This window comes from Rattus norvegicus, chromosome 6 (assembly GCF_021556685.1).
Source record: "Rattus norvegicus strain SHRSP/BbbUtx chromosome 6, alternate assembly SHRSP_T2T, whole genome shotgun sequence".
Classification (NCBI taxonomy): domain Eukaryota; kingdom Metazoa; phylum Chordata; class Mammalia; order Rodentia; family Muridae; genus Rattus; species Rattus norvegicus.
The window spans coordinates 27,253,447-27,680,000 of record NC_141539.1 but is presented as its reverse complement, the minus strand read 5'-3'; the positions used below and the strand labels follow the sequence as shown (position 1 = coordinate 27,680,000).

The window sequence follows — 426,554 nt, the reverse complement described above, 5'->3', positions numbered from 1 at the left end:
CTTTTTGATTGGCTCATTCAAGCCACCATCCAATCAGGCACTCCATGTTATATCTGATGAATATGCCCAAAGTCCCCCCCCCCTTTTTTTTGTCTCTTGCTGAAGAAGACAAACCAATAGTTTCCAATAACAGATTCATCTGTTTCCTCTCAGTTTGCTTTTTATTTCCCCTGGTATCCTCTTCATTTTCTGTAAACTGAAGCTCAGCCTGAAGATGTAATGAGATTCTGGATAAAGACTCAGGCAACAGATGGTGCAGGATGTGTCTACACTTAATGCTGTCTGGTGGGAGCATTGCAGGAGGGCCAGTGTGCAGTGGTGACTGAGGAATTCCACCACTATAAATTACTATTCTGCTCCAGGTCGAGCCCCGGGTCTGTGTGATGTATTGAAAGAATCAAGTTCCCTTCCTCTCAGTTTTAGCAGCGCAAGTTTTCTCCTAATAGAGACAGGAAGGGCAGCTGTTGGCTTTGATGATTTCCTTTTAGTGACTGAGACCCTAAGGGAGATGCCACTTTAGCAGTCACCCTGATGATAATGAGCTAGGATTGCTTTGGGACAGTCTCAGGGGATGATCAACGAATGTTAATCACCATTACTTACCCTTGATCCTCAGCTACCCCACCATTTCTCAGTGGAAGCCCTTCCAGGCTGGCTCCTGTGTCTGTCACCATGATCCATTTATCTTTGCATGCTATATCTTCCAGACTTATTGTAGGCCCTCTCCCAGGGTGCCCTTCTCCTCCTTTACAGAATGGGATTTATAAACCCATATCTGTCTCCTGGTATTCTCGGCACATAGGTTTGCATTCCTTTAAGACTCTCTCAATGGATACAATGAGGAAACACTTGCAGAAAGGGTGCGGTTGGAGAGGTGGTTCCAATTCAACATTACAAAACTGTTACTATTCTCCTTAATTTTATGTTTCAGCTCTTCTTTCTAAGAGGAAGAGCTTTTGTTTTATTTTTATTTATTTGAATGCTTAAAATGTTTGCAGAGTTCCAAATTTCAGGTTACAGGTAAAAAGTATATTATGAGAACTCTTAGGTTCACCTTGCCCTTTGACTACACCCACACTCCTACACTTGACTCCCACGGGTAACCATTTCTACTTACTTATGACCTATTCATCCAACATACTTATAAAACATATGTACATTTGTGTGTGTGGTTCCTCTCCATTGTGCACGTGAGTGTTTGTGTGATGTTTGTCTTATTCCTTAGAGCAGTGGTTCTCAACCTGAAGATCGTGAACTCTTTGAGAGGAGGGTCAAATGACCCTTTCACAGTGGTCACCTAAGACCATTGGAAAACACAGATATTTATGTTACGATTCATAACAGTAGCAAAGTTACAGTTATCAAGTAACAACAAAAATAATCTCATGCTTGGGAAGCCCTACAACATGAGGAATGGCATTAAAAGATTGCAGCATTAGGAAGGTCGAGAATCACTATCTTAAAGACACAATCTCCTGCTGGACCAGAAGCCCATCAGTTCAGATAGTCTGACTGGCTATTGAGTCGGGGATTCTCCTCTCTCTAGCCACTAATGCTTGAGTTACAGGCAAGAATAACCACACCTTATGTTTTACATGGGTGCTCAGGATTTGAACTCAGGTCCTCACGCTTGCACAGCAAATACCCCCACCAATTGAGCTATTCTCCCAGTCTCCTTATATAGAAGAAAGCATACTATATATATATATATATATATATATATATATATATATATATACCTTTTAAAACAATGCACCAAACTATCAGCTTTTATCAGTAACTAAGAATAGTTTTTGTCTTATTCATGGCTACGTCATACTCCATAATGAGGGTATTCTATAGTTTATTTAGTTAGCCTCTCTTCATAACCATTTAAACCATTTTCAGTGCTGTTCATTTAAAAATATAACGATATAATGTATAGCATTATGAGTTATAAAACTCGTTGGCCCCAAGTTTTTCTGTAGGTTTCAGTTTTATTTTTTAATTTCTTGGAAGATAGGCCCTTAAATTTTTTCTTATTTTGGCACTGTGGACAAATAATGACCTTTGCATCATTTTATTTTTAGATTGACCAAGGTTTTGAATAGGTGTTATGTATTGTATTATTTTATTGGAAAACGTTTTTCCCCAGCTCCTTTCAATTCCTGCCCACCTCCCTACCCACCCAACTCCACATCCTTTCTTTCTTAATCTTTAAAAGAAACAAACAAACAAGACACACACAAAACACCACAAAAACACAAAATCGGAAAACATAATATACAAGCAAAAATTCAACAAGACAAAAAGAAATCCGTCTTAGTAAGTGTTCTGTTGCTCGGAAAAGACACCATGACCATGACGACTCTTACCAAAGAAAGCACTGAACTAGGGACTTGTTTACCCCTTCAGAGGCTTGGGCCATTCCCATCATGGCAGGGAGCACGGCAGCCTTTAAGTGGGCACGATGATGGAGAAGGAACTGAGAGTTCCACATCCTGATCCTCGGGCAGCAGGAAGAGAGGAAGACACTGGGCAGTGAAACCTCAAGGCCCACCTCCTCCTACAAGGACACGCCTATTCCGATGAGGCCACACCTCCTAATCCTTCCAAACAGCTCATTGTCCTGGGACTAAACATAAAGAGCCTGTGGGGGCCGTTCTCATTCAAACCTACAGTGCCCAAAGTGAGCAATAAAAGATAAAGAGTCTACAATATGACCACGGGAAGGAAAAAAAAAAACCATGGATTCATAAGGGGACATGGATCTGTAGAGGATGGGGCAAGAGGTCCTTAGCAGTCACAAATCTTCCTGCTGAGTCCCAGTCGTTAGCTATTACATGTCCCGTGTGCTTCCGATCACATCTGCCTCCCTTGATTGAAATCTCTTGCTCTCTATGTGGTTTCAGCTTCTCCCTGAATCTCTTGTATTTTATCCCTTGAGAAACCCACATCTCGTGTTTAGTCTTAGAAAGTCACAACGGTGGAATCTTTGCATGAGACAGACCCACGGGTAGCAGAAGGGTCTGAGTACAGGCGCCCAAGGTTCTGCCAGTACAGCTCAGGTGGAACTGGGCGGAGACACGTTTTGGTGTCTACTTCCTTACCAAGTTTTAAACTTGTGAGGCTTGAAGCACAGTGAAATAAGGCGCAAGTGGACAACAAGACACCCGCAAGAATGGATTAGCAGAATTTAGAACTCCAGCATTCTAGCTTGGCCTAGAAAAATAGCAAAAGTGATCATTTACAAGTCAAAGCGGCATACCAGAGCAGTGGATTTTATGGACCAACTCGGCCAGTCCACAGTACCCAGATATTTGGTCAAACATTAATCTGAATGTTTCTGTGTAGGTGTGTGGGTAAGAAATTGGTGAACTTTGAGTAGAGAAGATTACCCGACATAATGTGAGCTTCCTCCAATCAGTCAGATGTCTCACAGAACAAAGACTGACCTCCGGGAGGGAAGAAAGAACTCTGCCAGACTGACTTCAGACTGGGGCTGCTCTCTTTCTTGTTTTCTAGCCCCGCCAGAACAGCCTCTCTAACATCACAGTGACTCCTGAAAATACCACCGCTCTCCATCCCCCCCTCCTCCCCCTTCTCCTCCTCTTCCCCCTACCTGTTCCTTTTTCTCTCATCTCTTCTTTAGAGAACCTTATTGTATGGTCATAAACTCTCTAGCAATTATTTTCCAAAAAATAATGCAAGAGTACATAATTAACAAACAAACAAGTGCATGAAAATAATTTTTTCAATGTACTAGCCCAAAATAAAGCCAAAACCCAAATCAGTACTGGAAGAAAACAAAACAAGCATCACAGATCACAAACAAATGATAAAGTCGTAGCTATACGCCATGCATGTCTTCAACTGAGGACAACAGAGGAAGGCAAACTGGATTAAATGTGTGTGTGTGTGTGTGTGTGTGTGTGTGTGTGTGTGTATCTCCTACTTAACTACAGGCTCGCAGAAAGACAGACATGAAGAACAAAGGGGGAAAGACGCACCGTTTAAGCATCCATTCCCAACATTAATGTGCTGTACAATAGACAGCACTGGTGGAACATAAGAGAAACAGTTCGTGGTGGTAAGCAGGATGACTTTCCAGGAAGATACCATGATCTTAAATATGTAGGTGCCAAGAACATAGCTGAAAATCAATGAAATAAAAATGGACAGAATTACAAAGGAAAAGAAACATATCCAAAGTTATGAAGAGAAACTTCAATATACCTGTTCCTGAATATACCCGAAGCAGGCTATACAACAATCTCTCAAGAATACAGATGCAAACACATCCCAGACACGGTAACGGTGAATTTAATCCAGTGGTGTGAGACGTGAGGGAGCGCGTGGGGCTGAGAGGATGATAACATTGGATGCTTGCTCTGCACAGGAGTTTGGGACTTTAAAAATACGTGTGTGGAGTTCGAAGCAAGGTGGAAGGCTGGAGGCTGCCTCTGCGTGAGTCGGAGATGGGACACAGAAGAGCAGCTTATATTTATATTACAGAAAGAGCTGAGGAGAAGTCCAGCTAAGATGTGCGACATGCACTGGACGTAGTGGTGCACATAGGCTACCAAGAGTCGGGGACAGCCAAGGCCACATAGAGGAACAGGGGAGGGGGAGGGCAGAGACGGAAGGGGTGCAAAAAACGCTCTGTACAGAAGCAGCCGGGAGAGCCACTGACTTGCACATGGTGTTCCGTGCTGCTTGCTCCAAGACGGGGTCATCAGTAGCTACAGGAAGACGCTGTCTCCTCCTGGATTCAAGCAGCCTAAGATGATTAAGCAGGGGAGAGTGAGGCTGACCGGAACACAGGAGGCCAGGGAATAGATACACCGTGGGGGGGAAAAAACAGCCAGATCAGGGTTACGGAACCTGTAGCAGACTGTGGCTGGGAATGTGAAGCTGAAACTCCCCAAACGGCATCTGGATTGGCCACTGAGGAGCAGACCGAACTTGGCCCAGTGTTACCAGTGAGTGAGTGAGTATTCTCTCTCAAGAACTAGGTGATATCAGCAGTAACAGAAACAAAATCCAACCATGAAGAGGTTACCTAGCCACAAAGGTGACCTTAAGCATGGACAGGGCTTCCACACCTTGTCAGGAACCTCTCACAAAGAGCCCCACATGGGGAAAAAATGGCTTTGCCAGACACTACAGGTTAGAGATCTCAGACTGGAGAATTCCTGCACAGTAGGGTCCCACACTAAAACCTATCCCAGCAGGAAAGGCATAGCAACTTAACCTGCTACAAAAAAAAAAAAAGTCTGGGAGGGGCCTGGAGAGATGGTTTAGTGGTTAAAAGATGATCTTCAAGAGAACCAGGGTTCGATTCCCAGCTTCTGTGTGGTGGTTCACAAATGTCTGTAACTCCAGTTCCAGGGAATCTGGTGTCCTCTTCTGGCCTTCTCGAGCAACAGGCAAGCCCATGGTACACCTACAGGCAAGCACTTATACATATGAAATATAAATAAATAAATATATATATACATATATATATAGTTTAAAAAAATCAAGGGAAGGCAAGAAACCACATTCATCTCAACTAGAGTCATTTTTACTTCAATTTACCTCTTGCCTTGTTTTTTGAATTTTTTAAATTCAGTCACTTGGTTCCTTGGATTTAACCTGTATCTTGTTTTAACAGACTCCTTATGACTCTCCTCTGTGTACTACACCTATCCCATAATAATTTCTCTGTCGTTTCTCATCTAGGTCTTTTCGGGTCAATGCCTTCATTTAGTTTCAGACACTCTTCAAAGCTGAAGCTGAGTCATTTATCATATGATATTACCTGACCACATTCCTATTGCCTCTGCCTAGTGTATCAATGGGCACAAGGTCAGTTCTTCACAGAAAGGTATTAAAACAATCTAAAGGGAAACCAGAAAAGGAAAAACAAAACCCAACTCATCTACAAGTTCCTCTGACTCATGAACATTTGCTTCTATGCTGTTTTCTTAGTCATTCTCATACACAAGAAAAGCTAAGCAAGAGACAAGAGGCGAATGCCAAAGTCTGAGATCTTGGCAGGACACACAGGCTATAGCTGTGCAGGTGATGTGGACCAAGGAGCACATTGCTAGGTCAGCCTACAGCCTTTAGAAGCCTCCCAGCAGGAGGAGCTCTGTGCTGGAGTCTTGCATGCAGCTTGATGAACTGTGGTTTCTAACCCCAGTCAGGTTACCGTAGCATGTAGTCTTTACTACTCCGCTTTAAGCTCCAGGCAGACCACACTACCAGCCCTGCCCAGGTTCCTTCAGATCCATGGATAAAACACACACACACACACACACACACACACACACACACACACACACACACACAGACATTAATTTATTTTCAACCTGCCCTATTGTCTTAATTGTGGGGCCCTTCTTATCTCCTGAAGCCAGCATGCCCTTCCCAATACTCTTAGCTCAGCACCTCTTAATCTGCCCTCAGCTTCAGTTGCTCAGTTATCTTTAGTGTTAGCTCAACACCATAAATCTGCCCTCAGCTTAGTTGTATTTTTAATCTCCCACCTGGAAAAGCAGCCTATGGCTGCTCTGCCTGTGATCTCACCTGGCTGGTCCCCTCCAAAGCATAACAAAAGCCCTTTCTCCTCTTCCACATCTTCTAGCCTGCCTGTGGGAAAACTGGAAGTCCTGCCTAGTCCACCTAGCCCATTGGCTGCTAGCATCTTTATTGATCAATCAAGAACCAATTGGGGAACAGGACCTTAGAATCAGAACCTCCCCCTCCAGGAGACTGCCAGCATAACTTGAAGCACCAGGAAATGACATGGAATCCCATCCTTGGTTCCAATCTGTGATCCACCACAACTCTCTCTACAACTTCCTGAAAGTCACTTCCTGCCTCTGGGCCTCCATCTCCCCATTCCCTGCAAATAAAATGCTTCACTGGTCTCAAAGCTGATATAAAGTTCGATACTTCAGTGTCAACCAAAATATGGTCCATTAAATCTGAACTATGCTCCCTTTTAGCACACGATTTGGGACAAATTACTTAACCTGTGTTTGAGCCCTGTCTTAGTTAGGGTTTCCATTGCTGCACCGTGACCAAGGCAATGCTTACAAGGGACAAATTTAACTGGGGCTGGCCTACAGGTCCAGATGTTCAGTCCATTATCATCACAGCAGGAAGCATGGCAGTGTGCAGGCAGACACAGTGCTGGGAGAAGAGCTGAGGTTTTACATCTTGTTCCAAAGGCAAACAGAAGAAGAAAGACTAAAGTCCGCCCCTTCAGTGACACATTTCCTCCAATAAGACCACACCTCCTAGTAGTGATATTCCCTGGGTCGAGCATATTCAAAGCACCAAAAGCCCCATTCTTCTCCTGAGCTATCAATGGGACAACGCGTCTACAGACACTCAGTGGAGTATTTAGAAATTAATGGGCACGTGATAGCTCCTGTCTGGCCTTTGAAAGGATCCCTTGAGTTCCAACATCTTGTTTCCTTCAAAATAATTTCTCTGTGTGATATCACAAGAAATGAGGTTATAGGAAGGAGGGAAATCACCAGCAAATCAGAGAAAAAAAAAACTTAGTAGAAAGCCCATATTGACTAGGTTAAGGGGCTAAGACTTTCACTGTACCAAAGGATCCTAAACATCCTAGTTAAAAATACCTGAGGGAGCTGGAGAGATGGCTCAGTGGTTAAGAACTCATCCAGGGGACCTGAGTTTAATCACCAGAACATCCTTGGTGGTTCACAGCCTTTGTAATTCCAGTTCCATAGGATCTAAAGTCATCTCCTGGCCTCCACAAGCAGATCAGTCTCATATGGTGCACAGAAATACATGCAGGAGAAACACTGATACATATAAAGAAGAAAGAAGTTTTTAAACACATGCACACACCCGAGAGCCATTTCTTAGTTGAGTTTCTATTGCTGTGATAAGACACCATGACCAAGGCAACTTATAAAATAACAAGTTTAATTGGGCTTATGATTCCAGAAGATTCAAATCTATGGTGGCAGAGCTAAGACATACTGACAGGTGGCTGGAGCAGCCACTAAGAATTCACATCCTGATCCCCAAGCAGGAGGCAGAGAGCTTACTTTAAACCTCAAAGCCCAGTGTCACATCTCTTCCAACAAGGCCACACCTCCTAATCTTCCCAAACAGTTTCAGCATCTGGGGACCAAAATATTCAAACACAGGAGCCTCAGGGTGCCATTTCTCATTCAAACCACCACAGCCATTATCTGAAAAATCACAAAGGGCAAATCTAGGAAGAGACTTGTCAATCTGAATGCGTAGGGCATCCTTCTGGCCCCCTAGCAATTGCCCAACAGAAGCACATAAGCAAAGGAACCTTTGTTCTCCAGAACTTCCAGCCTCCCTCCCCCAACCACCCACTTCCTGCAGCTGCAGGAAGCACCTGCCCAGACATCCATGTGCTACCTGGAATTTGTCCCTCCATCGATTGTATTACTCCTCGGGCAGCCCTGTATGTTGGAGGACTGTCCTTATTGCACCTGTATTATGAAAAGCCTGACTATTCCTTCCCCTACTTAAGAGACTTTTGGCCACTTAAAGTTCAGCTTAGAGTTCATCTCAAGCCCACGACAAGTCTGAACATGCCAGTTTTCCTGTTTGTAACAGCTTAGGTTGAAGGTAGGTTTGAAAAGAAATTCAGAGTTGTAAAGAGAGCCATCAATATCGGATGACCATATTGCCCTGTAGTGTCATTCCCAGGGATTCTCAACATCTGCAAGGGCCTTTATGCTCCTCTGGCCACAGAGCTGCTGCAAGGCTAGGACATTCGCCACTCTGAAAAATGTCTGCACGCCTGTCCTGCCCCACAAAATACAAACTTCAGGCTGGCAGTTGTCATGAAGTACACATGACCCCTGACAGAGCCTACCCAGTGTCCCTCCCACGAGACCTCCTTGAAGATCTTGGATAGCTCACAGCAACCCAGTCAGGTGACTACAGAACCTTCCCCACCTCGGTAGTAACCTCCACTGATCCCAGCGTCATGCCTTCCCCACCTGAACACTGTTCGTTTCATTCAGAGCTCTGATTCTAAGCCCATCCTCATCGGGAGACTGCAAGGAACCCACCTTCAAGCAGTAGGACCATGAAACAGCATTGAGATTGCATGCCTATCAGCATCCTCTCCAGTCTCTGCCCGGGCAAGGTCCAATTCCACGAGAACCAAGAATTTGCCCTGTTTCTAGAAGTCTCTTGACATTAAAGTACAGAGTTTTATGTCTTCCCTGAGACTACTCTCTCTTAGTTAGGGTTTCATTACTATGAAGAAACACATGACCAAAGCAATTCTTATAAAGGAAAACATTTAATTAGGGCTGGCTTACAGTTTCAGAGGTTCAATCTATTTTTTTTGTCATCTACTTGAATTTATTCTTACTTTTAAAAAAAGGTGGGGGGAGAGGGTCTGGGATGGCCAAGGAAGTAATTCATAAACACTGTGAACAGGAATCAAGATTCCAAAACATGGGTACTCCTTGTACCCTCAGTCTCAGATCTCTGACAGACTTCCATCCTCCCCAGTTTTCTTTTCAACAAGACACCCAGATCAGCAGCAGAGGTACCTCGGGTCGGCACCCAGATTGTGAACACTGGGATGGAAAGGGAAAGTTCAAAAAACGGGAGCTGAGAAGGGGAAGGGATGAAGGAGAGAGCCTCGGCTCTGGAGGATGGAGTCGGGCCACGGGAGGTGGAAGTGAGCCAGTATGGGGGTGCCCCTCCTGACTGCTGCGGCCCACACCCCAGAGCACCCCATGGTTTGTTCTGCACTCCACTCCCCTACTCCTGAGGCCTCACAGGCCCAACTCCAAGTCCTCCAGCTCCTCCTCCAGCACCCTCCGTCGTGCCAGCTTCTCCAGCTGCTCTCTGCTGGGCTGGCTGACCTCCCGGGCCGGATGCGCTGCTGCAGCTCCTCCACCTGTCGCAGCTTCTTCCTTAGATTCTTGATCTTCTTGGCTTCTCTGTGGTGGCAGCAGAGTCGGATGAATCGGAGACAGCTAGAGGGGTGGCTTGAGGCCATGGAGAGCACTGGGCGTCTGGGCTGAGTCTCCCAGAGACACCTTATAAGAGTCCTGCTCAAGGCCTCTGCACCTTTCTCCTGCTGCTGCCTCCTCTTCTCCTTCCGCTTCAGGTTGCATTAGGCTGTCTTGAAGAAGCCTGCTTCACCACTGTCAGGTCTGCATGAGGCGACCTGTGTGGTGGCCTCAGGGCTCAGCCCTGAGGAAAGTTCTGGTTTGCTCTTGAAAAACTTCACATACTTGTTTTCATAGGCTGGGATTCTAGGGGCACGTACCCTTCTTTGACCCTCCCATCGGGTCTCTGTGTTGAGGCAATGTACTACCTGTGCCCGTGGCCTCAGGGGTGCTGAGTTGGCCGGCAGCCCTGGGGAGTCAGCAGCCAGGTAACTTCTTGGCCTGCTGCTCAGTAGAGAAGTTTAGTCTATTATCACCATGTTGGGAAGCAGGCAGCAACTAGGCAGACATGGTGCTGAAGGAGCCCAGAGGCAGCCAGGAGGAGGGACCCTTCCACCATGAGTGGAGCCTAAGCAGAGGACCTCAAAGCCCACTCCCACAATGATGCACTTCCTTTAACAAGGCCACGCCGTCTCCAACAAGGCCACACCTCCTAATAGTGCCTTCTCCCAGGGCCCAAGCACATTCAAACCACCATACACCCCTACATACACATCTGGGGTTTTCATAATAGAGCTATTTACCTAATATTAATCCTGCCAATCCATGAGTGTGAGAGGCTGTAAGGAACCACCTATGCTTGTACAACCTATATTCTCAAACCTATAGATAACATTATATAACTGTAGAAAAGTTAAACATTTCAACTGATATCGATATCTGGCATGGAATAAGGCGGCTAACACTGGAGGGCCATGAGTCAGTACAAAATAGCTGACAGCATATGTCCCGGGAGCCCAAAAGATAAGCAATGCTGTAATCTGTTATATAACTACTTCTGGCAGACTGCCACTTTTATTTGACTCTGTGTAAATACAGCCTTGAGGTCAGAGGCCTGAGCCTTCATCTTTGTTAGCCTCCTGTGTGTTCCATTTTACTACGAAGGCTGTGTCTGTATGGAGCCCGTGTGTACCAGTGTGTGCCAGTATGTGCCAGCATATGCCATCATGTAGCTGGGCACCGGCTGGCCACTGTATAAGAAGCAGCCTTTGCCCAGAGCAAATAAAGTATGTCTTACCGCTCCGTAATTCCTCTCAATCTCTTTAGACTCTGGATCTCGGTGGCCTCTCTCCTTTTCCGTCATTAGAGCTTGGACCTCACTAAGGATTTTTGTCTTCAAGCGTCTTCTACAATTGCCCCCATCCGTTTCATTGTGGTAGTCTCTCACATCTTCTATTACCTTTCTTTCTAGTCATTGTTTTAACTTGGCAAGGCTTAATATGTTAGTACTGTAGAGAAAAGTTACCGGGTAATTTTTTCAAGTGTGTTTATTAGGAAAATCACTCTAAAAGCTCACACGTTGTTCTCTTGCACACTTAGCCATCGGCCAATGACACTTGGCAATGGCATAGGAAGAGCAAACCATGACAGGTTCCTTGGGATCCACTTATATTGCAGGACTTTTGAAGCAGTTCAATTTGAGGCCACAAATATATATATATATATATATATATATATATATATATATATATATATATATATTCATACCCTTTTCTTATTTCCCGGTTCTAGGAGGAACATATCTAGGCTTGATATGAGGATTTGTGTCTAGTCTTACTGCAGCTCAATATACCATGTTTGATAGATATCAGTGGGAAGCCTGCTCTATTATAAAGTGAAGAGCAGTGGATCCAAAGGATGGGGGAAGGAGGCTGGGAGGAGTGGAGGGAGGGGGCTTTGGTTGGGTTGTATAATGTAAGAGAATAATAAAGAAGGAAGGGAGGAGGGAAGGAAGGAAAGAAGAAAGGAAGGAAGGAAAGAAAGGGAGGGAGAGAGGGAGGGAGGAAGAAAGGAAGGAGAATGGCATTCAAAAATAAATTGGGTTTCCTGGTTGCTGCCACCGCAGAGAGCTCGTGGGCAGCACCCCGCGAGCAAACTTGAGCCTTGGGACCAGAGGTAAGACCAACTTTTCTGCTGCAAGTGACCTCCCTGGTGAACTCGGGACACACAGAAGCAGAATTCCTCTAGGACCGGGCACTCCCTGTGTTTACCAGGAGTCCCACACCCTTGGATCCGGGCCCGCAGCAGCTCTCTGCTCCCAGACCACGTGGGAGAGACACCTCACTGCCTGGTCAGGTGGGCACTCCTGAGGCTGCAGATCGGAAGAGACCACCGACACTGCCCACCCCAGCCCACATCCCTGGCCCAAGAGGAAACTGTATAAGGCCTCTGGGTTCCCGTGGGGGAGGGCCCAAGAGCGGCAGGACCCCTGCGCCTGAGACACCGCCGGAACCTGAAGGAACAGACCGGATAAACAGTTCTCTGCACCCAAATCCCTTGGGAGGGAGAGCTAAACCTTCAGAGAGGAAGACACGCCTGGGAAACCAGAAGAGACTGCACGCTGCACACATCTCTGACACCAGAGGAAAACACCAAACACCATCTGGAACCCTGGTGCACAGAAGCTCCCGGAAACGGGCGGCGCAGATCTTCCTGGTTGCTGCCGCCGCAGAGAGCTCGTGGGCAGCACCCCGCGAGCAAACTTGAGCCTTGGGACCACAGGTAAGACCAACTTTTCTACTGCAAGTGACCTGCCTGGTGAACACAAGACACAGGCCCACAGGAACAGCTGAAGACCTGTAGAGAGGAAAAACTACACGCCCGAAAGCAGAACACTCTGTCCCCATAACAGGCTGAAAGAAAACAGGAAAACAGGTCTACAGCACTCCTGACACACAGGCTTATAGGACAGTCTAGCCACTGTCAGAAATAGCAGAACAAAGCAACACTAGAAATAATCTGATGGCGAGAGGCAAGCGCAGGAACCCAAGCAACAGAAACCAAGACTACATGGCACCATCGGAGCCCAATTCTCCCATCAAAACAAACATGGAATATCCAAACACACCAGAAAAGCAAGATCTAGTTTCAAAATCATATTTGATCATGATGCTGGAGGACTTCAAGAAAGACGTGAAGAACTCCCTTAGAGAACAAGTGGAAGCCTACAGAGAGGAATCGCAAAAATCCCTGAAAGAATTCCAGGAAATCATAAATAAATAAGTAGAAGCCCATAGAGAGGAGTCACAAAAATCCCTAAAAGAATTCCAGGAAAACACAAACAGTTGAAGGAATTAAAAATGGAAATAGAAGCAATCAAGAAAGAACACATGGAAACAACCCTGGATATAGAAAACCAAAAGAAGAGACAAGGAGCTGTAGATACGAGCTTCACCAACAGAATACAAGAGATGGAAGAGAGAAACTCAGGAGCAGAAGATTCCATAGAAATCATTGACTCAACTGTCAAAGATAATGTAAAACGGAAAAAGCTACTGGTCCAAAACATACAGGAAATCCAGGACTCAATGAGAAGATCAAACCTAAGGATAATAGGTATAGAAGAGAGTGAAGACTCCCAGCACAAAGGACCAGTAAATATCTTCAACAAAATCATAGAAGAAAACTTCCCTAACCTAAAAAAAGATATACCCATAGGCATACAAGAAGCCTACAGAACTCCAAATAGATTGGACCAGAAAAGAAACACCTCCCGTCACATAATAGTCAAAACACCAAACGCACAAAATAAAGAAAGAATATTAAAAGCAGTAAGGGAAAAAGGTCAAGTAACATATAAAGGCAGACCTATCAGAATCACACCAGACTTTTCGCCAGAAACTATGAAGGCCAGAAGATCCTGGACTGATGTCATACAGACCCTAAGAGAACACAAATGCCAGCCCAGGTTACTGTATCCTGCAAAACTCTCAATTAACATTGATGGAGAAACCAAGATATTCCATGACAAAACCAAATTTACACAATATCTTTCTACAAATCCAGCACTACAAAGGATAATAAATGGTAAAGCCCAACATAAGGAGGCAAGCTATACCCTGGAAGAAGCAAGAAACTAATCGTCTTGGCAACAAAATAATGAGAAAAAAAGCACACAAACATAACCTCACATACAAATATGAATATAACAGGAAGCAATAATCACTATTCCTTAATATCTCTCAACATCAATGGCCTCAACTCCCCAATAAAAAGACATAGATTAACAAACTGGATACGCAACGAGGACCCTGCATTCTGCTGCCTACAGGAAACACACCCCAGAGACAAAGACAGACACTACCTAAGAGTGAAAGGCTGGAAAACAACTTTCCAAGCAAATGGTCAGAAGAAGCAAGCTGGAGTAGCCATTCTAATATCAAATAAAATCAATTTTCAACTAAAAATCACCAAAAAAGATAAGGAAGGACACTTCATATTCATCAAAGGAAAAATCCACCAAGATGAACTCTCAATCCTAAATATCTATGCCCCAAATACAAGGGTACCTACATACGTAAAAGAAACCTTACTAAAGCTCAAAACACACATTGCACCTCACACAATAATAGTAGGAGATTTCAACACCCCACTCTCATCAATGGACAGATCATGGAAACAGAAATTAAACAGAGACGTAGAAAGACTAAGAGAAGTCATGAGCCAAATGGACTTAACAGATATTTATAGAACATTCTATCCTAAAGCAAAAGGATATACCTTCTTCTCAGCTCCTCATGGTACTTTCTCCAAAATTGACCATATAGTTGGTCAAAAAACGGGCCTCAACAGGTACAGAAAGATAGAAATAATCCCAGGCGTGCTATCAGACCACCACGGCCTAAAACTGGTCTTCAATAACAATAAGGGAAGAATGCCTACATATACGTGGAAATTGAACAATGCTCTACTCAATGATAACCTGGTCAAGGAAGAAATAAAGAAAGAAATTAAAAACTTTTTAAAATTTAATGAAAATGAAGATACAACATACCCAAACTTATGGGACACAATGAAAGCTGTGCTAAGAGGAAAACTCATAGCGCTGAGTGCCTGCAGAAAGAAACAGGAAAGAGCATATGTCAGCAGCTTGACAGCACACCTAAAAGCTCTAGAACAAAAAGAAGCAAATACACCCAGGAGGAGTAGAAGGCAGGAAATAATCAAACTCAGAGCTGAAATCAACCAAGTAGAAACAAAAAGGACCATAGAAAGAATCAACAGAACCAAAATTTGGTTCTTTGAGAAAATCAACAAGATAGATAAACCCTTAGCCAGACTAGCGAGAGGACACAGAGAGTGTGTCCAAATTAACAAAATCAGAAATGAAAAGGGAGGCATAACTACAGATTCAGAGGAAATTCAAAAAATCATCAGATCTTACTATAAAAGCCTATATTCAACAAAACTTGAAAATCTGCAGGAAATGGACAATTTCCTAGACAGATACCAGGTACCGAAGCTAAATCAGGAACAGATAAACCAGTTAAACAACCCCATAACTCCTAAGGAAATAGAAGCAGTCATTAAAGGTCTCCCAACCAAAAAGAGCCCAGGTCCAGACGGGTTTAGTGCAGAATTCTATCAGACCTTCATAGAAGACCTCATACCAATATTATCCAAACTATTCCACAAAATTGAAACAGATGGATCACTCCCGAATTCCTTCTATGAGGCCACAATTACTCTTATACCTAAACCACACAAAGACCTAACAAAGAAAGAGAACTTCAGACCAATATCCCTTATGAATATCGATGCAAAAATACTCAATAAAATTCTGGCAAACCGAATCCAAGAGCACATCAAAACAATCATCCTCCATGATCAAGTAGGCTTCATCCCAGGCATACAGGGATGGTTTAATATACCGAAAACCATCAACGTGATCCATTATATAAACAAACTGAAAGAACAAAACCACATGATCATTTCATTAGATGCTGAGAAAGCATTTGACAAAATTCAACACCCCTTCATGATAAAAGTCCTGGAAAGAATAGGAATTCAAGGCCCATACCTAAACATAGTAAAAGCCATCTACAGCAAACCAGTTGCTAACATTAAACTAAATGGAGAGAAACTTGAAGCAATCCCACTAAAATCAGGGACTAGACAAGGCTGCCCACTCTCTCCCTACTTATTCAATATAGTTCTTAAAGTTCTAGCCAGAGCAATCAGACAACAAAAGGAGGTCAAAGGGATACAGATCGGAAAAGAAGAAGTCAAAATATCACTATTTGCAGATGATATGATAGTATATTTAAGTGATCCCAAAAGTTCCACCAGAGAACTACTAAAGCTGATAAACAACTTCAGCAAAGTGGCTGGGTATAAAATTAACTCAAATAAATCAGTAGCCTTCCTCTACACAAAAGAGAAACTAGCCGAGAAAGAAATTAGGGAAACGACACCCTTCATAATAGACCCAAATAATATAAAGTACCTCGGTGTGACTTTAACCAAGCAAGTAAAAGATTTGTACAATAAGAACTTCAAGACACTGAAGAAAGAAATTGAAGAAGACCTCAGAAGATGGAAAGATCTCCCATGCTCATGGATTGGCATGGATTAATATAGTAAAAATGGCCATTTTACCAAAAGCGATCTACAGATTCAATGCAATTCCCATCAAAATACCAATCCAATTCTTCAAAGAGTTAGACAGAACAATTTGCAAATTCATCTGGAATAACAAAAAACCCAGGATAGCTAAAACTATCCTCAACAATAAAAGGACTTCAGGGGGAATCACTATCCCTGAACTCAAGCAGTATTACAGAGCAATAGTGATAAAAAAACTGCATGGTATTGGTACAGAGACAGACAGATAGACCAATGGAATAGAATTGAAGACCCAGAAATGAACCCACACACCTATGGTCACTTGATTTTTGACAAAGGAGCCAAAACCATCCAATGGAAAAAGGATAGCATTTTCAGCAAATGGTGCTGGTTCAACTGGAGGTCAACATGTAGAAGAATGCAGATCGATCCATGCTTATCACCCTATACAAAGCTTAAGTCCAAGTGGATCAAGGACCTCCACATCAAACCAGACACACTCAAACTAATAGAAGAAAAACTAGGGAAGCATCTGGAACACATGGGCACTGGAAAAAATTTCGTGAACAAAACACCAATGGCTTATGCTCTAAGATCAAGAATCGACAAATGGGATCTCATAAAACTGCAAAGCTTCTGTAAGGCAAAGGACACTGTGGTTTGGACAAAACGGCAACCAACAGATTAGGAAAAGATCTTTACCAATCCTACAACAGATAGAGGCCTTATATCCAAAATATACAAAGAACTCAAGAAGTTAGACCGCAGGGAGACAAATAACCCTATTAAAAAATGGGGTTCAGAGCTAAACAAACAATTCACAGCTGAGGAATGCCGAATGGCTGAGAAACACCTAAAGAAATGTTCAACATCTTTAGTCATAAGGGAAATGCAAATCAAAACAACCCTGAGATTTCACCTCACACCAGTGAGAATGGCTAAGATCAAATACTCAGGTGACAGCAGATGCTGGCGAGGATGCAGAGAAAGAGGAACACTCCTTCATTGTTGGTGGGATTGCAGACTGGTACAACCATTCTGGAAATCAGTCTGGAGGTTCCTCAGAAAATTGGACATTGAACTGCCTGAGGATCCAGCTATACCTCTCTTGGGCATATACCCAAAAGATGCCCCAACATATAAAAAAGACACGTGCTCCACTATGTTCATCGCAGCCTTATTTATAATAGCCAGAAGCTGGAAAGAACCCAGATGCCCTTCAACAGAGGAATGGATACAGAAAATGTGGTACATCTACACAATGGAATATTACTCAGCTATCAAAAACAATGACTTTATGAAATTTGTAGGCAAATGGTTGGAACTGGAAAATATCATCCTGAGTGAGCTAACCCAATCACAGAAAGACATACATGGTATGCACTCATTGATAAGTGGCTATTAGCCCAAATTCTTGAATTGCCCTAGATGCACAGAACACATGAAACTCAAGAAGGATGACCAAAATGCGAATGCTTCACTCCTTCTTTAAAAGGAGAACAAGAATACCCTTGGGAGGGAGTAGGGAGGCAAAGTTTAAAACAGAGGCAGAAGGAACACCCATTCAGAGCCTGCCCCACATGTGACCCATACATATACAGCCACCCAATTAGACAAGATGGATGAAGCAAAGAAGTGCAGACCGACTGGAGTCAGATGTAGATCTCTCCTGAGAGACACAGCCAGAATACAGCAAATACAGATGCGAATGTCAGCAGCAAACCACTAAACTGAGAACAGGACCCCCATTGAAGGAAACAGAGAAAGGACTGGAAGAGCTTGAAGGGGCTCGAGACCCCATATGAACAACAATGCCAACCAACCAGAGCTTCCAGGGACTAAGCCACTACCCAAAGACTATACATGGACTGACCCTGGGTTCCAACCTCATAGGTAGCAATGAATAACCTAGTAAGAGCACCAGTGGAAGGGGAAGCCCTTGGTCCTGCTAAGACTGAACCCCCAGTGAACATGATTGTTTGGGGGAGGGTGGTAATGGGGGGAGGATGGGGAGGGGAACACCCATTAGGAAGGGGAGGGGGAGGGGTTAGGGGGATGTTGGCCTGGAAACCGGGAAAGGGAATAATAATCGAAATGTAAATAAGAAATACTCAATTTAATAAACAAAAAAATCGTATAGAATGTGCTGTCTCATACCACAAACAGAAATGCAGAAAACACAGGACCAGGTACAGCCATCAAGACAGGTCACAACTGTGTCTGTCGGGTCCCAGATGAAGCTTAAAAATGTGTAAGGGATGAGGGATATAGTCAGGGAGATGGCTCAGTGGCTAAAGTATTTGCCCTGCAAGTATGGGAATTTGGGTTTGTATCCTCAAAGCCCATGCAAAAGCTAGGCAGGCATGATGACTGCCTGTAATCCTGGTACTTGAGAGGGGACCCGGAAGCAAGCTGGCTGGCTAGACTTGTGAGACTTAGTGAGTTCCAGGTGCAGTGAGAGACCCTGACTCAAACAAAAATGGAGCACCATTGAAGAAGACACCCAACGTCAACTTCAGGTCTCCATACATGAATCTGTACATAGGCTTGTGCTTCTGCACACATGCAAGCACACATGGACACATGCATGGGAAGGGAAGGGAAGGGAAGGGAAAAGGGAAGGGAAGGGAAGGGAAGGGAAGGAAGGGGAGAGCAGGGGAAGGCAGGGGAGGGCAGGGAAGGGAGGGCAGGGGAGGGCAAGGCGAGGCAAGGCAGACAGGATAAGCTCCATCTTTCTGTCATTACCTCCTGGTTAAGGCTTTCTGAGCCCAGCTCATTTTTTCACTGTGACTCAGTCATGGAAGGCTTCATTTAAGAATTCTAAGGGAGTTCGTCAGAGTCAGGCATTGCTTTTATATTCTTCGGGCTATCCAGGGTAACCTGGAACAGGGAAGTGTGAGCAGCGTCAAGAGGCAATTGCTCTTCTCTGTAAGGTTGTGGCACAGATGACTGGTGGATGGTGCCTTGGCCAGGCAATACTGATCAGGAGTCCTGGCTAGGGCAGCTGAACCATCTCACCACCCCATCATTAGGTCTTTTAAGTATATGACCTTGTCGCCTATGAATAGGGATGATTTAACTTCTTCCTTTCATTGCTTTTTCTTTCTTATTATTGTACTTGTGAGTTGGAGGCTATACTAAATGAGAATAAAGAGAATGAGTACCCTAGTATCAGTCCTGAAATGTTTCAACCTTACCCCAATTAGTATGTTACCTGTAGGTTTGATTAATATAGCATTTGTTGTGATATCGTGGTGGCTTGAATAGGTATGGCCCCCATAGACTCATGTGTTTGAATGCTTGGCCCATAGAGAGTGGCACTATTAGTAGGTGTGGCCTTGTTAGAAGAAGTGCATCATTGTGGGAGCAGACTTTGAGGTCTCCTATGCTCAAGCTATGCCCAGTATGATAGTCTTCTGCTGCTGCCCAGAGATCAAGGTGTAGAACTCTCAGCTCCTTCTCCAGCACCATATCTGCCTACGTGCCACTGGGTTCCCCACCATGACAATAATGGACCAAACCTCTGAAGCTGTAAGCCAGCCTCAATTAAATGTTTTCCTTTGTAAGAGTTGACTTGGTCATGGTGTCTGCTCACAGTAATAAAATCCAAACTATGACAACTATGTTCCCTCCACTTCTAGTCTTCTCCGGGCTTTTATCATGAAAGGACGCTGAAGTTTGTCAAGGGCCTTATTTCATCTATTGTGATGGTCATGTGACTCCTATTTGTTGCATAGCTGTTTCCTCCAAATTAAAACATTCCCTCCTGAAGGTAAAAGAGAAACTCATAAGTCTCAAGTAGTAAAAACTTGACTCAGGAAGTTCCTGACCACACGAGATTCAGAAGGCCCCTCCCCAAAGTTGTAGAAACAGCAGCAACTGCTGCAGAGAGGAGTCTCTACAGTCAGCTAAGTCTGCAAGCTATGCAAAACCTCCAACATGTAGTTATTATGAGTGGTCAGCCACGCGTGGGCTTTTTGACGATCTTGTTCCTGCACCCATAGTCCTGTAAGTAACCCTAATAAACTCAGTGGTTCACTAATGGTTCACTGGGCCAGCTGGGCTGAATGGTTTTATCTGTTATCATTGCTGGATCTGGGATTAATACACATTTGTTCATGGCTCTTCAGGAAATGTCACACACACACACACACACAGAGAGAGAGAGAGAGAGAGAGAGAGAGAGAGAGAGAGAGAGAGAGAGAGAGAGAGAGAAAGACTTGTCCATTTATTTAAAGTATTATAATTACTGAATTGCATGCTTGCATCCCTTGATGCAAAGTCAACCTGTTTATGATGCATGATCATCTGATCATCTTAAGATGTTCTTTAACTAAACTTGCAAGGATTTCATTAAGATTTTGTGTCTATGTTCACCGGGGAAATTGGTCCGTTTTTTTTTTTTTTTTTTTTTTTTTTTTATTAACTTGAGTATTTCTTATATACATTTCGAGTGTTATTCCCTTTCCCGGTTTCCGGGCAAACATCCCCCTCCCCCCTCCCCTTCCTTATGGGTGTTCCCCTCCCAACCCTCCCCCCATTGCCGCCCTCCCCCCATAGACTAGTTCACTGGGGGTTCAGTCTTAGCAGGACCCAGGGCTTCCCCTTCCACTGGTGCTCTTACTAGGATATTCATTGCTACCTATGAGGTCAGAGTCCAGGGTCAGTCCATGTATAGTCTTTAGGTAGTGGCTTAGTCCCTGGAAGCTCTGGTTGGTTGGCATTGTTGTACTTTTGGGGTCTCGAGCCCCTTCAAGCTCTTCCAGTTCTTTCTCTGATTCCTTCAATAGGGGACCTATTCTCAGTTCAGTGGTTTGCTGCTGGCATTCGCCTCTGTATTTGCTGTATTCTGGCTGTGTCTCTCAGGAGCGATCTACATCCGGCTCCTGTCGGTCTGCACTTCTTTGCTTCATCCATCTTGTCTAATTGGGTGGCTGTATATCTATGGGCCACATGTGGGGCAGGCTCTGAATGGGTGTTCCTTCAGTCTCTGTTTTAATCTTTGCCTCTCCCTTCCCTGCCAAGGGTATTCTTTTTCCTCATTTAAAGAAGGAGTGAAGCATTCACATTTTGATCATCCGTCTTGAGTTTCGTTTGTTCTAGGGATCTAGGGTAATTCAAGCATTTGGGCTAATAGCCACTTATTAATGAGTGCATACCATGTATGTCTTTCTGTGATTGGGTTAGCTCACTCAGGATGATATTTTCCAGTTCCAACCATTTGCCTACGAATTTCATAAACTCGTTGTTTTTGATAGCTGAGTAATATTCCATTGTGTAGATGTACCACATTTTCTGTATCCATTCCTCTGTTGAAGGGCATCTGGGTTCTTTCCATTTTCTGGCTATTATAAATAAGACTGCGATGAACATAGTGGAGCACGTGTCTCTTTTATATGTTGAGACATCTTTTGGGTATATGCCCAAGAGAGGTATAGCTGGATCCTCAGGCAGTTCAATGTCCAATTTTCTGAGGAACCTCCAGACTGATTTCCGGAATGGTTTTACCAGTCTGCAATCCCACCAACAATGGAGGAGTGTTCCTCTTTCTCCACATCCTCGCCAGCATCTGCTGTCACCTGAGTTTTTGATCTTAGCCAATCGCACTGGTGTGAGGTGAAATCTCAGGGTTGTTTTGATTTGCATTTCCCTTATGACTAAAGATGTTGAACATTTCTTTAGGTGTTTTTCAGCCATTCGGCATTCCTCAGCTGTGAATTCTTTGTTTAGCTCTGAACCCCATTTTTAATAGGGTTATTTGTTTCCCTGCGGTCTAACTTCTTGAGTTCTTTGTATATTTTGGATATAAGGCCTCTATCTGTTGTAGGATTGGTAAAGATCTTTTCCCAATCTGTTGGTTGCCGTTTTGTCCTAACCACAGTGTCCTTTGCCTTACAGAAGCTTTGCAGTTTTATGAGATCCCATTTGTCGATTCTTGATCTTAGAGCATAAGCCATTGGTGTTTTGTTCACGAAATTTTTTCCAGTGCCCATGTGTTCCAGATGCTTCCCTAGTTTTTCTTCTATTAGTTTGAGTGTGACTGGTTTGATGTGGAGGTCCTTGATCCACTTGGACTTAAGCTTTGTATAGGGTGATAAGCATGGATCGATCTGCATTCTTCTACATGTTGACCTCCAGTTGAACCAGCACCATTTGCTGAAAATGCTATCCTTTTTCCATTGGATGGTTTTGGCTCCTTTGTCAAAAATCAAGTGACCATAGGTGTGTGGGTTCATTTCTGGGTCTTCAATTCTATTCCATTGGTCTATCTGTCTGTCTCTGTACCAATACCATGCAGTTTTTTATCACTATTGCTCTGTAATACTGCTTGAGTTCAGGGATAGTGATTCCCCCTGAAGTCCTTTTATTGTTGAGGATAGTTTTAGCTATCCTGGGTTTTTTGTTATTCCAGATGAACTTGCAAATTGTTCTGTCTAACTCTTTGAAGAATTGGATTGGTATTTTGATGGGGATTGCATTGAATCTGTAGATTGCTTTTGGTAAAATGGCCATTTTTACTATATTAATCCTGCCAATCCATGAGCATGGGAGATCTTTCCATCTTCTGAGGTCTTCTTCAATTTCTTTCCTCAGTGTCTTGAAGTTCTTATTGTACAGATCTTTTACTTGCTTGGTTAAAGTCACACCGAGGTACTTTATATTATTTGGGTCTATTATGAAGGGTGTCGTTTCCCTAATTTCTTTCTCGGCTTGTTTCTCTTTTGTATAGAGGAAGGCAACTGATTTATTTGAGTTAATTTTATACCCAGCCACTTTGCTGAAGTTGTTTATCAGCTTTAGTAGTTCTCTGGTGGAACTTTTGGGATCACTTAAATATACTATCATGTCATCTGCAAATAGTGATATTTTGACCTCTTCTTTTCCGATCTGTATCCCCTTGATCTCCTTTTGTTGTCTGATTGCTCTGGCTAGAACTTCAAGAACTATATTGAATAAGTAGGGAGAGAGTGGGCAGCCTTGTCTAGTCCCTGATTTTAGTGGGATTGCTTCAAGTTTCTCTCCATTTAGTTTAATGTTAGCAACTGGTTTGCTGTATATGGCTTTTACTATGTTTAGGTATGGGCCTTGAATTCCTATTCTTTCCAGGACTTTTATCATGAAGGGGTGTTGAATTTTGTCAAATGCTTTCTCAGCATCTAATGAAATGATCATGTGGTTCTGTTCTTTCAGTTTGTTTATATAATGGATCACGTTGATGGTTTTCCGTATATTAAACCATCCCTGCATGCCTGGGATGAAGCCTACTTGATCATGGTGGATGATTGTTTTGATGTGCTCTTGAATTCGGTTTGCCAGAATTTTATTGAGTATTTTTGCGTCGATATTCATAAGGGAAATTGGTCTGAAGTTCTCTTTCTTTGTTGTGTCTTTGTGTGGTTTAGGTATAAGAGTAATCGTGGCTTCGTAGAAGGAATTCGGTAGGGCTCCATCTGTTTCAATTTTGTGGAATAGTTTGGATAATATTGGTATGAGGTCTTCTATGAAGGTTTGATAGAATTCTGCACTAAACCCGTCTGGACCTGGGCTCTTTTTGGTTGGGAGACCTTTAATGACTGCTTCTATTTCCTTAGGAGTTATGGGGTTGTTTAACTGGTTTATCTGTTCCTGATTTAACTTCGATACCTGGTATCTGTCTAGGAAATTGTCCATTTCCTGAAGATTTTCAAATTTTGTTGAATATAGGTTTTTATAGTAAGATCTGATGATTTTTTGAATTTCCTCCGAATCTGTAGTTATGTCTCCCTTTTCATTTCTGATTTTGTTAATTTGGACACACTCTCTGTGTCCTCTCGCTAGTCTGGCTAAGGGTTTATCTATCTTGTTGATTTTCTCAAAGAACCAAATTTTGGTTCTGTTGATTCTTTCTATGGTCCTTTTTGTTTCTACTTGGTTGATTTCAGCTCTGAGTTTGATTATTTCCTGCCTTCTACTCCTTCTGGGTGTATTTGCTTCTTTTTGTTCTAGAGCTTTTAGGTGTGCTGTCAAGCTGCTGACATATGCTCTTTCCTGTTTCTTTCTGCAGGCACTCAGCGCTATGAGTTTTCCTCTTAGCATAGCTTTCATTGTGTCCCATAAGTTTGAGTATGTTGTATCTTCATTTTCATTAAATTCTAAAAAGTTTTTAATTTCTTTCTTTATTTCTTCCTTGACCAGGTTATCATTGAGTAGAGCATTGTTCAATTTCCACGTATATGTGGGCATTCTTCCCTTCTTGTTATTGAAGACCAGTTTTAGGCCGTGGTGGTCCGATAGCACGCATGGGATTATTTCTATCTTTCTGTACGTGTTGAGGCCCGTTTTTTGACCAATTATATGGTCAATTTTGGAGAAAGTACCATGAGGAGCTGAGAAGAAGGTATATCCTTTTGCTTTAGGATAGAATGTTCTATAAATATCCGTTAAGTCCATTTGGCTCATGACTTCTCTTAGTCTGTCGACATCACTGTTTAATTTCTGTTTCCATGATCTGTCCATTGATGAGAGTGGGGTGTTGAAATCTCCCACTATTATTGTGTGAGGTGCAATGTGTGTTTTGAGCTTTAGTAAGGTTTCTTTTACGTATGTAGGTGCCCTTGTATTTGAGGCATAGATATTTAGGATTGAAAGTTCATCTTGGTTGATTTTTCCTTTGATGAATATGAAGTGTCCTTCCTTATCTTTTTTGATGACTTTTAATTGAAAATTGATTTTATTTGATATTAGAATGGCTACTCCAGCTTGCTTCTTCTGACCATTTGCTTGGAAAGTTGTTTTCCAGCCTTTCACTCTGAGGTAGTGTCTGTCTTTGTCTCTGAGGTGTGTTTCCTGTAGGCAGCAGAATGCAGGGTCCTCGTTGCGTATCCAGTTTGTTAATCTATGTCTTTTTATTGGGGAGTTGAGGCCATTGATATTGAGAGATATTAAGGAATAGTGATTATTGCTTCCCGTTATATTCATATTTGGATGTGAGGTTATGTTTGTGTGCTTTCATTCTCTTTGTTTTGTTGCCAAGACGATTAGTTTCTTGCTTCTTCTAGGGTATAGCTTGCCTCCTTATGTTGGGCTTTACCATTTATTATCCTTTGTAGTGCTGGATTTGTAGAAAGATATTGTGTAAATTTGGCTTTGTCATGGAATATCTTGGTTTCTCCATCAATGTTAATTGAGAGTTTTGCTGGATACAGTAACCTGGGCTGGCATTTGTGTTCTCTTAGGGTCTGTATGACATCAGTCCAGGATCTTCTGGCCTTCATAGTTTCTGGCGAAAAGTCTGGTATGATTCTGATAGGTCTCCCTTTATATGTTACTTGACCTTTTTCCCTTACTGCTTTTAATATTCTTTCTTTATTTTGTGCGTTTGGTGTTTTGACAATTATGTGACGGGAGGTGTTTCTTTTCTGGTCCAATCTATTTGGAGTTCTGTAGGCTTCTTGTATGTCTATGGGTATCTCTTTTTTTAGGTTAGGGAAGTTTTCTTCTATGATTTTGTTGAAGATATTTACTGGTCCTTTGAGCTGGGAGTCTTCACTCTCTTCTATACCTATTATCCTTAGGTTTGATCTTCTCATTGAGTCCTGGATTTCCTGTATGTTTTGGACCAGTAGCTTTTTCCGCTTTACATTATCTTTGACAGTTGAGTCAATGATTTCTATGGAATCTTCTGCTCCTGAGATTCTCTCTTCCATCTCTTGTATTCTGTTGGTGAAGCTTGTATCTACAGCTCCTTGTCTCTTCTTTTGGTTTTCTATATCCAGGGTTGTTTCCATGTGTTCTTTCTTGATTGCTTCTATTTCCATTTTTAATTCCTTCAACTGTTTGATTGTGTTTTCCTGGAATTCTTTCAGGGATTTTTTGCGATTCCTCTCTGTAGGCTTCTACTTGTTTATTAATGTTTTCCTGTGTTTCCCTAAGTGTGTTCATGTCTTTCTTGAAGTCCTCCAGCATCATGATCAAATATGATTTTGAAACTAGATCTTGCTTTTCTGGTGTGTTTGGATATTCCATGTTTGTTTTGGTGGGAGAATTGGGCTCCGATGATGCCATGTAGTCTTGGTTTCTGTTGCTTGGGTTCCTGCACTTGCCTCTCGCCATCAGATTATCTCTAGTGTTACTTTGTTCTGCTATTTCTGACAGTGGCTAGACTGTCCTATAAGCCTGTGTGTCAGGAGTGCTGTAGACCTGTTTTCCTCTCTTTCAGTCAGTTATGGGGACAGAGTGTTCTGCTTTCGGGCGTGTAGTTTTTCCTCTCTACAGGTCTTCAGCTGTTCCTGTGGGCCTGTGTCTTGAGTTCACCAGGCAGCTTTCTTGCAGCAGAAAATTTGGTCTTACCTGTGGTCCCGAGGCTCAGGTTCGCTCGTGGGGTGCTGCCCAGGGGCTCTCTGCAGCGGCAGCAACCAGGAAGACCTGTGCCGCCCCTTCCGGGAGCTTCAGTGCACCAGGGTTCCAGATGGTCTTTGGCTTTTTCCTCTGGCGTCCGAGATGTGCGTGCAGGGAGCAGTCACTTCTGGTTTCCCAGGCTTGTCTGCCTCTCTGAAGGTTTAGTTCTCCCTCCCACGGGATTTGGGTGCAGAGAACTGTTTATCCGGTCTGTTTCTTTCAGGTTCCGGCAGTGTCTCAGGCGTCCTGCCGCTCCTGGGCCCTCCCCCACGGGAGCCCAGAGGCCTTATACAGTTTCCTCTTGGGCTAGGGATGTGGGCAGGGGTGAGCAGTGTTGGTGGTCTCTTCCACTCTGCAGCCTCAGGAGTGCCCACCTGACCAGGCGGTTGGGTCTCTCTCTCACCGGGTCTGGGAGCAGAGAGCTGCTGCGGGCCGGGATCCGCGGGTGTGAGACTTCCGGTAATCACAGAACGTGCCCGGTCCTAGAGAAATTCTGCTTCCGTGTGTCCCAAGCTCACCAGGCAGCTTTCTTGCAGCAGAAAATTTGGTCTTACCTGTGGTCCCGAGGCTCAGGTTCGCTCGTGGGGTGCTGCCCAGGGACTCTCTGCAGCGGCAGCAACCAGGAAGACCTGTGCCGCCCCTTCCAGGAGCTTCAGTGCACCAGGGTTCCAGATGGTCTTTGGCTTTTTCCTCTGGCGTTCGAGATGTGTGTGCAGGGAGCAGTCTCTTCTGGTTTCCCAGGCTTGTCTGCCTCTCTGAAGGTTTAGCTCTCCCTCCCACGGGATTTGGGTGCAGAGAGGTCCGTTTTTAATGTATAAATTGGTTTGGGTAATTGTGGCTTCCTAGAATCAGTTTGGTGATTTCTCTTCGCTTTCTATTTTGTATAACAGTTTGAGGAGCATTGATGTTAGCTCCTTTTTTGTTCCTTTTGGGCAGGGGGGCTTTTGTGATTGTTTTTCCAACATCTTTATGTGTAGCATGCATGTGGTTTCACATGTGTTTGGATGTACAACTGGGGGAATACCCATGCACATTGTGTTGATTTGTTTTGTGTGTGTGTGTGTGTGTTTGTGTGTGCATGTGTATATGTGTTTGTTTCTGCATGTGTGCATGTGTATGTTTGTGAGTATGTATTTGTTGCATGTGTATTTGTTTGTATGTGTGTATATGTATATGTGTATGTACATGCGTTTGTGTATATGTGTGTATGTGTGTGTATATGTGTTTGTGTGTGTGTGTATGTGTTTACGTATGTGTGTGTAAATGCCCAAAAGTTGACATTGGGTATGTTACTCCATTACCCTTCACTTTATTAAGGCAGGATCCCTCTTTGAGCACAGTGATTGCCAATTCCAGCCATCTAGCTTGCCTTGGAGATCCCTCCCTGGTCTCTGCCCAAGTGCTGAGATTGTGGGCAGTTCCTCATCTGCCAGGCTTCTTTCATGGGGTTTAACAATCTAAACTCTAGTCTTCAAATGTGTACAGTAAGCACTCTATTCCCTGAGCCATCTCCCAGGGTCAGTTCTTCAAAGGTTTTGTAGAATTCACCAGGAAACCCAAAGACCCTGGGCTTTTCTCTATGGGGAGACTTCTCACTATGGTTTCCATTGTCTTTGCTATAGGTCTGTTTGCTTTCTTTATGTCCTCACTTTAATCTTGGTAGAACATGTGTGCCTAGGAAATCATTACCTTCTTCTATATTAGCATACAAGATTTTTAAGCACTTCCTAATAATCCTGCTGAAGTCTGTTGTAATGTCTCCCCTTCATCTCTATTTTATTAACATGTATCTTCTCTTTCTTTACACAGGTCAGATAGGAGTTCATCAGTCTAAACGATCTTTTTAAGGCATGAATTCTTTGTTTGATTGACTGTGCATTAAATTTCCATTTAATTTATTTCTGCCCAAATTGTTACGATTTCTTGTGGCCTGCTGCTTTTTGGGTTTTCCTTTTTCTTGTTTTTCTAAGACTTTAAGATGAGTCCTTAGGTTATGTGCAGTCTCTCTGACTATTTTTCTGATTTTTTTTTAATGTAAGTGCTTTGTGGTGGTTTAAATGAGGACAGTCCTTTGGCTCACAAGTTTCAGTAAATGGAACTGTTTGGGGAGGAGTAGGAGGTATGGCCTTGGAAGAGATGTGTTACTAGGGGAAAGCTTGAAGTCTCAAGAGACCAGTGCCATTCCCAGTGTAATTTCTCTGCCTCCTGCTTACAGATCGAGTGTCCCTGCTGTCATTCCTTCACTCCACTATGATGGACTCTAACCCTCTGCAACCATAAGTGCAATTAAATACATCCTTTTACGGGTTGTTTTGGTCATGGTGTTTTATCACAGCAATAGGAAGATAACTGATACACACCCATTATTATAAAGTTTCTTCTTAAAACTGCCTTAGCTTTAATTCAAAATTTCTGGTTAGCTTTGTTTTATTTTCATTTGAGTCTAGGAATTTTAGATGAGATAATTTTTAGATAATCAAGAATCTAAGGGCAAGAGTTGAATATTTAAGGACATGCACGGTATCATTTTGTCCAGAGCTACGTGTTGTTTTGTGCTGGTTAGTTTCTTGTCAACTTGACACAAGTCAGGGTCATCTGGGAAGAGAAAACATCAGTTGGTAAGATGCCTCCACTAGATCAGTCCAAGAGAGACATTTTCTTGACTAGTGATTGATGTGGATGGGACCAGGCACATATGTTTGTGCAGAAAGCATTTAAATCACTGAATCACCTCCCTGTCCTAAAATGTCTAAACTGTGTGATATAGATAGATTTAAATGTAGGAATAAAAAAATAGGAAAAAAAAGATATACATTCAAAAGTTAGGAGTGGTTCCATCTGACCGCTTTACCCTATTTTTCTTCTTGGATTTTTCACTTATATTTTAAGTGATCATAACTAAGTGAAAAACACTTTTAATAGAGGTAAATATCCAAATGTCAAAAACTAATGCTCAAACTCACCATTGTAGCATACATGCATGCAAATAGACAATGAAAGTTATTGTTTTGTACAATGAACATATTCTGAGAAAATTGAAAGAAAAATGGGCAAGTCCTTCTGTGAAAACCAAAGGAAGACCTAAAAATATCAGACGGGCACAACCTTGGAGTAGTGCAAGAAGAAGGGAACAGGAGGGAGGGGAGGAGAGGTTTTGTTTTTTTTTTTAAGTGATAATAATAAATTTGCTCAAGGATTCTCTTCACATTACTTTAGCTGAGGCCAAGCTTCACTAGTCCTTAAGGAAAGTGGGGATCATAAATATACTCTAAAACCCTAAGGAAGTAACAAAGCAGCATTTTTTCATCTTGAAGTCATAGAAATCTGACTCAAGCCTGACTTTGCTGGCACAATGTCTTAGGAGCCAAGGGAGTTGTCATTAATACATCAGTTGACCCCAAAAGGGCCTCTGCTAATCACTGTAAGATCTTTGGAGAGTCTCAGCACCACCTCTCTCCCTTCTGTGGAACTCCAGAACAAAGAGGTGACCCACCCGGCTTCCTTATCCATTCGTTTTTTTGACAAGAGCTCTTGCCCCTGCATCATCAACATGCGCATTTCCCTCACTGACCCAAGCACCCTTCCTAGATGTTTGTGCCATGCGCTAAGCAAATGCTTCCTTTGAACTTCCAGAAAGTTCCCTCCTTTGAAGTTTTGTCTTTTTCTCAAATGCTTCTTTCCTTCCGTTCCTAATCACATGACATAGCAACAGCATTCATTAGTGTGATCTCATTAAATTTCCACAGCTGTTGAGCAGGGCAGCAGAGATGGGCCCCACTGACTGGGTGGCCACTCTACTCTTCAAGATCCACACCATGGCCAGTCAGTGAACTTCTCCATGATCAACGGCTACTTAAGCTTCCTTCACACAGACAGCAATAGTCCCCTCATTTTTTGCTCTGAGAAATGCTTAACCCATTCCTCTTTTGGCCAGGACAATGGATGAAGTATGGTGAGCCTTAATACGGCCTTCCTTTCTCCCTCTCCCTCTCCTTCTCTTGCTTCTATTCTCCCTCATCCTCTCTGTCTTCTTACTTCTGTTCTCAGCCTCCTTTCAAATGGAATAGTCCTATCGGAGTACAGTTATTATGGCATCACAAAGTTAAAGCTTTGCACTTAGAGTGACAGCGGTTGTAAATTGAGACAGAGTGTTCTTTCTCTAATGTGAACTAAGAAGGCAAGCACTCATCTCAGGAAGAAATGGGTGGATCACACTTGAGAGGAAGTGTCTCTGAAACAGCTCTTTCTGATAAAACACAGATATAATGAAATAGACTGAAGAACTTGAAATGCAAAGTACTCCATTTGGGACACAGAGCTCAGCGCTGACAGACATCTGCATGCCTTGTGACAGAAAGAAGGGAGTTGATGAGATTTCATCCTCAGGAAAAGATAAGGAACAGAAAGTTCCACACTAGGAATATTATAGGAAGAAAATTGAGGACTGCCCACCAACTATAACTCTAAAAGCTGCCCAACTCTCAGGTTTGATGAATGAAAAGGATCTCGTGACCAGTTCTATGACAATAGTAAACTAGATCCCAGCATCAACATTAATCAATTAGAACAAAATTAGGACAGGGAAGCCCTAAGAGGAGAGGTGACTGAGTATTACCACCACTCAGTAGAAAACATAAGAACTGAGAAATTTCGCTAAGGAACTGTGTGAACAAGATATGTAGGCATAATGTTATTGTGCACTGTGTAAAAGATTATCCTTGTATTATTCAAATGCTGATTTCTGTGCCACCATGTCTGGTTGCGGCTCTTATTCTGAAAATCTCCCTACTAAATGTTGTGTAAACATTGCTCCCCAGTTATTCCTTGATTGGTCAATAAAGCTAGCTGATCAGCCAATGGCTGAGCAGAGAAGAGAATAGGGCTAGACTTCCTCCCCACCAAGGGAAGGAGGAGGAAGAGAGAAAATGAGGATTAACTGGAGGAGAGAGTTCAGGAAAAGCACCTGGAGCAGAGAAAGCCATAAAATACAAGTATCTCAGGGATTCTGGCTGGGAGGTAGCCAGATGAGCATAGAAGATTAAAACAGATTAATACTGCCCAGTTGTTATGCCTTAATGCTGTAAATAGTCTAGTCTCAATTCATTGGGAGCTAGCTGGGTTAAGGGAGAAAAGGTGATACAAATGCCACTAACAAGGATGCCTTTCTTATTTTCTCTGGGAAAGGAGAATTTGAGCTGGTTGATTTTCAAGGTTATATAAGAATGTATCCACTCTTTTCCAGGTTGAGAAGGCTAAAACCAAAGCTAAAGCACATGAGGCCAAGGTAAAGCTATGAGTGTTGTGTTTTATAAAAAGAAGCCAAGGATATGTTTGGTAGAGGTGCGGTATGGTATGGGGGAAGAGGGCACCTCTGTGGGCTCATGCTGAGGCATCCCTTTCCCCTGAGGGACCAGCCACATGACAGGGTAGTAGAGAATAGAGTTTATCTAGGGCATGGGGAAGGGAGTTGAGGGAGTAAAGACAGAGAAAGGGAGAGAGGGAGAGGGGGGGGCCAGTCATGAGCATGTGGAGAGAGAGGAGGGAGGAGAATGGGGAGAGAGAGGGAAGAGGACAAGGGAGCAAGACTAAGAGGAGAAGAGAAGAAGAGGAGAGGAGAGGACAGGAGAGGAGAGGAGAGGAGAGGAGAGGAGAGGAGAGGAGAGGAGAGGAGAGGAGAGGAGAGGAGAGGAGAGGAGGGGCCAGCAGCCCCTTTTATAGTGAGTCAGGTGAACCTGGCTATTGCCAGGTAACTGTGGGGCAGAGCCTAGAAGAAATGCCAAGCCCCTGAAGTCAGTGCTCCTGATGGACAGTGTGGTAAGCAGGGTTGAAAGGCAGGGTAGAACAGAGTAGGATACAGAGTCTCCTCACAAGATAAAAATAGGAAGTCATTGGGGATTTTATCCAGAGAAGCCCCATCATGGAAATCAGCCATATGCTGACAGGATATCCTTGCCTTGAAAGGATAAAGAAATCTTCCCTAAAAACATATTCCCATCTTCTCAGAGGAAAATATATCTGTAAAAATTTGGGTTTTCTTCCCTAGGGAAGATCACCCCAGCTGTTTATCCAATATCAGTGGCCAGCTCTGAAATCATATGCATCACAGAATGAGTAGGTTGTGTTTATATGTTTAGGACACATGCAAGCACATGCACACATACAATTAAAGAAAAGGAGTCAACGGTTTTGAGAAAGAGCATGGAGGGGTGCATGGTAAGAATTAAGCAGTGGTTCTCAACCTTCCTAATGCTGTGACCCTTTAATACAGTTCCTCGTGTTGTTGTGACCCCCCCGACACCATGAAATTACTTTTGTTGCTACTTCAGAACTGTAATTTTGCCACTGCAGTAAATCATAATGTAAATATCTGATGTGCAGGATATTTGATATGCAACCCCTGTGAAAGAGTCATTTGACCCCAAAGGGGTCATGAATCACAGGTTGAGAATCACTGGGTTAGAGGGAAGAAAGGAAAAAAGGGGGGGTGGCTTTTTTAATTTCAAAGAATAAAAATTAATTTTTAAAACTAAAATTTAAAAAAGAAATCAGGTTTTCTTTACCATAGAATGGGAAGGGGGGGACTCGTGATTGAACTTTCTTTTTTTTTAATTTTTTTAATTTTTTTTTCGGAGCTGGGGACCAAACCCAGGGCCTTGCGGGCCTTGCGCTTCCTAGGTAAGCGCTCTACCACTGAGCTAAATCCCCAGCCCCTGAACTTTCTGAGTTCAAATCGCCAATCTACTAATTACCATATGACTTGTAACAAGTTATTTATTTTCCTTGTGCCTCAGCTATGGCTTCTTTAAAAATTCTGGACACAGCAACAGCAGGTAGGTAAATAGACAGATAGGTAAGCGTGCAGATAGAGATATTTCTAAGGTGAAATGATACACGGCATTTGAGGTGGCATTGGCCCATAATAAGCATTCCACAGATGTTACCAGAAAGTGTTAGAGGATAAAAAGAAAGAAAAGTCCAGAGAGCTCAATTTCATGTTTAAGAATCTCGAATGAAAGTTCGCTAAAGTACAGATGTCAAAGAAACCAAGATTAAACATCTGCACCTCAAGCCACTCCAGTTGACACTGAGGTAAGAATCCGCAAGAGTGTCCTAGAAGAAACTCTGCCCTGAGGCTTTAACATAATGATGATGCCCCATGGTCAAATCTGCATGAGCAATTTGTGATGGTGAAGCCAGGGCTGGAATCAGCCATAGAGTGAGGTCGGGGCTGCCTGCTGGCCTCCACCGGGAACATTCACTTCACACTTACCTTCCCTCTAAGGGATGAACCAACAGAGGGTTTGGTGCCATTTTGTACAACAACAAGTTTGATAACGTTCCTTCAGTTCTATTAACACCATTGCATCTCAATCTACAAAAGAGTCTCTTAAGATCATTTTAAGTTCAGCCATGATCCATGCTGCATTTTCCGTTTACCTAAGAAGTCATGATGGGTCTGTTATCCCAAGGTCAAATTTGGAGTTGGCATTTGTGTACACGCTTGGGAAGTTACTCTGCAGCGCGCTGGGAAGATGAGATAGCAGAACACTCCTGGGTGCTTTGAGTAACAAGGGAATCTCCAGATGTGCCCTCCAGCTCTTCTGGAACACCAGCCGTAGCTCCATATTCCAAACAAGAGCAGGCTGGGGCCCAAAAATGCTCTTTGTGGTCTTGGAACCATCTGAGCACCATGCCAAAATGAAGACTCTTCAAACTCGTACCTAACAGGCTCCCTTGAAGCCACACCCTGCAACATCCTAAGCGCTTCGCCTCCCTCCCATTCAGCGGGGGCCCCGGGCCTTAAGAACTGCCAAGCATAGCACTGCCGTGTGGCTCTGTGTTCTCTGGAGCTAGTTCTGCACTCCCAAACTACTGCATGCACAGGGAGGGCTGGCTGGGTGCAGGATGTGAGGAGGTGGATGCACTTGCCTGCAAATTAGATGGCTTCTCTGCTCTCCCTACCGTAGGGTTTGAAACTGGGGTAAAGGTCTTCTACTGGGTTTGTTTTTATCAAGTTACCACGAACACCTTTATCCCTTTTACCTACTTTCTTTTAGCTTTTCCGTGCCTTTTCTCCTCTGGAGTTTAATGGAATAAATAAGGACTTTGGAACTCGACATACTAGTTTGAGCATCCACCTTCCAAGCATCAACTGTATGAACATAGGCAAGTTTGGCTTCTGTTTCTCTTCCTCCATATCTTGAATGCCTTTGGACAATCTTCAAAAAGGAGCTTAGAGTTACAGAAATGGAGGACAAAAACTCACATAAGGGGGCTTTGAGATGCAAGAGAGGGGAGTCAGACAATTCCTCCCTTACTGGAGTGGAGTATTGGACAACCTGGAGAAAATTCCACGGCTCACTGGTTCTGAGCAAATACTGCATCTTGTGGGAACACCCCCAGAGCTGTGGTGTCCTCTCTTCCAGATAGCACAGCCTGAATGAACAGTGGTCTGGTCCTTGCCGGCTGTTGAGGGCACCTGTAAGTGTGCAATCATCACAAGCCGTGCTAACATTGCAGAGTACATATGCTAAGACGGTATTTTCTCCCTCCCTAGCTAAGCAGAACCAATTGCCCCTGAGATCAAGCTCCCTGCTTACACAGCTTATTTGTGCTGGTAGAACTTAGTGCCAAGACTCTCCTCTTCATCAGCATTTAACCTCACACCATCCCCCATAACACTCTGAGTGGCTATGATGTCATCATCTACCTTACTCATATCCAACGTTCTCCTGCATAGGAGTTTATCTAAGTAGTACTCAAATACCAAACTAGAATCCCATTGTATCTTTCTGTTAGTATACAATAATCACACACAACTGGGCTTCGCCATTTCATGAATGCATATAAGATATTTTGATCATATTCACCCCATCTCTCTCCCTTGTCCACTGTCATTTCTCTCTTCCCAACTAGGCCCCTTCTGCGACTTTTTGAAGTATGACTCAATGAGTTTCATTAGGGTTACTTACAGTGGCATGAGTAGGAGGCTATCAGCAGGAGGATAGGCACCTTACTAGGAGCTAGACCACTCAAGAAAGTGTCTGCCCACCCCCCATAAGCCACTATTTGCCTACAAGTCCTCAGAGAAGGGTAGGAACTCGTGGGTGTTCCCTTCTTTCATGACAGGTTGTTGACCAATCCATCTTGCACAGGCCTTGAACAGGGGATCACAGCTGCTGTAATCCAAGAATACAACAGTCATGTCGTGCCTGGTAAACGGCATTCCATAACACTACACCCCAACCCCAGGTATTCTGTTCTCACCCCCTCTTCCACCTCGGAGGCCATGATATCAATGTCTCTCTATGGCTGAGCATTCAATGGTCACTTAATCTCATTACTCTGACCACTATGGTCACTTAGTTTTCACAGTTTACATGGCACTTTGGTAAAGCAATGGCTATATGTTGGCATAAAGGTATACATTGGCTATTCAAGCCAGATCCAGAATTCTTTAAACTATACTTATTAAGTAAAACTTTGGCATTTAACATTGCATTGCTTTTTCATTAGTGGGAGTACACATTACTGTACATTTAATAGTTTGAAACAACATAAACGTATCATATCACACATTTCTGGAGGTCAGATCTCTAAAGTGGGTATCATGGGCAGAAATCAAGAATGAGACAGGGCTTCACTCCTTTCACTATTTAATATAAATCAACCCAAACTGATAAGCAATCTCACCTCTTAAAATTCCACTCCAAGTATTGCATCAAGGAATTTCTTTCAATTCCATAAACTATTAATAACTAAGTATGGTGCACCACACTTATAACCACAGCACTTGGGAAAATAGTATCAAACTCAAATTGAATCCACATAGTAAGTTTTAGGCCATCTCAGGCTTAAAACAAGTATCTTCTCAAAAAGAATCTGCAACAAACTGTGAAGAACTTTGTTTTGCCAGTCAAAATTTAGAATTCAGGCTTTGGCTGTGTTCAAGGTCAGTATTAATGTTTCCTTTTCCATGGGCCTTTAACCCAGTGAGACAGTTTGGTAAAGGGCTGCTACTGAGGTCCTGAAAGTCCCAGGTGAATTCCCTTCTTGTTTTCTCACCATCCCATTTGAGATGCTTGTTAGTAACTGTTATAGGTTTTCTTTTCTTTTTTTTTTTTTTTTTTTCGGAGCTGGGGTGTTATAGGTTTTCTTTACCACCTAGGAAAGACAGAATCCTACTAGAGGCCAGAAAGAATGTTCCAGACATGGATGGAAGGCCCTCACTTCTGCCTGTTGGATTCAATACGCCTAAAGGTAGGGAGCGCCAGGTCTGCCGCAAGGCTCCAAGGGTGGGTCTCTGAGGGGCTGGAAAATGCCCCACCAATCTGGCTAAGATAAGAAAAAGATATGAAGAAAACGTTACAGAAACTTGAAGGGTTAAGCTAAGTCACTGAGAGAGTTATTGTAAGTTGCTGAGAGTTAGTATAAGTTATAGAGAAAGAAAAAAAGAGGATAAAAAGAACAAAAAGCTAGAGAAGAAAAGAGACAAAAAGAAGAAGAAGTTAGAGAGCTAAAGAGAGATAAAAGACAAGAGAGGAACATATACTGGCCATAGTAGTTAGGGAACCTAGGAAGACAATACCTGGCAACAGAAGAGAATTCCTGGCTAAAGATCAGTGTGCCTAATGCAAAGAAAAAGGACACTGTGTCAGGGACTGCCCCAGAAAGAACAAGAAGGGCCCCTGCAGTGGCTCCAAAGGCAAGCCTCTTGGTCCTAGAGTGCTGGCTATATACAAAGATAGAAGGGAAGCCTGCCCAGTTGTTTTGTGAATATGGCGGGGGAGGGGGGTAGCACTCTGTGCTCCTACACCCAAATGAGTGTCCAGCAAAAGACCTTGAGTACAGGGGGCTACTGACAACAAACAATACTTATGGACTGCCCGAAGAACAGTGGACCTTGGAGTGGGCCGGGTAACCCACTAGTTCATGGTCATCCCTGACTGCCCCTATCCTTTGCTCATGAGAAATTTGCTCTCCAAAATGGCTTGCGTGGGCTGAAATGGCTGGGTGAGGCCATGTATATACACATCTACAGACTGTGTATGTGGAACTTAAGACCTGTCTCAGTACACCAGTACCTGATGCTGGGAGATGTGTGGCTTAGTGCTGTTCTGCCTGGAACACATCACTCCTGCCAGCCGGGCACTAACAATTATCACCCAATCCAGGACTTAAACTGTGATAGAGTGGCTGATGTTTTGCCTTTGAATGACATGGACTAGATTCACCATCTGTTGGGGGCAATCTGGTCACCTTGCTGCCCAATCCTGACCTGGAGCCACCACAGCACAAGTGTCAAGCACTGACAGAAGCCCATGGATGGAGAAAAGACCTGCGACTGGCTGATCGACCCCTGCTGAAAGCCGAGGCTACCTTGTCTACAGACGGGAACAGTTCTCTTCATGAAGGTCAGAGATAAGTGAGTGCTGCCGTGGTGGACAACACAATGTCATCTGGAATGGCTGAACCTCAACCCCCCAGCACATCAGCACCGCAGGTGTCTTTGCCATTCTTGGATGCCCTGATGGAGCCAGCAACTGAGTAGATAGAAACTTTCTTCACCGAACAAGAGACGGCCTCGATAGTCATCAAGAAGATACTGGAAGAAATTCCCCTGGTCTGGAATGCCCAAGGTAATCTGGTCAGACAACGGCCCTACTTTTGTTGCCAAGGTAAGCCAGGATGTGGCCAAGTATTTAGAGGTCGATTGGAAATTACGTTGTATTTACAGACCTCAAAGTTCAGGACAGGTAGAGTAAATAAATAAAACTCTAAAAGAGACCCTGACCAATTTGACCATGGAGACTGGCGCAGACTGGGTGGTACTCCTTTCCTCTTGCTCTCTTCAGAGCAAGAAATATCCCTTCCAGATTCAGCCTTACCCACTTTGAGGTCTTATATGGGGCCTCAGCTCCTCTGACTGTATTAGATGATGTTACTGAACCAACATGTCATAGTAATAATGATTTGTATGCCAGACTAAAAGACCTACAGGTGATACAGAAAGAAATCTGCTCACAGCTGGCAGCAGCCTATGCCCCAGGGACCTCCGAGACATCTCATCAGTTCCAGGTCGGAGACTACAAATACATACAATGACATGGAGCCCAGACACTCGAGCTTCGCTGGAAAGGACCGTACCTGATGCTGCTGACCACCCTGACAGCCATCAAGTCTCAGTCCTCACCAGCCACGTACTAGCTGTTGGGGCTGAGAGCTGGGACCTAGAGGGACACTCAGATCTTCAAAAAGCTCCCTAGACTTGCACATCAGATAAGTGGATACATCAGAGACATGACTGGGAGGTTGCTATAATGCTCACTTGAGGAGTGTGCTTTAGAAACAAGAATTTCATGTTTGCCCTGGGTTCCATCAGGATAGGTGTGGGGATAGGCTTGATTTCTATTGCAAATGATGTAACATACCCTTACTACGAAGGCATTATGTGCGTTAGTACTTCTAACACTTCTTGGGACTGTGCCTCAAGGATCATAAGTTTAGAAGTTCTAAGATAGTCATGACCTTGGTGTGTAGGTTTAGATAGTGTCCAGATTGGAATCCTGATGCTAAAGACTTAGTAAGAAAAAAAAAGAGTTGAGAATTACTTAGGGCCATCTAGGTGCTGCAAGGGCAGCTACAGGACATCTGCTGTTGCCCTGCAATGCAAGGCTTATAGAGAATTCAGAACTGCCATTGACTCAGATATAAAAAGAGTGAAAAAGACTTTTTAGCTGACCTCCAAAAATACCTAACCTCCCTCTCAGAGGTAGTCCTTCAGAATAGGAGAAGATTAGACCTGATATTCCTTAAAGAAGGAGTCTGTGTGCTACACTGAAAGAAGAATATTGTTTCTATGCAGATCAGACAGGAATAGTAAAAGATAATATGGCTAAGCTCCGAGAACGCTTAGCCCAGAGACAAAAGTTGTTTGATTCCCAACAAGGGTGGTTCGAGGGGTGGTTTAACCGATCCCCTTGGTTTGCTGCCCTGCTGTCCACCTTGATGGGACCCCTAATTATTCTTCTCCTAATCCTTCTTTTTGGCCCCTGCATCTTAAATAGGTTGGTACAGTTTATGAAAGACAGGCTCTCTGTTATCCAGACTCTGGTATTAATCCAGCAATACCAAAGGTTGAGACAACAGGAAACAGAAATTCCTTAACCAAGTTGAGTAAAAGATTTCACTCAATGTTAAAAGAAAATGGGGGAATGAAAGACCCCCCCCCGAAAGGGAAATTATACAAGCTTAAGGTCCGCAACTATAAAAGTAAAAAAGTAAGTCTTAAGATTCACAGACTCAGAGCTGAAACAGGCCCAGGCAGGTCCAGGCACGCCCAGGCCCTGTGGGGCCTGCCCCCCACCATTAAAACTGACAGACCACAAAGATAAGGAAGAAGGAATGTAGAACCAGCCCGAGGTATCTGAACTGACTCATAGGCCCTCTGGCAGGAAGGGATAAGTCCCTAGCCCCTGACATTCTGGACGCCCCAGCCTGCATGTACTCTTTTGCTGTGTTTTAACCTCATTTGAATATGTTTGAAATAGCCAATTGTGTAACCATACCTCTGTGCCTCATTTGAATATCTTTGAAATAGCCAATTGGGTGTAACCATGCATCCGCGCCTAATTTGAATCCACCAATCAAGTCCCTGTAACCATGTATCTGCTTCTGTATGCCTGCTTCTGCTCCCCAGAACCCTATAAAAACCCACCCCTGGTTCTGCTGGTCGCGCATGTCCTTCCAAGCTGACTGAGACGCCCGCAGGTACCTGTGTATCTGGACAATAAACCCTCTTGCTGATTGCAAAAAAAAAAAAAAAAAAAAAAAAAAAAAAAAAAAAAAAAGATAAATTAACTCACAGAAAAATATACTAGAAACATAGTTCTTCTACTTCCTAAGCCTCAGCCACAAAAAAACTACAATTGCACCAACAAGGACTCTGGAGTAAGAAACAAAAACAGCAGATGTGAGCACTGGGCCTGGAGCGTAGCTCACGATGTAGTGTTTGCCACTATATAGTACACAAAGCCTGGGCTCAATACTCAGTAAGAGAAAGAAGACGTTAGCATTGGTTCCTACAGAAAACTGTGGGATTAGCTGCTGGCACAAGAAATTGATTTTTAATAAAATTGGTGAATCAGTAATAAGATTTTCATGCATCTGAAATAGCACAGGAAAGACGAGCTTGGATTAAAACCAATGCCATTAGAAACCTAAAGCCATCTTCGGATAATGATACATAGATATCATATATTTGTGGCTTGGTTTGTTTCTGTTGCTGTGAGAAAACACTGACCAAAAGTAATTTGTTTCCTCTTGGGCTTTACCGTCCATCATGAAGGGAAGTCAAGGCGGGAATCCGAGACTGCAGAGGAACTGCAGCAGAAGCCATGGAGGAAGGTTGCTTTGACTTGTTCCTAATCCTTTCCTCATCTTGCTATTGTGGTATCACCCACAGTAGGCTGGGCCCTTCCACACCAACCATTAATCAAGAAAATAGAGCCAGGCCTGGTGGCAAACATCTTTAACCCCAGCACTCTGGAGGGAGAGGCAGGTGAATCTCTTCAAGTTAGAGGCTGGTCTGGTCTACAGAGTGAGTTCCAGGACAGCCAGGGCTGCATATGACTGAACGCAGGATCTTGGAATTGAACTAGGAATGTCCATGTGGCTCCTATATGTTATTATACGTCTTCACAGGAGATGGTTAAATAGTCCACTACACATGTACCTGCAAAGATGGGTCAGTGGTTAAGAGACTTAATGTGTAATAATCATGGAGACCTGTGTCCAGATGTGAGTACCCATGTAACAAGCTAGGCATGATTTCACTAAGGCTTACAGCTCCAGTGCTGTCAGGGGGCAGAGACAGGAAGATTTCTAGGACTAACAATTCAAAAAGATTTTTATTTTAATTTTTTTAATTTTTAAAAGATTTTTAAAACAGAAAAAGTTGGAGTTCTGGGTTCAGGGAGAGACCCTATCTTAAATAAGACAAAGAAGCTAGAGAAGCATTCCCAACTTGCTCCTCCGTCCTCCCCCATGTCCACATAAATGTATGATCATAGACACACACACACACACACACACACACACACACACACACACACACACACACACACTAACACCACAAGCAAACATGAGTTACTAAACAAGAGAAGATTGTGTGATGGAGCTAGAGAGAAATTTGAAAACGCTACTCTGAGAACTTTGAAAACAGAGGAAGAGGTCATCAGCCAAGCAAGGCAAACAGTAACACTCAGAGATGGAAATGATAAGGACGCAGAGCCCAGAAACTTTGTCAACAGCTTCAACTGGACAAACGAAGGTGACTTAGGAGCTCTGGCATCCACAAATGCCACAGAATAAACATGGATTCCCTCCCTTGATATGATATAACAACACAGCCTGAGGGACCACACTCAAAGCCTCAGGAATGTTGGGTATCAGCTTTGACCCTCACTCCTTGCAACTGGTAGAAGCCATCACAGCTCCCAGGGGCATGGAGAATACTTCTCTTTTCTCTATTCCAAAACATCAGTGGGTTTTGGCATATTTTTACAGGAATTGTCCATAAATTAAAATTATGTCATCTTAAATTCTTACTATTTTTTCTGGCATTCTCAGAGTCCTGGCAAGCCCTAAAAAGTAGGGCCAGCTGTTAAAGAATACGTCTTTTATTCAAACAATAGGCAATTTCTTAAGTCAAAAAATATTACACTCTAATTTCAGAAAAATTTTATTTGAAGTTGAAATTCTAATGCATGAGCCTCCTGATCTTCCCATGAAAGAAATACCTGGTTTCTCGATGACAAAATGAGATCTGTCTAGCACACGTGAATATTCAATATCTCCTTAGTTTTCCTTTTTGACTTTTTTAAATACCTATTTATTTTGTGTGTGGAGGCACACATGTGGTCAGAGGACAACTTGCAGAGTCAATTCTCTTGACCACGTCATTCATTCCCAGGGATCAAATTCCGATTGTCGAGCTTGGTGGCAATTTATCTACTGGGCCATCTTAACAGCTATAGTTTATTTGGTTTTTTTTTTCTTCTGTTTTTGTTTGGTTGGTTGGCTAGTTGGTTGGTTGATCCTTCTTGTTAATCTTAGAATGCCAGGAGAGAGAGGAACAGTAGATGAAGGTGAGAGGAAGAGGGTTGGACAGCATGCACCTAAACATGTTTAGATAAGAGAATATTGTAAAGGTAACTTTTACTCACCAGATGTAATTGTCATATCAAAGGCTTACTGATGAATTGACTGACCCTTTCTAGCCCTTTCTGAACTCTGGCTGTTCTAGTTCGTTCTAGTACTTTCTCAATTCAGCTGTTCTGACTCAAACTCCTCTCTCCAAGCTGACTGAGTCAAACTGGCTTCTCTCAGCTTCTGACTGAATTGCTTTGCTTGACCTCTAACTCTGGCAATCTGTTCTAATCTCCTGACCTTCTCATTCTCTGGCTCGTTCTGTCTTCCCCTGCAACCTGTCTCTACGAAACTGTCCCTGTGAAACTGCCATCTCTCCCTCTTTCTCTGAGCAGCTCTCTTAAGTCTTCTCCTTTCTGTGCAGTTCTCCTGAGCATTGGGTGTATCCTATCTCTGCCAAATCTTCCTCTGACTGACCACTTCACTTGTCCCTCAATTAGACATCAATTAGACATTCAAACATGGCTGCTTCCTTCTACTAACCAACTTCGTGTACTAAAGGTGTATCTGCATTCCAGCCAAAGGGATTAAATGTGCATTGTTTGCACCAGATCCCAGAGACTTGGAAGGTCTTTGGATGTGATCCCTTACCAGAGCAGTCATATTGTCATGCTGCTGGGTTAAAATTCCTCTACAGAACATTTTTAAGCACATCAGAGTGAGTATAGTTTACAATGTTATATATGTTTTTTCAAATTTTACATTTTATTTGTTTTTTTTTAATTTATTACAGGTGAACACTGTCTATTTCATGAGGAATTGGGATAAAGTAATGTGAAGTTGCCCAACAGAGGGAAATAGCATGTGTTTAAGGAATGGTAAGTGACGGTGGCCTTGATTCAATCTTTGAACTAGATGATACGAATCCAGACTTGTCACAGTGTACCCCACCAATATACACAATCATCATATGTAATAAAAATTACAGCCAGTGACTGTATCGTTGAATAATAAAATGAGGGTTAGAGCAAAATAAATGTATGAGGCAATTACAATGTCAGGATGAGACACCACTGAAACTTCTCAGAAACAGAACTTAGATCTTCATGACAATGTATTTGGGATACTTCGTCCACAAGTGCCTCTTCCCTTAAAAGTGCTTACCTTACTGAGATGTTGAGGCCATGTTTTATGTGACATTCCATCTCCCGTGACACTTTGCTATAGCCATGACATGTGCCTCTTAGGAAATCTCTGTGTCCTTTCTAGACACAGAGCGTCTGGCAGTGGCTGTGGGAAACATTGTGCTCATGCTTCAGTGTGTTCTTGGAGGGCACTTGGATGGACAGCAAGTCAGTGGCTTAACATGAAGACTAGCTCTGAGTCAAGGCGTCACGTACAAAAAGAGAACTCCCTAGCTTTGGACATGTCTCTGCACTGAGTTTAGGCAGCAGGTTTCCAGATGCTGGGGTGACTTAACCAAGATTTGTGGTGCACACAGCAAAACAGATGGAGAAATAAAAAGCCCGTGTCTGAGCGACTCTCTGAGGCCAAGCCATGAAACTATGCAAAATATCAGCATGTTTACCAACAAGGATCATATGTGAATATGCAACATTGAGACGTTTGTCTTCTTCACTGTATCATTTTCCAAGGTTTACTTTATTTGTGCACATGTGTGTGTGCGTGTGTGTGTGTGTGTGTGTGTGTGTGTATAGGGCAGAGGTGCTCGTAGATATATGAGCATGGAAATCAGAAAGTATCAGATCCCTTGCAGGTACAGATACCTGTGTCTGTGGAATGCCTGGCTTGTTTCATGGGTGCTGGGGTGTGAACACTGGTACTCATGTTTGCACGGTAAGTGCCGTTGATAGCTTAGCCATCTCTCCAGCCTCTTGCTAAATTCTCTCTAATGAGGCAAACCATTGCTAAGTTTAAACCTCTGCAAACCGTCATTTACAATGACTTTTTAAGGAAGGACTCCTGATTGTTAGCTGAGCTAATGGGAAATCTTCCACTGCACTGCCAGAGTGAGAGAATGAATCTTCCAGTCTTTCCTTCAGTAGCCCAAAATTCACTGCATGGAAATCTTTTCTCAAACAGAAAAGAGTCTAATGAAAATGGACCTGTGACCTCACCTCCACTCTCTTTATGGGTCCAAAGATCACATTTTATAAGAAATTGACTTTTCTACGGTTGGGGATTTAGCTCAGTGGTAGAGCGCTTGCCTAGCAAGCACAAGGCCCTGGGTTCGGTCCATAGCTCTGAAAAAAAAAGAAAAAAAGAAATAGACTTTTCTTCCTTTCTTTATTCTAGTTACTTTCCAGTGAAGAAAGCCCACATTGCCTGGCTGCTCAAATCCCAAGTCCATGAAGGAAAGCAAGTCTGAGGAAATTCCTCTATCCTGACTTCAGTTTCTCCTTCCCCATCTGTAAGCCTTGTGAACTGAGGAACATTGCCTCTTTGGAAGAATCCCATATATCTAGGGAATGAGTCATGCTTCACAACCTACTGTTTTCCTGCATCTCCTTCAGAAGCACTCATTAGCATAATCGGGGTCCTGAACTACACGTGGAAACTGAAGTGGATCCATTTGCTCAAGGGAGAGATTAAGGTCTTCTAATCAGCAACTATTCCTAAGGAAATAAACCTCCCTTTCTTTCAGTTCCTCATAGCTGCCTCATAGCTGATACAAAAAGCTTTTTCATGCATCTTGGGTTTTTCATTGCTGTGAAGAGACACCATGACCAAGGCAACTCTTAGATGATGACAGCAGTCATGTCATCACACAGAGAAAGCACACATGACATGTGCATGTCAGCACACAGAGAAAGGTGCTGTTGGGGGTTGCAGTAGAAAGGTTCCCCATAGGCTGGCACTTGAATACTTAGTCCTCTGTTGGTGGAACTGTTAGGATAGGTTTAGGACGAAGCGTGTCACTGGGAACAGTATTTGAGTTTAAATAACAAAGTCATTTCTAGTTAGCTTTCTCTGGTTTCCATCTGTGGTTCAAGATGTGGCTTTCTGCCCACTGTCTCTGCCAGCTGCTCACCGCCTGCTGCCTGCTGCCTCTGCTCTCACGGACTCTGATTCTCTGGAACTGTAAACCTGAGCAAGCTTTTTCTTCCTTTAGTTGCTCTGGTCGTGGCATTTTCTGACAGCTATAGAGAAGTAACTAACAAAGGCAAATTCTGATGAGAACTGTCTTAGTTTGGATTTTATTGCTGTGAATAGATACCATGACCACAGCAACTCTTTTAAAGGAAAACACTTAATGGAGACTGGCTTACAGTTTATAATGGGCTTATAGAAGGTTAGCCCATTATTATCATGACAGGAAGCATGGTAGTGTGCAGGCAGACGCAGTGCAGGAGAAGGGAGCTGAAGAGCTCTACATCTGGATGGGCAGAGAGCAGGGAGTGAATGTCACATTAGACTAGGCTTGAGCATCTGAGACCTCAAAGCCCAACCCCCCAGTGACACTTCCTCCAATAAGGCCACACTTTCTAATAGTGCCACTCCCAGTGAGCCTACAGGGGTCATTTTCTTTCAAAATACCACGAGCAGTGAGGAGCTAACATGTAAGACAGAAAGTGAGCAATAGTTCTCTACTGGTTGAGTCACTTCAAAGGACATTACATGTATTATCTGTGGAGGTCGAGGCTTGGGAAGTTCCCTAGATAGTTGTCTGAAGGCTTCTAAGCATTCTGATCTCTCGATTTGGATTCTCTCCACTGTCATCACACAGCCACACCACATGACACTCTAATGCATGAGGTCATCTCAAACAATGAGAAGCCCTCGTGAACTGTTGCAGGAAAGAAGCATAAAGCCAGCATTTCAAAGTGGTAGTTGCTGTAAGTCGGACTGCTAAGGAAGGAGCCAAGTCCAACCTGGATTCCTAGACAATCTAGAGGCTGGAACTAAGCTGGAACCGATGAGTAAGTCAGAGTTGGGGGAGAAGAGTTGGCAAACTAGAAGGGTTCAGACCAAAGTTGTTGGAGCAACGGACTCTGCGAATAGGAACACAGATGGTGAGTGTGGAGAGCTGCAGGGGAACATGATGTGAGCTGGGGGAGGGGAGGAGGCAGGAAACAAGGAAGAGTCAGAGGGTTCTGTGGCCTTATAATTGCTTGAATTTTTTAATTTTTATTTACTTTTTTATTTTATTTTATTTATTGGATTTTTTTTTTGAGACAGTTTTCTCTGTGTAGCCCTGGCTGTTCTGAAACACACTCTGTAGACCAGGCTAGCCTTGAACTCACAAAGATCCGCCTGCCTCTGCCTCCCGAGTGCTGAGATCAAAAGGGTGTGCCACCACCACCTGGCTTGAACTTTATTTCAAGGGTGCTAGGGAACTGCTGGGGGATTTAAGCAAGAGCATGAGACAAACCAGTTTGACCATAGACGCAGCCCCAGCAACAAGGCTACTAGAACAGACTAATGAACTCAGGTGAGAAAGGATGAGGCCCTAAAACAGGATGGTAAAGATCGGAGAGGAAGGAAACCAGTTTCAAGATGACGGCGCGGTCAGTGTAACGTAGCATGAGTCACTGACGAGACACCTGACAGGCATTTGCAGAACACAGCATGTTCTACATAAGTAGACAGAGAACGGCTGCTTCAGCAGCCACTAACCGCATTTCCCATGAGAACAAGCTTAAAAAGATCATGTCTCAGCAGTTTGGGGGACATTTTCATTAGCACATTGCACAAGAAGACAAGCCCCATTACCTGAGTGAATAACTCCATTTCCTTGTGGCTTGGTTGAGTTGCGGCTGATATAGTAAAAGATGTACTTAATTAAGGAATCCAACTTGATGAATTCAGATTTATATACAGACTCGCATCACAATTTATGCCACAAACATATCTTCCCCTCCTAAGGAATCTTTCCGCCATATTAGTTTATTTTATTTCTGTAATGTTTTATGAGTTGTTCTCTTAGAAATCTTAAAACACACAATATAGGGAGGAGGTGTGGCCTGCGACTGATCTCATCAAGTTGTCGCAGCGTGGAGAATTCTGCAAAACAAAAGACTGGGGATTGTGTTAGGGATAAACCAGTTCCCATCGGAGCTTGGGGAAGGAAGTCTCTCTGTGGAGGTCTGAGGCAAGGATTCTGCCAGGGAGACGCTGCACTGTCATCGTGGGCAAGGGCGACCCCAATAAGCCGCGAAGCAAAATGTCCTCACATGCCTTCTTCGTGCAGACCTGCCGGGAGGAGCACAAGAAGAAGCATCCCGGCTCGTCGGTCAACTTCGCCAAGTTCTCGAAGCAGGGTTCCGAGAGGTGGAAGACCATGTCTGCCAAGGAAAAGTCGAAGTTTGAAGATTTGGCCAAGAGTGACAAAGCTCATTATGACAAGGAGATGAAGAACTATGTTCCTCCCAAAGGTGATAAGAAAAGAAAGAAAAAAGATCAAATGCTCCCAAGAAATCACTGTCTGCCTTCTTCCTGTTTTGCTCGGAACATCGACCAAAGATCAAAAGTGAACACCCCGGCCGTCTATTGGAGATACTGCAAAGAAATTGGGTGAGATGTGGTCTGAGCAATCTACCAAAGATAAACAACTGCATGAGCAGAAGGCAGCTAAACTATAGGAGAAGTATGAAAAGGATATTGCTGCTTACCGTGCCAGGGGCAAAGGTGAAGTAGGAAAGAAGGGTCCTGGTAGGCCAACAGGCTCAAAGAAAAAGAATGAACCAGATGAGGAGGGGGAGGAGGGGGAGGAGGAGGAGGAAGGAGGAAGAGGAAGTGGCTGTCCTAAAGTGTGCAGTATGTGTGCTCAGGCAATTATTTTGCTAAGAATGTGAAATTCAAATGCACCTCAACATCAGCCTCAGTATAAAAACTGTATGGATTTCTGTATAGCTGACGAGATTCTTTGTAGAGAAAATACTTTTTAAAAAGAGTTTGTAGCTTTTTCAGGGGCTACAAACTACAGTTACATTTAAAGTTTTGATGTTGAATGTTTCTAAATATTTAATGGTTTCTTTCATTTCTTATGGTAGCAAAAAAAACCTTCATAGAAATTTGTATTACCAGTAAAAGGAATTTTTTTAGGATGTTGCATTTTTTTTCATTTGTAATAAAATAATGTATAGTAAAAAAACATACAATACAGTATTATTTACTGCAGGTCCTGTGAAAAAGATATAGCTCAATATAGATGACATAGATAGAGATAGATATAGAGATGATTTCTATTATAACTTTCATCTGCTATAACTTAAACTTTGTAGCCTTTGACTAAACTAAATTTCTGTCTGCCCCTCCCACGAGCCCATAACAACAGCCAATCTACTCTCTCTCTTCCTCTCTTTCTCTCTCTCTCTCTCTCTCTCTCTCTCTCTCTCTCTCTCTCACACACACACACACACACACACACACACACTCACATACATTCACACACATATGGATGTACATATATTTCCCACATACACTCACACATAGGTGAACGTACCTATGTATGTATACACACATACATACCATACACACATGCACATGCAAAAATAATATAGTAAGAAATATTTGACCATGTCTTCCTTCCAAGCCTCTATTATATCCTTTTACTAATTTAAGAGACAGACAGTAAAATCCATGTCATCACACTGTTTAACAAATCTTCCGTGGGGTTGGAGAGATAGCTCAGTAGTTAGGAGTGCTTGTGTTCTTTCATAGGGCCTGGACTCCTGGTACCCACATGATGGCTCACAACTGCCTGTTGTAGGGCATCTGACACCTCCCCTCAGGTTGTTGAATGGAGGTATCCTGGAAACCTTCAAATGTTACAGGATGTCACCATTGGCTTTTGATTATCCACCAGGACATGATGGTGAAGTCCATTGCCACCACACACATTGGTCATAGGATATGGAGAATTCAAACTGGTACTGGCCTGGTAAGCTTCTCACTGCTAGCTTTGCTTAGCTTTCAGCAGTGCCAGAGGCACTATGTAGGCTTCCTCGGTGGGTGGGGGTCGGTTATCAACAGTCTTACCCAGCTGTGAGCGCTGTGAGCTGCAACAATGACCAGCATGGCAAGGTACACCCATGGCTGCAGTTGTGGTACCCATGCCAGGGACCTAGCAAACCACTCTCAGATAGAATTCAAGTCCCACTTACAAGAAAAATAAAATACCTGGTACTGTAAATCTAGCCAAGAATCCATGGTTGGAGAGCTCATAGATAGGCCCCAGGAGTGAACCTGCTTCCATTATTCTATTAATGGACTATGTTACCAAATTGACCTCTAAATTCGTATTGGTCCACCCATAGAATAATGCAGCTCCCAAACTTCACCATGGAGATTCCTCTGTGGAATAAATTGGTGGTTCATTTAGGAACTCACAACTGGTCAAAGGGCAGAGAATAAGTACCAATACACGCGAGTATGTATGTATGTATGTATGTACCTATATACTACATACTTAGCTGTTAAATAAACCACACTATCTGCACACATACGCGCATAGCATAGTAGTGGGAAGAGATGTTTAATATCGAGGGTTTGCGTAAAACTAACTGTAGAAAGCCGCAATAACATTCGCCATCACAAGATGGCGCTGGCTTCCACTGCGCCCCACATGGAAAGCTGGGATAGCATTCGCCATTACAAGATGGCGCTGGCTTCCGCTGCGCCAGCCCAACTTCCTTTCAGGAAGCTAGCTGTGTGCGCACGTGCAAGAGTGTGTTCGCGCCAAGTCTTTGCCCACCCCAGGGCGTGCCAATGAGATCATGGGTAACCGACCAATCAGGCGTGGACACGCCACATTAGGGTGTATATAAGCAGCGCCATTCTGGGGCTCAGTCTCTCTCCTCTTCAAGATGTAACAAACGCTTTGCTGCAGAAGGATCCTGGTGTCTGCACGTCGTTCCTGCTGGCGAGATGTTGGGCGCGCGACATATGGTGCCGAAACCCGGAAAAAAACGCCTCACCATCGCCGGTGCCGAGGAGAGCCTCCGCTCGCAGAGAGGGTCCAGAACTGCAGGTCGAGAGGTAAGCTCTGAGAGGCATGTTTGGTCTTGATACAGCATGTCAGAAACAGAGCGGGATGAAAGATTAAAGAGCTCAAAGAGAAAAGGTGCACATAAGAAAAAAGGCCCTTCCAAGGACTTAGATCCGAGGAAGCGAGAGATAGGGGAAAGGACGCCCCAGGAGAGAAACAGGGAAAGGAGGAGAAAGCCCCAAAAAGGAAAAGCCTTTATCTGGTAAAGGAGTTAGAGGCTTTGGGGCTTGATAGTTCAGAAACAGACGAGCTTAGCCCCTCTGAGGAAGAGGATTTAGAAGATGAGGCAGCTCGCTATGAAGAAGAAAGATATGGGCCTAGGTGGAGAGCCACTGTGAAGAAACCAAAAGTTATGGATCCTTTGTGGGCAAGGCTGGTACTTTTGTTTATTTTTTTCTTTGTGTGGGAAGCCGTTACAGTCGTTAGGACAGGTCAGAGGGTCCTTGCAGAGCAACAAGAAAGTATGTCGGAGGGAGAAAAGGTCTTGAAAGAAAAAAAGAAAAGAAAAGGAGATAAAAGGAACACAGTATTTTGGGAGAAAAATTTTGTGTTTGTGCTTGTAAAAGGTGTGATTAGGCTCTGGAAACTTCACAGAGTCATACTGATCAGATTTGATAGAGGTAGACCGCCTGAAAAATTTATTCAGGAGAATCAAACAAAAGATATCTCAATTCTAAACTTTTGTCTTCAGTGCTGTAATTTGCAAAGTGTGCCTACTTGGATTCCTGGTCTCAAGGACTTTCAGCTGAGACCAGTCAGGTTTCATTTTTCCTACCCCCTACCCCCAAGGACATCTCAACGCCCATGCACAGCTTGATGGAGTTAATGCAATTGGGTTGTGAGTGGAAATATTCAGGACTGTGTTTCACTTCCATAACATTTGTGAATGTCAGTTGTGCTGCTCAGATATCCCATAATATATCTCAGTATCTTACAGGAATTTGGTTTCAACACGTTGATGGACTAGTCCAGGAATTGAGACAATCCATCGTCCAATTCAACTCCACTCGAGTGGATGGTCACCGTGGAAGTGGTGGGAAAGGGGAAATCCTACCTCTCTGCTGGAATCTGGGTCCCTTTGGTGGGAAACCATCTAGTTTTTCCCCTTTGTCTATTGTCTGTCCTTGGTGCACCAAGCTGTCCATGTATGTCAGTTTATGTCTGTGGTTTTTGTTTCTTGTTGCTTAAATGTTTTATGTTTCATGTTCAAAAGAGAAAATGGTAAAAACTTTATCTGCCAGTTGTTCACACCTTGATTTGGTTTTAACTCGTTTCAAAAAAAGGAACAAATGAATAAAAAGCAATTTCAATCAGCCCTTGGAGCCCTGTACCTGTAGCCAGGTGTCTAGGTCAGCTGGAGAAGCTGCCCGGGGATGAGCGTCTGCATGAGCTGATTATTAGACTTAGCAGGTGACAAGGTGCTTCTCTTAAAATCACAGCTAGAAAAGTCATAATGGTGCTTAGTCTAAATATTAAAGATATGTGCAGCCAATTCAATTTTGTTTCTGATTGGTTTTAAATGTATAAATATGCTCTACATGCCTTGGTTATAGACTATTGGCTTTTAAGTTATTGGATATAGTTAAAAAGGTGTAACATTGGTAACAAAGTTGACATAAAACTGTTAATTTGGATGGAGTCATTCTAGACAACATGTGGCATGAGCCAACCTAGGGAAACAGGTCTAAATTGAGGTAATATTTTTATGAAATTCTTCTTCTAGAAACCAGGCTTCTAAAAGAATTTAGGACAATGTCTCTTTGTTGAGGTATTGGAGACCACACCATTGTGCGTTCAAATGTAAGAATTGGCAGTCAAACTTTGTAGCATAAAAGATAGACTTGGGGTGTTTTGGAGACTAGGTTTTGGAGACTAGGTTGTTGGAGGTTGAGTTTTGCTTTCCAAAGTTGTGGTTTGCCCTGAAGTTATCTGTATTTTGATGCTAATTCCACTGCCCCAAGAACAGCTGCCTAGTCACTACTCAGAACTCAGGTGACCTTGTGGTTGTGCTCTGGTGTTACAAGGAGAACTTAAGGATTTGATTAAGAATTGCCAGTGTTACATTGACTAACTCAAACTTATTTATAATTGAGAAAAAAATCAAACAGGTAGAGATTGTTACAGGATTTACAAAGGATTGATGAGGTTTTAGAACTTGTGAGAGCATTACAGCCAGTTTGCTTACTCCAACTGCCATTTCAAGACAGATTTAGAGGATTGATTTTATGCAATTTGTTTATGTCATAGCGATTGTGAGTTTTCATTTTGTGAGCTTGCTTATAATTTTAGAGAGCCCATGAAGTGATATCATTAAAAATTTTACAAAAGAATGGTATTATGTAATTTTGTTGCTTCTTCAATGTAAGAAGTTAGAACTTTGAATCTTTCAGTGTATATGGAATTTTTTACTACAAATCTTTGCTCTCAAAATGAGCTTTAATATTTGGGGAGTAGCTGTTACACTACTCCAGAAAAGAATATTTGAAACTAATTTTAAGCTTCTAAGGATATGTTAATTGGCTAAGTACCTCACCTTACCAGAGGACTTAGGTCTTTGTTTGTTATCCTCATTGGAGATAAAGCTTCAGTTGTGTTAATACAGAATTGTAGGCTAGAGTCATGGAAGTATTTTAAAAAGAAACCTGGTAAAACATACCTTATTCCAAACATCAATCAAATTGGTTATTACAAAATACTGATATTTGGCCTATTACATATACAAATTTTTCAATTTTACTCTTTACATGCTTTTGTACTTCCTGTATATTTGTGCTTACAACCCATAGGAAATGCGCTTACTATATTTAAAATGTTAAAAATCAAGCTTTCAATTCATATACTGATAGCCAATGTGCTGCTTGTGGTTTATAATTGATTTCAATTACTTAATGCTTTATTAGAGACAGGTTTTCTACATAAAATCAGTGAGTGATGATTTCAGTTTGAATTGTCTGACAACTCACTATCTTTTCAGTGCTCTGGCTCAGACAACTAAACAAAACCATAGACCCAGCTCTTTGAAAATGGTAATGGAGTTGATATGAAAAGAGGAAGACTCCATTTGCTTACTTTCAATTCCCAGCCTCGCCATGCCAGTTCAGGGATTTCTAGTACGACTGAATCTGGACAATATTTACAGGATTTGACATTTCTAATTAATGCTTATGTTTAGGTAAATAAAGTTTGTGAGGTGCTAGAGAGATGGCTTAGTGGTTAAGAACACTAAATACTGTTCCTTTAGAGGCCATTTAAGAACTCAAACTAGATTGCCTGGACCCCTTAACGAGGGAGAACAATGATACTAGACAGTTTATATCTTAATAAATAAAAAGGGGGAGTTGTCCCTGTATGCTATACAATTATTTAATAATACTCCTTTTATTTCCAATTTTAAAATTTGGATGCCAAGGAACTCTGAGTATTTATGGCACCCTACAACTAGGCATACTTCTACATTGGCATGATCCTGTTCAGGTATTTTATATGGGGAAGAGGGAATCTTTGTGTTTTTTTTCTACAGGATGCTACAGGAGTGTGCCAGCTGCCAGAGGTGGTTGGTGAGACTTGCTGATCCTGGTTGCATGAAGATTCAGCTCTTGTGGTTCGGGTCCCTGAAGTCATTCCCGTACGCTTAGAGGAAGATAGAAGATTCCCCCTCATCTTTTTTCATCACAGAAATTTTGGCGTTGCTACAGTCAGTGTTACCACTGTGTGTGTCCTGTCCCACTGTGGCCTACGCTCAGACCCTCTGTGAACTGCTGCTTTCTGGAGAAGACTGGACTCCAGCTGTTACCCCTGCCCCCCTCATTCCCCTGGTGACTCTTGCTGCCTTAACTGGTGTTGTCATCTTGCAGTCTGTAGCTTCACAGGAATGCCATCTGCGTGAAGCTGCTGTGGACTGGGGAACTCTGCCCTGGTTTTGCAGATCTCAGACATGGTTCCATTGCCTGCTGGTTGTTCCAGAGAAGAATGACTGATCCTGAACTGTCCTGGGAAAGACCTTGGCATTTTTGCTGCTATTGTAGCAGCCATTACTGCTGCAGCCATTGTGTCTGCAGTGTCTAGAGTTACCCTCCCCCAATCTATTCTTAGGCAAGCACAGTGGGTAAACTTTCTGGAGTAGTTGCTAACAATTGGGAATTCTAAATTTTATTATAGGAGTGGCTTGACTACGGCCCTTGGTGGTAGCAGCTGAGGAGAACCAGATGAGGTGCCCACTACTTATTGGGAGTGGCTCTGTTTGGTGCAGCCCTATGCTGTGGATTAGTGTTCATGCTATGGTTGGTTTGCAAACTCAGATCTCAACAGAAACGTGACAAGGTCGTTGTCACTTAAGCACTTGTGGCCATTGAACAAGGGGCCTCTCCTGGAATTTGGTTATCTATGCTCAGGAATTAGTCGACATCTGAGTTCTCTGCTCTTGCACCCCATAGATTTGTGGATCCATTGCACTGGGATGAGAGAGACTCAATGATTCTTTGATCAGCCCTTCTACATCGCTGAGGTTTCCTCAGTGCACGCGATAGGGTGATCATGATTTCCCCACTAACTCATTTTCTGCCTGGCCTCTTTTGTAGAGTTCGCCCTAGGTCATTTAGCAGTTACTGTCACACAGCACTGCGGTATCCAGAGACGGGCAACTTTCCTCATGCACAGACCAATCTAAGACACGGGACCCGGTGGCGATAGGGTTACCCTACGATGGATAAGGCTGTGACATTAGAGGAACGACCTAAGACAGGAGCCACAGCAGATGGACGTAACTGCAGAGGCCTAGACCAGCCTCATTCTAGTAAAACAAAAAGGGGGAGATGTGGAAAGCCGCAATAACATTCGCCATCACAAGATGGCGCTGGCTTCCACTGCGCCCACGTGGAAAGCCGGGATAGCATTCGCCATTACAAGATGGCGCTGGCTTCCGCTGCGCCAGCCCGACTTCCTTTCAGGAAGCTAGCTGTGTGCGCATGTGCAAGAGTATGTTCGCGCCAAGTCTTTGCCCACCCCGGGGCATGCCAATGAGATCATGGGTAACCGACCAATCAGGCGTGGACACGCCACATTAGGGTGTATATAAGCAGCGCCATTCTGGGGCTCGGTCTCTCTCCTCTTCAAGATGTAATAAACGCTTTGCTGCAGAAGGATCCTGGTGTCTGCGCGTCGTTCCTGCTGGTGAGACGTTGGGCGTGCGACAACTAACAGAGGAAGAAGGAAGTAACTGAGTACGTGGATTTGGGAAACAAATATTAATACGTATAGGCAAAGGGCTTGCGTGGGTCAATGCACAGGTGGTGACAGATGGCAGGGGCTTGAGGGACTGACAGAGGAATATGAAGCAGGTTTCGAACGTGAGCCTCACCCTGAATGGAATGTGAGAGCCGGAGAAAGGGAACACAAGGTGACTCTGGGTTTCCCACTGAGCAGTCACGGTGTCACTGCGAAGATGGCATAAACATGGTGACGAGGCGACAGATTTCCATCGACATCCTTTTGCATTTGACTTTGGGATTTTGATGAGAAATCTATGACTCTATCATGTAGAGGTCACATAATATGAGTTGCATTCCCATCTCACCCTAGAGGAATTGATGAGCCTGGTCAGGCCTAATTCACAACAGTAAACACTGTCCGAAGCACAACATATCAGGTACTCACTAAATTTACACTGCAGTCTAATAGACAGTAAGGACAAGTCAGAGGTAATACTGTGATGATATACACACAGAGTGTCAGAGCCGTAGATGCGAGATGTCTCTCTGTCCCAGTTCTCCGCTCAGTCACAGGAGAGGGACTGTGAGTAAGAGTCAAGGACCTTAAGTGCCATCTGAAATAGTCTCGCAGATGTTTTTGTTCTTCCAAAGGAGTTCATCATTCTTATTAATAATGTTCTTCTTTATCCTCCACTTCTCAATGATTGTATTTCAGGGCTCTGGATGGGATGGACTCCCCAGTCTTTTTGAAGCCCTTGGTGTCAGGCTTCAGATGGATTCTCAAGCTGCTGGTCAGAGTAAACGTAAGACCAGAATTTCTCTTGGTAGGAGACTCTGGTAGAGTCCATCTGAGAGAGAGCCTAGGGCCTTGAGACAATTCTTACCAGTTCCCAAGGCCTATTCAACTCCTCGGTCTCTCAAGCTTTCTCCATCCCTGACGCACCAGCTGTGAGTGTGAGCCGGTTTATAGGCACAGATGATTCCAATCTTTTACTTGTCATGTCCTAGTGCTTTATGATCTGTCAGAGACACTCCTGGCGAAGCGACTCCGTATAAAATGGCTTTTATTATTTTCTTGTTTGTGATGTATCAGGCCAGGGGATGTGTGTAACCTGATCAACCTAGTAAAAAATTTAATCTCTTCTATTTTTATGGCCTTCCAGGAAAAACTCCATTTAGGGGAAAAGTAATGGCTTTCAGAACTCATTCTCAAATATCCTACCAATATCTTACCAAAAATGGGACTATCCCCACCAGAGCTCTCAACTGCTGTGAGTGTTTCCTCTGATAGATTTCAGTTGAAGAGTGGTATGATTGAGTGATGGGCAAGCAGAGGCTCAGTGGAGTGGAAGGGTCACTGTGTGTGTGTGTGTGTGTGTGTGTGTGTGTGTGTGTGTGTGTGTGTATAGATGAGATGGAGGAAATTTAGGAGAGGACGTCTGATAGACTGTTAGGATGCTGCCTCCTAAGACCTTTAAACCACCAAGATGCTGGGGAAATAGCTCACTGTATAAAGGCTAGCACTGCAAGCGTGAGGATCCGAGTCAAATCCTCATCACACACACACATTAAAAAGCCAACCATGGCTGCATATGGCTGTGACCCCAGCACCACCAGCTGGAGACAGGTGACTCCCCCAGAGCTCCTTTGCCGTCCAGCCTAGGCGAACGGTGAGCACAGGTTCAGAGAGATTCTGTCTCCAGTGGAAAAGACAGAGAGTGATAGAGGAAGAGGCCTGACCAGCACACTCACACGCACGCAGAACGCACACACGCATACACACACACATCACCAACAACACTAAAGGTCTTGCTTGTTAACAAATCTCTCGAACTGGCAATTACATCTCACCTTACTATAAGCCCGTTGAAGAGGCATGACATTAGTGTACCTATGCCACAACCCCATTTTACAGGTAACAGTGAGGTTGGGAAAAGCTGAGGGCTTTGCCCAGAACCATACAGCTGAGTGAGGGGCAGCTGTGATCTGGTGGCCCCTGACCTCTGTCCACTTTACACCCAGGTACAAACACTCCCCATCTCTAAAGTCCTCCAGAAGCAAATGGAAGGTTTAAGATCAACACATGCGGAAGTTTCACAGTCCTCCTACAACATCCTCAGCCAAGGGGATTTTAGCTGCTTCTGCTTCAGGTAACAGGTAATATACATCTAACAGGTAATATACATCTAGGATACCGCATCAGTGTGGGGTGGCTGGTGGGAGCTGCCAAATGTAAATCAATCTTCTTTCCCTCTCAAAAAGAAGCAGGTCAGAATCCAGGTTGGAGGCACACTGTCTTTTCTCCCACAAACTTGAGGAAGTCTTTTGCAATTCACTTGCAACATAGTTTAGAATGCTCACTAGAAGTAGCAATACTTGACTACAGCCCTAAGATGGTTACATTTATTTTAACCTTGAATCTTCTACTTCTAGAATGCTCACTAGAAGTAGCAATACTTGACTACAGCCCTAAGATGGTTACATTTATTTTAACCTTGAATCTTCTAGGAGAGTTCCTGTTTCAGAACGGTTACTTAGTCTTAGTCTACTGAACTCTCAGCACTGCATGAAGGTAAAATTCCTGGGATTTAGAACGGAGGTCAGACGTTGTGGTGCCTGCCATTAATCCTAGCACCTGGGAGGCAGAAGCAGACAGATCTCTGGAATTTCAAACCCAGCCTGGTTTATATAGTGAACTCCAGAAAAGCCAGAGCTATAGAGCGAGATCCTGTCTCAAAAAAAGCAAGCAAATAAATAGAATGGACACGTTTGGGTTTGCATCCTAGCTCTGGATGACCTCGTCAAATTACCAAGTTTCTCTAACTCTATGCTCTCGGTTATAAAATTGAGATAATAGTGACAGCTTTTAATGCTATTTTGGAGATGAATATAGGTATGTATGCCCACAAATACAAGCATATGTTTTAGGATTTTTATTGCTGTGACAAAACACCATGTCCAAAAAGCAAGTTAAGGAAAAAGGGTTCATTTGGCTTACACCTCCACATTACTGTTCATCAATGAAGGAAGTCAGGACAGGAACTCAAAGAGGGCAGGAACCTGGAGGCAGGAGCTGATGTAGAGGCCATGAAGGAGTGCTGCTTACCGGCTTGCTTCACAGGGCTTGCTCAGCCTGCTTTCTTATAGAACCCAGGATCATCATCCCAGGGATGGCACTACCCATCGTGGGCTGGGTCCTCCCCACTGGATCACTAATTGAGAAACTGCCTTACAACTGGATCTCATGAAGGCATTTCCTCAGCTGAGGCTCCTGCACAAGCTGATGACTCCAGCTTGTGTCAAGTTAATACACAAAACCAGCCAGTACACACACAGACAGACAGGCCAATAGAGTAACAGACAGACAGATGGACAGACATCCACACATAGCCAATTGATATACAAATACACAACTAAACATATAGATATATTGACAAGTTGATACATAGATGATAGATAGATGATAATTAACCATAGAATAAATACTCTCATATTACTATATCCTATATTTGTCCAGTTCACATCCTCCACTCTGTAAATTTTTTTGTGTGTGTATACTATGGAAAACAGATATGTAGGTATACTATGGAAAGCACATGTGTGTGTGTACATTATGGAAAGCTCTTGTTTTGAACTCACTTATAAAAATAGTATTATAAACAGACTTGGAATGGGGCTTCAAATAAATCAACATTTATTCACTTCTCCCATAGCCCTGGCATCCTACATAAGTCAGGCCCGCTTTGTCAGGCATCAGGAATGAGCGGGTTGTGAACTCAGTTGCTGGCCTTTATCTGGAATATACTGGCAGGAATAGCTCTCTTACTGCTCTTCGGAGAATACTCATGCACTTAGCCTTCTGTTAGCCCAAGACTTTGGAGAAGGACTTGCTTAAAATCCAAGGATAAACACACACACACACACACACACACACACACACACACACACACACACACTACATGTAATAATAATATTTTTACTAGTCCTTTAAGAATTATATACATGAATACCATGCATTTTGATCATATTACACCCAAATCCTCCCAGATCCTCCCTCCTCACCCACCCTCAACTTCATCTCCACTTTGTAAAAATAACGTACTGAGTCCCATTTGTACTGCCCACATATGCATGAATATATGGTCAACTGTAGCACTGTTGACCTGTCAGAGTTCACCCACAAAGGAAAACTGACTCTCCCTCCCCAGGCACCATGAACTGTCAGTGGCTCCTCAGCTGAGGGTAGAGCTTTATGAGCCTGGCTCCCTTCCGTGCTGGAAGGTTGAATGGCTTGATCTTGTGTGGGTCTTATGCAAGTAAGCACAGCGGCTGAATTTGTGAATGCTGAGTACAGTAGTCTTATCATATCCACAGAACACCCAGGCTCTGCCCTCCACCATGTGGTTCTTATAACCTTTCTTCCTCCCTACTGGGAAGGTCCCCAAAACCTCGAAGGAAGGGTGCGATATAAAAGTTGCCTTTATAACTAAGCCCAACATTTAGTCTCGGCGTTTGGATCACTTGTCAGTTTCTGTGTTAACTACCATCCACTGATGAAATCCGAGAGCTGCACTAATCTATGGAGAGAGAGGAGGGGGGGAATTAGAGAACAGTTTGATTGTGCGTTTAGCAAAATGGTAGCAATAGGTTCACCCCTGAGGCCTAAGAGCTCCCCAGAAATCGATTCCTGGCCACCATTTACAGTCCCGGGTATGTATTTCCTCCTGCAGATCAGGCCTTGAATCCATCAGAAATGGTTGGTTACTCATATGAAAGTCATGCCACTATTGCTCTCAAGGGCATATCTTACCAAACTGCTCATTACCGTAGCTCACAGGTTCAGCTGGGTAGGACAGCCAATGGCTCCCCCGCCCCCAGCAGCCTGAAGAGTACTTTTTGGTACTGTGAAGTGTGGCCAGCAGAGAGGAACTTCCCAGTCAGTTACCAGCTTGTTTGCTCCTGTACCCGAAGTTTGTGTGTTCAACAGTAGGATTTTACCATCAAGCTCTGGGGGGGGCAACCAAGAATAACAGCAATAGCCTGTATTATTTTGGGGGGTCTACAAAACACCCCTGAGAAACAAAAGAAGGAGGTACCCACACTGGACATTTTATTTTAAAAAAAAAAGTCTGGCACTGGACTTTTTATTAAATAAAAATCTTCTATAAACAAATGAAAAGTCTATAGCTTCTGGGATAAGCATGATCCCCTATGTAGGGTAAATCCGATTAAACTTGCTTATGAATACAAACATATATTAAGGGAGTGAAGCTTTTAAAATAGTTGCTTCCATATAATAAATATGAAGGAAATTTTTTCCACTCTTTATTGTTTTTATTTTCTTCTCTTATTTTTTTAGTTTGCTATTTTCCTCTAAGGTTATTTTAAATAACATATGTCTAATTTGAGACTCCTTTTTTAAAAAAAAAAATCTACAAGGGCTACAGATGTGGCTCAGCAGTTAAGAGCGCTGGCTGTTCTTCTGGAGAAGCCCAGTTCTACTCTAAGCGCCCATACGGTTGTTCACAACATCTATTAACTCCGATTCCTGGGGATCCGATGCCCTCTTCTGGCCCCCTGCAGGCACTGAATGCACTTAGTACACAAGCATGAACGCAGGGAAAACACTCCTTCACATAAAATAAAAATAAAAGGAAATATCTTTAAATAAATAATTTTGAAAACAACTAGAAATTAATCTTGTAACCCTTCAATATTATATGGCCTCTGGCTTCACAGGGCAAACTTAAGGAGACTTTTACAGACATCACCACTCTTGCTTTACCTGTAATAAATAATCAAAACAAATTTAACGAGCCAGGCTGGAGTTGTAACCTAAATTTGTCTTCAGCCTTCATTGTTACTTCCTTGGCTTGGGTGTTATGATCGCTACCTGAAGGTGGGAAGAAAATGTAGGGAAAAAATCATAAATGTTTAGAAGTGGAGGGGGGGGGAAGTGATTTTCTTGTAAATGATAGGCACCTCAGCCATAAGTTTATCTCGACCTTCCTGGGTCTTTGAGACATTTTATTCAAAGCTACAGAAAATAAAGAATAACAAGTCCAATGTAGACTGGAGGAAAAGCTGACTCCAGTGTGGCCCACTGCCCCTCCAATAGGAAAGGCACTTTACAAACTTTCAGATTTGTTCTGTCTCCTTCCCCATCTAGACAGTGGGATGAGTGTGTCTGGTTTTAAAAAGCCCTTTTGGCATTCCCATGGAAGTTACATTAAATTTATAGATTAATTTACAAAATTTATATCTCTGTGAAATTGAGTCTTTACGTCCAAGAACAAAATATGCCTTTCCGCTTCTGCAAGCCTTCCTTTACGCCCCTCACTTGCACTGAAAACTTTTCCTTTTATGAGGCTTGTACATGTCTTGCTAGGTTTATTTCTGAGTACTTATTGTATTTTCTGCTTCAGGGTAATTGGACTTTTTTTCCCCCCAGATACAGAAGTATAACTTAAAATTGATTGAAGCCAAGCAGAATGGTCACATTACTCTTCAGGCTAGGAAGCCTCCTGGCCGACTGAGACGTGACAGGTCACTAAGAAGAGAAAAGTTCTCCCTGTTGATCTCAACCTTCCTATGAGGAGAGCCTTTAATACGGTTCTTCATGCAGTGACCCACCCCCAACCATAAAATTATCTCGTCGCTACTTCATAACTATAATTTTGCTATTATTATGAATTGTAATACAAATATCTGACACACAGGATGTCTGATAGCTGACCGGGGTCGGGACCCACAGGTTGAAAACCAGTGACAAAGCACCGCAACCGTTGAGATTATTTGGATTTTTGATTTTAGAAATAGAGTGGTGTCCCCCACCCCCTAGCCTTCAGCTGAAAATATCTGATAAAATAGTAGTGACTGTTGGCCTTTAACCTTAATGCACATCGCTTGACAGAACCTACAAGATGACCGTGAGGAATGGTGTGACATTAGAGAACCTTTCCAGTCAGGAGTGAATTCAGACCTACATGTTGCTATGGAAATAAGGTAAAAGCAAAGAAACAGAAACAGGTAAAGCCCGCCTTCTCGTGGTTCGTTACAGCAAGGGAGACCATCACCATCACGTGCATTCCTGCAGGGAAGCAAAAACTGTGTGGTGAGAAGCTGTTTGGGAGGGGAAGTGGCCAGCAGGCTCATGGGCCGTGGATCTGTGTGACTTGTTAGAAATGCGTGTCTAACTTTCTCTAGCTAGTCATTAAGTTGTAAGTAGCACAGAAATAAGGGATGCTGTGATTAGTCACCGAGGTTCTGGTCACCTCAAAGCCGGTTGTTGCAGGGGTTTCTGTTTGACCCCCCCAGACCAGCCACGATGGATAACGGGCTAGTGTCCTGGGCTGCTGAAGGTCAGGGGCCACAGTTTTATGTTCCATATGCTCTGGCCATTGAATATTTGTATACACAGTCTCTCTCTGCAACTGCTATACAGGAGAACCAAATGTTGCTATAGTCCCTGTAGAGGCTCCAACCGGCCTTTGTACCACTCAAATTACCCAGTCTCTTCCAGGACCGCCAAACCTCCTCACATAATAGAAGGATCGATGTCTTACCACAGCAGATGACCCAAATATCCCGTTCCAACAGCTGAGTTTGGGGATACCATTGAAAACCGTGTGTGCGCGTGCGCGCGCGCGCGCGCGTGTGTGTCTGTGTGTGTGTGTGTGTGTGTGTGTGTGTGTGTGTGTGTGTGCCATGCTGTCCGTGGGTAGGTCAGAGGCCCAACCCAGCTTTTAGAAATGTGAGTTCTGAGCATTTAACTCATGTCCTCGTGTATGTTTCCAGCTAAGCCATCTTTCCAGCACCGCAACCTGGTCATGAAATGTTTTTAATTCTTTTTGTCCCAGATTTAAAGTATCCTTTAGGAAAAGACAAAGTTTTTAAAGTCCTTGTTTTGCATGTGTGTCCCAGCTCTATTGACTATAAGGCTTTTGGATTAGCCATCCAACCACTCCTTATTTATCAAGTTGATCACTTAATAAATACTTCCCAAATCATGGTTTGCTAGAATTAAAAGCACTTAAACAAGTGAATCATGTTGGTCAGTGCCTAGCCAATGTAAGAACCCACATGGGAGATACAGTCATTGCCCTCCACATCACTCTTAAGAAGGGATGTTTGAATGTCAAACATATAGTAAATCCAGAAAACTTGGCAGCAGTTTAGTCCCCATTGATCCATGATGAAGGCTATGGGTAGCAAAAGGATATAGGAGTGGGGGTCAGCAGGAGGGAAGGCGGGAATGGAGAGAACAGGAGATAGAGAAACAGGTGGCTAGAACGTTACAGCTAGAGAATTGGCCATGACTAAGAAAACACTTGTTTTCATTTCTTGATGTTATGTTCTCAAGTCACCCAAAAGCATATGGCTGTCATTTCCTATATTGTCCTGTTGCTAGCTGCAGGGGTGAGACAGAGATAGCCCAAATTACACTAGAGAACAAATGCAACCAGGAAAGGCAGTGCCTGCGACACTAAAATGAATTAATGCTGGGGAATTGTATCTATACTTCTCTGCTTTAGTAAATAGAACGTAGAAAACATGACCGAGAATTGAAGTTCTTTTTAAATGTACCTGGATGAGCTGCCCACTCTGTGTGTGTAGAAACCCTTGGAGACCAGAGGAGGGTTTGAAGCTTCTGGAAATGGAGTTACAGGCAGCCGTGCTGGGAACTGAACTCGAGTCCTCTGTAGGAACGGTAAGTGCTCTTAACCATTGAGCCTTTGCTCCAGCCCATAATTAAGTTCTCAAAGTGTCTGTAAATCTTACTGGGCTGTGGGTTCTCACAGGGAAAATCAGTTCTTATCTCACGGGCCAGCAGGGTTATTTGTGGGATGGCGATAGAGCAGGCAGATGCTCTGACGTCCTTGAGTCTCCATAAGGCAGTTTTTATTCCTTTGCTCCCAAAGAAGAAAAATTCTATACCAGGTGTGATGGTGAATGCCTACAGTTCCAGTGTGTGCAGAAGGCAGAGGTAGGTGGATCTCTGTGCCAGCCTGGTCTACAAAGCAAGTTCCAAGACACCCAGAGCTACACACACACACACACACACACACACACACACACACACACACACACACCTGTCTCAAGAAACCAAAGAAGAGGAGAGAGAAGGAGGGAGAAAAGGAGGAGGAGGAGGAAGAGATGGAGGAGGAGGAGGAGAAGGGAGGAGAGGAGGAGGAAGAGGTGGAGGAGGAGGACAAGGGAGAAGAAGAGGAGGAGGAAGAAGAGGAGAAGCAGCATATAAGGGCTTTTTTGTACATTTTCTTCTTCTGGTTAAGTTTAGGAGAGATTTATTTGTTTACTACTTTCTAAATCAAGCGAGTCCTCTTTGGTCCTTGTACAGAGAAAAAAATAACATTTTTAATCTCTCTCCAAGTTCCATTTCCTCTTACCTTCCTTCCCTTGGCTTTGCCCACCACCAAATTTTTGTAGATCATGTAGATTTCTGCTATAGTTGGCTAGTGTTTATTTTTATATTATGGCAAACTAATTGAATTCTTCCCTTTTTTCTCTACAGTCCTGTCCCTGGACCTGGGACTGTCAAATTCCTTCCACATAACAAGGGACACTGCATACACATAGGGCACAGATGTACATGTAGGCAAAACATACACACACACACACACACACACACACACACACAAAGTAATAAAATAATTTTCATTAAAAATAAATAAATAGTAAAATGTTAGCATTATTCTGGTGTTTCTCTAGTCTCTCAATTACTTCGTTTGTTTTAAGAACATGATCAGTGGGCCGGAGAGATGGTGCAGTGGTTAAGAGCACTAGCTGCCCTTCCAGAAGACCTGGATTTGATTCTCAGCACCCACATAGCAGCTCAAAACCATGAAACTCCAATGGGCTCCCTCTTCTGGTCTCCCCTGACACCAAGCTTACACATGGTGCACAAACATACATACAAGCAAAATTATCATTCACATAAGAAACAAAATAAATAAAAAATTATTTTTAAAAAAGAAAAAGAGGACAGGTCGGGAGGCACATGCCTTTAATCCCACCACTCAGGAAGCAGAGGCAGGAGGATCTCCATGAGTTCAAGGCCAGCCTGGTCTGCATAGCAAATTCCAGCACAGTCAGGACTACATAGAAAAACCCTGTCCCAAAATAAACTAAAGCAAAACCATGATCAGGTGTCTTAGTTAGGGTTTCTATTGCTATGATAAAACACTGTGACCAAAAGCAACTTGGGAAAGAGGGTTTATTTCACTGACATATCACAGTTCATCATCAAAAGCAGTGAGGACAGGAACTCTAGCAGGGCAGGACCCTAGAGGCAGGAGCTGATGCAGATGCAGAAGCCGTGGAGGAGTGCTGCTTACTGACTTGCTCAGCCTGCTTTCTTAGAGAACCCAGGACCTGCAGTCCAGGGATGGCACCACTCACAATGGGCTGAGCCCTCCCATATCAATCACTGATAAAGAAAATGCCCTACAAGCTTGCCTACAGCCTAACCTTATGGAGGCTTTTCTTACCTGAGGCTCTCTCCTCTCAGGTACTTTAACTTGTGTCGAGTTGACATAAAACTATCCAGCCCGCCTGGCTAGCCTGCTGGAGGAATGAAATTGGCTTAATAGAGTAATTCCAACCAAGAGCATGCTCAATAATCTGTCCTACAACCAACTATTCAGCTGACCACAGGATTATGACAAAGTCTACCCAGATCTGCAAAGTGGCCCTATCGACTCACTCCTTCATGATAAACAATAAACGAGTATTGAAGCTTCTAAATTATATATTATATCTATTTATTAGATATATATGTGGCATATTACATAGAAGTAGCACCTGATGCATATGCCTTCATGTAGACTGCTTCTACTGGATTTAAATATCGCTTTTTTTAATCTCTTGCCCCCTCAATAAATCTCATGGTAATTAGATAAAAAGATTAGGGAATCAACCTCTGGCAATGGGCAAAGAGATACCTTGCTGGTGATCATATTCTTGTATCAGTCTCAGGCAGCAGATGACAGTTCTTTGTTCATCCTTGCTTGGTGCCAGGCTTAGTGGGAAAAGCTGTTTCATGCCTAGGGTACGTAAAGCAATACTAGTAATAGTAGTGATAATAGTAATATTAGCAACAATTTTATATATATATATACATATATAACATATAAGTGTATATACACACATATAACATGTATATGTATATATGAAAGATTGAGGAATCACTATATTTGCAATATCAGCTATCTTTTATTCCTTCTGCTATATCAATTTTTTCATCTTATAAAATTTATTAAATCATATAAAATTTCTTAAATTCTTGTATTTTCCTCATTATTGTGAGTGGAATTTTTTTTAAGTCATGTGATAAGTTGAGCCACTATCTTTTCATCTGGTTAACATTTAAATGGTAACATTTTTCTTGGGTAAGACTCTTTATCTGCTTTTCGTCTTCCCCTGTTTTTTTCCCTCTATGTGCCACATGTGGTGTGCTTGTTCCTTTTTTATGGTGCCTTGTGTTGAACAAAGTGAATTATTGAACCATCAGCTTTTGGGAAGTTGCAGATGGGGAAGTTCTAAGACAATTATGAGTTAACAGGTGTTTACTTCAAACCCTAGTGTATAACGGAGAGGGCAGTAGGAAGGGAGGAGGAGGGAGCGGAAAGAAACAAAGCTCTGCCTTCACCTTCATTTCTCTCTAGTAGAGCCATCCATGCACCTACAAGGCTATTCACAGAAGTATGTGCTGTACGTTTCTCGATCATTCCCTTATGTGCTTCCCCCAGTGTCTTGCACATGCACATGGTAGTAGGCAGCACAGTCCTGGGAGGACCCTTTTCCAACTAAGAAACCCCTTTTCCATGTTCCAGGTTAGATAGGATTGGTTTTGTCTTTCATCAGCTACTTCAGAAAACAGCCACTGGCAGATCTGCAGCAAGACACATCCTCTTGTTGTGGACCTGTACCCAATATGTCAACTCAGTCACCCTCAAGAAGCCAATTAGAACAGCCACATTAAGCAGTGGCATGGTGGCACACACCTTTAACCCTGGCACTCAGGAGGCAGAGGCAGGTGGATCTCTGAGTTCAAGCCAGCCTAGTCTACATAGTGAGTTTTAGGATGGCCAAGGCTATACAAAGAAACCCAGTCTCAAAAACAAACATTCAGATTAATAGTCAAAGGAAATGGAGACCTATCAATGTAGCCACACTGAGAAAAGAGACAGAGATACAGCGGCCCTTCCAGTGCCTGAGTCCTGATATTAGGGTCTAAATGGTGTGGTCCTGCCCACCCCTGATCTGAATTGCTTGGGCTTCTGTCTCATTCGTAGAGGTGGTCTGACAAGTTATAACTCTCTTTCTGGGAGACAAGGTTCCCTTCTGACTGGTGCAGTTACAATAACATTTTTAATATTTTATCTATTCTTTGACAATTTTGTATATGTTTATACCTCTTAACCCTTCCCACTCCTGCTGAACTCCTTCATCCCAACAATCCATCCTCCTACTTTCCACCTGCCCTCTCCACTCTTAGTGAGGCCCACTGAGTCTAGTTAAGGCTGCCTGTGGGAAAACTCAGCTGATTAAAGTTTAGCATGGACAAGATAGCCTTCTGGAGCTTGGCACTTAATCAGGGACATGCTTCATTGGCAAGGATTCTCCTTCTCTGACCTTGTCTGGGGAATTCAAAACCTTCACACATTTGCCTTTACCTAAGAAGTGTCATATAGCCTCAATGAGATTACAGAATCAATTTCCTTTCTCTGATAAGAATCTGTTCAATAGACCCCATGCTCCTTCCTGTTTGCACCTGTGCTGGGAGCAGAGCACATCCAAGATCACAGGATCACAGGCTCACAGAATTACATGATCACAAGATCATAGACTCACAGAATTATAGGATCACAAAATCACAGGCTCACAGAGTTACAGGATCACAGGAGGGACAGGCTCCAGTGAGAGATAGAGAGACCAGTTAACACCAGAGATAACCAGATGGTGAGAGGGAAGCATAAAAACATAAACAACAGAAACCAATACTACTTGGCAACATCAAGCCAATCCCAGTTTTGCCACCACAGCAAGCCCTAGATACCCCAGCACACCTGAAAAGCAAGATTCAGATCTAAATTCTCATCTCGTGAAGATGATAGAGGACTTTAAGAATGATATAAATAACTCCCTTAAAGAAAAACAGGAGAACATAGGTAAACAAGTAGAAGCCCTCAAAGAGGAAACACATAAAGCACTTAAAGAAATACAGGAAAACGCAATCAAACAGGTGAAGGAATTGAACAAAACCATTTAGGATTTAAAAATGGAAATAGAGGGGGTTGGGGATTTGGCTCAGTGGTAGAGCACTTGCCTAGTATGGGCCTGGGTTCGGTCCCCAGTTCCAAAAAAAAGAAAAGAAAAGAAAATGGAAATAGAAATATTAAAGAAAACACAAAGGGAGACAATCCTGGAAATAGAAAACCTAGGAAAGAGAGCAGGAGTCACAGATGCAAGCATCACCAACAGAATACAAAAGATAGAAGAGAGAATCTCAGGGGCAGAAGATACCATAGAAGACTGACAAGGAAAATACAAAAAGCAAAAAGGTCCTAACTCAAAACATTCAAGAAATCCAGGATACAATGAAAAGAACAAACCTAAGAATAACAGGTATAGGAGAGAGTGAAGATCCTCAACTCAAAAGGCCAGCAAATATCTTCAACAAAATTTAAAAAAAACAACAAAAAGAAAACAACAACAACAACAACAAAAAAACTTCCCTATCCTAAAGAAAGAGATGCCCATGAACATGAGGCCTACAGACCTCCAAACAAATGGGACCAGAAAAGAAATTCCTCTCGTCACATTATAATTAAAATACCAAATGCACAAAACAAAGAAAGAATATTGAAAGTGTTAAGAAAAAAAGATTAAGTAACTTTAAAAGGCAGACCTAACAGCATTATGCCAGACTTCTTAACAGAGACTAAAATCCAAAAGATCCTGGGCAGATGTCATACAGACGCTAAGAGAACACAAATGCCAGCCCAGGTTACTATACCCAGCAAAACTCTAAATTACCACGGGTGAAGAAACCAAGGTATTCCAAGGCAAAACCAAATTTAAACAATATGTTACCACTAATCCTGTCCTAGAGAGGATAATAGATGGAAAACTCCAACACAAGTAGGGAAACTACACCTAAGAAAAAGCAAGAAAGTAATCTTGCAACAAGTCAAAAAGAAGAGAGCCACACAAACTTAATTCTACCTCTAACAACAAAAATAACAAAACAAAAATAACAGGAAACAACAATCACTATTCTTTAATGTCTCTTAACATCAATAAACTCAATTCCCCAATAAAAGGACATAGACTAACAGACTAGATACATAAACAGGACCAGCATTTTGCTGCACACAGGAAACACACCTCAGTGACAAAGACAAACACTACCTCAGAGTAAAAGTCTGAAAACAATTTTCAAAGCAAATGGTCCCAAGAAACAAGCTGGAGTAGCCATTCTAATATTGAATAAAATAGACTTTCAGCAAAAAGTTATCAAAAAAGATAAGGAAAGACACTTCATACTCATTAAAGGAAAAATTCACCAAGATGAACTGTCAATTCTGAACATCTATGCCTCAAATGCAAGGGCACCCACATTCATAAAAGAAACTTTACTAAAGCTCAAAGCATACTTTGTGTGTGCACCATTCACAACAATAGTGGGAGACTTCAACACCCCACTCTCATCAATGAACAGATTATGGAAATAGAAACTAAACAGAGACACAGTGAAACTAATAGAACGTACGAACCAAATGGATTTAACAGATATCTACAGAACATTCCACCCTAAAACAAAAGAATATACCTTCTTCTCAGCACCACATGGTACCTTTTTCAAAAATCAACAATACAATCAGACACAAAACAAGCCTCAACAGATACAAGAACATTGAATTAACCGCATGTATTCTGTCAGACCACCATGGTTTGTTTCAATAACAACAACAACAAGCCCACATATGCATGAAAGCTGAACAACTACCTACTCAATGATAACTTGGTCAGGAAAGAAATAAAGAAAGAAATTAAAGACTTTTTAGATTTAATGAAAATGAGGTTCAACATATCCAAATTTATGGGACACAATGAAAACAGTGCTAAGAGGAAAACTCATATCCCTGAGTGCCTCCATAAAGAAATTGGAGAGATCATACACTGGCAGCTTAACAACAATTTGCTCTAGAACAAAAAGAAGCAAATATACCCAAGAGGAGTAGATGGCAAGAAATAGTCAAACTCAAGGCTGAAATCAACCAAGTAGAAACAAAAAGAATTATACAAAGAATCGACAAAACTAGGAGCTGGTTCTTTGAGAAAATCAACAAAATAGATAAACCCTTAACCAGACTAACAAGAGGGAACAGAGACAGTATCCAAATGAACAAAATCAAGAATGAAAAGAGAGGCATAACAACAGAAACTGAGGAAATAAAAAAATCAGGGGGCACTCGAGCGGCAGATCCCCTGCGCTGCAGACACCACCCGGACCTGAAGGGACCCAGTCAACAGCTCCCTGCACCCAAATCTGGTGGGAGGGAGAGCTAAACCTTCAGAGGGGCAGACACACCTGGGAAGCCAGAAGAGACTACACTCTGCCCACATTTCTGACTCCAGAGGAAAACACCTAACGCCATCTGGGACCCCGGTGCACGGGGCCCCCGGGAAAAGACGGCACAGGCCCTCCTGATTGCCGCCCTCACAGAGAGCTCAAAAGCAGCCCCCCATGAGCAACTTGAGCCACGGTATCACAGGTAAGACCAACTTTTCTACTCCAAGCGACCTGCCTGGTGGACTCAGGACAAACGCCCACAGGAACAGCTGAAAGCCAGTGAACAGGAACAACTACACGCCCGAAAGCAGAACACTCTGTTCCCATAACTGGCTGAAAGGAAACAGGAAAACAGGTCTACAGCACTCCTGACACACAGGCCTATAGGACGGTCAAGCCACTGTCAGAAATAGCAGAACAAGGTAACACCGAGACAACCTGATGGCGAGAGGCAAGTGCAGGAACCCAAGCAACAGAAACCAAGACTACATGGCATCATCGGAGCCCAATTCTCCCACCAAAGCAAACACTGGATATCCAAACACACCAGAAAAGCAAGATCTAGATTTAAAATCATATTTGATCACGATGCTGGAGGACTTCAAGAAAGACATGAAGAACTCCTTTAAGAGAAATGCAGGAAAACATAAATAAACAAGTAGAAACCTATAGAGAGGAATCGCAAAAATCCCTGAAAGAATTCCAGGAAAACACAATCAAACAGTTGAAGGAATTAAAAATGGAAATAGAAGCAATCAAGAAAGAACACATGGAAACAACCCTGGATATAGAAAACCAAAAGAAGAGACAAGGAGCTGTAGATACAAGCTTCACCAACAGAATACAAGAGATGGAAGAGAGAATCTCAGGAGCAGAAGATTCCATAGAAATCATCGACTCAACTGTCAAAGATAATGTAAAGCGGAAAAAGCTACTGGTCCAAAACATACAGGAAATCCAGGAGTCAATGAGAAGATCAAACCTAAGGATAATAGGTATAGAAGAGAGTGAAGACTCCCAGCTCAAACCAAGGGAAATCCCATGAATATGTGATCACTAATCTTCAGGACCTGAGGTCATGACAAACAAGTAAAGGCCAAGGACCTGCCTGCCACAGCACGGAAAAGACTGAGAAGAAATGGCAGCTAAATTACAGATGCTGTCCTGCATTGATCCTGAAAAGGTGAATCAGTGGAAAACTAGGGAGATTTGACTAAAGTCAGTAGTGAAATTTACTGTATTATACCAAAATTAATTCCTTAATTTCAATAAATTTTATACCTTGTTATGTAAAGTGTTAGGAAAAAGAAAGACTATGACAGAATTGTTTGTACTGCCTGAGAATTCTTTTATGAATCAAGAAGTATTTCAAGAGAAAACTTTTCTCCCCTTGGTGTTGTGAGGGAGTCTTGCTATGCTGCTCTAACTGGCCTAGAGCTCACTATATAGCCCAACCTAGCCTCAAATTCGTGATAATCCTCCTGCCTCAGCCTCATGAATGCTGAAATTACATGTGCGAGCTTTGAAACCCAACAAGAAAACCTGGGATTTGGTTTTTTCTTGTTTGTTTGTTTGTTTTGTTTTTTGGATGGGGGGTGTTTATTTGCTTTTGTTTGGGAGTTTGGGGGTATTTTGTTTTGGTTTTAGTATGTTTTGTTTGCTTGTTTGTTTTGTTTTGTTTGAGATAGGGTCCCACTGTGTAGCTCTGTAGACCAGGCTGGCCTCCTACTCACAGAGATCCACCTGCCTCTGCCTCCCAAGCGCTTGGATTAAAGGTGTACACCACAGCCTGGCTTTGGGGTGTTTTTTTGGGGGGTTGTTGTTGTTGTTGTTTGTTTGTTTGTCTTTTGGGAGTTTTTGTTCTTTTTGTGGTTGGTTTTGTTTTTAATAATTCCACTTGGTCAGATTCCTTCAAACTAAAAAGATTCTGTACCACAAAGGAATCAACAGAGACAGTGTGCAGGATTCAGGGGGAACAATACAGACATCTGCTCAGGAGTCAATATCCATAACACATAAGGAACCCCAGGGACTCATTAGTGAGAAAATACCCTGATATAAAAATGAGCAAAAGACCCAAATAAACATTCCTCAAAAAGATGTGCAAACAGATTCATGGGGAGGGGCTTTTAACTCGGTAAGAAGCAGGAAATGCAAATTAAGCCACAAATTACCGACCTTCACCTATTAGGATAGCTAGCTATTATCAAAAGTATGAAAGTTGGGGTTGGATTGAGGACTCAGGGGCTAAGAGCACATGCTACTGCTCTTACAGAGGTGCCACGTTTCCCAAGTTTGGTTCCCACCACCCACATCTGGTGGCTCACAACTGCCTGTAACTCCAGCTCCAGGGGGATCAAACACCTCCAGTCTCTGTGGGCACCTGCAGTCATATGTCCATATTCATACCTAGATACACATGACTGAAAATAAAATCTAAATCCTCTATTAAAAGGATAAAAGTTAAGTATTGGCTGAGGGTGTGGGAAAGGGGGAACCTTGTACACTGCTAGTGAGTATGTAAATTAGCCATTGTGTAAAACAGTATGAAGACCCTCGGCAAACTGAAATGAAGATGGCCGCAATAGTTCACACCTGTAGGCCCAGAAGTCAAGAGACTCGGGCAGGAGGACCATATCTCTCCCTGTCTGAAGAATAAACTTCATCTCCTTCGTGTAGAACTTTCAGAGCCCAAGAGATTATGTATATGCATGGGCAGGAATGGAGGCCAGAGGCTGGTGTTAGCTTTCTCTGTAGCTCTCCACATTACCTTTTGACACAAGGTCTCTCACTGAATCTGACAACACTAGCCGGGCCAGCAAGTCCCAGAGATCCTCCTGTCTCAGTCTCCCCATTGTGAGGGATTACAGATGTGAATTGCCAACCCTGGTTTCTTTATGTGCATGGTAGGAATTGAACTCAGGTCCTCATCCTTTGTACAGTAGGCATTTTACCAGCTAAGCCAACTGTACACCCCCCTCCCTGAGTTCTTTTTGGTCTCAAACCTTCAAAGGCTGGATTCTATGGCAATGTCATTGTTTCAGAAACCAGCAATACCTTTTGTCTTGCACCATTAAGAGCCCAGCATGCGGGGTTGGGGATTTGGCTCAGTGGTAGAGCGCTTGCCTAGCAAGCGCAAGGCCCTGGGTTCGATCCCCAGCTCCGGAAAAAAAAAAAAAAAAAGAACCCAGCATGCTTCTACACATACAGTTCCTATAGCCATTCACCTCACTTTTACACTCTCTTGTCTGAGATCTCCCCTGAATAAATAATTACCCTGGGGCTCTCGATTGTGAATGAAAGGCTCACACCCTGAACTTTATGTGTAGATGTCACTCAAACGCTTCCTCAGGAATTGGAGAGATGCTTAGCAAATAGAGCGCTAACTGGACTGGGTTTGATTCCCATCACCCACCGCTTAGCTAATAACCCTCTGTAACTCACTTCCAGGGAATGTAATGCCCTCTTCTGGGCTCCATGGGCACCACAGGCACATGGTGTAGACAGATACTACATGTGCATGGCGTAGACACATACATGCAGCTGAGACACCCATATACATAAAATAAAAATAAATAAATCTCAAAGCAAATTTAAGCTTTCTCATTCTTATTTCTCAGTGAGTCTAGAAGCAGATGGATTTACCCACAAATACCAACACCCAAATTTTCTGGTGTCTCTTTATTCCTTTTATTTTTGGCTACACTAGCTAATAATCTACTGATTTCAATTTTTAAAATCTTGAGTCAAGATCTCACTATGGAGCCTTGGTTAGCCTCAAACTTATAAACCTCCTGCCTCAACCTCCAATGTGCTGGGATTTCAAACGTACACTACTACACCTGGCTCAGTTCCTTCTCACAATGCCCCTCCCATGCAACAAATATAAAGCAAACAATATCTAATAACTTTTTGTCGTAATTTTTCCTTGAGAAATACTGGTTTAATAGATAATACAGTCAGCCCCAAGTAATTACGGTAATTATGTAATTACTGTAAATTACAAAAAAAAATAGTACATTATCATTCTTCTTCTAAGATCGATTTATTTTTATTCCATGTGTATGAGTGTTTTGCCTGAATGTATAAATGTGCACCATCTGTGTATCTGGTGACCTCGGAGGCCATAAGGGACATCAGAATTCCTGGTACTTGAATCACTGGTGGTTGTGAACCACCATGTGGGTGCTGGGAATCAAACCTAGGTCCTCTGCAAAAACACCAAGTGCTCTCCAGCACTGAGCCATCTCCCCAGCACCAATATTGCCATTCTTCTAACAATTTCTACCCTGTCCCTAGGAACCCGTCATACCTACCCAGGAGCTGTCTCACAGCAATAACCCTTTAACTTCCACATAGTTAAACCTCCACTATCTTATGGTGAAATTAAACACTCTCCTTGAAGGTTGACTCTGGCTTCTCTTATGATGTCACCCTTTCAATATGATACCCATGCGACAACACCGGGGTAAAACATTAGATGGTGCACTCCTCCCTTAGCTTAGTCTAGAGAAGACACACCTGCTTACACTATATTAGTGAGCTAGTCATGTTTCACAGTGACAAAGGCCCTGCAAGATTAAGCTTCTCTGTAGGGATAATCTCTTCTGTAGTGTGTAAAAGCCTCACCTGTCAATAAAGAGCTAAACGGTCAATAGCTGAGCAAGAAGTAGAAGGTGGGATATCCAGGGATGAGAGAGACTCTGGGAAAGAGTCAGGTGCACCGGGATTCCCCCAACAGATGAGGAGGAAGTATGAAACTGAGGAGACGTAACCAGCCACGTGACAGAACTTCGATTAGTGGAAAGGGGTCAATATAAGTTAAGAGCTAGCTAGGGAGCGAGCCTAAGCTAAGGCCAAAAGGCATTCATAAATAAATAAGCCTCCACATCATTATTTGAGAACAGGGATGGGGGTGGGGCAGACTTAGAAAAAGCCGAATGATTACAAATGGTATCTAATGTGGTGCTTGTAAAAGTCAAGCTTAGAGCCTGAGAAAAATGGCCCAGGAAACGGGGACACCTGGGAGGGAGGGGGTCATGAGGAAGGAGCACCCTCTCAGAGGCAAAGGGGAAGGGGGTGAAGAACTCTGGGAGGAGGCACCAGGGGGGGCCAATATTTGAAATGTTAATAAATAAAATAATTAATTAATTAAAGAATAATACAACCCAAATCTAAAAAAAAAAAGGGGGGGGGTTGGGGATTTAGCTCAGTGATAGAGCGCTTGCCTAGCAAGTGCAAGGCCCTGGGTTCGGTCCCCGGCTCCGAAAAAAAGGAAAAGAAAAAAAAAAATCCCGAGGTGTAAAGGCAAGGAGCAAGCACTTCCCAGGCATGGCAGAGGGACTGAGCAGCCTAGGCCAATGGGAAAGCAGCATGTGCCTGTGAGGAAAAACCTGCAACTGTGCCCTGCAGTGCGTGCGGGGCCAGTCTCCTCTACTCGGTGAGAAGCATGGTTGCTTAAGGGACCCAATGGAGCAATGAGGCTTGGGTATCACGCTACTCTGTGAGCTGTGTCCTGGACCCAGAACAGGTGGCTTTGCCCTTCATCGCAGAGCCACCTTCCAGAGTGTGTGGAAGTCAGAGAGCAGGCCCCACCCAGCATGGCAGGGCACACAGGCTCACAAGAAAAGTCTGCATCCTCCCAGAGTCTGGAGAGAAGGACCTACCTGAGGTGGGTGGAGCCAACAGCCCATGTGACACTGGCTGGCTAAGTACCAGACAGACTACCCAGAGGCCAGCTACAGACTCCTGAAGATGGAAGAAACAGCTAAAAAGTCTCCAAACTTGGTATTCACTTGGGAAGTTCGAAAAAAGGAAACTGAGGTAAAATTTAAAGAATATGACAAGTAAAAATGCAAAACACAATGATAGACTATTTTGATTCTGTTTAATTTGTTTCACTTATCAGCATATAATTATTTTTCTTTATTTTTTTCTGTCTTTATTAAATTGGGTATTTTTATTTACATTTCGATTGTTATTCCCTTTCCCGGTTTCCACGCCAACATCCCCCTAACCCCTCCAACTCCCCTTCTATGTGGGTGTTCCCCTCCCAAACCTCCCCCCATTACTGCCCTCCCCACAAAAATCCCGTTCACTGGGGGTCCAGTCTTGGCAGGACCCAGGGCTTCCCCTTCCACTGGTGCTCTTACTAGGATATTCATTGCTACCTATGAGGTCAGAGTCCAGGGTCAGTCCATGTATAGTCTTTGGGTAATGGCTTAGTCCCTGGAAGCTCTGGTTGCTTGGCATTGTTGTTCATATGGGGTCTCAAGCCCCTTCAGCTCTTTCAGTGCTTTCTCTGAATCCTTCAACGGGGGTCCCGTTCTCAGTTCAGTGGTTTCCTGCTGGCATTCACCTCTGTATTTGCTGTATTCTGGCTGCATTTCTCAGGAGAGATCTGTATCCGGTTCCTGTCAGCCTGCACTTCTTTGCTTCATCCATCTTATCTAGTTTGGTGGCTGTATATGTATGGGCCACATGTGGTGCAGGCTCTGAATGAGTGTTCCTTCAGCCTCTGTTCAAACTTTGCCTCCCTATTCCCTCCCAAGTGTATTCTTGTTCCCCTTTTAAAGAAGGAGTGAAGCATTCACATTTTGATCATCTGTCTTGAGTTTCATGTGTTCTGTGCATTTAGGGTAATTCCAGCTTTTGGGCTAATTTCCACTTGTCAATGAGTGCATACCATGTGCGTTTTTCTGTGATTGGGTTACCTCACTCAGGATGATATTTTCCAGTTCCATCCACTTGCCTATGAATTTCATAAAGTCATTGTTTTTGATAGATGAGTAGTATTCCATTGTGTAGATGTACCACATTTTCTGTATCCATTCCTCTGTTGAAAGGCATCTGGGTTCTTTCCAGCTTCTGGCTATTATAAATAAGGCTGCTATGAACATAGTGTAGCATGTGTCTTTGTTATATGTTGTAGCATCTTTTGGGTTTATGCCCAAGAGAGGTATAGCTGGGTCCTCAGGTAGTGCAATATCTAATTTTCTGAGGAACCTCAAGACTGATTTCCAGAATGGTGGTAACAGTCTGCAATCCCACCAAAAATGGAGGAGTGTTCCTCTTTCTCCACATCCTTGCCAGCATCTGCAGTCATCTGAGTTTTTGATCTTAGCCATTCTCACTGGTGTGAGGTGGAATCTCAGGGTTGTTTTGATCTGCATTTCCCTTATGACTAAAGATGTTGAACATTTCTTTAGGTACTTCTCTGCCGTTCCACATTCAGCTGCGAATTCTTTGTTTAGCTCTGAACCTCCCTTTTTAATAGGGTTTTTGTCTCCCTGCAGTTTAACTGCATGAGTTCTTTGTATATTTTGGATATAAGCCCTCTATCAGTTGTAGGATTGGTAAAGATCTTTGCACAATTTGTTGGTTGCTATTTTGTCCTAACAACAGTGTCCTTTGCCTTACAGAAGCTTTGTAGTTTTATGAGATCCCATTAGTCGATTCTTGATCTTAGAGCATAAGCCGTTGGTATTTTGTTCAGGAAATTTTCTCCAGTGCCCATGTGTTTGAGATTCTTCGCCATTTTTTCTTCTATTAGTTTGAGTGTGTCTGGTTTGATGTGGAGGTCCTTGATCCACTTGGACTTAAGCTTTGTACAGGGTGATAAGCATGGATCGATCTGCATTCTTCTACATGCTGACCTCCAGTTGAACCAGCACCATTTGCTGAAAATGCTATCTTTTTTCCATTTGGATGGTTTTGGCTCCTTTGTCAAAAATCAAGTGACCATAGGTGTGTGGGTTCATTTCTGAGTCTTCAATTCTATTCCACTGGTCTATCTGTCTGTCTCTGTACCAATACCAGGCAGTTTTTATCACTATTGCTCTGTAATACTGCTTGAATTCAGGGATAGTGATTCTCCCGGAAATCCTTTCATTGTTGAGGACAGGTTTAGCTATCCTGGGTTTTTTGTTATTCCAGATGAATTTGCAAATTGTTCTGTCTAACTCTCTGAAGAACTGGATTGGAATTTTGATGGGGAATGCAATGAATCTGTAGATAGCTTTTGGTAAAATGGCCATTTTTACTATATTAATCCTGCCGATCCATGACCATGGGAGATCTTTCCATCTTCTGAGATCTTCTTCAGTTTCTTTCTTCAGAGGCTTGAAGTTCTTATCATACAGATCTTTCACTTGCTTGGTTAAAGTCACACCGAGGTATTTTATATTATTTGGGAGTATTATGAAGGGTGTCATTTCCCCAATTTCTTTCTCGGCTTCTCTCTCTTTTGTGTAGAGGAAGGCTACTGGTTTATTTGAGTTAATTTTATACCCAGCCACTTTGCTGAAGGTGTTTATCAAGTTTAGTAGTTCTCTGGTGGAACTTTTGGGATCACTTAAATATACTATCATGTCATCTGCAAATAGTGATATTTTGACTTCTTCCTTTCCAATCTGTATCCCTTTGTTCTCCTTTTGTTGTCTGATTGCTCTGGCTAGGACTTCGAGAACTATATTGAATAAGTAGGGAGAGAGTGGGCAGCCTTGTCTAGTCCCTGATTTTAGTGGGATTTCTTCAAGTTTCTCTCCATTTAGTTTAATGTTAGCTACTGGTTTACTGTATATGGCTTTTACTATGTTTAGGTATGGGCCTTGAATTCCTGTTCTTTCCAGGACTTTTATCATGAAGGGGTGTTGAATTTTGTCAAATATTTTCTCAGCATCTAATGAAATAATCATGTGGTTTTTATCTTTCAGTTTGTTTATATAGTGGATTACATTGATGGTTTTCCATATATTAAACCATCCCTGCATACCTGGGATGAAGCCTACTTGACCATGATGGATGATTGTTTTGATGTGCTCTTGGATTCGGTTTGCAAGAATTTTATTGAGTATTTTTGAGTCGATATTCATAAGGGAAATTGGTCTGAAGTTCTGTTTCTTTGTTGGGTCTTTGTGTGGTTTAGGTATAAGAGTAATTGTGGCTTCATAGAAGGAATTCCGTAGTGCTCCATCTGTTTCAATTTTCTGGAATAGTTTGGATAATATTGGTATGAGGTCTTCTATGAAGGTCTGATAGAATTCTGCACTGAACCCATCTGGACCTGGCTCTTTTTGGTTGGGAGACCTTTAATGACTGCTTCTATTTCCTTAGGAGTTATGGGGTTGTTTAAATGGTTTATCTGTTCCTGATTTAACTTCGGTACCTGGTATCTGTCTAGGAAATTGTCCATTTCTTCCAGATATTCAAGTTTTGTTGAATATAGGCTTTTGTAGTAGGATCTGATGATTTTTTTAATTTCCTCTGATTCTGTTGTTATGTCTCCCTTTTCATTTCTGATTTTGTTAATTTGGACACATTCTCTGTGTCCTCTGGTTACTCTGGATAAGGGTTTATCTATCTTGTTGATTTTCTCAAAGAACCAGTTTTTGTTTCTGTTGATTCTTTGTATACTCCTTTTTGTTTCTACTTGGTTGATTTCAGCTCTGAGTTTGATTATTTCCTGCCTTCTACTCCTCCTGGGTGCATTTGCTTCTTTTTGTTTTAGAGCTTTTAGGTGTGCTGTCAAGCTGCTGATATATGCTCTCTCCTGTTTCTTTCTGCAGGCACTCATAGCTATGAGTTTTCCTCTTAGCACTGCTTTCATTGTTTCCCATAAGGTTGGGTATGTTTACCTTCATTTTCATTAAATTCTAAGAAGTCTTTAATTGCTTTCTTTATTTCTTCCTTGACCAGGTTATCATTGAGTAGAGCATTGCTCAACTTCCATGTATATGTGGGCGTTCTTTCCTTATGGTTATTGAAGACCAACTTAAGCCCGTGGTGGTCTGATAGGATGCATGGGATTATTTCTATCTTTCTGTATCTGTTGTGGCCTGCTTTGTGCCCGATTATATGGTCAATTTTGGAGAAAGTACCATGAGGTGGTGAGAAGAAGGTATATCCTTTTGTTTTAGGATAGAATGTTCTATAAATATCTGTTAAGTCCATTTGGTTCATGAGTTCTCTTAGTCTGTCTATGTCTCTGTTTCATTTCTGTTTCCATGATCTGTCCATTGATGAGAGTGGGGTGTTGAAATCTCCTACTATTATTCTGTGAGATGCAATGTGTGCTTTGAGCTTTAGTAAGGTTTCTTTTATGTATGTAGGTGCCCTTGTATTTGGAGCATATATATTTAGGATTGAGAGTTCATCTTGGTGAAGTTTTCCTTTGATGAATATGAAGTGTCCTTCCTTATCTTTTCTGATGACTTTTGGTTGAAAATCGATTTTATTCGCTATTAGAATGGCTACTCTGGGGGTTGGGGATTTAGCTCAGTGGTAGAGCGCTTGCCTAGGAAGCGCAAGGCCCTGGGTTCGGTCCCCAGCTCCGAAAAAAAAGAACCAAAAAAAAAAAAAAAAAAAAAAAGAATGGCTACTCTGGCTTGCTTCTTTAGACCATTTGCTTGGAAAGTTGTTTTCCAGCCTTTCACTCTGAGGTAGGTGTCTATCTTTGTCTGTGGGATGTGTTTCCTGTAGGCAGCAAAATGCTGGGTCCTCATTATATATCCAGCCTGTTAACCTGTGTCTTTTTATTGGGAAATTGAGTCCATTGATGTTGAGAGATATTAAAGAATAGTGATTGTTGCTTCCTGTTATCTTCATATTTGGAGGTGAGATTATGTTTGTGTTCTTGTCTTCTCTTTGTTTTGTTGCAAAATTATTAGTTTCTTGCTTTTTCTAGGATGTAGCTTGCCTCCTTGTGTTGGGCTTTACCATTTATTATCCTTTGTAGGGCTGAACTTGTAGAAAGATATTGTGTAAATTTGGTTTTGTCATGGAACATCTTGGTTTCTCCATGTTAATTGAGAGTTTTGCTGGATTCAGTAACCTGGGCTGGCATTTGTGTTCTCTTAGGGTCTATATGACATCTGTCCAGGATCTTCTGGCTTTCATAGTCTCTGGTGAGAAGTCTCATGTAAATCTGATAGGTCTGCCTTTATATGTTGACCATTTCCCCTTACTGCTTTTAATATTCTTTCTTTGTTTTGTGCATTTGGTGTTTTGACTATTATGTGACGGGAGGAGTTTCTTTTCTGGTCCAATCTATTTGGAGTTCTGTAGGCTTCTTGTATGTTTATGGGCATCTCTTTCTTTAGGTTAGGGAAGTTTTCTTCTATGAGTTTGTTGAAGTTATTTACTGGTTCTTTAAGTTGGAAGTCTTCACTCTCTTCTATACCTATTATCCTTAGGTTTGATCTTCTCATTGTGTCCTGGATTTTCTGTATGTTTTGAGCTAGTAGCTTTTTCTGTTTTACATTATCTCTGACAGTTGTGTCAATGATTTCTATGGAGTCTTCTGCTCCTGAGATTCTCTCTTCTATCTCTTGTATTCTGTTGGTGATGCTTGTCTCTTTCTTTGATTTTCTATATCCAGGGTTGTCTCCCTTTGTGCTTTCTTTATTGCTTCTATTTCCATTTTTAATTCCTTCAACTGTTTGATTGTGTTTTCCTGGAATTCTTTCAGGGATTTTTGTGATTCCTCTCTATAGCCTTCTACTTATTTATTTATGTTTTCCTGTGTTTCTCTAAGGGAGTTCTTTATTTCTTTCTTAAAGTCCTCCATCATCATGATCAATTGTGATTTTAAATCTAGATCTTGCTTTTTTCCTGTGTTTCTCTAAGGGAGTTCTTCATGTCTTTCTTAAAGTCCTCCATCATCATGATCAATTGTGATTTTAAATCTAGATCTTGCTTTTCTGGTGTGTTTGGATATTTAGTGTTTGCTTTGGTGGGAGAATTGGGCTCTGATGATGTCTTGGTTTCTGTTGCTTGGGTTCCTGCGCTTGCCTCTCGCCATCAGGTTGTCTCTGGTGTTACCTTGTTCTGCTATTTCTGGCAGTGACTTGACCATCCTACAGGCCTGTGTGTCAGGAGTGTTGTAGTACTGTTTTCCTGTTTTCTTTCAGCCAGTTATGGGAACAGTGTTCTGCTTTTAGGCATGTAGTCGTTCCTGTCTACTGGCTTTCAGCTGTTCCTGTGGGCATGTGTCCTGAGTCCACCAGGCAGGTCAGTTGGAGCAGAAAAGTTGGTCTAACCTCTGGTCTCAGGCCTGATGTCGCTCCTCAGGGCTGTGTTTCAGCTCTCCGTGAGGTCAGCAACCAGAAGGGCCTGCCCCTACTTCTGGGTCCCTGTGCACAGGGGGCCCTAATTGCACTAGGTGTTTTTCTCTAGAGTCAGAAATGTGGGCAGAGAGTAGTCTCTTCTGGTTTCCCAGGCGTATCTGCCACTCTGAAGGTCTAGCTCTCCCTCCCATGGGATTTGGGTGCGGAGCTGTTTGACCAGGTCCCTTCGGATCCAGACATGGTCTGCACCGCAGGGGTCCTGCATCTCAAGTGCCCTTTTCTTACTGTTCCCAGAGGCCCTGTACAGTTTCCTCTTGGGTCACGGATGTGGGCAAAGGTGGGCAGAAATGGCAGTCTCTCCTGCCCTGCAGTCTCAGAAGTGCCCACACGTCTCGGCAATGAGCTCTCTCTCCCACAGTGTTTGGGAGCAGGGAGCTGTGAGCCCGGATCAGCCAGGCTCCATAAATAATTATTTTTCAATAATGATTGCAATTTTACATATCCCTTTTAAGAGATCAAAAAAATAGATATGAAGACTAAAAAGTTAAATGCTCGATTGGAGGCCAAAGAACAAATATTAGAGGTTTGTTTAAGTCAGAATAAAAACTCTTCAGAGAACCCAATCTGGAACCTACAATGACAGTAAAAAATATAGTCCAGATGAGAAAAATCCACAAAGGCTTGAGAAATTAGAATGGCAACCCATAGAGATACAATATACTGAGTTAAGGATGCCAATTCTCTTTGGTGGTGCTACCTTAAAGCCTACATGTATTAGTTTGTAGAGTTTTAGAGAGTCAAAGAATGTACCTATGTTAATGAATCATACAGTTTATTTATAATCAGGATTTCAATATGCTTTTGCCTGGAGTTCTAAAAGGGCTGGTTGTAAGATTGCACATTTATAAAGATGATGGCTATCTAGAAAATGCCTTGGCAGATCAAAGTTGATATTCCAACATGTGTATCCATTACAATACAATTTTTAGACATTATGACATAGAAGATGTTACATATATATCTTACATTCCTACAGGGCAAATGATTGTAAGAAGATAAAACTACACTTTAACAGAAATGCTCATTGAACAGAAGGAGGACACGGGATCTCTCTGAGATATATTAAATAATGTTTGACTTTAAATTTCTCAGTGAGACAGATAGCACAGTTGCTGAGAGACATTGGCTTGAGGGAGAGGAGAATTGATGAATTAGATTGGCCTACCTAATTTAAGGATGTCCTAACCTCAGAATGGAAGAAAGGAAATGTTTCATGTAGGGGAAGAGGTTTTGTCTTTGTTTCAACAGGAGGAAAAAAAAAATCAATGGATTCCATCAAATTTAATCAAGATTAGGTTTGACCAGGGGAGACCTCCTGAAAAATCTATGAAGGAAGAAAACAAGAAAAAGAACAAAACAGGTAAATATATACTGATCCTACTCCATGGGAACAGCTCTGAGACATGACTATCTCCAGCCAGAACTTCAGCTAAGCATAGCAAATAATCTTGTTGGCTATTGAGTCCTCAGGTCTTATCATGCCATCCTTTGAAATGGCATGGATGGAAATTTATATTACAGTTTAAATATACAGACCAAACAGACTTATAAAGCTTGGTTTCTTTTTCCTGCTCAAACATGGAGAAAAGTTTAGCTGAACTGTGAATGCTGCAAATTCCATGCATGTGCTAATGCTGAAACATATACAACCTTTGAAAGTGTATGTGTTTGGAGAACATAAGGACCAGACTGGACAACATGATGCAGCTAGCTCGCTCAGGACTTGGCCAATACCCCAGTTTTCTTATGGCCCTCTAAAGAGTGTCATCCCAGACAGCAGAAAACAATTTTAAGAAAACATTCCCTCCAAATGGGGTGGGTGATTTTGGTTCTTTGGTAGGAGATGCCTGTTTGTCGTCATTTTAGGGAGTTGGTTACAGGTTGTTAATGGTCTTGGTCAGGGAGTGGACAGAGTAAAGGAGGCTAGATTGGGCGATTTCTTTCTCTCTGTCTTGTTCCTTCCTCCATCCTTCTTTTTCTCCTATCAAATGTTAAGGAAAAGGGAGGAGAGGGATGAAAAGAAGAAAGGGAGGATATAGAAATGATAGAACAAAAGTGTGGGTTATTGGCTCTACTTTTAGACTAAAGAGCATTAGCAAGCCAAATACTTTTACATTTGGTATAGGCTCCATATATTGATACAAAATTAAGACTATATTTTGCTATAACATTATACATATGTGTGTATGTGTATGAATATATATAATAATATATATAATATTTCAATTCTTATTTTAGGTAATGTACCTATGCAACTCATTTAAAACTACAATGTTGTAAACTACTATTATAAACTGTTCAGGATAATTAAGAAATACAAGTTGATTGTCAGTCAGTCAAATTTGTAGACATGTTAGGTGCTAGTTTAGTTAGTTACAGAAATAACCTTAACTTAGTTTCCTGTTAATGTTTTCAAAGTTGATAGTAGATAACTAGGAACAAGCAACGTTTGCCTATACCAAAATACTATAGATGGATGGATGGTCTTCAAAAACCTCAAAGATCTATAGAACATAGCATTTAAAGATGTTTTATTAATAAAAGCCCTTTTTTTTGACAGTGAGACATGTCTGCTTCTGGTAGCACCCCCTTTCTACTTCCAAGGATATGATGAGCATTGAAGAGCCTCCATGTGGAGTTTGCCTCAGATATGGAAAGCTACCAGGCAAGAGACCGCCCTTGCCACCACAGACAGCATGCTGTCCAAACTGGACAAACAGGACGTTAAGGAAGTCAACTGCTAAGCTTGGCAAGAACAAGGTAGGTAAGTCCTTCATAGTTCCTGCTTCACAGAAAAGTCTGTCATATACTGGGCCAGAAGCCCAAAGATGATGCTCCAACAATGCAGAGTAATCTTGGGTGACCCACGTAGTCAGCAACCTCTGTCATTTCTATAGTTTTGGAAGCTGCTTCCTCTGCACTTCCTATATACTCAGGCAATATCCTTCTCAGGTTTCCAGTGGAGTTGAAGACTAGATAGGTATAGTCTCACAATTTGTCTTAAATTGTTTAGAATTTAAGAAAATGTTTTAAGGTCTAAAAATATTTGTAGGCTGATAAATGCACACTATGATAGAAAATGAATTGGGTATAGACTTTGAACTAAGTCCAAAATAAGATAGTAGAGGATTTTCTACAAGTTTGCCAAATGCATACAGACTGGACATTGTGAATGTAACTCTTACTTGATGGGTTTCATAATTGTTCTTACTGTATAGAGTTTATTGATTTTAGAGAAAGAGACTTTTATTGGGCTAAAAGGAAGAAATGTAGGGATAGTCTCTCGGGCACTGGGTAAAAACTATCAATATGGAGCTGGGTGGTCAATAACTGGGCAGGACATCAGCAGAGAGAAAGGGGGATTCTGAGAAATTGTCAGGTGCCCCTAAGATGAGGAGGAAGTTGGACGTATGAAACAGAGGAGAGGTAACCAGGCATGTGGCATAACTTAGATTAGTAGGAAGGGGTTAATATACGTTAAGAGCTAGCTAAGGAGCAAGCCTCAGCTACGGCCACAAAACATTCATAAATAAATAAGCTTCCATGTCATTATTTGGGAACTGGGGTGGACTTAGGGGAAAAAAGCCAAATGGTTGAACTTCTCTGAGAATTTACAAAGGAAAAAAACATGAATTTGAGAGCTTTTCATTCTCATCTTAAATAAGTTTAAGCAAAATGCTTCAGTTGAAGAAAAAACTAGTAGGAATTTATTTTTCAAGAATAATTTACCCCCGCTTAAAGACATAAAGCTCCAAATATAACAGCTATGTGAAAAAAATAGTTATAAAATTGTCATTAGTTTTACAAAGAGAAAAAAAGCATTAAAAAATTTCCAATTAAACGAGGTATACAAGGAGTTTTGCATTATTGGGTTCTTTTGTTAAAATAATGAGAACATCGGGGTGGTGGTGGTCCATGCCTCTAATCACAGCAATCAGGAGACAGAGGCAAGTGGATCTCTGTGAGTTCCAGGCCAGCCAGAGAAACCAGAGTCTTGAAAAAGAAAGACAAGATCAGAGTGAGCATGCCACTCATGAGAGGAAAGGGGATATCTTCACAGAACCAGTGTCTCCCCAAGACCATTTCCACTTGATATCAACCAAAGCAGAACATTAGCCATTTAGTTAAGAGAGAAAAAAGTTGCAGCATTTGTCTGCATATACCAGTTACTTTATGCTGGATAAAGGGATGGGGAATGGGAAATGAAAAAATAGACAAAATTACACTGTAGTTGTCAGTATGTGCTAAAGTCAAATTTCTGCTTTCTATTTGAGAATGTATTCTCAGTCCATAACAAAATTCTGGAGAGAAATAGCAGATTCCCTCTGTAGCAGATACATCCTGTCTGCTGCTGGCACTCATCCTTCATACCTTCAGCACCCACCTCCAATCGCACCACAATCTGGTCTACCTTGTGGACACACCCTGTCCTTCACTGTTGGTTTTCATTAGTTCACTGAGCGGTGACGGTCTCTTCATCTTTTTTTTTTTTTTTATTAACTTGAGTATTTCTTATATACATTTCGAGTGTTATTCCCTTTCCCGGTTTCCGGGCAAACACCCCCCTCCCCCCTCCCCTTCCTTATGGGTGTTCCCCTCCCAACCCTCCCCCCATTGCCGCCCTCCCCCCATAGACTAGTTCACTGGGGTTTCAGTCTTAGCAGGACCCAGGGCTTCCCCTTCCACTGGTGCTCTTACTAGGATATTCATTGCTACCTATGGGGTCAGAGTCCAGGGTCAGTCCATGTATAGTCTTTAGGTAGTGGCTTAGTCCCTGGAAGCTCTGGTTGCTTGGCATTGTTGTACTTTTGGGGTCTCGAGACCCTTCAAGCTCTTCCAGTTCTTTCTCTGATTCCTTCAATAGGGGACCTATTCTCAGTTCAGTGGTTTGCTGCTGGCATTCGCCTCTGTATTTGCTGTATTCTGGCTGTGTCTCTCAGGAGAGATCTACATCCGGCTCCTGTCGGTCTGCACTTCTTTGCTTCATCCATCTTGTCTAATTGGGTGGCTGTATATGTATGGGCCACATGTGGGGCAGGCTCTGAATGGGTGTTCCTTCAGTCTCTGTTTTAATCTTTGCCTCTCTCTTCCCTGCCAAGGGTATTCTTTTTCCTCATTTAAAGAAGGAGTGAAGCATTCACATTTTGATCATCCGTCTTGAGTTTCATTTGTTCTAGGGATCTAGGGTAATTCAAGCATTTGGGCTAATAGCCACTTATCAATGAGTGCATACCATGTATGTCTTTCTGTGATTGGGTTAGCTCACTGAGGATGATATTTTCCAGTTCCAACCATTTGCCTACGAATTTCATAAACTCGTTGTTTTTGATAGCTGAGTAATATTCCATTGTGTAGATGTACCACATTTTCTGTATCCATTCCTCTGTTGAAGGGCATCTGGGTTCTTTCCATTTTCTGGCTATTATAAATAAGGCTGCGATGAACATAGTGGAGCACGTGTCTCTTTTATATGTTGAGGCATCTTTTGGGTATATGCCCAAGAGAGGTATAGCTGGATCCTCAGGCAGTTCAATGTCCAATTTTCTGAGGAACCTCCAGACTGATTTCCAGAATGGTTTTACCAGTCTGCAATCCCACCAACAATGGAGGAGTGTTCCTCTTTCTCCGCATCCTCGCCAGCATCTGCTGTCACCTGAGTTTTTGATCTTAGCCATTCTCACTGGTGTGAGGTGAAATCTCAGGGTTGTTTTGATTTGCATTTCCCTTATGACTAAAGATGTTGAACATTTCTTTAGGTGTTTCTCAGCCATTCGGCATTCCTCAGCTGTGAATTCTTTGTTTAGCTCTGAACCCCATTTTTTAATAGGGTTATTTGTTTCCCTGCAGTCTAACTTCTTGAGTTCTTTGTATATTTTGGATATAAGGCCTCTATCTGTTGTAGGATTGGTAAAGATCTTTTCCCAATCTGTTGGTTGCTGTTTTGTCCTAACCACAGTGTCCTTTGCCTTACAGAAGCTTGGCAGTTTTATGAGATCCCATTTGTCCATTCTTGATCTTAGAGCATAAGCCATTGGTGTTTTGTTCAGGAAATTTTTTCCAGTGCCCATGTGTTCCAGATGCTTCCCTAGTTTTTCTTCTATTAGTTTGAGTGTGTCTGGTTTGATGTGGAGGTCCTTGATCCACTTGGACTTAAGCTTTGTACAGGGTGATAAGCATGGATCAATCTGCATTCTTCTACATGTTGCCCTCCAGTTGAACCAGCACCATTTGCTGAAAATGCTATCTTTTTTCCATTTGATGGTTTTGGCTCCTTTGTCAAAAATCAAGTGACCATAGGTGTGTGGGTTCATTTCTGGGTCTTCAATTCTATTCCATTGGTCTATCTGTCTGTCTCTGTACCAATACCATGCAGTTTTTATCACTATTGCTCTGTAATACTGCTTGAGTTCAGGGATAGTGATTCCCCCTGAAGTCCTTTTATTGTTGAGGATAGCTTTAGCTATCCTGGGTTTTTTGTTATTCCAGATGAATTTGCAAATTGTTCTGTCTAACTCTTTGAAGAATTGGATTGGTATTTTGATGGGGATTGCATTGAATCTGTAGATTGCTTTTGGTAAAATGGCCATTTTTACTATAATAATCCTGCCAATCCATGAGCATGGGAGATCTTTCCATCTTCTGAGGTCTTCTTCAATTTCTTTCCTCAGTGTCTTGAAGTTCTTATTGTACAGATCTTTTACTTGCTTGGTTAAAGTCACACCGAGGTACTTTATATTATTTGGGTCTATTATGAAGGGTGTCATTTCCCTAATTTCTTTCTCGGCTTGTTTCTCTTTTGTATAGAGGAAGGCAACTGATTTATTTGAGTTAATTTTATACCCAGCCACTTTGCTGAAGTTGTTTATCAGCTTTAGTAGTTCTCTGGTGGAACTTTTGGGATCACTTAAATATACTATCATGTCATCTGCAAATAGTGATATTTTGACCTCTTCTTTTCCGATCTGTATCCCCTTGATCTCCTTTTGTTGTCTGATTGCTCTGGCTAGAACTTCAAGAACTATATTGAATAAGTAGGGAGAGAGTGGGCAGCCTTGTCTAGTCCCTGATTTTAGTGGGATTGCTTCAAGTTTCTCTCCATTTAGTTTAATGTTAGCAACTGGTTTGCTGTAGATGGCTTTTACTATGTTTAGGTATGGGCCTTGAATTCCTATTCTTTCCAGGACTTTTATCATGAAGGGGTGTTGAATTTTGTCAAATGCTTTCTCAGCATCTAATGAAATGATCATGTGGTTCTGTTCTTTCAGTTTGTTTATATAATGGATCACGTTGATGGTTTTCCGTATATTAAACCATCCCTGCATGCCTGGGATGAAGCCTACTTGATCATGGTGGATGATTGTTTTGATGTGCTCTTGCATTCGGTTTGCCAGAATTTTATTGAGTATTTTTGCGTCGATATTCATAAGGGAAATTGGTCTGAAGTTCTCTTTCTTTGTTGTGTCTTTGTGTGGTTTAGGTATAAGAGTAATTGTGACTTCGTAGAAGGAATTCGGTAGGGCTCCATCTGTTTCAATTTTGTGGAATAGTTTGGATAATATTGGTATGAGGTCTTCTATGAAGGTTTGATAGAATTCTGCACTAAACCCGTCTGGACCTGGGCTCTTTTTGGTTGGGAGACCTTTAATGACTGCTTCTATTTCCTTAGGAGTTATGGGGTTGTTTAACTGGTTTATCTGTTCTTGATTTAACTTCGATACCTGGTATCTGTCTAGGAAATTGTCCATTTCCTGAAGATTTTCAAATTTTGTTGAATATAGGTTTTTATAGTAAGATCTGATGATTTTTTGAATTTCCTCTGAATCTGTAGTTATGTCTCCCTTTTCATTTCTGATTTTGTTAATTTGGACACACTCTCTGTGTCCTCTCATTAGTCTGGCTAAGGGTTTATCTATCTTGTTGATTTTCTCAAAGAACCAACTTTTGGTTCTGTTGATTCTTTCTATGGTCCTTTTTGTTTCTACTTGGTTGATTTCAGCTCTGAGTTTGATTATTTCCTGCCTTCTACTCCTCCTGGGTGTATTTGCTTCTTTTTGTTCTAGAGCTTTTAGGTGTACTGTCAAGCTGCTGACATATGCTCTTTCCTGTTTCTTTCTGCAGGCACTCAGCGCTATGAGTTTTCCTCTTAGCACAGCTTTCATTGTGTCCCATAAGTTTGAGTATGTTGTATCTTCATTTTCATTAAATTCTAAAAAGTTTTTAATTTCTTTCTTTATTTCTTCCTTGACCAGGTTATCATTGAGTAGAGCATTGTTCAATTTCCACGTATATGTGGGCATTCTTCCCTTATTGTTATTGAAGACCAGTTTTAGGCCGTGGTGGTCCGATAGCACGCATGGGATTATTTCTATCTTTCTGTACCTGTTGAGGCCCGTTTTTTGACCAATTATATGGTCAATTTTGGAGAAAGTACCATGAGGAGCTGAGAAGAAGGTATATCCTTTTGCTTTAGGATAGAATGTTCTATAAATATCCGTTAAGTCCATTTGGCTCATGACTTCTCTTAGTCTGTCGACATCACTGTTTAATTTCTGTTTCCATGATCTGTCCATTGATGAGAGTGGGGTGTTGAAATCTCCCACTATTATTGTGTGAGGTGCAATGTGTGTTTTGAGCTTTAGTAAGGTTTCTTTTACGTATGTAGGTGCCCTTGTATTTGGGGCATAGATATTTAGGATTGAGAGTTCATCTTGGTGGATTTTTCCTTTGATGAATATGAAGTGTCCTTCCTTATCTTTTTTGATGACTTTTAGTTGAAAATTGATTTTATTTGATATTAGAATGGCTACTCCAGCTTGCTTCTTCTGACCATTTGCTTGGAAAGTTGTTTTCCAGCCTTTCACTCTGAGGTAATGTCTGTCTTTGTCTCTGAGGTGTGTTTCCTGTAGGCAGCAGAATGCAGGGTCCTCGTTGCGTATCCAGTTTGTTAATCTATGTCTTTTTATTGGGGAGTTGAGGCCATTGATGTTGAGAGATATTAAGGAATAGTGATTATTGCTTCCCGTTATATTCATATTTGGATGTGAGGTTATGTTTGTGTGCTTTCATTCTCTTTGTTTTGTTGCCAAGACGATTAGTTTCTTGCTTCTTCTAGGGTATAGCTTGCCTCCTTATGTTGGGCTTTACCATTTATTATCCTTTGTAGTGCTGGATTTGTGGAAAGATATTGTGTAAATTTGGTTTTGTCATGGAATATCTTGGTTTCTCCATCTATGTTAATTGAGAGTTTTGCTGGATACAGTAACCTGGGCTGGCATTTGTGTTCTCTTAGGGTCTGTCTGACATCAGTCCAGGATCTTCTGGCCTTCATAGTTTCTGGCGAGAATCTGGTGTGATTCTGATAGGTCTCCCTTTATATGTTACTTGACCTTTTTCCCTTACTGCTTTTAATATTCTTTCTTTATTTTGTGCGTTTGGTGTTTGACAATTATGTGACGGGAGGTGTTTCTTTTCTGGTCCAATCTATTTGGAGTTCTGTAGGCTTCTTTTATGTCTATGGGTATCTCTTTTTTTTAGGTTAGCGAAGTTTTCTTCTATGATTTTGTTGAAGATATTTACTGGTCCTTTGAGCTGGGAGTCTTCACTCTCTTCTATACCTATTATCCTTAGGTTTGATCTTCTCATTGAGTCCTGGATTTCCTGTATGTTTTGGACCAGTAGCTTTTTCCGCTTTACATTATCTTTGACAGTTGAGTCAATGATTTCTATGGAATCTTCTGCTCCTGAGATTTTCTCTTCCATCTCTTGTATTCTGTTGGTGAAGCTTGTATCTACAGCTCCTTGTCTCTTCTTTTGGTTTTCTATATCCAGGGTTGTTTCCATGTTTTCTTTCTTGATTGCTTCTATTTCCATTTTTAATTCCTTCAACTGTTTGATTGTGTTTTCCTGGAATTCTTTCAGGGATTTTTGTGTCTCCTCTCTATGGGCTTCTACTTGTTTATTTATGTTTTCCTGGAATTCTTTCAGGGATTTTTGCGATTCTTTCAGGGATTTTTGCGATTCCTCTCTGTAGGCTTCTACTTGTTCTCTAAGGGAGTTCTTCATGTCTTTCTTGAAGTCCTCCAGCATCATGATCAAATATGATTTTGAAACTAGATCTTGCTTTTCTGGTGTGTTTGGATATTCCGTGTTTGCTTTGGTGGGAGAATTGGGCTCCGATGATGCCATGTAGTCTTGGTTTCTGTTGCTTGTGTTCCTGCGCTTGCCTCTCGCCATCAGATTATCTCTAGTGTTACTTTTTTCTGCTATTTCTGACAGTGGCTAGACTGTCCTATAAGCCTGTGTGTCAGGAGTGCTGTAGACCTGTTTTCCTCTCTTTCAGCCAGTTATGGGGACAGAGTGTTCTGCTTTCGGGCGTGTAGTTTTTCCTCTCTACAGGTCTTCAGCTGTTCCTTTGGGCCTGTGTCTTGAGTTCACCAGGCAGCTTTCTTGCAGCAGAAAATTTGGTCTTACCTGTGGTCCTGAGGCTCAAGTTTGCTCGTGGGGTGCTGCCCACGGGCTCTCTGCAGCGGCAGCAACCAGGAAGACCTGTGCCGCCCCTTCCGGGAGCTTCAGTGCACCAGGGTTCCAGATGGTCTTTGGCTTTTTCCTCTGGCGTCCGAGATGTGTGTGCAGGGAGCAGTCTCTTCTGGTTTCCCAGGCTTGTCTGCCTCTCTGAAGGTTTAGCTCTCCCTCCCACGGGATTTGGGTGCAGAGAACTGTTTATCTGGTCTGTTTCTTTCAGGTTCCGGCGGTGTCTCAGGCAGGGGTCCTGCCTTCCTGGGCTCTCCCCCACGGGAGCCCAGAGGCCTTATACCGTTTCCTCTTGGGCCAGGGATGTGGGCAGGGGTGAGCAGTGTTGGTGGTCTCTTCCGCTCTGCAGCCTCAGGAGTGCCCACCTGACCAGGCGGTTGGGTCTCTCTCTCCGACGGTCTCTTCATCTTAACTGCAGCACAAGACCAGCCTTTCCACCATCTTGAAATTAATATGATCGCTCTTCTCAGTCTTGACTCCGTCCTTGGGTTTCTCGTCTGCCACGGTGAGCACTCAAGTCTACTCAGCTGCTGTGTGACAGAGGAGGCTCCAGGTGTCCTCTGAAGGAGCATGAAGGCAGCACCAGGAGCAGCAGACGTGGATTGGAGAGCATTTATCCAATCTCCACCATACATAAAACCCCAGCGTAATATTACCATAGATACAAATAATTCAATAACATGAAATTTAGGGAAGCTTGTTCTCGGGTTAATAAACGAATAACATGAGTCTGTCCAGACAGCCAGGGAGAATTCTTAGACTTCAGGGATGGGGAGAAGGCTTAAGCAAATGAAAGAGTGAGGACAGAAGTTTGAATCTCCCGCACCTATGTGAAAGACGAGCAGACATAGAAACACATCTGTAATCCCAATGTTCAGAAGAGACAGACAAAGATCCCTGTAACAATCTAGACTGGCCATATCAGTAAGTTCAACTGAGACTCATTCCAATGAGCAAGGTGGAGGCATGAATAATGGGTGAGAGAAATGGCTCAGAAGTAAGAGTACATGATGGGGGTTGGGGATTTAGCTCAGTGGTAGAGCGCTTGCCTAGCAACCGCAAGGCCCTGGGTTCGGTCCCCAGCTCCAAAAAAAAGAAAAAAGAAAAAAAAAAGAGTACATGATGGTCAATCACAGGACCTGGGCTTGATCCCGATACCCGCATCAGGTGGGTCGGGGGGACTGGGGCTTTGCTCTTGGCACCTGCATCAGGTGGTTCAGTTTTTCTGTACTTACAGCAGGTTTTTCTCTGAGTAGTTGTTTTTGGTTTTAGGGAGTTGGTTTAAAGGTTGCCAGTACTCCTGTCACATAATCATAGCTGAAAGTCACACACCCAGTCACACACCATGGGGCTCAATGAATTTTTGAACACTGCAGGTCCCCAGGAAACCCGTGTTAATGAGGCATTGGTGTCCCAACTTTCAGATTTATAAGCAACCAGGGGGAATCAACATCTTCTTCTAGACTCCACCAGCACCTGCACGTTTGTACACACATACACACACACACACACACACACACACACACACACACACACACGTATGCACGCATGCACACAGTAATAATAGGAGGTGAAATAAAACAACTGTTAGGGTTCCACATTACTTTTCATTGTCCAAAAGGACCTGAGTTGGGATCCCTAACACCACAATTTTAAAAAAAAGGAAGAAGAAAAGAAAAAGATGGGTATAGCTTAAACCCATAATGCTAGCTGAGTTCATGAAATGGGCCTCAGTTTTCTCTTGGTTCAAAAGTTAATTGCCATCACAAAAAACTGAATCTGTATCTCAGAATAAACACAGTGAACATTGAGAACAACAAATAAATCTGAAGGCAATAAAAGTCTTTCGTGCTGAAGACTGTTTGATATTTAAAAGCCACCTAAGGTCCAGCATGGTTTGTGATAGAGGATTTATAGTCACTACGGAGAGATCAAAGCTTATTTCTGAGTGATGCTGGAGGGTCTGTGCACACTGTGTGTCCATCCAAGCTTTTTCACCCATCCAGATTGGAAAGAAAGGCGTACCGAACCAAACAATGACCGTCTGGTCATGAAGGGAAGTCTCCCATAGACACCGAGGCATGGGCCAAGAAATCTGAGCGTAAGTCAATGCTGACAGAGCTTTGCTCGTCCTGAATTTAAATTCTGATCATGTTTCCTTTCAACCCTGTATTTAATACTACTCCTTCATTGACATTTGTTTTTTCAATTTTAAAGAGAATGTTGCTTGTTTGGTTTGGTTTGGTTTGGTTTTTTGCCTAAGACAATTTTTTAAGGTGACACTTTTGATCTAAGCCTGGTGCTCTCAGACAGGCCAACTTGTTCTTCTCTGTGAGCTTAAAAGAGGTTTTTAAAGAGTAAAACCATAAAATAACTCCATCTCATGAGCGCTCCCAATGAGACCTCCTAGCTGAAGAAGACAGACCTCATCATCTGCCTCAGAGAACATAGCATACTGTACTCTTCCTGCTTCCTTTGGAGTTTTAAAACTGAGGACCACTTTGGAATAAGGTTCATAGATAATTAATGTTGTTCCATTAGTTTAGTTGCAGAAATTAGCCTTGATTTTTTGGTTATTTAATTCCCTCAGTAAACGTAGCTGTTTTTAAAGCATCTGTTTTACGAGCACTCATTGTGCTTGTGGATGCTATTGGGGTCTTCTACAGCTTTTCCCAGTTGGCAGAGTCTATGTAATGACATCCTAGGGATGAGACAACTAAAGAGATCATGTCCCAGAATTTACATGAGAAATAAAACTTTTTCGTATTTGCCTTGGACTAGAATCCCTCTGGGGTAAGCAGGAGTGAAGGGAAAGCAGGTAAACTTCACTGGAGACTAATGTTCAACAGTCCTTAAATAAAACATGGCTGGACTCTGATCTAAGTGCTGTGACTTTGCATATGTCCTTATACTGTATACTTCTGCTCTGTCATCTGTAAAGTAGTGTCTTGCAGGGCCACAATGATACCTAAGTGAGTTAATAAATATGCATGCATATAGTAAGCTTATAGCATGTTGTAAATCTTGGTTGTTTGTACTATGTACCTATTTAAAGCCCTCTGAAAAAGGGCAGCAGAAATTTAATGAGAAAAAAATGAAAGATGCTTTTAAAACATCTCTGTTTGCTGAGAGAATTAAATAACCAAAAATCAAGACTATTTTGCAATTAAACTGGGAGTAAAAACATGGTGCACATGCCTTTAGTCCTAGTACTCAGGAGGCAGAGGCAGGAAAACTTCTGACTTCAAGGCCAGCCTGGTCTACATACAGAGGGAGTTCCAGGACAGCCAGGCTACACAAAGAAACCTTGTCTTGAAAAATTAAAAATAAATAAAATAAAAACTGAATGCTAAAGCAAAAGCAACTCCTTTTGGTTTTTGTCTTCCTTTTCCAATGTACCTGTAGGGGTGGTTCTGATGCTAAGGTCCTTTTCCCCAGTTGGTTCTTTATCTGTCAGTAAAGAAGCCATGGGTCAATTGCTGGGGGCTGGGGGGGATAGGCAGGACTTCTGAGGCCCCTCAGGCAAGCTAGCAGACACAGGGGAGAAGAAAGGTGCTCACCATGCTTCACAGGGAGAAAAGCCAACCAACTATGTGAGATTTCAGCTGAGAGGCCGTGAGCCACTTCCCCAGACAGGATGTTCGGGGACTGAAGGTAGTTGAGCAACTGAAGTTAAGGGAAGATTTAGGATGCTGAACTGGGAGTACTGGGAAGGACACACTAGCCATGGTAGATTGGAGGCGACCAGCAATTGAGCCAGTTTGTTTGAGAAGGTATGTGCACACGCCTGTGTGTGTGTGTGTGTGTGTGTGTGTGTGTGTGTGTGTGTGTGTATGTGTGTGTGTGTGTGTGTGTATGTGTGTGTGTGTATGTGTTTCATCCACAGAATGAATACCCTGTGGGTGGGGACTGGTAGCATGACCATTTCCAGAGCTCAGGCAGGGTAGCAAAAGCTACACGCAACATGCAATATTTTCATTTTTTATATTTTTGTCAACACACTAAGAAGTGGGTTCCATTGTGTCATTTGACATCCACATCATCATGCTTTCTTCTAATTTACCCTCTCCAGACTGTACTGTACTCCCCCACCCTCCTCAATACCTCCTGCTGCTTCCCCTCCTTCTGGAAATTGTCCCCACTTTAGGTTTCAGGACACATATATTCCATTATTCTCTTGTTCCCTCTCCCCGTCTTCCCAGATCCCCTTTCTTTTTTAAATTAAATTTATTTATTTATCCCCTTTACAACCCAATATCAGCCCTTCTTCTCCTCCGAGTACTCCCTCACACAAGTCTTCCCCCCATTTCCCCCTCCCCTTCTCTTTTGACCCCTCTGGGTGTCAACACCTCTCCTGTTGCTCCCACTCCCTATCCTCCACCCCCACACATCAAGTTGCTGCAGGACTAGGCACATCCTCTCCCACTGAGGCCAAAGTTGTCCATTTAGGGGTGTGGGATCCATGGGCTGGCAGGCAGGCAACAGGCTGGGGGACAGCACTCACTCCAGTTGATGGGGAACCTGCATGTAGACCAAGTTGCTCATCTGCTACATATGTGCAGTAGTCTTAGGTCCAGCCTGTGCCTGCTCTTTGGTTGGTGATTCAGTCTTTGGGAGCCCCCAGTGGTCCAAGTTATTTGACCTTGTTGGTCTTCCTGTAGAGTCCCTGTCCTCTTTGAATCCCTCAATCTTTCTCCAAACTCTTCTGTAAGACTCCCCAAACTGCATTTAATGTTTAGGTGTGAGTCTCTGCATCTCTTTCCATTGGTTGCTGGATGAAGCCTCTCAGAGACAGTTATGCTAGGTTTCTGCCTGCAAGTATAATGGACTACCATTAATAGTAGCAGGGATTGATTCTTGCTAATAGGATGGGTCTCAATTTGGGGCAGTCATTGATTACTGTAACTTTTATTCTTTTCAAACCTTATTTTTAATGATGATTCTTAAATACTTTATCCTCCCTGTTAGCCCAACTCCCATCAAAGGTAATGGGAAAGAAAGGATACACGGGAAGTAGACCTGTTTAGAAAGGTTCTTTGGAGTAACTCCTGTGTTGTTAGGAAATTGGCAGTTCAATCACAGGTCAGCAGCAGCAGCTCGGCACTTGCAAACACTTTATGGATATGCCAGCAGTCTAGTTCAGTAGAGTTGGGATAGCAAACACAAATCAGCAGTGGTGACATGACCTAGCAAAAACAGCCAGGCCTCAGGAGGAGGGGCCTGGAGGGACACCAGAAGTTTTCAGCTATGCCTCTCTTGGGGAAGTGAAGACCAGTGAAGACTCAAGACCCACAAGCATTGTACAGCTAGCTCTACAAGCAAACCTAGCTCAGCCCCCATTACTGTCTGTCCAGCCCTATTTCTATCCTCCAAACAATGCATGTTCTCCATGTGTCTTGCCTTAGCACATGCCTTTGTCTCAGTTGACACCATTCTGCCAACCAGCCCAATTCCAAGGAAGTGGCCAGAAACTGCAACACAGCACCAGAAGTTTTTTGGTGTGATTCTCTCTATGGAGTCCCAACAAATGTAGCTCTACTATGCAATGTAAGGTGGACCAGTACACATGTGTCGTTAGCAAAGAATACTTCATCACATGTCCTTTAATGTGCCTGCTTTAGCAGGACATCCTCTTTTTTCTAATGTCTGCTTCAATGAAATGTTCCTTAACAGTGTGCCTTAGTCCTACACTTGTGTCATTTAGTGAAAAAACTTCACTTGTTTCCCCCTGCAAAACTCTACCCAACACAACCGACTGTCCAAAGAACCCTTAAGTTTCCACTTCAAGTTGGCCATTCCCTTGGTCTCTGCTCTATCTTTGTCCCTGCACATACTTCTTCTAGGCAGGACACATTTTGAGTTGAGGGCTTTGTGGTGACTTGTTGTCCTTATCCTTCTGCTGGGAGTCCTGCCTGGCTACAGGAAGTGGCCACTTTGGATCCATATACCTCATTACTAGGAATCTCAGCTAGAGTCACCCCCTTAGAACTTCAGGGACTCTCCCCATCCCAGGTCTCTGGCACATTCTAGAGGTTGTCCCCACCACTGAGCTAATCTACCTTCTCTTTCCCCTGCTCTGCTGACATATGATCCCCCTCCCCTCCCCATCCCACCAGGTCCCTCCTTCCATCGTCCTCTGATATCTATTTTGTTTCCCCTTCTGAGAAAGATCCAACCGTCTTCCCTTGACCCCCCCTTGTTATTTGGCTTCTTTGGGTCTGTTGATTGTAGCATGGTTATCCTGTGCTTTATGCCTAATATCCTCCTATATGTGAGTGTATGTCCTTTTTGGACCAGAACCCCTTTCAGAATCAGACTTCTCCTGTTTATAAAGTATGGAAGCCACAGCCCACACCTCCTTCAGAGAGCATATAGAACTCCTGGCATTTCAAGAAGTCTGTCGTGGAAAAGAAATTTGCCTGAACACAATCTAGAGCCCTCTCCAGGGAGTTTCAGAAAATAATGGAAACACTAGCTTTGAGTTCACCATGTAACGTCACTTCTCAGCCATGGTGAGTTCATGTAGAGTTTGGTTTGGCCACATCACCGAGGCTGCAGCTTTAAACAAACACAGTCAAGGGTACAGAACATCAGGGAAAGACCAAAAAAAAAATTAATGTCCTGGCTGCTTCTACCCAACACACAACAAAAGGACAGCCTCTCTCATGCTCCAAAAGAGGACACAATGTCAAAGAGGTGAGGACCAGGAGACTGAAGTTGATTTGTTTACTGTATCAGAGGTCTATGCTCTCAGCTGCGTACCCTGGTTATTGTCTGTGGAGAGAAGCACAACTAAGTGAGCCCTTATGGGTCAGCATTCTTCCAAGGGTCATTCCCCACTCTCACCATGTCTGCTAGGTAGGTAATTATTATATAAATAATTATGTAAATAATAAGGTAATTATTATACTATCTCTATCATAGAGAAACCTATTCTCAGGGAGACCAACAACCTGTCCAAACTCACAGAACTAATCAGAATCAAAACAAATTGGGATGCAATTCCATCCTACACCTTAACAATCAGAAAGGGCAGGATGCAGTAGCTGGGTATAAATGTGGTTTTTATTTTATGGGTTGGTATTTTTATTGAGTCTGTTTTCTATTTGATTCTTATTCTCCATAAGCACAGTTAACAAAAGTCAGAGGGAAAAAAACCTAGCTCACTGTTTTCTTTAAAAGACTTTGGTTAAAAAGCTTTAATAAGGGGTTGGGGATTTAGCTCAGTGGTAGAGTGCTTGCCTAGCAAGCACAAGGCCCTAGGTTCGGTCCCCAGCTCTGAAAAAGAAAAGCTTTAATAATTTTTAATAATAAATCTTTCCTGGGAAGTTTTTGGATTCCAATAATCCTTTATTGTTATATGAAACTTAGGGAAATAGGAATCCCTGTCTTTGTTTGTTTTTGATTGCTTTAATAAAACACCATGACCAACTTGGGAGGAAAGTGTTTATTTGGTGTACACATCCCAATCATGGTCCATCTTGAAGGAAATAAGGGCAAGTACTCAAAGCAGGAACCTGGAGGCAGGAATCCAAGTAGAGGCAATGGAGGAGCTTACTGGTTTGCTCCCCGTGGCTTGTTCAGCTTGCTTTTAATACAACCCAGGACCACCTGCCTAGAGGTGGTCCTACCTCCAGTGAGCTGGGCCCTCCCACTTCAACCATGAATCAAGAATGTGTCTCACAGACTTGTCTACAGGCCAGTCTGGCAGAGGCATTTCTCTTATGAGGTTCCCTCTTCCCAAATGACTACAGTTTGTAACAAGCTGATGGGGGAAAAACTAATTAGCACACCACCCTACTGAGGTCTTTTCCACAGTGCTTAGTGTTTCTCTAAAATGATCCATTCCTCCTTTAAAAGTATCTCTGTACTATGAATCCAAGAACCAGCCGTTGTCACTAAGCCTTCCAAAGCAGGACATCAGAAAAGGTCACCAAGCTCCAAAGGAGCTGAGGTAGGAACACCCATTTGAAGTTGGTGAATTTTTCACTCACTTTATGCCAAGGCACAGGCAGTAGACTGGCACATCTCTTTTAATGCTTTCGGGATTTCACATGGCCTAAATTATGAAAATGAGAAATGCAGATTTCAAAGCAAAGCTATCAGTTCAAGGCTTAGATCTGTACATTTTATTTGTAAATACATTGATTTTCAAGAAGCAGTATGACATCACCATAGTCCCTGTGGCAAAAGCACAAAGAGAGCAATTTGATCGCAACTGAGATATTCTTGAGTCCTGGAAAGATTGGAGGGTGAAAGGATGGCTGGATGAATAAGAATGCTTATTGTCGAGCAGCTCTCTGCTCCCAAACCCCGTGGGAGAGAGACCTCACCGCCTGATCAGGTGGACACTCCTGAGGCTACAGAGCGGAAGAGACCACCAACACTGCCCACCCCGCCCATATCCCTGGCCCAAGAGGAAACTGTATAAGGCCTCTGGGTTCCCGTAGGGGAGGGCCCAGGAGCGGCAGGACCCCTGCGCCTGAGACACCGCCGGAACCTGAAGGAAACAGACCGGATAAACAGTTCTCTGCACCCAAATCCCGTGGGAGGGAGAGCTAAACCTTCAGAGAGGCAGACACGCCTGGGAAACCAGAAGAGACTGCACTCTGCACACACATCTCGGACACCAGATGAAAACACCAAACGCCATCTGGAACCCTAGTGCACGGAAGCTCCCGGAAAGGGCGGCGCAGATCTTCCTGGTTGCTGCCGCCGCAGAGAGCTCGTGGGCAGCACCCCGCGAGCAAACTTGAGCCTCGGGACCACAGGTAAGACCAACTTTTCTGCTGCAAGTGACCTGCCTGGTGAACTCAAGACACAGGCCCAAGGAACAGCTGAAGACCTGTAGAGAGGAAAAACTACACGCCCGAAAGCAGAACACTCTGTCCCCATAACTGGCTGAAAGAAAACAGGAAAACAGGTCTACAGCACTCCTGACACACAGGCTTATAGGACAGTCTAGCCACTGTCAGAAATAGCAGAACAAAGTAACACTAGAGATAATCTGATGGCGAGAGGCAAGCGCAGGAACCCAAGCAACAGAAACCAAGACCACATGGCATCATCGGAGCCCAATTCTCCCACCAAAACAAACATGGAATATCCAAACACACCAGAAAAGCAAGATCTAGTTTCAAAATCATATTTGATCATGATGCTGGAGGACTTCAAGAAAGACGTGAAGAACTCCCTTAGGGGAAACACAGGAAAACATTAATAAACAAGTAGAAGCCTACAGAGAGAAATCGCAAAAATCCCTGAAAGAATCGCAAAAATCCCTGAAAGAATTCCAGGAAAACACAATCAAACAGTTGAAGGAATTAAAAATGGAAATAGAAGCAATCAAGAAAGAACACATGGAAACAACCCTGGATATAGAAAACCAAAAGAAGAGACAAGGAGCTGTAGATACAAGCTTCACCAACAGAATACAAGAGATGGAAGAGAGAATCTCAGGAGCAAAAGATTCCACAGAAATCATTGACTCAACTGTCAAAGATAATGTAAAGCAGAAAAAGCTACTGGTCCAAAACATACAGGAAATCCAGGACTCAATGAGAAGATCAAACCTAAGGATAATAGGTATAGAAGAGAGTGAAGACTCCCAGCTCAAAGGACCAGTAAATATCTTCAACAAAATCATAGAAGAAAACTTCCCTAACCTAAAAAAAGAGATACCCATAGGCATACAAGAAGCCTACAGAACTCCAAATAGATTGGACCAGAAAAGAAACACCTCCCATCACATAATAGTCAAAACACCAAACGCACAAAATAAAGAAAGAATATTAAAAGAAGTAAGGGAAAAAGGTCAAGTAACATATAAAGGCAGACCTATCAGAATCACACCAGACTTCTCGCCAGAAACTATGAAGGCCAGAAGATCCTGGACTGATGTCATACAGACCCTAAGAGAACACAAATGCCAGCCCAGGTTACTGTATCCTTCAAAACTCTCACTTAACATAGATGGAGAAACCAAGATATTCCATGACAAAACCAAATTTACACAATATCTTTCTACAAATCCAGCACTACAAAGGATAATAAAGGGTAAAGCCCAACATAAGGAGGCAAGCTATACCCTAGAAGAAGCAAGAAACTAATTGTCTTGGCAACAAAACAAAGAGAATGAAAGCAAACAAACATAACCTCACATCCAAATATGAATATAACGGGAAGCAATAATCACTATTCCTTAATATCTCTCAATATCAATGGCTTCAACTCCCCAATAAAAAGACATAGATTAACAAACTGGATACGCAACGAGGACCCTGCATTCTGCTGCCTACAGGAAACACACCTCAGAGACAAAGACAGACATTACCTCAGAGTAAAAGGCTGGAAAACAATTTTCCAAGCAAATGGTCAGAAGAAGCAAGCTGGAGTAGCCATTCTAATATCAAATAAAATCAATTTTCAACTAAAAGTCATCAAAAAAGATAAGGAAGGACACTTCATATTCATCAAAGGAAAAATCCACCAAGATGAACTCTCAATCCTAAATATCTATGCCCCAAATACAAGGGCACCTACATACGTAAAAGAAACCTTACTAAAGCTCAAAACACACATTGCACCTCACACAATAATAGTGGGAGATTTCAACACCCCACTCTCATCAATGGACAGATCATGGAAACAGAAATTAAAAAGAGATGTAGACAGACTAAGAGAAGTCATGAGCCAAATGGACTTAACGGATATTTATAGAACATTCTATCCTAAAGCAAAAGGATATACCTTCTTCTCAGCTCCTCATGGTACTTTCTCCAAAATTGACCATATAATTGGTCAAAAAACGGGCCTCAACAGGTACAGAAAGATAGAAATAATCCCATGCGTGCTATCGGACCACCACGGCCTAAAACTGGTCTTCAATAACAATCAAGGAAGAATGCCCACATATACTTGGAAATTGAACAATGCTCTACTCAATGATAACCTGGTCAAGGAAGAAATAAAGAAAGAAATTAAAAACTTTTTAGAATTTAATGAAAATGAAGGTACAACATACCCAAACTTATGGGACACAATGAAAGCTGTGCTAAGAGGAAAACTCATAGCGCTGAGTGCTTGCAGAAAGAAACAGGAAAGAGCATATGTCAGCAGCTTGACAGCACACCTAAAAGCTCTAGAACAAAAAGAAGCAAATACACCCAGGAGGAGTAGAAGGCAGGAAATAATCAAACTCAGAGCTGAAATCAACCAAGTAGAAACAAAAAGGACCATAGAAAGAATCAACAGAACCAAAAGTTGGTTCTTTGAGAAAATCAACAAGATAGATAAACCCTTAGCCAGACTAACGAGAGGACACAGAGAGTATGTCCAAATTAACAAAATCAGAAATGAAAAGGGAGGCATAACAACAGATTCAGAGGAAATTCAAAAAATCATCAGATCTTACTATAAAAACCTATATTCAACAAAACTTGAAAATCTTCAGGAAATGGACAATTTCCTAGACAGATACCAGGTACCGAAGTTAAATCAGGAACAGATAAACCAGTTAAACAACCCCATAACTCCTAAGGAAATAGAAGCAGTCATTAAAGGTCTCCCAACCAAAAAGAGCCCAGGTCCAGATGGGTTTAGTGCAGAATTCTATCAAACCTTCATAGAAGACCTCATACCAATATTATCCAAACTATTCCACAAAATTGAAACAGATGGATCACTCCCGAATTCCTTCTATGAAGCCACAATTACTCTTATACCTAAACCACACAAAGACCCAACAAAGAAAGAGAACTTCAGACCAATTTCCATTATGAATATCGACGCAAAAATACTCAATAAAATTCTGGCAAACCGAATCCAAGAGCACATCAAAACAATCATCCACCATGATCAAGTAGGCTTCATCCCAGGCATGCAGGGATGGTTTAATATACGGAAAACCATCAACGTGATCCATTATATAAACAAACTGAAAGAACAAAACCACATGATCATTTCATTAGATGCTGAGAAAGCATTTGACAAAATTCAACACCCCTTCATGATAAAAGTCCTGGAAAGAATAGGAATTCAAGGCCCATACCTAAACATAGTAAAAGCCATATACAGCAAACCAGTTGCTAACATTAAACTAAATGGAGAGAAACTTGAAGCAATCCCACTAAAATCAGGGACTAGACAAGGCTGCCCACTCTCTCCCTACTTATTCAATATAGTTCTTGAAGTTCTAGCCAGAGCAATCAGACAACAAAAGGAGGTCAAGGGGATACAGATCGAAAAAGAAAAAGTCAAAATATCACTATTTGCAGATGATATGATAGTATATTTAAGTGATCCCAAAAGTTCCACCAGAGAACTACTAAAGCTGATAAACAACTTCAGCAAAGTGGCTGGGTATAAAATTAACTCAAATAAATCAGTAGCCTTCCTCTACACAAAAGAGAAACAAGCCGAGAAAGAAATTAGGGAAACGACACCCTTCATAATAGACCCAAATAATATAAAGTACCTCGGTGTGACTTTAACCAAGCAAGTAAAAGATCTGTACAATAAGAACTTCAAGACACTGAAGAAAGAAATTGAAGACGACCTCAGAAGATGGAAAATCTCCTATGCTCATGGATTGGCAGGATTAATATAGTAAAAATGGCCATTTTACCAAAAGTGATCTACAGATTCAATGCAATCCCCATCAAAATACCAATCCAATTCTTCAAAGAGTTAGACAGAACAATTTGCAAGTTCATCTGGAATAACAAAAACCCCAGGATAGCTAAAACTATCCTCAACAATAAAAGGACTTCAGGGGGAATCACTATCCCTGAACTCAAGCAGTATTACAGAGCAATAGTGATAAAAACTGCATGGTATTGGTACAGAGACAGACAGATAGACCAATGGAATAGAATTGAAGACCCAGAAATGAACCCACACACCTATGGTCACTTGATTTTTGACAAAGGAGCCAAAACCATCAAATGGAAAAAAGATAGCATTTTCAGCAAATGGTGCTGGTTCAACTGGAGGGCAACATGTAGAAGAATGCAGATTGATCCATGCTTATCACCCTGTACAAAGCTTAAGTCCAAGTGGATCAAGGACCTCCACATCAAACCAGACACACTCAAACTAATAGAAGAAAAACTAGGAAAGCATCTGGAACACATGGGCACTGGAAAAAAATTCCTGAACAACACACCAATGGCTTATGCTCTAAGATCAAGAATGGACAAATGGGATCTCATAAAACTGCCAAGCTTCTGTAAGGCAAAGGACACTGTGGTTAGGACAAATCAGCAACCAACAGATTGGGAAAAGATCTTTACCAATCCTACAACAGATAGAGGCCTTATATCCAAAATATACAAAGAACTCAAGAAGTTAGACCGCAGGGAGACAAATAACCCTATTAAAAAATGGGGTTCAGAGCTAAACAAAGAATTCACAGCTGAGGAATGCCGAATGGCTGAGAAACACCTAAAGAAATGTTCAACATCTTTAGTCATAAGGGAAATGCAAATCAAAACAACCCTGAGATTTCACCTCACACCAGTGAGAATGGCTAAGATCAAAAACTCAGGTGACAGCAGATGTTGGCAAGGATGCGGAGAAAGAGGAACACTCCTCCATTGTTGGTGGGATTGCACACTGGTACAACCATTCTGGAAATCAGTCTGGAGGTTCCTCAGAAAATTGGACATTGAACTGCCTGAGGATCCAGCTATACCTCTCTTGGGCATATACCCAAAAGATGCCCCAACATATAAAAAAGACACGTGCTCCACTATGTTCATCGCAGCCTTATTTACAATAGCCAGAAGCTGGAAAGAACCCAGATGCCCTTCAACAGAGGAATGGATACAGAAAATGTGGTACATCTACACAATGGAATATTACTCAGCTATCAAAAACAATGACTTTATGAAATTCGTAGGCAAATGGTTGGAACTGGAAAATATCATCCTGAGTGAGCTAACCCAATCACAGAAAGACATACATGGTATGCACTCACTGATAAGTGGCTATTAGCCCAAATGCTTGAATTACCCTAGATGCCTTAGAACAAATGAAACTCAAGACGGATGATCAAAATGTGAATGCTTCACTCCTTCTTTAAAACGGGAACAAGAATACCCTTGGCAGGGAAGAGAGAGGCAAAGATTAAAACAGAGACTGAAGGAACACCCATTCAGAGCCTGCCCCACATGTGACCCATACATATACAGCCACCCAATTAGACAAGATGGATGAAGCAAAGAAGTGCAGACCGACTGGAGTCAGATGTAGATCGCTCCTGAGAGACACAGCCAGAATACAGCAAATACAGAGGCGAATGCCAGCAGCAAACCACTGAACTGAGAACAGGACCCCCGTTGAAGGATTCAGAGAAAGAACTGGAAGAGCTTGAAGGGACTTGAGACCCCATATGAACAACAATGCCAAGCAACCAGAGCTTCCAGGGACTAAGCCACTACCTAAAGACTATACATGGACTGACCCTGGACTCTGACCTCATAGGTAGCAATGCATATCCTAGTAAGAGCACCAGTGGAAGGGGAAGCCCTGGGTCCTGCTAAGACTGAACCCCCAGTGAACTAGACTGTTGGGGGGAGGGCGGCAATGGGGGGAGGGTGGGGAGGGGAACACCCATAAGGAAGGGGAGGGGAGAGGGGGATGTTTGCCCGGAAACCGGGAAAGGGAATAACACTCGAAATATATATAAGAAATACTCAAGTTAATAAAAAAAAAAATAGGAACAGAAAAAAAAAAAAGAATGCTTATGACCTAAGGCTGATGACCTAAGTTCAATCCCTGAAACCCACATGGAAGGAGAAAACTGCTTCCTCCAAGCTATCCTCTGACTCCAACACACACACACACACACACACACACACACACACACACACACACACACAAAATAATACTAAAAATACATTCATAGGAACAGATGGTCAAAATAAAAACATATTGTGTGGTTTTTTCATCTTGAATTAGTTAGTAATTTCAATCTATTGTGAGTTTCATAGATCAGTATGTTGAATGGTTTCCAGAAGCTTTGAGAGCTTTGTCAAAGTGAGTTCCCAACACTTCTATATACCCACAAACATGTCTGCATACTGCAGCTGAAAGGGAAAACAGGCAGTTTTCAAATACCAATGTAAAAAAATGTAAATAACTCTAAACTCAAATCCCTGGAACTCACTGGAATGTTGCTGCCGCACAACTCGGATGCTCCACCTGGTAACACAGCCAAACTGAGTCAATCCATGGGCCTGGGAGAAAAGTTTGCTGAGAAGATGAACTTAATCTGAGAAAAGTCAAGTTAAACTAGGCATACCGACTTGAAATATAGGCTTCTGCTAAGACTCTCTAGAGGAATCTATGGTTTACTCTTTGCATATGTAACATTGTAACTTCTGCTCTTTAAAACAGTCAAGTTTCATTTAAATCCTAAATTGCCCTTCTTTCTTTTTTTTTTTCCTTTGATAGCTCAGCAAATAAATAAGGCACTTGCAGAGAAAATTACTTTCTTGAATAGGCTGAAATGAACACATTTCAGTTAATTAGAATGATGCAAAGAAATGAAGTACTCTCGATAATTGGATTGTATAGTTAGCTGAATTAAAGATGTCGAATGAGACTCTGTATTAGACACTAATAGCCACCTATTCTTTGTAAAACTCTTTTGGGGATTCCTGCCAGTTCTACTCCCTGCCTTTCTTTGTAATAGTCATTCTGGTTATTGTTTGTTTCTTACTCTTAACTGTTCTTTAAATATCTACACTATTCAAGTTACCAATCTTTCATATACTTCAACTATCAACTCTAGGAATAGTACTGTCATCTGAACAGTATCCATCATTGTTGGTATACTGAAGAAGGAAATGTGACAAGAGAAGACTGTTGGAGGTAAAGAGAGAGACAATTTACTCCTAAAATGTTTTTCCTAGCTTTGCACCCCAGTTCCAGAACCCCTCCTCCCAGACTGAATACCCATACCTAGAATATTGCAACTATGTCATTTTTCATACTTTTCTTGACATGCAGTGATAAATTATGCTATGCTGATGTATAAACTCATAACATCAACAGACAGAAAATGAGGTGGTAGACTGCTGCCAAGTTTCTAATGGCCTTTTGTGGTGTCCCTTCTCATATTTCATTTTGGGTGGGATTTTTTTTTAGAATTTTTGTTATTGCAGGTTTTGATGCTTGTTTTTTGGTTGATTGGTTGAGATTAGGGTTTTTCTACCCTAGGCTCGCTTGGAACTCTGAAATTCTACCTCAGACTCCTGAGTGCTGGGATTTCAGATGGGAAACTCCCTCAGTCTGCTCTGCCCCTAGCCATGCCCTCTGACACCCTTCCTAGACAAATTATCTGCTTTTTGTTGGAATGGATAAATTTGCACTGTCTAGAGTTTCATTTGAATTGAATTACACAATATGTGCTCCCTTTAGTTGGCTTCCTTTGCTCAGCATGTCTGGAAAATGGAGGAGGATGACAGATCTCAAAGCAATTAAGATTTTTCAGTCAGTGAGTTCCCTATGGCCCAGAATCCCATTGCCTTCCTTCTGGCCAAAAGAATGAACTATCATAGTGATTGATCTAAAAGATTGTTTTTTCACAATCCTCTACAGGAATATAATAAGAAAAGGTTTGCTTTTTCAGTGCCTACCTTTAATAGAAATTGTCCAATAGAAATATATCATTGAAAAGTCCTGCCACAGAGCCACAGATATAAGCAAGCATCACCAACAGAATATAAGATATAGAAGAAAGAATCTCAGACATAGAAGATACCATAGAAGATATTGACACAACAGTCAAAGAAAATGCAAAGCATAAGACATTCCTAACCCAAAACATCTAAGAAATCCAGCACACAATGAAAAGACCAAACCTAAGTGTTATGGTTTGAATATGCTTGGCCCAGGGAGTGACACTATTTGAAGTTGTGGCATTGTTGGAGTAGGTGTGTCATTGTGGGCATAGGCTTTAAGACCCTCATCCTAGCTGCCTGGAAGTCAGTGTTCTGCTAGCAACCTTCAGATGAAGATACAAAACTCTCAGCTCCTCCTGTACCATGCCTGCCTTGTTGATAATAGACTGAACCTCTGAACCTGAAAAACAGTCCCAATTAAATGTTGTCCTTATAAGAGACACCTTCATCATGGTGTCTCTTCACAGCCATAAAACCCTAATTAAGACACTAAGAATTATAGGAATAGAAGAGAGTGAAGATTCCCAGCTCAAAGGGCCTGAAAATATCATCAACAAAATCAGAGAAGAAAACCTCCCCAACCTAAAAATAAAATGGCCATGAAAGTACAAGAAGCCTACAGACCACCAAATAGATTGGACCCCTCAGAAAATGCTCCTGTCATGTAATAAGCAAAGCACTAAATGCACAGTACAAAGAAAGAATATTAAAAGCTGCAAGGGAAAAAACCCAAGTGACACATAAAGGCAGACCTATCAGAATTACACCAGACTTCTCAACAGAGACCTTAAAAGACAGAAAATCTTGAACAGATGTCATGTGGACACTAAAAGAACATAAATGCTAGCCCAAATTACTATACCCAGCAAAACTCTCAATCATTATAGATGGATAAACTAAAATATTCGACGACAAAACCAAATTTAAACAATATATATCTACTAATCCAGCCCTACAGAGGATTCTACAAGGAAAACCCCAACACAAGGAGAGTATCTACACCAAAGAAAAAACAAGAAATTAATCGTCATACAGCAAACACAAAAGGAGAGAATCACACACAGGTAGTTCTACCACCAACGACAAACATAACAGAAACCAATAATCATATGTCTTTAATATCTTTCAACATCAATGGACTCAATTCCCAAATAAAAAGACATAAACAGACTGGATATATAAGCAGGATCCAGCATTTTGCTGCATTGAAGAAACACACCTCATAGACAAAGACAGACAACATATAAGAGTTAAAGGCTGTAAAAAAGGTTTCCAAGCAAATGGTTCCAAGAACAAGTGCGAGTTGCCATTCTAATATGCAATAAAATAGGCTTTCAATCAAAAGATATAAAATGAGATGGGTAAGGACACTTCATATTCATCAAAGGACATCCACCAAGATAAAATCTCAATTCTAAACATCTACACCCCAAATGCAAGGGCACCCACATTCATAAAAGAGCTTTACTAAAGTTCAAAACACACACTGAACCTTACACAATAATGGTGGACAACTTCAATACCCCACTCTCAACAATGGACAAGTCATTGAAACAGAAACTAAACAGAGACACCATGAAATTAACAGAAGTTATGAACCAAATGGATTTAACAGATATTTACAGAACTTTCACCCCAAAATAAGAGAATATACTTTCTTCTCAGCACCTCATGTAACCTTCTCCAAAACTCACTATATAATCGGACAGAAAACAATACAAGAAGATTGAAATAATTCCATACATCCTATCAGATCACCACAAACTAAGGCTAGACTTCAATAACAACAAAAATAACAGAAAGCCCACATACCCATGGAAACTAAATAACTCTCAATGATAATTTGGTCAAGGAGGAAATCAAGAAAGGAATAAAAGACTTTCTAGACTTCAGAGAAAACAAAGACACAGCATACCCAAACTTATGAGACACAATGAAAGCAGTACTAAGAGAAAAAAATGGCATTAAGTGCCCTCATAAAGAAACTGGAGAGATCCTACACTAGCAACTTAACAGCACACCTGAAAGCCCTAGAACAAAAAGAAGCAAGCATATGCAAGAGGAGCACTTAGCAGGAAATAATCAAACTCAGGACAGAAATCAACCAGTTAGAAACAAAGAGAACAATACAAAGAATCAATAAAACCAAAAGCTGGTTCTTTGAGAAAATCAAAAATATAGATAAACCCTTAGCCAAATTAACAAAAGGACACAGAAACAGTATCCAAATTAACAAAATCAGAAATAAAAAGAGAGACATAGCAACAGGAACTGAGGAAATTCAAAAAATCATCAGCTCATACTATAAAAGCCTTTCTCAACAAAACTGGGAAATCTGGATGAAATGTATGACTTTTTAGAGAGATAGCATGTACAAAAGTTAAATCAAGAGCAGGTAAGCCAAACAGTCTCATATCCACTAAAGAAATAGATGAAGTCATTAAAAAAAATCTCCCAAACAAACAAACAAAAGCCCAGGGACAGATGGCTTTAGTGCAGAATTCTTCCAGACCTTCAAAGAAGAGCTAATACCAACACCCTCAAACTATTCCACACAATAAAAATAGAAGGAACACTACCTAACTTACTCTATAAAGCCACAGTTACTCTGATACCTAAACCATACAAAGACCCAAAAAAGAAAGAAAACTTCAGACCAATTTCCTTCATGAATACTGATGCAAAAAAATACTCAATAAAATTCTGGTAAACTGAATCCAAGAACACATCAAAACTATCATTCACCACAATCAAGTAGGCTCCATCTCAGGGATGCAGAGATGGTTCAATATACAGAAATCTATTAAAGTAATCCACTATATAAACAAACTCAAAGGAAATCACAGGATCATCTCATTAGATGCTGCAAAGTCTTTGAGAAAATACAACACCCCTTCATGTTAAAAGTATTAGATCAAGAATTCAAGGCCCTTACCTAAACATAATAAAAGAAATATTCAGCAAACCAATAGACAACATCAAACTAAATAAAGAGAAACTTGAAGCAATTTCACTAAAATTGGGGACTAGACAAGGCTGCCCACTCTCTATCTGTGCAATATAGTACTCAAAGTTCTAGCCAGAGCAATTACACAGCAAAAGGAGGTCAAAGGGGTAAAATTGGAAAGGAAAAAGTCAAGATATCACTAGTTGCAGATGATATGATAGTATATGTAAGTTACTCCAAAAATTCCACCAGAGAATTCCTACCACTGATAAACAACTTCAGCAAAGTGGGTGGATATAAATTTAACACAAACAAAGAAGTAGCCTTCCTCTACTCAAAGGATAAAGAGACTGAGAATGAAATTAGGGAAATGACACCCTTCACAATAGTCACAAACAATATAAAATATCTTGGTGTGACTCTAACAAAGTAAGTGAAAGATCTGTACAATAAGGACTTCAAATCCCTGAAAAAAGAAATCAAAGAAGACCTCAGAAAAATGGAAAGATCTTCCATACTCATGGATTGGTAGAATTAACATAGTAAAAATGGCCATCTCACAAAAAGCAATCTACAGATTCCATACAATCCCCATCATGATTCCAACACAGTTTTTCACTGACATGGAAAGAGCAATTCTCAATTTCATATGGAAAGAAAAAAAAAAAAACCCAGGATAGTGAAAACGATTCTTAACAATAAAAGAGCTTCTGGGGGAATCACCATCCCTGACTTCAAGCTATGTTACAGAGCAATGGTGATAAACAAAACAAAACAAACAAAAAACAAATGCTATTGGTACAGAGACAAACAGGTTGACCAATGAATAGAATTAAAGACACAGAAATAAGCCCATGCATTTATGGACACTTGATCTTTGACAAAGAAGTCAAAAAGATGCTCTAACACAGAACATGTGCTCCACTGTTTTCATAGCAGCCTTGGTTATAATATCCAGAAGCTGGAAACAACCTTGATGTCTCTTGACAGAACAATGGATACCGAAAATGTGGTACGTTTACACAATGGAATATTGTTCAGCTATTAAAAATGATGACTTCACAAATTTTGCAGGCAAATGGATAAAACTAGAAAATATCATCCTAAGTGAGGTAACCCAAATCTAAAAGGACATACATGGTATGTACTTGATGATGACTGGATGTTAGCCCCAAATCTGAGAATACCCACGATACAACTCACAGACCATATAAAGCTTAACAAGAAGGAAGGCTGAAGTGTGGATCCTTTGATCTCACTTAGAAGGGGAAACAAAATAATCATGAGAGGTAGAGGGAGGAAGGGTCCTGGGTGGGAGAGGGGAGAGGGAAAGAAAAGGGGGCAGGTTCAGGTATGGGACTAGACATAAGGGAAGTCCAGAGGGCCAGAAGAATAAATAGAGATGTGTAACAGTGTAACCACTAGATAGTCTCAGGCACTAGGGATGCAAGAAGTCCACAGGACCCATAGAGGATGACATTATTTGAAATACCCAACAGCAAAGAGATAGAATCTAGAGAGACCATGTTTAGTAGATAGGCATAGTCCTCAGTCGAGGCAAGGGGCCATTCACCCATCTCAAAAATTTTAACCCAGAATTGTTCCTGCCTAAAGGAAATGCAGGAATAAAAAAATGGAGAGACTGAACCACAGACAGCCCCACCTTGACATCTATCCCATCCACAGACACCAAACCCTAACACTATTGCTGATGCCAAGAAGTGCTTGCAGACAGGAGCCTAGAATGACTGTCCTCTGAGTGGTTTTATCATTACTTGACTAAGACAGATGCAGACACTCACAGCCAGCCATTGGACTGTGTCTGAGGACCCCAATGGAAGAGTTAGGGGAGGACTAAAGGAGCTAAAAGGGATTGCAACCCGAAAGAAGGACAACAATATCAACTAACAGGACCCCCCGCCCAGAGCTCCCAGGGACTAAACCACCAACCAAAGTGGGTGGGTCCATGACTCCCAGTACATATATAACAGAGGATTACCTTATCTAGCATCAATGGAAGGGGAGGTACTTGATCCTGTGGAGACATGTTGCCCCAGAAAAGGGGGATGCTAGAGGGGTGAGGCAGGAGTAGGGGGGAAGTACCCTCTTAGAGGAAAAGGGGAGGGGAGATGTGACGGGGGTTTACAGAGGGGAGACTGGGAAGGAGGACATTTGACATGTAAATAAATAAAATAATCAATAAAAAATTCTCAAAAAACTACTAAAACAGAAAAAAAGAAAAGTCCCGTCACAAGAAATGTTAAATAGACCTACCTTTTGTCAATATTTTGTACAACAGCCATTGAAGATGATTCGGTTTCCTCAATCCACTATTTATCATTGTATGGATGATAGCCTATTAGCTGATTCAGCAATAAATATCCTGGAAAGAATGTTTGATGAAGTAAAAAAAAAAAAAACTTGCCTTGCTGGGGATTTCAAATCATTCCTGAAAAATTACAAAGAGGGGATTCAATTAATTATATAGAATATAGAATAAGTCTATAAAAGGTTGGGCCACAAAAGGTGCAAATCAGAAGAAACCAATTAAGGATTCTTAATGACCTTCAAAAACTACTAGGAGATATTAACTTGCTGTGGCCTGCAATTAGTTTGGCTACTCAAGAGCGAGGCAATGTATTTCAAACCTTACAAGGTGATAAAGATTTAAATAGCCCAGGGAAATTATCAACTAAGGCTGAAAAAGAGTTAGCTCTGGTAGAAAGAAAATTGCAGGATACACATCTAGATCATATTGATTCAAAGAAGGCCTGTATCTTAGTTATCTTGCCTTCTACTCATTCCCCTACAGGAATTCTCATGCACAGGGAAGATTATATCTTAGAATGGCTATTTTTAGCACATAAGCAAAGTAAGAAATTAAAAACCTGCATAGAAAAAATTTCTGAATTGGTAATAAAGGAAAGATGAGTCTTCAACAATTAGCTGGAATGGATCCAGCTGAAATTGTGGTACCTTTTACTAGTGCAGAGATTACCTGGTTATGGACACAAGATGAACATTGGCAAGGATCATACAGTAATTACTTGGGAGGGATTAACTACAGATGCCCTAAAAGTAAGCAACTTTAGTTCATAAAAAGGACTAATTGGAGTCTCCCTCATGTGATAAAAAGAACTCCAATTACTAGAGCCCTTTCATTTTATACTGATGTTAATAAATCAGAAAAGGCAAGATATAAACCAAAAGATATAAGTAAGGTGGCTTATAGTCCCTATAAATTGGTTTAAAAATCTGAATTATATGCAACATTTATGGTGTTATCAGATTTTTCAAGAGTCTCTTAATATACTGACTGACTCTCAATAAGTAGATTGGGCTTTTTACATAGAGAGACTGCTGAACTTATCCAGGATGTTTCTGAATTGAGTTCAGTTTATTCAGCCATAACAAATGATCAAGAATAGGAGTTGTCCGCTGTATATAACACACATAAGATCTTATACAGGGCTGACGGGCCCTCTGGCACAAAGTAATAACAAAATTGATCAGCTATTGATAGGAACTATGCTAGAGGCTTCGGAATTCCATTAAAAAGAAAAACACTGTTAACAGCAAAGGTTAAAGGAAAGCATTCTCTATCAATTGGCAACAAGCCAAGGAAATTATAAGGCAATATCCTGCTTGCTCATTATATAACCAAACTCCATTACCTACAGAAAGTAACCCTAAATGTACCCAAAGAAATGAAATTTGACAAATAAATGAGTTCCGTTCACAGAGTTTGGTAAACTGAAATCTGTGCATCATACTATAGACACATAGTCAGAATTCCAATGGGCAACTGTCTTAGCTTTAGAAAAGGCTGATTTTATAATTACACATTTGTTAGAAGTTATGGACATTATGGGGATACCCATACAAATTAAAACAGAAAATGGCTGGGAATATGTCTCTAATAAGATGAAGCAATATTTTACATATTATAATATAAAACATGTTATAGGCATATCGCATAATCCTACAGGACAAGCAAGTGTGGAGAGATCCAATTGTACTCTAAAAGAGATGCTTAACAGGAAAAAGGAGGCAACAAAGACCCCCAGAGATAGATTACATCGTGCTTTATTAACCTTAAATCCTTTAAATGCTAATGAACAAAAAACTACAGCTGCTGAAAGACATTGGCTTGTGGGGGGAATACTGAACTAATACAACCTGTTTATTTTAAGGTTGTCCTAACATCAGAATGGAAAACAGGAAATGTATTACTCTGAGGGAGAGGTTATGCCTATCTTTCCACAGGAAAAGGAAAGCTACAGGCTGCTTCCAATTTGATAAAAATCAAACATGACAAAGGGAGACTCCCTGAAGACCTTGGCTATGGACAAGAAAGAGAGTGACAAGGTCAACAAGATAGGTGATGTATCTGTGGTGATGCGTAGATCTCTGTACACAGAGACAGCTCTGGGTCAGGCTGAGACTTAAATGTCTGTAAACAGCCAATAACACTTATTGGGTACAAAATTCTCAGGACATTACTGCATACCATTCTTTAAGATGGCATGAATGGAAATTTATATTTAGTTTGATTACGTGATCAAACTAACCTCTAGAGACAGGTAGTTGTCTTTCGTCATTGATCTTCCTGAACTGATCTGTGCGCCCTGCATGTTCCACATGAAGATGTTTACAGAGCTGTGTGTTGCTTTAAGGATTGTATATTGCAGAATGAAAGAGGACAGAGACAGCCCTGACAAGACTCACATTTTGGGGTGCTGAGATTCTGAAACCTTCCATTCCAGCTCCTTGCTTGATTCTACATCAACTACATCGAAGCTGTTTCCTCTGAAGACTTGCTTCCAAGACATTTCCAAAACAGCTAGCTCACCCATCCAGCCGTTCAGACGGTTACAGTCAGAACTTTAGCTAAGCCATGAACTTTCTCAGCACATAGAGACTGAAAGGCAAAGGATGCCAGCTAGCCATCCTTTGACAAAATCAACTTTTTTCTTTTTTTAAAAAATAAAAAGCACAGGGTTTTATTTCTAGCTCATTGGGCAGGGCTCTGCAGGACTCGGCTGGGCAGGGAGCAGGCTCTCAGAGGGCTGAGGCTGGCCTCCACTTTACTTGCCAGCAATGAGCGGGTTCCACAGCACCACAATGACCGAGTTCCCACCCAGGAACATCTTGGAGATGTAGCGGTGCTTGTTGATAGGCTTGGACTTCTTCTTGCCCTTGCTGCTCTTGGGGACCTCAGTCCACATCTCCTTCACATTTTCCAGCACCAGGTTGCAGTGCCTATCAAAGGCCTTCACCCGGCCCAGGAGTTTCTTGTTACAACAGTTAATGAGCATTTGCCTGTTGTTTTTGACCGACTGTGTGAGCACCGAGAGGGGACCTGTGTTGAATTCCTCCTCTCCCGCTTCTGCAGCTCCTCTGGGGTCATCTCACTCTTGGGTTTATTGAGGAGATTCATGGTAAAGGTTTCGCTAGCAGATTACTCCTACCTCCAAGCGCGTTGCTTTAGCCTTTCACAAAATCATTTTTTTTCAGGGCTGTGAAAGGTACCCTGATTCCTGGTAAAGATAGGTCGAATCCCTGGAGACCCTAAAAGGGATGGCAGGCGCAATCCCAGTCTCACATAGCTGCAGCCCCCCACCATCACCACACACACACACACACAGAGAGACCCCTGTAGAAAGGTTGAGACAGATAAGTCATGTAGGGCAATGCCCCAAGCCCCTCCTCCACAAATGAGGACGTGACCATAGGTCAAGTAGGCTCAAGATAGATCCTGTAGAAACAGGACCACGCCCCAAATATGTAGATGAGTTCTTCACAAGCTCTCAGGACAAAGGAATCAGAAGTACCTTCTGTCAGACACTGACCCATCCAAAAACTGTATTTAAGAATCATGTTCAGAACCTCCACATCAAACCAGATACACTCAAACTAATAGAAGAAAAAGTGGAGAAGAATCTCGAACACATGGGCACTGGAGAAAATTTCCTGAACAAAACACCAATTGGTTTATGCTCTAAGATCAAGATTCAACAAATGGGATCTCATAAAACTGCAAAGCTTCTGTAAGGCAAAGGACACCGTTGTTAGGACAAAATGACAACCAACAGATTGGGAAAAGATCTTTACCAATCCTACAACTGATAGAGGGCTTATATCCAAAATATACAAAGAACCCAAGAAGTTAGACTGCAGGGAGACAAATAACCCTATTAAAAATGGGGTTCAGAGCTAAACAAACAATTCACAGCTGAGGAATGCCGAATGGCTGAGAAACACCTAAAGAAATGTTCAACATCTTTAGTCATAAGGGAAATGCAAATCAAAACAACCCTGAGATTTCACCTCACACCAGTGAGAATGGCTAAGATCAAAAACTCAGGTGACAGCAGATGCTGGCGAGGATGCGGAGAAAGAGGAACACTCCTCCATTGTTGGTGGGATTGCAGACTGGTACAACCATTCTGGAAATCAGTCTGGAGGTTCCTCAGAAAATTGGACATTGAACTACCTGAGGACCCAGCTATACCTCTCTTGGGCATATACCCAAAAGATGCCCCAACATATAAAAAAGACACATGTTCCACTATGTTCATAACAGTCTTCTTTATAATAGCCAGAAGCTGGAAAGAACCCAGATGCCCTTCAACAGAGGAATGGATACAGATAATGTGGTACATCTACACAATGGAATATTACTCAGCTATCAAAAACAATGACTTTATGAAATTCATAGGCAAATGGATGGAACTGGAAAATATCATCCCGAGTGAGCTAACCCAATCACAGAAAAACACATGGTATGCACTCATTGATAAGTGGCCATTAGCTCAAATGCTCAAATTACCCTAGATGCACAGAACACATGAAACTGAAGAAGGATGACCAAAATGCGAATGCTTCACTCCTTCTTTAAAAGGGGAACAAAAATATCCTTGGGAATAGGGAGCCAAAATTTAGAACAGAGGCAGAAGGAACACCCATTCAGAGCCTGCCCCACATGTGGCCCATACATATACAGCCACCAAACTAGATAAGATGGATGAAGCAAAGAAGTGCAGGCTGACAGGAACCGGATGTAGATATCTCCTGAAAGACACAGCCAGAATACAGCAAATACAGAGGCGAATGCCAGCAGCAAACCACTGAACTGAGAACAGGACCCCCGTTGAAGGATTCAGAGAAAGAACTGGAAGAGCTTGAAGGGACTTGAGACCCCATATGAACAACAATGCCAACCAACCAGAGCTTCCAGGGACTAAGCCACTACCCAAAGACTATACATGGACTGACCCTGGACTCTGACCTCATAGGTAGCAATGAATAGCCTAGTAAGGGCACCAGTGGAAGGGGAAGCCCTTGGTCCTGCCAAGACTGAAGCCCCAGTGAAGGTGATTGTTGAGGGGAGGGCAGGAATGGGGGGAGGATGGGGAGGGGAACACCGATAGAGAAGGGGAGGGGAAGGGGTTAGGGGATGTTGGCCCGGAAACCGGGAAAGGGAATAACAATCGAAATGTAAATAAGAAACACCCAAATTAATAAAGATAAAAAAAATCATGTTCAGAATTAAAAGTGTGCAGGAATTATTCCATCATCTGAGAACTTCTGTCAAAAGAGCTATAACACCACCACATGGGAAGAGATCTGCTCTCCCAAAATCTCCGCCAGAAGCTCTCCTGCACCCCTTGCCAACTAGTCAGTCTCCTGCTGGCTCAGCCTTGCCAAGCAACCAAAGCAGGAGCAGCAGAAAGGAGAAGGACCCGCAGCCACAAAAGCTGTTCCCCCTCCCTGCCCAAGTTCTCTCCCTTCACCTGAACCCATACACCTAGTCTGCCCAGCGATCTCCGGGAAAAGTCCCAGGTGCCAGAGCCCCACAAGGAATAGCCTGCAAATGCTTAACTTTGGACAGAGAGGAAACTACAGAGCTTAAACTTAGGGATTTCTACCTTTCTCTTCCTCCTCTCTATCCTTCCTTCTTAGGTAAATGAGAGGAGGTTGGGAAGGAAAATGGGAGATAAAGTAATATTATAGAAATTAGAGAAATAGACAAATAGAGATAGGGCATTACATTTACTCTTAAACAAAGCATTGTATAGCCATAATCTTACATTGGTAGAAACATTTATATTTGATGCAAAATTGAGGCTTTAATTTCTTACATTGGTACAGGATAGATAGATAGATAGATAGATAGATAGATAGATAGATAGATAGATAGATGAGAGAGAGAGACAGGTTTAAGGTTTTAATTGGTATAAAATTTTGTATATTGATAAAAAATTTAAAATTAATATTGTTACTCTTAGATGTACATTGCATCTATGCAACTCATAAGAATACAAAGGCTTAGTCCTTTATATAGCTGCTATTACAAACTGTTTAGAATGATTAAGTAATGTGATTAAGTAATATTTACTACTTACAGGCAGCAAAACTCATGGCTACTAGATTCTAATTTAGTTAAACACAACAAGTGTTTTCACAATTATTCAAATAGTAAATAGCTAAGCATCATAATGTTTGACAATTCAGTTATGCTATATATTTAGGTGGTCTTCAAAAAATGTCAGAGATTCATAGACTATGGCATTTAATATTACTTCATCATCAAAGATCATTTGACTATGAGACAGGTGTGCTCCTGTCAGTATCCCCTCTCCACTTCAAGGTAGATATTGAGCATCATTACCTCCATGCAAGTTCCTTTGGTCGTGGTAAGGTAGCCACTGGACAAGAAAGGCCCCAATTCATCTGTAGACAAAAATACTATCCAAAAAGATGTGGGATAGTCGACTGCTAAGCTCTGCCATGACAGAAGACAGGGTAAGCTGATCCTTCTTATTCCCACATCACTTAAGGTCTGTCAGATGGTTCTGGGCTGTACGACTGAAGACAGATGCTCCAACATTATAAGAAATTAGAGGAGTGTCCAGGCAGTGAACTGACTCCACCGATTATGATTTTGAAGTTATGTCTTTGTGCTTCCTACACATTCAGGTAATATTCAGTACCTTCTCGGATCTCTGAAGAGGTTGAAGACTAGTAATGTCTTAAAATCAAACTTAAATTGTTTAGCATTAAGGAAGATGATCTAGATTTGGCATTTTATATTTATTTTTATTGGATATTTTATGTATTTACATTTCAAATGTTATCCCCTTTACTCCCTCTCACATCCCCCCTCCTCTCCTACCCCTGCTTTTATGAAGATGCTCCCACTCTCACCCACCCACTCCCACCTCAACACCCTGGCATTCCCCTACACTGGAAAAATGAGGGTTAGGTAAAAGCATAATGGTGGCTTCAAAAAATGGATTGGTTGTAGTTCCTTCTGTTTCTATTTTGTAGAATAGTTTGAAGAGTGTTGGTATTACCTCTTCTTTGAAGGTCTGATAGAATTCTGCACTAAACGCATCTGATCCTGAGCTTTTTTTATTTAATTTTTTTATTGGATATTTCTTTATTTACATTTCAAATGTTATCCCCTTTCCCGGTTTCCTGTCCATAAACCCACTACCCCCTTCCCTTCTTCTATAAGGGTGTTCCCCTCCCCATCCACCCCCCCCCCTTACTGCAACCCTCCACAACAATTCCCTACACTGGGGTTCCAACCTTGGCAGGACCAAGGGCTTCTCCTTCCATTGGTGCCCAGTGGTTTAGTCCCTGGAAGCTCTGGTTGGTTGGCATTGTTGTTGTTATGGGGTTACAAGCCTCTTCAGCTCTTTCAATCCTTTTTCTAATTCCTCCAATGGAGGTCCTATTCTCAGTTCAGTGGTCTGCTGCTAGCATTTGCCTCTGTATTTGACATGCTCTGGTTGCGTCTCTCAGGAGAGATCTATATCCAGTTCCTGTCAGCATGCACTTCTTAGCTTCATCAATCTTATCTAGTTTTGGTGGCTGTATATAGATGGGCCACATGTGGGGCAGATTCTGAATGGCCGTTCCTTCAATCTCTGCTCTAAGCATTGCCTCCATATCCCTTCCTATTGATATTTTTGTTCCTCCCTTTAAGAAGAAGTGAAGAATCCGCATTTTGGTCATCCTTCTTCTTGAGCTTCACGTGGTCCGTGGATTGCATCTTGGGTAATTCAAGCTTTTGGGCTAATATCAATGAGTGCATACCATGTGTGTTTTTCTGTGATTGGGTTACCTCACTCAGGATGATATTTTCCACTTCCATCCATTTGCCTACGAATTTCATAGTCATTGCTTTTGATAGCTGAATAGTATTCCATTGTGTAGATGTACCACATTTTCTGTATCCATTCCTCTGTTGAAGGGCATCTGGGTTCTTTCCAGCTTCTGGCTATTATAAATAAGGCTGCGATGAACATAGTGGAGCATGTGTCTTTGTTGTATATTGAAGCATCTTTTCGGTATATGCCCAGGAGAGGTATAGCTGGGTCCTCAGGCAGTTCAATGTCCAATTTTCTGAGGAACCTCCAGACTGATTTCCAGAATGGTTGTACCAGTCTGCAATCCCACCAACAATGGAGGAGTGTTCCTCTTTCTCCACATCCTTGCCAGCATCTGCCGTCACCTGAGTTTTTTATCTTAGCCATTCTCACTGGTGTGAGGTGGAATCTCAGGGTTGTTTTGATCTGCATTTCTCTGATGACTAAGGATGTTGAACATTTGTGTAGGTGCTTCTCAGGGTTGGGAGACTTTTAATGACTGCTTCTATTTCTTTAGGTGTTGTGTGAATGTTTAGATGGTTTATCTGTTCCTCATTTAACTTTGGTACCTGGTATCTGTCTAGAAAAATTGTCCATTTCATCCACATTTTCCAGTTTTGTTGAGTACAGGTTTTTGTGGTAGAATCTGATAATTTTTTTGAATTTCCTCAATTTCTGTTGTTATGTCTTCCTTTTCATTTCTGATTTTTGTTAACTTGGATACTGTCTCTGTGCCTTCTAGCTAGTGTGGCTAAGTGTTTATCTTATTGATTTTCTCAAATAACCAAGCTCCTGGTTTTGTTGATTCTTTGTATATTTCTTTTTGTTTCTTCTTGGTTGATTTCAACTCTGAGTTTGATTATTTCTTGATGTCTACTCCTCTTGGGTGTATTTGCTTCTTTTTGTTCTAGAGCTTTCAAGTGTTCTGTCAAGCTGTTAGTGTATGATCTCTCGAGTTTCTTTTTGGAGGCACTCAGAGCTATGAGTTTTCCTCTTAACACTGCTTTCATTGTGTCCCATAAGTTTTTGGTATGTTGTGCCATCATTTTCATTAAATTCTAAGAAGTCTTTAATTTCTTTATTTCTTCCTTGACCAGGTTATCATTGAGTAGAGCATTGTTCAGCTTCCATGTGTATGTGGGCTTTCTGTTGTTTTTGTTGTATTGAAAACCAGCCATTGTCTGTGGTGATCTGATAGGATGCATGGGATTATTTCATCTTCTTGTATCTGTTGAGCCCTGTTTTGTGACAGATTATATGGTCACTTTTGATGAAGGCACCATGAGGTACTGCAAAGAAGGTATATTCTTAGTTTTAGGATGAAATGTTCTACAGATAGCTGTTAAATCCATTTGGTTCATAACTTCTGTTAGTTACTCTATATCTCTGTTTCCATGATCTGCCCATTGATGAGAGTGGGATGTTGAAGTCTCCCACTATTGTTGTGGTACAATGTATGCTTTGAGCTTTTGTAAAGTTTATTTTATGAATGTGGGCACCCTTGTATTTGGGGTGTAGATGTTCAGAATTGAGAGTTCATCTTGGTAGATTTTTCCTTTGAGGAGTATGAAGTGTCCTTCCTTATCTTTTTTGATAACTTTTGGTTGAAAGTTGATTTTATTCAGTATTAAAATGGCTACTCCAGCTTCTTTCTTGGGACCATTTGCTTGGAAAATTGTTTTTCCAAGAGCCTTTTACTCTGAGGTAGTGTTTGTCTTTGTCACTGAGGTGTGTTTCCTGTATGTAGCAAAATGCTGGTCCTGTTTATATATCTAGTTTGTTAGTCTATGTTCTTTTATTGGGGAATTGAGTCCATTGATGTTAAGAGATATTAAGGCATAGTGATTGTTGTTTCCTGTTATTTTTGTTGTTAGAGGTGGAATTAAGTTTGTGTGGCTATCTTCTTATTGATTTGTTGCAAGATTACTTTCTTGCTTTTTCTTGGGTGTAGTGTCCCTCCTTGTGTTGGAGTTTTCCATCTATTATCCTTTGTAGGGCTGGATTTGTGGAAAGATGTTGTGTAAATTTGGTTTTGGCACAGACCATCTTGGTTTCTCCATCTATGGTAATTAAGAGTTTTGCTGGATATAGTAGCCTGGGCTGGCATTTGTGTTCTCTTAGGGTCTGTGTGACATCTGCCCAGGATCTTCTAGCTTTCATGGTCTCTGTTGAGAAGTCTGGTGTAATTCTGATAGGTCTGCCTTTATATGTTACTTGACCTTTTTCCTTACCGCTTTTATTATTTTTGTTTTGTGCATTTGGTATTTTGATTATTATGTGACAGGAGGAATTTCTTTTCTGGTCTAATCTATTTGGAGTTCTGTAGGCTTCTTGTATGTTTATGGGCATCTCTTTCTTTAGGTTACGGAAGTTTTCTTCCAAAATTTTGTTGGAGATATTTACTGGTCCTTTAAGTTGGGAACCTTCACTCTCTTCTATATCTATTATCCTATAGTTTGGTCTTCTCATTTGTCCTGGATTTCCTGGATGTACTGAGTTAGGAGCATTTTTCATTTTGCATTTTTGACTATTATGTCAATATTTTCTGGGGTTTCTTCTGCCCCTGAGATTCTCTCTTCTATCTCTTGTATTCTGTTGGTGATGCTTGCATCTGTGACTCCTAATCTCTTCCCTAGGTTTTTTTTATCTTCAGGATTGTCTCTCTGTGTGATTTCTTTATTATTTCTATTTCCATTTTTAGATCCTGGATGGTTTTATTCAATTCCTTCACCTGTTTGGCTGTGTTTTCCTGTATTTCTTTAAGGGATTTTTGTGTTTCCGCTTTAAGGGCTTCTACTTGTTTACCTGTGTTCTCCTGTGTTTCTTTAAGGGAGTTTTTTATGTCCTTCTTAAAGTGCTCTATCATCATCGTGAGATGTGATTTTATCCAAATATTGCTTTTCCAGTGTATTGGGGTAACCACGATTTGCTGTGATGGGAGAACTGGGTTCTGATGATGCCAAAGAGCCTTGGTTTCTGTTGCTTAAGTTCTTGCACTTGTCTCTCACTATCTAGATATCTCTAGTGTTAGTTGGTCTTGCTGTCTCTGACTGAAGTTTGTCCTTCCTGTGGGCCTGTGGTCCTGTGATCTTAGGAGTGAGAGCACTCCTGGAAGCCCAGCTCTCTCCAGGATGGATTTGGGTACAGAGAGCTATAGGACTGTCTTAGCTCTGGAGTGCAGATGGAAACAGGAAGGATCCTGTCCCAAGCTGATCTGTGGCTCCTGTGCCCTGTGCACTCTTGGCAGGTCCCTATTTGGGCAGTTATTGGAGTGAAAGTGGGTTTCTCACCTGTGGACCCAGGAGCAAGAGCACTCCTGGAAGACCAGCTCTCTCCAGGCAGGACTCAAGTATGGAGGCCTGTAGGGCAGTCCCAGCTCCAGAGCACAGATCCATGATCTAGATTTGTAAGGATGAATTTCAGATGGGAAGATAAGTTAAAATGAACATGATTCAGGGACAGAATTGTAAAATCTTTAGTTAGAATAGATGGTAGAGTACTTTATCTAAATTGACAAATATCAATGACTGGCTATTCAGTATATATCATACTTCATAACTTACATAATTTTTATGAGTATGCTCAGTTTATATCTGAGGGGAAAGAGCCTTTTATTATTGGAGAAAAAGGGGAAAATGTTGTGGGTTGCCCTGATGCTGTTTGTATTTTGATGTTAATTCTGCTTCCTCAAGAGGGGCTGCCCCTGGAAAGTGCATAAACAGTTGATATCATGTGAACATCTTGCCCATTTTTTTTTATTTCTTTTTTTCGGAGCTGGGGACCGAACCCAGGGCCTTGCGCTTCCTAGGCGAGCGCTCTACCACTGAGCCAAATCCCCAACCCCACATCTTGCCCATTTTAACAGGTCAAATAAAGGCTAGAACCTATGATTGGGAAATGGAAGGAAAAGGTGTGATGGGAGGTCTTTGAGAATTCAGACAGATAGGAGGAGGAAAAGGATAGAAAGCAGGAGAGGAGAAGAAAGTAAAAATGGACCAAACCATGTGGCCAGGAGAAAGTATCAAAGGGTCTTATAGCTGGGGGATACATTAGTACAGTGATAGATCTGCCCAATCTAGGCATACAGCTTATAAATAGAATAACCAGATTGGATGTCTTTTATATGGGCAAATTATTGCAACAAATATCAGAGAGCCTAGCCTTCCAATTAACCTTCTTTTTTAAAATGCATCTTAGACTTGCTTTGTTTTGAGTTTGCTCAAGTTACTCTGGGTATTTTTTTTTAATTCTCATGTTAGAACCACCTTGTCAGTTTCTAAAACAATTGCAAAAGATGTCACTGAGATAGCTCCCGCTCCCAAACCCTGAGGGAGAGAGAGCTCACTGCCCAGACAGGTGGGCACTCCTGAGACTGCAGGGCAGGAGAGACCGCCAACACTGCCCACCCTTGCCCACATCCCTGGCCCAAGAGGAAACTGTATAGGGACTCTAGGAACAGGAAGATAGGGGCACTCAAGCCGCAGGTCCCCTGCAGTCCTGACATTGCCCGGATCTGAAGGGACCCGGTCAACAGCTGCCTGCACCCAAATCCTGTGGGAGGGAGAGCTAAACCTTCAGAGGGGCAGACACACCTGGGAAGCCAGAAGAGACTACACTCTGCCCACATTTCTGACTCCAGAGGAAAACACCTAGTGCCATCTGGACACCTGTGCACAGAGACCCAAGAAAAGACGGGGCAGGCCCTTCTGGTTGCTGCCCTCACAGAGAGCTGAAACACAGCCCCTGAGGAACGACTTCAGGCATGAGACCAGGCATAAGACCAACTTTTCTGCTCCAAATGACCTGCCTGGTGGACTCACGCCCACGGGAACAGCTGAAGAACAGAAGACAGGAACGACTACACGCCTGAAAGCAGAACACTCTGTTCCCATAACTGACTGAAAGAAAACAGGAAAACAGGTCTACAGCACTCCTGACACACAGGCCTATAAGACAGTCTAGCCACTATTAGAAATAGCAGAACAAGGTAACACTAGAGATAATCTGATGGCAAGAGGCAAGCACAGGAACCCAAGCAACAGAAACCAAGACTACATGGCATCATCAAAGCCCAATTATCCCATCAAAGCAAACACTGAATATCCAAACACACCAGAAAAGCAAGATCTAGATTTAAAATCACATTTGATCATGATGATGGAGGACTTCAAGAAAGATATAAAGAACTCCCTTAGAGAAACACAGGAAAACATAAATAAACAAGTAGAAGCCTATAGAGAGGAATCACAAAAATCCCTGAAAGAATTCCAGGAAAACACAATCAAACAGGTGAAGGAATTAAAAATGGAAATAGAAGCAATAAAGAAAGCACAAAGGGAGATAACCCTGGACATAGAAAAACAAAGGAAGAAATAAGGAGCGATAGATACAAGCATCACCAACAGAATATAAGAGATAGAAGAGAGAATCTCAGGAGCAGAAGACTCCATAGAAATCATCGACACAACTATCAAAGATAATGTAAAACGGAAAAAGCTACTGATCCAAAACATACAGGAAATCCAGGACTTAATGAAAGATCAAACCTAAGGATAATAGGTATAGAAGAGAGTGAAGACTCCCAGCTCAAAGGACCAGTAAATATCTTCAACAAAATCATAGAAGAAAACTTTCCTAACCTAAAGAAAGAGATGCCCATAAACATACAAGAAGCCTACAGAACTCCAAATAGATTGGACCAGAAAAGAAATTCCTCCTGTCACATAATAGTCAAAACACCAAATGCACAAAACAAAGAAAGAATATTAAAAGCAGTAAGGGGAAATGGTCAACATATAAAGGCAGACCTATCAGATTTACATGAGACTTCTCACCAGAGACTATGAAAGCCAGAAGATCCTGGACTGATGTCATATAGACCCTAAGAGAACACAAATGCCAGCCCAGGTTACTGAATCCAGCAAAACTCTCAATTAACATAGATGGAGAAACCAAGATGTTCCATGACAAAACCAAATTTACACAATATCTTTCTACAAATCCAGCACTATAAAGGATAATAAATGGTAAAGGCCAACATAAGGAGGCAAGCAACACCTTAGAAAAAGCAAGAAACTGATCATCTTGCAACAAAACAAAGAGAAGAAAAGCACACAAACATAATCTCATATCCAAATACGAATATAACAGGAAGCACCAATCACTATTCCTTAATATCTCTCAACATCAATGGTCTCAACTCCCCAATAAAAAGACATAGATTAACAAACTGGATACGCAATGAGGACCCAGCATTCTGCTGCCTACAGGAAACATACCTCAGAGACAAAGACAGACTGGAAAGGCTGTCTCAGAGTGAAAGGCTGGAAAACAACTTTCCAAGCAAATGGTCTAAAGAAGCAAGCCAGAGTAGCCATTCTAATAGCGAATAAAATCGATTTTCAACCAAAAGTCATCAAAAAAGATAAGGAAGGACACTTCATATTCATCAAAGGAAAACTTCACCAAGATGAACTCTCAATCCTAAATATCTATTCTCCAAATACAAGGGCACCTACATACATAAAAGAAACCTTACTAAAGCTCAAAGCACACATTGCATCTCACAGAATAATAGTAGGAGATTTCAACACCCCACTCTCATCAATGGACAGATCATGGAAACAGAAATGAAACAGAGACATAGACAGACTAAGAGAACTCATGAACCAAATGGACTTAACAGATATTTATAGAACATTCTATCCTAAAACAAAAGGATATACCTTCTTCTCACCACCTCATGGTACTTTCTCCAAAATTGACCATATAATCGGGCACAAAGCAGGCCACAACAGATACAGAAAGATAGAAATAATCCCATGCATCCTATCAGACCACCACGGGCTTAAGTTGGTCTTCAATAACCATAAGGAAAGAACGCCCACATATACATGGAAGTTGAACAACGCTCTACTCAATCTGGTCAAGGGAGAAATAAAGAAAGAAATGAAAGACTTCTTAGAATTTAATGAAAATGAAGGTACAACATACCCAAACTTATGGGACACAATGAAAGCTGTGCTAAGAGGAAAACTCATAGCGCTGAGTGCCTGCAGAAAGAAACAGGAAAGAGCATATATCAGCAGCTTGACAGCACACCTAAAAGCTCTAGAACAAAAAGAAGCAAATACACCCAGGTGGAGTAGAAGGCAGGAAATAATCAAACTCAGAACTGAAATCAACCAAATAGAAACAAAAAGGACTATACAAAGAATCAACAGAACCAAAAGCTGGTTCTTTGAGGAAAATCAACAAGATAGATAAACCCTTAGCCAGACTAACCAGATGACACAGAGAGTGTGTCCAAATTAACAAAATCAGAAATGAAAAGGGAGACATAACTACAGAATCAGAGGAAATTCAAAAAATCATCAGATCCTACTACAAAAGCCTATATTCAACAAAACTTGAAAATCTGGAGGAAATGGACAATTTCCTAGACAGATACCAGGTACCGAAGTTAAATCAGGAACAGGTAAACCATATAAACAACCTCATAACTCCTAAAGAAATAGAAACAGAAATTAAAAGTCTCCCAACCAAAAAGAGCCCAGGTCCAGATGGGTTCGGTGCAGAATTCTATCACCTTCATAGAAGACCTCATACCAATACTATCCAAATTATTCCACAAAATTGAAACAGATGAAGCACTAACAAATTCATTCTATGAAGCCATAGTTACTCTTATACCAAAACTACACAAAGACCCAACAAAGAAACAGAACTTCAGACCAATTTCCCTTATGAATATCAATGCAAAAATACTCAATAAAATTCTTGCAAGCCAAATCCAAGAGCACATGAAAACAATCATCCATCATGATCAAGTAGGCTTCATCTCAGGTATGTAGGGATGGTATAATATATATAAAACCATCAACATAATCCACTATATAATCAAATTGAAAGATAAAAAACACATGATCATTTCATTAGATACTGAGACAGCATTTGACAAAATTCAACACCCCTTCATGATAAAAGTCCTGGAAAGAACAGGAATTCAAGGCCCATACCTAAACATAGTAAAAGCCATATACAGCAAACCAGTAGCTAATATTAAACTAAATGGAGAGAAACTTGAAGCAATCCCACTAAAATCAGGGACTATACAAGGATGCCCACTCTCTCCCTACTTATTCAATATAGTTCTTGAAGTTCTAGCCAGAGCAATCAAACAACAAAAGGAGATCAAAGGGATACAGATTGGAAAAGAAGAAGTCAAAGTATCACTATTTGCAAATGATATGATAGTATATTTAAGTGATCCCAAAAATTCCACCAGAGAACTACTATAACTGATAAACACCTTCAGCAAAGTGGCTGGGTATAAAATTAACTCAAATAAATCAGTAGCCTCCCTCTACACAAAAGAGAAACAAATCAAGAAAGAAATTAGGGAATGACATCCTTCATAATAGTCCCAAATAATATAAAATACCTCGGTGTGACTTTAACCAAGCAAGTGAAAACTCTGTATAATAAGAACTTCAAGCCTCTGAAGAAAGAAATTGAAGAAGATCTCAGAAGATGGAAAGATCTCCCGTGCTCATGGATTGGCAGGGTTGATATAATCAAAATGGCCATTTTAACAAAAGCGATCTACAGATTCAATGTAATTCCCATCAAAATACCAATCCAATTCTTCAGAGAGTTAGACAGAACAATTTGCAAATTCATCTGGAATAACAAAAAACCCAGGATAGCTAAAACTATCCTCAACAATAAAAGGACTTCCGGGGGAATCACTTTCCCTGAACTCAAGAAGTATTACAGAGCAATAGTGATAAAAACGGCATGGTATTGGTACAGAGACAGACAGATAGACCAGTGGAAAGAATTGAAGACCCAGAAATGAACCCACACACCTATAGTCACTTGATTTTTGACAAAGGACAAAACTATCCAATGGAAAAAAGATAGCATTTTCAGCAAATGGTGCTGGTTCAGCTGGTGGTCAGCATGTAGAAGAATGCAGATCGATCCATGCTTATCACCATGTACAAAGCTTAAGTCCAAGTGGATCAAGGACCTTCACATCAAACCAGATACACTCAAACTAATAGAAGAAAAAATGGGGAAGCATCTGGAACACATGGGCACTGGAGAAAATTTCCTGAACAAAACACCAATGCCTTATGCTCTAAGATCAAGAATCGACAAATGGGATCTCATAAAACTGCAAAGCTTCTGTAAGGCAAAGGACACTGTTGTTAGGACAAAATGGCAACCAACAGATTGGGAAAAGATCTTTACCAATCCTACAACTGATAAAGGGCTTATATCCAAAATATACAAAGAACCCAAGAAGTTAGACTGCAGGGAGACAAATAACCCTATTAAAAATGGGGTTCAGGGGGCTGGGGATTTAGCTCAGTGGTAGAGCGCTTACCTAGGAAGCGCAAGGCCCTGGGTTCGGTCCCCAGCTCCGAAAAAAAGAACCAAAAAAAATGGGGTTCAGGGGGTTGGGGATTTGGCTCAGTGGCAGAGCGCTTGCCTAGGAAGCGCAAGGCCCTGGGTTCGGTCCGCAGCTCCAAAAAAAAAGAACCAAAAAAAAAATGGGGTTCAGAGCTAAAGAACTCACAGCTGAGGAATGCCGAATAGCTGAGAAGCACCTAAAGAAATGTTCAACATCTTTAGTCATAAGGGAAATACAGAACAAAACAACCCTGAGATTCCACCTCACACCAGTGAGAGTGGCTAAGATCAAAAATTCAGATGACAGCAGATGCTGGTGAGGATGTGGTGAAAGAGGAACACTCCTCCATTGTTGGTGGGATTGCAGACTGGTACAACCATTCTGGAAATCAGTCTGGAGGTTCCTCAGAAAATTGGACATTGAACTACCTGAAGACCCAGCTATACCTCTCTTGGGCATATACCCAAAAGATGTCGCAACATATAACAAAGACACGTGCTCCACTATGTTCATAGCAGCCTTATTTATAATAGCCAGAAGTTGGAAAGAACCCAGATGCCCTTCAACAGAGGAATGGATACAGAAAATGTGGTACATCTACACAATGGAATATTACTCAGCTATCAAAAACAATGACTTTATGAAATTCATCGGCAAATGGATGGAACTGGAAAATATCATCCTGAGTGAGCTAACCCAATCACAGAAAAACACACATGGTATGCACTCATTGATCAGTGGATATTAGCTCAAATGCTCAAATTACCCTAGATGCACAGAACACATGAAACTCAAGAAGGATGACCAAAATGTGAATGCTTCATTTCTTCTTTAAAAGGGGAACAAGAATACCCTTGGGAGGGAATAGGGAGGAAAAGTTTAGAACAGAGGCAGAAGGAACACCCATTCAGAGCCTGCCCCACATGTGGCCCATACATATACAGCCACCAAACTAGATAAGATGGATGAAGCAAAGAAGTGGAGGCTGACAGGAACCAGATGTAGATCTCTCCTGAGAGACACAGCCAGAATACAGTAAATACATAGGCGAATGCCAGCAGCAAACCACTGAACTGAGAACGGGACCTCCGTTGAAGGAATCACAGAAAGGACTGGAAGAGCTTGAAGGGGCTCGAGACCCCATATGAACAACAATGCCAAGCAACCAGAGCTTCCAGGGACTAAGCCACTACCCAAAGACTATACATGGACTGATCTTGGGCTCCAACTTCATAGGTAGCAATGAATATCCTAGTAAGAGCACCAGTGAAAGGGGAAGCCCTTGGTCCTGCCATGACTGAACCCCCAGTGAACATGATTGTTGGGGGAGGGTGGTAATGGGGGGAGGATGGGGAGGAGCACCCATAGAGAAGGGGAGGGGGAGGGGCTAGAGGGATGTTGGCCCGGATTTGGGGAAAGAGAATAACAATCGAAATGTAAATAGGAAATACCCAAGTTAATAAAAATGAAAAAAAAATGTCATTGAGAGCCAAGTATGGTGGCTCACAGCTGGCTGTAGCACTCAGGAAATAGAGGTAGGAGAACCATGAGGAAGTTTAGGGCCATCCTCAGTTGCACGGTGAGTGTGAGGCAGTCCAGACTACAGGAGATGCTATCTCAACCTAAAAAAGAAACCACATCAACTGGGCTTTCTGTTGAGACTACATTGACTCTACACATCAACTTGGGAAGAAATGGCACCAATGATGGGCCTTTCAGGCGAGGTACAAGGCATATCTGTCCCTCACTAAAGCTCTGCCTCACTTCTGAGGGTAATTAAGCAGTCCTCAAAGAAAGGGGCCAAAGGGGCCATTTGGGCATGCATCCATGAGTAATGTTTCATTTGCTCCAGAAAGAAAGCAAAGAGCACCAGAAAGGCTAATAAAAACCCAGAATTAAACAGTGGACACATTTAGAGGGATGTAGGACCCACCCACCTTTCAGAGAAAGACAGTGAGAATGAAGAAAGAGAGCAAGTGGAACACTCCAGGTCACACAGAGACTGACAGTGTACTGGCTAGTGTTCATTCTGTGTTTCAAAATGACTCGTAGTAATAAACACATTTTATGATATGGTACTTTATAATATGTATATAGTAAGCAGAATTGTAAGCTGGAAGTTATGTACATGTTAGCTCACCTAATTCTTACAAAAGTCCCAGGAAAAGATAATTTTATTATGTCTATTTTACAGATTAGTATAGGAGTATAATGACTTGTTCAAAGACAAGTAAACAAACCAGAACTTGAATAAAGGCCACGTATCTCAGGATCCTAGCCCTTAGTCACTTCATATGCTGTCCCTAATGCATAGTAATATATTTACACATATATATATGTAATATATATATATAATATATGGTGCAGTGCTTCATAAAATACCAACCCTTGGTATAACGGAATCTATTATTCTCTATTCTAGTACAGTTTAAAGTCTTGACTGCATGTACCCATTACAGCTTCTCACTTTTAAATGACTGAAAAGCACCACTAAACTCCCTAGGCCAGATTTGCTCTTTTGGCTTTCCTTTCAGAAAAGAAGGAAATTAGCATCAAATACAGATGTAGGCTGATCATTAAGTAAAAGGAGGAAATCTTCTACTTCTGCCTCATGGGAAAAGAGTTATCCAATCTATCACTCAGGGGAAAAACAAAAGATGGAAAACTCCCCCTTTCATGGAAATAGCAAGTATACATCCGTGCAATTCAGTCACTTGAGCCTCAAGCCATCTTAGTTGAACAACTAAATTAATTAGAATATACCCAAACTATTTTTAAATCATCCAACCTATAAGAAATTAAATACAGGGGCTGGAGAAATGACTCTGAGGTTAAAAGCACTGTCTGCTCTTCCAGAGGTCCTGAGTTCAATTCCTAGCAACCACACGGTAGCTCACAACCATCCATAATGGAATCTGATGCCCTCTTCTGGTGTGTCTGAAGACAGATACAGTGTACTTGTATATATAAATAAACATTTTTAAAAGAAAGAAAGAAATGAATATAGCATATCTGTCATGTTAATAAAATTCTGTATTGTCTGTTTTTAGTTTTTACTTGGTATCAATGTTGTTCTAAATACTTCACACATATCTTAACTCATTTACTAAGATTTACAATTCTATTACATTGTGGCTATTATCAAATCCAATCTACAGATGAGACTATACTTAAGATTTACCTATAATTACACAGGTAATGTGAGCAGTGTATCATAGCTTCAGTGTCTGAGTCGAGAGTCTGTTCTTTTGACTACCCTACTCAGTATTTAAGCCATACTGCTGGTTACTATATGACAATGTCCAAAACAAAGTAGTTGATAAACTTCGGCAATTGCTGATTATATAGAGCTAAGTCTTGTAAAAGTATAGAAGGGAATAGCTCACTCCAAGCCTGCTCAGCAATAGGCAACATTTCCAAGGAAAAGTGGGTTCCTAGGTATCTAACCATTATTACTATTAAAATACTCATACATATGCACATGTTTGCATATATTTATGATTATATGTGCACATTGCATACATAGTTAATAGGAAAAAAACCTTGGAACTCCTATGTCATTTTAAGACTCAATCGCAGTTTTCTTCTGCTGGCAGAACCTGGTACCTTAGTAGTAAAGGTCAAGATGAGCTGAGTGAAATCTTCAAAAGGGAAATTCTGAACTACAAGTGACAAGTACTCTGCTCTGGTGCTTTCCTGCATATCAAATAGTTACTCTCAATATTCATAACAGTAGCAAAATTATAGTTACAACGTAACAACAAAATAACTTTCAGGTTGGAGGTCACTACAACATGAGGAACTGTATTAAAGGGTCACAGTTTAGGAAGGTTGAGTACTGTTGACCTAAATTCAGGAGTGAGGCATTATCTAGGTAAAGTGAGTGTCTGTCTTGTGGGGGATTCTCTTGATTGGGTTGATAGAGGTGGACAGACCCTCCTGCTGTGGGTGGTACCATTGTCTGGACTAAGATCCTGGACTGTATAAAAAGGGAGAAGGTAGAGGAACACAAGCATTAGTCACTGTTTCCTTTGTTTATTATTTTCGTAATATTGTTTTATGTGTACCTCTGTGTGTGATATGTGTGTGAATGCAGGAGAATGCCTGCTATTGCACATATGTGGGGCTCAGAGGACAATTGTCAGGAGCCTAATCTCTCTGCCAGCCATGGTTTCCAGGGAGCAAACTCAGATATTCAGTCCTGTGCAGCAAGTGCTTTCCCCTCGATGTCCCGCTCTCTGCTTCCTAATTGTAGCTGTGACACCAGCAACCATTTAAGTTCTTGCTGCCTTGAGTCCTCTACCATGATAGTACTCCAAACTATGAGGAGACATAAGCCCTGCCTTCCTCTGTTGGCTTCTGTCAAGGTAGTTTGTTGCAACAGAGCAGAAACTAATCAAGAGATCATGCAAATTAAAATTGTCTGTTTTATTTCCCTCTTCAGTTACCCAGAGGCACTGCATTCACCCAGTAAGCACTTATAGAGTGGCCATTATCACATGTAGAAATGACTTTGGAGCAGGGGACATGAATTAGTATGTAATCCAATTCTGCTACAATCTGAATGAGAGTGAACAGCTTAGTACGTGTCAGTCATGTCTGTTTGGCCATCTCTCCTCTCTTTGCCTTTGCCCATTCCTGCCCCTCCCACTACAGCTGCACTGCATGCTTCCTGTTCCTGTCCATGAACACACCAAGCAGTGTTCTCTTCTCCAGATCTCTGTAGCTTCTTCTGCCTGAAACAGTCTTCTGTGCTCAAATACCATCTGCCCAGAGCATTGTCCCCAATTCCTCTGTATAAAATACCATTCACACACATTCTCCATATTCCCTACCTCCTTCATCTGCTTTTCTAAATGGAATTGACATGTATCTATATTTATTTATTCACATTCTGTTCTCCCCATAAGCACCATGAAAATCAGTCTGTTTCTCTGTCTCTCTCTCTGTCTCTCCCTCTGTCTGTCTCTCTCTCTCTCTCTCTCTCTCTCTCTCTCTCTCTCTCTCTCTCTCTGTTTCTCCCTCCCTCCCTCTTCCATTTGTTTGTCCGACCTGTATTCTCTGTGTTGTCTTAGAATAAGGCATCACAAAATTTGTTGAGCTGGGCATAGTGGGGCACACCTTTAATCCCAGCACTCAGAGGCAGAGGCGAGTTGATCTCTGAGTTTGAGGCCAGCCTGGTCTACAGAGCCTGTTCTAATCCCCAGGAGAACAAGGGGAACCCTGTTCTCACAAAAAAAAAAAAAAAAAAACCACAGAGAAACCCTGTCTCAAAAAAATAAAACCTGGTGAAAAAAGTGAATTAATGTGGGGTTGGGGATTTAGCTCAGTGGTAGAGTGCTTGCCTAGCAAGCGCAAGGCCCTGGGTTCAGTCCTCAGCTCCGAAAAAACAAACAAACAAACAAACAAAAGTGAATTAATGAATAACCATACATACCTTCCTGTCTAGTGGGTATGATTACATAAAATCAAATGACCATGTAAAAGCTCTTTGTGGAATGCTACAAAAATCAAGTAGTACTTTTAAACAATATTTATGTGGAGGTACATATTTTCACAAAGCCAAATAAAGAATTCCAACTTAAGAGATCAAGAAGAAATTACCTGCATTTTTTCCTATTTACTTCCTAGCATAGAATCATTGACTAAGACATGAAAAGCCAGTCTGGGCATTATACCAGCACTCAGAGGACTGGGAAGGAGGGTCATGAGTTTGAGGTCAGCTTGGGCTCCAGAGTGAGAACCTATCTGAACAAAATAAAAAATAAAGAGATGAAAGGTCACTCACATCATCCTTCACAGCTAAATATATTTTAGAACATTTTCAAATTTCTCATATCAAGAATTAACTAGAGCCAGGTCTGGTAGCAGCATGCCTTTAGTCCTAGCACTCAGGAGGCAGAGGCAGGTGGATCTCTGAGTTCAAAGCCAGCCTGGTCTACAGGGCAAGTTATACAACCACATGGACAAACCCTGTCTCAAAAACAAAAATAAAATAAGGGAGTTAACTAGTCTTTAGGTCTTCAAACTATTAATGTTTTAAAATTCTCTGTCCTACTATAAGACAAATACATAAGAGAACTCAGCCTTGAATTTCTCAAGCTGCTGAAGACGGCTTAGTGAGTAAAGGCACTTGCTGTGGAAGCCTGGTGGCGTGATCTCAAGCCACTCATGGGAAGGAAGGAGGAGAGAGCTGACCTCACAAAACTGTCCCATGACCTCATTTGTGCCATAGTGTGTGCACACTAACTAACACAAAATGACAAATACGTTTTTTAACTAGTAAATTCTCATGACCCTGCCCTCAAAGCTTGAAGATTTACTCAGAAGAGAAGCAGAAAGATGGCCAGAGCCATAGATGGTAGAGGATGTCAAGGAAAGAGTGTTTTCCAGACACAGCAGGGCAGATGCACACACAGCCTCACAGAAAGGTAGAAGACCTACCTATACGAGCTCAAGCCAGTCAACATCTCAGCATGAAGGAGCAGAAATGTACACAGAGTCCCAAACCCAGCCAAGAAGCTATTCCCAACTGAGAGCAGATGGGACAGGGAAAATCAATTTTCTTCATGGAGTGACACTAGGTAATACGTCACACTCCAGGACAGGCATGCTCAGGAGTAGCTGGCCAACACAAGTCAGACTCCATGGTTTTCGGTTTTGTTTGTTTGGCTGTTTGAAGGGTTTGTTTTTGTTAATAAGAAAGGCAATAAACATGAAGTTAGGTGGGAAAGATCTGGGAGAATCTTGGGACCCAGGTTCGATTCCTAGCAGCCACGTGACAGCTTACAACTCCAGTCTCAGGGTATCTGACATCCTCTTCTGGCCTCCTCAGGCACCAGGCATGTATATAGTGAACAGACATCAATGCAGACAAAACACTCATATGTGTAAATAAATTATATATATATGATGTATGCATTATAATATATACATATATAATGTGTATTATATACATATATACAAATATAATAAAATTCTCAAAGAAAAAACTTTAAATCATAATTTCTCATTAAGATTAAAGTTACTTACCTTATTAATATGTTTAAAGAGCCAGACCCCATTCCAATCTAATTTTTTTGCTGTCAAACCATTTCTATCATGATTTCTCTTTAAAAGACTTACAGGGTGAAAGTTCTGAACAGCATCATTTTCTCTTAGGTGACTTAACAACTTTAAGCCTTGCCTCTTGATTTATTCCAGCTATTTATTGATTCCAGTCTTATGCCAAGTAATTAGATGATCTAAGGAGGTCCTGCCTTTTGGGAACTGGTATTTTTCAGTTCCACCGAAGTTTTGAGATCTCTGGATGAGAGAAGAGAGTTGATGCTGAGACTGAAGCTCTTGAACTTGTGCCCAGCTCCTCCTGCTGCCAGGACTTATCTCAGCAGGAAAGGTTAAGGACAGCTCAACAAAATCCTTCAAGAGAACCATTTAAATGAGGAAATAAGTGGGAGGAGTTAGTCTTGATTATAAAGGCCTTGTCCTTACCCAAGAGTTTCTCATAAATGCAACCTCAAAAGACTACATTCTGCTAGTCTTGGCACATGCTTCTAAAGCAACCACTGCTAGTCTCAGGGAGTAGATTTAAAAAACTTAACTTCTTAGGCCAACCCACAAAAGAACTTGATAAAGCCCAGAGCCACAAATACAGCTGGTCTAGATAGCTAATTTGCTAGGGGTGAAAAAAAAGGGGGTCTCTGGTCTCTGCCTCCCAAGGGTTAAATTAGAGGTAAGATGCCATGCCTGCTTGGCACTTATGTGCTGCACACTTAAACTCACTGTCTTGCTTGAGAAGCGATCACGTTTTAACCGCTGAGCCACCTCCCTACTTTTTTCTTCTTAATGTTTACCAAATGCATGGGATATTTTTTTTCAGTAAGCTTTTTTTTTTTCCCCAAATATGTATCTTTTTTTCAACTGACATTCTGAGAAGATAAACACTATCACCTATTTGGTAAGTAGTCAAGATGTGTTCAAACAGTTCTTCCTGATAAATGATGCTGACTCAGGACCTAAAGTCAGAAAAATTCTGGCCCCCTACACAAAGCCAAGCCTGGGCATGACTTCTGAGATGCTGAGATTCTCCAGACAGCAGAGGCCAACTGCCGCAGGTGGCTCGTCTCCGACAGACAGCTAGTTTGAACGTCACTGGTGCTCAGTGGCTAAGCCAGTAAATTGCTGGGCACCCCTTTTGCACTTTTAGGTTTCTGATTCTCCCAGATCTGCTTACGTACCCTTCAGTTCTGAAGGAATAAGTAAATTCAGAATAGGCACTGAGCACGCTATCTGAAGCACAACGCTGACACCTAGTGTAATGACTGATTTGCTTTTGTCTTCCTCTTCTAACCTTCCATGCTCTCCCCACCCCTCTCTTTCTTCAAAGGCCCTTGGGGTACAGTTTAATAATAGGAAACATTGGTGGAGAGTGTGCAGACTAAGTATTGTGATGGCACTTTAAATGGATCATTGAATTTTCAACTATGAACATCATTTTATCATCTCTTCCTTTATTATAAATAATAGGAGTCTTAAAGAGTTTAATCAGCTGTAAGGCAAAGGACACTGTGGTTAAGACAAAATGACAACCAACAGATTAGAAAAAGATCTTTACCAATCCTACAACTGATAGAGGGCTTATATCTAAAATATACAATGAACTCATGAAGTTAGACTGCAGGGAGACAAATAACCCTATTAAAAAATGGGGTCAGAGCTAAACAAAGAATTCACAGCTGAGGAATGCCGAATGGCTGAGAAACACCTAAAGAAATGTTCAACATCTTTAGTCATAAGGGAAATGCAAATCAAAACAACCCTGAGATTTCACCTCACACCAGTGAGAATGGCTAAGATCAAAAAGTCAGGTGACAGCAGATGCTGGACAGGATGTGGAGAAAGAGGAACACTCCTCTGTTGTTGGTGAGATTGCAGACTGGTACAACCATTCTGGAAATCAGTCTGGAGGTTCCTCAGGAAATTGGACATTGAAATACCTGAGGACCCAGCTATACCTCTCTTGGGCATATACCCAAAAGATGCCCCAACATATAAAAAAGATACGTGCTCCACTATGTTCATAGCAGCCTTATTTATAATAGCCAGAAGCTGGAAAGAACCCAGATGCCCTTCAACAGAGGAATGGATACAGAAAATGTGGTACTTCTACAAAATGGAATATTACTCAGCTATCAAAAACAATGACTTTATGAAATCCATCGGTAAATGGATGGAACTGGAAAATATCATCCTGAGTGAGCTAACCCAATCACAGAAAAACACACATGGTATGCACTCACTGATAAGTGGCTATTAGCCCAAATGCTCAAATTACCCTAGATGCCTAGAACAAATGAAACTGAAGAAAGATGACCATAATGGGAATGTTTCACTCCTTCTTTAAAAGGGGAACAAGAATACACTTGGGAGGGAATAGGGAGGCAAAGTTTAGAACAGAGGCAGAAGGAACACCCATTCAGAGCCTGCCCCACATGTGTCCCATACATATACAGCCACCAAACTAGATAAGATGGATGAAGCAAAGAAGTGCAGGCCGACAGGAACAGGACGTAGATCTCTCCTGAGAAACACAGCCAGAAGACAGCAAATACAGAGGCGAATGCCAGCAGCAAACCACTGAACTGAGAACGGGACCCTCGTTGAAGGAATCAGAGAAAGAACTGGAAGAGCTTGAAGGGGCTCGAGACCCCATATGTACAACAATGCCAAGCAACCAGAGCTTCCAGGGACTAAGCCACTACCTAAAGACTATACATGGACTGACCCTGGACTCTGACCTCATAGGTAGCAATGAATAGCCTAGTAAGAGCACCAGTGGAAGGGGAAGCCCTGGGTCCTGCTAAGACTGAACCCCCAGTGAACTAGACTATGGGGGGAGGGCGGTAATGGGGGGAGGGTTGGGAGGGGAACACCCATAAGGAAAGGGAGAGGGGAGGGGGATGTTTGCCCGGAAACCGGGAAAGGGAATAACACTCGAAATGTATATAAGAAATACCCAAGTTAATAAAGATGGAAGAAAAAAAAAAGAGTTTAATCAGATGGGGAGGGGGGACTAGAACTGAAAGCCAGATCTACCTGATTTTTGAGCTGAGCACTCACTCCTTACTTTTAAAAGAATCGAGTGTAGCCTCGTTGTTGGATAGATGAATTTTTTTGTATAGACTTCAAGGTTGCTTACAAGGCTTCAGGTAAATATCAAAGATCTGAGGCATGTATCTTTGAGTCATCCTCCCCTCCCGTTCTGTGACAAATTCCAGGCTTAAGACTGCCAGGCTGTCTGCCTTCTCATTCTCTCTCATGGCCCTGGGAAGGTGGTGGGAACATTTGTAAGCAGTTCATGTCAGAAGGCAGTTTTTGGAAGGGTAGGCTAATCATCCCCAGTGTTTTGTTTCCATTTCTGAATGCTCCTGAAAAGTAGAACTTAGGACAAAATCTTAGTATACAGTGGGTTCTCAATCTTGTATGGAATACACTGGGACAGACTGAGAATCAGTACTTTTATGTTATTGCCCTTGGACTCTACTAAGGCTATATGAGTGCTTAAGTTCAGTTGTTTACTCACTAGTGCTAAAAAGACTGCTGCTGTGTTCTCAATCCCCAAGTGAGCTAATTAACTTCTCTGTGAGAAAACAAACCCTTGTCCAGGGCTTGAAGGTGTCTCCCTGCTACACTACCGACTCCACCCAAGAGCTCTTTCAAGTAGCACCCATTTCCAGTTTCTCCACAGCACACTTCCTAGTTAAGACATCATCACTCTATAGGGGAGAGCACAAGTTCACAGCCACACCATGCTCTTAATGTGACCAGGTTGCTAAGATACTCTCAACTTCCTCGGGAAGATTCTTCTTCTCAAACTTAAAATGAACCTACCCAAGTTCAAGTTCTTACTCTCCACGTCTAGTTTGTACTATACAACACAATATTAATGATACATGCCTCGGATCTTTGGTATTTACTTGTCTTGTAAGCAACCTTGAAGTCTGAAAACAAACTACGCTAAGAACAAGGCTACACTCGATTCTTTAAAAGAAGTGCGCTCATCCTGAAAGGCAGGTAGATCTGGATTTCAGCTCTAGTTTCTTCCCCACCAAAATCTGATTAAACTCTTTAAGACTCTTATTACTCATACTAAAGGAAGATGCGATAGTCCTCAAAGGAAACAGGAGAAGGCAACACTCACCAAACATTTGGTATAAGCAAATTCCACAGAGAGTACACACATTATCTTTTTTCAAAATAAGCTTACATACTATGAAAGATTCTGAGGAAGCAGCCCATCCAAGTAATGTTTTACATTAATATTGGACTCTAAACCAACAGTTTTTACATCTATGAATCCCAAATCCTCAAAGAAGCCTTCTCCACTTTCCTTGGCTTGGAGAAGCACGTCCAAGGGACCACCAGGACTGGACTACAACTCAAAACTGACCACTTAATACCCACAGGCTTAGCACAACATCCGTATTTAATGAAACTCGGGCAGGAAAGCCCCTTAGCATATGGTTCTCAACCTGTATCTTCAAAAACTATTTACATTACAATGCATGACAGTAGCAAAATTACAGTTATGAAATAGCAACATGTTGTGGGTTGGAAGTCACCACGACATGAACTGTATTAAAGGGTCACAGCATTAGGAAGGTTGAGAACAATTGCCTCAGGGTCTATGCAAAAGTCTACCATAACCTCAATAAAGAGCATCTTGTGACCCCTTCTCCAGAAAATGTGTAATACATTAACTCCAATTAAAATGTGACAAATGTTGTTTGTTTAATATATGGACTTTTATGGAAAGTAAAGAACATTCCGAGCTGATCTTAAATACTATACTGTGTCTGAAAAAGTTGGATGAATCCATATTTGAAGTATGTTTGTCTTAGTCAAGGTTTCTATTCCTGCACAAACATTATACCAAGAAGCAAATCGGGGAGGAAAGGATTTATTCAGCTTACACTTCCACCTTGCTGTTCATCACCAAAAGAAGTCAGAACTAGAACTCAAGCAGGTCAGGAAGAAGGAGCTGATATAGAGGCTATGGAGAGATGTTTCTTACTGGCTTGCTTCCCCTGGCTTGCTCAGCCTGCTCTCTTATAGAACCTAAGACTACCAGCCCAGGGACAGCATGGGCTGGGTCCTCCCCCTTGATCACTAGTTGAGAACATGCCTTACAGCTGGGTCTCATGGAGGCATTTCCTCAATTGAGACTCCTTTCTCTGTGATAACTTCAACTTGTGTCAAGTTGACACACAAAACCAGCCAGTACAATGTTACAGAGGACTTATAACATACAGAAAGATGGCTCAGCAGTTAAGAGTACACATTGGTCTTGCAGAAAGAAGACTGGAGCTGGATTCCCAGCACCCACAGCAGTAGAGCCACAACCACCTGTAACTCCAGCTCCCCAGCATTCTGTACCTTCTACTCAGTGAAGGCAACTGCACACATGTGCACATCCCAAGACTCACACACAGCACACACCATACATAGACCACACATATACACCACACACACACACACACACACACACACACACACACACACAATTTTAAAATAGTGTCTTTTAAAAAGAAACATCATTAACTTAGAGTCTGTTACAAGGAAGTAGACACAGTTGTCTGTGACCCATTTAGACATGTCACCCTACTCCTGGTTGCATACATTTTGCAACTTCTATGGTTTTCAAACTTTAATGGGCAAATTCACAAAGTTTGTTAAAAGTTAGTGTTTCAAAACAGTCCAATCCAATGCCTGAAGTTTTTGAATTTAGAAACAGCCGTCATAAGCACCAAATGGAATTCTAAAAGTGATCCTGTGTCACATTCTGGATTTTTGAAATAAATAAAATTCAAGTAAATATTTGAGAAATATTATCAAAAAAACAGAAATATTTAGGAAAACTAGGTACATAACTACCCTTAAAATGGAAGGTTTTGCCACTTTGTGGTATCATTTAAAAGATTTGCCTAAAATTCCAGTACTCAGGAGGCAGAGGCAAGTGAATCTTTGTGAGTTTGAGGCCAGCCTGGTCTATATGGTGAGTTCCAGGACAGCCAAGGCTTCACAGAGAGATCCTGTCTCAAAAAAGGAAAAGGAGGAGGGAAGGATGAGGAAAAGAAAAGGAGAGAGGGGTGGGGGTGGGGGCTATTTTTTTTAGACCAAGCCATATATCTAAGAGTTTGCTATGTCCTTGAACACTGCAGAAGTAGTGGCCAAATTATTTATGTGACTTATGTGAGAAAAACTTAGGACAAAGATATTCCATAATGACTTTTTTTTCTTTTTTCTTTTTTTTCGGAGCTGGGGACCGAACCCAGGGCCTTGCTACCCTGAGCTAAATCCCCAACCCCTCCATAATGACTTTTAAAGATTTAGATGTGGAGGAAAAAGTGGGACAGGGCTTGCCTAAAGATGGACATACATCCTAAGGAATCTAAGCTTTAGGTACACAGAGAAAATAAAATAGCTTAATTTTTAAAGTCATATTATTTGAACCCCATAGTGAAAAAATGTGCTTAATTTCTCCTGGATAAGCAGTGAACTCACATTCTGACATTTTGGGGACAAGAAATTTTGTTACATTTTGTTACATGCCCAACAAGCAGTGTAGAAAACAAATTCATAAATTCTTCAAGTACAGAAATGCCAGGACTTTTTTTTTTTTTTGACTTTTTAGTCAAAAAAAAAAAAAAACCTTGAAATCAGAAGTAGAATTGATAAGAGCACAGATTAGATATGAAGACACATCTGCTATTACACAAGAAAGCAATGTGGTTGCCAAGATGCTCTATGCATGCCGGCCTTTAGATAACCTTTCTTTTCTCTAACTTGCCCAATCACTGGTCTTACCCAAGGAAAGTGCCAAGGAGAGATGTTAATTATGTTCACACTCCCAGGCATCGCTTCCAGCCAGGAGAGTTTACACACCCAGAGGCAGCTGTGTGAAAGCTGTGAGACATGTGTAACTACCTGGGGTTACTCTTGACGTCACTGGCGTGAAGTGAGAAATGGAAGAGGAACCCTGGATGCTTGTCAAGTCTCTACCCCATATTTTTTGGTATAATCATCTCAGACTCAAACTTCATTAACTCACCCATTTTCTTACAGTCTAGTCTGTCCTGTAAATCAACACTTTGCCCCTATAACCTTAAGTCCAGTGGTGAAAATACAAAGAATGTGTTTCAACATTTTCCTGCCATCTTTTTTATAAACTGCTAGTATAGAATGCATGTCTTGGGCGGGGGAGGCTGGTAGTTGGAGAGAGGGTTTCAATATATATCCTTCTCTGTTCTGGAACTTGCTCTGTAGACCAGGCTGGCCTTGAACTTACAGAGATCCACCTGAATCTGTCCCGAGTCCCAGGATTAAAGGCATTGGCCGCCACCCCCCAGTCACAGTCTTTAAAAATAAATTTTATTTTGTCTTAATAATTTTTATGTAGAAAATACAAGTAAAAACTGTTTAAAACATTCATAACCTCACCTGTCTTGTTAGCTCTGGTATACTCTACCTGTCCTCTCACTGTGTGTATGTAAGTGAACCTCTAAAGTACAAAACGAACCACACATTCCATGTTGCTCTGCTCTGACTTAGTATGCTGTTCATACTCTCCTTAATATACAAAACCTTTATGTGTGTGCATTATACTGTATGAATGTGTCAATTTTATTCACTTCTCTGTGGAAGTTTTTTCAACTTCCTACAACAAGTCTTCAATAATGTTACAAACAGGTTTTAAAGGTATCACACTTTCTTGGTCTTATTAATCAAACACTTTTTACACCAAATGTCATAAAAACAAATTTATTTCAAGTTAAAAATTTACCACCATCTTGATGCCTTCATAAGACATGATTCTTTTATCCAGAAAGCCCACTATTTACTTCCTCAAATATTTAATAAAAATAAAGAGCCCTCAATGTGCCCAAACTTCATGTCTACTAGTGTCAGGCCATATCTGTACTCATTTTCATATGGCCACATTATACTTACCAGGCATTGGATTTTAAAAAATCCCATCTTTTATATGTAACACAAAGTTTGTTTTTACCTCAAGGCATTTTGTACAAATTCTTCTAAAACACAACAAACATAGCCATCCTTTTGTCTACCTCCTTCACACCAATTCACCTTCCTGCAAGAAAGCAGTTTAAAAAAAAAAAAAAGATCTGGCAGATCTGATCATACTTTCAACTCATCACATACAACACAAACATTAACAATGAGGTAGGGTTAGGGATGGAGCTCAGGTGGCAGAAATTCTTACCTAACAATAACGACACAACATTTTCTCTCAAGTTTTTAGATGTCTGAGGTTCAGGTCTACACTTAATTTTAGTACATTCAATAGGAGGTGTACCCAAGTTTGGTATTTGTTTTGTTTTGTTTTGTGGGGGTTTTTGCACATTAATGTTCAATTGATGCAGAAACTATTAGTCGCTGCCCCCAGTGAACTTTGGCACATTTGCTGAAAATATAGTATAAAGTCTATTTCTGGACTCATTGTGTTTGATCCATTATTCTATATTGTTATTTTTACAAAACACTGATTAGTCTGGAATCGGGTAAAATACAATCATTTTAACAACTATTGCTGTAACTATACTGTCCATTTGATTGCAATGCTATGGACTCACCTTGTCAAATTCCACTTTCAATAAAAGGGTTGGTGGTATAGCTCGATGATATAGTTCTTGTCTAGCAATCATACAGCCCTGGGTTTGGACTCATGACCATGTAACTAGCTAACCAACCAGTTAATTCACTCTGCTAGTTGCTAGGATACAGAGAATGAATTCATGTGTATGTATCCCATCTCTGAATTAAAAACCATGTTTCCGGTACACAAGCTGTGCACCATTAACTTTACTCACATTTTGTAGAACATTATGTGTTGAACATTTGCTAAACTGTTCACGGTAGCTGTGGTTGTTTGAATAGAATGGTTACCATAGACTATGACTGCTTGGGCATAGGGAGTGGCACTATTAAGAAGTGTGGCCTTGCTAACCCTCAAGAGAATGGAGGCCCCAAGAAGTTTAAAGGTCTGGTGGGGTGGAACATCCTTGTGGAGACCATGGGGGAGGGAACTCCAGGGTGGTAGGGGAGGAGGTATGCAATGTGGAACTGGGGGGGGGGGGGCGCAGAGGCGGGATTGAACAGGGAGGAAAATAAATAAATGAATAAATAAACGAACGAATGAATGAATGAATGAATGAATGGCCTTCCTGAAGAAGTGTGTTACTATGAAGGCAGACTTTAAAGTCTCATATGCTCGAGCTGGGCCTACTGTGAGTCTCCTTCTGTTGTCTGCCCATCTAAATGTAAACCTCTCAGCTCCTTTTCCAGCACCATGTCTGCCTGTGTGTTGCCATGCTTCTTACCATAATAATGGACTAAATCTCTGAACTATAAGGAGCCCTGATTAAATGTTTTTCTTTATAGTAGTTGCTGTGGTCATAGCAACTGAAACCCTAAGACAGTAGTGTTTTTCCCAAGATCTCTCAGTATTTTCAAATGTGCATTTTTACAGAGAAAGGCAATCTCCTTTTTATCTGAATGCATTTACTTTCTGCTTTACAGCATCATCAGAAACATTAAATACAAGGTACTGTATGGAAACTTAAAAGATAGACAGGGCCTTTCTATGCAGCCCAGGCTGGCCTTGACCTCAATTTTTCTCTTACACTTCCACTGTTGGAAATGTGTGACCATCAGCATGTACCCCCAGCTATTAAGCTGTGTTTTTGAGAGATTTGTACAGTTGTCTTTTAAAGACTTGTCTATTTTATCTACCTCAACAAACGTACTGGGACTAACTGCTTGCACTATTTCCTTGTTGGTTTTGTCACTGCAGCGTGTGTAGCATCATTCCTTCACTAGCTTGCACTTGGTCTACTGACCAGGCACTAACAGGTACACAAGTCAGTATTGATTCCACTCACAGGATTTATATTTGCTTTCTTGTCTCAGCACTTCTCTTTTCCATTTCAGAAGTGGAAACTACAGAGAATTTGAAATGTCTATTCCCTACAGAAATCTTTCTTTGGAAACTATTTTAGCATAACCCTATTTTGTTCAGTTTCATTTAGCCCCTATTTTTTCTTGGGCTGGTTGAGGTTTGTCAGTGTGTTGACTAACTTTCAAAAACTTGAAATTTATCTAAATGGTTGTTAAATATCATTAGGCTATGCATAAAGATTGCAGTTTTTTATAAGATTTGAACCTTCTCAGGTTTACTGAGACTTGTTTTATTGGCTCATCATAAGGTCTAGCTTGACCAATGTTCCATGTGAACTTGTAACAAATGTGTATTCTACTTGGTAAGATGGTCCATAAAACCAGGTTAAACTTTGGTTAAACTTTTCTATTTCTCAACCACTCAGGAAGAGCTCTAAAATGTCTAGTATTATAAATCTGTAGTTGCTCTATTCTGAAGTTGGAGAATGACTTGGTTTTTATATTCAGGCCATTTCCATAAGTACTGATAGCGCTGAACTTAGTCTTAGCCTCACAGCTGCTTGTTCTATTACCCTTACTTTCTTTGCCTCACTAGGCTACTTTTCTAATGCTTCCTATTTATTTCCTGAAATTCCCAATTAGCTACTTTTAAATTTAGTCCCTAGAACTTTCAGTATGCAGCCAATCTTCATTAATACCTCATAAATAACATAAGGACATTACAAATATCCCCACTTTGTGATATTTTCAGGCATTTTTATTAATACATGTGCTATGACAAAAAAAACATTTTTAATGGTTTCAGCATTCTTTCTTCTTTGTGTAGTTTAAACTTTCTTCTGGCATTACTTCCTGTTGGAAAAACCTTCCTTTTAAAAAAAAATATGGCTAGGGGTGAGCACATGCTTGCTGTGGTGCACAAGGAGATCAGAAGGCATCTTGGGAAAGTCAGTTGTTTCCAACATGTGGCTTCTTGGGGATCAAACTCAGGTCATCGGGATTGGCTGCAGGTGCCCTTACTTACCGAACATCTTAGCAGCCCCTTTCTTTCCTTTACCCATTTGTCTAGAAAAGTCTTTCAACTGCAAGTGTTTCCTCTGACTATATATATATTATTGTTCAGTACAGATAAACCCATATTTAAGGGGGTTTTTACTTTTTTAACATTTATTTTCATGTGTATGGATGTTTAGCCTGTATGCAGGTCTGTGTACCATCTGTATGGCTGGTGCCCACAGAAAAAAAAAAGTTTAAGCTATAACAAGTTACAAAGAGTTACAAAATACTGTGTGGGTGCTGGAATCAAACCCAGGTCCTATGGAAGAGCAATAAATGCTCTTAAATGCTGAGCCATTTCTCCAGCTCCAAGTTATGTTTCAGTTGTACAGTGGTGGGAGCAATATGTACTCAACAGAAATTATACTTCAGGCTCTCACGCTTCCCAAGCCCATGGTGTGTAGTATGACATTTTCTCATGGCCAACGCTATGGCTTGTTTTAAGTATTCTGAATGTGTGAAAGGTATTTCCCAGGTAGTTGCAAAGTAAAACCAGTACAGATCTTAGTACTAATCAGGCTGATCCCAGTGCAGTGATGTGCACCTATAGTCCCCAGTGACTTCATAGGCTAAGCCTAGAAATTCAAAACCAGCCTGACAATAAGACCATGTCTGAAAATGAAAAGAATAAGGAAACTACAATGATTAAGATGGAGAAAGTCTAAACACTGACACTATCAAATGCTAAAGAAGCAGTAGAGCAACCAGAACTTGACTCACTCCTTGTAGCACTCTGAAGGGCAGGTTAACATTTTCTCATAAAACTAACCATATGCCTTTAAAACAACTGGGGGAGATAAATTGCTTGCTATGTAAGAATGAGGACCCAAGATTAAACCCCAATACCCAGGGGAAAAGCAAGGCTGCTTTTGTTTGTAATCACAGAGCCAGTAGGTGGAGACAGGAAGTATTTGCAAGCCCAGGTCCCAGAGATCCTATGCAAAACATAAGATGGGCAGCTCCTGATGACTCCCAAGGTTGATCTCTGCCATCCACAGCAGCAGCCATACACAGGTACACCCACACACACACAGATGCGCACAAAAACAAGACACATACACAAATAATACAATATAGAAATGTCCTTTCAAAGTATCTTACCAAATAATTTAAAATATACAAAAAAATCCTAAATTTGGATGTATATAAGTAGCTTTCATCACAAATGTGAAATTTGGAAGCAATTAAGGTATATCTCAATAGGTGTGTAGATAATTGATAATTGAAATAGAATACAGAATGGATTATTCAGCACTAAAAGAATTAAGTACCAATCATAACTTTGTTAGTATAGGGAAATGAGTCAGTCTGAGAAAGCTTGCATACTGTACAATTCTGAGAACATTCTGGGAAAGTAAAAAATCAGATACACACTCAAAATGAACAGTGCTGGCCCATGGCCAAATCTTACTATATCAAAGCATCATTCTTATCATTTACATCTAAACTTTTATTGCCTTCCTATGAAGGCAAGTGTGTGAGATCCCACACCAAGCACACAACTGTAAAGATGTGAGCACAGCGAATGGGCACCTTGCCCACATTGACAGCATGGCCACTATCCCAAAATACACACTGCTCACTGAACGGATAGGAATAAGCAAAGTCCCTTTGCAAAGGAGGTGTTTCTCTTTTTGAGAACTAATTTAAAACCAATGAAACTACATCGCAAGCAAGAGACATAACGTACCCAAAAATAATGTTCAAAAAGAACATTGTTCTTTAATGGATAAGAGGTCACAGTTGAAGGATGAAAACAAAACACAGTTGTATCTCTTCTGATATGGATGAAAGAAAATGAGATAGAAATACTTTTTTAGGCTCATGAAATTTGTAGTAGCACACACAGAACAATCTCACTCAAAACGGTAAATGATTTTATTAGTAATTGTAGAAACATACAACAGTTACATGTTTGTAAACATCTCTACAAAAAGTAATCTTTGAAAAACTTTTGACAAAACATTAAACTATATGATTTACTATAAGGAAGAAAACCCAGCACATTAAAAGACCATTATTTCCTTAGGAGGCAGAGGCAGATGGATCTAAGTTCAAGGCCAGCCTGATCTACAGACGGAGTTCTAGAACAGACAGGGCTACGCAGAGAAACCCTGCCTCAAAAAACCCAAATAAATAAATAAATAGCCATATTATTTTTTTTTCCACTTCATTTGTTAAATTCAGTATTCTGTTGAATAAGTAGGCCTGCTTAAAATGTCACAACACACACACGGATGAACTTGCCCTAGGACGGTCTACTTAAAATGTCACACCCCACACACAAACAGAGAGAGAGAGAGAGAGAGAGAAAGAGAGAGAGAGAGAGAGAGAGAGAGAGAGAGATGAACTTGCCCTAGAATGGTGGCTGACAGGGCTGTTCTGCTGGGAGAAATAACTGAAGTCCTGAATGCCAACTAAGTGCATGAAATTCAATTGCATACTTGAGTTTTTCTCTTTGCTGTTTTTCAAAGAAAAGAGAAAAACAGAAACAAAGATGAGAAAGGAAAGGGGAAGGGGTACTGATTTGCATGGAACAGGAAGCAGTGTACTATAAGAGAGAATGTACAGCAAACTCACACACAGGACAGCCATGTGCCTGATCTCCCCGCTGCCAGTCCACTCTAGTAAGTCACCAAGGATAGCTAGCAAAGGGCAAGTGAATTACTCAGAACTTAGACTCAGAGCTGGCTTTCCGAGCAAAGCAGCAGCTTCCTCAGACAGCCTCTTCAAGATCATAAAGGCAGGATTCTGCTGCTGTTTCCGGTGTCTTTTGCTTCCAAGGGCAAAATACATCAGAGAGAGAGGAGAATGGAAACAGCTGCTTCTGTTTTTATGCAGTGTTCTCTACGCTAAAGGACACGTCTTTAAATGTTACCAGGTAGTGGAGCAGTCTTCACAGCATTTTAACCAGCAAGGCTATCACTGCTGATCACCTGTGCCGATTAATTTAAAAGAGGGGTGCTAAGATATGTATCTTGATATTCTCATGGTACTGAATATAAAATCATCCCACTGCTATTTTCCTAGGGATACACAATTTAATTGATCCTGTTTTTTCAAAACAAAACAAAACATAACCCTCCTGTTTTATCTTGTTACTTTGAGGGTGTTTGGAAGTTACGTAGTTAGGTTAACTTCCCCCTCCCCCACCAACTCTGGGAATAGTCAATGCTGTAAGCCCTGTCATAGGAGAAATAAAAAAAATCTCATCATAGTACTGTTCATCTTGGGTAGAAAGACTAAAACTCACTGTTAAAAAAGAAACAAAATCCCTTCACTTTCAACGCTCGACAGTCTGAATTTGTAGACATGGCAGGGCGAGGAGAAAGGAGGAATGTGAGGAAGAAAACACTAGAAGCTGGAGGAGGGAACAAAGAGCTACCAGTTTCAAACAGATAAAGGCTTTTGTTACCACGAAGTACTGAAAATATAATAAAATTTGTTAAGATGCATTTGTCCAAACCATTTTATTCTATATAGTTGGCTCTTCAGTTAAAAAGTTAAATGAAATGTAATTTTACCATATATAAGCTACTGTCATATACTGAACCAAGAAAAGTGCCTTTTAAGTAAGAAACTAGCAACAGCTTAAACACTACATATTTATTGTATTTCTATAATTGAAAATACTAAGCATGAAAATATTAAAATAACAAACATTTTAAAAAATTAAAAAATAAAACAAAACCCTGTAGCTGGGCCCTGAGTCTAGCCAGGGGAAGCTAAGGCAGACCACAGAGAGCAGCCAGCCAGCCGGGTTCAAAGAGTGAAACAGAGCCTCAAAACACTGAGAACAAAAAAAAACAATAAAGAATAACACATCAATTACAGCCGAGTAATACTGTCCTACGGATGCAGGGATAAACTCCACATACAATGCCTCACTTAAATTTCAGCCTCAGTTATTTCAATATGAACAAGTGGTTCAAATTTCAATCTTCAGGACCTTGAAGGCTTACTTAGATTTCATTTTTACTAACCAGCAGTCTTCTTATATACAAATAATAAACATGGTAAGAAAACTGCAAACACCATTAACAATTGCCTCTAACAAAACAAAACACTCCCTTGGGACAAACCTAAGGAAGCAAAAGAGTCTACAACCAAACCTTAAAACACTGAAAAAAGAAATCAAAAGATACATTAGAAGATAAAAAGGTCACTCACACAGGTTAGAAGACATTGTGAAAATGATCATACACTACCACACACTACCACACACTACCACATTCTACCACACACTACCATACTACCACACACTACCATACACTACCACACACTACCAACCATACACTACCACACACTATCATACACTACCACATACTACCACACACTACCAACCATACACTACCACACACTACCAACCATCACTACCACACACTACCATACACTACCACACACTGCCACACACCACCACACACTACCACACACTACCAACCATACACTACCACACAACCAGACACTACCAGAAATGGTTTATAAATTTAGTGTAACAGATCCAGTGCAACTCCTATCAAAACTACGACGCCATTCACAGAAATAAAACGATCTCTCTATCTCTATCTCTGAAATACAAAAGACCGAGACAGTCATTAATCCTGAGCAAAAGTGATTATCCTACAAGTGTCACCACACCTCACTTCAAGTATATTCCAAAGCCACAACAAATCAACAAGCTAGTTGCACAAAGACAGCCATGATTAATGGACTAGAATAGAAGACCCAATATAGCCTGTGCAATTACACTCACCTGATCTCTTACAAAGATGCTAAAAAATAAACACCGGAGAAAAGACAGTATCTTCAACAATGGCTATCTAAATGTAGAATTAAGTGAGACTGTTCTCGCTCCAGGATCCCCACAGAAGACAGGAAGCTCTGAGGCTGATGAGAGCACAAACAAGATGTTCCTAAACAGGACGACCTCACTTGCTCAAGAAATAATGAAATACACAAAGGGGTCTCATGACACCAAAAAGCTTCTGCAGAGCAAAGGAAACAAGTGAGTGAAGAGACGGCCTTACATACAAAACAGGAGAAAATAAATCTTGGCTGGCTATATATTTGACAGAGGACTAACAGAATATACAAAGAACTCAAAAAAACTAAACAAAAATTAAGTCAATCAATAAACAGGAGTGAGGGCAAGGAGACAGCACGAAGCAGCTGCTTTGCAAGCAGGACTTGAGCTTGAACCCCAAAAGCCACAGTTTAAAATTAGAATAAGAAATAAACATACTGACATGCAAAATAAATAAATAAAAATTAAAAGCCCAGGACAAAAAGCGGCAAAGATTCAAATCCCTGGGGCCCACTGGCCACCCTAGCTCAGCTGACAGGTTCCAGGCAGTGAGTGACTCTGTCTTAAACAGGAAACAAAATAAGGTGAACAACAGCTGAGGAATCACACCAAGGTGAGCTGGCATTCACTATGGAAAGCAGTAAGTCCTTAAAAATAAAAATAAAGAAGATAAAAATAAAAACAGATCTACTGTATGACCCACCTACACTACATCCAGGACTCTAAATCTTCATCACGGACAATGTTTACTGTGGCACTATTCACAATTGCTACAATGTGTAATCAATTTAGGTTCCCAAAAAGAGAGGAACAGATAAAGAACTGTGGCATAAAACAACACTGGTTTTTTGGTTTTTTTTTTTTTTAAGCCATAAAGAATGAAGTTACAGATGTCGAGACCCACAGCAAACAATAGGTGGAACTCAGGGACTCTTGTAAAAAGAGGGGAGGAAGGACTGAAGAACATCACAAGAAAACCTACAGAATCAACTACCCTGGGCCCATAGGGGCTCACAGAGATTGAACCAACCAAAGACATGCATGGGAAGAACCTAGGCTGTGCACATATATGTAACAGATATGCAGCTTGGTCTTCACATGGGTCTCCTAATAACTGGAGCAAGGCTGTCTGACTCTGTTGCCTACCTTTGGACCATTTCCCCTAAGTGGGCAGCTTTGTGTAGGCTCATCAGCAGAAGATGCTCCTAATCCTACTGCACCTTGAAATCCCAATTCTCTGAGAAGAAAGGGAAGGGGAAGAGAGGGAGGGGCTGGGAGGAGCGGAGGGAGGGTAAGCTTCTATTGGGATGTAAAGTAAAAGAAAAAATAAATCAGTAACAATAATTTAAAAATGAAGTTGCATCCTTTATAGAAGAACAGACCAAGATAAATCATGTTAAGAGAATTAAATCAGTCACAAAAAGATTTATAGTTTATGGATTTTAAATAGACCAAACTTTATATGCATACGTATGTGGCGTATAAAATAGAATCAGTTGCCTCTGAGGGAAAAGGAGACACACAGTACTCTATATTGTTTTCAGAAGTTATCGGAATGGTCACGTTAGACACTTAACATTGCTAACACCACATGTAACCCCCAGCTAAGGGTCTCAAAGGACATTTCCCTATTTTTAATGAACGTTACCTAATATTTCATGTAGAAATAATTCAATGTTCAGAAAACAGGCTAACTCTGTAGATAGGTTTTAAAATTCACATGGGGTTCTTACCCATGCTTTGTTTTCCATAGTGGAAGACTTTTAAATGTCACAGACTTATGTATGGATTTTGTGACCAAGCAGCTCTTTGGATAATATACCTGAAAAGCAATAAGCTATGTTTTTTCTCCTAGTACAGGTATATGTACAAAGAAGCAATGAGTTTAGCAAATTATAAGTTTATTCCAATGTGTCAATGTGGGATTCTAAGGAAGGGATAGGCAGGCATTTTTTTAAAAATGAAATTTGACATGTCTCAGGAGAAAAGCAGGTTTCATCCTTTAATAAAATTCAATTGTTTAAATTTTATTACCTAGCTAATCTTTAATCATTTCTACCAAAAACTTCAAAGTCAAGAAATATCCTGTCATATATTCAAAAGTACATGACAGAATCTCAAAGGGTCAAAGGGCAAGTAAAAACAGCTATTAAATATTTTCTGGTATTTCTAATGAAAGACTGACAGACAGACAAGAGCTCTAAGACACCAGGAAAACCAATTAAAAATACTTTTTCAATGTTCTCATAGTTAAATTTGTGTTATTAGCTTAGGCTGATTCTATAAATAAAACTAAACATTTACTTAAATTTCATCTATGCTCTCACTATAAAACTGAGATATATATAATAAATTTTACATAGTAAAAAAAATCCTATAAACTCTGTACCAACATAAATACAAACTTTCTACATATTCTTTCAATCATTATAAAAAAATCAGCATTCTATTATTTTTAAAGATGCTATCGAAGAACTGTACACAATGCTACAGACAAAGGCAGTAACAAAAATATCCAGATACAACAGTACATATAAAACTTAGAATTGGGGGCTGGGGATTTAGCTCAGTGGTAGAGCGCTTGCCTAGGAAGCGCAAGGCCCTGGGTTCAGTCTCCAGCTCAGAAAAAAAGAACCAAAAAAAAAAAAAAACTTAGAATTGACTCAGTACCTCCTGACTGTTCTTTTGAACCTGCAGTGGTTTTAAGATTTATTTTTATTCTACATGTATCAATATCTGTTTGCATATGTTTTCTACATGCATGTGTGGTGTCCATGGAGGCCAGAAGCGATCCAGTTATAGGCAGGTGTGAGCTGCCACATGGGTGCTGGGAACTGAGCCAGGTCCTCTAATGAGAGCAGCCAGCACTCATGTCTTCTAAGTCATCTCCACAGCCCCTTCAATGGCCTTTAAATTAAATGTGGAGCTTACTAGATTTATAAAATCCATATTCCTTTATCTTTAGTAAGCCCATAGACAGTCTCGCTCTAACTAAGGTCACAGAATAAACTTTATAAAAACTGTTTAAGTTCTAAACTTACCATCACAGTCGCCTCACAAGGCTACATACGCCTGGACCTTGATTATGAAAACACAGCAGTGAGTGACAGGAAAGCTGGACCCAACTGCCACCTACTGTCTGAATGTGACCAGACTGAGTTACTTATTCTACTTATTTCTACCAAATCTCTCACTTTGTCCACACTCAAAACCACAAAATACTTTTTTAAAAGCACAAGTAGAAAGATCTTTTGAGATGTAAATCGGAGTCTTTCTCATTATAAAATTAAAGACAGACTCAGAGATAAGGGTTCAGAGATAAAAGGCTTATGAAGGAGATCCCAACAAATGTCCATAAAGGAATGGAAGTGTCAGAGAAGGGAGAGGGATGGAGGCAGGGAGAGAGGGGAGGGGGAGACAAAGAGATAGATAGATGGATGGATGGATGGATGGATAGATAGATGGATGGATGGATGGATGGATGGATGGATGGACGGACGGACGGACGGACGGACGGACGGACTGACTGACTGACTGACTGACTGACTGACTGACTGACTGATTGATTCTGCATTTGCTTTTGTATTTAACAGAGTCTTGCTGTGAACAATGAGGACCAGTCCTCTCCTGGGAACTCTACACGACAGCATGGAACATACCTCGAGACCATCCAGAAACACAGAAAGACTGACTCATCACCCAATTCCACCCACCTCTGGCTAAGAGCTGCTCCCCAGGCATAATTTTCCCAGGACCTTTAATAAGTTCTGCAGATAGCTCAGAAACGCCAAGGTAGAGTCGCAGGTGCTTACACAACAGTTTATTGAGGACTAGAATGGTTGAGAGTTAGGCATCTGCCATCAAAATTCACTAAGACTCACACAAAATTTTTGTCATCACCCTATTACATACATAAAAGTGATATTGTTGGGCTGAAATGATGGCTCAGTGGTTAAGAGCACTGGCTGTTCTTCTAGAGGCCCTAGGTTCAATTCCCAGCACCTATATGGTAGCTTACAACTATCTTTAACTCCTGTTGTAGGGGACATCCTTACAAAAATATACATGCAATACCAATGTACATAAAATAAACACATTATTTTTAAAGAGGCATTGTTGTAAGTAAGCACTAGAACAGAATTCCAAAATTGTAAAGTAATTCCACAGTAAGAGAATATAAATGTATAGTTATTTGAGCCCACAAAAAAAAAACTACTTTTATAAGTTGAGGCATTTCTAAAAATTATTTTCATCAAAACTGCAAAACCCCTTACTCCCCTGTAAAGCTGAAATAGACTCTCACTACTGTAATGTCCTTCCACTGTACACACACCTGGGGACACTGGGCATGTAGCCAAAGCCACCGAAATTAACTTCCAAAGTTTCCCCAACACCATGATATAAGGACAAGCACCATGGGATATTGCTTCAAAGCAAAATGAGCAAGCATCATGAACCAATGGTTCTAAATACACCAGGATATCTAATTATCACTTAATTCCATTTGGAATTATATACACTTTAAAAATATAAATTCTATCCTCACGATTTAGTTAGAAGCTTGATTTCGACAGTTAAACCCAAACAAATGGAAAAAGCTTCCAATTAAAAGGTTTATACCACCCTAGATTATAGAAAACACTTTATTTTATTGTTTTCTTCTCCATCTTTCAAATTTTAATTCACCAAAATTGAACAAGCAACAACTGAATTTCTATTTCGAACCATATTCAAATAAATTTCAAATAAAAAAAATCTCAAAAAGAATTCCATCTATAAAAAATTAAGTTTAAAATACCTTTATTAAAACTGATTTTACAATTTTTAAGTACTTAATTTTAAAACACAAAATTCAGTCAATATATTCTACTTTGTTTTCATTTATTTTAGTTTTTATTATTTAAACATATAACATCATATTGAGTTCAGGAATTCAGAATATAAGTGAGTAAATTTTGAGTATTTTTCAGAATTTTATGTTGGCAGATAAAGTGAACAGAATTCAGGTCCTGCGTATATGGTTGAATATCGTTGGCCTTCAACTGCTTTTTAATAATGGCATTTATGTTCTCTTTGGTTTCACTACTTGGGAAACAGATAATATGCACAATCATATCAAAGCTACAAACTAAAGTTTGCATTAATAAATATGCACCTGGGCACAGCCAGAGCACGTCAAATACAGGTGAACGCTAGCAGCAAACCAATGAACTGAGAACAGGGTCCCCATTGGAGGAATTAGAGAAAGGATTAAAAGAGCTGAAGGGGCTTGCAACCTCATAAGAACAATAATACCAACGAACTAGAGCTCCCAGGGACTAAACCACTACCCAAGGTGACTGACTCATGGCTCCAGCTGCATATATAGCAGAGGATGGCCTTGTTGGGCACCAATAGAAGGAAAAGCCCTTGGTCCTGCCAAGGCTGGACCCCCAGTGCAAGTGAATGTTGGGGGGGAGGGAGATTATTTGGAGGGGGAACACCCTTATAGAAGAAAGGGGGATGAGATAGGGGGCTTATGGCCTGGAAATGGGAAAAGGGAATAACATTTGAAATGTAAATAAAAAATATCCAATTAAAAAAACATAATTAACCAAAAAAAACTACAAATGCATTATATTATGGCTTTTAAAATCAGAAGAACTGGTTTTAAATTTTTTCCTTTGATTAAAAATGGGGTTGGGGGACACCTAGGAAGGAAAGAAAAATAAAAAACAAAAAAAAAAAAAAAAAAAAAAAAAACCAATAGCGCTTAGATACAAGGCAGTCTGAAATCATCAATGAGCTCTGAATAAATGGTATTAGAAACATCAACCTCTTCACGGGTACTAAGAACTCAGAAAGGCACAGCTAAGCAAACAGAATCCATCCACACCAATTTTAAAGAGGTCAAGGTGTCAGGTACCAGCACCACTGGGGGAGCAGTTATAAAACCAGATGCTCTCAGTGAGAGTACGCCGTGCACTGAGATCCTATATGCTGGCCAGGTGGAAACCTGACTTGCTGAAATCTGCCAGCTGCTACTTCCTGTAACACTTTGACACTGTCAAGTATAAAAAAGAGCAAACTCTGGAAACTCCTCAAATTTGTTCACCCCAAAAAATAAGGTGCTAAGTTACCATGATGCAGAGAGCAACAATAAATTATTTGGTTTTTATATAAAAAAACAAAAAGCAAACTCTTTCAGTTCAGGACACTTTCCTGACACTGGTATGGCTGTTCTTCACTTTGAAGAAGTGCCTGTTTGAGAAAGCAGCCATTTAAAAAACAAAACAAACAAACAAAAAAAACAAAACCTCAATTTGTGTTAGGAACTAGTAAAAGTGTGTTTTGTATAGACATCTTCACATGGAAAGAATTAGCCTCATGTTCTAAGCATCATTTATCATGTTAAACGTTAATGTTGTTTAAAATGCATTTTAATTTGAAAATAACATTTCCTATAAATGAAGTTGCATTTAATTATAGTAATTCCATTGGCTTTTGTCCCTATAAATGTATGTCTATATTCACATACAATTATTCATAAAACATTTTCAGTTGGTATCACTGCTACTTTAAGAATCACATATCTTGGGGTTGGGGATTTAGCTCAGTGGTAGAGCGCTTGCCTAGCAATTGCAAGGCCCTGGGTTCGATCCTCAGCTCCGGAAAAAAAAAAATCACATATCTTATTTTTGCTTGCATATTTCCAGTGATTTGATGAGAACCAATTTTTATCATCAGAAATCTCCACATATCCCTTTTAATGCAGACCAGAAACTAATGCTTCTTACTCCTCGTTTTTTGGACATAGAGTCTCACTACATTGCCTTGGCTGGACTGGAACTTGCTACATGCCCCAAACTGGCTTCTAATTCACAATACAGCTGTCTCTACCTCTCACAGGCTGGGATTAAGGGACAAGTAAAACTAAACAACAACAACAACAAAAGCCACCTTAGACTAATACAGAACAGTTCTATTCCTCTTGAGTGACAGTCATACAAATATTTGAAGACTACTTCTTAAACCTACTCTCTTCAAAAATAAATGCCACCTATCCTATGATGGGCAACCACCTCATGTTACACACAGGTCTTTCTGTTTCTCTTTTACTGTGTAGACTTTCAGATTGAATACAATGATGAACAGTTTCCAGTCTCAACAGCACTGTGTATGTGCGTTATTGAGGCCCCTCAGTATAGTTTCTAATGACAGTGGTTATTTTTGAAAACTATGAACATTTTGAAAATGCCTAGGTCTATAGAGCTGACAGTACTACTTGACAGGTGTGTTCTGTGGTCCTCACTGACAAAATAGTAGTACAACTAAAGTTACTTGAATTAAAATTTTCAGCTGGGTAGTGGATGGTCCACACTTTTAATCACAGCACTTGGGAGGCAGAGGCAGGCAGACCTAAGTTTAAGACCAGCCAGATCTACAAAGCAAGTTCTAGGACAGCCCGGGATTTATTTAAAAAAAAAAAAAAAAAAAAAAGCCTGTCTCAAAATGAAAACAAAATCTCTCCTTTATTCTAAATTTATTAGAGGTCACCGTTTCAATAAAATGAGAGAAACAGAAAAGGGGACCTTTTAAACTTATGTCTTATGTCCTGAAATACTATGCAAAACCGTTCACTCGTGACAGGCCTGGCTATGCATGCCTGTAATCTGAACAGCAGGGAGGGTGAGGGCAGCCTTGGTTACACGGCAAGGCAAACAACTCATTACTTTCATTCCTGATCAGTTTATAGCAGCAAAGAAAACTCAAAGAACTTCATTCAGCAAATATAAGGACTTGAAGGTGCTCTGACATTAATCTCCAAGAGTTCCAAATTTTCCCTACTTCACGCTTACCTTTGTAAACATTCAGTAAGAAACCCAGCCACTGCCACTGCATCAAATTAAAAGAAGACTCAAGTGGCAGGAATGTACAGCCAGCTGCTGCAAACTGTTGCTAAATTACTGGCCAACTTTGAACTACAAATGAATTATACCATCTAGGATAAGAAACGTTAAATTATAGTCTTCAGGCCAATTCCAGCATTCTATCATAGTATAAACTAAATTTTTATTAAATATATATACATGTGTTTGGTTCCATATTGTCTATGGCTGCTTTTGTATTACAATGGCAAAGGAGAAGAATTGAGACCAGAGACCACTGGAGCATAAAGTCCAAAATAAATAACTGGATCCTCACAGAAAACATTTGCCAACCCCTTATCTAGGCGAATGAACTACATGCTTCCAAAGCAAACTGTGATAACTATAATAACAGCCACTGACTAGGGCTTAGGAAATCCTATCGATACTGCATTAGATAAATACAGGTACTGGACTCTCACTGGTTCTTTGCTCTTACAAGGACTTGTTGCTTTCAGGAAAGAGTGCTCACTTACCTGTCACTTATCTCTAGAGTGACATTCTTAAGGACTTGACTACTGGGAGAGCGGGGCCTCCACAACTATGCTTTTTGTGCGATCTAAGGTAAACAAACAGCCACTGAAAATAACTCGAAGGTTTTTAACAGAGAAATTGTATTATAGACTTACACAGTAATTTCTTTCACATTTTATACTTGAAATACAAAACTGTTAAAGGCACTTAAAATAGGAAGGCTAAGTCCAAAAATTTAGATGATGCCTTCATCTAATAAAGTGAACTAATTTCCGCTTTCTCTGAAGTTTTCATTTTCATATGTAGAGTGGAAACAAAAATATCTAATCGCGTACCAATTTAACATGTAAAGCCAAAATCTACTAAAAACTAAAGTTACAAGGAGGTCAACTGCACAGATGAGGAAGCTTCAACACGGCCAGCATGGCAACATCAGCTCAGAGAATTACGTAGGAGCAGAGACAGACTAGAACTGAGCAACACTACTGGTTTAGAACCGCTTCTACTCTAAAACAAGTAATGAGAAAGAAAGCCTGTTCACAGTCTAAGAAAGGACAACTGATGTTGGAATAGTCTAGTTTTAAGAGAGCAGTACAAGCTGGGCATATAGACTGCATGCCTCCAATCCCAGCACTTGGGAAGCTAAGGCAGGAGGATCATTGTTCATGAGTTTGAGGCCATCCTGGTCTACACAAAACTCCAGGTCAATATGGTCTACATAGGCCAATCATGTCTCACAGGAAATAAACAAACAAAAATGTGCAGTATAACACACTCCTAGAACTAAACATCTCTTTAATGTTGTTTTTCAAAAAAAAAAACATTCTAAATTTATAGAAAGACAATAAATTATTAATTAGAAAGTCTTTAAAAAAGAAACAATTACTTGCTTAACAATTTCTTGAAGATTAGAAGAAATGCTGCTGCTGAGGGTGCTGATGATCTGGTACAGTCTGTTGAAAATGTAATTTGGCATATCTTTAAAGGGCCTATGAAATTATCATGTAAACCTTTTATTTCATTTTCATGATTATTTCCTAGAGAGTGGGTCTAATTTACATAGAATGTCCATACCATTATAAAACTGTGGGCAATTAGAAACAGCCTAACATCCAAAGAGAGCTGTTTCATACAGCACAGCACATTAGACAGCCATTTTAAAGGGGTGTTTTCAGAGACATGGGTACGTAGGATAACAGGGCATAACGCAAATGTATGAGTGCTATAATCTCAATTCTCTTATTGCACACACACAAACACATGCACACTCATTAAAAAAACACAAGGACTACAAGTAAATACAGAAAAATATTTAACAGTGTTATCTCTGGGGTAGTGAGATTGTAGGTAATGGGTTTTTCTTCTGACTTTTCAGTATTTTCAAATTTTATACTCGAAAACATTATTTTAAAAATTCACTATTCGACTCAGAAATTTTTATAATCTGTATTAAACAAGAAATAAATATTTATAGTACTCAAAAGCATATCTAAATAATGGGGGAAAAAACACTGACGTATAAGAGTATATTCCCTACATGTATAAGTAGGTAAATTTTAAATCTAAAAGGTAGTATCATTTTCTCCCACTCTTGAGAATAGAAAATTGATATTTAATAAATAAGAAATGTAAATCTCCAAAAGAAAATTGGTGCAAGGCATCTAACGCTTGTGCTACTTGGGTATAACCTGAAGACATAAACACTCTCCCCTGCTATATAAACACCCAGTGTTATGTTCAAGTGGGCATAATGGACAACGTGCATGATGGCGTAATGACTTAACACTCCCCAAATGACTAGGACCAGTCTATGATGAAGAAATACAACACCATACCATTATTTTAGTTGGAAGAGCCGCACCAAAAATCATGCCCTCCCCCAAAAAAAATTTCTGCAGGACTAACAGAAGTCCAGTAGGCCTTGTTACTATCATTGTTAATAATTTCTTGCTAAAAATTCAAGTTACAGAGTGAGTTAAATTGCTTACAGGAGCAAAAAAAAAAACAAAAACAAAACCAGAGTGGTGTGTGGTCTGCAGTGACTGGAAACACAGATGAGCTCTTCAGTGTCTTCATCTGCAGACCATCAGACACAGCAACTGAAGTAAAGGACTAAATCTATTTGTCCTTAAAGCATCCTTGAATTTATATTGCACTACAATACAATAATGACATCAGGGTATGTCACACACAAAAAGGCAATGACTATAGTTTTGAAAGTTAACTTTAAATTTTTATGACTATAATTTCTGTGATTTAAAAAAAATCACATAAATGTAAAAATAAAATACATTCTAACATTATTACATAGAAGCTGAGGCTTGCCATTTTAACAAAAATTCTGGGATAGAATTAATTAAAAAAACAATTTCCATTTATACCACAAAGCAATAAGTTTAAATCAGACTATTTTGAGTTGTGTAGCCCTTTATTAGCAACTAAAATAGAAGGTATCTGTTGTACAACATGGGTAGTAATTGTCTGTAACTGGAGATTTCTTATATTCTAATACAGATCATTTATAAATGCAATTTTTTATTAAAAAGCTTCCACCCTTTGTCTGTGTACAATTTGCAAAACTATTCTGAAAGCGGAATATATGTGCATGAGTCTGCAAAGAGTGCAAATTTCAGATATGCTAAATGCTTTACAAGTCACTGTGTGCCAATTGGGCAAATATTTTGATTCCAGCCTTCCTTCCACTGCCCCAAACTAGAAAGCATTTTTTAAAATGAGTTGAAATTAAGGAGGACTACACCTACTAGAAAAGAAGAAGAGTTCTATTAGTCTGAGGTTTCAGAATCCCCCCACACCAGAACCAACATCTTGGTAAAGGCTAGGCTGGACCCTAGACAGAGTACGAGTCTGTGCAGGTGGCGTCCCTGAGGGTCGGAGCTTCAGTGGACCGTGAGTGCTCCAGCTGCGTAACTGACTGAACTGTCTTGCCAGCTTCTACACTGGCTCGACTGGGCATAATTCAAAAAGGAAAAGCTCATATTCATTCCACTCTTTTGAAGCTCTGTGATAGCCTAAAAAAAAAAAAAAAAAAGAAAGAAAGAAAAAGAAAAGAAAGAAAAGGCTGATTATGACAGACATCATATAAAAAACCTGGTCATTGCAAATGTCAGGAGGTTTCACAATCAACTTGAAATGTATATTTAACTCACAAGTATAAAAGGTATACTCTGATTTATAATTTAACTATATACTGGTTTATAATTTCATTCATTAAAAAAAGCCCCATTTCATTCAATTAGGACTTCAGGAAATTAGTGCAGCTTATTCTAATATAAGTTCAAGAAATTAATTTAGTTCCCTGATAGGCTTTTCCTTCAAACAATCTGAAATTCTGTACCAAGGTAAAAAGGCTTCCTAAAACTCCATGACATGCAACTGTCAAATCGAAACAGTTAAAACAAAATGGCCTTCGAGCTCCTTGTGTTGACTGTTGGTTGTTCCTCCTCTATGCCTTTCCAAACAAATTAAATCTTGTCCTGGGATCTTCCTAAGTATATACGTTCTCAATCTTCTTAAAGAGTATTGTACTTTAAGAAAATTCATGCTTAATTATTAGGAGGTAAACAAATGTAATTTAGGTTTCTAAAATCCAACTAAACCAAAACTTCACTCTGACACTCTTGATTGGTTTGAGAAACAGTCTCAATTATATAGCTCTGATTGTTCTAGAAATCCCTCTGTGGAGCAGGCTGGCCTCCCTCAAATCACAGATAAACACTCACTTCTGCTGAATTAAAAGCCTGGCTTCCCCTCACATTCTTTTTTTTTTTTTTTTTTTGGTTCTTTTTTTCGGAGCTGGAGCTGGGGACCGAACCCAGGGCCTTGCGCTTCCTAGGCAAGCGCTCTATCACTGAGCTAAGTCCCCAACCCCCACATTCTTTAAATAAAGTAAATGTTACCATTATTGTTTAAAAGAGAAAAATATACAATCTATCTTGCATTACAATCTATCTTGCATTACTAAATCACAAAGACCATTTAATTTCTGATAGTGATTGAAACATTCATGTGTATATGTACTCAAGTTTACATGCGTGAGAACATAAACACCCACACCCATACCCCTCCCCCCGCCACATAGAAATCAATCTTCTGAAAAAGAAACTCATATCAGAATTGACAGTCTCTTCTAAATAACTGTTGACAGATATTATTGATCTGTATTCCAGTGATAAATTTATTCAAATAAAATAGAAACCCATAATTAAAGGGTACCAGGAAGAAACTGATGTTATATACACAAAGCCAATGGTGTAATGTCAGTGTACTGCAATGATAACAGTTTGGACATTTTTAAATAGGACAGCATTAAATATTAAACATCAGGCTTTCTGAGAGTACTCACATTTAATAACACCCCGATGGGATGTCTTCCACATATAGTATTATGATATTTCTTCAAATAATTGCTAAAAGATACAGGATCTAATTGTTCTATAATACTCATACCCTAAAAAAAGGAAAGAAAAGATAAAATTTATTATTTATTAATTAGATTTTAACTGACCTATTAATTTCTCTATTACACATAGAAAAATTACTAAACAATTCTTAGAAAATATAAAATCTTTCATGAAATGTAATCTCATAATAGTTAACTACTGATAGAAAGAGGTTATTTTCTAAGTTTAAATGCTTATAAGCCACCTTTACCAGTGGACATTGACACTACAACACATTTCTGAATGTTATATTTTCCTTAAAGAATAGTTACAAAAGTAAATCTGTGAAAGTTTTCATTAAAAAATTCTAAATCTAAGTTTGACATATAACTGTTTAAAGCTGTAAGTCTGAATCACAACTGTGTAAGATTGTAAATGTGGTTATCTAAGTCTCTGATAAGAAAACACAACAAACTAAGAAAATACTTAATGTCGTTTATTTCAAAACTCATAAGGCAGATGATGAGTTTACTAACAGATCTTATATGAACCAGTTCTAAGAAGGAAAGTTCTTCACTCTATTTTAAACCAGTGTCTTTGAAGATCTGAATGAAGAAATTTTAGAGTACCCTAAACAAACTGCCATGAACAGAACAATTGTTTATACTAAATTTTGCAGTCTCCAAAAGCACTCACATATTTTTAATTGTTTGATATTATTTATTTGTGTGTGTATACACATGCACACACAGGAGACTGAAGCCACTGGCTTGCCCTGGCATGAGTTAGAGATCAGGGGACATCTATGAGAATCAGTTCTCTCCTTCCACCATGTGGGTTCCAATGACTGAACCTAGGTGGACAGGCTTGGTTGTGAGCATCTTTACCCCCTTCACCAGCCCATATAACATATTCTTCACATTAAAACAGAGACGCTTTATTCACTGACATAGGCAAGCAAACCACTGAAGCTATCTAAATTATTTACTCACTCACATTACTTTATCTAGATCAAGCCCTTTTTATATTTATGTTCAAAACACTAGATTAATGTCTTCTGGGAGAAATTAAAATGGTCATTTCAGTGGACTTAGTTGACAAATTCTACTTTATTGTTAAAGTCTATTCATGTCTTTAACAGTCTAATCACAGAATAATCGGATGGATTATTCTAAATAAAGTAATCTGGAATACAGTAGCTATTAGTGACATGTAAGCTTTATAGTAGAAGCTTCAAAACCTTAACTGTACAAGAAACTTGTTCAGAATACCCACATGTTTCATAAACATTATCAATTCTAGAAAATATACCCAAGACATAAAAATATAAGTATAAAATCACTTTGCTTATACATTAATTCTATAAGTAGTTTTTAATGCTACATTGGTTTTCTCCTGACAACCAAGGGCCTTTTTTAGGTCAATAACATTTGGTATGAGCTTAAATAAATATTAAAAGTTAAACCTAAAATATGCAATATGATGCAAAGAAACAATGTAATCCTAAGCCAATATGTAATAATACTAAGATACTTATAACTCTCATCTAGAAACATAACAGTCAAGATATAACTTTCCTATGCATGAAATGAAGCATTAAAAGTTCCTAACAATAGGTTCTATCTGAATAATTACTAGCTTTATCAAAGTACAAGAATTACACTGATGATTCCTCAAATATCAACGTAACTATAATTGTTGTACACATTATAAAAAGTTTAATGCTCCTAAATGACAGGTGAGACAGTCATAAATAGAATCCATTTATTAATAAGTTCTAGGATGAGCAGTTCCCACATACATTTTAGTAATAAAATCTCCAAGCACAGCTGCTACAAACTTATTTATAAACTGATATGAATTCAAAGAGAAGAAGAAGAATTACATTTGAAGCAAGGAATTCTAAGTAAGTAGCAAAGAAACCCTTAATAAAAAGATAAATATTACAAATGTAGAGAAAACACTACTAAATGAGGAACTCAAAATAAAGATTAAACTTGTTAAATTATAAAGAGAAACTAAAAACTACAAAAAGAAAAAATGGAAATAAGAGACAATGTGTTAAAACTTTAACTATTTCAAGTATACTAAGTGCCAAGAATTAATTTTGTTTCCTTCAAACCTCTGACAAACACAATGTTTTAATGCATGTCTTTATAAAGAGAAGGTAGAGGAAATGGGGTCTTTTCTCATGAGTGAACCTCTCCAACCCAGAAAATTTACAAAATACATGAAAACATGAGGATAAAATTATTAATGTGACATCCCCTGACCAAGGCAGAATAATGACAAGCATATCACATATACTTGGTAGGTGTAAAATGACTAATACCAATCTTGCAAGAGGACAAAAATGCTAGTTCAATGCAATTATCAAAATTCTAATACAATGAAAAACAAAATGCTTCCCAAATAAGCCTAGCTAACTTATCTATTACTACCAACCCAAGGAGTTATGATTAGTGAGTGTCCAGCCAACAGAAGGCTTCCTATGGCTTTGCAAAACTTGACTATTTGCATAAAAGCCAATAAGCTATGAAATGAGTCAACACTTATTTCAGCTTCAAGAAAAAGAAATATTATAAACACTAAAGCCTACCTCTCTTTAGTATGAAAGTATTTCATAATTTAGCAGTTTTAGCTAGTAATCTGTATAACACATGTTAAGTCTCTAATTTTGGGATTGTGTGTATTAAATGTATCATTTTGCTGACTCTCCAAGCAATGGCTAAAAAATTGTGATATCAAATTCCAAATGGTCAATCTGCAACTAAACAGAGGAGATACTGAAAAAGCTCCAAATTCAAAATTCTGATAATTATCTTCTCTATAGTAATCAAAATAGCTATTGTTATAACATAGAAGTAAATCTTACTAAAATAACCCAAGAGTAACATGTTTTATAGGCATTTATAAGTAAGAAAAAGCATGCCTTTTTAATAATGACCACATAATTAATCAGCAAATCATCAAGTACCAGAACTACAAATACATTCACTTGAAGACAGATACTCATCAGGGAAAAGGAATGTCCTAACTTCCTGAAGAACAATCAAGATACAAAAATTTAACAGTGCAAATAATCCTAAGCCAAGGGCAAACAAACCCTACCCAAAGGTACCATGCTAAACGCCAACACATTAACAAGTGACTACATTACAGAGAATGCTGTCAAGTCTAATAAAGATAAGGCATAAATTCAAGAGAAAAAAGCCTCACTTTATAACATTCTCCTTTCCAAACAGTAGGAAAGAGGATGGTAGATGATATTCAAAGTAAATAAGGAGACTAAGTTAATAAGCTGAATGGCTACAATAGCCATTTTTAGATTCTCCCTGAAAAGTAATTTTAGTAATTAGTAGTAATGAAACCCCCCAAAATTCACATAATAAAAGGTATACCCAAAATTAGCAGAGTAAAAATGACACCACTTACTATATACTGAAAACACATGTAAATAGGGCTAATATTTTAAGCAATCAAACATTTACAAGATTATTATCTTAAAATATATTCTGCTTGTTGATATAAAAACTTAAGTTATAAAATACTACTCTACTCACCAAGAATAGATAGCTAATAAAACCATTAGGACTTTCAAATTGTAATCTTCTACACATATAGTTCTCTTCCTAACTGTAACAATCTTAAGACATATTTATTTTCCTATAAGCATTTTTTCTGTTTTATTTTGTTTCCAAGTCATTCAGAGGTTCTTTTGCAATTCAAAGCAACTTAACATTTTAACATTTTAACAGCAATAAAAAGATTTTTCCAATTTAAAAAAAAAAACTTGATTAACTTAGTAATTCTAAGCAGATACAGTCTAAACTCTTATAATTAAAAGGCCTATTAGACTTTGAAAATGAATAGTTCTTACAGTTTGAGCACCCTTTATTTAAAATACTTGATAACTGAAAGTGGGTGGTATTGGGGGGGGGGTACGTTTTTTTAAATATTTATGTGTAAATAACATGCCCTGGGAGGGATGGCAGTGAAGTCGTAAACACAAACTCATTACTGCTTCCCACACCACACTGCCTCAGACAACTTCACTTAACACTGTCAGTGTACCTCCATTTTAACTGTGACCTGTCACACTGTAGGTGTGCAATTATCATTTGTGGCATCATGTCAGACAACAAAAGTTCTAGATTTGGGAGTATTTCAGACTTTAGATTTTAAGATCATGGATATTCAAGTTCTTAAATTTTTGGTTGTGAGCCTAGCCTTTAACTGCTGAGCCATTTCTCTCCAACCCAATATTCAACTTCTAATATATTCAGAATTGCAGACATCTTTATTCACTTGAAAAGCCACTTGAGTTTATTGAGCTAGCCATTTATTTTATTCATATACTCTAAAAATTAGTCTATAAATCAAATTAACAGCATGCTAATAAGGATACGTTTATGAACCTTTAAAAAAATTCTACACAGAATATATTTCACAAAATCACAGCTCCAATACACAACCACAAAAATTAACTCCAAGTCAAATGTTACTTCAAATACTAAACTTGGGTACACTAGCTTACAACAAATACTCAAGTACAACAAGTTATATCCCAAGGTTTTGAAATAAAAGTTACATGTAAGGTTTTGGTAATTAGACATCTAATGGAAATCTGGGGCAAACATAGAAGTCAGCCTGTGTTTACCACACACAGCTCACTCTTTTAATTAATAAAACGTTCCTTTTTTAAGCTCAACAGAAAAAGACCTAAGAGCCCTGCCCACGTTCTAGTCAACAGAGAAAGGGCGGTTAACACAAACTCACCTACAGAGCTACAGCTAGAAAGGTGCTGAGACTCTGACACTGCAAACAGCTCTTCTCATATGTGACATCAGGGTAAGGACAGGATTGTTTAACTATTACCATCACGGGCATCCTTACCATCAGTGTGGCAAGACTTCAAAAACTTGTATCTCCCTAAACTACAAACCAGTAAAGATGACCTGACAATGAAGAACTTTTGCTTATCAAAGTATCTTAATTTGATCCATTTTTTCCAAACTCCACTGTCACCATCTCTAAGTTACAGTCTTTTCCCTAAAACACTCCAAATGGCTAGTTGTTTGAGACACCTGATCTTGAAGAATCTGCTTTCTATACAACGGAGTAATCGTCAAAACCAAGTAAATTGCATAGAGCAGCCTGTATGTCACATAAACTTTTACTGTGAATTACACTAACCTAATCAATAAAGAAATGGTAATCACACAGCAGAAAGTAGAGAAAATAAAAATAAAGCTGCCTGGGGGAATACTAAGGGGGACCTCCACCTTCTCAGAGGAGAAAGACTATGGGGAGGGGTGACTGCGGAAGGGGAAGGTAGCGATCAGGATGTGCAGTGACTAAACAAATAAATAATAAGAAAGCCAGGCAAGTTGACAGAGTAATTGTTCACATGAAGGCCATAAGAAAATAGGGCAAACATATTTTTGGTTGTCCCCAACACCAAGGTAGTTTGAGATTTTGTACGATCTAAGGATGCTGGTAATTGAGAAATACTGTACACAAATAACTGATCTCCACCCATAAGACCTTTGGCGTGTGGCTTAGGAAGAAGTCCTACTTCTAATTACCTGTACAATTTCTATGGTATATAACAACAGAAAAAAATTCATGGTTTCAATAAAGAATGAATTTCCTAGAGGTAGAATCATCATCTAAAGGAGGAAATATAATGGTTTCTTTTATTTAAAAGTTTTATTGATTTCCTTCACCGAGAAATGCCCTGCAGTAGTGTGTTTAGTTGTGTTTATTGCTGCTGTCCTGGTTGGTACTATACACAAGGGTCTAAGTACTCCACTGTACCTTCCAACACAGCTGGGTGTGGATACTGATGTTTAAGACATTAATTTACTATACATTATCTTTCTTCTATTCACTTTCATATTAATATGCTCATGTTTTCAACTGTGTTTATAGGAAGATTATTTTACACATTCATCATTTGAAAAATATTTAAGTTTTTATGTTGTAATCACTATTCCAGATCCTTTGGATACATCAGAAAAAAAAATGGTCTTTACAAGTCAACAGTGAAGCTGACTAAGAGTTAGGGAACAAATGCTGGGTGAAGAATGTCAAATTAAACAAGGTACCCAGTACACCCTCCTGAGAGGGTTAAGAGTAAGAGTCAGGCATGATGTTACATGCCTTTAATTCCAGCAATCAGGAAGTAGAATCTGAAAAAGGCAGTTCTTTTTGAGTTCAAGGCCAGTCAGGGATACATAGTTAAACCCTGTTTTTAAAAGAAACAAAGACTTGAGGTATATAAGTGAAATAGTAAGTATAAAAAGACTGAAAGGCAGAAGCTGGAGATGTGTGGCAAACAGAACCAACCAGCAGTCTGTCCAGAGCCCACTGAAGGGGGCTGGAGGATGGGAGGAGAGAACAGGAGAATATTATAGTTCTGGCGCACAAGAAACAATCTTTGAGCCAATGACACAATGTGATTTGAGTTCAAGCGTCTGTTCGGGCTTTCTTTCAGGTATGAAGACTGAAAGGACAGCAATGGCTGAGAAAGTGTAAGTCACTATCGAATGACTTAGAATAGTCTGTAAAAACAGACTTTTGTCAAGAGAAAATCAGAAGTTTTCAATGTTGCCATGTTGAATTTGGAAGCTGTTTATGACACTCCAATAAAAATACTAAAGCTAAAACCTGGTAAATAAGAGCTTAAGAGAACAGTCCTGGATCAAGACATTTTTACTGGTTTTGGTGCAAGAAGTACAGTTTCATAAAATTAAATACAACTTGTTAAACACACACATGCACGCACGCATGAACGCACACACACGTGCACACACATGCACACATGCTATTTGCTTTGAAAATCCTTGGTAGTGAGGAAACTCTCTAGTGTGATGTGTTGGAGCAGGATGTTGTGGCACAAGCCGGCAGGACTGGAAATCTGAGGTTACCCTGGCCGATAAAATTACTGTGTAATCCTAAAATTACAGTGACTTAGACATCATCAAGGCAGACAAGGACTAGAGAACTGAAATGACCTCACAAGTCACACATCAAATGGCTGACAACCCTGCCACCCTGAATATTCCTTAAAATGCACACCAAATTTACCTATTTGACATTAAATTTTAAGAATTTAAAATACAACTACCAATACTTTAAAAAAATAAGAATATAATTCATTTTTTAAATTTGCATTTAGAAAAACAAGGTAAAATGCAACATTGGAAAGTCCGATGGCCAAAAAGGAGGGGGAAAAAGATAGTAATCTAAATATCTTAAAAAAATAAATAAATAAATAAATAAAATAAAAATAAATAGATAAAAAGTTTTCCAGTTTTCTTAAGGTATGTTCTATAGTAACCTTAGTAGATACAGGCTAAAAAGACCACAGACATTTCAAAGTGAATAGTGAAAATATAATTCAGACTATAACAATAAGACTTACCAAAACTCAAAATTATAAAATTTTAAATTACTAAATTCACTAACGTAATAAACTCACTTTAAGAGGTTTTGAAACATCTGGAATAAGATGTAATCCCTAACAAAACATTTCTGAAAATTTTTTTTCTCCCCCCCCACCCCCCGAGCTGGGGATCGAACCCAGGGCCTTGCGCCTGCTAGGCAAGCGCTCTACCGCTGAGCTAAATCCCCAACCCATTTCTGAAAATTTAAAAACATTAAAATGATGTACTTGTAAAATTCCTGTAGTGTAGCAGAGAAAAATTTAAATTTTCTAAATTACTAAAACCTATAATAAATTTATGCCATCAGACTCAGAACACAGCTTAGTGGGAGAGCATTGCCCTGTATGTGCAGAGCTCTGAGTTTAATATATACCAAAGCAAAAAAAAAAAAAAGAAAAAGGAAAAAAATTAAGAACTAAAGGGCGTAATATCACTATATCCAGAAGCAAAAAGACAGTAATTGAAAAACTGGAGTTTCAGCCAAACATTTATGGTTTTCAGTTATATATATATGTATGTATGTACGTTATTAATTAGTTCATAAAATCATCACCATCACTCAAGAATAATAGTCTGGCCAATTAAGAAACCAAATCTAAATATTAAACACTAAGATACTTTAATACATTTCAAAGAACAGTAACATAGTTCAAAAAGACTCAAAATAAGTTACTTCAGATGGCTATCAAGTAAAATAGGAATTACAACCAGTCCATCACATCTATCTCCTATGGGTGCAGCTTAACAGAAGTCATAGCATAATGTGCTGCTGCCCCTAAAACCAAATACTTCTCCAAAAATATAATTAAAATGTGTATATGATTGCTTTTAAATATTCTCATAATCAAACAGAAGATGAAGGAAAGTTCTTAAAGGAATGAATTATTCATTTGAGGACATACTGCATTTTGTACTTTTAATCAAGAAAGGGAAAGAACTGTTAGGCCATTGCATATTTTAACATACTAAATCTCAAATCACTAATCAGGAATTAAAGAAAAGGATTTAGAGCATTAAAACCCCACACCTGAAAGACTTACCATTTTATCTAGATGTTCAATGGATCTATAAATCTCCCCCTGGGATTCATCATAGTAACTGTAACGGAACCTTTGACCTTGAAACAAATATCATGTACAAAATAAAATAGGGAAAAATTAGAAGCTAAAAAGAAAGCAAGCGCTTACCAAATAATTTCAGTCCTCATAAAGGGCAAAGCATAGCTTAAGCCTTTTCAAGAATCAGTTCCCAAGAGTCCTCAACATAAAGATAAGAGGCATATTTGGGAAGGTTATAAAGAAATGATACATCACCAGAATTTGAAGATGTTAAAAAAATATTTCATACTGCAGAAACTTTTAAAGCACCAGCAATACAGGAATAAGGAAACAAAAGAGCTTAAGGTTACACGAAGCATTGTTAAACATTATGTCAGTCTATAATTGATGATGAACCCAAAAAGTATGACTCAAGAAAATCTGTTTAAGCCAACTGTCTCAGTATGACAAAAAAATGAAAGTTTATCAGTGTTGATTTCTCTGACAGAAGCAAATGTGTGGGTCAGTGATACTTGTAGCCTACATGACTTTTATGGTAATTAGTATTTTAAGGAAAAGGACTGATACATGTGCCTTGTGCAATGTGAACAGAATTCACAGAAGAATGGGTCAATAGCCCTACACTAAAATGACATCCCACTTAAAAGTACAAGCACAAAATAGTCAATGCTCAGTTGTACTTCTACAGCAGAAGTTAAAAAAAAAAAAAAAACTTAAAGAAAAAACAAAAAAAGATTAAGAAAATAAGTTGCTTCCTACTGCAGTAATAAGAACTCCAAAATTTAATAGCCATAACTAATTACAAATTACTTAACTATGATGTATTATCAGATACCCCTAAGACAGCTTTCAACAATGTGGTGCTTCTTTAATGTTTTCTCTCTGATTTTTAATTATTTTTATGTGTGTTTTATGTGTTTTGCCTGCATGTATGTATGTTTATCACACACATGCCTGGTGATCATAGCAGCCAAAAGGTATCAGTTCTCCTGAACTGACGACAGTTGGCTGTGAGCCTCCAACTAGGTGTTGGGAATCAAAGCTAGGTCCTCTACAAGAATAGCCAGTGTTCTTAACCACTGAGCCCCCATTTTCCTAATTTTTAAAGCTTTGCCAAAATGCATTTCTAATGGTGTTAGGCGTCATGTCTACAGCTCTACCTAGCCCCACAACTGAGAAAGCAGATTTGGTTGGAGTTATTATGATACTTTGAAGTTTCTTGTTCATCTTATTGAAAACGGTATCTTACATATAACACTCAGAGCGAGATTATAACTCTCCTTGGTATTATGTTTAAAAAACATACTATAGAATTCAATATTCCGTATGTTGTGCTATTTTATTAACGTTCCTAAAATACATCATATTCTTTGATTTTCATTTTTAAACTGTTTACATTGCCTCCTGTGCCGTTCAATGTAATAACTATTAGCCAAACTCTTATTAAAATTCTCTTGTAACTGGTATCTTAGAATTAAACATGCTGTGAGCTTTTTGAATGTAAAACAAAAATGACTGCACACTGCCAAGGTGTGACACATACTGCAGTCCCTGAACTGGAAGAATTGGTAAAGACAAAAGTGATCACCAATGCCTCGTTACTTTAATTCACTTTTGTCTGTGTGCACGTGCAAGTGCACACATACATGCCACAGTGTGCAAGTAGAGGTGAGAGGACAACCTACATTGTCAATTCTCTCCAGCTACCTTATGAATCCCAAGAATCAGATTCAGATTTCAGGATTGATGGCAAGAACATAAACTCATAAGGGCATCTTGCCAGCCCTCAACGCCTTTATATTAAATAAGTCATCTTTTTTTTTTTCTCAAATTTCTTAAAAGGTGGTTACAGCTGTGCTTTTCTTCAAAGAATGTGTATTACACACAGTAAGTAATAAGGACTGTCCTACTGTGAGGATGTATGTTACAGTAGTAAGGAGGATGTGTGCTAACATAGTAGTAAGAACTGTCTGGCCATAAAGACATATGTATATTACATTCAGTAGTAAGGACTGCCCAACAGTGGGGATGGGTGTTACACACAGCAATAAGGACTAGACAGTGAGAACTGAAAGACTGACCCCATTTACCTCACTGGCCAGGAAGTTGTGAGAAAACTGCAAAGAAAAATCTCCAAGTGAGCCAGTCTAGCCCACTGACTGACTGAATTCATCAGTACTATCTTCTTTTGATAAAGCTGTCTGTCTTTTGTTAGGCAATTATGAACGCCTTAGACAAGAAATTCTGCTCCCTTGCCTCTCTTCTAAAAATAAGATTCTGTAAGAAATCAAAGTACCCTCTCAACTTTATAACCTGGACTGTTTCAGGTTTATACCATTGTGTTCTCTTTTCCCTGCTTCTGCAAACAGCCATTCCTTTTAGCTACTATCTGTAAACCTTAAACCTTATACAAAGACTTCTATGCCTGGGTGCTTTAAAAATAGTCATTTGCTACTTAAAAGTCCTTTCTGCTCACTTCCAAGTGAAGCCCTGTTTTTCAAGTTACAACATTACCAGGAAAGCAAGAAAGGACTGTTAACAGTATGTTTAAGTGACATCATATCACACATATGGCTTACTTTTATCAGTATTTCTTTTACTTTTAAAGTATTTCTAAACAAAGTCACAGATGCTTGAAATACTTTAAAATACTGAAATCATGGTGCAATTTAATGCAAATGAGAACAAACATAGGAAACCAATTGAAGCAAATGTTTACTATTTTGCTACCTGTTTATTTTTTGAGACCAATTCAAATTTAGTAGCATAAAAATTAGATATATATGGTTGAATAGCTCAATAAAGTTAATTTTTCAGTACATGCAGCTACTGCGTATTTTACTCATAACAGCTCATACTGTTATCATGATAATCATTAAAACTCTGCAAGTATTTTCAAATTACGTGATCAACCCATTCTAGTCAATAGAGAAACATCATCTAATCTGAAGTAAATAGTTGCCTTTATCTTGTTTAGCCTGAATGTATACATGTATGCATGCACACAAGCATCCATATGCATGTGCACACATACAAATAAATATAGTCAACCACTGCTTGGAACTGAGTCAAGATACTGTCTTCTTTCTTACTTAAAAGTAAATTTCTCAAGATCTCATTCACTACTAAAGGAAATAACAGCCCTAGCATAATACATTGATCATAAATCCATCCTTATTTTTAATTGTTCATTTAAAATAAATTCTGAGCAAATATATTTTACTCAGTTTTTATATTTCTGGCTTTCAGGACAACTTATGAAGCTGACTGAAAAAAATCCAGCTGTGTCCATTGCTGGAGGGTGGGAATTGTGCATCCTTTTCTAAGTATGAATAAAGCATATCACATAGTAGAGAAAATTACTTACCTGAAACTTATCCTTTCAGAAGGTACACTGGGAAAATGGATTCTTTGAGCCCCTGTTTCAACTTCAAGTATGAGCTTTCTAGCTTTAAGAGCCATGGACACCGCCCTAGGGGCAGGACAAGCTCTGGAACTCCCTAGTGAGTATGTCAGTGGTTTCTTCAGGTGCCTTCCCTCAGTTCTTTTCAAATTCAAAAGATGAGAGGAAAAATAACCCAAGGAAAAAAAATCCTGTAAAGCAGAAACCTTACTCTTTGAGGGAAGGAGGGTAGCTCATTTGTGAATCCATTCCAGAGCACGCTTTCTGAGAAAAAGAAATACAGGTAAGTAATTTTCCCATCTCCAAAGGTGACTGGTGATTAATGAGTGGATTCACAGAGTGTGGAGAGTAAGCTCCAAGGATGTCTGTTTAACACACGACAATCAACTAATGAGGACAAACAACAATGAATGGTACAAGAACCAATACTATGTTTCGAGTATCTCAAAACAAAAAGAAAAAAAATTAAAACCTCAATATTATGCTACACACTTGACCATGAAATAAATAAGCAATGACCTAGTAATGTTCATCTATAAAACCCCCAAAATATCATCAGTTAATAGGAAAGCCTTTCAAATACATGACAAATGAAAACTGCTCTGTGTACACCTGCTTATCACTTACTAATGTGAGCCATTTTCAAATGTTTGAATCCTTAAACAAATCCATTAGGGATATTACCAGGCCACCTACAAGGAGGTCCTAAACCTGGAACACCTATAACTGAAGTCACAGTAAAAAAAAAAAAAAAAAAATGTATTTCACAAAGGAAATACTGTCTAGTCCTATCAAACAAGAACATCCTCAGCAACTGTTCATCCTGAAAACTGTTACAGTGGGAAAGTATCTGCCTTATTATAATCAACACTGCAAAGGTCAAAACCTAAACCCGTGACACCAAAATGTACAAAGACTCGAAGTGATGAACATGCAGGCTTGGATGAGATACATTTTAGAAATTAGCTAACATTATACTTCGAACTTAAGCATTTCTAAAATGGGAAGGTCTCTGCACTAAAAACTTTACCAGGAAAAAGAGTATATATGAATCACTTAATGAGCAGTACAGAATATCTGAACATAGTATAAATTTTATTATTACTTTGGGTAAGGTCACTTTGAATAAGTAACTCAAGCTTCTCAAAAAAAAGAAAAAAAAGAAAGAAGTGATATAATTCTCAGCATATTTTAAACTGCTGAAGAGACTGCAGTAGATTATATTTGTATTTTAACAAAATACTGTCATAAGTGCTTACTTTGTAAATTGATTGAAACTGATCAGCAAATCACTACCAAGGAAATTAACAGAAGATTACTTCCATGTGTTAGGTCTGATTTTGTTTAGAAATTTGCTAATCGTTTATTAAAAGTTATGCTAATGAAAGCTGTCAATAATCTAAATTTGTAAACATAAAGTCCAAAAAGACATAAAACAAACAGGAACAGTATATAATGGAGACTATCAGACTTGAAACTTAAACAGAATAAAAATTAGAATAACTGAAGGAAATGCAGATAAATTTGTTCTACACAGACCCATCCTCCAGGATGTAGAACATAGTAAGAATATTAAGTATTAATAGAACTTGATAAATATTAAACTTGATAAATAGTAAGTATTAAATCTTACTAAGCCAAGATAAAAATCAAAAGCTAGCAGCTAAGGTGAGAGGATTATTCATTGCACACTGCAGTCCTGAGGCATCTTATGTGTACGACGATGACAAGATGCACAGCACTGACTGAACGCAGAACTACACTTTAGGGAACTCAACCAGGCAAACAAAGAATGAGCTAACAGAATAGGTTCCTGCCTTTCTGTGCCTTGCTCCTCTCCAAAAGAACACCAGAATACCTTAGTCTCTCTATTTGTATGTCTCTGATGTCTCTCTAAAAATGAATACCTATTAAAGCAAAATATATTTTTATAAAAACAAATTGTTTTTATAATGAGATACTGGCTAATAAATATAGCCAAGGAGAAAAACTACACTTCTGCCTTGTATGGCAGATTCCCAAGGGTCTCTACAGGCAATTTTCTCGCTATTTCCACAAAAGCTGTACAAAGAAGAAATAAACTAGAAACAGAAAAGTATTCACTACCAGTAGCCTAACTCAATAGAAACAAAAGTCCACTGCACATGTATCAGTGTAACTTGTGAAGTACACCTTAATCAATTAAGCAGTTTTACTTCAAAAACCAGCTACTTAGAATTACGACGAGCCTAAGGCAATGAAACTTTTAAGATCTCTACAGACTAAAGAGCTGAATCATTTCTCTGAAATTATTGACAATTCACCACCACAGTTGCTATGTATCATGTACCATATCTTTACAAGTAGAAAAAGTGCAAGATGCGGTGACACGTGCATGTGTCCCACTTAGGGGACTGAGCAGAAGGATGCAAAGTCAAAGCCAGTCTGAGATAGCAAGATTCTGCAACAGGAGGAAAAAGAAGAAAAGGAAGACAAAACAAAACGCCAACCTTCATGAAGAGCTAAACTGTTAACACAGAACATGAATTTAAAAACATAAAACTGACTCCTACTAGGGAAACCTGTGAGTAGTTGTCTAACTATTCACCTTAATAAGTAAGCAAGCAAAACAGAAAGTGTTATACTTGACAAAGGAACAATTACTATTTCTTACGGTGTCACACCTAACACTATATCCCATATTGCTGGCCAAGTTACTCAGAAAGAGTCTGTGCCCTCACATGCTGAGTGAACACTTAATGAGACAGTTAGCGACAGTGCTGACTAAACTGAGCACGGGGAAAGCTCCATCTGTAACCACCGAAGATAAACACAAACAGGCCTGCACACTCCTCACAGCTAGCATTTACCTGCCTTCGAAAACGTTGAGGGTTTTTATTTTCTTTTTTCAATTGTCACCTAGAAATCCTGTAGTATTTCTTTTTTAGAAACTGCCTAGGTAACTTTCTAAGATCTTTGTGGGTGGGTGGGTGGTAGGTCAGTTGGTAGGTAGGTAGACAGACAGACAGACAGACAGACAGACAGACAGATCCCTCTTTATCAGCTTTATTAGCTAGGCAATGGTGGTGCAAGCCTTTAGTCCCAGCACTTAGGAGACAGAAACAGAAGGATCTCTGTGAGATCAAGGCCAATCAGTTTTACAGAGTGAACTCTGGGACAGCCAGACTACAAAGAAAAACCCTGTCTTGAAAAAAAACATTTAAAAAAATTATTATTCATATAAAAAAGATGACCCCACACAAAGGCATAAAACAGGAATATTACATCTATTAAATAGGCATGGTGGCACATGCCTGCAATCCCAGCACTTAGAAGACAGATGCAGGAGGGCCGTAAATTTGAGGCTGGCATGGTTGTGGGTAACACAGTGAAAGCTTATGCTTATCGGAAGGCAGGAAGGAAGGAAGGAAGGAAGGCAGGCAGGAAGGAAGGAAGGCAGGAAGGAAGGAAGGAAGGCAGGCAGGCAGGAAGACCGGCCGGCTGACCTGCCTACACATTTTCTGTAGGTTTTGTTGTGGTTGTGTGTTGCCAACTTAAGAGAAAGCAACCTGGAAAACAGGGTCAGAGAGCAATATTAAGAAATTTATAAAAGCCTTCAAAAAAGAAAAAACTACTTGCTTCATGATTTTTATTTCTAAAATATAAGCATGTCTTGTTACAGAAAGAAACTCACAACACTGAGAAAAGCAACCTTTATCATAATAGTATTCCTTACTTTTAAAGACCAACTAAGACTAAATCTGTAAGTCCTAAGAAAGGAATTCCCTTCTAAGCTTCTATTTGGGCCCTAAAATCTAAGTAAGATCGTTACATGAATAAAAAAGTCCTTCTGCCACAAAGAACAGCGCAAACCAGACAGCTGAGTGAGTCACGGAAGAGCCTCTGGGCTGAGAGAAGGGCTTAGAAGGAAGCTCAGCTATGCTGCACCCTAAGACAAGCTTCTGACCTCCACGGTACAGACATCTTTTCATGGAGAGGTGGGGCTGCTCTGCGCACTCCACGATGTTCAGCAACTTCCCTAGACTCTTCGTTTCATTCAGAACCTCACCATCCTTCAAAATCTATAACGTTTCCAGGTATTTTCAAACCTTTCCCCTAGGAGGAAAATCAAACTTATAGAGAACTAGTGAAAATTAAGTAACAGCGTTACACATTCTAATATCTATACCATGCAAGACAGTAGAGCTGAGAGTATAACTTAAGAAGTCAGGGAAGGATGCGAGAGAGAACCTAAGCAAGGCAGGTTAAATGCTACCGATCCTCGCAAGAGAAAGCCAGGGCTCCCTACATAACTTACTGAGGATGTTTCCTGGCATTCTAGTGCTTTATCTTTAAAATTATGGTTTTACGTTTCTTTATAATAAAAGCAAAAGGTATGACTTAAAACAGTGAAGAAATGAGTCAAAGAGGTATATCCTAGAAGGAATGAAACTTTAAAAGACATTTATGGATAGATGAAAGCAAATAGTACTCAATGAATGCAAAATCAGTTTACTGAAAGAGGTTATCCACCATGCACCATTTCTTTATCATCTAGCCACTATAAAAGATCCTTCCTCTTAATTTATAATCACAAACCCACTTAAGAGTCCTTACTTTTATAAAGCATTACCAGTGAAGACCACAGTTCTAAGAGCCTGTATGTTCTAATATTAGAGGGTAACTGAAAAAACTGCAACTGTGGGCCAAAAAAAAAAAAGTTTTTCACCAAAAAAAAAAGAACTAATTACAAAAAAGAAAATCAGAAAAGGACTAGTATAGCACACACTACTCTTCTACATTGTAAAGAATGTGTTCTATCTACCAAACCTGACCGCAAAGAACCTACCATACATATGTACACAAATATGGGGTTAACAGGTTTTAACTCCCACTAACAAAAGTGTTCAAAAGCAAGGATGCCCTCACAGTGTGAATCCAATTGTACCAGTCGCCTTTGGAAATGTGCCTATATCCTCTGCTCCTCCTTTTTAAATGACCAAAAGCCTCCTTTATTCACTTTTAAACATAGCAACTACAAAAAAACTTTCCATAGAGTAATCAAGAATTGAGAATCAGAGCTTGAAACAAAAAGAAACCTTTAACCACAAATATATAACATCTACCATGTGTTAAAACTAGAACTTACCCCAATGGCAGAAATCAGAAGAAACCACAAAGAGATTACTAGGATCCGCTAGATATTTACTGAAGAGTTTTCCGAATTCCTGTTCTTTTGACTCACTCAGAGCTCCAACCAGTACAGGAATAATGGTAAACTCATCTTTATGGCTTAAAGAAAACAGAAAAAATAAAATAAAATAAAAAAGTCATTTCAGCTGTTTAAGATTTAAAATATTTTTCAAATTACATTGGTACTAAAAAGATGAACATTTATTAATAATGATTATGATAACAGACATTTTATTGTTGAATTCTTAAAATCTACAAAGAAAGTTTAAAAGTGGCCTATTTAAAAACAAGTACAGAATACTAAAAGCATCTACGTAAGTAATCAGAATGTATACTAGTTAAGTAAACAAAGCTTTGGTACTGCCAGGTCTAAAATATGCTCAAAAGTCCAGTAGACCAACACCAACTACTCACACAGGCTATCATCTCCTTCCTACCCAGCCCTGCCATTTTACCAGAGCAGCAGTTCTCCTCATCTGCTTTAATTAGATCCTGGACACATATACCATTTCTGGCACTTAATCTATAACCTGCCAATTGTGACTTACAGAATTGATTTTGGCTCCTATGAGGCCTGTCAACTGCACTCTTACACTTACCCTAACAGTCAGATACAAGTCAACCTTAGTACAACTCAAATTTCATTAACATCCAGGGTAGCTGAAGAAGTAAAGGATATATTCATTTCTAGTACACCCACAAAGACACACCCACCCACCCACCCACCCACCACCCTCAACAATCATGGTATATCCAGTTCCCTCTGATTCCAAAAGCTGACAAATTTAGGAAAAGCAGATAGATAACTGTGATTCAAATAACTACGATTTGCTTCATTATATAAACTATTTAAAATTGTTCATTATAATGGAATTTTTTTTTTTTTTTAAGGAGCTGGGGACCGAACCCAGGGCCTTGCGCTTGCTAGGCAAGCGCTCTACCACTGAGCTAAATCCCCAACCCATGGAATTTTAATAACATATATATTTTTTGTATATCAATAATCCTAGAGTTAAAGTTTTAGAATCATGAATTATGTCTGTCTAATTTATTTTGAATAGGGCTTTATAAATTCAGTATTATAATAACTGCCTTTTAATGTAAATAACCTGACAACTGACACAGGACAAACAGAATTTATAAAAGGGATTGTTTTACTTTTAATACTAAGTTCCAGTAATCTCGAAATAAATGTTGAGTAAGCTGCATACCACTAAATCAGGGAACCCAAACACCTCCCCCGTAACAGCCCCCTTACCCTTGTCACCTGCGAAATAAAGATCATACAGATCTCCAGTCCCTCTGCAATGCAGGGGCTTCTTGGGTAGAGGCTGCATCTATGGAGTAAGGAAAAAAAAAAAAAAAAAGGAAGCTGGCAGAGGAAGCTGCCATGGGACATCCCATTCTTTGATTCTTACTAGTTTGCTAAGTAACTACACAGAGCAAACAGGGGCTTCTTCTTTAAACAGAATTAAAAGAATTTCAGCTTCTCATAAAAAATTGGGAACTACATGAATTATTCTAACCTCAAAAACTACCTCGAAAAATAAATACATAAAGATCATCAAAGAGAACACAAATAATTATGACTTGGTAAAGAATCAGCTGATGTGCAAATTTTAAGGAGCAAAGGAGAAAATGATAAGGGAGCAAAGAGGTTTAAGGACCATCCTGTCCCTATGTCCTTAGGATGAATGCCTCATCTGTGAAAGGATCCACCACACCTACAAACCTACTTGATGAGCATTCTCACATTAAACACAGTAACGAGTCAACAGCAGATGACTTGCTCTGCAGAACAGCAGACCCGCCAGCCTTCCAATAACCTCAATGAGCTTATACATCCACCTCTACAAGAGAAAAGTCCAGTTCTTCACAGAAACCAGGGGAATGAAATATGGCGCATCACCTTAGCCTGCCTTGATTTTTTTTTTTTTTTAAATTTACTTGTTCTCTCTCTCCATGAAGCATGAACTAGAAAAAAAGACTATTTGACTCTGAAAAATAAATATCTTTAGATTTTAAAATTCGGGTTCTAAGGTTGCATTTTCTAGTAAAGTATAAAATCTGCCCACAGAAAACAACTATAAATCTGGATAAAGCTTTTAAATGAAGTTTATACACTTAAGTCAACTAAAGAGGAGGAGAATAATGTGGCTATCCCTGACAGGTAACGGCTTCCCTTTAAAACCAGTAAGCTATCTCCATCTTTGCCCAGCTCCGCAGGCAGAAAACACTGATTACAGCAGAAAAGCTGCAGACTGCAAAGTGCAAAACAGAGAATCCCACAAGTTCCTTAGCTGTTGTCAATGGAGCACACCAAAATCCTAAAGATTAGCTACAAATTAGTAAGAGAAACCCTAGAAATGGAAGGGTCATAACTTAATAAATTCTCCTGAACTAAGGAAAGAAACTCATTCTCCACAATACACTGGCTGACCCAAAAGATCACAAGATCACTTAATTCTGGGCCTCTGAGTATTCAGGAACTGGACATTTGAAGCTGGAGTTAGTCACAGGCAGGACCTGTGGGAGGGAAGGTGGCTCTGCTGTAGAGTGTTCACGTAAGACATAGGACAACCAAACATAAAGTCACAGGACGGAGCTGGTTTGACTATGCTCCCAGCACACACCACCCACTAGTAGATGGTGAAAGCATCTGGGCTCAAGATATTCAGGTTCCATGGTTAATAGGTATGGTCCCCAAAGAATCATGTATTTGAATGCTTGGCCATAGAAAGTGGCTCTCATAGGAGGTGTGGCCTTGTTAGAGGAAGTATAAGATTGGGGGGGGGGGGGGGGGCTTGAGGTCTTAAATGCTCAAGCTATGCCCAGTGTGAAACATAGCCAATCACCTTCTGCTGCCTTCAGATCAAAATGTAGAACTCTTGGCTCATCACAGCACTAAATCTCCCTGCAGGCCACCATGCTTCCCACCATGACTGAATGGACTAAACCTCTGAAACTATGAGCCAACCCCAACTAGATATTTTCCTTTGTTAGAGTTGCTTTGGTCATAGTATCTCTTCACAGCAATAAAACCCTAACTAAGACAGGTATAACCTATAAGCAATCATTTGCTAAATACTAAACTATGATCCCTAGTGAAGTCCTTGAAAGCCAAGTAAAAACATAAAATTATTATTTTCTTAAAAGCTGAACAGTCTAATCAAGAACATAGTGGGGAAAACATATTCTGTAGCTGAAACACATACAAAATGCTAAATAATAAAGCATGTAGGGAGAAAATGAATAAAATCAGAAATTGGTTATTAAAAACTATGTATAATCTATGTAAAGAAACAGCAAACTCTGGCACTCTTACATGTGCGTGTGCGTGCGTGTGTGTGGAGTATGTCCTGAGTAAACCAAGAGAGAACATAAAGTAGTGCAAACTGCTTTTCTAAAAAGTGGACCACAGTGACCAAATGAAAAATTTCCTAAATGGATTAAAAACAAAATTAGCATTTTAACAAGAACCAATGTTTGCAATTAAAATGGAGTCAACAGGCCAGACATGGTGGTGCACCCGCCCTGAAGAGGCAGGGTGGAAAAGCAAGACTGGCTCAGGCTGCACGGGAGCCCTTGTTGGGTAGGAAAAGAAAATGATAAATGTAAAACACCTGAACGACAGAAACTACGTAAGAAGTGGAAAGAATATTGGAGAATTTAAGACAATATGAAGCATTCAAACAATCTTAGGTCCCAAACAGAGGGAAGAAAAAAGAATAGCTGCTACAAATGTTCTAAATCTCATGGAAAACATTAACCAAAGAAATCGGATGAAACAGAATTTTTTAAAAAAACCTCATTTAATCATACAACTAAAGAAGGGGCCCACCTGAAAGATTTACAACTTTTGCCTTGCACCAATCACAAAAAAATTATTAAAACTGAATGTAAGAATTTTAAGAGCCAAAAACTGTAACTCATCTAAACCATGGGGTCAGTGAACATCTTTTTAAAGAAACCACAAATCATTTAGGTTTTCTGGACAATACAATATCCAGAACAAAAATATTCAGCATTAATTACAGAAAGACAGTAGGCAAAGACAATATATTATTGACAGGGTGTGGCTAGTTTCAAATAAAATCTTATTTACCAAACAATATATTTGACAATTGATATTGTACAAAAAATGTTAATAACGTTAGACTTAATACATGGTCTTACTAGCAAAGAATTTAAAAGTTACATATTTCTACATAAAAAAACCTAATCTAGAAAAGCTGAGTATTATTCTAAAATTCAAAATAAGGCAAACTGTCCTTAATGCCCTAGTACTAACAGGGAAAAATAAGCTCATTGCCACCACCACCACCACCACCACAACCACCACCCTCCCCACCACCCCCAAAAACGAAAACAGAGAAAGACAAGTGGTTCTAGGAGTAAGGGAAGGAAAAAGATGTTGGGAAGTGGTTTTGTGCACTGTGTATTCAGATACTGATTTCTATGTCCAGACAACTGGATGCAGGTTAAGCGTCTCTGGTCTCAAAGTTATGTAAAAATTGTTTTCTATCATCTCTCATTGGCTAATAAAGAGCAGACCAGCAAATCAGCAGGGCAGAAAAAATAGGGCAGAACTTCTGATAGCAGACAAGAGGTACCTAAGAGACCAGGAGAGGGAAAAGGTATGGAGAGACCATGGAGAAGGATGAGGAGGATTCACTATGAAATCAAGATAAGAAAGCAAGCATAAGGACACATATGGACCAGAGCAAGATTCAGAAGAAGGTTGGATAGTATCGGCCTCATTGAGTTAGAATCACTCAGAACCTGCCCTCCTTAGTGCCAACACCTTGTTAATAAAAATACCACGTCTCTGTGTCTTTATTTTGGAAATAAAACTGACTAGAGTGAGTGTAAAAACACCCTGTTGTTACTTGGGTGCAAAAGAGGCTAAGATTCCCCCCACTCCAAAAAATACATTTACAGAAAGGAACGGCTAGGCAGGTCCAGAGTTAAGGCAGTGAAATTTTTCAATGTGTTGTTATAATGACATATACACAAAGGCATTGACAAAAACACAGAAGGCACAATTAAACTTGACTGTGGTCTTAAGTTGATATGGTATGTCAATACTGATTGTAGCAAATGTCTAGTGCAAGAGATTAAAAGTGAGAGCTACTTAGTTTTGAGTAACAGTTATCTTCATAGTAAGACATCTGGATGTAGTATCCTCACTGGGGGAGCTCACAAAGATAACCCACAGGCATAAGCATAGTAAACCTTCATTATATAAATAGACCGTGCAAAAATAAAGATCTTTTTTTAGAAGTATCCCCAAAAAGTTGTCAAATCATAACCATGATGAACTTTTAAGATTGGAAAGAGCCAGTGAAAGCAGAAGATTAAGGAGTTAGAACCACGTTCTATGTCCACAACAACGGCAATAACCAAACTAGCACAGACTTTAAAAGAATGCTTTTATAAAGTACAGGAACAGTCTCCTGTTAGGATCCTCTTATGCTAGGATTCCATACACACAACAGCCTATGCCCAGCTATGAATAGTTTTGTTTCCGTTTTAAGGATTTAGCCTTAGTTTATGTGCATGATGGGTGTTTTGCTTGCATAAATGCTTGTGCACCATGAGCATGCAGTGCCAGACGAAGCCAGAAGAGTGTTAGATCTCTGAACACTGGAGTCACAGACAGCCGCTTAAGGCCATGTGCGTCCTGAGAGCTGAATCCACCCAGATCCCTCATAAGAGCAACAAGTGCTAGTAAGTAACTGTGAGCCAATCTGCCAGCCCCAAAATACTGCGTTTTCAATTAAACACTTACAATGTTAGTTTTCTTACTTTTGCGCATTTTTTAAATTAAAAACTTTACACTTTAAGCTGTAAAAACCTAAAGAAAAAAGAAATAAACATGGGAAAAATGAGCAGAGTAAACTGAAAAAAAAATTATGATTTAATAATAATCTGAAGTTCATTTTTTAAACTACAATTTTTATATATCCTAACTTAATTTGATTTTCTTCAAAACCACTTACATAAATGAAACAAAATAAAATGTATAGGTTTATAATCATATTAAAAATGTCTAACCAGGCAGCAGAGGCACTAGTCTTAATCCCAGGACTCCAGAGGCAGAGGCAGGTAAATGGAGTTCAAGGCCAGCCTGGTTTACAGAGTGAGGTCCAGGACAGTCTGCTACACAGAGAAAGGCTAGCTCTGAAAACTAAAGAACTCTATGCACAAATCAGTGTACCCTTCAAAATCCCCCTGGTATACACAGGTTAAATGAGACCTGAGAGACTTTCACTATTCCTTTTATCCTTCATGGTTCTATTGGTAATTTCAAATCATGTATTATCATTTTTAAGTATCAGAGCTGAATCACTTTATTTTTTCCTTTTTATGGTATTTTTTTTTCAGTCAGTAGAGGGGTGGACCCCAGGAAGTTGTATGTACTTGGCAAGCATTCTCCATTAGGCTGCAGCACAGACAGCCAGTGTTTTAAGGGCTCCAGTGAGAGATAAGGAGATGGCTTGGTCAGTAAAGTACCTGATAGAAGCACAAAGCCCTGAGACTTACACCAAGCACCTAGGTAAAACGCTAGACATCTTCAACCCTTTGTTCTGGGGAGACATACACAGGAAGACTCCAGGAGCTCACTGCCAGCCAGTCTAGGCAAGAACTGAATTTTGAGTTCAGTGAGAGATCTTGTCTCAAAAATTAAAATGCAAAGCAATCAAGAAAGACATCAACCTCCAGCTTTCATACCACATGCAAACATCTGTACAACACAAACACATTCACTTAATGAATTATCATCTTTTTAAATTAAAGTAACAGAATTATAAATAACAAAAACTGAAATAAAAATAAAATTACAATGAATACATTAGTCACTTTTTTTAAAAAATCATATAACAACTATTTGTAATAATAACTGGGGGAGGGAGTGAAGTTAAATGTTAAAGAAACTGTTTTAAAAAGTAAGTCTGGTGTGGTGGTTCATATCTACACTCCCAGAAAGAGTCTAAGGAAGAGGGTCATGCTGCGTTCCAAGTCATTCTTTGCTACAAAAGTATAACCCTGTCTCAAAACAAAACAAAACAAAACAAAACAAAACAAAAAAAAAAAAAAACCTGGCAAGTATCAGGCTCAGAACTCATGGTCCTCCCTCCTCAGCCTTGCAACTGCTATTTATGGTCACAGGCATGTGTTAGATATCCACAATTAAGATACCAGTAACTCTTTGGTAAACATATGGAGTTAAGGGGAAAAAATGCATATACTTCATGATATAAAAATCATTTTAGGGGCTGGAGAGAAGGCTCAGTGGTTAAGAGCACCGTCTGCTCTTCCTGAGGTCCTGAGTTCAAATCCCAGCAACCACATGGTGGCTCACAACCATCTGTAATGGGATCCGATGCCCTCTTCTGGTGTGTCTGAAGACAGCTACAGTGTACTCATATACAATAAATAAACCTTTAAAAAAAATCACTTTAAAAAGAGCATTTGATTCCATTTTAATTTAAAAGTATTAAATCAATTAGTATCTATCCATTTTCAATAACTAGTAACTGAAATTATTTGGGCCAGGTTTTATCCTGGGCAGAGGAGATATGATATAAATTTTAGTTGCTCCAGACAGAGAACATACTAAAGAACTACCATGTAAGAAAAACAGAATTATTTACCTAGCATCCGAAGAGCTACTCAACTTTATCATCTGAAATATGACCACTCAAAATTATTCCCAACTCCAAAGGTTCAAATCCTTCTGCTTTACAGGTGAAGGCACTTTTCTACACCCTTGAGTTTAAACTTGTGAATTGCTTTGAACATAATGCAAGTCAAACTGTGTCCACACTAAGCTGCTTCAGCTGAAATGAAACAGACAGGTCATCTGCTCGGCTCTCAACCAAACTCCTAATTGTAAGAAAACTCAAATTTTAAGCATGTTAGCATGATTTACTGGGCCAAAGCAGACGCACATGGCAGAGGGAAACACTCTTATCTGGATACAGTGTAAGATACCTAAACACCTCACACAGACCTCTGGCACAGAGTAAAGGGAAGCTGAAGGAAGTGAGACTAAAAAGGAAGAAGCAGTGTAAGAGCTGCTGTAAGAAGCTACACAGTGGCCCCACGCTGGCGTAAGACTCTGAGACCGTCACAGACAGCAACTTAGATGAGTCTAAAACTAAATGAGTAAACCTGTGGACGGGCAGATTTCCCACCAAAATATCCTAAGTATTGTTATTCTTTTATTTATTCTTTTATTTTTTTAAATAATACCAGAAGGTGTAAGGGAAAAATCATAAGTTTGGTGAACTGTTAAAATATAAGGAATTTATAATAAGGAATTGCTGGATCAGAAATATAAGATTCCAAGATCTAACTGACTGCCTTCTCCCCCCACCACCCCCACATCCCAGACACAATAGTGAGTTACAGATTCAGGGAGAGAGTCTGTCTTACGCCAATAACAACATGCAAAGAGGAAGACACACAATATCCTATTCTGGCCTCTTTATGTGCATATACACTCAAAAGCACACATATCACATATATACAGAAACAAAGAAAAACAGGGGAGATGGGATGCGGGGGGAGAAAGGACAGTGTCAGGAAGGGATCAAAGGGGAGAGATAAAAGAAAATGGGGAGGGGAGAGCAAAGAGCCAGCACTGGGACAAAGACTAAATCCAAAGAACTGACAGTAAATAAAGTAGGGGCTCATGGCCACCACATGAAGTGCATGCCTAGGAACACATGCCTACACAAGTGCCCAGGCTGAAGAGCTTCTTAAACCTACCCTGTCAGCCATAACTAGAGGTCCAAAGCAGAGAAAAGCCACTCTCAAAAAGAATCTCAGATGGCATTATTATATAATACAGCTCTTATTTGATAGACAGAAAACTATAAAGTACTTAAAAGAATTTTATCACTCTGTGTTGAGGACTGGTTCTAATACTTTGAATTAATTTGGCCCCCAAAATCAGGAATATGATGGTCCAACACTAAAGGTCCTAGTCCCCGGTTGGTTCTTGATCAATGAATAAAGAGCCAACAGCCAACATCTGGGCAAGTAAACGGAGATGGGACCTTTGAATTTGTGCAGGCTAGGAATAGGGAGAGAGAAGGGAAGGAATGGCCATGATTTGTAGGGCGACAGATCAGATTTGGATCTGCAGAAGGAAAACCATCTGAAATGTAGGTGAGAAGAAATGCCAACCTACCCCACCAAAGGGGCTGTCCAGAAGCATCTTGGGAGCAAAGACTAGGGAGGAGCCAGGGCAACAAAGAAAAAATATAGAATTAGAGGGTGTTAAACCAGGATTACAAGAGGGAAACATGTGCTAGCCGCAGGGAGGATTAGAACTGTCCAGCATTTGAGATAGCCAAGGCATTTTAAAATTAACGTGTGTGTGTGTGTGTGTGTGTGTGTGTGTGTGTGTGTGTGTGTGTGTGTGTGTGTTTCATTCACAAATCCAAAGAGCTCCTGGGCAGGTAGCTGGGAGCACAACCTAAGCGGTATAGCTACAAGTCCGAACTCAAAGAAACAGTGGATAAGATTTCTAGGCCTTTAACACACTGAACCAAATGGAAACTCAGATACAAAGTAGACCCCTGTGGGTAGCAGGACCTCAAACACTTATCCTTTTGCCTCAAACCTCACAAAGGCTAGGATGACAGACTTGTGCAAGGCCTGAAAGCCTGCCTATTATTTATTTATTTATTTATTTATTTATTTATTCATTCATTCATTCACTCATTCATTCCTTGTTTGTTTGTTTGTTTGTTTTTTCAAGACAAGGTTTCTCTGTGTAACCCTAGCTGTCCTGGAGTTCTCTGTAGATTAGGCTGGCCTCAAACTCAGAGAAATCTACCTACCTGCCTCTGGATTAAAAGTATGAAAGCCTATTTCTTTTTTTTTTTTTCTTTTTTCTTTTTTTCGGAGCTGGGGACCAAACCCAGGGCCTTGTGCTTGCTAGGCAAGCGCTCTACCACTGAGCTAAATCCCCAACCCCAAAGAATTATTTATTTTATTTATGAGTACACTGTAGGTATGAGACACACCAGAAGAGGGCATCAGATCCCATTACAGGTGGTTGTGAGCCACCATGTGGGTGCTGGGATTTGAACTCAGGACCTCTGGAATAGCAGTCAATGTTCTTAACCATTGAGCCATCTCTCCAATCCCGAAAGCCTATTTCTTAAGAAAAGATAAACTGACACTAAAACAATCCAAATGCCCCAGCTAAACAATTAAAAGCAAACAAATCAATGAGTCAGCTAAAGTATGAAACTCCTACCAGAAACCTAGAACAGGACGAGACTATTGTGGATCAGACCCTCCCCTCCCGCAAAGCTTCCTGGCTCTCTTTACTCTCCCATGGGAGTTCTACTGTGGTCACATCCTCAAGAGTCTTTTATTCACTTTTCAGCTTACCACACAAGAAGTCATATGGCATTTTCATACATACATCATTAGACTTTGAATTAATTCAAATGGTTTATGCTTTATGCATTTGTTTCATGTGTCGTGCCCCATAACCTACATATTGAGGTCAAAGGACAACTCTCAGGGCTCAATTTTCTTAAGATACAAAACCCAAAATCAGGACATCAGGCCTGTGCAAGTCACAATATCACTAATCCATCCATTCTTTAAAACTAAGTGGGGAGGGGCTTTGTTCACAGATCTCTCAATCAAGAGACTCACACCCAAGACTGCATTCATATTTAAACCTGATGCAGAATATGGACAATGTATCTGAAATCATTACAGATGTTAGAATGAGAATGGTCCCTAGAAGCTTGAATACTTAGTCCCCAGGAATTGTTTGCAAAGGATTAGGAGTTAAGGCCTTGTTAAAAGAATTGTGTCACAAGGAGCAGGCTTTGAGAGTTCAAAAAACTTTGGCCATTCCCAGTGTTCTCTCTGCTTCCTGGTCCTGGATTGATCTTCCTTCTACTAAGTTGCTTTGGTCATGGTGTTTCATCACAGCAATAAAACAGTGAATGTAACAGAACTCTAGGCATCTGAAAGGCCAGTATATACCATGTGCTGGAGACATGAACTGCCCAGCTGAAGTGGAACTGTGATAGATCATGCACAAACAGGTTCTCTCTCAGTAACTGCTCCTGTGCCTGTAGACACCGGCTGCTCCTCCTATCAAGAGAGAGATGTATCATCCTCCCTTATACTTTGGCTGACAGATATCTTGTTCTGAAAAGCAGAAATTGGTAGAAATGGTACTATGTCTCTTCTGGAAGCACTGTGACCTGGAAATATCTAAGTGAGGGCATCTTGGCCTCTCTAACCCACCTGGGTCTCTTCAGCTGTACTAAGACAAGGTGTTTCCTACTCCACTTTTTAATGTGAGGCTATAAATAGTACAACAGTTGTGATTTTTAGCCACTCAGCTCTGTAATAATTCATTGTTCAATGATAACTAATTGGCACAACACAGTAAGTATGAACAAATGCTTACTGGTTTCTTCTAGAAGTAATGTTAGGATCTTAAGATGTAGGAGGAGCTCACTGAACACTAAAAGAGGGAGAGTTACGAATTAGAATTGTGTTTGTGGGTCTCTATTTTCTTCCCCCCCACCCCCGGAGCTGGGGACCAAACCCAGAAATTTCTATTTTCTTAAATTTCCTACAGTTTACATAATTTACTTTCAATATGACAACTAATATATTATTTTTAACCTCCTTTAGAAGGTTGTTAGAGTACTGACTATACTGTACTACAATCCATTAGTTCCCATGATAAAATATATAATTGTTCAGCAAATGACCAAAAAAAAAAAAGCTTATTTGATGAATGGGAATTCTAGTTATACCAACAAATGAAAAAAACATATATATTTTCGAAAGTTTTTTCTCAATAGTTAGAACATAATAAAAGACAACTGGTTGGGCATATAATCCCAGCATTCAGGAGGCTGAGGCAGGAGGAGCCCAAGTCCAGCCTGGCTACAAAGCTCACTCTAGGCCAGCGTGGTACATCGAGTAGACCTTGCCTCAAACAAACAAACAACAAAATACCAAAACAGAACCTAAAATTTTAATTTAACATTGCATAGATTTTTGCAAACATCTTCAGGTTTATATAATTCTTCATGGTTAGAGTGAATAGATGTGGACAAAAAGGCAATAAAACTTTGAATATAAGAGAAAAAAAACCTACGGTAATAAACTAATGAGCCAGAACAAATTACACAGAAACCACTGGATCATTCACATTTGAGTTTAAACAGTATCAACCACACAACAGTCAAGCTGGGTGTTAGGCCTGTACCTATCATCTTAGCGGCTGGAGACGTAGGCAAGAAGGCTGCCCTAAGTTCATAGGTAGCATAGGCTATACAACAAGACCCTATATCAGAAAAATAAAACACAAGAGCCAGAGAGATGGCTCAGTGGTTAAGAGCAATGATTTCTTTTTGAGATGACCCAGGTCTAGCTAAGAGCACCCACATGGTGGCTCACAATTGTCTAACTCAGTAGAACCAAGAGATTCTATGCCCTCTTCAGGCCTCGCAGGCACCAGACACACACGAATGGTTCACAGGTATACATGCAAGCAAACACTCATACACATACAACAAAATAGTAAAAGAAGGTTAAGTTCTAAAAAATTTAACAAAATACCACAACAAAAAACTAATACAAAAAATTGTAACAGGAAAAAAATTCATCACAACAATATAAAAAGCCTTGCTCTTTAGCTAACTGTAAGTATGCCAGTCAAAAATAAATAACCCTTCTCTGTATTAAAATATTAATGTAATTTTAGACTTTATTGATAAATTTAAATAACAAATTACAGAAAAGAATAAGTTCATGTATTTAGAACTACTGAAACTGTATAAAATATTAAGTATATATTAAGAAATGACATATAGGAGGCTGGGGAGATGGCTCAGCAGTTAAGAGTGTTGACCACTCTTCCAAAGGACTCAGGTTCAATTCCCAAAACCCACATGGCGGTTCAAAACTGTCTCTAACTCTCAGGGGATCCAACCTTCACATATACATGCAAGCAAAACACCAATGTACACAAAATAAAAATAAATAATTTTTAAAAATGACATACAAAAAAGAGAAACTGACCTACAAATAAGACTTTTAATTCAAATGTAGCACAGAAAGGAAAATTCTAGAGACAGTTTATTTTTCATTTTACTGACTAATCAACTATTATGTGTTGGGCAAAAGAATGGGCACTGGAAGAGGGCAAAGCAGCTCCTCCCCTTTTCTCTAGTGCTTATCCTCCAGGGCACCCTTACCACAGGAAGACCTTTATCGGATACTACACAGCTATACCATCCTTGTCATCACCATCATCACCATCAGCATGTGTTAGGTGAACCTTTGTAAAACTCTGAAAAGAATGACTTCCAAAGGCATTTCCAAACTTAAAGTTTTAAAACCATAGTACCACAAAGAACATAATGATTATCCTAAAACATCAAAATCTATTGGCTCTTATACCAAACAAACCAAGATATATCAGCCCCAAACAAACCAGCTGTCTTAATTTCCATCTTTAAAAAAAAAAAAAAAAAAATCAGGTCAATTCCTATGCTCAACCTTAATAGACAACTAGTTAAAAATCAACATAAAGACATTGCAATCTCCAACTTATATTAAATTTTAAGTAAAACGTTAATCTCCTTGCTTTGAGAAATTATCTTATCCTAGGCTAAAGTAACCCCAAAGAAATGAGCATCTGTGACTTCTCGGGGTCTTCTGTATTAATCAGTGTACCTTTCCATGGCTTTAGCTGTGTAAGGCAAATGCATTTCAATACTGTGTTCATCTTCATCTGTCTGCAGAGACATTCGTTCAAACATTCCTGTCTTCCATAGCTCTCCGTAAACTAAAGAGATTTCAAAATACATTAAAACAAATATTAATGCATATGTTTATTTTATGAGCATCCACCCAGCAACATAAAACTATAAGCTATGGCAAGAAACAAAACACCACATACTCCATTTTTTAACTTTAAGTGCAAGACAGAATGACTGAGTTTATTACAAGATATAATGCATATAAAAACTTACCATTTGAATAGTAACAGTACATTTTTCATCAGCTCCTTTTAACATTTCTAAAATAAATTCTAGGTCTAGGCCATTCTTTGAATTTAAAAAATCTTCTAGCCCAAACAACACATTAGAATTCCTAATATAACAGAAAAAATTACCAATCTATTTTCATATAAATTAATAATAGTTTTTTGGTTTTGCTTTGTTTTTATAATTGCGTAGTTTTATTATTTTACTTCATGTTTCTACCATACCAACAACATAAAAATCTCCCTTCCAATACTATCTTTCCCAAGATCCAAACTTTAACTTACAGAAGAAATCATAAATCTACCACAGTATTGCACCAACTTAAAGCGATGTAGCAATCTAGTGATCTCTGATGAGCTATACTTAAGAATGAAGATTGTAGAGTAATACGGGAATTTCAGTATATAAAAACTACAGAAAAATAACTTAGAGCCAGGGCTGGTGGCACACACTAAGAACCCCAGCTGCTCAGGACACTAAATCCTGAGAAGGATCACAAATTCAAGACCAACCTGGGCTACAGAGTAGGACCATGATCTGGTTGAGTTCACTTAGCAAATTCCTTTCTCAAAAAAGAAAGAAAGGAGGGGAGAGGAGGAGGGGAAAGAGGAACAAGAGGGGAAAAAGAAATAAAAAACAAAGGAAAAGAAATGGTAAAGATCTCATGTCCACAAAATACCTTTTAAAAATTATCCATTTCTTTACTTGTACCAAACAGGCCCTTAAAACTGGGGAGGTGAGAAGACACACACACACAAGCTTGAGAGATGACGCAGTATTCAAGAGCACTTGTTCTTGCAGAGAGCCAAGGGTCATTCCCAGCACCCACACAGCAGCTCACAACCATCTACAGTTGCAGTTTCAAGGGCTCCAAAGCCCTCTTCTGACCTCCTCAGGTACCAGGCAGGCATGTAGTGAATGGACGTGCATGTGAGCAAACACTCATCCTCATAAAATAAACAAATCTTTAAACAAAGGAGTGTGTCTCTTACATTATGTCAATCAGAAAGGTAATTCTATTTTCATTAATAAGAGCAAATATCAAATTGCTACTATTCTATAAAACAATCTCAAATTGTAAAAAGCAAGGCTTAAAACAACTGACCATTTCTTTTACATATGACACCTTTCACTCAATGTAAGAAATTACTACAAACTTTAATGAAACAGCATCCCTTATAAAATTAAAATATAATTTAATGAGCTAAAGAACACACTCCCAAGTTCATGAAGGTGGTTATTATACAGAAAGAAACAAGAGAAGGGAAATTCAAAATACAGTATGGGCAATGAGTATATCAATATTTATCATTCTACTCTGTATACTGCATTTAATATTACATTTTCCTTAATATTACATTTATTGTATTCAAAAACAACAAAAACAAAAAACAGCTCAACAGCCGGACATGGTGGCCCAGGCCTGTAATCCCAGCACTCAGAAGCAGAGGCAAGTGGATTTCTGTGAGTTCAAGGCCAGCCTGGTCTACAGAGCTAGAAACCCTCTCTTGGGAAACCCTGTGGGGGCAGCGGGGATGTTTTGAGGGGAAGGGGAAGGGGAACGGGAACGGGAACGGGAACGGGAACGGGAAGGGGAAGGGGAAGGGGAAGGGGAAAAGGAAAGAAAGAAATAAACAAAAATATGACATCTGGGAACAAGGAAGATGACTTTCTCAAAAAAAGCACGCACCTGAATTGGATTCACAGAATCCACAAAGAAAATTCCTGATAAGTTTGTGCACACTTACAATCCCATGAGGAAGTAAAAATGCCTGGGGCTCCTTGGCCAGTCAGCCTACCATTCAGGGTGAGTTCTAGGCCAGTGAGAGACATGGTCTCAAAAAAAATTTAGACAGCACAGAAAAAGAACATACAATACACACGCGTACTCACAGAACACACACTATACACACACACACACACACACACACACACACACACACGTGCGTGTGCGCGTGCGCGCGTGTGAAATAAACCTCTGGAATCCTAGAAGGAAAATCAAAAAACTAGACAAGGGAGCTAGAAAGACATCTTAGCAGATAAAATGCTTACCACACAAGCTTAGTGCCTGGAGTTTAGACTTGAGAATGCATGTAAAAGCTGGACAGTTCTGGAAAGCCCATTTGTAACCCCAGTACACAAGAAACAGAACGGGACTCTCCAGGTAGAACCGTAGACAGATATAGATAACAAGTGAGGTAAGCCAAAATAACGAGTTCTGAGTTCAGTCTGGAACATTACCTCGATAATACATGAGGTGTGGAATGGTCAAGGAAGGTGCCTGTATCAGCCTCAGGCTTCCTTCCATAGCACAATGCACCTTTACACACACATATATGACTACAGACCTGCAAGCACACACACATGCATGCATACAAACCTATACACAAAAAATAACATGTTAAAAACAAAACTTATTTAAAATTTCTATACTACTTTTCAGAACTTTGGAAAATAGAATAATTTTCCCATTAAAGAAAAAAAAAAAAAAGACCAATGAGAGGAAATGAAAGTATTATTGCCATCATTTAAAGTGAAAAGTGACACACATACAAAGAGTTAACTTGCCAAGTCTTCCATCAGGTTGGCATGTAGACTAATCTCTTGCGTCATGGTATAGCCCAAGCAAACTATTTCTCTAAAGATAAATGTAACCACTATGGTATAGAGCTAAGTGCCTTTAACATATATTTGTAGTTATACGGAAAATACCACGTTTTTGTGTCTTGTTTATACAGATTAGTTACCAAAAACTTTGGTTGAGATATTATTTATATATGTGTCTTTTAAAATATTTTAAATTAAATTGTAACCCTTATCTATTAAATGAGCTTTATGTATTTAAAAGCTATGTTTCTATATACTTACTCTTTTGGTCAATACGAAGGTCATACAGAGGAGTCCTATATATATCCACACTGGAGAGTGCACATCGAGACAGGGGCACATGATGGGAGGGCCCAAGGATGAAAATTCTCCGGCTGGGAGATACACAACAGAAACACAGAACAAATGTACTTCTACACAAATCTTATTAAATAAAAGGAAAATAACTTTAAATTTGCATGCTGACTACCTGCCTTTTACTATATTCTGTGAACATAAGAGCTTAACTATATTCTTACCAAAATTCATATACTCAAGATCTAACTTTCCATATGAGGCTGCAGGCCAATTTGGAGATAAACTTTTTTCAAGAGCTAACAGAGTTAAAATGAGGCTCTTATCAACTTCACTGAAGTACTTATATAAAAAGACTTCAAAGCCAGGGCTGATGTCCCATATAATCCTAGAATGTGGGACCCCTGAGGCAAGGACTGCTCTAAGTTTAAAGCCAACCTGGGTTACATAGTGAGTTCTAGCTGGCTAGGATTACATAACAAGATCCTGGAAATGGGGGAGGGTGGAAGACACATGGGACACAACCACAACACATGACTCCAAGGACATGCCTAAGCAGCCAGAAAGAGGAGCTTCAAAGAAACCAACCCTACCAGGCCATTAATTACACTACGTTTCTAGTCTTCCAGAAATACAAGGAAGTGAGACTTCTGTGAACTAAATCCACAGTCCTTGGAATTCTATTACAATAGAACTGAATTTTCTCTTCAGTTTTAATCTGAATTTTTGTCCAATAATTGAAAACCAGTTACAAATTTTTACAACATGCTATACATAAAAATCACTTCTAAATGTGTAACTAGACATTTCAAAGTGTGACATCAGTTTAAATATTTCAGCTATAAAAATGTTAAAACTCTAAGTTTTTAATAAAAATAAATATTGCTACAAACCTCTAAACATCTATGTAAAACAACATTACAAAGTATTCCATAAAGCTATTTTGACATCATTTCTATGGTAGCAAAGAAATAGGGCATCATCTTGTTGAAAGGAATTGAATATAATAAACTTTCTCTATTCTCACTCAAATATAAGTCATTCTCAAACACAAAGAAACTATATATATATTGTGTGATTTCATGGTAGTCTACCTAAAGAGAACAGCTAGGCTAAACACTAGCTACGACTCCCTAGCTACAACCCCCTTGTCTCAGCACCAAAAGCAGAATTAGATTCCTATTATTTCACAGCAAACATCCAAGCTTGCTCTACAACCTAAAACCTTGAAACCATGCATTTTCTGTTTTCTAAAACTCAAATAAAACATTCTTACCATATCATATACAAACATTTAAATAAGTTAAAGATTCCCAGGGGGAAACTGTGAGAAATAATAAGCAGTGGGCTTATGCAACGAGAAAATGGGCCTAGTTGCTTCACAGTCAGAGACTTGCAGGACCAGGAGCATGTACTGTGGTAATACACTGAGAGAATCCTCTGACTGTCCAAATATGACAGCATTCACCTGCACACTCAGGGTGACCCAGAAGGGTCCAGGATGCCTGGGATTTCAAAGCCAACTTGTTCTACAAAACTCAGACACTATCTGCTTAAAAAAACAAAAAACAAAAAACTAAGTCAGGTGTAGTGGAATACATCTTTAATAGTAGCTCACAGGAGGCAAAGCAAAGGCAGGCCTGGTCTGCATAGTGAGACTATGTCCATAAATTAACTAATTAATTTCACAACTAACCAAAATCTATTACTAAGCTAAGAAAGTTAATCTTTTTTTGAAGGCGTCACTTCAGAGTTGGGAAGGATGAAGGACATAAGGGAGTTTTGGGTCCAATCATTCTGAGCCCTCAAATCAGAATATACCACACAGGAACGGGAAAATATTTTATCCTTGGGCCCAGGTAAGGTGGAAATAATCTCATCTTCTGCCCTTTGTCTTCTCCATCTTAAAAAAAAATATTTACTAGTATATTTTATGTATTTGGAGTGTTATGTCTACATGTATGCCTGCATACCTGAGAAGGCACAGGACTCCATTATGTTGTGAGATACCAGTGGCTGTTGGGAATTGAACTCAGGACCTCTTAACGTTGACAGCCAGTGGTCTTAACTACTGAGCCACCTTACTAGCCCCTTTTCTCCATCTTGTTAGCACTGCAATCCACATTTGTATCTTATGTATCATCAGTACAATAAAGGAGGGTTAAATCATACATTATTAAATAAATGAAACCAAAAGATACCATTCTGTTCTATCATAGCAGACACAAATAATAATAAATTATATTTATTAAAGTCTAATGTGAAATATGTATAAAATCATAACTTGGGAATGTTTAGGTCACTTGATTAATCCTAGGAAATACATGAACTAAGCATCAATGAATGACATTTGGCCAAGCATGGTGGTACACATCTGTATTCTATTAAATGCTCAGAAGGCTGAAGCAGGGGGATCAGTTGAGCACGGGAACATAAGGCTAGCCAAAGCAATATAGTAAGATTCTATTTACAAAAGAAAAAGGGAAAGAGAGGACAGGGGATGGGAGGTAGAGGAAAAACCCTTAGTATGAAAGAGGGGGAAAGGGGGAATTCTGACTGAGAAATCAGTTTCTACAAGGAAAACAGTATGTAGTATTTAACATCAGGATGCTTTGAAAAAATCTAAGATATATAGTTAAAATATAAACTGATACTTTTAAAATGTCAGTCTCCAGCCAGGCATGGTAGCGCACACCTCTAGTCCCAGCACTCAGAAGGCAGAGGCAAGCAGATCTCTTCCACGTTCCAGGCCAGCCTGGCTTACACAAAGTTCCAGAATAGCCAGGGCTACATCAAAAGACCCTGTCTCAAACAAAGATAACAGCAAGAAGTGGATCTGAATGAATGAAAGCCAAGGAGCACCGCTCCACAGATGAGACAGCCGTGGTCTTCGGGGAGCCTAAGGCCTTCAACGGAGACCTGACTATTTTCTCAGCGTTGCCTTTTTGTCAAAGCTTACCTATATAGAAGAGCTCCTACCAATCTGAATTAGCCAGATGTTTTCCCAATAAATTCTTTCTAGTTTGGTAAAAACACACCCACAACCAATCTAGTGCAGTTCCAGAACTGATTTACAGAAACAAGGAAAAAGTTAAAATCCTTAAAAATAACATACAAAACCACAGAAGGGTAGATATTATTGAAACAGGTGAAAAGGGGCATATTCAAGATATAGCGACCTCAAAATAGGTCTTTGTTAGATAAAGTGCTAATAAAAGAAAATTAACGAGGCACTTTGAAGCTCGTGTATTTCTTCCTTCTTTCTTTGCTAGATCCATAAACAGCAAGCCACTGCAATTGTTTGGAGGGAAATAAATACATAAAGCGATGTTCCTTTCCTTTAATAACTACAAGGTGTTTTGCCTTTAAAGAAATAACCTTAGTATTGGTATTCAGGCTGTTACTAGATGGGTAAATGAAACCTTTAATATGAAATAGAGGGCTGGCAGGGAGTCACATTTTCCTAGAGATAAATATAGTTCGCACACTACAGCCCCTGAGAATTCACCTCTGTGAAATTATTATAATGAATATGGTCTATGAGCACTTACCTTCATTTTTTTCAACTACCTACTCCAACTAATGGAACATAAGTAATTTTTTAAAGGTGTTTTACAGGGAAGGAAAATATTTTAACTAAAGACTAAAACTGTCATGGGCTTTTACTTTTTGTTCTACAAAGCTTTTTGAAAAATATAAATTAAATTCAAGTTTCTGCCTAACTGCCTCTTCAATTTCAGATTTTAGTTTTAGTTTTGTTAGCAGACTTTACAACTGTCAATATGAAAAGGAACGTAATGAAATGTCCCATTTTTTAAATTCTTTAACAGCCCAAAACAATCTTTTGAAACACAAATCTGGTCATTTCACTTTCCCTTGCCCTTAATTTAAAAAGTCCTTCCTGAGCCGAGGTGGTGGTGCACACCTTTAATCTCAGACCCTGAAGTCAGAGGCAGTCAAATCTTTGTGGGTTTGAGGCCAGCCTGGTCTACAAAGTTAGTTTCAGGACAGCCAGAGCCACACAGAGAAACACCATCTCAAAAAACAAAAACAAGCATTATGAAATCAAGTAAAACCCTTAAAAATAAGAAGGACGTGGGGGGAGGAGGCTAGTATATGTGTTAAGTTGGGGTGGGCGTTGGGTGCATAGATATACTATGTTAGCACATGTAGAAGCCAGAGTTTGGAGCTCTGCACTTCCTTTTTGGAGACAAGGTCTCTAATTGAAACTAGGGCTTCTAGTTTCAGCCGCGCTATCTACCGAGTCTACCCAAAGGTCTTCCATCTGCTCACACCTGCCCTCCCACCTCCCAGCACCAAGATGTCAGGGGCACACCATCACTAAGAGTGCTGGCGTTTGAACTCAGGCCTTCATGCCTGTGCAGCAAACACTACCTACTTGAGCCACCCTCCCAGTCCTTAAAATGGGTTTAAAGTCTCAAATGAACTAGCAACTTCTTGTACTCCTTTGGTCTCCCCTTGACTGTTAACATTTTATGAATATACTAGTCTTACAGTTCCTTGATGAAGTTTAACTGTGTATGATGTCAACCCTTCGATAGGATGGTTTAACTTAAACACCAATTCCTAGGTGAACCTTTTCCAATGCCTTAGCCACACTTGAAATCAAATCACTCAATGTCTATTATATATATATAAGTTGTCACAGTGTGATCTATACATTCTTAACAACACACAGGACCCTGCAAAGGAGTATACAGAGTTCAAAATAGTGAAAGGGAAGGTTTCTGCTTTCTCCATCGCTGACTAGCACTTAAACTGCAGGAATGAGGGAGAGTAAAATTGTTAGCACAACTTTCAGGGCAGTGAAACCAACATGTGTCAGTAATTCATTCATTGCTACACTATTTTTCAAAGGCTAATTTCACCAAATTTCTTGACTCTTGTGAACACACCTTAATACTGCATGACAAAATATAGTCACACCCTGAGGATAGATTCATAAAGCATCTCTCTGCAGATGAACATTATATCTCAGAGAAAATCACCTGTGTATTATGAGCTGAGAGCTGAACTAGACACATTTCTCATGGAATACAACTTTCACTTAAAAAAATAACCATACAAATACTAGATATTTGGCAGAAATTTTTCCCAAATGAACAAAATAGGTCTGCAAAATAATTGATATACTTGTTGTACAGAATAAAATTGAAGCTTTTAAGTGAAAATTAAGTCAGGTAGATTTCAGATGGCAATATGAACAAACATAATTTTGAAATTATATAGTGAAACCTTTGAAAGATCTGCACTGATCTCAAGAAGCTGTTTTTATTAAGTTCTGACTTAGTATTAAAGAGAAACATTTCCTGTTTAATGGGCAAGGTTCCTGCTGCTCCCTTTTGAAACTCTGTGTGTGTCTGTGGGTGTGTGTGTCTGTGTGTGTGTGTGTCTGTGTGTCTGTGTGAATGGTTTCCTTTTTATATCTCAGTCACAAAAATGGACAGTAACAATCTGAATGCAGAAACAGACATGAGCTCTGTACAGAGGCGTCTTCTAGCTAAATTATATAGTAATTCAAAGTCTGGCATGGTAGCATATACTTATAATGCCAGCACTTCAGAAGCTGAGGCAGGAAGATTGCTTCAAATTCAAGGCCAATCTAGGCTACAAAGCCAAATTCTTATCCCAAAAACAAATAAAAAATAATCAAAATGTACAACAGATTGGGTGTGTGTATATATGTGTTAAAATAAATGTATAGCTAATATAAACCTATATACATATCTGTGTTTTGGTTTTTGAGACAGGGTCTCTATGTAGTCCTGACTATCCTGTAGCTCACTATATAGACCAGGATGTTCTGGAGCTCATAGATATCCTCCTACCTCTGCCTTCCCAGTACATACATTCTGCACTTGGAACTTTTTTATTTTTCATCACGAAAATGATTTGACAATTCTTTTTTAAGGTTTATTTTTAACTCTAGCTCATTAAGAACTTTTTAAACTAAATGTTTTTCATACACTATATTCTGATCATATTCTTGCCCCTTCTCAATCCCTCCCAGATCCTATCTCCTTACATACCCAACTTTGTTTTCTCTCTTAAAAAAAAAAAAAGAGAAAGCAAAGAAACCAACAAAACACAGAAACGAAAAATCAAAACAAATAGTCAAAAGACCAATACAACTTAAAGAGAAAATCATGTCCATTATTTTTTTCTTTTTTCTTTTTTCTTTTTTTCTGGAGCTGGGGACCGAACCCAGGGCCTTCCACTGGGTTCTACCACTGAGCTAAATCCCCAACCCGTATTTTTAATATATTAGTTTAAGAAATTCATCCATTCTGATATTTACACTCCTCACTACTTCAATTTGTCCATTATTTATATAAAAAGAGACACAAGTATATACTGTCCTGGGGCGTATTGTGGTTATTATGAGCAGTAGTGATTTCTGGGGAAGAGTCATCTGCAGTGATATGATTAGTGTTAGTTACCATGTAAACTACAGTCAGGCTTATACAAGCAGCCCTAGTTAAACTCAATGAGTTAACAAAAAGAAGGAGCTTGGCGGGACCAGAGTAAGAGTTCATAATGGGAAGTAAATATGATCCAAAGACTTTACATACATGTATAAAATTATCAAAGAATAAAAATTTTAAAGGAAAATGTTATCATTTGTAAATGACTACTGTTTAAAAATATTTTCTTGTGAAAAATTTTACTTCATATAGTATACTTCTTTCTCAATTTTACACAAATTTCTATCTTCCTTTTAGGCTATGATTTAATATTTTCTCAAATGAATACAATGTCTCATAATACAGTTCATTATTTTATTTAATAACATGGCCTTACAATGTAGCTCTTGCTGGCTCCAAACTTATTATCTCCTAACTCAGCCTCCTACTGCTGGGATTACAGGTGTGCATCACCATGCCTGGTAATATTCAGTATCTACCAAATATTGCACTAACTAAGCTGTCATATTTATTTAGTTCCCTATTCAATATTGGATATTAAAACATAATGCAATTTTTACAGTCTTACTGCACTTCACTTTTTCTGCTTTAAGATAGTCTTAGAACCTACTTAAAATTCAAGTCAGTAGTTGTGTATTTGATTAGTATGCAGTATATATTGATCATTAAAATGATCTAATTTATTTCTAAATGTTATATATAATTTAATATCAATTAAACTTGTTTAAATACTTTCAAATGATTCCAAATTTTAGCTGTGAGGTATTACACACAAGATGATCACACAGCACTTGTCACCCTCTCCTCCCTTACAGAGTACACAGCTCCCCTCCTTGGTGTCCCACACTCTCTGCTCTTCCCGCTTTTCTTCCCCCCCATCCTGACCTTCCATCAGCTCACTTAAGTCCCACTTTGCACTTCCCCCAGGATAAACCCTAGACTTATTTATTATATCCCTAAGCCAAACTAATTCTGACATGCCTCTAGCATGATATTATCAATAAAAATTCAACCAGAGAGAAATTTAAAAGTGTTATTTAAAATAACCTTGCTTATGGTAGACTTTCAGAACAAGGTCAAACAAAACTTTTCTAAAACCTTTTCAATTTAATTTCTCTTTATTGTTACAAAATTTTTGCTTTTAGGAATTACAAAAATGATTAAAAAGAGCAAAGGAATCTTCATTTTTCTTTAAAATGTTCACATCTAGGTTTGTAATGTAAACCAAGTACTTAACTTTGTAGCGGTGTCAGAATGGACATCTGAAGACTAGGTAAACACTCAAAGAGAAAGCATGAAGCTATTTCCTAGTCTACAAACTCCCGAAAAGTCTAAGCTCTACTTAAACTGAATACATAAGAATATTGAATATTACTTGTACAACAAAGCAACTATTACAACATTCCCAAACTGTTTCTAATTAACTGCATTACTTACGTAATTGATGGATCCACTTGTTTGTAAGCATGGGCAGCACAAGACCCACAGTACGTATATCCTGCATGGCTACAAAGAAAATAGTTTTAAATTTAATCCCCAGGTTCAAAATCAAGAGAGTCTAAAGAAAATAAAACTTATAAGAAAAAAATGTAGCAACTGTGATGACATAAAACAGAATTAAGTAGATAGATTAAAAACCAAGGTAATTAATGACGGAACCTCTAGAAGGTAATAGAGAACACACAACTGTTCTATACTATATTCCAATTATAAAGTTTTAAAATATTTCCTAGCTGTTGGTTGTATAGCTCAGTGGTAGAGTATCTGCTCACGAATGGGAGTGGGGTAAGTGAGAACTAGTTTGTTCCTGAGTAAGAAAGAATAACATTTGGAGATATTCAATAGTCAAGGCTTAAGTTGCTAATTTCTGATATTATATAATCTGATCAGATATAATCTGATATTACATAATAGGCTTAAATCAGCAGTCTATTATATTAATAGTACCAAACCAAGTATCCTGTGATGATCATATTCTTCCCTGCCTCTAGCAGGAAAGAAACTGACTTGGGTTTTGTGTATTATGGCTCTAATTTTCTTTCATTATCTTTCTCTTTTCACCCTCGGGCTTCTACATTCAGTCAGTTTTCTTATCACTTACAGAACAGCTTTGTTCTCTGATTATTTTTCTTTCTTGACTCATTTCTGCTACATGAGTCTAGACTCACTTTTTTTAAGACAATGATACATCACTGGTGGATAGTATATATCCCGTGGGGTAAATGTTCTCACAATTGATTCTAAAGGAAATAAAAACTATGGCCATTCACATATACATGAGCTTTTATACAATGAAGTATCACAATTTATAAATAATGATAAAAAATATGATTACTATAAATTCCATGTAGCCTATTGATTTTAAGTTCTATGACACTATCTGCTTTACTCCTATAAACAAGCTATGATTGCAATAATGAAGAACGGAGGACTGGGCATGATGGCACATGCCATGAATCCCAGCACTACAAAAGCAGGAGCAAGGAAATCTTTTGAGTTTAAGGTTGGTCTAGTAATTCTAGTCTATCTAGATCCTGCCTCAGAAAGGAACAACGCAAACAAGATAAAAATAATGAACAAATCCAGTAGTCCCACACTTTAAACCAATATATCACAAGACATGTCTTTGTGCCTGTTTGCTCTGCAGGACTATTCAAAAAAACCAAACAAAGCAATGAAATCAACCTAAGTGTTCATCAACAACTGAATCTATAAAGAAAACTAATATACACAAATATATAGTCATATTCTACCTTAAAAGAAAAAAGGAACAAGGACTAAGAGATAGCTCAGGGGGTAAAGCTCATGTGTCAAACCCTAATGCCTTGAATATCAAAGCTCAGAGCCCTGCAAAGCCAGACAGTAGCACACACAATCCCAGCTGTCCTTGAGCAAGTCTGGAGGTGGATACAGAAGAACCCTAGGCGCCCAGAACCAGCTATTCAAGTATAAGCAGCAGCAAATAAAAAGACCTAGTCCCAAACCGGCCAAGACCAACCCCATCAGACTGGCCTACAGGCATGTTGTGAGATAGTTTCTTGGCTACGGACTGACAAGGGATGGTCCTTAGGTTGTATAAGAAAGCAAGCTGGTAAAAGGTATTCATGATCTCTACACTGTAGCCCCTGCTTTGAGTCCCTGCCCTGACTTTGCTCAGTATGGGCTTTGATCCAGAAGTACAAGACAAAACAAACCTTTTCCTCCTCAAGTTGTTTTTGGTCACTGTTTTATGATAGCAACAGAAAAAATAAACTAGGAAACCACAGAACTCAAAGACTGTAAAAGCATACTTACAGGGAAACAATAACAAGAATACCAAGGCCTCAGTCAAAGGATTTTGTGGTAAATACAGCAACAGTTGAACAGTGTGTGTTACAATTTCACTTAAGGCTACATATTCAATATTACCACTACAGATGCCAAACCTCTGAAGGGAGAGATGGGTGGATGGGTGGGAGAGGTGGGTGGATGGGTGGGTGGGTGAGTGGGTGGGTGGATGGATAAATGGATGGATGGATAGATGGATGGATGGCTTGTTCATCTCAAGTTACATTCAAATTGTAATAGAGTGATGTTGACAAGTATCATTTGTCAACTCAGAACTTAAAAATGAGTGAAAGAATGAAAACACATGCATAGACCTCAGTTGTTACCAACAATTTTACTAATTTTGATGATCAGATAATAGTTTTTCCATACTATAAAAAAAAATTGCTGTGGGCTGGAAATGTGGCTTGGTGGTTAAGAGAGCTTCCTGCTCTTCTAGAGGACTGGAGTCTGGTTCCTAGCACACACATGGTGGCTCACAACCACCTGTAACTCCAGTTACAGGGGATCCAAGATGCTTTTCTGATCCCTGAGAAGATGGGTTTGATCCTAGTAACACATTTTTTTAAAGATGAAATAAAAAGTCTCCAAGGAGGTATTAATTACTATTCTATATCATGAAGTTCAAGGGATTTAGAAACTTTCATGCTTTTTAAGTGGTAGGTAGAGTCTGACATCAAATCATAAATACAGTAAACAGAGTATTTGGCATATAAAATGCTTAGCAGTACAATACCTGCATACCAAACATTAACCTGGGTGTGTGTTCTCGTATTCTCGTGTTCTCTCTCTCTCTCTCTCTCTCTCTCTCGCATGTACATGTGCATGTGCATGTGGAGGCCAGAGGTCAAGCATCTACCTCAACCAATCCCCATTTTTATAAAGATATACTTGTTCATTTTATATTGTGTGTGTTCACAGAGGCCAGAAAAAGACATTGCATCCCCGGGAACAGGAATCAGAGGCAAATGTAAGGTGCCTAACCCAGGTAAGGAGCACTAAACTCAGAAGAGAAGTAAACAGTCCTAAAACTAAGCCATCTCTCCAGCTTATCATTTAACTTTTGGTCCAATACACACTCATTTCTATCAATAATAAAGATGCTAAAGATTGGCAAAGACTTCTGAAGCTTACGGTGCAATGATGGCTCTGGCAGGTCTTTTCGTAGACTGGACTTGTGAAAGCCAACCTTCTAGCTGGGCATTCAGCTGAGGTCCTGTGAAAAGACAAGCAGGAAGAAAAGAGAGTCAGCAAAGCAATGGATCACAGAGAACCATACATGCTGCAAAGCCTTCACTGAACCTGTAGAGCATTAAAATAACTCATTGGGCAATAGATCTTCAGTCTGGATGTGTAAAGTTTCAATTCATCAAGCTGTAGGTTCTTACCAAGCCATATGATAGGGCTGAATATTGACGGAGTAAAAATTGTTTTTTATTCATTTACTTCTTAGAAATATCTTCATGCAGATCAACAATTTACAATTTGAGTAACATTTAAACAAAATACAACAGGAAGCTCTGTTAGAATTTTTATAGCTCTGTAAAGAGTATTTACTTAGAGTACTCTAAGTAAATAAGAAAAGTGTAATTAAGTGTACTGCATTTTCACAGCACAAACAGTTTACTTGGTCACTGAAATGACATCCATATAGTAAAAAACTCCCACACTCAGTGATCCACACCCATCCATTCCACCACTTTACTCCCCTATTAATAACTCCATTACCACAAAAAGTTCAATTTATAATAATTCTCTTCACTTTCTATCTTTCTATTTTACATTTTACTAGTCTAAGAATCCACTGACTTCAACAGATCTCAAGACTTTTTCTACATCCTTCATCAGCCTTGTTCACTTCCTGCCTTACCCAAGGTCAAATGGAACCAGCACTGTAATCATCCCTTCATGTGGCCTTACTGTTCATTTTTCTCTCATTTCATCAATAGTTTAGTCAATTTTTCACTTAACACAGTATGTCTATCTGAACACAGTATGTCTATCTGAACACAGTGTGTCTATCTGAACACAGTATGTCTATCTGAACACAGTATGTCTATTTGAACACAGTATGTCTATCTGAACAACTGAGTGAAGCTACAGAGACACTGCACCCGTGTTGGACCTGAGCAGGAATTCCCCAAAACCATGTAAGAAAGCAGCAGCACAATTTGTAATCCCGATGCAAATCGGTAGGTAACAGTGGGAGAATAGCTGGAAGCTCATGGGCCAGCTAGCAAAGAGCGAGCAGCAGATAGCAAAACGAAGAGCCTGTCTTAGACAAGGCATTACAAGGAGAGGACTCACACCCAAGGCTTGGCCTGACCTTCACACACACACTGTGGCATAAGCATACCCAACACAATAAACAAATTAAATTTAGACAGTATTACTGCTGTGAGGTTACATTTAAACTTTTAAACTATAACCAGAGATTTCAGTTTTCCAAAAATGTCAGATTCCCTACTCATGTTGAGAAATCTCATCACATTAGTGAATTTGGTATCTCATTTAAATCAAGAATTGAATCAGACTTCCCTCTTTCACTGTAAGCCTCAAAAACCTCCTTCATTCTTTATCTCATTTCCTTTAGGAAATAATGATACCTTCCACTTATTCAGACAATAATCAAAAAGCAGCCAATCTTTTTTTTTTTTTTTTTTTTTTGGAGCTGAGGACCGAACCCAGGGCCTTGCACTTGCAAGCGCTCTACCACTGAGCTAAATACCCAACCCCTCATCATTATGATTCTCTTAGTCAAAATCTGCTCTCACAATTGTTCCTAATCTCTTGCATCAACTTTGTCCCCATTGGACTTGACTTTTACCACTAAAATGTTAACATACAGTGATTAATTTTTCTTTCTACTAAAACCCATTTCTCTGACCCACTTTGAAGCAACTATGCTACCCTTATTTCCTTCCCATTATCTATCCGTTCTCTCTTTTTAATTTTTCTTATTAGATATATTTATCTTCTTTAAGGTGTGTTTTGTCTGCATATATGTATAGGATATGCACATATATAGCACATGAATGTTTGGGGCCTGCATAGATAAGGAGAAGGCATGGATTCCCTGGAACTGGAGTTACAGATGGTCATGAGCCACCATGTAGGTGCTAAGAACCCAGCTCTGCAAGAGAAGAAAATTCTCTTAACCTCTGAACCATCTCTCCAGCCTCTTTTTAAACTTTGAAAAGACAAGTCTTGCATAAACTAGACCTGTATTCTGGATCAGGTAATAACAAGAAAATAACTGCGTTTTCCTGCCAGGCACAAGTTACTAATATTCAGAGAACTACTGTCATCAGTTTTCAAAAAGGCGAATCAATTTCAACACCAACCCCATTATACTGCATCATGCTGCTCTTTTAAGGACCTTGTGTTAAGATTTTTAGATGTCCTAACATTAAACCTAGTAAATTAAAAGGATATGGCTGGTTTTCCTTTTACAGAATCCTAATTCTTCCTGAAATAGTCCAGAGATGGACTACACACCAATATCACCTGACTTGTTCACTTCAGAAAAATCTGTGCAAGTTGCCAGACACCCAGAGGTCAGCGTGACCTCTGGGAATGAGGCTAAGAAATTAACAAGCTCTCCAGGAGCTCTAACAGGCACTGAAATGTGAAGCATTCTGCCAAGAAAGGGTTTATTTCTTGAGCTGTAATGATTCCTTCTGAGATACCTGGATGGTTTATGGCTGAAATTTATCATAAATCATAAATTAGGTCTATAAACCAACAGTAAGTGAGCACATCAACCTCACCTCCCTTACTTTAAGTCTGAAGTGATCTATACCACACTTCTTAAGACTGACAATTCACTTACTCTCTTTCTCCCTTTCTAAGACAGAGAGTCTCACTATATAGCCCTAGCTGGCCTGTATGTTTTGTTTTGTTTTGTTTTGTTTTAATTAAGTAAAATAGTAGTAAGAAGAAGCAGGAAGAGGAAGAGGAGGAAGAAGTAAAAAGGAAAAGGAAGAAGGAGTGGAGACAACTGAACATGGTCTTGGAGTGGAGTGCTGTGAGAATTCTGAGTACTTGTGAAAACACTCCAAAAAACAAGAGTCTTGTGACCTCGGTTTCTTCAAAACACGAAATTGATCTTTGAATGTGTTTTTTGCTCCTCCCAGATGTAGCGAATAGAAGTGAGTTTACTTCAGATTTCTCATCATTACTTGCTGCTGCTTGCTATTCAATTAAATGTTTAAACTATCCTTTATATGCCTCTATGGAAAAACATGTTTTGCCACATGCAGCTTGTCACTGTGATTATATACAGCTTGAACTCATGAGAACTTTACTCAGGTGGTTTTTCTTAATCCGCAGAGTATTAATTACCTGATGCTTTGAATAAAGTTGGCTACTGCATGAGACTTTAGTCTGTCCTCATTTATTGGCTCCATTCTCCCTGGTACCAACACCTCCAGAGTGCTGACAGAAGATTATTTAGCTAAATAATGATAACGAGTTAGGTAAACAATGATGTTGTAGATATTACCTGTGCAAAGTTTGTTCTAAGATGAAGACTTTGGGACTGGAGTGATGGCTCATCAGTTAAGCACTGGCTGCTCTTCCAAGGACCTGAATTTGGTTCCCAATACCCATAAAAAAAGCTAAACACTGTAATACCAGTCCCAAGGGACCCAACACTTCTTCCAGTTTCCATGGCACTGCACTCACATGGTACCGAGGCATATAATATATGCAGGCAAAACAGCCATACCATACACATAAAATAAAAAGTAAATTTAAAAAAAGACATAAAGACCGATTTTAGACAAAATTATAGTATGTAATACTAGATAATTGCTCAGGTGGTAAAGAGTAAAAAAATTGGGGGGTGGGGGGGGACAGGAAGAAGCATTGAGAACAAGTCATAGATTTGCCAGCCCTTTACAATGGTCAAGAGAATGGCAGAGCGGTCAATGGACAAATGGTAGCAGCACATGTTAAAATAGATCAAGAAACTATACGTGTAGCATGTGTCTACAATCCTACCACAAAGAAGGCTAAAACAGAATAACTGGCTAAAACAGAATAACTGTGGATTCAAAGCCAGCTTAGAATACATAGAGAGACACTGCTTCAGAGAGAAGGGAAGGGAAGGAAGGAAGGGAAACAAAAGTGTAAGATCAGGCACTTGGACAGAGAACCAAGATGTGTCAATGAGGGAGGGAAAATGATGTTGGAGACTTGGGCAGAAGAAAGTAGGTCCAGGCAACCTCATTAAAAGCCTTATAAAATTAGCATATGGGAAAAAAAAGAAAGTAGGCAAAGAGACAAGCTGGAAACCAATCTCATACAGAAGCAATAACTGGAACTGCCCAATGGTAATCTTGAGAGGCACTCCAGTGCCCAGGGGTGAGAAATTGTCTCTGCTTCAGCTACAAATGTGTGGTTGCGCTCAATTCCTTGTTCAGGAACAAAAGGACCTGAACTTCTCTAGAATGTGTAGCTGGATTATCAGGTGGTATAAACAAATAAAAAACACAGCAATTCAAGAGAAAGAGGAATGTACAAGGAAAGCAAAAATAGGAGATCTTCAAAAACAGGAACAGCAGCTAAATGTTGGGGTGCACACCTTTAATCCCAGCACCCAGTGAGTTTGAGGCCAGCCTGGCCTACAAAGTGAGTTCCAGGACTGCCAGGGCTATCACACAGAAAAGAAACCCTTTTTCAAAAAACCCAAACTACAACTACACACGCACGCACGCACGCACGCACACACACACACTCTCTCTCTCTCTCTCTCTCTCAAAAACTCCGTGATAACATAAACCAAGACAGAAAAAGCACGCATCAGTAGATTTTGTGGTTATGAAAAACATCAGCTAACTTTGCATTGACTACTTTTTTTAGAGATCAAAAACTGTGTGCAAATATTTAGACATATGGATTGACAGGAAAAAAGAGCAAATGAAAATCCCTCTAACTTGATAACTTCAAAACTTCAAGTAAACTTAAGGTATTAGCCTTAGTAGATGAAATACAACCTTAGTCATTAGCAAACACATTTCACTTTTCATAGTGAAGAAAGCTATCTATTAATATCATGTGAAAACCAACATTCAGAGATTTAATGTTCCTAAAGTTGTATCCATCAAGACAGCAATAATCTAAATCTAAAACTGCATTAGTTTTGTACCAACATGATTACCATCAACATAGAGAAAAAGTTGAGCACTCCTGTGGTTACAAAATTAAATATGGGGCTAGAGAGGTAGATGGTTAAGAATACTGTTGCTCTTGAAAAGAACTCGGGTTTGATTCCTAGAACCCAGAGTGGCTCACAGCCATCCATAACTCCAGGTCTGGGGAATCTGATGCCCTCCTCTGACCTCTGCAGACACCAAGCACATATTTGGTACACATACATATATACACGCAGGCAAAACACATAAAACAAAAATTTTAAAAATCCAATTTTAAAAAGCAAGGTAAAATATACAAAATAGTTTTTATTTCTATCTAGTAGCAGCAAATATCTGAATAAAAATTTTAAAACTTATCTAAATATCCACAAATACAATTTTTAAATTTTTAGTGAGAGAATGTGAGTGTGTGTGAGAGTGTGTGTGTGTGTGTGTGTGTGTGTGTATTTAAAAGACAACTTTGAAGTTGGTTTTCTCCTCCCTTCCTTTGTGTAAGTAAGTTCCAAAGACTGAACAAGTCACCACGCTTATACAAAAAGTGCCTTTACTTGCTAAGTCACTTCATCAGCTTCAAAACATGAAATTTCTAAAGATAAATTTTAGATATAATCATTCATTGCTATACTTGAGGGGAGAGAAACCACTTAATAGAATTCACTGTCCCTTCCTATTCAAATTCTTTTAAGAAAAGAACTGTCCTACATAAAGAAAACACATGTGACAAATCTACAGCTACCACCATATTTAATGGTGCTGACCTACATTCTATTATTCTAAGATCACACAAGGTTGCCTGCTCTCAACACCTCAGCTCATCCATTCATCTATGAGTAAATGGATCTATGTTTAGAAATGAAAAAAGTACATTTTTAAATGATAAGCAGTTTGTACAATTTTTTTCTACATACTCACTGTAAGTATGTATTACAGGTTAACAAACCTATGGTTAGCTCTACAATACTCAAGCCAGTATTTCATGCTAAGGAAAGTATAATTAAAACACCAGCATCTGGTTTTGGTAACAGTTTTCATCTGTGGACATCAAAGCAACTTTTAAACATATTTAATTATGGCCTGTTTACTATTAGCAAAATATAGGCACGAACATGATTCTACTATACCAAAATCATATAACGTATACACAAAGTATAAATGTAAGTTGTAAAAGTCCGTACATAATTAAAGACTATGTGTATGAAGTTCTGAGGGGATCCTACCTTTCCCTGAATACGATCTAGCTAGTAAAACGATTAAATCATTACAAGTGGGGCTGGAGATGGTTCAGTTATTAGAACTTGTTTTTGCTCTTGCAAACACCAATACACAAAAAAATAGAATAAACCTAAAAAAAGATTACGACCAGTATTAATTTTAAGTTCTTTACCTTTATATGCATTAGTTTCTTGTTTGGTTGGTTTGGGGTTTTTTGTTTGTTTGTTTTTTGCTTTTTGTCTTTGTTCATTTGTTCCCTTGGCTGTCCTGGAACTTGCTCTGTAAGACCAGGATGGTCTCATCCACCTGCCTCTGCCTCCTGAGTGCTGAGATCAAAGGGTGCACTCCCACCACCCAGCCCTATCTTCATACTGTTAATACAACAATTTCTGGTGTTCATTTTCTTGCAAATAAAGACACTAGGGATGGGCGACTGGAGTCCTTAATTAGTAGCTGCTATACTCTCCCTGCCTGTCTTGGAAAAAAAGACTATCAGTCTAACAGCCAGCTGGACTTCTCTTTTGCCAGCACCAGCCATCCTGAACACTCCATGGATACCTTGAGACAACTATGCAAAGACTGAAGCTGACTGCCTTGGCTCCTGAAGGCACAGCCCCAGCCACAAGTGTGACAAAGAGTCTGCACCAAATTTTTCTTTTCACATTCCTCAGTGAAATCTAGATGACCTTAAAATCATTTCCACTTTGGCCAAAAGGAAGCACTTTTCCCTCATAGAGGTGACTCAGTGACTATGATGAATACTAAGAGATAATGCTAAAAATTATCTCAAACAAGTGGATATGAATGACCCAAAACAAATGGCTATGTATGATGGGTTCAAAGGGGGCTTCTGGGGCTATAGAACACTAGTCAGGCTCATTGAGTGAGCCATCTGGGAGACACTCTCCTCTGTTACTTCCACTAAAACTGCAGCATTAGCCACAATAAAATGCTTCTCTAAATGGTCTTTCTTGCCTACTTTCAGTAATGTAGCTGAACTGGTCACCAGAGGTAGGTGGAAGAGGGAGAGAGGTGGCAGCAGCTCAGGAATAGCAGTGAGCAGGAACAACAGATGGCAGTGGTGCTGACGACGGAAAGCCTGACTGATGAAGAGGCTTAAACAGTTGAAGAAGCAACTGTAGTCCTACATAGTGGCAGTCCTGGCATGTGCTCCTGACTTGTGGGTATCTCGCTCCCAAAGGGCCCAGCTCATGCCCCAAGCCTGAATTCATGTGAACTACTCCCAAATATCCCCGTATGCATCAGGGTGGGACAAGGGAACACCAAGGACACACAACTACCTGACAACTTTAGAAGCAACTGAACAGTTCAAATGGACAGGAAAGAAAGGAGGAAGAGAGCATAAATGACAAGAGAAAGTGGAGCATAAGAAGGTAAAAGGTGTACAGAACTAACAAACAGATTCTACAGGTTACCTGAGTTCCACAGAGTTGTAGTAAGTCTTCATTGCCCATGCTGAGGGGTTGTACCAACGATCACTGAAGAGTTAAGGCCTACACAGGGGTTGTAACATGTATAGGGCTAAGGATTTCAATACCCAGAAACTGGAGGACTAGAACCTAGAGGGTACCTCTTGCAGCTACCTTACTAGCAAAGCTTGCAGTTGCTAAACACCAATGTTAAAAAAATAAAAAAAAAATTTAAAAAAAAAAAAAAGCTGCTTAGAGACCAGCATTTGAAGAGTTTCCCCTTTCCTACACACAACTTCTATCTGGGTAGAGTAAAATATTCCTCAGCTAGCTACTGGTGACAACCGCCTTATGAAAAGGAAAACTGGTAATTTAGATATGTCCTTGCTCAGCATACAGTTTACCTGTATGTATGTATATGTACATGTGCTTGCTATGCCTACCAGTAGAGGATATCTGATCTCTGGAAATAAAGTTACAGTTGTGGGTCATCATGCAGGTGCTGGGACCAAACCTCAACCCTCTGCAAGAAAGAACATCAGGTGCTCTTACCTACTAAGCCACCTTTCCAGCCCAACAGTCTGCCTTTTTCTTTCGGACACTGGTCAGACTCCCAGTATGTTTTTTTCTGGTACTTTGGGCTTCCTTACTTTTTCTAAAGATCCCCTTCCTCACCATGTGGCTAATCCCAGGAGAGCTTAACTCAAATGTAGCCTTATCTCTTCTCTATTCTTTTCCAGACAGCTGCTGAGATTTACAGCTTGCCTACCCTGGTATTTCTCTTTTAAACTCTTAAGTTTTAAACTCTTAGTCCTTAAGCTTCCTTTTAAATCTATTTTAAAATTATTTAATTAATGAGATTAAGAATCCAAAGATAGGGGGACTAAAGAGATGGCTCAGTGGTTAAGAATGCTGACTGCTCTTCCAGAGGTTCTGAGTTCAAATCCCAGCAACCACATGGTGGCTCACAACCATCTGTAATGAAAGCTGATGCCCTCTTCTGGTGTGTCTGAAGATAGCTACAGTGTACTTATATATAATAAATACATAAATCTTTAAAAAAAAAAAAAAAAAAGGATGCAGAGCTAGGACCCTGCCTTCCTGGCATCATCTGGCACCCAGATGGGACTCTAGCTTGGACCACTTACTTTCCCTAGAAGTCTGCTTCTCTACTTGTAACTGGTGCTTTGAATGAACTTTAGCACTGCTTGACTTTCAAAAGTCCCTGCCTTTTAATTCAATCAGTAGAGAAAATGAAAATGATCCTGGACCTCTAGATAGTATCAATATGAAATTTTAAGTATTGTAAGTGTATGCACACATACACATATCTTTTCCAGATAATCCTGTGTCACTGTTACTAGAACTGTCTAGGATGACCTAACTGAATTTTTACCACATCCTAATCTTGCTTATCTTAGAGATCAAAATGCCTGCAGGCCAGATCTTTTTCAGGTAGACTTGTCACAACTGCCTAGACTATAAAGAGTACCTGAGTGACTGCCAGACCACTGCTAACTTCATTATAACTCAATCTCCATGTTAAAAGCACAGCTACCCACTGTCGTGCAGGTGATAGCTGGCAGGGCAACCACTAGGGAAAAAAACGAGAGAAGAAAAAGGAGTGAGTTGGCAACTGTAACCCTGGATATTTCCCAACTTAGCCAGGAGGAGGAAAAAGACTACCCCTGCTGCTTATTAATCTGTCTTCCCCTTCATTTTCCACTCAGCATTTATTATCTTCCCAAGCCACAAGAACAGAAAAATTGATTTGCAAATATATCTCTCACTTCCTGGTCAAGAATATAACAGTCTAACTGCCTGCACAACTGGTGCCCAGTTATGTTCCTGATCCCACAATCCTAACAAGGGAATAAAAGGATTCCGTTTGAAACAAAACTGATATAAGATGCTTCCCTCGAGCTGTATTGGAAACCAACATGGCAGCCAACAGGACATACAGAAGGAGCAGGAATAACTGGCTTAAAGTGAAAAATGACATAAGAACATTACCACTTACAATTTTCATTAAAAAAAAAATGAAATAATCATTCTGATGTAAAGCTTTGAAAATTGTTGATTTCATAGAGTTTTATTATGAAAAGACACCAAGGAATATTTACTGATTTTCAAAATTATTTATGAGACTTTGGGGTTTTTTTGGATGTTTTGTTTTGTTTTGTTTTGTTTGTAAGTAGTAAAAGTCCGAGTTGTGCAGGACAATGGTGGTGCATGCGTTTAATCCCAGCATTTGGGAGGCAGAGGCTGCCCAGTCTCTGTAAGTCTGAAAACAGTAGGGTCTGGAGCGTGAGTTTCAGGACAGCCAGATACAAAAAGAAACCCTGTCCCCTCCAAAGAAAGTAAAAACCTAAACAGCAAAGCGAACAATCCGGTAAGCAGACAGCGTCAGGAAGTCTGCACTAGCTGTACTTATGTTATATCTACCTATTTATACTATTTATAAGGAAAAGCTCATGCCACACAGCATGAAAGAAATAACCAAATCAGTTTTCTTTAAGTTTAAATATCAAACAAGTTGATGAGTTTATCATCTTAGTTACGTTTAGTTACTTATAATGTGATTTTAGGTTAATGTTACAATTTAACATCTTTAAAACTGCCTTCCCTTATATCAGAAAAGTTACTATATTCAGTTGACTATTTAATAAAACTACATTAAATATACAAGCAGCTTTCTAAAAATATTCCTAAGCCAACATTTCAACTGCAGGTCGCACGTGTTAGACTCACTGTTAACATGAGTTAGGTGGCCACCAAGCTATAGAGAATGATCTCATGTTCATACACAGGCACAGAAAAAACGTTTAACATCATAGGGGACTTGTTTGAGTTTCATGCTTATCTATATTCTGTAAATCTTTATAATATGAATTACTTTTACATTTTTTAATGTAATACATTTATAGGCAATTGCAAAGTCATTAAGAAGTGGTCCCACTTGCCCTTCCCCAGTTTCTCTAGTGGCAACATCTTACATAATAAGTACAGTACAACATCAACACCAGGCAACTGGCCTTGGTCCAACGGCTGCAGGAGCACACACCATCCATGTATGCATGTAGCTCCCCCTGAGGAAAAGACAGTACTCTTGTACCACAGAATCCCTTTGGGTCACAACTGTGCTCATCACTCCCTTATCACTAACACCTATCTGACAACCAAACTTGTTCCCAATCGCTCTAATTTTGTCATTTGCAGAATATCCCTAAGTGAAATCATACAGAATATGAACCTTTAAGATTGCTCCTTATATTCACCAATTAGGACTTTTTTTTTTTTTTGAGACAGGGTTTCTCTATGTCACCCTGGCTATCCTGGAACTCTGTGGAGACGAGGCTGGCCTTGAACTCAAGAGATCCACTTGCCTCTGCCTCCTGGGCTCAAAGGCATGAGCCACCACCACATGGCTAAAATTTGTAGTTTTCTGTTCAGGCCCTTGTCTCCTTGAAAGTAGCAACAGCTACTTCTTTATTGCGTTACTGAGATAATCTTTGGACCAGTGCCCCTTTGCTAAAGCAGCAAATGCTCTCAACTGCTGAATACCTCTCCAGTCCGTTACATACTTTTTCAAGTGACTTAAATTTGCCTCCAAGTACAAATTAAAACCTTTGCCCATGCATAGTTTCTATTCTCATCTAGAATCTCAAGCCAAAAAAAAAAAAATTAATAACCTCATGAAGCACCTACGGAGACAAAGTGTATCTTTTCAGGGGAGGGGAGGGCATGGGATATGGAGGGTGGTTCCAGACAGTTTCTCTGTGTAGTCCTGGAACTCCCTCTGTAGACCAGGCTGGCCTTGAACTCACAGAGATTCCCCTGCCTCTGCCCCCCAAGTACTAGGATTAAAGTCATGCACCACTGCCAGCACTCTGCAAGGTCAGCATATGTCTTTTGATCTTACATTGCCAAATATTAAACAAACTGAATCTGGTGTTTATAATGCTAATGCCAAACAGAGAAACAAGCAGTGCTCATAGCAACACAGGTGCTGACATAATAAAATGTCTAAGGATCTCTGCCCTGGTACTCACATTTTTATTGTTTTCCCTTAACTCATAAAAAGATTATCATTTAAAAATTAGAAACATGGCTAGGCATGATAGAACATGCCTTCAATCACTGCACTTAGGAGGCAGAGGCAGGTGGATCTCTTTGAGATTGAGGTCATCCTGGTCTTTGTAGTGCATTCCAGGATAACTAGAGCTATAGAGTGACAGCTTCTTAAAAACAGCAAAAAGAAAGAAAAAAGAAAACAATTATATGCATTACATAGGTTTGGATGAAGTGGCACACGTATAATTTGTATATTACTTAAATCAAGGTAAATAACTGATCAACTATTCTTGCTATAACTAATTTCAATTACTTTAATAAGCATTTTTCCTGAAATTAGTGCTCCACAACTGAACACTGGAGGAAAGATAATGCAGCAAAAGAAAAATAATCATCAGTTTAAAACATTTAGGACAGGAGAGAAAGGTGGTTCAGCAGGTTAAAGGTCCCTGTCACCAAGATGACCCGAGTTCAATCCCCTAAGACCCACGTGATGGAAGGAGAGAATCAACGCCCTTAAGCTGTCCTCTGACCATAAAATATGCAATATCGCACTCTCACCTGCACACACACACACACACTCTAAAATGTAATTTTTAAAATGGAAAATGTTTAAGGCTGGGTATAATGACACACGCCTTTAATCCCAGAGGCAGATAGATCACTTTGAATTTGAAGCCAGCCTGGTCTACATGAGTTCCAAGCCAAATAGTACTACATAATAAAACCTATCTCAAAAAACAAGTAAAACTGTAAATGAAAAAATGTAAATATAGGATGTAGTGAGATGGCTTAGCAGGTAAAATGCTAACTGTGCAAATGCAAGGACCAGAGTCTAGATCCCCAAAAATGATGCAAAAGTAAGGCAGCCATGGTGGCCCACCTGTAATCCCAGAATGCAGAAGGGAAGAAGGAATCACCAGAGCAGGCTTGCTAACCAGAAAAGCAGAAAAAAAGCAAGCTCCGAGTTCAGCGAGCACCCTGACTTAATAAATAAGGAAAAGAACAATTGAAAAAGACAATCAACGATCCTGAGCCTCCATATGCATAGACACATATATTTACTTATACACACACACACACACACACACACACACACAACATTATAGATTTAAACTAGAATGACACTCATCACTCATGAGCAGTACTAGCAAACTAAATGTCAATGTAGTGATTTGAATGAGATGTCCTCCATAGTCTTGTGCATTTAAATACTTAGTGTCCAGTTGGTAGCAATGTTAAAATATGTTTAGATATGGCCTTGATGGAATAAGTATGTCAGTGGGGGCAGGCTTTAAGGTTCAAAAGCATATGCCATTCCAGTTTACTCTCTGCTGCCTGACTGCTATTCAACATGGAAGCGCTCAGCTTGCTGCTCCTGTCACTGTGGCTGCCTGCTGCCATACTTCACCACCATGATGGTGATGGACTCTTATTCCCCAGAATTGTAAGTCAAATAAAGCCTTCCTATTGCAGGATATTTGATCACATTGTAAACCCCAAGATTGTGAACTAGAAAAACCTGTTTCTTGTTGTGGTATGGTTCAACCCTAGCACACACCTTTAACCAAAGAGCTTTCTGCACACAAGAGCTAAGTAAAGTCAACAATAGGTCAAGAGGCAGAGCAAGCAACCAGCTGACAGTGAGTGAACGTAAGAGGGTCACTGAGCTGAAGGGTACCTAAGACAGCATGGAGAGGGAGAAAGAGCCTTTTCCTTCTGGGATGGTCAGCTCTGCGTGTTTTCTCTGCCTCTCTGAGAATATCCGATTCCTGAGTCTTCATTTGGTAATCTAACATTTGGGCTTTTGTTTTAAAACATCTTCCTTTAAGTTACCTTAGCCATGGTATTTTATCACAGCAAAAGAAAAGTAATCAAAACACTGTGTCTCTCAAGACACAAAGTGTAAGAACAAAATTTTGTTAGACACATTTCAAATTTAGAAAATATAATTCCAACGTATGAGGAACTTACTTTTCAAAAGAAAGGGTCAAGTGTTATGGCACAGGTAAAAGGATCAGGAAGACCAACCTCTACCAGATATGCATAGACACATATACAGTCTCCTGGCCTACAGGAGTCTTATCTCAAGGGGAAAAGTAAGAACTTATTATCAAAAATCAGTAAATTATTCAGAAAATCGACTAAGTATAAATATATAAAATTTCTAAAGAGTCAGCATTAAACTTTACTAGGATCACAAATTGCCTTGAAAATTATGCTTATTAACATAGAGATTTTTTTCTTTCAGGAGTTATTTGGGGGAGGAAAGGAATTCTGTGTACCCCTAACTGTTTTGTTTTTTTTTTTTTTCTTTTTTCTTTTTTTTTTCCCGGAGCTGGGGACCGAACCCAGGGCCTTGCGCTTGCTAGGCAAGTGCTCTACCACTGAGCTAAATCCCCAACCTCCCCCTAGCTGTTCTGTAACTGACACATATAGCTGCCTGCATCTCAGGGACCTGCCTGTCTCTGCCTCCTGAGTACTCTGATTAAAGGTTTTGAATGGCCACACCTGGCTCCTTTTGGAGTTCTAGTATTTCATTTCACAATGAAAGTAAACACCAGAGGCTGGAGAGATGGCTCAGTGGTTAAGAGCACTGACTATTCTTCCAGAGGTCCTGAGTTCAATTCCTAGCAACCACATGGTAACGGGATCTGATGCCCTCCTTCTGTTGTATCTGAAGACAGCTACGATGTACTCATATACATAAAGCATAAAAAAAATTAAACGCTTTAAAAAAAAAAAGAAAGTAAGTAAACACCAGAATCTTTCTCAGGTTTCAAGCTAAGTACAGCACTCAAGAAAGCTGTGGCAAGAGGATCACAAGTCTGTGGTCAGTCTGAGCCACATGAGGAGAAAATACGTTTCAATAATTTAACAAATCTATCACAAAAAGGTATTCTGAACCCCAAGAAGATTAGTTTTTAGGATAGCCAGCAGCCAATAAGATAGCTCCAGCAGGAGGGAGGGGGCCTCTTACTCAAAAGTAGAAATGAATACTAGCTAAACTAGGCGGCAGTGTCCAACTGGCCCTCCTTTTCATCTTCATCATGCAGTTTTAAATTGGTCAACAGCATCAACTCAAAACAAGCAAAAGCTAAGAATTATGTCATGTCAAAGCATTAAAGCAAAAGTATCCATCAGAGTCACCTCTAGAACTTTATAAAAAGTACACAAGCTCACAATCCAAATACTGGAGAAAATCGACTGATCCAACAGACCTAGTATTGGGCCCACGGACTACTAGGCTTCCTCCAGTGAGAAGCACTGTTTTAATGGAGCAGTTAGGGTCCCCCAGTTTCCTGAGTGAATGCTCTTTTCCTTAACTACATTGACAAACACCTCACTACACAGCAGCTAAGGGCTCTGTTCCTTACCTTCCCACAGTAAAACACACACACACACACACACACACACACACACACACACACACACACCTCTCTCTCTCTCTCTCTCTCTCTCTCTCTCTCTCTCTCTCTCTCTCTGACTTACATCAACACTAAAGTATCTCTCTTTTTTTTTCCCCCCCGGAGCTGGGGACCGAACCCAGGGCCTTGGCGCTCTACCACTGAGCTAAATCCCCAACCCCTAAAGTTATCTCTAAAAGTGTTATCCTATATTTCCAGATGCTAAAAACAATTACTTGACAGATGTGATTTCTGGCAATATTTAGCCTAATTTTCTAAGATATTGTGTTACCTGGCAATCTTGTATTCAAATGTCAAATATTTTAATCTTGTAAAGCCACAAGCAAAAGCCAAAGGAGAAAAGCATCTACACTGACAAAAGGTCTATTGAATATTCTCAAGTATTCAGCTTCACCAAATCCTAACAAATTTACTCTCCAATTATACTATAGATAAAATAGTAACTCAGAAGGAGGAAAGATTGTTTAAAAAAAAAAAAAAAAACAGGTAACAGTAAGATCTCAAAGAAATCACAAACACACAGTTGTTGTGTTTTGTTTTAAGCAGTGAGGACGGAATGCAGGGCCCTAACCTTGAGAGGCAGCCATCTCTATTACAGGGGTAGACCCCTCCAAAATCTTTTAAATAGGCAGATTTTACATTCCTCAAACCTAAAGAATTGAAATCACCAAAAAAGAACTTACAGCTAGGAGGTGGTAGCATATGTCTTTAAGCCCAGTGTGTGGGAGATGGGGGCAGAAGGATCTCTATAAGTTCAAGGTCAGCCTAGTCTACAAGAAAGTTCCAGGACAACTAAGGCTACACAGAGAAACTCTATCTCAAAAAATAAAAAAATAAAATAAAAAAAGAGACATAAAATAAAAGGAGCTTACATGAATATGCTAAACCAAAAAGTCCTAATAGTTTGAATATTCCAGAACCAATTCGAAGACCAAATTATGGAAATGGAAAGATAGCCACCTTATACAGCAGAGAAACATGGAAAAAACACTCATTACCTAAACCAAATGATCAAAGGCATGATTAACTTCACCAAGGTTTGTATTATGCACCACTAAAATATAATTAATTAATTTCACCTCTGTAGTTCCCAAAATCCAATCTTGGAGGTGGGGGAGGGAGAAGAAGCTCCTCCAACATTTTATAAAATACTTAAAAATAATTCTTAAATTTTTATTCAGGCAAGATAGTACATGGTACATGCCTGTAATCCCACAGTGAGGTAGCTGTGACAGTAGAAACATAGTTCAAGGCCAGCCTGAAATACCTATAAAATCCTAGTGCAACCTTGTCCAATGATGAGACACTGCCTTGAACACACACGCCTCCAAAACATGTCAGCCATGAAAAACAGAAATGGATTAATGACCATGTAAGAAGAGATGATTATTAATGTATTGTAGTACCCTGGGTTAGATTCTAGAACAAAAGGACTAAGTATAAAAATGTATGAGATCAAAAGTACTATTTTTGGGGGTTGGGGATTTAGCTCAGTGGTAGAGCACTTGCCTAGCAAACGCAAGGCCCTGGGTTCGGTCCCCAGCTCCAAAAAAAAAAAAAAGAAAAAGTACTATTTTTTTATTTCTTTATTTTTTTATGTGTAATCCGGTGGCCAAGGACGTCAGAAGAGGGTACCAGATCCCCTGGGACTGGAGTTACAGGATGATTATAAATCTCCATGTGAGTGGTGGGGATCAAACATGGGTTCTTTGGCAAGAACATCAAGTGCTCCTAACCACTAATCAAACTTTCCAGCCCGCTAGGTAGGCAGGCAGGCAGGCAGACAGACAGACAGACAGACAGACAGACAGACATAGGGAAATAGTAATAAACATGACCAGCTCAAAATTCTAGTGTCATTTAGAAGGAGGACAAATATCACCAAACCATACACATCGTGTAACATGTACAAGTCCACATACATACACACTCTAAATAAATGTAAAAAATGTAATAATAAAAGGGGTAATTTATCTAAAATAAGTAATAATCAAAAAATGGCTTTTTACAAACATATAAACAAAAAGCAATGATGTTGATCAAATTAATTTACATGCTTATTTTTCACCGGAAATATTTTTAAGGGAATAAAAGTATTGTGAAGCCACTTTAAGTAACTATATACAAGTAATGTTGAACGTGTACGCTAGAAGAACAAAACTGCTAAGTCTTTAATTATTAGTAAATATATAACTGTTGCCTTTACTGATATCTGGGCATTCTGGCTGCTGAGAATACAAAACTGATAGTTGTAATGTCACTTTGAGCAACCAGAATCATTTTCTGCCAAATATCCTCTTCACTCATGCATCACCCTACTGAACAGATTTTGTAAATGCCTATGATATAGCTGTGCTGTATCCAGCTATGCAAACACCAGCCATCAAGAATAGCAAGTCGATAGCAAATAAATACTGTGACCTCAAGTTATAAATTAAAAGCCATTAAAAAAAAAGAACTCTTGTCTCACTGCTATTCCGTGTACAGTAGAAGAAAAGTATCTACTTCCAAAAAGTAAAAGCCAGGTTTTTGGTTTGGGTTTTTTGAGACACAGTTTCTATGAGTAGTCCTGACTGTCCTGAAACTGGCTTTGTAGACCAGGCTGGCCTCCAACTCAGAGATCCTCCTGCCTCTGCCTCCCAAGTGCTGGGATTAAAGGTGTGCACCACATAATAATGGCTACAGGACTATGTAAAGCAACTGTCTCAAAAACAAAACAAAACAAAAAAAAAAAAAGAAAGAAAAAGAAAAAAAGAAAAAGCATCAGCAGCAAGGAAATATATCAAAATCAGCTGTGACATACATAAATTACTCTTCCCATAACCCCCTTGAGAATTATACCAAAATAAGTCACTGTAATTAATTGAAGGGATATGTAGTAACTTACACAGAGTATGCTAAGAGAAAAAGATTAAAACTAATAACCATGAACTAGAGAAATGGCTCAACAGTAAAGAGTTTTAGTCATGTGCAACAGTAGTTCAACAGAGGCAGTTCAAGCCCAGCCTCCCCTATATAGTGAGTCCCAGGACAAACAGAACTATGTAGAACAACTCTTTCTTTAAAAAATAAATTAAGTAAGAGTTCTAAAGAGGGCTGGAGAGATGGCTCAGTGGTTAAGAGTACCGACTGCTCTTCCAGGGGTCCTGAGTTCAATTCCCAGCAACCACATGGTGGCTCACAACCATCTATGGGATCTGGTGCGTCTAAAGATAGCTACAGTGTACTTGTATACATAAATTAAGTAAATAAATCTTTAAAAAAAAAAAAGAGTTCAAAAGAACTAGGATTGTAGTTCAGTGGTAAAGTGCTTGCCCGTGGGGTGGTTTGAATGCAAATGTAACCCACAGACTAGGATACATGAACACTTTGCCCTCTGATTGATGGCCATTTGGGGAGGACCCTTAGAAGTTGTAGCCCTGCTAGAAGAAGCATGGGCCGAGGGGTGAGCTTTGAGAGTACACAGCCTCATCCCACTTCTTTTTCTTTCTCTCTGCTTCATATCTAATGTTGAGACGATGACCTCTCAGCTTCCTTCTCCTGCTGCAATTTCAAACCCACCATTATTAATTTCCCTCTGGACCTGTAAACTACAATCAGGTCATGCTTTCATTCATGGTACAACAACAAAAAGTAGCTACTACACCCAATATGGACAAGGCCCTAGACCCAATCCTTAGCACTCAAGGAAGAAAATGCCGGGCATGATGGCACACTTCAATAATCCCAGCTCTCAGGAAGCTGAGGCAGGAGGATTACTAAATTTCAAAGCTCAAGACCAACCTGGACTGCATAGCAAGACTTATCTGAAAACAATAAGAAGGGGTCTGGGTTTTGGCTTACTAATGTTTTCGTATGTTTCGATGATGAAGACTCAATCCTGTGTCTCCCAAATACTGAGCAACACTCTCTACCACTGGAGCACATCCCTAACCTCTCCTTTTCCTTCTTACTTCAAGAAAGAAGTAAGGACTTTAACGATATCTCTTAGGAATCCTCAAGACCCTTTCAGAAAGTCTAATCTTCATAACACTAAGTCTCAAATCTCTCATATTGCTGAAACATTACTTCTGTCCTCGCTGGGTTGGTGTCTGCCCTGCTGTCCTCCACAACCTTGGAGGACATCTAAACTTCACATGTCCTATTAGCAGGTCCACTCACTCCAGCCTCACCTCCCCACCTTCAACTAAATCCCATAAGGAAAGATCCTTGACAAAGCTGTAAATGCTATGCAACGCATCTCAATCCTTGGACACACAGCTTTTCATATTCTACACACTCAGTTGGAGACTGCTATCTCAAGGAAGGGCATGACTGTGAGCTGCCACTTACAAACAAAACATTTTTCTTGAAGGAACAACTGACAGTTACTTTAATCTTGTGTATTTAGCAGATATCTTCATGAAAATGAACAATGAACCTGTCACATCAACAGAAAATCTGACAATATCTATTGCTAAATTATACGTTTGGGGCTTTTGAATTTTGCAAAACGTGCTTTTACCACTATAGGTTTCATAGCTTTCCAAGTCAAAAAAAAAAAAAAATGTTCTGAAGAGAATAGTACTATTAAAAAGAGTGATTCTTTGACAATGAACAATGAAATGTATAAACAATTGGGAGATCTTATAACTCAAGGAATAAATATTTTCTATGACTAATGCATGTTTTGTTTTGTTTTGTTTTTTCATCTTTATTAACTTGGGTTAACTACATTTCGATTGTTATTCCCTTTCCCGGTTTCCAGGACAACATCCCCCTAAACCCTCCCCTTCCCCTTCTCAATGGGTGTTCCCCTCCCCATCCTCCCCCCATTACCACCCTCCCCCAACAATCACGTTCACTGGGGGTTCAGTCATGGCAGGACCAAGGTCTTCCCCTTCCTCTGGTGCTCTTACTAGGCTATTCATTGCTACCTATGAGGTCAGAGTCCAGGGTCAGTCCATGTATATAGTCTTTGGGTAGTGGCTTAGTCCCTAGAAGCTCTTGTTGCTTGGCATTGTTGTACATATGGGGTCTCGAGCCCCTTCAAGCTCTTTCAGTCCTTTCTCTGATTCCTTCAACGGGGGTACCATTCTCAGTTCAGTGGTTTGCTGCTGATATTCGCCTATGTATTTGCCATATTCTGGCTGTGTCTCTTAGGAGATATCTACATCCGGTTCCTGTCGGCCTGCACTTCTTTGCTTCATCTATCTTATCTAGTTTGGTGGCTGTATATATATGCGCCACATGTGGGGCAGGCTCTGAATGGGTGTTCCTTCTGCCTCTGTTCTAAACTTTACCTCCCTATTAATGCATGGTTTTTAAAGAAAATCCTGGACAGATGAAAGATTAGTTCAAAATATAAGGCACATCAACTGATCGTAATAAAAACTAAATATTAAAGCTCCCTACTGTGGTCAATTAATCCTTAAATAACTACCTTTAGGGGTACAACCATTTTGACTGTGATGAAAACCCTACATGTATATTAAATGTTATGTAATAATGTCAGTAGACAGGACCTCATATTAATTTCTAAAGGTGAACTACCATTTGATGAGTTTCAGGGTGGCATCAAAATACATGCAGAATTATCTGAAAAGTCTTTGCCTTTTCCAAACACCTACATGGGGCCAGATAGCACTGAATGCCTCAGGAAAAAACAATGTCACACGAGGTCAATACAGTAGGAGATAAACAAATCTCGTTGTTTCCCATTAAACAACACATTAAAGATATCTGTGAAAATATCATGTAGGCTAAACTCCAATTTCCAAAACCATTATTTTCATTTAAAATGTCATTTCAATTAACAGGTGTACTGTCATTTTTTAATGCATTAAAAGTATCTCTTAAGGTTTTTCAGTTTTACTTTCTAATTTGATAACTAGTGATAAATATAACTCAAATTTAAGCTGAAAAACTACTACTAAAGATCAAGTATTTCATCTAGCTAAGCAGAACTGAATACACAATCTTCTTCTGAAGACTCTAAAAAGATTATTATAAGCAGAATAGATTCCCTATTTATAATGTAGATATCCAATTATTAAAATTAGTAATTTACAAAAAGATAAAGTTATGAAACAACTACATGAGTACATGTGCTAGAAAGGAAGAAATAATGACATGCTCAAATACACTTGAAAACACATAAATACTGGACAGAGACTCAATCTATAAAAGCAGTCACCTGCATGTAAAAGAGAACATAGAGAGGGTATAAAAATGAGATGGGAGGGGTTAGGGATTTGGCTCAGTGGTAGAGCGCTTGCCTAGGAAGCGCAAGGTTCTGGGTTCGATCCCCAGCCCCGGAAAAAAAAAAAAATGAGATGGGAGGGGCTGGGGATTTAGCTCAGTGGTAGAGTGCTTGCCTAGCAAGCACAAGGCCCTGGGTTCAGTCCCCAGCTCTGAAAAAAAGAAAAGGAAAAAAAAAAAAAATGAGATGGGAAAGGGGGTTTGCTGGGAAAATGGCTCAGCGAATAAAGTGCTTATCGCACACTGAAAGGACCTATGCTCTATCCCCGGCTGGCAATGGACCTTGTAATGCTGGAAAAGGAAAGACAAGTAGACTCCTGAGGATAGCTGGCTAATTTGCAAGTGTATTCTAATCAGTGAGCTCCAGATGCCAAAATGAGACCCAGAGAGTAGGGGGGTGTTACAAAAGATCCTACAGAACAATACTTAATTAAGGTGACCTCTTGACCTACATACACCCAGACACACAGATCTATACATATGAACACACACACATAAAGACCAGGACTTCTCAATGAATATCAAAAAGCATTTACACAGCAATTCATTCAATGTTTTCCATTTAATCTATAAATTAATCCTAAATCAATATTAAGACATAATAAGAATGCATTTTTTTAATTTTTATTTTATTTTATGGGTCTGGTTATTGTACCTGTGTCTATATATCATGTGTGTGCCTGGTGCTTCTGCAGGTCAGAAATAGATATCAGATCCCCCAGAACTGTAATTACAGATGCTGTGAGTCATCATGAGGATGCTGGGAATTAAATCTGGGTCCTCTGGAACAGTAGCCAGTACTCTTAACTACTCTCCAGCCCCTCAAATACACTTTCAACTTTTGTATTTTATTCTGGTTTCAGAAACACGAAAAGCACAATCTTCCCCATTTAGCAGATCTGCTGCAGAACAGCACTGATGGCAACTTAACCTGTAATAAAAGAAAAGGACTAGTCAAGATGATTCCTAAGGCAAAGGGGGGATATTTTTCTTATTTGATCCAGGACCTCATATATGCAAGGCTGGCCTCAAACTCTATGGTTGAAGAGAGCTTCTGATTTTCCCATTTCTACCTCCCACACACTGGGCCTACATGCCTGGCTTTATGTGGTGCCGGAAATCAAATCCAGGTCCTGATATATGCAATGCATGCACTCTAAAGACTGAACCACATCCTCAGCCCAAGAAAGTGTATCATAAATCAGCCATGAGAAGCTCAAAGCAGGGATAAAGAGAGCAACTGCTGATCTCTCGCTCTCTCTCACCCTCTCTCTCTCTCTCTCTCTCTCTCTCTCTCTCTCTCACACACACACACACACACACACACACACACACACACACACACACACACCGGTAAGACCAGAAGTTATTTGATTAACTTTTACTTTTCAAAGTTGTACTTATGGCAGTAGTAGAGAGTTCTGTACTCTATTGCTAAGCACCGAGGAGAAAGAAAGGTACACTACGTCTTAGGCCTTCAAATAAATTTCTGACTACATCGATTTTAGATGAAGCAGCAGCTAATAAAATTCTTAAATTACTTCTGTCATCTTTTATAATAATCCAATATTAAAGTATTATTTCCCTCCATAATGACTAGCAGCCCATGCTACTTAACAGAGTAACTGCTAAATCTTTTTGTAACTGGTCTTTTACTACTTTGCAGGTTCTTTATTCCAACCTTCTCCACCCTTTTCTTCCACCCTTTCAACCCCCTAACATTACACAGAAGAGAAAAATGGATACAGGGGGAAAGGGGACAACTTTATCCTTAGACTACTTCCTGCTGATTTAGGCATCGATTGAGTTCCTTGGGGTAAACTTGATCTTTGCCTTCAGTATATCTAACCTCTTATTTCTTCTCTGAATATGACTCCTTAACAGCAGCCAACAGCAACCAACCAACATCCCTCTCCAGCCATGTGCATGCATACGTATGATATGGATATGGATATGGATATGGATATGGATATGGATATGGATATGGATATGGATATGGATATGAGCCAGGCATGTGCATACATACATATGGATATGGATACGGATATGAGCCAGGCATGTGCATGCATACGTATAGATATGATATGGATATGAGCCCTCTAAAACGTTCCCAAGATTCCAAACAGCACACAACTGCTGCTGCCAATATCACAGCCCTGCTAGAGCACAAGGCGAATCATAGCTGCTGTGGACAGTCTGAAGCAGCCTATATCCCACACCTGGGATTAAAATGAAAACATATTCTTACAATATTTCTTTTTTTTTTCTTTAAAGAAACCATAACTCCAAAATTTTCACTACATATTTTTTATAAATAAAGTTTTATTGAAAAACTGTGGGCTGGAGAGATGGCTCAAATAAATACATACATACATACATACATACATACATATATCAACAGTACTTTCATTATGGTTTTAGTAAATAGAAAGCCTAATTCAAAATCTATATGTAAAATAAGCAAGCAATAATTAAGCTCATAAGAAAGTAAACTAAGAATAGATAGCTACGCATGGTACTGTACATCTGAAAATCTCATATGAAATAAATGAATAAAAGAATATAACAGTAAGTAAGTTAAAACTGCTATAATAGAAATTGTATTAACAGACCCAAGAATAAGTCAATGAAATCAAATAGGTTGTCTGTACTGAGACAGAAAACACTAAAATTCAATATAATCATAAAGCTAATTTTTCATATTATATTCAAAAATAGACTATAAAAGAGATATTGTAGTAAAGGCAATAAAGAAGGCTCATATCTCAAATTTCATTATCATAAACTCCAAATGGATAAAAGATGGAAATGTAAAAAGTGAATTAAGGAAACAATTAGAAGCAGACACTGGGAAGCAAGCCAGAAGCACATAATGAGAACAATTCACACAGAAGCCATGAAAAGAATTACTGAACATCACAAACTTCTTAGTCGGGCATGATTGCCTATGTCTGTCCCAGAACTCAGGGGGCTGAGGCAAGAGGATCCCGTTAAATACAAGCCTGCACTACATGGCAAGGGCCAGGCTAGCCAGCAACACAGTGAGGAGAACTAAGAAAAACCACAACTGGCTGGAAAGGGTCCAGAAGTTAACAGCCCTTCCTCTTCTTCCAGACAAACTATGTTCAGTTTCCAGCACTCACATCAGGCAGTTCACAACCCACTAGGGGATCCAACACCCTCTTCTGGCCTCCTCAAGCACTGAACTCGGATGCATAAACTCATACATAGACACATAGTGTGTGTGTGTGTGTGTGTGTGTGTGTGTGTGTGTGTGTGTGTGTGTCTCTCTCTCTCACACACACACATAAATAAATAAATAAATAAATAAATAAATAAATAAATAAATAAATAAATAAAATATTTTGAAAAATTTAAAGTGAGAGGAAAGCTAACTGCAGTGGCACATACCTATAACCCTGGTCTTCAAGAAGCAGAAGCAGGGGTTGGGGATTTGGCTCAGTGGTAGAGCACTTGCCTAGGAAGCACAAGGTCCTGGGTTCGATCCCCAGCCCCGAAAAAAAAAGAAAAAAGAAAAAGAAAAAAAAAAAAAAAGAAGCAGAAGCAGGGCTGTGAGTGAGGTGACTCGGCAGGTAAAGGCACTTACTTTGTTGCCAAGCCTCAATCCCCAGGACCAGCATGGCAGAAGAAAACCATCTCCTCCAAGTTGTCCCTTAAGTACCACCACACACATGCCCCAGCACACATAGCAACAGACGTGGACAGGGACAGACAGACACACAGACACACAGACACCCTCTCCAAAGTTGTCCCTTTAAGTACTACCACACATGTGACAGCATGCACAGCAATGGTCATGGATAGGGACAGGGGTGGAGGGGGAGGCCCACATACGCACCAATCAATTGAATTAATTAATTAATTAAATTTTTAGAAAGTTTTAAGACCAGGTGTGATACTGTACTCCTTTAATCCCACCACTCAGGAGGCAGAGGCAAGTAGATGTCTCCAAGCTAGCCTATATATCTAGTGTATGAGTTCCAAGCCACACAAGACTACACAGTGAGGCCCTGCCCTCCCCGCCCCCAAAAAAGCAACATATTTTCAAGAGACATAGTCAAGATGACCACTCCAGTGGGCATGTTGCCACAGGCTTTTATATCCCAAAACTCAGGAAGCAGAAGCAGGTATATTTGTGTGAGTTCATAGCCAGCTAGGTCTATATAACAAGTTCCAAACCAGCTAGAATTATGTGATGAGACTTTATGTCAAAAAGGATCACTCAGGGCTGGAGAAATGGCTCAGCGGTTAAGAGCACTGACTGCTCTTCCAGAGGTCCTGAGTTCAATTCCCAGCAACCACATGGGGGCTCACAAATCACTGTAATGCGATCCAATGCCCTCTTCTGGTATGTCTGAAGATAGTTACAATGTACTCACATAAAATAAATAAGTAAATCTTAAAATCATCATCATCACCACCACCACCACCACCACCACCACCACCACCACCACCACCACCACCACCACCATCATCATCATCATCATCATCATCATCATCACTCCAAAATGAAGGCCAAACTGCTGAGTTTACATACTGAGTTCTGGTGTAGACAGGACTACTGAGACCCTAAGTGAAATAGAATAAATAAGATAAAAATAAAATAAATGGAGCTATGATTACAAACAGGCACAGATGTGCTTTTAATTATATGCTGTCTGGAAATGGCTCAGCAACTAAGAAAAACTTAAGAAACATAAGCAGTTAAGAGTGGTTAGGAACTCTTGCAAAAGGCCCAAATTTGGTTGCCAGCACCCACATCAGACATTTCACAACTGCTTGTAAATTCAGCTCCAAAGAGATCATCTTTATCGACAGGCACTTGCTTTGGTTCAATGCCCAATATCCCAAAAACTACTATCAAGAACTCCTACCTGAGTTGTCGTTCCCTTAAGCAGGCACAGAGTGTCATATCTGGAACCAGACTTAGTGATTAAGAGCCCTGGTGGTGGGGCTGGGGATTTAGCTCAGTGGTAGAGCGCTTACCTAGGAAGCGCAAGGCCCTGGGTTCAGTCCCCAGCTCCGAGGGAAAAAAAAAAAAAGAGCCCTGGTGGCTCTTCCAGAGGACCCAGGTTTTAGTCCAGAGTTTATATGGTAAGTCACAACCACCCATAAGTCCTGTTCCAGGGAATCCGATGCCTCTTTGGCCTCAGTGGCCAGCCACCAGGCACGCAAGCTATGCACAAATATGCATGTAGGCAAAACACCCTTACATATAAAATATTTTTTTTCTTTTTTTTCGGAGCTGGGGACCGAACCCAGGGCCTTGCGCTTGCTAGGCAAGTGCTCTACCACTGAGCTAAATCCCCAACCCCTAAAATATTTTTTAAGGTGTGGTATTTCACAAAGCAAAACAAAGAACAACTTCTATAAAAGGATAATTTTGCTGCTCAGCCATCTGGCTTAATCAGCAAATACCAAGCCAGCAAGAACTTTCTCAAAAACACAAAGTAGATATCCTCTGAGGAATGACAGACACCAAGGCTGATTTAATGAACATCATGTGTACAAGCAAGTGCACATGCATATACACACATTAAAAATCATAAAAATAGGGGCTGGAGAGATGGCTCAGCAGTTAAAAGCACTGGCTGCTCTTCTAGAGGACCCAGGTTAAATTCCCTGTACCCACATAGTAGCTCACAATTGTCTATTAACTCCTGCTTGAGGAGATCTGACTCCCTCACATGCAGGCAAAACACCAATATACATAAAATATAAATGAATTAAAAATAATGCACTTAACTTCAGCATTAAAATTAGATCTTTAAGTTTGAGGCCAGCCTAGTCAACCATGTGAGTACTAGGCTAGCCAGAGCTACATGAAAAACCCTGTTTCTAATAACAACAATTATTATTATTATTACTAATTAATTAATCTTTCAAGGCAAGATGTTCTCACTGGTGCAGTAATATCATGACTGTTATGGGAGTAAACTATTGCTTTGACTGAAATTGTAGCCTGCTACACTAGAGGAAATGGGTGCCTGGCACTTAATTAAACCTGGTCAAACACTCATGGCTGGGAAGGTTATAGACTTTAAGGAGAACCTACTACTGTTGTTTAGCCAGACTGAACTGGTGTCAAACTGAACCATAAATTTTTATGCTTATAGTCATGAATTAAGTGTTCCTCTATCCCTTGGTCAGAGAAGCTTCTGTTTTCAGTGGGTAGCAATTAATTCTGTATTTCCTAACTGGTCAAAGTGCTGAGAATAAGTGACCGTTGAGTGCCTGACCCTGAGCAGGACACCTATGTCACCCCTGTAGGGTTCAGGGAAGGCCACAAAAGGAAGCTGCAGCAAAATTAAGAAGCAGAAAATGGTAGAAGTGATAAGAAACACTGTGTTCTGGCCATGGCATGGCCGTAGTGCTCATGAACTTACAGCAACCAGGATTAACTGCAGTTAATGGGAGCAGTCAACCTCCCATCATGGATGGGGAAAGGACTCATTGACAATTATTAATTGCTGGGGATAGCTAGATAGAGGAGTCATTTTCTTCAATGATATAGCCACCAGTGGTAAGCTGCCCATTCGCCAGTAAATAATCTCCATTCTTAAAAAAAAAAAAAACAACCACAACTCAGCTAATCACAAAAACAAAATAACAGACATGAAAATAAGAGGCATTTGTCGAAAAGAGATAAGAGAATAGAAAGTTCCAAAATGCACAATGCACATGTATAAAGTTGTTAATAAGATATTTAAGTGGATGGAGTTTCTAGATGTGCTACAATATGAGCAAACTTTGAAAGCATTGTACTAAATGAAATAAAACAAACAAAAGAAAAGTTCCGGGGGCTGGGGAGCACAGAAAGTCCCTATTTAAAGGACAGTGACGGGGTTGGGGATTTGGCTCAGTGGTAGAGCGCTTGCCTAGCAAGTGCAAGGCCCTTGGTTCGGTCCCCAGCTCCAAAAAAAAAAAGAATAGAAAAAAAAAAGGACAGTGACTTTCACCTGAGGAAGAAAAAGCATCATGGGGAAGAATTATGGTAAAGACTGTAAACACTGCACATATACTGCACACCACAGAATTATACACTCAAGTACTATCACAACGATAAAAGCTAATTATATATACTTCACCAATTTTTTTAAAGTATATTTTTATACCTAGGGCCTTAACCAACTATTTTTGCTATCGGTGTGATTTTTATTTTGAAGATGTCCTGAGCTGTATACTGTATCGCCCTCTAAGAGGTGGAGGTTAGCTGGTAAATGAATTGCTCATCTCCTTCATGTAAGTGAGCCCCACCTACCTGAGTAAGCTTCCAAAGTACCAACATCTAGATGAGTTTTCCTAGATGGCAATGCTTCATACCCAGGACATGTCACAGTATAAGAAAGGACAGCGGCCTACTCCATCTGTTTCTCCTGAACACCACCTCAAGATTTTTCTCTGCTAATTTTAATCTCAATCTTTTCTCTGTAATAAATTATATCCTTAAGTATAACAGGATTCTGAATTCTATGGGTCCTAACCAATCATTACACCCTAGTGACCCTACAGACAGAGAAGCATACATCATTGCTCTGGCTAACCATAATAGTCAACTTAACAGCCTGGAGTCATCTGAAAGGAGAAGCCTCAACTGAATAAAGTAGCCTATGGGCACTGTGGGGATTGTCTTGATTACTAATTGATACAGGACTGTGCAGCTCATGATGGGAGGTGCCACCCCTGGTCCTTGGTTCTAAAAGCAAGCAAGCCGAGCAAGCCATGGGACACAAACCAGTAAGCAGCATTCCTCATGTCTGCTTTAGTTCATTCCTGGAGTCCCTGCCCTGACTTTGCTCAGTAATGACTGTTACCTACAAATGTGAGATTAAATGAAACCTAGGCAGAGAGCCTTGGGGTGAATAAGAAAACTACCTAAACATATATCTGTGAGAACCCAGGGAGCAAGCCAGCAAGCAGCACTTCTCCATCATTTCTGCCTCAGGTTATTTTACAAGTTCCTGCCCTGACTTGCCTCAAGGTAGTACTGGAAATACAAGTTAAGTAAACCCTTACCATTCCTAAACTGCTTCTGGTCAAAGTGTTTTATCACAGCAACAGAAGAAAAACTTAGAATAACTATGTAGGTATTAACCCTGAGAAATCTGAATTGCTAACAGGCCATTCGTCCCACCCTCAGCACACCCACTTCCACCTTATCTCGGAAACTAAGAAGAGGGCTTAGTAAGCAGGGGGCCTGGTAAGAGGCAAGCAGCACACTCCGGAAAACAACCACGTGAAATAACAAGGAGGGACTCCAAAGGGCAACAGAACAATTCCCAATTATACTGAGAATTTCAGCAGGGCTTTGGGGAATAGTTAGAAATAGTCAAAAAAGAAAATCAACAGAATTGTGGATTTAAATGCAACAATTCAACTTCACAAAGAAACACTCAACCACGCAATTAAAGGAAACACAAGGAATACGAAAGGCTCACTGAAACAGTTACGAATTGAGCCATAATGAAGCTACAAGCTGTGAGGGCTCAAGAAAAAAAAAGTATAGAATTTCCTAAATTTATTTGACCATAAATCTCAGAACACAGTGAGAAAATCTATTTTCTCGATTCTTAACATTCCTTCCTATTTTTCCTTCAAACTATAACAAAATATAGGAATCAACAAAAATTTCCTTTCCTTGATCATCAAACACAATTAATCAATTTTATGAGGTGCAAGCAAATGCCCTAAAACAAAAATAAGTTTAACTGATTTAGGAAACAGCTTGGAGGTCAGAATGGCTGAAAACAGCAAAAGAGAAAAAGTGGCAGGATCTGAACTCACGAAGTTAAGCTGAGATCACAGTACTGAACACCCTGCAACTCGGCAAGAAATTTTAATGTAATTTTAAGAAAATATTACCTGATTCGTATTTTAACTTTTTTTTTTTTTTGGTTCTTTTTTTCGGAGCTGGGGACCGAACCCAGGGCCTTGCGCTTCCTAGGCAAGCGCTCTACCACTGAGCTAAATCCCCAACTCCCATATTTTAACTTTTTAAAGATTTATTTTATATTAATGTATGAGTGCTTTGCCTCCAAATATGTATGTGAACCACATGCATGCCTGGTGCCCATGAAACAGACTTCCACTTTTGTTTGTCTGCTTGGGTTTCTGTTGTTTTGTTTGGGTGGTTGTGTTGGGTTAGTTTTGGTTTTTCAAGACAGGGTTTCTCTGTGTAGCCCTGATTAACCCAGAACTCTATCTGTAGACCAGGTTGGCCTCGAGCTCACAGGAATGTATCTGCCTCTCTGCCTCTGCCTCCCAAGTACTGGGATTAAAGGCATGCACCACCAGGCCCTGGCATAATTTATATTTTTTAAAAATCTGTCTGCATCTATGTGAAGTAGAAAATGGAAACTGAGCAGCCACTAGGAAGCTCTGCCAGTGATGTATGAAGTAACTAAGACCAGAGTAGTTTAAGTAGAATTATACATATTTGCCAAAGAAAAGTGCCTACAGGGCAAACCTCCATGAACTATTGGTGATTAGTTCATTTATTCATTTTGCCATTTATTTTTATTTTAAGTAAAATGATTTATTTAATTAGCATTTGCCTAAATGTGTGACTATGTACCACATTTGTACAATACCTATGGAAGTCAAAAGATGGTACTGGATCCCCTGGCCTGGAATCAGTTGTGAGCTGCCGTGTGAATGCTGGGAACTGAAACCAAGTCCTCTGGAAGAATAACCAGTGTTCTTAACTACCCCTTACTCCTGCCCCTTGTTTTGTTCTTCAATGGCACTTAGGATTGAAACCACAGCCTCACACATGCTAGGAAAGCACTCTGTCACAGAGCATTTTCTCTGCTTGGCACCAGGATATCTTTTGTCTCTTTATAGTATTTCCCTCATCTGAGCCTCTTCCTGTAACAAATGTTCTAAGGTTCAGTCACTGACACTCTTTCTCTAATCATATTCGCTCTAATGGTGACTTTATCCTTATCCAGACAGATATTCAACTCTACCATCAATAATTCCCAACTGTGCCAAGTGGTGGTAGCACACACCAGCCAGGCAGATCTCTGAGTTTGAGGTTGGTCTAGTCTAGAGAATTAGATCCAGGACAGCCAGGGCTACACAGGGAAACCCTGCCCTTTAAAAAAAACAAACCAAAAAAAAAAAAAAAAAAAAAAAAACAACTGTATACCTTCTAAACTCAAACTCATATTATACTACTACTGGACTGGACAGCAAACATCTCAAACAGAGCAAAATGGAAGTTCCTAACCTTCTTTCTCCAAATTTGTGCCTCTTAAATTGGTATTCTCTATTTGAGATGATAGCAACTCCATTATGAAACTGCTCAGGATAAACCTGAACAGATACCCATGACCTCTTGTTTTCTCAAAAGCACTCCAAGTATGTCAGCCAATCCCAATTCTTCCTTCAATTATATCCACACACCTGGGGCTGTGTGTGTAGTGATATACCCTCCCCTTAGAAAAAAGAAAAAGACATACAGAATGTAACTTGGGAGCTGAGGATACACCGGGTTGGTAGACTGGTTGCCTAGCAAGCACAAAGCCCTGGGCAAGATCCCAAGTACCATAAAAATTGGAAACTGGAGGTGGTGGTGCAAGCCTGTAATCCTAGCATGGGAAGGAGGGCAGTCTTCCAAGGTCATCTTCTGCTACAGAGTGAGCGTGAGACCAGCCTGAATTACATAAGACCCTGCTTAAAAAATAAATAAAAAATAAAAATAAAATAAAATTTTGTTAGTCTCAATCAAAAAATCTAGAACTCTAAATTGAAAATCTAGAACTCATCTTTAACAAAATCAGTTACAGGTTTAGCTCAGCTGATAAAGACTGCTTGCCTACCAATCACACCCCTAGCACCACATAAACAAGTGTGGTGGTCCATGCCTGTGATCCCTATACTCAAGGGAATATGGGAGGATCACAAGTTAAAGTCATCCTCAGCTACACTGTCAGGTGAAGACCCTATCTCAGAAAAGGGAACGCTGGAATTGGGATGGTCGGAAAGACGGCTCGGGCACTAACGGTGCCTGCTGCCCATCCCACCACAGCTGAATCCCCAGAGCTCAGAGAAAAACCACTCTTTTTCTCTTTAAAGATTAATGTATGTATTTATTTTATGTATGTGAGCACACTGTAGCTGTCTTCAGACACACCAGAAGAGGGCATCAGATCCCATTACAGATAGTTGTGAGCCACCATGAGGTTGCTGGGATTTGAACTCAGGACCTCTGGAAGAGCAGTCAGTGCTCTTAACCACTGAGCCATCTCTCCTGCCCGAGAAACAACTCTTACTTCAAGTTATCATCTGATCACAACTCATTCTGTGCTGCTAAAATATTTTTTAATTTTTGAGTAACATTCAGCAAGTATGATATTTTGTAATTCAAGATATTTGCTTTACAACTATAAAGATACTTTAAAGAATATTTACAATTATAAAGATGCTTACTGATTCCAAATAGTTCAAACTTCTAAGCTCAGGCTCTTCGAAGAAAAATGACACACAAGATGATGTCTCCTCCAAGCCTTAGTCATAAAAGTCAACTATAAAATGTCGGGACAGCTATATAATAAGAGACCTGACTTAATGTCCTATGCTTAATAAGATTATTGTTAGATTCTTTAACATTTAAGCATGTTTTACAAGCCATAAGTGATACACAGGTCTGAGTTCGCTGCCCACAGTGTGCTGAGGGGATATCTGAAATGGAGCAGAAGCTGTTCAGTTTTAAGGGCAGCAGAGCTCCACACAGCATTTGGTGCTAACCTCGAGCTTTAGAGACAAACCGGCTCCTCCACTCACTTGCTACACCTTGAACAAGTTGCTCACTCTCTGAGTCACATCTAAAAATGGAAATAATAACAACTTGGCACAATAACTTTGTAGATTAAAGATTATACACATATGCATGTAGTGTATCTGTGGGAAAATCTAAGGAAGGATTTTTTTTTTAAAGATTATTTCATTATTTTAAATTTTCCTGTGAAGACCAGTAGTCAAATCCCCTGGATCTAGAGTTACATACACATGGTGTGAGCCACCCAGTATGGGAACTAACTCTACCCTCGAGAGCAGTATGTAATGCCAGACAGAGCTGGCAGTGCATACCTTTAGTCCAGGCAAACAGGGCTACACAGAAAAACCCTGTACTGGAGAGAAGATTCAACAGAATATGCTCTTAATTGCTGAACCATCTCTCTAGCCCCATGAAGACTTCTTTTTAAAGATTTATTTACTTTTACTTTATGTGTGCAAATGCACTGGGTATGTGCTGATGTCTACAAAGGGTATTAGATCCCCTGGGACTAGAGTTACAAATAGTTATAAGCCATAAAGCCAGGAAGCAAACCAAGGTCCTCTATAAGAGCAATAAGTGTTCTTAACCACTGAGCTACCTGTCCAGTCCCAAAGGCATTTATTACTTTTATTTTTATTTATGTGTACAGGTGTTTTGCTTACATGTATCTCTATACAAACCATATGCATACTTAGTAAGAGGCCAGAAGACAATGGATCCCCAGGAAATAAAAGTTACAAATGGTTATAAGCCACCATGTAGGTGCTGTGAATCAAATCCAGATACCCTGAAAAACCCAACAAATGTTCTTAACCATCAATCCCTCTTTCCAGTCCTCAAGGACATTTTTATTTTTATTTTGTTGTCATTTACACCTACATCTACAGCAAAATCTTATGGAGGCATTTTTCAATTGAGGTTCTCATCTCTCCAATGAATCGAGCCTGTGTCAAGTTGACATTAAACTAGCCAGCACAAATGCCTAGTGGTGACAAGCATCCAGAATAACAATACTGTCAGGAGTGACACTCTGCTTCAGAAGTATCTACTAAATGCAGTCTTGAATTTCTCAAAGACCTACTTTTAATGATGGGTCTTAAATGCTTTAGCCTCCCTTCTGGCCCACCACCCAGGAAAGGTAGTGGAAAAGAAAGATTATTAGGATACCGGGGAAGTGGACCTGTTTAGAAATTGCTCTATGGAGCAAATCTCATCTGCCTTGTCAGGAAATCAACATTCAGTTCACAGGTCAGCAGTGGCAGCTCAATCCACTTGCAAACACTTTCATGAATACACCAGCAGCCCAGTTCAGTAGTGTTGGGGATATCAAATCAGCAGCATGACCTGGCAGAGACAGCTAGGCCTCAACATGAGTCAGCAGGAGGGACCAGGACCACCAGGAATGCCATAGTAGAAGTTCTAGGCTGTGCCTCTCTTAATGCAGTGGAGATAACTGAAGACACAAGGCCAAGAAGCATTGTAAAGCTAGCTATGCAAGCAAGCCAAGTCCCTGTCATTGTCTGTTGGGTCCTATTAATAATCCCTCCAAACACCACATGTCCTCCACAGGTCTTGCCTTACCATGTGTCCTGCCTCAGTCTGTCTTAGCAAAACTTCACAGTGAGTCTATCTCAGCTGACATCACTCTACCAATCAGCTTGAGTCCACAGAAGTGGCAAAAAGCCACAGGAAGAAGTTTTTGGTGTGTTTCTCTCTATGGAGTCTCAATAAATGGAGCTCTATAAAGCATGTAAGTTGAATCAATACATGCGTGTCATCAGCAAGAATCCCTCATCACATGTTCTTTCACATGCTTACTTTAGCAAAGCATCCTTTCACCTATCTCTCCTTCAGGAAAACACTCTTGTGTTTGCCCCAGCAAAACATCATCCAACACAACTGACTTTCCAAAGAAACCAGAAGTTTCCACTTCAATTAAAACTTAATATACGGGCTAGAGAGATGGCTCAGCGGTTAAGAGCACTGACTGCTCTTCCAGAGGTCCTGAGTTCAAATCCCAGCAACCACATGGTGGCTCACAACCATCTGTAATGAGATCTGATGCCTCTTCTGGTGTGTCTGAAGACAGTGACAGTGTATATAATAAATAAATTAATCTTTTAAAAAAAACTTAATATACATATACCATAGCCTAATAATTCTTCTCTCAATTACACACACACACACATACACATATATGAGAAAGAGAGAGAGCCAGTCACAAATACAAAGCCCCACCAGGCCCCCAAATAGGCCCCAAGTTTGGTCCCAGATTCTTTATCCCCACCCTCAAAGGGAGAGCCGCCTCTTAAGTTAGAAGCAGGGTTAGGGCTTGGGACAGACGTGCTGAGACTGAGTACAAGACTGTCATTGACCACTTAGAGCTTCCTTGTCCTCTCTCCCTGCGCTTGTGACCTCACCCTTGTGGCATCCCCATTGCCTTCCTAGGAAGGCCTTCTCTTCCTTACTTAAAACACCAACTGCCACTGTCACTGGGTTGCTTCTGCCATGCCCAGGGCACAATGAGGACACGGACCCACTAGCTAAAGCAGTGCCTGAAGCTGGGTTTGAAGCTGCTTTTTGGCTGGTAGTCATATCCCAAAGTGGGGTATGGTGTTCTGAGAAGTGCTGTGAAGCAAGAGACTTGAAGCCTTCTCTGCAAGCCCAGAATGCATTGAAAGGCCTGGCTAGGCTTTTCCTAGAACTTCACTACCATAGTGTGCACCCCATCGCCCCTGCCCGGGCTGGTAAGGTCAATGGGCCCCCAATATAGCACAGGTAAGGTGCACTGCATTTGTTTCCAGCCTAGAGACTTCTTGTGTGTGCTAGTTAGTGAGAGATCCTTAGATCTAAAGCATGAAAAACCCGTCAGAGCAGCTGGTGCCATCATGGAGCAGACGGATCTAGTTCAGATTGTTGGAATGGAACCTGTGCATCCTGCCTCACCCCTGGTCCACCAGCTTCTTTGTAAGGGACTCCTTGGCAGGAAATAAAGTTTCAAGTCAAAAAAGAGAAAGGAATGAAAAAAAACTCAGCGAACATGGTACAAGACTATAAAGAACACAGGTGCCTCACGTTTCCTGTGCTGGGTGCAGCTTAGAGGAGTGTGTCTGTTTTGAGAAAGCTTATCTGGCTATTCCACTTCTCTTCACATGTCACACGAGGGGCGCCCAGGGGTGGAGTGCCGGATTGAGATACTGTCTCACTACATCACTCCGATCATTCTGAAACTCTCTATGTCAGGATGGCCTTGAACACAGAAATCCACCTCACCTGCAGGCTCACCTGCCTGCCTCTGCCTCCCAGAAGGTTCCATTTAAAGGTCTACAATACCATGCCCAGCCATCATTGTTTTACACTTAACATTAAATAGGTCTATGCCTGGTATTAAGATTTCCAACTCTTTCCTACCACTATACCTATGTCATATGCACTGTTCTTCAGAATCTAACATCAGTATCTCTGTGCATGTGGATCTCTACTGTTGATACTACTTGCTAATTCACCCATTGTGTTGGCTACTTTTCTCATTACTGTGACAAAATATCAGACAAGAAGCAACCTAGAAGAAGAGGGTTTGTTTTAGCTTACAGTTGCAGGGGATATTCTATCATGAGGAAAACTGGTGACAGGAGTTTGAGGCAGCTGGTCTCATTACATCCCAGTCAGGAACAGAGAGCAGTAAATAGGCATCAGCTCTCCTCCATTCCATGCTATACAGAAGCCTAGCACAAGCAAGGTGTAACCCACATTTAGGGTGGGTCTTCCCACTTCAAGGCCCTCAACCTAGATAATCCTTATCTGACATGCCCAGAGTCGAGATCCTGTCAAATTAATAATAAATAGTAAATGTCACATCCATTATATACCAAACACTTTTAACATTCCTTTATATAAAGGTTTGCTGAGAATCTATGTAGAACACTGTGCTTCAAACCACTGCCTTAGCTCAGAAGGTAAAGACACACCCAAATGTGTGCACTTGAGTTTGGTTCCCGGACACACATGGTAGAAAGAAAGAATGACCTCCCACAAGTTGTCCTCTGCCTTACCATACTCTTCATAGCATACCTACCTACACACCTATACACAAACTAAATAAAATGTACTAATTTTGAAAAATGTTTTTTAATTTGTGGTATCAAAAACAAACAATTTCCTAGCTTCAATGCATCACTAACCTTATATACAAATAGTAGAAGTAGAAAGACACACTCCAGGTGTTACAGGGACACAAACACAAAAGTGGCAAGGTACAAAGTAGGTCTCTTGGAGGTGTAAACATCCCCTAGAGGATGAGTAAATACTTTCCTGTTCAGGGCATCTTCACAGAGGGAGCTGTGTGAGCAATAGGCAGAGCTAAGAAACAGCATGCTACAGTTCAGGAAGCAAGGAACAGCTGCTAAATGCTCCTCCAGGCTAGTAACACCAGAGAGGGGCCAGCTGCCATCAAGACAGGGGAAGACAGAGTAATCAAAGGACTTCAACCTTATCCAAAAGGCATGGATCAGTGAGGGAATGATGGAAGAAAATGTTTCTTTCAAAAGATTATTGAGAAAGCAGTGCAGAGAGTGGGATTAAAGGAATAAGACTAGAAAAAGTCTGCTTAATATACAGCATTAATTGTCCTGACAGAAAATATAAGAGACTAAAACAATAAAAAAAAAGAAGTTATACCCATATGGGTGTGGTGGCACGTGCCTTTAATTCCAGTATTCAGGAGGTTAAGGCAGGAAGCTCTCTTTGAGCTTCCAGGCTAGCCTGGTCTACACAGCAAGTTCCAGAACAGTAAGACTACACAGAGACCCTATCTCAAATAAAATTTTTTTAAAAAATTGTTTATTTTAATTTTTGAACAAAAAAAAGCTATACCTAATCTGGAGAAAAACTATACAAGTCACTGCTGCCTTTAACCCCAACACTGGTGGGAGAGCCCCTATGAGTTCCAGGCCAGCCAGGTTACAGAGAAAGATCTTGTTTTTTTTGTTGTTGTTTTGTTTTGTTTTTCTCTTTTTTTCCCTTTTTCTTTTTTTTCGGAGCTGGGGACCGAACCCAGGGCCTTGCGCTTCCTAGGCAAGCGCTCTACCACTGAGCTAAATCCCCAACCCCCTTTGTTTTTTTTTAAATTATACACATACACACACACACACACACACGTACACACATACACACTAACCACTAACCTCCCTGGTTAGCAGATCCTTTTTATAAAAAGGGTCAAATATTAAGTATTTCAGGCTTATGTTCCACATACAATTTTACTTTTTGTTTTTTGAGACACGGTCTCTCTGTACCTGGTCTACGTAGCAGCTAAGACTACATAGAGACTCAGGCTTTCCAGGAACTCAGTATTAGACCAGGCTGATCTAGAACTCACAAACACATACCTGCCTCTGCCACACCTGGCCTTTTTCCCTTTTTGTTTTTTCTTAAACAACCACTTAAAAATTAAAACATCCAACTCCAAGGTGGGACCCAATCCCTCTAGCTTGAGAGGGTACCCCTGAGTTCATGTGCATACAGACACAGACAAACACAGAGAAAGAGAGAGAGAGAGAGAGAGAGAGAGAGAGAGAGAGAATTAAAATGATAATAAATCTTTTTTAAAAGAAAATTTAGCTAGTGAATGTTTTTTCCTTAACATTACAGGGTGTGCTTGGGATCTGAGCCATAGTCTGCTGATCCTTGTTGCACACTGGTAAAGAAATGAGGATTAATCTTCCTATAAGATTAGTTTTCCTAAAATGTTACTTGCATCATATTAATACCCAAGTCTAAAACCTCTATCAATGCACCTTGCTGAGTAAGACCAATCTCTATAGTACCTAGTATTTCCAGCTCCACTCTCCAATCCAGGCTTTCAAACTATACCAATAAGAACTGGCCATTCTCATTAAGTTGAACAGCTTACACTTACCTGCCTCTGTTTATGTGTGCTGTTTCCCAATCCCATGTTCTTTCCTCCTGTTCCAAACTTGACCAAATATCCTTCCTTCAGCACACAAATGAAATCCTACCTTTACATGACTCCACCCTCCTCAGAACATTTAAATGTACCACCTCAACCTAGCATATTTAGTTGCTTCTCTGAAGGTAGAATTCACTTCAAATGAACTCTAAATTCCTTGAGGGAAAGCAGAAGTTTATACCACCCTCAGTCAATGGATCTAACAAAAGGTAAATAAGAAAAAGACATGTGTACAACAATGCCAAGCAACCAGAGCTTCCAGGGACTAAGCCACTACCTAAAGACTATACATGGACTGACCCTGGACTCTGACCTCATAGGTAGCAAGGAATATCCTAGTAAGAGCACCAGTGGAAGGGGAAGCCCTGGGTCCTGCTAAGACTGAACCCCCAGTGAACTAGACTGTTGGGGGGAGGGCGGCAATGGGGGGAGGGTTGGGAGGGGAATACCCATAAGGAAGGGGAGGGGAGAGGGGGGAGGGGGATTTTTGCCCGGAAACCGGGAAAGGGAATAACACTCGAAATGTATATAAGAAATACTCAAGTTAATAAAAAAAGAAAAGAAAAAGAAAAAGACATGTATGAATGCATGTAATATAAATGTACAATTTTTTCTTACTGAAATAGCTAGGTAGCTGAAGTCAATGTGGCTTTATCCTTATTTCTTTCAATAACTGAATGCTTTCTATGTGTACAAACTGAACACTGGAAAAGACACAAAATGACAAACACAGCTTTCCTATTCCTCAGTTTTTTATTTACTAGTTGTTTAGAGAAATACAATAGCACAATACAAATAAAAACTCCCAATGGGTCATTATTTTAACATAGAACACAGTATCATAACCTACAGTACAGACACAGTTAGCAGACCAACTCTCTATTACATACCTATAAGTTTGCATCATTTGTCTTGAGGATACAAACAAGCTCTAAAACTAAAGTGCTCTAGTTTACCCTACTTCCTCAGTGTCAGACAAATTAAGGACGACCGGCAGGCAGTGCCTTTGATTCCATCACTAGGAGGCAGAGGCAAGTGAGTCTCTTCGAGTTTAAGGGAGTCCCAGTACACCATAGCATCACAGAGAAACCTTGGGGGGTCTCTCACAGACCCCAAAACATACACCAGAAATCCAATAAGGTTTTATTTAACTCACCCAGATTTGAGGGAAGAAAATAATTAGCTGTATCAACACTTTTAAGGAAACAGCCCATGCTTATTTACTAAAAAGTATCTACAGGCAAAATTTCCTGACCAGATAGATTAAAGACTACATCTTGTACTTAAACTCTAAGGAATTCTAAGACCAAAAGTGTGAACTGTGCCCAATTTTACTACCCACATATATATGTTTAACAATATAAAACTTCTCTTGGATATTTGCATTCCAATGCAAGCTACAACAATAGCTTAAAACATTTGTAACAAATGCATAGAAACACAATAAATGCCAAAAGACAACCATGAATATGAAAAATGTGACTTTCTAATTCTCCAAAACATACTGGGGGAAAAAAAACTTATTTACAAGCCTTGTATTTAACAATAACTAATATTAATAGTGCACTGACTATAAAGGGCAAACTCAGGAGCCAGAGACCTGGTTTATTCAATTCCTATTTTACCACAGGCCTAGTCTGGGGTGTAGCACTAAATTTCTCCGTTTCCCCAATACTGACACAAGAACAACTTAACTGACATTTTCAGGTTGTAAGAACTGATTAGAAGTCTATGAAGTACTTCAGGACCATGAAGGGAATCCACTGTAGGCATAAAATGTCACCCCTATCTAATGCAAAAGCCACAGCTACCTGTTAGCAGTAGTTCCAAACCCAACCGTGTAATTCTTTTGTGTCTTAACAGGGTAAACCCACTATGGACCAGCAAGGTACATGCACTTCAGGAGCTGGTTGAACAATCTCAGAAAAAAAACTGCCTTTCAGATTTTCCATTTCCCCAAAAGAATCGTGTCACTAGCCAACCCTAATACTTGCAAAGGAAACATAAAGGTTAGGGCCAGTTGCTGAGAAGCCCAGATGGTCTAGAGACCGACAGCAATCACGGAGGAACTTTTCTTTGTTAACAAACCAGAAATGTGACCCCTGAAAATAATCTCAGAAAACAATCCTTGTGAAGAGAGTTGTACTAGAGAGAAACGGCCCTACCCTTTCTTACCTATAGAACTACACATGGTTTTAAAGAGAGTGCAGACAAAATTCGCTCAAAACCTAAGCTAAACTAGGCAGGTTGTCCAGCACCTGCTCGGTGCTGAGCACTGGGCACTAAAGAGCTTGCTCAGGAAAAGTGCTGATGCCATCTCCAGCTGCCCCTGAATGACAGTAACAATGCAAACACTGACAAAAGAGCTAGGAGGCCACCCAGAGCCCCTGCCTGGCAGCAGCTCTGCCCGAGCCTCCACGTACAAAGCGACAAATCCCCCAGAGGCCCTGGTCTGACAGATCTTCCAAGCGAGACCAGGAGTAGCAACATGAGAGATAGGGAAAAAAGTACTGCCTGTCACTCCTTTCAGGGGAGCGGGGTGCCTCAAGGGTGGTGGTAAAAGCTGAGGTCCCCTCGGCCAGTCTCTGGCACGAGGACCGCGCCAACCCGTCCTTCCCCACCGCAGAGGCCGTCCGCGGAGCCACGGAGCCCGCGCTCGCCCCGGCCGGGTCCGGCCAGCAACTCCTCGCCCAACTCCACGGGCGCCAGGCCGCCGGCCCGAGCGCCGGGTGGGGGAGGCGGCGCGGCCCGGCCCGCTCCCTCGGCACGCGGTCCGCGCCTGCCGCCCTCCGCCCCAGTCCCCGCCCGCCGGACCCCGGCTGCCCAGCTCCACAGCCCGGGCGGCCTCGTGCCCTACCTGAGGCGGTGTACCAGCTCCCGGCGTGGCTGGCTTCCCGGCAGACCACTCGGTTGGACATCTTGGAGCCTGTGCCGCCTATGGTGCACGAGGATGAATGAGGAGGCGGCGGCGGCGGCGGCTCCGCGAGGGGACGAGACGCCGCGGGCCCAGCCCAGGAGGAGGCGGCCGCGGGGAGGGGACCGGCCCGACCCAGGAGGAGGAGGAGGAAGAGGAGGAGATGGCAGCCGGGGCGGGCAGCGGCAACAATCACCACAAACTCTGCCGGCCTCCGGAAGACGAGGCCCACCGCGGCTTCACTGGAGCCGCGCGGCCGCGGAGTCGCCGCCGCTGCCCTGACCGGGCTGCTTCCGCGAGCCGCCCCGGGCCCCGCCGAGCGCAGCCTGCCGAGCCTCCCGCTGACCCCACCCCCGTGACTCCGCGCCCTCCCCCACCCGCCCCGCCCCCACCGCCAGGCCTCCCTCCTGCCGCGCGCCCGCCGGCCCCGCCCCGCCCCGCGCCTCCGCCCGCCGTGCCGCGCGCTCAACGGCGGAAGCGGGACGGGCCCCGCGCCATCCGGGGTCCGGAGGCCGCGGGCCAGGCGGCGGCGGTCTGTGCCACCCCCACAGCCCGGGGCCGGGGCCTGAACCCGGTGAAGGCAGAGCCTGGGAAGCCCACGCGTCCTTACTCGCCGCGCTACCTGGTCCGGCCCACTGAGCATGCCCAGCGCCGCGGCCCGGCCCGCCGAGGAGGCTCAGCGAGCACGCTCCGCTCTCCGGGGTTTAGCGCCAGCAGAAGCTGGGGGCGGGGCGCAGGACGCAACCGCGAGACGAGGAGAGCCCCTTCCCCCAGCTGCCTGGCTTGTCCCCGCGCGCCGCTGGTTCAGTACGCACACGCGGTCGCTGCCCGCCAAGTACGGCCGGGGTTCCCCCTTCCCCCGCGTCCTTGGTGGGTTCCCACCCTTGGGGTGTCGCCCAGGAATGCGAGTCTGGGGCCGCGCCGCGAAGTTTCCCTAGTAGAAACTATGCGCGCGGCGAGGCGTACAGGGATGGTAGGATATGGGGAGAGGACCCTGTGAAATGTAACCTTCGCTTCCCAGGCTCGCCCTTACGACCTAATAATGTCTTTGGCACAGTTATATTTACTAATTGTATTCTGGGTATAACCGCAATGTGACAGATTGTCTCAGTTACTTCCTACTGTATAAAATGGGGTGACATTCCGGAGGGAGGGGTACCTAGGATTATGAGTTAAAATGTGCGAGGAGCCTGACAGGGTAAGGAATACTACAAATGTCACCCTTCACTTATAAAATCCCAGTATTCCACGTAACTGTCGGCAGCAAAAGAATTCCTTTTCAAGTTGGGTAGAATCACAAAGGAAGTGGTTTGGCTTTGAAGTGCTGGATTCCAAAACCAAGAAGAGTAAGAGTTTCCCATCTCCCAGAAAGTATTTGGAACAGAAATCATACACCGGGTATATCTTAGTTTCACATAAGTCCAAAGTAGTTATCTAGCTGCCTAACCAAGTTCGGTGTTCCTTAATGCTGTAACAGTATACTTTTTGTTTGGTTGGGTTTTTTTCCCAAATTATCAAGTGTTATGAAGAAAGCCCAGCAGTTAATTTCAATGGCAAGAAAAGAGTTAATTGCTTCTTTCTCTTTTGTGTTACCTACCAAACTTAGCAATGGCGAATAAAATACTTCTTGGACCGTAGAAATGGCTCAGTGATTAAAAAATACGCACTGCTCATACAAAGGACATAAGTTGAGTCAGAATCACATTGGGTAGCTAGCTCCCAAGTCCAGTTCCAGAGGATCTAACGCCCTCTTCTGGCCTCCACAAACACCTACGATTACATGCACATACTCCCCACACACACAAATTATAACGAAATATGTTTTTAAGGATTTCTAGACGCTTAGGCTTTTCTCTTTTCTAAGACAAAATGTCACTAGGTAACTGATTGGCTTGAATGGAACACCCAAAGTGAACTTTGCTGTCCTCAAAGAGATCCATCTGCCTCTGCCTCTCTAGGATTTAAGGCAGGTACCACAACAGCAGCTCTTTCCATACAGGCTCTCCCTATATACCCACTACTGGCCTGGGACTGAGCGTGTAGACCATGCTGGCCTTGAACTTGAGCTGGGAACCCACTTGCCTCTACTTCCCTAGTACAAACACACCCAGCTCCAGACTCTTGAAAGAAATCAATGAAACCTATTTACTACCACCTCCTCTAAAAACTAACTTCGTACTCATTCATAAACTTCATGGTTTATTAGCAATTTTATATAAATTTTATTATTGACAATGTTATATATACTAGTGATTTTGACATCGCATAAATGTTATTCATAGTAGAAACAAGGAAAAAGTAGTCCATATGACACATGAACAAAAGAAAACAAGTCCCAGAACCTAACATTAGTGCATATAGTTTCCAAAATGGAAACCTTTTAACAGGGCCTGGTGGCATACATCTTTAGTCCCAGACATTCAAGTGGCAGAGCCAGAAGGATCTTTGAGTTCAAGACTAACCTGGTTAGGCTGGAGAGATGGCTCAGTGGTTAAAAGCACTGACTGCTCTTCCAGAGGTCCTGAATTCAAATCCCAGCAACCACATGGTGGCTCATAAGCATCTGTAATGGGATCTGATGACCTCCTCTGGTATCTGAAGACAGTTATAGTGTACTTATTAGATAATAAATTAAAAAAAAAAAAAAAAAACGGTCTGGTCTGGTCTGGTCTACAGAGTGAGTTCCAGGACAGCCAATGTAAAGACCCATGTCTCAGGAGGGGAAAAAGAAAAGAAAGGTAACCTTGAACTCAAAGATCCCCCAACCTATGCCTCCATCATAGGTATGCACCATCACCCTGGCCATTAAGAATTACAACGTGTATCGTATTAACATAACCTGTGCAAGGGCTTTTAACTTGAAAACATGATTAACTATGCTTCCAGCGCAGGGCTCTCAACTTCAGTATTACTTTTAGTTTGACCCCAACAGATATTGATGGCAGCAGAATCCTAACTCACTATTGTTCTACGTCACCCAAGGGGGAGACGACGCCCGTTAGAGGACAGCTATTCTGGCCTAGCTCTCTCAGGGCTGGTGAGCTGTTTCTTCATAGGGAACAATAGGAATACACTCAAAAACTACTGCTCACTTCCTTTTATGTGTATGACTTGCCTGGATGTAAGTATGCATATGTTGTGTGTGCCTAGTCAGACGAGGGAGGCCCTATGCCCTGGAACTGGAGTTGCAGTGGTGAGCCACTACGTGGAGCGCTGAGAATCAAATCTGGGTCCTCTGACAGCAACAAATACTCTTAGGATGTCACCCCTTCAGCCCCCTGCAGAGATGCCATGATCCTAAGTGCTTGCTGCTCAGCTCTCAGAGCCTTAGGAGACTGGGTGGAAATCCATGTAAGCACTTACCGGCAGTGTTGTCTTCAGCAAGGCTTCTAACCTCCCCAGTCCGTCCTCTTGTCTGTGAAATGGTGCTCTCTGTGAGAGTGTGTTCGATGCAAACATATGGAGGCTATTAAATCATTACTGCAAAGTTACCATGTTCAAAAATACAAGCGACTCATGGAAACGGAAGTACTTGTCATACACAACAACAACTATAAAATAAAGATGCTTTAACAGTTTATTTTGAAGGTCTTTTTAAAAACAAAGTAAAAGACAATCTGAGAAAAAAATTGCACAGATGACACTCATTAAATAAGTATGGTGATTAAATCAGACAGGGATATGCTGTCTTCTGCAACTCCAGAAGTGAGTTCCGTGGTCCTGAAGGTTCTTAGACTTCCAGAGTGAGGAGGGGAATCATGGCAACAAAAGCTGCCTCGTAATCATGTAAATCTACAGTAGCAACCAAATGTTTCTTTTCTTCCCAAGAATCAATTTCGATCTTCAAACTGTGCCTTATTTTTTAAAAGATAAGATGCTAGAAACTCGATGGGATTTGGTGGTCTGTAAAGGAAGAGGGACAAGGGTTACAGAGATGACCTGTACATATGTTAATTTAAACATTTTTTAAACATACCATTTTTCAAAATGCATGTTTAATTTTTATTTCACAGTGAAAGGCTATTCATAATAAATATGGTAAATGAGATGGACAAGTTAAGGAGCCAAAATTAAAGTTTAAAGGGTCTTAAATTGTTTTGTAGCTTAGAACCAGTTATGAACACAAAGGGTCTTTAATCCTTATTTGTTATAACTGCGTGTAACCATGGGCGAGAAACGACGTCAGAGGACAAGTTTGTAGAGTTGGTTCTCTCCTAGCCCCATGACAAGGGGCCTGGGGACTACTGCTCAAGTGCTTTTCCCCAGAGCCTAAAACACAGCTGAGAAAATGAGTGGCCATGGAGACTTCTAGGATGCTAGCAGTGGTCAGCTTCTTGACTTTAGTGCACACTGCACAGGGGTTCAGTTCAGAGTGTGTTCACCAGTGTGGTGATGCACACCTTCGTGCCCAGCATTCTGAGACATGCAGGCAGATCTCTGGGAGTTAAGGCCAGCTGCTCTACACAGCCAGTTCCAGGCCAGGCCGAGCTACAATGAGAACCTTACTGTGTGCCTACAGTACATATAGTTCCCTGAATATTGTCCTCCAGCAAAACAACATGTAAAGAAAGGACATGCGGGGTTGGGGATTTAGCTCAGTGGTAGAGCGCTTGCCTAGCAAGCGCAAGGCCCTGGGTTCGGTACCCAGCTCCGGAAAGAAAAAAAAAAAGAAAGGACATGCCGATAGCAACATTAGCACACAGATCAACTCATGGGCAACTGATCACATATTATCGATCCTTTAGACAACTGCTACTTTTTAAAGAGTCATTTCAATTTTTCTTCAAATCTTTTTTGCATTTGTTTTGTGGGAAGCATAACACTTCTGTGGAAGTCGGGATTTTTACTACATGGTTCCTGGGGATCAAACAAGGGTTACAGACTTGGTGGCACACCTCTTCACTCCATAAGGAATCTTGCAAACCCAAGTACTTTGAATTAATATTTATGATGCTGTAACAACCAATTCACACCTTAGAAAACCACTGGTAAATTTAAAAGTTATAACTCCACATTTATTACTTATGTAAGTTATTCTCGCTGAAAACCTAAAAAATTGGAGAACTATATCCTATTGCTTCAAAAGGCATACTAAAAACTGAACACAGTGGCATGTCTGTAATCCTAGTTCCGAACTAGCTAGGTTTGTGTATCAAGTTCAAATCCAACCAGTACAAAACAGCAAAACCCTCCCTCCCAAACCCTCCCACGCACTGAGCAGGGACCAGTTAATGGTGCACACCCGAAATCCCAGGACTTGGAGACTGGAGCTACAGGGCAACAGCAAGGTCAAGGCAGGGCCCTGCAGGGGGTGTGGGACACCGGGCATGGGATAGCCGGCTGGAGTTCAAGCTCATTCTATGTAGTAAATCTGGGGCCAGCCTGGGCTTCACAGAGACACACTCAGAGAAAAGGAGGCAGGGAAGTAGATGAAAAGGAAAAGGCAAGACAAAGTGGCATATCCCTGTAGTCTCAGTACTTGGAAGCCAGAGGCAGACAGATCTCTTGGGTTCTACACCAGTCTGATCTACAGAGTAAATTCCAGGCCAGCCAACGAAACAAGATGAGACCACTCAAATAGGCAGAGTTGGGGAGAGGGGAGGAAGGGAAGGCAGTTAAGCAAGCAAATGGAGAACTGATTTACCATTATAAAAATTGCAGCCCCTTGTGCTAAGCATGGTGGCACACACCTTTTCGGGGGGTAAGGGATTTATTAGTGAATTCCAAGATAACCAAGGCTACATGGGTGAAAAAAAACTTCTTTATGTATTTTATATGACTGCTCTGAATGCACGTACGCTTACATGGTAGAAGGTGTCAGATCCCATTAGTGATGGTTGTCAGATGTCATGTGGTTGCTGGGAATTGAACTCAGGACTTCTGGAAGGACAGCCAGTGCTCTTAACCACTGAGCCACCTCTCAAACACACCTATCCCTACTTTGGTTTTGCGTTTTTCCTCCTACCTGAGACAGGGTTTCTCTGCTATTCCAGAACTCACTCTATAGACCAGGCTTGACCTCAAACATCCACCTGCCTCTGCCTCCCAAGTGATGGGATTAAAGGCAAGTGCCACCACTACTAGGCTTGGTTTTGCCTTTTTGTCTATACAGGGTTTCTTTGTACAGCCCTGGCTATCCTGGTACTTGCTCAGAACAGGCTGACCTTGAACTCAGAGTTCCACCTGCCTCAGACTCCCCAGTACATCGTTCAAATGCCTTTACTGCCAGCACTAGGAATGAAGAGGCATGGGGGCCCTGTAAGTTCTAGGACAGCCAAGGGTATGTAGAGACCCTTCCTCAAAATGAATTAAACTTTAAAAGATTTCCCTATGTACCTTAAACAGTATTCACACCAAGTCATCTAACACTGAGCTACAACCTCAGCCCTTAACCTTTTTCTTTTCTATTTCCTGAGAAAGATAATAGTCACATACTCTACCAAGAACTCACCATCCTCCTGTCTCACCTCCCACTGCTTACACCAACACACCTGACCAGAATCATCTTCTGAGCTGCCTACACACACTAATTCACAAAAACCAGATTAGCCTAGTGACTTACTTTGCTACATCTCTTTGCTTATTACATTTATAAATACCTTATTAGTTGACATTGTCCTGGGTTTTTTTTTTTTCCTTCTAGCACTTAACAGAACTACTTAGAATTATAATTAGGCATAGCTGTACACACCTATAATCCTAGCACTTCAGAAGCAGAGGTAGAAAAAGCAGAAATTCAAGCTCATCTGAGGTACAAAGGAAGTCTGAAAACAATTTAGGCCACATAACACCCTGTCCAAACAAAATAATACTAGTGATTAAAAATTCAACTTAAACAGAATTTCTAACATACCAGCATTCTTTGGAAAAATGAGAAAAATATAAAAAATTTCCCTTTTGAGGTTGTGCTGGGGATTGAAACTGGAGTCCCTGGCATGCCAGGGCAGCATCTACCTCTAAGTTATAACTCCAGTCCAACCACATTTCGTCATCAAGAGCGGAGACAAGACACAGTCAGTCGTAAATAAATCTTACTTTATAAAAATAAGTAACCAACCCTCAAGAGACTGGAGGCGCCCGGAAGTTTCGAGGCCTGGTGAGGGTGGGGGATCAGGGGAAGCTCAGGAGGAAGTATGGGATTCGGAACGGTTAGGGGGAGGACTGCGAGGGGAATAAAATCTGGAATGTAAAAATAAATAAATTTTAAAAACTTAAAAAAAAAGTAACCAAGAAAAACCAAAACACAGTATTTATTGTCTTCACTTAATCAGTTAGTACTGACCATGAGTATTCCAATTCCAAGCACACGCTTTATTGAGCACAGAGAGAGAGAGAGAGAGACAGAGACAGAGAGTGTGTATGTATTTTGTCTACACGTTTATCTGTACCCAGAGCCCAGAGGAGGCCATCAGATGCCCTGAAACTAGAGGTACAGGTGGTTTTGAGCTCCATGCAGGTACTGAGAAACAAATCCAGGTCCTCTGCAAGATCTCGTGCTTGACATTCGCATTTTTGTTTTTAGAGACCATGTCTCATCACATAACCATGGCTGGCCTGAAACTCAACCGGCCTATCTGCCTGCCTGGACTGGAGGTGTGTTCTGCCACAACCAGGACAGATGACTTTTACAGAAACTAACATATCTAGGCCCATAACCTACATGGTAAAAAGAAAAAACTGTCCTCTGACCTGTACACTCACACTCAGGCATACATGCATGCACATGCACACACAGTTAAATAGGATAAAAATTCAACCAATACATCTGTTCTACATTAATTAACTCAGAGGAAGCACCTTCTTGTCAGTTTACCACCTAGGTAAACTGTTATTACTGTCCTAGATTAAAACATAACACACACACAATAAAAACTGACTAGTTTACAAATCAAACTTGCTTATTATATTTACTTACATAAAAATAATTTAGGAGCTGGGTAAGACAGCCTGATTTGGGACATGGTACGCAAATGAGGCTCTAACAGCCTTCTTCAGATGCATAGCAAATTCAGGGCCAGTATAAGCTTCACATGACTCTCCTTACTTAAAAAAAAAAAAAACAAAAAAAACAGAAAACAGTGGTTTACCCTGCCCTGTCAGAGGACCTAGGTTTGATTCCCAGCACCACTGATGCCTAACAACCAGACAGAATGCCAGTTCCAGGGGATCCTACAACTGCTTCTGGCCTCTGTGGACACCAGCTATCCATAGGGTGCACAGACACACATGCAGGTAAAAAACATATACATGAATGCACGCACTCGCATTCCCATGTACACACACGTACACACACACACACACACACACACACACACACACACACACACAAAATAAGGGCAGGGAGATGGCGCATAGGTTAAGAGCGCTGACTGCTCTTCCAAAGGTACTGAGTTCAATTCCCAGCAACCACATGGGGGCTCACAACCACCTATAATAGATCTGATGCCCTCTTCTGGTGTGTCTGAAGGAAACAATAGTTTAAAATAAATAAACCTTTAAATGTGTGTGTGTGTGTGTATGTGTGTGTGTGTGTGTGTGTGTGTGTGTGTTTAGTCCCAGCACTCAAGAGGCAGAGGCAAGTGAATCCCTGAGTTCCAGGCCAATCTGATCTACAGAGCAAGTTTCAGGACAGCCAAGGTTACACAGAAAAACCCTGTCTCGAAAAAAAAGTTTAGCAGCAATGGGACTAGAGAGAGAGATACCTCTAAGCCTGACAACCTAGGTTCAATCCCCAAGATCCACATGGTGGAAGAGAACTGGATTCCCAAAAGTTGACCTCCATATGTCCACCACAGAACACGAACACGAACGAACACACGCACACCATATATAAATGTAATTATAAAATAAAAATAGCAAGTTTGACATCCTGAACAAAGACATCCTAGTAAAAACCACCACAGACCAGCAGCGGTGTTCTGGGTGTAGAGCCCCACGTCATCCTCTTCTCACAGACATTATCTCACCTTTCCTTTGCGAGCACAGCAAGTCCCTGTAATAAGATAGGCACAACTGTCTGGTCCAGGTAGGCACGGGTGGGCAAGGACTGTAGATCCACCTTCTGTTTTGATGACTTTTCTGCATTAATCTTCTCATTTTCAACTATTCTCTAGTGATGTAAAAGAACAATGCATGAATATCCCCAAGTCCAAGACTATGTGGAGAACAAGACAAAGTTAATGGGAAAAGGGCACCGGGAAGAGGAAAATCATGGCTGGAGCCATACCAGATGGCAGACCTCTCCCCCAAAAGAAATTCAAGCCAATCCCTAAATTTCTTTTTTTCTATTATTATTTCATGGGTATGATACTTGGCCCGTATGGATATACGTGCACCATGTGCCCAAAGAGGCCAGAAGAGGGCATCAGATTCACTGGAATTAGAATTACAGACAGTTGTGAGCTGCCACGAGGGTGCTGGGAATCCAATACCAGACCTCTGCAAAAACAACACTTGCTCCTGACACTTGCCAACTCCCCAGCCACAACGCCTAAATGTCATGCAAACGCTTCCACTGTAAAGTCTCGAACACCCCCCCCCCCACACACACACACACACTTTCTTTTCCTTTATGTAGCCCCTGGCTGTCCTGGAACTGACATATAGACCAGGCTAGCCCCAAACCCAGAGATCTGCCTGCCTTTACCTCCTAAGTGCTAAGACTAAAGGTGTGAGCCACCATGCCCAGCCCTCACCTTGAACTTCCAAATCAAGTGCTGGTGCTGAGATTACTGGTGTGTACAGCTGCCCCTGACATTTGATTTTCTGAAGAAAGATTCATGATTTTTACAAGTGCACATGCACAGGCACACAACTAAAAATACAGTGAAAAATTTTTTTCCTTTAAAAACTTCATGTTGGGACTGGAGAAATGGCTCAGCAGTTAAGGGTGACTGACTACAGTTTTTTTGGGTGTTTTTTAAAGATTTATTTATTTATTTTATGTGAGTACACTGTAGCTGTCTTCAGACACACCAGAAGAGGGCATCAGATCCCATTACAGATGGTTGTGAGCCACCATGTGGTTGCTGGGAATTGAACTCAGGACCTCTGGAAGAGCAGTCAGTGCTCTTAACCGCTGAGCCATGTCTCCGGCCCCTGACTACAGTTCTTGAAGACCTGGATTTGGTTTCTAGCACTCACATGGAGGCTTACAAATAAATGCCTGTAACTCCAGTCCCAAGGGATATGATGCCTTCTCTGGCCTCCTTGGTACAGACTTACACACATGTACACACAAAATAAGTTAGTTAATTGTAAGCAAATTGGTTTTAGTTGTAGAAAAGAACAGTCTTAACTGATCAGAGGATTTGTATATTCACCCCCAAGAAGACTGCTCATTCACATGCTACTACAGCACCTCCAATAAGAAACAGCAATCCAGGCTGGAGACATGGCTCAGCGGTTAGAGCACCGTCTGCTCTCCCAGAGGTCCTGAGTTCAAATCCCAGCACCCACATGGTGGCTCCCAACCATCTGTAATCAGATCTGATGCCCTCTTCTGGCCTGCAGGCATACATGCAGACAGAAAGCTGTATGATATATACCTAATAAATAAATAAATAAATACTTAAAAAAATAATAAAAGAGAAAGAAAGCAATCCAAGGGATGGGCTACAATGCAGGGGGCACTTCTCTAGGATGCACAAAGTACTGGGTTCAAATAAAGCAGTAACTGGGTATGCTATGTGGTAGTACATTCCTGTGAGCCCAGCACTTGGAAGAAAGAGGCAAGAGAATCAGGACTTCAGTGCTATTCTCAGCTACACAGAGTTCAAACTCAGCCTCAGCCACAAGTAACTATCTTTTAAAGGGGCCACTGCCTTTAATCCCAGCACTTGGGAGCCAGAGGCAAGTAGATGTCTGTGAGTTCCAGGGCAGTCAGGGCTACAGATAGAGACTATCCCAAAAAATTAAAAATGTAAAAGACAATTCAAAAGAGGGACAACTCGGGGCTGGAGAGATGGCTCAGCGGTTAAGAGCACTGACTGCTCTTCCAGAGGTCCTGAGTTCAATTCCCAGCAACCACATGGTGGCTCGCAACCATCTGTAAAGAGATCCGATGCCCTCTTCTGGTGTGTCTGAAGACAGCTACAGTATACTTATATATAATAAATGAATAAATCTTTAAAAAAAAAAAAAAAAAAAAAGAGGGACAACTCAAGAGAAATTACTTGGCGGTAAGAGTGAGCCCTCCTAACAGGAAGTGGTGGCACACGCCTTTCTTGACAGCACACTGAAGCAGGTAGATATCTGTGATCTACAAAGTTCCAGGCCACCCAGGGCTGTTACACAGAAAAGCTGTCCAGGCAGAGATGGGCTGGGGTGAGCACTCTTTCAGCAGATCCCACTCCCAGCACCCACTCCAGGCAGCTCACAAATGCCTGTTACTCCAGCCCCTGGAGGACCTAACACCTTCCCAGGCTTCTATGCTCTCCCACACATACACATACTGACAAATTCATGTTTTAAATAAATCATTACAAAAAGAAACAATTCCTATAATACCCTCCTTAACCAATTTCACTCAAGTACGTTACTGAGCATGTACCATGTGCAAATGCTGGGCTTAATTCTAGATAAGTCAGTGTGACAGTTGTGACTGATTATCAACTTGACACAGTCTAGAATCCTGAAGGAAATAAGACTCCGAGCACACCTGAAAAGGATTGTCTAGATTAAGTTCCTCTCTGGGCTTGCCTGTGAGGGAGTCTCTTGCTTAGGTTAACTGAGGTAGGGAAACCCTTTGCATGGCTTCTGTCCTGGACAGCATAGAAAGAGGAAAACCAGCTGAACTGTGCTCTTCTTCCGGACTGCTGACACAAATGACCAGCTGCTTCAAGCCCCCTCACTTTGACTTTCCCTCTATGACGTACTGTACCCCAAAACTATAAACCAAGCTAAACCCTTCTGTCCTTAAGTAGCTTTTGCCAGGATGCCTAATCACAACGACAGGAAAAATAAAAGTCAGTATCATTGCTTAACCTAAATGCATATGATCCAAGCATACCCCAAACATGAAAACAGAAAGACGATGGTGTGCTACAGCAAAAGAAAAGGGAAAGAGCTGAGGTGAGCTTTAGGATTACAAAGAATTATTTTGGTGTACTATGGCTACAACAAAAGAAGGACAGAAGCCTGTGGCCGCTGCTTGCTTACTGCTTGCTCCTAGAGAACTTACAGGAGGTAGTACCAAAGGATACCTGAGCAGTCTAGCAGTCACACTGACTAGAGGAGTGTTGGAAACTGGAAAACCAAACCAGCTACAGTTCAAGGTAGAGTACTGCAAGGAGAAAATTGTGTGGGCAGGAGGGATACGCAGGAAGAGACTGGATCTATACTCACAGCTACCAGAGACCGGGAGAAACTATCTGGAAGACATGGGAATGCTTCCTGAGCTCACACACTGGGGACGCTTTGTGTTCCCATGATCCAGATCAGCAGAGACTCGAAATACATGGAACATTAGATCAAATAGTCGATGACAAAATCAGGCCTAAATTAAAAGCTGCTCTGGCTTCATCTGACAAAGGTTAAAGCAAGCCTTAAAAGTCAAACTGGGGGGGCTGGAGATTTAGCTCAGTGGTAGAGCGCTTACCTAGGAAGCACAAGGCCCTGGGTTCGGTCCCCAGCTCCGAAAAAAAGAACCAAAAAAAAAAAGTCAAACTGGGGCTGGAGAGATGGCTCTGTGGTTAAGAGCACTGACTGCTCTTCCAGAGATCCTGAGTTCAATTCCCAGCAACCACATATGGCTCACAGTTATGGGATCCGATGCTCTCTTCTGGTATGTCTGAAAACAGTGTACTCATAAAAAAATTAAATAAAAAAAATTCAACATTATAAAAAAAAAGTCAAACTGTTTTCAAATAGCTATGTTCTAGGACAACATTCCAGACTGTTTGAAAAAATATATTAATATTCTACAAAGTAAACTTCACAGTACCTAGCAGAATATCAAGAAATTAGTAGGCAGAGAGGGTGGCTCACACCTTTCTTCCCACTCAGGAAACAGAGGCAGAAGGATCTCTGAGTTCCAGGCCAGTCTGGTCTGCACAGGGAGTTTGGGGACCACTCAAGACTACACACATAATGAGACTGTCTCAAAAAAGAGAAAAAGACTCATGAAATGGTTCAGCTGGCAAAGGTAGTTACTGCACAAGCCCCAGAACACACAGAAAAGAGAGAATCAACTCAAAACATACAATAACATGGGGCTAAGAACGATGGCTCAGTGGTTAAGGGCACTGGCTGCTCTTGAAGAGCAGCCCAGGTTTGGTTCCCAGCACCCGAATGGTCGCTCACCACCAGTTCCAGAGTATCTGCCCCGTCTGACCTCTGCAGGCACCAAACATGTCTGCAGCACACATACACATGTGCAGGCAGAACACTCATACTGACGAGTTTTTATGCCAACTTGACAGAGGCTGGAAGAGAGAACATCATTTGGGAGGAGACATCATTTGGGAAAATCCCCTCTCCAGATTGGCCTACGGGCAAGCCTGAGAGGCATTTCTTGGTTAATGATTGATGTGAGAGGACCCCTCCCCCGCACTGTGGATGGTGGTACCCCTGAGCTGCTGATCCTCCCAACAAGCTGAGCAAGTCAGTAAGAGCATCTCTCAGTGGTCTCTGCATCAGTTCCTATCCCGCTCCCCTGTATTATGGACTATAAACTATAAGAGGAAATAAACCCTCTCCTCCCCCAAGTTACTTTTAGTCATGGTATTTTACCATGGCAATAAAACCCCTAAGGCACACATAAATCTGGAAAGAGAAAGAAAGAGAGAGAAAGAAAGGAAGGGAGGGAGGGGAGGGAGGAAGGAAGGAGGGGGGAGGGGGGGAGAGAGAGACAGAGAGAGAGAGAGAGAGAGAGAGAGTCTGTGTGTGCGTGTGTGCCTGTGTAACGTGCATGTGTGAGACAGGCAAAGGAGGGACACGGTCTATTTTATACCCTTGGCTGTCCTGGAAATCACAGAGATCCACCTGCATCTGCCTCTTCAGAGCTTGGAGTTCTTTCCTTTTTTTTTCTTTGGTTTCACAGTACAGGGTTTCTCTGTTTAACAGCCCTGGTTGACCTGGACTCACTAGGTAGACCAGGCTGGCTTGAACCCACAAGAGACCCGCCTGCCTCTGCTTATAGAATGCTGGGATTCAAGGCGTGATGCACCCACATCTGACACAGGGCTGGGATCTCTAAAGGTGTGCTGATGCCATGCCCAGTCTAGAATCTAAATAAATAAACATGTGCACTTTCGCCCTTGCACAGCACCCGGGTTCACTTCCCAACACTCCCAGCAGAAAGCCCAGGTGACCTGACAGTCCCCTGACCTCAGAGGGTACCAGCACCTATGGCACGCAAATACACAAATAAAAGTAAACCTTCACAAATAGTAATGTTATAGTAAGGAAGTCACTAGGGAGGAAATGAAACAAAACATCTATAACGAAGAGAAAAAAAATCAACTCACAAAAAATAGAACAAGACACAATATATATTGTTAGGCAAGGTGACATGCACCATTAATCCCAGCACTCAGGAGGCCAGCCTGGTCTTTAAAGTGAGTTATAGAACAGCCAGGACAACATAAGAAATTCTATATAAAAAAAACCCCAAAAACAATATATATCATAGACTAGACAAGGATATTCAATATACATTAGTATTATCCCGTCTGTGAATGCCAGAAAAGCAACCTGCCAGGCGAGATGTGCCGTTAATGTTCTGGTGGCATGATGCTTCCTGACTGGATGTGCGGCCTGCTCCACAGGGGCGTAGACGTGTCTGCCTGATATGCAAACCTGGTAAGAGCCTACAGCTCTGCAGGCCTTAGGCCTTAGGAAGTCACCTACTACTGTTGCTTCCCTAGAACAGTTGTCAAACTGCCTAAATACTTCTGTTTCTACCCGTAGATTAGTGTGGCTCTCGCCTTCAGCAGAGAGGCCTCTTCTGTAGGGGTCAGCCAGAAAGAAAGGCTCAGTCAAGTCAGTCAAGTGCTGGTACTCGGGTCTAAATCTCTAAATGGAACTCGTATGCAATTCCCCCAGAAGGCTCAGGGAGCAAAGACCGGGAGTAGGGAGCATGGCTGTCCTCTGCACGACGCATGAGTGTAAGCTGTGGACTCACTGCAGCTTCAGTTACTGCCTAAGGCAGCACCAACTGGACCCACTGAGTTTCAATAGATTAAAAAGCAAAAGGGAACATGTTGGGGAGTTAGGGGTGAACAGTAGGGAGAGCTTCGAATGGATATGATCAAGATATACTTTACACGTGTATGGAACTATCAAAGAATACGTCAAGATCTAAAAAGGTAATCAAGATGAAGTAAAGTACGAGCAAATAAATCTGACAAAATGTTTAAATAAGGGCTACAATTTTCCCAAATTTCATGAAAGCATTAAACCTGAAGATCCAGGTTCACGAATCCATTAAAAATTAAACGAACATTAGGATGTGTGTGGCAGTGGGATATAGCTCAGTAGCGGAGCACAGCTACAGCAAATGCAGAAGCCTGGGTTCAGTCCTCACCACGAATAAACAAGTTCGCCTCGCACACACAGCACATCTACAGACATACATGACAGCGCCCACGTGCAAGATGTAAAAAAACGTAAATGTGTGAACAGGCTTGAGACGTGGCTTGGGGAATTAGGTACCTTGTTCTGCAAACATAAGGACCTGAGTTCAAATCCGGAGCCTAAATGTAAAAAGTTGGACATTTAAGAATATAGATTGGGGCTGGAGAGATGACTCAATGGTTAAGAGTGCTGACTGCGGGGTTGGGGATTTAGCTCAGTGGTAGAGCGCTTGCCTAGGAAGCGCAAGGCCCTGGGTTCGGTCCCCAGCTCCAAAAAAAGAACCAAAAAAAAAAAAAAAAAGAGTGCTGACTGCTCTTCCAGAGGTCCTGAGTTCAATTCCCAGCAACCACACGGTGGCTTACAACCATCTGTAATGTGATGTCCTCCCTCTTCTGGTGTGTCTGAAGACAGCTACAGTGTACTCATATACATTAAATAAATAAATCTTAAAAAAATCTGCCAGTGCACTGACTTACATAGATACATAGATAGATAGACAGACAGACAGACGAACGGGACTAGAGAGAAGGCTCAACAGTTAGAAGCACTGGCTGCTCTTGGAGAAGTCCTATGCGTGGTTCCCAGCACCCACATGGTAGTTCCTGACTGTCTGCAACTCCAATTCCAGTGAGAATGTGGCTCACTCTTCTGGCCTCTGTGGGCACCAGGCAGGCACACGGGGCACAGAAACCCATGCAGGCAAAATAACCAAGCGCAAAAAATGTAAAAAAGTTTACAAAATTTAAACTAAAAAGCTTAAAAAATAAAAATATAGACAGCCAAGGCCGGAGAGAGGTTTTTGTGGTTAAGAACACCAGTAGAGCAGGACAGTGCTTGAGGTCAGCCTGGTCTACAGAGTGAGTTCTAGGACAGACAGGGCTACATAGAGAAACCCTCCCTCAGAGAAAGAGACAGACAGACAGGCAGACACAGAGAGAAAAAGTTCCTCTTGCAAAAAATCCTCATTCAACTCCCAGCATACATAGTAGCTCACAACTGTCTGCAGCTCAAGTTCCAACCACCGTCTTCTGATACAAAACACCCATAAAGTAGTAAAAAGAAATAAAGAAACCCCGTGTGGTAGCACATGCCTTTACTCCTAACATCAAGAGGTAGAGGCAGGTGGATCTCTGTAAATTCAAGGCCAGCATGATCTACATAGAGAGTTCCAGAACAGCCAGAGTTAATGAAACCCTATCTCAGTGGGAAAAAAATAGAAAAGGTAAAGAAATATATATATATATATATATATATATACATACATATACATATACACATACATACATACACACACACAGAGGGAGGAAGGGAAGAGGGAGAAATGGAGACACAGAGAAACACAGAAAGAGACAGAGAGAGATAACACAAATATAAACACAATGCAATCCTTTTGTAAAAGTCAGCTTTGGTCAGACAAGATGGCTGTGTGTGTAAGGAGCTTGCTATCCCCACATCTGATAACCCGAGTTCCATCTCCAGGACCCACCTAAGGGTAGAAGAAAACCTGCTCTGTAAGGATGCTCTCTGACCTCCACACACTTGTGTACACACACACACACACACACACACACACACACACTCACGCAATAATAACAATATTAATATTAATAATACATTAAATAAAAAAGAAAACACTTCTAAGCCTACTTGGTAGTGACCTTGAACAAGTTACTCAACTTTAAGCATTCTGGAGCTGAAGATACATTCAAATTAGTCTGGTGTGAGGGGTTGGGAATTTAGCTCAGTGGTAGAGCGCTTGCCTAGGAAGCGCAAGGCCCTGGGTTCGGTTCCCAGCTCCGCAAAAAAAAAAAAAAAAAAAAAAAAAAAAAAAACCTAGTCTGGTGTGTATCTCACAAACAGCAAAGCGTTGAATAAACTCTAACACCTGTTTCTACAACATCTGCCTGGAAACGTGGTCCGGCTCTTTTTTTTTTAAAACTAGAACTTAATCCCACGAGTCTCCCATTCACACACAAATTTTCTCCAGGAAGCCTCTATTTTCCTAACCAAACCTACCCAGCTCTGGTTCCGGGATTTAATCTTTCATTTACAAAGTACCTTTATTTTTAGCCAAGTATTAGCATGCTAGTAAAAGAAGCCACTTATAATCTGATACTACGGAGATCGCAGCAGCAAAGTGTTCCCTCGTGCAGAGTAGCCTAGTAAACCCAGCCTAAGTTTTCTCCAGCTCGCGAGAGACCCATAGTAGGCGACGGAGGAACTGAGAGAGTTACCTCAACGCTGTCTGTGAGCCCGTACTCAGAGTGAGGGTTTTCTGCAACCTAGAAAACAAAATAGAGTCACAGAGACATCCGCCCGTCCCGCGCTGCCTCCCTGCACACCGCCACTCTGAATCCAGGGCCTTCTGGTACCTGTGTCTGTCCCTCCAGCATCTGCTCTGACTCCATGGCGGACCCTGCAAACCGCAATCAACCGGATACCAGTCTTGCAAAACAAGAAGAGCCGCGAGTTAGTTACCCGGGAGATTTCAAGTGGAAGACGCCAGGATGCGGTGCAGCCCAGCCCGGGACCCCGCCCCTCACCCCCGCGGGCAGCAGACGCGCGGGCTGGGTCCCGCCACCGACTGGCGGTCCGCGTCGCCTCGCGAGGCTCGGAGGCCGTCCCGAGAATCTAGCAGTGGGAGAAGGAAGACAGGGAGCTGATTACCCGCGCCAATGCTGTCGGTTCCTAAGTGCCCTGCACCGCGCCACCGACTCCCAAGCGCGAACAGCTTCGGCCGTAAGTGAGAGACGTCGCGCTGCTGCCGCGCCTGCGCAGAGCGGCACCGCAGGCATGAGTGCCAGAGCCCGCCTAAGTGGGCCTACGCCTCTGCGGCTACGCCGTGTGCCGGGCCACCTGCCGGCTCCACCCAGCCGCAGATCTCCTTCATGCAGTCCTTCGTGCCACCTGAAAGTGACGTCCCTGAGGAACCGAGACCACTCACTTGCTGAGCGATTCTTATTAGGAAACCATGGGCTCAGACTTTAAAGTCAAAGAGGGGCAGGAGGGAGCGCAGCGGTTGATTACTTGCTGATCCGGCCGACGACTTAGGTTTGGTTCCCAGCACCCACATGGTGGCTCACAACTATCTATCCATGACTCCAGTTCCAGGGATCTGAAACTCTCTTTTGACCTACGCGGTCACGAGACATGCATGTGTTCCTCATACGTTGAGGCAAAGCACTCATTTTGGAAACACATAGAATTTTTTTAAAGGCCAAAGTGAGACGAGGAGTAGTGTTTAGGAATTCTTGGGAGGCTTTTTTTAGTCAAGCCCTGCTGTTTGTGAGGATACCACGTTCACACTACTCTACCTTTTTTTTTTTTTTTAATGTCCATTAGTAAAAAAAAGAAATTTCTTTCCAGGGATGAGGAGCACAGCTCATTGTAGAGCGCTTGCCTGGGATAACCAAGGATCTTGGCTCAATTTCCACAGAAGAAATAGCTTCCCAGGCTGTGACACTACGGACACCATCCTGGAATTTGTTTACTTGTTTTTATATTCTATAGCCAAGTGTCTGAAATCCCAGCATTCCGCCGGCTGAGACCCTGAGAGTCACCCGCAAGCCTGAGCTTCCTGAATGGAGTTCCAGGTGAGCCTGCATTCCTGAAAAGAACTGTTAATGATTGATTGCTTGATTGATTAGAATTTCAATGATATGGAGAGGTTGGAATGCTGCAAGTCTAGACCCTAATTGTCTTGAGCCTACTTAGCTCCCTAAATACCCTCGTCTGTAAGCGATCTAACGTCTTTACTAGTACTTCTTACTACTAAGGAGGCTTCTTAGAATGTTCAGACTCCAGATGGTTCAACCATTAAAAAAAAAAAAAAAAAAACTTACTGCTCCTTTAGAGTTCAGTTCCCAAGCACGTACACATCAGGCGTCTAACAACCACCTGTAACTCCGGGGGATCTGACACCCTCTTCTGGCCTCTGTGAGCACTTGAATTCACTTGCACTTACACAGAAATGGATAATCTGCCTCCTACATACAAGTTATAAATGGTAAGTAAGATGTTATATGTTTTAAGAAATTGAGTTATACTGGGTAATTCCCATAAAGAATTGTTGGGCCCCAGCCTGACCGTTCAATATGCCTGGTATTAAAAGCAACCCACCCGACTTAAAACCACAAAGCAGGGGCTGGAGAGATGGCTCAGCGGTTAAGAGCACCTGTTGCTCTTCCAGAGGTCCCGAGTTCAATTCCCAGCAACCACATGGTGGCTCACAACCATCTGTAATGGGATCTGATGCCGTCTTCTGGTATGTCTGAAGACAGCTACAGTGTACTCACATAAATAAAATAAATCTTAAAAAAAAAAAAAAACACAAAGCAAAAGGAGGCAGGCAGACTCTCAACAGGCTTAGACTACGTGGCTGGAGCGTTGAGTGGCCCCAAGTTTTCCTGTGGGGTGAAGACTGTGGGCATTTAGAGTGGCTGGTGACATGTGTGCACACAGACAAACATGTTGGTAACCCTTTGTAGCTGCACTTTAAAAAAAAAAAAAACTAAATATTTTTTGTTGATTTGTTTTTCCATTCTTTTTTCAGTGTGTGTGTATATGTGTGTGTGCACATGTGTGCATGAGTGTGTTGAACACAATCATGAATGCCACAACCATTATGTGACTGTGGAGGTCAAAGAACAACTTCCAGGTTGTATCTTCTACTGTGTTAGTTCAAGGAATTGAACTCAGGTCCTTAGACTTGGCAACAAGGTCTTGCTAGAATCTGTAGTGGAACTTTCAAATTTTTTCAGTTGAACATTTTAATTAGAAACTTCCTGCTCAACATCTGACTATGGCTCATAATTATTATAGAAAATAAACTGTTGAAATCAGGCGGGGAGCCAGCTCTGTTGGTAGAGTGCCTGCCTGGTATGCACAATCCCTATTTTAATCCTCATAGGCAGTGCTGGGGAGCAAACTGTAGAAACAGTAAGAGCAAATATTCAAGGTCATGCTTAGCTTCCTAGCCAGTGTAAGCCAGGCTGGTCTATAAGAGACCCTGTCGTTCATAAATAAATAAATAAAACTAGATATTAGACCACCACATCACCTTGGGACTCTAAAAGCTACGGGGGTACAGAGCTCGTAAATAAACTTTGTTTAGGCACTAGAATGATGGGTACACTTTTAATACTTGATCATATTGTGATAGGTGAGCACTGGGGGAATTTTGCATTTCAAATTGATGCAGAAATGAAATGTTTTGCAAGAGGGGAAAATAAAATAATATCGGCTGTCGAGGAGGCTTCCCTGTGTGCAGTGTCATACTGTCCTGCGTCTGCACAAAATTCTGGGAATTGAGAGCCACTGCTTGAAATTTTCTGTTTTGAGGTCTGTTTGGTTTTGAGACAGGTTCTCCTTATATAGCCCAAGCTGTCTTGGAGCTCGTATCTCCCAGGCTGGCCTTGAACCAACAGCAAGCAGCTTGCCTCAGCCTCAATATTGAAATTAAAGCAGTCCTACCTAATTGCTGGACATGGTGGCTCACGCCTTTAATCCCTGCACTCTGGGAGGCAGAGGTAGATAGATCTCTGAGTTGGAGGACAGTCTGGTCTACGGAGCGAGTTACAGGACGGCCAGGGCTACACAGCAGGACTCTCTAACAGGCCCAAACATTGCAAGCCTGGCACCATCAGGTCTTGCCTATCCCTCCTCTCTCTCCCTTACCAAACTGTTAGATTACATTCCTGAAGCTAGCTCCCAAGGTCTATTACCTTTTTTGACTACTTCGTTATGCCTGGCTAAAACTCCAAGGTCTGGATATCAAAACGCCAATGTCTGTCCACCAAAACTCACTATTTGGATACACTGGCTAAAATGGCCAATCAGGACTTCCCAACTCACCCTAGCACAGACTCCCCCTTTTCTCTTTAAAATCCACTCCTGCAGAAATACATGCCACTGTTGCTGTTGGGGACTAAAACTCCTTTATGCTGAGAACTTGGTGCCTGGCTTTGTCCTGGGCCGAATCCAAGGCCCTTTCAACAACTGGTTAAATAATTTGTTTGCATGTTATGTGTGAGTATGTTTGTGTGTGTGTTTGTGAGTGTGGTATATGTGTACACATTGAGGACAGAGGAGAATATTGGGTGTCCTCCCCTGCTATGTCTCAGACTTGTTCCTCTGAGGCAGGATCTCTTTAAACCAAGAGCTCAAGGTCTTCAGGTAGGCTGGCAGCGAGGATGCCCAGATCATCCTGTTTCAGCTTAACTCTGGTTCTGGGGTTACATCCATGCAGGAGACCAACCCCGACTCATTATGTGAATTCCTGACTTCATAATTGTTCAGCAAGTGCCTTTAAAAGCCTGGAAGCCAGTTAAATGGTGGCTATGGTACCACACCTTTAATCCCAGTGACTCAGGAGGAAGAGGCAGGCCTGGTCTAGAGCAAGTTCCAAGACAGCCAGGGCTAGAGAAACCCTTTCTCAAAGCACACACACATACACACACACACACACACACACACACACACACACACACACACTCCCCAAAACCACAAAACAAACCTGGCTATGATGACATATATAATCTTGTAATCTCATCATTTGGGAGGCTGGGGCAGGAAAACTGCTGAGCTCAAGGCTACAAACTAATAACAGGACACTATAGTGTGTGTGTGTGTGTCTGTGTGTCTGTGTCTGTTGTTGAGTGTCAATGTTAGTTACTTTTCTATTTTTATCTAGCTCTTAGTCTTATTGTTTAAAAAGATTTTATAAATATTTTAAGATTTATTCATTTATTATATATAAGTACACTGTAGCTGTCTTCAGATACACCAGAAGAGGGCATTGGATCTCTTTACAGATGGTTGTGAGCCACCATGTGGTTGCTGGAAATTGAACTCAGGACCTCTGGAAGAGCAATCGGGTGCTCTTAACTGTGAGCCATCTCTCCAACCCATTTAAAAAGATTTTAAATGTTTAATTATCTTTGTTTTGTTATTATTTTGTGTGTATGAGTGATTTGCATGTATGTCTGGAATCATTTGCATGCCAGATTATTGTGAAGGCCAGAGGATCCCATGAAACTGGACAGTCAGTTGTGAGCTGCCGTGGGGCTGTTGAAAATTGAACTTGGGTCCTATGGAAGAACATCCAGTCCTCTTGACCATTGAGCCATCTCTCCAGAACCTCCAAACCCTGGTTCTCACAGTTGCACAGCAAGTGCTCTTAACCACCAGACTGATCTCTCTAGCCCCTCCACCACCTTATTCTTTTGAACCAAGGTCTCTTACTGAATCTGGAAGTTACCAATTGGCTAGACTGGCAGGCCAGCAAGAGCCCTAGGATCCTCCTATCTCTGCCTTGCATCATGCCATCTATCAGGCTTTTGCATAGCTACTGGGGATCAGAGACCAGGTCCACATGATTGTGCAACACACACGCTACCCGCTGAGCCATTTCCCTAGCCCAGGCCATTAGCAGTAAAAGTAACTTCTACTTGCCTGATGTAACTGTCATCTGAGAGGCTCACTGCCTCTGTCTGCTAACCTAGGCCTAGTCCTGGAAGCTTCTAGCCTCTGTACAATCTAATCTAGGTCTAGAATGTTTTCTGCCTCTGAGACTTACTGCTGAATAAGCTCACCCTTTCTTGTTCTTTCTGATCTCTGGCTGGCGTCAACTCAGCTGTTCTGGCTTAAACTGAAGCTGACCGGCTCAATCTGGCTTCTTTCTCAGACTCTGACTTTTACTCTGCTTGGCTTCAAATAAACATTGGCAATCCATTCTAATTTTCTGGTTCCTTCTCATTCTCTGGTTAATTCTGTCTTTACCTGCATCTGGCTTGTTCTCTCTCTACAAGCTGTCTCTCTATAACTGTTCTCTTCCTTTTTTTTTTTTTTTTTTTTTTTTTTGCACTGCCCTTTAAGTAGCTTCCTTTTCCTCTCTCCCTCTCTCTCCCTCTCTCTCTCTCTCTCTCTCTCTCTCTCTCTCTCTCTCTCTGTGTGTGTGTGTGTGTGTGTGTGTGTGTGTGTGTGCGCGCGCACTGTTCTTTTTTTTTTGTTTTTCTTTTTTCTATTTTTCAGAGCTGGGGACCGAACCCAGGGCCTTGCATTTGCTAGGCAAGCGCTCTACCACTGAGGCACTGTTCTTTCTTGTCACCTCTCTTTCCTCTCACTCTCTTGGGCATATCCTAGTCTGTCAAATCTTTCCCTGACTTGTCATTTTGTCTGCCACTCAATTACACATCACTTTTGATTTGTTTTGTTTTTTTTCTTTTTTTTTTCTTTTTCTTTCTTTTTTTTTTTTTTTTTTTTTTTCGGAGCTGGGGACCGAACCCAGGGCCTTGCGTTTGCTAGGCAAGCGCTCTACCACTGAGCTAAATCCCCAACCCCACACTTTTGAAACACTGGCGTTTCCTTCTACAAACTGGCTTTACCCTTTACCTTCATTGTTTGGAATTAAAGGTGTGTACTAACAGCTGAGTTACACCACAACTAGAAGCAGGTATCTTCAATAAATAGTACAGTCTCAGGGTTTACAGTATCGTCAAATATCCTGCAACGATTAATTCGTTTGGATTTGAGGCTCCATGATCTATACAGAAGTACCCCTCATCTGCCTGGAGAAATCTTACAGTGGCACTTACCCCATTTTTCTTCTATTTCCTTGATGGTTAAACACAATTAAATTTTGAGTTCTCGGAAGGCAAGGCCCATGTCATTATCTTGGTGTTTGTTTGGTGCTTCTATTTAGTAGATATGACTAGAACGGGGGTGAATTTATAGAGACATCAGGCACCGCCCCAAAACCAATCCTCTCTACAGTTAGAGGTTCTAGAACTAGAATCATAGAATTCAAATAATAAAGAAAAACTGCTGTATTTAACTTTTTTTTTTTTTTTTTTTTACAGACTTGAGGCAAATTAGAGTGACAAGGGCTAGAGGGATGCTGGTTGGTTAAAACTCACCCGATCCTGTGGAGGACCTGACTTCGGATGCCAGCACCCACACTGCACGTCTCACAGCCACCTGTAACCCCAATTTCAGGCGATCTGACCTCATCATCTGGAACCTACAGTCGCACACACAACTCCCACACAGAGACATAGAGCAGACACATAGCTACAAATAAAATAAATCTTTAAAAAGATTAGAGTGGGGGCTAGAGAGAAGGCTCAGTGGTTAAGAGCACCGACTGCTCTTCCAGAGGTCCTGAGTTCAAATCCCAGCAACCACATGGTGGTTCACAACCATCTGTAATGAGATCTGATGCCCTCTTCTGGTGTGTCTGAAGATAGCTACAGTGTACTTATATAATAAATAAATAAATCTTGGGGCTGGAGAGATGGCTCAGAGGTTAAGAGCACTGTCTGCTCTTCCAGAGGTCCTGAGTTCAATTCCCAGCAACCACATGGTGGCTCACAACCATCTATAATCAGGTCTGGTGCCCTCTTCTGGCCTGCAGGCGTATATGCAGGCAGAAAGCAGTATGATGTATACATAATAAATAAATGTTTAAAATAAATAAATAAATAAATAAATCTTTAAAAAAAAGATTAGAATGATAATAACCTATTGGGGCAGCAGTATGTGTTTAGCACGATACAATATTTATGGCAGAATTAGGTAAATATTAAACACTGATCTGGAATTAGTCAGGTATGAAGCCTGGTTCCTTCATTTGCTACCCCGTAAAAATTTTTTTTTTTTTGGTTCTTTTTTTTCCGGAGCTGGGGACCGAACCCAGGGCCTTGCGCTTCCTAGGTAAGCGCTCTACCACTGAGCTAAATCCCCAGCCCCCCTGTAAAATTTTTGATTTGGGTAGATTGATTTGTTTGTCTGTTTATTTGTTTTGGTCGTTTCAAGGTATGCTTTTTTTATATAGCCTCGGCTGTCCTGGAACTCGTTCTGTAGACCAGGCTGGCCCCAAACTCAAAGACCTGCCTGCCTCTGTCTCCTGAGTGCTGGGACTGCGGGTATGCTGGATCGCCACCATCGGGTGAGTTGTGCGTTTGTTTGTTTGCTTGTTTGTTTTTAAGACAGGCTTTCATATAGCCTGGGCTAAACTCGCTCTGGGTGCGCCTCCCTCGGTGTCTCTGCTCACACAGGACCTCCTAAGATAATCAATCACATGAGATGACTAACACAAACCGATTTGAATGAGATTATATAAACCTAAGCGAAATTTGTCTCGTATTATCTTTGCCTAAGAACTGTATTAGCACAATGATGTTCTGTTCTTTAGGAAGGGGTGAGAAGGGAGCCATTGCTGCTTTTAAGCAGTTTTCAGGAAGTGGGGTGACCACACTGCCGCGTGACTTGGGGTCAGCTCGTGGACATCTCTTCTTCCCAACAACTGTGCGCTGCTTGTACGACCTGGGGAGGGACCTGTGAGTCCTGGAACTGTCTCACTTTCCAGGGCCACAAGCTTGCTGGGAAGAGAACTGTCAACTCAGATGACACAGCTCCCTGCCAAAGGATCTTTTAAAGGACAGGACAACCCTGGGTGATGGCCCAAGCTTGTGATCTTAGCACTCAGGAGACGGAGACAGGAGGATCAAAATTGAAGGTAGAGAGTATTAGTTTGTGGAGGTGTTTGCTGTCTCTATAAACTCACTCCCTTTCTAGATATATATTAAATATAAGCATTAAACACCAAGATAATAAGGGCCTTGCCTTCCAAGAACTCAAAATTGAATTCTGTTTAACCATCAAGGAAATAGAAATTGAAAGTGGTCTTCACCTATATAGCAAACTTAAAGACCCTGCACAAACAAGACCCTGTCCCGTGTGTGTGTGTGTGTGTGTGTGTGTGTGTGTGTGTGATGTATGTGAGTATATGTCTGTGTGTTTATGGTGTGTCTGTGGTCTGTATGTATGTGGTGTGTTTGTCTGTGTATATCTGCTGTGCTTATGTATGTCTCTGTGTATGTGGTGTGTCTGAGTCTATGTGTTTGAGGTGTTTGTGTATATGTTTGTGGGGTGGTATGTTTGTGTATGTGTAGTTTGTGTGTGTGGTGTGTATATGTGTTTGTGGTGTGTGTGTGTGTGATATGTATGTGGGTGTATGTCTGTGTGTTTGTGGTATGTGTGTGTGTGTGTGATATGTATTTGAGTGTATGTCTGTGTGTTTGAGGTGTTTGTGCATATGTTTGTAGGGTGGTATGTTTGTGTATGTGTAGTTTGTGTGTATGGTGTGTGTGTATGTGTGTGGTGTGTATGTATGTGTCTGTATCTGTGTGGTGTGTCTGTGTTTGAGGTGTGTGTATATGTTTGTGTATCTGTGGTATGTTCGTGTGTATATTTATGTATGTGTGATATGTGTCTATGTATATATACAAGCTGTTTTGTGGTTGTTATACTACAGACATGATCTCAGCAAATGAGAACAGTGTAAATTAATCGAAAAGTTGCCTTTCAGTTTTTGTTTTGTTTGCTTGTCTGGTTTTTTTTTTTTTTTTTTAAGACAAGGTCTCATGGTGTAGCTTTGGCTGTAATAGAAGTTACTATATAGACCAGGTTGGCCTCAAACTCACAGAGATCCACTTGGCTCTAGAGGCCTTCCACATGCTGTTATCAAAGGCATGGGCCTTCATATCCAACTAACTTTATCATTTCTCATCCCAAAATTGTCAATTCTTCTGCCATTCACATACAAAGTTATATTTAGACTTTTTCCTAACAATTTCTGAAATGTCTTTCATTTTAAATGTATTTATTTCATGTTTCATAGTTTCTTCTAGGATACAAATGTTTGTTAGTCAGCATGGGTTATTAAAAGGACCAAAAAAAGAACATTGAAATTTCAATTTTAAGATGGCCAATGGCTTAGGAGGAAAAGGTATTTTGTCATCAAGCCTGACTCCCCGAGTTAGAGCTCCAAACTCTACCCTGTGAAAGCAGAGAACCAACTCCCACATGCTGTTCTCGGATCTTCCCAAGTAGACCCACATGAATAAATAAAGTGTAAATTTAAATTTTAAACATGCTATTTTCTCTTTTGTATAAGATTTATTTTTATTTTATGTGTATAATAGGCCTGACGTGTGCAGTGTCCTCAGAGGCCAGAAGAGGGCAGCAGATCCCTGGGAATTGGAGCTACAGACGGTTGTCAGCAGCTCTGTGGGTAATAGGAACCAAACCTGGGTCCTCTGCGAGAGCCCAACGTCCTGTTAACTGCTAGAGCCGTCCCTCCAGCCCCAGAAGAGCTAGATTTCTCTCTTTTTTTAAAGACTTATATTCATTTATTTTGTGTATGCGTGATACCTGCTCGCACACCTGCATGCCAGAAGAGGGCATCAGATTACACATAGTTGTGAACTGCCATGGGTGGCTGGGAATTGAACTCAGGGCCTCTGGAAGAGCAGCAGTGTTGAGCTCTCTCTGCAGCCTGAGAAACTACTTTTTTAAAAAATCATGTCAGGCAGTAAAATATAAATTGATTTATATCACCTAATTTTAAGTTAAGATTTTAAAAAACTTTCACTAAGGATTTATTGTTCTTTCATCATTGTAGCTATGACCCTTCTGCAGTTAATTTTGACACAGCGCATAGATAACTCCTTTTCATATGACTAGCTAAGTTAGCCAATTCGTTTTATTACATTTCTTTGAAGATATTTTAAATTACTCGACTTTGTTAATTCCTCTCAGTTATATTTTATAGTTTTTCTAACAGAGTCTTCTACATTTCTAAATTTTTTACTATACATACTTAGGGATTATATACATATATATTATATGCATACAAATATATATTTATATATTATATATATGCCCATTTATTCCTATTTATGGATGCCGTGATGGAATTTGCAGTCTACATGGAGACAAGCCTTTGGGTTTGTCTGTGAGAGCTTATCTAGATTAGATTAAGTCAAGGCGAGAAGGCCTGCCCTGAATAAAGCTGGAGAAAGAGAGCCAGGCACAGCAGCGTGTGGCCAGGAAGTATCTCCAGCTTTTCTCCTCATGGCCTTCCCATCACAGCAGACCGTACCCTAGGACGCCTTCCTTAAGTTACTCTTGTCAAGAATCACTAATAAGGTGATATGTGATGTGTCTTGGTCCCTTTCCTTATTTATTTATTTATTTATTTATTTATTTATTTATTTTTATTTACTTATAAATAAGTAAATGTTTGAGATAGGGATTCTCAGTGTAGCTCCTGCTGGTCTAGAATTAACTATGTAGGTGAAGCTGGCCTTGAACTCACAGAAATTTACCTGCCTCTGTCTCCCAAGTCCTGGGATTATAGCAACCACGTCTGCTACCATCTGATGTTCTAATACATGTAAACATTCTAAAAAATGTTTAATTTCTTACTTAGTTTTTACTTTTTGACTTTTCAGAGACAGGGTTTCTCTGTGTAGCTCTGGCTGTCCTGGAACCCACTCTGTAGACCAGGCTGACCTTAAACTCACAGAGATCTACCTGCCTCTGGGTCCAGAGTACTGTGATTAAAGGCATGTGCCACCAGCCTGGCTAGTCTAGCCTTTTTGAAATATATTTTATTAAAAATGACCAGGACTTACCTCCTAACTGTGACTTGGACAACTGTCCGACTTTTCTTTTTTCCTTACCTGGCATGTGGAGTGTATATATGTTCTTTATGCCGTAAATATAGAGATATAAGAAGAAGCCTGGATACCCAAGGTCTTCTGTTGTGTTTTGCAGGTCTGGGGATTGAACTTGGGACCTTGTGTATGTTAGGCAAGTACTCCCCACCATTAGTATTGTCTCAGTATTTTTTTTTTTTTTGGTTCTTTTTTTCGGAGCTGGGGATCGAACCCAGGGCCTTGCGCTTCCTAGGCAAGCGCTCTACCACTGAGCTAAATCCCCAACCCCTTGTCTCAGTATTTTATTTAGCATGCTGATTGACTATTCTCTTCTGCAGTTTAGCTTAGAACCCTGTACTGGCTGGCTGCCATGCTTTCATGGCATCATAAATCAAATGTCAAGGGGAGCAGGTCATACTGACACCATTCAAAGCCATGAGCTCCTCATTTACTTTCACTGAAATGGCAAATCTGGCATAGGGAAAAACTGATAATTCACAGATTTATTTTTGGTTAATAACAGATTGGTTTCTGTTCTTTAACGTGTGCACGTGCGTGTTGCTAGAAATTGAACCCAGGGCACTTTATCACTGATTTACATCCCCAAATCTTGAGCTCATGTCTGTCTGTCACTGGCTGTCTGTTTCTGGCTGGCTGTCTCATTTTGCCTATGACTCTTTGCTTGTATGTATATGTACTCCATGCATACCAGGTGCCTACAGAGGTCAGAAGAGGCTGTCAGATATCCTGGACCAGAGTTCCAGATGGCTTGAGCCGCCATGCGGGTACTGGGAATTGAACCTCGATCTCTGAAAGAGCAGCCAAAGCTCTTCACCTCTCAGCTGTCTCTCCAGCAAGCCCCGCCCCAGTTTCCTTTTTACTCTTTTATTTTGAGACAGACTCTCTATAAGTTGTCCAAGTTCACCTTGAACTTGCTCCATTAACTAGGCAGCTGTAGGTGTCCATCCTCCTGTTTCAGTTGTGCCCGTAGTTGGGGTGAGGCCCGCACCCCAAGACCTAGTAGAATTGGCGAGTTTCTCATTTTTGAACCAATATCTCCCAGGAAATAGGCTTCACATAACATCTTGTAGTTATCGGCCAGCAAGATGGATGAGTGGGTAAAGGTGTGTGCCGCCATACTGCCTGTGTGTGGAACTTGCATTACACACCGCTCTACTTCTTTGAGATTTTGGTCACTGTATTAGGACTATAGACTCAACTCTTCCCCTGCTGTAATCTTGACACCTTCCTCATTACCTAATACATTGCCAAAGCTGACCTCGTTTGTTTAGCAGAGAGTGACTATGTCACCTTATAGACTCCGTTAAAGGGAATGCTCATATGCTTGCTCATTGACAGACTGATAGGGCCAGCACCTCAGTTGGGACAGCATTCCTTTCTTCCCTCATCTGTGGCCATGCCTGGTTTCTCTAGTTTATGCTCTCTGCCTTTTTCTGTCTAACAAACAAACCAACAAACAACAATAATTTAAAAAGCACCTTTGTTCTTTTTAAGATTCATTTATGTATGAGTACACTGTAGCTGTCTTCAGGCACACCAGAAGAGGGCATCAGATCCCATTACAGATGGTTGTGAGCCACCATGTGGTTGCTGGGACTTGAACTCAGGACCTCTGGAAGAGCAGTCAGTGCTCTCAACCTCTGAGCCATCTCTCCAGCTCAAGCGCCTTTACTCTTATTTGATCTGTATGAGTGTGGGCTTGCATGTATATATGTGCACTTTGCATGTCTGATAACTGAGGAAGTCAGAAAGTGTTGAATTCCCTGAAGCTGGAATTATAGACAGATGTCAGTCATCATATCGGTGCAAGGAATTTAACCCAGGTCCTCTGCTAGAGGCTCCGGTGCTCTTAACACAGAACCATCTCACCGACCTCATCTTCTTCCAAAAATCAGCCTTCTCCCGCTGTGGCTCTAAGTAAACCACTTTATTTTACTTCTATTTTAGTTGAAAAGAGATCCTTAACAGCCACCATCAGCCTCTTCTTCAAATACCCTAAAGTTAAAGGTTGATGGACTTCCTAGGTACATAGAGCTGAGGGAAAAAAAGCAAACAACCTTAAACCAACAAACAAACAACCCGTCTGCCGGTAGGGACTCTAACAGAGTAAGGTTAGAGGGACAAGGTGACTGCGTGCCAGGCTTCCTTACCTGCCTTTTCTCAGCCTCTTCTTTTTTTGTCCTGGGGAAACTGTTACAGATTCAGTTTGAGATTACATGTCCCGAAAGTTCTTATAACCTAAGAACTGGGAGACTGTCACACTGGCTAAGAGGTTTTTAGATCTTCCGTTCAGGACAGACTGTAAGTGTTAAGGCCAAAGAAAACTCTCATTGGAAATTCCCCGAACTCCAAAAAGGCCGTCCAAATATCCAGAAACAAGCCCAGACCTCAAAAGTTCAGAGTTTTGACAGTACGATTAGGGGCATACGGTGGAACTGTTTTTCTCCAGAAAAGTTTAGGAATATGTTCATGCACAAAGTGAGTATAGTTCCAAGGGACAAAAGGTGTGAATTGAGATTACTAAAAAGGAGGAGGACAGAGTTAGAAATCTGGACGGTCGCTGTAGGTAAAGGGGAAAATGCTTCGCTTCGTTAGATCACAAAGAGCATGCTCACCGTTCTATGTGTATTCTTTAATTTTTTTAATTGAGTAATTATTATACCCATTTTACAGAGGACTCAACTGATTAAGAGCTCATTCCATACGACTAATAAATGGTAGCATTTAAGAGCAATGCCAGTCCCGTTGATTCTCAATCCCATTTTTACTTATTTATTTTTTGCATCTTTGAGGTGGGGTTTGGCATAGCCCAGGTTGGCACTGATCTTTCGATATAGCTAAGAATGACCTTGAACCTCTGATCCTTCTGCCCCCACCCCCCTGGTTCTGGAATTTAGGCATATGGCACCATACCCGTTTTAGTCACTGCTTGGGCTGTTAGCAGGGTTCCATGCATGCCAGGCAAGTACTCTACCTACACCAAAACTGTATTCTGCCATGTAAATTCACACGAAGCACACGAGGAGTGGTAGCTCACATCTGTAATCTCATCACTCCAAAGGGGGAGGCAGGAGGATTGCCATGAGTTTGAGGTTAGGATGGACTATACCGTGAGGCCTTGCTAAAACAACAACAAACCCCTCCCCCCCCAAATAAAAAAACGAACAAACAACTAAATAGGGGGCTGGAGAGATGGCTCAGTGGATGAAAGCACTCGTTGGCTGCACTGGTAGTGAATCTGAGTTCTCAGTTCCCAGCACCCACATGGTAGCTCACTGCGGGTTGTACCTGCAGTTCCAGGGGATTTGATGTTCTCTTCTGGCCTTTGACAGCCTTTCACACACATGGTCTACAGATATTCATGCATGTCAAATAACAAAAAGAGTAGCAGAGACTTGGCAAACAAGTCAAAAATGAAAGTTCACACTGGGCAAATCCCAGTACTCAGATACAGGAGGAGCTATGTGAACTCAAGGACAGCCCGGTCCACAGAGTGAGCTCCAGAATAGCTAGTGCTATGTTGAGAGACCTTGTCTCAACAAAACAACAAAAGAAGGAGGCTCATTCCTTCCCCAGAGCTAATCATACACACATACTTACGTACATGCACACATACATGCATACATGTACATCGCACAATTCATATATTGTAAAATGTAAGTGGATTGAAGAAAAATGTTTGTTATAGGTGCCCAAAGAGACCAAAGGAAAACGTTAGATCCTCTGGAACTGGACTTAAGGGCACTTGTGAGCTGGGAAATATGGTGCTAGGATATAGGGGTTATATAGGAGTTAGTCAAGAGCAGCGAGTGCCCTCAAATGCTCAAATGCTAAGCCACCCCTCCAGCCTCCCATCCTCCAACATCCCTATCTTTGTGAGATAGGTTCTAGGTAGCCTTGTCATAGAACTACTGTGGAGATGAGGCTGGCTTCAAACTCAGAGATCTGCCTGCTCCTGCCACCAAACTAGTCCCCCAGATTAAGGTTATTATGATTCAGAGGAAATACCTGGTGTGTGGGACCAGGGACTGAGGGGCATAGGTACATATTTTACTTATCAAAGCAGACCTGGCCTCCACATTCTCCAAACCTTGAGCTTTCCAGCATGGGGGCTGGGCTGCCCTTCCCTGAGAGGCTCCTCCTTATATAATCCAGACATTTTGCACCCCCCACCAGACCCCCGAGACTTCCATTGTCTCAATCCTTGGGGCCCATGAACTCACCAAGAGCAGTTTCCCAATAAACCTGCCTTTAATCTAATCTAATCTGGTTTGAATTGGCTCACTTCACCAGCAGAGAAATAACCTATCACCTGGGAAATGGCTTTTTTTTTTTTTTTTTTGGATAACAATGAGTTCCCATTTGAATCAAAGTTCAAAAGAAATTCTACACAGAATCTTTATGCTGAATTATTTCCAAAAATTGCCACAGTAATCCCTCCGTATACACTTTCCTTCGACTTTGCCTTCAACTTGCTTTGACAATAATTTTTATTTTTGCAATTTATTATCTATACACTCTTGGAAGCCGTATAGCATAGAAAGGTATTTAAAGGTTTTTCTCCACTCATTTGCTTGTGTGTGTTGTTTATGTCTGTAGGCATTTGTGCCACTGTGTTCTTATGGCGCTCAGAGGACAACTTGCAGGAGTTGGCCGGTTCTCTCCTTCTACTATATGGTTCTCAGGGGTCAAACTCAGGTCATCGGGCATTGTGACAAGCATCCATACTCACTGAGCCATTTTGCTGGCCCAGGAGTCTAAATTATCTTGCTAGAAGCATGTCTCTTCCAGTAGTTACAACCAAACTCTTGACTGAGGTTGTCTAGGCCACCCAAACCATTCAGTCCAACTGCATGTACATAATTTACCCAAAGTAAGACCTTTAGAGGAACCACCTAACTAAACCAATCCCAAACTGCTGACTCACAGAATTATGAGAAAAGAAATGACTATATTTTAATGGGATATTCTCCCCATCCCCTAAAAAAAAAAAAACAAAAAAGCAAAACCCTAATATAGTCATCATGAGTGAATTGTTTTTCTGGTTATTCAGACTTTTTTAAAAAAAATATTTATTTACTTTACATATATGAGTACAATGTAGCTGTCTTCAGACACACCAGAAGAGGGCGTCTGATCCCATTACAGATGGTTGTGAGCCACCATGTGGTTGCTGGGAATTGAACTCAGGACCTGTGGAAGAGCAGTCGGTGCTCTTAACCGCTGAGCCATCTCTCCAGCCCTTATTCAGACTTTTTTTTTTTTTTTTTTTTTTTGGTTCTTTTTTTTTTCGGAGCTGGGGACCGAACCCAGGACCTTGCGCTTCCTAGGCAAGCGCTCTACCACTGAGCTAAATCCCCAACCCCTCCTTATTCAGACTTTTAAAGTAAGTTATTGTCTTAATTAGGGTCTTATTGCTGTGAACAGATACCATGACCAATGTAACTTTTATAAAGGACAACATTTAATTGGGGCTGGCTTACAGGTTCAGAGGTTCAGTCCATTATCATCAAGGTGGGAACATGGCAGCATCGCAGCATCCAGGCAGGCATGGTGCAGGAGGAGCTGAGTTCTACATCTTCACCCGAAGGAAGCCAGGAACAGACTGAGCTTCCCCAGGCAGCTAGGAGTAGGGTCTCCAAGCCCACCCCACAGTGACACACTTCCTCCAACAAGGCCACACCTTCCAATAGTGCCACTCCTTGGGCCAAGCATATGCCAACCATCACAGTTATTTAAGTAAGTTATATATGTGTAATATAACACAGGACAACACAGCATAAAGAGCCTATATATATATATATATATATATACACATACATACATACATACTGCATTGTCTGAGAACTACAAAGACATATTTGCTTGAGGGGTTAAGACAGCTACTTATCAAGAAGATAATGTCAGAAAAATCTTGAGAGATTTTGGTAGTGAGGAGGAAGGAGAGGGTATTCCAAGTAAAAGAAAATGACCGGGGGTTGGGGATTTAGCTCAGTGGTAGAGCGCTTGCCTAGCAAGCATAAGGCCCTGGGTTCAGTCCGCAGTTCCGGAAAAAAAAAAAAAAAAAAAAAAAAGTTGGCATCATCTACCGCTGAGTCACTCCGTCAAGATCCCTGAAAATGATTTTGTTTTTGCTTTGTTTTGTGTGCACATGTATAACGGGAGCTGGGGAGTGCATACGGAGGTCAAAGGACAACTGTTGGAGATCAAACTCAGGTCATGGAAGTTGTGGGGCAAACATCTTTACTCCATGTGCCATGTCAGTGCCCCCTCCCCCTCTTCTCTCTCAGAGGCAGTGTCTCCTATAGTTCATGGAGTTTACCATGCAGACAAAGATGGCTTTGAACTACTGTTAAGCCACATTAGGGCTGGGGTGAGGGTGTAGCTCAGTGGTTCTTAGTATTGGGAGGTCCTGGGTTAGCTCTCCTGCACCAAAGGAAGAAAAGTGACTTAAGGGACAAAAACCTTGCATCAAACTATTATCAGTTGCATGGCAAAATAAACTTTGGTAAATTAGTGTAACACAGTAGCAATGAGAGAAAATAAATGTACTGCAACCGTTACCACCAGAAATAGGTCTAGAAGCCAATATCAACCACTTAAAGAATGGGGAGAAAAACCATTAAGGAAGAATAACATTGTCTAAAGTCAAGGCAAACCAGATGAAACTACAGAACAGACTGTTCAGAAAAGCTTAACTTTGGCCGGAATAGTGGCGTACACCTTTAATCCAAGCACTTGAGAGGCAGAGGCAGGAGGATCTCTGTCAACTCAGCCAGCCAAAGCTACATAGTCTCTGCCACAAAACAAATAAATAAAGCAAAGAAAAAAGGTCTGAAGCTTTTATTCAGTGGGTCTCTGTGTCTAGAAGAAGGTGTTGGGCCTCTTGGTGGTGAAGCGTGTTTTGTGCTGGCGCCCCCAACACACGGAGGGCGATGGGAATTTGATCTTGGGATCGTGGAACTGCTTGACAGCTGGCTCGCCCGCGGCACTTGGCAGCTGCAGTCTCTTCCACCTTCATGATCTGGATGGAGTGCTCTCAGGCACTGTGTTCCGCACCCATGTCGAGGTAGCACTGTGTGACCGCGCCAGGGGTGGTCAGGTCTCAGTACTCTCCGTACCTGTTGTGAGTGCCACTGCGGGAGTCACAGCGCAGCGTAGGCCGAAGTTCTTCACATGCAGGGGTGAGTCCTCAAAACCTGCCCTCAGTACACAATCTCCCCGTTATGACTTCTTTATCTTCTTCAGCTGCGACACAAAGTACGGACCAGAAGCGCGGGACTTGGCCACCACATGGTCCGGTGCAAAGATTCGCATTCGGCACAGTGGCAGTGTGTGGCATTTTGGGGTTGGCAAGCGGCACCCCACCACCTTGTACTCCCGAAGCGTGTCTGATGCCTTCATGGCACGGTGTGGTCGTTCACCACCACGCAAAATGGAAGTGCCGCTTTTCACGAAGGCTTTCGTCATCAAAAAAAACGTTTTATTAAAAGACTGAACACACACAGGGAGGATTAATAAGACACCATTCAGGATAACTGCCTCTACAGTTAAAGACGATTTGCTATCTCCTTGTCTTAGTCGGGGTTTCTATTCCTGCACTAACATTATGACCAAGAAGCAAGCTGGGGAGCAGAGGGCTTGTTCAGCTTACACTTCTACATTCATCACCAAAGGAAGTCAGGACTGGAACTCAAGCAGGCCAGGAAGCAGGAGCTGATGCAGAGGCTAAGGAGGGATGTTACTTACTGGCTTGCTTCCCCTGGCTTGCTCAGCTTGCTCTCTTAAAGAACCCAGGACTATCAGCCCAGGCACAAGACTACCCACAATGCCCTTCCCCCACCCACTTTGATCACTAATTGAAAAAATGCCTTACAGCTGGGTCTCATGGAGGCATTTCCTCAAGGGAGGCTCCTTTCCCTGTGATAACTCCAGCTGTGTCAAGTTGACACACAGAACCACTCAGTACACTCCTCAAACGGTACATACAGGCTTGCACATCTTATTTTTATTTAATTGACATGCATAAAACATATCTTATACCTTATTTTTATTTAACTATGTATACATATATATTTATGTGTACATCTTTTTATTTATTTCATACACATATGAGATAAGATTGATTTCGCACAACCACTACTATATGGTTCAAAAGAGAATCAGGGCTTACTGGATAAAGGAGATGGGAAGGAATACAAATTTGAAAGAGAAAGCATTTCAGAATGTGAAAAATACAATCGGGACAGAAGCAGACAAGAAGGCAGGCAGCAGTGGGAAACAATGGAGGTAATTTTTGCGGCAACCTGTGATATTTATATTGGTAGGGAATAAAGTTTCAGCAGAATGCTGGGATTCTCCAATGCTCTCACAGGGGATCTGTATGCCTCACACTGGAAACAATAGAGACTTTGTGTTACCACTCACTCATTTAGGCAACAAGAAACAATAGCGGCTAACCGAAATGGGGGGGGGGGGTTGTTTTTGTTTGTTTTTAAAGACAGAAGGAAGTGTTGGGGGAAGAAGGAAATGGGACAGAGAAAGAGAAAAGACTTTATAGTTAATTGGATAGGCTATATAGTCTGTCTAGGAACCCAAAAGATCTGGGGTTTCGATGGCACTGACTGGCTCTTGGATTTTGATTTCAACTAACTTCTATTTCAAGATGCCAGTTCGCAGGAGTCTGACTGGTCTACGATTTGTTTCTTCTAGTGTGATCCGGGAACTGTGGAGCAATTGCTGATCATTCTAACACGGGAGATAGAGATTAGATAGGTAGGCTACCAAAGAAATAAACGGTGAAGACATACACACACATCCACGTGCTCACGCATAGTATGGTAACTGTGTAAAACCAAAGGATGACCAGATTCACAAACATGTAATAGGTTAGTGGAAAGCAAGGTTCGTGGCCCTCGTGGTAATAAGCTTTTCCGTTTATGATGTCCTGAAGTTTGTCTCTGCAATTACATTTCCTTCTCAGATAATATACCCAAATTGCTACACACTACCTCTGATACGAACTCAGATCGGTCATCCTTTGTAAAAGACGTATTTGCTCAACTAGCAGAAAATAAAGATATATAAGACAATGGGAATAATGATGCACACCTGTAATCCTAGTTTTGGGGAGACCGAGGCAGAAGGATCAGGAGTTGAATGCCTCCTTCCTCAGCTACAGAAGGAATTAGAGGCTAGCATGGAGAAGACACCTAGTCTCACACAAAGACAAACAACCGCACTGCGAGACAGCAGACCATAGGACTAGTAAAGTCACTCACTCCTTAACCCCCATTCATAAAGATACTATCAAAGCTCCCTAGTCTGATTCTTCAAGAGCCGAAAAAAATCTGCTTGAGCGACGAACCCCTGGGACCAGCGAAAAGCCGAACCGCGCCTACAGAACTGTAGTTCCCAGAGAAAGGGGCAAAGCAGGGGCGGGGGAGGGGGGGGATGCCGCACATGCGCACAAGCTCCCAGGTCAACAAAGACGGCGGCGTGCGCGCGCGCACCAGGGCCAGACACCGAGGACGTGCGCGTGCACGGCCGCCGCTGAGAGGTGCCAGTGGGCCAGAGGACAGAGGGGAAGGAGGGGTAGGAGTCACCGGCCGCTGCAGGAGGAGGAGACGGGGTTGTGCTCCTGGCCAGCGGAGGAGAAAGGGGCGGGGCCGGCGAGCGGCGCGTGCAGGTGCCGGGCTCCCGGGTTCCGCGGGCGCGCGAGCGGCTCCGTGGCCCCCGCCGCCGCAGTGGCCGCCGCCGCCGCTTGGTCGCCGTCGGTCTGCGGGAAGCGGGTTATGGCGGCGGCGGCAGTGGGAGCTGTGAATGAGTTCTCCGGCCGGACGACGGAAGAAGAAAGGCTCAGGCGGCGCGAGCCCCGCGCCCGCCAGGCCTCCGCCCCCCGCCGCGGTCCCCGCCCCTGCCGCCGGCCCGGCCCCTGCGCCCGGCTCGCCGCATAAGCGGAACCTGTATTACTTCTCGTATCCGCTGGTCGTCGGCTTCGCCCTGCTGCGCCTGCTGGCCTGCCACCTGGGGCTCCTCTTCGTGTGGCTCTGCCAGCGCTTCTCCCGCGCCCTCATGGCCGCCAAGAGGAGCTCCGGGACCGCGCCGGCGCCCGCCTCGCCCTCGACTCCAGCCCCCGGACCGGGTGGCGAGGCCGAGAGCGTCCGCGTCTTCCACAAGCAGGCCTTTGAGTACATCTCCATTGCCCTGCGCATCGACGAGGAAGAGAAAGGTACTGGAAGGGCTGGAGGGAGGCAGCGGCGGGCGGCCCTGGGAGGGTGCCACCTGGGTCCCTTTCCTGCACCCCCGGAGTTGATCTGCCCCAGGAGTCCGATTCCCCCAAAGGCCAGACCCTGTTGTGCGACGCCTAGTTAGTTGATCCTCATCCCTTTCAGGACGCCCTAGCTCTACTTTGTTTCAGCACCCCCACACTTGTGCATTACCCAAGTCCCCGTGAGACATCCAGGCGTGCTGGTGACAGTGACAGTTGGCCTAGAGTGACTACACGGGATTCTTTTTAACACTGTAAACAGTGTTGCTTTCTCTGAGCCTGGCTTCCGAAAGGTTTTGGTATTGAAAAAGCAGTGAATAAACTTAATGAAAAGAGTTCTGTAGTGTTTGGAGAGAAAAAAGAGGAAAAGTGTTGTCTTGGATTTGAAAGGGTTGGCTGCTTATAATTAGAGACGGATTTGCCGTATTCTGAAGTTTCATGAATTATTTTTATCAATATAATGAGTCTTGAAGATTATTTTTACCGAGTTATATTTCAACCGCTTTGGTTTTTATTAAATTTTTATTCCAAGGCACTCTCAAGTTTCTAAATTTTAATTTAAAAATGTTAAATGAACGAGTTGGGTAGACATGCATATATCTTATACCATGAAACCTAAAACAAAGGCGTTGCCTCGCTGTGAAGACAGGAATACTACGTACTTCAGGTTTCCTTCAAGCAACATCTTTTAGCCTTTCTGTGTAGTAGGCATTGTGCAATTCACTTTGCATGTGTCTTTGATCCTCACAATAATACTGAGGTGAGGGTACAGACCTTCTACAGGTCAAGTTACAAGATGGAAGCAGGTGCCACAAATCTGCGCTAATCGTTAATTTTAAACTTGTGTGGAAAATGTTAAGTGGGGTTAGAAAGCCTTACTGTCACCTACAGTATTCTCCAAAGAAGTCCAGGTACCCTAACCGTAACCTGGCTCTGTTAGGGTTAGGGCCTCTGCTGGTCAACAGGTCCGCTGTGGAAACTGAACAATCTAGTTCTTTTGCAGTGTTGTTTCCACTTTCAACACCAGAGCCTGTGCTAGTGTCCCGGTCCTGTTTAAACATTTCTATTGCAGAGCCTCAGGATAAACAGAGGAATACAGTGAAAGAGGCAGCTAGCCATGATTTAGGGGTCCAAAGACAAGAGTGGGGATTGAGTTCAAAACAGTAGCAGACACGGGAGAAGAACATTTTGTGTCTGTGAGAGCAAGCTTTTTGTTCTTTGCTCGCTTCTTCATTGCTTCTGAAGGAACATCCAGTGATCACTTGGGTGGGTGGTGGTGGTGAGGAAGGCATTTCTCCTTCCGTACATAATATGACAGTAGATTACTTAGGGGTTTGAGGATGTAGTTCAATAATAGAATGCTTGTGTCAGTATGCTTCAGAGCTTGGATTTACTTCCTAGTGTCTTGGAAACAAAGCCAACAAACAAAACTTTTAAAAATTATCACATCCTAAAAAAATTTTAAAAAATTATCACATCTGTTTCCCACTAAAAAGAAAAAAAGCTGGAGCCAGTGGTGGCGGCCTCTGCCTTTGACCCCAGCACTCAGTGGGCAGAGGCAGGTGGATCTCTGTGAGTTTGAGGCCAGCCTGGCCTACAGAGTGAGTTCCAGGACAGCCAGGGCTACCCAGAGAAACCCTGTCTTGAAAAACTACAAAAAATGAAAAAAAGAAACAAAGCTGGGGGTGGGGGTGGGGTGGGGGCAGGTAGTGGCACAAGGCTGTAATCTTAGCACTTGGTAAAATGAAGACTGCTATTGTAGGCTACACACCAAGACCTTATTTCCAATAAAAAAAAAAAAAAAGTAAACTCGATCTGTATTTTCTTGGTTCCCTTCTAGCCTAATTTTTCCCCTTAGCATATTAGAAAATTTTGTAGCCAAGCTTTAGTTCCATAATTGAAAAAGAGTTCACATTTGAAGTCCGTCAGCCTTTTGGCTATACTTGACAACTCAGAGCTTATTTCCAAGAGAATTTAACTTTCTTTCCACTGCATACAAATATGTGAGCAGATAGACCGAATTGACTATGCAACTTCAGAGGCTCCTGGTTCACTGTCAGCAGGGTCGTCATGTTTTACGTTGCCGTCCATTAGAAATGGCACTCACTGAATGTATGCAGTGCCCATGGAGGTCAGGTGGAGGATCCCTAGGACTGGAGTCACAGTTGTAAGGCACCATGTGAGTTAGGAATGAGCCCAGGCAAATTCTCTGCAAGAGCAGCCAGCAATCCTTTACTGAGCCATCTCCAACTTTGAATTTTGTAGGCATTTTAATGGTTGAACTTCTTTGAAAGAGTGATAGTCTTGTGACAACCATTTATACATGAAGAATCAAATTAAAGAGTGGGCTCAAAGTAGCAGAAGGAAGGACAGAGTTGGGTGGCAAACTTATATAGGATTGTTCTTCGGCTTTATTTATTTGAGATTATAATTACACCATTTCTCCCTTTCCTTTCCTCCCTCAAACTCTCCCATATAGCCCTCCTTGCTCTCTGTCAAACTCATGCCCTCTTTTTTTATTCATTGTTATGTGCATATATAATTTCATACCGATCAATGTCCCCCCCCCCCACTTTGTTTTCGTTTTTTTTGGGGACAGGGTTTTTCTGTGTAGCCTTGGTTGTCCTGGAACTTGCTCTATAGACCATGCTGGCCTCCAACTCAGAGATCTTCCTGCCTCTGCCTCCTGAGTGCCGGGATTAAAGTTGTATACCACCACTGCCTGATGGTGTTGCTTTTTTTTTGGTTCTTTTTTTCGGAGCTGGGGACCGAACCCAGGGCCTTGCGCTTCCTAGGTAAGCGCTCTACCACTGAGCTAAATCCCCAGCCCCTGCTCTCTTTTTAATACCGGAAAAGAGCAGTCCAAATACTTAGGAAGGGAGTTGTAATCATGGGCACTTTGGATTAAATAGAACATGACCTAGCACGTTTTGTGTGATTTCTATCAGTAGACAAGTGTGAGTTCTCCTAGATAATACAAAGGCGGAGGGAGGTTCAGAGGGCGTAGTTCGATTTCTCAGGTAGGTGGTACCTAACAGTAAGGGCTGCAGTGTGCTGTGTGAAAGAAAGTGAACCAGTTTTTCAGGATGTTGTAGGCTGAGGAATCTGGGAACAAGAACAGAAGTATCTAAATAAAACAGTCCTCACCAGTTCAATTTTTCCACAGTTTTACTTATTCATTTATAAAGATTTATTTATTCTGTATGCGTATACTGTAGCTGTCTTCAGACACACCAGAAGAGGGCATCGGATCCCATTACAGATGGTTGTGAGCCACCATGTGGTTGCTGGGAATTTAACTCAGGACCTCTGGAAGAGCAGTCAATGCTCTTAACCACTGAGCCATCTCTCCAGCCCCAAGCAGTGATCTTTTTCTAATTTTATAGAATTCAACATTATACATTGTTTGAAACACACAAAAGCCTGTTCACATCTGTCTTTATAGACTGAGACTAGAAAGAAGTCGGTGGTGACTTTCATTCCTGAAAAGTGTACATCTACCATGTGGAAAGGATTATCTTCATATTTAGTTTCCTTCTGCTTGCTGACTCTGCTTTAGCTGACCATGGTGGCTCACACCAGTGCCCAACACTTAGGAAGCTGGGGCAGGATGATTAATGAAGCTAGAGGCCAGCTTGAACTGCATAGAAAGCTCTATAAACCCCTATTTCAAAAACTGAAAGAAAAAAAGGGATTCTTTTTGGAATTCTCCTTGATTAGAGGCAAAACATGAGGATCACCACAAGTTAAAGGCCAGCATGGTCCGTGTGGGGAGTTGGTAAGCCGCACAGGGCTTCGTGATGGGACCCTGCTGCAAAGGCCTCCCAATTAGAGTATGGGAAAAATAGTGCAAGAATATTAGAGATTTTTCACAGGCATTGCTTTCTCACTAACTGCTCAATGTTTAGTGTTATTTGCAAAAAAGGTAAAAAGACAACCACTGTTGGAAACTTTAGGTCTTGTTTGTCTTCTGTTTTGTTTTAAAACTTTTAAATGGGTGATAGTGGCGCTTGCCTTAAATCCCAGCATTTGGACTTGGGAGGCAGAGGCAGGTGGATCTAGGGTTTGAGGTTAGCCTGGTCTACAGAGTTAGTTCCAGGAACACCTAGGTCTACACAGAGAAATCGGTCTTGAAAAACAAAAACAAGAAAAAATACCAAAACTTTTTTTTCTTTTCTAGTTTTTTGTTTTGTTTGTTTGGTTTGGTATTTTTGATTGTTTGTTTTTCGGTAGAGGGTTCTCTGTCTAGCCTTAGCTGTCCTAGAGTTCACTCCCAATCGGCCTCGAACACAGAGACCCACCTGCCTCTGCCTTCTGAGTCCTGGGATTTAAGGCATGTGCCCCACTGCCCAGCTTAAAACTATTTATTCATTATTTCTTTTATTTATTTATTTATTTATTTATTTATTTATTTTATTTTATTTATTTTTTATTTTTTTTGTCGCCTTGACTATCCTGGAACTCACACTCACTCTGTAGACCAGGCTGGCCTTAAATTCAAGAGATCCCCTGCTTCTGCCTCCCTGGTTCTGGGATGAAAGGCATGTAGCACCACCACCCAGTTTAAGACAATTTTTAAAAATTATTTTATATGTATGGATGTTTTGCCTGCAGGTATGTGTGTACACCACTATATGCCTGATACCAACAGAGGTCAGAAGAGGGAATCTGATTGTCTTGGGTTAGGATTTAGAGAAGATTATGAGCCACCATGTGGGTGCTGGGAATGAACCAGTTTCTGTAAAGAGCAGCCTGTGCTCTTAACTACTGAGCCATCTCTCCATCCCCATGTTTTGTTTTGTTTTTAATCACAGTGTATGTGGTTAATGTGGATCTTGGATGGTTCTGCCATCCCTGGTCAGATATGTTGATGAAGGAATACTGGATCATGTAACAAATAGGCTAATTGCATAGGAGAGAACCTGACTCGTTACTCAGTTAATGGTACTAATTTGTGTTAGGGCCAACAAACATGACATTTTGGTCCATTGCCTTTTGTATTTGATGGTTTGGGTGGTTTTGTTTGTTTGTTTAGTTGGCTTCTTAGTAATTGTTCTATTGCTGTGAAGAGACACCAGGACCAAGGCAACTCTTATAAAAGAAAGCGTTTAATTATAAACTTAGTCATGGTGGGGGCACGTTGGGAGCATGGAGGTACTTAGGTGCTGGAGTAGTAGCTGAGAGCTACGTCCTGATTCACAGACAGAGTGAGACAGGGGTGCTGGTGTGGTCATTTGAAGTCTCAAAGCCCACCCCTGTGACACACTTCCTCCAATAAGGTCACATCTACTCCAACAATGCCACATCTACTCCAACAATGCCACACCTCCTAATTCTAATTCTTTCAAATTATTCCACTCCCTGGTGAATAAGATTCAAATCTTTGAGCCTGTGAGGGCCATTCTCCCGATCACCACAATTGGTTTGGTTTTTCTGTCTTAAATTTAGATACGTAGGGGCATTTCATTGGATTCTTTATTTGGGGATAGGGATTGAACCCTAGGGCTTTGTACTTACTGGCTTATAACCATTCCATCACTGAGCTGCAGCTCTAGATCTCATTTTACTTAAAAAAGGAGAAAATATTTTCTGGGTGTGTTGGGGGGGGGGCAGGAGAGTGGCATGGAGCACCCATGCTTGCCACAGTGTCAGCCTGTGGAAGTCAGCTTGCAGGAGTCCGTTCCCTGGGTCCATCCTGTGGGTCTCGGGGATGGAACTTGGGCAGTCAGCCTTGGTAGAAAGTGCCTTTACACACTGAGTCATCATGCTGACCCTCACTTTAGTTTCTGAGACAAGGTCTCAGAATGTGCCCCAGGTTGTCCATGAAATTACTCTGCAATGAGACCTTGAACTTGTGACCCTGTTGCCCCTGTCTCTGAGGATCTGACCCACAGAGCTGTGCTGTGTCTGGAAGCCAGGGCTTTATTTGCCTTTTCTGACAAGTGGGGGTACCGGATGTCTTCTCATGTGCTGCTTTGCCATTCCCATCTCTGAGGCAGCACAGGCTGTTTGATTTTACCCACTTGGGAATTTGAGATTGAACTTAGGACACTCTACATGCTAGGTACATGTCTGACCACCAGACTATATCCTATGTTATTTGGTCATTTTTACCATTGCTTTTTAAGAGTCCTTTGGGTGTTCTGGCTGTATATACTTTATTAAACATTGTGTTTTTGAATTTTTTAAAAGCTTGTTTGGTGTGTTTTCATTGTTAGAGCATTGACATTAACCTGAGCAGTGGTACTGCACACTTTTAATCCCAGCACTTGGGAGGCAGAGGCAAGTTGACCTCTCTGATTTCAAGGCCAGCCTGGTCTACAGAGCAAGTTCCAGGACAGCCAGGGCTACACAGAGAAGCTCTGTCTTGAAAAACAAAACAAAACAAACAAACAAACAAACACCCCAGAACACTGGCATTGGAGGGCAGAGGTTTGAGTTTACTGAAGCTTAGGTTACCCACAGTTCTATGGCTTTTGCTTTTTGTGTTTTCTTAGAAATCTCTAATTGCCTCTTGACTTTTTGCCTAAGATCCAATGCAAAGTCTCTTAACTCCAAGTTCTCAAAGAGCTTTGCTTAAATGCTCTTGAGTTTTACACCCTCATGAAGGCCTGGCAAAGTGACTCTTGGCTAAAAGACTTTTTTTTCCCCCCAAAGCTGATGGCCTGGGTTTGTCCTGGAACTCACATAACCCACATAAAGGTGGAAGGAGGGAATCACTCCACAGGGTTAGCCTGTGACCTGCACACTTGTGTTGTGTCCCCACAGTATGTGCACTTTGCCCCCACTGGACATATGTACACATAAAATAATTTTTTTTCTTTTCTTTTTTTCAGAGCTGGGAACTGAACCCAGGGCCTTGCGCTTGCTCGGCAAGCACTCTACCACTGAGCTAAATCCCCAACCCCATAAAATAAATTTTATCATTTACAATTACTTTTAAAATAAAGTCCAAGACAGTGTAACCGACAAGCAGATGCTGATGTTGTCAGTGGCCAGTGAGACGGACGGCTCAGCAGTTAAGGCCTTTGCTGCCAAATCTGTTCAGTCTTCAGGACCCACATAGGAGGAGAAGTCTCCTGAAAGGTGTCTTCTGAGTTACACTAGCACAAGTGTGCAAATGCAGAGACAAAGTTAAATAAATATGTGTCTGTCTATTTATTTTAGGTTTCTTTCTTTTATATGTATGATTGTTTTATGTGTATACTGTGTTTATGCCTTCTGCCTGAGCACATCAGAAAGAGGACATCAGACCTGGGATTGGAGTTAAGGGTGGTTGTGAGCTACATGTAGGTTCTGGGAACTGAACCTAGGTTCTCTTCAAAAGCAAGTAAGTGGTCCTAACTGCTGAGCCATCTCTCCAGCCCCAGTCCATAATCTTAAAACTAAAGAATGTTGCCAACGAGAGCTCTCCCATCAGCATTAAGAGTGTAGATTGGTGCACCAGTGAGACGGCTCAGCAGGCAAAAAGCACCTGCTACTCAGGCCTGGAATTTAATCCTCAGGACTCAACATTGAAGGACATAGCCAGCTTCCTAAAGTTGTTCTCTGACCTTCAAGTATGCACTGTGGCACTCACATCACACACACACACACACACACACACACACACACACACACACACACTAATAATAATAACAATAAAATACAAATCTTTAAACCATAAGAAGACAAAAGAGAGCATAGTTTGGATTTGGACATATGCTTGCCTAGCATGAACCCAAGGCCCTGGGTTTAAGTCCAGTACCACAAAGAAATGGACAGGACTGGAGAGATGCTCCACAGTTAAGAGTACATACTACTCTCTTCAGAAGGACCCAAGTTCGATTGCCAGCAGCCATGTTAGGTAACTCTAGCTCCAGGGCAACTGATATCTCTGACCTGCAGGCCCCTGCACTCACATGCACATACTCACACAGACACTGTAAAGTAGTAAAAATTAAAATTAAAAAATAAAGGAAAAGGGCCTAGCGAGATAGTTTAGTGCAGTGGTTCTCAACCTATGGGTTGCAACCATCAGAAAACACATTTTCCTCATGGTCCTAGGAATCCCCAACCATAAATTTATTTTTGTTGTTACTTCATAACTATAATTTTGATACCGAGTCATGGCTCAGTTTCTAAGACACTGGAAATGTGTATTTTCTGATAGCTGTAACCCACAGATTGAGGAGCACTGGTTTAGTAGGTAAAGGTGCCTGCCATCAAGCTCAATGAGCTGGGCTGTCCAGAACCTACATGGGAAGAGGATTGACACCTGCCAGCTCTTCTCTGACCACCACAGGGGCAGTGTTACAGGGGGACATCCATGCACAACAGGTAAAGAAGAAAAGGTGTAAATCATAAAGAGAACAGGTGTAGGTCAGACAGCTCTGTTAAGCGTTTGCCCATGAGGGGAGTGAAGACCTGATGGCTCGCTGGTTTAGTTGTTCAGTACATATGCTAGAGAGCCTGCAGACGGCTGTGAGGGGTAGAATGTTCATTGCAGCACTGTTTGAAAAAAAAGAACTAGGACCATGTTTGATGTATTTTTGGGGAGAGAGCTGGGGATTGAACTCAGGGATTGGACATGTTAAGCAAGTGTTTTGCCACTGAACTCCAGCCCAGCCCTTAATTTTTAGTATTTTAAAAGTATTTTTCTTATTTTATGTATATGAGTATTTTGCTTGTATGTAAATTTGTACCACATTTGAGCCTAGTACTCAAGAGATTCTAAGAGGGCATCACATCTGGACTGTAGTTAATACCATGCGGGGGTTCTGGGAATCCAGCTCTGGTCCCTCTGCAAGAACAAGTGCCTTTTTTAAAGATTTATTTATTTATTTTATGTATGTGAGTACACTGTAGCTGTCTTCAGACACACCAGAAGAGGGCATTGGATCTCATTACAGATGGTTGTGAGCCACCATGTGGTTGCTGGGAATTGAACTCAGGACCTCTGGAAGAGTAATCAGTGCTCATAACCACTGAGCCATCTCTGCAGCCCAGAACAAGTGCTCTTAACCCTTGGGCCAGTGCTCCAGCTCTAGATCTTATTTTTTTTTCTGTGCAGTGCTGGGGATGAAAGCTAGGTCCTTACTCTAACAAGGCAACATTCCACCACTGAACATTTCAGCCATTTTATACCTGTTTAAACAATTTAAAAATACTTAAACAAAACATTTTATTTATTCATTTTGTTAGTGTTGTTTTTTCCTTCTACCATATAAGTTCTGGGTATCAAACTCAAGTTGTCAGCCTTAGCAGTGGGCACTTTTCCCTTCTGATCTGTCTCACCAGCCCTTCAGTACCTTTTACTATAGAAAATAGCTAAATCCCCACATTAATACACTCTCACACGTGGACTAGCAGTACTAAAGCCTCCCAGGGTGGATACCTGCTGCACAGCATGAGGTCCTGACCTCAGGTCTCTGGCCCCATGTGCTTGGTTACCGCAATGCTGGAGTGCTCAGAGACAGTGGCTCCCGGGCACTCTGTGGCCAGGCATTCCTACCAGGTTAAATGAAAGCCACTTTCTCAAAAAGCAAGAAGGCCTGGTGAGTCAGCCTGACAGGTGAAAGCTCTCGTTGCCTAAGCCTGGCATCTTGTTTGAGCCCCTTAATCCATGTGAAGATCGTGGTTAGAGGACTGTGCCACGTTGCCCTGTGACCTCCACAGATGCTGTGGCATATGCACCCATGCCTCAGTCCCTGTGGTAACATAACATGTAAGTAGAGAGCCATAGAAGAAGGTGGTGGGAATCAGCCTCCGTCTCCATATGCACAGGCAAGGGCATGTGCCATGCACAGACACACACACACACACAAATGACAGGTAGGGTGGTGGCACACACTTTTTAATCCAGCACTCTGGAGGCAGAGGCAGCTGTGTCCGAGTTCTAGAACAACCAGGACTACACAGAGAGATGCTATCTCAAAACAAAACAAAATATTACAAGTATTGGTGAGTATCTAGCAATGCCTGTACTAGGAAGATTCGTACTGAGATCGTGGTAGTCAGTGGCGGCTTGGGAGGGAGAGCCCATGAGAGTGAGAAGGGTCACTGCAAAGGAGCCAACTCCCTCTGTTTGCCAGGATTTACCCACTCCGTATTCAAAGTTAGACATGGCTAGTGACACTCTCCTCACTCAGAATTAAATGTCATTGCACTGTTCCCTTTTTGCTCCAAATGCATGTGAGCAGGTATTTTCTTATTGAAAATGGGGCAGTGAAGCCAGGCATAGTGGTGCCTGGGAAGTCCTAGCTTGTAATGCTGGTACTCAGAGGGTCAGCATTTCAAGGTCATTCAGCTATACATGTATGTTAAGACCAGCTTGGTTACATAAGACTTCATTTCAAAGAAAGAAGAACACAGGAAGACGAACATCCAAAGTTTCAGTTGGTTTACAATAAACTGAGGAAGGCTCCTGTAGCCTAGGCTAGCCTCAGACTTGCTCTGTAGCTGACGAAGACCTTGAGCATGTGAACTTCCTGCCACCGTGTCCTGCTTGATTTATGACAAGCTTTTAATAATTTCTTCATGTGCCATTATCAACTGCTTCTTAAATACTTCCTCTTTACTGGGCAAATGAAAACTATGATATGGTGAGAAGTGTACAGGCCGACTGATTTGGGGGATAACAAGGGAAGGGAGGCTGGATGGTGGCACACATCTTTAATCCCATTTCTAGGAGGGAGAAGCTACAGATCTCTGTGAGTTCAAGGCTAGCATGGCTTGCACAGTGAGTGCTGTATAGAACCTTTCTTAAAAAGGCAAGCGGGGGTGGGTTATCACGGGTAGGAAATACTAAAATATATTTCTTAGTTGTGTATTGTATTTATACAAAGATTTCATTCTATTTTGTGTTTGAAAATGTCAGACATGATGGTGCATGTCTTTAATCCCAGTGCTCAGGAGGCAGAGGCTGGAGGATCTCTGAGTTTGAGGCCAGCCTGGTGTACAGATTGAGTTTCAGGGCAACCAGGGCTACACAGAGAAATCCTGTCATCAAATAAAACATCTTAACATTTTGGGCCAGAGAGATGGTTCAGTGGTAAACGGGCTTAAATGTCAAACCTGGTGATTTGCATTCAACCCCCAGGACTCTCTGAGGAAGGAGCCCACTAGCTGTGGGATTGTCGGGATTCTCATGCGCATGGTGTGGCACTCTCGCACACACTGTCAGTCAAAAGTGTAATTTGAAGAACCTAACATTGTGAGAAACATTGGGAATATAGTCTCCCTGTTGAAGAGACATACATATTAAGATAGAAGTCTTGTGATAGATGATGCTTCTCAGACTTACTTATCACAGCCGCTTCCTGTGTCATCCCTCAGTGTGATACCTGGGGCAGTGGATATGACATTGTCATGCTCATGACATATACAAATAATGGTTTTTATTTTTAAAGCAGGACAGAAGGAACAAGCTGTGGAATGGTATAAGAAAGGCATCGAAGAACTAGAGAAAGGAATCGCGGTTATAGTTACGGGCCAAGGTAGGTAATATGTATAGTTTTTATTGCACCCCAAATTCTACAGTCGTCCCTCCCTCCAAATCCTGACTTCTTGGAGAACCCTGCCAGGGCTCCCGGTGGAGTAAACTGCACGGACTGCCAAGCCCTAAGTGCTGTACTAACACCCAGGATGGCTGCTAAGTGACCACAGGGCAGCAGCACAGACAGCTTGGGTGTTCATGACGAGGGCGGGATAGATCAGGTAAAGGTGAAGTGTTATTAATTCTGCACACAGTTCAACAGTTACAACTTGTTTATTTTTGCAATTCTCCATTTATTTATTTGGACTGTACGTGATCACAGGTAACTAGGAGTTCTGAAAGCAGACTTGCACAAGGGCGGGGCTGTACACGAATTGACACAATTACCCTCTTTTAGATCTATTCACCTTAATGAATGTATTTTATCTTAATGTCATCGCTAATGTTTGTGTATATATGGTATTGACTATTCTAAAAGTGAAATTCAGTGAGGTCTCAAACATGTATACCAGGCAGGCAATAATACTGTGTGATCCTTATGCAAGTATCAATAAGTGGTTAGCTGGTGATCAGTTACTGAATAGTTGTTAGTCAGTCACATGTGTTTTCCCTGTGTTTGTACCTGAGCTATTGTGTCTTGTTATGGTGCTGGTGTGGGTGCACCATACACTACACACACTACAATGTGTCCCAACTCTGGCTGCACCCCAGCCTGTTATGGGTTCTATGGTTTTTAGTATTTGTTAGCATACAAAGAAGACACATGCCTTTAATCCGAGCACTAGGGAGGCAGAGGCAGGTGGATCTCTGTGAGTCTAAAGCCAGTCTGGGCTATATAATGAAACCCTGTCTCAAAAAAACAAAGTAAAATAAAATAAACCAGGAATGTCTTGTTTTGATTTATGCTTGATTCTTTTAAACAGAAGTTTGGTTTACATTAAAATCAAATTTGAATTATGATCTAAGCCAGCACTTGTAGGGTGGTGAGTCAAAAAGATCTCAAGTTCAAATTCAGACTGGGCAGTACAGTGAGACCTTTAATCGGAAACAAAACAGACATAAACTTAGAGTCTAATGTCTGTGTAGTTACCATTCACTGGATACTTACTGTCTCCCAGCAATCTCTTCAAATGCCTACATAGAGTGTCTGGTTTTTACTGTAGTTCTGTGCTTTGTAGCTGCTTATTTTCCGATGAGAAGCATGGCATACAGAGATGTAATTTAACTAAGGTTTCACAGCTAGCCAGTGAGAAAGTTAGGATTTGAACAGACGCAACTAGATGTCAGAGGCTGAATTCCTTATTCCTTCCTCCTCCTCCTCCTCTTTTTCCTTTTAGTCTTTTGTTTGGTTGTTTGGTTGGTTTTTCTCCGTGGAGCCCTGCCTCTCCTAGAGCTAGCTCTGTAGACCAGGCTAGCCTCAAACTCAGAGATGCACCTGCCTCTGCCATCTGAGTTCTGGGATTAAGGCTTGTGCCACCACTCTTGGCTCTTTTTTCTTTCTTTTCTTTTTTTTAAGATATATTTTTATTTTGTGTGTACAGTTATTTGGCTGCATGTATATTTGTGTGCCCCTGTCTGTGCCTGGTACCTGCAGAGGCCAGAGGAGGGCATTAGATCCCCTGGAACTGGAATTACAGACGGTTATGAGTCACTGTGTGAGTGCTGGGGATAGAACTTGGGACCTCTGAAAGAACACCCAGTGCTCTTAACCTCTGAGCCATCTCTCCAGCCCCTGGAGGCTGAATTTTTAGTAGTGTTTTGACTGTTGTGTACTATGTGAGCTTTAATATCAAAATACCATTGTGCCTAGCAGCAGGAATGCATTCTGATGAGTACCTCATTAGGTGATTTCCTCAGTGTGAACATCACCACGATGCACCTCCATACAGCCAGTGGTACAGACCAGTCACTCTCCACGGCCTTTGGATGCTGACCTTCAACACCTGCCTCTCAGGTGCTGGGATTATAGGTGTGCATTGCAGTAGCGTCTCTCTCCATTTTTAACATTTCTTCAGTTGTTCTGTTGTTGTTTGAGACAGGGTCTCATTATGTAGCATAGACTGGCCTAGAATTCAGTATAACCAGACTGCCCTCAAACTCATAGACATCTCTCTGGCTGCCTCTGCCTCCTGAGAGCTGGGAAGAAAGGTGTGCACCACCACCACCACCCAGCAGGTCTCTTCTAGAAATAGCAGGGTCTTCCTTACTGGTGGAGCATTGCTTAACTTTGCCCAAGCTCTGGGAAAAACTCAAGCATTGCAGAAGTCAGTTAAGACTGTGAGAGGTTGTGTCTTTGAGGCTTTGATGAACATGACTTTATGAATTAAAAATAGGAGTATATATGTAGGACTTTGTGAACTTCACGAAGAACTGTTAGAAGGAAATGACTCATGCCTTTTATTACTAAGAGAAAAAAAACCCCTCAAAGTGTGTTTTCTTCTCACCACTTAGGATTTAAGTTCTGATTTCACTGAATAGAATATGTCTTTGGTAAACATCACAGCATCACTGTTTCTGACAGATTTGCTCATGCACTGACAAAATGACTGCAGCCTGCCTGGTAGTAAGGTGGCACAGATGACAGATCATACCCTGGCTTTGTTTGTTTGTTGTGTATGCGTATAATGTGTGAGTATGAGTGGAGGTCAGAAGACAAGTTTCAGAGTCAGTTTTCAAGTTCCACAGTGGGTCTGGGGACTTGAACTCCAGTTGTCATGTTTGCACAGCCAGCAGCTCTACCCACTGGGCCTTCTCACTCTTCTCAGTTCAAAGACTGAGGTATGAGGGGAAATGTCATGGGGTCCATGAAATATTTACAGAGTCCATGATACTGCATTATATTTGAAGCCATCATGAGGAACCATGGCAGATAGTTTTTGAAGTAACATGTCTATGTATTATATATGTTTACAGGTTCACACTGTAAACTCCAGACTGGCTTTGAATTCACGCTCTCTCTGCCTCAGCCTCCAGAGTTGTAAGTTTCAGGTGTTCTTCACCTTGCCTAGCAAAAGCAGTCCCTATCTCCTTCCGTTTTTGAGACAAGGTCTTACTCTGTAGTCCAGGGTGGCCTGAAACTCATATATCCTGACTGACTTTGAACTTGACTCTGTCTTCCAAGTCCTGGGATTAAAGTGTGAGACATTTAGCCCACCTTTAATTTAAGAAAGATTTTGAGTCTGCATGAAGGTAACTGGAGTGACTCTTTCCTTGAAACACTTAGTCGGGAAATGTGGATACTTTAACTAATTCTTCCTTTGCTTTTTTCCATCTAGGTGAACAGTACGAAAGAGCTAGACGCCTTCAAGCCAAAATGATGACGAATTTGGTTATGGCTAAGGACCGTTTACAACTCCTAGGTATTAACTAATGTATTCTAAATCTCGATGAAGCCCTTGAAATGTTCAGTGAGCCTTACATTAGGGCTGACACACCCACGGTCAGTGGTGCAGCACTTGCACGGCATGTGCCGGGCCCTGTGCTCAGTCTCCAGCTCACACACGGGGGTCTTTGTTTGTAGGAAGAGCACATCAGTAGTTCAGTTCTGTTTGTTTTCAAGACAGGGTTTCTCTGTGTAGCCTGGCTGTCCTGGAACTCGCTTTGTAGACCAGGCTGGCCTTGAACTCAGAGAGATTCACCTGCCTCTGCCTCCAGAGTGCTGGGATTAAAGGTGTGTTGCATCACCATTGGGCTATACCTATCTCTCCCTTTCATATTATTATACAAGAAATTCTTGATATATTTTATTCCATTTGAAAGTATTTCATAATGTTTTTCTCAAAGATACAGACTCTTTTAAAGTAAAATCATGAAATATGATCATCACTGAAAAATATCAGTAATTTTATTGAGACAGGATCCCTTTACATGATCTTGTCTGTCCTGGAACTCGATATTTAGACAAAGCTGACCTCAGACTCACAGAGATCCTTTTGCCTATGCTTCCTGAATGCTGAAATTTTATACCATCATGCCCAGTGGTATTTATTTTTTAATATCAACCAAAACAGGTATAAAAAATGACCAGTGTCCAGGTTTATGATTTAGTAACAATATTTGTAGCACCACCACCACCACCACCACCACCACCATCATTTGATACAGGGTCTCACTGAATTCACTATGTAGACCAGACTAGTCTGGAACTCACAGAGATCTGCCTCCCCTGCCTTCCAGATGGAATGATTAAAGGAGTGTACCACCATGCCCAGCTAAAGGGTTTTAAAGTAGAAATGTATGGTAAGATTATTATTATTCTGGTGAGGTGATTCATTGGGAATTAGATGTGAGGGAAGCTGCATTAGCCTGTAGTACCTTCGTCATTTTAAAAAGAAGCATGAGTGTGTCACGGTTGTTGTAGCAGGGTAGAACCCAGGGCCTTGTACACACCACTCAGGTCCTCTACCGCCAAGCCACAATCTCAGTTAATGCTTTGTTAATAGAGATTAACTGAGGCAAGGCCACAGTGTCAGTGGTGTGTGTGTTCGGTTTGTTTGTGTATGCATGTGTATTGACACAGGTAAATTGTGAATTCTACCTATACACCTATTCTATTCCCAGTCATCAGAAAGCTAACGTTCTAATTCCTGGGTTAATAAAGAAGATACTTAACTAGGATTTTCCTAACTTATGCTTTTACCAACACAAGTTAAGTTGTGTCTCAGTATTTTGATTTAAAGAGCATTATCATTGAGAAAAATCAGATGACCTACCTCCAGTTAACTGAAGTAAATAGAAAGGATCCGAGGTATATTGTGTCAGCCACTTCTAGGATACAAAAGCTGCACACTGCTTTGTGCTCTGTGTACAAAGACTGGTGCTATTTAACCTGTCCCAGAGGCATGTGATACTGCGCCGTAACCAAGCATGGTGCCTACCTGTCTGACTTCAGGAATGTAAGTCTAAAAGTTCATATGTATGTTCTCTTTTCTTTGTTTTGTTTCCTTATTGGGTGCTGATAATTAAACCAGAGCCTTGCATATATCAAGAGTGTATTTCACACTAAGCTACATATATTTATTCCCTGTGCTGCATTTATACATGGATTCATTGGCTTACTAGTACAGAATAAAACAAGCTTACATCAGCGAAGCTTTTTTGGAAAAAGGTGATCCCTTATTTGAGTGAGATAGATTACATGCCTCATGTAAATCACCTTAGGAGCGTGTCTGGCACCCTGCATGTGGGTTACTCTGGGGTGGGATGGGGAGGGCTGCAGCCCTGCTGCTGGAAGCGAAGCATCAGCTCTTTCTACTCTGGGAAGCAGGCTGAGACTCCATTTGTGAAGGGCTGTGTAGGTTTGAAACATGTCTTTTCATTGATTAGCTACATCTTACAAGCGCATGACACAGAATTTTAGAGTATAGTTACCATCTCTCCCATACTGTGCCCAAGTGACCCATTTCTCCTCCCAAGAGACAGCTGTTACAGCATTGTCTCTGGGTTTGTTAAGAGGTTACAACTCTGTGTGTGTGTGTGTGTGTTCACAAACAGTAGTATGCCAAACAGATAGTTCATCATGCTGGTCTCCTTGCCCTGTGGCATTTATTTTTTGCTTGACTTATGGTAATATAGCCAAATGTAACCTTGTTTCCTTGTATGCCATTTTTTTAAGTTTGATTTCCTTTTTTTTTTCTTTTCTTTTCTTCTTTTTTTCGGAGCCGGGGACCAAACCCAGGGCCTTGCACTTGCTAGGCAAGCGCCCTACCACTGAGCTAAATCCCCAGCCCCTGATTTCCTCCTAAAAATTATTTTTCATCTTCTATTGTACTGCCCCTGTAAAGTAGAACCAATACTGTACTTCTTCTGTAAAGCTTTTGCAATAAGCTCTTTATGGTCTGCAGTCATTTAAAAATTACATTGTACTGGGCACTGTAGCGTGGGCCTTTAATGTCAGCAGATCCCAGTGGATCTCTTGAGTTCAGGGCCAACCTGGTCTGCATAATAAGTTTTAGGACAGCCAAGGCTACATAGATAGACCCTGTGTCTAATAATAGTAATCATCATCATCATCATCGTCAAATACAGTTTGGCTCTAAGTTGCCAGTCATATTTAATTTGTTGGTAGAGAGCAAGAACAGTAAGTATAAGCGGGACATGTTCCCAGCACAAGAGGCAGAGGCTTTCAGATTGCTGGATGAGAGGCCAGCCTAGACTACAGTGTGAGTTCCAGGACAGCCAGGGCTACATAGACCCTGTCTCAAAACAACAATAACAAACAACAACAACAAAACCATAGTCACTTGTTATCTGCATGTCACAATGTTCTCCTGATAAGCAGCCATCACTTCTTGCTGAAAATAGTGGTAAGTAACTGCCTTGGGCTGCCAGCCTAGGTAAGGTCTGTTCTCATCGCAGCAGCTCACATTTACCTTCTGTAACTTTTCATGAGTGCCTACTAATTGCATATTTTAGAGACTATTTCATATATCTGCATAAACCAGTTTGACACCTTTGTAACACACTAATAATTTTCCATTTTCTACACACATTTTATTTGTTTATTTTTCTTTTTTGTTTATTTTGTTCTTTTTTAACCCCCTCTGTTGCATAGAGAAGCTGCAACCAGTTTTGCAATTTTCCAAGTCACAAACGGACGTCTATAATGAGAGCACTAACCTGACATGCCGCAATGGACATCTCCAGTCAGGTAGGTCTAGGCCAGCTAACATAAACTAAAGCTTGCTGCTTATGAGTTCCTGCTCGTCCTCTTGATGACTTACCGTGTAGTAGAAGGTGTGACTGTGTACTTTTCACAGGATCAGTAGGAAGTACAGTATCCGTATCGCTGATAGCATCTAAGTGTCTGACTTACAGAGTGGGGCTTACTCTGTTTATACCTTTTCACGTATTTCCAACTTCCTACTTACACAGTATAAAACATGGGAGATGGCATCTCGTTACTGCCTAGCCCGCTAGCCCTTGAAGTGTCCTCAATAAATCTGCTCTTTTAGAAACAATCTATACATGTATGTGTGTATGTGTGTGCTTGTGAACATGTTTGGAGGGTAGAGGACAACTGAAAGAAGAGATTCTCTCCTGCCACCATAGTATGTCCAGGGATTAAACTCAGGTGGTCAAACTTGGTAGCAAGAACTTTTCCCTGAGCTATCTCAAAGCCTGGTTTTTTGTTGTTGTTGTTTTGAGGTTTTGTCTTTTGGGGACTAGGTAGCTCTGTCTGGCTTAGAACTTACTATATATATCAAGTGGCCTTCACTTCCAAACATCAGTCAGTATTCCTGCCTCTGCTTCCCCACTGTTGGAATTACAAACATATTGTACCATATCTGTACTTAATTGTACTTATTTATTGAGGGAGAGTCTCACTCTGTAGCTAGGGCTGGCCTGGAACTCTCTGTATAAACTAGGCTGGTTTCAGCTTAGAGATCTGCTGCCTCTGCATCAGGGCTGGAGTTAAAGTTGTGCATGAGCACACCCAGGCTGTGCATGCCTTTAAATGCTGAAAATATTCTCATTTCTGGGACTCCTCTCCTCTCCTCTCCTCTCTTCCTCTCCCCTCCCCTCCCCTCCCCTCCCCTCCCCTACCCTCCCCTCCTCTCTCCTCCCCTACCCTCCCCTACCCTCCCCTCCCCTCCCCTCTCCCCTCCCCTCCCCTCTTTCCTGCCCTAAGTTGCTTTTGCTAAGTGTGTTTTATCACAGCCACAGAACCAGACTAGGGCAGAGCAAGCACAGATGTTCCTAAGGTTACTGGCTTTCCTTTCCATGCCCTTGGAGGGCCAATCCAGCCTTCCACAAAACAAGAGCCCCCAAAACTGAAGGTTGATTTTCTGTTCTTGGGTATCAGTGACTATCAGGCTGCTTATCCACCTTCTCCTTTAAACTCCCTCTCCAAAGAAAGCCTGCATTCTGCAGCTCTTAAGTTCTCTATATCAAAACATAACTTCCAGTCCTTGGAAAGCTTTTTGACTATAAAATATTTAAAAAAAAAAAAGACAAGGGTAGCTGAGAGAGGGTTTGGCCTACTTGATGATATGACTCAAAAGGGAGGGTATGAGAAGTCTGAGGAGCATTTCCATACGCTCTGCATGAAGCATAGAACATAATAACAGAGAAGATAACTGGGTTTTGTAGATAGAAGCAGGTCGTCCACATTTTTTAAAAAGATTTCTTATTCTATATAAGTACACTGAAGTTGTCTTTAGACACACCAGAGGGGCCATCAGGTCTCATTACAGATGGTTGTGAGCCACCATGTGGTTGCTGGGATTTGAACTCAGGACCTCTGGAAGAACAGTCGGTGCTCTTAACCACTGAGCCATCCCTCCAGCCCAGTCATCTACATTTTTGCCCTTCAGATCTCTTTGGTTGAGTCTTCCAGTCAATGGCAGTATCTTCCACTATCTCAAGTATAGACAAACCACTTGGCCTGTTTTATTTCTGTATAGCTGTAATGTGTAGTAAGGAACCGTAAAATGGAGGGATATAAAGAGATACAGAAACACTTAGTTTCCAGAATACATTTTGAGATCCTGATAATCCTATCAAGATCGAGACTAGGCCTGCCTCGCTCTGAGGTCTGGTGGTATGCCTTTTGTCTTGTTTGAGGCGTCTCTGTTGTCTTGTGCATGTGCTGGATTCCACTGTATTTCTGTCATACAAAGAAAGGGTGTCAGCCTTCTCTTCCTGGGCTTATTTTAATGTATCAGATTCTGACTTAGTTCATATCTCTAGAAACCTGAGCGACTAAGTGTTTCCTGGTTGGGGAGACTTGAGGGCTAGTGTGTACAGCATTGCTTTAGTCAGTGTTGATGTGGTCAGCAAGCAGCAGTGAGTTCTCACACCAAGATCCCTTAATACAGCACGGTATTTACAGGTCTAGTTTCAGGTCAAGGTTAGTAAGCGTTCCGACTTTACTTTTCTCTAAGTTCATACTGTAGACTTTTACTTCTTTCCGTTCACTTCCCAACCCTCTATGATGGACGCCTGCTCTGTTCTACACTTCAGTCTTCCTGCCTATACTTTTGGCATCTGTGTTTGTGTCTATATAAACATTTTGTCTACATCTGTGCCTTTGCACTGTGTGTGTGTGTGTGTGTGTGTGTGTGTGTGTGTGTGTGTGTGTGTGAGAGAGAGAGAGGGAGAGAGAGAGAGAGAGGGAGAGGGAGGGAGAGAGGGGGGTATTGGGTGGGTATCTTTGTTGTACTAAATATTAAAAATAGACTGAACCCGGATTTATGTTAAGTAATGATTGTGGCTGTATCTATGCATTGTCTTGTAGAAACCACATTTCCAGTTTTGGGGTTTTTTCCCTGCACTTAATGCATTGTGATTATTGTTCATTTGATATTTGATAGTTTTTGTTTTTTAATTTCTTAAAGTTTTTATGTGTATGATTGTTTTGCCTGCATATATGCGTGTGCACTATGTGTGTCTGGTGCTCATGGAGGTCAGAAGTGGGTGTAAGATCCACGGGGACTTGAGTTCTGGCTAGTGTGAGCTGCACGGTGCTGGAACCAAACTCAGGCTCCTGTAGTAGTAGCACAAGCATTAACCGCCGAAATGTCTCTCTAGGAAAAAGCCTTCTTATGTGTATAAGTGCTTTTTCTGTGTTCCTTGTACATAAGCCATGGTGTCAGATCCTACAGAGTCGGAGTTACAAATGATTGTGAGCTGCCATGTGGATGCTGGGAACTGATCCCAAGTCCCCTGCAAGAGCATTGAGGGTTCTTAGCCACTGAGCCATCTCTCAGCCTCTTTTTATTAATATTACATATATAAGTATGGGTCTGCACAGGTATGTAGGGGTACCAGCAAAGTCCAGAAGGGGTCAAATCCCCTGGGAATCAGTCCTGGAGCTGGAGTTTCAGTTGGTTATGAGCCGTTCACTGTAAGTGCTGGGAACGAAATTTGGATCCTTCGTAAGAGTACTAAGTGCTCTTCACTGCTGAGCCATTTCTCTAGCCCTGTGTTTAGTAGTTCAGGGCAATGAATCTGCCATCTTAAAACCGTTGGAGATAGCAGTAGTTTCAGCTCCTATTATGATTAAAATAATTCTAGCAATCATAGTTGTTTTTTCTAGGAGAACGATCCAAGGTAATCCAGACTGAGTATAAAAATCTCCCTGCTTGTCAAAAGTGTGCATAAATGATCACAATATAGTCAAATGACCAGGCTGGTCTAGTGTTTAGGCTATATACTCTGCTTGTCTTAGGATCCTCTTATTAGTCTCTCAGGAGCAGTTTAAAACTCATTCTCAGTGCAAGGACGTCACTGTAAAATTTCCTGTACATTTTTTTTAAACTTGGAATTTTACTTGTTTCAGATCTTATAATGATTTAGTTGAGATAAACAGTTTGGTTCCCTCCACCTGTTTGAGTTCTTAATTTCCTTTAAAAGCATTCAGAAGCAGGCTGGAGAGATGGCTCATCAGTTAAGAGCATTGACTGTTCTTCCAGAGGTCCTGAGTTCAATTCCCAGCAACCACATGGTGGCTCACATCTATCCGTAATGGGGATCTGATGCCCTCTTCTGGTGTGTCTGAAGATAGCGATAGTGTACTCATACACAAATACATCAATCTTTAAAAAAAAAAAAAAAAAAGGTCTTCAGAAGCAAAACCAAGGCCTCTTGACCAGTCTAATTTATAGGGCAGTTTAACATTTTTCTCCTTCACTCCCCATCCACAGCATAGAGGGTATAAGGTAGCCTCGGCTGGTTTAGAACTCTGTGGGTAGACCAGGCTGCCCCAGGATTTGCAGTGATAGCTCCTGCCTCTAACTCGGAGTGTTAGGATCATGGGGTTATTATGTGTGTTATATGTGTTACCATGTCTATTTTTTGAGACAAGGTATCTCCCTTATGTAACTAGCTCTGTATTTCCTGGAACTTGCTTTTGTAAACCAGGCTGGCTTCAAATTTACTAAAATTCACCTGCCCTTGCCTCTTGAGTGCTGGGATTAAGGGTGTGCACCACTGTGACTGGCTTGCTTTTTCTTTCTTAAAGATAGCTTTCACACTCCATAGCCCAGGTTGGCCTAGGCTCAATGTAGCCCAGGTTATTATTGGAGGCATGGCGGTCTTTCTGGCTCCGCCTCAAGAGTGCTGGGTTTATAGCTTGAGCCACCCTATTTACCTGGCTTAACATTTGTCCTTATAGTAAACATCATTATTAATAAGAACTTTTTTGTTTTATAAGAATATAAAGTTGTATCTTAGAAGTCAGAATTTTTGAGCATTTTAAGGCCTGTAATTTACTCATTCATTTATTTAAGTATGATATACATATCACATAAAATACTTGGCATACTAAAGGCTACAGCTTTATGCTCTTTCAGTTAAAAGTGTTAATCAAAACTTTTAGTGAGTATTTTTTCATATTTCATAGCTGTGAAGGTTTTCAGTCATGGGCAGTAAAGTGCCTGTCATGCAAGCACAAGAACCCGGTCATGTTTAGCACCATGTAAAAGCTGTTGTGAGGTGCAAGACTGTAACACCAGCTATGGGGTGAGGGTACCAGGAGCTCACTGGCCAACCAGCCTTGCTCAACTGATGAACTCTGGTTCAGTGGGACAGGCTTAGGTATGAGGGTGAGAGTGCCTGAGGGAGATGCCTGACGTCAGCTTGGCCTATGGTGCACACACCACGCAGTACATAAACCACACACAAACATGGACAGTCAGATGGAGGAGTTCTGCTGTTTGTCTGTGTGCTGTATCTCTAGTGCCTTCACTGTGTTTTCTCTTAGCTTTTTGGGAGCTTTGCTTGGTAACTTGGTCTTACCTTCCCTGACAAGTGAAGTTGGTTTTACAAATACATTTCGTCAAAGAAAACTAGAATCTACAACAGGGAAGGGTAAACCTAATAACCAAATCTTTTTCCAAACTGTTCCCAAGACGTCCTGGTTTATTTTCTAACTCAGATCTTATTTTGAAATATCTCTAATTGTAAAAGCCTTTGATATGCATGAGTGAGGTGCTCAGCTGATAGGGTATTTCCTGCACAAGCTTGTTAGCCTAAGGTCCACCCAGGGACCACATGGTGTGAGGGAGACCCAAAGCCCAAAGTTGTCTTCTGACTTATTGCCATGACTTACGAACACTGACACTCACAGACACCATATACATACATACATACGTACATACTTGCATACATACATACATACATGTATACATACATACACATACACACAAAATAATAAATAAACGTTAACTTCTGGTAGCTTGTTTCTGGTATTTGTTTTGTTATAAGTTTTGTTAATTGTTTTTCATACTTAGAGTGAAAGTTTCTAATCACAATAGCTGTATTTTTTTTTTCTTAATAGAAAGTGGAGCAGTTCCGAAGAAGAAAGACCCCTTAACACATGCTAGTAATTCATTGCCTCGATCAAAAACTGTCATGAAAAGTGGATCCACAGGGCTCTCCGGTCATCACAGGGCGCCTAGTTGCAGTGGTTTATCCATGGTTTCTGGAGCAAGACCGGGATCTGGTCCTGCAGCTACCACACATAAGGTACTCCACAATAGTGAATACAGCATGCTTTGCAAGTAGAAAACTTGGTTATGCTTGCTTCATTATATTAGTTCTCTATAATACAGAATTGATTGGTTTCTGCAAGGTTACATAGAACTTTTTAATTTGCAAAAACTACTTGCTATTAAATAAAAATTTTAATTTAGTTCCTTGGAGAATAATTAGGTGTTTTATATTGTTCCAAGTTTTTTTAGTATAATGTCGTAGATGTCATCTTTTTAAATATTATGTATAGTGTTCTACCTACGTGTGTACCTGCATGCCTGAAGAAGGTACCAGATCTCAATAGATACAGTTCTGAGCCACCGTTGCTCAAGAATTGCTGGGAATTGAACTCAAGACCTCTGGAAGAACAGCCAGTACTCTTAACCTCTGAGCTGTAGCTCCACTTCTGTATATGTCATTTTAACTCTAGTTTTAGATTTCAGATTATATCAATTTTATAACATTAAACATACCTAGAGTTTTGTTGTAATTTTTTTTTTCCTGAGACAGGGTTTCTCTGTGTCCCCCTGGCTGTCCTGGAGCTGTCTCTGTGAACCAGGCTGGCCTCAAACTCAGAGATCTGTCTGCCTCTGACTCTTGAGTGTTGGGTGTTGTAACTCTAGGAAGAATCAGAGTTCTATAACTTCTTTTACAGTTTTTGGCTTTAAAAATACATTTATTCATGTGTGTTTGTGTGTGTGTACACCTGTGTGTGCCAGAAAGCCAGAAGGCATTAGGTGTCTGCCTATCCTTTGAGGAAGAGTCTATGCTCCAACCTCAAGCTTGTATTCTCTTGGCTAGACTGGAGGCCAGCAAGCCCTAGTGAGCCTCCAGTTCGCTTGCTTTCAGAATTGGAGTCATAGGCATGGACAATGCACCTGGGGTGTTATGTGAGTGCTGCCATCCAAACTCCAGTCTTTAAGATTTTGCCGTAAAAGTTCTTAACTGCTGAGCCATTTCTCTGTCTTGCCTTTTATAGTGACTGAATCTCTGGATAAAATCTATTAGCCCTCTTCATGCCAAATTTTGTTCTATAATAAATATAGTTTGGGGCCAAATAATCTTTACAGTCTTAGATTATTTTTTTTTCTTTGAGTCTACTTGTGTGTGGAGACCAAAAGTAGATGTCAGAAAACTTCCTCAGCTACTTCCCACAGCATACCTGGAGCTCACAGGTTGCCTATGACTCCAGCGAGCTGCCTGTTCCTGCCCTTGAGGGCTGGCAGCAGATCTACTCCCCATGCCTGGCTCACATAGTGCTCGGGATCTAAACTCAGGTTCTTGCAGTCGTACAGGGAGCATCTCCCTAACTGAGCGTTTCCACACCTTCATATATCCCCTTACTTTTTATTAAAATTTATTAACGTTTAGGGTGATTTATGAGTGAGAAGTCTGAGTTGTGTTTCACATTAAATTCTGTGTCCTTCAAGGGTACTTCAAAACCAAATAGAACCAACAAACCTTCTACACCCACAACTGCAGTTCGGAAAAAGAAAGACTTGAAAAATTTTAGGAATGTGGACAGCAATCTTGCTAACCTTATAATGAATGAAATTGTTGACAAGTAAGTTTGCCAAGCATTTCAGTTTCTATTTACTTTTATTTATAAAATACATATGTGTTACATAATAAACATTTTGTTTGCTTTCATACTTAATTCTTATGGTTGTTTTGAAGAATTTTGTTAATAAACAAGATTCATAGTTAACATGAAAATGTCTGTGTTAGGTTAATACGCCACATTTAAGTAACTGAACAATATCTCTACTGTGAAATTAACTGATTTGTATTTCTCAGTGGGACAGCTGTTAAATTTGATGATATAGCTGGTCAGGAACTGGCAAAACAAGCATTGCAAGAGATTGTCATTCTCCCTTCTCTGCGGCCTGAGGTAAGGGCTATATTATCAAATAGTTAATTCGTATTAGGTAATTCCAAGTTCAGTGTTTGAAAGGCACTACATTAAAGCCTGGGGATGTACCAGGCATCCAGCTGAATAGGCTGAGATGGGGGATCTTGAGCTTGAGAACCTAGCATGGCTTCCATGGTAGATTCTGGGCCAGCCTGGGCTATAATATATAGCCTGACCTGTCTAACTCCTTCCTCACAAAAAGGCATTCACATTTGTTATTGGTAACTTTTTAAAGGAGATGAGGATGAATGTAAGATATTCTAAGTCCATTTTTAACTTTTATGAGAAAAGCAGATAGTCCTATGATATAATTTTTATTAAAAATTGAGAGATTAGAAGTTGCTTCCATTGCTTCTCAGCCTTTTGGCTAAGATCAAGTCTAGAAGTTGCTTCCTCTTCTCCCCCACTTTCTCCCCCAACTCCATGCTGAAGTTAAACCCAAGGCTTTGCAAGTCAGATGGCTACCATGGAGCCATGTCCTAGTCCCAAGATTTAAAAACTTGCCAGGTGTGGTAGCACACACTTTTCATCCCAGCACTTAGGAGGCAGAGGTAGAGGATCTCTCTAAGATCGAGGCCAGTCCTGCCTACAAAGCAAGTCCAGCACAGCCAGGACTGCTATAAAGAGAAACCCTGTCTTGAAAAACAAAACCAAAAAAAAAAAAAAAACCCTAAACTTAAAAATAACTGAACAAAGGGAAAATTCAGAAAAATAATTCTATAAGTGTGAAGAGCAAGTAATATTTTCAGTGTATTAATTTGCCAGGATATTATCAGCCAGTAAATAATGTGTGGGGATCTGGCTTGCCTCATATTTGCAGTCATTAAAGGAAATTAGAAATCTTAAGTTGCTAATTAAAGTTTGTTTGCTGTGTATGGCGCTGTTCTGCAGCCTTTAAAGTCAGCTAGCATGTTTATTGTGGTTCAGTGATAACTGCAAGAAATCCTTTCGAGTACCCATTTCTGGGTCACAGAAATAAGTTGTGTCATATTGTCTAGTTCCCCCAAAGCTAGTGGAAGTCCAGTTGTGTGGCACATTGTGATAGACGCTTGGCCCAGTGGGTGTCCAAAGCATCTGTGGCTGCTTTTCTCAGTCATTTGTGCCTTCTGTGGTGTTTGTCATTTATGGGCACCTATTAAACTAGAAGTTATTGCTATAGACTGCTTTTCTAGTTCATAGTCTTTCCTTTTTCCTTTCTACTTTTTTTTCTTTGTTTTTCTTTTCTGGATGAGGTTTCAGAATACTGCCCAGGAAGGTCTTGAAATCATGGTCTGAAGTAGTTCTCTCTCCCTCAGCCTCTCAGTAACCAGGACTGTGAACTCTCACCAGCATGCCCACTTTTGTCTACTTAAAAACGTTTTTTAGTTAGTACTTATCATTCCAAGTTATGAAATCACCAGTTTGACTGGTAGTTATATTTTTGCTAATACTCATAAAATGAGAGTTAAGACAGAGACAGAAAACATTTGTCTGTTATGAACCAAATTTATGTCATGGGTCCAGCTAGGGTCCCTTGGGGAACATATTGTAGCTTATAGAATGAGCTACAGGGCAAGCCACAGATGATAGTGTATAGGCTGAGTTGAGTAGTAACACAGCAGACTGAACTTTAATTAAAAACAGCTTGTTATAGAGGGAGTCATACAATTGCAGAGCTAGAGAACTGTAAGGCCTGTTGTGTGGCACATACCTGTCCTAGCATTTGGTAAAATCAGGAGGATCTCTTAGTGAGGCAAACCCAGGCTACATGAGTTCAGGCAAAGTCAGAACTACATAGTGAAACACCCCTCCTACATGCCACTGCTCCCCAAAAGATGTTTTTAGATAGCAAATGATAAATACTTTATGTGTTGACATGTGTGGAAAAGCTCTCTGGAGTCATAGCTATAACCAGCTCCTGTCTTACAAAGTTGTTCACAGGGCTCAGAGCTCCCGCCAGAGGCTTGTTACTCTTCGGTCCACCAGGAAACGGAAAAACCATGCTGGTAAGAATGCTGTCCAGTTGAGGCTTCTATTGAGATATTAGGGATCAGATGACAAAAGCTTTCTATTGTTCCCCAGCATGTCATTTAATGCCTTACTGTTGTAATACACTTTTTGAGTTTTTAAAATAGTTTTCATGGAAACCTGTGATTAACCCTCAGTAGCATGTTTTTGATTTTGTTTTGCATAAGTACTTACTTTACTGAGGGTCTAATAACTTTTAGAATTGTTTCCATCTTAACAATTGTGTTTGACAGTTAATATGTACTGATTTAATGTAGTGTCCTTTGGCCAAAGACTTTTACCAGAAACTGAATACCTCTATCTGTATTATTATTACAAACAGAAAGATATTAAAGGCATGGCAGCACATAACTTAATTCCAGCACTGAAGAGGCAGAGGCAGGAGGATCTAGTCTGCATAGTCAGTTCCAGGCCAGCCATGGATATACAGTGAGATGTGGTCTCAAACAGCAAAACCAAATAGGAAAAGAATAAATCTTTCTCCCTGTGTAACTTTCCCTGGCCAGTATCCTCCTACCAAAGCGAAGAGAATCCCTCCTAATTCTCCCTCGGAAAGAAAGACAGTGTGTAGACTCTTTCCTCACAGCAGATGCTGGCAGTCACGTTTCTTTCGTTTCTAGAGACTCTGTGTGGTACTTGATGATCTGATAAAGCCATCTTTTAAACACTCATATTGAACTAATATATTTGTTCTTCTGATCTTAAAGGCTAAAGCAGTAGCTGCAGAATCTAATGCGACTTTTTTCAATATAAGTGCTGCAAGTTTAACTTCAAAATATGTGAGTGTTCTTGTCCTGTATGTCTGTGTTTTTAAATTGCTGTCTTAAGAGCTATTACTTTAAATGATAACATTACAGAAAATTGTTTTTCTGTGGGTTTTATGACTGTTGTTTATGTATATTGAATATCAATCTTCATAGTACAAACTCATATGTACTGTTTAGCTATTTTGAAATTAGAATTGTGTTGTTGAATACAGTCATAGTTTGGTAGGCCTACCTGCACAGAGTGCCACAAAGCTAGCTGGATCAAATACTAGAAACTTATTGCACAAATATATGGGATGTAGAAATACATAGTTAGGAGTCTGTAAGTCCAAGTTCAAAGTGTTTAACAGTGATAATACTTTTTGGGAACCACAGGAGTAAACACGTCTCTCCTAGTTTCTGATAGTGTGCTGACAGTCACACAGTTCTGGCTTGCAAGTGTATCAGTTTGATCTCTTCTGAGTTCAAATTTCCATGTGTTATAAGAAATACAGTTTCATCACTAGAGTAGGGCTCAGTTTAATGATCTCAGCTGAATTTGACCATATGTATGGATGGTACTTCCAGTCTTATTCATAGATACCAGAAGTAGGGCTACAGCGTGTTTTGGGGCAGTGTAATTCATTCTACTTCAACTCCCTAACGTGGCTGTCTAGAGAGCTACCTAATGTGTAAGAGCAGGGCTTAGGTTAAAGGTTAAATTGAATAGTCCCTGCTCTTTGACTCCAAATTAAAACATAACATAAGATTTTCCATGTTTTATTTTTGTTTTTTGTTTTTTTTCTGTTTATTTGAGACAAAACCTCTTTTTGTAGCCCTGTTGTTCTGAAACTCACTATGTAGACCAGGCTGGCCTTAAACTCACAGAGATCTGTCTGCATCTGCCTCCCAAGTGCTGATTCAAGGTGTGTGTTCACTATGCCTGATTCTCCTGGTTTTTTATTGTTTTATATCACAACTTAGATTTATGTTTTTCCTTTGATTGATTCAAAGAAGAGTTCAGTTTGAGAGTGCAGCCATATCTTTAGGGTCGGGGAGCTGGGCCTAGCTTGGTCAACAGTGTTCTTGCTGTACAAGCATGAAGGTTTGAGTTTGAGAACCCATCCTAAAATGTTTGGTCTGGCCGCAGCTGGGGCAGCAGAGACAGGTAGATCTCTGGGACTTCCTGGCCAGCCTAGCCAAAAAAGAGCCTAGCCAAAGTTGTGAGACAGTTCAAATGCAACATGCGCGCGTGCACACACACACACACACACACATCTCCAAGATCTGTCTTGGACGTTCATAACTCGTGTTAATGGACCTGGTATACCGTAGGATTGTGAAATAGTTCCCATTAAACTTCAATTTGCAAAAGTAAATAGTATGTTTTCTAACACATTGTAATATATTATGAGATCATGAAGTTAAATTTTAAATCAGGATAATTTAAAAACTGGAATGCTGTTATACTTTATGTGTATAAGAATACATTCTACATCATACTTTGTAGGTAGGAGAGGGAGAGAAATTGGTGAGAGCTCTTTTTGCTGTGGCTCGAGAACTTCAACCCTCTATAATTTTTATAGGTAAGTATTTTCCCAACTAAGTTAGGCATTTATGAAATTCCACATTCCAAGTAAGATAAGTATGCCCAAAAGTTTTCAGGACAGTGTTTTAAAGAATGACTACAATAGGATTTTTTCTTTAATTTTTTAAATGATTTATTTTATGTACATTGGTGTTCTGCCTGCTTGTGTGTATGTGTGAGGGGATCAGTTCCCCGGAGCTGGAGTTAGAAACAGTTGTGAAATGCCATGTGGGTGCTGGGAATTGAACCAGGTCCTTTGGAAGGGCAGCTAGTGCTCTTAACCACTAAGCCATCTCTCCAGCCCCCAGCAAGACTACTAATAAGAGGCAAACTAGATGAACATTAAAATCCTTTACTTGGATCCATCTTAAATTCTGTGTTTTTTTCTAGATGAAGTTGATAGTCTTTTGTGTGAAAGAAGAGAAGGGGAGCACGATGCTAGTAGACGACTAAAAACTGAATTTTTAATAGAATTTGATGGTGTAAGTATTAATATACTTATATATAGTACACACAAATACATACATATATATATATTAAATATTTACTTTACCTTGTATGTTTGCCTGCATGAGTTTATGAGCACCATATGTGCTTAGGAACCTACTCAGTTCCCCTGGAAATGGAATTACATGTGGCTGTGAGCTACCAGATGGGTGCTGGGAACTGAATCAAGTCCTCTGCAAAAGCAACAACTGCTTTTATCTTCTGACCCATCTTTCTTGTTTTTTTTTCTTTTTTCTTTATAAGATTTATTTATTTATTTATTTATTTATTTATTTATTTATTTGGTTCTTTTTTTCGGAGCTGGGGACCGAACCCAGGGCCTTGCGCTTCCTAGGCAAGCGCTCTACCACTGAGCTAAATCCCCAGCCCCAGATTTATTTATTTTATGTACATGAATACACTGTCTTCAGACACACCAGAAGAGGGCATCAGATCCCCATTACAGATGGTTGTGAGCCACCATGTGGTTGCCGGGAATTGAACTCAGGACCTCTGGTAGAGCAGTCAGTGTTTTTAACCTCTGAGCCACCTCTCCAGCCCCTGACTCATCTTTCTAACCCTGATTATATCTTTTTAACTGTGGCAGTATTTTAATATGTATACTTTCCTATTAAGTGACCCAAACTATAAATACATCTATGTATAATGTTCCTTTCTGTTTTATCTAAAATACTGACACACCTTTTTGGCTTCCAGGTGCAGTCTGCTGGAGATGACAGAGTCCTCGTAATGGGTGCAACCAACAGGCCCCAAGAGCTGGATGAAGCTGTTCTCAGGTAGTGAGATGATGCACTTAGGACAGATTCGGTTCTTGTGTTCATGTCCCATCCGTCTTTTTCTCAGCTGGCCTAGAATTCAGAGACCTGCCTGCTTCTGCTTCCTGGCTACTGGGAGTAAAGAAATGTGCACCACATGCAGGCTCATCTCCCCACCTCTGACATGCCATACTCAGCCTTGAGCTAAATGATGTTCCTCTGTGTTGGCCTCTGTTCTGGTGTGCAGCTACAGTGAGTGAGGTCATGCCTAGTGTGTTGTTAAAACTGTTCCCTACAGACTACATTTACATAAGTCATTCTTTACATCAAATTGCATTAACATTAAACTCTGAAATCTCTCCATCTCTTCCTCTTCTGCTTCTGTTCCTCCTCCTCCTCCTCCTCCTCCTCCTCCTCCTTCTTCTCTGCTTCTGCTGCTTCCTTCTGCTCCTTCTCTTCCTTCTCCTCTTCCTCCTCCTCCTCCTGCTGTTTCTGTTTCTGCTGCTTCTGCTTCTTTCTGCTTCTTTCTTTTTCTTCTTCCTGCTCTTTCTCCTCTTCCTCCTCTTCCTCTGTGTAGCCCTGGCTGTCCTGAATTCACTCTGTAGACCAGACTGGCCTCAAACTCAGCTATCCTGCCTCTGCCTCCCAAGCCCTGGGATTAAAAACTTAGGCGACCACCGCCACCACCTGGCAGCACAGCTTACCATCGTCTTACTGGGCTTTGTGGGAAGCTGATCCAAGCAGGATTTATGAGAACTGCTCTCTGCTCTTGTGTGTTTAAGCAAACTTAATCCTTCATGCTGGAAAAAAAAATCTCTGACTCAGTATTAAGTTCCTAGATTTCCTTTTTTCAAGGCATGTATAACATTACTTCATTGTTTCTATGATTGGCCCTCGATAGAGTAGAACCCTTAAATCCATATTGATTTCATAGCTTCTTATTCTTTAATTATTCTTTCACACACACAGCACCTGCTGAGTTCACTTGGTGTTACTCATGTGCATATGTGTCTAGGGCTGAGTGCATGGGATTGCATAATAATTAGGGGCACTGTCCCTGAAGAAGGTTGTTTTTCCTTTCAGCAGGCATTCATTACCTATAGCTCTTCCGCTAGGCATGGGCTGTGTGAGAGGGTTTTTCCATCCATATTGCATGTCAGTTGGTGGTGTCATTTTTTAGGTCTTGTTTTAGGCAGTCATATTAAATTTCATGGGTGCAGTTTCCCTGTCATGCTTTTTTTTTTAATTACGTTTACTTGGGAATGCATGCATGAGAATTTCATATGGAAATTGAAGAACTCCTTCCAGAATCTGCTGGCTCTTTCTACCATGTAATATTGAAGGTCAGATTAAGGTCGCCAACTTTGGTGCCAAGTACTTTTATTCAATTTATTTTATTTTATTTTATTTTTTTATCTTTGGCTTTTTGAAATAGAATCTCATGTTGCCCAGATTGTATTTGAGCCCAGTGTGCAGTTGAAGCCTTTAACTCTCTGAAGAATGAATTCATTGTCCTTCAGTCCCTGCGGGACTACAGGTGCACATCTCCACATGCACAGCCTTATTTTCTGATCAAATTGTTCAATTTTTCTGGTCTGTGGTGCTACCCAAGTATTTGATGGCTAAGGTCACTGTCCATTCTGTGTACTGCCACCCAGCTGGAGCAACTCTGGACAGCTGATAGGCCTTGGCTACATCAGGGTAACATTTAAATTGCTTTTATTTAACCTAATGAAGAACTGCATATAATATAACTCAGCTATATTTTAAGGTTTACTTTTATTATTTTTAAATTACTTGTATGTGTGTGTGTTATCTGTGTCCTACACACAGACAAGCCAGAAGCCAGAGGCCTAGGAACTTCTGCAACTAGAATTACAGAAGTATTGAGCCTCCCTGTGGGTGCTGGGAATTGAACTTGGGTCCTCTGGAAGAGCATCCGGTGTGCTTATCTCTTAACCTTTGAGCCATCTCTCTAGCCCTATTTCTGTAATCTTTCTTTTTTAGTTGTTTCTGATTCATTTAAACAGAAGGCTCCTTATTCTACCAGTTATGTCGGATATTGTTTTAAAATATCATTGCTATTAAAATACACACTTAAAATGATAGACTTAATTTAACCATCTATTTAATTAGAGATTTTTAAGCATTAACTAGAGAGCTAGAAAAAAATAACAACCAAGCCTGGAGACTTAGCCTAATGATCCAAGGTACTTGGAGGGCTTAGGCAAGAGGATCCCAAGTTCAAGGCCTGCCTTTACTTCAGAGTAGGTTAGTGTCAACCTGGGCAGCGTTTTGAGAACACGTCTTAAAATAAAGACATGCCTGCCAGGGGATTAAATCAGCAGAACAGGAGTTGTTAGCATGCGTGAGGCTGCAGGTTCAACTGCAAGTGAACCACCGCTCTAAAAAAGTAAAAATATATCTTAATATTAATAACCAATGAGAGGTTTTAGTTTATATATTGCACTTAGGTTCTTCCCTGTTGTCATTCGAGCTGAGCTACCTATAATTACATTTCTAATTTGATTTTTTAGGCGTTTCATTAAACGGGTGTATGTGTCATTACCCAATGAGGAGGTATGTATGTTTATATTTCACTTGTTACAAACGTGAAAACAAGTTCCGTTCTGACAGTACTATGTTCTTACTACTGTGGTATAGACATTTGAAATTGATGGTTGGGGTTGGAGAGATGGCTCAACAGTTAAGAATACTCACTGGCTGTTCTTCCAGACGGACAGGGTTTAATCCCCCAAACTCATGGGTGGCTCATAATTGCGACTCCAGTTCCAGGAGAGTCAGTATTTTCTGGCCTCCACAGGCAGTGCACGTATGTGGTGCACATTATACATACATGCGGGTGCAAAATACCCATACTAATGAGATGAAAATGCATCTTAAAGAAAAAGAAAGCAGGGGCTGGAGAGATAGCTCAGTGGTTAAGAGCATTGTGTGCTCTTCCAGAGGTCCTGAGTTCAAATCCCAGCAACCACATGTAATGATCATCTGCAATGGGACCTGATGCCCTCTTCTGGTGTGTCTGAAGACAGCTACAGTGTACTTATATAAATACAGTAAATCTTTAAAAAAAGAAAAAGAAAGCTTGTCCATAACCATGCCAGGTGGTGGTGGTGCATGCCTTTAATCCCAGCACTTACAAGGTCTCTGTGAGCTTGAGGCCAGCCTGGCCTACAGAATGAGTTCCAAGACAGGGATACACAGAGAAACTGTTTTGAAAACTGGAAAGGAAAAAAAAAATACAAAAACCAAAACCAGTAACCATTAATTTAAATAAGAACAAAAATCAGTGACCATAAACTTAAATAAGATCCAGCAATTCCCAAACATTATCCCAAGAGAAATGGAAACTTCCCCATAGGAGGAAGGCATGCCCGAGAATATGAGGACAGCTGTCCTAATAACTCAACATGCAAAATACAAGGTTCATCAACTGCTTAATGGATAAACAAATATGGCATATCCAGTTAATGAGTATGACTTAGCTCAGGAGCAGAGCGCTTGCCTAGTGTGTGTAGGGTCCTAGGTTTGAAAAAAATGCATCAGCATGCATATTACATTCGGTAATCGGAGCAGATCTCAAGCAATATAGTGAGTGAGAGGAACCATATGCAAAATCGTGTATGATTTTATTTATTGTTCTATGTATAGGTATTTTGGGTGTTATGTGTCTGTATACCATGTGTGTACTTGGACTCAGACAAGCCAGAAGAGGAGGTCAGATCCCCTGCAAATAGAATAGCAGATAATTATTAGCTGCAATATGGTTGCTAGGAATAAAACAGTCAGTCCTCTGAACCACTGAACATCTCTCCAGAACCAACTTTATTCCCTTCAAATTTAAATGTTTTAAAAAAGACAGATTTCTAGAAATACAGTCAGATCAGTGGTTAGATACGAAAGGAGGTAGGAGTGGGGATTAATTACACATAGCAAGGGTGAACTTCCAGGGGCAAAAAATGTTCCAAAGCTTTATTATGGCAATGGTTTTACAATTCTATACAATTAAAAGTTATTTAAATTATATAGCTATTATGGTTAAATCTTTGCTATATAAAATTATGTCAGTAAACCTTTTTTAAAACATTGTGTTTCGTGAAGCTGGAAAGATCAGTTGCTGCTCTTGCCGAATGGCCTTGTTTCTTGAACTCACTTGGCAGCTCACAGCCTTCTGCAATTCCAGCTTCAATTCTTTGGCTTCTGTGGGCACAAGACAAACATGCAGTACACAGAAACATCCAGAGAAATACTCATATATACGAAGTAAAAATAAATCAGTCTTTTTTAAAATGTGCAGTTTCCTGGTTCTGGCCTTTAGTCCCCTAGCTAGTCACAGCAGCTCCGAGGCAGCATTGTATGTAATTATATCAAACAGGCACGAGCGAGAGCCAAGCTAACCATCAGCCGCCGAGTCTAGAATATCTCATTAGCTAATCTTAGCTTAATAAATGAGACATCAGTTTTTATAACTCTTTTATTAAATTGGGCTTTACTTATAACTCTTGTGATATTTTCAGACACGACTACTTCTACTTAAAAACCTGTTATGTAAACAAGGAAGTCCACTGACCCAAAAAGAACTTGCTCAACTGGCGAGGTAAGTGCGTTCATTCATCTGATTGATTCGCTGTCTTATGGCATCTGTTTCGTTTGTAAAGGTTTGTTTAAAATAAGCTAATATGAAAGTTGTATAAATAGACCATGGCAGTGGTGACACACAACTTTAATCCCAGCTGGGAGGCAGAGGCAGGCTAATCTCTATGAGTTCAAGTCCAGCCAGGGCTGCATGGAGAAAGTGAGTCTTAAAAGCAAAACAAAACAAATGTTAAAACAAGCTTATCTGAAGTGTGCAGTTGGTTTACCAGAAACTTCTTTTCCTTGTCTCTTACTTCCTTTACTTTCTTCCTAATAATAGAATTTCTGTTTTCTACTAAACCTGTACTAAATAGCTAATAACAATATTGTATTCTTTGTAAATGAAGTTTATACATGATATTAAGATAATTTGAAGAGTAAAATCCCCTCATTAGTTGAGACCAACACAGATATATTCATTTATACTTGCTCTTTTGTGTTAGGTGCAACCACTTTTAACTTGTTGTCAGAAAACACTCAAACAGGAAGTTAAGGTAAAACGCTTGTATAGCAAAGCAGGGTGAGGTTTAGTTGGTGGTGTTAGAGCACGGCCTTTAGGACAGAATTTCCACAGCCTAAGAGTACCAGGTCACACTCCCTGCAGCTTTCCCTGAGGAAAAAAGACTTAGGTGCGGTCTCTGCCCTGAGCTGACAGCTCTTTAAGATATCTGACTCTTCCGTACTCTGTCACATATGCTTTACTGAACTACATCATGTGATGTTAAACCTCCCTTGACCCCTGCAAGACTTAAGAAGACGTGAGATATATTCTTCGTCCTGGAGATGTCTGAGGAGACTCCTCAGGCAGGGTGTCGGCATGGCTGTCCCCCTGAGGCAGGCCTATTCTTTCTCATTCCTTCTTAAGGAAACTCCTCTTCAGATTTTAGTGGGACTGACTGCTCTTCCAGAGATCCTGGGTTTGATTCACAGTACCCAGATGGCAGCTACAACCTTCTATTTCCAGTCCTCGGGGATCTGATGCCCACTGGCCTCCTATGGCACCTTCGTGCATGTAGCATGCATGCATGCATACATACATACATACATGCAAGCAAACACCCATACCATTAAGAAAAACCCCAGAACTTATGTAGTTGAGTAGTAACTTCCTAAGAATACCTAGTTCTTGCCTGGCAGTGGCAGTCGTCACTTTTAACCGAGCATTCAAGAGGCAGAGGCAGGTAGATCTTTTTGAGTTTGAGGCCAGCCTGGTCTACAGAGTTGATTCTAGGACAGCCAAAGCTACACAGAGAAACTGTCTTGAAAAAACATACAGGATAATAATCTTCCCCTCCTCCTCCTCCTCATTCTCAGATGCCAGTAAGAAGGAGCACCTGTCGGCTACCGTGTCTGCTGAGGTGCCCTGCTCAGTGGGCCGCCTGTGTACAACTGTTCTATGCCAAATACTTTTTATTTTTTTCTATCCTTATTTAAAGAAATACACCTTTTTAGGTTCTACCTCACTCAAGGAGTACTCTGCCAGGAAAGAGACTAAGTAACTTACCAAACAAGTAATTGTGGCTAGACATGGTACTCCTATAACCTAGCACTTGGGTGATAGAGGCTGCCAGGTATCTACATAACAAGCCCCTTCCTTAAAAAGAGAAAAAAGTAAGTGGTTTGGTGTTGACTGGATACTAACTGTTAGCAATTTAACCTTTCCTAGTGATATGTTTACAACTTAGTATGACCTGCCTCACAGTATCTGAGGTGGTTTGCACGTGCTTGGCCCAGGGGGTTGTCACTGTTAGAGGAGGGGTGTCACTGTGGGCACGGGCTTTGAGACCCTCACCCTAGCTGCCTGGAAGTCAGTCTTCTGCTAGCTGCCTTCAGAAAAAGAGGTGGAACTCTCAGCTCCTCCAGGCCCACATATGGCTGGACACTGCCATGCTCCCCACTTGATGATAATGGACTGAACCTCTGAACCTGTCAGCCAGCTCCATTAAATTAAGTCTTCTAAGACTTGCCTTGGTTATGGTTTCCTTTTACAGCAGTAAAACCCAAATTAAGACAGTATACCTTATTCTAATGTAGAGGTACATTGCATGTGCCCTAATCATCTCCGTGATAGCTGTCTTAGGATGCATGTAGGCTCCAGGTTGGACTGGCATGAAGGAATGGTTCTCTAATGCTGAAAACTAGGTGTGAAAAGGAGCCAGCCTTAGACTGTGCCCTTAAAAAGTTACACCTCGACACTGAAGACGTGGCTGTGCACTTAGGAGCACTGACGGCTCCTGCGTAAGTCCTGAGTTCGGTTCCCTAAAGCACCCACAGAGGGTGGCTCACAACTACCTGTAAGCCAACTCCAGCTCTAAGGGATCCAGTGCCCCCTTCTGGCCTCTGTGGGTAACCGTCACACAGTTGTGTGCATACATAAAACCAGGCACACATACACATAAAATAAATATATTTTTAAAAGAATGAAACTACTTAACTGTTAGCTTGCTTCTAAACTGAAATAGTATATTCTTGCTGTGTAGAGGTGTGTGTGCTCCTTCTGTTGGGACTTTTTATTTCATTCACTATATAGTCAGGTTAGCTTCAGACTTGTGATCCTTCCACCTATACCTTATGAGGTGTAGGATTGAAGGGAATTCTTTTTTTAATTTTTTTATTAGATATATTTCTTTACTTATATTTTAAATGGTATTCCCTTTCCTGGTTTCCTGTCCATAAGCCCACATCCCCACCTCCTCCCCCATATGGGTGTCCCCCCCCCTCCACCTCCCTTACCACCCACCCCCTGACATTCCCCTGCACTAGGGGTCCAACCGCTTCCCCTTCCACTGGTATCCCAACAAAGCTATTCTCTGCTACATATGCAATTGGAGCTCTGGGTCAGTCAAAGGGAACTTTTAATCTGCAGAGAAGATAATGTATCATCTCTTGCTTCCACTCTGCAGAATGACTGATGGATACTCTGGAAGTGATCTGACTGCTTTGGCAAAGGATGCAGCACTGGGTCCTATCCGAGGTGAGTGTGAAGGCATTTGAAACACTCGAGCTTTGAATGGACTACGTTGTGTTTAGTGTCTTGAGAGATACAGAGTTATACATCCTATTTATTTTATGTGTGTAAGAGTTTTGCCTTCTTACATATATTTGCACCATATACATGCAGTGCCCACAGAGATCAAAAGATACCCTATAACTGAGTTACAACCAATTGTGAACCGGTGTGTGGGTGCTAGGAATTGAACTCCCTGACCACTAAGTCACCATTAGTATAAAAGAAGCAAAGTTGGAGCTGGAGAGACGGCACGCAGTGGGGAGCACTGGGCGCTCTTCTAGAGGGTCTGGGTTCAATTCCCAGCACCCTCATGATAGCTCACAACTGTCTATAACACCAGTTCCAGGGGATCTGACCCAGTCATACATGCAGGCCAAACACCGATGCACATAAAATATCATTAAAAAAAGTTAAGTTGTATCACTGAAACACTTGATAAAATACAGTGTCTAGACCAAAGGTCAGAAGATATTTTTGTGAAAGATATCAAAGAAAATAGTTTAGGTTTTCTGGAAAACCTGCATTCTCTGCTGCATGTTTTCATCTTTTTTTAATAAACAATCTTTAAATCATAAAACAAGGTTGGCTAGGTAACTCAGCTGTAAAGAGAACCTGAGTTTAGTTCTCAGCCCCAAGGTCCGGCAACTCACAAGTACCTTAACTCCAGCTTCCGGGTTATAATGCCTCTAGCCTCTGGAACATCTGCACTGGACTTGTACAACACCTTCTACACACACACACACACACACACGCAGATTAATTATAAATACAAGAAGTCATTAAAATGTAAAGCAATCTGCAGAAGATGTAAAATGTTCTCAGGAGCATGTTTGTTTGTTTGTTTGTTTGTTTTAAAGATTTATTTATTTTTTATAAGTACACTGTAGCTATCTTCAGACACACCAGAAGAGGGCATCAAATCTCTTTACAGATGGTTGTGAGCCACCATTGGTTGCTGGGAACTGAACTCATGACCTCTGGAAGAGCAGTCGGGTGCTCTTAACCGCTGAGCCATCTCTCCAGCCCCTCTCAGGAGCATTTTACCCTGCCCCTTTTATAAAACCTTTTCTTCATTTCTAAGATTTTTCAGCATTCATCCAAACCCTGAGTTGTACACTGATCTCTTTATGGGGTTTACATAGTAATCTTTAGATTAAAGAATTGCTGTAGCACAAATGCTGGCGAGGATGTGGAGAAAGAGGACACTCCTCCATTGTTGGTGGGATTGCAGACTGGTACAACCATTCTGGAAATCAGTCTGGAGGTTCCTCAGAAAATTGGACATTGAACTGCCTGAGGATCCAGCTATACCTCTCTTGGGCATATACCCAAAAGATGCCCCAACATATAAAAAAGACACGTGCTCCACTATGTTCATTGCAGCCTTATTTATAATAGCCAGAAGCTGGAAAGAACCCAGATGCCCTTCAACAGAGGAATGGATACAGAAAATGTGGTACATCTACACAGTGGAATATTACTCAGCTATCAAAAACAATGACTTTATGAAATTCGTAGGCAAATGGTTGGAACTGGAAAATATCATCCTGAGTGAGGTAACCCAATCACAGAGAAACACACATGGTATGCACTCATTGATAAGTGGCTATTAGCCCAAATGCTTGAATTACCCTAGATGCCTAGAACACATGAAACTCAAGACGGATGATCAAAATGTGAATGCTTCACTCCTTCTTTAAAAGGGGAACAAGAATACCCAGGGAATAGAGAGGCAAAGATTAAAACAGACACAGAAGGAACACCCATTCAGAGCCTGCCCCATATGTGGCCCATACATATACAGCCACCCAATTAGACAAGATGGATGAAGCAAAGAAGTGCAGGCTGACAGGAGCCGGATGTAGATCGCTCCTGAGAGACACAGCCAGAATACAGCAAATACAGAGGCGAATGCCAGCAGCAAACCACTGAACTGAGAATAGGACCCCCGTTGAAGGGATCAGAGAAAGAACTGGAAGAGCTTGAAGGGGCTCGAGACCCTATATGAACAACAATGCCAAGCAACCAGAGCTTCCAGGGACTAAGCCACTACCTAAAGACTATACATGGACTGACCCTGGACTCTGACCCCATAGGTAGCATTGAATATCCTAGTAAGATCATCAGTGTAAGGGGAAGCCCTGGGTCCTGCTAAGACTGAATGTGATTGTTGGGGGGAGGGCGGCAATGGGGGGAGGATGGGGAGGGGAACACCCATTAAGAAGGGGAGGGGGAGGGATCAGGGGGATGTTGGCCCATAAACCGGGAAAGGGAATAACACTCGAAATGTAAATAAGAAATACTCAAGTTTAAAAAAAAAAAATTGCTGTAGATCTCTTGACAAGTCTTGAGAACAGTGTTAGTGACCACAGTTAGTCTTACTACCTGGTACATAAGTGCATCTCATGAGTCTACAAAAAAACTAACACTAAATCAAAGCAAATAGATTTGAACCAGACTTTACATGAAAGGCCACCCAAGTGGTTGAGTTTTCCCCATCTAAACTGGACTTAATAAGTGCAGTAGCAGGGTTGGGGATGTAATAAATGCAGTAGCAGGGTTGGGATGTAATAAATGCAGTAGCAGGGTTGGGATTTAATAAGTGCAGTAGCAGGGTTGGGATTTAATAAGTGCAGTAGCAGGGTTGGGATTTAATAAGTGCAGTAGCAGGGTTGGGATTTAGCTCAGTGGTAGATGCTCACCTAGGAAGCGCAAGGCCTTGGGTTCAGTCCTCAGCTCCAGGGGGAAAAAAAAGAAACAAGACAAATGCAGTAGCGATCACAAAAATCCTATCCATGTACAGTGCATATTGTATAAAAGAAAAGTTTTTGTTTTTGTTTTCTGAAACAGTCTTTCTATTTATTTTGTCTGTATTCATGAACTCACAATGTGGTGCAGATTGGCCTCACACTTGTAGGGATCTACCTGCCCCCCCTCCCAAGTGCTAGGATTGAAGACGTGTGCCACTGTGCTCAGCTGTTTTACTAATTTTGACAAATCTGAAATACATAGCATATATAGTACCTATATGTATGTATTTATGTCTCTTACTATCGACATATGGGGTATCAAGTAAAATAATATTGCATGTTTATTTAACTAGAGTAATAGGTGATAGTTTAAAAGATTTACAGCAAGGTGTAGTGGCATGTGCCTTTAATCTCAGTACCAGGGAGGGAGGGATAGATCTCTGTGAGTTCAAGGTCAGCGTGGTCTATGTAGTTTTAGACTGGTGAGGACTACATAATGTGTGTATCAAAAAGGGAGGAGGGGGGGTTGGGGATTTAGCTCAGCGGTAGAGCGCTTGCCTAGGAAGCGCAAGGCCCTGGGTTCGGTCCCCAGCTCCGGAAAAAAAAGAACCAAAAAAAAAAAAAAAAAGGGAGGAGGGGACTGGAGAGATGGCTGTTTTCTCTTGAGAAGACAGGCTTCCTCTTGAGAGGACTAGAGTTCAGTTCCCAGCATCCAGATTTCAGCCCAGCCATCTGACAGTGCAGTTTTAGGGAAAAAGCATGCTCTTCTGGCTCTGCAGGCACCAAGCATTTATGCAGTAAACAGACATACATGTAGGTAAAACAGGCATACATAAAAAAGAAGTAAAAGACTTTCAAACAGATACTTAAAGCTTTTTAGACTGAGTTCTACAAACCTACTAATAGGAAGGCATGCTGGCCCAGGCTTGTAATCGCAGCTGTTTAGGAAGCTGACATAGGAGGGATGGCTGCAGTGTAAAAGGGAGAGCATCAGGGTACAGCACAGTGACTGAGCATTGCCTAACACATCCAAGGCCCTGGTTCAGTCCCCATACTACAAACAATCAACAGTGACAAAAAAGCCTAGGGCTAGGAGATGACTCAGGTTAGAACCCTTGCTGTGCAAAAATAAAATCTTCCTGTGTTTGAATCTCCAACATGCACATATAAAAATAGACATGCTTCCACAGGACTGGGGAACATTTCCCAGAGCTTAGCCTGCTAGCTTAGCCAAATAGTGAGTTCTGTGTCAGTGAGGTAATTTGCGCGCACATGCTTTGGTACAAGCTAGGAGGTCAGAAGAGGAGCTTGTCTCTCTGAACTAAGTTTTCGTGACAAGGCTAGAAGTTTACAAACCTAGCAATTCTCTTGTGCCCAGTGTCCTTGGAGCAGAGGATATGCACAAGGTACTGGACTCTGGACTCCAGGCTTCCCGCTTGTGTAACAACTGCTGTGACCTCTCTAGCCCCCAAGGCCCTGTCTTTAAGGAATAAGGCAAACCAGAAGACCTGAGTGCACAGTAGGCATCCACACACATGTATAATGGTCACATATACATACCAAAAATAACACGTTAAGAACAGGGGAAAATAGAAGCTGGCTGTATGGAATCTGAGGGAGCAGTCAACGGCAAACAAAGTTGTTAAGCGTAAGATCACTGAGGTTGACAGTATATATAGCCAGGCGGTAGTGGTGCACACCTTTAATACCATTCAGGAGGCAGAGGCAGATGGATTTCCAAGCTTGAGGCCAGTCTGGTCTACAGATGAATTCCAGGATAGCCAGGGATACACAGAGAAACTCTGTCTCAAAAAACAACAAAACCCCAAAAACATTGTATGTGTAGACAAATGTGATAGGACAGTATGTCACCAAGCCCAAGTCTTGGTCCTACACTGATTTCCAGCTGCTGTCAGGAGTCCCACATTTGTGTAACAGATACCCCTCAACCTCCCAAAGACAAGCCTTCGTGGGGTGGAGGGTCCTCAAAGACAGAATTATCTCAATCTCCTCAAACCCCTCAAAGTGAGAACCCCACTCCATCCCCCCCCCCCAAAAAAAAAACAAAACTGAGGGACCCATCTTGCCTCAGAACATTCTTTGAGTCTCTCAGGAATAAAGCCCTGGAGGCTGGAAACTATCAGATGGAGATCCCTCCATCTCCTAGAAGCAGCCATCCAAAGGGCCAGGCCCAGTCAGCTTCTCAACAAGAATAAAGTCACCGCTGCTGTCCCTTCATTACTGAGTAGTAACAATTACTCATAAGCAGAGGTTCTCCAGGGAGATGGTAACTGATTGGATTGGGGTTGCTGAATTGGTTACTTGTTTCTGCCTCCATGGAGAGCAGAGGAAGGAGGGATGCTCCGTGGTTAAGAGCACTTGTTGCCCTTCTGTAGGAGTCAGGTGCAACTTCTAACACTCACGGTGGCTCTCAAACATCTGTAACTCCACGTGCATAGGGCCTGACTCCTCCTGGCCTCTGCAGGCACCAGGCATGCACATGGTGCACAGACATACATGTATGCAAACACCCACAATGTGTGAAATCATAATAGGAGTGAAGGGCTGAGAGATTACGATTAAGGGCACTTGCTACTCTTACAAAGGACACAGGTTGAGTTCTCAGCACTGCATTGGGTGGCCTACAACAACTTGTAACTCTTTCACACATGTGGCATACACAAACGTGTGTGCATATGTAAATGGTTTTGGTTTTTTTTTTTTTAAGAAAAAGGAGAAACTTGTAAATCATCTTCTCTGAAATGTCCGTTGTTTGTTTGTTTGTTTGTTTGTTTGTTTGTTTGTTTGTTTGTTTGAGACAGGTTTCTCTGTGTAGCTCTGGCTATCCTGGAACTCTGTCTGTAAAACAAGCTGACCTCAAACCGCAGATATCTGCATTCCTCTGCCTCCTGAATGCTGGGATTAGAGATATGCACCACCAGCCAAGGGTCAATTCCTGATAGTGACACAGGAGCAGGAAACTCAGGGAAAGTGGGTGGTCGTCAGTCCTTTCCTGTGGCTGTGCTAGGGACTGGGGGTCTCACAGGCTGGAATAACCCGCTGCTGAGCTTCAGCCTCAGCCCCATTTGTGTCTTAGAGAAACTTAGTAATCAGAAAAATGTAGCTATAAAGAAGGCAAAAATTTCTTATTAAAAAAAGAAATCGGGGCTGGGGATTTAGCTCAGTGGTAGAGCGCTTACCTAGGAAGCGCAAGGCCCTGGGTTCGGTCCCCAGCTCCGAAAAAAAGAACCAAAAAAAAAAAAAAAAAAGAAAGAAAGAAATCTAGCAGCTGGAGAGGTGACTGAGTAGTTAAAAAGACTAGCTGTTCCTATAGAGGACCCAGCACCCACATGGCAACTCAAAGCCAACTGTATCTGGCCTCCACATGTGCCAGCTGTGCCTATGGTGCAAGAACGGATGTACATGCAAACAGAATACCCACACACAGAGATTAATTAGAACACTCCTTTATAACCGACAAGTTGTATTTTTTTTTTTTCCGGAGCTGGGGACCGAACCCAGGGCCTTGCGCTTGCTAGGCAAGTGCTCTACCGCTGAGCTAAATCCCCAACAACAAGTTGTATTCTTTTTAGTTCTATTTCAAGTTTGTAAACTGATGTTTGGGGCATATGCAAGAAATTGAATGCCTACATTTATTCCTGACACAGTAGTACCCTTTTGTTTTTATTTTTATTGGTTTTTCTTCCTTTTTTTTCTTTTTCTTTTTCTTCTTTTTCTGGAGCTGGGGACCGAACCCAGGGCCTTGTGCTTGCTAGGCAAGCGCTCTACCACTGAGCTAAATCCCCAGCCCCTTTTATTGGTTTTTCAAGACAGGGTTTCTCTGTGTAGCCCTGGTTGTCTGGAAATTCACTCTGTAGACCAGGCTGCCTTGAACTCAGAACTCAAGAGATCTGCCTGCCTCTGCTTCCAGAGTGCTGGGATTGCGGGTGGTGCCACCACTGCCTGGCCAGAGTAATACTCTTTTGTAAGCATTCATAAGTTTTGTGTGTTCTCTATGTGAATATCTCTTGACTTTAAGGATATGTATTACACAGGTGCCATTAGACCATTGTACTTACATTTGCCAATAAGAAACTTGAACTTCAGAGGTGTTTAAGTATCTACTTAAAATGTTTTACAGAACTGAAACCAGAGCAGGTGAAGAACATGTCTGCCAGTGAGGTAATGCTGTTTTATGATTACTTTGTTTTCATTTGAATCCTCTAAAACTTTTACTATGTAAACAGTTTTTTTCTAGTTCGTTAATTAGAAACAAGAGAATTTTAACTTTGTTTCATTTCAAAATATAAGGCCTATAAAATCAATAATGATGATTTTTTTGGTAACAGTTAAAAATACAGTGGTTTTTCTCTCATCAAGTTATCTAAGTACTGAATAGAAAGTCACAAGAAAGGACTTAATTTGGAGGAGGATACATGTTTGTTGCTGGGGAAGTGTAGTTCAGTGATAGATGCTTGCCTGTATTTCTAAGGCGTTGTGTTTGGTCCTCAGCAATGTAAATAGTAGGAAGTTAGTTGCACAGGCCAGCCTCTGACATGCTGTTAAAAGGCAGCATTTCCTTTAAAGCCTCATGTTTATTGTTACCGCCCCTTTCCTTCATGACAAACCTGGCACAGAGTTAGTGATGTGGATGTGGTTATGGTAAATAGAACGTGACCAGTATGCAATCTTATGGAATTCTGGAGAGAAAAACTAGAAGTAAAATAAATTTTGGTTGCTGTCTTTGTTACCTTTTTATTGTTTAAAAAAACCAAAAACCCACTATGACCAGGGTAGCTTAGAAAATGGCAGCTGTGGGGTTGGGGATTTAGCTCAATGGTAGAGCGCTTGCCTAGCAAGCGCAAGGCCCTGGGTTTGGTCCCCAGCTCCGAAAAAAAGACAAAAAAAAAAAAAAAAAAAAAAAAAAAGAAAATGGCAGCTGTGACCAGCCTGGCAGCAGCAGGCAGGCAGGATACTGGGATACTGAAGCAGTAGCTGAGCGCTTACTCCTGCAGCAAGGCCACGTTTCCCACCCTTCTCAGCTTCACCGACTGCACAACAAGCATTCAAGTCTATGAGCCTGTAGCGGCTGTTCTTACTCAAATCGCCACAGTTACTCTTCCCAGTCGTAGAATTAAGTAATTTTCCCGTTTGTATTTTGTCAGATTTTTCTCTAGTGTATTTCTTTAGTGAAGAAAAGATATACTTTGAATTGTGAATATCTACGAAGCGAAATACAAGTAATAAGAGTACAGTGGTGTACATTTTTGTAAAATATCTTATATAGCAGTAATATAAAAATACATTTAAATGATTAGCATGATTTTCTAAGAATAGGTCTGTATCTGTTGTAAAATTAACAAACTTCTAACTTTTGTCCACTGTACATGGATCATCATTTGTGGCCATTTTTCTTTACTCTAGATGAGAAATATTCGATTATCTGACTTCACAGAATCCTTAAAAAAGATCAAACGCAGTGTGAGTCCTCAGACTTTAGAAGCATACATACGCTGGAACAAGGACTTTGGAGACACCACTGTTTAAAGGAATGAATGCCTTTGTAAGCCCACAGGACGCTGTACTTAACAAGAAACAAGAGCTTCAGCTACAGGAACCTAGACTTCGTTTACAGGACTTTTTAGAGTTTTCATTTTTGTGCACCAAACTTGAAGAGGAACAAGAAGACAGATCTAAATAAAATATGCAATATGAATGGAACTTTTGTTTAAGGCCTTCTTGTGTGATGGTGATGGTTTTCTCAATGGGCACTGTTAGAGCACAGCAGAAATACATTCTGGGTTATTACTGATAATAATCATTATGTAAATAATAATTTGTATATTGTGTTCAGATGAAAGTATTCCAGAGACAGTGGATGGTAGAAGACACAAAGAGCCCTCTGTTTTCTGTCTCCTGTGTTTTCTTGCAATAGTCTATTTTCTGGCTTCCTTTCCTACTGTTCCATTAGCACCCCAAGATTGGAGTAACAAGCGCTCCAAGCATTTTCCTGCTTTCTTACCAACTCCAGTGTGCCAAATGGAAATCTTCCCATCTGCAGAAAGAGAGCTATACTGAGGCTTTTCCCACCTAGATCTACAAACATTAAACACTTAATATGTTCTTTTTCATGTTTTGTTTTTCTGTTGTATTGCCTTGCTGCCAACCAGTTTAGAAAGCAGTTTCCTAGCCACACAGGAAACCTGGCACAGCCGAGGTTTGGAAGTCTGAGTCACTGTCTGTGTAGCATGTATATCAGTCCTCGGTGCCCTGCAGTGTTCTTTTCTAATATGTCAGAAGTTCACTGTAGACTTAATGTACCCCATCTGAAATTCCTTTCTGTTTAAATTACTCTGATATTTAGAGAGCAAGTTTTAACTTACAGTTGAGGCACAGGTTTGAGAGAAGGGACAGATCAGGAGGTCAGACATTTCTGGTTTATTGCTATCACTTCCTTACTGTTTACAGACAACTAAATGCCAGTGGCATTACCACCTTTTACTAATTACTGTCCCTTCCATAAAACTGAAAATCCTGAATTTTTCTACAGGGCATATATTTTATAGGTTTCTTGTGCTTACTTTGTAACTAAAAAGCGCTAGTCTGTTGATCTACCTTTTGTTTCCATAAAATGTATAGTAACTCTTTGTTGTTTGTATAAATACGGCTGGACTTTTGTTATAAAAATGCATTATAGGAAGTAGAGGCTCATGTGAGGCCTTTTCAGAATTGTATAAAGGCAAATAGATATTTGCCGCTAGTTTACTGGTTAAAAGTTTGTTTACAGAATTTTTCTTTGGTGCTTAAATGATGCTATGTAAACTTTCATGGGTAGAAAGAATAATTTTGTGATAGTAACACTCAACTTTTCATGTAAGAAACATGTTTGAGAGAACACACTAAAACACTTGCCCTTTCCCCCAGATAAAATTTTATGATTAAGACATACAACCTCAATTTTACCCTTGGTCTTGTTAAAGATTTAATACTTCAACATAGAAGATGTATTATTTCTTAGAATCATGCGCAGTTTTTAGCTGTAATTTAAATCACATCTTTTAATCATGACTTTTGACATCCCTGGATCATAAAAATTAAGTTTCGATCAATAGGAAAACAAATTTAAACCAAAGCTGTGTATAAGTTTTGTTCTGGCAGTCTTTTTAAGGTCTCAGATGTTACACAGTTATAAAACACTGATGATGTCACCCCGTGAAGATGGTGAGAGGACCTCCAGCAGTCCTAACCCAGAGCATCTGCAATAAGGCTCTAAAACTGCATTTTATTTCACGTAGGAGGTGACTAATAACATTCCTACTATTTATGTATTAAGATGGCCTTCAGCTCAGCGTTCAAATAGGAGAGCCTTTAAAATCCTAGTTCATTCATGATTCTTTCAGGACAGGTATTAGGAGGTAACAATTTAAATATCTAAAAGATGCAAACTGAAGTTAACCTAAAATTCCGAATCAAAGGTGTTCCTGCGTGTCTGTCTGTCTGTCGGTGTAGAGAAGCACCTTTGTTCATCAGGTTGGTGGTTTCAGCTACTGTAGAAAACGTTGGCTGTGATGCTGCTGTATGGCCCAGGTATGTTGTAGGCCATTTTGTTATTGTCTTAAGATAGGAGCCTAAGCTGGCCTAGAACTCGATGGGTAGCCTATAAACACCTTAAACTGATTGTCATGCCTGCATTTCTCACGCACTGGGCATGCTGGTGTGCACCCACACCCGGAGGGAGGTTTGCTGGGGTTTTCTAAATTAACATTAGATTTTAATTAATTTTCGATTTGTGTCGAGCTCTGTTTACTGTTCAAGATGTTTAAATAAGAAGGATTGGTAGTTCTCCATGTTAACATGACAGAGTCCTTGTAAGCTCGGTGAACTTACTGGTCACCTAACTGAGCCAAAGGAAAGACTCAATACGATCTTTCCGGATCTGCTAGGGCTATAAATCTTTTCCGAGACTAGATGCCCATTGAATTTATTTTTGTCTTTTTGTGTTTAACAGGACAAACAGAATTTTAAGTTAAATATATGTGGCATTCTTTGTTTATACTGTAAAATTGTTTATATATCATACAAAAGCTAATTCTTTAATAGAATGAACTACTTAACAGCTTGCTTTTCGTTTTCTTAAGTCAGATTTTCCTTTAAATGTCTTGTCTCAGTTTTAGTCTTTTACTTCTGCAAAGCAAATGACTTAAAGAGTACGTACAGCTACATAAAGTGGGTTTTTATCGTAATTAATTTTATTGTAAATAAATGACAAACTTTGTTTTGCCTTAATTTTTATACTTTGAATCTTTTATTTTTTCAGGGGTGATAATTTCATGGAGTATTTTGTAACTCTTGTGCCAATAAACTCTTGAGCAGAACATGCAAAGCAGTGATAGAAGGTTCTGGATAGCAACCCAGACCAGTTTTAAAGGACATAAATTCCTGTTTGTAGAGCTCTTGTATATTCAGTTTCCAGCTTGTGTAGTTCATTTGAAAATGAAATTCAAGCAGAACACAGTGGACAAGTTCAGATGAAGAAGCTCCTGAAACTGAGAAGGGAAATCTTGGAAAGGTACTGGATAAGTTGGTCTCATCATCTGCAGTCCTTTCAAATTCTTATACTTTTGAAAATTTTAGGTCTAGCAGGATATTCAAAGGAACCCAGCAGATAGCCAGGTCTAAAGAGCTGACCAAAGGGAGCACTGCTGTGCTCCAGCCCTTCCTTGTGTGCTGAAGGTCAACTGCTACAGTAATCTGCATCCCAGCCTGAGCTGCTGAGACCATCAGTAAAAGACAAGCCTGTGGGGTAGTGAATGTCTAATTCCTGCACCCTAGAGGCAAAGTGGGCAGGCTCTTGACTTCTGAGGCCAGCTGCTTCTACACAGCGGTGGTTCTCACCCTTCCAGATGCTGCCACCCTTTAATGCAGTTCCTCAGGTTGTGGAAACCCCCAACCATAAAACTGTTTTCATAACTATGCCATACCTGTAATTTTGCTACTGTTATGAATCATAAATACCTGTGTTTTGATGGTTTTGCATGACCCTGAGAGAATGATTGACCAACAGTTGCAGGCCAATCAGGGAGGGCTACACAGTAGACCTGTCTCTAAAGCCAAATCAAAGAAAAAAAAAAAACTGAAAGAGCAAAGAATGCACAAAAAAACTGCTACTTGAGGGAAGTTTAAAAATTAAAAAACGGGGGCTGTAGAGATGGCTCAGGGGTTAAGAGCACTGACTGCTCTTCCAGAGGTCCTGAGCTCAATTCCCAGCACCCACATGGTGGCTCACAGCCATCTGTAATGGGATCCGACGCCCTCTTCTGGTGAGTCTGCAGACAGCAATAGTATGTTCCTGTTAGTAGAACAAATAAATCTTTTTTAAAAATTGAAAATGGACAGAAACTCTTGACAACTTAAATAATTTCACAGTGTCAAGGTTATCTTTTTAATAGTTTAAATCCAGAATAGATAACAGCATTCTTGAGAAGAAAACAGAATCAAGAGTTTTCACCATAGTACCCAGGGTCAAATACACAGTACTATCTAAGTTTCCAAAGTAAAGTTATGTAATCTACAATCAAAATACATGGAAAGACATGCACATATCACCCCTTTTTCAGGAAAGAACAGTAGATGCCTTGGGAATGTTGATTAATTTGTAGAAGGAGGCAATAAAACTTAATTTTTAGCAGAGAAATAGAAATTACAAACTCAAAACCTAATAACAGAATAACTGACTCAAGCATTCTATCAAATGTTCTTAATGCTAAGCCAGTCATCAGAAGGACTGAACAGGAACATAAAGGTTTGTGACCGTGGGACAGCATCATGCCTGAGGTAGGAGTTACAGGAGAGTAGTGGGAGAGGTAACTGTGATGGTGGAATTCTCTCCATCCCAACCCCAGTCAAAAGAGATCACTGGGCCACAGAATCTGTAAGATGGGGATTTTAAGACTCCTCACCTGTATTTAGTTGTTCGGCAACAGTGAACCATGTGTTAGGAAACATGTAGTGGTAAACTTCAAATCTATCTTGACAGATGCCGACCAAGGGCTATCTTAAAAGCAAGACCTAAAAAGAACAGCTTGGGGCCTGGTGGACTTGAAATCATTCCTGTGGTAATCCAGAGTAGGATGTCAGACTAGGTCCTTTGAAGAGGTCTACAATGATGGGCTATTTAAGTAAGGGCAGTCAGTCAAGAATTAGGACCGTGAAATAGAAGTGTGAGAAAAACTATTTTTAGTACTGAATTTCAATCTAAGAGGACTTAACAGGCCCTGGGATTCTCCTGGGGTGGCTCTCATTGTATTTATCTTCCCCTTGTTTCCTTGAACTCAGGACCTCTGGAAGAAAGTCTGCTTTTAGCTGATGAGCCACCTCTCCAGCTCTCCTTTTGTTGTTGTTGTTGTTTTGGGTTGGTTTGTTTGTTTGTTTTTGAGATGGGATTTCTCTGTATAGCCCTGGCTATCCTGGAACTCTTGCTATCCTGGAACTCTTGCTATCCTTGAAAATCTTGTAAACCAGGCTTGAGTCAAACTCAGAAACCCTCTTGCCTCTGCCTCCCAAATGCTGGTATTAAAGGGATGTGGTATTCACCACCCAGCTTGAAATTCACCTTTCCAATGAGATATTTGCTTTAGTTTATTCTGCCTGGCAAACAATCGTTTTTGTTCCAAGAATACTTATCACTCAGAAATGAATCTCACCTTGAAGTTTTTCTGAGGGGCTGGAGAGATGGCTCATTGGTTAAAAGTGTTTCCCGCTCAGTCCTGAGGACTGAGTTTGAATCCCAGCACCTGTATTTGGTGGTTTACAAAAGCCTTTTAACTTACGCTCCAAGGCGTTCTAATGTCCTCTTCTGGACTTTGCAGACACCTGAACACACAAATGAAATATTAAAGAAAAACTTTTCTGACCACTTATGAATAAACTACCCAGTCAATATACATAACAACTCCCCCACCCTCCTTTTTAAAAGACAGGGTATCATTGTGAAGTTCTGGCTGGCCTGGATCTCACAGAACTCTGCCTCTGCCTCTAGCTACTAAGACTAAAGGCATTATCCACCATACCTTAGCACCTTAGTCTCAACATTATACTACTTACAAGTAACTTTAACTTTTTCTTCTTGCATGTGTCTCTTACTAGAATACAATTGCACTAAGATGAGTGCCTAATAAATGAGGTCTGCAGATACAATCTTTTTTTTTTCTTTTCTTTTTTTCAGAACTGGGGAACAAACCCAGGGCCTTGTGCTTGCTAGGCAAGCGCTCTACCACTGAGCTAAATCCCCAACCCCAGATACAATCCTTATAGACTGTTAAAACATTACTGTGTAAGAAAGAAACTGTAGAGATTTAAAACTGTGTTACAGGATAAACCAGAGTATGTTAAATTCAAAATCAGCTATTCTGAGTTCCACACTAGCTTGTGAAACATAAGATTTAAGGTATGTTTCAGATTTTTAAAAATACTTCATTCTTGGACAGTTTGGTAGTATATAATAAATTTTAGCCATTGTCTCACCTCACCTCACCTCCCCCACTGAAACCGTTCTCCCTAAGAAATCCTTCTCTTACTGTCGTGTCTTTGTGGTATTTTTGGTGATGAAGTGTGCCTTGAATTCAGTTTCCTGCCACAGCCTCCCAAAACAGGCTACACATAGAAAATAGTGGACTCCAGCTACAATCGCTTATTTTTCCTTCAAATTTGAGATGACCGCACTAACTAGGGTGGCTGACTGTGACCTACTCTAAAGCCCAAGTATGCTTGGACTCAATATTCCTACCTCAGTTATCTAATCTATAGGGTTACAGGTATGCACCCAGTTTAGGCAATTGGAACACTGTGTGTCACCGTGGGTCATACATAAGGGCTCTATTACCTAGTGGTCCTCTTAAACTGCAGTAGCCTCGTGGATGATTGGAGTCAATCTGGAGCCTCAGGAGGAACCATCTTTTCAGCCTGCTTTGTGTGTGTGTGGTTTTTTGTGTTTTGTGGTTTTTGTTTGTTTGTTTTTGTTTATTTTAGTTTGGTTTGGTTTTTTTCCTTTTGGGGGTTTTGAGACAGGGTGTCTGTGTAGTGCAGGCTTCCTGCCTCAGCCTCCAGCATTAGAATTATACACAGGCAATGCTGCACCCTGACCGGTGAAGTGCACCAGTCAAGTGTGCGTGGAGGCCAGAGGACAACCTTGTACTCAAGGTTGACGTCCGTCTTAGTTTTTGAAATAGGGTCACTCAAGGATACCCTCGCATCTCCTTCGTGAGTGCTGAGATCAAACAGGCATGGCCACCATTATGGAGTAGGTACCTGTGATTTAACTCGAGTCCTTGCGTTCTTAAGTCACGCGTTTTCTGCGACATTATTTCTAATGAAACCGAGTTGGGAATTGGATAAATGTATTTTAATATAGGCTAAGTCTATGTAGAGGGGCCTGGCCTTGAACTCACCGAGACATGCCAGGTCTTGCAGTGACATTTGTTAATGTCCCTGATTCTTCATTTTTAAAACAGAAGTATTAATGTAACAAACTCACACACAGGTAGAAGCGTTTGAATAGTCTTCAAAGTTCCTCCCAAGGTGATTGATAAAAGCCTACCCTTTGCCTGGGCAAGCAGCCCCGCCCAGAACAGCTGTAATCCGCCCCGGTACCCGGAAAGAGGGTGACCTTGGGCACATGCGCAGTTCCGCCCCCGCCGCCCTGCAACCAATCCGACTCTAAGGCCCCTCCCCTTCCGCTTGAGAAAAGCGAATTCTCAGAGCGTCTTCCGGCGGGAGCTGTACGGCTCCTTACCATGGTGAGTTGGCCATGGGGTGTGCGGGATTCTTGCGGGGTGTTTCCTCCTGCTTCCTCGCCCGAGCACCCTGCTCTACCACAGCCGCTCGGAACCGCGTGGTCGAGGCTGCGCTGGGGTCCCCAGAGCTCCGGTCATTTAAGGGTTCCTGCTCTGTGCCTTTACAGCTGGGGATCCCAGATTTTCCTGATGTTAAAATTAAAACATCAGCTGAAAACAGGTGAACACCATCAGTGACTAGGGTAGCGATGCTTGAGCGGGGTCTTATAGGGCGTGTTCACTCGTTTGCATTTGCATTTTAGTGTTTAAATATAGCTGGGCACTGACCATTCTCCTTTAAGCACCAGCGGCTACAGAAAGGGTTAGTGGAGCAACTAGTGAAAGATTCTAGTATACGCAATGGTTGTTGGAATATCATGTTTTTCCTAAATATCATTAGGTTAATTAGTTCTTGTGTTAAGCTGAGTATTATGACATATGCCTGTGGCCTACAACTCAGTAAGCTGAGACAGGAGGGTTGCAATTTGAAGTCCGTCTGAGTTACATAGAGACCCTACCCGAAAAAACAATATCTAAAAACCAAACAACAAAACTCACAAGTCAAACATGATTCTCCCAGTTTTACTTAAAGGTGAACAGGTGGTTGCTTTTCAGATGTCAGGATGCTGGCCAAGCCCTTACTGGTAACTTACATATGACAATGACATATTTCTGTTCTTACTGTTTATTCTTTGGATAGTAAAAAAAAAATTAGGGGTTGGGGAATTTATCTCAGTGGTAGAGAGCTTGCCTAGCAAGTGCAAGACCCTGGGTTTGTCCTCAACGCGGGGGGCGGGGGGGACACAAAATAACAAAAAAAATTACATAAAAATGTGAAATGAAGATCTTTTAAAGAATTTCCAGTATTATTTTAAATTGTGTGGGTATGTGCTTGTGAATGCAGCTGTCTGAGAAAGCCAGAGACATTAGATCCCCCGGAACTGGAGTTATAGGCCGTTGTGAGCAGCTGTGAATGCTAGGAATCAATCTTGGGTCCTCTGGAAAGAACAGTTAAGTGTTCTTAAGTACTGAGCCATCATCTCTCTGGTTCCAAGTTTTTTGTTTTTTGTTTAATTTTGTGTATGGCTGTTTTGTGTGCCTGTTTGCTGGTGCACGAAGCACGTGCCTGGTGCCTGGGGAGGTAAGAAGACAGTGTTGAATCTTCTGGAACTGGAGTTACAGACTACTGTGAGTGCCACATGGGCACAGGGAACTGAACTTCTGTCTTTGTAAGAGCAGTAAATACTCTTAACTTGTGAGTCATAGTTCTAACCTTTGATAGAGGGGAAATCACTCAGTACTTTCATAAAATTTCATTAATCCTTTGGGTACAGAAAATGGGTAAAATAAAACAGCTGTGGTGAATGCCTTTAATCCCAGCACTCTGGAAGCAGAGGCAGGTGGGTCTCAGAGTTCTAAGCCAGCCTGGTCTCTGGTCTATAGAGTGAGTTCCAGGACAGCCAGCGCTATACAGAGAAACCCTGTCCCAAAAAACAAAAGCAGGGGATGTAAAATTTAGCTCTTTGTGGGGAAGAACAGTGACCAGACAACCTTCAGTTATTCCAGCTTTTTTTTTTTTTTTTTTTTTTTAAATCTGGGTTTCTTTGTTTATTTTTTTCATCCTCTAGGCAGAGCTAGTGATGAGCTGCTCTCCCAATGGCCCTCCCCCTGAGCTTTTAAGTACACTGTAGCTGTCTTCAGACACACCAGAAGAGGGCATCAGATCCCACTACAGATGGTCGTGAGCCACCATGTGGTTGCTGGGATTTGAACTCAGGACCTCTGGGAGAGCAGTCAGTGCTCTTAACCACTGAGCCATCTCTCCAGCCCTATTCCAGCTTTAAAGAAATAACCATGCACTATATATATATATATATATATATATATATATACACATATATATATATATATACACATATATATACACATATATATACACATATATATATATACATATATATATACATACATAATAGCTGTGTCATTTGAAGTAGACCTTGTACCTAATTTGCATATGTCATTCCATTTGCCTGTGTTATTTGTGGAGGCCAGATGTCAGTGTCAGGTGTCTTCCTTAACTGTTTCCCTTTTTCGTTTCCCCCACGTTATTTTGAGACGTGGTCTTCGACTGATCTCGGAGCTCATATATTCTAGACCGGCTGGTCAGCAAGTTCTAGGAATCTTATTTTTCTGCCTTTCTGAGAATTGAACCTACAGCCAGATTTCCCCTTGTGGAATGTAGGGGAGGGAAGAGCAATTTTATATGTATAAATACCTGTTTCATAAAACACCAAACAAACAAGCGGAGGCCCCAGATTTTTCTGGTGAGAACATTAGACACAGAATGAAGTAATAATATATGGGGTCTATGCATGTGGACTTGTAAGAATGTGCTGCAGACCACACCACAGGCCCAGACTTGTGTTGTCTGCTCGGGTCTGTTTTCAGGTTTACAAGGAAATGGTTTTGTGACTTTCATGTCCCGAGGAAGAAAATTCCCCATGTGAAGTGCAGTGTTTTCTTAGAAAATGGGAAGAAAGTAGAACAATCAGCATCAGTAAAGTTATTAATCATTGACTTCTGATTCCTGTGACAAGGCGGTGACTGTTGTGTGATAACTGTCCGACAGTAACCGCACAAAAGCGCTGTAGTTCAGAATACTCTAAGAAGACTTCATGCCAAAGGTGGAACATGAAACAGTCCTGGGTAACCTCCGCAGCCATTCTCTCCCCTCCTCATTTACTCTCTGTGCGTGCGTTATGGGTGCCTGGACGCACGTGAAGGGCAGAGGTCAGTGTTAGGTTCTTCATTCTCTGCCCACTTTATTTATCGTGTGTATGTGGTATGTGTACCTGTGTGTGTGTGTGTGTGTGTGTGTGTGTGTGTGTGTGTGAGAGAGAGAGGGGGGGGGGAGGGAGGGGGACATTGGGATCTTCCTCAGTCAACCTTCACATATGTATTATATCACTTATTTATTATTTACTTGTTTTGAGACAGAGTCTCACTGTGTAGTCAGCCCAGGTTTGCCTCAAAGTCAGAGACCCTCCTACCTCCGTCTTGCTGGTGCTGGGATTAAAGGCATGTACTACACCCTGCCTCTTCACATTTTTGGAGACATGAACTCATCATTCCACTAGGTTTGCTTACCAAAGAGCTCCAAGGAGGGTTGGAGAGATGGTTCAGTGGTTAAGAATGCTAGTTGGCTCTTCGAAAGGACCCAGGTTTAATTCCCGACAACCACATGGTAGCTCACATCCTTCTGTAACGTTAGTTCCAGGAAATCGAACTCCCTCTTCCAGCCCCTATGCAGGCAAAATACCCGTACACATAAAAAATACATTTTCCCTAAAGTCCAACCGGGCAGAGTGGCACATGCCTGTGATTGCCGCACTTGCTGGGCAGAGACAGATTTCTCGTGTTTACCAGGTGGGTCCCTGAGAGCCAGCCTGGTCTACACAGTGAGTTCCAGGCAGCCTGAGCTACATGAGAAACCTTATCTCAAGAGAAAAAGGATCTCCATGAATTTCACCTGTCTCTCTCACCCTCTACCTCCTCAACCCTGGGTTGTAGTTGCGTCTTGTATCATCCCATGCTTTCAGAGCAAGCACTTCCTACAGTGACCCGGCTCCCCAGCACACTCCACAGTGTCAGGATGGCATAGGAAGTGACCCTCTGCCTTTTAAATACCCTGCTGCCCCTCTTAGCCTAAAACTTTTTTTTTAAAGATGTATTTTATGTATATAAGTAGCTGTCTTATATACATAAACACCACCAGAAGAGGGCATCAGATCCCATTACAGATGGTTGTGAGCCACCATGTGGTTGCCGGGAATTGAACTCAGGGCCTTTAGAAGAGCAGCCAGTGCTCCTAACCGCTGAGCCATCTCTCCAGCCCAGCCTTGAAACTTTTTTAAAAATATTTATTTTATTTATATGAATACACCGTAGCTGTCTTCAGACACACCAGAAGAGGGCATCAGATCCCATTACAGATGGTTGTGAGCCACCATGTGGGTGCTGGGATTTGAACTCAGGACCTCTGGAAGAGTAGTCAGTGCTCCTAGCCGCCGAGCCATCTCTCCAGGCCCCCGCCCCCAGCCTTGAAACTTAAAGTAACATAAGCCCATGGGATGAAGCGGGGACCAGAGATGAATGGCCCAGCACCTCAGAGCACCTCCCCGTCCCTGACACTCTCCGCTTCCCTAGGCAGCTTGGTCAACAGCTTATTTAGGGGTCAAAATATTCCATACATCTTTTCTTGCCTTCTTTTGCTTTATCGTGGGATAAAGCACCCACTATAAACCAGCAGTTCTCAACCTGTGGGTCGGGACCCCGTTGAACATTGAAAGACCTTTTCACAGAGTTTGTTTCAGATACCCTGCATATCAGAAATTTACATCACAATTCGTAAGAGCAGCAGAGCTACAGTTATGAAGTACCAACAAAATATTCATCGTTGAGGTCACCAGAACATGAGTAACTGTGTCAAGGGCACACAGCATTAGGTAGGTTGGGAACCACTGGCCTAAGCTGCCCTCAAATTGGATCCTGCCTCTGACTCTAGTGCTTAGATTACCGCTGTGTACTGTCACCAGCTTCCACACGAGTCTTTAAGAACATGTGTTTCACTTCAGAGGAAAATAGTCTGTGTTTAAAAGAATATTTTTTATTTTATATGTACGGGTATTTTTCCTCCATATATGTCAGTGCACTAAATGTGTACATTACCCATAGAAGCCAGAAGAGGACTTAGCTTCTCTGAAACAGTTGGACTTGAAACTGACATGGGTGCTGAGAATTGAACTCAGGACCTCTGGAAGAGCAGCCAGTGCTCATAACTGCTGAGCCATCTCTCCAGCCCCATCTATTCTTTTTAAAAGTGAATGGGGAGGGAGAGGTATGGTGGTGGCACATACCTTTAAGTCACAGCACACTTGAGGTAGAAAAAGATGGATCTCTGAGTTCAAGGCCAGCCAAGGCTGTCCAGAGAAACCCTGTCTCAAAAAGAAAAAACAAAAAATAAAACAAAACAAAACAAAACAAAAACCCAACAGCAATAAGATTGAATGGGAGCAGTGGTTCTCACCCTGAGGGGACACAACCCTTTCACAGGAAACACAGATATTTATATTACCATTCATAACAGTAGCAAAATTATAGTTATGAAGTAGCATTGAAAATAATGTTATGGGGGTTGGGATTTAGCTCAGTGGTAGAGCGCTTGCCTAGCAAGCGCAAGGCCCTGGGTTCGGTCCCCAGCTCCGAAAAAAAGAAAAGAAAAAAAAAAAGAAAATAATATTATGGTTGAGAGTCACCACACAAACTGAATTGAGGGGTCATAGCATTAGGTAGATTTGAGATCCTGGTGTAGTGCCACATGCCTTTAATCCCAGCACTGGGGAGGTAGAGGGCGATCTCTCTGAGTTCAAGTCCAGCCTGGTCTACATAATAAGTTATAGGTCAGCCAGAGCTACATAATGAGACCTTGCCCAAAAAAGCAAAAACAAAAGAAAACAAAAAGTTAAAACTGAGTTAATTTATCAGGGCTTTTTGGGTGCACTAATATTGGCCTTTGCGGCCAGGTTTAAGTTAGCTACAAAACACAGTGTTTGCTTTACTGGTTTATTACATTTTATGAAAAATTTCAGACGTATAATAGTAACTACTACCTTTCATGATCATCATCATCTTTTTTTTTTTTTTTTTTTTTTTGACCTCAAAAAGTGCTGTGTAGCCTAGAACAGACATGAACTTGTGATTCTCTTGTGTCCCATCTCCCAAGTGCTAAGATTCTGTGCCTGGCCCCAATCTTTCTCACACCAGATTGCTAGAACTTGGCAGCAGTGGTGGGGCAGATGCTTTTCTTTCTTTTTAACCTCCTTAGTCTTAGCATAATGAAACTAACATCTAAGACTGACTTACACCTTCCTGTAACTTCTGGAGTGTGTTCTCCCAACAACTAGGACAGTCCGCCGCTTCAGTTCAGTCTGAAGGTTTTTCACACTTGGATCTTTTCATTTGAGTTTTGTTTTCCAGGCAGGTTCCCAGTATGAATCTCCTCAAGGCACACTCACAGCCCAGGGCCAGGGTTTTTTAGCAGCGTCAGTATTTGACTCAAAGCTCAGCGAAGTAGAAATACACTGGGTTGTTATAGTGACTGTGCCTTGACCCTTCAACAGAGTACTTTGCTAAAACCAAAATATGTAATTAACTGGCTTCTCAGCAGTGGGATTATGACATGTTACTCTTTGACGACCAGGAATGAGCTCTCTCCCTCCTTCAAAATAATTGCTTTTTGGAATAACAAAATTTTCTCTTGAAACATAGCTGTTATACTTTGTTTTAGAAACCTCATCCAGAAAACTTTAGAGGAGCATATTTTCAGTGCAAGGAAAGGTAGGTCTTTCTGGGCGTTAACAGAAGCTATTAATGATCACACTAGCCCTGTACTGCTGTAGGTTACCGCGATCATGGGGATTCCCTCAGATTCTTTGCCTAAACGCCTAAAAGAGAACACAGGAGGGCTTTACCTGTACAGTTGCTTAGTTGTTAGGTAAAGTATAATATTTGGGGAGGAAGATTATCCAGAGCTAGAATGCCTAATTATCTGCTAGCAGGTTTGAGGTGTTGGCCAACTTATCAAAACTGACTTGACTTGCCTCCCATAGGGTTATTTGCATATCAATAAGGGCCTGTAACTTGTGTAGAGTATTTCCCACGTAGAACAGTCAGTAAGGTAGGTGTTGGCACTATCAAATCACAAGAGCATTAAAGATTATTAGATATTTAAGGCTGATTTGTATTTCTATGTTTGTCTTAAAGGGGACGATTCATCTCTTTCGAAAGCCACAGAGATCCTTTTTTGGAAAGTTACTACAGGAATTTAGACTCGTAGCAGCTGACCGAAGGGTAAGTCCTTCAACCTTGGCTTGAAGTATCGCAAAGCCACATTATTGCACTGAGGTGAGGATGGGGGGACTGGAGATGTGACTCAGGTTAAGAGCAGTGGCTGCTCTTGCAGAGGACCCCGCTTCAGTTCCCAGCACCCACATGGTGGCTCATAGCTACCATAGACTCCGTCCAGGTGATTGACGCCCTTTCTGGCCTCCACGAGCATCAGCTGCACCAGGTACAGGCAAAGTAAAAACCAATTGTCACTGTCTATCTTGAGTGCTGTGCCCCTTCCCTCTGGAAAGTTCTTAACTCTTTAAGTTCTCACTCACTCTGTCTTGTCCCTGTTCCTGAGCTACTGAGTCTGAGGAAACCAACCCTGCTGACTTGGCTCACTGCCAGTCGATGACAAGCCACGGGCGCTCCTCTTGTTGAAGTTCTGTACTTCACTCAGTTGCCCACACTTCTAGATGCTGTGCATGCCACAGTACACATGTGGAGGTCAGAGCACACCTTGGGAATCAGTTCTCTCTTTCCACCATGAGAGTTGCAGTTCTGTTGATCTGTGTTGATCTGTTTGCCATAGTTAGCAAGAATTGGTCTCTTTTCCTTAAAATATGGCATGCTTTCTTCTTCCCAACATGTCCATTATCTCTCAGTCACTATCAGCACCTTCCTCCCCTCTACACTGTGGAGTGTGAGCCCTCCCCTCTTCTCTGTGGACTGTGAGTCCCTCCCCTCTGCACTGTGGACTGTGAGTCCCTCCCCTCTGCACTGTGGACTGTGAGTCCCTCCCCTCTTCTTTGTGGACTGTGAGCCCCTCCCCTTGCACTGTGGACTGTGAGCCCCTCCCCTCTGCACTGTGGAGTGTGAGTCCCTCCCCTCTGCACTGTGGACTGTGAGCCCCTCCCCTTGCACTGTGGACTGAGAGCCCCTTCCCTCTGCACTGTGGACTGTGAGTCCCTCCCCTCTGCACTGTGGACTGTGAGCCCCTCCCCTTGCACTGTGGACTGTGAGCCCCTCCCCTTGCACTGTGGACTGTGAGCCCCTCCCCTTGCACTGTGGACTGAGAGCCCCCCTTGCACTGTGGACTGCGAGCCACTCCCCTCTGCACTGTGGACTCTGAGTCCCTCCCCTCTTCTCTGTGGATTGTGAGCCCCTCCCCTTGCACTGTGGACTGTGAGCCCCTCCCGTTGCACTGTGGACTGAGAGCCCCTCCCCTTGCACTGTGGACTGAGAGCCCCTCCCCTTGCACTGTGGACTGAGAGCCCCTCCCCTCTGCACTGTGGACTGTGAGTCCCTCCCCTCTTCTCTGTGGACTGTGAGTCCCTCCCCTCTTCTCTGTGGACTGTGAGTCCCTCCCCTCTGCACTGTGGAGTGTGAGCCCCTCCCCTTGCACTGTGGACTGTGAGTCCCTCCCCTCTGCACTGTGGACTGTGAGCCCCTCCCCTTGCACTGTGGACTGTGAGTCCCTCCCCTCTGCACTGTGGACTGTGAGCCCCTCCCCTTGCACTGTGGACTGTGAGTCCCTCCCCTCTTCTCTGTGGACTAAGAGTCCCTCCCCTCTTCTCTGTGGACTGTGAGCCCCTCCCCTCTTCTCTGTGGACTGTGAGTCCCTCCCCTCTTCTCTGTGGACTGAGAGCCCCTCCCCTCTTCTCTGTGGACTGTGAGTCCCTTCCCTCTGCACTGTGGACTGAGAGTCCCTCCCCTCTTCTCTGTGGACTGTGAGTCCCTCCCCTCTGCACTGTGGACTGTGAGCCCCTCCCCTCTGCACTGTGGACTGTGAGTCCCTCCCCTCTGCACTGTGGACTGTGAGTCCCTCCCCTCTTCTCTGTGGACTGTGAGCCCCTCCCCTCTTCTCTGTGGACTGTGAGCCCCTCCCCTCTTCTCTGTGGACTGTGAGCCCCTCCCCTCTTCTCTGTGGACTGTGAGCCCCTCCCCTCTTCTCTGTGGACTGTGAGTCCCTTCCCTCTGCACTGTGGACTGAGAGCCCCTCCCCTCTTCTCTGTGGACTGTGAGTCCCTTCCCTCTGCACTGTGGACTGAGAGTCCCTCCCCTCTTCTCTGTGGACTGTGAGTCCCTCCCCTCTGCACTGTGGACTGAGAGCCCCTCCCCTTGCACTGTGGACTGAGAGCCCCTCCCCTCTGCACTGTGGACTGTGAGTCCCTCCCCTCTTCTCTGTGGACTGAGAGCCCCTCCCCTCTTCTCTGTGGACTGAGAGCCCCTTCCCTCTGCACTGTGGACTGAGAGCCCCTCCCCTTGCACTGTGGACTGTGAGCCCCTCCCCTTGCACTGTGGACTGAGAGCCCCTTCCCTCTGCACTGTGGACCGTGAGCATTTTCCCTGTATGATTTTGCACATCTAGAAGTGCTGTCTGCTCTTCTGGTTTTCATTACACTAGTGTGTTGGTGACTCTGGATTTGAATCTCAAGTTCTAACCCCTCCCACCTTTGCTTCTCTTATGGAATTTGGCCTTCTCCACCTCCCATGCATGGCTAATGTGTATTTCAGTCATATCACGGTCAAGACTGAACCTTGATCTTCAGTTACTTGGATATTAACTGAATATTCTTCTAGATGTTAAAGTCAGAAAAATTTTAAATCATTTTCACTCTGGTTTAGTCCCTTGTTCCTCACATTAATAGTTAAACAAATGTGCCAACTGTCTTTAATGCAACATGCAAAGTCTTGCCCTTAGCACTCCCTCCTACCACTTTAAAGCCTCAGAGTAACCAGAATGATCTTTTGCTTTCTTGAGGGGTTGAGAAAAAGTCTCACCACATAGCTTAGGCTAGCCTCAGACTTGCTGTGTAGCCCATGCTGGCCTTCAGCTGCCATCTTACCTCTGCACCCCGTGTGTTGGGATCACAGGTGTGCCCCACCATGCCCAGGAGAAATGTAAGGCAGCCCCCAGCTAATGTCTCCTGGCATTCAGGCCATCTCATGCTGTGGCTCAGACTCCCTCTCTTTTGCTCTAGCTGTGCTCACGAGGGGCTTTTTCACTTGGGGCCTTAGCTCTCTGACTTCCGTTTTGTCTCCAGTTATCCTCATACTGCAGTTTGTGATCTTTCACTTTGCCATAAGTTCTGATGAGCTAGTCCAGAAAGAAGCCTCTCACACCACCTTCTGTTACTGTTTTCTTAGCCCAGCCTACCCCCTCACCCCTCCCCAGGGTTTTTCTCTGTAGCCTTGCCTGTCCTGGAACTCACTGTGAAGACCAGGCTGACCTCGAACTCACAGAGGTCTGCCTGCTTCTGCTCCCTAAATGCTGGGATTAAAGGCTTGTGCCACCACCGCCTGGCTCCTTGACCCACTTTTTATTTGCTTCCTAGTACTTACTACCATTAACCTAAATACTTGTCCTTCTGCCCGCATGGTAAGTCCATGTTTTGTTCTGTGCTTTACTCTTGTGCCTAAAATAATTCCTGGCACAGATGCTTGTTGAGTAAATAGCTCTAGTCAGAGAGTTCTGTTTAAATTTACATTCTGGTCGGGTTGGTTCTGACAGGGTTTGCTACACTGCCTAGGCTACTCTGAGTGTCCCTCCTGCTTGACTAAAGTAGCCCAATTGATGATGATTTTGCTAGGTCTAGAAAACATGGCAGACACAGTTCTTAGAAGAAGTCGTGTTTGTCTGTCTGTGCTTTTTATTGGTGTTAATTAAGCAGCTTGAACAGATCTGGTGCTCTGTGTCAACACTGTGTGACTGGGAATGATTTTCCTTCCCACAGTCCTGGAAGATACTTCTTTTTGGTGCCATCAACGTGCTGTGCACTGGCTTCCTGCTCATGTGGTGCAGCTCTACTAACAGCATCGGTAGGTGTCCTTCGGTTGTCACCCGCTCCGCTTCACCCTGTATTTTGATTTAAATACAGCTGTATGTGCTAGCTAACCTTACATTGACTTGATACAAGCCATAGCCATCTGAGAGGAGGAAGCTCAATTAAGAAAATGCCTCCATAAAATTGAGCCGTAGGCAAGCCAGTAGGCTATTTTCTCAATTAGCGATCAGTAGGGGAGGGAGCAGCCCATTCTGGATGGTGCTGCCCTGGGCTGGTGGCCCCTGGGTTCAGTTCTTTCCTTTCGCCATGTAGGTTCCAGGGATCCTCAGGCTGTCAGACATGGTAGTAACACCCTTACCTGCTGCTGCTGGCCTCCTTTTAAAAATATATATATATATATTTTTTTCCGGAGCTGGGGACCAAACCCAGGGCCTTGTGCTCGCTAGGCAAGCGCTCTACCGCTGAGCTAAATCCCCAACCCCTTAAAAATATTTTTTGCGAGACTAGAGAGATGACTCAGCGGTTAAGAGCACTGGGTGCTCTTGCAGAGGTCCTGAGTTCAATTCCCAGCAACCACATGGTGGCTCACAGCCATCTATAGTGTGATCTGGTGCTCCCCTCTGACCTGCAGGCACACCTTTGATCCCAAACAAACCAGAAAAAAGGAAAATATTATTTAAATCATTTGAGTTACACACATTCCAGAAAAGCACATAATACATAAAGGAGGCAGGCAGATTTCTGAATTGGAGGCCAGCCTGGTCTACCTAGAGAGTTCCAAGACAGTCAGGGCAACACAAAGAAACCCTATGTAAACAAATAAACCAGAAAGAAGGCAGGCAGGCTATGAAGTAATAAACACGCCAGTAAGCAGCACCCTCCACGGCCTCTGCATCAGCTCCTGCCTCCGGGTTCCTGCCCTGTCTGAGCTCCTGCCCTGCCTTCCTTCAGTGGACTGCGCACTAGGATAGCAAGCCAGATAAAGAAACTGTTTCCTTCCCAAGCTGCTTCTGATCACAGTGGAGTACCACAGCAGTCGTAGCCCTAAGAGTGCACTTTCCTTTATGCATTACGTGCTTTTCTGGGATGTGTAACTCAAATGGTTTAAACCATAGTTTTCTTTTTTGTGGTTTGTTTGTTTGCTTCCTTTTTTTCTTTATCCATTGGTTGGTTGGTTGGTTGATTGATTGATTGATTGATTGATTGATTGATTGAGCAAGCAGTACTGAGAGGGTCTGGGAGTACCTCAGTAACACCCAGTGGTAAAGAGCCTGCCTAGCCTGCTCCGTGCTTGGGCCCTGGATTCAGTCTCCAACTCTGGAGAGAGTTGAGGGAGTAGAGTTGGAGAAAGGTGGGGAGGGGGTTGCTGGATGAAACACTTATGAATTTATTATGTTAACTTGAAATAAGATAAAAAGAAACAAAAGAAAAATACTCATCTGACAGCAGCAGCAACCACACGGTGGCTCATAACCATCTGTAATGGGATCGATTCCCTCTTCTGGTGTGTCTGAAGAGAGTGAGAGTGTACTCACAGACATAAAATAAGTAAATTAAAAAGTCTAAAAAATAAAAATTTAAAAATTGTCTCCAACAACCCCTTCCCAAAAGGGGGGACTGGGAGACGGGTTGGTGTTACGAATGCTTACCGGTCTTGCAGAAGGCCTGAGTTCAATTCTCAGCACCCATATCAGTCACTGTCCCTGTCTCTCAGGCCCCTTGCTGTAAACTCTCGGGCCACACATGCACACTCACAGATCATAATGGACGGCCAGGTTAAGCGACATTTAATGAGCCTTTTCTGTTGTTTGCAGCTTTAACTGCTTATACTTACCTCACCATTTTTGATCTCTTTAGGTAAGTTTTTTATATATCCTTTAAATTTTAAAGATAGTAGTCAAAAATTTGTTGTACTGATTCTATTAAGCTTCCTTTACTTAAAGGAAAGTAATTACTGAAATAAGTAAATTTATCCCATAAAAGTCTGTAATACAAGAGGTCAGGAGGCAGAGGCAGGTGGAGCTCTGAGCTCCAGGACAGCCAGGGCTACACGGAGAAACCTGTTTTGAAAAAAGAAAAAAATCGTAGAGGTTAGCAACATAAGTGACAAGAGCCACTGGTGTAAGAGCAGAAAGGTGAATACCCAGGCATGAGCTGAGGATGTGCACACGCTGACGGACACCTGAGATGACTCTGAAGGATGAACGTAAATGGTGTCATACACTAAAACACACAGAAGGAGCTAGAGAGCTGGCTTGGCAGTTGAGGCCCTGTACTCCTCTTCAGAGGACCTGCTTGGGTTCCAGCACCATGCCAGGTGATTGAGACTGGATTTGTAACACCAGCTTCAGCAGTGTTGACAGCCTGTGGCCTCCGTGGTCATCTGTGCTTGCGTTCACACATTAATAATAAGAATTCATACATTAATAATAAGAAAGAAAGTGAAATCATATCAAGCCAATCCTCCCAAATTTATTTGTGGTTGACAGGAGTGTTACAATAGTCTCCAGGATCCATGGTTTCACCAACTACAGTTTGAAAATCTAGGGGGATTCCAGAAATAAGCAGTTTATTCCAAAGTTTTAAGTCGCATGCCTTTCTTTGCAGGGTAGTGAGCTCTGGCACTGTCCTGAGTCACCACCCACAGCGTGAGTCCAGTTTACACACACTGGAGACCTGCCTGTTAGTTATCATCTGTCTTATGCTATAAGGTTGATAGTCATTGGTCCTTACCGCTTGTGTTCAGATAGCCCTGATGCAGGGACAGTGGGCTACCTCACTTCTTCATGGTTGGTTTTATGCCAGCCAACACAAGCTAGAGTCATTTGGAGAGAGGGCCTCTCAGTGGAGAAAATGCCCCCATGGGATTTGCCTATGGTCGGGTCTTCAGTGCATTTTCTTACCTAGCGAATGGTGAGGTTACAATGTGGTGGTCCCACCCCAAGCAGGTCGTCCTGCAGTGTATAAGGAAGCCGGCTGAGCAGGCCATGGAGAACAGGCCAGTAAGCAGCACTCCTCCTGGCCTCTGCCTCAGCTTACCTTCAGGTTCCTGGCCTGCCAGAGTTCTGCCCTGACTCTGCAGTTAATCTGCAGGCTCTCAGATTAACTGATTAAGCTGAGACAACTCAGAGAAATCCCAGATAACACTCACGTCTGAGTGGCTCACAGCCGTCTGCACACTCAGCTCCAGAAGATCCAACCCTGTCTTCCCTTGTCCACTAACATGTGCATGTGGACGTGTATACACACACACACACACACACACACACACACACACACACACACACACACACACACACACAGTAAAATAAACCCTTACTTTAAAAAGCACTTCAGTAGTCTCTGCATGTATTTCTGGCTCTACTTTCTAATGCAGCTTGTTTTTCTTTAGTTTAATTACATGTTTAATAAGCTACTGGGTGATGATGAGGAGACCTAGCGCTGCCTATTCGTTTGGGTAAGTTCAAGTTACCTCACTTTCTGCTGACTGACTGCTATTATCATGGTAAGGACATGCTACCCTGCAAAAGGGCTGGCTGTAGTATTTCTGGAAAATAAAAATGAATAAATGCCACCTGCTTAGTATAATGGTTATTAAGTAGAGAATGTATATAAGCAATGTTTTCTAGTTGGGCAGTGGGGGCATGCACCTTTAATCCCAGCATTTGGAGGCTAGCCTGGTCTACAGAGAGTTCCAGGACAGCCAGAGCTGCATACAGAGAAACATTGTATTGAAAAATCAAAGAACTAAGTAAATAAAAATTTCTAAGCATTGAGTCTGGAAATGATACAGTAAAAACAGCAAATTATATATATATATATATGTTTATTTGTTTCATATTTTATGAATGTATACTAAGAAAAGTTGATTTCAGTAAGTTTTCTAATATTTTAAAAATGCTGTTCAGTCATAGCAAGTATAAAGGATGTTTATAAGTGGGTTCTGTAAGTGCTAAGATATATTTCCATATTTCACATTCAGTGACGAAGGTAAATCTCTGGGTAAGACTTTGGATTTAGCAGTGAGCTGACAACCTTGAACTTCTGCGTATGGTTATAGAGGTCACCGAGTGTTGGAAGCTTTTATATTAAAGGAGGTTCTAATGGTTCATTACATATGATAATCGTTGCAGATTCAAGAAAGCAATTTTAAATAAGAACTGTACTTCAATAAGGAAGCTTTGGGGGAGCAGTTAAAGCAGGGTCACTGTCTAGACCAGCCTTCCCTCAGCCAGGCGTGAGCCCCACAATGCTACGTTTTCAGCCAGAGGTCTTTTCAATTCAATCCACCTGAAACTGAGTTCATGTGTGGAGTGAGGTATGGGCGAAGTCACATTTATTGTCACCATGATCTTCAGCTATCAAATAGCATTCACTGGAGACAGAACCTTCTATCTCTTGCTGCCTTCATGTCATTTTCCCACAAATCAGAAGGCTCCATGTGTATTAGTTTGGTGTCAGAACACTACCCATGAATGAAGCTGTATGAGGAGAATTTCGAGAGCTTGTGAGAAAACTCCAAGGAAACAAGGCAAAAGTCTTATAACCTCTGCTTCTCTGAAGCTTGGGGTTCTTGGAATGTGCTTTTGTGCTCTTCCCATGTATAGTAAGAACGAGTGGGTTTACTTCAGATTACCCCTCAACTACTATTCCTGTTCAGATGATGTTTCTAGCACAGGTTGTCCTCATGAAACTCCTGTGACCTTGCAGCCCTCCGAATACCCTCAGTATAAGCTGTCTGATGCCCTGACTAAAGTCGGCTATGGCGGGAGGCTTAGTCCTCCTCTCTTACAGGCCCCAACCTCCCAGGCGCATGCAGCAAGTAGAGTGGTAACAATTTGGTTTTAAGTCTCTCTCGTGTCTACATTGTTGCGTTTGTCTACCCTGTGATACTTCAACTGTCTGCTTCCCTTCACTTTCCATTTCAACATGCATTTTAATGTCAGTGTATTACTCTTCACAGGTAGAACTGTTTCATTTACATGATGTTTTTATATTTTTTATAACTTATTTTTTTTGTTCACATCTAGCCATGCTAATAAATATACTTTGGTTATTCTTTTAGTACTGCATAGAGTTCTGTTTAGTCCCAAATGTTACCTTTACAAAGCGCAGTGTGATGACATTTAATCTTTAATTACATTTTTTTCTCAACTTTCATGGTTATTTCCATGAGAACTCTTAAGCATGTAAGCTTACTGTCTCTGTTTTTCCTCATTAGAGTACGTGTTATAGAAAACACTGTGGGGGTTGGGGATTTAGCTCAGTGGTAGAGCACTTGCCTAGCAAGCGCAAGGCCCTGGGTTCGGTCCCCAGCTCCGAAAAAAAGAAATAAGAAAAAAAAAAAAAAAAAAAAGAAACACTGTGATGATTTCTAGCTCCAAGCATAGAGATTATAACGTGTGCTCAGGATTAGCAATAACTGCGTTTAGAAATGAGAAGGCAGTCTTGATTGATGGGTAAAGTTGTGAACCTGGGAGTGAGCGGATTTAGTACAAAGATCTTACTTTTGCAGCTGTACGTGTCGGGTGTCGGTCATCTACTTGGCTGGACAGGAACTTAGCTGTATGGTTCTGTAAACAGTTACTTTCCGTCTGTGTCCAAGTTACTCACCTGTTCAGAAATGAAACAGATGAAGAGATTCTAATGATTTGTGCCGGCGTATTACAAAGTGGTCGGCAGAACAGCATGGGAAAGGAAGGCATTTCAGCTCACTGTTCCAGAGAGCTCAGTTCATGGTCTCTCAGGCACAGGGGATTGAACACAGGTGGGGAGGATAGGAGAAGACCGCTCTCTGTATCATGGAGGACAGAAAGCAGAGAAAAGAGGCATACAGGAAAAGACCAGATCATGGCATGATCCCCATGGCAGGCCTCTTACTGTCTCTTCCAGCTACACCCTACCTCTTCCTTTTGGCACCTCCCAGTTAAGTCATCATATGATGAGCCTGTCAGGGCACTAATGCGCTGGTTACCTTAGAGCCCTCATTTTCTAGTTATTTCTGGAAACACCATCACACACTTACCCAGAAGTGTGATCACTACTCCTGTAGTATTTCTTAATTTGATCAAGGGAAGCCATGACAATACTTAAGACTTACTTGAAATAATCTATTAAACACTGAATAGTGTCCAATACAGAATGGGTCAATTAAGTGCTAACTTATGATAATTATTGTTTCTACAAAAGTAATGGCCATAAGTAGTTATATAAATATGTATAAAATAGATACTATTGTTTCAGTTTTCACTGGTGTTACTTTTGGGAGCTTGTGGAGGGTCTGCAGGCACAGATAGTCTATGCCCTTGACTGAAGGACACACCTGAGCAGTGAGGGAGGGAGACGCTGCAGCCAGGCAGATTAGTCCAGTCAACCTGACAGTCAGGAAGGTGGCCGATGTCTCAGCCAGGATAACCTCCGCTCTGGGTATCACTCATCTACAGCTTCTGTAGTCTCGGTTTAGCCAGCAGTACACTGCCCATGAATATATTGATCCAGTGAGCAGTGGAACATACACATGTTCTAGTAAGACCGGTTCATTAATTGAAGAATTTTGGTATCCTAACTGCTAATCTGATTTCAGGTTTGAAAGACTAGAAGTCCTGGCTGTATTTGCTTCTACTGTCTTGGCACAATTGGGAGCCCTCTTTATACTAAAAGAAAGGTACACTTTTGTATGTTTTATGAAAAATGTCACCCATGACCCTTGGAAATATGACAGAATCCAGTGAGACATAGCGGTTTGAATAGTATGCAGATTACCATGGCAGTGTTCAGGCTCTGGGAGTATAATTTCGTCCTTTGGTAAGACTAACTCCAGTCATAGGTGAATCTGAATGAAAGAGATTCAGCCTGCCATAGGCTGAACTTCCTTACCAGGCCGGCGAAGTGGCGGGCTTATTAGAGAAATGCTGACATTATGTATTGAGAATCACTTGTTTCCTGGCATCATCACCAATAAGTAGTTTTATGAACTTTAGGATAGATTAATTATATATTTATAATAATGTATAGTAATACATGTTTTTAGTTTTATAATTTATATAACTTATTTGATGTATTTTTCTTCTAGTGCAGAACGCTTTTTGGAGCAGCCTGAGATACACACGTAAGAGGTTATTTGTTTATTTCTCGCAGCTCTGGGACCAGTCTGGTCTCAGGGCATCATGCATGCTAGGGAGATATTATTCCACTGACATTTATCTCCAGCCAAAGAATTTATTGGGCTGGGGGTCATTTTCTGTTCATCTTACTCCCAATTACTAGTTGCTCCATTATTACCTTGTCCCGCATCAGAGTTGAGAGGACAGCCCCGTGTCTTACCACTGGCCTCTCAGGAGGAGAACCTCCAAATCCCAGGACTCCGTCTGGCCACCAGCAGTTCCCAGCACACTAAAAAGCTCCCTCTAATGTTTGTCATTTCCCATTTGCCGCCTTTAGAAAGAATATACTTCTCACCCACTGCATAACTCTGTTCGCACAACTTCATTAGCATTTGTACAAATCCATAGCAGTAAAACATTCATGAGAAAACGTTGTTGGTAAGAGACCCAGCTAGTCCTATGTAAAATGGAGCTGCAGCAGGCAAGACATGAGCTACGTAACTAGAAAACAAGTTGGATTCTGTTTGGCAGACTTAAAGTAGGTCGCTCTTCCCTTTTTTCCCTCATTTTCTCCACATATGAAATTTCAGATTGGAATTATCACAAAAACATTAAAGGGGAATGTTTTGCTCTTTCTAGGGGAAGATTATTAGTTGGTACTTTTGTGGCCCTTTCTTTCAACCTGTTCACGATGCTTTCTATTCGGAATAAGCCTTTTGCTTACGTCTCTGAAGGTATGGGGTTTTTTGTTCGCTTATTTTAGTTTACAGTTAATTTTAAATATTTTCTTTTAAAGACTGGCAGGTTTCTTTCTTCACAAACTTATAAATCTGTGAGACATATATTCAGCAGATAAGGAAGAGCTAGCCTAAAGGTTCTCAAGTGCTTGTTTTTCTGAGACAGGGTTTCTCTGTGTAGCCTTGGCTGTCCTGGAACTCACTCTGTAGACCAGGCTGGCCTTGAACTTAGAGATCTGCCTGCCTCTGCCCCCTGAGTGCTGGGGTTAAAGGCGTGCCCACCACTGCCCAGCTAGCTTCTGAGGTCTATGTGGAAGATTGTTCAGAATTTCATCTCAGTAAACACTGAAAAGAATATATAGAGCCAGTGAACTAAATGATACATGATGAACAACCACAGGTTTATCTCGGCGTGGGGGCACATGCCTACAGTCCTAGAATGTGAGAAGCTGAGGCAGGAGGACTGTAGTTTCAAGGCACACAGGCCAGCCATGACTGCACACTGAGACCCTGCCTCCAACAAAACGATCAAAAGGCGCCTCGAAGTCTTCGTGATTCAGGAGCGTCTCTGCGTCATCGGCATAAATTCAGGAGCATCTCTGCGTTGTCAGCATAAATTGCTGATTGTTTTTAAAACCTTTAGTGTTTTGGACTCTGATTAACCCGCAGAGGATTTAACAAATGTTAGATCCTGTTAACAAGTGGAGACTGAGTGGGTTTGCAGAGCCTGTGTAGAAACAGGACACAGGTAGGTGGTGGTCTTTAGGTCTTTGAACTTGAGCAGCACAGCAGAAGGCAGGGAGAGCTTTCTAAGGCGCTCACTGGTATCCCAGACTCTCTGTGTCCGTCAGGAGTGATGAGCATTTACTAATTCTTCCCGCAGTCATTGAAGCAAATACTTTATTACCTCATTTTACAGTGAGGTGTTCAAAGATTAAACCAGTTGCCAAAGGCCACTGTCCTGGTCACACACTCGGACAGGAAAGGAGGTGTTCTAGTGTCACTGCTCTCGCTTTACTGCTGTAGATTTAAGGGGAAGTCTTGCCCTTTGCCATGTTCCGTGGTCACTGCCAAACTTATTTTTAAAGTGAAAGAACTCATGTTTCTATTGATGGCTTTATTCTTCTCTATAGATAATTTGAGTCTTTTCTCCTTAAAGCTGCAAGTACGAGCTGGCTTCAAGAGCATGTGGCAGACCTTAGTCGCAGGTAAGATGCCCTGGAGTTTTCCGATTTGTATAATTTACCGAGAATTCCTGAGAACTGGCTCTCCCACAGAGGCTTAGATTTGCAGCTGAAGTCAGCATGAGCTGCTCAGCCCAGTTCTCAGCCTCTTGGCTTTTTAATTGATGTCATGGAGGAATTCTCTACAGCGGCAGAGCTTCGCCCCGTGTCCTCTTTGCTCTCTGGGAAGTACAGTGCGCCTTTCCTGGAGCAATGCTCCCATCGGTGCCGTGTGATTCTAACGAACGCTCCATTTGGTCTTCCACAGCTTGTGCGGCATTATCCCAGGACTCAGCAGTATCTTCTTGCCCCGCATGAACCCGTTTGTTCTGATCGATCTTGCTGGGGCGCTTGCTCTGTGTATAACATACATGCTGATTGAAATTAAGTGAGTATATTGTATTGCTGTCAGATGTGTTTTGATTCCTGCGACCTGACTTTGAGGGCATCGACAATATGGTTTGGGGGTCAGGGCTCTATTGATTTTTGTTTATGACCGATGTGACTTGATCAGGTCTTGTCCTCAAATATTTCCATCTGAAAATTAAGGGGATTAGGCCTCATATTTCACACCACAGCTTACCATGAAGATGAGAAAATGATTTCTAATTCCTTCTGACTGGATGGTGAGTGAGGCAGAAGGCAGTTAAAACTGTTCTTGCTGGGGGGAAGAGGAGGCCAGAGGCAACTTAAAAAGAAAAAGCCTTTTAAAAATATACATTGCAGCTGCTTTTAGACAGCGTCTTACAACTGGATTCTTTGACTAACTTACCCTTTAAACAGTGACATGTACTGTAATGGCTTCTTAGTTATTATTGTGCCTTTTCACAAGTATATCCCCTAAAAAGTCACAGGCAGTTATGTCTTTGTTCACTGCCTCTGGGAGGACTCCCAAGTCTTTTCTGACCAGACTTCTGTTGGAGTCCAAGGCGGTGGGCATTGCTTCGTTGATGTTAATCTGTGTGTGCCCCAGCATCTGTGTGGCAGTCAGGACAGCTCCGGGAAGCTCTGGGAAGCTTGCTCCCCTTCCAGCGTGTTGAAACAGGATCTCTCGCATGTGCAGCATGCTCCAGGCTTGCTAGCCCTGGGCTCCTGGTGATAGATACTCCATCTCTGCCCCCACGTGCCTGTGGGACTCCTGGGATACGACAGTACAGATGTGGGGCACCCCATCCAGCTCTCGCATGACTTTAGTGATCCGACTCAGGTCAGCAGGCTTGAGAAACAAGTGTTCAAGTCCCTGAGCCATCTCCCTGGTCCTGACCATACAGTTTGGGGATGTCAAGTACATCCTGTTTCTGTACGGTCAGCATTACCATCCACCATTCATCTGCAGAACTGATCCCTAACTGAAGCTCCATTTTGTTTAATAATACCTCTATTCCTCTTCTCAGGATCCCTGCTAACATTCTACACTGTCCCTCCTTTTAACTACAGTAGAAGTACAGTCATGTTTCATACAGCAGTGTTTTCACGGTTCTTCCATGCTGTCTCTGTTTCCTTCCTTTTGAGGCTAAATCCCACCTTTATTTACCCACTCACCTGCTTCTGGCCGCTGACTAATGCCCCTGTGCCCTGAGGTATACAGATGTGCACTTCAGCCCCTGCCTCTGTATCGTGGTGGTGTGTACCCTGAAGTGGACTGGCTGTGGCGTGTGGGTTTGCAGGGCCTCGGTGCTTTCTTTTTAGTGCCTGCTCTATGTCCTCTGTGCTCAGTCTCCCCAAACCAAAGCCAACCCTGACTCGTCCTGAGACGACTCAGATTCTTCCTAATATGTATTGGTCTGCTGCCCTGGATGTCACTGTCACTAAAATAGCCTCCTGCTCTGTCCTCCTTCCCATCCACCCTGGTCATTTCCACATTACTGCTTCTGTCGCCATCATCTTTCCGTATCAACACTAGGCCTTTCTAGTCTCAAATCCATTTGTTAAACATTGCAGGTTTTACATTGCAGCCCTCTACAGACCTTACCAGCATCACCCTTCTAGGCCCCAGGTCCACTTGTACGTCATGGAGTTCAGCCCCTTGCCCCCGTTGCTTCACTGTCTGGAATATCCTCCTCCCACCATTCAAAGCTCATCTCCTTGGTGTGTGTGTGTGTGTGTGTGTGTGTGTATGTTTTGTCTGCATGCATGTCAGTTCACCATGTATGTGCCTAGTGCCCTTGAAAGCCAGACAAGGGCATTGGATGTCCTGGGAGTGCAGTTGCAGACAATTGCGAGCCACCATGTGGGTGCCAGGCCTGGAGCCCAGGTCTTCTGGGAAGGCTGCAGGTGCTTTCAGCTGTCGAGCCGTCTCTCCAGCTCTGGCCTTTCTGAGTTACCCCACCTTGGTAGCCTCATTAGGACACATTCTGTTTGTCAGTAATGTCCTCTAGGGACCTGTACTTGATCATGGCTACTACTTTATTTATTAGGTTTTCACAAGGAGGTCTCAGGTAGCCCAGGGGGACCTGGAATTGCCACTTAGCCAAGATTGACCTTTAACCCTGGATCTTCCGCACTTTCACCTCCCAAATGCTGGGCTACTGCTGTGTGCCATGCCCAGTGTGCAGAGTACCACACTGTGGTTCTCGTGTGCGTGATGTTCCTTGTGTGGCAAACACAGTGTTTTATTCCTGTTTTATTCCAAGCATAGCGGGAAGGAACGTGTTCAGATCCAGCTTGTAGCAGTTAGCATTGTGTCTGCCTGGTTAGGAGAGCTTCAGAACTGATGTGAGGTAGCCCCTCAGCTGCAATGTCACCATAGTATATTCCTGGGAAACTTTGAAAATTTTTACTTGTTGGTTTTGCCTTTTCGAGACAGGCTTTCTCTGTGTAGCCCTGACTGTCCTAGAAGTCACTCTGTAGACCAACCTAACCTTGAACTCCGAGATCTACCTGCCTCTGCCTGCTGACTGCTGGGATTAAAAATGTGCACTGACACCACCAGGCTAGTTCTGAGTTTTTAATGCAAGAATTGCTGAGTGCAAAATGACTGGAAACACAGAAAGTCCTTTGTCTCCTGTCAGTTTATCAGTTGAAGTCTCTGACTTAAGTCTGCAGTCTTTCTGGTGTCAGGTACACTTAAAGGATCTGATCATCTCTCCTCACACTGAGAGGACTGTTATTTTCCACTAAAGTTTGACAGGAACAAGTTCTAAAAGCTGACTTTTTGGAGTTGTGTTGTCCCCCCTCCCCTACCCTTAAGGTGCTCTCTTGATGTAGCAGCTGTGTGGTGGTTTTCTAAGAATTGTTCTTGATAATTAATTTTTGGCAGATTATTAAATTGTAAGTCGACATTTAAGATTGTGAACCATTTTCCTTGCAGTAATTACTTTGCTGTAGACACTGCGTCAGCGATCGCCATTGCCCTGATGACATTTGGCACCATGTATCCCATGAGTGTGTACAGTGGGAAGGTGCTTCTCCAGGTGAGGCTCGTTTCCATGAGGTACACTCTTAATGTGAGCGCGTTCTCTTCCCCGCATGGGTGTCTTCTAGCAGAGAGGTGAAAAGAGACTTTAGCAGTGAGGCCAGACCATAATCTCTGAACTCAGCAGAAAGGGTATTACCCAAGAAATTTGATTTCCTTGGGTAACTATGCTTGGGTTTTATGCGTACTCTGCTTACTACTGCTGTTTTTCCTGTCATTGGATCGTCATAGTGACAGTTTGGGTATTAAAATAATATAAACAGGCTTCCCAGAACTAGGTGCATGTATGCCCTGTTCTTAGTAATAAAGGCTACATAATCCTTATGAAGTACTGCGCCCTGAATGAAATCTTTCTGTTCTGTTTCTACATACTTTTTGTTTGTTGGTTGGTTCTTTTTTACTTCATTTTATTTTTTTTTAATTTCACTTTCTTTATTCATTTATTTATGGTTTTTCTTTTTGAGACAGTGTTTCACTGTGTAGCCCAGGCTGTCCTGGAACTTGTGAGTCTCTGTGTAGCTGCTGGGATCCTAACTCTGGTCCTCTCCAGAGGCAGAGGCAGTAAGCGCTGCTGTTTTGTTGTTTGTGATTCTTTTGAGTCATGCTTTCATCATTGCCTTCGCTGTCCTGCAATTCACTGTGTGGCCCAGGCTGGTCTCGGAGTCACAGAATCCCTCCTAAAGGGGTGTCTCACCGCAGCAGTAAGCACGTGTGCACAGGCTTAACTGCTGAGCTGTCCATCATCACTGGGTGGTTGGTTCCTTAAGTCTCACTGGATTAGAGAAAGCAGCTTCTTTGTGAGGAAGAGTGTGGTGTCTTCCTCCCTGGGAGCCCCTCCCACTCTTAGCAGTTTTCTCCTTTATTTTTGCTCATGACAGAAGCCATCTAGGAAAGGCTAAAAGCACACAAGTGAGTGTTCTAGAGATGAGCCACTATTTTGTATAGCCTGTGCTGGGTGAGCTTTAAGAAGGCAGGGTCCTCAGAGACTTCATCCCGGGACAGCTTCGCCTTGCTGCTGCGCTGCCTTTCCTGTCACATGACAGCCTAACGATGCCTGAGCATCGGCACACACTACTGAGCAGATTCCCTCAGATGAACATGAAGATGAGCTTTCACGAATTAATGCTGTTCAGAAGAATTAATGACTTTAGAGAATTTCTGGTTTGATTCAAATCATTTTAAGGAGAAAATTTAAGGAAATGGTTTTGGTTGTTTTGCCAAAAAGTTGTAATAAAGTTAGAAGCAAGAATAGAATGTGTCCCTGCCTCACAGAATAGTAAGTAAAGGCTGAATAATAAGGAATACAGTGAGCCTTCACAATTACACTAAAAAGAGAAATGGGCTTGGGACAAATTTATAATCAAGGAAAACATTGATTCTAGGTCAGGTCCAAGGAGGAAGCCATTGGTGTATACTATGATAAAGAAAGGCCATGTGAAACTATTACTTTGAGCTTATAATGAGCTTAGAGAATGAAACACTGCTTTGAACTTATTATCAACATCCTTCTATAACTCCCCTTTTGAGTAACATTTTATCTATGAGGTAATTTTCTAAAGAGTTTTGTCTAAGAAAGTATAAAAAGGCCAGAAGAAATAAGGTAGTCAGGGTTGGGGATTTAGCTCAGTGGTAGAGCGCTTGCCTAACAAGCGCAGGGCCCTGGGTTCGGTCCCCAGCTCCAAAAAAAAAAAAAAAAAGGAAAGAAAAAGAAATAAGGTAGTGGCTGGGTGGGTTCTGCCCCATCCATCCAAATGTATGTGTGTGGCATTTGGGGCTCAGTCTCATTCACCAAATATATATATATATATATGTATATGTCTGTTTGTCTATATGTATGTATAGACATATATGTGTAAGTATTTGTGTATATACGTAAGTATGCATGAACACTTGTAGAATTAATGAAACATATAGTTGGGCCTGTCCAAAGTGTATGTGTATGTCTGTGAGTATTGCCTGTGTTCCAAGCCTCTCTCCTGGACAGAGAGAAGTCCTTGAGCCAGAAAGAAAAGAGCCCTAGCAGTTAGACCTTTTCCCCTTCTTCATCCCCTGCTACTGTCAGCAGGAATTTATTACCAGAAGCCAGCAGCATTAAGCCGTAGAGTAGTCAGAAACCAGCACGTATTAGCACAAAATAATAAGAGAGAGTTACAAGCTGAATCCCACCTCCTTCCATTCATTCTAAAAGCCAGGGCAGGCTCCTGGCAGGCTCAAAAACAAACAAACAAACAAACAAATAAACAAAATGTGTGTGGACCTATTAATGATGTTCTTAGGCCAGTGAGACCTCTCTTCCCTAAATCATAAGACATGTCAGAAGTCAAAGCTTGTGGAAACCCATTTGTGGATGTTAGGGAGAGCATCAGAACCATTATTGCAAAGTTAATTTCTCCCTAGGCCATTCATGTTTTATTTTATTTTATTTTTTTAGACAACACCACCTCATGTTATTGGTCAGTTGGATAAACTGATTAGAGAGGTAAGTTGAAATAGTAAATAAATTATCTTTCAAAATTATGTCAGAGAAACAAAAGGGTGGGTATGTATAATATATTCAATTAGAATTTTCTTCCAGGGGAATTCTGCTAACAGAGTAGAAGCTATAACACAAGGACAAACACAGAGAAATTTCAGAAACTGCTCAGTTTAGAAGCCAAATTGACTTGAAGTAAATGTAGAAAGAAGATAACAGTCAGAAGACATCATATTAACTGAATAATCTTTCTCACTCTGACTAAAAATGAAAGTCCAAGTGTACATGTTAATCTACTGAGATTCTCAGTTTGTAGGTTATTTTCTCCTGTTAGAAAGCCCACCCACTAATGAGGAAGAACAATCGTTGGTTGGGCTATCAGTTTCGAATGACCACTTTCCCAGCACAGCTGGCTGTGTGTCTCACGCTGAATCCTGGCCCTGAGCATATCTTTGTTGCCTCTGTCCTCATGGCCCTGGGATTTACTCAATGGCCTTACATTCAAACAGAGGCTTGTTACTGGAAGATCCAGGGCAAAAAACAACCAGTTCGCATGTACACTCCCATACACACCTTAAAAAGAAACTTGGCACCGGAAATGACTGTCATAAATATGTCTACCTTGTTCAAAAACACCACCATAAATTGTAAAGCACTGAGCAATCTGCCGCTGACCAAGGATGGGACAGCCTGGGTCAGGACTGAACAGTCAAACAGGAGCCATCGGAGACTTCTGCTAGCCACTGCCTGTCCTTGGTCAGGGTTCAGCTGAGTTGTTTCCAGGCGACAGCCAGCCTGTACTGTGTTTGGACTACTGCATTGCTCTGTCGAATGCAGGTAACTGATAAACTTTTATGTTTGATTAGGTGTCTACCTTGGATGGGGTGTTAGAAGTCCGAAATGAACACTTTTGGACCCTTGGATTTGGCTCCTTGGTATGTCTTCTAAAAGTTAGTTTAGTATGATTTAAACATGGTTTTTAAAACTTAAATAGCATTTTGTTAAATTTTTCATGGTGGGGGCTAGAGAGTTGGTTCAGTGTTTAAGAGCATTGCTCCTGCAGAGGACCTAGCAAATAAATAAATCTTTTAAGTTTTAATCATGGAAGCTTTGGTTTTCCTTTCTGTTGAGAGGCATCTAAATATTGACAGCCTCAGTTTGAGATTGAAGCAACTTTTTTCTTCTTTTTTTCTTTTTTTATTTAACCTCAAACCTACTGGACATTTTGTTGTTGTTGTTGTTGTTGTGTTGGAGGCGTGGAAATTGCATCTAAGACTTATTGCCTCATAGTTTTCCCTGTCATTAACACTCTCCTACTACATGTTTTTGCTTGTTTTTCTTGGAGACAGCATCCCATCCCACACACGAGGCTGCCCGTGAACTCACTCTTGTAGCCCGGCCAGCCTTGCCCTACAAGCCTCCTGAATACTGACAGTCTAGGCCAGCACTGTCACCTTGCTTTACATGTCCTTTTTGTTTGTTCTGTTTTTTGTTTTTTTGTTTTGTATTTTTTTTTAAGACAGGTCACTGTATGTAGCCATGACTGTTCTGGAACTCTCTGTGTAGACCAGGCTGACCTCGAATTCAGAGATCTACCTGCCTCTGCTCCTGATGCTGGGATGAAATGCCTGGACTGTTACTTGTTTTTATGCCTTTCTGAACTGTGAACCGGAGTGGTAGTATATATAAGCTAAGTACATTAGGGCAGTACCTACAAATGCTTGAGGTTCTAATGTTGTCTTTCTCCTGACCCTGGTCCTGTACACCTACCCTCCCCCACCCTTTGTCTCTGCTGTGCTGTTTGGATTCTCTTCCCAGTTCCTAGTGTGGGCCTCTGTCCTCGAAGGGAGCTGTGATTGGTTAGTTTTGCAAGCTCACAGGGCTTGGGCTACTGCAGAGCTGCAGGTCTCATTGCAGACCCAGTGTGCTCTCCCATCATGAAGTGTACCAGAGCCCTTCTGGTTTCAGCTGCCTTTCTCAGATTGCCTGTCTAAGATTTCCATTCAGTAGCTATCACTAACTGCTTTGGGGTTTTTAGGTCAGTCGATGTCTCCTTTTCTTCTCGGTGCTCCCTCTTGCAGAGCTCAGAGGTCCATAGCTCATGCCTGCAGCTTTACAAGTGCCACAGCACTGAGTTTCTAACACCTGCCCGTAGGGTGCGGAGACATCTGGGCATTTCAAAACTGCTGCTGTCACGTGTGTGTGTGTGTGTGTGTGTGTGTGTGTGTGTGTGTGTGTGTGTGTATGGGGGATGTGTGTGGGGGGGATGTGTGTGTGTATGGTGTGTGTTTGTGTATGGTGTGTGTGTGTGTGTGTGTGTGTGTATGGGGTGTATGTGTGTGTATGGGGGATGTGTGTGGGGGGGATGTGTGTGGGGGGGGGATGTGTGTGTGTGTATGGTGTGTGTGTATGGTGTGTGTGTGTGTGTGTGGTGTGTGTTTGTGTATGGTGTGTGTGTGTATGGTGTGTGTGTATGGTGTGTGTGTGTGTGTATGGTGTGTGTGTGTATGGGATGTGTGTGTGTGTATGGGGTGTGTGTGTGTGTATGTATGGGGTGTGTGTGTGTAGGTGTGTAAGTGTGTAGAGGCCTGAGTTGATGTTAGGTATCTTTCTTATCACTAAGTAACTTACATTGTGAGATGAGGGTCTATCAGTTGAGCCCAGGCTGGTCTCAAGTTCTCTGAGATCCTCCTGCCTCTGCCTCTCAGTTCTTGGAGCAAAGGCATGCACCACCATACCCTGACTCTTTTTCTGGTTTTTGAAATTCTATTTAGTTATGAGCTCTGGGTCAGACACAGTTGTCTTCTCAAATCTTCCACAACTGTAATGAAACCCTAGCTTTCTGCAGTCCCACGCTCTGCTGTCCCCACGCTGGTATCTCGGACGGACACAGCTGTGCCTGCTCTATGGGGTGCCGGGAATCAAAGCCAGGGTCTTGCGTGCATTCTGTGAATGGTGCTTCATCTCAAGGGTCACAAATCATTTCATTAACATTTCACATAGTAAGGACCAGTAACTTAGCAAGCAAGATGCTCTTATCTTAAAGAAAACACCAAGTACCAAATTATAAATAAAACAGAATTCTTAGTATTATAATTCTAAGAAATCTTTTAAGCCAACTGTGGTGGCATGCACCTTTAATACCAAGTACTTGGGACTTAGAGGTGGACAGATCTCAGATCTCCGTGAGTTCAAGGCCAGCTTGGTTTACAGAGCAAGTTCCAGGACAGCCAGAGCTACACAGAGAAATTCTGTCTCAAAAAAAAAAAAAAAAATCAAATAATAATAGTAATTCTAAGCAGTCTTTTGTGATTTTCCTATTGTAGGCTGGATCAGTGCATGTAAGAATTCGACGAGATGCAAACGAACAAATGGTCCTTGCTCATGTGACCAACAGGCTGTGCACGCTGGTGTCCACTCTGACTGTTCAGATTTTCAAAGATGACTGGATTAGGCCTGCCCTGTCATCTGGGCCTGTTGCACCCAATGTGCTAAACTTCTCAGACCACCACATAATCCCAATGCCTCTTTTAAAGAACAATGATGAGAGGACCCCTGTCACATCCACCCCAGCCAAGCCCAGCAGCCCACCTCCGGAGTTTGCATTTAATACGCCTGGGAAAAATGTGAGCCCAGTCATTCTTCTGAACACACAGACAAGGCCATATGGTTTGGGTCTTAATCGTGGACACACACCATACAGCAGTATGTTCAGCCAAGGACTTGCGTTTCCAGGAGTTGGAGCAGGTCAGGGATTGAGGCCCACCTTCCCACATATACCAAGCAGGTACGGAATCAACAGGATGGGACAGCCAAGACCCTGATGGACTCTTAACGTACTGTTATGGGAGTGTCGACTCCTTGCCTTCCAGTGTATTTAGTCATCCAGTTGCATTGACTGTTCAACCACTTATGTGTCAGATTATTCCAAGCTTGTTCATATTTCATAAAACCTATAAACTATATTTTTGTAAAACATTCTTGTGGCAGTGAGGTCTTTGAAACGTCATGGGTGTGTGTCAGATAGGTCTCCTTCAAGAAGTCTGAATGCCAGCTGCTTTGTAACCGCCAACGCTGTGACACTCTGGCCGTGCGGTGGGTAGATCTGTATCTTACTACAAACTCATAATTCCTTCAGTAGAATTTATAAACATGCTTCATGTATGGTGCCCATCTAAGGAAATGAAAACATTAGTGTCCATTTGAAAAGTAAAATCTCTTTTATAGCTTTTTTAAGCCTAATTACTGCATTTTTTTTGAGGTCCTCCCGAATCATTTGTTAAATAAAAAGTAAAAGTTTCTATTGGAAGTCGTGAGGCATATTCTACTACATAGCACAATTTAATTATTATTACTCGTCTTTTGAAACAGGGTTTTGCCACATAGACCAGGCTGGCTTCACACCCACAATCCTCCTGCCTCAGTCTCCCACATGCTGGGATTTAGGTCTTGAGCCACCATAGAAGTATATCCCAAGATTTTAAGTAGCAGGTTTCGAATGAAGGTTTGTTTTTTCCTTTACAATTGTAGTGAATTTGTATACTATAGTGAAACACTGAGAATAGAGGACAGCCGTCGACAAACACAGTCCACTCTTCCCAGCATCTGATTTTGGTTCTAAATACCAAACCTTTGGTAAATGGAATGAGGTTGAAAAAGCCCAGTCTTCTAGGTCACATTTAGTCGATTGGCCATTGACCTACAATAGCCATTGTAGCTACATAGTTCATTCCGAATGTAGTGAGCCAGTATAAAGCCAAGGAATGAACAGTGAGAGAATGGATTGGGAACAGCAGGTCATCCGACAGGAACCTACCAGGGAAGCCTTGTGAAGCAGCCAGCAGGACAGGACCCTGGACAGAGCAAAGTGTCTCTTCAAAGAAAGCTTCCAAGTAAAAGAACAGATAGCAACAGAGATCAAGTCATCTACTCAGAGGCTCACGAAGTCCTACAGAGACCAGTTGGGGAGGATAGGGTGACCAGCTAGTTCCTGACTGAGCTTCCTCTGCACAGATGAGCTCCCCATGCCTGAGCATGCAGCCTCAGTCTCCCTCCGAGGACAGGCCGTGCTCTATCATTAGGGAAACTACAGCAGCCTCTCTTGGTTACGGCTCACCTCCTAGCTTCTCTCCAGGACCTGTTTTTAACTCTTGGGCTGTTTGTTCTCCTATCTCCCTGTCCATGTTAGGGGTGCAGCCCATCCCCAGAAAGGGGGCCTTGGAGGATGCTTTGAGACAAACACATTTGGGTGTGACCTGTGACTTCCACGGCAACTTCTGAGTGAGCTTAAACAACATATGGCAGGAAGTGACAGAGCACACATTACATAAACATGGACGGTCACATTCTTTTATTTGGGGTTCATTTTAGTAGACTAGTTTTCAATTTTTGTTTTATGAACAAAACATATCAAATATATATTTTATTGAAGAGCTGGAAATTTTAATCAAGGTATTTTTAACAGACTTAATGACTGGGCTAGGCAAAAAGACTTTTTATTCCAATCCCGGTGTACTTCTGTATCAATAGCTTGGTAATCATGGGCATGGAAGTCATTTAATCTCTGAGCTCTCTCATCTGTATAGTTAGGGAGGAGAAGGAATGAGTTGATTTGCAAATTATCTAAAATTTTGTAATTAAATCTGTCAACATCATGTCCGATTGCTAAGTAGATTCTATACCCAGAGTTCTTTTTAACATGAGCACAACATGGAGACAAGGTGCTACCTAGAGCAGCACCCTTGAGGAGGGAGAAGGCAAACTGCAGGCTAACTCCATTTTCCGTGTTTGTCCCTGGCTCTCCCAGACTCTGGATTTTTATATCTTTAGACCAGAGAGGTTTTTCTGTTGTTGTTGTTAGACTTTATGTGAGGGGTGGTTATTTTGGAGGGTGATAGACAAAAAGATTAGAGCAGGATCTCCCTCATACCTCGGTGGGGTACAAAAGAATAAGATACAGCTTTCCTTTCGTCCTTGGTTTCTGAGGTCAAAGCTGGAGTCACAGTGATCCCATGAACTCCTGGGAGAGACATCCTGAGCTTCGAGCCTCTGACTAAGCAGCTTTTAAACCGCCAAGTTTTGCTTGACTACAGATGCCCATTCGGTGCTGGTCGACAGCTCAGCAGACAAGGACACTTAATACCACACATTGTCCTTTGACCCCTGCAGGTACACATGGCATATACACCACATACACACAAATCAGTGTTTTGTGTGGTTTTTTAAGAACGCCTCTTTCAAATCTGAGAACACTTTCCATGTGAGAACGCACTCTATACGTGCCTAAGTGTCTTAATTAAACAAGCTGAATTAAATAGCATATATGGTAACTTAGTTATCACATATTTATCAGGTACTTGTTGAGCCTGTATAAGCCAGGTCCTCTACTAAGGACAGGTTTTATAGCCCAGTATTCTTGGGGCCAGGTAACACAAACACACAGCAGAAGGGCAGGGAGATTGTCCTGTGAGCAGAGATGAAACCAAACTCATTTCTCAAGTCCCTTCCCCTTCCTCTCCTTTGACTTCCTTCAAGGTTTTTTTTAAGTATTTTTTTTTTTGGTCACATAAAGTATAACTTCAGTTTTATATTTCCATGGTATTTTTCTTTCTGCCTTCATGAAATCACCTCTTTACATGGGCTTTGGTGGAGGTCGCGGTGCAACGCCAGCAGGTCTGAATCGTGGTGGGGGTGTTCGGTCCTTCCGGGCCTCACGAGATCGATTCCTGACGACCTTGCTATGAACGGCACAGCTCAGGCAGTAGTGCAGCTCGACATAGAGCTTGGGAAGCACTTAAGCATCGAAGACGCTTGCTTCAGATGTGTCCCTGACTGCAGCAGCTTCTACAATGTTCCGAGTGACAAACTTCTTAATGGCCTTATCCTTGGGCACGCACTGGGCGCAGTTTGTGCAGCGAATTGGCTGCACATGGCTGCGGCCCTTTTTGGCACGACCGTTGTTTCTCCTTTTTTTGGTCATATTGGAGCCAAGACTCTTTTTTAAGTATTTTAACATTTTATTTAATGTATACGAGTGTTTTGCTTGCAGGGTACCCATAGAGATCAGAAGACATTAGATCCCCTGGAACTGGAGTTACAGACGGTTGTGAGCCACCTTGTGGGTGCTGCGAATCAAACCTATGTCCCCTGGAAGAGCAGCAAATGCTCTTAACCCCTAAGCCAGCTCTGCAGCCGAGCTTCTGCGTGGTTTCTAATGATCCGCTGAAAGTGGCAGAGTCCCCGGAGTATTTGGTGGCTTGGGGTACATCAAGCAGTCACTAGTTTAAAGGTGCCTTTAATAACACTTATGTCATAGTCATCAAGCTCCCAGCCTGTGAGCCTTGCCTCTTGCAGCAGAGTTAGCTTAGATAACACTTGACCGAGTTTCCTCACCAGCGCTGCGTCTGGTAAGAACTCTTCAGTGCCGAAGTCAAAAAATACCAACTGCTTAAGATTCTCAAACACATCCATGAAAGAAAGCCATCCATCACTGCTCACACCGTGTCCTGCTAAATCCAACTGCTGCAAGTCTCTCAGAGGATTCATCTCCAAAAATTCACCTGGGTGAAGAAAGACGTGTTAATGGGAAGAAATCCGCATTTAAAATGAGTTCTGTACACACACATGCACACGTTGAGTAATTTTTCCATTTTAAAATGACCATGGTTAGACCAGTGTTGTGCCCTGGAAAGGAGGAGTTCCTGAAGGCATTCTGTGACTGCTGGTTATATTTAAAGTCTGTTTCCTAAAGCCTAAGAGCATCGATGTTCCAAGAGTGCAGCCGGCAAGCATGAATGAGTATTTTACCTTACTCTCATTCCTCTGGGGAAATGGAATGTTGACTAATCATTGAGATATGAGAGATGCTGTTAAGATATTAAGGAGTTGTTTGGTTTCAGACCCCTGGGGCAGGAGACTGAGGTGCATATCTTGCATACCAAAGCAGACCTGGCCTCCTGGTTCTCCCAGCATCCCTCTGTCCCTACTTGACATCATACCCTGGCCCCAACCTTGAACTTTCCAGCCCAGGGGCTGGGCTGCCCTTCCCCCGGAGGCTCCTCTCTATATAATCTAGACATTTTGGCCTCTAATCTCCCCCCTCTTCTCTCTATGTGCTCTTGTACCCCTTTCTCCTACCCCATCCCACCTTTCCGAGCCTTGGTCCTTGGGCCCATGAATTCGCTCTCCTGAGAGCAGCTTCCCAATAAACCTGCCTTTAATATAAACTAATCTGGCTTGAACTGGCTCATTTCACCGGTGGTGGAGAGAGAACAGACCAGTTTTCAAAACTGGAATTAAAAAAGCAATACCAGGCCCTTTCGCGTTTGTAGAAATAAAGCTACTTGTTTTGGGTGTAGGCTATCCCTAACTATAAACTCAAGTAAACAAAAGTCATCCAGTGTCTAGAGGGCTTTGTTTCTTTAAAGCCTTGCACGAGGATTCAGGGAGGTCCTCCAGCCCCTGAAATTAAGCCTTCCTGAAGGAGGTGGTGGAGGTTCTGATTCACAGAACACAGCAGGCCCTGCTGCCCATTCCTTATTTCCCTAAGCCCTGTGCTGCTGCCCTGGAATAGGGGGAATCCTGTTGTGTGAGGGGAAAAAACTCCTCACCATACACACACACCTGATCTCAGTATCTGAGAGTCAGGGACAGAAAAGCAAATTCAAGGCCTGCCCAAGCTATCTAGAGAAACCCTGTAGTAGATAAAAAGCAAGAAAGAACAGGCAGATTTTAATTCTTGGGGGTTGGTGTTTGAGACAAGGTTTTGCTAAATAGCTCAGGCTATCCTCAAACTCACTGCACACCACGTGCCTCAGCCTCAAACAATGTTAGAATCACAGACCCGAGTCAGCACAATCTGCCTCAGCCTGCACTGGCAGTGAGGGGTTTGCTAGACGTTAAAATTGGGAGGGAGATGTTACAACCTTACAGGATGAGGGTTCAAAATTCAGTTTGCACTTTTTTTTTTCTGTTTGTTTTGAAACAGGACTTCTTCATTTAGCCCTGGCTGCCCTGGAGCTCACTCTGTACACTGGGCTGTCCTCAAACTCCAAAGTCCACCTACCTCTACCTCCCAAGTACTGGGATGAGAGGTGGTGCCACCATCACCTGGCTGCACTTTGAACTCCTAAGTGGGAAGAGATGCTCTCTGACAAAGCAGTACCGTCCCCACAGACAACACCAGACCTCTGAGATGGCACAAATCTGATTCCAGAACTCTGGGAGGCTGAGGCAGGGGATAGCAAGTTCAGGCTAGCCTGAGCTACACAGTGGGCTAACGCTGTTGTTGCAGGATATCTGATCACAACGTGAAACCCCAGATTGTGTTATTTACTGAAAGCAACAGCAAAAACCTGTTTTTAGTTATGGTGCAGCTAAAAACCCTAACACACACCTTTAATCCCAAACAATGAAGGGAAAGTCAATTTGTGGAAGGAAGCACCAAAGTTTGTTTGAAAGTGGCGCCTATGCCTTGAGGGCTGGAGAGATGGCCCAGTGGTTAAGAGCACTGACTGCTCTTCCAGAGGTCCTGAGTTCAATTCCCAGCAACCATACGGTGGCTTACAACCATCTTGTAATGGGACAGCTACAGTGTACTTATATATAATAAATTTTTTTTAAAAAAGAAAGAGAGAAGAAAGGGAAGCTATTAGACTTGGGTTGAAGAGAGAGCAAACTAGGCACAAATGAGGATAGAACAAGCCAGAGAATGAGAACAAATGGCTAGAGGTAGTTTGAAGGCAAGCAGAGCCATTCAGGAGATGCTGAAAGAGAAGTTAGGCTGAATTAGTCAGCTTGGGGAGGGGTTTGAGCCAGAACAACTGAGTTGAACCAGTCAGAAAGACAAGAGTGAGCTTTTTCAGCTCTGAGTCTCAGAGGCTGAAAACATTCTAGGCCTAGATAAGACGGTATGGTGGCTAGAAGCTTCCAGGAATAGGCCTAAGTTAGCAGACAAAGGCAAGGAGTCTCTGAGACACTTGTTTCGGAGAATAAAAGTTACATTTACACTGTCTAAAAAAACAAAAACAAAACCTCATCAGGGCCATGACAAAGGTTAGCAGACAAATAACAAAAGCTATTGCCATCTGTAATTAAGCCTACCTGCAAAATAAGAACGAGCGACCAGCCATCTTGTCTAACCAGCTGTGTGGACTGAGGCTTACCCAGGTATGCACTGAGTGTACTCTTGGCTGCTTTCAGGAAGCCTGTTGATCCACTCCCCTGTTAGCAACCAGGCATCTCCACCACCTGCCCCTGGGACTCAGCAACATCAGGATACATCATCACTAGCTGCCGAGATATAACACATCCCTACCATCGCCATGAATGGCCTATCCTCCCCCTGCGCATGCGCTACCTTCCAGCCCCTCCTGCTTTGCTCTCATCTGCATAGCCTCTGTGTACACCCTCCCCAGTAAACCTCACACGCGAGGTGTGACTTTGTTACATCTGTCACATGGGTCCTAACCTGCCCGGTGAGGAGATCTGGGAATTAATTGGCATTTGTGTGGCCTGTGTGTTTGCTAAGGGCATGTGTGTGACACAGCTGCACCCAGTGCTTGCTCCGGAGTGTTTTCATCCCCTTTGTGAGTTTAGGGTATTAAGGCCCTTGATAACGGATGCCTGAAGCATCCGTTTAGGTGGCTGTAATCGGGAGTGGTGGAGGAAGTGGGCGTTCCCAGTGAACACCTCCATTCCTCTATCTGTGCCACCTGCTGCCGAGACCATCCCTGGGCCTCTTTCCTGTGCTTTAACTTCCTTAGCTAGAAGACAAACTGCTAATCTAGAGCCCTGACCACTCCTCTCCCACATTCCCTTGCTGCTAAATGAAATAGAAGCCAAAGTGAGGAGCGTGACTTCCATGTCACTTTGAAAAGAATTAGCCCACGGCTTACTTTTTTTCTTTCGTCTCTTCCCACTTGGCTGAAATGCCCCCGTGCTGGTAACCTAGCTATGACCATGAAGTTGAAAATAAATCCGAGGAATGAAGGGGTGAAGATAACATCTGTCAGGGAAGGCTGCAGAGCGCAGCTGCCCCATCTGCTTGGACTGCACATCTGGGGACTACAGCGCGGGAAGGAAGTTCTCGCTCCTGTTGGCTGTGGTCCAGCCAGGTCTTCGCTGATGCTGTCTGCACCCGGCTGGACAGGCCCAGTGGTGCTCGCCTCCTGGTCTCTCAGCCTTCACAACCCACCTTCCTGTTTTGCCACCTCTGTTGTGATACCCCACACATCAGGAATTCGAAATATTTTGTTGTTTTGTTTTGTTTCCAGTCTGTGGGCTTTCTCCCCAAAGAGCATCTTGTTTTCACTACCCCGTAGGGATACAGAAAAGTCAAAGCCCGGTGGATCTCCGATGAGAACAGAGCTGTTTCTGTGGCTGTGGCTACCCGTTTCGGTTTGAGGTTCTTAACTGAGTAAGAGTTTCCCGGGTGATTGCACGGGGTCGAAAAAAACAAGCGATGGTTTTCATGGTCCAAGGACATGCTTTCTGCCAATTGAATATGGATCAAACTAGATTCAACAGGAACAGAAGCTGTGTATTTGGAGCTTGGCTATCTGTGGGCTGTGGAGAATGCAAACAGCTAAATCTATATGCTTTGGGTTAAACTTGTCCGATTCTGCCCTTCAGTTCACCTGAGCCAGAGTCAGGCCACCTAGAGTTAATTCTTAGTGTCACCAAACCTAGACTCATTTGGCAGGGCTGTCGGGGGTTATCTTGATTGTGTTAACTGTCGGTGGCATCATTCCCTGACTGGAGCCGGAAAACTGAACAGCCTGAATGTATTCATTGTTCTCTCACCCTGAAGGTGGATGTAGTGTAGCCAGCTTCCTCAAGCTCTTGCCCGTAATTTCCCCACTGTGGTAGCTGGAACCTGAAACCTGGCACCCTGAAGTAGGCCCTAAGTAATAAACTGTGACACCATTCATTTAGTCAGCAAACATTTGATTATCTGCTCTGTACCACAGACTCTGTCCCTGTCACTTTGGGTTTGTGTGAAGACACTCTAATGAATAATTAGATGACAGGCAGGGAGGTGGGGCAGAGGTCCTGAGAGAAAGCACACAAAGGCAGTACCCGTTCCAACCCCACGTTGCGCCCAAGACACTAGTGCTTGGTCTTACATGCTCCAGAAGACTGGAAGCTCCTCAGGAGAAACTCCAAAGCAGAGCCACCTGGCATGCCTGGTTCCTACCCCAAATAGTAAAACTAACCAATCAGAAGTCATCTCTGGGGGCCTGGAGAGATGGCTCAGTGGTTAAGACTGACTGCTCTTCCAGAGGTCCTGAGTTCAATTCCCAGCACCCACATGGTGGCTCACAACCATCTGTAAAGAGTTCTGGTGCCCTCTTCTGGTGTGTCTGAAGACAGCTACAGTGTACTCATATACATTAAATAAATAAATAAATCTTTTAAAAAGTCGTCTCTGGGTCTGGAGCAATGGCTCTGTGTTAAGAGCACATACTGCTCTTGCAGAGAGCCTGGATTTGGTTCCCAGCACCCACATGACGGCCCATATCATCTGTAAGCCCAATGCCAAGGGGTTCAACACTTTCTTCTGGCTTTTTAAAAAAATGTGCATTGGTATATTGCCTGCATATATGTCTGTGCTAGGGTGTTGGATCCCCTGGAGTTAGAATTACAGACAGTTGTGGTGCCGGGAACTGTCCTTTGGAAGAGCAGCCATGCTCTTGACCAGTGCGTCATCTCTCCAGCAACCCCTCCACACCCCCTTTCTGGTTTTATGGATACCAGGCACGTGTGTGGTTCACACACAGATATGCAGGTAACACTCACACACATAAATTAAAAATATTTTAAAGTCCCCTTCTCCCTCAGACACAGGGCTTTCTATCAGCTTGCTCCTCACTCTGACATAGGAAAACGACAGCTGCCTGAATCAGACGCCAACAGAGAAGACCAAGCATCAACACCCACAGAAAAGGAACCAAAGAAAAGGTCTGTTTCCTGTTTCCTGATGCTGGAACTGAGTGCCACAGGCTCGCTGACTTACAACAAACGGAAATGTATTGACGCAAGGTCAGGGCGGAGGAACTAACATCTGGTCAGGGCCTTCTTGCTGTCTGTCCCCAGGCAGGACAGGGGTGAAAAAAGCAAGCAAATCTCAGGCTCAAAGTCTCAAGCTGTCTGCAGTTAGCATTACTCATCCATGAGGACGGGCTGATGATGTAAACTCCTTCTCTGAGTTCCCACTGTTAGCCCCCAAACCAGGACAAATGGCCAACTAAGGCGCCTAGGATCAAAGCAGACCTGGCCAACGGGTTCTCCAGGTTCTCCAGCACCCCTCAGGCCCTACCTGTTCCTGGGTATGGACGCCATACTCCATTCCTTACCCTGAACTCCAGGTGGGCTGCCCTTCCTCCAGGGGCCCTTCCTTATATAATCTAGCCAGCCATTTGGCTACTCTGGTTTTGTTGTTGTTGTTGTTGTTGTTGTTTTGTTTTGTTTTGTTTTGTTTTGTTTTAAATTTCCTGGCCTCTTGGTCACGGCTCTCTCCATTCCCCTCCCCCTCTCTCCTGCTCAGGGCCATAGTTTACTCTGGACTCTCCCAGATAGTCTCCTGACTCTACCACTGACTGCTTTCCCTTTTATCCACAATAAGGCTCCTCCAGCATCCATGGGGACAGCCATTGCCTCCTTTTCCATTTCTTTTTTCGTCTGTCCACCTCCGAGCACTGCGGCCCTAGAGCATATTTTATGCATGTGTCGTTAGGAGACAGATTAAAAGTATAACACATGGCAACATAGGGAATAAGAAGGAAGACAAAAACCTTCAAAAATAATCATTGTTTCCAGTGGTTAACATTCAATAGAAATAAGATCCTGGGCTGGAGAGATGGCTCAGTGGTTAAGAGCACCCGACTACTCTTCCAGAGGTCCTGAGTTCAAATCCCAGCAGCCACATGGTGGCTCAGGACCATCTGTAATGAGATCTGATGCCCTCTTCTGGTGTGTCTGAAGACAGCTACAGGGTACTTATATATAATAAATAAATAAACCTTGAAAAAGAAAGAGAGAAAGAAAGAAAGAAAGAAAGAAGGAAAGGAAGAAAAAGGATCCTGATAACTAAGAAAGGAGGCCTGTGAGAAAGAGAGATGGCTCAGAGTAAAGGCAGAGAGAGATCTGGCTGCCTCAGCCTCCCGAGGACTGAGATTAAAGGCCAGTCTAAGCTTTGCTTAGAGTCAGTCTGTGTCCCCTTGGCTCTGTTTGTGTGTACCTACCGAAACTTCTAATCTCTTCGTCTCTGAGCCTCCAGTTTTTCAATCCAAGTTTGACAAGCCCTGGGGTCCCCTCCAGTTGCTTCAGCAGATTGGGCAGACTGATGTACGCATCCCAGCACCAAGGCAGCATCAACGCGCTTAGCTGTTCTAGCACGCCAAGCCTGCCGACTTAAACAGAAAATAGTTCAGGACTGACGTCATCTCAACCTAGCAGGATGCAGATGAAGGGTGGTCTTTATGTTCCATGGCGCTGCAGGCTACTTAATCTCTAATAAGAATTTACCCTTTTTATTTTATTTTACCCTTTTACAAAAGATACTCAAATACAGAAACACTGTAACATTATGTAACGGTTATTAAAAATCCAACCTTCAGTAAACAACAAACCATGAACTAGATGGCTTACCCCTGACCTGTATTTTTCTGAAGTGACTCCCAGACATACGTCTGCCATTCTGTCATACCCACATGCTATTATACACTTTAAAAATCTTATCTCTTGGGGTTGGGGATTTAGCTCAGTGGTAGAGCGCTTGCCTAGCAAGCACAAGGCCCTGGGTTCGGTCCCCAGCTCCGGAAAAAAAAAAAAATCTTATCTCTCCAGTGAAATTAAAAGAGGAAATAAGCCAGGCATGGTGGTGTACAGCTTCAATCTCGGCAGGAGCCAAAGGGATCTCTGAGTTCCAGACCAGCCTGATATACAGAGCTAGTCCAGGACAGCCAAGGCTACACAGAGAATGGCAAGGACCACCTGGGGAGAAATGGTTACTTAGTTATCTGGTAAAGCAGCTGCTTGCAGTTAACCTGTATTATAAAAAAGAAAAATGTTCTACTCCCACCCCACCCTTCTCTTTTCTTTGAGATGAATCTGTGACTGGCCTGGAACTCACTATGGAGACCAGGCTGGCCTCAGGCTTACAGAGATCTTGCCTGACTATTTACTTGCTGGGGTCACAGGAGTACACCACCATTCCTGGCTTAGATTTCTTGTTTTTATCTTTGCCATATGGCTTTGATAGAAAGTTAAGCCTACTGGTGATGTAATGGTTAAAACCAATGCTGGAGCCACCAAACCCAGACGACATTGCTGATGCCAAGAAGTGCAGGCTGACAGGAGCCTGCTATAGCTGTCTCCTGAGAGCTCTGCCAGAGCCTGACAAATACTGAGGTGGGTGCTCACAGCCAACCATTGGACTGAGAATGGGGTCCCCATTGGAAGAGTTAAAGAAAGGACTGAAGGAGGTGAAGGGGTTTGCAACCTCATAAGACCAACAATACCAACCAATCAGAGCTCCCAGAGACGAAATCACCATCCAAAGAGCACACATGGAGGGACCCATGGCTCCAGCTGCATATGTAGCAGAGGATGGCCTTGTTGGGCACCAATGGGAGAAGCCCTTGTTCCTGCCAAGGCTAGAACTCCCCAGAGTAGGGGAATGTCAGGGCGGGAAGGCAGGAAGGGGTGGGTGACTGGGAGGGGAACACCCTCATAGAAGAAGGCAGAGGGGGGATGGGATGGGCATTTATGGACAGGGAAGCTGGGAAAGGGGATAACATTTGAGATGTAAATAAAAAATACCCAATTAAAAAACCCAAACCAATGCTGGGAAGCCTTCATCTCTGTACAGTTAGTTGCTCAGAGCCATAAAGAGAACTCCACTGAGCCTGATACACTGAACCTTTTTGATCCTCTGCTGTATTTCTGGTGCCTCTTTGAGCATGGCCGCTCCCCTGCCTCATTTTCCTATAACAAAATGACCAGGATAAAGATCTTTTTGATACCGACATTCAAGAGGCAGAGGCAGATGGATCAAGAACGTCCTGTCTTGGGGCTGGGGATTTAGCTCAGTGGTAGAGCACTTACCTAGGAAGCGCAAGGCCCTGGGTTCGGTCCCCAGCTCCGAAAAAAAGAACCAAAAAAAAAAAAAAAAAAAAAAAAAGAACGTCCTGTCTTCTTAGAGAGCTCCAGGCTGCAGAGTGAAACTCTTTTTCAAAAAGATGAAATTAATCAAGATCTCTGAATGTTGCGCTCATCTGAGAATTCTTGCATAGCCCCTTGCTGCAACCGGACAGCATAAGAATCTTGCAGTCCTCGGATAGCTGAGTTGATGATATGTGTATAAAGCAAAAGAAAGGTGAGCCTGAGGCTAGAAAAGCGTCATCACTAAGTCCTTCAGCTTCGCACGCTGGCTGCCTTTCTACTGGCAAACTGGAGGAGCCTCAGGTACAATGACTGATGGCTCAAAAGACACAGGCTTGGGTTTGGGGAAATGGTTCAACAGGTAAGAACATGTACTATCCTTGTAGAGAGCCCGCATTCCATTCTCAGTACCCATGCCCAGTGACAAAATCCCTGTAACTCCAGCTCCAGGAGACCCAGTACTCTCTTCTGGCCTCCGCAGGCACCTACACTCCTGCACACGAGTGTGCACATACACACAAAACATTTTGTGTTTGAGTGTTTTGCCTGCATTTATGAATCTATACCCATATGCCTGGTACCCACAGAGGCCAGAAGAAGGCATCAGATTCTCTGGAACCAGAGTTACAAGTATTTGTGGACTGTGGGTGCTGAGAGCCAATGTCTGGCCTTTTTAAAAAGGCCTGGGCTTATGTTCTTTAAAAGCAGTTTAAGATAGGGCTGAGCATTTTCCCTAAGAACGCTGCATCAGTAGGCACGCATGGGCACAGAGGTCCGCTCACCACCCACACACACAGTAAAAGGCAGGTGGTATGGCAAAGCCGTTCTTCTTACTCAGTCCCTGTAGAGCTTCACTTCCGGCCTTTTCCAGATAATTTTCTGACATATCAAGAACGCTCAGCTTGACCAAATTGTGAAGATTCTGTGCTGGAAGAAAAAACAAACAAAAAATATTTTCAGGTAACCATGTACACATTTTTCGGCATCCTTAGAATTCAGTCCTTGCTATTGGCAGTACACACTGTCATTCGACTTGATTGACTATTCTGCAAAGGAAGTGGGAAGAATAGAAGTTTGGCCATCCTCCTCCTTCTCCATATTTTCTTTACCCATCTGCCCAAGGGATGATTAGACAATAACACTATGACAAGAACAATGGGATCATTTTAATTTTTCTTACTTTGCATTTTCTCTTGTTATAATAGCTTCAACTATTATGTAACACTCTTTCATTGCCATTAATAATTTAAGTCTGGTTCAGACAAAGCTCATTAAAAAATGGGCTAGGTTGAGCCCAGCACTTGGGAGGCAGAGGCAGGTAGATCTCTGCGTTTGAGGCCAGCCTGGTCTACAGACTGAGTAGGACAGCCAGATAAACATAGAGAAACCCTGTCTCTGGGTAAATGAGAGAGTGGAGGTGGGGCTAGGTCAGATAACACATGTATTGAATTATCTTTTTCAGTTTCTCTTAAAGTTAATGTTCCACATCGGATATTGTATACATTAGTGTAAAAATGTCAGGTATCCTGTTGGGCATGCAGAGAGTGAAGGCGAGGGTTACAGCGGTTACCTAGAATTTTCAGAGAATTTGCGGTCAGACAGCAGTCCACCAACTTCATCTCTTGTAGATCACAGGGTTCTTCCGAGAGAGACTTGACTATGTAGTCCATCCCCTCCCCCATGTCAGACAAACGAGTCAAATGAAGTAAACGCATCTTCTTCAGGTTTCGCAGGCCTTCCGCTACAGGCAGAGTTTATCTGGTTAAATACAGACTGCTGGGACTCAAGGAAGACGACAACTGTGTAGGAACTCTTTCATGTCCTTTTTTCTTTTTTCTTTTTTTCGGAGCTGAGGACTGAACCCAGGGCCTTGCGCTTGCTAGGCAAGCGCTCAACTACTGAGCTAAATCCCCAACCCCATGCTCTTTTTTCTTAAAAAAAAAAAAAAAAAATCCTGATGCATTTCTTTGCTTTCTGAGGAAGGAGACCCTTGCTACTCAGCCCAGGCTGACACTAAATTCATGAGCCTCCAACAGCTTCTACCCTGCGTCTAGATTCCAGACGTCTTCTCTCCATACATTCCTGCTACAAAGACCAGAAGAGCTAATTTTTTCTAATGCCTCATGGTCTTTACTTCCCTCAAGAGGCTGAGTTCAGAGGGACTGCCGCACTGTGGAGGGCTAGTGCACCTGCTCAGCCTCCGGGACCCTCCTTTGAACTTCGTGACATTGGTTCAGTGATCACTATACCCAGGGTATACGTTTAGTCGGTGTCAGTGTCCCTGTCCACCAGCAGTACAATCGAACGCAACAGTGCCCTTCGTTCTTAGCCCTGGGGTTGATGTAGAGATTAGGACAGAGTAGGTGAAGCTTAAATCATCACTATACATCCTGAGTCAGCAGCACACATGTGAAAAACACAAAGTGACTTTTGGGGACCTAAAAAGAGCTCTACCACTGAATCTGCATCCCTCAAACCAGGGCTTTATCAATGCCCATGTTTCAGAGCTCAAGAGAAATTGCAGGTAACGTACATGAGGCATTCAGTATGTATGACACAGTAGGCCTTCAGGGAATGCTCTCAGATGTGGATCCTCCTGAGGTGGATATGAAAGCTTTGTGGCCGTTCAGAGCTCTACATTCACTGTTCCATGGCTGTATAAACTTGGACAAGTGATTCAACTTTTCAGCTGTGGCTTTAGGGGGCCATTAGTCCTACACACTAGGGCTATCTTGAGATTTGGGTGAGATAAAGTGTGAAAACTACGCAGTGCAATTGCTGACCTAGTTAGTGTACAGAACTCTTTACTACACAGTAACTCTTACTGGCATCATCATACTGGGTTTTTTCACTTTCAAATTTGACTCCTTATTTTTTTATTTTATTTTTATTTAGAAACATTTCAACCTATTTATTTATGTGTGGGAGCACGTATGCCAGGGCACCAGATAAGGACCCAGGACAACTTGCAGGAGGCAATTCTCTACTACCATGTAGGACCTGGAAATTGAACTCGGGCGTGGCAACGAGTGCCTTTATCTTCTAAGGCATCTCATGGGCTCTCGGTTTTTTTGGGGGGGGGGGGTTGGATGTGTTTTGTTTTGTTTTGTTTTAAGACTGGGTCTTACTGTTGGGGTCCAAGAATCGCTCAAGGAGGATCTCAGACTCAAATACTATGCAAAAGCAAAGAGAGTTTTTTCAGATGAATCTCCTGCATGCAGTGGTCTCCCCACTTGGGAATGGAGATCTCTGGTAGACTCACAGGCCCAACTTTTATTGTCAGTTAGGGGAACCCATGGAGGGGTATGTGTCCTTTTACCTTGATTGTAAGGATCAATTTAAAACTGTTCTACCTAGGATAGCCTTGAACTTACAGAGATCCATCTGCCTTTGCCTCTGAGAGCTGGGAGTAAATGCATGTGTCACTAAGCAGGCCTGGCAGGTTTTATCTTCCTTTTTGTTTTGAGAGGAGTTCTTATTTAGCCCAGGTTTGCCTAGAACTGACTCTATAACCAAGGCTATCCCCAAACCTCTGATCCTTCCACTTCTACCTCCTGGGAGCAGACAAGACAAGAGTTTATCAGGCTACATTTAGATTCTTAATAACAAAAGCACATTATCCTGAAGGGTACTCCTGATATCTTGGCCAAATCAAACCATTCTAAGAACCAGTGACTTTCTGTAAAATGAATGCATTGGAGTAGATGTGCCCCAGCCCTTTCTGGCTCTGAAAGGACACACATAGGTATGCAGTGAGTGTGTGTGTGTGTGTGTGTGTGTGTGTGTGTGTGTGTGTGTGTGTGTAGTTTATTTGGGATGGAAGTGAACTGATAAACAACACTGAACAGAAAGAGAAAGAGAGAAGCAGGCTAGGGAGGCCTCAGGGGGAAGAGAAAGTGAAAAGGTTGGAACTGAGAGGAAGAAGAGGAAAGAGAAGTTGAGGCATTGCAGAAAACTAGCTTCCACTCAGTCCACCCTGTTTCCAAAGCTCCGGGCTCTGTGGCCACAACAGAGTTCTGCCTGTGACCCGGCTCACATAACCCTGCATCTTGTTCCCCTTTTAAAGTTTTGCCAACGAAACAAACTCTGAACTTTCAAACCAGCCAGGGAAAGGGAAATGAGATGCATGATGACTTTCTCTCTCTCTAAAAAACAAACAAACAAACAAACAAACAAAAAAGTCACACATCAATGGGCTAAAGCTCAAGCAGAAGTTTGTAGAAGACTTGTCCTGGGAGAGGGAGAATGTCCCAAGAAACCAAGGTGTTCACAGGCTCATGAAACAGATTGCTGGGGCCTGGGAGACAGTTCAGTGAGTACACACAGCACATGCACAAAGACCTAAGTTCAAATCCTCAGAATTCACGTAAAGTCAAAGTTAAGCATCTAGCTTGCACTCTAAAGATTTATTTATTTATTATATATAAGTACACTGTAGCTGTCTTCAGACACACCAGAAGAGGGCATCGGATCTCTTTACAGATGGTTGTGAGCCACCATGTGGTTGCTGGGAATTGAACTCATGACCTCTGGAAGAGCAGTCGGGTGCTCTTAACTGCTGAGCCATCTCTCCAGCCCTAGCTTGTACTCTAATCCTGGTGTTTCTACAATGAATGGAAGATAGAGACAAGGGAATCCCAGGAGCCTGTGGGCCATCAAGCCACAGTACAGAGTACAGCAAGAGAAAACAAAAAGACCCTGCCTCAAACAAGGTGGAAGGCAAGGTTAGCTACCTATGGCCTCCTGTCTTAGACGTTGTCCTATTGCTCTGAAGAGACGCCATGACCAAGACAACTCTTAGAAAGGAAAGCCTTTCATTGGGGTTGGCTTACAATTGAGAGGTTTAGTCCATTATCTCTGTGCAGCAGGGAGCACACAGTTAGACATGGTGCTAGAGTAGCTGAGATTTCTACGTTCGGATCCACAGGTAGCAAGAAGAGAGCAGCCTGGCAAGGACTTTTGAAACCTCAAAACCCACCCACAATGACACACTTCCTCCAACAAAGCCATACCTCCTGATCCTTCTAATCCTTTTGAAGAGCTCCTCATCTTTAAGCATTCAAATATATGAGCCATGGTAGTCATTCTTATTCAAACCACCAACCCTCCCCATCTGGACCATGCCATGTACATGCCCTGCCCCCATACACATAAGGATCTTGCTGTCTATAGGTGCAGCCAAAAATATCTTAAGCCATCCATTCTTATCAGCAAACCTACCATAATAAGAACATTAAAGAAACAAAAATCTGACCTAGGCTTTTAGCATCTTCCTCGTTCAGCCTAATGTCATCCAGGATGAGCTTCAGGAGGTTCTTCAGATTACCCAAGCTGTCAGCCAGACCACCTGCCAAAGGAAATCAGATCAGCATGCCTTCAATTCCCGAGTCTGTCATTGGTTCCCGTCACCATCCTTCCTATTACCAATCAGATTTTTGTCATCACAAAGTGCAAGAAGTGCTCATGATGTTCACGCAAAAGTGGGTATTTGTGGGAAACATACCTTAGAACACGCAGTGGAGAAACCATAATAGTCTGTCACATGGGCCTATTCTCTTCCATGGAAAGAAATGAATGAGGCCTGGTCACCTGGAGTGCCAGAGTGTTCAATCAACCTGACGATGTTTCTGCTATTCTGCGAGCTAGCCTTCCAGAATCCCCATATCCTGAGCATTATTTAGGCCCTAATTCTGAGCTTTGACTCAAGTGAATAGAACACAATCCTATGAAAGAGGCTGTGTGTAAGAAAGAGACCAATAGAATCTACCTTTGTACTTGTCATGGATCCTTCTCTAGGACCTAACCCTGAGGTCTGATTATCAGCCAATAGAATTATTCACATTGTAAAGGCCATAGTACAAGTTCTACTATGCTTAAATGTGTGAGGAAAATGAAACACAGGGTCAGTCCCTGGATGTCGTTACCCAGTGCCTGCACCAGTGGAACGGTCCCAAGTTCTCTTTCTTGTCTCTTCACAGTTTATTTTCCAGCTAAAGCGACGTCATAAGTGCAGAAACCCTCCCATGGTTATTTTGTCAAAAATGGGTATTTAGGGGTTGGAGAGATGGCTCAGCAGGTTAAGGGCACTGATTTCCCTTCCAGAGGACCCAGGTTCAAATTCCCAGCACCCACGAAGCAGCTAATAGCTACCTGACAACTTCACACAGACATACATGCAGGCAAACACTGATACATTTAAAATAAAAATAAATTAGCACAAAAAGATTCATTTAGAAAATGGGTATTGTACTCAGCTGTAAGCATGTTGTTCAAATACAATGGAATTAAAGAGAAAGCTAAAAGATAACCAGATGTGGTGCCCATGACTACAGGCCCACGGCTTGGGAGGCTGAAGCAGGAGGATCGCCTTGGGTGTGAGGCCAGCCTGGGATACATGTGAGACCCTGTATTGAAAGAGGAACTGGGGAAGAGGAGAGGAGAGAAGGAGATGGGAGTTGGGTGAAAGGGAGAAGAAAGAACAGAAGAGAGAGGAGAGGGGAGGGGAGGGAAGGGAGAAGAGATTAAAAAAAAAAAAACCAAGTAAATTCAGAGATCTATCAGGGGCAGGAACCACAGAGAGGCAAAGCAGCTGAGAGGATGAAGGACAGAGGAAGTACGGTGAGGGTAAGTCAAGCTCTGTGTTGTACCCAGGAAGTAAAGTGTGCTAGGAACGGTACCAGAAGCCTCAGTGCCAGCGAGCACTTGCACGGTAGGTACCAGCCAGTCTTGGCTGGCTACGTTCTTCAGATGTGCCCGTACCTGGCAGCCGTTGAGTGTGGAGGTCGTGAATGCTTAAGTTCTGGAGGTCTGTCACAGACGTGATGTACTGCTCATCCTCCGTGGTGAGGGGACTAGCTTCCACCATGAGGGAGTGGATGTTCTTGCAGGTTCTGAGGACTGAGCTGAGCCTTCCGGCCACGGCTGCGCACCTCTTGATGTACAACTTGAGGTTGCTGGCGGAGCTGAATATCTTCCCCAGGTATTTGATATCTTGTTTATTCAACTTGCTAATATCTCGGAGTGTGACCTCTAGAGTCTTGAATTTCTGCATCCAATTGAAGAACAAAGACACAGCCCTACTGGGAATGTAGGTCGAGGGCCCTTCCGTGTGGACTCCAGAGCTGTTCTCTCCCGTCTTGTCCTGGGACACTGTCGCTCTTCCATAGAAATCCAGCTTGACGAAGTCCAGTGCGCTTACACAATTAGGCAAGTATTTAAAGAAGTCGAATAAGTAATCAGGGATGTTCTCGGAGTTGATGTATAAACTTTTCCCTTGGAAGAAAGCTTCAAATTCTTGGCTCAGCTCTGATTTAGATATACTCTCCGAGAATAAATTGATACCACACTCTACAAAGGAATTTACGTTGATGGCTTTCAGAACATCTTGCTCAGTGGTGTTTCTCAGGTTTTGTATTGACTCCTGTCTCCAAAGAGGCCGCTTGGTGACAGAAAGTCCTTGTAGGCTGCCATGCTCACATACCATTGCAAGGTGCCTCATGATGGCCCTGGTTGCTTCTGTGGATGACCCACAAGTGTACAGGAGCAGATTACCATACAGGGATGTGATGTCGGAGATGGAAACCATTTTCTTCAAGTAGCTATTCCCCTTGCTCACCTCCTCTGGCTCTCTGGACTTCAACAAACTGCTGAGTCTCCGACCTGCTGTGTACTCCTGAAAGGATTTATGAAAGAATTTATACGTGGGCCTCAGCCTCTGAGCCGTGTACTTACAGAGGAGCCCCGTCCTCACCAGGACGTCCTCATTCATGCTGCACACATCCTCAAGTTCGAAATCAAACTTGTGGGAGAACACACCTTCCAGGGCCAGGTCTCCACAGTAGTCTAGGCTCCTGACAAAATCACCTGAAGTTCCTCCACTGTGTCTGCGCCTGTTTTTCTGTATCAGGAGGTCGTAGAAGGTTTGGAAGAGCATGGTTTGAGTGTGAGCTTGGAATTCCTCACTGCCCATCTGGATGGCACAGGTTATCACCACGAAGAGAGGGGTCCTCATCAGATTTCTCAAGCACCTGGACTCCTGCATCTGGAACAACAAGCCTTCAGCCAGTTCATTTATCAGCACTTCCCGGATGAGAACTCGGGCGCTGTCTTCGGTCATATCTCCCACCTCCACAGTCAGGGCGCCAACGTGTCTGATGTGCCTCAGGCACTCCGTGGTGGTGGTGACAATGACCATGTTCTTGAAACGATGGTTTTCCTTTACCAGGGCCTCGATTTCTGGGCAGTTCTGGGGATGGAATTCATTGTAAGCATCGAGGAGAAAGAGGACTTTCTTGTGTAACTTCAGCAGCAGAGCCCTGAAGGTTGGTTTGCTGATGGAGTCAGGTATGTTCACGAGCTGATCATACAATGTTTCAAACAGGCCACCCCTAGCACTGCTCAGGCGGATGAAGAAGACCAATTTGAACTGGTTCAGAGCTGGGCACATCCCAGAGGCCCAGAGCATGGCAATTTTTTGCAGCAGGGTGGACTTCCCTTTGCCAGACTCCCCTTCAATGAGGCAGGGACTCTTCAGAGCCTCCAGCAGGCTGCCCAGGGTCATCTGCTCTACTCGGTGATGACGATGGTCCTTCCTCCACAAGACAGGTTCTGTGAAGGTGATCTGCAGATTGAAAATGATGTCGATATCCTCACCCAGAGGAAAGAAGTTCTTAAAAACAGGGCTGTTGTATAAGTCTTTTAGACTCTGGGCCAGAACATCCAAGTCTTCTTCCAAGTTCTGATGAAAAAGACCTGTTAGAGAAAATATGATGTTATAGAGGGCATGATTTGCATCTCGAAGCCCAAGGCTTGGGAGATGAATGGCAGAGATGCCAAGAATCAGCTGGGGGAGTCACTGACTTCTTTCCCTAGTTCTAAGCTACCCCGAGGGGCTCCAAAAGCCCACTGATTGCCGGGCACCCTCCCCTTGTTCCTTCTTTTTCTTTCTTTTTTCTTTTTTTTTAACCTTTTCTTTCCTTTTTCTTGCCATCATGACAAACTGGGAACAAGAGAAGCCTTCATTTTAGTTAAATAAAGTTAAACTTCCATTTAGTTAAAGAAAGTGAAAGATTTGGCTGAGAATGTGGGAAGGGGTAAATTTCAGCCAACTATGCGATCTATTCATTTAAGATAAGTAAAAGGAGGAGTCTGAGGTATAGCTTAATGAGGAGGGAATGCCTGTGTGTGGAAAGTAGAGGGATTAGCTTTCCATGGTACCATGACGTGGGTAGTTGACTGGGCCATTCACCAGAAGATGACCGGCTGAAGATGGTTAGCTTGGTGTTTCTGCATTCCGGTTAAACTCATTTTTAAACAGAGTCTTGATATATATCCTGTCAATATATATATGGGTTTCAATCTCCCCATCCACTTGTCTCCACCTCCCCAAAGCTCCTGTGGTAATCCATGCCACCACACCTAGCATTCTGGTTGTATTTTAAGTGAGACTATATTTCCTCGTTTCTTGCCCAGCTCTGAGGTTATATTTATATGGTTTCGCTGTCAAGTGTCTACTGAGAATGACTCCAAGACCCTGGCCAGCAACACAGAGTGGAGGACAAGTTCTCCGGCAGGGACTGTGGGTGTTCTTAACCGTTTATTCCTTTTGGTGGGTGAGCAAGGCAATACCTACTGTGTCCAGTTAAGTCCTGATACACAGGATAGTTCCAGTTTTCAAGACTCTTAAGAAAGAGGTTGCAGGCCGCTGAGCCCTTCTTCAAAATCATATGGACGATGTCTCGTGCAGCGTCCTGCTCCACCCGATGACTGCAAATGATGGCAACTTCTTCCCCGTTGAGAACGTTCAATGCAAATAGGTCATCACAGATTTGCTTTATAACCACTATGCCCATCCTCTGAATAAGGGCTTGGCTGTTTTCCTTTATAAAGTTCACTGAAGAGATGGAGTACATATTTGTTTATTAGTTCATTTCTTTATTTTACTATACATGAAAGAAACATTTCTGTCACCGGTGAATCAGAGCTGCATATTTCCCTCCCCCTGGCTCATCTCAAGCCATGGGGATATCGGATGCTTTATGCTCAGGCCCTCAAGAAGTGCTCTGTTAAACTCTACAGCCATAACTTCAGTCCGTGAGCAAGATGGTTTTGCTTTGGTGATGAGGCAAGGTGGGTAATTTTGTCCACTGATTTGAGCCTCAAGTGAGTGCCTGGTGTGGTGGCGCCCGTCTTTAATCCCAGACTCAGGAGGCAGAGGCAGCCAAGATCTCTGTGAGTTCTAGGATAACCAGGGCTACATGATGAGACCAGAAGAAAGGAGGAAGGAGAGTGGGAGGAGGAGGAGGAAGAGGATGGGGAGCAGGAGGGAGAGAAGGAAGGAGGAAAAGGGAGAGTGAAGGGTTTTGAAGTAATGAATGGCTCTATCCTCCAAGCATAAGAGCTATTACCATCTTATCTACATTCTCCTTTAGAAGGAGGAGTGGCGGGGTTGGGGATTTAGCTCAGCGGTAGAGCGCTTGCCTAGCGAGCGCAAGGCCCTGGGTTCGGTCCCCAGCTCCGAAAAAAAAGAAAAAAAAAAAAAAAGAAGGAGGAGTGGTGGGGGGTGGGAAGGGATCATTAGGTCCTACCTGAGAGTCCAGCAACTCTCTTTCTATGTCTCTCTCCCAGCCATTCATATATATATATATATATATATATATATATATATATGAATTCCATATATATATATGAATTCCATATATATATACATATATATATATATATATATATATATATATATATATATATATATGGAATTGTCATCCACGCTGATACAGGGCTTGGCAGAGATGTGGGTACCTTGGGTTACCACTTATCTGGACTCTGACAAGTAAGACCACCAGGCCCACTGGTTCAACAAACTAGAGAGACTTGTGGAGTGAGTGGCTGGATGTCTGTTCACATTTCTCCCAGGTAAAGTTAATGCAACAGCATAGAATTTGCCATCTGTAAACTTTGTCAACTCTCTCTGAATCAGTTAGAACTGCCAACTATGGAGCAGACTGCCTCTCTGCAGACAGAATATTTCTTTTGTGGCATTTAATGAGCCCCATGAAGGATTCAATATTCCCACCAGTCCCAGTTTTAGATAACCATAGATGCGCCCTGGCTAACAAAAATCTGAATATCTAGCACTTTTCCAGTGAGAACCAACCAGGGAACACACTCTGTGTAACCCAGGGAGCTGTTAAGGAGAACTGATGCCTGGCATTGCATACAAAGTCATGAATGTGTCAGCATGCTGGCTATCATGCTCACTTCTTGTCTTCCTACCACAACTCAAAGGAGTAGGTGTTTTAGCTCTCACAAGCTTTAAAGATCTCTACAAAGTATTAGACAGTATTCAGTCTAAGCTCTTGTTTCTCTTAGTCTCTAGAGAGGCTACACCATTTTTTTTTTGTTTCTTCCTCTGCAATGCCTTAATCTACACTGGGGTTTGATTTGGTTTGGTTTGGGATTGACCTACAACCTCATGCATTGGAGGCAAACTCCCTACCATTGAACCTGTTGGCCTAATTCTGAGCCAAACTCTCAAATACAGACAAAACTGTGCCCAGATACTGTATGTAGTACACACCGTCTGTGACATCAGAGGCCCCTCTCCCTGTCTTGCACTCTCAGACTACAAGTTCTCTTTGTACTGTAGGCTTGTCCCTTACATGCCTCATGACTGGAGATTGGAGAGTGAAGATGTCTCTCTCAAAGAATTCAAGTCCTCTCCAGTCTGAATTATACTCAGGCAGCCCAACCCTCAGGGATCACTCCTGCCCCACCCCCTAACCCCCATTGCGATCCCCACTGCTAAAGACAGCAGAACAGCTGTCCACACTTGTCTGCAAGTCCTCTGAGGGAGACCCATTGCTGCCCCCTGGAGTCTCACTCATATCTGTGGCTTCTGCATCTTTGTTAAGAAGATAGATATGTCTGTGTTTACTGGAGATTTTCGTTTTATGGCAAAAGGCACGCAAGTCTCTGAGAAGCCTGCAGCCTCTTGCCCATTAGTGTGGACTGCCTCTGAAGCTAGGTATCGTCTCACTTTAAAATGAAGACACCAAGTTCTCTTAGCCCTAAAAAAAAAAAAAAAAACAAAAAACAAAAACTTGGTGATATTGAAAAAAGATGTGCTTGGTGTGGCGGCACATGCCTTTAATACCAGCACTTAGCAGGCTGAGGCCAGCCTGGTCTACATAGTGAGTTCCAGGATAGCCAGAAACACACAGAAGGACCTTTCTCAAAGAAAACGAGTAAGATGTATGAGCCGTGTGTGTATGTGTGCGCGTTTTAATGTTTAAAAAGGATACTATGCAACCATATGTATACTATGATATTCTGTGTATAAGATAATCTTATTACTAGCTGTGGATTACCTCAATTCTATAGAACTTAACCATGGAGCTGTAAGATACAGTCAAGACTAACCATGCTGTAACTAGTGGATGGGTAGTAACTAATGACTTTGATGTCATGTAACTAAAGATGTTAGTTTGTTCATTCGTTTGTTTGTTTGTTTAGGGGACAGGGTTTCTCTTGTAGCCCTGGCTACCCTGGAACTCTGTATGTGGACCGGGCTGACTTTGACTCACAGAGCTTCTTCTACCTCTGCCTTACAAGTCTGCGATTTAAGGTATGCACCACCATGCCTGGCAAGATGTTGTTCTTAATCATGATTTGTGCCCATGACTGGGATCCTTTTTGATCACACACGAAAGCCTGTTCATTAATTATTCTTTTTTTCCCTAGAATATCTGCCTCTAGATTAGCACTTCGCGGTGGACCATTGTGCAATGGTCTACATTCTTGTTTGCATTTCCCAGGGTGAGCTCTATTAGCCATACATGATTAGCCAGGGATGGTTTGTGAGAGCCATTAGCCGCTGGTGGCTACTGAGCACTTGATATGCGATAAGAATGAATGTGTAACTGAATTTTGCTTGGGTTCATTGTTGTTGCTGTTGTTTGTTTGTTTGCTTGCTTTAAGGGCCTTGTTATACATCCCAGGCTGACTCGTGATCCCACGTCTTCAGGTCCCAAGGGCTGAGACCCTAGGTATGTGATGCTATGTTCTCATGTGCAATTGGGTTTTATGTCAAATTCGATTTTAAGTTTAAATTTGCAATTAAATGGCCATAGTGGCTAGTGGGTACTACATTGGAGAGCACAGGTCAACACTGGGATCAAAATGGAAACAGAACTTGGGAGCTTCAGAAGCATTCATGTCTGTGCCATTTCTCTGAAGTGATTGGGTATAGTTTTCTGAAATCTAAATGCAAGTCTGTGATTGAACAGGTTAAAGCTGGTATCATCTGGTCACTCTTTTTTTTTTTAAAGATGTATTTATTTATTTTATGTGAGTACACTGTAGCTGTCTTCAGCCACACCAGAAGAGGGCATCAGATCCCATTACAGATGGTCGTGAGCCACCATGTGGTTGCTGGGAATTGAACTCAGGACCTTTGGAAGAGCAGTCAGTGTTCTTAACCGCTGAGCCATCTCTCTAGCCCACCTGGTCACTCTTTACATAAGCCTTACCCCATCTGTCATCTGCCTTTCTTCGTAAGCTCGCCATATTGTTTTTAACGAATTCTCAAGACAACATAGAATATTTAATTGAGAAGCCCACAGATAATTCGTCAGACGAAAGCGTGAATCGCTTTTCCATTTAATATCATCAATGAACTATCAATAATCTCATAATAATAAACTAGACAGATGCTGCTTATTGAATACTTACTTGTGGTGAGTCAAACCGTCCCACTTTTCTTGATCTCAGTAGAAGGTATTTCTTTTCCAAACAGGAAGGCCAAAGACGATCATAATGTTGTAAGGTAAGGCTATCCTAAGAAACTAACAAAAGGAAAACAAAGGCTGAAGTTGCTTGTGACTAGGGCAGCGCTGCTTTTCCACATGAAGAGTGACACCCAAACTATCTAAAACTTGCTCAGGGTCTGGGGAGATCGCTCACAGGCTGACGTGCTTGTTGTGGAAGAGTGAGGACCTGATTTCTTATCCCCAGCACCCACGTAAAAATCTGACCCTAGCATAGAGTGCAGGTAGAGATGGGCTCACTGGCCTCTAGTTTCACTAACCAGTGGTGCCAGGGTTAGTGAAAAACTCTGTCGGGAACAAAAAGATAGAGAGTAATTGAGGAAGACACCGGACATGATCTCCGGCTTCTGCGCGTGCGCGCGCGCGCACACACACACACACACACACACACACACACACACACACACGTAGGCTCATATATTTGAATGCTGAGTCATCAGGAAGTGGAACTGTTTGAAAGGATCAGGAGGTGTGGCCTTGTGGGAGCAGGTATGGCCTTGTTGGAGGAAGTGCAGGATTCGAATGTGGGCTTTGAGGTTTCAAAAACTCTGTGTCTTCTCTCTCTTCTGTCAGTCATGTACCTGGGTGCTATCCAAGGGGATCTGTGGGGCTCTGGCCCAGTGGGAGTGGCCAAAGAGTTGCAGCTCTTTGAGGGGGAGGGGGAACAAGTCAGGCTGCTGGGTTTCTTTGGAGGCTGCAGCAGGCCACAGCAGGCAGCCAGGAGCCTAGGTCAGGGCCACAAAACAGGAAGTGGCTGCAGTAGGCTCAAGGAGCTTCCAGCAACAAAAGCTTCAGGGGGGAATCCTCTTCCCTTAGGGTGCTACAGCTTGATAAGACAGACACTCTCAGAGTCTTTGATGAGATAACTCACGCACTTTATTCCTTGTGATTAGGGTCTTATAAACATTTTGGGGTGGGGTGGGGTCTAAAGGCAGAGGTTTTCTATTGGCTTGGTCTGAGATGTTAGGGAAGCCTCATCTGCATGTGGAGGGGCTTCAGGTGCTGCCCTTACGTGACTGAATCTCACAGTCTTCTCCATGGTGTGTCGTAGTCATGTATCCCAGGACTGGTACATGATCAGGAGGAGATTTAAACTCCTACCACCCTCAATTATGAGACTTTCTGGGGTTTCTGAATCCACTCGACCTTACCAGATTTTCCGTCCGGGGGCAGGGTCCACTGCCCCACGCTCTTCCTGCTGCCTGCTGATCAGATGTAAAAGTCTTAGCTATTTCTCCAGCACCATGTCTGCCTGCGCGCTGTCTCGATGATAATGGACTGAACCACTGAAACTGTAAGCCAGCCCCAATTAACTGCTTTCTTTTTTTTCTTTTTTTCTTTTTTTCTTTTTTCTTTTTTTTTTTTTTTCAGAGCTGGGGACCGAACCCAGGGCCTTGCGCTTGTTAGGCAAGCGCTCTACCACTGAGCTAAATCCCCAACCCCAACTGCTTTCATTTATTAGATTTGCTGTGGTCATGATGTCTCCTCATGTAGTAGAACTGTGACTAAGAGAATATCTTTCTTTCGTAAAAGGGGAAAGAATCAATCCTCCACTGACTGGGTCAGAGTTGAAGTAAGAGTAGAAAAAAACAAAAAGAGGAAGGAAGCCGGGAAAAGACCATAAAATTCCCTTCATTATGTCAGTGGAGTGGTCGTCCATGTGCTGGTCAACTAAAACCAATGCACAAGGGGCTGGGGATTTAGCTCAGTGGTAGAGCGCTTGCCTAGCAAGCACAAGGCCCTGGGTTCGGTCCCCAGCTGGGAAAAAAAAAAAAAAGAAAGAAAAAACCAATGCACAAATCACCCGGAAAATATGCTTAGAACTGGAATCCAGTTTAGCTACTGGAAATATTGTTCTTGCCAACAGGATGACGGCAAAGAACTAAACCAGAGTCAAATAACTAATTATCAATTTCTTTGAAAATAAAAGCACATGGCTGGGATCTCACGTGCTCTGAGTTACCCACTGGGCTGAGGAGGCTGTAGAGATAACTCAGCACCCCTTGCTCCTGCTTGGGCCTGGGATTATTTCCCAACACCCACATCTGTAACTGCAGTTACAAGGGATCCTTCTGCCCCCATAGAATAACAGGCGTGCATGGGACATACATAAAGACAAGCATGCAAAACACTTGAGATAGAAAGAAAGAAATCCTAGAAGAGGGGGTGGAGGGACGTAAAGAACCAGAGGATCAGGCATTTGCTGTGAGACTGTGTCTTCTAGTAATGTCAGAAGCTACACCCATAGAATTTCACCAACTTTCTTCAGTGTACTGGATGGCTGCTTCTTTTTTTTTTTTTTTCTTTTCTTTTCTTTTTTTCGGAGCTGGGGATCGAACCCAGGGCCTTGCGCTTTGGATGGCTGCTTCTACATGTGTTATTTGACACTCCGCAGTGGGCTTTCCTTTTTGTAAACTTGTTTGCTTGTTTGTTTGTTTGTTTGTTTGTTTGTTTTATATCAGTTCTCTCCTGGAATAGTCTATAAGTCCCAGGGATCAAACTCTGGTCAACAGGCTTGGGGTGACCAACACACCTACCCCCTGAGCATCACCCGAACATCTGGACTATGCTTTCTTACCTGAACTATTAGCATTCACATCTGCTCCAAGCCTGAGACTGTGGTGATGATTAAACAGGCAAACAGGTGGAACAGAGGCCATCAGTCTGTGTGTGATTCATCTCTCACTCTAGTATACAAATGCCCTGGTCTAGAATGTTCTTACATCTCCTGTGGACTCCTGCAGCTCACTGAGTACTGTTAGTGATATACAAATAATGTATGGAATTGTCTAGAGGCACAAGACTAACTGGAGCCTGGAAGAATGAAAAAGGTTAAGGGACATTAGGAGAGCCTCATTCCACCTCTGCACTGGGGTTGTTAAGATTCTCCGAGATCCCTTATCACACAACGAGGTCTGGACTGCGCTTTCTATAAACATTGGCCCACAGAGAGGGATTTTCTTAATTTTTCTGTTCAAGTATCTCATAGAGGCTCAAGAGACTGGATGGACCAAGCAGTTCCCCTCTCCCCACCTCTCCCTCAGCACAGAGTTTTTTCCGTAAAGCCCAAAAGCATTTTCTAAGTCTTTTTGTCTCATAGTAAATACAAAGGTGTCCTCTAGGACTCCAAATCCTTTAACAACAACTCAGAAAAACTCAACTAAACTCCAAAAGACCAGGTTAACCGCCCTGCCTCCAACACCACCCAGGTTCCCTGCAGGCAAATCAGCCCAAAGGGCTAGCCATCCATTGCGGGACAACCTCACAGACACAGGTTTCAATGGATCTAAACTCAAATTTCAATATTTGATTCTAAAATCGACTTAAAACCCATTCCCTCTCCCTGAGGTACCTGGCCAAGCAAATCCAGTTGCCTTCGAAGGAAAAGTCATCTTAAAAGTAAGTTTCTTTCTTAATCCAAACTTCTTTGTCCGTGAGAGGAGACTGTAAAAAAACAGGAAATGCCCTGTGGGGTTTTTTTTCTTGCTCATTAACTATTAAGTAACACATACTAGCACGCAAAAGGAGTGACAGGGTTGTCAGGAAGTAGGGACTTTGAACTCATGCACTCTCTGATTCCCGTTTATTCATATAATAAAGATTTAACAAGTGTTTATTTTTCCAAGCAAAGAGGATGAGGAAGCTTTATTGGTGCCAATTACAAGTGAACAAGGCCCAAGAAAACAGGGTAACCCGAGTTCCAAAGTTCAAATGAGGTAATTGTTTCATGAAGGTTTTGTGTGTGTGTGTGTGTGTGTGTGTGTATGTGTGTGTGTGTGTGTGTGTGTTGTGTGTGTGTATGTGTGTGTGTATGAGTGTATGTGTGTGTGTTTGTGTGTGTATGTGTGATAGACTCCTTTTATATACCCCTGGCTGCCCTGGTTCTCCCAATGTAGATCAGGCTAGCTTGGAACCCACAGAGACCCACCTGTCTCTGCCTCCTGAGTGCTTAAAGGCACACCACTACTTAGTTTCAGGAAGCTTTTACATTAACAGAACAAAAAAGTCATCAATCAACATAATTCTAATAACATTGGTGGAAACGTTGGGTAGGCAGGTTGCAGTCAAGAAAAGAAAGCCTTGGTAAAGACTTCAGATCTGAGGCCATTTTTAGCGTCTAGATTGTTATGAGCTGGCACCCAGCTTTGCTAATATATTGCAAAGCTTTCACCTGATTGGAGGAGCTCTTAGGTCATTACAGAAGTGGGTAATAAAGGAGTTCTAATCAGTTGATCAGCTTCTGTCTGGGACCCTTAGTTCTTGTGTTTTAGACATTCAGTATGGTTTTTGCTTATCTTGTCTTGGACTTCTGACCCTCCTGCCTCTGCCCTCTCAGAGCTAGGATTACAGGCATAAGCTGCTATGCCTTGCTCTGTTTTTTTTTTCATGATGAATGGAGATTGAGAGGTGGGCAGAGAAAATGGAAAGTGAAATGGTCTGTTTTTTTTGGTTCGAGCATGTTGTCACTGAGGACAAGGGCAAACAGACTTATCTCTGTACCTCGGTTTCCAGCAAAGCTGTACTCTCAGTCACTGGGGTCATGGCAAGTTATCCCAGGCTAGCCAGGGGTCCACACTATTGATAATTATTATTCACGAGATTCTCCTAAACACACAGAGCCAGGGACTCGAACCAGCATACATGTACTCAACATCACCGAATACACCAGAAAGGGAAGCTATCCTCAGCTTGAAACAGAGAAATCTCTCTGCTCTTCTGTCAACACTGCTCTTGTAAACTCTTCCCTCTGACTTTGCACAAATTGCTAGAATCTTTTTTTTTTAATGTTATACAACTACTTGTTTCAAAAAGATCATTCTGACGCAGACATGGTGGCATATACCTTTAATAGCAGCATTCTAGAGAAGAGGCAGGCAGAGCTCCGTGAGTTCAAAGCCAGCCTGGTGTACATAGTGATTTCCGAGACAGCAGACCCACATAATAGAGAGATCCTGTCTCAGAAACAGACCAACAAAACAAAAAACCCATTCTTACATATTAACGTAGCTGGCCATATAAGGGTGTCCAATGTGAGGTCCCATACTTAAGCTCAGTGGCTCTCAACCTATGGGTTGAGACCCTTTCACGGGGGTCACACATCAGACAGACTACAGATAAGAGATCACAATACAATTCATAAAAGTAACAAAATTACAGTTATAAAGTAGCAACAGAAATAATTTTATGGTTGGAATTGTATTAAAGGGTAGCAGCATTGGGAAGGTTGAGAACCACCGTGCAAGCTTTTCTAGTGGAGTGTCAGGGGTGCTTTCCAGTGAAGGACTGCTTTGTTAGCTGAACTCTTTGGTTTCTAAAATCTCTTTGTGTGTGCATAGTTGCTGTGTGTGTACATGTATGTGCATGTTCATGCGTATGTGGGTGAGGGAGCCCCCATGCCACAGTATGCATGTGGAAGTCAGAGGACAATCACAGCTGTCAGAATTTGCCTCCACTTCATTTGAGGCAGGGCCTATGTTGTTTGTTGCTGCCTAACCGAGACCAACTGGCCCTTAGGAGGAAGTTGGACGTATGAAACTGACGCGAGGTAACCAGCCATGTGGCAGCCGTGGAATAGTACCATCGGGTTAATGTAAGTTAAGAGCTGATTGGAGAGCAAGCCTAGCTTAAGGCCTAGGGCATTTATGAATAGATATAAAGGTTTCCAAGTCATTATTCAAAGCAACAGTGGGCATAGAAAACCCTTACTTTTACACCTCCCCAATTTTAAAGTTTTCTTTCTCTTTCCATTAAGGCTGCTTTTTTGAGGGTAGGAGTCACAGAATCCTTCCATGTCCCTCTGTCTCATCTATGCATCTGCAGCCACCGGCGGCACAGCAAAGGTAGCTTCCTCGTTCTTTACAGTAATCAGGAACACAGATCACGGGCTTCTTCATGATTTCTGGCAACAGCATAGACCACGAACATGCCCCTAGCTGTTGCAGGCCCACTGACCCAGAGGTCTAGAAGCCCAGGCTGCCTCAGGTGGCAGCTCAAGCCACTCAGATCAAAACGGGCCCTGGTGGTAGCATTGCCCATGGACGTCAACATGGCTTCAGGCAAGAGCCCAGACCACGAACAGCCATGTGGCCTTTGGTGGTAATATGGGCCACAGACATCAACACAGATCCTGGATGGAGTAGGACCTTAGACTCAGATGTGGCCTTAGGTGGCAGCAGTGACTCAGGCCTGGTCATTGCCTCAGGTGGCAGTGCAGGCCACTCCCATCACCCTGGTTCTCACTCACTGTCTCCAATTCTGTTGCCCTCTGCAGTGCACATACCCCTCTTTTTCTGCCTTTCCCATCTCTTCATTGCATATTCGTTCAGAGTAGTGGTGCCTACGTCCTTACCTTGAAAGGTAGGGCAGCTTGGCTCGGTGGCACACACTTACTTAATCCCAGCACTTGGGAAGTAGAGGCTCACCTGGATTTCTATGAGTTTGAGGCCAGCTTGGTCTGCCTCGGAGAGGAGGGTATGGGAGAAGAGGAGGAGGAGAGGAAGGTGTGGATTCCCTAATTGGTTCTTGATTGTGCCAATAAAAAGGCAGAAGCTGGGCAAAAGAAAAGAGGTGGGACTTGTTGCGGTAAAAATAAAAGGAGTGGGAGACACCGCTGGAACCTGAAGGAAACATACCAGATAAACAGTTCTCTGCACCCAAATCCCGTGGGAGGGAGAGCTAAACCTTCAGAGAGGCAGACACGCCTGGGAAACCAGAAGAGACTGCTCTCTGCACACACATCTCAGACGCCAGAGGAAAAAGCCAAAGACCATCTGGAACCCTGGTGCACTGAAGCTCCCGGAAACGGCGGTGCAGATCTTCCTGGTTGCTGCCACCGCGGAGAGCTAGTGGGCAGCACACCGAGAGCGAACTTGAGCCTCGGGACCACAGGTAAGACCAACTTTTCTGCTGCAAGAGACCTGCCTGGTGAACTCAAGACACAGGCCCACAGGAACAGCTGAAGACCTGTAGAGATGAAAAACTACACGCCCGAAAGCAGAACACTCTGTCCCCATAACAGGCTGAAAGAAAACAGGAAAACAGGTCTACAGCACTCCTGACACACAGGCTTATAGGGCAGTCTAGCCACTGTCAGAAATAGCAGAACAAAGTAACACTAGAGATAATCTGATGGCGAGAGGCAAGCGCAGTAACCCAAGCAACAGAAACCAAGACTACATGGCACCATCGGAGCCCAATTCTCCCATCAAAACAAACATGGAATATCCAAACACACCAGAAAAGCAAGATCTAGTTTCAAAATCATATTTGATCATGATGCTGGAGGACTTCAAGAAGGACGTGAAGAACTCCCTTAGAGAAACACAGGAAAACATTAATAAACAAGTAGAAGCCTACAGAGAAGAATCGCAAAAATGCCTGAAAGAATTCCAGGAAAACATAAATAAACAAGTAGAAGCCCATTGAGAGGAGACACAAAAATCCCTGAAAGAATTCCAGGAAAACACAATCAAACAGTTGAAGGAATTAAAAATGGAAATAGAAGCAATCAAGAAAGAACACATGGAAACAACCCTGGATATAGAAAACCAAAAGAAGAGACAAGGAGCTGTAGATACAAGCTTCACCAACAGAATACAAGAGATGGAAGAGAGAATCTCAGGAGCAGAAGATTCCATAGAAATCATTGACTCAACTGTCAAAGATAATGTAAAGCGGAAAAAGCTACTGGTCCAAAACATAGAGGAAATCCAGGACTCAATGAGAAGATCAAACCTAAGGATAATAGGTATAGAAGAGAGTGAAGACTCCCAGCTCAAAGGACCAGTAAATATCTTCAACAAAATCATAGAAGAAAACTTCCCTAACCTAAAAAAAGAGATACCCATAGGCATACAAGAAGCCTACAGAATTCCAAATAGATTGGACCAGAAAAAAACCACCTCCCGTCACATAATAGTCAAAACACCAAACGCACAAAATAAAGAAAGAATATTAAAAGCAGTAAGGGAAAAAGGTCAAGTAACATATAAAGGCAGACCTATCAGAATTCACACCAGACTTCTCGCCAGAAACTATGAAGGCCAGAAGATCCTGGACTGATGTCATACAGACCCTAAGAGAACACAAATGCCAGCCCAGGTTACTGTATCCTGCAAAACTCTCAATTAACATAGATGGAGAAACCAAGATATTCCATGACAAAACCAAATTTACACAATATCTTTCTACAAATCCAGCACTACAAAGGATAATAAATGGTAAAGCCCAACATAAGGAGGCAAGCTATACCCTAGAAGAAGCAAGAAACTAATCGTCTTGGCAACAAAACAAAGAGAAGAAAAGCACACAAACATAACCTCACATCCAAATATGAATATAACAGGAAGCAATAATCACTATTCCTTAATATCTCTCAACATCAATGGCTTCAACTCCCAAATAAAAAGACATAGATTAACAAACTGGACACGCAACGAGGACCCTGCATTCTGCTGCCTACAGGAAACACACCTCAGAGACAAAGACAGACACTACCTCAGAGTGAAAGGCTGGAAAACAACTTTCCAAGCAAATGGTCAGAAGAAGCAAGCTGGAGTAGCCATTCTAATATCAGATAAAATCAATTTTCAACTAAAAGTCATCAAAAAAGATAAGGAAGGACACTTCATATTCATCAAAGGAAAAATCCACAAGATGAACTCTCAATCCTAAATATCTATGCCCCAAATACAAGGGCACCTACATACGTAAAAGAAACCTTACTAAAGCTCAAAACACACATTGCACCTCACACAATAATAGTAGGAGATTTCAACACCCCACTCTCATCAATGTACAGATCATGGAAACAGAAATTAAACAGAGATGTAGACAGACTAAGAGAAGTCATGAGCCAAATGGACTTAACGGATATTTATAGAACATTCTATCCTAAAGCAAAAGGATATACCTTCTTCTCAGCTCCTCATGGTACGTTCTCCAAAATTGACCAGATAATTGGTCAAAAAACGGGCCTCAACAGGTACAGAAAGATAGAAATAATCCCATGCGTGCTATCGGACCACCACGGCCTAAAACTGGTCTTCAATAACAATAAGGGAAGAATGCCCACATATACGTGGAAATTGAACAATGCTCTACTCAATGATAACCTGGTCAAGGAAGAAATAAAGAAAGAAATTAAAGACTTTTTAGAATTTAATGAAAATGAAGGTACAACATACCCAAACTTATGGGACACAATGAAAGCTGTGCTAAGAGGAAAACTCATAGCGCTGAGTGCCTGCAGAAAGAAACAGGAAAGAGCAATATCAGCAGCTTGACAGCACACCTAAAAGCTCTAGAACAAAAAGAAGCAAATACACCCAGGAGGAGTAGAAGGCAGGAAATAATCAAACTCAGAGCTGAAATCAACCAAGTAGAAACAAAAAGGACCATAGAAAGAATCAACAGAACCAAAAGTTGGTTCTTTGAGAAAATCAACAAGATAGATAAACCCTTAGCCAGACTAACGAGAGGACACAGAGAGTGTGTCCAAATTAACAAAATCAGGAATGAAAAGGGAGACATAACTACAGATTCAGAGGAAATTCAAAAAATCATCAGATCTTACTATAAAAGCCTATATTCAACAAAACTTGAAAATCTGCAGGAAATGGACAATTTCCTAGACAGATACCAGGTACCGAAGTTAAATCAGGAACAGATAAACCAGTTAAACAACCCCATAACTCCTAAGGAAATAGAAGCAGTCATTAAAGGTCACCCAACCAAAAAGAGCCCAGGTCCAGACGGGTTTAGTGCAGAATTCTATCAGACCTTCATAGAAGACCTCATACCAATACTATCCAAACTATTCCACAAAATTGAAACAGATGGAGCACTACGGAATTCCTTCTATGAAGCCACAATTACTCTTATACCTAAACCACACAAAGACACAACAAAGAAAGAGAACTTCAGACCAATTTCCCTTATGAATATCGACGCAAAAATACTCAATAAAATTCTGGCAAACCGAATCCAAGAGCACATCAAAACAATCATCCACCATGATCAAGTAGGCTTCATCCCAGGCATACAAGGATGGTTTAATATACGGAAAACCATCAACGTGATCCATTATATAAACAAACTGAAAGAACAAAACCACATGATCATTTCATTAGATGCTGAGAAAGCATTTGACAAAATTCAACACCCCTTCATGATAAAAGTCCTGGAAAGAATAGGAATTCAAGGCCCATACCTAAACATAGTAAAAGCCATATACAGCAAACCAGTTGCTAACATTAAATTAAATGGAGAGAAACTTGAAGCAATCCCACTAAAATCAGAGACTAGACAAGGCTGCCCACTCTCTCCCTACTTATTCAATATAGTTCTTGAAGTTCTAGCCAGAGCAATCAGACAACAAAAGGAGGTCAAGGAGATACAGATCGGAAAAGAAGAAGTCAAAATATCACTATTTGCAGATGATATGATCGTATATTTAAGTGATCCCAAAAGTTCCACCAGAGAACTACTAAAGCTGATAAACAACTTCAGCAAAGTGGCTGGGTATAAAATTAACTCAAATAAATCAGTAGCCTTCCTCTACACAAAAGAGAAACAAGCCGAGAAAGAAATTAGGGAAACGACACCCTTCATAATCGACCCAAATAATATAAAGTACCTCGGTGTGACTTGAACCAAGCAAGTAAAAGATCTATACGATAAGAACTTCAAGACTCTGAAGAAAGAAATTGAAGAAGACCTCAGAAGATGGAAAGATCTCCCATGCTCATGGATTGGCAGGATTAATATAGTAAAAATGGCCATTTTACCAAAAGCGATCTACAGATTCAATGCAATCCCCATCAAAATACCAATCCAATTCTTCAAAGAGTTAGACAGAACAATTTGCAAATTCTTCTGGAATAACAAAAAACCCAGGATCGCTAAAACTATCCTCAACAATAAAAGGACTTCAGGGGGAATCACTATCCCTGAACTCAAGCAGTATTACAGAGCAATAGTGATAAAAACTGCCTGGTATTGGTACAGAGACAGACAGATAGACCAATGGAATAGAATTGAAGACCCAGAAATGAACCCACACACCTATGGTCACTTGATTTTTGACAAAGGAGCCAAAACCATCCAATGGAAAAAAGATAGCATTTCCAGCAAATGGTGCTGGTTCAACTGGAGGTCAATATGTAGAAGAATGCAGATTGATCCATGCTTATCACCCTGTACAAAGCTTAAGTCCAAGTGGATCAAGGACCTCCACATCAAACCAGACACACTCAAACTAACAGAAGAAAAACTAGGGAAGCATCTGGAACACATGGGCACTGGAAAAAATTTCCTGAACAAAACACCAATGGCTTATGCTCTAAGATCAAGAATCGACAAATGGGATCTCATAAAACTGCAAAGCTTCTGTAAGGCAAAGGACACTGTGGTTAGGACAAAACGGCAACCAACAGATTGGGAAAAGATCTTTACCAATCCTACAACAGATAGAGGCCTTATATCCAAAATATACAAAGAATTCAAGAAGTTAGACCGCAGGGAGACAAATAACCCTATTAAAAAATGGGGTTCAGAGCTAAACAAACAATTCACAGCTGAGGAATGCCGAATGGCTGAGAAACACCTAAAGAAATGTTCAACATCTTTAGTCATAAGGGAAATGCAAATCAAAACAACCCTGAGATTTCACCTCACACCAGTCAGAATGGCTAAGATCAAAAACTCAGGTGACAGCAGATGCTGGCGACGATGCGGAGAAAGAGGAACACTCCTCCATTGTTGGTGGGATTGCAGACTGGTACAACCATTCTGGAAATCAGTCTGGAGGTTCCCCAGAAAATTGGACATTGAACTGCCTGAGGATCCAGCTATACCTCTCTTGGGCATATACCCAAAAGATGCCCCAACATATAAAAAAGACACGTGCTCCACTATGTTCATCGCAGCCTTATTTATAATAGCCAGAAGCTGGAAAGAACCCAGATGCCCTTCAACAGAGGAATGGATACAGAAAATGTGGTACATCTACACAATGGAATATTACTCAGCTATCAAAAACAATGACCTTATGAAATTTGTAGGCAAATGGTCGGAACTGGAAAATATCATCCTGAGTGAGGTAACCCAATCACAGAAAAACACACATGGTATGCACTCATTGATAAGTGGCTATTAGCCCAAATGCTTGAATTACCCTAGATGCCTAGAACACATGAAACTCAAGACGGATGATCAAAATGTGAATGCTTCACTCCTTCTTTTTTTTTTTTTTTTTTTTTTGGTTCTTTTTTTTCGGAGCTGGGGACCGAACCCAGGGCCTTGCGCTTCCTCGGTAAGCGCTCTACCACTGAGCTAAATCCCCAGCCCCCACTCCTTCTTTAAAAGGGGAACAAGAATACCCTTGGCAGGGAAGAGAGAGGCAAAGATTAAAACAGAGACTGAAGGAACAGCCATTCAGAGCCTGCCCCACAGGTGGCCCATATATATACAGCCACCCAATTAGACAAGATGGATGAAGCAAAGAAGTGCAGACCGACAGGAGCCAGATGTAGATCTCTCCCGAGAGACACAGCCAGAATACAGCAAATACAGAAGTGAATGCCAGCAGCAAACCACTGAACTGAGAATAGGTCCCCCGTTGAAGGAATCAGAGAAAGAACTGGAAGAGCTTGAAGGGGCTCGAGACCCCATATGTACAACAATGTCAAGCAACCAGAGCTTCCAGGGACTAAGCCACTACCTAAAGACTATACATGGACTGACCCTGGACTCTGACCTCATAGGTAGCAATGAATATCCTAGTAAGAGCACCAGTGGAAGGGGAAGCCCTTGGTCCTGCTAAGACTGAACCCCCAGTGAACTAGACTGTTGGGGGGAGGGCGACAAGGGGGGGGAGGGTTGGGAGGGGAACACCCATAAGGAAGTGGAGGGTGGAGGGGGATGTTTGCCCGGAAACCGGGAAAGGGAATAACACTCGAAATGTATATAAGAAATACTCAAGTTAATAAAAAATAAATAAATAAAAATAAATAAAAGGAGTGTTTCTTTTAATCCGTGCTGGCACCATACCCAGCATCGTACGTAGGGCCAAGTGGCATCTGCGGGATATTTTCATCTCAGTCAGCAAAGCGGCTCACCTGCTAAGCTCTATCCCATCTCACACTGCTGACCGAAGGCTACTCTCTGAGCCTGGTAGCAATCTATCTACCTATCTAGTTCCCAAGGCGGTCACAGCCACTCTAGTCTCATACAGTGACCGCCTATCTCACAGCTCTCTTACTGAGGACTCAGTTAATTCAGCACATGGAAGAACACACCACACAATAACCTCTGATCCAATTGATAAGATATAACTTGCCCATCTAGACAGTACAAAACCCTGTACACACCCATCCCTTAAAAACAGTCATAGCAACCTGTGTCTATGCACAGAGAAGAATCTTAACATCTGCCGCCTTGTTCTCCCAGCTCCTCCTCCCACTCAGTCTTCCTCTCTCCTGCTTTTTCCTCCCTTCTAAAACCTCTGTTCCTGCCTCCCTTCCTTCTCGTCCAATGACAGACCTCATTTTATCTTATCTGCTGTCACCTGCATAATAACATCAACCTACAGGGACTTCCAGGTTCCAGGAGGAAGATAGAACGGAGACACAGGGAAAGACGATTTGGCTTTGGACCAGGCTTTGGAAAGAGAAGACACAACAACCATGTAAGGTCTTAGGGCGACCAGAACCCGGCCTCCACCACTGGTGGATGGCTGGAATAGATTAGCTGATAAGTTTGGGGTTAGAGGTTTCTGTGCTCAGTGATTGTGTTGTCTGGCAAGTTTCAAAATAATAAAGCAGTCTAGTGCTTTTCTTCCACGAGGTTAAGGTGGGCAGGAGAAAGAGAGCAGTCAGGCCAATAGCTGGTGGCTTGGTGAAGCTAGCCGGAGCTAGACAGGAGGAACAGGCAAATTGGGAGTGAGGTCTATGGCAGCATGATCTCGGAGCTAACCTGGGATAGGTCGGAACTCGGGCTGAGTTCCTGGGAAGGTGGTAGCATACTTTTTAAAAATTACATGTTACAAAGAAGGCGAAGAAGAGGAGGAGGAGGAGGAGAAGGAGAGGAAGAAGAGGAGAAGTTTCAGATAAAGAGGGAGGGGGATAATAGGTTGGAATGTAGATAATTCTGATTTAACATTCATTATGAATTAAATTAAATAACCAGGAATACAGAGATTCATAACGAGTCAAGGTGCTGAGAAATGTGCCAATACAGTGATATAGAGTGCTCAGTCTTAAATTGGCTTATCTGTATCGCCCCCTCCGAGGTCAGAGAACTCCCGTAAGAGAGAGTGGGAAGAGTGTAAGACCTGGAGGTGCTTTCTTCTGGACATGGAGTGGCTCATAGTGGCAGTGGCCACCTGTATAAGACTGAGCCCGTCAGCAACCGTCATAGCGCCATCACTTCCGGAGGAGCTATAGACTTAATGGTTGTTGGGGAGGAGGAGCCCAATGACGTAGCTCTTTCTCAAGCAAATAACCCCCAGCCTTGCTCAGCCACACTAATTAAATGCAGTGGGCCAACAAAACATACCAGTAAAAACATGGCATGAAAATAGGGGACTTTGATGGACTAGGGAAGGGAGTAAGATAAGGGGAAGCTGGCAAGCTGTTGTTGCTGAGGCCCCAGGTTTGATTCATAGCACCACACGGCCCCGCACAATCTCCAGCAATTCCGGTTGCAAGCGATCTGGCACCCTCTTCAGGTCTCTGCAGGCACTGCATGTGCATGGAGCACAGACACATAGGCACAGTAAACACCTACAGACATAAAATAAAAATAAATATGTAGATAAATGGAATACTAATAAACATGTACAAAAGCTTTTTACTATAGCTTCAGCTATCATGAACAAACTACAGCTGTATAAATTACCTTAAAAATAAAAAGAGAAGGTAGCGAGGGAAATTTTAAACAAAGTACATTTTATGTATGTATGTATGTATGTATGTATGTATGTATGTATGTATGTAATTGTGAAAGAATGATTTTTTAGGTTTATTTATTTTATTTTATATATCAGAATGTTTTGCTTACATGAATGTTTATAAACCACATGCATACCTGGTACCACTAGAGGGCAGACGAGAGCACGTGACCCCCCTGGATCTGGAGTTAAGGATGTGGATGAGTGCTGGGAACTGAGCCCGAGGATTCTACAATAGCAAGTGATGAGCTATCTACAACAGCTGAGCTATCTCTCCAACTCTCAAGAATGATTTAAAAAAAAAAGAGAGAGAGAAAAGGCAAGGGCTTCATAACAAGTTCCTGTCTCGAAACAATGAAAAAAATGTAAATATAAAAACAAAACAAACTATGGGGTTCTGACATAGCATTGAGGTAGTTTCGATGATTATTATAAAGTTTAGTTTGAATAAACCAATCCTCTTGACTAATATTTGCAACCAGAAAAATGAGATCAGCAAGTTAAATATAACTTTTGAACCACTCCTTGAAAGTCAACAAGCCTACTGTTCAAAGGACCAACTAGGACAAGATTCAGGAAACCTAATCCATGGTCTGTAAAACCCTGCTTGGCTTATACAGATGTGAATAAACCTTAACAACAACAGGGGGCAGGAACCATAAACATCATACACAGAGATAACAGACTTTGGAGTAATATCTCAGGGCATTAGAATTGGGGTCATGGAACCAGTCTGACCGGTTCATGTCCTGTTGCTACCAGTCACTATCTCTGTGACCTTTAGCAAGGGACTTTTTCCTACTTCCTGTAAGGAATTCTGAAAAGAACAACATTACCTACTTTAAAGGGTTTTTTTGATGACTGAACAAATAAATGTACTCTACTTATGGTGATGCCTAGCATCTGACTCAGGGATTCTCAGCCTGTGGGTGGCAACCCCTTTGGGGTCCCATAACAGATAAGCCGCACGTCAGATAGTTACCTTATGATTCCTAACAGTAGCAAGATTTCAGTTATGAAGTAGCAACAAAAATAATTTTACGGTCAGGGGTCACCACAACAGGAGGAACTGTATTAAAAGGTCTCAGCATTAGGAAGATTGAGAACCACTTCTCTATTTAGCTTTTCAAAAGGAAAGGAAATAGCATAGAGCATTAGCAGCATTAGGAGACTTAGCTTAAACTTTCAAAACTGCAGATCAGATAACTCAAAAGACCAAACTATGACTAAAAAAAAAATTCTTATCATACTCATTTCTGTACCAATACTCTGTACATAAAAAGGCAAAGGCATATTTAAAGTTACTGAAGGAAATAGCAATTATCCTTGAAGACATGAGATTTGGTAAGTAAGTGAACAAATAAATCTGAAGGGGATGGAGAGGTGACTCGGTGGTTAAGAACCTTTGCTGCTCCTCCAGAGGACCAGAGCTCGGTTCTGAGCCTTCATATTAGGATACAACCAACGGTAACTTCAACTCCAGTAGATCCAGCCATCATCTTCTGGTCCCTACAGGAATGTGCACACACATGACTGACATATACATATACACATGAATAAAGTTTTTTAAAGAAAGGACCAGGCAGAGTGGCACACTGTAGTGAATAGTTTTACATCATTCCCTGTTCCTGGCTAGACCCATGCATGAATCCCCCAGGAACAACCCCGGATCCACAGATGAAACACAGACACACACACACACACACACACACACACACACACACACACACACGCACAGAGTAGTGTATTTTTTTTTCTTTTTCTTTTTTTCGGAGCTGGGGACCAAACCCAGGGCCTTGCGGTTGCTAGGCAAGCACTCTACCACTGAGCTAAATCCCCCAACCCACAGTAGTGTATTTTTAGTGTGCTTTTTAGCTTAATGGCCATGAAACACTAAGCCTTCCGCAACTAATGTGCCTTCTCTTCATTTCCAGCTCAAAACCTCTAAATCTGCTCTCAATTTAGTTGCTTAGTTATCCTCTCCTTGCTCAACAGCCTATGCCTGCCCTCAGCTTAATTACATTTCTTTTTTTTTTTTTTTTTTTTTTTTTTTTGGTTCTTTTTTTCGGAGCTGGGGACCGAACCCAGGGCCTTGCGCTTCCTAGGCAAGCGCTCTACCACTGAGCTAAATCCCCAACCCCTTAATTACATTTCTAATCTCCTGCCTGCTACCCAAGGCCCAGTCAGGGAAGTGGCCACCCCAGATCTCACATGGCTGGTGATGCTCCCTCTGAAGCATGGTGGATACTCTTTTCCTCCTCCTGCATCTTCTAGCCTGCCTGTGACAACCTGAAAGTCCTGCCTCTTCTTCCCAGCCATTGGCTGCTAGCATCTTTATTGCTTGATCAAGAACCAATTGGGGGACAGGACCTTCATTGTTCGCATGGAGATTCCCTATCAGTGCACCAGAACTACATCCTACATCTCACCTTTTCTGTCCAATTAAGAAAAAAAATTCTGGGGCTGGAGAGATGGCTCAGCGGTTAAGAGCACCCGACTGCTCTTCCGGAGGTCCTGAGTTCAATTCCCAGCAACCACATGGTGGCTCACAACCATCTGTAAAGAGATCCGATACCCTCTTCTGGTGTATCTGAAGACAGCTACAGTGTACTTATATATAATAAATGAATAAATCTTAAAAAAAAAAGAAAGAAAGAAATTCTTCTCTCAGACGTAAATTAAACAAAACCATAACAACCATGTAAGTTACAAAGTATGAGATATAATTAACATCCAGTCCATCATATTTGTCAATTAGATAAAGTATTCTACCATTATTTCTAACTTAAATAGTTACAATTCTATCCCTGAATTATGTTTGGATTTTAGCCTGTAACACCATCTGAAAACCGCGTCTTCCAGTGTATAACCTCTCTCTCAATGCTAAACAACTTGAGTTTAATTATGAGACTATAACTAGGCTTCAACCCCATCAGAAATTTGAGAGCAAATTAAATATTGCCTGAGTATATAGGAAGTACCAAACATAACTTCTAAAACTTAAACATTATAGAGACAGCTGCCTACATGGACAGCACCTAATTTCTTGTAATGTTGGAGTATCTGTCTTCAGTCTTCTGGCCCAGAACCATCTGGCCATCACAGACCTTTTGTGAGGCAGGAAATATGAAGGACTGGCTTACCCTGCTTTGGCAGAAATAAAGATGCTTGATTTTTCTTTGATGGGGAAGTGGGGAAGCTGCCAGGAGCAGACATGTTTCATGGTCAAAAGATCCTTTATGAGTTTTATTTGATTGGTTTTGTTTGTTTTGAGATAGTGTTTCAATTGTATAGCCGGTTGGCCCAGGACTTATTTTTTTTTAATTAATTAATTCATTTCATGTATATGAGTACACTGTACTCAGACACCAGAAGAGGGCATCGGATCTCTCTACAGATGGTTGTGAGCCACTATGTGGTTGCTGGGATTTGAACTCAGGACCTCTGGAAGAGCAGTCAGTGCTCTTAACCACTGAGCCATCTCTCCAGCCCTAAGATCCTTAATAATGAAATAACATTAAAAGTCATATTCTGTTCTTGAAGACTAAGTATCTCTGAACTGTTAAACCTTGACTACTCTTAGCCATTCCTATTTGAGTAAACTGAAAACACTTTATTATAATTAAATCAGAATCTAACGGAATCATGAGTTTGCTATCTGGCCTTTAACCTGTGTTACTTAAGTCTTCAAAAACAGAATAAACCCTTTCCTCCCCAACTTGCTTCTTGGTCATGATATTTTGTGCAGGAATACGAACCCTGACTAAGACAATCACTCTTCACTCTTCCCTAATTTCTCTCTCTCTCTCTCTCTCTCTCTCTCTCTCTCTCTCTCTCTCTCTCTCTCTCTCTCATCTTTTTTAACTTGAGTATTTCTTATTTACATTTACATTGTTATTCCCTTTCCCGGTTTCCGGGCCAACATCCCCCTAAACCCTCCCCCTTCCCTTCTATATGGGCTTCCCCTCCCCATCCTCCCCCCATTACCACCCTCCCCTCAACAATCACCTTCACTGGGGGTTCAGTCTTAGCAGGACCCAGGGCTTCTCCTTCCACTGGTGCTCTTACTAGTATATTCATTGCTACCTATGGGGTTGGAGTCCAGGGTCAGTCCATGTATAGTGTTTGGGTAGTGGCTTAGTCCCTGGAAGCTCTGGTTGCTTGGCATTGTTGTTCATATGGGGTCTCGAGCCCCTTCAAGCTCTTCCAGTCCTTTCTCTGATTCCTTCAACGGGGGTCCCGTTCTCAGTTCAGTGGTTTGCTGCTGGCATTCACCTATGTATTTGCTGTATTCTGTATTCCAGTTCTCCCCTCCTCCTAGATTTATATCATTTGCATGTGTGTATACACCATCTGAGAATTCCTAATAGTGGATTCTCGCCTTTGAGTGGTGTGCCAGCTAGAGCGTGTAGTTTCTAAGCTGCAGGTGGACCACTCCATCAGCCATGTGAGATTTCAGGTGGAGTGGCCATTTGTTGCTTCCCAGACTGGGCCTGGGGTAACAGGTGGAAGATTAGAATCATAGCTAAGATGAGGGTGTTGAGCAGGGAGGTGGTAACCAGGCAACTAAATTGAGGGCAGATTTAGGGGTATTGAGCTGGGACTGAAGATAATGGCATGTTAGCTACAGGAGGCTAACCATTGAGCTAAAAAGCATATTAAAATAAGCTAGTGTGTGTGTGTGTGTGTGTGTGTGTGTGTGTGTGTGTGTGTGTGTGTGTGATCCCTGGATCTAAGGGAACCAGGGCTGTGGCTGGTAGAGTGGTCTGCCCGGAGCTTAAATCAGGGTGGTAGAAACTACACACTACGGCACACAACTTTAACCCCAGCCTTTAGGAGGCAAAGGCCTGTGATCTCAGGCCATCTTAGTCTATATAACAACTTCCAGGCTGGCCAGTGTTACATGCATTCTGCCTCAAGAAAAGAATATTACTACTTAGATTTGTCTTGAAATACCTTGTTTTCTCCATCCAGAGTGATTGAGAGTTTTGCTGGGTATAGTAGTCTTGGTTGGCACCTGTGGTTTTTTAGAGGTTGCCCTTCTACCTTATAAAGTCTCAGTTGAGAAGTTGGGTGTAATTCTGATAGGTCTGCCTTTGTGTGTTATCTGGCCTTTTTCCCTTGCTGCTTTTAATATTCTTTCTTTGTTCTGTAGATTTTGTGTTTTGATTATTATGTGGTGGGTCATTTCTGATCCAGCTAATCGGTGTTCTTTCTATAAGCTTCTTGTATATTTATAAGCATCTCTGTATGTTTATAGGTTGGGAAAGTTTTCTTCTATGATTTTGTTGAGAATATTTTCTGGGCCTTGGTGCTGGGACTCTTTACCTTCTTCTATGCCTATTATTCTTAGGTTAGGTCTTTTCATGGTATCCCAGATTTCCTGGATGTTTTATGTCAGGAATTTTTTAGATTTTAACAGTTTCTTTAACTGACGAATCAATTTCTTCTATTGTATCTTTAATGCCTGAGATTCTCTCTTCTGTTTCCTGTATTCTGTTGGTGATGCTT

The 426,554-nt window shown here is 41.7% G+C and overlaps 7 protein-coding genes, 1 long non-coding RNA gene and 4 pseudogenes across 34 annotated transcripts; 4 read left to right on the top strand and 8 right to left on the bottom strand.

Annotated features, from left to right (window-relative positions):
- Nucleotides 1-9,313: 9,313 nt before the first annotated feature.
- Pym1-ps1 (PYM homolog 1, exon junction complex associated factor, pseudogene 1) lies at nt 9,314-11,265 on the bottom strand (annotated as a pseudogene).
- A 1,012-nt stretch (nt 11,266-12,277) lies between these two features.
- On the top strand, nt 12,278-51,550 carry LOC148005098 (high mobility group protein B2-like). 3 transcript variants are annotated; one of them, XM_087555052.1, is made up of 7 exons: nt 12,278-12,683; nt 37,072-37,163; nt 43,846-43,930; nt 45,369-47,086; nt 48,265-48,587; nt 49,737-49,956; nt 50,905-51,550. In XM_087555052.1, exons 4-6 carry the CDS (start codon nt 47,084-47,086, stop codon nt 49,783-49,785), a joined length of 375 nt encoding a protein of 124 aa, XP_087411178.1. In that variant the 5' UTR covers nt 12,278-12,683; nt 37,072-37,163; nt 43,846-43,930; nt 45,369-47,083; the 3' UTR covers nt 49,786-49,956; nt 50,905-51,550. The 3 variants fall into 3 exon arrangements, with proteins under 3 accessions (XP_087411178.1, XP_087411179.1, XP_087411177.1); XM_087555053.1 differs by lacking the exons at nt 12,278-12,683; nt 37,072-37,163 and having other exon boundaries at nt 45,369-45,483; nt 46,801-47,086; XM_087555051.1 differs by lacking the exons at nt 12,278-12,683; nt 37,072-37,163; nt 43,846-43,930; nt 45,369-47,086 and having other exon boundaries at nt 47,243-48,587.
- A 66,838-nt stretch (nt 51,551-118,388) lies between these two features.
- On the bottom strand, nt 118,389-120,883 carry LOC148005097 (small nuclear ribonucleoprotein Sm D2 pseudogene; annotated as a pseudogene). The gene has a single exon (XR_015623443.1). The product of XR_015623443.1 is annotated as a small nuclear ribonucleoprotein Sm D2 pseudogene (transcript).
- A 46,483-nt stretch (nt 120,884-167,366) lies between these two features.
- Nucleotides 167,367-257,117, bottom strand: Memo1 (mediator of cell motility 1). Of its 15 annotated transcripts, none has more exons than XR_015621720.1 (11): nt 257,025-257,117; nt 256,346-256,423; nt 214,310-214,391; nt 211,286-211,354; nt 203,370-203,482; nt 200,188-200,299; nt 187,700-187,778; nt 186,398-186,540; nt 177,849-177,925; nt 169,321-169,425; nt 167,367-167,986 (listed from the first exon to the last, which is right to left on the bottom strand). XR_015621720.1 is itself a non-coding variant. In XM_087552501.1 (10 exons), the coding sequence occupies exons 2-10, from the start codon at nt 256,404-256,406 to the stop codon at nt 167,855-167,857; spliced, it is 894 nt and encodes a 297-aa protein (XP_087408627.1). In that variant the 5' UTR covers nt 256,407-256,423; nt 257,025-257,117; the 3' UTR covers nt 167,367-167,854. The 15 variants fall into 15 exon arrangements, 6 of the variants coding, with proteins under 6 accessions (XP_087408627.1, XP_087408626.1, XP_087408629.1 ...); XR_015621719.1 differs by having other exon boundaries at nt 257,013-257,039; XR_015621718.1 differs by having other exon boundaries at nt 256,346-257,039.
- Nucleotides 257,118-259,957: 2,840 nt separating this feature from the next.
- On the bottom strand, nt 259,958-280,679 carry Dpy30 (dpy-30 histone methyltransferase complex regulatory subunit). Of its 2 annotated transcripts, none has more exons than NM_173117.2 (5): nt 280,573-280,679; nt 274,351-274,423; nt 274,213-274,260; nt 265,369-265,511; nt 259,958-260,305 (listed from the first exon to the last, which is right to left on the bottom strand). In NM_173117.2, the coding sequence occupies exons 2-5, from the start codon at nt 274,384-274,386 to the stop codon at nt 260,233-260,235; spliced, it is 300 nt and encodes a 99-aa protein (NP_775140.2). In that variant the 5' UTR covers nt 274,387-274,423; nt 280,573-280,679; the 3' UTR covers nt 259,958-260,232. The 2 variants fall into 2 exon arrangements, with proteins under 2 accessions (NP_775140.2, NP_001164016.1); NM_001170545.1 differs by lacking the exon at nt 280,573-280,679 and adding an exon at nt 274,646-274,713.
- LOC120103480 (uncharacterized) lies at nt 274,385-283,909 on the top strand. Its single transcript, XM_087555050.1, has 2 exons — nt 274,385-275,571; nt 280,837-283,909. Exon 1 carries the CDS (start codon nt 274,385-274,387, stop codon nt 274,964-274,966), a length of 582 nt encoding a protein of 193 aa, XP_087411176.1. The 3' UTR covers nt 274,967-275,571; nt 280,837-283,909.
- Nucleotides 283,910-292,304: 8,395 nt separating this feature from the next.
- On the bottom strand, nt 292,305-293,076 carry LOC148005096 (large ribosomal subunit protein eL20 pseudogene; annotated as a pseudogene).
- Nucleotides 293,077-295,020: 1,944 nt separating this feature from the next.
- Nucleotides 295,021-345,938, top strand: Spast (spastin). 4 transcript variants are annotated; one of them, XM_087553664.1, is made up of 17 exons: nt 295,021-295,732; nt 307,162-307,248; nt 310,523-310,606; nt 313,801-313,896; nt 319,528-319,715; nt 321,152-321,285; nt 321,519-321,612; nt 323,544-323,618; nt 324,348-324,419; nt 325,897-325,972; nt 326,365-326,456; nt 327,178-327,257; nt 329,774-329,816; nt 331,775-331,854; nt 334,796-334,866; nt 341,794-341,834; nt 343,077-343,373. In XM_087553664.1, exons 1-17 carry the CDS (start codon nt 295,324-295,326, stop codon nt 343,197-343,199), a joined length of 1,845 nt encoding a protein of 614 aa, XP_087409790.1. In that variant the 5' UTR covers nt 295,021-295,323; the 3' UTR covers nt 343,200-343,373.
- On the bottom strand, nt 331,202-350,310 carry LOC103692563 (uncharacterized). 4 transcript variants are annotated; one of them, XR_015622826.1, is made up of 4 exons: nt 350,099-350,310; nt 348,356-348,524; nt 346,668-347,001; nt 345,935-346,198 (listed from the first exon to the last, which is right to left on the bottom strand). It is a non-coding gene; the product is annotated as an uncharacterized LOC103692563 (long non-coding RNA). The 4 variants fall into 4 exon arrangements; XR_015622824.1 differs by lacking the exons at nt 345,935-346,198; nt 346,668-347,001 and adding an exon at nt 331,202-331,457; XR_015622827.1 differs by lacking the exons at nt 345,935-346,198; nt 346,668-347,001 and adding an exon at nt 331,202-331,454.
- An 88-nt stretch (nt 350,311-350,398) lies between these two features.
- Nucleotides 350,399-380,415, top strand: Slc30a6 (solute carrier family 30 member 6). 2 transcript variants are annotated; one of them, NM_001277279.1, is given in 14 exon segments: nt 350,399-350,446; nt 357,305-357,391; nt 361,105-361,189; nt 362,970-363,012; nt 364,547-364,612; nt 367,739-367,819; nt 368,228-368,263; nt 368,898-368,992; nt 370,155-370,203; nt 370,487-370,606; nt 373,529-373,631; nt 376,065-376,112; nt 376,973-377,041; nt 379,433-380,415. In NM_001277279.1, coding segments are annotated over 14 exon segments (1,383 nt in total). In that variant the 5' UTR covers nt 350,399-350,443; the 3' UTR covers nt 379,931-380,415.
- Nucleotides 379,140-409,658, bottom strand: Nlrc4 (NLR family, CARD domain containing 4). Of its 2 annotated transcripts, XM_087552497.1 has the most exons (9): nt 409,446-409,658; nt 405,999-406,111; nt 401,902-402,162; nt 399,030-401,021; nt 397,525-397,617; nt 393,841-394,011; nt 393,105-393,197; nt 390,350-390,517; nt 379,140-383,665 (listed from the first exon to the last, which is right to left on the bottom strand). In XM_087552497.1, coding segments are annotated over exons 2-9 (3,072 nt in total). In that variant the 5' UTR covers nt 406,000-406,111; nt 409,446-409,658; the 3' UTR covers nt 379,140-383,372.
- Nucleotides 382,738-383,101, bottom strand: LOC148005095 (small ribosomal subunit protein eS26 pseudogene; annotated as a pseudogene).
- Nucleotides 409,659-426,554: the final 16,896 nt, after the last annotated feature.

Excerpts from the sequence above, each read along its gene's own strand:
- LOC148005098 (XM_087555051.1), top strand. The coding sequence starts at position 48,238 with ATGTCCTCACATGCCTTCTTCGTGCAGACCTGCCGGGAGGAGCACAAG. Across the intron at positions 48,588-49,736 it reads AGATACTGCAAAGAAATTGG|GGCCTGGACTCCTGGTACCC; the intron begins GTGAGATGTGGT and ends GTTCTTTCATAG.
- Slc30a6 (XM_087552498.1), top strand. The coding sequence starts at position 364,578 with ATGATGAGGAGACCTAGCGCTGCCTATTCGTTTGG. Across the intron at positions 368,264-368,897 it reads GAGCAGCCTGAGATACACAC|GGGAAGATTATTAGTTGGTA; the intron begins GTAAGAGGTTAT and ends TGCTCTTTCTAG. Across the intron at positions 376,113-376,972 it reads TGGATAAACTGATTAGAGAG|GTGTCTACCTTGGATGGGGT; the intron begins GTAAGTTGAAAT and ends ATGTTTGATTAG.
- Spast (XM_087553664.1), top strand. The coding sequence starts at position 295,324 with ATGAGTTCTCCGGCCGGACGACGGAAGAAGAAAGGCTCAGGCGGCGCG. Across the intron at positions 310,607-313,800 it reads GGACCGTTTACAACTCCTAG|AGAAGCTGCAACCAGTTTTG; the intron begins GTATTAACTAAT and ends TCTGTTGCATAG. Across the intron at positions 323,619-324,347 it reads GAAACGGAAAAACCATGCTG|GCTAAAGCAGTAGCTGCAGA; the intron begins GTAAGAATGCTG and ends CTGATCTTAAAG.
- Memo1 (XM_087552501.1), bottom strand. The coding sequence starts at position 256,406 with ATGTCCAACCGAGTGGTCTGCCGGGAAGCCAGCCACGCCGGGAGCTGG. Across the intron at positions 203,483-211,285 it reads CAAGTGGATCCATCAATTAC|CCGGAGAATTTTCATCCTTG; the intron begins GTAAGTAATGCA and ends TGTATCTCCCAG. Across the intron at positions 186,541-200,187 it reads ACAGCTAAAGCCATGGAAAG|CCATAAAGATGAGTTTACCA; the intron begins GTACACTGATTA and ends GTTTTCTTTAAG.
- Dpy30 (NM_173117.2), bottom strand. The coding sequence starts at position 274,386 with ATGGAGTCAGAGCAGATGCTGGAGGGACAGACACAG. Across the intron at positions 274,261-274,350 it reads TGCTGGAGGGACAGACACAG|GTTGCAGAAAACCCTCACTC; the intron begins GTACCAGAAGGC and ends TTTGTTTTCTAG. Across the intron at positions 260,306-265,368 it reads GCTGTGCTCGCAAAGGAAAG|ACCACCAAATCCCATCGAGT; the intron begins GTGAGATAATGT and ends CTTCCTTTACAG.
- Nlrc4 (XM_087552497.1), bottom strand. Across the intron at positions 393,198-393,840 it reads AAATTCTCTGAAAATTCTAG|CACAGAATCTTCACAATTTG; the intron begins GTAACCGCTGTA and ends TTTTTCTTCCAG. Across the intron at positions 390,518-393,104 it reads TGAAGCTCTACAGGGACTGA|TCGGCAGGCTTGGCGTGCTA; the intron begins GTAAGAAGAACG and ends TTTCTGTTTAAG.
- LOC120103480 (XM_087555050.1), top strand. The coding sequence starts at position 274,385 with ATGGCGGACCCTGCAAACCGCAATCAACCGGATACCAGTCTTGCAAAA.